Here is a 576,716-nt window from a genome sequence, read left to right as displayed (position 1 = left end):
CATGTATGGAAAATATTTGGTTGAACAGTTTGTTATTTAGGACAAAGAGCCTGATTTTCAGAAATTTTCAGCATTCACAGGCATTCATTAGAAATGTAATTATCGACTGAGACTTGGAAAAAATGTTCTTGTCTGTCTGTTCTTATTCAGTAACTTTGTAGAAATTAGCCCAGAAAGTGTAGGAGGAATGCCTTGTCCTTGTTTTTAAAATGTTTTGAAAAAAGAAAATTATTAGTGTGAGACAGCCTGAAGTTCAGCTGCAAGATTCCCAGTGCCTTGTGACTCAGGAAAGTCTGATGGGGAACCATCATCTACGCCATGCAGCTCTGAGCTGAAAAATAATACTTTTTCCCAATATAAAAAAAAAAAAAAAAAAAAAAAAAAAAAAAAAAAAAAAAAAAAAAAAAAAAAAAAGTGGAATTCTGAGCACTTTACACCTTAAGTGCATTGCAATCAGGTCCCACACGACCTACTGAACCCAATGAAACCTTCAGTATTATACACTGTAATTCTTTTTATTTGAATGCTAGATATCTTATCTCTTTCCCATCTCCCAGTCCATCAGGAAAAATAAAATAAAAAATAACAAGGACTACATATTGTCATCTTTCATTGCCCATAAGCTTAGTTGCACACATTCAGGAAACATTTAATGAGAGCTTCTGTTTAAGTGAATTGGACAGGAGGTTCTCCAGCTTTTCTATATTCAGACTGCTTTCATGGTCTTTTGCTCTGCATATGTACCGTATTTCTAAATGCATTTTTGTTTTGATATATACAGCTTTAGAAAGTGCCTTGGAGAGAAACACTGAATTATTAAGCCTTGAATATTGCTGGCTTTCATCCACTACAGTACCTTTGTCACAGCTCTATACTTCAAAGCTAATATTTGATAATGAGCTTTTTCTTTCTTTCTTTCTGTCTACACTTAATGCAATTTCTGCCGTTAAAATTATAGCTCACATGTCTTTAAGAAATTATTTTCCAAATCCCCACATTTATTCTTTTTTGATGTCCACATTTACTGAGAACTTTTTCGTCTCTTGCTTTCTTTTTTTTTTAACATTTACTGACGTGCTTCACATCCCACCCTTTTTTTTTTTTTCCTAGGCACCAGCTGTACTATTTCCTATTTTTAATTTGTCTCTTTTAATTAAGCAATCCTGTTCCAATCTGATTTTGAAAATGACATCCTGTCTTTGAATATAATTTTTACATTTTGGGAACTGGTTTAAAAAGCTTCTTCTAAGTCACAACCATGAAAGAATTAAGCTGATTTTCTTTCTTTTGCTAACATGAAGGTAAAGCTTCAAGCTTCTTCAGGAACTTTATGTGACCTTCTATGCTTTTGATGTTTTTTATATTCTTAAGGTTAGCAGGCTTTATATCTCTGTTTCCATAGGGAGCATAGATCTTTGAAAATTAGTGGGGGATTAAAGAGGTTTATTGCTCTCTTGTGATTGCTCTTTGGAAACACTGCTTATATTTTCACCACAACTCTTTTCTGTGTTATATCCTAGATTTCTTAGTACACTTCTTGTTTTTTAGGAATATCTTTTGTTTCAGTTTTTTTTTTTTTTTAATATGAGGCTGATCCATTCTTCAAATTGTTCATACCTACTCCACATTTGTTATCTGTTTAGGATAAAGCTGTTCACAATTTGGGTTTTTCTGTTGAGTGTAATTTATTGCAGAAGTTGCGTAAAGTGTGATCCTCTCTTCTCATTTAACTATTCAGACCTAAATCCACCACAATTTCCTGAATGCTCAAAAGCCTCTGTTGGATTAATACTCAGAGGCTTTGCTCTCATAGAGAACAGCTAGTCTCAGCCAAACTCTACATTTTTTAACAACATCTTTTACATGGGAAATGTCTGAAATATCTGCAAATTTTGTGAGAAGTTTTAAATCTAGGTCACACTCTGGCTTTCACTGGGTGATTAAAACCTGCTGAGTTCAGCAGGAATGGAAGGTTGTGCAAAAGATTTTGCTTTTTCTGCCTATATTTCCAGTGAATGTTGATTTTTTTTTTCTTTATTTAACAATTTATGTTTAAAATGTTCTTGGAGGATGGCTTTCTTTCTTGTTTTTTTAACTTACGGAATTTTTTCATGTAAGTTGCTAGGAAACTAGCTGCTGGGTACTTATGGGTACTTAGGAAAAGACAGAGGAGGTTGCTAAGGTGGGGAGAGTAGTGTAGCATCTGTCTACACTTATTTTGTCTCTGGGACTTTCTCTGGGAGGCGGAAGATACTGCAGGTTTTGGGGGCAGGTAAAGGACGGGGCTGGGACGGCTGCACTCTCTCGCTCTCGGCATCGAAAGGAGGAAGGTCAAGCTGTTGCTTGCTGTGGGGCAAACTCGCTGTCACTACTGGAGTCCAGTCCTAGGGACCTACCACCATATTTTTGTGTGTCCAGCAATCCTGAGCTTGCCTTCTCCTGCCCTGCTGGAGCTGGGCTGCCGCTGCCCTGGCCCCGCTCCTTCTTTGGCATTGCCCTGGGTCTTTTTGCCACACTGTGGCCCCGCACCACCTGCCCTGCCAGGACACCCCCACAGCTCCAGCTACCACCTCAGAGCTTCTGATACATCTCATCCACCAGCCTGGGATTCCTGCTCATTCCTGCCATTCCAGCTTGATGCTCCTCAGAGTCCTGCAGGGGCACCAAGATCAGGGGTTTTGTGAAGCAAAGCCACTCCTCCATCCCTTCCCGTCTCTGCCAACAAGGCTGTAATGAGGTTCCTGGTTCTGTTTTGTTGTTGATGCCATAGATATTCTTCGTTTGTTCATAGTTGTTCGTTTGCCTTGTTATACATGCTAGTGGAGAACTGTTATTTCTATCCTCATGTCTTTGCCTGAGAGTGCCTAATTTGAAAATTACAATAATTCAGAGGGAGGGGGTTTGCATTCTCCATTCTAAGGGAGGCTCCTGCCCTCCCTAGCAGACACCTGTCTTTCTAAACCAAGACAAATGTATATTTTGAATTAGTTTCGGTAAGTTTTCTAGGACTCATATGGGAAGAGGTCTATCAGAAAAACCTAAACTGGCATCACAACTTCCAATTTTTGGAGGCAGATGCATTATACATCTCTCATGCTGTGTCAGGGCTAGTTTTTGTTGTTGCTGTTGGTTTTTTGATGTGAAAAAACAGGGAGAAAAAACCAGACTATTCTTTTGTCTGGACTGAAATTTCTGTGCTGTGTGTGTGCCTATATGACTTCCACTAACATTCAAAATTGATTCTGGGTTATATGGATATCATTGAACCAGTTGACTTACCTTAGGGGGTCTATCTTAGAGTAAAAAGTGTGTTTAAGTTTGGAGAATCTACCCTTTCTGTTGCAAAACAAAAAACAGCTGGGTTGAGCTAGTCTGATTTGATCCACAGAACAAAGTGAGCTTGCTGATTCTGATCATAGATACTGGCAATAGGGGACAGAGCTCAGTTGTCAACAAGCACCAATTGCTGAAGCAAGATGATGGTACAGTGCAAGAGTCCCTGGTGAGCTGAGGTGTGCATGAAGTTGTGGTGGCTTTCATGGGAAAAATGCTTGTGTAACCCTCAGTAGATGTCCACAGTAGACACAGAAGTCCCATTTGTTTAATTGAAACAATGGACAAGAACAATATTGATGTAGGTCCGTGGTCTAAGGTCCCAGTTTTTCTTTGCAAGAAAGGTAGTAACATTTTTTTGTTGTTGTTGTTAAATACCCCAGTGAGCATCTTCCAGGTGAACTGCTAAATAAAATATTGAAACATGAAAAATTACTATGACTCTCAGATAAAGAACTATAGTTATTACTATTTTAAAGCTGAGAACAGTAATGTACAGATGTGTTACACCCAAAACTCCAAACACAACATATGGCAAAATGGAACAGAAATGATAATCACTTGAGACTCAGAATTTTAAGCAGAGTTAAAAAATAGGCATACTCTGCTGATTATGATATTAGTAGCATGGTTGTACACTTTTTTTGTATTTCCTAATTTTTGAATGGTAAGTCTTTGAAAAATTCTTCTGGAATGTCTGTTTTATATTTATTATTTTATAGTTAATTGATAATAAAATAATGATTTTAGTAATGCTCTTTCCTTTCTGTTACTGCTCTATATTTTTATCTCTATAGTATTAGGGGCAGCCAAAGACAAAAAAAATCCCAGCTGGCTAAATTTGAAATACAGTTTTGCTGCCAGGATAAACCTCCAGAAAACAACTGTTAGCTTGGGAAATACAAAATCATTTCATTGAGCTAATTGTCATCAGTGTTGTCTTGTTTCAGTTATGAAAAATATAATCAATTAAGTCTCCCTGTTTTACACTACTTGAAAAAGTTTAGTTGCAAATTAATCTTCTCCTGTCTGAATCAGTAGTCCAAATCTAGCTGAAATCAACAAACACTAAACTCATTATTGTAGTTGTTACATCCTCTATAAAATTAATATTGTAAGTCTACTTGAAAGATTGAATATTTCTAAATGGAGAGATCTATTACCTAGATAAGTGTTTGTTTGGATCACAAAAAAAAAAAAAAAAAAAAAAAAAAAAAAAAAAAAAAAAAAAAAGAACAGAAAAAGAAAAAAATTAATAGTCTGAATCTCTTCTTCCACCCACATTATTCCCAACACCTCAGGGATGTAATAATAGGGAATTTTATACTGCTGGTCCTCACACGATATCTGTTTCTTGAATATAGAGGTTGTGCCAGTTTCAAGTACCATCAATTTGACAAACGTTTTCTATATGCACCACAGTCTTGATTACTTTCTTTCAGTAGTTGCACAGGTCCCTAAAAATTTTCAGCTGCTCTATATTCCTTTCAGAGGTCCTCAACCTCTTGAAAAACAAATCATGCCTGACCTTGTGTGCTTATCCAGATGTACTTACATCATGTTGAAATTCTGTACATAGTTATGACTGTGTGTTTCTATTTACCTACATAACAGCTCTGTGTTAGTTACACAGCTCTTAACTTTCCCTAGGTTGGTTTTGTTTATATTCTTCCTTTCCTGCATGGTGGACTAAAATCCAAAAGATATCAGAATAGAGAAAAATAGAGAAAGCAATTTTCTATTCAAATACAGTTGCTCCAACCAAAGGCCAAGCTGATCATGTACAAAATCCCAGACAGAAGTCTATTGGTGTTTTGCTGATTTAGGTCTCCTATAGTAAAATATGTGTCATAAGACTGTAGATATAACTTACATATCACATATAATCTAGTGTCACATCACCTAAATGTTCTCTCTCCCCTCAAAAATTCCACGTTTGACCTCATGCTTTCTCTCATAAGTTTTTGTCTCTATTGATCTCTATTACTAAGTCCTTCAGAAACGTGGTTTACACAGACTGACACAGAATTTTCTGAGTTGGAAGGGGCCCACAATAATCCTCAAGTCCAGTTCCTGGCCCTGCACAGCACCATCCTCCAGAGTCACACCGTGTGCCCAAACAATTTTTGAAATCTGTCAGGCTGATGCTGTGACCACTTCCCTGGGGAGCCTGCTCCAGTGCTCAATATCATAAACTCAATCTCTTAATCCTTTCCAATATAGAAAGTCTTGTCTATAGCTCAGGTTTTCCTTCCCTGTTAGCCTGTTACTATGTGTTCCAGCAGGATTTCTAAATCTTGTCTTTGCCCTATCATTTCTCACTTGAATGGCTCTATTTTTCGCATACTACATGGTGTATGTATTTTTTAAGTTTTAGCTTTCTCTGAATTGTATTTTATCCCTTTCTGAGTCTATTCCTGCATTTTTCATGATTCCTCTCATTAGGTAAGTGCTTCCTTTCTTCTTCTTCTTTAGCTGCCCAACAGAAGGGCTTCATACTTTGCTTCTAATTTATATCTTCTGGGTGCTGAGATCGCACCTGCTATCTCTTCTGTGCTGACAGTACACAAAGTTCTTTCCACTCTTGACCTTTCTTTGTTTCTTTCATATTTGCATTTTAACATATGTTTTCCATATCCCCTGGGACAACCTATTTCATTCAGAAATGACTACATTTCTAGGGGCAGGATAAGGCCTTTTTAAGAGATTGCTGCTAAAGAACTGCATTCACAGCACACTTGATAGAAATCTGGGAAGCATCCGATGCCAGAAGGAAACTGCAAGTGTCTAACTCTGATGTAACTTTTCTTTTCACTTTACTCAGAATGCTCTCCAAGCCAAAATAAAAGTCTTCTTTTCCAAGGAATCTTTTCCCAGGCTTCTTTTCCAAGGAAAAGCAGCAAAATATCCCTTGGAAATGATTGCCTAAAGAGGCATTTAGTCCTTCTAATGAATCTCGTCCTTAGTGTATATAATTTTTGCCACTTTAATCAAATGTAGAGGACTTAAGCATAAAAGCCCTTTATCAGCAACATTTTCCATTTTTGCTCTTCATTATGCTGCATACTATGGCTGAAGAAGTTTGAGTCTATTATTAAAACTTCATTTCATAATTTGGGGCACATTTTTTAATTGATTCCTAAGGGATTGTTACCACAGGGCTTATTTACCCAAGTGCCAAGGATGTAGTGACAAATTATACCATTAACTTGCTTATTTTCATTGCTGACAGAACATGTACCTCATAATTTCTTTTATCTACCATCTCTGGTTGCTGTCTTACCATGAACAATTATTTTTAAACTTTCAGATTACAAATGTAAAACTACTGCAATGAGCTGTTTCAGTGGAAGACATGTTAGGATTCTTGACAAAACTTTGTACTATATTTGGGGAAAGTTATATAAATGTAAAGCTCTGTGCTAGTTTACAGCTCCCATTCAGTGAGAGCATATCACAGAGAACTAATAAGAAGAGAACAGAGTAATACATTGGAATATAAATGTTTATGAGTCAGAAGGCTGGAGTGTTAATCCATTCTCTCCTATCTAACCTGGATGTTGAGATGTCATCCAACCTTTAAAGGATATTTTGCTCATCCGTGCTTCAGATACTTCCATCCTTGTAAAGAAGATATGCTGCTCTTCCTTTTTTCAGATTATCAAATGGCAAGTCTCTATGGAACCTTTGAATATGGTAGAAGAGTCATAACAGGAGAGCTAATAGAAGTCATAATAGGAGAGTGTTTTTATCATGAAGATAAATGCAACTACATTTTGATACATATAAATGCAAATGCTTTATTCCAATCTGTTCAGTGTCCATGTTTTATTGTATTACTTACCTTTACTTCCCTCCAGACAAACACTCTGGGGTGCAAGTATAAGCACCCTGTTGTCTAAGACTTTGGATGGCACTTGCACAATGCTGTCTGCAGCTACCCCAGCAAACTTGCTCAGGGAACAAGGTGAGACTTAAAGCTGCAGAGTCTTTTTAATTTGGCATGACCTAATGCCAATTAGCACTGGGCTGTGATGGAGGTTTGTTAGGTCAGACATATAGTTATGGCTTCATGTTGATCCCCAAAAGGTTTATGTCCCTGAACACTCCCCTGCATCCATTTGTTCTTGGAGTTTTGATGATAAACATAGAAAAATTCAGAGCATTGAACATTTACCCTGGAATGAAAAAATGGGACCATGGTAATAGTAAAATTTAAAATGGGACAAACAAACAACTACCTTGAGTATTCTAAAAGTTCCATCAAGTTATTCAGCTTAGTGCAAGAACCTAAATTTTCTGGACCATTTCTGAAATTGAGATCAGGACATAGCAAAGCTGATTTTCTGCCTAACTCAGCCAAAACTGCTGCCACATCAAGAACCCTGAATGTTATTTACGATGTCAGGAGGCTGAAAACAGCCTCTCAATAGTGTGTTCAGTTTTACTGTTTTCAGCTAATTTCAGAGTAGCATAATGATAGCTAAATGAGCAATTCTGGGTTTAACTCTTAACCAATATTATCTTTGCAATTCCCATTGGTGCCTTCAGATTTTACTGCTACATACACTATTTCCTAAGACAACATTTTGACAAAATGTTTTTGAAAGGTGTAATGGCACAATTTGCACATTCTCTTTTGTTCCAGTGTTTTGAGAGAGCACTCACTGTGCTAGATTAGAACTATCAAGAAAAGGAAAAAAAACAAAAAAACAAAAAAACAACCCAAACCAAAATAAACACCACAAGGAATCTGAATCTTCATTCCATTGCATCCACATTACACTACAAAAAATAGCCAAAGTGTCTCCTTATTTCATTCCCTTATTTATTCTCAGTAGTGTCCTGAGTCACATTCCCACACACTGATGGAACTACTTCATATTAATTTAGTATAAAATTGAACATATTTCCACTCTAGAAATAACAAAATACAGACATGAACTGCAAGCAGAAACCTAACAACAGGAGCAAAATACCCACATTTCACATTTTTTGTATAAAACTGACTTTAGATCAGAGAAATTACCTTTAAAATGTAACCACCTACAAATCAATTTATTATATCATAGAAGTCTGACTACAGCACATTTTCTGAGTAACATAATCATTCAGCCTCACAATCTGTTGTGCCTGTTGCTTTTTGATATGGCCTACTGAGTGCATAAGATTCCTCTATGTCCTCTAATTTTTTTTTAAGGATTACTAGAGCAGTTTTATTATGACAAAAATCAAATTCAAAACCTGTCTTATCACTCCCTTGAGTGAGTAAGTTGGTTTTCAGCTGTTTGGAGATATTTCATTTATTTTTGTCTCCAAGGACTGTATGGTTTCCAGTCAACTTCTAGCTGATCAAAGATTTGGATTACTAAAAGCATCCTTTCTGGTGTATGAAATACAAAATTTAATCAGACACCTTTCCTTTCAGTAAAAAAATTGAGATGAGAGAGTTCCTTTCTGCTTTGAAATAAATCATTTAACTGCTTTGCTTAAATTTATTTTCTGTAAAATATTTTCATCATGTACAAATTTTTGTAGAAAATATTTGAAAGCCAAACATATTCAAGAAAGGCTTGCCAAGGTCATAAACAGAATATTTTTTACTACTTGAATTTTATTCAAGACAAAATTCTTTGGATTTAAATGCTGCTCTGCCTCATTCGTGATCAAAATTCTGCACTAGTCCACAAATACATTTAAAAGATAATTGAAAATTAGTATATAGAATTATATATATTGTAAATATCTATATTTTCATCATAGAGAGTATATTTTTGTTTTCATTTCTCAAAATAAGTGAACTGCAAAAATGCTGCTCATTTTAAGTGGTTTCAAGTACTTAAGTTTTAATAAGAAACAAAAGAGAAAAGAGAAGGTACTAATTTGGAAACTGCAACTTTGTTACTTTTTTAGGGGATATTTTCCTTGCAGTGTCCTTTCAAACTCTTTTTCTTCTTCTTTTTTTTTTTTTTTTTTTTTTTTTTTTAATGTCTGTCTGTCTGTCTCCTCTCTCTCTGTGTATGTGTGTTTTGCAAACAAAGTGGGGAGGTTCATTTGGGGGAATGGTTTTTTATTTTTTGGTGTACTTCTCTTGAACCCTCTGAAGTTAAAGTGGAATGTATCCACCAATGGGCCTCACCAATGCATTGTAATGTTAGTCTAAAAGCGATTTATAGGATTAAGAGATTCTTTAGATTCTTTGGCATTCAGATTATCACAAATCCATTAAAGTGATCTTGACTTTATGAAACATGCATCAGGAGACCTCAGATATTAGTTAACATGTGTAGAAGGAATACCACACAATACAAGTGCACCAATATTCCTTTTCCACTGGACAATGTGAATAGGCTGCAAAAGTATCATGGCAGAATATGAATTAGTAATTCTTTAGAGTTAATTTCAAAGAATTTTTGTTACAATGTGTTGAATCTACATCTTACATGTAATCACAGTTGAGGACCATGCTGGTGTAACCACCAGAAGAAAAAATTGTGAGAGGTATACAGTGGTCTCATAAATTATTATTTCTCCGTAATTTTCTCTCTCTTTTTTTTTTTTTTTTTTTTTTTTTACTAGCAAAACTTAAATTCGATATAGTTTCATGTTGGGAAACATAATTTGTAGAAAATATGTTTCTAATCGCTCTTATGACATAAATTGTTTTTGCTTTAACACTAACAATCAGACTGAAATCACCAAGATAGATTTGTTGGGCTGCAGCAGTATTTAACTCCTATAACCAGAGCTGCACCATGAATATCAAAAATACATGAGGGAGTGGGAGTGGAACACTTTGCAATAATTGGAAATTGCTGTAAAGTGTCATTTGCTTTCTAGTGCCTTGAGGAAATTCACTTTTGATGAAATAAAGTCAATGTTGCTGATAGTGTTACTTTATTATTTTTCACTAAGATGATGGAAGAATGTATATTTTTTTTCTTGTACATCCAGGAAAATAATTGATATACACAGTAAGGAAGAGTATGCTAAAATCCATAACCATAGATGCCAGTGCAGGCCAAGGCAATGCAGATACAGGCTTTAGAAAAAAAAAAAAGGAGATTTCTGAACAATTTGGTGTAGGAGGAACAGAAATTTGCAGTTTGTTCCCGAGTGCCTCATTCCATGCAATTGTTTCAGAAAGAAAATTGTTTCAGGTTGCACGTGAGCTGCCTTCCTCTAGCAGCCAGTGCTCCTGGGAACCAGAGCCTAGCACAGCACAGAGTCACAGGGGAGACAAAATCAAGCAAGAGAACAGGTGGATTTCCATCAGTGTTTCACTGGAAACTCTGCTATATCTGGTCTCTCTAAAACGTCTGCCAAAACCATCATGAAGTAATGAGATTTTGCAGATAACATTACCTACAAAAATCTGACCTTTTTTTACCTCTATTCCCTAAAGCTGCAATTAAAATTCAGTTTTAATGAAAAGTGGAATGGAGGATACTCTTATTTCATTTAGTTCCTGTTCTTGTCTTTGTTCACCTAAACGATTCAAGAAGTATGTTAAATCCATTCTTAACTGGGAATTTGAAAAATGGAACACGGCATATTTGCAAAAAAGGAAGTCTCTTCATGATTCTCAGTGATTCTATGTTATTTATGAATGTCTGTATGACTAGATTGATTTTTCACTCATCTACTTAGGATATTTTCTACTGAACCATAATACATGTTAAATTATCTGACAAGCTATAGCAATTAACCATTTTGCACACTGTCAGCCAGTGATTCGTCATCTTAGTCATCACAAAACCACATGTAAAGAAACTGACACTTGAAAAGTAGAATCACATATGGAAGATGCTGGCTTGTGCCATTCCAATGTTGAGTGTAAGTGTGCATTTTAGGGTGGTGACTTCAGAAATTTCCTGGCTTCATGTGGGTTTTTTTTCCATCAATCAGAACTTCATCCATCCCCACAAAGAGTACACACACACACAAACATGTTGAAATGCATACTTTTTGCTTTTTGACTGATACCTGTATTATGAATTCTTGGTAGTTAAAATGCCCAATCTGGTGGCGAGGTATTGATCTGTATGTGCAAAAACTAATTATGCATAAAATAATTCTGACTGAGGCCATGTTGAGAAACAGAAAAGCAATATGTAGGCATAAATATAAGTTCTGATAAAAGACCATTTAGTATAAATAACTAGTTTGTTATTGTTTCTATTTTAACTGGAAATGAAGCTACTTAGTTCCAAAAGAAAAATACATCAATTATTGATGTATGAATATTTTTTAAGCAGAATTATTTCCTATTCATTAGCATTTATCCAAAAGTCATTAATTTTAATACGCATTTGGGTGATGGTATTTGAATTGTAAATAATTTTGCATTCTCCACAATTTAACCACATTTTGCATATTCATGAGACAATTAAGTCATAAGATGTAGCAGGGCATGCATTGCTTTAGGATATAGTCACATTAGGAAATTCTGTTGTACTGTGTAGCCTAAGGCTTCACCTAGTTCATTTAGCACCCACTAATATGAAAGATCCCGTGCATCAGTGTCTCATGTAATTGAGATGAAGAGGCCCCAGTGAAAGCACTTCACGAACATATTCCAGTTAGGATTTTCACATGTTAATACAATCTTTATGCAAAATCATCAATCATAGAGAAGTGCAACAAACATACACGACTGAGTAAAAAAAAAAAAAAAAGCAAAAAAAAAAGCAGAATATATTTGTTTCCTGATTTTTGATTTTTAAACTGAAGTAATAATTTCTTTATGCTAGATGACATAGTTCATAATGCTAGAGATAATTAGTCTTTGAAAAGGGGAAGTAATAATCTCTGCAGGCATCGTGGTAGACTGTTATTAGTCCTGTAGGATATCAGAGGCAATCAAAGGCTGTAACCTATAGTTGTACGTATACATCTGCTTCAGATCTGAGTCTCTTAGAGCATGTTTTAAAAGGCTTAGATGGGTATGGAAGGGGCAGAGGAGGTTCTTTTACATAAATTGATTGATCAATGGTACTGTGCTGGCATGATACATTTTCTCTTTGATACATGCAAGTTCTGAATCTAAAAATCTAAAAATATATCTGACAATTGAAATGACATTTATATTTCAAATAATCCCCATGAAAAAATAGTTCCACAGAAAAGTGGGACAAATTGCTTTGTGAAGTCTATCACTTACTATAGCAGAACAGTTCCACCATATCCAGAGACATCAAAAGATAAGGAACATGACAACAACCATACTTGAAAAATGCTTCTCAAAAAAACAGAAAAGCAAGCTGTCTGAGCAATGGTTACTATGTAAGAAGGAAATAAGTATTGAAAAATAGTGTAAATATTGAAAAAAAAATTCCTAGTGAATTGTTGCTGTTTCTTTTCAGCAACTGTGGAGGCTTGGTCTTTAGGACCGACAACACGGCGTGTATATTCTGCTGGTACCGCCGGGCCTAGTAACAACGCATACGCCAGTATGGTGGACAGTTACAAAAGGCTTTTATTATCTCAAAAATGCCGTTTATATACTCTGGGGTCTTTACTACGTCAGAGGGGTATTGCTACATTTCCTGGGTTAGAAGGGAGAATGGAAAAGTACTGGCACATGTTAGTAGGGGCTTACATTCTTCTGGTGATAGCTTATCTTTGGAGGTTGGAGTATTCTCTCTTCCCGTTACAACCGAGATCTTCCGAGCGCCTATCCCTATCCAACCACAGTGAATGTGGCAGTCAAGTAAACCATGGAGAATTTGTAACGGTGCATCTTGAAGGTTGTTTGATGTAAGTGGAAAAGGTTGTGGATATCATCTAGACTTTAGTGATGCTAGTTCCCACAGCATTCTTGTGGAGAAAATATATCTTGGATATCTTGGATATCATATCTTGGATGGGTGTGCTCTTTTCTGGATAATAGTTTGAATGTCCACATCCAAAAATTATGGTAAATGGAATTCAGTCTGTGCACAAGTGCTGTGCCCTGGGGCTCAGTATGGGGCCAGTTCTGCTTAATAACTTTATTAATAATATGCACAGTGAGTGCAGCCTCAGTCAGTTCATAGACAAACACCATACAGGGTGGGGATGTTTATCTGCTGGAGGGCAGGAAAGATCTGAAGAGAGATCTGGAGAGGATGAATGGATGGGCCAAGGCAAATTTTATGAGGTTTAACCAGGTGAAGTTCTGTGTCCTGCCCCTGGGCCACAATAAACCCACACAGGGTTCCAGGCTTGGGGCAGAGTGTCTGGAAAGCTGCCAGCTGGAAAACGATCTAGAGATGCTGGTCAGCATCTGGCTAAACATAAGCCAACAGTGTGCCAGGTGGCCAAGATGGCAAATGGCACCCTGGCCTATATCATTAATGCTGTGGCCAGCAAAATCAGAAAGATGATTGTGCCTCTGCACTTAGCACAGATGAGGCTGCACCTTGAATCCTGTGTTCAGTTTTGGGCCCCTCACTACAAGAAGGACATTGAGGTGCTGGAGCACATCTAGAGAAAAGCAACAAAGCTGGTGAAGGATGAGCGCTTGAGGAAGCTGAGCGTGTTTAGTCTGGAGGAACAGAGGTTTGGGGAAACCTTACTGATCTTTAAAACTATCTAAAAGAAACTTGTAGAGATGGGATGGTTCTCTTTTCCCAGACAAAAAATGATAGGATAAGAGGAAACAACCTGAAGTTGTGGCAAAGGAGGTTCAGAATTGGTATCAGGAAAAAAAATTCTTCTCTGAAAGGGTTGTCAAATGTCAGGCTGCCCTGCCCAGGGAAGTGGTCAAGTCACTGCCTCTGGTGGTATTTCAGACATAAAGATGTGGTGCTTTGGGACATTGTTTAGTGGTGGACTTGGTAGCACTGAGTTAATGGCTGGACTTGGTGATCTTAAGGATCTTTTCCAGCCTAAATGATTCTATGTTTCAATGAAAGGTAAGCCCCAGAATGAGAAATATTCCAAGTACAGTCCGTCACAGATTAGGACTGTAAAGGTGGTTGTTATTAATACTTCAGCAGCAAGCTCTAGTGACCAATTCAACTTTGTGATTCAAAGCTTCAGTGAAGAGGAAGAAGATTAACAGTTTCTTCAGGTTCTTTCTTGCTCTCTCAATATTATCTACAGAATTTATGAGTCCATATTTATTACTATTGCATAATCTTGGCTAAATTTCCTAAAATAACCTGAGGACACTTAAAAGTATATATATACAAATACTGTCACTAACTGTGGTTCTTCATAGTGCACAAAGGCAAAAATAATTCAGCAATATTTTACCTACAGCATTTTTTTTGTACATTTACTCTCTGTAGGCTAGGTTACAGTGCTTGCTATACTTAATTCTTATAATAAATTGGGAAGGAATAGCAAAGTGGTTGTGATGAAAAAAAAAAATTGGTAAGGACATAACAGACACAAATTTACAATTTTACAAAGTATATTTTTTTAATGGTTTGTGCTGTATTCAGAAACAAACAAAAAAATAGGGTCAGGAACATTTTCTTAAGTATTAATGGCTAAGTCATTACTAACAATATGCAAATGCAGTCTCTTTTTGATTATCAGTTTATTCATGACCCAGTCTTGTTTGCACGCAAAATGTATCATCATCCAAAAGCATTTTTTTGGTTAATCCCTGTCAGATATTTGATTACTTACAAAATATTCACTTTGAGATAGTTCAAGATTTTTCATTGGAATGATGTCCTGGTGGAAATGTAATTTTTTTTGATCAATTATTTATTTAATTTAATGATCTTGTCCATTAAAATGGCAGTTGGCTCATGAAAACAACTTTGCGTAAAGAAAACTTCAAACTGAGCCTCTTTATTGCATAACTGGCCCCAACAAAGCTGTTCTGAATCTGTTGAAATAAACTAAATAAGAACTTGAACAACCCCAATAGACCTTCACTTCTACCTCCAAGAGCCAAGCCTCCCTTCACTGTCTTGCAGGAGATATAATTTAGATATCCCTTGCTCCTTAAGAGTCATCTATCCTTGGATAGATGGAAAGAACTTGGAAACTCAGGTGCAGCTAATATTCAGGCTTTTCTCACCTCAGTTGTCTGATGATAAGTACAGATTCATCCTGCTCTTAATGCTTCTCTAAAGAACATTTTCTAAGCTTTGATACCACCCACTCTTTTTGTTGCTTCTCTCTTTCCAACACATCAAGCATAAGATTCCTTTCCTCACTTTCAAAGCATTTCACAGCTATGCCCCTCCCTACTTACTGTCACCTTACACTCATTACTGGCTCCCACTTCTGCTTATGCCTGCCTCTATTGCTCATGTGTTAAATTTCAAATATTTCCAGACACTATTTCTCACCTTTGGGAGACCATGTCTTGAGAAGTAGAAGAACTGAGTGCTTTACTTCTTTCAAAATTCTTTCCCTGAATGCAAATTCTAATAAAAAGCTAGAAAATAACACTTCTGATGTAATATCAAAGAAATCTCCTAGTTAGCTTTATGTTCTCTTTGTTCCCCCAGGTCTGCATGTGCCCCCTCATCTCACATTTGGACTGTGCTGGCCAGCTTATGTCTGTGTGCATTTCTAAGTCTGTTTATAAGACAAAAGTACTACTCCGTGACAGTGGCTCCTGTGCCCTGTGATGATAAGAAGACTAAGTGAGAAAAATGAACGATCCATTTCAAATGAGAAGTTTAGCACAATTAATTACCCAGTCAAAGATCCTCTGAACTCTTGGAGACACACAGATATTTGCATACATGACTCAACTTGTTCCTGAATAACTACAACCACAAACAATATGAATACTCACATATTGTGAGTTGGAGGAATTAATTGTTTTAAATCCAAAATCAATGGTTTCCATCAGACTCAGTTTTCCTCTTAATTGCTGGTGTGTGCTGCGGCACATCAGTTAGGAAGAACAAAGGTTCTAAACAAGATAAAACAAAGCAGATGCAGAATTACCTTTTTAGAGATTGGACTACAAAACCTGTGTTACTTTAAAGAGTGAGAATGTTTTCCTTTTTGTAATGCCATTAATGATGCTGTTTTTACATGTAAACCAGAAGTAAACTTCTACTATTTTAGTAATAGAGATCTGGAAACAACCAGTAAAATTGAAGCTGAATTAAAAGGAAAAAGCTTAATTAATGAAGCAACAGATTAAGGTTACAGATTTCAAGGTGTAATTAAGACTAGAGTTGAGTAAGTGTAACTTACAGGAGTATTTATTCACATTATTATTGAATTTTCTTTAAAGGTATATGCATCCCCTTGTGTTTTCTTTCTTTCTTTCTTTCTTTCTTTCTTTCTTTCTTTCTTTCTTTCTTTCTTTCTTTCTTTCTTTCTTTCTTTCTTTCTTTCTTTCTTTCTTTCTTTCTTTCTTTCTTCTTTCTTTCTTCTTTCTTCTTCTTCTTTCTTTCTTTCTTTCTTCTTTCTTTCTTTCTTTCTTTCTTTCTTTCTTTCTTTCTTTCTTTCTTTCTTTCTTTCTGTATACATTGGAGTTCCAGCATCATAAACACTCACAAAAAATTAGTCTAAGGGTAGCCTTTACTCAGCTAAGAAGCAGAAACACCAGCTGGAACCAAAGAAAATAATAATGAGACTACAGAATTCAGAAAAAACAATACTGATGGATAAGACAACTGAAAAAGTTTTGCAATATTAACTGGGAAAAATATTATCACTATCATTTGCTAAACTGGAGAAATACTATGCAAGGTACACCTAGAAGAATGCCATTAGCTATATGGAACATTTGAAACCATATACTGCTTCTATTGCTTTTAAAAGGTGTGTTTTTCCCACTCCCTAGAAACCTTTAGCAGTTTCTTTTCTCAGACACTGAAACCACATTTTCTTTATAATAAAAAACAGATTCTTTTTGTAAGAGAAGAGGAGCTGGATTATCTTAGTTGTTACATTAGAATTAATTATTTCAAGAACAAATGGAAATTAAATTATATAAAAAAACATTTCCAGCATTTTCCCAAATCAATGTAAGCAATCAATTAATTAATCTTTTTTTCATGTGGTTGATGGAATTGCATCTTCAAGATATGCTATACAAGTATATCTTGTAATCAACAAAAAACAGTCAATTTTTTAAACAGTCAGATAATTACTGCATTGCATAAATGTCATCATTACATTTTATTAGCTGTGAGATAATTAGAAAACCTTTTAACACGATCAGGATTTTCTTTAACAGGAATATGGTTTATCTCTAGCTCTTGAGTTATTTTCATTCACCCTCTCAGCAGTGGAGAATGTACAGAAACAAAGACCACTTCAGATGCAAAAATACATGGAAACTCTTCAATTGCAAATGCACATCTGTAATTCTTTAGGGTAAGCATTTTACTTCCCACTGCACCGTCATTCACCTCCCAAGTTATTGGAAGTAAGCACTTCCATGTCCTGGAGAAATTATTCACCTCTAACCTTGACATCCTATGCATTCAATGTGTTACAGGTTTTCTATTTAATAAAAGCAAAATTGGATTTTTTTTATAAATATGTAAAACCCCATATGTTAATCCAAGAATACCGTTACATTCTGCATGAGCTTCCATCCAAAATATTTAAAGTTATTAATTATAAGCATTAGTATAAACAGTATTTTATATAAGACTTTGACATGTTAGGGAATAATAAAATTCCTTTTCAATACAAAAATCCACTTACACAGAAAGATTCCTATTACATGTACTGTTAACAGATACAATTTACATCAAAGTATTTTACATCCTCCTGGAAGTCAGAGATGGTGGAAAGTCTGACTTAAGTACTTGTAGAAAACTTATCTTAAAATGAATCATTTCAAAGTAATAACTTGCTGAAGAATAAGAGCTTTGTGTGGCTGCATTTGGTATTCAGTGAGCAGTCACCTTGTCACGGCTGCCAATGCTGACTGATAAATGTTCAAAAGAGCCTAGAAGAATATTGACAAACCCTCAACTTGTGTGTAATATGGAGATAAGGATACCAAAATTATATTTACTTATGCTGCTAGTGTAGGAGGAAGCTTCACAAAATAGTGAATTTACTTTTTGCTATCTTCGTGTGCAATTTTTTATTATTTATTCACTACTGTAAGGTTCAACTCCTCTATGGTGATTTCGTCCTGGATAGAATTACTAATCTCCATGGGAGCAGGAGGAAATGAAGAAAATTAACTACCCAGCTACAAGCCTCTTTATCCCTACTGGATCCAAGCTCCATAGTCTCATATTACAAAAAAACCAAACCAAAACAAAACAAAACAAACAAAAAAAAAAACACAACCAAAAAAACAAAAACAAAAACAAAAGTGTTAAATATTTTCAGCAAAGGATGCTTCTGCAGAAATTCCCTGGTGAACAAAGCTACGGAGTCTGTGTGCTGTAGTTGTTGTACCTAAAATATCAGTATAGATTCAAAATTTTATTTTATTCTCTTGACATGTGGAAAAATCAAGTAAATTTTTCACTTAATAAATTAAAGAAGATTTCAGTTGAAGATAGTTTTGTAATGAACCACTCTGTGATTTGTTGGACTTTCAGTCTTAAAACCATAAATATGAGGGCATTTTTTTCTCAGCAGATGCATATTCCAAGACCAATCATATTTCTGTGTAATTTGAATGGAAATTACACAAGAACATATTTCTATAATTTATTTCTGTGTTAATATTTTGCCTGCTGGATATGGTTAAAGACAAAGACCCACAGTAGAGACTTAAAAATACTAAAAGCAACATGCTACAGACATTTATAGTCATTATTTTGAAGTCTTTCTGTTTACTTCAACATACTTTGTAGCTGTCTTTTGTCTTTTAAAGGAGCAAGCACCATTTTTATTTTTGCCATTTATTAATTCAACAAATCAGATGTGTTTTGTTTCACAGAACTTTACAACAATTTCTACATGGTTTCAAAATCTTTTGTCAATTAATGGTGCTCTATCCAAGGGTCTACTCCAGAGCATGGGCTTCAAGAATGTGCCTTTCTTGATGAGACCGGGTAGGATTTCGGGTACTGGAGGTACAACTCTTTTCCTACAGAGACATGAAATATTTGCATTTTATTCCAAGTTGGGGTGTGAAGTGGGATAGAAAATACTGTCACTGAGGAATTGAATTTTCCTACGTTATGCAGCTGAATTGAGATTTTTATATCATAACAACAATGTGTGTGGTTTTTTTTTTTTTTTTTTTTTTAATGACACAGATTTCTGAAATGCTAACCAGTTCATAGACTTAATTGGATCTTGTGAATATTTTTATGGGTAAGGACAGTCTGGAAACACAGGCAGTAAAAAGCCTTTCTTTTTTCTCTTCATCATGCTCATAATTTGGGATATAAGTCTTCTCAGAGATGTATGATGTATCTTTTAAGGATGCACATGAAGAGCCAGATTTTGCCTGGAAGCCATGCAGTACTCCCAGGTGTAAAACTCATAAATCCTGCCTATAGGTGAAGTTCAATAATTCAGGTCTACTGATACAGCACAATTTTCAGAGTAAATATCTCTTTGGTGATCAACTTTCCTGCAGGAGGAGCAGGCTCTTGTCTTTGTATGCAGCCTGTGTAGAGAAGAACATAGTCCATTTTTGTTACAGTAACAGGTGGGAACATTTTCCATTAGTCTGTGACTGACAGTAAGTTAGCTCAAATGTCTTTGTCCCTCTAAAGCATTTTGTCCACTAGAAGCTTTTGCTTATTCAAGGACACTCCTCCTTTCAGGAAGAGAAATAGGCTAAAAAGAGCTATAAAACAGGACCTACTTGGTCTGTCTAGTTACCTGTCTAACAGAAGGCACAGGAATTATTTCAAATATCTCATAGTTAAACTCAGCAGCATAAACAAAGCATTCAATGACTATTTAAAATTGTCAGGAAAAAAAAACTTACCAAAATATTGGTCAATTTCTTTCATTTATAGGTGTGAAACTAAGTTATATTTGAATATATTACTCAGCTTCCCCTTTCATTTTTTTATCTTGTTTTATCTTCAACTGCTAGGCTCGAATGATAGTTTTATTGGTGTTTTTCTTGCTTCTAGACTAGGATTAAATTATTCCTAATTAGCATTATAGTAGGCTGAAGTGACCCAGTTGCTTGAACAGATCCCACAGAAGAGAAGCAGCCACGGACCACCTGGGGTCCCTTAAGAGGAGCAGTGTCTGTGCCCTGCTACATATGGGCACAGAATCACAGAATAGGGAGGGTTAGAAGGGACCAAAGTGGGCCTTGTCATCCAGCCAACCTGCTCAAGCAGGGTCATCCTAGAGGACAATGCTCAGGATTGTGTCCAGGTGTTTATTGAGAATCTCCAGTGAGAGAGACTCTACAGCCTCTCAGGGCAATCTGTTCCATTGCTCAGTCACTGCACAGTAAAGAAGTTCCTTCATGCTCAGATGGAACTTTCTGTGCCTCTTTTTCTGCCTGTTGCCTCTTGTCCTATTGCCTGGCACCAGAGAGAAGAGCCTGGCTCCATCCTCTTCTCTCACCCCTCCTTCAGAAAATTATGTCCAAGGATGAGATCCCCTCTCAGTCATCTCTTCCCAAGGCTGAACAGGACTAGTTCTCCCAGCCTTTTGTCATGAGCTCCTTGTCTCTCTTGTACTGAGGAGCCCGGAACTGGACACAGCACTTCAGATGTGGCCTCATTAGGGCTCAGTAGACACCAAAGGGAAAAATCTTAGGCCAGGCTTAAATCAAATTAAAAAACCAAACCAAAACAAAACCAAAAACAAAAAAAGCCCAAAACAACACAATTGAGGCAGTCAAACTGAAATTAGCATACTTCACCATCACTTTGATTTTATTATCTCTTTCCACACTCACTGATCTAAATACAGATCTAAATTTCAGAGATGCTTAATAATCACTTGGTGATTGATGCTTCCTTCTGCTGCGGCAATATACTTTGCCAACAATAATGCTACCCAATCCCAAATTGACATGTTTTGGGATTTGAAGCATGCATCATTTCATGGCAGGAAGCAAACCCGTGAGGTTTGCAAATAGAAGGGGATGAAGAGCAAAGAGGTGAACCAAAGTGGATAGAATCACTCTTCCAAAACATATAATATAAAAAGATAACTAAAATATCCAAAATCCACAATCACTGGCCGTAAGCCACTAATAGGCACCAGGTATCCCATATTCAGATTTTGATCCTAACAAATATTAGGACTATGTGCATACATTAGGACCCTTCTTATTTCAGCTAAATAATCTGCACTCTGGTTCTTCTTGCTTTGCTTTCAGACCAATAAAAGAACAAGTAAGGACCCATTAAAATACATTCAGAATCAGTGTAGGTTTCACAGCAGTGTAATGTGGCACTTGTATATTTTGCAGTTCGATGGAGTAATGTTTCAGCCCTGATTTCCAATACCCATATATATTCAGTCTCAATTGCACCAGTGTAGCTTCCACTGATTGTCACAAGCTGGATTAATGAACCATTGAATCAACGGAGATATTTTCTAATACAACAACTTAAATGAAACTAAGTTGCAGCATATACGGTGCTCATGTTTTTGGAGTACCCTGAACATATTAAATATTATCAAACTCATAACTTCCTTTCACTGTCCTTAGCGGATGGAGATTTTTTAAACTTTAAAGATTTTATAATTAAACTTCTTAAATTTATATTTTCAAAGATGTTTTAATGAATCTGGATGAACATTTATGGTTCTCTGTCACCCTCCTCTTTGTAAGAATTTCTTAAGCTATTAGTCATTTCCTTACCACTGAGTCTAAATAAATCTTGTAACAGGTCTGTGTATTAGAATTGCAGTAGTCTCCAAGATTGCTGCAATACTGATGAATTCCCATCTAAAATTGTCAGCTAGTGTATATTTTTAGACAATCTTAAGGTACTATAATTTTTATAACAAATGCAGTTGACATTGACCTGTCAAAGCTTAGTCTCAATGCATAGACACTGGAATAGCTTTATACTTATACAAAGTTACATTTTTCTCATAGGTTAATAATATCTGTGTACCTGAATGTACTTTGTCCTTTCAAAATTATGGTGGATGAAGTTTATTTGCAAATGGAAAACTTTGCTCACAGAATAGTTTCTGTGGAAGTTTCTGATCGATGGTATTTTGTGGATATGTGCTTGTCAGATGATTTCTTGCCACAGATATGCTCTGATTAAGGTTTAGGGCCCTGGCAACCTGCATTAAGATTTAGCTAATTATGATTTAGCATCTATTCCAACCCCTAGTGTGATCTGGGAGATTAAATTGGATTAAAGTCTATTGTCCTCCAACTAGAAAATGGCATTCTTGCTCCTTTTTACAATAGGTCTACCCCTATCCCAGGGAGCTGCCCAATGGCCAGGACTGGGACTGCTCCTGGTGCAAGGCAGTGGGGTGGGTTCCCTCTGTGGCCCTGGGGGTTCTCTCACTGCTCCTAGCCCTCAGGAAGCCCCTGCTACTCTATTTTTGGAGTGGAAATTACTTTAGAAAAAAAATACTAAAGTGTGCCATCATCATATGGTCCTACTGTTTATTTTATAAAAATGAAAATACATACAAAATGTGTTTTCTATGGACTTTCTTTTATATACGATTTCTTTTTTTCTGAATCCTTTCCAAAATATGTCAGAGGAGTAGTCTATATAACTTCAGAATACCATAGCCTGGGAATGTATGAATTAATACATTTCCCCTCAAGTAGGAAAGTAATTTTGCTAGTCCTTTAATGTCAGTGGAAATAGTTAAACTGATTGTGCTGATGTTTCAGCTGACAGATGTTCTTCAGTGCATGTTGCAGTGATTTCAAATATTGTCCCAGATTTCCCAACAGAATGAAGCAGTATGACCAGGAGACTACTTCATTCCACTGCTACTAGAGAGCACGCTTATTACAAGAGCACAATATTACTAAGGAGAGGTTATTGTTCTCCAGTTCTTATAGTTAAGTACATTATTTTTGCAAACAGTTTTCAAGTTTAAAAAATTATGTTAGCCAAAGTTAGTTGGAATGATAAAAACTTAAAAAAATTACAGTTTTCATCTGTTACCCCAAGAGGTGTAATGCCACAGACACAGTAAGTACAGTGATTTGACAAAAAGCACATAATCCAAAATGGTAATACCTACAGCTTTTTGACTAGTGGGAAGCCTCATCATGCTGTTGTTTATAAGTGGGCTATGTGCCCAGCTTAATCTAAGGGACAATTAGATTGAATCATCTGCTTATTTTTTTTTCTTTAAAATTCATTGTTCTTCTTGAAAGTTTACATTTGTAGTGATATTTCCTTGAGTTCCTCACTCACATCACTGGGATATTGCTGAAACTTTATAAATGTTGCAATAAACTATAGCCACATAGAAGAGTTTAGCTTAGCTAATGAAAGATAAGCACATGCTTAATAGATTTAGGATGCTCTTGAAAGTAAATATGCATTTAAAGGCATGATATAATCAATATGTTAGTTGAGAAAACAGTTGACTATCACTTTATCCAGAAATTAAACCTTCTGCTGTACAAAATGTAGATGCACCTACTGCATAATTACTTATTTCTGGAGCTAACCAGGGCCATGATGATGATGATTGAATATATTATTCTAGAAAACAAAATGATGCAGAATTTTTTCACAGACATTTTGGTATTTATACCCACAGATTTAAAATGTCCTGGGAAAAAACAAACAAACCAGCCAAAGCCCCTCCTCAAATAAATGAAACAGGAGAAAAGACAGAAACAGAATATAGAAACAGAAGAATAAATTCAGAGCTGCCTTGTTCTCGTACTCTGATACTAGAGTACAAGAATACTAGACACTACTCAGAAGTCTATTGCAGTCTCCCCATAAATCAGAACATCACCATCAGTTCTTCCAATTTATCTCAGCAGTTCTTCCTATTCATAACCTCTAGACTGCAGAATGCCCTAATCAATCTCCTGCCAATATGGATCTCTCCTCTATACCAGAATACTGTTGAGGAGCCCCTGAAGAATTTTAGAACTCTTATAGGGTAACAAAGAAAGACAATAAGCCACTGTATTTTGTGAAAAAAACCCTATCTGCTTGCTCATCATTATCAGGCAGTTTTTCTGTATTTGTTACATTTGCACTGTAAACAAGTGAATTGATACTTTATTACATTACATTAGGATAAAGAATTGTGCATTTAAACCATCATAACCAGCAAATGTTGTTCAGTAACTCTGCCAAGTGCTTTAGACACATGTACATATAAATATGCTCCCCTCGCCTAATTGCTCTCATAACAAACTATAACAATGCATTTACATTGATTCCAATACAAGAAGAATAATGCATCAAACCCACAAGTATTAACAATAGCTTTTTACTATACAGGTTTATATTAAGCTTCTATTCTATTATTTTTTTTTTTTTAATAAAGTACTATCTTAACATGCTTTTATCAGCCATGAGTTTTTCCTAAATAGAAAAATGGGTGGTGGTAGGAGAAAAAAAATCCATTTCAGAAACCAGCAAATCATTACAGTCATGTAAGAAAGTAAATCTTGCCAATAAAAACACATTCACTAGAACAATCCCACAGGGGTATAAGTACTACATTGAAGGCACATATTTTTCTTTTAAATCCATCAAGCTCTTCCAGGTTTATAACAATTAATTAAATTACTTAAGCATTAGAGAAGAATTGTGACTAGAATTTTTGCTCTGTGCACCTCCGAAGGTTCAGAAGTTGCTTGTGATAAAATTAAGCATCTAAATGCACTAATGCTTATTATAAGATTATGTGAATTATGGAAATCTTTTGAGAGACGCTGCACTTATTCTGCTTATCCAAAAATCCTGTGTTGCTCATTTCTCAACATGAATATATTCCCTAAATTATGCACTTGACGTCTTTATGTATACATAACTGCAACATTTCATATATATATATATATATATATATATATATATATATATATATACATTTATTTATTTATTTTACAAAGGGAAGCTCAGCCAATGCCTTTCTATTTTAATTCAGATGTAAGGCAAATTCTAAGAAAATCTGACAGGCAAGGTCAAATCAAGTCAGTTTATCCAAACCTAGTATTGTAGGGTGGCTCTAAGTCTGCATTTTGCCTTTACTGTCAAAGAAAAAGTGACGACTAGGAACCCAACAAAATTCATCACCTCTTCAGCAAGAGAATTTGTTGTATTGAGAGTCTGGTTTCCTTGACTAAACCCTTATCAGGCCCATCTATGGAGAGCTTGATGAGTATATTTATCAAATAGTTGTTCTTATGTAATTCTAAAAGGAAGCAGTTAACTGGTGTCAGGGAGCTGAATGAAATTTTCCTTGTGAATTTGATTTCCAATAGAATTTCACAAGAAGAGAGGAAAGTATGGGTCTATTTGTCTTCTTTGTTATCTTAGGTTCTTTCTGAAGGAAGAGCTGAGATTTGCACTACTATAGACTCACCTCTGCTTCATTAGCTGGTCTTCAAACTTAATGTGTTTTAAACAGAGACTGCAGAAATGGGATCCAAACTGGTATCTTCTTTGAAACAACATTTTTTTGGGCCACCTTTATTATAATTTTCAAAGGGAAAAGAGGTGTCCTCTTGGCAAGGATTCTCTCTGTGTTTTGGTTGATTTGTAATGTGTCGTTTGTCTTTTTACTCTGGATAAACCAGCTGGATAATCTAAACAATCTGAAAACAAAATATATTAAAAATCTAAACAAAAATACTTTGAGAACATTGGAAATTTACCAAAAATATGTATGAAACATGATGGGTAAAAATGGAAATGGAGAAAAAATTCAAAAGCATTTTTGTATAAATCCAACCATTGGCTTTTCTCAGAATCATATTTTGCAGTTCATATTTTGTCCCACTTCAATGCATTTGTACAAAATTAATTTTAGATGTCATTTAAATATTTGCAGAATTTAAGACATGTTCAGTCTTAGTGAAACAGCAACAAATTATTACCTGTTCTTCTCTTTGATTCATCTCTGTGATTGCAAAGCCTCAAGGATATTTATCTACAGCACCTGAGCAAATCAAAATCAACATCCTTGTTTCCATCTCCTGTGGAAGGGATCTCATGCTGTAGCAGGGGAAGAGTGTGAGTCCTTCTTCTGAGGAGGAAGGAAATGCAGACCTGTGATGGACTGACCATAGCCCCTCTGCCCCATCCTATTGCACATCTAGGGAGAAAGAAATAGAGAAAATTGTAAGAAAATCCTGGGAAGAAGAGAGGGATGGGGGTAAGATGCTTTAAAGATTTGTGTTTATTTCTTATTTCTTTGGTTTTCATAATTTCTCTAACTCTGAAGAAAAGGTATGGGGAAGAATGCTGACAAAGGGCACACAGCTACTTTCTTTGTTTGCCCATAAGAATTATAGCTACTAAACTCAGATAAACTCTGCTGTAACTCATTTCCTGGCAAGTTATATCAAACCTGAAACTTAAATAATAGTTGTTGCAAAAGATAATATTGTATGTGAAAGATTTAAACTAAGTTTAAAAAAAATCCCAACCAAATCAAATATTCCCCCCGCCACACACATATCAGCACAGTATTCTTATGTAATGCATACTTTATAAATATTAAAAGATAAAAAAATTTTGATCCAAAGAAAATGGAGAAGGTCTCTTAGGACAGCATAACTTTTGAGAGAGCTATCATAAGAAGAACAATAATATTTTCAGCTTCTTATGTATAGGCTTTGTGCTGAACTGATAAATGAATCTCACTTTAACCATATACATTTAGATAGGAAGAGCTGTATTCACCAGATGATCTGACATATTGAATGTAAACACAGTGAATAATTGTGCTCTTCTAACTTAAGAGAGAACAGACAGTCATACAAGGATTAATTATTTAATGTCTCTACCCAGCTTGAAAACATAAAGTGTTGCTCCTTTATCACTGTTAGCTATTACAGACGTTTGGATTTCCTTCAGAAAAGGTGGGTGTGGGGAGAAAAGCAACAAAATGAAATAAATAATTCAGCAAATACTATTGTGATATAATTATATTTCCTTTTTTTTAATATTACTGTATGCTTTTTGTTTTCTTAATTAAAAAATAATTATGGTCACAATGTTAAGAAGTATTGAACTGTTACCCCATTTAGTTAGAAGTGTTACACCAATGATTCTTCATACACAGATTCAATCCCAGCACCTACAGGTAACCTTCAGCCCCTAAACAGAGACAAGGAATATGGGAAAAGAGAGTAAAAGGACTAGAACATAGTCTGTGTGTGAAACACTTTGCAAAAATTATATTTTTAGATCTTCAGAAAAGGCAGTTTCCTAATTTTTCCTCTGCAAGGTGAACAGAGGTTTCTTTGTTTGTTACTGAACCAAACCTTGAAATAACCATGTCTTTTTAGTCACAAGTGCAATGAAACATTTCTTTAGGGTCAATTTATACACTTTTCCATCTTTACACTGGTGTGCACTCATCTATGTCTTGGCTATATGCTGTCTAGTCTTGAAAATAATACAAGTTTCTAATTTGTATCAGCATGAAAATTTCTACCTAAATATGTTGTCGCAGTAGGGATGGTTTAATTGGGGCATGCTATGTCACTATAACTGCTCTATTGAGCTGCCTCTTGGGGAACTGATTTAGCTTTCTGATAGTGAATGGTAATATGGTAATAACCACTGCTCAATCAGGACAGTAATTAGCATCAATTCTGTTTAATTGAACTAAATTTGGCTGGATTGAAGGAGTAAAGTACTGATTAACCTCCAAACTATTGATCAGTGCTCGCTAATTCTCCAAAGACATGAAATGATTATATCAATAAAGGACATAAATGTTTAACTTTACAAATCAAACAGTATATGGAAATACAGTACAGCATAAATAGTATTCCTACATGGGCAAAAGCAGTGTGAATACATTATCTCTGTAGTCACGATTCCTTTTCAAATTTAAATTGCTCAACCAAAATTTACATAGTTGATGTAAATGACTAACTGCAGTGTTTCTTTTATTACCTGTACATAAAGCAATCACTCAATTCCACAACAACTTTGAGAGACTGATGAATTGTAAAGGTAAGGCATAGATTTTTTAATGTCTGAGAGTAATGGTACACCAGGGCAGGAAAATGCTTGACACTTGCTCTTTTACTATTTATGTTTCTATACCCATACAAATATGCCAGAGACAAAGGGTTTCTTTTTTTTCTGCACAAGAAGACAAGAATATGGTCGCATATGCATGTCACAAATGTTGCAGATTTTCCCAAGAGCAACAGTTGAGAGTTACATTACGCACAATAATTTGCATCTCTGGTGATTTTGTCACAAAATACTGGATTCAAAGGATTCAGCATGATTCATCAAATCTTTGTAACCAGTTGCAATGATGTTAAGAGGGTTTTTCTCTTTCTTTGTACTTTCACATACATTTAAAATTAATTATTATATTTCTTGCTGTTCTTTTGCTGCAATTTCTATGCAATGCCAGTGAAATATCACCTATTAAGGCATGACGACTACTCTTTGAAAGTTTATTTATTTATTTGAAAGTTTACTTGTTTATTTATTTGGTTAGTTTCTAGGCTTTTTGTAACAGCTTTTAAAAGAGGGTCAGTGGAATTTACAACCTTGCTTTTTACCTTACCCTCAAGTTATATCAATTGCTTTTCTCATGTTTTATTCATGAGAATTTCCACGGAGATTTCGTATAATTTTTCAAATATTTTCACGAGCTCCATCCAGATGCAACTTTTCTGAAAAAAAAAAAAAATGTGATATTAAATGTGTAAGTAAAATCCATGACAAAATAACTTTTCTTACTTTCTACTTCAGGGATTTCATACAAAGGTGTATCTCTAACAATATTATTCCTTTTCTGTCCATACTGAATATCTGCAACAATTTTCAGAGGTGACTATTTCTTCAATAATTTCCCAGAGTAGGCAGGTTCCTTTGCTACAAATAAGGGCAACAAGGGACTCAGGATTTTTCTGCACAGCTAGGATACTTTTATGTGGTGTTCAGGTGTCCTGCTTTAATCCCTATCATCAACTAAACCCCACACACCCACCTGCTCATTCCCCCCATGTGATGGGAAAGATAATCAGAAGGGCAAAAGAAAGAAAATAACTCGTGGACAGAGATTTTTTTTAAGCATTTCCTGTTGGCAGGCAGGTGTTCAACCATCTTCAGGAAAGTCTGGCTCCATCACATACAACAACTAGGGAAGAAAAATGCTATCACTCCAAGAGTCCCTCCTTCTTCCCCTCGGCTTTCTGTGTTGAGCTGTCTGGTATGGAATATCCCCTTGGTGAGCTGCAGATGAGCTGCCCCAGCCGTGTCCCCACTCATTTCTTTGTGTGCCCACAGCCTGATCATTGGTGGGAAGATGTGAGAGGCAGAAAAGGCCTTGACATTACGCAAGCCTTGCTCAGCAATAATAAAAACGTCCCTGGGTTATCAACACTGTTTCCAGTACAAATCCAAAACACGGACCCTTATTAGCTACTATGGAGAAAATTAACTTCATCTCTATCATAATCAGCACAGCATGGGAAGCTAATGCTGTCACATTTTTTCATTAATTCTGCTTATGTTTTATAGTAGTCACATCAGGAACTTGGTCTCCATTGCATAACTTTTTTTCTTCAGCTACTGGAAGTTCTTTTTATCTCTTTTTAAGTTTACTTTTTTAACAAATGTAGCTTCTCATATCCTTCATTTCCAGCAGTGAATTAATTTATCTGGTGTTTTGTAGCTCTCAGAAGCACTTTCTGCAAAGCACTGATGATCCCTTTTTTATATTTCTCTTAGAACAACCTTCCAAAAATTCTGACAAAAGCTTGAAGAAGCAGCTGGGTACCTGATAATGCTTTCTAAGAATATCCAGACCATGCAAATCAACTTTATATTGATACTCTCCTGCCTAGAATGTATTTACTACTGTGTCTTTTGTCACATTGTGTGAAGATACCTCATTCTTATATGCTACTCCCTACTCCTTTGGCCTCTTAGATTTCTCTGTCAGTCACAAAATTGAATCAGCATCTCTATAGTCCACTCTTTCTTGCTTGGAATATATTGACTGGAAGATTATCTGTCATCTTCGTAAAGCAGAGAGAAATATTTTCTCTCTAATTTATGCTGCAAATATGAAAGACAGAATTCCACTGCTTTCTCCTGTTCTCTGCCTGAATGCCTGCTATTTGTGGCTTTCTTTGCAGATTAATCTTTAATTTTGGTTGATACTGCCATGGGATGCTTCAACAGTCACATGAACCATCTTTTCATCACACTGGTAGAGGATTTTTTGGTTTGGGATTGCTTTTTGTTTTGTTTCCCCTGTAAAATCCTGTGTAACTGATTAGGATTTAAATCTATCCAAGTGTTCCATTTTGATGTCTGGAAAATTACAGAGTTACATCACATTTTATTTTTGCAGTTTTTCCCAAAACTAGGTGGGTTTGTTCAAGTCATGTTGTACAAGATATTTTTAATATAATTCTGAATGACATAATTTTTCTGTAATAGCCTGATTTTGCATGGTTCTAGACAACATGATAAGGATATTCATAACAAAAGGATAGAACAATTGAATTGCATCTGACCTGGATAACCAGCTCTCTCTACAGGGAGTGATTTTCTAATCTCTTTTAAAAAATCTTGCTCGAGGAAAAATTGACCAAGTTCTCACTCATTCATGGTCACTCTACTTGTTAACACTGCCTATTTTTGTGACAACCACCACTGCCTTACCAACACTGAGCCAAGGCTAGTTAGGTTGGCCAGGTCTGCCCATAAACTTTCACACATCTCTCCTCATCATCCTCCTGTTTGCAGGATGAGGCCAAAATATAGCCCTTGTCTCTCTTTAGGGAGTAGCAACAGTGCTGGCAAACTTATTTAGGGTTTTATTCTCTATTTGACTTCTATAGAATTAAGAAGACAATCACCCTCCTTGAATACAGAGCTATGATTGCCTTTAAATCAGTAGCCTAAAAATATATATTTATTGCTGTTATTTTAACCCTAGCTTTTTGTTTACTTTTTGTTTGAGTAACCATCATCCTGCTTTCACACATACAAGGGCGGAGTTTTTCTGCATTTCCACACTTCCTGCATTATTTCTGAACATCCTTTGTGTCAGTAGAGGACAGTACAGGCTTAGTAGAATTGAATTAAATTATCATAAATCACGCCAAAAAAAAAAAAAAAAGTGCAAGCTACCTCTTAAAAAAAAAAGTGTTCCCTGAAGTAATACTCTGTTAAACTGAACATGTGTTGAAAAACCGGAGTTTTGCTATGAATGAATATGGCCAAAAACACTTGTAAAAACATTTTCAATTTCTAATTCATTACTCTGTTAAATTTTTTTTGGTATAACTCTCATAGATTTTCCATTTGGAGATTTTTGAATAAATTTCTATTGCCAAATATTACAAAGTAAAAACTACAGAGAAAAGTAATGCTGGACCTGAGAAAATCTGCAAAAAAGATTCTAGCTCAGAGGTATACCACCAATGGCATCAAATACACAGCTTTTGGTCAGTTAAAAAATTATCAGAATTCTAAGTGCAGTTTGCCCTGTCATATTTTTATCTTTTATTCTTCAGTTTATTTCCATATTTGTTCCACACACATTGTTCTTTCTCTTATCCTTCTGTCCATTCTTAATTTCTTTCATTTTGTTTTCCATTTTGTTTATGGTTTACTCTACCAAGGAGGCATGTACTATTAATCCAAATGATATTTGCCATTCATTCTTTATATGTCCAACTCTTCTTTTTCTCATTATATATCTTATTTGTTTGTATTTCTCACTCCTAAAAGATTTCACAGTCAGGAATCTTCCAAGCATAATCTCAGATACTTCCTCAATAAGCATGAATACCAATCTATCACAGCAGAAGTGAAAAAATGTTTAAACATATTTCTTCTAAAACCTTATTCTGGTATTAATTGAAACATTTAGCTTGAAATTAACTTCTAAATTTTTGCTTAAGTGTGGAATTTGTTATATGTACTGCAGAATATGGCATTTCTGTTAAAAAAATCACTGTTACTAATTATGAGTGATACTTCTTAATACATTTCACTACATATGAGTCTTTCAGATATGGATATTGTCTGTATAGCAGTCTTAAATTTAGCAACTTGTGCACAGAAAAAAATGAAGATTTCTCTTCTGCTCCTCAGCAGTCAGAATACCATCTGACATATCTTTAAAATATGAAGTCTACAAACGGCAAATGTCTGTATTTACTGAAGGTTTTTTAATAAACTTTTTTTGAATATTTAAAACTCATTTCAGGGTGAAATATTCACATTGTGTCAGGCAACAACGTATTTTTCTTCATCATTGTCTGGAGGCAGATAAATAGGTAATCTCAAGAGCAAGTAAACAAACAAATTAATTACATATACAATCCCCTTTGGTTTTGGTAAATTGGGTATAAACTCCCCAAAATCACTGCAAAAAAACTGTCATGGGTTTTGTTTGTGTGCTTGCCCAATGGAACCTATATGCCAAATGTAAAGTTCCCAGAAAGAACTATTTAAACATCTCTTCTACTTTGGCCATACAGCATAAAAATCTATTGCTATCAACAGAGATTTCTCCAAAAGGAAAATTTCCTTTTTAACAAAAATGAATTAATATCTTTTATGTGATTTACATTCCTCAGATAAGAAGTAAAGAACAAAATGTGTTTGCATACAGATGACTTTGAAGAACACGTATTTCAAGGAAGCAGAAAGAGTTTCTAATTTGGTCCTGACTACATCATTATTCAGTCTCTCTCTTGGGAGCTATGTGGTCTGTAGAGACAACAGTCTTTGGGGAGTCAGGGATTAACTGATGACAACTACAGTGTTTCTTCAGAATTATTAGAGTATTTTAAATCAAGAATTTATGACAGATCATTGGTCCTGTGAAAAATGTTTATCCACTTCCAGATAGTAAATATATAGGGTATGTGTTATCAGACAGTCAAATTAAATACTTATAATTAAAAAGTAATTGTACATATTAAGAAAAGATGGTGTTAATAATTCCAGGGTAAGATAGTACTGTCCCATCAGTATGTTTGAAGGCATTCTCAAGTGCTACAGTTCAATGCTTCTTAACTGTTGAATGGATGCCACAATTCTTCTCCCAGTTAAATTCAGAATTGCCTTTTATGTGCAAGTAAAATGTGAACAAACAGTTAGGCTTTTTCTATTCTCTCTCTATGTGAACACTTTAGAGAGTGACCTTCGAAAACAGTAGCTCAGAATATAAATGGATGCTGACTTTCAAAGCTTTTGACAAAGTTAGCACACTGAGAATATGCTGCTATGAAATTAGCAGTTCTGCCAGATGGTTTGTACCTGCAAGCTCTGCCATAATTACAATAACCTCATCATATTCTTGGTCTTTCATCACCTTGAATATTTTTATTGCAGTTGTGCAGACATCTTTAAACATGTCACCTCAAAGAGTGGAGCTTTCATTTGGGTGAGAAATTGCATTATAAAACTGTAAATTAAGAAAATTAATAATCTCATATTATTTCTAATTTTTTTGAGTTCCTCACTGCCAGTTATTCTTCACAAGGGAGATTGCTAACATATTTAATGGCTCAAGAGAAATCTTGAAATGCCCTGAACACATAATTTCCATTGAGCATGCCATATGTTGAGACTTCTAGAAGATATTCAGTCCTTGCAGCTAGCACCAAAATCCCTCATCATTCTAATGGAAACATGACAATGCTTTTCCTCTTTCTAACTGTCACAGACAGAATAAAAACTGCAGGGAAAGTTTATAAGGGCAGCAGTCCCACTGAGTCAGAAGTTCAACCTCCTTGCTCTCTTTCTAAACTTCTTCTCAAAGAGGAGTCTAGCTATGGTTGGATCCAATTCAAGTCCCAAACTTGGCCAACACTTTATGTTTAAAGGACTATATAGGGATAATTGATCCTTTATGTTAATTTATATTTTATGAATATTTAAACAAATGTATAAATATTATGTTTATTTTATATAAATATGTTGATGGAAAGATAATTTATTTTAACTGATTATAATAATTAGACTAAAAAGACATTAATCAGAATTAACAGAGTTTAGATAATTATAATTAATAGTATAATGCCATAATTGTTACATCAATAATTTCAAAGCTAGATTAATAATTAATAAGTAGAGATTTATTTTACCTACCCATGCCAGTGACTGTGGGCAAATGTCTCATTTGGCCTCAGAGAGTAACCTTGATGCAACCCCACTCAAGGCAGGAATGTCCACACACACCTCCAGAAGACACATACTAGGTTAATGCTGTAAAACTGTGGGACTGAACTTTTACAGTATAAAGTGATTGACTGTCAATCAAATATTTCTAGGCTATGCATGCCAGCTCAGCAGCCTTTATCTCAGAAGTTTTAGATAAGATATAGGTGATATCACTTCTTGGTTCCTTCATCAAGAACTTTGCCATATCCTTACCAGTGTCAGTTTCTGACAGGAAACACTATTTTTCACATCCTTAGAACTTTTAACTTTAGGATTGCAGAGTCAGGCTGGTCTCAACTTCTTCATTCTCTCTCTCTCATTCTTCATAAGCAGTGTAAGCCCAGTGCTGTTTTACCTCCACTTAGACAGACCCTCCTGCTACAATAATGTATTTCATTATCCTAAAGGAGTGGAAAGGCAAAGGAGATCACTCATTGTCATTCTCCATCAATACTGCTTAGATTAGAAGAACCATTATAATTCTCACACTTCCATACCATACACATTTATAATCAAGGTTGTTTAAAAGATTTCTCATTGGGAATCCATTTTAATTCAGGCTATGCCGTGAATATCCACGTAAGAGTCACATGACCTGGACCTATAAATAAATGTTCATTTAATTTGTGAATCTTGCAAAAAAAGTTCATGCCTAAAAGAGTGGTTTACCTAATCAAGTGGTTCAGTGGCATAGAGGTTAATCTGCAGTCAGAAACATTAGGTGCTGATGACCAGGATCCATGTGAGGTATATTTCAGCGGGGCCTCCATTAGACTAGCCTGTCTGTCCTGTGAGGTGCTGTGGGAAGTGCTTAAGACAACTCTTGGAGCATGTCTTCTAAACAGCTCCAGACCAATTTCCACAATGTGACTTAAAGCACATTGGGCAGGGCAGGATAAGTCTCCTTTGAAGCAGGTTCCTGATTTGAGCTCAAAGGGGGTTAGAGAGACATTCAAAGGTGGTGGTTCTGTTCATCCACAGAACTGGACAGCAGAAGTAAACACTAGTGCACTTACCACATCATTAACAAGTCTTTGCAACTCTGTGTTCCTCTGAACAGGGTGATTCTGTTCCTGAGACTATCAATAAACTTGGGTCAGCATCTCAGATGACATGTAGTAATTTTCCATGTACAGTGCTAGCTTGTCTCAGTAAAAAAAGAGAGTCATTTGGTGAGGAGAGGGATTCATTTGGCATCAAAGGATAGATGTGCTCTGGAACATATGAGTGATCTGAAGCAAGGGAAGAGTGAAATTGACCTCTACAGCCCATATAATGCCAGTGAAACGCACTCCAGGTTTGTACACATCTTTACAACAAGAAGTTTGATTCAAGTTTCTCTGTTCTCTTACACTCTCAGTGACTGAGAAAGTCACTTATTTTCTTTGTTCTACATTTCATTACTTATAAAATGAGTAAAATGCCCTCTATGCACAGCAGTTTTTAAGGATAAATAAAGACTGTGAAGTACTTTTATACCACTCCAATGGTCTTGTACAACACATATGGACATGAAGCAGTGACTGAAAAGACAATAGTGAACTTAATGTGCAGTAAGTACTATATGGAAAGGAAACCAGAATAAACCCTGTCATGATTCTTAATCTTGGTCTGCTTGATCTTTAAGTTTTCTGAGTATCGCTTTCTTATTTCTAACTCGTTGCTGCATAAGAGAACTAGAAAAAAAAACTCATGATAGTGAAAAAGGATAATTGGTCTTTTTTCTAGGAAAACAAAACTTAGTCCTTCAGCTAGAACTTTACAGGGCAAATAGTGAAATTCACTGTTTTCAGAATGCTGTCAGGCTAAGCAAAGAAAAAGAATGCAGAAAGCATTTTATTTTTATCTCTTCCACTGCCATAACTCTGTGCTCTTGACTGTGACAAGATTAGGTAGAAAAAAGTGTGAGGAAGAAGTGTGATTATAAGGATTGTAAGTGGGTTATATCCTTTTAAATATCAATATATCATATGTGTTCACCCACTGAACAAGGCCTCCCAGCCAGCTGCCAAGTTGTTTTAAGTCTTGCTAACAACCCATCAATTAACAGGTGGAATTTCTGCCTTCTGGTATTGAATATTTTGTCTCACTCCCACCTGAATTCACTGCATATCATATCATATATCATATCATATCATATCAGCCTAGATGTAATAGTAGATGGTGAAGTAATATTCAGCATATTGATTTAATTTAATGCCTCAGTTTCAAGAAGTTGTATGGGTAAAGTTCAAGTCAACCCATACTTAATTGTCATATTTGAGGATCCAGAGCTCTCTCTTTCTTACATGAACCTATAGAAGTTTGTTTTTGTTTTTTATTTTTGTTTTAAATAGTCTGAAAAGCAGTTCTCTTTTGTGCTTAAGCAGCTTTCAGGGGTGGCCAAAGGAGACACACATACAAAGGGACAGTATTAGAGATAATGAGTTATAATAGAGAAAGGAACTTTTCAGAGTTTTCTGGTTGCATTTACATTATCTGTTGCACTTATGCTCCAGGATGCACTTGAATCTTTCACTGTCAGTAAAGGTGAACAAGAAAGGCTTAATGTTTGCCATGACAGTGGATAAAAATCACTTGAGAGGAATCACAGGGCCAGCTGAATCTCGGCAGTCTATTAATACTGGGAATATCACTGTGAATGGACCAGGTGCTCTGTTGGGTGCAGAGCTCATGAAAAGCTGGTTTTGACCTTCCTTTCCATCACCATTATAGGACTCTGTGCATATGGCAGGTTTAATCTCTCATCACATCTTTCAAAGAAAGCAAGTATGAGCATATGCTTGACTTTCAGTTTGAAGGAATGAATAGAACAGAGACTGCCTCTCTTTCTCCACATTTTGTAAAGGCCTTTATGAAAACTGTGATAAAGTGTTCTACAGGAAGGGAGGCAGAATAAAGAGCAAATGTTTTACAGAACTAGCAATAGTTCCACTCATGCAGATAGCTAGGAGAAAATTACATACTGTATGGGAATAGAAAAAGTAAAAGAACAAGCACACTGAAAACCTGAAGCTCTGAGATGCTAGTGCTCTCCTTCAGTCTGAAGTGAGCACAGTGAGGAGATGTGCTGAGCCGAGCAGAGGGAGGATTTGGTTGCAGAGTGAAGTGAAAAGCGAGGGTTGTGGGGTGAGACATAAAGAGAGGAAGTAACTCAGTAGGAGGAGGACTTGTGGAGCAAGTGGCAATGTAAGCAAGAGATGTACTGCATCTGCAGAGTTTTGTAGAGAGAATGTTAACATTGGACGTGCCTACAGAGGGTTCATTCTGTGCAAGAGCTATATTCTGATTTCATTTTTTTAAGTGTAAATCCACAGAGTCTGAGTCTCATCTTTCAATATTATCATAGACACAGATATGTAATTTCTTGGGTTTCTTGTCAAAACATTCAGGTCCTTTTGGATGTAATTTAGGATATTCATTGGCTGTGCCTAGCTTGAAATTCAAAATGTATTTACTGAAAGCATGTATCACTGACTATTCTTACACTATAAGTGTAAAGATTCAGGTTTACAGGGCCATCATTTGGAGTTATAGTTTAGAAACTCACATTCTGAAAATAAACTCTCTCTGTAAACCCTATAAGAAGCAATACCATGCTAAAATATTCATAGGGAAAAAGACAAACCCTAAGGAAGCATTTCCATTCTACAGAAAATACATATTAATAAAATCAAATAACTTGAATAAGAGCTATATTTTGAGATTACAAAATATAAATACATATATTGCCTTTCCACGTCTATCTATGGAAGAAATCTAACATCAGAGAATTGATCTCAAGATAAGATCAATAATGATAAGACTCAATCATTTTGCCTTTCTGATTGCAAATACAAGTTACAAAGCATCTTAATTATCAGTTTTTCAGGCTAGTCGGGTGGCTTTTTCTACAAGAGATATTTAGCTGGCTCCTAAGTCAAAACTAATGAGCTGTTCCTGTGAAATTTTTGCCCAGAACAGCTAACACTTCTGGGGACTGTGTGTAAGATTATACCATCTTTAAGCTATGTCAACACTTTCAAAAGCATTCAGGAGTGCAGATTTTGTGGCTATATCCAAACTTGCAATCAGCTGGCTAGCTTTGAAAGAGAGTAGACTGCAGATCAATTTAGCCGCCTGAATATTGTCCCAGGAGCTGGTGAACTCAGGTGCCTGGACCGACCTTTATGCTATAGCAGAAACAACATTTAAATTCATTGTCTTAAACCTAGGTGGTGTTTGTCCTGTAAGATGATTGTTCCATTGAAGTGTAACCTTAGGATCAAAGTGCAGGTGTACCAAAAGCAGCAAAAAGGGGAACATGTACCATGCAGGAAACAAGAGCAGGTCTTGATCTGGAGAGTCTTCAAAAGATCCTTTGAAATTTCAAAAGATGTTTATACGTCCAAAAATAGTTCAGTTCTCAAAATGCTTTATTTACACTACACTTATTTGTACACTTACTGATTTTAGGAGACACTTGGGTCAGTATTTTAATAGCTTATTTTAATAGAGTGGTAGTTTCTTGAAAGTTAATGTTATCTATTCCTACTTGGCTTTTTAGTGTGGAAAAACTAGTTCCCCTTCTCCCTCTATTATTATTGTGCACCACTATTATTACTGTGCAATAATCAGTTTCAAAAGATTATTTAATAGAAAAAATATTCTCATAGTTTTGGATATAATCTTACTCCTTCTAGATGTGTAACGTGATTGCTGATGTCTATCCACCTAGATTCTTATATGGTCCCACTGAGTAATATAATTTATATCTATGTAAAAATAGAAACCATTAACAATTTTCACTTTCTTTCTGCTTTCTCACCCTGCAGCAATAATTATCTATGTTCTTTAGGGGTAGGTGGGCGACAGAGAGGTAAAGAAAAAACAGTGGAACTTTTTATTTCATAAAGAGGTTTAATTTTTTTTTTTTTTTTTAACTTGGCTTCATTGTAATTCTCAATGAAGAACATGCATATTTACAGTCTCCATGAAAAGGCCCAAGACCTCAGTTGTCATGGTTCCTTGTAGAGATGGCTGAATTCTCTGGGCATTTGCTGTTCTCTTGGGGAGAAGCTCTGCTTCTGAAGAGTTCAGCAGTCCAGACTAACAAACAACCATGATTATAAGATTTTTATTTTCAGCTTTGTAGGAGAAGCTAAACTGAAGATACCAGGTCTGAATATAAATCTGAGACCTGTGGTCATTTTTCTTTTGTCAGATATTTTAAGTCAGTCTTTATGGAAGTTCTTCCACTCTGTGATTTTTTCCTACATTTTCAGTAAAGGATACAGTAGTTTCAGCAAAATAAAAATGTACTAAACCATCACTGTAGAGAGGGAGAAACAATCCTGAATTTTAGAAGGAGCCCAAATCATTGAAAGTTCCCAGTAATAAGGAAAATAAGTGAACAAGATTTTATACAGTGTTGTGAGCAAAATGTAAGAAGAAACAACAGTGAGCCACTGACCCAGCAGACCTGCATAACTTGTCCTGAGTCTGAGGTAAGATCAAATTCTGTCAGAACATAAACATCAGATATTGGTCAATCATCATGACTTCAAACTTGCTCTCAGAAAACAAAACATATATATATATATAATTATTTGCAATTAAATCAAGTACAAAAAGTGTGGGAAAAATCCTAGAAAATTTGATTTGAAAGGTGAACATATTAAAATATTGTATTACTTTCATTTATATCACTTCCTGAAGACTTTTTTTTTGTAAATTTTTAGAGTTTTTATTGACAGAGTGAAGCTGAATATATTCATGCTCTTTGAGAGGCAGATATTTCAATGGAAAAGGATAATCTGTATTTACTGCTATGGGAAGACAATGAAATGAGAGAGTTTGGCCTGTTTCTCTTGGGAAAAGATGACTGAGAGGGGATCTTATAATTTCATACAAACATCCTAAAGGCAGATTTCAAGAAGATGGAGCCATGCTCTTTTCAGTGGTGCCCTGTGACAGGATAAGGGGCAATATGGCCTCAAACTGACACACAGAAAGTTCCATCAGAATATGATGAAAACCTTCTTTAATGTGAGCATTCCAGAGCACTGGAACAGACTCTCCAGAGAAGCTGTAGAATCTCCTTCTTTGGAGATATTCAAAACCTGCCTGGATGTGATCCTGGACACCCCATTTTAGGTGAACCTGCTGGAGGGAGAGGAGGGGATTACATGATCTACAGAGGCCTCTTCCAATTCCAACCATTCTGTGATTCTGTAAGAGTATAGAGATGGAGAAAGAGTGAAGATCATTTCAAGGGTTTCTTGCACACTCTGATAAAAATATGATTAGCCTATGACAAGAGCAGTTTTCCCCAGTATCAATGAGCTTGCTTAGACGGACACAATTCAGTGATAGACGAATTGGTTCACTGATATGTGGATTTACATCCTCCTTCAAATGTATCCTTTTGTCCTTTGTTATTATTTATTTATCCCTGTTTCACTTTTATTAAAATACCACTTCCCCAAAAGTGAGACTGATAAAATTATTTACTGTAAATTTTGTACCTTTGTAATCCTTGTTGTCTCTTTGTCAAATCATTTATAAAATGATTTCTAGCAGATGATTAACCTTTTGCAGATGCTGAGAGCTATCCAGAATTATCTCACTCACTGTAATGGTGCTTCCCCTGTCTGTGAGTGTTCACAAATGTGAACAGGGAATATACGAACTGACCTTGTGACTGTATTTATTTGTCAGTTTGCATAAATGTAGTTCAGGAATATACTTTTGCAAAACTGTCCCTTTTACTATCTGCCATCTGTGATATGTTCTCATTATAATGACTGCATTTTAAATAGCAAATGCATTACAGGTTTTAAAATGTGCATGAACCTTTGTTTTTGTGAGATAGCAAGAGAAAACAAAATGAAATCTTTCTTGTAAGACATAAATTTTGCATGGAAAAGAGTTATTAACATTTTTCTACCTTCTTTGCTATGAAGTCTCTGAAGAACATGATAATATGGGTCATATCTTCCTTTTACTTGTGCCTTATACAACTGAAAAATCTTGGCCAAACCCGATGAAAAATGGAAACTGGAAATTTGTAATCAAATTTGGATACCCATACTCAATAGTGTAATTTTTTTCCTTTTTCTTCAGATTGTCTTTAGAAGAATTGGGATTGTTCAGCTGAAAAAGAGAAGGCTTTGGACTTCCAGTACCTGAGTAGCCTACAAGAATATGGAGAGATACTCTTTGCAAAGACATGCAGGGACAGGACAAAGGGATTGGATTCAAACTGAAACAGAACATATGTAGATTAGATATTAGGGGAAAAATCTTTGCTTTCAGGGTGGTTAGGCACTGGAAATGTTGCCTGGAGAAGTTGTGGACGCCTCATCCCTGGAAGCGTTCAAGATTAGGTTGGATGAGGCTCCGGGCAAGATGGTCAAGTGAAAGATGACCCTCTCCATTGAAAGGGAGTTGAAACTACATCTTTAAGGTAATTTTCAACCCAAGCCATTCTATGATTTTATGATATGATTTTATGGTATAGATTAAAATTCATCTTAGTTTAAAACATGCAAATGTTGCAAATATGACAATGTTGCATTTAGTTAAATCTTCCACTTTTATGCACCCTCCAGATCTTATCTCATCAAAATAATGATTAAAACAGAACTGTCAATCAGAATGACTGCAACTGAATATTTTGGAATTTAGGTTAGTCTTCAAAGAAAAAATTACTTTTGACCACTATTAAAGACGATAATTGTCACTTTTAAACATGCACTACTATAAATTCCTTATGTATTCGAGAGTTTTCTATTCTGAGACAGCATGAGAGTAAAATAATATCTTACACAGGTATAAAGTAAAAAATGGACCTTCAGAATTTCCTTCGATGAAAACTTTGGCATTTTCCCCCAATCTTGGCATGCACTAAAATCTTTTCTTGAAGTTAGACAAGTGGAGACAAAATCCAAGCTAAAATGAAAGATAAAAATGTATGGCACAGGTTCTTGCATTTTTTTAACTCCTCCCTCCACACCAGGGACTGGTTTCTGCTAAGTAGCTTGCCAGAGCACCCTAAATAATGAATTTTTTATTTTTTTTTTTAAATCCTAAGGCAAACTATATTAAATGCAAGAACGAGGTGGAATTAGTAGACTGATCTCAAAGGCTAAGCATAAAGCCCATACAGAGTATGAATTACAGTCTTCCACAAAAACTAGAATTAATAAAAGAATAACAGAATCACATAGACTATTTCAGAAATCACCAGTACTACTTGTATTTGATACTAACCATAACTTCTTTGCAGCCTCTTCAAATCTAACAGTTAAGTACAGTGAAAAATGTGTCTAGGATCTGAATGAGAATCTTTCTTTGGAATAATTGCAAAATGAGTAGCAGATAACATCATTACTGCAAATGATGAACATTTTAATTCTGTTATTTCCTTACACCAAAATTCTTATGCAGAATAGATGTGTCTTTATCTGTTATTTTCTCTTTCCCTAAACAAGCCAAAAAGGAAAAGAAAGCTTAATATATCTTTTTAAAAATTAATGTATTTGCTTAAGGAAAAACATTTGTTTTGGGAAAGTTTTTCATTAAAGCATTATGTGGTACTGCATCAGTCAATCACATCCAATCAATGAGACGTGACAATCTCTGTGCTCCAGCAGGTTCTTCAGCTGTATCCCCTCAGGTGTAGGGAGTGCAGCCAATTGCACATGGCCCTGAGTGTCTTCATGATTATGATGAAAACCTGATCTAAATTGATGAGGTTGCTTCCTAATGGTAGAAAGAAAAGATATAAATGCCATGAAACTGTATGACACCTCTGCTTCAAAGAGTCCAAGACTGGAAAAAACTAGTTCCATCAAACAGTCTCTCCAAATTAGCATTTTCCTGTGATCAACACACATAATTACAAAGAAGATTCACTTGGATGAGGGACTGCCGCATGGCCAACTTCTCTATATGTTAATGGCCTCTATAAGTTCTCAACAGGAGAGGAAATGGTCTGTGACTGCTGGATGCATTTACTGTTATTTGTAGGTCAGGAAAGTGTAAATAAAAGACACAAAAAGGATGGAAGTAACAGAAAAGAAGATACAGTGAAATCAGAATTTTTTTAAAGTCTTGTACAAGAGAGGAAAGATGTTAAGCAATTTACATAGATAAGCACAGCAACATAGTCTTAGATCTTCCTATTATGTTTCATTTTTTATGTAAAACATTCTTGCATTAATTCAAAGTACTCAGTGTGGGCTTTATCTGTTAGGAAAAGTTGGAAGTATTTATCCATTTTGTTTAACTAGTTTTCTATCTTTAAAAAGTACTGTTAGATATCTCTTTGTAGCTTGATTTTTAATGTATCTTTGATGGAGCCTGAAGCAGGGAGAAATCTAATTATCCCTCTTTCTTCCTTTCTTTCCTAATTTCTAATAATAAAATAAAGTTAGTGATTAAGGTCATAGAAAATTTGCTGAAATTCACACCCAACTCCATCCCATCTAAATTGGAGAAAACGTGTTCTGTGCAATCCTCATCAAAGAAATGCATGAACTGTCCTACTTTTCTGGCTACGCTGAAAATCTGGTATAACTGGAAAATGTCAGGGAAAGGTGACAGAATGCAGAGAATCCATGGCACATATCACATCATCAGAAGGGGAAGCTGGGCATGCTGGTGGTGCTCCTGAAGAGCCTCTTCTCAGAGCAGGATCTGCACCCAAGGACTGCATGCCTGAGCTCATCATACAACACCAGCAGAGCTTAATCCTTAGGAGAGTGAGAAGGCTATTGATTGCCTCAGGTAGACATGCAAAAAACTTTCCTTGGTCTCTCAGCTTTTCCAGAGCTCTGAATATTAATTCTGGATTAATAAAAGACATCTTTTTCCACAGCTCTGTAGACCTCCAGAGAATGCTCGATTGATTTTTCCTTTAAATGAAAATATACGTAATTTATTTATACTAATATATGGTGGGCAAAATAGGTCAGGAGGATGGCACTGCTGCTTTTCCTGTTGAAACTTTGCCACTTAGTGGACAGATGTTTACAGAATTTTAGGCCAAGAAGAGGATATAGAGAAAGAAAAATTAATTTGAAAATATAACACAGTCATTCATAGCCCAAATGCCAATTTCTACTCTAAAATATGCAGAGAACTGAAATGTATGTAGCAGCACATAAATTTATTTGAGTGAACTAGAAGGTGAATGCGTTTGTGAGTTTGCAATTGTTTCTAATCAGATCCCAAGCATATGAGTGGCATAAATTCCATGTTTGATAGATGAATGTGAGCTACTACAGCAATGAAATTTATACAGAAAGAGTAAAACAGTATCATTAATAAAGAGATTCTTATATTGTAATGCAAACCTACATTACTTCAGCTGAGCCACTAGCCTTTGAAGAGAAATTGGAATGCACTGTTTCTCTCCTGGAGAGGCAACCATAATTCACACCATCAGTTTTGAGTCTATAATTGGTCTTTGCATTTCTGAACATGTATCAGGGATTGCTATAGCTATTGTATGCAGTCACAAGAAGATTCTCAGTTTCCTAAGCATCCTCTATTTTCTTCCTACAGAATATCAGGAAAATGGAGTCCCGAAGAAATGATATTAAAGCTGTCAAAAAAAAAAAATATAAATCAACCTTTACATTAGTTTTATATTTCCAACTGCTATTGTTTCTTAAGCACTCCCCAGCGACTGCTACATTAACATGGATTTACTATTAATATGAAATATATCATATAATACTGGCTCCAAACATTTTACCTAAACCTCTTTATTTGTGGTATACTTTATCTCAGATCTCCTTGCCTCCAGTAGTACATTCAGAAGGCTTTCTTAACCCAGTCCAGGGGGTACCTTAACTATTGAACCAACAGAATTTAGGAAAACGTTGACTCTCAAAACTTTCTTCCTATATAAAACTGAGCTGGTTAAATTAATGAAAAGCAGCTATTTCCCACTATAAAGTAAATTTTTATTCAATAAACAAAAAAAGACCCAATTTCATCATCTATTGAGTAGTTTTAAATTTCACATCACATCATTATCTAGTCAAGGTATACAAAATAATGCAAGACTTTGGCATGATTTCCTCAGTAATCATCTGAGAATCAGATTTATCAGGCAGTTTCTTTGATGTATCATCATGAAAGGTCTTCAGCATGAAGCATACTTCCTTGCTGTATCCTAATGATAGTTTTGCTTTACAAACAACAGACTTAAAAGATTCAGTATATTACAGTGCAGGTTTTATTAGTGTCACATTTACTCTGGATTTCACATAAACACCTTTTTAACAGCAAAGTTATTGTTAGCTGGTAATGTCAGTATTAGGTAAGAAGATTTTTAATAAACTCAGGTTTATATACACTGACATGTTAACAAAGGATGTTTAAACCTCTTGAACCTACAATGCAATCCAGAATCAAAACAGATTGTGTATAAAATCTGTAGTAAAAGTAGTGAAAACTTTTGAGGTTTGGTTTTGGTTTTCTGGGTATTTTTTCTGGCATAACTAACACTATGTATTAATCTGTGATGTCAAAGAGTAATAATTTTATATAAAGTTTACAAAAAACAACCATTCTTAGGTGTCAAGCAGCCTTTGTCTAATCAAACTTATTTCAGACAGACAGGAGCCAAAAAGAAAAGTTATCTTTTAATAAGTGCTGCAAATCAGCTAATTAAAAAGTATAACAAGAATGCTTTTAGTGATTTATAACCAATTCATGTCTCCAAAAGCCTTTTTCTGAGATAGATAATTACTGCAAAAGTTTATGAAGGCCAGAAGACTTAGTACAGTTCATGGCATCATTTTAAATTTTCTTAAAAGTAATTATGTCACGTCATATACAAGGGAATTTGATTGTCCTATGAATTACTTAGGCTTTAAGGAGCCTCTGAGCTTAAGAAAATAAAACTTTAGTATTTTAAATTAAATTCTAAGCCTTCAAGGCTTGGTGGGAACAAAGACACAAATTTTGAATGTCTTTTAACAAGCTTGGAAAGAAGCTTCTAGCTATTCAAATGAAGTTTTTAATGACTTTAAAAGATGTTCTTAACTTTTTTGCTACATAAGCTTTTAGACACATTTTAAGACCTCTGCTCTAAATCCTCTAGTCTAATAGTTTTGCTCTTTTCAAAAAGACAAATAGGACAATAGTCAGAAGAGTTTTTGTGGTGAAAATCACAAAGATCGCGCCTTGTTCTCACTATACAAATAATGATAGATATACAGCTTTTTCTCATTATTTGTTTTTAATCAGCAGATTTTTGTGCCACAGAGCAATCAAAATTGTCCTTAAGAAAGACATTAATTTTACATGAAGGAGTGCCTGCCACCTTGACATAAAAACTTTAAGACTACTTCTTCCAAGGGTTCTCTTAATTCTTCTTCTTCAATTAAAATGCTTTTTAGGTGGCTTTCATGTTTATGTGAAATTTTAGTTGTTTTACTTTTTTCCCATGTTTCAGAACATCCACATAAACTGAAGTGTTTCATACAGCAGTCAAGTGCCTCATGGAGCAACATTGTACATAGAAGTGCCATAATATGAATCTCAATCTCTGGGGTTAGGCTTTGACTTTTTGGGAATGCAGATGTATTCCCTGAGGTTCAGCATCACTGGATGTGAGAACGGTAAATGCATCCTGACATTTGCCCTCAGATCACACATCATCACATCCTGTCATTGCGATGTAGCTCACCAAGCAATGGGGTCCAGTGAAAGGTGTCCCTGCCCATGGCAGAGGGGTTGGATCTAGATGGTCTTTAAGGTTCCTTCCAACCCAAGCCATTCTATGACTCTACAACTCTTGTCTCATATCATGTTAATGCCGGTGCAATGAGATATTTTCAAAGTCACTCTTTGTAAAGAGTAGTCGGTTTTCGTTGTCACACTTCAAAACTGTACTGCAAAACCTGACTTTCAGGAACACAGACGACATTGTGAAGCCCTGTCTGAGGCTTTACTACTGGGATATATACCCTGTAGCATTTAAAGTCTCCCATAGCAGTGAATCATATCCAATTCAAGGACCCATTATTTGTATTCTCTTTTGCCAATTGCAGATGACTGCTTCAATTGCTCTTTAAAAGCAGCAGCACAGGGAGTGAATTTTGATCCTTAGAACAAAGGGCTGCTCCCCCTTTATAACTCTGGGGTGGTGTCATACAAATTAGAACAGGAAATCAGCGTCAATCCATCATCAGTAATCAAATAAATCACTCGTTTATTAAAGTCCTGAGGTACAGGTTTTATGTCCTCTTTCAGTGTTTAAGCCGAGCCACAATTTCAGAGACATTTCTCAGAGAACTCTAGAAGGAAATAACATGCCTTTTCATTGTCTCATTCCTGGGTAGAATACTCAACTGCTGTACTTTCAGAAAATATCTAGAAATGTGGAGTGCAGAATTTTGAAGTGGTTTTTCTATGCTGTCTCTGTCCCAGAAACATTCTCCAAAATTATGCATAAGTTTTTACAGGAAAGTAACTTGGGATAAAATTTAATAATTAAAACTTTTAGGTCCTATGCTTCATTTGAACTGTTTTTTCTTTTGAGAACAAAAGAAATCATTCTTTGAGGTAAGCTCATAATAAATCACTTTTTTTTTTTTATTTAATCTTGGTAATCTGAAAATATTTTTCATCATTATTCATTTTAGAGAGCTGTGGAATCAAAAGAATTATTACTTTGTTTATGACCTTATACTATTTATATTCACCAGATTTTCTTAAAGGAAAACCTGTCAAAAATCACCTTTATCTGCTACAATCTGCAGACTCAGCTGAATTTTACTAGAAGCTGAGTGTGCTCAACAAAAGAAGATAACGATCAATGTTCTTCAAAATCAGAATCTAAGTATGTATGCTTAAATCCTTAATATACTTCTGTGAAAATCAGTTTTTCTCTTTCTCTTTCATTTTCAAAAGATACTCTCTTTACTAGCAATTTCAGCCTAATCAAAAAGGTTCTGAGGAGCAAAAAGATCCCCCTTACAAACTGTTATTGTTATCCACAATGGGGCACTCAGACTGCAAGAGTTAGATTGCAGCACTTAAATATGATCACCTGTTCTTTTCCAAGAGTACACCAGAGAAGAAATGATGGGAATAACAAATCTGAATGCACATTATGAATAACTTGAAGGGTGGTAGGGTTCATATGTAAAGTTAAGACTCAGCTTACAGAAGATGCAACTGGTTGCAAAGTTCCCATCTGACTTCAGAGCTCTAAGCCTGAAGAAATGTTTGGAGACCACTCTCAGGTAAACACTGTGATTCTTGGGGTGTCTTGAGCAGGGCCAGAGGTTGGACTTAATGATCCTGATGGATCTTTTCCAACTCCATTTTATGACTTTAGGTGGCAATTTTCAGGGACATTTAGATTCTTCCAAAGTTCAATCTTGGCATCTGGCAAATAATATTTCAAGAATTATAAACTGCTGTATAAAAAAGAAACACATTTAAAGAATGTATCAAAAATCACTCAAAACTGCCCAACCCAAAACTAATATAAATTAAATATCTGTTAGAAAAATGTTAAAGAAAATCTCAGCATAATGGGAAACAACTGAAATACTTTAAAATTATTGCTAGTGTCTGTCTAGATTCACATAATATTTGCAGTCATGTGACTGCAGTTCAAAGATTTGTTTGACACTAAAAATTTTCATGTGCCCCACAATTCCATTTAATGGAAGGCAAGATGTAAGATGTCTGATGCCTGTATACATACAACCATAATTAAGGAATAATGATACCTTTTGCTTCTTTTTATCCTGGCATTCAGGCAGTTGGACTTCTGTGAGTTCTATCTTCATTCCTTGTTGAGCACTTCGAGGTAAGGAATTCTGTACTCAAAAACAAGGAAGGGGAAAAAGAGAAAGATTACTAAAACTCTTTTTTTCGAAGAATATAATTTTTCAAGATGTTTAAAGTTCATTGTCAGAAATGAGTATATAATATATTTAACTAGAGAGAAAAGCAAAATAAGCATGATGTGACCAACCTATTTTGAGTGTAAAATGAGTTATTGTACACTAACTAACATTTCCTCTACATTCCAGGTCTTATTTTTGCCTTATTAATTCCAAATTTCATATACCAGAAAAAGTAAGGGACTTTCCTTGTGTTATCACACATGATTTCCAAAAGGCATGATTTCAATAGGCAAAAAAAGGTTAAGATACTTAAGAAAATAAAATAGAAAAAAATCCTCTTTTCTGACTGTCTAATTCAAGAAGGGTTAGATTTTTAGGCTACAGCTTCATATGGTTTCAAACTAATTGTGTCAGTGTCACGAATCTTTCCTATTTTGGGTTAAAGGGTTTTCTTCCCAAGCATTTCAGAGACCACATCATCTCTGAGAAGCTTTAGAGCATTCTATTACAATCTGTTCATCCATTAAAATTGAAAGATGTCATAGATTTCTCAGGGTCTTTTTATTTTGGGGGAAATTCTGGACAAACTGTAGTTCCGGCTTCATATTTCATTTCTTTATCTATTTGAAAGTGGTGAGTGAATACATGTGGTGCTGAACTTGTACAGGGAAATTGAGACTGTGGTAAGTGAAAATGTGAATTTCTGCATCTGTGATCTTGAGGTGGTCAATATAATGTAAAATAGGTTTTTCTTATCTCTTTTGCAAGACAAAATGTGATGGAAACAAATGCCTCAAGTTGCAAGGGGAGATTAAGGTTGGATATTAAAAAAATATTTCTTCCCTGTTGTCAAGCACTGGAGCAGGTGTTCAGGGCAATGGCTGTATCACCATCCCTGGAGGTATTTAAAAGATGTGTAGATGTGTAGGCACTTGGAGACACAAGTGCCACATCTTTAGTGGTGGTCTTGGCAGTGCTGTGTTAATGGATGGACTCAATAATCTTAGGGGTCTTTTCCAACCTTAACAATTCTGTGATTCTGACTCCATGCCTTACTCCACATTAAAACAGGAAAAGGTTTGTTTCTTGAGGATGATGAATCTGATACGTGTTTTTAAAGGCTAAACTCTTAACTTCAGTGCTATTAAATGGGGGCTTTGCCTTCTTGTTTTTTTTTTATTTTCTTTGTTGGTTGTTTTTTTAAAAATGGAACACTACTGTGAACTCAGTGCAGTTAATACTGGAGATAAAACTGGCTCTGTTTGGAATTGATGTTATCTAATATGTTTCCCTGGGACTAAGAAAGGTATTAAGGAAAATAAAAATGACACCAGAGTCTATTACAACCCAACTGCAAATGATTTGTTCATAGAATTATGAAAGATGAATCAACCAGTCTGAAATAAAAACATTTCAGTTCTTATCTGTGGACTGATGTTACCACTGCGAGTAGCTTCTCAGAGATTTTTAACTGCAACATAGCAATTTTATGAAGACAACTGCAGAACAATTTATACATGATATATAGCTCAATTTTTTGTGAAACATTTGTCAGATGACATGTCAATCACAGCATGCTAGTCAATGTTTAGAAGGAGGAACTCAATCTTCATATCTCAAAATATCACAAAGAAAGAACAAAGAAAAATGGATGGGGGAAAATAAAAGGATAGGAATGAAATTTTGCAATGAATTATTTTTCTTTGCTTCATTCTCTGTCTCCTTTGTTTCTTCTTTTTTCATGTACCTTTCTTTGTCCCTTGATTTTTCCTTCATCTTGCTGTTGTATTTTTTATTAATAGCATACTATTATTGTGCCTGAATCCTTCCAAGTTCTTTCTGGGGGCTGTTTCTCATAGCAAATAAAAGATAAAAGCTAGCTGTGTTGCACATTTCTTCTCTGATTTCTTTCATGTTTGGACTTCCTTTCAAAAATACTAATAATTATGATGCTCTACTAACATATCTATCTTGTCTACTCTTTGTCTAATTGTCATCTTTTTTCTCTGACTTCAGAGATCCAGAAGTCCAAACTGATGTCTTGGTTTTTTTAAGACTATATTTAATTCCCTGGCCTTGAATCAGTTTTAAATTAAAACAATGAGTTTTATAATACTGCTTTCAACTTCAAAATTTTTAAAGGCTTGAAGACTTTGGGTCACAAAACATGACCGCATGGAGCACAGGTCTTCACCTATTGCGTGTTAAACAGAATTATTTGGAAATGTCACATAGTACCAAATCATTATCACAAAAGCTGTTGGTAATACTGAGACTAGTTAGGAGAAAATGAGAGTCTTTGAAATGTCTGGGTGAGTGAGCAAGTTTGATATAAAATCACAGACATAGAAAGGGTTTGCAATGTAGTAGTAAATTTTATGAACGCTCTATATCCAGTAGCTGTGACCAAAGCTTGATAAAATGACTAGTGTAGTTTTACAAGTGAACAAAACTCAGTGACAGTGGATGAAATGCACTTTGACGTAATAGATCAATTTCTTATTAATATATATCTTCATGATGTATATGAACTTGCAGAATGTCTCAAGCGCTAAATTCAGAATTCTTGGACTCCCTGTTTTATCCTGTGTCGAATTTCTCTCGTGATTCTCAGTGTAGACTGTCAAGTTTTTAGGCACAGTTCAGCTTTAGTAACACCTCTCAATAGTTAACCATCTTATAATTTGAGAAGGCAGAAATTCTTTTGAATATATATTCAAAAAAACCCTGATGTGGGTTGCATATGCATTTGTATCAGTTCATTTGACATGAAAGATTTAGTTTCCTTGCAATCTTTTACCTGCATTGGTGCCATTGCAAAATGCTATGCACCAGGATGACCTGTCCACACAGACCAAGCTACTGTGACAGAAAGTTTTGTCACCTGGTATCAAGTTCAAATTAGTTTTTAATTATCTAAATATATCAGTAATCTATATTTCTTAATTTCTTCGGTCTAGATCTCTTTGTTTTTCAGGAGGTACATTTGTTTTTCTCCTTTGTGCTATTATTTCCCAGTTTCTGTTCTGCATCTTCTACCTATATTATCAGAAAGCATTTCTGATATTTTTTAGATATGTCAACACTAAATATGTCAGATTCAGCACTTCCTTTATCATTCCGGATGTCTCTTTTTTTTTTTTTTTTTTTTTTTTTTCATTTGAAGTTCAATATTTCCTGAAATATTTTCTCATATGTATTAATTTAGTGATGATGGTTCCCTTTTCTATCTTCCTATTGTACATGCTTCTGAGTGAATACATGTAGCTACCTCAGATAATCACAGAACCTTACAAGGTACGTAATTATGAGTTTCTAATCTAGAATGATTTACCAGGACACAGTTACTGAGTTTTACTGTATTACAAGCAGATGACCATTTTGCCATTTCTTTTAAGTCAGAATTTTGTAACTTTGTAACACCCACTACTGCATCATATGAGTTGTTTTAATGACGGGTGGAGGTTGCTATTGCAGAGCTCTGTTGTGGATGCTCTTTCCCAGCACTTTTCTTTTTTCGTCTGTTGTGTGGCAGCTTCTGAGATCCAAAGCCCACTCATTTACTGTAGCAGATGCTCCTAGTATTTCTCCTTCACAAGCTCTGAAAGCTCTATGGCAGTAACCAAAACACTTAGTCCTTGCTGCTGCTTTGCTTCCTTCACCCTAGACTTTGCTGTAGACACTCTTATTGTAGCCACCTTTCCCCTGCTAGCATTCCCTGTTCTCTACTGACTGTGCCTCCATGCATTTTGCACTATTGTCCTCAGCTAAAAACAGCAAACCTCCATTTTGCTGCCATTCAAATCTGGATGATTTTATTGTTCCTTCATCAAGATGCATTAAATGAGCTACTTGGTGTTGACTGAGGTCTCTTTTAATGACAGCTGTAGAGAAACCTGCTTATTTCTTTGCAGCAGGTGAAAAATAACCAGTTTCCTAGAAATCTGCCTCCTTAGGAACACTGGTTACTCAACATAAGATTCATAGTCCCTGCACAGCTTAAGAACACTGATCCATAAAACGAAAGTCTTGGTTCTCTGTATAATAAATGGAGGTATATTCCTTCTAATTGAGATGCTCCGAGGTGCCCTTTGGAGATGCTTACTTTTATTCTTTGGATATATAATGAGCCTAGGCAATTAACTGTCTCCCAAATTAGGTGTCTAATGTAGACACCATGAAAAAAATCCTCTTCCCCTTGTTACAGCAGAACATTATGCATTGCAGTCTGTAGGTCTAATGAAAGTCTTTGGAAGAGGCCCTAGCTGGAAAGAGAAATAACATTTCTAAACAGATTCAATTTTATATTCACATAATTTTTTGCTTTTTAAAAAATACATCAGTCAGTGAATTTCCAGCCAATTTGGAATTCTGTGTAGTTGACTACCTATGAATCACTATTATATACATATTGTATAAGATACCTTTTATGTCTCTACAGAAATTCCTCTTTTTGAAGGTTATCTTTTCTTCTCTAATGTTCTAAATGATTCCTATTTCCATTTAAAAGGGTCCTTATATTTGCATCTGGGGGCTAAATTATATCTAACATGCTTATTCTATCTGGACCTAGATTTAAACAAAAAACCCCCAACAACCCAATCTTTTTCATTAACAATGCCAATTATGGAACAATCCTATTATAATGCAGCATGAGGCACTATAGCTTGTCCTGTGTAATCACTGTAATTCATGCATCTTCCAAGTTAACATATATAGAAAAGGCATAGACTGCTGCAATTCAGGAGTTTTGCCAGGCTGCCATGTGGAGGATGCTGTAGGTCAATGATCCACTGGTGCAAAGGGCAGTCATTTAATACACTCAATGCTTCTGCCACTGTCTAACCACACATCTTGGATGTGTAATAAACACAGCGTCTGTCTGGGCTTGATCACCATATCTAAAAGGTAATATCTGTAAACAATTTTCTTCTAGCTTTTTTTAAAAATCATGAAGGAGAGGAAATGGTAGATATTTTAGAGATGAGAAATAAATAGTAAAAAGACTCCAGGATAATAAGATGTCAGAATTAAGCTAATTTTCATTCCATAAAAGTATTTCTATATTGATGAGTAGGAAATACTAATGAACTTCAAAAAATCAAAATTGACCTGTAGATAGATTTTGTTCTTGAGACATGTATATGCCTGTTAAGACCTTGCAATATTATATTACCGCAGTCAGCTTTCCATACTGTCAATATTTAAGTCCTATAAGACATACACTTTGGTAATTATTTATGTTTTTAAAAACTTGTTTTGGCCTTTTAAGCTACTCCTTAAACTGAGAAAAAGAATATGGGATTCTATTGTTTTGGTTTTACACAATGTTTTGCCTGTCATAGTAAGTAAATTTAATCTGCATTATTAGTAACTGTCAAAAGCATACTCTGAACAGAAGGCAAATACAGCAGGTGGTGTAAAAAGAAGAGGTGGCTGAAAGCAAAAAGGCAAAACAAATGATTGTTAGAAACTGCTAATCTAGTTATGAATAAATTTAAGACAAATTAAAATGCAATGCAAAGCTTTCACTGAGGTGAATACTTGACAGAAAAGGAGAGAAACTGACCAGTTCTTGTTATAATACCATTTGTCAGGAAGCTCAAGTGCTAAAAATTTTTGTATATTTTAATTCCTTTAATGCAACTTGTACAAACATAGCCTGTCAGGGTTTTGAACCTCCTAAGTGATGGCTCCTCAGACAACAAACTTACCGCGCAGAGAATTGTTGCTTTGTTTACTAACATGTAAAATAGGTGATCCTCTCAGTTGACTCTACTTTTCAATGGTCAATTTTATTTTTTCTTTGGAGGCAGTTAGCATTTACATGATTTTCATGTGACAATTAAAGGTAATAGAGAAAATGCTCTCAAAAGACATACAAAGAGTGATAAAGAATCATGCTCGCTGACTGTTTTGTATTTTGTAATAATTTGTTTTTCAGTGACATATCAAAAAAGAGGGTATGTAGGCAGTTTGGACTTTGCCAAAGGAGCAAAGTCTGTCAGTTTCTTTTGTTTTCCTTGCATTTCTGATGATGTGTGCAGATTGAGAGAAAAGTGCCAAGCCCTTCAAAAATTCTCTAGAGCCTGGAGGGCAGTCTGCCTGGAGTCTGGCGCAGAAATTCACTTCCCCCAAATCTCACTTATGCCTCATGCTGGATATTCAATTTTTGGCACTCAGCAGAAACACCTTCAAAATAAGTGGTTATACAGGTGGTTGAAGACAGCTTGACCATAAGCCATTAGGTGGCTGTTGCTAAGCAGTTCTTGGAATTCCTGTAATCCCAGTGGAACAATTATCTCACTCTCTGGAAAAACTCTGAAATAGCTCAACTTTGTTAAAAAAATCAAACAACAACAAAAATATCTTCTTGGTTTGAATTTCCAAAGCATGTTAACAGAAGCTGAAGAAACAAGATTTTCTTTGTTCTTGAGTTCTCTCAGATGTTTATCTTATCTACCTAGCAGGCAAATAAACGAACCTTCAAAGCTCAGTGATGCTTCGATTGTCTGCATCATGATTTCTCTGTCTTACATTCATGATATGCATCCTCCCTGCCCACTTATTTCTTTATTGGATTCTTGAATAATTGCAACACATGAAAATGAGGGAGAAAAGGGATTCAGACAAGCACATAGGCTCCACACAGATAAAATGCCTCCTGAGAGGAAATTCCACCTTCAGAGAGTTACAACACCTTACAGACAAGCCCTCACGTTTAATCTTTCACCTCACTGGTGTACCAAGGGTGTCGAGTGACCCCTGGTAGTGCAGGGCAGTCAGGCTCAGCCCATCAAGGCTGCAGTTGCAGATGCCATCTGCACTGAGACTGTAACATGTGGGAATGCACAAGACTGAGGGTAAGATAGACTTAATTAGCATAACTGGTCTGGTGACTAGGATGCCGTGGTGAGGACAAACAGAACTTTGAGCTTATGAGAAGATGCGATTAAACCCACTTAAGGGAAAATATTCAATCAACCCCCTACGATGAAGATGTTGTAAAATGCATAAGTTGCTTGTATGATCTTTTAACCTAATTATTGTAGTAAAAATTATAAGCCTTACTGAAATGGTATATAAGACTTGGAAAACGTGAGTAAAATCGAATTCTGATCATGAATCAGTCTTCCCGTCTCTCCATCAATTGCTGATAGTAACACCAGTAACCCAACCTGTCACTGGAGCCACTGGGAGCCAGGGCAGCCATTAGCGGCATAGTGGAGATAATGCCAGGATCTTTTAGAGCTGCTAAACTTCTAAGGAAAGGAGCTACAGAAGAACTCCACAGGAGCCCTGCAACACGCAGGGAAGTTAGTGTTCAGGTGCAGCAGCGTAATTAAGGCAACTGGGGCACAGTGTTTCACGTTGCTTAGAACAAACTCCTTGATAAAATCAGTCTTTGCTTATGCTTTGCATATAAGTGGTTCTTCACTTTTGACAGTTCTATGGGACAGATGGTCTCAGAGCTCTTTTGCCACTATGTAGAACTCTGTAGAGAGATCTCTAATTTTTTTCCCAGTTTTGATGTCAAAATTAGTTACATTTTTTAAATTTCCACAGTTATAATTTATAATTATACTTAATTTAAGTCGCTTTATTTGAGGACTGAAAATGAAAAGCTTTCCTTTTTGCCAGACTTCTGAAATAAACTTAGAACTTACCTTTAAGAGTTTTAATTAAATTGAAGAGACTGTTATCTTCCTGCTCTTTTAACACATTTTTTTTTTTAAATGAGAACTCTATGGGCCATTCACTTAAGACTTGCACTCGATGATCCTTGAGGGTCCCTTCCAATTCAGAATATTCTGTGAAATCTGTCTCCATTCCCAGCTGCATCTGAAGCATGAGTAGGAATATCCTGCTCTTTTTAATATGTTCCTCTGTCTTTTAAAGTCAAATTATTTCGATTCTTTCTAACTGGAAAAAAAATAAAGACTCACTCAATGACCTTCCTAGCACTCTCAGTTCTGTTAGGGCTGTTATGTTTGCAGCACAAATTTTATGAGATAGTGTAAATCTCTTGTATTACAGAAAAGCAAAAAGGAACACTCCTTTTCTGCAATTTAAAGCTAGAGAACTTGAAAGAAGAATAAATCAAAATAAACTGCTCTTTTTTCTTTTGTTTTCATCAATAAAAAATTACTTCTGTTTGTTGACCTAGATATGCATGTATTCTCCTATGCAGTCTGCTGTTAAATTCTAAGATTCACAACTGTAAGTGGACACTGAAGGAAAAAAAAAAGCCTCCATTTTTTTTGACAGAATTAGCAGTTTCATGACTATTAGCTTCTGCTTTAGCAAAATATATCCCAAATAAAACAGAACCTAACCTTACATTTTAAAGTGTAAATTCTCCTTGTTGCCATAGAGAATAGCTCCTATACAAACAGGTCTGATAATAATTACACATGATCATGTGGAATAGAATAGGAAGAATTTATTTTTCTTTAAAGCAGCAGGTATGTCTCCTTCCTCTGAGAGTGTCAAACCTATATGGAGATAGTGATCAAACATGGTGTGACAATTTCCTCAATGTCTCCCTGTGGGAGCTATTAAAATTCATCTTATGCACAAAAAAAACCCTCTTGAGTGTCTAGCCTGGTAAAAAATGTATGTTATCATCCAGGAGACGAGGTACTGTATCTTGCCAAAAAATAGAAAACATATTTCATAGACAGCTTTGTGAGTTCTTCCTCACTGATTTTTTTTTTTTCTATCAACAGCTTTCTCTTAGCTAGTTGAAAGCGATGGGTAAATCAGCTCTCCAGGGTGTCAGCCTGGAGCTTCTTCTTTGTTCCAATATCATACAGGCATGTTCAGTTCTAAAACCATCAAGGCCCATTTGTTTCCAGAGAGCACAAGATGAAATTAACTGCTGAGAGAGTATTAAAAAAAGAAGTATGACTTTGCACAGGACTAATTCCCATGACCAACTTGCTAGATCAATATAAATTATTGCAACTCATATTCTAGACTTGCAGTAGTAGCTGGAGTCTTTATTGCAGGTTTCATGAACCTCCTTTGAATCTATGTAATAAGTAAGTATTCTTTATGAAAGTTTTTTCAATAAAAATAGTTATTAGGAGTTTACTTATGAAAGGCTTTTTCCTAATTCTTAGTAATGAGGGAAGAGCTATGTTGTATTCTACAAGGAACATTTCATGAAAACAGAATGAATACACTAAAGCCATCAAGGATCACATACATCAAACACAAGAGGAGTTCAATAGGAAACACAATATTTGAGAATTTCAGTGGCACATTTTTTCATGACATTATGCATTGTGGCAGGCTGAGTGATAACTCAGCTCCTTAGGGCTGGAGCACAGGTGTCCTCTAGCTTCGCAATCAGAGGAAGAGGGTTCAAGAGGATGGAGAATAATTAAACTAGTGAATGCTTGGCTGCATTGTTGGTGCTATATTCAATGGTGATGATCATGGATTGACTTTTGAGAAGTCAGATTTGTTGGGAGCTGATGGAATTAACATGACGAATTGGACAAGAATTCTTTTACACCAAACTGGACAGACTTATAAGGAGAACTTTAACTTAGTTTTAGAGCAACAATTCATAATTCCTTTGGGACATTCCATGGTTGTTTCTCAATTAGTTCCCAATATGTCAGCAACTCTTGGATTTTCTGGTACTCAAAGTTCCATCTCTTTCTCCATTAAATCTATGACACGGTTGATAGACCAACTGGAGTTGTCTAGTGTGGATTACAAAGAGGAGGAGTTGATATCACTGTGCTTGCAAGCTCTAATACTGCTGGGGGACTTCATCCACCCTAACCCCTTCTAGAAAAGCAGAGAAATCTGTAAATAGTCTGGGAGTCTCCTGGACTCTGTCTGGGATAATGACTTAATCTGAGAGACAGAAAGCCCGACAAGGGGAGAAACACATTACTGGACCTGTTGCTTTATCAACACAGATGAAATAATTAAGGGGACCAGGAGTGGTGGTTTCCTGGGTTGCAACTCTCACGACCTGGTGGAATTTGTGCTCCCACGGGATATAGGCCAGGCAATGAGTAAAGTCAAACCCCTGAATTTTAGCCGTGAACTTTCAGTTACTTTAGGAATTAGTGGACCAGACTCCCTGGGAAACTCAGGGATAAAGGATCAGGACAGAGCTGGCAGTTCTTTAAGGACTTGTTTCCAAGAGCAATTTTTTTCTAAGACCAGCATGTGTAAGTAAAGACCTCCTGGCCAAAATGAAGTGCAAGAAGGAAATTTACAGGCAGTGGAACCAAGGGCAGGTATCCCAAGGGGAACATAGGGGTGCTGCCTGGAAACAAGCTGTGTCCTGGGCTGCATCAAAAGGAACATGGCCAGCAGGTCAGGTAAGGTGATTCTGCCCCTCCACCTTCTCTTGTGAGACTTCAGTTTGAGTACTGCATCCAATTCTGGGGTTCTTAGCACAGGAAAGACATAGTTCTGTTGTAGTGAGTCCAGAGTTTGGCTTCAAGGACGACCAAAGGGCTGAAGCAACTCTTATGAAGAAAGGCTGAGACAGCTGGGGCTGTTCAGCCTGGAGAAGAGAAAGCAGAGCTTTCTGAAGCCTGCCAATACATAAGTGGGTAAGAAAGAAAGATGGAGGGAAGCTTTCTCATAAGAAAGATGGAGAGAAGCTTTTTAAAAGACGTGAAGTAACATGTCAAGGAACTGCAGTTTTAAACTGAGAGAGGGTAAATTTAGATCAGATATATGGATGAAATTCTTTACTGTGAGGGTGGTGGAGCACTGCAACATGTTGCCTAGAGGAGTTGTGGATACCCTGTCTCAGGAAGTATTCAGAACCAGGTTGGATAAAGCTTTGAGCAACCTGGTCTAGTAGCAGGTAAACTTGTCTATGGGAAGGGTTTGGGCTAGATGGCCTTTAAGGTTAAACCACTCTATGACCCCCGGTAATCCATTATGTTGGTGGTGTTTAAAGTATACTAGTGGTATTTAAATTTTTTATCATTGTTTTGAAACATGAAACATTTTCAAAGCTGCATCATTTAAATATATGCATCTTATTTTTTAATTTAAGATGATTAAGGAAAATGAATAGTATCATGACATCAGCATGGTTTACTGAAATGAGAGCTGAGTATGAACAGCATGGCACTTTTTAGCAAGAAATAGTTCTAAGACCGTCACAGATTTGCTAGAAGATAAATAAAGCTATTCATTTTGAATGTTTACTTGTTAGCTTAGAAGAATACATACATAAACATTAAAATGCAAAACTGTACTTGAAACTTTGATCCAGAACATGGCACACTACTGCAGTAAAATAAATCTTCCTCAGCATCACATTCAAAAGTAAGTTTTCGTCTTCCAGATTACTCCTTAATTAACCAGCTTTTCTGTGTGAAGAATACTAGTGATACGACCAGATATTGAAAAAGTATTGGAATCACTGTTTTACACTCCTGAAAAGATTATAAAAACTGAAGGCTTCTGGCATTTCGCTGGTACTCTCAAAACCAAGGACAACAAAGATTTATGTCTGCAAAATATATTGACCAATATAAAGGAATTATTTGTCATGTTCATTCTCTATTAATTGCGGCTAGTTTAGAGATACTGTTTAAAGTATGTATATTAAAAATACTCTCTGAAGTTATTTACCATATTTACATTTTTCCCTAACTCTTTTCAAAAGTGGAAAATGATACAAGGTTTTTAAGTTTTAGAATATTTTAATTTTGTTTTTAATAATTTAAATTGCAAATTTGATGTAACAATTACTTCTGTCTTAGAATTTTACTATTACTAAGCCATATTAGCAAAAAACTTTCAAACCCATCATTCACACTTTTTCTATCTGAAGATGTATAAATAAATCATCTTACATCCCACTGCACAAGACAGTTTTTTGGTTTTCCCTTTGCTAGACCACACATTACTTTTTCAGCAGATTAGCTTCTCTCATCTTTCTTGTTAGCAAAACCAGGAATTCACCCACATCTCACCTGCAAGAGTAATAAGAACTTTCTGTATTTTAGCAAGATACTCAAACCATTCAAGGACTGAGAAGTCAGTTTTGCATAAATGCACACAGTCAATTTATGATTAACATATGCTAAGAGACTCTGACTTTTAGAAGCAATCATAATGCCATTGTATCTCTATGCCTAAAACCTTTACAAACAAGTGAGTCTACTTATATTAAAAGTTCATTTGCCAAGCATGGTTTTCCAGAAATCCTAGGTCAATTAACCCATAAAAAAGTAACATATCAAAAGGCTACTAATAGCAAGAAGATTTTTATTAGACGAAGATTATTTTTATTCTGATTTTAAAAAAGTGATTGTTAGAATTTATTAAAAGTTCACTGCATGCCTGACTGTAAGTGTGCTATCTCTAGACCCTAATGATACTCATGGAAGCTCAGTGGCATACTGGAGGTCTAACAAAATTTCTGAAACTGAGAATTCAAGTATCATATTTAGACTACTTTTACAAACTTTTGTAATTCACTCATTATGTTTTTTAATTAAGGCTTAGCAATCAAAAAATCTCATTGATCTAAAGGAACAATTTGCCATAAACATTTTCCAACATAAACCATACTGTGCATCTTGGTGCTTTGGAACATATGTTGCATATTTAAAATATGTATCCTTATGAGGATTCTCTAAAGTGCTCTAAATATTGCTGTAGCCATTTCTCCAGTAATGCCACAATTGAAACCAAGAGGCATCTAGCTTAATTTAATTTCTGTTAATTTGTCATTTAAATTTTGTTAATTTTGTAGCTTGAGATGATTCTGGACCATGACAAATTTGCAGGTTTTTGATATCTTCTGACTCAAATATCACAAGCACACTAAATGTCTAGGGACATTTAATTGAAATTGAATTTATTTGGGGAACAATTTCAGGTTAGTTTCTTAATGTCAGTTCTCTATATTCAGGTAATTTTTACATCTATTTGGCATTTCTAATATCAATTATCTTTTTCTACCCTTTAACTAGCCACAAATATTTAACTCATCACAAAAAAAATCCTCGTTCTTTCTCATTACTGTAAGTCATACTTGCATGATATTTTAGTGTTGTTTTTTTTTTTTTTTTTTTGTCTCTTGCACCAAATAACATTTTGGAAATTTTGAAGGAATTAAATAACTAAACTAATACCACTGGATGTTAAGTCCTTTAAAGAGTAGAAAACTTAATGTACACATGAGGTGACTTTCCCAAAATCTATTCAGGAGATCACAGGAAATCGAGAATAGAACCAACTGCTTTTTATTTTATATTGTATAATTTAATCATAGATTATCTTGACAAACACCTTTAGCTAGCTACCTTTTAATAAAACTAATCACTTTATTCAGAATATTAGTAAAAACTTGGCTCTGAAAATGTGTTAGAAATTTGAAGCTGTTGGTTCATTTCCTTGGCTTTGCCTTTACCCACCTTTGCTTTAAATTGCAAAGGCCATTAATTTTCATCAGACAATTTCATTATTTCCTACCTCACGATTAAATTAATAACATTTTCCAAAATTTTTGGAGAGGAAAACGTTAGTGACAAGTACAGTATATCATTCACTAGGAGTTTTAACTGCTTGAAAGATTAAATGAATTATTATTCTACACCAATTTCTGTGAAGGAATCAACATAAAGGCAAGCCATTTTTTGCATTTAAAAAACTACAAAAAAGCCCATCCTTTCTTCATACAAGTCAGAAAAATCCAAAATGGAAATCAAATCTTTATAACATATTTATTGTTTGAATGAACAGCAACAATGTTGTCAGAAAAATAAGTTTTATATGTATAGCTTTAAAGAAGATATGAATGGCCATTGTTGTTATTCTTATTTGGAGATAGCAGGTAAAAATGTAATGGATTAGAAAACTTACATAATTAGGGCTACAATCAAGAATCAAAGCATCAAAAAAAAATCAGTGGGTGTGGTTTACTAATCAATGGAAAAGGACCAAGGCAGGAAACACAGACTTAAAACGTTTTCCCCCTTTTTTTTCAGGAGAATAATGAAAAGCGTTTTCAGTTTAGTTCATTTTCCCTCATTGTCCACTAAAACTGGCCACTAAACTGCCTCTTTTGGTAGGTATCATCTAGAGAATCCCCAAAGTATAAAAGAAGTTTGGGGAGAAAGTCAGGGCATCTACCTATATCCATGAAGGAGGATAGGCCATGTTCCTTGGCATAATCCTAACTAGAGCATATATGACTTTTTACGATAGGACAGGTATGAATGAGGGACATATGATGGAATTTCCTCTGTGTTTACTTCTAGTTGGTGCTGACAGATTTTGAAAATAATGGAAAAAATAAGAATATTGATTAGTGATCATTTACTACTGTGAAGGCTTTCCAACACTGATCATTATTAAGACACAGGAAAATAGGCTATGAGTGGTATCACTTTCACAGATTATTCTTAAAGTCTAAGGGAAGAAACCCCAAACAATCAACCAAACCCCAAAACCAACCAAATGAACAAATCCCACAAACACCACAACCTCCACTCCCTGCCCCCCTAAAAAACCCCAAACAAAATTTAAAAAAAGAAACACAAGAAAATGCCACCCCAAAATAAAAAAAATGTCTCTGAACTTAATTGTTTACTGATGATTTGGAAAATGAGTTTCTCATTATAATTTTTCAATATTTATTTCTAGTCCCACTACTTAAGGCAAAATTCCTTTATTCAGATGACATACAGTGGTCACTGGTTCCACAAGTTGGATGTTTATAAATTTAAAGATGTTTTCTAGTCTCTGTTTTAAATTTGTAGGAAATCAATTGCACTTTCTATTCTTTTTGTAAACTGGAACATCTAAAATGAGAAAAAGTAAATATAGACATTAGTTTTTATATTTTGCCTTCCCAGATCATGTCACTTTTTACATTGATATCTTCAGCTTTCAGTCCATCTTTATGAAAACATATATTTCCAAATTTCTAATGTCTGTCATCTGTAACAAAGCTGCAATATGTGTCTCAGTTTTCAGTTTTTTTCTCCATTTTCAACCGTGTTGGAATTTGTTTTTATTTCAAGGAAAATGAAGAACTGACATTTTTCCTCACATAAAAGAAAATTTCTGTATTTTCATGATTTAAATAAGACAAACACTTTGTATTGTAGAAATATTTAATATAATACAGATAACCAAATATATTAACATAACTGATACTAATAAAATTCAAAACCAAGCAAATAAGGTGAAACTGATTCTCATCTGATGTGAGAATACTGGATTTATTTTTAGAGGAATATCTCTAAATTTTTTTTTCTAGAAATCTCCTCTTGAAACAAAGATGTCTGTACAGTACAGCTGTATTTAAATTATATGTAACACATTTTCAGCCATGTCTAGAAAGCACTTCTCCTTGCTGTTCTAGGAGATATAATCTTCCCATGATACTTGCTTTTCAGACTTCAGGCAAGAACCTGGGAATCCTGTTCTAGCTCCCTGCAAAACTAGGCTCTATGACTAGAAATTATGATTTTAATTCTTTTTAAAGACATATTATTCAGTCTAGAAATCTGAGACTTTTTTATCCGTATTTCTTTTTCCACTGCCTACTAGAAGCCTGTTGGTAGAAGAAAATCATGACAGAGATGATTTCAACACAGTTACATGATGCAGACACATACATATTCATAGTATACATATTCATAGTACAAAAAGACCACATACACACACACACACACAGACAAAAACCAAAAAAAAACAGAAAAAAAAAAAAAAAAAAAAAAAAAAGAAGGTTGAGGCATTGCTTAGAATAAAGAATATCCCTATAGCTAAAATTTAGTTGCATGGAGTATGAAATGTACCAGGACTTAATTGTATTCATTCAACATTCAAAATAGCAATACAATTTTTTTTATAAAGGAATAATGATTATATTTATATCCCAACCAGTATCACTTTTTAAAACCATCTCTATCAATATCTGAAAATTAAGAGTTCAGGTAAAAGTGGCATAAGGAGCCCCACTTTTTCTGCTAAATCTGGGTGCACCTTTGAGAATTTGTTCCCCTCTAGGACAAAACAATTATTTCTTGCTGACATAAATTCCTAACAAGGCCTTTCTGTCCTCCACTATATGCAACAGGGTTGCGCTTATGCTAATTTGATGTTGTGGGATCATAACCCCCTACTGATGAAATGAATTTTAAAATGTTAACAAAATTACTTGTAGGCATTGCAGCAAATGTAAAATAAAAGGTTGTTTTCCAAATATGCCATTCTTGAAAGTATTCTGTGAATTCTTGGTATGTGCATTCATCTGTTAGCAACTTACTTTCAAGATAATTATGCAATTTAAAAAAAAGAACTCTGCAGGAATATAAAAATTACCCTTCCTCCTATTATATGGCAAGAGTTAGAGGTGCTTTTGTTTTCTTAACCAAGATTTACTGAGCTTTTCCTATTTAAACTTTGCAAAGCTTGTGTTCAACCCTAAGGGAACTTACAGCCAGCTTAATTCTCACATTGTAGGAAAATGAAGATACTTCAGGGGCAAGATAATAAAATAAGGCAAATCTTTCCACCACTCTCAATACTTTCTTCCCCATAAGTCACTGATACACGTCCAAATCAGTTTATAATTTTGGACTTTTTAAAATTAAAACCATCACAATTTTCTTGATTTAAATGGAATAAATGTACTAAATAATTGTAAGTGTCTGCTCTAAACTGAAGGATGGTCAACTCAAACTCCATCTCATCCAGAAATGAGTTATCTTTATATAAAAACAGGCAATGAAAAGCAGATGAACTTTGACGAAGATATTTTTTCCTCTATTCTTAAAAATTGCATCGTGTCTAAGTAAGCACAGAGAAGTAGTTTTAAGTGACAAGTATGGTGTTTCATTTCCTCTAGCAAACTGTGCTTGTGTTTTATTTTCCTACCTACTCTGTTCTCTGCTCTTAGGTAAGAAATAAACACATAAATGGAAGTGCAATCCAAAGGGAATTGCAGAAGAAGCAATTTTATTTTGTCTGCAGAATTCTGTTAACTTCATGTTGTTTATTATTTCCCTGATGTTGTTTATTATTTGCATTCTCATAGTTCTTATCTTCTAAGAGTAATCAAGACCTCTTCACACTGTCTCTAAAAGCTTATTAGAATAATAGATCAACAAAATGGGTTTGTAGGTTTTTTATACATTTCACAAAGGTAACTTTTCATGATTCTCTAACAAAAATTAAAGTAATTTTGTTATTTAATTATGAAATATATTACCTCGTTTTAGCTTTCTGTAGTGTGAAACTACTGAAACTGACACTTCAATTGCATTTACCCATGGGTTGATGCACTTTGAGGGTCAGGCATGGGCTACTAACAAAGTATGGGCATCTTCCCTGGTTCTTCATAGCTGATTACTACGAGTAAGAAGTTTCCCCCCGAGAGGGACCACTTTTATTCTGTATTTGACAGGTAAAAATTAGCTGCCTAATGGAATGGAATAGTTCTGCAAATTGAAGGAATTAAGTGAGCTTTTTTAATTTGGGCTTCTTTTAAATTAGATTTTAATTTGAATTGAAATGTGAGGTTGGTGTCACAAGGCAGTTTATTTTGGATGCTTTCCAATAACTTTATAATGCCTACTGCTGATATATCACGTCTTGTCTTAGAGCCAGTATGAAAAAATACTCTGACTTTGGTATACAAACCAAAGGAATTGAATGAGCAAGAAATTTCCATTTGCACAAAAACTCAGAATTGTCATTTAACCACTGTAATGGTATCACTCAACTTGCTGCATATGATATAATGGATTAAGTACTACTAAAATGACAAAGTCATCATAGATTAAAAAAAATAAAATAATAAGTTTGATTCTACCTATTTTTATGAGCCTTCTTTTGGAAGATACTAGTCACAGATAGCCTGAACAGATATAATATGATAAAGTAAAAAAAATAAGCTGCACAAGCAACATTATTCTTAATTCCCTTTGCTTTTGAGACAGATTCCCAACTTACACATGATGCTGGAAAAGCTCTATGTCTTTAAAATAAGATGTTGAAGCAAAACTGGTATTATTTCAATTTCAAAGAGTTGGAAAAGAAGCCATTCATTTTTTTTTTTTAATTATGGTTTTCTCTCTTATGTACTCTGTTTTTTTTTTCTTTGTGATGATTTTCTCACTTATCTCTCCCGATGAAAAAGTTGCTGGATTTATTTCAGTACTTTTTAAAAAATATATAAGCTTTGAAAAAAAAAAAAAAAAAGAGAAGGAAAAGAACTTGAATGTTACCTAAAAAGTTTCCTTATTTCACTTCTTTTGGAGTTTCATTCTCATATCTGCAAGAAGAGCTGACAGGAACAATATTTTAAAGTAGTCAGGTCTGTCATAATCCTCTATTCAGTGCTGACTACAATGGCATGTCATTTGTGCTTTCCTGTCCTATTATGGTCTTTTCCAGAGAGTTTTTCTCCCTCATGAATCTCTTCTGACCTCATCAATATATTTGAAGAAACCCTTCTTACCTGTGAGATATGTAGTTGAAAGAAGGTAGTATTACACTCAGCATGGCAGAGAGCTTCTTCCAGTGACATTTTGTTACACAGAGTTTGTGAAGGTGTTCAGCAGCATTTCTAACCAACTCACTGGCAATATTTAGGGAATTTAAAGGTCTGGATGGTTCCTTAAACAACTGTTTAACTTGGTTAGGAAAAAATTCACTTGCTGTGTGTAAACCAGGAGAAACTGGTATAAAAATTGTAAAGCACTTGGATTTCTGCTAATGTATTTTATGATGGTCAGAATGCAGAGAAAAAGAATCACTTTGGCATTATTAAAAGCATCTGAAAAATACTGCCTTTTTCTTGGGACTTTCTAAGTCATGCCATATACCTGGCTATTTCAAAAAATTCAGGCTCAAAAACATCCTTATGCCTGTCATTTTGTTTTTATAAGCACTATAGACCAAAGAAATTAAATGGGCAGGATATTTCCATTTACACAAAACTTCAGAATTATCATTTAATTTCTGTAATTATATCAGATACCAAAGGAAACTGTTGGAATATCAAGATATCACTGTCTGTGCATTGCTGTTTATAATTATATATTTTTTGACCTAGAGTTCAGAACATGAAAAGCCAGAAGAGGATTTTGCAGACTCCTCCAAGGCTTTAACCATTAAATGAGGCCCTTCCTGAACCATGAGAATTTCAAGAAATTTCTTTTGTGAAGTAGTCTGCTAAATAAGCACCAAACGTAGAAATATATTGCCTTATGTTTCTCTCTGGCAATGCAGAAGTCTTCTGAGAGAAGAAAGTGAAAAATAAGAAAGGAAAACAGAATAAAAAATTAGATCATGTGCAATATTTTGAGACACACAATCTAATATGAATTTGTGCCAAGATTGATCGACTGAATGTCCTTGAGACAGGGAAGAAAATTCTTTGGTTTTCCAAACATCACAAAGCAAACAGAAAGGTTTCTTCAGAATCCCTAATGATAAAAAAATTAACCATCTAAGGTGCTGGAAGAAAATCAACTATTCAAGAGTCATTTTGCAAAAAGCAAATACATGTTTGACTGGGGCCGTTTCTGATGGCAGAGAAAGAATAAGCACATCCTCTATGAAAAAAACCAAACGAACAACGTACAGCTTCATGATTTAAGCAAGCAGAACTAGAGGAGGAATGTGTGAAAAATCTTTGTCTGAAGTAATAAGGCTAAAACACTTGGGGAAAGCAAAGAAAGGAAATAACATGCCCTAAGGATATTTGCACTTAGTGAAAAAAAAAAATCATGAAATGAGAAAATGAGGAGAAGCAATTGGATATAAGATCTTACAGTTAGTGATTTAAGACTCACTGATGTGAGGGAATAGATATGGGAGGGACATGGCCAGGAGAGAATGGCTCATTTAAAACTCAACACAAGAGATAGAAAACACCTCAACTTCTCCAAACAGCTCAGAAAACCCTTAATAACTTACTGGCAGGTCTGTAATTCACTGTACAACATCCACTGCAATATATAATCTGTGCTAACTGGGGATGGCCTCGGAGTAAAACAAATGATTCATCTATCATCCATCCAAGTCATCACCTAGCCCTTCAACTTTCCTCCACACTGAGCAAAATCCAACAGCTTTTAGAAAGGCCAGCTAAGGGTAGTGATTTTGCCAGTGGGTAAACTGGGCTTTGACTTTGGAGGGATAATGTGTAAAGAGATTTAATCCATTAATCTACTTCATATTTTTGTTTAAATTTATTTTCAAGGGATTCAATTTATGCAACCTTCCTTATAAAGGGGTTTATAATTTATTTAATGTTAATCTAGGTAAAAAGATGATGTTTAAAAGATTTCTTTGTTTCCCAAAAAGCTAGCTCAAATGACAACTTTTCAATGTGTACTTAGCATTAAAGGTATTTCAATATAGTACTTGAAGTAATCAAAAGGAAAGACAGCCTTTTTGCTCCAGACCTTCTGCTCCTTCTGCTGGGAAAGCCCGGAACAACTTGTCACAGAAATTAAGACATCAAAGTATTCCAGAGTTACTGAAATTCTTGTGAAAAAAATGAAGTGTTTTACTTCATTTGAAGATATCACATCTCCTGAATATTTTTTTTTCTCAGAAGGACATTGCCAGTAAACCACTATAGCAAGACAGAATTGTACTGTCTGAAATAAAGAAATCATCTCCTTTCAATTTCCATATCTATGCTACAGAGTTTGAGGTTTACATACCAAAGGGGTAAACATGGGAAGTACCTAACTACATACTGCATATCCTGTAGATGTGTTGCTGAGTCCTTTGGGTATATTCAAGCTCTGCCAAAAGCAGTGACACTCTCTATGACACAAATCGTGGTGTCCCACTCTTTTAGGGCAGGGAACACCTAAGATTGGTGCATGCATGTGATATAAGGGAATGGCAAAACCAAGAGTTTTTTTTTTCCACCCCCCAAAAAATGTTACAAAGCATTATTAAAAAATTGCACTCTTGACAAAGGGAAGTGGTATGTTAGCCCCTGACCTTCTGATATAAGCATGTGGCAGCAGACTTTGGATAAAGGGGTAGGGAAAATAGGAACAGATAAAGAAAGAGATTAATTCAAGAGAGGGAGGGAAAAAGGAAAGAATACAAAAAGAAAAAGAGGTGACCAGTCCTAGATCTAACATCAGTCTGGCTGGGGCTGAGGTACCCAGGGTACTGGGGCCTAAACTCGGAGCAAGTGTGAACTTGCGCAGAATTGAACTGTCCTTATCCCCAGAAACTGGAAAAAAATTATGCCCTACCTCTGTAGGGCCTGCTTCTGCAGCCCCATCCTCTTCTTTCTCAGTGTGTGATTACCAACAGTCCTTGACTGTAATCAGCAACAATCCTTGGCTGACTCCACAGTTATCCAGCTATCAGTGGGTAACCAGTAACATGGGGGGGTTTATTTCAGTCACTTGGGCAGCGCCTAGGAAAGTGTGAGGTGCCTTCTTTTAGTACTTTTCCCTCAATTCTCTTGCACAAATTTCTGTTTTAAAAGAAAACACAGGAAACAAATGTGAATTCTACCTTAATGTATTGATGTATTCAGTATCTTTGGACCCCAAAGGGTTCTGGAAAAGAAACCCAGCAAGGTTCCATTTCCATTCTCGTTCAGCTCTGTGTAGCTGTTGAGACAGGTCAGGATCTGCCTGTACCTGGGTTTTTCCAGGACAATGATAAAGGTGAACTGGTGAGAAATAATATTTCTATATTTTATTTCTTTTTCCATTTCTTTAGAGCTATCAAGTATCTTACAAGATCTGAGTATTACTACATTTTTTTTCTCTTCAAGTCTCTTCAATTTCCCTTGAATATTTTTTAAATTTTCAAAAGGAGGCTTCCAAAAGGAGAAACATTACAACATTTAACTAACATGATATCAAAACATAGCTCAAATAATATTGTATCATGAAAGCATACAATATTTTTCTGGTGGTGTTTTTTCCCCTACTTAAACAGGAAACTAGAGCTGATCTAATGATAATGGCACATAAACTAAATATTTAATATTTCATAATATATAATTTCTGCTTCTTTTTAGGAAAAAAATCTTTCTTCAGAAGCTTACTTAGTTCATGACAAAATAAATATATAAATATATGTATATTTACAGATACCTTTAAATTCATAAAGGCAAACTTTAAAAATTGAAATACTGTGGTTTTAATATAGTTTTATTTTGGCATATTTGAATATATCCATTTAATTTATCTTTTTTATTTGGAGAAAGTAAAGAGAAATTTGCCTTCTTAGGCATTCTTGACTAGAAACAATATTTCTACTATAACGGAAATGAAAAAGGAAAGAATAATTTTTTTTGGAGACAGACAACAGTAGTTTTTGGGAGGCTGTTTTATCTTTGGGTTTTTTGCTAATTAGGGAAATTTTTCATTTTCTCAAATCAGATTGGGTAACAAGACCTTTTTCACATTAGTTGATGGTTCCTTTATAGCACTGGAATAATTAATAGCAAAGCCTTTGATATAGTATTTCTGAAGTTATTTTGATGCTGCAATATTTTGTTAAAATATAAAAAGGTCACTGTAAACCTAAGGAAAATAAATTGACATTTATCTGCAAATGAAAAGTACTAAAAGGCATGGTGAAGATAAGGTTCTTTGGAGCCTGCCCAGGTGATATCTGCTGTTAATTTTTTTCTGTCCAGCAAGAACTTTGTGGGCTGTACAGTTAAATAAGTACAAGAAATAAATGAACACTTAAACTTTTTTTTTTTTTTTTTTTTTTTTTTTTTTTTAATGACATAAGAACATTGGCTTTGTCCTATAACCAAATATAAGCAAATTAAGCAAAGTCTCCTAATAAATATCATAGAATGGCTGATCCTGCGGTTCCACATGCAAAACAGATGTGGACCTGTTGGAGCAGGTACAGGGAAGAGTCACAAGAAAGAGCAGAGTGTTTGAACAATTTTCTTATGAAGAAAGTTTGAGCGAGTTGGGGTTGCTCTGTCTGGAGAAGAGAAGGTTCCAGAGAGGGCTTAGTGCAGCATTTCAATCTTCTAAAGGGACCTGCAACACCGATGGACAAAGGCGTTTTATCATCACCTGTAGCAACAGGTCAATGAGTGGTTTTAAACTCCTGTTAGGTAGTAAATGTGAGCAATGGAACAGGTTGCCCAGAGAATCTGTAGTTGACTCATCCCTGAAATTGTTCAAGGTTTGTCTGGATGTGGCTTTGATCAACCTGGTTTAGTGGAAGGTCTTTAAAGGTACCTCCTAACTGAAACTATTTCACGAATCTCTGTTCAGTTGTTCTCCACTAAGAAAATTTGTTTTACCAGGTGTGTTTAATATCAATCTCATCCAGAAGCCAGCTGTAGCACAATTTAGATGCATAAAGCATTATAGAAAAGGGTTGTGCCTAAAGTTACATATTTAAGTTCTCAAATAATGCATGATAATTTTTAAATGTTATTTTTGTAACATCTATTGAATATTACTACTATGCATGTTATTATTATTGGTGCTAATAATACTATATTCCCAAAACCTCAAAGCTTTTGGATCAATTGTAGCTTAGTGATATTTTGTATTTTGTTCTACAATTTTGGATTTTTCCCAGAGGTCTTCAAAGAATGATAATATGCTGTTTCATCCCACTCTCTTGATAGTTACATTTAGGAATAGTTACTTTGCCTTCTCTCCTTTTCATCTGTGCATTCATAAACAATATGCTATTCTTCCCTTGGAGTCCTGAAAAATGCAAAACAGTCTTGAGTTCTAGTGTGCTTGAAGCAGTCAGACTTCAGCCTCTTCATCATCTGAAATCATGGAAATGCTCATCCCATTGAATACTCATCCCCTGCATGTTGTGGACTGTAAGTGATGGTCACTGGAGAGGTACTCCATTCCTAGAATTTACGAGGTGTCATCACAAATTGGCATTAAGGAGAAATTACATCTTTTTTCCAGGCTATACCAGAGCACTATCAAATGAGATGCTCATGTTGAACAAAACAGAATCCCTCACTGGATGGCAAAAATGCTTATAAGTTCTTCTGAAGCAGGCAAGTTTCTTGTCTGTGTCACTGCTAGTATGAGGAATACTAAACTGTATAATGTGAGAATGACAAAGGCCAACACAGATTACATCTAAAATCCAACCTTTTATAGACAGTTTGTCTAGGTATTCGAAGTTTGGTTCTCTTGAAGAATCTCATTATAGCTGGTTGAAGAGCTTTAGACTCATGACATGAAATATTTCTGCCTTTTCTTTTTAGTTAGTCTTCAGTTCTTTCTTCATCCTGTGGAGTCAGAAACACTGAATGTCCTCCTGGTAAGAATTTTGCATGGCAAATGAAGGATGCAAAGCTTCAAACATTCAAACAAAGCTGCAGAAATCTTAGTCTTAGCAGAGTACCAATAGATTAATAAGTGTTAAAAGAAAGCACTAGTGTGGAATGTTTTATTGAAAGATTCTTCATCATCAATGGATGTCTATCAATCATCTTTTTAGGTAAGAGGCTGTCCTGACCTGGGTATTTCTAGAGTTTTTACTGGAAACTAAGAAAAAGTGAATAAATAGAAAAGATTCCCCCGTCACATTTCTTTATGTTTGCTGATTTTATTAAATTTCTTCTCACAATCCAAACAAAGCTTTAGGATTAATTTGACCTTATAAAAAAATTAGACATGTAATTTTCAGTCTGCTAATTACAATTGCTGTAAGACTTAAAAATTCATATTACAGGCTCTTAAAATAATTTCTTTTTAGAATTATATATATACTTTTAGGTATATATGCAGTTCTTATTCACTCTAAATTTCCAAGGAGCTGGTTTAGAGTACTTCTCTTGTAATCATGGTCTCTTCTGCAACTTGATAAGGGAGCATCTGTTTTTCTTACAAAAATTCATAAGTTGTCCTTAAAAAGAATGGTAAAGATATTTTTGAGGTATTGAGCTTCAGCTGACCTTATCTTTGAAATTTTAAATACTAGAATTGAATAGTACATTTTTTTAAATGAACATATAGTCTGCCTAGAAAAACAGTCTTTGAAAATAAAGTATTTAGCAATTATTTTTGCTAAAAATCCTAAATTCTTAGATAAGATATTTAACTTGCAAGAATAAGATAGAATCTTAAATCACAAATAATATTTGTTGCTGTAACTTAAAATCTAACAATTTAATTATTAAGCTTATATATCAGAAAAGACAGATGTAAGTTTAGATTTTCATCTAAACTTCAGGCTTGGTTATACTAAGAAGACTTGATCAAGCCTGGGCATTTCGCAATTTGTCATCTACATTCTTCCTTACTTCAAATTAAAAGTAACTTTATTGCAAGAGAAAAAAGATTATCAAATTTCAAAACATCTGAAATCAGAATGAAAACAAAATAGAATGCTCACATGCAAAAGTTAACTGAGCTATTTGAGCATCTAGCATGGGCATAGTTTATAACCTAAAATTCAAAGAAACTAGGCAAAAAGTCACTTTGTGAATCAATATTTGTTTCTAAATTCTTTTTTAATGCTTTAGACAAATAGATTATTTACAAATACTTTCAAAAATGATTTTCAATATTTTACTTTGTGGGAATTAAACTATTATTTCTAACTCTTGTTTGTTTGAGAATGTTTGAGACAAAACATACTTTTTTTTTATTTTAAATCACATTATTTTACTTAACCAATACACGCATTTGGTGGTGAAACTAAAGCACCTTCACCAACAGGTGTTAAAACAACCAGTTTTAAGAGAATTTTTTTTAAATAAGATGAAAGAAAGCAACAGATTTGATTACAGATTGAGCTTCAAAATACTCAGCAAAGCATTCTAGGACTTTGTATTATTTCTGAAAGGAAAACCAAGATTTTTTCAGGAAGTGTAAAAAAGTAATTTTATAAAATGTATTTTTGATGTTTTGGCATTAGTCAAGCTTCTGCCAGAAGCAAAATTTCACTGCTGTGCTAAACATTTGAAAATAGAAGGGTTATCAGTGACTGTGTTATCTGAGCTTCACTTCAGTCCTGCAAGGGATCTCATTTAATGGATTTTAAGTGAAACATGTACTGTTCTACATGGAACTATGTCACCAGACTCCTAGTAATGGAACTATATTAAAAAGAACTAGATCATGAAAAATCAGAATTCTAGGTCTTACAGGAAATCTTACTTTCCCAGTCCCTTACCACTCTGAGAAAAACACAAGCATGCTTTTCTTCTCACATACAGTACACGTGATTTATATCAAAATTCAATCATGCTCAATTAGCACTCAAAATTTTCCAATAATTATGCTGAAGGCAACACCGGCACACACAGAGCGCTAAGGGAGTGAGAGACTAAGCTGTGCATAAATTCACTAATAAGAGAAAAGGTCACAGGCTGATATTACTGAAATTTGATTAGATTTTAAATCCACATGTTAGAAATCAATGTTTTTTGGCTTGGGCACTTCTGCTGTGCCATTCTCCAGAGCCCTGTGTCTAATCAGAGGCTGTACCAGCGTTGGATCCTCTCCTGGGCACAAAGACAGCAAGAAATGAGAGAGGCTTTGCAGGTCAGAACAGACAGGCTCTGCCATTCCTGTGCTGAGTGGTTTGGGGAGCTGAAAGTGAAAAGCTGTAGCTACAGCTGTGAAGTGAAACAACTGTCATGTTGGTCAATGCCCTCAGGAAAGGTAAAGCCAGTGCTGGGGATTTTATGGCTCTTTGATAGCTTCCAGTAGCAATGTAGTCAAACCATGATGAGTCTACAAAGGGCTCTTCACATAAACACTTCTGCTGAGTGGCTACAAATATGGGAGCTACAACCTGAATTTAATCCCACAACTAAAAAAGCCCACAAAACAAGCTTTAGATATATGCTGTTCCTATAATGTGAAAACTGACAGATAACAGGAAATAATGAAAGCTTCTCAACTCTCTTGACAATCCATATGTTCCATATGTTGTTCTGGGCATGAGTGGAAGTCTGTCGACTCCCACTGCCCCACTTGTGTTGCCTCTGCATGTTCAGCTAAACAATTAAACAGATTGTCAGATGTATGGCACTGAAGTAACAGCTTTTCATGGAAGAAGAAAGCAAATGATCAAATAAGAAAAATGTAAATATGAAAAAAATTAATTTCCAATTGGAATTCTTTCTGACTTGCACCATCAAAAGAATGTGTTACATCAATGCAAAATTGATGAGGCAGAAGAGAGGATTATGATGCTCAGGAAAAAAATCATCAGCTAGGGAACAAAAATGAAAAGGAAAATTTTCCCTGCAGTGAAAGCATTACCTGCTTTGCCAAGACTGCCTTACATTGTTGAAAGTTCAGGACTGGCTAATCTGAGTGCATGCCCTATGGCAAGGGGGTCTATGGTAAGAAATGAATTGCAGTTCTCATTCTGGGAGATGAAGAGAGAGGCTATGACAGACAGGATACAATAAATAAAAGATATATTATTTATTGCAAAAAGAAAATAAATAAAGAAAACTGCAAAAGGCAGTCTAAAAAAGCCGTCTTTTTCTCTGGTTACAATTTAAATGTGGAGCAAGATTTGGTCAGGTAATTTCTTCTCCCTGAGGCTGAGTTTCTTACAGGAAAATCCGGTTTCTGTTCAGACATAGCAGAAATGGTCAAACCTTGAATTAACTGACATAGCTTTTAAAACTTAATATGCAATTAAACCAAGAGACAGCATAGCAGCAATAAGTAATTGTGGTGTTCGTTCAATGAGAACACACTGGATAAAGCTAAGTCTGTATTGACAAACACTGCCTTTGCTTTTATTTGATTTATGAAGGAGATGACAGGACAAAGCATATTTTTGTAAATGTTTTCTTGGATTCATACTGAACCACTAGCAGGTTGGCCTCCAGCCAAGCTACTTGAAGATATGCTTGAGATAAAGATACTTATGTGTAATATAATGGCTGAATGAGTAATATCTTAGTTATTCTACAAGACTGTGCAGACCAAAGATCTACTTTATCTACTCCTAACATCAAGCTAGGGGTGCCACCTGGGCCTCATGTTTTAACAAAAAACTTCCAAAATTTTACCCACCTTAAATTGGTAACATGATATTAAAAAGAAAAATAAATAAATAGAGGAAAAATAAGGTTTCTATTTAGAGCAAAGAATAATACAATATCATATGGAAAATTAGAACAAAGAAAAGTGTCAGATACATTAATGTTAAAAACTTTAGTGTATTCCTTCAGCTCCTGCTGCAAAACCTTTAAAGGCTCACTGCAGCTCTTTATTCCTCCATAATGTACAGAATCAACTGCTGGAACCCAGATCTCTACTAAATGATTTCTGACCTGATTTTTTATTCCTGACTACAGTCAGCTCCTTACAAAGACAGATTTATAGTTCCTGAGACAATATCTGTAAACAAATATTTTAATATTTTAAAAGCCATTATCCTTAGAGTTACCTTTTTGTGTGTATATGGGGCTACTTCATTACATTCTTTGTATTAAGGATTTTTTATCAGACCTGAGGAGAGATTAACTAATGCAGTAGAGCTACAAGATTTCAGAAGAGAGATATTTTTTTGCTTTGCTTTGGTGATAGGCAGCAGGGAAAACCCATCACTTTTTTTGCTGGGTCATTGGCTGCCAGCTTGCTTAAATTTCTGACACTACAATTGAGAGAGATATATTATGTCCATTAGGAAAACATCATGAAGCCATGCCTTCTGTTTCATTTTTAAACCTCTGACATCAAAGAACATAGAGAATAAATGATCCATCAGCAAAACTCTGAGAGTTGTTTCCTGTGTCTACCTGATATATTGGCCAAACAAGTACATATTTACTATTTCCTTTTTTACACCCTCACAATACATATCTCTCCAATGGAGATATGAAGTATTGCAGTGACTCAGTTTTTGGAAAAGCTTTTTCTGGAAGTTGAGAGTCAGGACTTGAAGTTACATCCCCATACTTTTACTCAAGTGCACCTGGAGCACAACAGAAAAACCTCTGAATTTTTTGATTGTGATTTGGCATGTGTTCTGTTGGCAAATCTAAGTCTAAACATTTTAATTCAAGGACACCTCAGAGGAATTAGAGCAGCAGGCTGCTGAGTTTTCCTGGCAGATGGGAAAAGCTATGGAAAGATTTATTTCCTACAAGATAGTCCATTGTAACCTGAGTATTTGTCCTAGAAAATAATAAGGTATTTTCATTTAAGACACATATATTTCACCATATGTATTTTAAATAACATAATCAAAGGTAGAAGAGCAACCACATTTCTTCCTCACAATTTGCATATTATTTTGAATTTTTTATTTTAAGGTTGCTTTCAAACTCTGGGCTGCTGGTGGGGACTTTTAAAAAAATCTTCAAACAGAAAAGATAAATTGTTAAATATATATATTAAAAAAAAAAAAAAGGAAAGAAAAAAAAAAGCTAACATTCCTCCAGTTTCTGACTGATTAGTAGGAGAGTTCGTGGATGGCTACAGATATTCATTGGAAGCCTAATAGTAAGAAGATGTGGTCAAAGTAGATATAATGCACCTTGCTGGGGCTTGTATCAGGGCAGCCTTCACTGAGTCTTCTGAAGCTTTTTATCAGATTAATGTGCTGTAGTAGAAGTCCAAAGGAAAACGCTCTTCATTTCAGGGTGATGCTCATTACAAAACTTCTGCTGATTCAGACATGTAAGCTGCTAGATTCCACCTAAAATCAGCAGAAGGATACCCACTGTAAAGTATGCTTTAAACGACATTTTTTCTATTTTTAATATCTGAGGACAGGGACTCCCTGTCAGGTCCTCAGCTTTAGCAAAGTGTGACCTGTGCAAACAGCTTTCCTGGTAGGAAATTTCATTTTAACTTCTGCTTGTGTTTTCTCCTCCTGTGCCTGCCTGCCCAGGTGCCAACTGAGACTCCTAAAGCTGAAAATGCTTCCAGGTTTGTTATCCAAATCTCTTCAGAAGTTATTTCTGTTCCAGGTTCCTAAGCTGATGGTAATTTAGATGTAGTTTATTTCAAGGTAAACTTCACAGAGCTTGTTAAAGCTTGTTATGTAGCTCCTTTTGGCCGCTAGAAAAGTATAATCAGGGCAAACACAAGAATTTGAACACAGGCAACTTTTTTCTTTTCAAATACTACTAACATCAAAGCTATTAGCAAACACTTGCTCTAATCATTTCCTTCATGTTTGCTTCCTGATACCTTTCATGTGCTTCTAAGTTTCACTACCATCTCCTTTATCAATCACTGGATGCTTTTTAAAATTTCACTTACTACTTAAAGCACAGAGATGAAAAAATAGCAAAATCATGTTCCCATACTTTTTAAGCACTAACTAAATTTGAGATTTGTTTTCCAAAATGATACTGATTCTTCTCACTCACATATCTTCCTGTCATGTCTGTCATTCATTTCATTGTGGTATACTGTCCCTGGATAAAATGCATTAAAGGGTGGCATGAGGGACATTATAAATTCAGGATTAAGTGTAACCATTTGCAGCTCTGTACAAGCTTTCTATTGTTTTTATGGACCACTTGAGGATTCTACACAGAAAATATTATCTGAAGTCAAACAACACTCCAGTCTGTATTAAGTACTATAGAATCACAGAATCTTTAAGTTTGAAAAAAATGTCCAAGATGACCAAGCCAAACCTTCATCCAAATGCCACCATGCCAACTAAACCACAGCATTAGGTCCATTAGCCTGGACCTAAATGTCCAGGCATTTCTTGAACACCTCCAGGGATGGTGATTTCACCACTTCTCTGGACAGTCCATTCCAATGTTGAACCACCCTTTCAGAGCAGAATTTCTTCCAACCTGAGTCTCCATTAGTGTAGTCTGAGGCCATATTTTCTTGTCCTGTCGCTGGTTGTCTGGAAGAAGATGCTGACCTCCACCTACACCCTCTTTTCTGATGGTAGTAGAGAGTGATAAGAACTCCCCTGAGCCTCATTTTCTCAAAGTCAAACAACTCCAGCTCTCTCAGATGCTTCTCACAAGAATTGTGCTCCAGGCCCTCCCACAGCTCCACTGACCTTCTCTGGACTCACTCCAGCATCTCAATGTCTTGGAGTGAGAAGCCCAGAACTAACCACGGGATTTGAGGTGCAGCCTCACCAGCGCCCAGGGACAATCACTGCCCTGGTCCTGCTGGCCACACTGTTGATCATCCAGCCCAGGATGCCATTGGCCTTCTTGGCCACCTGGGTGCAGACTGGCTCCTGTTCAGCCGCTGCTGACAAGCACCCCAAGGTACTTTATCACTGAGCAGATTTTCAGCCACTCTTCTCTATCCTAAGGATTGCTAGAAGCCTTATACCTCCATCAGTGGAAATGGAAAGAGATGCAATGCATGTACATAGAATTACTTTTTTAAAAAAAAATTAAATATATTTAGAAGTAAAAGACAAAAAATAATATGCTATTCATCCCTTATGGTCACAATATACATAATGGTATTAAACAAGGTAGTTTTGTTCAAGATTTTTTTATCCACAGTATCTATTTAGCATTAGAATTTGATGATATTTGCATGACTTCTTTCTAATTATGCAAACTAATGCAAAATCTTAGAATACCAAAAAGTATTCTACATAATTCAGCATCATCCTAAAGTAACATGTATTGCAGTTTTAGGTGAGTCAATTAAAATAAGTAGAATGAAAATTTTATAGGCATGGTTTTCTTAGATACCTGTCATGTACTTGGCCTTATACAAAAACCAGTTTTAAGAACATGGAACAAGGCAGAGACATGTTTATGTTAATGCAGACAAGCAGCTATTACAAAGATTGGGACTAAAGGTTTGGAGCAGAGTAAGCATGACGCTCTAAGTTCAGTTTTAAAGACTGTCTTTAAATTAGAACACACTTTGGATTTATTGAACTTGTACTTTTGCTATATTGACTGCATCAGTCCTCTTTCTCCTCCTGTTTTCCTATCTGACACTCCCTAGGTGCTGTGGAAATCACAACATGGCACAGTAACAGATGGTGATGCTACTTTAGTTTAATCTCAACATATAAATATGGAGCTCTCAAGGAAGAACTCCTTCTCATTTAAAATCTGCACTTTTCATATACTAGGGGTGACAGCAGTTAACTCTTTTATCTTCTGTATGAACTATTAAGGGCAGGGTTGGCCTCTGCAGAAAGCAGATGGCTATGCAAATAGAACATTCAATACTGCTAAGTAAGTTTGAGAGAGCTTGTTGAATGCTCATTTTACTTTACTTTTCTTTTTTTTTTTTTTTTTTTTTTTTTTTTTTTTTTTTTTTTTTAAGTTTCAGCATCTTCTCTCCTTGATATTTGCAAAGCTTATCCTGTTCTTTACAGGCAGCAGATACTTCCATGACTTCCAAACACAATTTGGATCTGTGGCATCCAGTGGCTATACAAGCCCCCTTAATATAGTTAATCTAGCTCTAGGAGGTGTTATGGGTTTCCATAAACTCAGACAGACATATTGTTTATCATTTTGTTATTTAAGCCACTACTAAACATTACTTCTCACAGGAAAAACATTACCCACAAACCACAAGACTGTCAATTACAGCAATTACAACAACTGGAATTAGAACAACATGCCTCCAGTGCATTCCTAAATAAGGATCTAAATGTCAGCTGTTATTTCTATAATTTCTATCCACTTAGTTTGGGAACACTGGTAGGATATTGCATTTAAATTGTAACTTCATCCACTCTGCAGAAGATTCTTGCTTGAGGTAATTTGGCTCACCTCAGTTGAAGATAGTATTTCTCTGATGATTTACTGGGGGTTCTATTCCAAAGTCACATTAATTTAAGCGGTGGAGAAAATTACTGTATTATCCCAGAGGAAACCAAGAGACAGGTCTCAGCTCTGGAATTTATTCCAAAATAAAATTTAAAGCAGTTTAATAGCAGCATAAACTCCTTATCATTTCCTTCCAGCAATATTAAAAAAAAACCCAAAAAACAAAAAACAAACAAATAAAAAAAACCCACCCTAAAATATTTTTTGTTAGTTGATTTCCCCATAGAGGCTTCCAGTGAGCAGACATAGGATGCTAAAGACTGAGATGTTGATGGATAAGGGTGTAGGCACCTAAATCCACCTTACACATGCGTGGCAAATCTTAATTTGAACCAGGCACCCACCACAGATGAAGCCTTCTGCTCTTGAGATTAATTTAAATCACAAAATCACACCTGTTTAATTTATCCAGAGATATTTTAAATGAGCTTTAATCACACACTGCAGTTGTTATATGTATTTAAAATCGTGATAGAAACATTCAGGTCAATGCTGCATGCTGTTATGCCCATTGTTTTGCATCTCTGTACAAAAGGACTATTTCATTCACTCAGTCCCTCAATATCTTTTTACTTTTATGTAGTCTCCATATAGGAAAAAACACACACATATGTATATGCAATAACATATATATACCTATATATACCTATATATACACCTATATACACCTATATACACCTATATACACCTATATACACCTATATACACCTATATACACCTATATACACCTATATACACCTATATACACCTATATACACCTATATACACCTATATACACCTATATACACCTATATACACCTATATACACCTATATACACCTATATACACCTATATACACCTATATACACCTATATACACCTATATACACCTATATACACCTATATACACCTATATACACCTATATACACCTATATACACCTATATACACCTATATACACCTATATACACCTATATACACCTATATACACCTATATACACCTATATACACCTATATACACCTATATACACCTATATACACCTATATACACCTATATACACCTATATACACCTATATACACCTATATACACCTATATACACCTATATACACCTATATACACCTATATACACCTATATACACCTATATACACCTATATACACCTATATACACCTATATACACCTATATACACCTATATATTCCTATATATTCCAGTGGGTTTTTTGGTTTTTGATAATTGTTACATGAAAGAATAATATTTTTTATAACTTCTAGCTTTTTATTATCTTCATTCACGTCTCTACAGACATTGTTAATTTGCTAAGAATGAAGCAAATCAGGGTATTTTTGCAGGTTCTTTAAGCAAACAACAGGCAGAAAAAAATTTAGAAGGCTTCTTAACACTGCAAACAACTCAAAATCTACAATTATTTCTATTCCTATTTTCCTCTAGTCCTTAATATTTTTTTCCAAATATCAAAATGTTTTCATGACACATATGTATTTGGAAAGAATATTTTTTTTGTTATTTTTATTTTTCATTAGCTTTATATGTGGGGATGAATGGCCAATTATTTTGATGTTTTTGGGGTTTTTAAAATTCTTTTTAACAGAGATATTCCAATGATGCCTCTCAATTAGGACCTCAAGTGTACTTGATAGACTGTTTGACATTGCAGTGACTTTGCAGTGATGTTAAAAACCCACAATAAATGTCCTGTGATATTAGAAAATAGCAACAATAGATATGTTAAAAATCAAGTAGACTGGAAACTACAAAAGTTTTTCAGTTTCAATGAGAGCACAAGACTGGGCAATTTGGCTGAGAGAGTTTCACTCGTTCATAGCCAATACTCACTGCTCTTCTAAGTCAAAGGAAGAGCTCCAGTCTGGGCACACACTCTGGTATCCTCCTGTGGTATTAGACAAGGAGTAGTTCTCTTTCTTTCCCTCTTACTATTATTTATTCATAAATAAATATTTGCTCATTCAAGAAACAACTTGGGAAAGAGATGGAACAAGAAAATTGAACTTCAAATTTCTTCATCCTGTGCCACTTATACGATTTACTGTTCTGTTCATCTTTTCCCCTTCCCTGTTCTCCCAAAAGGTCTATAGCTTCTCCTTGAAATTAGCCTGTTTCTAGAAAAAGTGATTATTGCAGTAAAGTAGTCACATGGGAGAAGAAAGTTGTAGTCTCTAGTGTTAACTGAAACATAGTGAATTATTGCAGAGTGACTCACTAAATTAAAAGTGATGTATTATGCTGGAAAACTGACCAGCTTTGCTCACAAACCTAAGATTTAAGGTAGGAATTACTTTTTTTTCAATTGTCTGTACATCTATCATGATAAATGCGCATTCCATATTAAACACCTGGATCAAAAAATGTATCTATTTGTGACTTCAAAGCTAGTTAACTTGTTCTAAAATATATTCTTTGAGCAGAACTCAAATCTATAATTAAAACAATTGTTTACACTTACAGAGAACAGTTCCTCTGAGGATATCATTCCTATACAAGCAAACATCCCTTAACAGTTCAAAGTCAGTTTTCAGCCACTTTTGAGCTAGGACAGAGAACTGCTTCCACTACAAAATGGTCATTGCAATCCACAAAGTGATTGCTTGCACAAACTCGGTCTAAGGCACACCATGGACTTGCAGCAACTGTCAGCCCTTGAGAAGGAACCTGTGGAAAGGCAAAGCACCGAGCCTTGGCACCATTTCCACAAACACTGGATCACCAGCCCCCTCCACCACCACTCTGCAGATGCTCCTTTATCTAGACATATTCCACTTTTAATTTTTTTTTAATTTTAATTTTTTTAACATAAAAATAATCTCCCAGGGGAAACAAATGCCTTCGTCAAAGACAGTTCCTTGCAGGGAAAGTGATTTCATTATTTTTTGATTTTCTGGTAGGGGCATAAACTTATATTGATTTTTTCCAGTATTTTCTGTGGTAAAACCTATTTTTTATCTAGCTCTTTTTCATGCCAAAGTTGATCATAAAATTCTTATGCCCTTTGAAATATTCACAGTACTGCTGTGTGTTAAGACCTTCCTTCTTTGTAATAAAATAGGTCCTTAAAGCATATTTTGCCTCTGCTAAGTTTTCTTGTACCTCAGTCCTTCCTTTCTAGTTACAATTGAACTACGCCACAGACTTTTGTGTGAAGAGATTAAGAATATGGATAAACATCAAGAACTAGGAAAGCTAATGAACATTCCCAAATTAAAAAACCCCAAACAAACCAAGCAAAAAAAACCACCACAAGAAAACAAAACCCCTAAATCTGGCAGGTTTGACTTATTTTCAACTGTTTTCTGATCAATTTTCATAGAGCTTTTTTTCTCTAAGAAGAAGAGGAATTTTGTATTTTCTGAATTGAAAGATGATTAAATTCTGATGCCTTTAAAGAGAAACACGATCTTTCAGTTTGAGTCTTGTTTTTTTCCCAGTTTAACAGCTGGTGACTGAAGTATCTAAAACAGACATCCCTATTCATCATTGTTGAACGAAAAGAACCAATGAAACAAAAAGAAACAAACAAATTAGCATCATCACCTAGAAAACTTCACCAGCCTACCCAGAAAGTAGGAACCTAAAAGCTTTCGAATCACAGATTTTTCCATACTGCTAAAATTTTACGAGGCAATGAACAGGGAAAAGGAAAATAATAAATCTTTTGGGTCTTTTGCCTTCCTGTTTTGTAAGCTCTAATTATTTTTGTAGTAGAGTTAAATCTCTAATAATACATATATGCCCTAATGAATCATCTAAGCTCTTAGGAACTGCCTTTTAGGGAAGCACAACACCGTAAATCTCTGACATGTACCATATGTACAATAAAAATAAACTATAAAAAGCTTCTGTTTAGTGCTACTAACAGCAGCAACTCTAAAAGGGGTGCAGATGAAATGGGGTCACAGTCTCCACTCAGTAATCATCAGAAGCTGCTGGCTGTGGAGGAAGCAGCAATTAGGGAAGGGAGCAGCAGACAGTGCTCCATAGTTGCGCAGAGTATTGTGCTTACCGGAGGCAGAATGCATCCCATAGTGCCTGCTGGAGGAACATGAATCCACACCATTCCCAGCATGGCCTAGTACCTTAAAGGCTCAGTTAAGCCCTTACTGATTTCTGGAGGCACAAAACTGAAATTAGATTAAAAAAAAAAAAAAAAAAAAAAAAAAAAAAAAGTGTTCCAAACTTTTCTTTTGATACTGTCTTGCTTAAAATGAAGTTTTGAAAAAAAAAAAAAAAAAAAAAAAAAAAAAAAAAACACCAAAAAAAAAAAAAAAAAAAAAAAACAAAACAAAAAAAAAAACACAAAAACAAAAAAAAAACAAAAAAACACCCAGGGAGAGGCAGGCTTCAAAGACAGACAAGATACTTTCCAAAAAAATGTGATGAACATGACCACAGCTTCTTTGACAAGCTCTCTCAATGTGCACTAGAAAAGCTACGGAGCTGTTAAATGACAAAGTTTGGTCAACTCGAGTCTTGGATGATAAGAAATTAACTGTGGGAGTGCCAATCTCCAGGGGAAAGAAATTTAAAAAATAATTTAAAAAAAAAAGGACAAGAAAAAGAAAAAAGAAGGAGAAAAAAAGACTCTTCTGTGAATCAAAGACAACACAAAGAATTTTCACAAGTGAAGATTCAAAGGGACTTGAAGAAAACAAGTAGAGCTTTCTCTTTATAGGAAGAGTTGGCAGAAATTGATAAACAAAATATGAGTTTACAGCTGTGATAGAAGTTCTTCCCTGAAAACAGTTGTCTTTTTAGAAGAAATCACTGGTATTTAGTCCTTGCCTTTTTGGTCCATCAGGAAACACAAAGTTTGTATCTTCATTGACTATTATGTGTAATCAAGCATAATCTGTTTCCACCTATTAAACTACAGAAGATCACTGGTCCCATGATTTTTTTTTTCTAATATATGTGGCACACATCAGCTATGCAACAGATTGTGCAGCTGTCTTTTACTGCATCTTATGAATAAATTTACTGTGTTTAGAAGTTCAGGTTAGGATCTTTATAAGCAGAAATCAAACACTCAATATGTTCATTTAAAAACTGAAAAAATAACACAAAATTCCATTTTGAAAATCTCCTCTCTCTTTTTAAAAATTACTTAACTACAATGTTAAATATGCTTTGGCAGACACACACACACACAAAAATCACATTAGGAAATATGGTTTGGAAAAGCATAAAAGGTGATATACTGGACACCACAGATACCACTACTGAAGAAAACACAATTATTGAATAAATGTTTCTACAGGTAGCAAACCATTTAATGAAATGCAGTCTTCCATTAAAGAAAATAAACTTCCAGCATGTATCATTCACAGCAAAACACTTACCTACTACTGACTCATAATAGAACTACTACACTGGAATGGTCACATTGCTCACACAGGATAAATCCAATTATTTTTTTCTGTGTTTTTCTGTTCACATATAGCCAAAATCTAAACTCAAATTAAAAAAAAAAAAAAAAAAAAAATCTAAGGGAAGTTATGTGCAAACAGTAAAGGAAACCAAAATCTTAGATTTAGAAGTAAACCATAGATTTAGAAGGGAAACCATAGATTTAGAAGTAAATACTGCTGAGTTAATTTGCATATGATACAAACATTGATGGTATGATAAATGAGGAATGCAAAATGATGGAGTGCACTTGGTAAAAAAGCGTGTCAATAGGAAAACATTTTGATTTCATGAAATGCAAACTGATATAGACAGAGAAGAAAAATTCCAGCCCTGAGTCCAGAATGGTTTAAGGGAGGGAACTCCCTACAAGAAAACAAAACCTCTAGAGATTACTAGCAATCTCAGAAGAAATTATTGTGCCAACTTAATGATGATTAGGTGGGGGAGCCTAACATAATCCTTGACAGGATAAATGGAAATCTCAAGTAACAGTGTTAGAGAGGCCATGAGGATGATTTAACACTGCACTACCAATATGCTGAAAAAATTGCAAGAACAGAAATCATCTAACATAAAAACAGGGCAGAACTTTTCCATTGTTGTGGGTATCATTGTTGTAAGGCTACTTTTATGCATCATCTTTAAGTAAAAGTTATGCTTTCCTAATCAGTTAACAACCAAAGTGATGTTTATTTCCAATGGCACTAACCAGCTATTCCTGGGTACTAACCAAATGAATTTCCATGATGTAAGCTATAGTTTTCTGCTAATGACCATCCTACTGTATCATGAGCTCCAGTATCCTCCTCCAAAGCTGTCTGAGATTTGTGACTAGACTACACTTCTAATCATAGAACAAGGGTGTCTAAATTATGCCCTCAGTCTTGCAGGACCAGGAGTGAGAATCATGAAAAAAAGTAAAGTTTCTCCAAAACTGGATAGGCATGGCATTCTGCACCCTGCTGTTGAGTCAAACAATCTAGTCACAAACTTTCTTATCTCCCATTAAAAACAAACAAACAAAACACCAAAACAAAACAACTAAACAACCAAATCAAAACCAACAGAAACCAAAACCAAACAAAAAAACCTTGTCAAATTTACAGTCCCTTCTTTGTTGAGGCCAACCTGAAAAACGATAACATCAGACTTACTGGCTAACTTCTGTCTTCAGTATCTTGTTTCCTTTGCAGAGGGAATGAGGGATGTGTGTGCCAGCCCGTCTAGCTCTCTGTTAAATCTTTTCAAATCTAAAAGGGTTATTTTTTTTAAATCTAAAGGTTTTGCTCCTACCTCACCACTGGGCCAGTGAAACTCCCAGGGGCCAACTCTGTACACCTGAGCAAGTGGAAGATGGATATCTGAGCTCAGCCTGAAACTTCGTCCTTTCATGCTAATAAAAGGATTTCTTGTAGAGGGATAAAGAAGTATGGAGAATGTACTGTTTTCATCTTCTTGTGCAATATCTTTGCATATGGATTTGGGAGTCAAATCTTTGGCAAGTATTGTAAAAATGCTTTCCATGCATTTCATAATTACTTCTGTTGCCTGCAAATCTCTCTATAAAAGCCAAATTATACCAATTTTTTAAATCTGTCTTCATAAACAGAGTATCTGTTCATTTGATATTAAAATTCCCATAAGATTTGCCATGTGGAGCAGAATCTCCTAATAGAGTAGCAAAAACTATGATAAACTGGTAATTAGGGGTGAAAATGTTCTACATGGTAATTTAAGAATTATATGATCTAGTGGCCATCTCTATGTGATTGCAATGAACTTCCACTGAAGAACAATATTCTGGAAGATAAAACCATCTTCCAGGTGCCAGGACAGGAGAAGTTTAAGATAATTCAGTCATCTCAAATCTAGAATGTATATTTTAAACTATTTGGGAATTGTGCCAAATCAACAATGTATTTATCACTTCTTCCAACATTACAGTAGTTTTAGAAAGTTTTGAAAATATATTTTAGAAACTAATCACTATCTATTCTTATTACTCATCCCACAAATATTAAATTGTCATATGTATGCCTCCAGTTTATACTTTTTTAGAAGACAGAGCCATACGATTTGTTATATTTATAAAATTTTAATCTGTGGAAGAGCTAAATAGAAACAGCACATGTTGGCATTGTATTGAAAATTAAATTTTCCTTTGGTTTCAACCATCATCCCTGTCTCCTACCATATGGGTATCTTTCCAATACTGAAGTTAGGCTGACCATTTTTTCCCAGCTGTTTCACTGAGTGTCAGTAACCAACTCAAATATATCGATCCTCTTTCTAATCTTAGTTGGGATTCTGTGAAAAGATTTCAATATATTGCTCTAAAACAGTCAAGTTGGATCTGAGGGAATAACAAATCTAATCATCATAATGCAGTTTTTCTAGTGAAAATAGCATTGTTTAACCTGTTTCATGAATTTTCATGTATTTCCTTTTATAAATTTTGTTTAACTTTACTCAAAGGTAGCAGATCAACTGAAATAAATTAACTGCTTCCCTAATTGTTATTGCAGGAAAGTCTGATAAATTCAGTTCTGGGACTCCCAACAAAAGGCCACCTGCTGGAGTGGGTCTGGAGAAGGTGCAGGAAAAGGATCAGGAGGCTGAAGCAGATGTCGTATGAGGAGAGGCTGAGAGAGTTGCTGCTGTCCAGACTGGAGAAGACTTTGAGGAGACCTTAAAACATTTTCCAGTACCTAAAGGGGGTCTCAAGAGAGAAGAAGAGGGATTTTTTATAAGGGCAGGTAGTGATCAGACAAGAGAGAATGGCTTCAAACTGAAAGAGGGTAGTTCAGACGAGATACAAGGAGAATATTTTTGGAAGCACTGACACAGGTTGCACAAAGAAGTTGTCGATGGCCTGCCCTTGGAAGTGTTCAAGGCAAGACTATTTTGTGCCTTTGAGCAAGCTGGTCTAGTGGAAACTGTCTCTGCCTATGGCAGGATGGTTGGGATAGATGATCTTTAAGGTCCTTGTGGAAGGAATAATTACATTATGACACAACTTCACTGGATGCTCATCAGCAAATGAAAATTTCTTACTATTTTTTTATTTCAGTAAGTCCAACCTGAATGTAAAAAAATTCTGCAGAATGACTATTTGAAGCAAATATTTCCACTAAACAGCTGCTCCCTAGCGAAATTTACAGGTTTTGAGAAAAGCAAAGAAATTACTTTTACAGGAGTTTCACTTCTGTATTGCAGCATAATATGACAATAAAGGAGCAACTCAATATTGCTTGGAAGTTTCCCTGTGGATTAATAGTTTAATTTCAGCAAAGGATTTTGAAACATAGACAGTGAGCCCTTCATCACAGACCTGTCAGCAGCAGTGCCTATAGAATACAGAAATAGCAGGCTTCACACTGAAATGGGAATAATCCTGCTCAGCTCAAAACAGGAGGCAGCTCTCTATCAGTTCCTACATGGCCACTTGTAGGATGCATGCTGCTAGAAGAGTAAAACAAGACACTGAAAATATGGTGGCATTTCTGACATAGATTGGGTAGAATTTTAAATCTTTATTTAATAGTTTTTATATGTCATCATTTCATATTTTTTTAAAGCAGTGTTTTTAAATCTGCAAGACAGCTAGTCAAGAGATTCAGGCCATTATCTGTGGCTCACAGAATTGACGGCTTTATCTATCTGAATTCAGTAACAGAAGAAGACGTTTTTTTGGTGTTGATAGCCAGCTTTTGAGATCAGAAGCAAGTAATGAGCAAGAACAACTCCTGCAGAATCCTTATGGAAAAAAATGTGTAGTCATGGTATAAAAATAACCATATCATTTAGGGATTCAATTTATTTTTTTGTTAGTATCAGTATATAAGCACATCTATTCATTGGGTTATAGAGGTGCCCACTGTCCTCTCTGCAGATGAAAACAAAGTGAGGTTATTAAGAGAGAAAAAAACCAACTTGTTTCTCTATGTTTTATACTACAAATCATTGTCAAATCTAGTTCTCCACCGTTTTTTTTCTTCCCTACTTTTTCCTTTACTTGCTGCTTCACCATTGAGGTACAAGCAATTCTCTGGAGTTAAGCTAGAGCAGATGAACAGGCTTTTCCCATGCAGAAAGTTCAGAGATCAGCCTTAGGCATGTTGTAAATTATTAGTGAATAGATGATTTGATACTATAACAAACACTTTGATTAATGTGTCTTGTTTCCAGAGTGCCATTCATAAAGCTTAATGAGAATAACAATTTCAATGCATGGCACTGTAGCAGAAATACTTCATTAAAAAATGTTTACAGTGGATGCTGTGGAATTTTATAAACAGAGCTTCTAAAAATATTGATCAGATCTTTATCATACCATCCCTACAATGCACAACAAATTGATTCAGAATCATCAAACACTGTTTTCTCCTTTTGATCAAAATATAATAACCCAATCTGGTGGTATTGCAATGATCTGAAAACTGTACCCCTTTCAATCTCCATTCTCAAAAAAAATCAGTCCTAAGCACCCTACAGCAAAACACCTGAAACAACTATTGGGATATTCTCAATACTTCATGAAAAAGAGGGATGAATTCAAAGGATATTTTGGGGAGAAAGGAGGGGAGTCTGAGGTTAAATCAGACATTCCAGGGATTGCCACCTGCAATCTTGAGGGGTAAGCAAAGGTCATATCAAAAGTAAGCATTCTAAATCTCCAAAAACTTCTGTAAATTCTGTTCTCAACATTATTGCTGTTTTCAAAGTATTAGTAGTCTTTCAAGTGAAAAATAAACAAGTCAAACAGAAAATGATTCTTGCCTCTGTGCCAGAGAGCACTACCTCACAGCAGAAGAAAGGCCTCGATCTTCTCTTATTGAATTTCTGCAGGCCACCTGGAACAGCCCATTAGGGAAGGTAATATGATCTGAGCAAACTTCTAGTGCCCCTTTCACAAAATGTTTGTTCGACCTACCTCCACTTGTGTTTTAGGGACTGTGGAGGTGAATGTGGCAGAATATGCTGTGTGAATCTGAGAGCTGGCTGAAGGCAGCATGGGTTTGCCCAAGGCACTGAAGGTGGCCATGTAGGGAGGGTTAATGGGGCTGGTAAGGCCACGCTGCTCCAGGAGCAGCCTGAACAAAAACTGCTGCAGCGCACTGAAGGCTGAAAAGTACACATCAGATCTGTTGCTCACTCTTGGAATATACAACCTGTTTAAGCAAAGGGTGTGGACAGCCAAAGTTAAAAAGGCAGGATTTTAATCTAGGTGCAGTCACATGTCCCGGATAATCCGAAATAGTTGTTTGCCTTGTTCTCTGTTGCCTGTAGAACAAAAGCCATTGTGTACCCTGGTGCAATGTGCAATCTTGTTTCTCTGTTGTGGTGTTATGACTGAACAGCCCTCATTCCAAACAGCCACAGCAGTTGCCTTTAGTATACTCTTCAAATTTGAAAGAACAGTCAGGGATGTTCTCCTCATCCACACTACAAATCATGCATATTTACTGAATGTCATTTAACAGCACAAGGCTCCTCTCTTCTTCCACATATTATATTGTGAGCTGATTCATAACAGTCTGCATCTGACATATTTTTTATTGTATATAGATTGTTTGATTAGCACGACTCTGAAAAAAGTATTAAATGTCTTAAGAAGATGCCTCCAGTGGATGCTCATGTAAGAAGAGACACAGTGTGTAAAATATCTAGAGAATGATAGATCAAATAGCAAGTTATAACCATATTTTATGGAGCAAGGTTAAAAAAAGTTTCCATTGTGTGTTCTATTGATTACTACCACATATCTTGTTATTTCAAAGTAGAACTTTCCTCTTGCTTGGTACAGATAGAAAAGAGCATAATGTCTGTACTTATTGTAAATCCAGGAAAAATGCTTTCTAATTAGTATTTGTTTTAGTGGGACATATTCTTTTAGTAAGATCTACTCTTGGAAGTGGATAAATTTTGATGTTATATTTATTTTTGACTGAGTTGTTACACAAGCTTTAAAAACTGTCTTGAAATAAATTCTTCACAATAAACCTATGCCTTAAATACTTTTTTCTTTTAACAGTACATTAATTATGAAAGATCTCTGGAATTTCTATGGCAACAGCATACTTAATAGGTTCACATTATTTATCATTGCAAGTAGTAATATCAGCTGCTGTTGCTGTCTCACACAATAACCAGTAAAAACTGGCCACTTGAGTCAGAATTTCCAGTGTTTTAAGACAGATGGTGGTAAAAAGTGGAACAAAACAAATAGCTTCCTGACCTTCCTTTTACTGACAGACTCTCTAAAGACTGAGAACCTAAGCAACCACATATTCCAGCTGTATCTCTTTGACTGGATACTCCATTTCAACTGCTATTAGCATAGAGGTCTCAAGGGAATAACCAATCAGAAGAAAGAGATGAGCTTTTTATAACCACTCCCTCTGCGTTGCAAAGAAAGTTTTATTCTATAATGATCAATTTAAAACATTAAAAATACAATTATCATCACAAACTTGAGAGAGGAAAGATGGTTATATTTTTCAGAAGATCTACTATCAAAAGAAAAAAAACCACAAAAAACCTCCCAAAAAACCAAACCAAAACAAACAAAAAAAACAACTAGTAAATCACTGAAAATTAGGAATTGGGAAGTAAGGTATCTGGAAGTAAAATTATCCATTCCCTTGATGTACATTCATTGAAGAAACTGTCCTCTAAAGGAAGATTAGCAAGTAAGACAAAAAGAGATACTCTTGGATTTTCATCAAACCATTTCTTTGTGTTATATACCTTTTGCTACTCTATCATCTTTAATTGAGGCAATATTCCTAGCTTGAGACACAAAATGCTGTATTATTCACAATTTCCTAGGCTTTGGAACACTTCAAACTTTTTATTTGAGTGACCTCAGCCCAAAATCAGGCTTGTTTGGCATGGCTTGACCTTCTCTTGGTGGCACTATATGCTGCCCTGTAAAACTATTGTTGAACTCAAAGTAACATTTACTTTGTACTATATTGCATAGAGAATATTAAGGCAGGAAAAAGAAACATTTTCAGTATGACAATCTGTTACTCTGTCTCTGAATACTTTGGAACAAGCTCAAAGCACAAAATATCTAGCATTAAAATTCTTAAAAATATTTAAAAATAGGTGGTAGTAAGAAGGCCCATATTCATGTTGAATCTTTTGCTTGCAAGGAAAAGAAGAAAATAAGTTACTCCAGGTGCACTGAGGAATCACAGAAGCACTTAGGTTTTTAAAAAATAAAGAGGGGGGATGCCAAAATTATTACTGTAAAGCCACTTCTAAATACATCCAAAGAGTATCACAGCCAATAAAAAGACCTATCCTTTCATTTGCTGCACTTGATCTGGAGGATATAAATGAGGATAGGAAGTTAGGTATATTGTTGGAGATAAAAACAAGGGCAAATGTTCTCATTTTATTCAAATAATCTGAGTGCCAATATCATCACTTTAAATGAGATTTCTGAGATTAAAGTTTAAATGGCAGTGACCCTTCTGTTGTGGTTTGAAAACAAACCAAGTGAGAGGCTCTAAGTCAGAAATAAAATTTAATGAGAAGAAAAGGAAAATAAAATAGAATAAAATAAAATAAAATAAATACAAAAAGAAAAAACCACTGACAGAGTCAGAATACAACCTTATCAGGGTGATGGAAACAGTCCAGACGAGGTGGTCTTCCTGAAACAGAAATCTTGTAGAAAGGTCTGGTAGCTCTGGGAATCCAGTGGGTGAGGGCTCCTTCTACTGTCCCAAATCCCAGCTTATATCCAGGTGAGAATGCTTGGCTCTTCCCCATGGGCGGAGCATCTCACAATGGGATGATGAGTCATGGAAGAGAGCCTTAATGGCCCATTAAAGAGAGAGATAACGCCCGGAGGGAGTTATCTCTGAGTCATGCAAAAGGCATTGATGGGCCATTAACTGAAGATGGTGATAGAATACATCCTAAACTACAACCCAGGACACCTTCAAAAAGGTATTACTAGCTTAAGGGGTAGTAAACCCCCCTTGATATTCTAGGAAGAAAAGAGTTTACTGATGTGATAAGGAAATTCCACCAAACAAAAGCATTTTTCCTGCAAGTCTTATACAGAATTCTCAATTTAAAAAAAGTGAGGTATTAGTTCAAAAAAAGGATAGCCACTAAAAATAATAAAATAAACCACATTTCATAAAAATGGAATGCTTGGAAGAAAACCCATCTTGGTAGTGCTGGAGCCAAGACTATCCTCACAAGAATCTAGGATTCTTCATTTTACCCAAATCAACTGAGTTTAAAATCCAGCAAATCCCTACTACCAGAATTACACAAGCACAAAAGACAAATAGAGTAAGGTACAGAGTAAAGTTCTAATGAGCCAGTAGTTCCTGTTTTAACCAACCCGTTTTCTAGTTAAATCATACAAGAAAACAAAAAAACTGCACCTCAAACAGACGATAAAGATTAAAAATTTGATCAACACCAGTTGCCAAAAACATATCACCCACCCCGACACCCCAGGAATCTGTGGCACTCTTCAAGTCCCTTACTAGTTACAGCAATTTTTTTTGGAGTTTCATGATAGAATGCGGCTAAAATTTTCCCTCACCTTTATCTGAAATAATGATCTACAGCATATGTTCATTTGCACTTTAAAAGTGAAAGGAAAGCAGGAGCCTATCTTTCTGCAGCAGCTAAAGTAGAAATAAATTGTTTCTACAATTAGTGGTGTTTCTCTCAGAAAGTTCACAATTTTTGACTTGTTCTGGCCTTCCACATTAGCATATTTTGTTCAATTGCCAGCTGTGTTCTAAGTGTTGGGAAGAAACAGGTTCATATAAATGTAGAACCAGTCTGAAGTCCTGACTGTAGATAGTGCTCATAATTAGCCATTCCCAGGGGGCTGATGTGTGGAGAAGCACCAGTTTAATGCTGTTAAAATTATTTCCAAAGAGTTCTCAGCATCTTTACTGAAGGAATAAATCAAAAATGTCTTCAGAAAAAAAAGTAATTGCTTTCAAGGATTAAAATTTTAATCAGGAATATTCAATTAGCAGTTAATGTTGAGATCCACATTTTAGATTTTTATGCAAATGTGCCATTCTTATATTTAGTCTTGAAGATAAAGGCAATTCGTGGCAAATACAGTTCTGTCTCTCAGCTCATCAAGTCAGTGATAATTTACTTTGAAGAATATTTTACACTTTCTACATTTGCAAGTATGTAAATCAGTTCACTTTTGCCCCTTCTACTTTAATTAATCTTTGCATTAGTTATAGGAGATGGCTCATAGAATTTTCATTCATGTGAATCCCATGGTTTCAAAAAGATTTGACCAATGTAAGATAAATGATACGTATCAACCGCTAAGCCAGAACTGAGCTTTGTAAGAGCTTGATTACATTTACTCTTTAAGAGTAGCAATTCTGGAATGGAAGATCTTGAATTGAAAACTGCACAGTTACTACAAATCAGGTCTTAAGAGTTACTGATAAAATTCTTCTTCCCAAATCATTGCATGTTCTGAGAGCAGAGGTCAGTGCAACTTGCATATAAGTAGATATTGTACTAACAGTTCCAGTATTATTACACTTTCCTTGATCAAAATCCATCTTCAGTGTATGAAGTAGAATTTTGAATTTATGATTAGAGATAAATTTCATTATAATTAATTTTAAAATTAGAAAATATTACATTTACATCTGCTTGTTTGAGATTTGACAATATATCAAAAATTGGTTAATTAAAAACTCCCCATAAGGCATGGAAATCTATGAGACTATTTTCTGGCTTATATAAAGCTCTTTGATTTTCTGATATATATCTTATAATATGCTATTTTATCTTTGCAATTTAGTGAGTATGTACTAGAAACTCAGAGAAATAGCTAAATATTTTAATTTCTCAGAAACTGCAGGCAGTGTCTGTTATAAATGACATAATCTATTCTTATGGAGCATCTAAGATGAATAGGTTTATTGAATCACCTGAACAAGTGAGAAGAATTCGGTTGGAATTGAAAAGGTTTAGAATTGACCATTCTTACCTGCCTAAATTATATTTTAGTGTTATTTATGTCCTAATATTCCCATTTTTACTTGGAAATCTAACATGAATATATGAACAAAGACATCAAAATACACAAGTTATCTTGAGCTGGCAAGACTTTGACCTTATAAACCTCATTGTCTGTAAAGCCAGAACAGATATCCTGAGTTGAAATGAACACAGAAGGATCATTGAGATCCAATTCCTGTCCCTGCACAGGAAAGCTCCATGGATGCCCCTGTGCCTCATCTACTTGACTTATGTCATTTTGGAACTGCCTGCTCCTATTCTCTTAATATGTGGTGCTCAAAATGTGATCAGCACTGATGGACCCCAGCATGTTCAAGAACGTTTCCCCAGGAGACCCTACATACCTAGATCTATGAGCAGCCTGAAGTCTGCTCTTTTCATGTCCAGGGCTGAAGTTTTGCTTGCACTTTTCATCCAGTCAGGCTTGATTTAAACTCAGTTCTGTAGTCACTGTGGCCAAGGAGTCCACTAACCACCACTTCACTCCTGAGACATCCTCTTTCAACAAGCAACAAATCAAGAAGATCATCTTTCCTAGTACCCCTAGTACTCATACCATGAAGTTATCACCCAGGTGTTTTAGGATTCTCCTGGACCTGTTTATGCCAGCTGTATGGTGCTCCCAATTATCATCCAGCAAGTGGAAGTTCCCCACGAGGCAGTTGAAACAATTTGAAATAAACAAGCAAATAAGACATTTCCATAACAATTACTCAGATCAAATATCTAATTAAATATACATCAAAAAGTTTATAGAGTGATCCGTATTTTGATCACTGCCTTTTTGCTAAGGAGGTAAGTGCTTAAAAGCACTGAGTGAGGCTGATCAGGGGTGAGGTTGATTGGTGCCTGGGTTGCTTTTACTTTATGTAAATTGGACCTGGTATAACAACCATTAAAGCTTGTCACTACCTTAATTATATATTAAAATATCTATGGACAAAATCCATAAAAGACTAAACTAAGGAAACATACTTAACTGCTATGTAGCCATGTGCCTTTTTATGATCATTGATTTCCATACGACCAATATTTGAATAATGCTAGGCAAAACTATATGAATTCCAGTCCTGATGGAGCCATGAAAATATTTGCAGAAACAATTACAAGAATCAAGGAACACATTTAACTTGAAAAAATAATTTCCACTGTGTAAGTTTTTGCTTAGTAACAAGTAACCCAATAAAAAAATTGCAATATCTTATAATTAAGATGTATGTGTGTACATATATATAGTACACATCCATGCATACATCTTGAAAGAATATTCTGCTAATGTATAAAAAACAAAAAGTGAATTTACATTTTTCTATAAATATTTTCTACCCGTGGAACCATTTTCTTGTTTTAGAATTCAATAATACTGAAATATATGAATATATGTCAGATACAATTTCAGAGGAGACAGAGCTGTTTAATGTAGATGTACAATAAAATTCTATATTCAAAGTTGGGAGTAGTATCTTTGAATTCTCATTAAAAGCTCATTAAACAGTTAAAGTATAGTGCCCCCATTCTTGCTTTGCAGATGATTTTTAGGAGAAAAATGGTTTCTTTTATATTTCATTTTAGAGGTACTCTGCATTTATATTCTACATATAAGACAACACTGTCCTAAGTGATCACTTAGTGGAAATTTTTTTATAAATTTGACACTACAGGAACATTTTGCTGTACATTCTAATTTTGTTCTTTATACAGAAAAGAGGAACAAAGAAAGTAAAATCTATAGCCATTTGGGAATTAAGATAAATAAGGGAATTCAGGAAAACAGGGTTTTAAATCTTTAATGACCTTAATGACTATGTCCCCTAGCAGTGCAGAAGAATAACATATTGAAGATGAACTATAGTAAGACATGATACAGGGACAGGTTTGACCACAGTATTAGCATTGCCACAGCACTTGACAGCCTCTCATCATAATATAACCATGATAATAGAGATGATCTTCACTACCGATTTCCAACAATATAAGTATGTATTTACGACCTGATGGTAGTCATATGAGTAAGAGAATAGAGGCTTTGTTTGACCAGGGGCAGGTTTCTCTGATCCTCTTATACTGACCAGACAAGAGGCTCTGCTAAATATGCACCCTAGGATTTCTATTCCCCAATTTCCATCACTCATTGCCTGGTACTTAACAGTTCCTTACAGTGTTCAATCTTTCTGGGGCTGGTGGGAGTTGGGTTGATACACTCAATGCTGTATTTCCTGGCCCAAGTATCTCAGGGGTCATTTCAGAGGTGAGTCCCATAATAACCCAGTTCTTTCTGGGGTGTCATGTTGCCACAGGACCTACACAGAATGATGTTTTGAGCACTGGCATGGATTGACAGGTTTCTTTTCAGCCATGAGACATCTGACTCCATCACAGTAAGCATTCAGGAATTGAATTGGTAGATTGTGGCAGTGGTCCACTGCAATTGATCTGCCAGTCCTACTCATACTGATTCCACTCACCATCCAGATATACCTTTTTTGCTGAATTATGGTGCATGTTTCATAGACAATCTGCACAAGTGGTCAAGTTCCCTCATCAGTCATGAGGCCATTTTTATGTTTCACATCCAGGTGTCCACATATAGATGCCCTGCCACACTGATCCAAGAGACACAATGGTGAGATTGGGGTTCATGGTCAGTACATAACAGCTTCTCATTGTTGCTTCTTTATTCTGACACTTTTCTTCTCCTTGAGTAAGAGTTCTCCATGGGCTATAATCCTTCAGTTAAAGTCTGCTCCACTGTGGGTCTCCCTTATACTACTGTGAACATCTACTTTACCATCTTCCTCCTCCATCTTGGAGTTCTCTCTGTTGTTTTTCATTTTTTTTCTCTCATCCTCTTCTTTCTGAGATTCTTTGCTGAGCATGATGTATTATGGTATGGAATAGCCCTGTGGTCAGTTTGGGTCAACTATCCTCATTATGCTATCTTCAAGCCTCTTGTGTTAGCCTACTCAACTGGGAGAAGGGGAAAGAGAGAAAACCTTGACACTGTGCAAGCATTGTTTGACAATAGCCATGACACTGCTGTCTTATCAGCGCTATTTTAGTCACAGACACGAAACACAGCACCATCTGGAGTGCTGTGAAGAAAGTTAACTCCAGTACAGCCAGACTAAGACAGTCTCCACTCCATATTTCACGGAATTTTTATATCCTCAGTTACCACATTAAATTATATATTTATGTATGTTCTGATGTCTTAATAACATTGTTTCATTTCTATACTGCACTCAAATATTAAAAAATATTTACCAAATCCATGTTGGTTTCATCATCCAATCCTTCTATTTAATATCTTTCATTTTCCATTCCATTCTGTCTAGCTCTCAAAATTCCCTCTTACCAATATTTAAAATCGCATCTCGGTCTAGACATTGTCATGAACCACCTTCCACTGATCCTGGACATACGCACAAATAATATTGCTCATTCTGTGCCACCTTTCCAAATGTCCACAAGGACAGCCAAAGGGTTTGGCTTCATTAAAAAACTAACATAGCATCCTGAACAGACTGGAGTGGAGTCAGACTGACACAGGTGTGTTCCAAGGAGTATCTTATCCAACAGCATGCTGTTATTAATAGCCAAGTAGATGGAAAACACAGTACTCTGACAACATGAGAGAATGTATTTGTGCACAGCACTGGCACTTTAAAGTCAAAGCAAGAAATGTGCACTGAAGTGTTTCAGAAACTCTAAACGCTCAACAGATTCAAGGAAAATATGAAGAAGTTTACCAGTTAAAAATTATTATCACATTAATACAGAATGTTTGGGGGATTTTTTTGGTTTGTGGTTTTGGGGATTTGTTGTTGGTGGTGTTGTTGTTGTTAATGTTTTAACACAGGCCATTATCTGAAGTCTTTAATGACTTAAGAGGAGAAGTTAATTGCTGGCTATTGTTATTTACTGATATTGGTCATGGTTCAATAATGTAATAAATAGCTCATATTCTGCATAACAAGTTCATATAGCCTGACTTGCTGAAATAAACCAGTTCAGCTACAGAGAGAAGGAGCTAGATTTCCTAAATGAGAGGGGTTTGAATGTTGAGAAGAACAAGAAATTATGTACAGTGATCACCCACCTGCCTTGTCTTTCTCAGTCTGTCTGCTGAGCAGATTTTTCTAGTCTTCAACACATGGCACCTCTAGAGAGGCAGATGCTTTGCTCTTGGTTACTTACTTAATGGTATAGAGAAAAATGTTATTGATTTATTTAGCTTTACAAATATGAATCATATCTATGGTGAAGAATTCTAATTCTCAAATCCTTGCTGGAAAACATTTACAAATATTTGAATTTATTCTTGTGAGTTATTTCTGGTTGTTTTTTTTTGAACAAGGCATCTTATATAGGCAATTTTCATAGCTTCAGAGCAGCAGAATGTCTTCTAATCTATTGAAGGAATTCAGACAAATATTTCAGTCGCTTAAGAAGATGCTGATCAGTGTCTTCTATAAAACACTTGGTAGACCTAAGCAAACATGTATTTTAATTTGTTAAAGTGCATTAAAAGGGTCAAAACCTGCATTAGCATGCAGATATTGGCCCAAGAAAACATCCATGGCCAAAGTTTTACTCCAGCTTAAACTGAACCCATAATTTGATGTTTGTGCATGATACATATATATGAAATCTATTTCAGAAGGCATAAATATATTCAGATACTCAGAACAAGTTTTTATGTAACCTTTGAAAAAATGAATGAGCCACTTATTAAATCAATATGGGTATTTTGTTAGAAAACACAAACAAAACAAATAAATGAGACACTTTAGATATAGTTTATTTCACTGTGAGAGTACTCTTAGTTCTTCATGACAGACCATTGTCCCTCTCCCTGCCCTCCTTAGGGCACAAGCACAGAATCCATGCAGTATGGGGTTAGACTAGATATGAACTCCAGTGAGTGTTAGCTCAGCCCCTCTGTCCCCCTCAAGGCTTCAATACTACTATTCAGTTTCATTGTCAATCAAATGAGAAGCAGATCCTAACCAACAATATCCAGAGAACAATTCTGCTCAAAGAAGCATTGACACTTTAGATTAAAATTTTAGAGTATTCTTGGCTGCAACAATGTTTTTAGAAATTTCTAAAAAATGCAAATAACCTGTACTTCTCACAAAGGCCATAAGTGGCAGACTACCTATTGTTTCTACCTCTTTGTTTAATAAAAATAACTCTAATACTAATCTCATGATTTTAAATATTTTATGTAAAGAATTCTTTTTTCTACAGTTAAATTAACTAATATGGCTAAAATTACCAGAAAATCACAGAATATTCTTATCCCACAAGGATGATCAACTCTTAAATGAATGGCTCATACCCTATGTTATTTGATACAGAAGATTTGAGGTTTGAAAAACTTTTTGAAGAAAAAATTATTTGAAGAAACAAAATGAAGGAAATGAAAACTGGAGGGTGGCAAATGAAAGAAAATGTAAATAAAAAGGATAGGGAAAAAGAAAGAAAAAGAAAGAGAAAGAAAGAGAAAGAGAAAAGAATGAGAAAAAGTATTTTTTTCTCATTTTTTTATGAGAAAAAGTGGGGGATCTTGGTCTTGGCTCTTATTGCTCTTTAGTGGACTGTTTCATGTTTCTTGTCATTATCAGAAGCAAAATGGGGTTTTTTTCTTGTCATTACCTATAGAAAACATTCTTTTAACTGAGCTCTTGACAGCTAATTCCTTAAACTCTGCAAGTGATCTATAAGCCACTTAGACACATATGGCACATCTCCGCATGTTGCAATGGATTCTGCAGTTCTGCAGACCAAAAAGTTTCTTAGCAAGGAAATTTCACAACCTGATATGAGAAAAAAATTGTCGTATTATCTCATCTACATTGAGCTTTCACTAGACCAGGCTGTTCAATAACACATATAACCTGGCCTTGAACACTGCCAGAGATGGGATATCCACAGCTTCTCTGGGCAACCTCTTCAAACTTCACAAGAAATATTTTCTTCTGTATATCTAACTTAAATTTTTCCTCTTTAAATTTGAAATCCTTATATTTAAGCTTAAGAGTTCAATAGTTAGGGTAGACTGCTCTAGCAGCATTTTTTCCCATCTAAGGCTTAATTATTACAACCAAATGTTAAACAGTTTTGGCAAGACCAATATTTTAGAGATGTCAACTCCCATCTATTTTTGATTATTTTTAACATCTACAAAGTATATTGTTAGATACAACCACTTCATAAAATACAGAACTACTAAAAGAGCTTCAAATATAAACCTTGCCCAGTGCTTAATTATGAGTTAGCTAATAAGACTAATACATTCCAAGATGAATAAGTACGGAACATGCTCACTGCATTTGACCAAGTTATCCGCAAGGTGTCAATATGGATTCATAATAATTTCTGTGGTTATAAACAAATAATTGTCTTGTTAAAAATAGAAATTTCAAAATGACATTTTTCAGGTGCTGGGGACATCTCTTCTGCTCCAAGTTTTGAAAGAGACATATTTTCTCAATCTATTTTTCATGAGCAATTTAATAACTGTAGAAATTTCATATTTTTTCTTTTGAAGGCACTAAAGGGTATTTTAGTAATGTGTTTATCTACAGCTAACAACCATAATTAGCTTAAGTTATGGAATGCCGCAAATAAATGAAGAGTCGTTTATAGTTGTTCAGAAACACAGCTTGTTCTGCTAGTGTTTTGTTAAATATTTGCGGAAAACATGATTTGCATCGTTTGCAAGTTACATAAACCTTTATAATTATGGCCTAAGGTATTATACAAAAGTTATTTAAGTAATTCCCAAAGATTGCCGCTTAGTGCACCAAGCATTAATCATCTGTTGTGTCTATTATAAATGCAGAAGCAATTAAGTAGATCTGTGGTAAGAGCAGGTTATTGCCAGGTTTATACAACATTTTTCAATGGCATCATTACTGATGAAGACTGTAGTGAATTGTTTCTTTCTTAGTGAAAAAATAAAAAAAAATATTTTGTGTTTCAAATTCCTTAGTTTTCTTTTTAATTAAATGTGTAACAGTAGAAAAGTGATAAACCTTGGATTTAAAAAGAATACCATGGAAAAAATCCTCCTCCTGCCAGAAGAAGCAAAAATTAATTTTTATATTAGAAAATTAATATATCTCAATGTCCTAAAATCTGAAAAGGATTTATTCAGAAAGGATACATAAGAATCAGCCTCACCTGTAATTACTTTCCAATTTTGAGGTCTAACATTTGAATGTAAAATCTGCTGTCTTTGCCCTGCAAAGTCACTTAAGGCAATGAAAATTTTACTTGAATAAAAAGTGATAAAAGTCAGACTACCAGGCAAGTAAAAAGATATTACATGAGGAAACAAGGAGAATGAAGCAGAAACTCTATGGGAAGGTAACATGCTTGCATGCATATTTCAACAGCCTACTGCTACTCTACCATTAGAATTGTCTCTTACTAATCTTGGGTAGCCGATAATAATCTCCTCCTGCCCTGTGAAATATTGTTTAACTGCCATACGGAGGTTCTGCCACCTTGGAAGATGCTCAAATTGGTTTTGCTTCTTTAAGCATATAGATTTTATTGAAATATTAAAACAGTTGACGTTGAAAGAGCTGAGAACCACCCTTGAATGTATTGTACAACATACTCAAAACTGGGCCAATCCTAAAGGATGAAGTCGATTTGGAGCTTTCATTAAATAGTCTGTAGCTTGAGCATGCTCTGATTTACAGTTCAAATTACCTGAGGAAAAAAAGCCCCCTAATAAATACAGCTGTGGGACTGCCTTCTTTAGGCACTCAGAAACCTCAAAAAACCTACATTATTAAATTTGTCAAATAATCCAAGACTATTTTGTGCTTTGTAAGTTTGGGATGCAATGTGTAATCACGTTTGAATTGTATCATGAGCTAGCCAGTTCCCCATGAAAAGGAATTCCTTCATTGCAGCCTTTGTGAAAACTGAAAAGCACACCAGTTCCTGGTGGCTAGCTACATCTGGTGCTCAACAGAAAGAAATTTAGTTGGGTCTTCTTCACTTTGCTCTTCTTTCTTGGAAATACTCAGTTCTGTAATTTGTAATGAGTACAGATATTTAATATACCTAATGTTGTCCAAAATGTTAATGTATTTGGCACATATTCACAAGTTAGTATCTTACAGTCTAATCTTCTACAATGCCCTCTGAAAGTCTATCCAAATGTTTACCAGGAAAAAAATCCAAACACTAAGTATAGCAAGAAAATAGAGGTTCTCTCCACATAAACTTGATTAAAGTAATATTATCCACATTCGTTTTACTAGCTATTATATGTAATCAGGGTCTCATTAATTACTGTAAGGAATTAAGAGACTCTAGGACATGCAATATTTAAAGACATAACATGACAGAGACATTTATGTCACTACTGGCTCCAGGAAGTCATCTGTTTAGTTGAATATAATAAATTTTCCATTAGCTGTTGATTTCTTGGTCAAGGTACAATGTGTTAGTCATAAACAACTTTCTAACTTTCTTAATGCTATATTAAGCAAGCATATTAGCACAAGAAAAGTCAACTCAGTTTTCGGTTAAACATATTGGAGAAATCTCTCTCAAACTGCTTATGTGACTGCTTTGGAACAGGGAACACTTAAATTTGTATCACAATTACAATTAAAAAAATAATTACTTGCACATTTCCCTTTTGGGTTGCTTTGCAGGACTTCATATCATACAAAAGAAATTGTGAAAGATGTTTCCCTTTTAAAGTAAACTTTCGTCAGCAACTTTACTTTTTGGGAATCTGCTGTACATTTTGCCCCGGTCACTCAAAGTTAATACAATTTTAAATACTTTCATAAATGGAAAAATTTGTAAGGACAATCTATTGCCTGTAATCCAGGTGAATAGGAGAATTATCAAGGACCTTAATTTCCGCTTGGGATCTTCAGGTTAGAAATTAGTGAAAAACTGTAAAGGTTAGGAGCAGTGTTAGAGGTCTGTGTGCACTCTGTCACCAGGAGGTTTTCCGGAACAAGATAAATGAGGCATCTCCTTAGAGTAACTCCTTGTAGTAGGAGATGCAACTGTGAAGCAGAGGAGTGCAGTAGATGACCTCAAGGCCCCTTCTAGCTCTCTGAGTTTATGTATTGGCAGAAGCAAGTTTATTTAAAGAGGCAGATTGACTATTCCTCTGTACTGCAGTGCTTCGCTTCCATGCATTGCTTTTCTCTTTCAGGACTGCAAGCAACAAAGAACTGAGGGTAAACAGAGGCTGTTTATATCAATTACTGCTTTCTTTTGCCCAGCAAACACAAGGAGAAGATTATATATCTTACCTCGAGTCTGCACAGTGTGCAAAGCAACCTCAGAGGAGTGGACTGATATCTTGAAGTGCTAATATTATGTTAAACAGCAGGAAAAAGGAAGAATCCTTCTTATAGTAACACAAACTCAGTGAATAGACACCCACAACCCCTAAATGGAAAACTATAATGAGATAAAGAACATAAAGTCTGTTCCAAAGATCCATGGCTCAGACCTTCAGCTAATGATCAGGGATCTCAGGATACATTCAACTTGAATCCTGTTGTAGGAAAATTCAGATTTTGAAAAACTTAGTATTCACTTATAAGTTTTTCATTTAAAGACTTTACTAGAGAAAATTAATGATGCTTCCTATTCCCACAGCAAGCAATTTCATATAAAGTTAAGTCCAAGATTGGTATTCTGTCAGCAATGGCAACTTGACAGTACTGTCCTTATTTTTCTACTGTACAGCAATGAATTGCAGTGAAATTTATTTGGAAAAAAGAAATAATGCAAACCCAGCCTCCTCCTGCCCCAAAAAAAACCCAAATGAGAAGACAGCAAAACATACCTAAGATGAAGAAAATGAATGTACCAGAAATGAAGATGGTATGAATATGAGAAAATGAGAAAAGAAAAAAATTAAAAATGGAGAATAAAAGGAAGTTTTCAGCAACAAAAAAGTGAAAAATGCAGTTTATAGTTTAATTTTGTTTTTAGTTAGTAGTAAAAAAACTCTGCATATATTTTTGGATGTGGAAAGTAGGCAGACACAGGATGCATAGGCAAGGAAGCATTAATGCCTCTTTACTGAGGCTAGGAGGTCCCAATTGACATGTAACATACCTGTAGGACTTCCCAGTATATTGGGAAGGCAAAGCTGAAATGCCAAATTAAGGCACTATTTTAAACTAGATTACAGTTCCTTTCACAGTGGTGTCTGATTTTAGTCCTGGCCACCAACTATATTGTAATATTTCTTATTTCTTATATGAGCTATGGTAACTATATAGCTTACTATTCTAATAGTCCCTTCAGATATGCTAATATTTATTCAGATTTTTTTGAATAAGCAGCACCTAACAGAACCCACATCACAATTTAATATTTCATATAAATTACTCAGATTTCCCAGAAGATAATTTGTGTCCTTGCAAATAGCCACTGACGTTCACAGGCTGAAAGAATTCACTTTTACAGCATAAGGGCTGCAACTTGTGCTTTGTCAGTAAAAATAATTTACAGCAATGTTTCATGGTTCTTGCCATGATAGAACAGACCAATGCATCTCAGCATCACAAAATTTAGCAGGCATCCTGACCCTGCAGTTATAAAAACTATTCTAAATTTATAAGCAGATATAAATATCCAGACAACAGCATTTAACATCATACCTGCCTCTTGTTATGATCAAAGTAGCAGCAAAACCCAGTACTTCACTGAAAAGAGGTAGAGGAAACTTTCAAGGGCAGCTGTTATCTAAACAACTAGAAGCATCTCCCTTGACTCCTATTTCTTTTGGTAGTGTTTGATGTCTCAAAAATTTTTTTGATTAAAGGTATTGCATTTAAATAAATTTATAATTTTTTTTTTACACTTGGCCTTAATTCTCCCCACATTTAAAGCAGCAAAATATCATAAAAATTTCAATTTTTTGGGGGGAGAAAACATAAAATTTAAGACATTCAAGTCATGATTGCTAGAAGAACAATTTGCCTCCTCCATAAAATGACAACTATGAAACTAATAACAAATACATTAAATGTTGGCACTCTAAAATACTGCAATTAACACTACCCAAAGTACTTTTATTGCTTTAGTGCTGTTTATTGTTAACATAACCTTTGATCACTCAAAACATAGAAAGAACCAGGATCAAGACCCAGTCATTATGCCTCTCTTTGCATTGCTGTTAAAGCACTGTACTTATTGCATGAACATAGAGCATAAAACTTTCATACAATATTTATCCTAGCACAGCAGGTTGACAGAGGATGCTAGCAAAGCACCTTTCTTTTTAATATTTCTTTTATCCATGATTTCCAGTTGCCAATGTTAGAAGAATCTGACGCCAGGGTCTCCAATTCTGTACCTGCAAAGTTTCACAAGTCAGAGAAATAAGGGAAAAATAAAAGCAAAACTCCATTTAAACTATTAAAGGAATTATGTAGATTTTCAGTCACAATTATATGCTTATTTCTAAAATTCATTTGTAAGTGAAAGTGTTGCAGGATATTCTACGCTGATGAACATAATAAAAATCAAGGAAGTAGATGGAGCTCAAGAAGATACAGAGTATTTGTATATACAGGTAGTGGAGAACCCCAGGCTCTACAAAAGTCTTGAGAATAAAATTTTGGGTGTAAGAACAAAAAGTAATACAAACAAACCAATCAAACCAAACCAAATCAAAACACCCCAAAAACCCCACAAAACAAACAAACAAACAAGGCAATAAAATATGTTGATCAGTGTTTTCAAAATGAAAGAACTTCCTTTTCCTCTGAAATTTTCTGAATACAATACCACATAAAGTGCAACACGTTTATTAGTGTCTAAGAATGGAATCACCTCAAAAAGACCATGCATCAGCAATTTGGTATGAAATGTACATGAATGGAAGCAAACAAGATTTTCTTAGAGGCTGACAACTGTCCATTTTAAATTTATAAAATTTTATACCCATTCATTCTGAAGAGTTCATAAGTTGAAGTGTTAAGATGAAGTTTGTATAGAGGCAAAGGAGCAGAGGAAATCTTACATGGAGAAGACAATCCAACCTGGAGGCATGGCCAGAGCAAGTCAATGTTATGTATGGCAAAACTGATATACTCTGCAAAAATAGGTCTCTGTACCTTCATTGGGTAAGTCTGGTGATTTTCTAGAGCTTTTAAATTAAACGAGCAATAGAGAGAGGAGAGGTGACCATCTCTATCTTACACTGCAAGTAAATGCCAAAGACAGGCCTGGAATTGGTGTTACTCGCACTGCAGCTGAATTCTCTAGTCTATACGAATGAAAAAACCAAGTGTGTGAAAAGAAGTTGAGATCCTGGATCTGAGCAGCAGCAAATTACACATATTATAACAGAGGTTTAAAGTTTATTTGAACATTAGATAAATATATTCCATTATGTAAAATTCTTGAACATAATTTATTTCCAGCAGAGGAGACAGAATTGTAAATTTCTAATATTTTCTGATAAGCAGATTTTATTGAATCAACTACAGATCAAATCATGCCATATAAATAAAACAGGAGCATCACTGAGCATGTTTCTTAAGGTTAGAATCCCCTTTTTCCGTACCTTTATTTCTGTTCTCCAGCATTCCTACCACTTTTTAATACAATTTGCTTGTTCATTTTATTCTTATTAGTTATTTCTTGCAGATTATGTTTTTATAATTAGTAATGGCAATATTTCTGCCTAAGATAAGTGTTATATGGAATTAAGTGTGTTGATGTGTATGTCATAGTTAATTGCATTCTCTAAATTTAGGTAATGTTGTGGGGAATAATTTCAATTAATTTGCTTTTCTTCATGGTTATTAAATTCATTTGAAAAAAAAAAAAAAAAAAGGAAAAAAAAAACCCTAACAGCAGAGTGATGTGAGTTCTGAAATAACAGGTTATAGTTAAGCAAATCTTCTTGAAGCCATCTGCAGTTATACCCATAATTTATCTTATTCACTTAGGGGAAACAAACAAGGATTAAAAAAACCCAACCAACCAACCAAAAAAAAAACCAACACTCACTTCAAAAAAGAAAACCCAAACCCTAAACCAAGATAAAAGCAACAGTCACATAATAACTACAGAAATTTAATATGCTTTCTCCTGTCTCAAATAAAACAAAATAAGAAAAACTTCAAATTCAATGTTACTTTTCACATTGGGCCTCTTTATAATATTGTTCTAATACTTGATAATAGTATTATAGTTTGATAAAGATTAAACAATTAAAATAGTTTCTATCCATCATGCTGCAATGGCTCTAAATCCCCTCCCTGAATAGACCAAACTAAGAGTAATTAATGGGATAAACAAAACCATACTCTTATGACATTGACAGTCCTTGTAAGCCTGTTTTCTACCAGTGATCTTCAGTGCAAAATAAAAAGATAAATCTAGGATGGCCAAATAAGGAGGAAAGGCATTTTAGACTGGGTTTAATTTAATGTAACGGGATTTGATGCCCAGTGAGAATCTGTTCCTCTCGGGAAAGTAATTCTGTTAAATTTTGTGCAGAAGCCTGCAATTGCACACCATGCACAGATAAAGGAAGCTGTGTAAAGTATTTGTAAAGACTTTCAGTCAGAGATTGGCCCATGGTGTCACAGGGTTCTCCAGGCAGCCTCCTGGCATATTGACTCACCTGCTGCTGCTCTGTGTGACACTGATTGAAGGGACATTTCTTGAACAAAGCCACTGGGACCCTTGCTCTCATTCTTGCTTGTAGACTCACCTCCAGGGTTTGCAAACCACTCTCTTACAGCACTGCATGGCAACTGAGCACACTGTGCCACAATATCTTAATAAATTGATTGAGCTGGGATGGCTCTGTGTGCCTGAAATGTCATTAACATAGCCAATATCTATTACTGGCAGCTGTGATGGGCAAATGGACATTCTAGTGACCTTAACATTGCTCAAAACTTCAGAGGAAATTCTGTGTGAGATTAGGCAGGTGGAATGAAAAGAAGGACAAAAAGCCAAAAGTCTGAAAAATTAAGCTATCTTTTTCTGATCGGCTGTATTTTGTTAACAACTGTCATAAAGAGTATGAACATGCCAATGCCATCACAGAGAGCTGTCATCTTGCCGTGATGGCAAGGAAACTGAAAGTGATGGAGTGACAGAAACAAAGACACATCTAATAAGAAGGAGGAACTGAAAAGACTAACCTGCTATTCCATTTTTAACTTTACGATTAACTTTACTTGCTTTATGATTCTTGCAGAGTGGAAATAGGACCAGGCAGTGACACAAATCCTTCCTTCTGTTGCTTGAATAAGTTACACATGGTGAGAAAATGCCCAAATCACAATTTTTAAATCCTGGAGTGGGGAAATTCTTGACTTCTTCTACACACTGAATCAATATATCAAGTTCTAATTTTAGGACAGTATTAAATGCACCTCTCACTGCCTGCTATCTTTGATAAATGCTCCTAATACTATTATATCTTTGATATTTACTTAAACTTCAGTCGAATTAAATCTGCATTCTCTCTCTCTGACCACAGCTTTACTCAAACTGCAGCTATACTCATATTTCTGGTTCCAGAGAACAGGAACAAAATTTGCATAAGTAGCCTGCCATCCTGTCCTCCACTTTCCCTTTCAAGTGCCTAAAAACACACACAAGTTGCAACGTGGTGAGATGCAACTGAACTTTGCTGTCTGTAAGGAGGGTGTCAGTTTCTACAGGTATTTTCAGGGCTTTGAGCACAGATCTGTTAGGCCTCCAGGTTAATAGCAACAGTCAGGCTAAAGAGTACTTCATCAGATCTAGGGCAAAAGAATTGGTTCTGTTGCAAAATAAGAAGGCGCTTTATTTTTACTCTCCTTAAATGTTTAAGGTGATACTTAGATGCTTCTTCTTGAACATGATCTCTTGCTAATTACAACTTACTGAGAAGATCACATTTTCTTGCTAGATAGAAAATAAAAATACGGGCAGCCTAAAATAGCATAGTGCATTTTTGTTATGATGCTATAAAGAGAATAAAGATATTTATGGAAGTGAAAGCCCACATTTCCAGTGGAACTACTGAATGTACAGTAGTCTAACTTTTGATGAAAGCTATTCCATCTTTACATGTGAAGATAGAAAGGGAGACGCTAGACGCTTTATTTTCCTAAAGGTTTGAGAGCTATCACATGCTGAGAAAATGAGGGATATTTCTAACTCATATCAGAAGGAGCAATAGTTATCACCCTAAAATAAGACAGGAAACTAAGACCTAAGTAAGAGCTTAAAACAAATTCCCATACCCTTTTACAGTTTTCACTCTCTGTCACATTAATTTTATTATTTTAAGTATCCATTGACTATTAAAACTTGCCAACAGAAAGCTATTATCAGTTTTAGCAAGCCTTCCATAAAACAACTTTTTCTTATGGAAAATTCATCATATAAAAAGTTTTCATTCGGTTAATAATGTCAAGTGAAAGAGCATGCTTCTAGATAAATTAATTTTAACAATATTTTAAAAACCAGTTGTTTGCATCTTTTAGTATCTCTTTTAATGGAAGACTAACTACAGAATTATGAGCTTTCCACAATTTGACCTAATGCATAAATTTAATGACAAACATAACAGCTTGCAAAAAAAATGAAATAAAAAGTTTTTGGAATGAATACCACTACCTTAATAAAGAGCAGAGTATTTTAGATTCCTGTCTGCATTTTCAGATGATAGTTTTAGAGCTGAAACAGGAAAAAAAAATGTCCCTATTCTGGATCCTAATGATCCATTTCTATACCTTTTCAGCACCTAATTGAGACCTTTTCCTCTTCAACATGGATGCAAAGAAAGCAAGCCTTTGAAGCCTTGAAAATAATTTGTAGCTGTCCAGCTAAGAATCCATAGTTAAGTTTTTAAATTTTTTCAATAAAAGATCACAATTTCCTTTCGTCTTTTTGGAAACAGGTTTATTTTTAAATTAATTTTTTTGTGGATAGTCACACATCACTAAAGTTTCTGCTCTGCAGAAGGGCTGAATATTACGTCTGCTTGCTAATAATATTCCACCCCAAGGAAAGAAGGATTTTGTGACCAGTGAGGCTGAATGCTCCGTGCTGCTGGTACACAGAATTATCTCCTGATCTTTGATATACAGACTCCCACAGAGGAAAAGACAATCCTTGTACTGCTGAGTCACTGTATGGATGACTTGTTATCACACTAATCTCAGTCTACAGGATTTCAAAGACCGAAGGAAGAATATTCCAAACATTCACAGAAAAGGAAATTCGGGCTAAATGTCATTCTTTATGTGCCAATCAAAATAATGGATTTTTGAAAGGCAACTGAGAGTGATCAGTGCTCTACTTGAAAGTTATAAATAGAAAAGTTCTAAGTCTTATTTCCCCTGAACAGCATTAAAAATTTGCATTGAGATAATAAACTGAACATAGATCAAAAGTCAACCTCAATTTGTAATTTCAATCTTTTTTTCATTAGCTTTCATTTTCCTTTCCTATCTTTATTACATGATTTATGTTTCCTGTGCTTTATCTCCTTTAATCTCCCTGATGGCACACGTTTTCCATGAAACCTTTGTTAAGAATCATCAAATTTCCAGTTAATTTAGCTTCATTTATTCAACTTAAAATCTTCACAGGTCAACTTTCCATAATAAAGTAAATGTATTGTAGCTTTTCTTACATTTTCATCCAGAAAACAGAAATACTCTGCCGTAACAACTGGCAAGTTTATGTCAAAGCAGTATAAAAAAGAAAAAAGACCTAGTTGCTTTGCAGCAAAAGAAAAGAAAGAGGGATGTAGTCTTTCCCAAGCCATGGCAAACTGATAGTTAAGGATCACAATCAGAAGTGTCACCCTTGTATATAGTAATGCCAGTGGAATTTTTCACCATGATTTCTTAAAAAATTTTTTGAATCTGTGTAAACCTTCTTCATCTGTAGCCTCCTATAATAAGTAAATATATCAGAAAAAAATTGTGATTTGTGCCTCTAAATCTCAATTTGATACCACGTTAGGAGTAGATTTAGACCAATATAGAGCTATTTCTTCATAGAACTGAGCTTCTCAACTTCACTATTTTTTACAGAAGTATATGAAAGCTATAATCTCTGCAATTCTGATATTCAAAAACCTTGAAATTTCCTAATGTACATTGCTTGCTCATGCTCTAGAAAACACTACAGTACACAACATCTGCCTGCATCTAACTCACGATCACAGATATCTTTTTGGCTTTAAGAGGCAAAAGACAGCTAGCACTGAATAAGATAGAAGACAGGAGTTCTTTTGATATATCCCATTACACAAAAATTTTATTTGAGGGCAGAAGATTGAAAATGACATTTTAAAAGGGATTTAAAAGCTTAAACATATTCTTTTCTCTGGAGTCCAATGTGTTTCTCAACAGATCTTACTGGTCTTGTGCAAAATGCTTCCAATGAAGATGTAAAAATATTAGGAGGTGATAGGGACATATGGGACAATTCTTTCCTCACATGATCGTTTTACCCTCAAGCTTCTAGCTAAGTGTTAGCTTATTTCCTGAAAGAAGAGCATTTGCATTTCTAATAATAATAGTATAGTGGTTAATGCTGAATATAAATTTTAAATAAAAAATTGCTATATCTCTGGTCTGCTTAGTGTTCTATAGAAGTAACTGTAGAGTAACTTCTTTGGAATAAAAAAATTTTTTTTCTAAAGTTTTATGATATGTGACTCTTCAACATTGTAAGAGAACTAGGTAGCTTAAGATATTTTCAAAGCATAATATGAACAAAATTGTTATGGTTAATTATTATGGTTTATAATTTTTCATAATGAGAATGAATTATCCATAAAAGTTATGACACAATAATGAATTGCAAAACTCCCCAGTTTTAAATTTTCTCTTGTAATTCATAATCAGTATATTTATTTAAAATCTTTATTTAGTGGCTTTTAAGTTTATTTTAGGGTGCTAGCACTTCATTTCTATCTGAACAGATAAGTAAATATATTCTCAAAAATTATCAAACTTCTGGCTTACACACTTATAATATATTCAAGTATTTTAAGTTGCTATTAAAATTTTCCCTTGATATTTATCATACAAGAAAATCAATGCAAAGCAACATTAACACATTTTTTGTCTAATGATATTAATTTTATAAATTCTTGACTTTTATATGTATTATGTAAACATAGTTTTTAATCAGGTTTATACTTTTTTTTATTCTATGCCTACAAAATTTAACTGGGATAGAAATCTTTAAGTTAAGAACTTGCAAAATCTTTGTTTAAGAAAGTACATAGTTATAAACGAACAGCCACAAAAAACCTCAAACAATATCATAAAGCAGCAATTCTCTTCTGCCTTAGAAATCACCAACTCAGTCCTCTCAGCTAGGTGTAAAAGAGAGCAGGTATTGATGAAGACAACCAGATTCCAATGTCAGCATTAGTAAGATGCACTAAGACTTAGGAAGCCTTCTTCCTGCATTTAAAAGAGCCTTCAAACACTTTGCAAAGACTTAAATAAAAAGCACCATCTTGGTTAAAGTTTATTATCTTAAAATTTCCTGATTTTCAAAATCAATCTGATACTTTATTCAGTAGTCTGTATTCCATAATAATTCAGAATGTTTTTACTAAGATGAAATAGGCTAAGATTTCAAAGAAAGGAGAAATAGATGATATGTATTTGAATAATGACCATTCCCTACTTTCATTTTTCCCAGTGCCTGCTTTGATTTAATAAGAAGAATAAAGGGAAGGATTGCACCATACAAATAAATGCCTATGTATTCTGAAGATTTAGAAAACGGATGAATTGTGTATTAACTTTTAGAATAAGTAAATCACTATATTTTAGAATAAATATTATATAGATATATTGCATTTGATTTCAAAATCAAACATTAGGGTTCTCATATATTTTAAATGACTGTATTCATGTAAACAGTGCAGAGTAATTAAAAAGTCAAATTTAAACATTATATTAAAATAAAAATACACAGCAGTTTTTTCAAATAGTTTTCTTTTCATCACTTGCCATTATAAAGAATTATTTATACAGGAAAGTTTCATAGAAACTTTCTATCAAAAATGTATAATGAAGAAAAAATACTGAGAAGAAGAAATGTATGATAATACTTATCAAATAGGATTTTTATCTGAACTTTTAATCTATATTGTATCCCCCTCTTATTGTCCAGTTGCTAAATTAATTGAATCAATGAACCTAAAACTCACTTTTTCTATTACAGTGTTTTGTCTAATGGTCTTATTACTTCAGAGAATATGTACTATATTGTATATTTCAATTTCAGACTGATTATTTTCCTTGACTTACCTATGACTTAAAAACTCCCATGGTTCAGGAATATCCAGTGACCAAGTAGGTTGATGCAGGATTCTTTGAACCAGTGTCTGTTGGTACAATGGAGCTAAATGCTGATGTCACCCATCAAGTCACTCATTTAACCCTATCACTTCACTATCATAGTTCTGCTGTTTTTGTCACTTTCATCTTTTCAGCTCTTCCAATAAGATGATCTAAAATGTTGGAATGGAATAATGAAGATTCAGCAATATTAGAAAACGTGCATATTTGTCTCCAATTATCATGAGGCATTGGTGACCCAATAATGAAAGCTTAAAAAAAATACGGTCAGGAAGAAAGCTGAGTTATCACTGCAAGTGCAAACCCAGTTTAGAGAAAGCCTGCTGGAGGAAGCTTGTTTTCATCTCTTTATTTCCAAGATTTAATAAGTTAAATTTCAAAGTAATTATTTTGCAGGAAATTTTTCTTGAGGAAAAAAAAGGAGGAAAAAAGAAAGCTCAAGAATACAAATCAATTCTTCAACTTTCTTTTGAATAGCTGTTCAAACAGGCAATGAATGGGAAGAATCAGAAGGTTTTCCTGTGTGTTCCAACAGAGAGGCCTGGTGCCTTTGGTCTCCACTAAAGCTGCTCTTAAAGCTGAGTGACCCAGAAACAGAGAATAGACGTCATCCTGCCATGGCTCCTGTGGTCTGTCCCAGTCAGATGAGCTGATGTAATTTGCAGAGTGAGTTGTACTTCCCAGAACTGTTTAAATGCACAAAGCAGAAAAAGCCTTTGACCATCTAGGCCTAAGAGCATTGTAGAAAAGAGAATCCTAAAAGAAATTACATCAGAAAGACCCATTTTTCTGTACTTTGCCAGTTTGTATAACACTTCTGTAACACTACCAGTAATGTCTGTACATAATTAATTCAGTAAAATCCTGATGATTTAATAGACACCAAAAATGCATTATGACCCTTGCCCTTCAAAATAACAGCAAGGCACTGAAGTCAAGGATTAGAATACAAATTTATTGCAGTCATGATCCTTTCCATCTGAATGACTCTAAATCCAAGGCATTAGAAATGAATTTTTTATTTACACAACATTTTGCAGAGCTCTAAACATTAATGTATGTAAAAAAGCCTGTCAAACATACAGCCAGACTATTACATGTTAGAAGTTTTAATTATGGAGTGTTTAAAACATTTCTTATATTATGACATCTTATGTACAGGGATTTTAATGAATTTATACCTTACTGGAATATTTTCTGCATTCAAAATTGCCTGAAATTGGTCACTAACCACAAATAAATGACAGATTTATCAAAATATGTAGATAAAAAAACCCACAGTCTTCTCAATTTGGTCATTTAATAGCAAGTTAATTGCTAAATGCTAGTAATCATTATTTATATATTTCTTTACTGTAATTTTGATTCCTTTTCAGTCTTCAAACAAGTCTAGGGATTTTCCTACATTTTCAAGTGCAGAGATTATTTCTCATATAATTTATAAATGTTACTAATGTATTTTTGAATGAAAAAAATCCCACAAGTGAGGGCTGAAACAGTTCCTAATCTATTTATTATTTATCTAAAAATGTTTATGTAACTGACTTCAGCAGTAATGTACTCCTGCTCATGAAGTAGAATTTTCTAATACAAATAATATTTCTTAATGTTAGAGAGAATTCAATAAAGCACAGTAATCCATTCTTGGCCAAGAGTGTAACAATAAATATTAGAATATACATTAGGGCATGCATTCATAATAATGTATTTAGATATTGTATGAACTAGAAAGCAGGTGAGAAATCACAATATCACACTGACATGAAGTGTTGGAATAGAATTAGACTCATGGTAGAGCAGGGGCCTTGTCAGGTAAGCAGATGCAATATAATCTCATTTAAAATCACTTCCTTTTCTTGAAGAGTACAATTTTCCTTATTTTTTTCCCATTCTCAAGTGAATGCAACATTTAAAATGTTTTAGAAAAACCAGGAATAAGAAGTCTTCATGTCTAATTTATCAGCTTTGAATTAAATGGAACTCAGAGGCTATTTTTGAGCAATATGTTACACAGATGATATATTCCTATCCTGTGGCTGTATTTACTCTCTTTTAATACAAGTTTTAATCCTAAAAAATATGTCTGCAACATAAAAAATATAACCCTGAAAATATTATAAAAGGAGCAATAAGTTCCAAAAGGAGCAAAATTATTTACTAAACAAGTTGCTGATGTAATATTAATCAAACCACTGCAACTCCACATATATTCATATTTGTCTTCTTCTAGAGCATCACATGCTTTACATATGGCATGAAAAACCTCTGTATTCCAGAAAAGGTGCGAAAATACCAGTGCATTTTGCCTAAAGAAAAACCAAACATAGTTAAAAAGATAGACACAAGAATACAAGGCAAAGACATAAGTTAGTATTTAATCTTTTCAATACTGAAGAATATTTTGTCTGCCTTTTCACCCTGACTGAGTCATTCAGAACAGGTCCCACCATGATACCTTCCTTGTTGGCCTTCCCCTTCATTCTCATTCATGAACATGCAACAATATCATCACCATCACTCAGATCCAGACAATCAAGAGCCTCATTCCTTGCCTACCCTTTCTGGAGAGTTTATAACCATCCATTGCAGCAGTTGTGTGTAAGTCAGCTAAAGATCTCGTGATGGCAACTATATCATCATTTTCCTGCTGCACAGTGGCTTCAGCTATTCATATTTAGCACATACACTGTTCAACTGAGATGTCATATGCATTAAATGATATCCAAAAGAGAGTAAAGAACTCTGATGGGTGAACTAAGTGAAAACAGTGGCCATGTATAAGACACAATGTGTAAGGTTTTAAGAAACTCAGTACTGGGACAGCAGGTATTGCACCATGATAAAGATGAAGACTGGAATTCATGTTTCAGTTCTTGAGAAGGCAAATATATTAGTGTACAAAACATTACACATTAACAGAAATATAAACATACAAGGTGTGTATATATATATATATATATATACATATATAAGTAAGCAAGAAGCTAAAGCACTTAGAAAGGATTTTCAGCTGGTTTTGCTTTCAAATGCATTTTGGTGGCTTGCCTTAATGATGAGATACATGCACATTTCTAAGGAAGGATTTTTGATCAGTACCAGGTCATCTGAAAATTGACATTTGCTGAGAGGAAATAAAGATACATTTTAGTACGGAGAATGATGCATAAGTACACAGTGAAAATGAGTATCAGACATGCAGGAGTAATAAATCCAGACTGCTACTGAATTTTAAAAGAGAAAACAAGTTTATCTGAACAGAACCCAGGTCAGAGAAAAGAAAAGACAGGACAAGACAAAATGGAAATCTCATTACACTGTAAAAGACAGGAGAAATACAAGAACACCATATCTTTTTATGAAAGCTATTTTTACAAAGCCCTAGTTCTTAGCTGAAGTAAATTAATTGACTTCAGAGAAGGTATAAGAGAATAAAAACCTTGTATGCATCTATTGCAACAAAATGAACTTCATATTACATAGAATACTATATAGAAGGCAACACTTACCAATCTAATTAATAATAGTTCATACCATATTACTTGTTTTCAATAACAACTATGATGAGAAAACATGATGAGAAAACAGATTCTCAACTTATTTAAATCTACAAAAATCTCTTTTCTCTGATGGTTTCAGAGGTCTCAGAATGTAACCCTGTTTATATTTGTAATTTTCCATGAGGTATGACACTGCTTCTGACAAAAGTATTGCATTTTTCTTTCTTTAATTTCTTTTTTTTAGTTTGTCTTTGAATAGAATGCAGAATAAATCAATTCAATTTCTTTACATATTCCATCCTTCTCTCATTGAAAGAAAAATAAAAAAAATAAAGAAAAATCCACTATGTACATCAGTTGGGTCATTTAATAGAGAATGCCAATTTTTTCAAAACTTTCCTTCTAGGATGCCACTTTTCAGCCACTAAAGGAGTATCTTAGGATACTAGGTCAGGAATTCTTATGGTTGCAGGAATAAATACATGGGTTTGGAGGGAAATTTTAAAACCAAGACACCTCAAATGAATAATTTCATTCTCGAGTGAAATAGCAATCCTTAATGAGAAATACCAGAGAAGAAAAGTCAATGGCAATTGACATGAATTTGCCCAAATTAATACTCTGGACTCCAACTCCCTTGGAAAGAAAATTGGAAAGCAGATCTAGATAATTATGAGAATCTGGGGGGAAAAATGTCACTTTTAAGACAAACATGAAGTTAATGTTTTACTCTGCCTCTTCTTTAGCAGCCTCATTTAAAATATTCATGTGTAATTAAGAATCATGATTCCAGAAAAGAGAATAAGGATTCTGGACATCTGTGTTTGCTAAAATGCAGACATAATCAGTGTCTCATGAGAAAAACAAAAAACAAAAAATACCAAAAAAACCTCCAACCGACTAACCAAACAACAACAACAACAACAACAACAACAACAACAACAACAACAAAAAAAAAACCTACCAAAAAAACCCCAAACAAACAACCAAAACCACCAAAAAAACCAATCAAAAATCCCCACACCATATATTCCTATCAAGATAAACCATCACTTTAGCTTGTGAAAAACCATCCACCTGGAAATTTCTCTATGCTTGCCTCTTAATCATAAGAGTTAAAAAAAAACAAGCATCATTTAATGTAAAGAAACAATATAGACCAAATTTCAGAGGACAATGTTTGACAGTCTTATTTATCTATCCTGTTGTTCTCTGCAATCTGGACTCAAAAAGTCAGAGTACTTTTCTTATTACAACACCTAGTTTGTGTCAAACAACTTTCTGAAGCCATAGAGTTTGAGATATCCCACAGATTTTCATTCTGAGTGCTGGGCATTTCTACCTTCACTGGAGCTATTTTCTTCTGGAAAATAAGTACTTGTTTGTGATGGTGCAATTGTGCATTACACCAGCCAGGGTGTAGGAACTTCAGCATCTCAACATGGCTTTTTATTTTAGGTGTAAAAATAGGTGGTTCAGATCAAGAAAGTTTAAGAAGCATTCACCAAAGGGACAAAAAGTCCCTCAAAAACTTTGATGATTCCTTCCAGTCACTGTTATTGATATAATTCTGATTATTTTACTGCTTCTTTTTACTACTTTATGTTTATTGAGACAAAAATAAATTGGTGTACGTGTGAGCTTAATGAGAGAAAAGCAGTCCCTGAGATTGAAAGCCATTCACCACTTTTTCCCTAAATTAAAACTCCCAGGAATCCCTGACATCTAACTAACCCCATAAGCAACACCACACATAAACCATAACCTCTCTTGCAGGGCTCTTTTTGCAAACATTATCTTTCAGATTTACTGTTGATGTGAGGTAATTACAGATAATTCCTACTGTTCTTGCAAGCAGCCCTTGTTTATGTTTCTGGAGATGGTACAGATCAATTTAATCTATATCAGTTGTTTCAAAGATTATTAAACTTAAAACAACCAAAACCCATAGCTATTTACCCTTATATATGTATGAAAGTGCTATTTGACAACTGTGTACTGAAATACAGATCCTAGAGACTATTTAGAAGAATGGCAATTTGACTCTGCCCCTGCCCAGAGGATACATCACTGGAAACACATAATCACCTGTAAATTTGAAGGTCATAACCTGCAGTAACAAAAACTATCAAAAACATCTAAATTATACTAATTTTCCTTTACATTTTCACTGCTCAGTTAGCATCTCATCCCTGTTTTTTTTTTTTTATTATTATTATTTTTACCTTCATCACTGACTCTGCAGCAAATTGGCTTGGCTATCAATTTCCCACAGATTTTGCCTAAGTATCCTTTTCTCTGGGCTAAACAACCCCAGTTCACCTAGTCACTCCTCACAGGACTTGTGCTCTAGACCCTTCACCAGCTGCATTGCCCTTCTCTGGACACATTCCAGTACACCAATGTCTTTCTTGTAGTGAGGGGCCCAGAACTGAACACAGGATTCAAGGTGTGGCCTCACCAGTGCTGAATAGAGGAAGGCAATCCTTTCCCAAAACCTGCTGCCACGCCATTTCTGATGCAGGCCAGGATGCCACTGGCTTTCTTGGCCACTTAGGCACACACAGGCTCATGTTCAGATATTGTTGACTAACATCCCCAGATCCTTTTCTATCTGGAAGCTTTCCAGACATTCTGCCCCAGCCTGTGGAGCTCCCTGGGGTTGCTGTGCAGGATCCAGCACTTTACCTTTTTCAGTGTCATACAATTGGCCTTGGATTATCAATCCAGAACTGCCCAAGAACTCTCAGCAGAGCTTTCATCAGATCAACTGTCCTACCAAACACGGAGTTGTCTGCAAACTGACTGAGTGTGCACTCAATCCCCCATCCAGATCATTGATGAAGATATTAAACAGAACTTGCCCAATAATAAGCCCAGGGAAGCACCACTTGTGACCAGCCAACAACTGGCTGTCACATTTGCTAATCTCCAGTCACCTGGCCCCTCCCCAGTCATCCAGGACTGCTGAAAAAGGATGGAGGGTGGCTCAGTAAATACTTCCAATTCCCTCAGTTCCGTTGAGTGAATCCCATTCAGCCTCATATACTTGTGTGTCTCTCGGTGGTGCAGCAGGTAATTGACCATTTCCACTTGGATTATCAAGACTCCACTGCTCCCTGTCACTGTCTTTCAGCTCAGGGACTGGGTATCTTGAGCATAGCTGGTCTGTCCAACAAAAACTGATCAAAGATGGCATTAAATATGTAGTCTTTTTCTCATCCTTTTCCCTCACATCCAATAAAGGATGAAGTTATTCCTTAGACCTCGTTATTTATTTTTTTTTTAATTAATTAATTAATTAATATAAACTTTTTTTATTTTCTTTTAAGGCAGCAGTCAGATTAAGTAACAGTTGGGCTTTGCCCCTTCTAATTTTCTCCTTGCATAACCTCACAATATCCTTGTAGTTCTCCTGAATTGCCTACCTCTTCCAAAGGCCATAAATTCTCTCTATTTTCTTGAATTCCAGCCAAATTCTCTGCTCAGCCTGGCCAGTGGTCTTCCCCACTCATTTGACTTTCGGTACATGGGGATGGCCTGATGCACTTTTAAGAGTTTCTTTTGAAGAATGTCCGGTTTTCTCGGATACCTTTGCCCTTCAAAAATGTCTCTCAAGGGCCCTGTCAGCCCTAAAAAGGTCAAAGGCTGCCCTCTGGAGGTTCTGCTGATCTCCACTCCTTAGTCCTCTGACATCAAAATCTATCATGCTGTGACCAAGTTGGCCTCCAACCCGTAAGTCCTTTTCTGTTTGAAAAGTACAGATTTAGTGGGGAGAAAACAACAGCTGTGCCAGAAAAGTCTCTTTCCGACACTGCAGAAACCTCCTAGACTCTTTCCTCTCTACTGTATTGCACTTGCAGCAGGCATCTGGTAAATGGAAGTACCACACAAGAAAAATAGCTAGTGAATGTGAGACTTCTCCCAGATGCTTTAAGAATATTTTGTCTGCCTTTTCACCCTGACTGAGTCATTCAGAACAGGTCCCACCATGATACCTTCCTTGTTGGCCTTCCCCTTCATTCTCATTCATGAACATGCAACAATATCATCACCATCACTCAGATCCAGACAATCAAGAGCCTCATTCCTTGCCTACCCATTCTGGAGAGTTTATAACCATCCACTACAGCAGTTGTGTGTAAGTCAGCTAAAGATCTCGTGATGGCAACTATATCATCATTTTCCTGCTGCACAGTGGCTTCCCACTCCTCCTAGCTTTTGCTCATGTGGCATGCACTTAGTAAAAGTCATTCTTCTCTAGATTCACTAAAGCTGTTATTTTCGATATAATTTGCAAATCCAGTACTATGTCTGAAAATAACTCATAATGAGACAGATTTCAGAGATGCCTTCAAATTTTTCGAGGTCTGTCTTGAGAGTGCAAGTAATTGTGCTACAGTTCTCATTGGGTGAGCAACAGGTTCCTACAGAAACATTCTGGAATTGCTGATTCACATTTTCATTAATTCCCCACTGTTTGCCAGCTTCAAATGACTTCACTTTTTTGATGCAGACTTTTTCAATCCTTTTTTTCAGTTTTCCTTCTGAAAAGTGTCTCATCTTTTGATGGGCTTTTTAGTCAGAACATACGATTAGCCTCCCTCTAGGATTAAAAAAGGAAACAAAGGCTCCAATGTAGTTCATATAAAAATACTTTACTGCTCTTTCAGATCACTGAAACCTGCCTCTGTCCACCTGAAGCATCATGTTTATCTTCCCAAGGTAAGGAGTTGTTCCCTCAGTTCATAGCAGTCCTTATTATTGCTGTTAGACCTGTAAACACATGTCATCATTCTCTGCTTAACCCAATCTTTAGTTTTTATAATTTGGCAGCTCTAAGACATATTACTTCAAAAGTTATTTTGAAATAATTCAAAAGTACTTGGCTTTCCTGAAGGTAATTTTGCTTTTTGCTTGGGGTAAAAGTACCAACAGAGGTGCTCTACTATCTTTTCTGGAAAGAGAACAAAAGATTATTTCCTAGAAGCAAAATATCACCTTTACACTTTATTCACCAAGGTCATTCTGGATGCATATTCTGATCAAATTGCTCAAAGCTTCTCACATTTCCTGACAAAATTCTTTACAACTCATCCCAGTCTAATCTCCTTCTCCTCTCAATTCAAATTTTATGACCCCATACAGATGCAAGTCTTTTACAGCCCTACAGTCACAAGACTTCTAATGTCCATTCTTCCTCTACCACATTTCACAAAATACTTTTGACTTGTATTACGGAAATAAAAAGTCAATATTTATGCAGAAAGAAGAAAAACCCATGGATTACCACTTCTATCTTCAATTTTGCAGGACCTTTTTCATAGCACTACCACTTTGGAGATATATTATGGAAAGCATCTCTGAATCATCAATTTCTATGTCAAAAATGAAAGTGATTTGGAATATTTGATACTTTACACCACTTACTCTTCAATATTGTTTATAGTAAAGCAATAAATTATGCGTTTAAGATGGGAATGAAGCAAGGTGAGATTTTTCTTTCATATAAAGTTTTCTTTTATAATCTGAAATACTGCTCATTCATACCTGTCAGTTATCCATCCATTCATTCTGCTCTCTCACCTCTTCTTTTTCCAACACTCATGACTAGTCTTTATCTCCCCCAAAATAATCTGCATGTTCCTCTGTTCCTAAAACTCTATTATTGCAATATTCCATAATAATTTTCTCTTTTCAGATCTGCCTAAGGAATCCCACAAGCGAGTTCCCAAAGGCAAGTTGATTTTGTTTTAAGTCACTCAAGATTATCAGAATCCAGCTCATCCTGTTGCTAAATATATTTTAAAACTGTAAAGTTTGAAACAAACATGATTTGACTTTTTTTTTAGGTTGCAGTTTTTTATCTTGTTTCAAAAACACCACTTATTTGATAAGAAAATAAGCTTGATCTTCCTAGAAATTGAAGCAGTATATTCCTGAAGCTACAGAAATATAGCTTGAATAACAAAGAATAAGTTTTTGAAGTTTTTGCTGGAGGTGGTGGAGACAGATAATCAGTAATGCACATCACTACTTCCATCACATATTTACAGGAATACACTGCTGCAGCTGTGAGATTGCATAGCTGATCCTAAAATATCTCTTGACCAGATCTGCAAATCAGATGCCACTAAAAAGAGTCCCCAGACTAGCTCTGACTTCTGGTTGGAAAAGGACGATTTACTGAAATCAGAATATTTAATGAAGACCCTTATCTGAGTTCAGAAAGAAAGATTTGGTTTGTTTCCTTAAGATGACAGAGACAACGCTTTGTAAGATATGAAATGTTCATTGTTGTGAACTATACCAACCTTGGAAATAGTGTACCAAGTTTAATAGTCCAATGTCCCTTTGAAACCAGGTATTTTACATTCCTAGAGTGTAATCTCATCATGTGTCTGCAGAATCATGATCTTACTCTTTACAGTTTTCTGTCATTTGTGTTAAGTATCTCTTGAGCCAGAAAAAAAAGACAGTGAATCTTGGTGGACAGGCAGCCGACAGATAATGTGAGCCACTTAATTAGGGTGTGAGAGTTCAAGATTCTCTATATCAGTGAGTATTCCTTTATTAAAATAGAAAAAAAAAATTTGGACAGGAGAAACTCGAAAAAAATTTGCATCAGCTGTCAAATATGAAAGATTTCTCTATGATGCAGGGTTGATAAAATGAAGGCTTTTGCTTTACCAGCATCAGGTAAAGTGGAAGCTTCTTCTAACAGGGAAAGGATGTGTTTAATCTAGTAGTTGGATCCCTCAAATAAATGCTTGTTTGGTTTCGAGATTATTTTTTTATATAAAGGGAAAATTACTATTTCAATATTTTAATTGCTACATAAAATTTAAAACCAAATCCTAAATACAATGTTAATATAAGAAAGTGATTCTTTCTGACACTCTTTGTATCTAGTTCCTTCCCCTTCTCATCTAGTTCCTTCTCTCCTATCTTGCTGGATTTTTTAACTTGTGTTCATAAAGCTTACCCAGGCAAGATTTAAACTGCTATAACATTGCTGTGAATCTGTGATCATAATGGTAGATAAAAGGAATTTTAAAACAGAACACAAAACAAGAAAAAGCCAAACTCCAAATGAAACAACATTATGCTAGTTCAAATTTGCAGATTTTTGAAAAGCTAAAAATGCTGTTGTTTTGGATTTTGTTTTTCTTTTGTTTCTTTTTAACAGATAAACTGCAAGTGACATAAGCACCATGAAAAGCATATTTCTGCTTCCTTATGGCTATTTTTTATCCTTTTCTGTTTTCATGAAACTGGGATTGAAAAAGAAATTACTCCTTCAGAAAGTTCCAACTAAATTCTGCTCTTTTCTTTTAGAAGGACAGCAATTATCCTATTTAGCAATCAAAAAGAGATCATTAAATTGATGCTTCTTTCCTATTAGTCTTTATAGAGATAATTTGAAAAGAAACAAGTTAAATACATGTCTTAATATTTTACATTGTAAAGTATTTTTCTCCTTCATTGGAAAAGTAGAGGGGATTCTCCATAAAGTAAATTGTTAGCCATTTTAATTAATGCTTGCAAACTGATATCTTCATTAAATATCCTAAATGGAAAAAACCCCATTGTGACTCCTTTTTCCCTACAAAATTTAGCAAAAGAAAAAACACAATTCATAAAAAGCAAAGGAAGAAGAAAAAAGAATAAAGGTTTAAACTGCTACTAGTTGCTAGCTAGTACTTGATTAGAGTTTTCCAGTTTGCCAACCATAGTTTTGGGGACGTAAAATAAGAGAAAGGATTAAAAAGATACGTTTTAGTGTGCTCAAACCATTCTAATAGTTCATTAGTCATATATAGTGATCTTAGCATGAGGCTTGGCATATTTAGGGCTTGGCCCAAAGATTTCCATATTTACACCCTGCAGGGGTTTTTAATTTTCTGCACAGAAATCAGTGTCTGTCTTTTTAAGTGGACAGTTGACACCTGTTAGGATGTTTAGAAATAGCAGTTTAAAGCTGTGGATGAAATGGGTTTGCTAAGCAATTTCAACGGTGTAGCAGAGGCAGATGATATCCTTTACAAAACTTATTTTTTTTCCTTTAAGAAGGCAAGAGAAAATCAGGATTTTCCCAGGGCTCTTTCATTCCTACTAAAGTAACTTTTTACTTGTTTGGCTGGAAAATGGCAGACAACAGCCTCAATTTTCCCTGCAGGTGTGGAGAGCCATGGAGAGCACTGTGTAGTTTTGTTATTATAGCCGAAATAAGGAGACTGGATGGCATAGCCATTAATCAGTTATACTCTGAGGCTCAAGACAGCTAAAAAGAGTAGTCTTGAAAGAATCTCGTTTTCTCTTATTAAACTGCTGAGAAAACAACCCAAATATATTCGACCCGCCATGTACCCACACTCTGCCTTGATGAAATCAGGGAATAATACTCCTAGGAGTACATATGGGACCATTGATTCTGAATCGCATGGCAATGGCTCTGCAAAATTGAATTCCTACAGAGTGGGTATCCAGGCATGGCTCCAGGGCAGTCACCGAGGCTCTGTCTCATAGCAGGAGACATATGTTAGATTTACACTTACTAGGTTGGGTATTGCTATCAGTGTAGCCATAGCAACATGTTGCTTAGCCTGAGCTCATCTCTGATCTGCAGCAGAGACATGTTAGCAGCCAGAGCACTTCCTACTTACTCTAAAACTAGCCTGGGTGTGCTTGCTTGATCTGAAGTGCCTGCACTGAACACCTACTTTGAGAATACCAGGAGGTAGAAAATTCCATTTTGAAAATCTGTGTGCACACTGGTTATCTGCTGGAAGATTGAACTCAGATCCGTCTTCTTTAGAAAGAGAAATGTATTAAAAATAAGTTCTTTTCATTTATATGAGGGGTATGATGAGGGCTTTTCTAGAACTGAACTCCTTGAAATCTTTATTATTATTACTGTTATTAGCTGATTTTGCTTTTGATGCTGTTGGATATGGAAGAGCTCTAACTTATGTTTATTCTATTCCAGATACACTTGCATACATATGTTCGTAAACATCAACAAATAAAATATTGCCCAGAGGAAGACATAATTTGAAAATGAAACAGAAAACTTTACCATTTCACTGGAGTTTCCTGGAGTGTTTAAGTGTTTGCAGCCTTGTAGGTATTAAAGTACCAAACTCCTCATAATTAGCAAAAACTAATATAAGTAATAGATGTGGGAAAGTTCTATATGTAAGGAAAATGATTAAGGAACATGTTTCTATGTGGTTGTTTCATATACAAATTTGACATCTATTCTGTTTCCTCGATAATTAATAAAATATGAATAAAACATGATTTTGATGGAGCAAATCACTTGTTTTCCTTTTGTTTGTGGTTTTTCAGTCGGTACAGTCCATTGGGAAGAGAGTTCATAATTTAATACAGCTTAAATAAAATTTAAAGTGATATTTGTGAAGTTGTTGCAAAGTATTGTTTGCTTTCATTACAAATCTATCTCTCTGGATATGGTCAGATATTTTCCAGTCCATCACTTTTTGACAAAGAATTTGGAGCTTGCAGAGAGATATTTGTGAAAGTGTGCTAGTTGATGGAAACTACATTTAAAAATATAGAAAGTATTTTGTGACTGATTGAATATTCTATTTGACATTTTTGGAACAGAGCTTTCAATTTTTAAATTATTTTTGTAAAATAATAATCCTAAGACAGGTGAAATAATTTATTTTTTCAGCAACATAAAACAACTGATGCAACTAGACTATTTCTTAAGTTAATTGCTTCAGAAAGAGGTTTTTTATCCAATTTTTTCTTTGGATATAAAATGCAATATTTGGTATAAATAATGGAAAATTAAATAATCTACAAAGTTTTCTTCCACAGTTTCATATCTTCATTTTCATAGAAAGAAAAAATTAAGTTTGTCCATTAACATACCATTTCCACAGTGTTTTGCTAATGTCTTTAGTAGCAACTTTATTCTCCAGTCTATTAACATGATTAATTGTGAGAAGTAGGAATATTAGATAGAAATATTCCTCTGATTTTTTTAGTGTTTTTTTTTTCTTTATTTTTATACAAGCAAAACCTCCTCCAAAATAAATGGACTTGCTAAATTAAGGATTACTCTACTGTGGAGACAAAATGCTGACAAGTACTTTTCAGTTAGAGATTTTTTTTTGATATATGGATTTTGAGGGTAAGCTCGTGTCAAGTTTTTCCGTACAAACCTTTACAGCAGATGTTTCCAAATTAGATGTAATTCCCCCAGGTGGTAATCCTGGAAGGTGTAGGTAAGAGTAGTGAACCTGACACATATTCAATAACTCCTGCATATCCTGAGACTTATGAGCTCACTGGAAGCAAAGCTCAAAAGTCAAAACTGGGTCTTGAACCACACTTTACTATTCAAGGAGGCTCTGCTTTTTTCTTTGTATCTTCCTGGTTAACTCGTTTTCATCACTACCTTTTTCAGCAAATCATCACATTTTTCAGCTAGAAAACATCTGTAATTGCTCAGTGAAATGGAAGAAAAGCTCAAAAGCATTGATCCCTGCTGTGAAAGCACTGAGAAAGACAGATAACATCTACAGAAAAGTGGCTGCCTATGGTCCTCCACATAGCTTTAAAATTAACATTATTTCTCTTCCAATAGCTTTCATCTCACAGCAGTATAGATTTCACTACAATTTTTCAAATAAAAACAGGGACATCCCTGCTTCTACATGCCAACAATTACGCTGCAAAGAAAACAGTAGCTCTGAGGTGACAATCTCAAATAAACCATGATATCTGAATTCTCATCTGTTATACATATTTCTAATTGCATGGAAAGCCAGCTGTGTGACATTGTCCTCTCCTAGCACTGAGGTTTTGGATGGTCCAAGATAACAGCTGAGAAGTTCTTTCTCAGACATACGAAAATTCATTTCATTCACTGATAACTGAATGATGTCAAGCAGAAAGCATATATGCCACAGACATTTATGATGTTCAAAATATTTTCAAATTAATTGGAAGGCAGAAGTATGGGCAGCATTCTCTAGCACAGTTGGTCAATGTTGACTGTAGTATGTGATTCCAGGTGCTTGATAATGAAGATATTGTGCTGTAGGACAAAATAATCTACTTGCTGATAGCAGAATTTGGTGGAGTCCCTTCTCATTACTTGTATGAAGAAATGTCCCTGCCTAATTATAAGACTTGAAGAAAAAGGTGACAGGAAACAAGTTAACCAGCACTTTCGGAGTTGTTCTGTTGAAGCTGCTAATTCAGGAAGGGTTTCCAGTGATTCAGGGAAATTAAATTTTTTATAGATTCCAGAATTTTATTTTCTCCTGAATGTCAAACCTTTCCTCCACATACAATAAATGCCAGACTGAGAAGCAGGTAGGCACTTGGAAAAGACTAAGTTATAACAGGACTAAGAAAAATGGTACCGAGCATGGTTAACAGGAGGATGTGATTGGGAGAATTCTCTTCTAGCTTTTCCATCGTAATGGAGAAATAGATCCGATCTGGATTTTTGACACATGCTCATGATAAGACTACACATCACATCACCAGGTTGATTCTGCCCAACCTGGTCTCGTGATAAGTACCCTGGCCCATTGGGGAAAGGAGGCAGCAGGCAGCAGATGATCTTTATGATCTCTTCCAATCCAAAGCACTCTATGATTCCATGAAGAAAGGCTGTTGAAAGGAAAGGAGCTGACCTGTCCATCACCTTGTACGGTTTATGGCTGAGGGGTTAGGATTCAAAAATCATATGTAGATGTTGAATAGAAGATATCTATGGATTTGTTAAGTCTGAGGAATACTTCCTATCCAAACCAGAGATTATTGGTGTTTGGCTTCACTGAACTTGTGTCTGTGCCTTTTTATATACTGTGAGATGAGATTTTACTGACTCAAAATCACAAATGGTCAGTCTTGAGAGGAGGGAGAAAGGTTGAAGGAAGCAGCAGATGTAGTTGTACACAGAAGTCGCTGGTTGTATTCAGAGTCTGGTTCCTACAACAATAATCAGTATTCAATATATGTCACATTAGTGCAGGGACTGCTAAGGATTAATAAATAAATAAATAAATAAATAAATGATTAAATAAAAGAGCTTCAAAGTTCAGGAATGACTGATCTGATTCTTTCCAAAAAAAGCAGGGAAAATATTTTCTAAGCATTTTTATTACACTGAACCTTTGTATCATCAATAATTTAATAAAGTACGTGCTAGAAAAAACTTGAAGAACCTGGCTGAAAGATTTGAATACTGTTTGGGCCGCCTTAGCTAATAACATGGTCCATCAGCCTCCTAGAAATAATCAAGAAAATATAATTCTAAAAGTGTTTGACAGAGGAATATCCAGAGAGGAATATGGGGATATGAGTATTTAAAAAAATTACTTATTGGTCTTTGCCCAAAGGCACGTGTACAAAGCAAAGATGACACCATGGTTTGCTGCTGTCATATGACTTGCTGAACTTGAGTGCTGAATTATGTGTCTTTCTAAGAACAGCAGTACCTTTTATATAATTTATACTTTCCATGTAAGAAAATAAAATTATAGTAACAAGTTATCTCCTCAAACTTTAGCAGAATCTAACTTCTATAAAAAAAGGATTTCAATTTCTACCTAACATTTTTAGAGAAGCATTTTTTTTTGCTTATTTTCATGGTACTTTTACATTATTTTCTTACTCAAACAATTTGTGTCAGTTTATGTTGTGTTCCTTTACAGAAGCTATAGATTATTTTTCCCTCTGAATATTTTTTTGGTCATCATAAAATTTGCTTACTATCACTCATGAAAATTTAGGTCAACATCAAATATATTAACTGTGGAAAAAAAATCAAAACATTAAACATGTAATATTTAGAATATTGCTAATATAGCAATCTTAGATGACTCATGTATTCCCTTTAATGCTACTAGATAAAAGAATTTATAACTGAAATAAAAAAGAAAAGGCAAATTGTACCTTTATCAATAAAATATAGATTTGTTTTATTCTCTGGAGTTATGAGGTACATTCTTACCAGATCATATAAATTACTTGATTGTGTTCAAAATCAGCAGGTCTATATTTAGTATATATTTAATAATTTTCTTTAGTAGTTTTCTCTAAGTGAATGGAACTGCACTACTGGAAACCTGTAGACAAAACAGTAAGCTTAGTAAAATTAAAAGAACCCACATAATCCTGAGAAGCTGTACCCAGCTATGCCTCAAATTTCATTAAATTTATATGATGCTTGTAAAATAAATCAGACTATTTAGTGACTTTTGCACCTTTCTGGTGTATCTTTTTTGTTCTTTCCTTTTATAATTAATTTGATCTAAATTATTTTTCTGAAAGCTTCTTCTTTTACAAAACTTTAGAAAATACTATGAAAGTAATTAAAATTTTGTATTAAGTAAGACCAGACTTTGTGGCTTTTTTGGTTGTGAAGCCATGTACATTTAAAATTAGATAAAATAATTATTGTATTATTTGCTACAGTTATACTTCCATTCTTTTATAGCATTTGCATTTCAGTAGTAGCTAATTGCACTTAAAGAGAGTGAATCACCCATAAGAGTAAGATAAACAATATACAGTTAAAAGGAAGTATTTTAATCCAAAACTAATATCTTTATCACCAGGCAGAGAAAATATATTTGAATATTGTGCTAAGTCTTGCTATTCATAAAAATATTTAAAATTACTGAGGAAGAGAATGCAAAATAAAAGAAGGAAAGAGGGAATTTTCACTTTCAGTAGAAAACCCCTCAGCATTAAATTATAGTCTTATAATCAAAGTCTTGGAAACTGTTCTCATCCAGCAACCTGCAAAAGCTACTGACAAGCTGGACAAAAGAAGTCAAGAGCAAATGTATATAAATGGTATATAAATGTTGTCCCAAAGTCTATAACATATAAAGATTTCTTGCTTTCCTCTGACACAGAAATTGGCAATGAGACCTTTCTGCACTCTGAGTTTAGAAACCACGAGTTTTTGTTGAGGTATGGAGGCAAACCCATACTGTGATTTGTTAACTAAGAAGAGAAAGAAACAAAAACTTTGAACACCATCCCAGAATACAAATTTTTTTTGGAGGGTATTAGCAGTTATTTTTACTAAAGTAAAATCCTATGTCCTGTACTAAATGTGAATGTCAATTCATTGTACTCTCTTTCCTTCAATATAACGTTTAAATTTCCTGACCGAATTCCCATTCAAGCACAACGTAAAGGTTCAGGAATGTTAAAACTCTTCTCCCCTTGGAGCTGTCATACATGTCCTCTGTGTACTGGGAAACAGAGAGCTTCAATCTTCTGAGATTCCTTTTGTTCGTTATGTGCCTTGTCTCTAAAAGGAAGAATTCCAGTAATTCTGTTCCCAGTAAACAGGCAATGCTGGGAAATCAGTTCTAATCCTTTGAAAATGGGGCTGAATCCCACAGCAATAACCATATTGAGTAAGTCATCACACTATCTTTTTTTGTTTCTAAGAGACTGTATTTCTTCTTCAAATAAATAAGAATTATGTACAGAAGCTCTTCTTGTCCAAACCAATTTCCTCTTGCAGTTTTCTTTTTGTTCAAATCCCTAGCCAGCAGTCATGCAGAGATAAAAACTCCTGAAGCTGCTCTGCTTTTTAAAACCAGTGGCACAGGCAGCACTTCACAGACAGCTTGTACAGTACACATACACCAAAGTGACTTGCTGATTGGATTGACATGTTCTGTCCTGTAAATCAACACAGAGAATTAGTGATCACACAGAAAATCATTCCTCTAGAAAAAAAATTGCTTTTATTGGATTTTATGTAAACATTCAGAAGTAAAACATACTAGAAAAAAATCTGCTTTTTCATCCTTCTCATGTTTTTCTCTTTACTATGATGAAGTAAGAACAAAAATGTATTGCAGTTTCTATATATATATTCTTTTAATTTGGGCAGTTTTCACCAAATTCACTTTAGTCCCTGCATATAACTCTGAATGAACTTTAATAAGTCAATTCTAAAGACATATTAATTGTTTTTCTGTAGTGGAAATGCCATGGGCCTGGTAGGCCTATTGGATGCAGTGCTAGATGCATCCCTCCCTGAGCATCTGGTGTCAAGTGGCATGGCAATTTCAGTAAGATGTTCATGGACATCAGTATTATTACAGGGCAGGAAAGATTTCACATATTGATTCACATATCATATGTCTTATTAAGATAATTGTTCATTGTTCAATTTGTGAACAGAAATTTAAATAACAATCAATTTATGAAGAAGTATAAGCATATACAATGTTATACAGTAATATATTGTTTAATTTAGGTGTTTTCTTTTGTGTTTTCAGACTATTTACTTCTTTATGTAACAGCCTATGGTCTTCTCTTTTATAATCTCAGTCTAAAGTTAACATCACTCACCCTTAACATGCCTTCTAAAATTTGATTAATGCTATGGTGGATTATGGTGGTTTAATTCCAATAAAATTTGTTTATTTTTCTACATATTTATGGGCTCTAAATTCTGCTGGCAGTAATCAGAGAGCTATATCCTGTGTTTATAGTAGGACTGCTAGAGCTGTTTGTCAATACTGTTCCTTTTATGAAGGACCAAAGGTACTCCTTACCAAAATTAATTCATCTCACACAACATTTACCAGCATCTCCTTGTCATGTTGACAAAATATAGTTTTGGACACAGTAGCATCCTCAGTCAAGTTGAGAAGGAATGAAAAATCAGAAGACCATCTGTGCCACAACAAGTAATGTCCAAATCAAGCTCTCTACAGAATGAGGAAAGTCAGGAAACATAATTTTTTAAATAAGTAAAAAAAAATTATGCAATACAATAGTGTCAGTAAAATAGGAACTGAGCCAAATGAGAAGAATCAATAAACTCCCAAAGAGTTTCTCCTTACTCTTAATCCTAGTGAAATCCATTTCGAGAGATGAATATGAAGGGTGGTCGTGACCACAGGTACTACCAGAGCACCATATAGTTGGTTGCCTGAGGTAATTCAGACAAGGGAATTGATATCATTCCTGTTATCTCTTTCTTTTGTTATCTCATTTTTTTGTTATAAAGTTATGATAATATAACTTTATGTTATCAAACATCTTAGTTTTTTTCCTGAATATAAATAGCTATTTCCAATAGCTAATGGTTTGGTAATCAGGTACTGAAGATAGATAAATCAATTTGCACACAGGAAATATATGGACAGTGTTCTCCTTTCTGTGTCCATAGAGTAGTTTGGTGACCTGAGAAGACTCCACATTATTTTCTGTGAAGTAAAATGAAAGCTCCAGTCCATGCGATAAAATGGGAGCATTTTAGATTATTAAAGCTGTTCATGCTTCAGTACAATTTAGAGGGGACATTATTTCACAGATTCCGTAGTGATATCTTCTGTCTCCTGGTTTGGACTTTAAAAGAAAATATGCTTTGCTTGTTTGCTTCCCAGTACTCATATTAGTGTGCTTACATTTCGCTTCTATCAAGTGCTATCAGAAAACTGTTAGCGATATCTGAAAAGTGAATATTTCATTGTCAATATAAATTATCAATTAACTTGTTAATGCTGATTTTAGTCTCCCATTTCAGATTACTTGGATGAAGTGAGGTTCCCTGGAAGCAAATATCATAACTGAATTGCCTCATATGGTTTTAAGCTCTGTGGATCAACAAAGCTGCATAGCTCATAGGGGCAGCGATTAGAGAGTGCCTCCTGAGGGGCAAAAGTGCATGGAGGAAAGTGGTAAGGAACCATTCTTTCCAGATAATGTGAATGAGAAGGAAAATGTTTTTGCAAATTATTTTAGGAGATGCTGATAAGGGTTGTCTGAGGCAACTGATAGATGGAGTGCTTTAAGCTGGCACCTTTCCTACAGTGGCAAACAAAGGCTGAGATTAGTGGAGGGAACATGGAAGCTTTCAGATATGACTCCTCTTGAGACAGCTGACATAAACTGACTGACATTCCATCTTGATTAAAAAAAGAAAGCAATTTAATCCCTTTAGCCACTTCCCCTCCATATCTTAAACATGGCTGAGAAGTTCAGACTTCTGTCACAGGATCAGATCAACATTGTTGAGCAGCAGGAAAGGACACCTGCTGAAACCCGGAGATGACAATCTTTGGAGTCATTGTGTTAGACTTAACATGTGCATTGATTTGAACAGATACTCCAGTAAGGAGGAAAAAAGCAGTTTGTGAGGTGTTCTCTGCTGGGAAGAAGTTCAGAAATACTACTTGAGATGAGAACAGGGAAAAAATCATCCCAGAAACTGGAGAAATTGCAAACAAAATAAAAAATTATGTAAAGAGCAAAGGAGGCTGAATCTTTAGCAAGTATGATTGTGGACACCTGTAGCTGGGAATGGAGCTGTGGACCCAAGGCCATTGGAGCAGCAAAGGGAAAACTTCTACCATCCACTCCATTAAGCTTATGCCCAAGAAACATGGAGTGGAAGGATGATGATGGATTGACTTGAACCCCATTAAGAAGTGTAGAAGGAAAAGTTGATGAGTTTGCAATTCAGTAGCAGTTATGCCTCATAATAATAATTCATACATTTAAATTTTTCTTGCCGTATGAAAAATTACTAACTGTAGTTTTGAAATAATAATGCATTTATTATTCATTTAAGATATTGATTTTAGAGTTGATTTCCTTTTTGTTACTATTACTTAACAACCAAATGCATTCATCTCTTGGCTAGTTACATTTCAAGCTTATTGTCTTAAAGATAGAACCAGACTGAAGTAAGAGCAGCTCCTTCATTGGGAGACTCAGACCTCCTGGTTCTGAATCTCCTCTCAGCACTTCAAGAAGTCATGAAGATGAATTATTCGAATGGACTGAGATAAAAGATGAACCTCATAGAAGACAAAAAAAATGAATTATCCAGCACCAATTCAGGCACGAGGCAGATGAGTACAATTCTTGACAGTGTTGTGAGACGAATAACAGGATAAAAGATCTGTTCCAGAAATAATCAGGACATCAAGGTTATGAAATCACCTGAGGCAACAGATGTTAGCTTTTAGAGCACTGCCAGAAAAGGTTGTGCAAAGGAAGAATGCAGTAAACTCCATTCCTTCCTCCTTTATCACTGCAGGGCTTTTTTCAAGTTTGTGAAGGGCTGCTCACTTGTCGTGGATAAAAACATAGAGAGGACTCATCAGATGGCAAGTACTTAGGATGGAGCAGACAGTTGTCTTCAGAGAGTGAGATGACAGACAAAGGTAACTGTGATCTGGCCTGGTACACCTAATGCTAGCCATGTGAAGTTCTAGAAGCCAGTTGAATTTCTGAAAGATTGAAATAAGTAGGATCTTTGGAACAAGAGAAGCATGCTAGTCTCTTTGCAGTAGTTCTGAAAAAGGAATGAGGATTGCAGGCTACTGAAGCGCCAAACATGCTTCAGGATAGGCTGTGAGAAAGAGAAGAAACAAAGCATCTACTGATTCTTAAAAGAATGTCTAGAGAAATGATGATAAGAGACTTAAGTATTGGACAGAGTATTGGTTGTGTGTAGATGCTGTAATTTGCTGATTTTTCCATATGATTTATGAAGTCCTGAAGAGAAGTAAGTAAGCATGCTCAAAGAGAAAGATGGCAAAGAAAACTTTTCAAAATAGAGCATCTCAACACAGAAGAACTCTGCCAATCATGATTATATTTTGGGATCCTGTGGAAATCATTCCACTTGCAATAGACTGAATATCTAATCAAAAAATAATAACTTTCCAGAGTGCAGACTGAAAAGTAGGAAGTAGAAGTCAACATCAGAACTTCTCTCTTTAGAAGAAACTGTTGTGTTTTTGCTTATCAGTGGAAATAACTGTGCATGAAGGGAAGGAATGTTTGAAAGATTTAAGCTGACCAGCTGCAGCACATGATGCAGCATGTGATGTGGGAGCATACACCTATATTTTCTGTGTGGGGAAAATTAACTGGTTTAAGAGGTCTTTCATCCTTTCCAGAAAACTAGATGATTTTACACAGGAGCTCTTCCTACTGTTACCTTCAGAAATCCTGGAAAATTGTCAGAATTTAAGGGTATTAGAGGAGAGTCAACATAATCCTAACATTAGATTGGGAAAAGGGGATTTGTATATTGACATCAGTAATGGAATATTAATGAAAATTTTGCAAAATAATGGAAATCTGAATTTAGAACTCTGACCCAAAATAATTGGAAAATATTTTAATGCTAGTCAACATGGTTTCAACAAATGCAAGGTTTTCATACAACTCCTTTTCCTGTTGACAGACTATAAGTCTGATTGCTATAGACAGTCATGTTGATAAATGCATTTGACGTTCCATTTGGATTTCCATCTTCAGCCGTATGAAATAATACAGTCTACACCCAGTCTATATTCAGGTGTTCCCAAATGAGAATAGTTAAAAAAATGGGGAGATATCAGTGTGCCATGGAAACTTTGGCAGGGCATAGCTATTGTGGGATCAGGCAGTTGCTAGGCATCTCTGCAGGGTGAGCTGGGATAAGCTTTGCTGGTCCCCATCACTCCCCCATTGCTTGGGAGCTACATTTATATGCAGGTGCTTCCCTTGGTCCTAAAGGACCCATGTTGTTTTTATGCTTGCCAAGTGCCTTGCTCATCCTTGCCTTCTGATTTGACTTTCCAGCTTGACCTCAGGCCTGCCTCATTCCTGTGGACTTACCAAGAAATCACTGGATTGTTGGTGACCCTGGTACCACCATTGGATCTGCTCTGCTCTTCTTGCTGAAGTTTATCATAAAGCTGCTTCTTTGAGGATGAAGGTACTTCTATGCCAGATGTTTTGTCACCCTGGATTCCCAGCTTCTTGAAATCTGGAACACAGCCCGTCCTTCTGCTCCCTGTTGTGATGTACAAATTGTTGTCAACACATTTCCCAGGGATTTTCTCCTGACATGGTGCTGCTCTGGAAACTAAACTCTCCTTTCTCTAAAACTGTATAGGTTCTAAAGGTGTCTTCTTTGCCTATCAAAATGTTGCATATCTTGTAACCATTTCTTTCAGTTCCATATCTTATCTAGGAGTAAAAAGAATGGGACTTCTTTGGGATTATTTTTCTGGCTAATTCTGAGTGAACAAAATCTATAGATTGCCAAGAGGTTGAAGTTATGGTTGATTCTGCTGTCTTTTATTGCAGCTGTAATTAAAGTGTTTCTAATGGGCTGAGAGAAGGACAAAAAGAGAGTGACAAAGGGCAAATATAAATAGAAAATAGATTAAAATAGATGAAAAAATATAAATTAATAAACATGGGAGAAAACTCCTAAAACAAACCAAAAAAATCCCCTAGCCATAGTCAGTAAACTATGTTCATGTATTGAATATATTCCATGAGCTGCCATGACTATATTTATATAGACACAGGAAAAAAAGTAGCTTCTTTTCCCTGAACCAGAAGTCTGCTCTGATGTCCTTTTCCCTCCAAAATGCAGCTACTGAGGTGGTCTCTGGCAGTGTAATTGCAGCTAAAACTCCTCCTGGAGGCAAACTGTACTGCTTAATGCTGTTATTCTCTGTTTCATGTCTTCAGAGACACCAATCAATGAGGATTATTTTGATATTGTAAGCTCAGTATTATTGTACATTAATACACTAATGGTACTGTATCATCTTTTCATGTCCTCAGGCAGCACTGGGGAGTTAGAGCTATATAGAAATAAATTAGAAGTGAAACCTAGATGCAAAACTAAGCAGAAAGCTCCAAACAGAAGACAGAAGTTGGCTGCAAACAACGGATTTCAGCAGAGGAAATGTAAACCAGCAAACTAACATTTAAAAGAATCCCAAAGGATAGATGTAAAGTTAAATCTGTCAGTGCTATTACTTGATGTATTTCAAAGAGATGTTGGGAGACCAAGGTGACAAGCTCAGTGGAAGATTCTATTTTATATTATTATGCCTTTTTCTTCCCCTCCAAACACCATATTCGTTTTAGTTTAACAGAAAAAGAAACTGAAAAAAAAATGATAATAATTTGAGATACTGAGACATTCATCCAGAATCTGAGAAAAAACTTTTCCCAGGTAATTTTATTTTTACTGCAGAGTCGTTGGAAGACTTTATTAATTGACATGATAATTACTCCACTGCTGGAGAAAGGGAGCTGCAAATTTCCCAGTGTGTCCTGACTCAACAGCAGTGTGGAGGCTTCTAAAGGTAGAAATGACCATTGTATTTAGCTCTGTGTAAGTACTACATTTGATTGTACTTAGAGGGCTCCAAACCTTGGGATCTGAGCAAAACAAAACATAATTTTTTATGTACATAAACTATATAAACTTAGGAAGGCCTGTCAGTCCAGTCTCAAAATGATGTTACCACTGTATATAATGGAGTACACACTAAGATGTGTTTTCAAAAATTTCCACAAGATAAAGTTGTACAGTTGTATAGGAGAGGATCAACAAGGCTCTGACATACATGGAAGGCATGCTGAAAACAGTATCTTTCAAAAATCTAACTGTAATTTACTGGGTGACATTTATTCTTCACTGTATCTTCATTATTTATATCTAAAAGAGCTACTGAATTATGCTGTTCTGATACCTACAGTTTGTTGTCTCATTCTCAGAAACTGACTACTTTCTAGCAGTGAAATTTTGCATCTAACTGAAGTAAACCATGAAGTAACCAGGTTCTTCTCCTTCCATGTGGCTTATATCAGTAAGGACACATGAAATGCTGAGACTGGTTTGGAGCTGCACCTGAGCTGATTAGGTGGCCCACACACACATATTGATTGGCCAAACTGCTGCTGCTGCTACGTCTTAGTGATGTTGTGTTCTAACTTTTAGGAAATACAGAGAGGTTCTAAGCCATTTGTCCATCAAGCCAAACAAGATGGAGCTGTGAACTATCTCCAAAGGTAAATTTTCTGTGTTAGCTTTATCAAGGAATGCACAGAAGACATCGTCTCTGTGAAGGATTTCAACTGCCAGGAATAGGACAATGAAGAAAAATATTTGAGGAGGTGGAGTGGGGAGGAACCCAAAAAACTTGCTAATGAAATATGACTTTTTTTCATTAAGTGTCACTGTTCTGATCAGCTGAGTTTATGCAGTGGTGATGTAGCAAGCAACAGGAAGGATTATTATAAATCATGCTAACATTATACTAATATGTTCAGAAGCCACTGTATTAAATCCAGAGTAGTCAATATAAACACTGTTTGTTGACTTACTAGTATTCCAATTGTAAAGTTGATGGTTCAACACCATTAATAGTGTCTTTGCTTTAAAACAGATTATATGTAAATGTTTTTTTAGGTGAAACCACTTGAGTGTATCTTCCCGCTCTTAAAAAATAATATAATTAAGTGCTAGTGAATGATCAAATTTGCAGCATCATTGTAAAATAAAGTTAAACATAAAAGAGAAGCTTTTAATCATTCTCAAGAAATATGCCATGGATTACACAATAATAAAATCTAGGAACACTGATATGGAAGTACAGTAAATTGATGTAATAGAGAGTGACAGGTAGAGGTCAGGTATCAAGCCAAATGCAAGTAAACTTCCCTAATGCTTGTCATCACAGGTGTGAGAAAATTGATGTGTTCATTTATACCACATTAACATCTGTTGCCACAGTCCTTAGAAAAATATATAACCAGCCTATGAAGATGGGTGATTGCATGTGACAACTTAGAAAATATTTGTCACCTTTAGTCACTGTCCTGTAGCAGGATATTTACAGAGCAGTAGCTGAAGTATCCTATGCTGCTGATTCTGGTCCTAGTATTAACTGCAAGAACCAAAAAAAAAAAAAAAAAAAAAAAAAAAAAAAAAAAAAAAAAAAAAAAAAAAAAAAAAAAAAAGCAAAGGGTTGGAGCAACAGCCAAAAAGAAATAAAAAGGAAGATGTACAAGGTTTTAAACCACACAGAAGCTGAGAGTGAAATTTTAATGGCACCATTCACTTTTTGATGTGAATGCTGATGATCTCAGGGTCACAGTGTTATCAGTCTTGTCTTCCTACTTGCATTCCTAAGGTGTGGGGTTTACAACTTACATTTTAGGACCTACTCTGCCCTGAACATTACTCACTTTTTGCTATTCTTAGAACAACTTCAGATATCATACCCATTAGATTACAAAGTTATAGATAACATGGACTTTAAGTACTGCTGCAATAGAGCTGGGATAGATTTTGATTTTACTCCAGAGCAGACATGGTGGGGCCCTCAGTTGTGGTGTCTGAAGCATTGCCACGGTGCTCAGACCTTATCAGTGAGATATGATAGGGGGGGAAAAAGAGGGGCAGGTGGAGGCAAATAAATACAGCTGACCTTGGCTAAGCTGAACATGTTGGCTTGACAGATTTCTGAACACTGTTCTAAACACTTGGTTTTATCTCAGCACAGCTGCCCTCTCAGAGCCCTTTGTACGAAATTGGTGATCATTCACTTAGAAACATTTCCGGACATTGGCTCAGAAATGTTGGCATTGAATATGTCCAAACAAATGGGGTGGCTGCGTGAAAGGCGAGAGGACGATGGTTTTCTTCTGCTAGCACACTTTGTGATGTGATAATGAGGTGCTCTTTTTGTAATAGGCCATAGTATTGTGTAGGTATGAGGATTTCACACCCCAGCAAATTTCAAAGAACTGTTTTCAGTATTCCAGGAAATTAAGTGATAGAACAAGGCTTTATACTCAGTGTGCATTCTTTGCTCGCACACTATACACCTCTAATGCAATTTACCAGTGAATTAAGCATAAGATGTGATTTATCCCACCAACCTAATATTTCATGTTAGTCAGTGGGGTGACTGCTTTTATGGCTTAGCTTTATAATGCCATTATAGTTGAGCACACTCCTGCCTTAACAGTATGCTTAAAGGGGTCTGTCTTTGATATGTGCATGTAGCTCTTATTAACTTCAAATTCTTCCTCGATGTAAGCTCCCTGTAGTCAATACAGCTAAAGCAGGGTTCTTTTCCCCTTCTGACTAAGCTTTTTCTGTCAGCTTTTATGGAAACAAAATGGTGCCAACGTGACATAAATTTACACAACCCCTGCCTACAGCATATATTGGTGGAAAAGGAGGGAAAGGTTTGTATCTCTCTATTTCAGGATACCATGTTTTAAAGCACAAGTTTTACTTTTTAAGTTATTGTATGGTAACCAAATTAAATTATATTGTATGATATAACCAGTGCTTGAACTGGTTTGCGATCTCCATATAATTAGAAATTCATTGAGGAAAAATCCAATTTAATTAACACAAATGAGAAGGAACATTCCTTACTCATGACCTACTCTCATTTTGATTCTAGGCAAAGGGGGTTTATCGTGCTTTTTTTGTGCTTGGATTTGGTTTTTGGGGGATTTTGGGAGGTTTTGTTAGTTTCTTTTTCTGGTTTTGTGTGTTTTTTTTGGTTGGTTGGTTTTTTGTTGTTGGTTTTTTGTTTGTTTGGTTGGGTTTTTTTCAGTTTATTGTTTGTGGTTTCTTGTTTTAATTATTTTACTTTCTACCCTATAGAATCACAATTACCTATATCGTCCTCAATCTTTTCCTGCAAATGACACCACATTATTTTTAATAGGAAGGCATGCGACTGGGTCTTTTTATTTCCTGTTTAAAAATCTGCCCAAAGTTACCTTCACAACCATTACAGACTGCATCTAGATTGTAACTTTTCCTGATCTCTCATGCACTAAGACATTTTACATTGTTAAGTAAAGGTAATATATTTTGTAGAGTACTGTAATATTATTGTGGTACTAAGCATGATGGCAACACAGTATTGACATTCAAGAAGGATGGAAAGTTTCAGTGCAGCCCATGCTCCAGTCACTTTTTTAATCATTACTGCATTCTTATCTCCTTTTATGTGTGTTATGGTTTACTTTGTTAAAGCTATCTAAAGTATAGTGGAGCTGGCTGAAAAATAACTGTTATGAATTTCCCCCAGATCAGAATGTATCTGCAAACGTTTTACAATGCAAATTTCAAGGTAATATTTTGCTGCCAAAGCTAAAGGACTAAAGCATTCACTTACAGAGTCTAATATGAAGTGTAGAAGAGAAGGTCACTACTGTTTATAAAATTATTATTTATGTTTATGCAACTACAAACGAATAACTGGATCCTGGGGTTTGTGGGAAAAAAAAGCTCTACATCTTGCAAAATGTTTTCTCCAATTTAGATACAGCTGCAAAGAGACCAAGGTCTTGGTTAGATTAACATTCTAATGCCTTATTAAGAATTAAAGTGTTGAGAGTTTGATCCTTGTGGAAAAAAATAGCAAAATAAGTATCTGAAGAGGTTTTTTTTACATTTCATCCTCCTTTTCCTTTAAGACAGAATTACTTATAACAGTATTCCCTAATGAAGAAAAAAATGGTATTTTGTCAGTTTTTAATTATTTTTAATAATTTTTTAAGTTCTAGGAGGAATAATTTTAAATTTGAACCCCACAGAATATTAGCGTGAAAATTCACGACACTCTTTCCTATTTATCACATAACATCATGAAAATAAATTCTTATCAAAATGTAAAATAATGCTTTAAATGAACATTTTAAGTGAAAGATATAAAGAAGAAGAGCTGATAGTAGAAAGAATCAAATATGTAAGAAAAGTGGCAGAAAATAGGTGGGGAAAGAAGTAATATCTCAAGCACAAAATGGAGAGAAAATGGAGAATAAAAGTTTTGAAAAGAGTGCAAAAACAAGACCAAAAATGAGAGGGAGAACAATCAAAGTTGGGATTCGAGCAAAGAGAAGGTACAAGAAGCTAGGGAGGTTTTCTTTCATGCTTCTTTGTACAGTGTGCAAGAAAACCGCCATAGAGAAGAAACTGGTTTTTCTTGTATTTCCAAATATTTACCTGTGAGTAATCAGAATGAGGGAATGGCTTTTTATATCTCACTCTTTCCACAGAACTGGCCAGCATGGCTAAAATTTGTGTAGGAAAGCTGTACAGTGAAAAGAGGATTAGGTTAAAAAAATATATATACATATAGAAGTGGGCTACAAAGACTCTGACAGGTGAATGTTTTTCATGTGCTGGGGACTCCATGGTCGGATGTAGCACTCTAGATGGGGTCTCACCAGAGCAGAGGGGCAGAATCTCCTCCTTCACCCTGCTGGCCATGTTGCTTTTGATGCAGCCCAGGAGGCATTTGGCCTTTTTAACTGCAAGCCCACATTGCCTGGTCATGTCCAGCTTCTCATCCACTAGCACTTCCAAGTCCTTTTCAACCAGGTTGCTCTCAATCTGCTCATCCCCCAGCCTTTACTGATACTGAGAGTTTCTTGTCCCAGGTGCAAGACAGTACACTTGGTCTCATTTAAACCTCAAGAGATTCCTAATGGACCACTTCTCAATCTTGTCTAGATCCCTCTGGATGACATTCTGCTCTTCAGGTGTGTCAACTGGACAATTTAACTAGGTGTTATCTCCAAATTTGTTGAGGGTGCACTCAGTCTTGTATGTCATTAATGAAGATATTAGGTAACACTGATCCTAATCCTGTCCCTGACGGGAAACCTCCTGTCATTGATGCTCACTGGGACTCTGAGCCATTGATACTCCCTTCTGGATGCAATCATCCAACCATTTTATTATCCATCTAACAGTCCACCTATCAAATCCATCTCTCTCTAATTTAGAGAGAAGGATGATTTGGAGAACCATGTTAAAAGCTTTACAGAAGTCCAGAAAGTCCAGATAAAAGACTTCCTTTGCCCACTGATGTAGTCACTCCACCATAGAAGACCATGGTGGAGTGACTGTATCAGTGAACAAATATGTGTGCAGTGTACCTGGACAATGGTCACCAGCAAGACTGAAGAGAACATTAAAGAGAATTAAATACCAAAAGTCACAAGTAAAGCAGAAACCGCTAAGAAAAAATAGTAAGAGCAGTACTACTTTCCATTTACACAAATTCACATGAACCTTAAAATAATAAAATGTCAGTCAGGAGAATTACTTTTTGTGTTTTCCTCAAAGGATAAACTCATCTGAATTCATAAAATAGAAGCCTTGAAGAGCTATATCTTCTCTTCCTTTTCTCCCCGTTTTTACCGCGTATTTTATTTTAAGAAATGACTGTGGGGCTTTTAAATATACATACAAGCTCCAAAACATAACTTCAAATGGGCCTCTGAAATCAGTAAGGAATTTTACACTATGTTGTAATTTCCTTTTATTTCTCTCATTTTCCAGCTTCTCTGGATTTTAACAAGAGACTTAAATATCAGCATAGCATAACAAGGCATAGTGGATGTCAGTCTCTAAATCTCAGGCATTCCTCCCATATGAACAATGTAATCTTAAAGAAAATCCCACTTCAATTAAATCCTTCAACTAGATAAAATACTGCTTTGTATTCTTTTCTCAAAATAATAACTTGGCTATTCATATATATTCTTCAATAAGAGTCAGTCTTATGTTGCTCCAGAGAATACCGGAGGGATAGAAAATTACTCCTATATGGGGCAAAAAATATTTGATACTGGATGAGTGGAGAAAAAAAATGCTCCATTTTCTGAGCAATAACACTTTCCACTGCTTTACATCACTGCAGGTGTTTCACTGGCAGCCTCTGATCCCCAGCCTGTAATCCCCTATCTCTGCTGCTCCAGAGTTAGAAGACTGACATTTGTTTGTCAACACCACATGCAACTCAAGACATGTCACCACTGGGAGGAACATAGGACCATGGTGGCATCTGCTTTCAAACATCTCCTTTACTGGAAGCAATTTGGGAAGCTGAGCATGTAAAATCATGGTTGTATATCTAGGGATGGTAGTTCTGTCAGGGTGAATACTAGCTGTCCTACCTGCTGATTGAAACTGGGATGTAGAAATACAGATCAGTAGTGCAGGCAACTTTGTGCAGAGAGGAGAAACCAGAGAAATCTACAATATTCTAATTCCAGCTCAATTCAGTGGAGGTTTCAAATATACCTGTGTTGACCATATCATCAGGTGTTGATTTGTGATCTCAAATTTCTTGCACAGTCAAATTGTCACATTAGTGAAATTAGTGATCGTGTTTTATTTCCCTGTGCCTCCATGGCAGCATAGGTCTTTATTTGCTGTGACCTTGTCCTGGTTTAGGGAAAATTTGGGAGGATACCTCCGAATGGGGTTCCTCTGGAGAGCAAATCCAAATGGCCCCACCCCCAGCCGGTCCAGGAAAAAGAACTTCCTCAGAGAAAAGTAAAAAAATATTTATTTAACAAACAAAATGCTCACAGGCATGAGGAATGAAAAAATACGAAACAATAAAACTTTTTGTGCTCTGAAGAGAGATGGCAAAACTGAGGAGGTCCTTGCCAGGAGTTAGCTCGGCTCTCTCAGTCTCTTATCAGTCCCAGTCCCTTCGGTGCTGGAAAATGCCAAGGTTCTAGTCCCGGTGGCCCACAGGTGCCAGATCCTTGTCCTCTGCTGGGTTTTCAGTCCAGAGCAGATTTAAATAATCCCAAGAAAAAGGAAAAAAATCCAGGAAGCTTTTTTAGTTCAGCTAGTTAAAATAATTAAAAAGGAAAAAACCCTCTCTCTGGCCACTGTCCGTGCATCCAAAGAACACACAGTTCCAAGGAAGAGAGAAAGAAGAATGCGGAGGAGTGAACACTGTTTTCAAAACAAACTGTGTGCCTCTTCTTTCCCTGCTTCACCCTCAGAACCACTCTTAAAGGTACAGAACACAACATACAGCGCACACAGGGCAAACAATTGGGGATACAGGCATCATAGTCACCCCAAGACAAATCTCAGCATCAGTTTAGTTTTATTAAACCTATTTAGTCTAAAATCAGAGACTTTCCACGAAATTACAAATCATGTTATAATGATATTACTTTCAGTGACATTTTACCTGAGAGGGGATTTGACTTTAAGCGGATTGGAGGATAATCAGGAGAAAATATCAGCTCCCCAGATTAGCTTTTTTTTATGAATGCTAAAACTGCTGGACTGTGGCATTTGAAAAGCCAGGCACAGTCAACATTTAGATATCTTGTTTTGTGTATTCACCCTGAACTTCTACATGGTTTCAAACATTGCTGAGGGATCAGGATGCAAAGCAAAACTGGTATAATTAACTGGTTTGTTTCTAGTTATATTTGTAGAGCTAATGAACTTCAGATTTTCAGGTGATTATGTTTCCATAGTAGTGATATATCTCCTGGATAGTGGGAAATTGGAATTGTTGTGCTATAAATTGTTCTTCAGGATCTGTATTGCTGTGCACAGATGTCAAATACACCCACTTACATCCACAGCATAAATAGCCTGGAAGACTTTTATTTCTTTAAAGAGTTGTTTTTTTTTTTTCTAGTCATTGTTAAACCAACTAAAGCTGGTTAAATTGATCTATAGCATTTTCCAAATCTAAAAACTTTGTGATATTTAATCAGTATCTCTCAAGGTACGTGACTAGGTTTCTAAACTGAGGTGCAAGTGAACTATCTATTTATGTGTTTTCATGGGCTACTACATGAACTGCTCTTGCAACTACCCAGTAATTCAATTTGGTTATGTGTACATATGTCAGGAATTCTCCAATGTGTTGCTTATTTATTTGAAAATTCTGAATAACATCCAAAGATTTGGTACTTCTAGCCATGTTTCATTTGACTGTGATAAATCTTGATGTCAGTTGCTAAGGGATAGGTTTATGAATCACATAACATGGAAACTCTTGTAGAGAAAAATTGCTTTTTGTTTCCCCTCTGGAAGAAACTTTCCCTATATACAGCTGTAGAGTAATACAGATTGAAGAGTATAAGTTCATAACAATTACAAAAAAAAATGAGAAATACAGCTTGGAAACAAATTAATGGTATTTCTTTATTAGGAGTAATATGAGCTAAAAAAAATAAGAAAAGAAAAAAAATAAAGAAGTGGTTGTTTTGCATGAAGCAAACAAAAATACTTAATATTCCTCATGAAAAAATGAAGTCTCTTTATTACATATGAGATGTTCTAACCATAACTGGAGACTTCATAAGAAGAATGAAACAAGGGAAAACAAAAAACAGCAGAGATAGAGAGAAAAAACATTGACAGGCATTACTGGGAAAGAGTGACCAATGTGTTCATATAGGTTTAGCTTTTAGAGGACTGAAACTTCTTCCAGGATCATCTCACCCTGTGGGTATGCCCAGAGTAATATTGTGACAGTGTAGAACTTTAGATAAACTGTAGATAAACTGATGCTTAAGGAAATCATTATCTTCTCAGTTTGTAATGAAAAAGAAATAAAGAACATGTTCCTGATATTCTTTGTTTTACAGGAAAACCATGAACAAAACCAGAATTTCTGTGAAGCCTTGATAATTTATGGTAGAGAATATTTGACCTTGAATAATGGGGCTATGTGGGGATTGTTGTGTGAGTTTTTCTTTGTCGTGGATTGTAATAACATTCTCGACCTCTTGGGATCCTACTTGATTGCCTTTTTTTTTTTTTTTCCCTAAACCCTCTGGATGCCAAGACTTACTGGCTGAAAAGCGGTGGTAGATATAAATGTCAAACAACAACAACAAGAAAAACAAGAGGATTTTTTTGAAATTTTGATTTATGTATATTCATTATGCCAAGCAGTCAACTGCTTAATGTAGAAAACTACTTTTTAAGCTAACTTTGTTGATGGATGATGTTGATTCGATGTTGAATTAAGCTGACTAGATAGATATAAGTGACTGAGTAAATTCTTGAGAATGTTTAAGAAAACTTTTCCATCCTGGTTAGAGAATTTTCTTTTCTAATTATCATTATTTGGATACTAACCACTATTGCAATTTAAACTGTGATCTTTTAAGTAAGACTGTCTGGACATTAAGTCTGTTAAGACTTCATAGCTGATGCTCCCTGCATGCTGAAGGCAGGTCTGGCATTTTTTTGGTTGTTTTTGTCTAACTTATAAGCTGCTTTCAAGAGACTAGGTGGTAAACAGGAAATACAATAATGGTGTGTGGTTGCAGCCCAAATGGCTAACCACATCCTGGGCTGCATCCTCTACAAAAGAGAAAAGAGGAGTGACCAGCAGGTTGAGGGAGGTGATTCTCCTGCTCTACTCTGCCCTTGTGAGACCCCATCTGGAACGTTGTGTCCAAATCTGGGGTCCCCCGCACAAAAGAGATGTGGACATCTTGGAGCAGGTCCAGAGTGGGGCCATGAAGATGATGAGAGGGATTGTTCACTTCTCCTACAATGACAAGCTGAGGGGCTTGAGATTGTTCAGCCTGGAAAAGAGATTATTTGCCTTCCAATACTTACATGGGACTTTCTTAAAAGAAGAAGAACAACTTTTAACATGGGTGAGTGTGACGGAGGGTCACATGTGTGGCTACTGTTAGGAGCATGAAAGGATGAAGCAGGCCAGCAGGAGGTCAAGCAGGAAAGCTTCTACTTTATTTTTTTTGACTCCATATATATACAAATTTACAGACAGGCCAAGATTGGCTACACAGGTAGCCACCTCTTTGACCTCGTTGGTGAACATCACCATCAATCATCTTTCTCCTCTCAAAGGAGAAGAATGTAAACATAAGATTATTTTCTAAAAACATACATAGTTTACTTGAAGCTGCGTGAGAACAAAATGCAAAAAGTGAAAAACAGACAAACTTGGGGCAACAGGTGAGTAATGACAGGACAAGGAAGAATGGTTTTTAAAAAAAAATGATTTTCCAACTGTGTACAAGTCCTAATTACATGTACTGATCAACATAAATCAACAGTACACTAGAAAAATTTTGCAGTGATTTTTTTTAATTTCTAAGAGGACTATTTTCTAGCTGAGGATTTCAAATAAAATCCTTTTATAAGGAAATATACAACGTTTTATAAAACATAGTGTATCCAGCTGCAGTGTCTATAAAATACAGTAGGAAAAATCATACATGGATATAGAAACACCAATTTATTTGGTTTAGTTGAATGTAATCTTAAAATTCTTTTCAGAAGACTTTTAGATGTATTTATTTCTGGGATGAAAGATGCAATTGCAAAACAGAATTTCCAAAAAACTCAATTTTTAAATACAATAGGATCGTGCTTCCAAATGTGAAGATTGGCTATTATAGCTATTTCTTTACAGTGTAGCTTCTTGGCACAGGAGAGAATTTGTCACTGGTGCTATTTCCTGAATCATTATAATTTTTGTTGTGAGACAGAGGTACAACTTTTTCTGCCTCATCTGTTCTGTGAAGGGTAATATAAATGGTACTACTCTGACCTTTTTAGTATTCTGTAATTTGATTCGCTTGCCATTCCTATCTTCTTCTGGTTGTGACCTCAGCAACCTGTGACTAAAATGGACACTCAGTCAAAACACAGAATACTGAAAAGGTCACAGAAGTAGAATTTACTGCATCTGCTTCTCAGGACACACTGAGCAATAAAGTAGTAGTACCTGGTTCTGAAAATTTATTTCCAAGAGGGCTGAAAGAGAAGTAATCTAGTGTCCTTGTGACAACACCTCTGAGAGGAAAAGTTCTGCCTGTACCAATATGCTTGCACTCATGGTGATTAGCAATCTAGCCAGGACACGTACGGCCTTATTTTCTTTATGTTTAAAGTGGCAGTAAATTCAATAAAGCATATTTTCAGAGTTTACTGGCCTTTAAATTATTTTTCTTCTTCAGTTCAGTTGAGAAGATAAGTAAATGAGGTGGGAATTTTGCAGTTTATTAAAGAGAGTTTATCAGGATGGAAAAGTCATTGTGCAGATAATGTAAAATGTTCAAAGTGCACAAAACATTCCTGAAAAAGTTTTTCAGTCTCATGTATTCATGTTTGCAATGCCTTGTCTTGTGTTTTGTAATTATGTTCAAAATTTATTTCTTTGAAGAAATAAGTAACTAATGGCCTCTTAAAGTGTTTTCCCATGTAAGTATGAAAGATTTCTTCCTTTAAGTGTAATCTCCTTTCCCAAAATCCATAATGTTGACTAAATTAAGGTGTTCAGCTCTCCAGAACTGCAAGCAGGAAAAAATTAAGCCTGAGAAAGCTGCCTAATGAATGAACTGTGACTAAGTCAATATTTGAGCCAAAGGGTCTCCATTTTTGTATGGTAAACTCATAGACACTATAGCACTGTTTCATTAGCTGGGAAAAATATGATAGTTTATTAGTTTTGATATGCAGATTTTGTATTATGTATTCTGGATATTTTGGTTTTAGAAATAAAGCAGTAAGTGCATCTGTCAACTGGATATACATTTAAGTTAGGCAGCTGTGTTGTGGTCAATAAGAACTTAATCCTCTAATATATTAGCTGCATATGGATGCAAAATTGGTTGGAAAAACAATAAAGGGGTAATATGAATGGTATCCTTAATGAGTAGATCATTTGAAGTGTTTCTCAGTGCAAAGGTCCAGCCTGTGCCTCTAAGAGTAAGCAAGGTGTGAGTGCATCCCCAGGCCGCATCTGTAGCAGCTGGCAGCAATTCTCTGCTTTCTGCAATGTGCCAGTCCTTATTCTCTGGTCATCCAAACATACTAGAGCACACCCCAGTAACCTCCCAGCCCCTGCAATCCTTTCCAAGGAATGTGGAAAGAGAATTTTCACTGGGGTCTCATTGCCACACTGGGAAGGCAGTGACCAGGAAGCCCACTTAATCAAAGAGCAAACAGGACTTGGAGGGGTAACTCCTGAGCAGAAGAAAGAGCTAGCTTGATCCTAGAAATTTATTATTTGATGAGAAACAACAGTTTTAGAAATTTGACAAAATTCAGGTAATTTTGACAGTAGTAAGAGTCTTCCCATTCACTTCAGCAATATTGAAGTTGGTATCAGGCGGCTGATAGTTGCTTTCTTTTCACAAGACTGCTAGGCATATCAATTGCAACTGCAGGAAAACTTTCTTGACAGGATATATGTGACCCTATTGCTGTCTCCCAAAATAACAAACATGGCAGCCTATTAACTCTGTTTTCAACCTGTCATACAGAGAGAAAATAATGGCTGTTTTTCTATTTTAGTTTTTTGTTAAATGGATTATTTATTAGCTTGAAAGTCGCATATGTTATTTTTAAAGTTATGAAGAATCCTCATTTAACATATCGACCTAATGGATTGTATGCAAATAGAAGCACCTACAAAAATTATTTCTGGATATGTGTATATAAAGGAAAGGGATTATGACTATATCTAGATGATTATGTTCAATTAACTTTTTTTGAAGATGATGTTTTTTGCCTGAATTGCAGTCCATCTGTTCTTCTGCCAGTCATCTTTTCCAAAGACCTTTTAAATTCAGGGTTAAATCCCAATGTAATTTAACAGAGATGTCAAGCAAATTGCAAGATCAGTAAAAATTGGTATTGAAAAGAAGAAATTAGTATGCTCATTGACAGAGAACACAACACCTGTCCCTGCAAGGTTGGCTCACCACGCATCAATCAACTGGTAAGAACACAGCTTAGAAAGAGACAAAGCACATCACAGGAGAATGCTTTGGAGAATCTGGGAAACATGTATAATTTCTATATGAGAGTGTCTTAGCCCTTCCATTGCTTGGGACATTTCAAATGGGGGCATAATGTACAACATTTATTAAGAAAAAAAAAATCCTTTGTTTAACTATTCAAGTAACAACATTTTTACTTCCCATGCTGTATCTGACTTTTTTATTTTTCTTTTTTATTTTTCTTTTTTTAGCAAAATATGAAAACATATGTCAAAAATAACCATCATTATTTTCTTCTCATCCCATTTCACAGATGTCAGCTGTTAGTCACTCTCACAAGAAGGATACTGAGCTATATCAACTTTTGGTCTGGCCTAAGTTTTGTGTGCCTTTATTTTCTTTTGTGCCTGAAGGAAAGAGGCTAAATGCCTATGTTTCTATTGCCATTTTTTTGCTACCTTTGCAAAAAAAGCTGGTAAAACAAACCCAATTGGCTTCCTGACCTAAACAAAACCCCCTCTAATTGTTAGCTCTTGTTCTCAGCTCCTATGCAGAGCAGGAATAAAAGAGGAATTTGACCCTTAACAGTAAATATATACAATAAAATAAAAAGAATATGTTAAAGTGCTAAGAAAGTGAATAGTTCTTGGACATGGGAACTTGATTGTTTATACTGTTTAACTGTTGGAAAAATCCCTTTTATGACTCTGTCTTGGACCAGCTAACACTTTCTGTGCAAGTCCTGAGCATGGCTGGAAATTGGTAAAGAGAATTTAATAGTATAGATAGAGGCCACTCTATGCACAACTGTTGTCAGTGCCAGGAAATAATCCCAAATATGTTTAATTTACCACTCTAGTCACAGCCTAAGTCCTGGACTAGAAAAAAATGCCTTCACTGAATATTTTAGTCATGCAGCAATCTTTACTTACTACCTCTAATTACCTTCATGCTACAAAAACTTCCATCTCAAACTCGGGCTCACCATTTTATAGAAGAGGCAGAAAGCAATATCAAACAGCTTTCTGTCCTCACAGGTGTTGCTGATGCTGAGAATCTACCCTGTTAGGCCTCTTATTCAGGAAGGTACATAAAGCAGCTAGGAATGGTCCTGCTTGTGAGTAGAAAGAATTTTAGTGTGCTGAGGAGAGCAGCCCTGAGGCAAAAGACTTGAGGCTGTTGGTTGATAAGAAGCTTGACATGAGCCAGAAATGTGTGCTGGTGTCTCAGAAAGCCAACTGTGTCCTGGGCTGCATCCAAAGTGTGGCCAGCAGGTCGAGAGAGGTGATTTTCATCTTCTACTTTGCTCTCAATAACACACTAAAGTCCTTTCTAATGCAGCTGTGTTGCTTTCCTGCCTAGGTCTGCATTTGTATGGAAGGGAATGGCAGATAACAAGCTGGTCTGGGAAAAAGTTCCTTTCTTTTACATTGTTCACTGGAGTACATTCACATTCCAGTCCTGCTATAGAATCCACTTGTGAGATACAACTATCTGTCATTTGATGACAAAAATCTGTGATTTCTAGAAAAGATTTGTTTTGTTTTGTTTTCCTTTAAAAATCCATTTTGTTGGCTGTTTATTATGGGAAACCAATGCTTGAAAAAGGATGTAATCTTTAGACTAAGCTTAATGAAAATGCTATTATGTAACTGCAGGCGTAATGGTAGAGCATATGTGATCTTTCTGTACAAAACAGACTAAAAATATTGACCTCTATGTTCTTCAAGAACATAATTTTTCAATCAAAATAACTTATTATACTACTTCTGTATCAACAAATATTTTTGTGCTAAAATTTTGTTTTTCTAGGGTTGAAGTTCCTCATTACAATATGTTGAAGCAAAGCAGTCCATATGTTCCAAAGGTGAAACAGACAAATGGAAATCTGTGATGTAACTTGTTAATCTTTCCAACACAACAAGCTTTCTGCCTTGTGCAAAGATGTGCTGACTTCCTCAGCAGTTTTGTGCATAACTTGAGGGTACACCAAGAAAGAAAGCTAATCTTATAGTAGAAAAAGGAGCAAAATGAATCTTGAGCAGTAATACAAGAGATTAATATGAGATAAGGAAAAGAGACTATTCTGTTATAAAAAAAAAAAAAAAAGTAAAACAGATTTCTGCATGCTGGAAGAAACCAGCTGGAGCTGTGTTCCATCAGATACACATCCAAACAATGTGGATAAAAATTGTCATTTGTCTTAAGATACAGGTTGATGAAGTTCATTAAGACCAATACGGGAGTTCAAAACACCAAAGCTTTATTATTAATAGATCTGTAATGTTTCTTTTGGGTTTCTCTGTCTGTTCATATCTTGTAATGAAGGGCAGGAAAATGTTACTCTTCCTATTATAATATTATTTTTAATTGGTAAAAATTCAGAAAAAATGGAAAGCTGTTATGAAATCTATCATGGGGTACATGGGCTGCTCTTAATGTCCTTCTATCAACAGAAACATTTTTATTTACTTCTGTGAAGCCAAACTCAGATGGAAGGTGAATTTACAATAGCTGGAGGTTAAAGACAACCTTTTCAAACCAAAATGTCTAAATGCAGGCACCAAAGTACCTTACAGAAAGTTACAGCAGTGGCCAGCATTACTTCGTTGACATTTAAGCTTGAATATTTTCCTCTGTGTGGCTTGTTCATACTGACACTACTGATCTGAAACATAGCTGAAAAATCTTGATTTGTTGTCATTTTATAGGCTGTGTTGTGTCATTACACAGTCAAATTCTGAAAGTTTTTATATACTTTCAGAACATGTAAAAGTCTACACTTTTGTCACACCATTGAGAGCAGAAGTAAACCAAAAAACTCCACTGAATGAATAACAGGAGAAAATAACTAGGATTGCTGCCTCATTTTAATTATAGTAAGCTGCTTGCCTCTAGAAGGAAGTTAGAACAAAAATACAACCTTTGAGTTTGATTCACAGAAAGAATTGATCAGCAACTGACAATAGAAAGTGCTCATCTTCTGCTCAGTGGAAACTCCTAACCAAATGCCAATTATAATTGATTGTCTATGCAGTGTACGCCATCATTCCTTAAACAGAATGAGCTACTTCTACAAGAATCCAACATTCTGACAATCCTCTATATACATTTCCAAAAGAAAATTTGTAAGGTTTTACATTTGACAAGTATTTTGTATTCTCACTTTTTCAGTAATATATGTTTTCCTCAGTTTTATAATGAATAACTTATCCAATATGAACTGTTCATTATGAAAAGTGTTATTTTTTTATTGTTATACAGAAAGAAGGTGACTGTTACTAAATTTTGTTACCTGGAAGAGAACTCAGTCTCAAAAACTAGAATTAAATGAAAGATCCTTTTTCTTTGGAAACATTTACAAACAGTTTTAGTGATAGCATTTCAATAAAATAAGTTATTATAGTTTCTGTTAATGGGGAATAAAATGTCATCATAATTATCATGTAGATTTTGGGGGTTAAATCCTCAAGCCTTCCTGTATCATTGTTTTCATATTCTTTCCTGCTTTGTCATATCAGCAAACTTTGGCTTTGTATTTTAGAGAGAAATTTAAGTAACTGGACTCAATGATTTTGGAGATCTTTTCCAGTCTTAGCAGTTCTATGATTCTATTAATGCCAGAAAATTGCATTTTCACTATACAATAGAAATTAGTTCAAAAATGTTCCATATATGTACTTTTGAATCATTACATTCTGAGGTTCCCTTGTAGCCGGTAACTTTGCATAAGAACTTTCAGGAAAGCAGCTATTTTACCCCAAAACATTACAATGTCGAAGAAAATAACTAATAAAATTAATCTGCAAGCCATATTTTTACATTAATTAAAATCTGAGCATAGTGTAATTATTGTTTATCCATTTTTTCAAAAATTACTTTTGATTTCGGTGTAAAAATTTAAAAATACAGTAATGATTTATAGCTGGTATAAATTGGCATAGCTTTATTGATTTAAGTACATTTACATTTCCACAAAATCCAGCGCACTTCTATGGCACCTGCTGTCACTGATCAACATGCATTCACTCTCCACAGATGAGGAAAGCAAGAGACCACAAAGACTCCATTTTCATTATATTCACTGTGTCATAGTGAGACAGAATAAGAGAAGGAGAGGATGTAATTTTTTTATATTTAATTTGAAGAAAGAAACAAATTAAAATCTGCCAATCCTCTAAAGAGTTAACGAACATATGCTGCACATAGTCAGTTACCATAAAAATCAGTTCATTTCTTTCTACTAAGTTTAACTGGACTATAAAGGAAAGTAATGGGAAAGTTTTGAAATCCCTCACCAGTAGTCATATTTTTTCACATCTGAAGAACTGTAAATCTGTTTAGTTTTTCTCCTAATACATGCTATGCTTTACAAAATAATAATGCACTCAGTAATTGGTTTCTGTTTGTTAAAAATGAATGTGTATAAAATCCCACATGAATTACGTGTTAAAGGAGAATTGCTTTTCAATTCAATCATCTCAGACATTATCTGCTATAAAATACCAGCCTGAGGTAGAAACTGAATACAAGTAATGAAGTCTTAGGCCTACTGATTTCAGAGCCTCAACTTTACCCCAAAATTGAACATCCATTTTCCATCTGAATTGAGATACTATGGAAGTTCCAGGCTCAGAATCTCATCATGTTGGAAATTGAAGAAATTAGCAACTTTTGTGTAAGTACAATAGATAAACAAACTCTCTTGTATCTGAATTGATCACTCTTTGCAAATATGGGCTGTATATTAAGAAGAAAACCTAAATCACTCATGTGTAAAGTGTGCCCACACACAAACACACAGACACAGGCACAGAGCTTATGAGCATAGACAGACATGCACGAATATACTGCATGGAGTGCCCTCAACACCCCAATTTCCTAAATTTAAAACCACATTACCTGACTTGAATTGTTCATTCTATTTCTGCAGACTAATTTTGGCAAAAATACACAATTTCTGCAAATTCTTTTACTTACTTAATAACCCTTAGGCCCTTAAAATTATGTTTTATATTCGTTAAATATTCATTGAGTTTATATTAGGTAATAATATATTTACCTTATGTTCTGTTTTCTTACAATACAATAATAACAAAATAATTCAGTGTGACCTATTAACTGGTTCTATTCTGCCATGGCCACATATCTAATAGTTTGAAATATAAAATGATTATTCTGCATTTTCCTGTGATTATTAATTTAAGTCATCATTAAAATAATATTTTACCCCATTTCAATAGTCTTCTATGTGCTGTTCCTTAGAAATGTCAAAGTACAGACTTCTGTTGCAATTTTTGCACACTTTTTGCTCACCTTTCATAGAATGATAAAATTATTTAGTTTGGAAGCAACCTTAAAGGTCATCTAATTCCAACTCCCTGCCATGGGCAGGAACACCTTCCAGCTTCTCAGAGGCTCCAGCCAACCAGGCCTTGAATGCTTTCAGGGATAAGGCATCCACAGCTTCTCTGGACAACCTATTTCAGCATCTTACCACACTCACAACAAAGAATTCCTTCCTAATACCTAATCTAGATCTGCTCTTTTTTCAGTTTTAAGCCATTACCCCTCGTCCAATCACTCATTTGTCCCCCAAACACGTGGATCCAGGGAGAACCACGTAGGTGCACCCTGAGTGTACTCAGTGGCAGTTGTCACAGCTGTACAGAAACAAAACTGACATAACTTGTGTCTGCAGCCAACAGGGAGAGCTGGATGTACTCTCCTGATTGGAAAGCTGCTGTCTCTGCACTAGGCTGCCTTTTGTCAGGCCTTATTATGTTTCAGCAGTGCACAATCTTTTCATGTCATATAAATATGAATAATTGAAACAAATGTGATTATTCTTCTCTCCCTTTATTTCTTGCTCAGTGTATATAATGACTTATTAATGATTTTTTTTGTTACAAAAATACAATTTAGGCTGAACTATTTCTTGTTGAGACAATTTTTGCAGGCTGGTTCAGGGTGACTGATTCATGAAGTGGATGTATGATATTCAAGATTTTGAACATATTGTTGAAAGATAGTGTGAAATAGGCTGAGTGATAACATTGAGGACAAGAAGAAAACCAGTATAGCTAATTTGTCAGCTACTGCTGCAATAATGATTGATACAACCACAATTCCGATGATGGCATAAAAAGTGCCACACCACACTTCTCTGTCATCATTGGAACAGAGCTCACCAAGCAGTGTTAATAGAAGAGGCTGGGCCTTTCCTGAGTGTCCAGCCTGCCATTCCAGACTGCCCATAATTTGCAGATTTTTGATATTTTCATTATTCCTTGTAAAAAACCAGAACCACAACAGCAATTTTTGGGAGACATAAAAATGAATAGCAATAAACATACAGTACATGGAAAAAAGCCCTGAAGAGTCAATAAATTGAAGAAAATATGTGTAGCATTTGAGAGAAGATGACTCTGCTTCATGGCAGTGTAATTCTGTACCTAGGACACAGGAGCGGGTCTCCAGTTCTGCCTCTGACCTTCAGCTAAATCACATGCCTCTATTTAGTCTGTCACTGGATACCAATCTTCTCTTTGAAAAAGAAATTGGTTTTATGCAGCATGTTTGCACTGTGCTGACCACAGTCAAGATATGAGTTCAGTCCAGGCCTCTGAGCACTGCTAGAATAATAATAATAGGATCACATTTATAATTTGGGATATAGTTTCATCATTTGAGAATTTTAGAGGCCTTTTTTAAATACATAGAATGAAAACAAATTTATACAAAATAATACCTATAATGTTCTATTATTAATTGCAAACTTGATGCAGAAATTACTGTGCACAGTTCTGTGTCCTGTGATGTTAGTACAAGCGATTGGAAATTTTTCTTCAGGCATTAAAATCAATGAATCAATGAATAGTAATGTGACAGGCTTTATTTCTTATGTTTCAAATTAAATTCAAATTACTTTAGATTTTTTTAATATCATAAATGCAATCTTAATACGATATTGCTTGCAATATGGCCAAGCTAATGCCTGAGGAAAAATCTTTTTCTTTAAAAGCTCATTTCCCTTAGAGAACTCAATTTTTCATGTTTAACATTAAATTAACTTGAGCTTTTGTGCCATTTTTTCTGTTCTTGAACCAATCAACATTAATCTGCATAACCAGTCCCCTGAATAAATGTAATATCTAAGTTTTAATAGGGCATTCTTTGGTATATTGAGAATGCTTAAACAATTCCAGCTGGGAAGTGAAATGGTTAATTCACCCAGACTTCTTTATCTCTACTATGAGTCTTTGTAGAGCAATACACATCTTCAGCTTCAATCTGTTATCCCTTGGAATTTATTAACAACATTCTGGTGAATAATTATTTTCCCCTTTCTTATTTTTAAACTTCTTATCTAAAAGAATCAGAGTTTTCCCATAACTTCTATCCAGCATATAACTCCAACACTTTGTGTTTTTCTAGGTACATCTGCGTTTATATTGTCATTCATCATGGCAGAGATATGTGGAAATGGCTCCATATTTCATTTTGTTGTATCAGTGCAGTAGTAATGGGAACATCTTTGACTCAATTCTGGAGTTTAATGGAATTGTGGAAACCCTCTATCTCAAGGTTTCAAAACTCACTTCATGCTTACAATAACTCTTAGGCTTGATGATGCCAGCCATTTTTTTTTTCCTTTATTTAGAATAAAATATAACTACAAATTCAAGGCTTTTAATGCTCTGCATATCACCTGTAGTCTGGTAATTTGGGCTCTGGAGTTCTTTGTCATCTTTATGTATTTGAGATGCTCGTGTGTTGAGGCATCAAGGGAAATCTGTACTTTTAAGGCAAGTAATTTACTTAGAAGTATGTGAATTGCATATTGGGATTTAATAGTAATTTTGAAAGTATCAGAGTAATAGATTAAAACAGGAGTACAAATGAAAAAACAGACTAGAAGAGAAATTATCCAGAGTTAAAAATAGAAAGTTTTTTATAGTATGAAGCAAGAAGACAAAAAAAAAATCACTAAATTTGCTACAATTAGAAAAGTGGTAAATGCTCTTGCAAATGCCATGTGGAAACCCTGGGTGCAAGCAGTAATTTCTAAATGCTGTTAAGCTGATTTGTTCCTGTGCTTTAAAAGGACAGCACCAACTTGAAATGGATGACTTATTTGATTTTTTTCATGCTGCGTCAATTTTTCTTGGATTAAAGATGGTGTTGCTTATCTATCTATCTGCAATCTGTACTGAGTCCATTTATTGAAAAGATTTTATCCTTCTCTGGGGAGGACAGCAGACACATCTAGGGTAACATTTTAGGAATTTATCTCTGATTAACAGTGCAACCAGCAGGGAAGCTGGTAAAACAAAAAAGTAGTGTAAAATTTCTTATGCAGAAAAAAGGCACTTGCTGTAAAGGTCTTGCTTCTAGGTCATCTGAAATACTTGACAAATTACAAGTGCTGTTGATATCACCTGGCACTTGATCATCCCATGTATATTTCATCAGGCTTTAAATGGACAGCTCTTAGTGTAGAGAGGTTCCTAAATTAGCTGAAACCTAATCAGAAATCCATCTGGTACACACTCACAATAAGCTGCTAGGTGTGATTCATAAAAATCACATTATATGTTTCTGCAGGGCATTATTAGTACTTTTCTTGCATGTTTTCCAAAATGAAACATGACTCATTTTTACGCCAAAGCACTGGGTTGGCCCCATTATGCTAATAGGGATGCTGCTTAGACGACCCAGGAAAATGCACCCTTTTAGCAGCTCAGTATATTCTATCAATCACGTGGCTGCACACTGAGGAAGAAAAATAGGGAAAAAACCCCTCCTCACAAACCCCAGACCCTTATACTGAAGACTAACAGTGTCTTGCTGCATCAGTTGGAACCACACATATCACCATTATCTGATCATCAAAAGCCTTGTCAAGGAACTAATTAATTAATGCTTTACTAGGAAAAAGAATCTTAAAGTATTAATACCTGGAATAACTATAGGCATGCTCAGCATTCAGATCAGAATGCTTTTGTGAATGTTTTTTCATGTGAATTCTTAGCTTCTTGCAAGCCAGTGAGAACATTCCCTTGAGGCAAGGGGTTTTAATGAACCTGATGCCTTAGAAAGGCTGACTTGAAACAGACTGGACAGAGCTAGTGAATAAAGTAGGTATTTATTGTAAAGCTTTGAGGATACGCCTTGGGCAGGAAAGGGCCTGATCAGGGCTACACCCAAGGTGGACACAAAATAATTGGCTAGTCACAGAGTTTTACATTTTTGTAAGTTTTGGTCTATTTGCATATTGGGATTCAATTGTCTAATTACATCTGCAGGTTGTGAGGTCCTATCTTTCATATTTAACGATATATTTGGAGAAGCATAATTTGCCTTTTGATTTGTAAGTCATGGTATGAAGCTTTTTGTGGCAACATCTTTCAAAAGGAAAAGCTGAGATTTTGAAAAATTTTCATTTTGAAGAAGATGGATAAGTGACTAAGCTGTAAGTTTGTAAACAGAAGGCAGAAGCTACTGAGAATTTTCACATTCTCTACCCCATTATTTCGTGTGGTTATTTCCAGCACACCAGTACACCCAACAAGGTTCATCTTCTTGATTACTTTTCTATTATCTTAACCAGAGTACGTTAGAGGGGAATTTACATTTGCTTCCTTTATACTGGATCTGCAGAGTATCTTGAACATTTAGATAATTCCTTTTGATGTGTAAATATTTTCTTCAGCCTATTCGGCAGCATTCCTGATTCTTTAAAGCTTCTCTGTTATTATTTGTTCATAATTATATAAATATGCTAGTGGTTTCTTTTCTTTCTGTTGTCATTAATTGTCACACAGTTTCTCAAAATTAAAATTGTAACCCAGTGGAGGACTGTTCAGTTGTGCAGCCACTGTTATCTTAGCAAGAAGAGAAAAAGAGGTTTATTCTTGGTTAAATTTTTATAGACTTTTGATGTAAAAGACTAATTAGAGTACAGATTGTTAAAAAAACCCACCTTAATAGTTCTTCTCAAAGTAACTACCCTGAGTGGTCCTGTAAGACTTTCTGAGGTAGAGAAGGGGCAGAGTGCTAAAAGTCTCACTTGTGTGCTCACTCTCCCTCTAAGGATGGCAATGCCTGCATTTGCACCAAGTGGAGCAAATGAAGCATTGGATCAGCATGCTGTGATGAACAACTTACTGTAGGTGTTCTTCAGAGACAGACTAGGGATGGAGGTGATTTTTGAGGGCTGGTTCTATACCACTGGGCCAGGTGTCTGCCAGGAGAGCAGACATTACTAATTCTCTGAGGATGTAGATAAGGTGGTATAAAACTACGAGCTGTACATCCTTTAAGGATTCAATCACCTTATGTTAGATTTCAACAGCTTCAGTGGGCAAGTGCCACCCCCCTCAGTTTTTTTTTTTTTTTTTTTTTTTTTTTTTTTTTTTTAATGTGATCAGCAGTGCAAAGGTGCAAAGGCTTTTGGTGGTACATGTACTTCCTGGGTTCCCAGGGATGTGCATTTATTTATACCATGTAGGGTAACATACCTTTTTTTTAAAAGGTCTCCTGACTTCACACAGTGCTCATCTACCTACTGCATAGGTTACTGGATCCTCTCAGCTCCTCCCACACTCATGAAAAATCAGGTTCCACTCAAGCTGTGCAGATGCATAAGCATTGTGAAAACCCAGACTACTTCTGGGCAGAGAGTGAGGAGAGGACATTGTCACAGCTTACAAACAAACCAACCACCTCCAGCAGAATTCAGAACTACATACAAAAAAGCCTGGGGACCTTTTTGCATTTGCATATGTGTGCAAAGCCATCACACAACATTTCTTGTGCAGAAAGTGTAACAGCTAAATTGTAGTGAGTTGAATTAGTATTCTCTCTCTGCAACTAATAATAATTAATACTTTTTAAATGTTTGATTGGAGGCTATTTTAACTCAGTTGTTTCTCTTCCTTGTGAAACTTGGATTGTCAATGTCCCTCACGTTCCTCCTCCTGCTTTGAGAATGTCTTATTTCACATGAGCCAGTCATCAGGGAAGCAGGTCTACCATGCATGCATATTTTCAATAGCAACACTTCTGGCAAAACCTAAATGTTAAGATGTGCTGCAGTCGTATAGTCAGTTGTGTGACATTCTCACAGCTTGCAAATGCAATAATAACTAATTCAGCTTTAAAGGATTGAATCAGACCTTCAGCTCATGAAAATCAATGCATTTCTACCACAACTGAAGGAACTATGACTATTTACCCTCTTTGTAGCCCCTAGATCTCTGTAATAGATTTGACATTTAAGTTTTAAGCATCATAAATCCACAAAAGTGTCCTTAACTCTGCTAGAATGTTTCAGTATCATGTAGGGGTCACAATACTCATGCCCTAAATCAGGAAAACAATTAACCACTAGACTTTTTGAGGTCATCCATGAGCAGGAAAGTAATTAGGTCTAGATCCTCGTAGATAAAAAATTAGCTGCCAAAATGCACAGATGGAATTTTCAAATAATGCTTAATAAGGTGAGATGCCTAACTCGTATTGATTCCTTTGAAAATCTGACCTTTAGAGCTTAATTTTAAGCTTCCCCATTATGGTTTAAGAGGGTGTGAAAACTTAAGTATGTGCTTGAATGAGTTTCTTTTAGGAAGACTCTTCCGCAGACAAAACCGAAATGAAGAGCAAGACACGGCAAAGGCAGCCTGAATCAAGAGGGATTCTGCTGCTGTGTTTTGTGTGGCAGCAGTCTGAATAATGCCCTTTTCCAATTAAGATTAGTTCTGGGGTAGCAGGTTTCGAATGAGTTATTTCAGACACATGCACATGTAATTCCAAGAGAAAAATATCTACCCCTGGCCGTGGTTTGTGAAGCAAGATGGATTGCTAGTCCCTCAATAAACTTCTGGTGTTCTCTTTAACTCAGTTCCCTTCTTCTTTGCTAGGCTTATCTTCTGCTCTTATATCCTGTGACACCCTGCAGTGGAGGTGCTAAGTGTTCATGGTGATATAAATGGAAAAGGAAGGTAGAAAGACAGAGTATAAATTCTCAGAAATTCAGGATAAATTAACTTAGGTATGTGGACAGAAGGAAATTCACAGTTTAATGGACTGTTATAGTGGACTTTGTGGCCTAGAATCAACTGACATTGATGCATTGTTCTTTAAATTGACAGCATGGGGCAAAAGATGTTTTTTTACTGGTATAAAAGTTTTTGACTTTAAGTGTCCACCATGCCTCTCTGAAATCACTCTGGAGATCAGGAGATCTATCGTGTGTGTATTTTGGTTCTCATTTTAGAGAGACCACCCAGAAATGATGGCGCAGGACTGTTCAAGGACAAAAGAAAATTATGGTAGGAATATGAATGTAACACTCTGTTTAGCATGTACCAGCTGTTATGCAAACAAATACATCTGAAAATTTCTGGCCACCATTTCTGAGAAATAATTTAAAAGGGAGGAATGCAACCATAATTTTCAGAAAAAGAAAAGAAAAGAAAAATATTGGCTAGTGAAATTCTGTTTGGGTGAGGGTTTTTTTGTTTGTTTTGATTTGAGACTTTTTTGTTTCTTTTTTTAACATCTGATGTTCCAGTCTATCTTCAGTTTAAGGATTCCTTATATTCAGCTAAAGACGTCATAATAATAAATTATAAGTTTTTATATTAAACTGAAGGCAGATGAAGAATAAAAAGTATAAAAAATACTTTGCAATGTATTGGAAAAACATCAGTTTTATAGAATAAGTAAATTTTCTGTAATTTGTATCTCTGGAGGGATGTAAACTCTATATTTATACACAGTGTTATTATATTTAACAAAGAAAAATCTCTTTATCCCCAGATGCTGGCAGTTTATCTGGCATACCTGAAATCTACACACTATTAAGTTTCCAAAAATTGCATGAGAGGGCTTCTAAATCCTGCCAAAATGGGGCTGGTATTTGTTCAAGTTGATCCTTTAAACTACAAACAAGATGGGAACCATACAGTGTGCACAGTGTGGTTTTGTATTTGATTAGTTTTCCACATTTGTGGAAAGCATGGAACTTTGTGGTTTTTTGCAAGCCTGTAAAGAAAGTGATTAAGACAATACAGATTTTGCAAATGCCATTCTGAAGTTGCTAAAATATTTTGGAAGTACATTTGCATCTTATTATTCACATTTCTGCTTTGTCTGAAAAGAATACAGCAGAATTTACTTTCAAAAGAAATATGAAAACAACAGAAATGCCATTATACCTATTTCTGCTTTGTAAAACTTGGATAGAGTTATTTTGACCTTAAAACATGACTAAGAAATTTGGAATGCTATGGATTTTCTATCCAGTAAAGTATACCTCATGGGTTTTTATGGATTGAAAGATTTATATTTTACTAGCCTAACTTGTTCCTTTGAAAAGAAACCTGTTCACTGGTTTGACTACCTCTTGCATGTATTTGAAATGTTCCCCCAGTATTGTAGATTACCTAGTGAAAGAACTTTTCACACATTACACACATTCTTATTACTTGTATTATTACTTCAAATTGTGAAGAGAAACTGTATTAAAATCCTTTCAAAAGAATGTGGTCTGAAAGAGAAAGGATTTAGAAAATAAGGTAGGCTCTGCTACCTTTACTGCTTATAGTGAAACACATATACATTTTAGTTTTGATTGAATTCTAATGCAGATTTATTACTGGAATCTGCACCTTGCTGTAAAATGCAGTCTAAAGAACAAATAAAGAGCAATGCATAGAAAGTAAAGATGTCAGATAGTAAAATGTCTCTTTTTAAAAGCCTGTCTTTTTCACAAGCCTTTTTATGAACTTTTTATGAAGTTTCTGGAGCAGACCAAAATAATTAGGGAAAAATGACCTTGAGGTTTATGCTGTGTTCAGAACAGTGACTTGTCCAATCGCTGTAGGAAAGGATGGCAGATTGTGATTGATGTTTTCAGAAGAGCTACAAAGTGAAGTGTATGAATGGTACCTTAGGTTTCTAACCATGTATGACAAATGCTGGCACTGTGAGAAGCTCTTTATCCCCAGATGCTGTGAAAGCACATAACAAATTTCATATGGATGAGCCTATGAGTAGACTATCTAAAGAGCTAATCTAAAATCTAATTTTCAGAATTGATTCTGGTGTTTCAGAAGAGAACATATCCCTGAATATAGATCTTATATCAGGAGGATTAGGACGTCAGTGATTAATATGAATTTCATTTTTAGACACGTAGTGGGATTTTGATGGCATATATAAAACACTGAACTTGTTGAACAGCACGTCCCATTTCAATTACTGTTTTAATGAAGAAATGACTTTTACAAGGAAAAACTCTCCTGGGCTTAATATTACAAAAAGCTACTTCTTCCACTATTCCCCTCCATCCCCTTTAAATCAGGTACATTTGGTTGTTTTCAATGAAACAATAACATATTCATTATTCTGCCAGGCTGTCCCATATTTTATAATTAAGCAAATCAGCTCTTGTCTCTTTTACATTTATTTGCCCCTCTGCAGCTCCATTAGTGCCCTGGGAAAGAGAACAGTTTGAGTGAAGCCTAGTGACAGGCTTTAAAAAAAACATTGATAGACTGCCACCTAATTCCCATGCCAGTTCAAAGTGCTTTGAGTATGCTGTCAGCCTTTTAGCTGACATTTAATTTTAAAGGGATTTGTGTATATGACAGTCATGGAATACGCAGAACCACAGAACAGGTAAGGTTGAAAGAGACCACTGGAGGTCATCTGGTCCAACCTGCCTGTGCAAGCAAAGTCCCCTAGAGATAGTCAGGACTTTGTCCAGGCAGCTTTTGAATATTTTCAGCGAGGGAGACTTCACAACCTCTCTGGAATATCTGTTCCAGGGCACTGTCACCTGCATGGTAAAGAAGTTCTTCCTCACATTCTGGTGGAACTTCCTCAGCATTGTTTTCTGCCTGTTGCCTCTGTCCTTTTGCTTGGAACCACTGAGAAGAGTCTACCTCCATCCTCTTCTCTCAGTATTTTCCAGGCTAAACAGGACAAGTTCCCTCAGATTTTCCTCATAAATGAAGATTTCAGTCTCCAATCATCTTTGTATACACACGTTAGAGAATCAAGGATATCCATGTCTCTTGTACTGAGAAACACAGACATGGATACAACACTTCAGGTGCAGAAGGAAATGTTCACCCTCTCAAACTTCTGGCAATGCTGTTCCTAACACATGTAAGGATACCACTGGCCTTCTTGGCTAGTTTGGGGTGAATGAATGGTTTCTACATCTCTTGAATGGCAAGAAGGAAAACACATAGCACCAGTCAAACTGCCAGAATTGCAACCAACTCTCCGATTTTCTTCCAGGGCTCTGCTATGATGCTTCAACCCTAACAATTTTTTAAAACCCCTCTATTGTTGGCTGAGACTTTCCAGAGCAGTACTAATTTCTTAGTGGTTTTTATGCTGCAGGTGGTCCCCAAAGGAAAGGGGTAGAACTCCTAGTCAAGTTTATGTACACTGCCAGATAACTTTAGAAGAAAAAAAGATTTTGTCACAATTACAGTAACCCAAATTTCAGTCACTTGTGCTTTTTAAGTTGCATTTTATAAGATAACTAGACCTACCTTTGATTTATACCTATGAAACCTGAAGCCTGATTTTTAAATCAATCTGGAAATTGTTTGGCTGAGAAAGGCTTTACTGGATATGAAGCATTTTCCCCCACCTCTTACCTTTATGTGTGTTGTGTGAAAACTGACATGAATTACAAAACATAAATCCTCATTCTGGTGTTTTCCATTCATAGTAATTCTACACATAAATACTCTTCATTATATACTTGACCCATCTCTTTTCTTATCCAATTTGCATTTGAACTCTGCATTTTTTCAATTAAGATGTAAGAGAAGATAGAGGATGTTTTCAGCTATGGGAAATGTTATCACAAAGTCATCAGTTTTCTCCCTGATGAACTGTCCACTAAATTCTTAAAATATAGCAAAATAAAGGTTTCAGATCAATTAATTGAATATTTTAAGCTTTGTGTAACTGTCTGAAATTTTGAACCTTCATCTTCCTTTAAAATCAGAATGAGTATGTTTGAGAGAAAAATCCCTCTTTGTGAAATATTAATGGTAAGGACATAGTACACATTTATGTAAGTGATAAAGGCCAGGTTCCCATGGTTAAAAAAGTATTGAAACTTACAGTCATAATTTCATAAATGGTGCCAGTGTTTGAATGTCATTCACCAGGGAGTTATGATTCACAACTCTTTTCAATACATTTTTCCTCTGTTGGCAACATAAGAAACCTATGGAACTGCAGGAGTTCTTTTTCATGTAATGCACAGAAATTACCTTTGAAAACATGTGCAAAAAGTGTCTTTTATTTTGCAGGTAGAAATGTAGAATGGTTACCATATAAATTCTTAGAAAATAATATGAACAAATCCCTGCTCTTGTTTTTAAATATTAATAACAATTTTATTTTTATATGATAATTAAATAATTAACATAAAATAAATTAATATTTTCTACTAATTAAAAAATATACAAGAGATTAGAATTGGTTCAAAGTAACCACCTCTATTCTTCAGCTGTGAAAGGGTTTCTCTTGACAGAGATTTTCTGTCTTCCCTAGAACAGGGAAGCTATTTGAAAACATAATTTTTATTCGGATAGAGGACATTTTTCTTCCAAATTAGTTATGAAACTGTGTTTCCACTTAATCCCGTGGGCTTGATTTTTTTTTTCTGGATTACATTACCCAGCATCTGCTCAAATTTCTCCCTGTGGGTACCCCCAGTATATTGTGGGGGCCACAAAAACCCATTGCAAGACTGCAGTGAGTTCTGTGGGCTGAAGGCACCTGACTCATAAATCCCTACTGGTGTGTTGTGGTTTCAGTTTGCGTTTCCCAGCCAATGTACCATTTATGTTGTGGTTTCACATTCGCCAAATTTCATTTACCAACTGGGAGATAGGACTTTAAGCCTGTGTTTTCCAGAGTCAAGGAGTGGAAAGATGTGGTGGTTTAGCATGAATGTGAAAAGCTTTTTTTTCCTAAGGAAGCTCTAGCATGGATTGACAGCTTAGTTGATGAATAAGAGTGATTCTATGCCTCTGGAAACCAGTCTTAAATCAAAAGTGCCGGGTGGCTCGGCCCTTTTCCTTTTCCAGCTGGCAAGGAGCTAACATCATCTCGTAAGTCAGAAGTTCGGGCTGGGCCCCCCAGGGCCAGGCCTCAGGGGGGTGCATTGCCTGTGGGACAGATGCCAAAGCTGGCAGTGTCCCCTCTGTCCCCTCCTGGCTCCTTTGATGGAGAGAGGAGGAGGACTGCAGACCAGCAGTCTGGACCTGCGCCAGGACCACAGCGGCCGATCTTTTGGCTTGGCTGCCGGAGCTTCTGATCCGAAGGAGGAGAGACTTTTAAGAACTTTTCTCTGGAGCTCCAGGGAGCTGATCAAAGTTTGAGTCACTTTAGGTCTGACCAGGGGTGGAGGAGGTTTCGTCTACCAGCGTTCCTGAGCATGCTGTCTCTCTCTCCCTTCCTCCTCCATCACCTGCGGCCTCGAAGTTCTGAGAGTCAGCTGGAGAGGAGGGAAAAAAGACTCTGGGCAAAGACATTAACCACCCTTCTTCCCTCCTCCATGGAAGACAGAGTGATTTAGAATGTAGAGAGACAGCCCTGAAACAAAGTCAGTGAAAGAACCTAGAAAGACTACTGGAAGATGGGATGGAGGAAGTGAACATTTTTGACCGGACTTCTCTAGATGTGAATTATGGGGAAATGGACTGTTTTTTGTAATATCCTAATTCTACTTGGGGGAATGCAAGTTCTAGCCAAAGGGTTGTGTGTATTGATATACATGGGTTTTAATTGAGAATGTTGAATAGAATATGTCCCTGGCTCCTCAGAAAGAACAAGGAGGTCTCTATTGCTTTTGAGATAGAGGCAATTTTAGAGACAGAAGAGAATCCTTGTTTTGTACTAGAAAAGCATTCTTAAAACAATACCCCTAACATGTGGAAACCCATAAACAGCGTGGAAAACTGTTATATGGGTGGGACTGCACAGAATCCGGAGAAATTCCGGGCGGTTGCAGATCTGTGACATTGAGAGCCACCAGACCTTTTCTTGCGGCGTGTTCTCCATAACTCTAGAGAGGCTCCTCTCCCAAGGTGATGTAGGATCGTGTTTAATTGGTGGCAACTGACTGAAAATCATAGTTTTCTCTCTGTGCTGTGTGGGAAAGTAAACAGAAGGAGGTGGGGGGGGGGGGGGGGGGCGGGGGGGGGAAGGTGTTTGAATGTCTAATTTTTTGTCTCTCTCTTTTTCTTTAGTGTATGTTAATAAAATCTATCTGTTCTTACTTTTAAGTTGTGCCTGTTTCGCCTTTTTCTCCCAAAGTCCTGTCTCCCAGTTGGTAAGCGAAATTTGGTGAATGTGAAACCACAACATGGTGTTTTCCTGTTCAGGTTCTGTTATTCTTTTATATTGGTCTCAGAACGGATTAAGAATGGACTATAGGCTCACAATAAATTATGGAGTTAAAACAGCAAATGGCTCTTTACCGTAACTTCAGTTTGACCAGCTCATTCATGAGATAAATCTACTTTTATAAATAGCATTTTATGTGGTCACTGTGTCTCTCGGATGTGTATTCAGAGTCCCAAAAGTTTTTTGTTTGCTTCTTTCTCATTTTTAAATATTATCCAAAGCCTTTGAGCTTCTGGGCTTGACATAGCTGTGTGCATTTCAGGTGTTTTTTAAGCAGTCTCTGTGGTTCTAAAAATATTTTCCATGCTGCTTCAATGGGTGACCTTTCTCTGTAACGTTTCCTCAAAAATAACCCGCAGAAATAATTGCTCCATCTTTGGTCTCATACAACTTCTGACAATGTGTAAATGTTCAGAAAGCAATTAGTAGTCAAGTTTGGCAGGAAGGAAAAGAATAGAGCTTACTCTTTACTATATAAACAGATAAAGTCAACTGTTTGAGTTTGCTGAAGCTTATGGAAGCATCTCACCTCACAAATAGCCATCCTTAGAGTTGTATTAGATGTTAACATGACATTCATTGTTATTCCTTCTTGTAGGAACATTAAATCAGCCTTGAAAGTTGTCAGAAAAATTTATTTACCCTAGCCTGAAGATTCAGGTTGGATGCTTTTGACTCTTGAAATATATTTCATATCAACATTTAATATGATGTTATCATTTTGATACCTTTATATTCATTAAGTTTCTGGAAAAAAACATTTATAAGCCCTACATCCAAGTGCTGAAAAAATAAAAAAGTAAAATAGATAGAATCTTAAGAATATGCTTCCTAAAATAAGATAGTTTTAATATGATGGTTTAAAATCAGGTTTTAAGACATTTGTGAAGTGCTTCTTCAAATTTTTCCCCTTATGTTGTCAATACCACACAAGCTACTTATTTTGTCTTCTGACCTGACTGCAGATAAAGTAGTTTTTCCTTACAACTTTAGCAATTATACACATATGCAAATATACCTACACACTTTTTAAAGTGATCATATGCTGCTTTGACTTTGAAAAAATCCTTACTGAAAAAATACTTACTGAAAAAATTCAATTGCCATCTTGAGTCAATATTGATAAAAACATAAATTACAGTACAAAAATATCAATTTTAATCTGGATTATCTGTATTTGATGACTGATATGTTGAACGGAAGCTGCTGTCATATAAAAAAGTAATGTAATAACTGAGAATACAAACAGAAGGAAAGAGTTTCTGTAAAGAACAGAGAGAGGAATGTTGTTAAAGATATCAGAAAGGACAAATGTTTGATGGCAAGATATCCTGGAGCCTTGCTGTATTTCTGGGGATTAAAGAAAGAAGTTCTTTCAATTCTGTAATAACATTTGAATCATGAGTTTCCTGCATTTGTTTGTGAAGCAGATCATTTTATATCCTCTACATTTGGTCAGACATCAGGGTATGTCTGCCTACTTTCTATGGATATCATAATTTTTTTTTTGCTTATTCCCTGTGCAGGCAGTTTGTGGGCTGCTTGAGCATCTTTCTCAGATAACCTAGAACACAATTCCAATTAATTTTATAGCCTTGAATTTGAGTTCTAGGAATTCTCAGAATGGCTTGGATTTTCTGGTCATCTTTTATAGTATTTGTTGTTGTTGTTGTTGTTGTTTTGTTTTGTTTTGTTTTTTCCTGACATAAATAAATTAAGCCTGCTTCCTTTTTTCCTAGAAAAAAAGAGATATTGAGGGTTTGTTGGTCAAACATGTCTTCCTACTGTCAGACGTTACTTGTGTTCATTTTCCTGTGTTTTCTCTTTCTTACTCTATAATCCTAAGTATAGGAATAATTTGGGATAACTAGGATTTTTTTTTCCAGCCCAATGCTCTGCTCCTTTAGGAATTTTTCTTTTCCTTGGAAGAGATTTCCTATCATTTTCTCAATTATTTAGGAGAAGTGTTATTCCTGATGAGTCTGAAGATCTGACACATTTTGATTAATTTTTGCTTTCTTCATCCTTCTAATACACTTGGAAGACATTCTTCTCCTCCTCTCCCCTTCCCAATTTATTAACTACCACTCACTTTTGCCTGATGTGTTTGGTTTTGGGGCATAAGCCATTCTTCTGCCCAGAGTATCTTAAATAGTGTATCTGGCTGCTCTGCCAGTGCTAATTGTACTTTTGACTACCATACTTTCCACTGCACCTGTTTCTGGCATAATTAATAAATGCTTCATTTGTTTCTAGAGTAGCAGTTCATTCATCTTCAGCTGCAGTGCTTTCCACTTGTTCCATGAAAAATTTCTGTGTGCTAATCAAGCTGTTATCAATCCTCTCTTTATACTGTGCACTGTTTTCTGGCACGTGACAACTCCTGCTCTGGCTTTATTTTTTATGGATCTTCTTGCAGCTTTTCCTTTTTCTTTTTATTTTCCCAGATGTCAGACACCCACTTGTCTTTTGAGAATGGCCAGAGCAGACAAACTTCTGTGGTGTCACATTGGTTCACACTCAGAGCCCCACTCTCCTGCCTGTTTTAGTCCCTTTCTGTTACCGGTTGCATCAACGCTGTAAGATCATTGCTTCCCTCCCTTAATCCTTCAGGCAGAAGACTGGTGGTCTTTTTTTCTTCTCAAGAAACTCAAGATCATCTATTAATTTTTAATTCTGTGTCTTTCCAACAAGCTTTGAGATGTAGCCCAGGATCTCAACTATTATAAGGTGTCTTTGTGTGCTATCCTTGATCTTTCAAGATTTTAAGACTGATTTTATAATTTTAAAGACTAAAAAAAATTTCTGTCCAACAATAAACTTTCCACTCACTGTAACAGCAATTTTTCTCCTTATGGTTACCATTGCATTCACTTTCTAACTACATATTTATATCTCATTAATATACGGTATTAATTTCTTTCATACTTCTTTGCAATCTTTTTATATTTACCTTTTCTGCCAGAGTTGAATGAAAATTATTAAACCCATCATGTTCTTCAGAATAAAATATCCTGGGTAAATAAAACATGAATAGGTGCTTTTTTTTTTTTTTTTCTTTTTTTTTTCTTTTTTATCTTCTTTTTTTTCTTTTTCTTGCTGGTAGAAAATAAATTGGATTTTTGTTGAATATTGAAGTAGATCAAATCAGATTTCAATCCATCCAACCTTTTCCTCTACAGCGAATCATCTGACAGAAGTCTTTTTTCTGTGTCAGTTGTCAATCTGTTCATCATTAGTTCTCATCTGAGCTACTTCACAGTGTGCCATAAGTACAAAATTTGCTCTACAGTTCAACTAGCAGAAGTACTTTCATATGGCCTGGCCTATCTTGTCACACAGCAAAAAATCTGTCATCAGTGTCCCCTCCCTTGCAAAGAATCATAGAATTATTTGGGTTGAACAGAATCTTTACAGACCATCCATTTCCAATCCAATGCTATGGGCAGTCACACCCTCCCCTAGAACAGATTTCTCAAAGCCCCATCCAGCCTTGCCTTGAACAATTCCAGGGACAGAGAATAATGCTGGCAGTACCAAGCAATCCTACCTGAGAATGTTACTTTTTTTAAAAGGACTCGTTACCTTCAGTCTTTTACCTTCCTTGGCCTTTACAGGTGATCCAATGTTGGTTTAATCTATTTAATGAGAGACCTTTGCTGGTACCTTTTTTCTTTTTGGATCACTCCCATGCTCCAAATCTGGAAGATGAACCTCTCTCTCATGGTTCTTGCCCCCTCCGTCTCTTTTTCTTTCCAGTTAGGGAAAGTTAATTAACTCAAGCCTTGTCAGCCACATATCTCTTAGTCCTTCCAGTCTGCTTAAGCACTTCCTTTCTTGTCAATAAAAAGGAATGTATCTCATCCAATATTTTTTACTTATAAACTGACTTTAATCCTGCAAGGTGCAGCATGTCAGTAAATCCTGTCATCCTTAACAAGCCCAGCTGATTCCAGAGGGGTTTACATTTCAGAAATGTAAGCATCAGATTTCATGGGGCTTGGTGAAGACTTGTGCTTACCTAAGATGACATTGTCCCTCACATCATGCTGAGCTAAGAAGTGAGATTTGGTTTATAGCACAAAACTGAGAAATCTGAAAGTCCAATTTTTTTTTTTTCCTTTTCATTTTGACTAAAAATACGTGCTACCAGAAGAGATTCATCTATGCACTACCTGCATATCTGGGTAGAGTCATTTGATCAGACAGAGCCTATGGAGAAGGAACAGGAAGATAGCTTTGATTTCACTCCTTGCACTCTCAGTGTCTGACCTGACAGCTGTCAAACTCTTTCGCAAGACAGGAACACTTTTTAAATTTGATATTTAAGCAGAAGCTCCCAGGGATGAAACAATATCTTTGCTAGCACACACTTGTTCTGTCATTCCACCCTATTTTAAAGTATCTAAAGTTCAGACAAATCCATCAACCTTAAACAAGTGTGATGAGACAAAAGATCTAGACTTGTAATGAAGCTTTAAATCCTACTAACGAAAGTGTAAGGACAGAGAAGGTACAAAGAATTAGCACAGATTCACTGAGCCTGTGCTAAATTTTGCTTATAAGTGTTGTATTAAACATTTAAAAGTACACTTTCAAAAATAGATGGGGCTTTCACAGCAAAATTTTCAGTGACACTAATGGGCATCACATGATTCATTTCTCACACAGCTTTGAACATCCTTTCTCTTCTGTCCTACACATTTTCTTCTGCCAGAGTCATCATTACAACATCTCAGCACCTTTCAGTAGTGCTGTAATCTCTGTGAGCCGTATTTTTCATGAGTGGCTTCTTCTTTTACATATGCTCTTAATTTTTAATGTTTTGTTTATAAATCAAGGGTTTTAATGCAGCTATACTTTCCTGTAAGTAGCTTTCCCTTCCTTCCTTCCTTCCTTCCTTCCTTCCTTCCTTCCTTCCTTCCTTCCTTCCTTCCTTCCTTCCTTCCTTCCTTCCTTCCTTCCTTCCTTCCTTCCTTCCTTCCTTCCTTCCTTCCTTCCTTCCTTCCTTCCTTCCTTCCTCTTAAAATCAATTTAACTTAAAAAACCCAAGCTTTGTACTCACAGTTTTTCATAGAAACTTGGAGTAAAGGAATGAAATTTGCAAGCGTGCAAATTTTCTAAACCTTTTGTCTGGTACTTCTGGTCAACAAATCTTTTTTCTGCTATTGAGGTCAATAAACCTAAGGAACTCTGTTGCATGACAAGGTTAAATACTGCCATATATGACTTTTTAAATATTTCTTTAAGCCCCTCCAATTATCAGGCATTATGATTTTACATGGCAGCTGTGTTATAGGTCATCTTAATTTTTTATTTCAGCACTTGCTTAGTATTTCATTGGTCAGACATATACCTTTTCACTGAAGTGGATAAAAAACTTGCATTATGTAACTATATGTGTGTGAAATGTATTAGATGATGTGTTAATGTGTTAATTTTATCTTAAAATGAATAAGATTTTGAAAATCAACTTTTTCCCTATTTAGCAAACTCAAATACTAAGAAGAAAATAAAACTGTTTTTTAAAAGATATCATAAAAGTTTTTACAAAAAGAAATTAGTGGGGAGTGGTTAGCAGCAGCACACCGGCATACAACAACACCCCAGTGTTAAAATATTGAATTTACATGCTTAAACATTAGGGACTGTTTTTTAGCAGAACCTGTATATTTTAAAAATTTCAGCCACCATTTGTCTGATATGCATGAACAATTCCTATAACACAGACTGTCAATGTAGCATTGGGAGTGAAGTCTAGAGCTATTATTAAAATTTTAATCTTTCATTACCTGAGGTATTCGATGACATTTTGCTTTGCTGTGAGGAAGCTGGGAAATTTATAGAATTGCATCCTCCTAAAAGTAAAAATAAAAGGCTACTTGGTACAACAAGATCACATCCATAATTAGTCTAAAATAGTCTAAATACTTACCTCATTACAGGGGAAGAACAGGAAGAATTTAGTAGTCATTGTGGATAATAGAGTAAGAAAGAAGAAAATATATGCATACCTTAGATGACATATTTTGTGAATTTAGAGAGAGATTTTTTTTTCCTGGCATCAGGCTGATAACCTCTTTCCCATCCCCAACACCACAGAATCAACAACAATGAAATCCTGACCTCTCAGCACTTCTAAATATAGGGTGGTGAGAAAGTGTACCACCAGAAAGGAAATCCAATGGGGCATTTTAAGATTTGGAAATGAAACATTTCTGGAACAGCAGAGGAAAAGAGATCTTTTCAACACTGACTACCTTTCAGTCACTCATAAGTCTCCTGTCAAGGATTTGGTACCAAAGTTGAAAAATAGGGTAAATTACTCCCAACAGAAGTGCCAGGTCAAACATACGGAAAAGGCATTTTCTTTCTCTTTGTTCAGGAGACGTAAATTGTGCTTTAGAAGCAAAGATTTCTCTATATGGTACAATGGAAAAGAATCCAGAACTTTTAAACCCAGGGAGCCCTTGAAAGCTATTTTTAAAATTGTTTTTTCCTGCAGGGTTCAACTGAGCTTAATGAGCCTAGTGGGCTTGGCAGGCAGTCCTGCTGGCTCGTGCAGCCTGTGGGAAGTGGGTTTACTCTGGAGCTCATCCATCTCCACATCACATCTCAAAGCAGCAGCTCTACCAGATGTGCTAATGGAACAGTTCTGCCAGCCCAGTTGATAAGCACTAACATTTTTAAGTTCTTTGCCTGCTAAATTTAAATTACCCCTGTACACTTAAAGCTACACACGCATAAATACACACACACATGCTAAAAGGCAAGTCACCTACAAACCTAGGAAGCATAACAGCGTGTAGGTGAAGGCTGCTCAAGCCATTTGCACATTCCTTGCAAATCCCAGTTCAAACTAATCATTTTATTAAATCTGTATTGAAAATATCTCCTTCACAGAAAGAGTTTGTGTGACTATTTCTAACAGCATTGTTACTCCTGCTGTTTGAATTCAAAGGCTGATATGTAGCAAGTTGATGGCTAAGAAGCAGGCTTACCTTGCTGCATTAAAGTGGGTTATAGAAATGCAAAAAATCTCCTTTCAAATAAAAAATATAAAAACCAAGGAATTTATTAAGTCCTTTAAAAGCCATCAAAAGTTTCTAACTACTTTACAGTAAGATTTTAAAGTCTCACCAAATGAACCAAATCAGTAGAAATTAACATTAAATTGAAGCATTATGATGAAATATTTTTACTCTTAAAATAAAAGAGAGCATTGATTATAAAGTTCACATCCAGGAAGGCAAAAAAGGGTGCCATCATCTGCTCCGGGTCTGAAAGTACGAAGCATATAATATTTTACTTGTAAAAATTATTTTGCTATTGGCACAAATCCGTTTTATCTCCCTCTGTAAGCTCATCAAATCTGTTTGTCCTCTCGAGTTCCCTTGGTGCTAACTTGCCCTTTAATTAAAATTCTCTAGGACTTGAAGGAGAAACTGTGTATGAGCTTGACATCTCTCCAGTGGAATCAATATCAATATTTTTACTGATTCCATTGGAGAACAATCAGGCCTTATGATTGTTCTATAGAACCTAATCAGGAAATTTATAGAAACAGTTGCACACTCTGAAGAATTGTGTAAGTGCAAGGATGCTGTGGTAATATCCCAGAAGGGACTTTCACTCCAGCTTGAAATTGTGAAGGTCTTCTTTTCCTTTACTCCTTTTTCTTTTGATTGTGGGAATATTTTAAAGAAAGCTTGTTTTTTATATCATAGGCTGCAAAGTTGGAAAAACACAGCTATGCAGGGGACAATACTGATGTCCAAACTTGTGGCACCTATTGATTAACATAACCACCCTTGAATTTTTCTTAATATCACTTTATTGCCTGTTGCTACATTAATGTTTGACAAACACAAAGAAGAAACCTAATTTATGTGTTTCCAATGGATAGGCTTCAGAAGCATACAAAAGCATACGAAGTATTTCAGTAGGGAATTTTCACAGTGTTAATTCTGTAGGAACACCTAATAAGCCACTGCAGATTACAGACTAAAACTACTAGAGAGGAGTGCAGCCCAAGCCAATGCCTGAGAACAGGAGTGATTTCATAAACCTCTTCTCAAACTTCTGTTTTGGGTTCTGGTCTTTGCATTTTTTTAGTTTAACATAGTTTCACTGGAGTATGAACCAAAGAACTAGGAGACCTTTGAATAATGGGAAGAGGTGAACTGAAAAATTGGATTCCTTCAAGCTTCATGGTCCAAGTGCTCAACCTGCTCAACTCAGTGATAAACCTGAGTTGCCATACTTGTCTCCCCACCAAGCCTCCCTTCTTTATATCCATTACTACAGATGGTCAAACCACTTTGCTAGACAGTCATATTTTTCTGTCAAACCCCAGAAAGTTTCAGGCTCTATAACCTTTGAGGAGTAAAAATTAGTCATTTTGATATCACAGGCAAAGAGCTTTGAAGATTATGAAATCTGAGTAACAACAACTAGTTCATGAAAATGGAAATGTCTGACCTTCTATTTAAAACATAATAATAATTAGTTCACTGACCATCCAATCTTGGTGGGGGAGAAAGGGGAAGGAAGATTTTGGGGGCTATTTTAGGCTTGTTTTTAGTGATTTTCCAATATTTTAATTGTGTTTAATTTTTATTGATTTTTCCAATATTTTAATTGAAAATCCAGATCTCTGGGCAAAATTCCTTGATATTTAGTGTTCTGACTGGCTGAAGGGAGTTCAGAGACTAATGAGTCCCACCATTTGCCACCTTCATGGTTTTTTTTTGATACTTCCAGGGGTGGCGATTATACCACTTCCCTGGGAAGTCTGTTCCAGTGCCTGACTACTCTTCCAATAAAGATTTTTTTCCTAATATCTAATGTACACCTTCCCTAGTTGAGGGGGTTGAAAAAGTAACTTCAGATGCCTGATCTGAACAAGTCTGAGGAATTGCATATATGAAAAGACTTTTAGCTTGTTCTCATTCAGTGGGCCTTAAAAAACACTTAAGCCTCTGTTTTCACATAAACTTCTTCCCATCGTGATCAGTTTATAAATATGTATTCATTTAACTCAAGTCCCCTTAGTTTCCTTTTTCTGACATCTTCTAGATAATTTTAATTTAAGTTATTTCAGGAGGAAGTGGTATCTTCAGACATAGGGAAGTATGCAGAGTATTACAGGAAAGGGAAAGATACTGCCTTCTGACTCAGAAACGTGACAAATTTGTAGCTGCTTCCTAGAAAAAACATAGGAATATGGGAGATGGCAATCATCTTGGACTGTATGTGAAGTTGGAATAAAAGGTATTCACAGGCTGGTCACAGTTTGGTCTCTACCATTTCAATATCAGTTAACAAGACATAATTAAATTAATTATAGAAAAATCTGTTTCAAAATATTACCTGATAGAAGCTGAAGACAATTTCAAAAGCACAGATAAAATAAAAAATTTGCCCTGCAAACAATAAGAGCCTTAATAACAATAGGAAATGCTATTTGGAGATGTTGAGGCTCTGGATTCATTTCACTGACTGTTGAATCTAAATGCAAATTTGGGCAGAAAGGTCTAAGAGGCAGCATGCAAAAATTATTTCTGCAGTACAACTTTAAAACTGGATTATTAAATCTTCTATTTGTACTTTTTAATTAAAGGCAAATAACTTACAGTATGAAAGGAGGATAAAGTTTCAATGAAGAAATGCATAAGAATTGACAAGTGAATTTTGCAATTTTTGCAAAAGATTTATATGTGCATCAGATCTAGACTATGGCTACGTGATTTTGACAAGGCTTTATTTTGGGGTAGTGGATTAAAATTTAAAATATGTAATTCAAAACTGGAAAAGTTCATTCTTCTAACTCATGAATATCTTGTATTTTGTGCCATATGATGTCTTGTATTTTGCATCACATGGCTTGATATATGTTAGCATAATTCAGCAAAAATGAAGTAAAAAGCTTGTGGCATGTTGAACATCTGGGAAAAAAACCCAAATAATTACTTCAGAAGAACTGCTTTGCCTGGGAGATAGTGGACCACCTCCTTTTTCTTCCTTCTAAATCACTCATTATGGTGCTAACTTCTCAAATCTGCAGAACTACAGCATACCGATAAATGTAATCATAATCACAAAAACTCAGATGGACATCAGCCTCAACTCAAAAAGAGCAAAGAATGCAAAAGAGAAGCACATGGTTCTGCATCCATATCACAACTCGGCTCTGCACAAATGCAATCACACACTTGAATGTTCCTAGCATTACTGTTATGGCTCAAAAGAAACATGTAACTGTCACAAAGAGACAAATGCCCTGTTCCAAGGAAAATGGCAGCATGTTGCAACTTATTTGCTACAGGTCTTGAATAAGAACTTATAAGATAGTGGAGAAATAAGATCTCAATCAATTTCAAGGGGAAAAAAATTGGTAAGAATAAAATACATATCACAGATAAAACACTTATGACATTTAGAAAAGTAATTTTTACACTTCATGTTTTAAATCACCTTAGTGTTTCAGAAGACGCAATCTAAAGACCGGAAAGGTAAAGCAGATTCTAACCCTCTTTAAAAGAGTTTAAATAAGGCCTTAGCTAAAACCCTAAATCTTTAGTCTTAAGCAAGAACAAACGATACTGGGAATCTTTCTATTGATTTCAGAGGAAGTTTGATTGGATGCATATTAGATTGTCTTTATATAGAATCCTTCACTGTAACAGATTGAACAGGACACAGGTTACGTAGATCAAAAATTGCTTTTGAAGGTTTTGTTGGTTTTGTTTGTTTGCATTTTTAAACCAGATTTCAATTTGTTTCTGTGACTTAAATACAATTTTTTTATTTACTCTGTTTCATTTATATGTAAAATAAAACAGCTTTTCTCCTGTCTTTTGGCAATCAGGGTTTTTTCCACTCAAACAGCTTTGTATTTATTCTGTAAGAAACTATTCACTCATGTGAAAAAAATTCTAGCTCTTCCAATTTTCATTTAATTTGCTTTAGTACCTTGGAGTGACTCAGAGATTCAATTTTTCCAAATACATAATTTTTAGCTTTACTGCTTGACTTGTAAGTAGCACAGGAGACAAAGAGCTGCACCAGAATAACAAGGTGCACAAATAGTATTTTTTTTTGTTTCCAAAATTAAGATCTGATAAAGTTTCTTAGTGAATCAAGATACAGATGTGCTATAATGGTAAGTTGTTTGATATTTTTTGTTATCGCACTATGAAGCTTTAAAGATCATTCTGATTTCCAAACCCAAACTTGTTAATGTACCCTATTTTCCCATTTTCCATTCTTCTTATTCATTTAGAAAGGGGAAATGATTGTAATACATATTGAGTGTATTTGCACTGCAATTCTGTGCAGTTAACAACTGCAAATCAGTTGCTTATGGCTCTCTGGAAATATTTCAACACTGTACAGATAATTATAATTAATCTTGAAGTAATATTTAGATTTCTACCCACATGTGAACAGCAAACCTATCAATACCATCCTTTTGCATTGCACTGTGACTGCAAAATCTTTGCTCATCCATGCATGGACTCTGACTCACAGGGCACTCACTTCCTAGGCTATTTATTAAAAATACGAGAGTTCATAATGAATTAGGCCTTCAAAACATTTTATTGTGGGAACTTTTTTTTCTTTGGCTGGCTGAAAGACCAAAGAATAGTAGAAAATGCAAATAATCCATATATAATTTGTAAGACATAGAACACTTAACATAGAAAAAAACCATTAGAGAATGACTTATGATACCCATTTTATGCAAATTTTTTAGGATGAGAATAGTTGTTTGCCTCTTTCTTTCCCCACTCTCCCCTTTCCCTTCTTGGCTTGCATAAGTGCTTAAACAATTAGCTTAAGATAGCCAAATGTAAGTGAGAAGAATGCCTTTTTAAAGTGTATTGAAAAAGAAGGAATATTGGCAAAGAGACAAAGAAATATGGATTGATAAGACAAGGCCAACAGTAATGAGGTTCAACGAGGCCCAGTGCTGGCTCCTGCATTTAAGTCTCAGCAACCCCATGCAGTGCTACAGGCTGGGGGAAGCGTGGCTGGAAAACGCCCAGAGGAAAAGGAGCTGAGTAGATGGCTGGCTGAAGGAGAGTCAGGTGTGTTCCCAGCTGGCCAAGTGGGTCAATGGCATCCTGGCCCGTGTCAGGAGCAGTGTGGCCAGCAGGAGCAGGGAAGTTATCCTCCTCCCCCTGTACTCGGCACTCCTCTCTCGGCACTCGGCGCCTTAAAGGCTGTGTTAAGTTCTGGACCCCTCCCCTCAAAGGGACATTGAGGGGCAGGAGTGTGTCCAGACAAGGGGAAAGGAGCTGGTGAAGGGCCTAGAGAGTAAGTTGAGATGCAGTTGAGGGAACTAGAGTTGTTTAGCCTGAAGAAAAGGAAGCTCAAGAGGAAACCTATCACTCCCTTTAACTCCCTGAAAGGAGGGTGTAGCCAGGAAGGGTCTATTCTCTCAGGCAACTAGTGACAGGGCATGAGAACATGGCCTCAGCCTGCACTGGGGAAGGTCTAGTCGTCATCAGAAAAAAATTTCTCCACTGAAAAGGTTGTCAAGCATTAAAATGGACTGCCCAAGGAGATGGTAGAATCATCATCTGCGGAATTGTTCAAGAAATGACTGGATGTGGCACTTAGTGCTGTAAGATTCTTGACAAGGTGAAAGGTTGAACTCAATGATCTTGGAGGTCTATTCCAGCCTTAAAGGTCCTGATTCTGTGGAAGGAAGACTTCATTCTATGTCTGCAGATGTAGCCATAATGTCCTAGCAATATAGCAACAGGAACTGAGTATATGACTTCGCTGTGGTATAAGTGCTCTGAACAAAAAAATCCCAAGTGTACAAACTGTAGTTACAACATAAAGATAGTGAAGGGATAGAACAACAACAAATATTCCAGGATTTATCTCACCTTGGCTGTAAGATGGATATATAACCTTCTCAAATCAAATTATCTGTATGTACATGAGTAATTACCTTCCTGCAAACTGCACCATGTACCTTTGTTAGCCTTTTACGACACCATCACGTCCTCATTTTCCTTCCTCCCTAAACTGTTGTTCTTCTGCCATTCCTGAAGTTCTTTGGGGCTTCCTCTCTTTTCTCTATTAGTGATGGCCTAGGGGGAAAAGGGTCTCACCTGTCTTCCTGGTGTAAAGGTGCAGCTTAGTGAGCCTATTATGTGTTCATTACAAACATCCCCTCACTTCTTGTATGTGATTCTTACTTTTGAGAGCCTGTTTCTTACTACAAACTATTTCTTAAAGCATATCTCTTAAAAGAAAAAAAAAAAAATCCCCCAGCTCTCTTTCAGTTTGTTTCTTTGAGGTTATGCGGTCAAGGCAGAGAAAGGAAACATTTAAACTGTGATTTACAGCACTGTGCTCTCCAATGGCAATCAGCAAAGCTTCAGTTTTTCTCTTTTCAGCACAGGCTCTCAGATGCCTGGGGAGATCTGCAGCTGAAGAAAGAACTGTAACAGGTAACATTTTGTACCATACTACAATTCTCCCCAAAAACCAAACAAAAAGTGCTTCGCAAACTATTCCTTAGTGTCCTCAATAAAATATTCATGATATTATCTCTTTCTGTCTTTATTAGTATTTTATTCCCAAAGAGCATGCAAAAAAAATTTCATTGTGTTTCTGTTAGCTGGAGAACTTTATGTCAGTAGAACAAGACAGCTGGTATGAACAGGAAATCAGATTTGAGGCTACAAACTTTTATTTCTGACATTTTTCAGGGAAAGAAGTCCCTTTGGCTAAGTTTTTATGGCTTCATGTATGACATTTTGTCATTAAATTTGACTTGAGATTGGGTGCTATTTCTACCAGGAAAAAAAAAGAGAGAAATATGTCAGGAAGAATATGTGAAAGCAGCTCTCTCTTCTAAGGGTTGTTTAAATGTTGGTTTTGTCAATGTTGAAGACTGAAACCCACAGTATCAAAATACACTATAGAGGTTACCATACTTTTGAAAATAAGCATTGCACCACACTCTGTTGGAAGTTTTTTTCTGTCTGACTCTAAATGCTTTAGATAAAACATTCTATGAATCAAGATAACAAAAGACTAAAAAGAGTATAAAATAAAACTGTAACATAAAAAGACATCTGCTCTTGCAAAGAAATGTATTTTCTCATGGTAAGAAGCAAAAATTTGATAAAAATGCCTGATAAATGAATTTTGATTAACAGGGGACTAAATAATCAAGGTGAAAAGTAAAAGTGAAGTCACTCAAAAGATTGTTAATGAGGAACTAGACCAGATTTTGCAACTCCCCTTGGATCACAAGGACCAAAGAAATAAAAAGGTTTGTGCTGTGCCTATTTTATTCATCTAAACCCTGGCTGGCTAAAGATCAGGCCCTCTCACTTATCCTAAGAATAACTTAAGTACCACAGAAAGCTGGCAGAGTGCTTTTAAAGTGTTCACCCATGCAGGAAAGTAATACTGTGTTTTCCTTTTCCCAGTGAGCAGCCAAATGTATACATTTTTGATAGGGTAAGTAGACACATGAATGAGATCCTGGTGTGCTGAACAGAAATTTAGTTTTACCTCAAGGGTTGACACTGTTCAATATGCACATATCAAAAAAACATTTTGGCATTTTGCCAATGTCTGGATGTTGGGAAATTCTACTTGTCAACTTGTACTTGCAAGAGACCAGGAGGCAGTCTCACTTTTCAAAATTTATTCTTTTCACAGTAGGCCTGTGGTCGATATACTCCCTGAGCTGTGTGAGATTCACATTCAGTTCACTCATTCTCCTGGAGACATTTGGGCCCCTGTGGAAAAAAAAAAAAACCAAACAAACCCCAAAACATTTACTTGACTGTTTTAGCCTTCAGGCTGATAGAAGGTGCACTGGGATGGGTGGATGAATGATGCTTGTGGTATGTTTCATTTTTGCCTGGAGTAACTACACATCATCTTGCATGCATGGCTAATATACTCCCTCTGGGAGCAAAATGATGAGTGGGATTTGGTCGTTAGAGGTTTATGCTTGCTCCTGAGGAGCTTGTTCATTGTAACCTGCATTTGATTCACCTGCATTTGATACCATGCTTGTGATATATTCTGGTAATAAGGTTGGATAATTATGGGGTAAAGAAAAGAAAAAAAAATTTTCTGTCTCATCCATCTAAACTTTTTATTATGTTCAATTATCAAAGCCCCCAAATTACACTTATATAAGTGCATAAACTATATAATGAAAACAAAACAAATTAGAGTTTCTGTTATATATGTATTGAGTGTTATAGTTTGCATTTAAGGCCTGAATGCCTTGAGGCTATGCACGGTTCAAGAAAACTGCAAGTTTGTGTGTAGACATCAAGTCTGTTCAACCTTTGAGAGTTGTGGCGATACTTTTAATACATCAGTTTCCATTTTATTTTAATTATACATATATATTATTCATGGACATTTGGTAACCAAGGTAAGTCCTTAGACTAAAGGTATGGGGGAAAGTACCAGAGAAACAGAGAAACAGTACCAATGCACAGATGGCTGTGTTGCTTGGCCTTCAGCTCTAAACTTAATAGGCCACTTGAGGCAAGATGACACACGTCCCATCATATCACATGGTTTGATAATGCAAGGAGCATTATCACAAAGAACCATGGATTTTTAGCATGAGGCAGTGATTATACAGAGAACAGCAATTTCCATGAGCTTGGCCAGTGCTTTTGAAAGGAGGAGTTAGGTGTAGCTGTTTACTATGTCAAAGAGAAAGGATTGCTTTTTGTTTGGTGAGGTCTTTTTAAAAGAGAGATTACAGTAATGAAATGCGTAGTGAGTATATATAAATTGAATCCCTCACCAAGGTTCAGGTGTCAGCCACTGTAAATTTAGATTTATGTTCCTTTTAATTGACTGTTAGCATAAGCTCTTCATTTCACCAGACTCAGAAACTTTCTGGCAGCAGTACATATACACTTAACATTTTAATTTTCTTTTCATCATACATCTAAGAATAAATTATGTTATGAGTAAAAGAAAATAATCCAGAATTCTTTTGATCCTTAGGAGAATAATTTTGATTACTGAAGTATGAGCAATGTAATTTTTTTGCAAATCTCTAAACAATCACCATGGACATTGATTTCTGTTAAATGCTATTGAAAATATACATGAAGATATTCTTTATTTTGTAGGCATGGACCTTTTGCCATCAGTATTTGATTTTGACTGTGACATTTGGAAATAGGAGCTAGAAATCATTGAAAAATGAGTTTAATTTAAATAATTCTTAATATGAAATTGATTTTTTAATAGAAAGTTCAACTAAGCTACAAGCAGTATAATACAAACAAAGTTTTTCAAAAACATAACAAGCTAAATCTTTTCTGTTGGCATTTTTTAGCAGAAGTTTAGGTGGTTTGTTTGGTTGGTTGGTTGGTTGATTGGTTTGGTTTGGTTTTTTAAATTAAAGTGGTACCTATGCGGTCCATTCCTCTGGTTTTTATACTGATAAATTAGGAGGGCCATATTCTTATACTGGATCTATGTAACTGATCACTTCATCTATCCACGCTCCAGAACTGCCAATAACATTTTATGAATGAACTGTGACTGGAACAGCTTTCTGCTTTAAAAGCTGTAGTGAGGCCCTTCATTGCTGCAGATGCTGCTACTCTTTTGAAGAATATTTAGATTCCTGTGAAGATCTAGAGCTGAAATTCTCATACGTATTTCCATAAAAGCTCTGAACATAATTATGTAGCCTAAACTGAAATGGAAATATGTCCTTTCATGGTGGGTTGACCCTGGCTGAACACCAGGTATGCACCAAAGTCTCTCACTCTTTTCTTCAGCTGGGAGAGGAAACTCAGAAAAAGGTTAATTCATTAAGATAAAGGCAGGGAGAGATCTCTCACCAATTTACTGTCACAGGCCAAAGAAACAAAGTATTATGGTTTAGGTCTGCTTGTCCGAGTCACGGCACCATTTATGTGGTGGTTTTAAATTTGCCAAATTTGTTTGCCGACTGGGAGAGATAGGATTTTGGGAGAAAAAGGCAATAGCAGGTCTTAGAAGTAAAAACAGATAGATTTTATTAACACACAATAAGAGAAGAAAATAAGAAAAGAAAAAGGAAAACAAACCACAGATTAATTTTTAAAATCAACCCTTTCTCCCATTACAAAATGTTCATTTTCTACAATGTAGAGAGGCAAGGTCAGAACTCCAGGTCAGTACCACTTATAAAACAGTCTTTCATTCAGTCTTTGAGAGAGAGAAGTCTCTCCTGTTGTTTGGTAACTTTCCACAAGAGAAACAGTCTGCTTATGGCTTCCAACTCACACAAAAGCAGCCCACCTGGGGAACTTCTGCAGTTGTGGAACTTCCCATATTACGTAGCCTTTCCCATGACTACATATGGGCTGTAGATTCACAGATTGGGGTGGTACCTTTTAAAAATGAACTGTTTCAAAAAGCAAAGGATCTTTTTCAACTCAGGAAACAGAGATGATCTTCTCACTTCACTTGCAGAGGGCTTCTCGTCTTTCTCTCTTCAACCTCTCATAGAGGCACAAAAAATATTCACTCAGTTTATCACAGATACCTTTGCTCAAATCCACAAATCATCTCCCCAATTTATATTGTCCACGATTTAAAAGATTCTCCTGTTACCAAAATCCATAGGAGATTTTCAGCTTAGAATCAAGGCAACTCGTCGTCTCTATCACTTAAAAAGTCACTCTTCTTTTACTGACTTTGAGATCTCCATATTGTCCCTTTACATTTCTCCAATTTGGCTATTTCCCTCATCTCCAAGAAGAGTTAGAGTTTAAAGTTTCAATTTGCGTCAGAAAAGAGTCAAAGCTTGCCCAGGCCTGAGGTGGTCAGGCGATCTCTGCCTGGCCAGCCACAAATGTTCCAAAGCCATGGTGGTGGGGGTGAAGGCTGATGGATGCCTTCTCTTCCACCTTCGATATGATGGTGTGAGCAGCTCGCAGCTGCTCTGTAAGGCCCAGGGTAGGTGGGGACAGATCCCCTTCTCCCCCGGGCCAGGGACACCGGCAGCCGGGGGGCCCGGGGCATGGTCCTGTCACAGCCCAGCCCCAATCCCACTGCAGCCCCAGACACACGGCTGGCTCTGCAGGACTGCAGCCTTTCCTCCTCTGCAGAAATGCAGCCATTCCTCCTCTGCAGGACTGCAGCCATTCCTCCTCTGCAGGACTGCAGCCATTCCTCCTCTGAGGGCAGCGGCTCACAGAGTCCCGGCTGGCCCCAGCCATCCTGGGGGCAACAAGGGTCTAAGCTGGGAGCCAGACGAATGGGGAAGAGGAGGTCTCCAACCTAGCTTCAGCTTTTATATGGGTCTTACCAAAAGTCGCCTTCCATTTTCTGAGTGGTCAAAACTGCATGTCAATCCAAAACCTGCCCCCACCATAGGTCCCTGTCCTTTCCAGAGAATTCCAAGCTCCTAACAGAAAGATACTGTTTCAACCTATGACACTAAGGAATACCAATCAGACAGAGTAAGATAATAAGAAATAAAACTAAGTCTTCAGAAATTTTCCCCATGCCCCTCCCATCTTCCTGGGCTCAATTTCATTATAGATTTTATTGACCTCCTCCCCTCCAGCAGCATGGGAATACTGGGGTAGAACTCCTTACACCCCTCTCCTGTTCCAACATGGAGCTCCTCCCATTTGAGAAAGTTCTCTGTGAACTTCTCCAACATGAGTCCTTCCCAAAGGCTGCTGCTCTTCATGAACTGCTCTAGCATGAGTCCCTTCCACAGAGTACAGTCCTTTAGGAGCAGGATGCTTCAGCATGGGTTCCCTGTGCTCCAGCACCTGGAGTGCCTCATTCCCCTCCTTCATTGACTTTGGTATCTGCAGGGTTGTTTCTTTTACATATTCTCACTCCTTCCTCCCTCTTCAAATTGCTTTTGTGCAAGGGTGTTATTTTTTTGGATTTTTTTTTCTAGCCTTAACTTTGTTAAGCCCTGGGATGCTTCCACTGTTGTGGATGGTCCCAGACCCATTTTGGAGCCAGTTGGCATTAGTTCTGTCAGACACAGGGGGAGCTTCTACCAGCTTCTCACAGAAGCCACCCCTGTAGCCTCCCACTATGAAAACCTGTCTGTGCAAACCCAATACACCTTTCTAACTTCAAAAATTCTGATATGATCCCTACATTTTTGAAAAAAACAGTTATGATACTTTACAGCCTAGTCACAACTTGGGAGATCTGCCAATTATTTCAGTGACAGTCTCTGAAACTTCAGAAGGTGTTATAAAAAGGGAGTACTGATTTAATAAGACATTAATAGATCAATAAGAATCCTCATATATTCAAACTATCTTTTACTTTGAATAAGGAACAGCTTGAACCAATATGTGAACATGCCGAGGCTCTGTCTAAAACCTATCAAGATACTGATTTTTGTTTGATATAAACTGCTGGATAATATTCCAAAAACCTTTGCTAAAAATTCATTTGGAAGAGAAAATAACCAAAGATGAAATATAAATATCTCTTTGATTTTATACCCTGAAACCTAAATTTACATACTTGTTTTATACAATTTTACAAAGATTCCCTAAATACAAATATCAAACCATTTAGATTTTCACAGTTATGATTTCTGTCATATTCACTGGGGGAGTGACACCAGTCAAATTTTATATTTGACATTTGGACATTAGAAGCATGATAGTCGTATATATCAGAGAAGCATTTCTGGAATAACAGTTGAGAAGCTCTGTAGAAAAAAAACCTGCAGTGCAAATTTTTGTTCTTGTTTCATCTACTGCATATTCCTGTGTTTGTTTCTATATAAAAGGTACATTATCGCTGTCACCACTCTGGTAGGATTCCCAGAGACACAGAGGGAAATTTAATGTATAAATAAAACTATGCTAAAGGTAGGCAGGAGAAGTTTTTCTGCTCATAAGATAGGGAGGTCTTGGCATTACAGAGCACCCTTTCAAAAAAAAGTAATAAAAATGCTGACCCCTCTGAAGCCACTGAAACAGAATCTCTTGACTGGTATTTCAGGACTTGTCTGGTAAATCTTAGATCTGCTAGTACAAAAGGCAGCTTCATTTTAAGGGAATAAATCATGCTGGGCCAAGATCATATGCATTTCATTGATGAAACTATGCAATTTTAGAATTTCTCATACAGAATTGAATAATGTCATAGAAAGCTGATTTCAATGATCTTATAAAATTTATCAAAATCTGATGAGAAAAATGTTTGCTTTCACTAAGTAGAAGAAAGTAATGTGATCTTTTTTCTCCAAATCAAAGTAAGGGTAGGGATGGCTATGTCTTGTCAAACAAGTTATGACCATACAACAGCATTAGGTATTCAGCCAAAGAAAGTTGAGTGTTATGCCAAAAATGACAAAAGCTAATTTTGTCTGACTGCCTTAGAAACACTTAGTGATTGTGTCTAGATTTGCCATCTGCTTTGCTAGGAAAAAAAAATATATATTCCTGTCAATAAACTCTGATTCCTTTACCCATAAAAATATCTTCAGCGTAGAGGTAGTTTGAATGTTGACATGACAAAGGACTCTGTTTGTAGCCAGAGTATTGCAGATTAATATTATAGATGTTTAAGCATACAATATATAGTAAATCCAACTGGAAAAGTGAAATCTACTCAAGATTGTTGAAAATTTGACTTCAATATAACTGGCAGGTCACATTTATTCTTGTAAGCAATCTGCTACTTTTAGTACTGTTTCAGGCACATCTTGGCGCATTGTCTTCTGCAAAAGCTATTTTTAAGGATACAATATTTCTCACAAAAAACAGTAGCCATTTTTGCAGTAGTGATCAAACATATATGAAAATAAATTAAAAATTCTTCAATTTCATAATTTTACTTCCTAAAAGAACTTGGTTCACTTGGAGCTTTTCCAGTATTATAGCATATGAACAGTCCATGACAAAACTATTCAGAAGTCTTTTTATGTTAAATGTGATGGAGTCTCTGTCTTTTGCATTATAGGTTTGAGGAGAAAAAGCGGGAAGTATAGAGACATTCTGAGTGTGACACATCAGCTCTCTGGCCCTGAGAAGGCTAACCTAGAGTCAGGGAGCTTCAGGGTAGTTAGTGCAGGATCCGGGGAACTGCCTGACAGACCAGTGCCCTCACCCACACGGCATCCAGTCCCAAGGTATCCCAGCAAGGAGAGAGCAGGAAGATTGGCTGTGTCAGTATGAGGCACAGCCCAGATCTACATACAAACCCAGGACAGGTAGGCAAGGAGAAAGCAGGCAGAGAGCAAGGGCAAGGATCTGACCAGCTCCCAAAACAGTTGGGGAGGTGACAGAAGAGCTTCTGACGGCTACTTCTCACAATGTAGCTGTTTCCACAGCAGCCTGATCCAGGGTCACAGCTGCACACTAACAGAGCTACCTTTGCGCACCAGCTGCCAGCCCCCAGGGAAGTGATGAGGCTGCAGAACCTTCTGGTGCCATCATCACCTGGACACAATATGGGACATCTAGATAACCTCCACAGTTTGGGTACAGGTCATGAGAAAATAACGAGCTTTACAGTAACCAGAGGACAGCTGGCAAAGTGAGAAGTTGAACTTGAGCCAAGAATGTGCTTTTGTCACAAACCAGGCCAATGTACCTGTACACTGGCCCACATTAGACAAAGTATTGCCCAACATATGGCCAAGGGAAGGGGTCCTTCCCCTCTGCTCAGCACTGGTGAGGCCACACATAGAGTAGTACTACGTCCAGGTCTGGCCTCCTCTGCAGGAGAGACACGGACATACTGGAGAGTCCAGTGAAAAGCCACAAAGATGATGAGATACTGATGTAGTTATTGAGGATAGGTTTAGACTTGTGGGACTGTTTAGCCAGGAGAAGAGAAGGTTCAGGGAGAAACTTACTATTAAATGATGAGTACATAAATTACAGATAGATAGATATAAAATATGTTGTATATCACATATAGCAGACAAATAACAACAAGTATCTAAATACCAGAAGGGAGAATGCAAAGAGAACAGCCAAGCTCTTTCCAGTGGTATCCAGTGACACGATGAGAAGAAAGGGCCTGAACTGAAACATAGGCTCTTCTCTGTAAACATCAGGAAAACGTTTATTCCTGTAAGGATGATAGGGCAATGTCACAGGCTGCCCAGAAAGGTTGTGAAGATATTCAAAAACCTTCTGGACATGGTCCTGCACTGTAGGTGGCACTGCTTAAGCAGGGTTGGTGTATCAGATGTCCTCCAAAAGATTTTCCCAATGTCAAGCACTCTGATTCTGATTCCTCCAGAATCTGGATCAGCTGCAGCAGCACTACCTTATTTGCCTAAGCCCTCTGCACCCTCAGGTCACCTCTGGGTGTGCTGGAGCACCTTGTTTGTGCCTGCCTAGGAACTGTTCTCTTCCTTTCTCTGAAGCACAGGACAGTTTGACTGATGCCTTAATGGGACAGTAAGGAATGAGAAAAGTGAGGAGTGCTCTCATATTCCCACTAAGTTAAGCATCCTCCTGAGAAGTGTTTCAGTATTTTGGGATTGAGTCACAGAGTAAATCTAGTCTATTCATGAGACTTTGCTTACTAGGCTACAGTGGTGAGTTCCTTTAATACCTGAAAAAGGGGAGAAGACAGGAAGGAAGGGGGGTTCCTCTTTTTCACCTCCAGCAATGATATTAATTAAAATGAGAGGTCTCTCTATAGGCTTTTGGGTATGCTCTGGAATACCAGTATTTCAAGTACCTACTTGTATTCAAAATGGGGCATTTGTGCAGAAGGCATGAGAGAATTAAAACATTGCCTGCAGCTCATATGGAATGGGGGTTTCTTTATAAATTAGCTGATTTTATTGATGACTTTAGATTCATAGACCCTGCCTATTTATAATTTATTTAGATTCTTAAGCCTTCTTTTTTGAATGTGAATAAATCATCACATTTCTATATTTTCAAATAATTACTTTGTTTTTATATTTTTTTCAATAATTTTCAACATTTATCTCCAGTCTGCTACCTTGCAGTTAACAGCATCATTTTGTGACTAAGTGTCTGACTGAGAGAAAATTTGGAATGTAGCTCAGATCATTAAGAAGGTACCATATTGGAGAGGTACTATATTTAGGTTTAATTTGGGTGGTTGGTGAAAGTAGATGATTTAGACATCATCTGTTGTTGATGGTCATTTGAATTATTATTATGTCGTTCCCTGTGACACCATAATGAAAGTCATCAAGAATGTACTGAAGAGATTAGGATTCTACACATCAGAGTTTTAGTACAGACATTTCCTGAAATAGGTGTAGATCACATTTCTCATTATCTTACCTTGTGTCTTTGTGACATGGGTTTATATAGGTCTGTTTATAATGTCATTTAAACTGTTGGCTCTGGAGGGCAGATGAGATGTATTTTTTTAAAAATCCCGCCTGCCAGAATAAGCATTTTTCCAAATTAATTTTCTTCCCTCAGTGTGATTCGTTTATTCATTGGCTCTTCACCTACAGGAAAAAATGGTGAGTACATGTATTTCAAGGGCTGCTAGGCACTGACTCTGTCTCCATAGTGAAGACGTTTTAGAGAGTGGACCTTTGTAAGGGTAGGATTTGCAAGTGATTTGTAGCACAGGAGGGTGCAACAAAGGAAATACAACTGCTAAAGCCAAAAAACTTCACTGATAGTTATTTACTGTACTTTTTTCCCTCACTGAAAGAATTTCTGCTGCAATCACTCATATGTCTTATTTTCCTCAAAGAGTCAGAGAGATGATCAGTTACACTGAAATTTTTCAGAAAGAAACCCTAGAAATGAAAATGAAGAGCAAGAAACTTAATACAACACTCAGCTCTGAAGATTTCATACAAGTATAGCACTAAATGGCCAGTACTGAACACCTCAGTGAGGCCTTCATGTAACGTAGAAGTCTGTCAGTTTTATTAGTTTAATTGCTAATTATGCTATCAAATGTGAATATAGAAATATATAATAGAAATAACCAAACTAGCCACACCAAGTCTGATGTATAACTTGCATATTTTGGGAGGCCAAGAGGCTTATTAACTTCAGCAAGGGCAGTTACCAAAAAAATCCCCAAACATCTTGTGTTGGTTTGGCACTGCATATTTTTTTGGTAGTGGGTGGTGGGCACAGTGAGAAGCAGCTAGAAGCTTCCACCATATCTGACAGAGCCAATCTCTGATGGCTCTGAAGATGGACATGCTGCTTACCCAAATAGAGAGGTTGGTAACATGTCTGATGACATATTTAAGAAAAATCAAAACAGTGTGTGTGCAGTTTATTTCCAGGAGTGGCAAAATGCTGCTGTGGGGGCCATCTTGGTGTGGCCCATGGTTATCCTTGTCTGCCTGGCCACCCCAAGCCAGCTGCCCTGCAGGAGAAGAGGACAGGGGCAGTGGTGGCATCTCCCCCTTCCCAGGGTCTCACATGAAGGCAGATGTTCAATAGTGCCAGTGCTGGCACTGACGACACTGCCACTGTGTGATGGTGGCAGGGCAGCCTGGCTGGCAGAGGAAACACAATGAGCAAGTTCCCTGACATGGAACCTGGACGAGATCAACTTTTTGGCACTGTGGGAACTTGAAAGAATCTTTGAACTAATGGAACTTGTTGACCATGGTAACTACAAGCAGCAATTTTTCTTCTAGTCAGAGAAGAGGAGGAAGTGAGGATTTGTGAGGGAAAGCAACGTGGCAATACCAAGGTCAGTGGAACAAAGCAGAGGGGTAGGAGGTGCTTCAGGTGTGGGAGCTGAGATTACTCTACAAGCTGTGGTGAAAACTATGGTAAAACAAACTGTTTCCTTGTAATGCATGAAGTCTGCAGTGGATGCAGAGGTCCACTCACAGCTTGTGGGAAAAGTACTCATTCTGGAGTGGGTGGATGGTAGAGAAAGCTGTGGTCTAGTGGGAAACCTGAATAGAGAGAGAGAGAGAGGGCCCCAGCTTCCAGAGACAGAGAGAGGCCTTGCTTCCAAGCTAGAGCAGCCTATCTTTTGAGGACTGCACCCTGTGGATGAGTGACCCACACCACAAAAGTTTTGGGAAGACTGTTTGCTCATGGGAGGGATCCCATGACATAGCAGAAAAAAGACTTCTCCCTGAGTGAACAGAAAAAGATCTTGAATGATGAACTGACCAAAACTCCCCTGTCCTGTCTCCCTGTGCTGTCAGTTGGAAGCGAGGAGATGCTGAGGGGGGTAAAGGTGTTTTAAGGGCTTATTTAAATTCTCATTATCCCCCTCTGACTCTATTAATAAAAAATTTGTTTCATACCTTTAAATTTAAACCTGTTTTGCTCTTAGAGTGTTTTCTTTAGATTTTATCTCAATTCATGAGCCCTTCATTAATTTTTTTCCTCCACCTCTGCCCAACTATAGCAGAATAGTATAGTACGTGAATGTGTCAAACCACAACACATCCATAGGAGAGTATATTATGTCTATTATGTTAAAAATCAATGAACAAATAAAATTTATTAATCTCTCAATACTCTCCTATTTGAAAGCCTATAAGGCTGGTAATATGGAAGGACATATAGAATACCTCATATTAGATTATTCAACACCTGTAATGTGAAGGAAAATTAAAAATATAAATTTTTGCACAGACAAAACACACTTTGTCAAAACAGGGCCTTGGTTCTGTTCTTCCTTTCATTCCCTTCCCATATAAAGGGGACATAAGCTCAGATGTAAAATGCACAGTAGGAAAAATTGCTTGCCTAAAATGGGAGAAAAGAGGTGATGATCTCAAGTGGGATTAGGGGAAAAAACCCACTGAACTACTCCTTTCTACACAAAGTAATGAGACCAAACAAAGGAAATTTTCTCTAGCATCTGCCCATATGGAGAATGACTTTCAAAGATTTTCCATTCGCATTTCAATCACTCCCTGTTGTCTCTTCTAACGTTGTTTTTTCACGATGAAGGAGCAAAAGCACAAGTACCTTGAGATTTACAAGTGCTTTCGGTCTAACCTCTTACTCCCGCATGAAGACTAAGCTAACCAGCTCTGATGTTTTCTCTGTTTACTGTGAACTGTGCAGTGAGTTTATGAATCAAAGCCTCACTGCAGAGGATTATGCCTAGAGCATAACCTTTCTTATGTTCAGATAAAGCAGAAACTCACACTGGGGTTGAAATTTAATGACATTGTGTTTCCCTGCTGTGCTTGGTACAAAGAGTTGCAGAAAAAAGGCTTTGGTACACATAAACTGTAATACATTTAACATGCGAATAATTTAATCAAACTATTTGATAGCATAGCAAAGAAAAATGAAGAAGCACACTTTCACTGATCTGTTTTGCTTTTGAGAGATCTGAAATTAGTTAAAAAATTATTACATTAAAATGATTCAGTTTATGTTACAATATTACCTAAATGCCCTAAACCAAGTCAGAATGAAATGTGAAAACACATTGTACTTTATAGTTCCAGCCTCAATCCCAAAGAGTTTACAGCGTAAACTGATAACATAAACATGGAGTAAATAAAGACACATTCAAAAACTAGTATCAGAACAGCAATATTAGAAATTAGTGAGTTAGTAATGCATTTTCCTTCTACTTTAGCAGTAGCTGCCTTAAACATATTAAAAAAAGGAAACAAATCTTTCAACAATTCCCTTTTTCCATGCTTTTCAGAGGTTACACACTTTAATCAATAACAAAATGTTTGTTGTGGAACTATGGGTAATTGAAAATGTCTTTTATATAAATGATTTTGGCTGAGCTTTCCTGTGCCCTTTAAAGTGAAGAGGAAACACCCTAAAATTTCCAGGCAAATGACAAGTATCTTTTTAAGTCTGAAATTTGTAAGTTTAGTCAAATTATTTAAAACGTAGAGTTCCTTTTTTATAATTAACCCTCCTTTTTTAAGAAATAATGAGTCATTGCTACAATGTTTCTTGAAGACAGGGAGATATACTGTTCTGTAGCTAATTTATCATTCACAGGGATTTTTTTCCTCACAGAACAATTTCCTAAGTGTCTCTTGAACTCCTTATAATGAAGTTGAAAAGACACAAGCCTTATAAACAGAGATTTGTCAAATTAAGTCATATGAATTAATAGAGGTTGCTGTCTTTGAGTGAGTAATAGAAACTTGCATGATTTTTATGTTAATGTGTGGGAGTGTGCACTGAAAATTAATCTTTGCTGGCCATAGTGCATTAACTATGCAGTGGGAAGAAAATTTGTGTTGCAATCATTATCAATGCCTTTAAAAACAGTTTGAAAAAAGACATTTTAGCCACATATTTAGCATAATCTGAAGATTTAAGGTGATAATGATAAATTGAGAAGCAAATTATAGCAATTGTTCAAACATACAAACATTTGAGACCAAGCCCACTGCCTTAAAATATGAAGTTTGTCATAGATGGGAGAGCAAAGCAGTATTGTCTCTATTACGCTCCTACATTGTAGATAATTTAATAAGATAGAAAGAAGAAAGCTTCATGTTCTGAAAAAAGAATCTTCATGAAGAAAAATGCTGTTGTAATTCCATATTGAGGCTGGTAAAGAAAATCACAAGTCCTTTTGGCACAAGAAAGGACATTCATAGTAATCAAAGATTAAACTTATCTCCTTAGGTTCATTTTCTATTAGGAGAGAACAGAGACAGCTTCCTCCCACGGTCTGATGCTGAACATCCGCTGTAGGTGTGCGTGCTGAAATGCTTTACCTTTCATACAGTGACATGTCTTTATAGAGATTAACTCTTCAGGGAGTTTTGAAAAAGCCACCTGCGTTACACAGCACACACACTGCCAACATGCCTCCCTCACCATGTCTGTTTTGTGGATTTGGTAAATTATTGCACTAAATCTATTCTGTATAGGTAGCTGTGGGAAATCAACGTTATGACAGAGGATTCTTGATGCTACTTCACTATTCCTTTGTATTAATTGCAGGGGAGGAATGAGAGGAGGGAAGAGAGGAATGAGAGGTGAGAAGGTAGGGAGGGAGGAAGGCAGGCAGGAAAGAAGGCAGGAAAGAAGGCAGGAAAGCAGGAGTGCACTTCAACATGGATCTGGGTGGGAAAGCAGAGATAAAATATAGGATTTCTGTGAGCAAGCCCATAGTTCCTAAGCTATAGATAGTGACTGAGGCATGCAGCTATGCATGTACATAACAGTTTATATTCATGAATGGCAGCAGAGCACATTACAAAATGTCAGATAAAATTGTTTCAGCCTTCTCTTTATCCTCTGAACATGCAACTTCACCTCATATTGTAGCATTTCAGTAAATAACATCCTCTAGTTCTTACACTAATATACTTTTTTCCTTTTAAATAGTAATTTTAATTGATTCATCCTTTCTGACATTTGCATTTGTCTTTAAATGCCACTAGATAACAGGGTTTTAATCATTCCAAATAGCTTTTTAATTATAGACCTAATTACTTTTGCAGAAGGTTAAGCTGCACAAACAGGAATAAAACTGTTTGCTTGTGCTCTGTGTTAAGAATGATGTAGTGTTTTCTCATTAGGTATTCTGTAAACTCACTCGGTCAGTTTTATGTGACATTTGAAAAAAAGAAAAGGCCCCAAAATGTGTATTAGAAGGCTGAAATTAGATTCTAGGGCAGCTTAATACCCAGCTGTGTGGAACAGTCATTGATTTTCTAATTAATTATGAAATTAAAGTTAAGCATTCTTTTCCATTGCCATGGTCATTTTGGGCTGACATATTTGAAAATGTAAAGATGCAGGGGAACATGAAATATTACAGAATCACAGACTCTGAGAACTGCTAGGGTAGGAAGGAGCCTCTGGGCATCATCCAGTCCAACCCCCCTGCCAATGCCGGGTCACCTATAGGAGGTGACACAGGAATGCTTCCAGATGGGTTTTGAATGCCTCAAGGGAGGGAGCTCCCACAGCTTCCCTGGGCAGCCTGTTCCAGTGCTCTTCCAGCCTCAATGGGAAGAGGTTCTGAATTGGAATTTCTTATGCTAGACAGTTTCTTCTCTGCAAACAATTCTTAATATATTGTGGTTTTTTTCTCAGAATATTTTCCACCACTGATGATACCTTGGTGGATCAAGGGAAAATACTTTCTACTTTGTATGGTTCTACGCCGCTACTGGAGGGTAACCAGTTTGTGACAGTGGAACCAAAAGTTAATTTACATATAATTTTTTTGTATTTTTCTTCAATTGTAGTTCATCCTTTCTGGGAAATGAAGGTCTGAATAAGACCTATGTGGGCAGGAGTTCTTCCATTCCTGTTTAAAAACATGCCAGGTATATTTATATTTTATGGTGTTTCTATTATACCAGAATAGATGTCTAATTGCATAACTTAATTTGCACATCAGTGGCTATATATACACTATTCTTGAAAGATCATCAAGCCATATTTAGCTGAGAAAATAAAAATATTACTTTTGCTGTTACTCTAGCCCAATTAGAATTGAAAAGCCAGAATGTACTCTACACCTATGGACTTGACTCCCATTTTATAGTCTATATTTCACTGTGGTTAAACAATCTCAAGATAATAACATATAGTCTGTCAGAATTTATTCCACCCCTTTGCCTACTAATGGTTTAATCATGGTAATATTTATACTGAATTTATACTTTTCCAATTTTCTTGGTTATAGTCTATTCCAAGGAAGGTTCCTGTTAGGTTATGCTATAACTAAATTGCTTTAGAAAAAGTAAACTTCTTTCAAAGGAGCTAAAAATAAAATTAAGCCTAGGCACCAAGCTTAGGAAAAAAAAAAAGGACTTAAAGCCTTTTACTAAACAATCATAAAATCATAGAATCTTTTTGACTGGAAAAGAACTGGAACATCATCAAGTCAAACCACCAACCCAACACTTCCAACTCCACCATTAGACCATGTCCCTAGACACCACACCTACACATCTTTTAGGTACTTTTTGATATAGTGACTCCACCACTTCCCTCGGCAGATAATTCCAATTTCTGATGACCCAGTAGCGAAGAAATCCAAATCTCTTTTTGCAACTAGAGGCAAATTCCTCTTATCTCATCATTTGTTATTTAAGAGAAAAGATTGACTCCCACCTGGCTAAACCCCCCTTTCAGGTAAGTTTAGAGAGTTTTAAGGTCTCCCCTAAGCCTTCTTTTACAGGGGCTAAGGATCCCCAGCTCCCTCAGCCACTCCTCATAAAACTCCCTCAGGTTCATTGTCTTCTCCGGACACATTTTGGTGCCTTAATGTCTTTCTTGTAGGGGAACCAGATCTCATTCATGAGACCTTATTGTGGGATCTGATAAGATGCCTATCAGAGACTTGAGGGACCTATCAGATGCAGTTGCTAAGCAACTCTCCATCATATTTGAAAAGTCATGCCAGTCAGGTAACATCCCCAGTTACCAGAGAAAATGTTAATAAAAACACCCTGGAAATTATCCACCAGTCAGCCTCTCCTCCATGCCTGCCAAGATTATGGAACAAATCCTCATGAAAGATATATCAAAACATGTGGGAGACAGGGCAGTTTTTAGAAATAATCAATATGGCTTCACTTGGGCAGATCCACCTAACTCGTCTATTTGTCTTCTATGGTGGAGTGACTCTATCAGGCTAAAATGAAAGACCTATGGATGTCATCTGCCTGCACCTGTAAGGTCTTTGATATAGTCCTTGTTACTAAATTGATGAGATATAGGTTTGGTGGATGCACTGTTAGATGGATAAGGAATTGGCTGGATGTCCACGTCCAAAATGTTGCAGACAATCACACAAGGTCTAAATGGAAACCTGTAACTCATGGTGACTCTTAAGGATCTGTAGTGGCACAAATATTCTTCAGTATCTTAATTAGTGACATTTTGGGATTGTGTGGATCCTCTGCAAGTCCACAGAAAACCTGGTGATTTGCTTGAGGGAGGAGATATCATCCAGAGGGCTTATGACAGGCCTGAGGAGTGGATCCGTGTGAACTTCATTCAATAAGGCCAAATAGAACAAGGGCCTGCACCTGGTTTGAGGAAGTCATCAGTATCAGGTAAACCATAGAAGTTGTAGATTCTTTATCATTGGAAGGGTCCCTGCCAATGGCAGGAGAGTTGGCACTAGATGGTTTTAGAGGCTGCTTCATTATATGATTCTCTGCAGGTGTGTTTTCTGTGGTATTCTTCCAGGCAGATCCTTGAGCAGTCTGTTCTCCTGTAATCCAGAGTTACTATCCTGCTTTTTGCTCCTTGTCATTTTTTTTTAACTTCGACATCTCATTAACAATGGCAGCCAAGGATAACGTCACCTTTCACATTCCTGATCAGTTCTTCCCTGCTTATAAGTGTGAAGCCATATCTGAATTTTCAGCATGTCAAATAATTCTCCAGTTGAGAATTCTTGGATTCACTAAATGGCAATTTACCTCTATTCAGTTTTCATTATTCCAGTTGATCAGTGGCATCTTGCAATACATAAACATGGGTTTGGTAGTAGCTTGTTAACATGTTCCTACAACAGAAAGAGGGGATTTTTAGAATTTTTTCAGTATTTTTAGATTTTATTTTTATCTTTCTTACTTTTTTTTTTTTTTTTTTTTTTTTATGATCCCTGGATTCAGCTTCTGTGAAAGCCAAGATCTGTAAGATGCATGAAGTCAAAGAAGCAAATTCACCTAAAGTGGCTGATGGACTGGACTTATTTATGTCTATCAAGTATATTGCTTTCTGCATTTCAAATGTTAGACTTTATGACAAGGTTCTGAACTCATAAAGGGAGTCACTTTCTTGAGTGTAGAAATATGAATATAATTGCTTATGATTGGATACTGAATTTATAACCTAGTTTTGGTGCACTAAAGCAAATTTAAAGTAGCTTTAAAGTATAGGAAGAAAACACCTCAAGTCATAACAGCATTGCAGCTACAAAGTACCACCCAAAAATGTCTAAAACTTAGACACAGATTTTGGATTTTCCATATTTTCTCCTCCTAAGTGAACCTATAACAGCACTTTAGAAAAACATCATTCTCACATGACAGTTCTTAATGCATTATAAATTGTTGCATTTCTCTCTGGGCTGTTAAGTTATAAAAAAATGGGTAAGCCAGATGTAATAAAAACATCTTGGGTTTTTTGGTAAATCTCCACACAAAAAACATGAAATTAGCTGTTTGCTATCTGTCTGGCCCTGCCCTTACTGCTCCTACTGAAGGTTAATTTGGTAACCAGTAACTGAAGTCTCATTAATGCAAGATCAGAATCTCCTTTGCTGTCCAGTGCTTGTAATTTTCTTTTGTGTACCTACAACATTATGCTCAGGCTGTTCAGCAAAAGATGAAGCAAAATGTCTCAGAGTTATTCTAATGACTCAGAAACAAAAAAAAATAAGAGATGAATGTAAGATTAGTGCACATCATTCCATACTTAGAAGTTCCTGTCTTCCATTTTTTTGCCAAAGGAAGACTGACTAAGGTTAATTATTCAAAGGAACTTAAGCAAGAAATTGTTTTATAGCAGCATGAGATAGATACCAAGCCAAATATTCATATGGTGTTGGATAGAAAGAGTGACTTAAAAGGAAATAATGAGTCCAGAATTGTGAGCGATATGGTTTTATTGTCTTACTAGCTTTCTTGGACAGTTACAGATCAATATTTTTTCTTCTTGATTAAGTTATTTTCACACAGACATCCACTCCATTTGAGATAAATTTAGACGTACTTATGATCCATCTCCAGCTGGGTTTCCAGAGAGTAATGGATTGAATGTGCCATTATATCTACCAGACAGAGGCACCCCAAATCAGGGTACCCCAAATCATATCAAGTAGCACTGGACGCTAACTGCAGTCAAATGACAAGTCTTTGGTCAGAAAAGCTAGGGGACTCTAGAGTTATTTAACTGGCCCCAGACTGGTGTTTTCTTTGAGTTGAGCAGTTCCTTAACAGCCACAGACTCTACTGGCCATAACAGCTTGTTCATGACTGAAATCCAACACCATTTCGGGAGGCTAGGTTGGGTGCTCCTGAGCATCTGAAATCATAGTGAAGATCTAAGTGAAGACAACTTACTTACCTCTTTCTCTCATTTTCACTCATGGAATGGGATGCAGATGTCTAAAACCTGGGCATCTTGTGTCATGTTTTTGATGCTGGGGTAGTATTGCATCTGTTTTTCAGCTCCCACCACAGAAGTGTGTAATTATGCATCATACCTAACTATGATGCATAACTACACATTAATCTAAAGTTCAGTGCTGTAAAAATCTGTTGATGGACAGATTTGGTTTAGCTATTTTATTTATACAGATGAACAAAATGACTACCACTGATTTCACTCTAAAATTCTGTTCATTGCACTAAACTACATATTGCATTAAAAGGAATGAAAGCTCAGCTCCAGTTTAATATTCCTAAATAAATTAAAAATTTTCAGTATTCTTGACCTCATTTTTTGAACATTAAAAAAAAAATCAACAATTTTAGTCATAGGTGAAAAATTCCTGGTCACATTGAAAGATATTATGTAGGTGCTAAGTAATGCAGGAACTTTGTGATGTCATTATTTTGTAGTCAGGTCTGAATGTATACACAATAGTACTGTACAAAGATTTTTTTTTTTTCTTCACTGGTAGCAACCATAAATCAACAGCAGCAACAGCTACTATTTCTGCCTGTGAAAAATTCTGTGCTTATGAACTCCTTGCTTATCATATTTTAATAAGATGTGATCTTCCCCATGAATTCCTACTATAAAGAATATTGATTATGCACCATGCTCATCTTAATTTGTGCTCGTTTGGACTTCAATTAGGAAAAGTAAAAGGGATAAAGGAAAGTGAAATGTCTTTCACTTGATGGGCCTATCTCACTGTGGCATTTGTAAATGTGGGAACATTGGTATTTTACAGAAATTGCAAGTAACTTTCATTCATTGTAACATGACTATTTCCATCTCTTTTGATGCTCCCTTATCTCTCTGCATCTCTCCTAAATGTAAACGTCACTAATACTAAAGGGGTTGATATCATCATTCTTCAAACACTGGGAATATAGCCTTAAAATTATAATTGATTCACATGTTGCTGACATAGTAAAATGTGGTGTAGACTGGCATGAATTATGCTGAAGTACTGAACTTCAGTCCCATGGCAGACAAAGTCTACATTAAAAAAACAAAAAACAAACAAAAAAAAAAAAAAAAAAAAAAAAATGAACAGTTTTATTCAGAAATAGTCAAATGTTTTTCCCATATCTTTTGTGAGAATGAATAACCTTTTTGCCATTATTCTTTCTTAGGGTGATATTCCCTTCAAATTAATGTCACTTAGGGTACAGAGACCCCAGAATCCCTCTAGAATTATCTAGTGACTCAGAATCTCTGCAAACCTGTGCAAAGGGGATGAGGGCCAAATAGGTAAAACTTTCTAAGAGTACCCTACTGAAATGTTTCTAAGTACATCTTTGAAGATGTTTCAGACTTTCAGTTAGAGAAAAGAGTAAAACCATCAAATCTGTGTTAAGTAGGGCCACCTACAATTTAGTTATTGTGTGTCTGAACTTCTGGATCACTGATCATGAGTTTTGAAAGGAAAATGATGGCTAAAACGTCAGAAGTGAGAGCAAGTTCTAGTAGAAAAAGTTTATCTGAAAAAAAAGACAAAGGTTGCCATGAAATCTAATAAGGTGGAAAAAGCATTTCTTTAACTTGATTTATTAATAGATAAGTGCATTTTCTGTATATCACTCACAACACATTTAAAATGGACTGAATATACAGGAAAAATTACATGTCTGAGTTCAGGAAATAAGTGAAATGTGTTTAATTGATAGAGCCAATATAAAGAAGAGCTCTAGTGTAATGGACAGACAGACCATGTCTAATTGTGTTAAAATTTAATTTGGGACAGAATTTAAAATATATAATAATATCCTATCATATCAGTAAAAGGATGTCTTCAAAATGAATTTTATTTTTACTAATGCCATTTATTCTTGGATCTTGTAGGATCCAAGCAGTGAGGCCATGTCTCCTGTCCCAGAGAGGAGGTTGTGTAGGAGAACAAGAATGTGTTTCCAAAGAATCTTCTCTTTGGAAATGAGGGACAACGATAAACATTTCTAGCAATAACTGACTTCTCCAGTCCCTTTTTAATGATCCACAGCATCAAGGACAGGAAGCCTTAATGCTGGTTTGTAGCTCATCAACAACTGTTGACCATCCTTTCCCAATTTCTTTCTCATCCCACATAGATTTTGACAGGAACAACTTGAGAGGCATTGGATAGATTAATTACATGGGAATGGTTGTACAAGAAAAGGCAGAGGAAAGGGTTCTGATGGACTTTTTGAGTTGAAGGGAGTGTAGGCTACTCACAGATATATGGGAAAAGAGCTCTGTGGGGCAGACTTGAGAGGGACTTTGACCACGGTTCTGTTCTCCAAGTAAGTTTGGAAAGCAGAGAAACAGACAAAGAAATAACTGGGCTCAAATATCTGACATGTTTGGCACATTATGACCCAGTTTAACATGTACTATGTGCTATATTTTAAACCACTGTATTGCTTTAATTTTCAAAAAATACATCCTCTAGATTTCTTGGAATTGATATGCTCCTTGACTGTATGGAGCATCATTGTGGAGGATCTCGGCTTACACAATTGATGCTGGCATCGAAGAGAGAAAACATGTAATTAGTCAAGATAAGTACTGAGCTGGAGTCAGTAATCCCAAACAGGCAAAGCTAATTAGTTATCTGGTGTCGGGAGGTCATAAGAGCACCTTGTTTCCAGAACAGACTAATGCACATGACATATTGCTACAGTTAATACCATGCCACTGTTTTGCTTACCAGTGAATTGAAGTGACATGGTGCATGTTAAAAAGTAAAAGTTTGCTTAAATAGTTCTAAAAAATGAACAAATTATATTCTGTTGTTTTAAAGTGAAAACGTTGTTGCCACTTAGCAAAACATGTAATTTCAATTTCACCATGTTCCGCCAGGAAATCAAGATGTTGGCAGATTTCCCATTTCCCTCCAAGAACATCCCAGGATAAAACAGCTAATAGATGAAGCTGGTGGAGAAAGGACAAAAAATGTGGTAAGTGCAGGGCATTGTAATGTTGAACAGATCTAACAGCTACAAAGTAAGAATTTATAATGATAATTAATGCATTACTGAGCAAGAAATGTCACCAGAGAAATGAAGTTTTCCTACTTACGCATTTTTGTACACAAGATTAAATGAAATTATAGGTCTATTTCCCAAAGTCTCTCCTGTGGAAGTCTTTTTTTTCACTGAAGTTCTGAGCATGGAAATTTTCCAGAATGCTGTGTCTTTTCAGAGAGGTTCATCCATCTTTGTAGATGCAGAATATTTGACTTCCTCTACATTCTCAGGTTTGAACATAAAATTTCTTAAAATGAGGTGCTTTTTACCAGAAGCTATTATTCCCTTTGCAGAAAACTTTCAATGAAGGATCTTCTTAGATCTGTTGTAAGTAATCCCTATGGATTGTTTGGTTTTCAAAGGCATAGAATTCCTTGTTGTAGTTGTCTGAGTCACTTTGTAACTAGAGAAAAATGTGACCATTTTGTAATTTTCATACAATCTTGATAGGCTCTTACAGCACTGTCGAAAAGATCCAACAAACTTTTGAAGTGGACAACTGTATAACTGTCTCCTTCTCTATTTTGCCTTGACTTGTATTATTTAATGACATTATTATATTAAAAAAAAAAGAGAGAAACAGCAAAACTTTAAAAAAATATAATGATCATATAAGGTGTGTTTGCAACAAAGTAAAGAAAAGTGTTTAATTATCTAAAATAATTAAACATATTAGAGAAAATGTAAGACTTTACTTTCATTTAGGAAGTATAAATTCAGGGAGACTCTAGTAACTGAGATAAATTTAAACCTTCTTTGAAGGGAAAAAGCTCTGAATTTGGCCCATAGACCTTTCCATAGCTCTCAACTGAGAAATGACAGCAGCTGATATGCTGACTGATTATTTAATGTCTTTTGAAAACAAAATGTTGTAGTGTTTACTAAAAAATAGAGGGAATTGCATATTTGCTAGATGTACATGAATAATTCATAACAAATCATTTATTCAGTGATTTCACCTCTTCCTCAAATTGAGTAGATTGCAATTTTCTTTAATATATGTTCATTAATTGAACAGCTTCAGTGAATAATTCTGTCATTCTCTCAACAGGAGTATGACACGGAGTATTCAGAAAAAATCCAACTTGGTTTTAACCCAGAGCAGTGGATTTTTTTTTTCTAATATGGGATATTCTTATTAAAAATATTTATATGAACATTTACTACTGAAATGGCAACTGAAGAAAATAGTTTCTGACACTAGCCACCAATTTTCCTGCAAGTTCTTTGCCTTCTGTGAGCATGATTGTACTGGTTACTACTTCTACATTTGTAGCTGCTCTGAATAGGAATTGCATTTCTCTTTTCCGTGTCAGTTTTTCATAGAGAATTCAAGTTTCTGGGTACTGAAATAGGGACTTAATCTTCTGGAAGACAGAATATTAAAATCATTACACAACAATGCTTTTGTAACAACTTTGATTATTTAGTTGGTGGTTTTCTTTCAATAGAGGCACTTATTTTTCCTTATCTAGCTCCAAGTTTCTGCTGTCTTTTGGGACACAGTATTTATTTGTTCAGCCTAATTTCATTTTCACCTCCATGTTTTACCCTTTACAGGTCATCACATAAACCTTAATATATGGTTTATTTGACTTGGTCAAAATTGGGGCTTTTTTTGTAGCATTTTCCTTATGCCTATCTAATTGCTGTTGTTTAAAGCAAGTGTCTTATGATATATATACCAAAATTTCATCCTTCACTGTCTGTGAGCTTTTCCAAAAGTTCTAAAACTGAAAGAAAATATATGGTCTGGGTGTTTCTTATTTGTTAGTTTCCAGGGGACAAAAACTAGAGGATGATTTCATTTTTCTTCTGAACATGTCTTGAATGAGGGAGTGCTTTTAATCCAAAACCATTAGGCAGTCCAGATAGAGTAGACATCCACTAAAAAATCTGAGCTTTCTACTTAAAAATAGCTCCTACTGAAGCTAAATGAATAATTGATTTTTTTGCTCCCCAGTTTGGTTGCTGAGATGAACCCTAATATCTGTTGAAATTGAATTTAATTTACTTTTTAGTTTTTCTGTACTGGGAAAACAAATAAAAAAAACAAAATCAAGAAACACACTACACTGTGTCATGTCAAATTGCAATCTCATTCTGGAGGAAATGTTTCACTTTCAGATTAAAAAAAAAAAAAAATCAATGAAGAACAAAACGAGATAAACACAGCAAGTGAGGGCCATCCCTTAAGAAGTGCTTGGACACCTCCAACAGGCTGAAAAAGACCTTGTGTCCCTTTTTTTTTTTTTTTTTTTTTTTAAGTAGGCTAAGAAAGCATGACTTAAGAAAAGTGGGAAACAATGTAGCCACTAGGAATTCTAACATGTAAACTAGCATGGAATCAATCTTCTCCACTACACAGACTCTGTTGGATTAGATACTAGTTGTAGCAAATCTTCTACTAAATGTGAAATGTTTATGCTTCCTGGTGGCCTCTGAAGTTTGATCTCCCTGTCTAGAGATATTGGAGCAGACCACAGGTGCTTTGCTACCCACACATGGTTTTATTTCAATTTAAATTTGGTCTTGAGAAGATGTTTATGACCTAGATTTGGTTGTCCAGCTGGAAATGGTTGTCCAGATCCCCAACAGAAACTCATTATCTGATTTGGGAGGGAGACTGTATGTTCATAGAAAGTTTTCAAGTTTATAGAAAAAAACCTTCCAATAAAGTGAGTATCTGCGCTCTTGACTACTGCAGTGACATTTAAAGAGTTATTGAAAATATGTGTGAGGAATGTACATGGCTGGATATGATGGACATGTTAATGTCTGGCCATATTCCCTGCCACCTTTGACATAATGTTGCAGCTGGACTTCTTGTGAGGAAAAATAGTTATGGGAAATTCCTTCCCCCATATCTTTGGTGAAAATTGTAACTCCACGATTCACAGTCACAGCAGAAAGGCCAAAAGAAGTTGATGACTTGGAGACTGATAATGCCTCAGGTACACAACTCTTTCACACAGGAATGTTAGCAGTGCAGTACAGCTCCAAATCTTCCATGACTATTTGGGAAATAGTCACTCTTGCTTTGAGGCAGAAGCAAATTCTTATCCTTCAGCACATCTCTCCCTCTGTAAATCTTTAGGGTCCTTAATTTTGAAATACATAATAGCAGTTTGACTTGATCACCTTAAAGGTCTTTTCTAATCTAAATGATTTTATGATTCTATAATGGCATGAAAAATCTACAACCTTTGATGATGCTGAAGCCATTAACTTGGCCTTGTTTTACATTGTTTTGTAGCATTCATCGAGTGCACTGCTAATATTCATTAGCTAAACTGCAGCAGATAGCCTAGAGCACTTATGTGCTACAAGTTTCTCCTGGATTTCACTGGTTTTCATCTACACAGCAGACACATTTGAATTTAAAGCAAGTTATCAATTTTTAAGCAAGAAAAACTTGTTCTACTCCCCACCCTTCTAGAGTGAGGGAGAGGAAGACACCATCATATAAATCCTCCTGGACTAAAATTAAAAATGTGATATCTGATCTGTATCCACCACTGTATAACACTTAGCATCAATCCTGGGGGGTAACAAAAAGCTATTAACAAAGGAAATATTTTTATACTTACTTGACTATTTTCAGAACAGCAAAACTGAGCACAAAATAAGGGGGGGCTTACACCACAGAAGCACAAAGGCTTGCAAGTTTGGCCTTCCCTGGGCCAGTGGACAGCCAAAAGGACCAGGATGCTCCAGTTCAAACCTGCCTTTGGATCCTAGAAACTACAATCTGGAGCAACTGAACAGGAAGAGATTTTTTTTTTTCCTTTTCTTTTTTGTAACATAAAGCCTGCTCCTTGAAAAGGAACACACACCACAGCCTGCCCAGACATTTTTTCCATATTTAAGGAAAGTCATATAATAGAGCACCATATTTCTATTGCATACCCACAAATTATTGTAATCATAAGTAATCATAATAAAAAACCTTATGGGGTCAGCCTGTGAAGTTTTAATCCCAAAAATATGTGTTTTGTTGTCACTTAGACATAGCAGGCTAGATAATAAACAGTATTTTTCAGTTTTTCTTAGGTGTTTTCAGAGCACAGAAGTGCCCTCTAAGTCTGTCTATGTGACTGAAGAGGTAGTTTTGTAGTCAGCTTTGGAGAAACATTTCTGTTGGTAGCTTCATGTTTTAAGATAAGGCTTTATTTCATTTGTGAAAATCTTCTACAAGAGTATGCTGCTCCCTTAAATTATTTTGAAGTAGTTTATTGTCCTTGCAACATGAAATAAAATAAAAATAATAACTTTTAAAAAAAGCTGGAAAATTTTTTTATGACCAGGATGTATTTATTGCATGTCGTAAGCATGGAAGTGGGCTTGTAATATTTTCAAATGTTAAGCTTCTGTAAAATGAAAAATTGGTTAAAAAAAGAAATTGTGTTTTGAATTCTGAGCTCATGCAGATGCCTGTGAATTTTTTTCTTAATCTCTTGTTTAGTTTATCCAAACCATAATTTGATGTGTTTAACATAAACCAAATGTATTTCTGAAATAAAAGAGGAAGAAAGTTTATGACTGACAGAAGGACGAGGCAGCAGTGGGAGAACAGCTGCTTCCTCTGAGTACTTTTCTTTTATGATTTTTACCTTAAGATGTCACTTTCTATTTCATCGTTGGGTAAGGGTTGTCACAAAAGCTTTATGTAACCAAAATTTGCACTGTATGTATGCCCTCTCTTCATGCACAGCCGTGGCACCGAGGGTGACACTTCACTGCTTCTTGGCTCTGAAGAGAGACCTCTGTCTTCCAAAAGTCTCTGGACATCAGTAGGTTATGCCCACATGCCTTCAACCTCTACTGGGCAAATTATTTTAGGAAGGGATAATTTCTTCTTTTTCCTTGTGGCTGAGCAGAAAGGACAAAGGATGCCCTTGTTTGTGCTATAAGTGCCAGTTATAAAAAAAGGGGTGATTTGTTATCCTTTAAAAAAAAAAGAGATTGATTGCATTTTGGGTAGCAGATGGTGTCTTGGTATGGAACTACCTGTTGAACTGTATTGAACACAGAGCTGTATTGACATGTAAATAGTTTAATATTTTAAAGAACAAGACTTGCTTTCCAATTTTTTTTAAATTTGTGATTTAATTACCTTAATGCAGAAATATATTTCATGCATATAGCTATGTTGTTCAATACCAAATTGCACACTAATTGCATACCTTTTTCACTACGAATATATTCAACTAGCTATCAAGAACCCAACCATCAGGTTTAAGTCTACCCTTCCAGAAGTATGAGTTGCATTCCTGGCGTGCTTCCTTGAACAGTCTCTGAGGGGAGACAGCAGGCTGTGCCCATATGCTGCTCCCGCCATAGATGGTTAGATGGCCTCAGTGACTCTGCCTCCCTGGCTAATCTGGAAGATACCTGAATTAATTTGGTCAGATTCCTCCCATAACTTCTGCAACAGTGACAGGATCGTTTTGAGGCATTGCCATTAAAAAATACCCACATCTACATCAGTTTGCATTTCCAATTAACCAATTGTCCATGATAGCTGCCTATTAAAGGCAGATACAATCTGGTTTTCTTCCTTGAAGAAACATAAAAAGGGGGCATATTTGCATTCAGGAAAGGAATGTAGAGCTGGAGGAGGGGACTGAAAGATTTTTTATTTCATCAGCTTTACCCTGTCTTCCAACATGTCTGCCAATCAGTGCTGGTATGAATTTCCTCTATTCTAAGCTAGCAACAAGGAGGCAAGTACGTCTCAGAAACTTGTACCTGGAGGCATGTATCTCTCAGGATGGTTCATGATACACACTGTTTCTCGCTCAGGGCTGTGCTCACAGGCACAGTTCAGCTCACAGGTATTTGAGTTGCCTGCTGAGCTGTCTCATCCTCTCCTACGCCAACAGGAGAGGGCTCCCTTTCATGTATTCTGAAATGCTTTGTCCATTTCCTTTTTGAACTTGACAGCATAAATTACTTTCTCATTTTTGCACACAGTTCTAGTCATAGTAATGAACATTTCACTTTTCAGTCAGTCCTCATTTGGATGCAAACTCTGCTCTCAAGATGTGCATGGCTGATCTTGATTAAGATATTCTTTTCTTTTTACAAACATAATCCTTTGAAGTTCCATGCATATGGGGAAAGAATAATATTGGAGTGGAGATCTGCCTTGCAGATCTGAGAGGAAAATTCCAACCTTTTGATTAGGATCATCCTTTTTGAATCTGGCATAAGCAATTCAGTATCCTATATTGTATCTTCTACAATAAGGGAGAAATTTTGCAGACATTCTTATGGGAATGACCAGATTCTTTAATGCATAGACTGCCCAAACCCTACTTACTTGATTCGAAATAGTTTATAAAGTAAATTATTTTAAAAAAATAAAATAACATGAACTGACTCAGGTTATGCAGTCATAAACACAAAAACTAATCTGATATGATTAAGATTTGATTTCAGTGTATTCATACATATGTGACAGAGGGACAGAAACACAGAGGGGCCTGTGGAAGTGGTATGGACATTTAATCCATTCAGAAAATCAGGCCTCTGCTCAATAAGTCTGTTTGGCCTGGGAATTTCATAAACTCCTCTAGCCAAGGTGGATTGCCTAAAAAAGTCTATTGAAAATGCCAGATACCGTACTGGTCATCAAAGTTACCTCCCAAAATGAGCATTTCAGCATAGCTGTAACCAAAAATGCCTCATATTGCCTAAGAATAAAAAATAATCATGCCACAATTTCTAGAAAGTGTTGAAAACAGATTATTAACAATTCTAATTACTGTTAACCACACTTAATAATAGACTATTTAATTTAATAATAGACTATTCATTATTGTAACTACCTAATATAAAAAAGACAGCCTTTATTTACTGATTCTAATATTTAAACCAGAAAGTAACCACTGCTAGAGTCCATACAATTAAACAATTTAACTTTATAGCAAAATGCAGTGTCACAGAAGAAATGCCATTGCCTTGGACTTATGTCAAATTATTAAGAATTTGAAAATTATCATAAATTACTGTACCACCTTCTAAATATATAAAAAACACACTGACTTTCTAAAATGGAAGGATTTCGAAATCTAAAGGACAAAACTATGGCACAGCGTACTCCTCATGAAAACGTCACAGGCTTTCTGTCAGCTGTGAAATAAATCCTACCATTAACCCAATTTTGGGAGCTGTAGAAGTTGTTATTATTCTGCAGGAATAAGACACATCATATTTTTTGCCTGAGTCTGAACACAGGACTGGTTGCTGCTTAGTCTAGGCTGTCAATAAGGGCATGGGGAGCTCAAGAAATCTAGTCCTTCACCTCTGATTCTCCAAGGCACAAATTTCCATCTGAGCAGGATCTTTCTTGTCACAATGGTTTCTGCCAAATATGTAGTATACAAAAACCAACTCTTTCTCACCCCCAGGCAAGTTCAGAGAAATGCAAGTGTTAGTCTGTTCACCATAGTCAACAACAACAGTAACAACAATGTCAACAAAAATTGAATAAATAAAACAGTAAAACCAAACCAGCAAAACTTTTGGTTCAACAACTGTAAAACCAAAACCACACACCAAATTTTTTCAGTTCCTTCAAATGTTACTAATTTTATAACAACTTTTTTTCAGTTCCTTCAAATGTTACTAATTTTATAACCCATATGTGGTAGAATGCCATTTAATATCTTATACTGAAAGTCAGCTGCACCTGTATACAAAGGTAAAGCTCTTTTAAATATCCATGTTTGAATCACTTCGTGTATCTCCATGTATCTATAATCTAGCCAGAGTTTCTCAGGATTCAGGAGAAAAAACACTATTACACAGTCTCATAAAATGTGATTTCTCTGAAAACCTGAGTCTCAAATTCAGGGGATCCAGAGGATCCTGGGGGATGTTTTCCCATCACTTCCATGGGCATAATTAGGAAATGATATTCTGCAAGAAGTCTGATAACGGAAGTTCATCAGTGTGACATCTTATAATGGTCCTTTCTCAAAATAAAGTTAGTAATAATGCAAAAGTTTAAACAGAAATCCAGAATGAATAAAGTATTTTATTGCAGGTTTCATGTGTGGCTTAGTTCTTATGTATCTCTGATAAAGATCTTTCAATACCATACTTTATATATTTGCCTGTAAAACGTCACTTTTCCTTCAGCTAGGAAAAAACCATCTAAAATCTTCAAGAACAACTCATAAATCATGTGGGGGTTTTATGTGTGGTTATATTCAATCTTTTTTTGCTTCACGTTTTAACTCTACCAGAATGAATAAAATAACAGTGACTCTATATAGGGCATTAGGATGAAATCTGAATATGTTTCCAATTTTCTTGCTCATCGTTGTTTTACAGCTGAAATCACTGGAATAAACTGGCTGTTTTCCAGCTATTAGTAAAATCCCTTCAGCAACACCACTTCATACAGCCCTTGAAAATAACTTCAGTACATGTTCTGAGATATAAATCTATTGCTATATAAGGATAGATGCTGGGGTTATTTTACAATCTTGAATGTTAATGTCCACTACAATTAAAATGCTGCACACAGCACATAATGCATAAGCTGTCCCCCCCACCCAAGCAGACACAAGACTTATTTGTGAATCACAGTCACTAGCTTCATAGAAGCCAATATGCAAATAAAACAAATATGCATTATTTATCTTATGTTTGTCAAGCCAGGTAGGGAAATGTAATCTACAGGATGAAAACCCAGATATGGATGCTTTTAACTGTCATTCACAATTAAATCATATCATTCCGCTCATTTAAGTAGCCAGAAATGTTTCGTTTGTCATATTTCAAAATGGCTGAAATATGTATATTCTTTTCTTTTTTCTTTTCTTTGTGCAACAATAAACCAGTGCAAAAATAATGTTTCTTAAGAATCTTTTTAGAGGCAATAATTTGATTAAATACATGTGCTACATTAGTGTAGGAAGAACACTCCTTTGTCATTGTTCTGCCTGAAATGCTTTCCTGTACTTGCTCTCAGAGAGAAAGAAAAGCAGAAGACAGCTGCTGGATTTCTTTATGCTATCCTTTTACTTGGTGCACTAAAATCTGAAAGAAAAAAAACAACACTTTAATTGCCCATTTCCACTGGTAGTCAATAGGGTTTTTTAACTTAGGTGAGATTATCTGGAAGTGGTAAATCTAGATGATTATTAAATGTGGATTTGGTTTTGCTTGGGTTTTTTTTCCAGCAAAGTCACCATGAAATGGTATTTTTGAACCCTACATGTATCTTTGATATCTGGTACCTCTGGTTCACTATGGTGAACAGAAGTTTCTCCTCTGAGGACTGAGTCCTCCAAACAGACTTTGAAAACCAAAATGAAATAACAACCTCTTCATTTTGGCCTTCACAGAAGAGTGAAATATTTTAAAGACTGGACTAACTGTGTCATTTTCAATCAGGTCATACAGTTTGCCAGAAGAGCTGAGCTGAAAGAATATTCTCTGTTGTGGTTTCCAGTTTTGTTTCTGTCGTCTTATTCTGTTGTGTTTTCCTCCTACAGTGAGCTGTGCCATGTACAGGGCATTCAGCTATGGCAGCATGACAGTATCTGCTGTGTTAAAGAGACTTGTCAGCTTCTTCATTTTATTAAATTACTTTTTTTTATGGGTTTCTGGGGAAGGGTACAAACTGGGACTGCTTGTATAGTTCAGTAACTGGGGAGTGGGGTGGGAGTTTATAGCTCAAATGGCAATTTCATAAAGTCTGAACACAAAATGTCCATAAAAAAAGAGGAAAACCTACCTTATTATGAAAAAGCACATATTTTTAAACATATATTGTGCACTGGAGCCAAAGTGGCCACAAGGAAAAAGAAGCTTCTTCTTAACGTGACCAGCTAATTGTTTTGACTTTTTCTGCCTGACCACAGTACAGGGCTTGATGTAGATAAGAAGTTAAGCACAGATTGATTTTCAGTCCGGTAACCACTGAATAACCTTTTCATACAGACTGTTCACCTGTTTGCCTCAAATGACTACTCAAATAGTTAAGATTTGAAAAAGCATGTAGGATTACTTTTATGATTCTAATGAATTCTGTTTCATTTAATGTTGGTTTTATTTTTCTTTGATGACAGTTGCTGCTTTTAGCTGTGGTCTTTGGAGTGGCTCTGCTTTGTGACTTGAAGCACTGCTGATTGCAAGAGCAGGAAGGGAAATGTGCAAAATGAGATGGCTTGATAAACCAGGGTGAATTAAATCAAGGTAAATTTAAGTACTGACCTTTGATTTCAACTCATTCAACAGAAATGTTCATATTATAATTTCTTAGTGGAAGAGCCATCCAGAGAAGAATGGCGCCATCTGTTAAAGTAAGAAATCATAATTTTATTCTTTTCACTCTCCCCAAAATGTCAAATGATTTTGGTTATTCCTTTGCAGCTCTGAAAAAGGTTTAGGACTGCTCAGTGTCATCTCCTCTCATACAGAAATTCAACTCAAACCTACTCAGTAATTGCTTTTGAAAACCCAGATCAGGTGTTATTCCTCCTTTTAAAAAATATTATTATTATTATTATGACAAAAATCCTTTTTAAGACAGGAAGATTTTCACAGACTAAAAGCATAAATGTTGGGAGTTCATCTATTTTTTTAAAAAAATTTTGATGCTCTTAAAAGGAATGCCTCTATGCAAGCAGAAAGAAGCATTTCCCTCCTGTTCCTTTCTGATTGACTCTTTTTTTTTTTGCAAGGCTCTGTTGCAAAAAACTTGGGCACCTTAAAACAGCTCCATAAGTTAAAGAACTATTTGGAAACCCTGTAATTGGAAGTGTTTGTAGGTTTCAGAATATGCTGCTCAGTTATCATTGAGGTTTGCTGCTTTCATTATACTTTAGTCTGCCACTTGTATCTGATCCAAAAGTACAGAAACAGACTTGTTTAAACTCAGCCATTGTGTAGTGTTTGTGATGTGTGCATAATGAATTCTGAATGCAAATATATGCTGTAAAGTGAAATACTGAGAACCTGTATGACAAGCAGTAAGGCTGCACAACACAAAATATGGCTTTATAGCATAAATATTCACTTGTGTCAAAAATATAGGAGCTGTTCAAAACAGAGCATTCTAATTATGCACAGTTTGTTCCTCACTCAGTTTCAGCTACTTGAACTCTTTCATTTGAAGTGTTTGACCTTCACTACAAGAACAAAACAAAAAGAGTAAATATCTGACTCATAAGATTCCCCACACACACAGAGTTCTGCAGCAGCAGAGTATTTTCCACTTAATTTTAATATAGTTAGCTCCCTGAAAGGATTTGGAGACAGTAGTTAAGTTGTACCGATTTGGGGCTTTTGGGGGGGATGGGATTTTTGTTTGTTTGTTTTTAAAATCTGAAACAAATAAAATTGCCACTCCCTGAATATGAAAAAAACATTTAATGTCTGTAGGAACAAGAACAGGCTGATCAATAATGTAAGCAAAGCAATGGTACAGGGAATGGTACAGGTGAGAGACATAAGGCTCTAGTTTTTAAAAACAACTTTAGAATTTAATATATGAGAGACTCCAAACTTCAGTAGAGCCTAAATTGACTCTTTCCTCTCTCTTGAGTTGGTGATCCACTGTGTGTACAACTGATGCTCTTTTGGCATTCCTCTTGAGTTGCTGTGTTGCACCAGTTGTGTCTACAGTTGTTTGCAGCTTCAGATCTGGAGCTTCAAATTAGTGCCCTAAGGGCATTGTACAACATCTATTAAAAAAACCCAAACTAACAAAAACAAAAAAAAATACAAAACAAAACAAAAAAGAAACAAACAAATAAGGAAGAAGGTAAGAAGAAGTTAAACCTAAGGAGAAAAAACCAGACTGCTTAGTAGAGCTGAACTTATTGTTTGTAGCAACTCATGTAATCTTATTTGCATTTGGATTATTAATAGCCTTGTCTTTAAGCGGCTGAAGACACATAGTTCTTAAAGACAAGGAAATGGACAACAATATTTAAGATCCTCACTGAAACAAAATATGCAGAATATCCCACAGATAACAGAAAAATCAAAAGAAGAAAGTAAGACAGCAGCATTAGTCTGCCGAATTTCTTGTCAACAGCTTGAAAATTTACCGATTGCATTCAGTTTAAGCACCACAAAAAACCTCAGTTTCTTATCCTTCTTTGCAATAGACAGATTCAACCAGAAAGGAAAGAAAACAAAGCCTGCTTTTGTTAAAAGATGCACAGATAGACACACGTACTCACTTTAGCAAATATTTGAAATCAGTGGCTGAAGGCACAAGGACCAGATCATACAATCAGTCACAGAATCAGAATATCCAAGGTTGGAAGGACTCCACAAGGATCACAGAAGTCCAGCTCCTGGTCTCTCTACAGAAAAACCCTGAGCATCACACCATGTGCCTGAGAGCATTGTCCAAATGCTTCTTGGAATCAAGAATTCTGTCAGATTTTCATGTATTCAGACAGCTTTGGTGTTGGGCTGTGTTGTCGCAGGGTGTGACAGTAGCTGCTCCTGCATTTTATTCAATGCCTCCTGTAGGAGAAGTGCTTGCCCACAGGAATGCACAAATTCTCTCAGCTTGCTGCAACATTATGGCTGCAGAGATAAATATGGGTGAACTGAACACTGTTAAATGGTTCTTACATTTTATTTTATAGGAAGAAACCAGCTCAAGCCACCCAACGCCCCTCCCCCCCCCCCCATCCAGCCCTTTGCTTCCCTCACATGTCTAAATATTGGCAAAGTTTACTGTTTTTCAATGTTGTGCCTAATTTTCTGGGTAGTTAACTGAAAAGCAGATTTTAGGTACAGTTGGCACATCCAAGAACAGAAGTTAATCTTAAATGAGTTGGAAAGTATTAACACTAAAACATGCAAGCTCCTTGTCTGGATATTGGTCCAGATACAGGTTCTTAGATAAATGGCATTTGGGATTCAATCTGTGGCTATAACCTGTGGCTGGAAAAAAATTGGTTTCATGTGCAGTAGAATTCAAAAGCATCCTATCATTCACCACACTGAAATCACAAACACTGAAAAATATATTGCAAATTAAGACTATTCTATATGCATTGAATGTCGGGGATACATCTTTAACCAATCTTTGAAGAAGACACTATGATACACAAAACTTTCTGAGAAAACAATTTATTCCCCGTGAATTTTCCAAATTACAGTAATTCCAACTCCTTATTCTACATAATAAAAAGTGGTGGGGTAAGACTTGGAAAAGGTACAGGAAAATCTTAGAGTTATTTTGATAGCGAAAACTTCTTAGCATTATTACATGCCTGTAAAATTTTGAATAGAATTAATATATAGGTATGGAAGATCCCCAATCAATGGAAATGTTCAGTGTTTTCTCTGAGGTCTCTACCCCCTGCAGCAAACTTAGATGATGACAGCAAACAAATTTTCCTAATCCTACGATTTCCAAACTGTTTGTGAATGAGTTCCTCAGTTCTAATTACAGACAGTATGTTTCTCTGCTAAAACACACACTTAAGTCTTCAAAACTGTCAAACTGACTATTTTCCTGAGAATGAAAGTCAATGGAAAAATAAAATAACTTAAAAAAACAAAGAAACACCAAGCAAACCTGAATTTATTGCTGCACTTTATGCTTCTCTCTCTTTCTTAAGGGGTTGAAGCTGCAGAAATCATTCAGGAATCGTTTATGTGGCTAATCCATGCACAGGCAGGATTTTACTTTAAGTTAAGTCTATTCATGGTAGATAACTGCAAGACTAGAGTCTGGGTGTGAGGCTGTTTTCCCAATTCATGCTGTAGTGTAGCAATTATGCACCATCAAATGCTGTGCTTTGGAAATGCTCACTTTTCAGAGGTCAATTTTTACATGCAGAGGTACTATTACATTAAAAACTAAAATAATTCCTTTTCCTAGCAATTTATCCCCAATTTTACCTTTATTCTTTTGATTTCCAGGCATCTATTTATTTTAGGATTGATTTAACATTCGAGGATGTATGAAACTTATCTTGATACCAAGAGGACTCTAGACAGAGAATGGGACTTGAAATTATATTTATGATGCAGGTTTTCTCTACTCTTTTACAACAGCTCCTGTTTACATATTACCTCATTTTCCTTACAGAGTACTTTTGTGTTCATAGGAAATGTTCAGCCATAGTGTGGTTTCTGCCCTTTTTCAGCATAGTTGACAAATTCATTTTCCAGAAGACCATTTGTTCCAAAATTTTTCTTTATGTCTTAGTTCCTTTCATTTTTTAAAACTTATTTATATACCTGAAATACTTGGCATCATCTTAAATACAATATTTTTTCACTTTCTTCTCCAGACAATTCATCAGTTTCTGACTTTTTTCTTCTTTGCAGTGCATCTGCATTCCCAAGAAAAGACACCAATTATTTCCCAGCAATATTAACTTGTTTTTCTTAATTTTCTTTCATTTTATCTGCAGATGCATACCATATATATTGCCATGCCAGTGTATGCCCCTGCAAATCTTTACAAGCCTTTACATTGTGCATACTTTTGATTTACTTGTATTTATCTCTTTTTATAATTTTTTGAAGTAATTTTAACGTAAATTTATATATAAAGCATTTTTTCCTGAACAACTGACATTCATTATCAGTACTCTTCATCTTATTGCCCCTCTATTATGATAGTCATAGAAATTATATTTGTATTTTTCTCCAAGCATATCCACTGGGTTTCCATCTACTAGGCTATCTAGGCCATGTACTTTCTAGGGCTCCTTTTTACTCTGATGAGAAATAGTTATTTCAGTTGGAGTCCTGCTATAGAAATGAACTGGTTATTGGAACAAAATTGCTTCTAATTTGTTTTGAGTCGAATAACTGCTCCTGCTGCTAACTTATCCTTTATGTTCATCAATCATTTCAAGATTTTTTATGAAATTGGGAATGATGTTAGTCACTATTTTCATCACTGTAATGGAGATTGGATTGGACTTCACCCTTAAATCTTAAAAGTACACTAAATTTTCCTCTCCTACATTCAGTGCAATTTCCCCAAGGCATCACCTGCGCTCTTTTCTCTTTTACTTATTCCATGTTATTTATTTTACTTCTGTGTTATACTTCATTGAACATATGCCTTTGGATTTTCATCTTTTGTAAGACTTTCTCTTTTAAAATTGTTTTTCCCAGCCTTGTGTCCCATGAAAAAAGAGATTAGGCTTTACATAAATATGTACAGGCCAGTTTTCAATTGTTTCTTTACAAACTCGATGGCACTGACCATGACTATTTTTCAAAATCTTCATCTTTGAAATATTTTAATCAGACCTGTGGGTTACATTATGTAGTGCACATGAATCCTACTGCAGTCAATCATATCTTAACCATTGCCAAGAAAATTCCCTATGATTCCAACATTTTATTCAGAAAAAATAGTTGTGTCAGAAAATAAAATGCAATATCTTATTTATTTTCAAAGTGAATGCCAAGCAGATATTCTTGCACTATAGAGTTCAAATGGAAAATAAATTTCCCTAACTCATATCTAGGAACACAGACACAGGAGAGTGCTAGAGGGCAACACAAAGGACATCACAAAATAATCCCTGCATCAGTTGGTCCAGACTTTCCTGTAGGATAAAGAAGAGTGAACAATAAAAGTTTGAATTATCCACAGCAATGCAATTGGAGTATGAGTCTCGATCTGTGGAATACAGAACAGTTAATGACGAATTATGGGACAATATTTCCATTGGGGGGTTCTAGTGAACTGCACAGCTAAAACCATTATTTTCAATATGCTTATTTATTTTTTATCTTACATAATTCATGGTTCCAGTAACAGCCAAGCTACAGAACATTTGCATTTGCATTTTCTTCTGTTTGACTAGAGGAGAGGGCAAATACATGCAAATAAATGTTCTTTTTTTGGTTTATCTCTGTTATCTTGCTCTTCATTTGTCATGAAATCAAATACCTTGACATTTTGACAGCCAATAATATATTCTTATGGGTAAAAGTCAACTGATTAAAAAACACCTTACCTGACTTTCACTATCTTTCAACTAAGACTGCTTTTGGAATAAAGAAATTCATAACAGTAGATTATTACAATTTCTTCAAATTACTTTACTCCCATATTATTCAGGTATTCTGTGATGTCATTCCTGTAAATAACAGTATTTTCTCATGCTTTTTGAGGTATGATTCTTGAATTTTGATATATATTTGGCTGTTTCCCTAGTGTTTCACCAAGTTTGCCTGAAGATGTTTGCAAATTCAAGTTGATTTTCCTAAATATCTCAGAGCAAAAAATTGGAAGGTGAAAGAACTTACAAAATTGATACGTACTATAACATTACATAGATTGAAAAAATCTGGATGCACTGAGGTGAGGATGCTTTCTGCCTCATGTAAGGACTCGCTGAGTCAGAGAGAACAACTGTGATTAGGATGCTGCAGGCTATATCTGAGATAATATAAATCCTCAGGTGCTTCACTCCAAGGTATATCTTATGTAGGCACAGAAAGCAGTTGCTCAACAAAATAAAAAGCATTTGGGAAAAAAACCAGAAGATCTTGTTTGCATACAGATTCAGGATTTTTCTTCTCTTGAGAAATTTATTTTTTAGTTTAAACTAATTCTTTCCACTGAGATTTTTAAGTTCATAGCTCAAACATAAAACTGGTATCACAGTAAATCACAGAGAATTAGGTGGGAATCTTTGACATGAAGCAAGATAGTTCAAACTCAACTGATTCTGCCTCTGTGCCTTAGTTCATCTTCTTGGCCTTTATAACCCAGTGTAATTTCTTTTGTCCTAATTGCATCTTCTCCTTTCCCTTCTGATGTTTCATTCTTTTCCCTTGAGATTGTCTCACTTTCCTTCATTTGATTTCTTATATAATACATACAATCACTTCTACAGCTTTTATATCACTGTAGTATCTCAGTATCTTCTTCATTCCATCTTTGTGCAATCGATTTTTTTCTAATCTCTTTTCTCTCTTCTTTTTCTCATTTTGGTTTCCTTTTCCTCCCCTTCTGTTTTTTTCACCCTACTTTATTCCTTATTTATTTTCCTTCTCCTGCTGCTCTTTATCCTCTGTGGTTACCCATTTTCTCATCACTCCTACCATGCCACTCATTCCTTCTACCTCATTCTCCATCCCACTCTTTCCATGTTTTTTCCCAGCTGATTTCTGAAGCCTCCTGGCACACATTATAGCTCCTCTGCTTGAATTTTTTTTCCTCCGTTGTCTACTTTCCAGTCTTTTTAAAAGTGATCCTAAACCCTTGAAGCCATTCTAAGAGAGGGCATTTTTGAACACACTATTTCATTTTGTATTTTCTGTTACATAGAACTGGCTTCTCAAAATCAGTGTTTTGAGGGAGAAGGAAGAACTGAATATAGTGCAGACTTTTACAGCCTGGACAAATTATCGCAAATCTCTTTACCTCTTCAACTGAGAGAAAATAACTGTCTATGGTCATTATGATAAAAAAAAATCACTTTTTAATCTTTTTTTTTTTTTTTTTTTTTAAATTCTCAACCAAATTTTGGTGCAATGGACAAAAAAAGGTTTTTTTGAAATCAATCACTTTTTATAATATTAGTGCAGCCAAAAGCAAAAGAAAATTTCTTGGGTTTGGAACTGATATGAACAATTACATGTTGAGATGAATGTTTTCACTCCAGGTCATTCCAGTACAAATATTTATTGTCAAAGTCATTGCAGCATAAAACTATCCATTGCTATTACTAATCTTTATCTCTGTTTTTATGGCAATAGCTGAATTTAAATATAAAGTAATAGCAGTGTAAACAGAGTGCAAGCAGTGTCAATACCACATTCAAGTACTGCTCAGCAACACATGGGAAATCAGAAAAATGGGAAGCTGAACCTGTTAAACTGAGAAATTAATCAGAAATAGAACATGAAAGGGTGAAAAATGATAACTTTCTCTCCTTCTCCTGCCTCACCCTGCAATACTTTCTGTCCCTTGATTTACCCATTAAAAGATAATTTTTAGGCTTTAAAATGAGCAAAGAATTCACCTTTACTCACTGTGGTCCTGATATAATTTAGTCTGTATGGCATTATATTTTGTACAGAGCATAGCATGCATTTGCTGTCATAGCAAATGCTTTTGTCAAAATCCTGAATCTGATTGTTTGTAAGAATTTCTACTGGAAAAACTATGGCACTTTCATACAGTATTCCTTCATTCTTGATAGGTGTCCATCAGTAAAATTAAAAAAAATAGTATTGGTGGAAAACAAAAAGAAATATTCATGATACAAGCATCAGATCCTTCAATCAAGGTAAAATTGCTCCTAACTAACATAAACCACATTCAATCAGCCCTGAACTTTCCCATGGCAACTTCTAAGTCTTAAAGCAGTAGAATTCTGGACTTATTCATTTGTTTTTACCAGTCATGACCATTCTCCTCAAAGCAAAAGCTTATTATTCCTACCTAAAATTCAAGCTTCAGATAGATAATAAGAAACTTTGAAAACCATTTCAACCTTACTGTAAAAGCTGTAAAAAATGTTAAAGCATGAAAATTTCTTCACTAGCCTTGGTCACTGACAATAAAGTTAAGATTTATTTTTGAAATAGGTTATAAAGTTGTAGTATAGTGGTATTGCATATGAGAAATTGTCAAGGGGGAGTATGTGGGAGCTTTTTTTTAAGGCAATCAGCCACACATGCTGGTATCAACGGACTTGTGCATAATTTGATGGTGAGGAGGCTTATCCATGGAATTGGAGATTTGAGATGAGGAACCATTTGAGGACTCTTTAACTGATATGTCTACTGTGTTATGCTAGAAAGAGGTTTCTCTTCCTGTTATTGTCATCAGTCTTTTTGCTCCGGTAAGAAACTGAAATTAATTAATTGGATTAGTAGAGGGAAGCTGCCCTTTTCCCCCCTCCTCTGTTCAATTTCTTTTTCCTTTTCTGACTGCCACAGAATGGGGTGAAAAATTTCCTTTTGCTCAGTATCTTCTCCTTCCTAGCTATTCCACATAAAAGTCACAGCTGGGTCCAGCATTATTTGTTCTAAAAAGTGACAGCTTTCTTCCTCTTTTGTTTCAGGAGAGACCCAGGTAGAGTAAATCTTAAGGGGAGAAAAGAATCTAATAATCTAATATCATGTCATCTAATATCATATTTCATTACCCTTAAAATAATCTCTGTACCTTCAAAAGAGAAGAGTAATCTTCAAAGGAAGAGGATCATTTTCTAGATGTCTCCATCTCTGATAACATCTCAGATAACTAAGGTCACTATCTTGTCTCTCTCCTACTTTTAGAATAGTTTTAGTCCAAGCAATGGTTCCTATGTTTTTGCTATACCACATATAAAACATCTTCTTTTTTTTTTTTTTTTTTTTTTATTAATGCTTTTTAAATAGTAATGTCAGAGAATTCAATGGTCTTGTGCTTAAAACATCAGGACATTTGGATTTTTTCCCAGGTTTCGAGAATCAATATAAATTTTTCAGTATTGATTCTCAGTGGATTAATAAAGTAACAAATAAATGAAATGCTTTTAGTCTTTTTAATAACTGAGAGCAAGACAACTTAGTACAAAGATACATATTTTTGTATTTCTTTTAGAGAATTGTGGCAACCTCTGAATTAAGCTGTTCAGACTTTCCATCTTAAGTAGAAAGAAAAACTATGTCCAAATTTAAAAAATAGATCAGTGTTTACCTTTACTTTTATTTAAAGTTAGAGGTCATAAGACTTGAATTTCAGTGATATTAGAGCCACTGAAAAAATATTCAAATTCTAGCTACTCAACATAGCTCTACCTCAGAAATTAGAATACCAAAGACTTTATAGGCAATTTAAATTCATGATCACAATGAATTTATGTAGCTTATAGAAAAAATACAAGCTCCTGTTATTGAAAACTGCCAGATTTGCTGGTAGAATTATTAAGGAGTTGTTTCCTGATTATTAAACTAAATTAAGACCATATCACATTATTAATAGGAACAATAAAATATTGAAATACAACATATTTTGCATTACAAATATTATTGCTTTTTAAATAACATATTAACAATAATAAAATACAAAAAGGAGACTTGGAATCAATGTGGATTTTTTCCCAGCTTTTGAGTTTCTGCACATATTATAATTGTATCAAGGTCATCAGCTCTCAGATAATGTAGCTAAAATTGATTTCTGAATAGTCTCCTGCTGTGCTTGATGTCATTTTCTGTCCTTATAAAAGACAAAAAACTCCAAGAAGAAGGTAAAAAATTCTTGTTTTTCACAAGATACTTTCTTTTTATGTCCTGTTGTTGCCATTCTTTTACATGCAGGTTTGTTTATCTGATGATCAACCCAGAAGAAATATTAACTATTACTGAGTTTAATGTTCCTTTCTAGAAATCTTACATAAATATCTCTGACAATGTCTTTTTGAATTAATGTTTTTGTGTACTGAGCAAGAAAATTTTCACAACCCTTTTGAGTCTCCATTTTTTCATTATATTGTGCTGTTTTTGTGAGACCATCTACTTACGGCTTGTTTTTTTCATAAACACCAAAAAATCTCTGTGCAAAAAGAGCTTGGTCCCCAAATGAATTAACATTCAGAACTTTATTTAGTCAGGAAGCCAAAAAACAGTGCAAGAAGTAAGCAATATTAAAAGAATGTTAATTATATATTTAAAAATAGTAAGCCAAAGCTCATACAGACATCCCTCTTCTTCTTTTTTCCTCTTCCTTCTGCAGGAAATGTAAATTGACTTCAGCTCTTTCATTACATTAATTGTTGTAGCACCTTGCTACCAATAAACTTCCACGTTCTCTCCTGCAGAGAGATGGAAACACTTGCAAAGTCAGAACACACAACAATCCCAGTTTAAGGAAACATCTGGAAAATGTTTATTTCACAAGTTATTTCTGCTGCTAATTAAATAAGTTAACCTAAAACCAGAAGCTTCTAGAATATTAGGAGTGTGGTAATGAGTCCTGGGGAAGGGCAACAACATCACGCTTGTGACATGAAGTAAATGTAAGGTAATAAGGGACTGGCAAGAGAATTTGAGCTGCAAAAAGAAGCCATGAAAGAGTCTTTAAAGCTATACCAGGAAGCCATAGAAAAGAAGAAAAAAAAAAAAATCTGAATTTTGGAAAAAAATGAAAGAGAAGACCTTGAATGCTTGAAGAAAAAGGATAGAGAGAAATTGTTTGGAGTGAGTTTCAGGCAAACAAATTTAGCAGGTAAATTTCATTTGTGCAATCAAAATTTGCATGCCACTGATTCTAAAGTTAAGAACCATGTATGTAATAATAAAAATAATAGAAAGTATTCCTCAAAGCAGCTCTAACGAAGTTACTATTAGTGTCAGTTTTCAGAGGGGTATTTTGTTTGAAAAATGTCAACCCTATACATGTGATGCTGAAAGCTTCTGGGTACCAGCGCTGTGATTCTCATAAGTGATGTAAAAAAAATGGAGTAACAAAGGAAAATTTCAGTACATACCTAAGATGACACATCTGAAGCTGCACTGGTTTTGCATTAATTCCTTTCCAGCAGTGAAAGGGATATTTTTTTTTTTTTTTTCATATCTCTATCTGTTTATTTGTCTGGAATAAATACCATTACAATAACAGAATCTAATTCTCCTAGGAAAAGTAAAATTTTTATTGGTGTAGTAATTTGACAAAAGTAAGAAAAAACAATAATCTAATTTAAATCTCCGATAGAACAAGCTACTTTGTCTTTTCAAACAATAAAAGAAATACTTTTAAACTCAGAGGTGAGCAAGTGCCCAGACTATACATCTGGATTAAATTTGAATTATCACATACAAAATCTGTTGTCTAAATTTTAGGCAGACAATAGAAGCACATGTCAGAGCATCTTATTGTTTTTCTTTTTCACTAACAAAAGTGATAGGTCTTTTTTCTTCTTATTATTTTGCTTATTCAGTCAAGGAACTTTTGTTCTTCTTCTTCTTTCTACAAAGTAATTGTTTGAAAACTGCACTTATTTCCCTTAAATTTTGATTCCATAGTTCTGAAAATAATGTATTAAGAACATTAGCACCATTCAGACCTTGTATGAGTTACATTTTATAAGTAGTTGAATTTAGAAGATAAGAAAAAAGCCTCTCCTGTGCTTTTTCACAGCAGAGCGAAATAGACTGGCATCTCAGGAGAAGAGTAGTCTGTCTCCATGACACCTTGAATATCTAGTTACCATAGTACCCACGATTTTAAAAGGTTGGTCATTCCAAACAGTTTAGTAGCTGCATAAAGGAACTACTAATTCAGAGTGTTTTTAAATGCTCAGTGTCCTATTGTTCCAGGTAATAGCAAATTTTTACAAGATAGCAAGAGCTTTGTTTAAATGCTTGGTCTGTTACCATTTCCATTGTAGCCTCTTGCATGGAAAAAAAATTGACTACAAGATGAAAAAGACAAGCAATAAATTCTTTTTGAGGCTATTTATAAATACACTATTTAAAGCACATGAGCCCAGAATACCAAAATAATTCTTCTTTGTTTTTCTGTTAAATTCTTCCAAAATATTTCAAAGGTTCTGTCTGAATAATCTTTTACAGATAGCTCTAAGCAAATTGAGTGCATCTCTCAGACAATTAGGGTCTATATATATATTTTCAAAGCTTCCTATCCTATTTGGAGCTATTAATTTTCAAATCCAATAAGAAGTATTTACTTAATTCATTTTTATCTGCTTTATACTTTTTTATTTCAATCCCTAGACTAATATCTTCCAAAAGGACAAACCATTTGATGCAGAAGATTATGGGATATCCCTTCTGAGAGGTGATTATAAGTAGAGAACTGGATGACTTCACAAAGTAGGATCCTGCAGACTTGCAGAAAAAGGGAAGGAATAGGAAAAAAGATTCAATAAAATATTTTGAATAGTTGAAAGTGGTATTGGAAGTAGTTGCTTAGCATCCATACTTTAGAAGCATGATGAAAGATTAAAGTCAGTGGAGAAAATGCACTGATAAATAGTATACTGGCATAAAGAAAATCTTTACAGCAAAAGACATAAAAATCTTGATATGTTTACGTTATCAAAGAAAAAGTAAAAAAAAGTCTCAAATGCTTTAAATTAATAACTTCATAGATATCTCATCAGATAAAGAAATTTAAGACATGCTATTTTGGAAAATTAAACTGAGTTGGTAGAAATTAAACCAAGACAGACATTCAAATTTTATGACAAGATACCTATTTTTTGATCATGCAGACTGGCAATTGTTGCAACATCTGCCAAAGGAAATTTTAATTCTTTACCTTTTGATAGCTTCAAGTTAATGGGGATGCAATTTATCAGCATAGTATTTTGCCTCACAGAAGTAGCTGGGCTCAGTTTCTATACTATCTGATGAATAACATTGTAAAAGTGCTACTAGACGTTCAACTTCTGTTAAGCATTAAAGGCCTTGAATTAGATTGTGGAGTCCTGCCTTATACATGGATGTTATTACTGCCCTTGGTCTTATAAAAGCTTATTTACAGTTTCTTTACCATTTACAATTCCTTTATTTTATACATTTTGTAATTAATGTATTCACAATACAGCTGAAATTAAGAGTTACCGATGGAATGTCCCAAGTAGTGGTTATATGAACTGAAGACCAATTTACTGTTCTTAGCTTAAGGCTGGAGTTTTCAGCCTAGTGATCTCTGGAAAGAGGAAAGGGCTGGGACTGAACTGCAAAGTAAGTTGCAAATATTTGTTGAACTAAGCTGTTAAGAGTGAAGTTGAATCAAGCTTTTCTGATAGGTTAGATGAGTGTTCATCTCCTGGTACCACAGAATATCAAAGGTATGTGACCCCATCTCAGTTAACATGCACAGGAAAAGTGAATTCCAACATTTTTTCTGACTCTGTCTTGCAAAAAAAAACCTGCACGCCCTATTTTTTTTTTAATTCTTCCAAAACACCTATCAAGTTAGGAGAAAAATTGGCTTTTGCTACACAAGTAGCAAAAATATCACTTAAGTGTTTAACTCCACTGTTTCAGTCTAACTTAACCGACTAATACATTAATAATTTGGATTTAAAATATAAGAAAATATTCAACTCCTGGAACAGAGAGCAAGAAAGGATCATTATTTGTCATAGACTGTTGGCTTAAACATGATAGAGAATGTAAAGGGCTTTCTCACTAGAGGCTGAGGTGCTGAGCTCTGCAACTAAGTCTTCAACTTCTGCTTGGATAGATTGAAGGACACATTAACAAAGGCAATTTGTACTGGGAAGTATAAGTATAATTTGATTCTAGTTTAAAGCAAAATTGTATATAAGCTCATAGTATTATACCATCCATGCATAAAAATTAGAGAAGTAGTTATGCAGAAAGTTCAGTTCCTATTTTAGTGCTCTTGGACTGTATGACTTAAACTATGTTTATTACATGCAGCACAGTCCTGATCAAGCATGTACAAATGTATTAGTATGCCTTTTACACAGGAGAAATATAGAATGTGTGCTTTTTGCTATAAAATATTAAAAAAAAAATTCAAGTACTACACAGGAAATAAAATAGACTTTCTCTTTTGCAATTGTTGAGTATGAAAAGCAGAGACAAGTTCACAAAATTATTTCAGTCCACAAGACCACAAAATTATTTCAGTTGACCTCAAGTTGTCAAAATCATAAACACAATTGAAATAGAAAATCCTGCTTGAAATAGAAATCAAGGCATAGAAAATCAAGGCACACATTCTGGCAGATGAGCCAAGTCTGTGTCTGGCTTTTGGGATAAATGAAAGAAACCTATGGGCTTCCTCATGTTTTACCAAGTAAAAAAAGCTACTTAAGGGATGTTCTCCCAAACTGGAATTCCAGTAACACAGGAACTCTTAAACATACAAATTCTTACAAAATTCTTACTCCTTACAAAAACTCATACTAAGCCTGTTCTTACTGGCTAAGACAAGTGTGTACTGCCAGATGTGTACTGCTGGCCTGTGAGGGTTTCCTCATATATTGGGAGTACCTTTTGTTCTGGGAAGAAAATATAACACACATGCACAGCAAGAGTCAGGACCTCAAGTCTGTTCTTTAAACTATAAGCATCTAATATATTAAAGTGCCTTGAAATTATGTCAATCTTAGAACTCCTTTTTCATCATACAATGAAACACAAAAAAACCCCCATGGCCATTATTCCAGAAGGCTAACAGATTCCAGTTTCTCTTTATGAGGGGTTTTCAAACCTGATAATTTCACAAGCACCAGCAAATTCAACTGACAGCTACCTCAAAGAGTGAGTGACTAGTGGTATAAGCTGGATAGCAATTAGAGAGGACTGGCAGATGGCAGCTGAGGACAGGACTGGCAGTGGAAAACCACAGAGCAGACAGCAGTGCTTACAGTGATGACAGATTGCCTGGCTGGAAAAAAAGGTTGAATTCTCTTGTGTTGTTTTCCCTGGTGTTTTAATGGTGGACACAGAAGTGCAAATTTAGCTTAACATCCATCTTTTGGAAAGATAATCTAAATTGAACATTAAACATACAGGATCTTTATATATCTTTTTCTGTTGTCACAAAGTAGCCCCTTTCTCCTGTAACTGGTTATTGAGAGAATTCAAGAATGTCTCAAGGAGTTTAAGTCCACTGTGGCACTTCTAAAAATAATAAGCCAATTAAAATACATTTAAAAAAGTAGTACACAAACTTGTTCTCTGAAAGTGTGGGTTTTTTTCTTTTTGTTTTGTTTTGTTTGTTTGTTTTTTTTTTGTTTGTTATTCACTAGCAGACCTCATTTGACTGCTTAATCCAGATAACCTTAAATCAGATGTGGACTCCACCCTCCCTAGTTCTTCGAAATGTAAATTTATCCCTACTGCCACTTGTATAGGCTGAAAAATAGAGACTCTAAACCTTCTCGCAGTTTGGTTAGCTTTGTCCAGCAGACTTTATTAGCATTAGAGTACATTTCAGTGTTTCCTATTTGAATAGGAAAATGTTAGTTGAACTGTTAACCATCCTTCTACTGCTTTTAAAATAAATACATGCTCTCTTTAATCTTATGCCTTCTTGTGTAATGAAAGTCACAAAATTATCTTTGCTGTTTCCAAAATCAAGTGAAAAAAAGCAGCAGCTAGGATAGTTAAATGAATATTGGACTAAGAATCTGACACTGTCATCATATTTGATTTGCCTTTGTCCGAATTCAGGGAAGTCACTAGCACTCCTCTCATAAAATAGTTTTGCATTCCATATACAGGTCTATTTTCAGTCTCCAAAATCTTAAATATTAAATCTCTTATTTTTGGTTTTTAGTTCTCAATTCTATTGAATAGTTAGTTTACAAAACTTTTCTAACAATATTCTTGTCAAATCTAAAGATAGTACAAGTCATTATTGCTGCTTTAACTTATTATGCTTTCTTTTTCCTGTAATGTATCATTTCCCCAGTGATGCTGTTAGGTTTTGTATCACTTTGATGCTGAAGATCCTTGAATTAGAATACAAATGTGTCATTTGTTTCTCTTTGACTTTCTTTAATACCTTGCCAGTTGGAAACCGATTTTTACTAATTATATTGCCCTGGTAGATGCTAGTGCCATCAATAATGGAAACCTTTGCTGTCCATTCTGCTCATTTACGCCACTTTACCTAATGCTATGTCTTTCCTAAATGGACATATCCTTCCTAATAAAACAAAACAAAGCAAAACAAAACAAAATAAAATACAACAAAACAAAATAAAATAAAATGCAAAACCAAGGGAAAAAATTAATGCCATTGCATTAATTAATTTATAAATTACATTTATGGCTCATTAGATGCATTTATAATGCTTATAATTTAGGACATGGCTTGTGACATGCTTGTATTTTTAATTAAATTAAGTTAATTCAAATAAAATTTATGTAAAGATATAGCTTAGGAATTTGAAATCTCATTTCTGTTAAGATTTTATGATTCTTGTTCATGCTTCAAAATTTCCATTATATTGACCTGTGCAAAATTTTTTTAGATGAAAATAAAGAAAAAATTGTTATAAGTTTAGAGAAAAAAAATGTCGGAATGATTTTTCCAGTACTCTTCAGACTGGAAAATAAAAGCAACCCTGAAATATCTTAACAATGTATTTTGCTGGGCAAAAAGCCTCTATTCATAAAATTACTTCTTATGAGCAAATGCCAATTCTGTGTTGTAGAATAACCATGGAAGTACAAGCTCTCAATTACTTTCACCTGAATTTTTATTTGTAACTTACATTTGAACAGCAAACTACATAAGCAAGACACATTCCTGGGCTACTTGTATGCTTGCATCTAAGTGAGTTCCAGGAGGTTTTGTAGGCACACAAATTGATCTGCTATGTCAATAAAATCTGTAGGCATCTAGTATTTTGTGTAGATGTAGCCTTTCATCTTAATTTTCTGTCTGTTAAAAGTCTTATCTTTTCAGGAAAGACTGTGAAACATTCAAACAATTTATAACTGAAAGAAAAAATACATTTTAGTCAATGTTTACTTGGAGACCACATCATGTCTTTGACAGTGCTTATATCGGAAAAATAAATAATTAGGTTGACAAATATTTTGTTTAGTGTAAAACCACAAAACTTTGTACAGGTGGGGGATTTCTCTACCTCAGATTTCACTTGGATTTTGTCCCAGAAGAAAGACATCAGACATCTTGTAGCCATATGCCTAAAATGAAATGCTTCACCTTCATTAAAACAGAAAACAACAGAATGATGAAGCACAACCCTGACATCATAATAAGTTGGTATTACAGTGTATCTTGTACACTGTACAAAATTTTTACTCTGAATTTTACTAAAATGCTGCTCATCACCTTTACAAGAACATATGGATAAACTAGGTAGGAAAATAATGGAGTATGATCAATCCTAAAAACTATAGTCACTGGAAAGGGGTTCATGCTGTGAAGGGCAGAGACATCAAATTTACCTTCAGGGTGATGAGTAGAGGTACCAAGGCCATCGAGTATAGAAAGATCTATTTGTTGACTCCTGCAAGAAAGACATACCCTTTTTCAGCCCCAGTTTGGGTTGTTTTAAGTTTTTTCTCTACACCAGCTTTTCTGTAGCACCCAGGTTATTAAAACTTAAAATTAAAACATTCATTGCAACCTATGGTGAAATTTCAAATAAATGGCCTGTCTGATTCCTCAGCTCTGTGAAGGAGAAAAGAAGGGGTACATTTCATTTTGATTAGATGACATATTGAACTTTTGGAGGATTGTTTTCTTCCCTATCCATTTTTATACTTTAATATTATTTTTTCCCACACTACTTCAAGTTTTGTTTTGGTGGACAATGTGACTATGTTCTTTTTGGAGACTTTTTTCTACTTTTTAATCTACTGCTGGACAAGGGTTTGGCTTTTGGGAAATAAAGAGGCACAGCAGCACAAAATCTTAATAAAAGTTACAAATTAACAATACAAAAATAACAGTAGATTATTAACAAACAAATTGATAGAGCACACAGAAATTGAACTCCTGATGCATGTTTCCCTTCCTACTGCAATTCTTTTACTCTTGTTTTCTTTTCCCAAGATACTGACACATGATGTTTCCCTCCATCCATTCTGCTGCATTCATTTCCAGTTCCTAAATTAAAGATGCAGTTTTGTCCCGTAACTCACACCCACAGGGTTTTACATGGCCATCTTCATTCAACTGAAGATTGGCAGAGGATGATGGGGAAATCTTGAGAAATGCTGTGGGTTATTTTTTTTTTCCCTGATATGCTTTAGAAGGCCATGTCTGGCCAGGGGCTGCTTCAGCAGATAAACTTTGTGTTCATCTAGGCTCTTTGTGAGTTCCTGTGCTTTCTCCTGAAATTTCCCTCCTACCCAGAAGTATATACGAACATCACTCTATATTTTCTTATTGTGGAGGGATAAAACTTATGCTGACAGGTTATGTCTCATTTGGAAAATGTACAAATAGGTTTTCAAAATATTTAAATAAAGTGAGCTATCTTAGATATCTCCTCCTTTCTTATCTGTAAACTTGGAACCACAGTTGCTTTGAGCTTCTGTACCTGTTTTAATTACAAAAAAAAAAAGGTATCAAATTTTTCCCATTTATATAAGCTGTGAAATCTTCTGGAAGGTTGTTTGACTTATAGGTACTTGCGCAGAATAACTGATGAGAGAGATGGAGTGGAGGTGATGAGAGAAGTCACTTGAGTCATGCCTGAGAATCATAGAAGATAAGGTGGATGTCACTGCAGTCCTCTGGAAACATGGTACCAAAGTGACATTTTTTCTTGAAACTTCTCATATAAATTTGTGAAAGGGTATTTAAATTATTTCAGTAATAAGTAACTAACTTTTTTCAGTTATTCTTCTTCTGGCCTATGTAAGAATATCTTATCACTCACCTCATCCCTACATACTTAAGAAGAAATAACAGCCTTGCAATGTATGTGTTCAGTATAAATTTTATTGCACAGTGGAGAGCAGCACGTTTTTATAAACAGAAAACATATTTCTTGTGGAATGCCTAATGCTGTTTCCATCATCATTCTGCATTGAACATGATCTCTCATTTAATTTTTATTCCTTTTTCATACTGGCCACCTTCGTGTAAGAACAACACAACCTTCACTACAGGGAAATCAATGAATATCCAGAGGAAACATGCTGAGTTTTTAACTCTATAAAGATGCATAAATTTTCCACACAAATTTTCCTCAGCTCATAAAAGAAAATGAGAACCAGTTGGTCTTGGCTTCCAGAGCCAGTGCATGGCTATATACAAATTTAATTTTTTTGTTTAATTTAATGTGATCTCATATTTAATACAGTAAAATGAATCTGGATTTTAACAGAATTTATTTTTCAAGCCTGTCAAGTTGACCATTAATCTAATATCCTTGTTTAGTATCTAGTATCCTTGTTCAGAGGTAAAAATATAACTAGAGTATAATCAAACTTCATAGTTTTTAAAGGTGCCATTAATTAGAAACATCATATTAGCTTTGTCCATTAGATATTATAAATATGTTAAGAATAGGAACAAAGACAACTCATAATTTTCTCCTGTATATTCCAGCAAAAATTTCAAGCTCATGTCCATGACATCCTTCTTTATTCTTTTCAGCAGTGATCATGAATTTGTATCATTGAGACCTATCTACAAAAAAGGAGTAAAGAAAAAATCAGATACCACTTTTTTTTTTTTTTTTTTTTTTTTTAATTCTCTCTCACTATCTGAGTTATGGTAGCTGACCACACACACATTTTCTTTCAGTATTCCATAATTTTGAAGCAAGACACGTCAAGCTTTAGCTGCAAAAATGTTTCACTCTTCAGAGTAATAGTGTAGCAGAACCAACACAAAGAGCATTGTCTGGTTTATAAAGATTACAAAAGAAATTATAAAGATTACCTAAGCAACACCTAATATAGACTGAAGTCTACAACTTTATTGAAAGTATAAATGAGGAAAAAACTCCAAACGTATATATATGCATACATGCATATATGCACACCAGTGATGAAGAAAAAAGAAGCAGAAGATTGGAGGGAACTCAGAAAAGGGAGCTATTGGGGAGAGGCTTACTTGTCTATAAAATTATTCATTTCCAGCCCAGTGGATTCCTAATGTCTGAGTAATTATATACTAGCCTCCAAAATCCAATATAAAATTCACAAAAATACAGCGTCAGGAATATAGGCTGCCCATACAACTTGGTAAGTCTATCTCTATATTTTTATTTCTACGGACATCACTGCCAATTGGAATTTCGCTGGAAAATCTAATGACTACTGATTATCAAATTGATGCCTCATAATCATGTTTTCAGGTTCAATATGTAATGTCAGAATAGAAAATATATATCTCTTATTCAGATTTCTTCCGTTTAAGAGACAAATATTGTGCTTGCATAAGATATACAGGGGAAAACAAAAAGTTATTTTATCATTCTAAATTTTCCACTAGAATTAAAGGTATTCCAAATAAAGAGTCTAAAATTCTCATATGCTGATATTCCCCTGAAGAATTTTGCTGTTCCCTCAACACTCAAGTCAGAGATGAAGATAAATATTGAAATAATATTAGGAAGGACCAGATATTCTGTTATCCAACCTATTGTGTGTTTGTCAGTTTTGGGGCAGCATCACAGGGTCCTCTCTGGATTCAGTGGTGGGTCTGCTTACGCCAGTGCCATTTATAGCACACTAGTGGCAGCTTTTGAGACAGCCATGGATTTACCTGCAGACTGCACTTGGCACCCTCAATCGACCACTGGGGTGAAAGGAGAAAATTGATGATGTTGTGCAGTGACCAGGAATGGTAAATCATGGGATGTTCTTGAGAAAATGAGAGGCTTAGAGAAGATAACAGGCTCACAGAAGCTCCCCAGCATGTGAAGCAATGCAATAACTAACAGAGAGTAAATGGCTGAACACTCCAGCAGCTCTTAAAATGTAACTATCACTTGTGATTTATGAATGATGATAGAATTTAGAGGCTGAAAGAAGAAGCTGTATGGATAAAAATTATAAAGATATTACTCAGCTGCTTGCAAGTTTTAATGAAGTAGTTATTACTGTTGTTGGAAAGGTGGAGGCCCAGTGAAATATCTGTAGAAGCAAAGGATAAACTCTCATTTTCTTGTAGTGGCACCAGAGACACTTTAGAACACGGATTGTCTGTAGATTTCATTTTATCTCAATGTTTAATAGGTATATGCTAAGAGATCAAAGTTAATTTTGATGGGACATGAGCAGGCATGAAATTTTATTTTCAGGCTCTACACATGGATTTATATTGGGAAAACAGAGATACAGTGATGAGTTTGTATAACACCTTTACCATGGAACATGAAAACAAAATATTCTTGCTGTTGTATTTTCTTGGCTTGTGCTTATGTTACATATATATTGTTATGACTTCCAATATATATTCAAAGAATAAAATGTAACTTTTTTGGCTACCTTCATAAGTGCTCAATTTCTGTCCCAAATACTGAACATTTGTTTCAAAAATGCATTTGGATGTAATTTTCATTTTATTAAGATTATGTTTAAGAGTTTCTAACATATATTATTTTGCTCTTCTTTCAATATTTTTCTCCATAGAGGGAATGTTTTGTTACAAGAAAATTACAAGCAAAAGTCTTGATGTAAATTCAGAACAAGATCAGCCTTTTTATATCACTGTAAAATAAACACTTCACAGAAGTCTAAAACTTAGAAAATTCATTGGGTTTTATTCTCTTTATCAACAGGTAGTGAGTACGTAAAAATCTTTTAGTGCGAAAAACAGACTGTATTGTTTAAAATTTTACTGTTGTTTTACACCATGTGTATCTACACTACAAGACAAGACATGGTTCTGAACTACTCCCAGCAGGTGAGGACACTTTCCACATGAGTGAACATCCAAAAATTCACCATATCAAACTTTAGCTTGTCGGTCGTACTATTAATACCTGTAAAGAGCGTATATTACAGCCCTTAAAGATGATCCAAACTCCTTAATCTTTACAGGATAAACAAAAGCTGGGCCAAACCCTTAATGTGCTTCAGGGATTTGGAATATTGTATTTCAAAACAGATAGAAACTGACTGTTTCTGGATAGTTGGGTAAATAGCAGCATATGAAGAGGTCTTTTCCAGCCCTGTTTTCTAGCCTTTCCACTGTTTCTGCACAGACGAAAAAGTGGTCCTTCATATTTTTATTCCATGTTCCAATCATATTTAGTAACTACATTGTGGAGGCACAGCTGGGGAAGGAACTTGATCTGAGAACACTTCTTTGAGGTATGTGAAGAGAGAAATAAAAAGTGACAGTATTTTCTGACCGAAGCAAACAATTTAATTTTGAAAAAAGAGTTGAAGATTCCCTATCACTTCATGTTTTCAATTCAAAACATATTTCCTCCTTGAAAGTTATGATTTTCTTGTGGTAAAGTTCTATGGCCTCATGTTGGGGATTAAGTTTGTCGCTTTTTCACTCTAAAGATAAACAGGAAACTTTACAATCATTTAGTATTCCAGGTAGTGGCAGAAAAAAGTGGTGTAAGGCCATCTTATATGAATGGATACTTGCAGTCAGAGCTGAATAAAATAGATGGAAATGACCAAGGTGGGTTTCCATTAAACAGCTTTCTGAGCTTCTTTCTGTGTCTCTGTAGAGGCAATAATGGCAACAGCATCCAGGTCTGGAAACAAGAGCAGTGAGGTCACCATTTGGATGCAGGCAGCCTTGACCAGTGTCGATTGCATATCATAAGCATGTAAAATCATGTAAAAACCTCTTAGGGAGAAATTCTGTGCTGGAAAGTCTTCCTGGGCCAGGTATTATAGGTAGAAAAAACCCCAGATTCTTCCATCTACTTTTTTTTTTTTTTTTTTTCCAGCCAGTGGCAGGATTGTCATGCGGTAACAAGAGTGGGAACTCTGTTATACCATGAGACCCAGTATCAATATCCAAGTCACTGAAGTCTGTTGCCACCCTGGAAGAATCAGAAGATTTCCTTAGTGTTGTACTAGCCTGATGAGGGGACAAAAAAAAAAAAAAAAAAAAAAAAAAAAAAAAAAAAAAAAGTGATGAAATCAAAAGCAATTGAACTACAAGGTAGTGCTTCATAACTGCAAAGTCTCTGCTGACCATCTGCAATCTGTCAGCTTGTCCCACTATCAACAAACAAGATTTGAGTTTAATTACCTTCATGCTTCTAGCTTATGCACTGTCATGTTCCTTGCCCACTAACTACAGCTGTAAGTTGAAATTCTAGCCCTGGATCTTACAGTTTTGTAACTGCCTTGTAAAAAAAATTACAAATTTATTCTAATATTGCTATTACTCTCCCAATTTTTTTTATCTTTTTTTTTGCTTTTAGTACAGAAATACTGGTTTGATAGAATTGTTACAACCATATAGCCCCATAATACAGTATTCCCATTGCTAATTACATGCCATAGTTTTGTTCTGAATTTTTAAGTCTTTGGGACTGAAGTTAGTAATACTTGCTCTACTTGAACTTCTCCTATGCTGCCTGTAATTTTATTTTACTCAGCTTACTTGTGACAGCAATTTCTCTAATTGACCTATGGTTAATTTGTTTTCCTTTTGCTTGGTTGTTTGTTTTACTTTTGTGTGCTTGCAGCAATGTTTTGTATAGATTGTAGTAAAAGTAGGTATTCTATATAGAATTAAACATTTATGACTATATTACAATGCAGTGTGGAGAAATACAGGGCTGGCACTAGAGAAGAAGAGACACAGGATACGAGGTAGAGAAGTGTATGCATTGAATGGGGCACAAGCTTGAGACTGGACACTCCACAGCTATGAATAGCTCAATAATTAATCAAAGAAATGCAGCCTGGAGCTGGGCACAGCTAGTTTTAGGGATAACAAAGGAATAACATCTGCCACACTTAGGAGGCATTGTACATATGAAATTTAGATGTGGTGTGGAGCTGCAGATCAATGAAGAATGAGTAAAGGTGTGGAAGCATATTAGCAGATGTTTAAAAACAATTACAAGTGGATCCTACATAGGACACGATGAGAATGGACATAGAACCAGGAAAAGTGGAGGAAACTAAGCATGCAAACTGCATTGTTACTTTTCTTTTTCTTTAGCAATAAAATCTGCACTAATAATGATTGAACTCTTCAGGTTCCAGTTATACTAACAGCAAATTCTTGGCTTTACTTGTCTATAAGGTAGGCTCCTACTTTGCCTGTAAACAAGATTTTGAGCATAATGCTGTCTTTCCTCAGGGTAATTCAAATGAGTCACCGATCGTAGGTCTTAATCATGTTATGCAGAAGTAAAGAAAACAGTCGTTCTAAATTACTTTCTTGTATGACTCCACAATCTGCTGCCTATTATAATCCAGTCTAGTTTGGGGAAGCTGCTTGTCAATGCAGGTACTTTTTCTCACAGAGATTTTGTATATCCACAGGGTGACAAAACACTCTGAAAGATTGGAGGAGGAATGAAAGAAACATCAAGGGAAAGGAACAAGGAGGTTAGGCTACTTTTCTCAGGATTTCTGGAGAATTAGGACTTGGGGAATAATGGTAACAAACATGATGTTGGGAGAATAGAATGGGGTTTTGGCAAATATACTCTGTTGAGGGGGAAAAAATGGAGAAAAGCAAGAAAGGATGACTGAAAACAAAAGCTTTTATTGTAAAGTAGGGCAGAGCTTTCAGCCAGACAGGAAGAATTCTGAGAAGATAAACTCTTTATGGAGTGGTGAACAATGTGTCTAAGATATGATGATGTTCCACTGGTTTATCCTATTTAATTACTCGAACATCCCCACCACACTCTGGCCTGGGCAGGTTAGCTCTGTCATAAACAAGGCACCGCTCAGGGAGCAACAAGGAACAAGCACAGTTCCTAGGGGGTAGAATGGATGATTCCAACCTTCCTGGAAAAAAAGAGGGGTTGAGGCATATGATGGCACTGTGACTCAGTCCATGGACAAAGAAGCAACTTAGGCACTTTTTGTGTACTAGTCTAGATGCAGGATGAGGTGCCAGCTGGGACTCCTGAGAGGGGAAAAAAGATTTTGTATTGTTTTCTATTCCTCAGAAGGGCAGGTGCTACGATGGGATACATGGAATAAAGAACATTTAAAAGAGTATTGGGGATTCTGATGTACAGCTGTGACTTACAGAACGTTAAATTTGATAAAGGTACTTTTACAGTACTTGCAGTACATACTGTTTGTTCCATGATACAAAACTTGTTTGCATGTCCAGAGCAAGTCAGTTACCACAGATGGCCTTTTTAAGAAAAAGAGATCACATAACACAGGCACAATTGGATTTGCAGCTGTGCAACTTGGAACTGTCTGTACTAAACCCCTGATTTTTATTCTTTCTGTGAATGATTTTCACAGAGCATAATATTCATGTACTCTGAAAATCACAATGTGGTTTCAGAAGAATTATATGCCAGTTTAGTGCCCTGCTACAGGGTGCAACAGCACTGTGAAAATATGCCAGGACTTTTCTGTGTGTGCCATCACTTGTTACAACAGATGAAGAAGTGTAGAGGAATATACCTAAACAAATATTATTGGTTGCTTTTTCTTTTTTTGCTTCAAATTGAGTCTATAAATAAAACCCCATCATTTGACTGGCCTTTATTTTTCTCTAGAACTGTATTGTTTCAGCGGTACCCATTTTATTTTTTCAAACACTACCCTTTTCAAGTGGTCTCAAATATATCAAATTAATATTTATTTGTAAAATATTTTTAGCATATTATCTTAAAAGAAAATAAACAAAACAAAAAAGTCCTGAAGGACAGCTTTGTACATCATGTTATGGGTGGCTATGGTGCTTTTTATCTCTGTTCTATCAATAATTATGACATCCCATGAACTCTTTTTTAAGTAGCAGAATGAAAGGTAGAGCCTCATTCTGCAACAGGTGAAGAGACACGGATTTTTGTTTTGAAGAGAAACTGTATGTCTTCAAGTTCTAGGCAGGAATAAAATCTGTAGGTTTTCATCCACAGAAAATGCTGCTCACTTATCTTCTTTATTCACCCAAGATAAAAAATTTCAGTCTACAAGAAAACTCGAAAAATATTTACTTAGTACTATTTTGTTTTCATTTAATTTGGAGTTCAAATGATTCAAGTATCAAAACAAAGAACAGTATGGATTTTTAAATTTTTCTTGCAGCAAGATACAATCCTTATTGCACAACTAGAGATTTGAAAACATCCAAAATACAGTCATCAGCTAAAGCTGATATAAAATAATTCATGTATCAGAAATGCACCTTTTGTACAAAAAGAAAAAAATCCTGTGGAAAAATACTGATTTTAATCTACGGCTGAAATTCAATTTATTTCTAAGTAAAAATAAATCTTCCAAAACCTTCTGTCTCTATAATATCAACTTTTATGTTGCAAACTACAATATTATTTAAAATTTTCTTATATTTAAAATAATAATACATTATAAATGTTTATTCATTGATGGCCACAACCTGGTAAAAACAAGTTTGTGTCATGTTTGCCAATGTCACCATGCACAGCTTTAAACAGAGATTAAAAAACTGTTGAGTATGACGAAGAGCTTTACTGCTTGTTTAATTTTCCCACACAACCAAGACAGCAGCAGAATAAAAAGGCTGGATGAAACTCTCCTCCACAAATCCAACCCTGTAAATGTCAAGCAGAGCGGGCATACATGAGGTGAGGAGCCATGGAAAGCAGTGGGAGACACTGGCTGCCAGGTGGGATTTGACATGGGTCCTGAGGTAATGCAGTGCCAGAGCTGGCTGGCTCTCCCATGGCACCACTCTGGGAGCGGGACACACCGTAGGAGTGCGATGACCCAAGGTGCAGCTTAGAGCAGATGCTCTACAGCACTTGTTTGGAGCAAGGCGCACAGGAGAGGCAAGCATGAGGAGGACATCTCCAGTGTGGGTACCAAAGGCTTGTATGCCATTGGAGAGCCCGTGGACTAAAGACCCGGACCAGTAATGTGCAGAGGTTTTTAAACTGGGGAGGTTCAGTGGGAGGGTACAAAGCTTAACCCAGCCAAGAGGGGTTAGGGGAGGAGTGAAGGTGCGGTTAAAATTTCACAGTCCAATGGGGAGAGTAAGGGGAGGAGGACAGGTCACATGTGCCAATGGGGAGTTGAAGATTAGGGCATTTCCAAAGGGGTCGTCCCAGCAGGGGGCTGGCCTAATGGAGGATTGACAACTGGGTTAAATGACAGAGACCATTCGAGAACAAAGGGCAGGGTTAAGTTAAGATTGACAACAGGATAGGAGGGTATAAACCAGGGTTTAACCAACTACACAGGGAAGTTACAGACTGAACCATTGAAAAAAAAAAAAAAAAACACTACAACACTCAGGTACAAGGTCTGAAAGCCTAGTGATACGTGTTCAGTGGTCTGCAGGTCTTTGCAGATTAGGGAGCTTTCGCTCTCAGACTGAGCTGCTTCTAGTTCCAGAGTTATTACTGCTACCCTTAGAGTGACAATGGTTTCCTAGAGTTCGATGACACTGGGGAAAGGAACAGTTTTCTTGGGACCATTGTCATCTTGAGTAATTAAAAATGCAAGTTCAAGATCTTGGATCAGGTTTAAAATCAAGAAATTACTAATGGTACTTTCATGCTCATATAATTGTGATATTATTTGCCCCAAAGTAAATACATGCACTGTAAAAGAGCTTCATACTCGATCCCATGTTTTTGTTCTTCCCTCTTATTTTATATTACTCTTTAAAATATTGTGAAAGAATGATTTCATTTATGTGAACAACAATGCTCTGAGAGAACAATATCTTAGTACAAAAATGTATTCAAAGATTTTTAGCTATAGAATTAGATTTGCAACTTGGTTTAGCTTTCCATGAGTAATCTATAATAATTTAGTCTAATACACTACAAAATCCATTATTCTATTAGTGATACTTATTAAAAAAAGATTTTCCACATCAGAGTGTTCAAAAAGATTTTTTTTTTGACATCAGAGACAAAATTAAGATAAAGATAATGCATTAAGGTTAAGGTAATGCATAAAATTGGGGGGGAGTTTGCTAATTTAAGTTCCTCCAGTTTAATGAAACATGCAATTTTTCCCAATTTAAAACAATTGTTCAATTTCTGCTTGTGAAATTGAAAATATAATTGTTGGTGAAAACGTAGTTCACAGTATTAATGCATGGATTCCAGGGATTGAAATCAGATATCTCTTTGTATTGGCAATGAAAACAGCTGTGTTTATAGTTTTGCTGGTCTGAATCTTAGTATATTTGATGGCCAGATTGTCATATTAGAAATTATATTCTATTAAAAGATTAAGTAATTTATATTATAGTAGTTTGAAGGAGCTCACTGTAGATCAATAGCATGGGAATAAAAAATAAAGTAAAAATGAAATACCATAAAATGAGTCCAAATATGGTCCTAGATTATAGATCTGAAACCTCAACTAAGACAAATGAAAAAATCCTCATTCACACTGAAAACAACTTCCAGATTTTTTTTGTGTGCTAAACAAATACCAATAAAATCAAAAATGCTTTCATCACTTAGGAAGGAAGAACACCCTGACACAGAGATTTGTTATACCATATTTCCATTCTGAAAGCCTGATTTCAGAATTTAAACTGTTCAGTTTTTCATAACTGTACATTTTACACATCATTCCTACAGGCTAAAGTGGATGCCATGTTTCAAAAAGCTGGCTCTCCCTCATATACACTTGATTCAACCACAATGCCCAAACATTGTTATTATTTTGTTTCCTTAGAAGAGCTTTTTCAAGTATTCTGGGCATTCATAGAAAGGTCAGTCTAAGACTTGATACTCATTAATAAACAAATGTGATAATCTATAAACTGCCAATGATAAATTGCCTTTACTAAATGGCAGTTATTAGGTCGAAACATTGCCCCATTTACTATTTCATCATCATTGGCAGTAACTTTTTATGTGACATGGGAAGCTAAAAGGAATTTAATGTACAGTTCAATACAATTAAGGTCTCTATTTTGCTAAGCAGGCTTAAGGGAAATTAATATAATTAGAAAATATATGATGACAACAATTCAAATAATTTGGATCAACGATATCCAGGAAAAAATCCAGATTATTCAGTCTTTGCATTCAAGCCCAATGGCAGTCTGGAGGATAAACAATAAGAAATGCTATTGAAATAATAGGAACAACATCTCAAATGAGAAGTCAGACATCCCAGGCATCCGTGTAGTTAATTATTCTTTTGTTCTTTAGGAACAAAAGAATACTGTGCTGTCAGATCATGCATTACAGGTTTGATGCACCTTTCTTATGGAAGCTGAAAATATAGATTCAGGTCTGACATTTGTAATCATGATCAATGCAAAAAATAATTAAAAAAAAAAGAATTAAGTATTGATTTATGACAAATGACATGACCATTTTTTCTCTTTCATTTGGACTAAAATCTGTAAAATTGGATTCATTTTTTTTAAATATTTTATTGCTATTATTTTTCTTTCTGGTCATCATTATTTCAGTGCTTTCTTAAACAAAAATTTTTCTTATATGTGTTCTCAGTTTTTTATTATTACTGATATGTTAATAAAATTTTTACTGCAGATTGTTATGTATATTTTGCTAAAATTAAGAAAATAGAACTATTTCATTAATTATTTGAGGCATGTTTTACTTCTTTTTTTTTTTTTATCAGTTGCCCTGATAAAGTTTCTTGTAGAACTAATGGAGAAAAATGTTGGTTTTAAGTTTTCCTTGTTAGAGAATCCTGTGATTCGTTTATAAATTTTGTACTATCATTAAATTGTAAACCCCACAGATACATGTTTTAATTCTCAAACTAACTAAAAGGAGGTTGACTTCAATGGCAGTTGAGCAGCTTAATCCCCTAATCAGCTTTGGAAATCTAAATGCAAAAGTCATGCTGACAAAATAAATTAAGCAACAACTTACGCATCCTTTTCATTCCCTAAATGCAGAGAAAAGCTTGATAAAAGGAAAAATGAAAGTAAAGGTTGATTTTATACATGAAGTTTAGCAGAGCAGAGTCCATTCTAAGTAACATGCTGCTGGGGACTGATGCATTTCTCTGGACCACAAAAGCGGCAAACTTGAGCTGTCTGACCAAAATGACAAAAAACTAGCTGGGGTCTAACTGGGACCTTCTCCTGGTTTTCCTACATATTTACACCAAAATTAGAAATCAGATGAAATCTGATATTTTGGCTTTAGATAAAATGTGTGTATATATATATATATACACATATATACATATATGTATTAAAAAAAGCTCCTTCAAAGTCTGTCATCTGTCACAAATGATCTCTGCTCCCACTATCAATCTGTCCTTAGCTCTCTTAGGCTGTTTGGATGTCTAGTAAGCTTTCAAAGCTTCAGAGTTAAGAAGAATAGGAAGAGACATCAATGTGTCCTTAATTATACCACAGGCCTGAGTCACTGAAATTTTAAAGCATGTTGCCTAGAACTGTTAAGTCTACTAGTTCAGTTTTGTCAGAAATTTCTTACATGTCATTTGTACCACTGCCTATCATGCCTGTCATTCAAGTTAGAATAAGAGATTATTTCCACTGTTATTGAGTCATAAATTTTAATCATGTTAATTATCTATGACTGGCAATCTTGTCATCAGAGATGTATGTCTGTAGATTAATTTTCTGATGTTATTGTGTGTGATACAATCAAGTATTAGCTGCAGCCGAGATGTAGAGGAACAGTTTAAAACTATTTGCCTTCATAATATTTGCTTTCCTACATTTCATTTCTGTTGTTCCTATTTCATATAATCAGTGAGATAAGAATGTTTCTGTGAAGAGCCATTCCACCATGAAACTTTGTTTATTCCAGCATTGGAAGAACAATGACACTATAAAAAACTTTTGCTTGCAGAATCTAGAAAGCTGCTCAGCCAACACCTTTTCCTTGTCATCAGGGCATCTAATGCGAGTCCTCTAATTCTGGAAAACTCTTTTTAACATTTTCTATTGAATGTATTTGTTTGTCTGAAACACAGTATAATCAAAATATAGTCTATAGTGCTGAACTTCATTTTAAATTCATATGTAATGAAATTAGAAATTATTCTGTGCTGGTCCATTTATTCTGTGGATTTACATGTGATCTCAGCAAAGCAGGAGTTTGTTAGCATCCTGATATGTCATTTGTTCATTTATTCATTCAGTTATAAATGTTCCATCATAAGGAACAAAAAACCAGATACAAAAACGAAAACAAAAACTCTTAAGCAAGTGGCACTGATTCTTCTCTAGAACTACTTAACTTTTCTTCAAAATGCTCTTCTGTAGGATAAAACATAGAACACATATGGCATATATGTAAGTATAAGAAAGAGAAACGTAGAAGTTCAAAATACAGGCGTTTTGTATAACATTCTGCTGATTTGAATCGTTGTAGTTGGTGATGATCTCTAAATAGTTGCCTCATCCATATCCACTGAACTTCATGATACTGCAAAAGTAGCACTGAAACTCCTCTGTATATATTATATAAACATGCAGTAGAAAAATAAGTCCTGATGTACAACAAAATTACTTGTCACCTAATTATAGACCTCTTGCATGTATTAATGAAATGCACACAAGAAACATAAAGGTCTCTCAATTTGTATAACTTGCCCTGAAATTTAAAGAAATAAAGAATAAAATATATATAAATGAGATACAGAAGAAATACTTTTGTTAGCGTAGGAACGATTATATGCGGTGCTTTATTGGAGAGCTCTGGGAGTCGGGGTAGAGACTCAAATCCAACTCCAACAGGGGTTCAAAAAGTGTACAGTCTTATATCCTTTCGTTATACAAGTCTGTGTTAATCATTAAGCCCCTCATTGTTCTATTGTATATACCCAAGCATTAATTTTGGTAAATATCTTTCCTTGTGATTCTCATTATTCTAGTTTAAGGTAATTATCATATTCAGCTACCAACAATCGTTACAATTATATCATCTGTCATATGATAATTAGGTACAGTTTCACCTGACCTAGTTGAGAATAGCTTTATTTCTAAGGCCGATGTGTCTAAGTACAAATTGTTCTCATCCCCCCTCCTCCCTGATTGCCTAGGCAAAGTTATACTTGATTTGGTTAAAACAATAGCATGAAACAGCATCCTGGTTGCAGTGAAGCTGAAGTTCTATTTCCCAGCTTTGCGGCCACAGAAATTACCCTTAATTTTTAACCCTATCCTGTCACTTTGACAATGTTGAGATAAATAATAGAGCTCACAGTACTGTTTGCTGGGTGACTATCCTCTGCATTGAGCCTTTTCTAAAGCAGACATTTTTATTCTTTCGAAATATATTAATCAAAATCCATCACGTAGTGATTCTTCGCCTTTTCCAGTAAAAAAAAAGCAAGCTTATTGTCTCCACCTTAAAAATACTATGTCGCTTTTCCACTAGAAAAAATTCATCATTTTCCTAATGCATTTTTTGTTCTGTATTTTTTTCATTAACACCTGCCTTTGGAGCATTCTTTTACTCCTTTTCATATCTGTTTCTTAATAAGTCAGGCTGAACTCCTACATATCACAGAAAGCTACCTATCCAGCAGCTGCCACTATGTCATGCCCATCAGTTGCCCTTGACACATGATTATCCCTCCGCACTCATTTTCACTCAAAACCATCTTCAAGACCACCTATTTCATTCAGTTGCATAGCTCTCATGCCTGGCCTAACTCCAATGAAACTATTTATGTTAGTGGCAGGAAGGTTAAAAACTGGACTGCACATTTTTATCAGTGCTGTTGAGCACCAGCAAGTGTGAGATGCTGAGTGAAGGGACAGCTTCTTCCTATGTCAGGTACTGTACAGTATGAACACATACCTTCACTAAGGCCTCTCAGTTTCGGTATCACAACTTGAAAGCATATGAAGTAAACAAATTTTCAATTATTTCTCATAGCTAGCAAATGTTTAGGCTATGATTGGAAGATCGTACGGCATGAGACTCATGATAATTGCTCTTTCAGATAGTGCCTAATTTTTAAAAATTAGCAATACTTTAAAAAAAAGTTTTGCTAACCTTAATCTGAAAGAGTAAATTTCTTTGCAAATCTGACATTTAGTAGTAAATTCAAAACATATGGAATTCTGCTCTTTATGTTCATTCAAGTTAAGGAGTTTGGTTTATTTAGTGTTTCTTATGTACAACCATTCCACACATTCTCTTTTTCTTTTTCTTTTTCTTTTTCTTTTTCTTTTTCTTTTTCTTTTTCTTTTTCTTTTTCTTTTTCTTTTTCTTTTTCTTTTTCTTTTTCTTTTTCTTTTTCTTTTTCTTTTTCTTTTTCTTTTTCTTTTTCTTTTTTTTTCTTGGAACTTACTTTTTTTGTGGAAAAAGTATTCTTGAAGAATTCAGTCAATAGAACAGCAAATCCATTTAGAGCCCTCCAATCTCACAGACTCTTTCAAACACAGCTGTAACTGTAGTTTGATAAAGATAAATTACCCCTCTTCCCTCAGACTTCAGATTACTTATTTTGTGTGTATTAGGCAATTCATAGGAGTACCTATTAACTCTGTGGCGCCAGAAGCTCTAACTGTTGAATTAGTCACAATAGTAACTGATTTTAATCGTATTTTTTTACTTGAATTCTATTTCTTTACTGGACAGTACTTAACACACTATTACCTCAGACAATGAAAAGTAAAATACACAAATGTCTTGGTAAAAGATCAAAAATACCATTCCATCAGATATCAAAACACAGCTACTCAAAAATATTTTATCAGGGAATTATCTCTAAAATCAGGAAGTGTTAACAGAGGATACAACATATATTTGAAGATGAATAGGTCAGTAGATCTCATCAACAAAATAATTTATTTTCTTATCACAAGAAGGACATGGACATGCTCACATGTAAGATATTTGAGGGTCAGAATGTAAACATTTTATTTTTATGATCTCTTTGCAGAGAAGAGTAGAAAGCCTAATGAAGAATTTGTCAGCATTCATGTGTATCTTGTGTATATTTATTGTACATGTTAAAGTGAGTTAAGTATGCCTTGCTAATTACACTTCTGAAGATTTCATGAAGTTTTTCAACCCCTAATAATCTCAAAAATACGAAAAGAGTTATGGAAACATTCTGAATTGTTCATACTTCATCTGCAAAAAAAATTTTATTAGATAAGAGAAAAAGCATATACTCTATAATTCTCACCACAAAAATATAATCGATAATGACAGAAATATTCAAATACATCATAGCATATGTTGAAAATCAAGAAAAAAAATTCTTTGAAAGGAAAAAATTACTGTGACCAAAGCCTGCAAAAGAACATTTTACAGAAAGATCAATATCAAACAGTCTACACCACTGATCTTATTTATCCTTGTTATTTTTAGTGAAAAACTTCCCTTTTTGACAGGACTAACCAGAAAAACCTGGTTTTCCTGAAGAAAAAACCTGGTGCTTGACAGACTCCTAGTGAAACATTTACCCTCTTTGCAACATCTTAATCCCACCTACATATGCCCAGGTATTGTCCTTTTCTACTGGCTACTAACTCATCACTGAACAGGAGATTTTTCAGAGAATCTGACTATATTATGTGAGTACATAAATTGTGAAAATGTTGCCAGAATCAAGGAGTTAATTTATAATAAGTGACAAAACCCCTGTTGCCTTCTGAATAGAATTTGATTTAAAAATGGTCCTCCAATCCCAGATACTGAACATCTCTGAAGGATACTGAGTTCCTTTTTGTGAAATGACATTGAAAAAAGGGAAGCAGCCATTACAGATGTGCTCGGCAATAGCTCACAGGCAATCTTAGGTATCAGAGTGAGTTTTATAGAGAGAAAAGATGCTGCCCACAAGAGTGCTATTATCTCCAGCTCTTATCTGAAAATGTCTCATGATTTTTAGCATACATTTGGATAAGTGCCAGAGAGCTTGTTTTAAAATGTCACCTAAAGTACAGATAGCTCTTCTATCAGTAAAGCACTAGAGAGTGCCACTTTGAGACTTGAACCCATGACATTGTGTCAGGTGCAAAAATCATAACAAATGAACCAGAGAGAACTTGGCAGCCTACCTCATGACTTCTTATCTTAACAGAAATTGCTATGACAAAATGCATTACTTCTTAAAGAGAAATGTCATTTGCACCCAAACCTGGAATTATAACATCTGGTCTTTTTTCTTTTTAATAACCAGAGTTTAAGGCTGTGTCTTCTTTTATAAACACTTAGGTTAAAACTTCAAAGCAGAAAAGGGATCTGTGAAAGTTAAATACAATTCTTAACAGTGACCTTAACTTTTTTACCTCCCCATTTATTTCTCATTGCTGCTATATGTAGTTTTTGAATAACGGTAATGTCACTTTAAATAATGAATTGCTAATGCAAGAACTAATTCTTTTATGCTGAATGGCAAAAATTTTAAAAAAACCCAACCCTGGATAAAGTGTTATTGTATATGAATTAATATCAAAACTCATTAATTCAAATATAAGAATTTGATAAATATATATTCCAAGATAGATGTTAAAAATATTGGAGAATTATTAATTCAAAGCACATTTAATGTATCGCAGAGATAATATATTTTGCACCTCTTTTTTCAGCTTGTCCTAATGACTGCTGATCTTAAATCTTTGTTTTATTTATTTGCATTACGACTATTAGCCAGTAACAGCTTCCATTTTTAGTGAGATTTTTCCATACGTATTTTAAACCAGCTTAAAACATGACCTTATCTTTTTTTGATTGTTTGTGTGCCTTTAATTCCTCCATCTATTAATCTAAAAATAAGATGATTAAACATGTGGTTATGTTTAGGCATAGTCCTAAAAGGGAAAGCTTTCCCAGCATAGCTATGCTTTGTCTTTTTTAAGAACATACCTCTTGGCTGTCACCATTGTATTGCCAAACTGCTGTGTGAGAGCACAGTAGAGTTTGCAATCAGTGGTTTTGTCGAGATGTTTTGAGAGAACTTTTGAACCAGTGGGAGAAGATACTGGCAAGTTATTTGTCTGCCACAATGTTTTTAACCTTCTTCATTGCTTAGCTGCTGAAATATCTATTTCATTGTGCTGATTTTATTCATGATATAACTATGCATTTAGGAGCATAAAGAAGTTTCAGTTACAGAAATGAAGAATACTATATCACTCTGCAGAAACAGTCTTTTCTGCCACTGATTTCCAAAGGATAGATGGTACCCAGGGATTGAAGTTAAATCATATATAATTGATTTCTTCTTTTATGTACAAGATTTCTTTAAATACAAACAGAAGTATTCTGTCATGCTATCAGCCTTCTAGGACAACTGAGATTCCAAGCAGTTCTTTATCTTAAGCCCCAAATTTAGCTTGTATTCTGTACAACTACTAATCCAGTGAGGTGCTTCTGTAGTATCTACTATAGTGCATCTTTAATACAATGTTCAGTAATATATTCTGATCATCCAAATATTTTTTAATTCTAATAAGAAACAGTGAAGTCTGTAGAAAGATTTGACAGTGGCGTCCTACATCCTGACACATAAACAATAATTTAGGATGCTTGTGATGTTTTCAACAGCATCTTCTTTTTAAATAGTAAAAAGTACATCAAGAAATTTTTCATTAAAATTCTGAAACTCCTTAAGCTAAAAAATATTTTGGGTAAACAAATTGTATGCCAGAATGAAGTATGTGTGCCACCATACATCTTGTGGGACAGTAGTTCTAGCATGCATTCCCTTTGTTCATACAGTGATTTTTCTTTTGAAAACACTTTTTGTTCTAGAGTACAAAATTCTATTTTTAAGAACTTTTTCTTTTTTGTTAATTCTTTCACCAGCACACATTCCTAATGGATAGCTTGGGAAACCGTAGACCTCTCCAATCTTATATGTACTAACTGTGTAAAATAGGGATGGTTTAAAAGATGTTTTAAATTTCTTCATCATTCACCTCTCAAGGAATACATTCTTGCTCAGCAAAGAACCTGAACCTCTAAGTTGTGGCTCCAGTGTCTTCACTGCATAAGGAAGATTTCATGACACAGGTACAATTAAAATAAATCTGAATATGGGAGATTCATGAGTCAGTACAGCACACTTCAGGTAAATAGATTTTCAGAGGCAAGGCTCAGTAGATAGTGCCCAGCATAGTGATTTATCTTTTCTGGGATTTACCTTAGTGTTTATCCACAACTTTGAAATGTATTCCCTGAACCAAGTATTTCTTAGAACCTTATTCAGGGCTGCTCATCTTGTGCTGTGTTATGACCTATGAACACGTCCTCAGGATTCAGCTCATAATAGAAAGAACTAGGACAAATGTCATTACTTTTACATTATAGCATGTATAACAACAAGACTGATTTATTTCAGAAGAGTCGCCATCAAATAGCTTTCAAGTAGATGTAATATTTTGACACTACTGATTCAAGGAATTTCTTAATTTAATTAGGTCATTATCAGACAAATATGAATGGCTGAATTTGGAGATTCTATTGCTTCAAGCTTAATCTGTGAGAACACATTCTGCACTAATATTCATCATGGTTAGAGTGAAATCAAAATGAACTATTATTATCACTGCAAACTTCTTTAGAAATGTACAGATTGTATCAGTGATTAATATTCTTTAGTTTTTTTCTGTGACCTAGTAAAGTGAAAGGATATGTTTCAAGTATTTGATTTCTTTCTGTTAAATTTCCTGTCACCCTAGGATTTACTTCACCACTTTGTCTGAACCTCTGTTCTCTTGAAATGTACTGCTCATATTCCTAGATGTGCTCAAGCCAGCTTTATTTTTGCTGTAAATTGACCATGTCAGCATCACAATTGGAAGTATTTGGTATTAGTTACCGTTACCAAAACAAGTCTATTTACAAGGTAGTCTTTACAGAATGAAAGCTGCACGTATTGATCTGGAAGAATGTTCTCTCAAAAGCTCCCTGATTGAATCCACAAAAAGAATTTACAGAAGGGCAGAATTGACAGAAATAAAATACCTGAGGAAAATACCTTAATCATACATGTTTTTAATGAGTTCTGATCCTCATTACAATCAAAAATATAAAAGAAATCAAATTCCCAAAATAGATATAAATCTTTGCAATCTAGTAGCTAATTAACAAAGCAAAAAGGATGCTCAACACTGACATAAGTACATCTAGTGTATTTTGATTAAAATTTGGTAATATCCCCAAGCGATAGGAAAGAAATGTGAGATTAGATGAAAAATATAAAAAACCACTAGTATTAAATCACTCTGATTAATACCAAGATGAGGAAAAAGGAAAAAAATATTGAAAAAATCAACGGTCTCTGCCTTTGCTTTTCTTGTACTTTATCAATTGTTCATTTCCAGTAAAATGGCTTTTTAGGTTACCATAATTCAAATTTAAATTTCATCTCTTGCAGTATAAAAGAAAAGAAAGTAAAATGCATTAAATGTGATTCTAAGTGAGAAATTTTAGCATTCAACCCTACTTGACAGGCACTGGTGTGTATTGTGTATTACTTAATTTTTTTCAGCTTAATTTATATTCCCATTCAAACTTCCTTTTTTTTTAGACAAATATGAGTTACTCTCCAGCTTATTGTGACTGTTTTTCTATTGTCAGGATTTGAGCCTACTTAATAAATTAAGATTTTCCTTAACCATTGAGAAGGGAGAAAATAAATTTGAAAAAAGGCTTCAGAAAAGAGTAAATGATGAAGAAGTAAGTGATGTTTTCCTATTTTGCTATGAATTTAGAAGAGACCTTGTGCACCACATTGCAAACAGATATGGAAGATAACATAATACCCATCTCAGATCTGTTTCTGTGGAAAAAAAAAAAAAAAAAGAAAAAAAAAAAAAAAAAAAAAGGATGTTTACATATAGTTTTTCATCATTAAAACACTATAAGAACAAGCTCATAATATCATGATACGTCTCTGTTATAACCCATGACAACTGTTGGTTCAGAGAACTTTGCATGTGCACATGAACAAATTGTTGTGAACAGGATTATCTTGAAGGTCAGTTCATGATATTATTTTTGGAAACATTGTGACAGGAAAATAGAATGAGTAGATAAGTAGAATTTTATATTTTATTTCATTTTAACTTGAAAAAGTACGCAGATCACAGAGTAGGAATTAATAGTGAAGCTGATCAACAAATTATCTCTTTTCAAAAGCTGGGAAGCTTACTGTACATGTTAAAGGCTTGCTTTTAAAAATGTTCTGAAGAAAGTTGAAGAAAGATTTATTTTATTTCTCTCTTTATTTTCTTTGTCAGTTATTTTAATTTGAAAAAGTGAAAGACATGTCAGGAGAGGGAGGCTGAAGAGCAAGAAGAATGAGAAAATTTTAAAAAAGGAGAACATTTGATTAAAATAATGTTTAACCTCTTTTAAATATAGATAACTTTGTGCAATTTTAGGAAACTATAGAATGCATATTTTTAATAATTGAACAAAAGTCTTGGGAGACCAGGGTACATATTTGACATGGATTCATATGAAGGGTAAAATAATTATATTAACTGCATGGAAAAATAGAGATGAATGTCACTAGGGCAAATACAGAGAAGCAGAAAAGTCTTGAAGGTTTATTTCTTTCCCCTGGGCTCATTCATGGACCTTCAGATCCTTCCTGACTCCTGGAGCTCAGAACTGCACACAGTGTTCCAGGTGAGGCCATAGCAACCCTGAACACAGAGGGATAATTGCTTCTTTTGACTTGTTGGTCGTGTAGTGTTTGATGTACCCCAGGTTGAGATTTGCCTTCTGGGCTGCCAAGGCAGTGCTGACTCTCTCTGAGACTCCTGCTGTTACCCCCAGATAACTTTTCACAAGGCTAGTCTCCTTGTGCCCTGCATTAATCCAACAAAGAATAAGATTACTTCTTACATTTCTAAGAACAAAATGTTCTATTTCACTTAATGTTAAATTTCTGTTTTTAAAGTGTCTTAATGTAATTTTTGTTCTTTTCTGTCCATTTATATTAGTGTTAATTGGTCCAAATATTTTCTTCAAAGGGGAAAATAAAGAGGAACACTTTATCTCATAGAAATGTTTTTTCTAGTGATAAATCAATTAAGTATGAAAGTCAAAAAGGCATTTTAGATGATTTCCACCCACTCCTCTCCCAGCTTATACTCATGTCTGGCATTATTCCATGCCAGGTTCCATTTGCTGTTGAAGTTCATGCCATTGATGATGCACAAGAACTGTTCAGCAATAACTAAAGCATGGGCATTATTAACACTGTGTCCATAACAAATCCAAACCATTGCAACCTTGAAGCTATAGTTGTCCCTTGAGAGAACACCTCCTAATTTGATATCGTCAACAAATTTGCATCCAGGTTGTTGATAGATATAAAGAACAGAACAGAACCATCTTTAGAACTGAGCCCTGAGGAGCACTGCTGGTGACCAGTTGCAAGCCAGATGTAGGCCCATTCATCAACACACTTTGAGCTCAGCCCTTCAGCCAGTTCTTCACCAGGCATGCTGTGTATCTGCTCCTCTGACAGCTGGACAACTTATCCAGAAGGTGCTGTGAGGGAGACCACCTAAAATCCAGAAAAGTTCCTTCACTGCCTTCAGCTCATCCACTAGCCAAGTGACCTTATCACAGAAGCATATCAAATCAGTTAGACAGGAATTTCCCTTCATGAATTTGTGTAGACTGTGCCTGATGAGTGCATTGCCCTTTAAATGCCTTTCAATAGGTGTGACCTTCTCTGTAATTTTTTCCAGTTACTGAGGTTAGACCAACAGGTCTGTGGTTTCAGTATTGCACCTCTTTATCACATAGCAGAAAAATCACAGCTCAGGAGAAAGGGGTATTTGATTTACCTTGCTTTTGTCAGACATTGCCTTTAGCAGAATTTAGACAGCAACAAGGACTGTCTTTCATTATTGAAACCAGGATCAACCCTTCCTCAGGAGATATGTACCTGCTGAAAGTCTTTGCAGTTCTCTATATTTTAGACCTAGTTCCAGATTTTTCTTCTGGATTTTCCCTGGACTGTGTAGGAAGACACCAGCAAGGACCATTCTTAAGGGATTGTATCTAGTGATTGGTCTACACTGTCTTGATTCAGGAAGTAGTCTAATATTTCACACTTAGATCTGTACTTGTGCTTCCTTGACACGTAGGTAAGGGCAGAGAATCTGGCTTCCACATTTCACTGAATACGAGTCAAAACGTAGATTATTTAGAGATCAATATTTTTTTTTTGTAAGAGGTAAGCAATTGTCTGTTACCAAATGTATAGACTATCATTGCCAGTGGATTAGATGAGATACAGACTAATTTCAGGCCAGGTGAGTTTACACTGCACGTAAAGATAAAGCTGAAGTCTTCACTATGATGTTAAGGACTTGTTCACAATGACAATGAAAAATCCTCTGGGCATGTACTGCTTATATGCATTTGAGATCAAGCTTATCTCGCTTCTTATGTGATGTTTTGTGATGTTTTATGATCTTATGACTGTTTTCAAATATTGAGGTGAAGATTTTATTTAATTTTCTAACACATCTACTTGCAGTTATTTTAAAAATACCTAAAGTGAGATATAGAAAACCTATTGATAAAGAGGACATGTTCCATGCAGGTTTTGTTTGTGACAAAGCACACAATTTTTCTCTACTTTTAGATTATCTATCTATCTATCTATCTATCTATCTATCTATCTATCTATCTATCTGTCTATCTATCTATCTATCTAATATCTACTTTACTTGAAGTGCCTGTTTCTCTTAGCTAACTGCATACTGATAGCAGGGTAACTAGTCCAGATGTGGACAGACATCTATACTGTAGACTGTATAGATGTATTTTTTTTCTGTAAATAATTCAAATGAATTTACACAAGAGACAGTGATATTGTGATATTAATCATTATTTCAACATTATGCTGGTTTTTTTTACTCTGTTCTGAGAATTTTTACCAACTTTGCCAGGCATTTTTCAAGAGGCAACAAGAAAATAGCTAAGTTAAGTTTACAGAAGAGATATACCAAAATACGAAAAAGATGGAACTATACTGTTGATTACCTCAAAACAATGTTTTGGGATTTTTTTTAGGTAGTAGCTTTTTGTGTTAGTGAGGTTTTAAGTTGGTTTTCCAAATGCAGAAAACAACTGAACTAACTACAAATTTAAGAAACTGTAGTTTTTATTTATGGAATGTTGAAGCTTAAATATATTCAATCAGTAGTATAAATTTAAGAGAGTCTAGTATAAGAGAAATGACACTCAATGCACTGATCTCTTCTGTGTTCTCACTAACCTATGGCAACTTTCACCTTCCCTCATTAGCTGCTTAAGCAAAACCAAATTCTTTAAAAAGCAGTTCTGAAGAGAGGAATATTATTAATAACTTGCAGATCATATGAAAGGTTTATGGTTTGTGACTGTTAGATTTAACATTGCTAGAAAAGTGTGGATGGATCTACCAACAGTAATCACACTGATCACTGGAGTATTGATTGTATTTTGAACATGCGCTGAAGACATGAAGGATTAAAATTTTCCCACTGCAAAAGTTTGTAGCCTGTCTTGACAGCATAAACAAAAATAAGAATGCTGAGCAACTAAAGCCAGCAAAAAATGATGAATACATCCATGTGTACCACTACCTCCAAAAAACCCTTGCTTACATTTGATGCCTCAGTTTTAGAATTCAGAGTTTATTTACTCATAAGTTGGTAAGATTTCTCTCTATTTACTTGTGTACCTCATTATTTACAGTTATTTACAGTAACCACTTGTAATGGTTTACAGAATTTTTATTATGGAGCCACTTTTGCAAAATGGGTTCTATTTTCATCAGTACTGTTACATTAAATGCTGGCATGAGTAAGTAAGTTTCTGTTAGATGAGAAATCCAATTTATAACCAACACGACTCCACTTGGGTCATGACCTCTAGTAAAGAAGTACCAGCTCAGGATATGACTTCACAGAACAGCTCTAGGCACTGAAGACATATATGGATTAAAGACCTGTACATCAAACAGACATGTCCAGAAATACTCTGTCTTTAGTAATCTGATCACTTAAACCAAGTCATGTTTTGTGCTCAGAAGGGAAAGAGATACATTTCTTTAAATAAATGAAACTCGTTGTATCATCTTTGTGCAAAATAGACAGCCAAGTCAATTAATAACAACTACAGCACTTTCTCACAATTAACAGCAAGTCTCTTGAATCATTAATGACATGAGTTCAAAGTCCCAGAAACTAATAATTTATGTACTTTCAGCACTAAATGAAATCATCTTTCTTGTCTAGCTTCTACAGTGTCAGAGAGATCCTGCATGTAATGCACCATATCAGTGATAACTTCTGAATTAACAGTGTAATTGCACTTGGCATACAAGTTCCACTCTGTGCCAGGCAGTGAAAAAAGCGAGAAAGGAGACAGCTTGTCTCCAGCACCATAAGATGGGATTGAACTCTCTTCTTTAAATTTCTATAGTGTAGGTGGCAGTGTATGAGATGGATGTCTAGGCTTCCAAGAAATACAGAAGAGAGTGGAATCAAAAAAGTTAATGTAATCTGGAGAGTAATTTATTTCTCCAGAACTAGGTAGGTAGGTATAGAGTTAGTTGTGTGAACACATAATGAGATATTCTGCCATATTTAAGATTTCTCCGGGATGTTGAACTAAATGAGGTTGGACTAGATCTCCAAATGTTCCTTCCAACCCTGAAAATTCTGTGAATACGTGATTCTGTGTTAGTGAAGCACAATGTTGAAAAACCTGGTATTGGATCTACAGAAAACTTGTCCTCTTCTGACCTAGAAGCTGCAGGAAAAGTGGGACATGGAAGAATAAATTTGTCTTTTCAATGAAAAAATAAAAATACAGTCTAAACTGGTACTTTAATAGATAAGAAAATACTCAGAAGTGTTATTTATTGATTTTTTTTTCATGTATTTGTTGGCATACTAAAGAAAAAATGGGGGATAAGGTGTTGAAGAATTTGAATAAAGCAATTTAATTTTCTTTAAAAAGTGAAGATGAGTTTGTTGCACAGTATGACTTTGAGCAAAAGCTGGGGAATGAGGGTGGTCATTAGCTGCAGTAAACTAACAAATCTTGAGGAATTTGTGCAAATATATAAAGCCTTAGGTTTTTTTTTTATAGCTAAAGACAAAGCAATGGTCTTCAAGTTTAATTTGAAATTTAGATTTTTCTGAGAAGGCTTCAATATCCCATCCATCCATTTAAAATAATCAACAATTGATTCACTTGGGTAGTCTGATTAGAGCTACAGATACTATGAACCAGTAATCCAGGTCTTGGCTACAGATACTTAAAAAACATGAAACATTTTTCTTCCTTTTGCTTTGGCATAATCCCCTGATTTAAAATATTTTTGTTCATTCCTTTCTTGAAGCATTGTCTGTAGGAACAAGTAATTTTGAGGGGTATCAAGTCATGCCAAGAACAATTAAGAAAGGATTTGATGCAAGTAAAACCAAAGAAACCCTAGATCTATGGCAAAGGATGTTTTGACAAAAAGATTAAAAAAGAGAGGAAGGGTTTGAGGAATGTTACCTATTAGTCAGGAACACCAACTTAGCCCTGTATATACTTCATGTTTTAGCCATATATATTCACAGGGGAGGGTAAAGTTAAGCCCATTTAGACTGATAATCTTTCTCATTATACATACCTATTTATTTCAAAATACTAATAAAAGAAAAAATGGTGCATTAAAGAGCTTTGTGGACAAGCAGCAAAAAAACCCCACCTCTTTGTAAAGTATTGTTCTGATTTATTGTACTGCTTATTGTACAAAAGATCTCTGGTGGCCCAACATGCTTATTTCTTCTGCATCTTGTTTTGATTGAGATATAAGACACATTTTACCACATCATATGAAATTATTCAAGTATGCAATTATTCTTGTTCATATAGAGCAATTTATTTTATGTCAGTGCACCTATTTTCTCTTGCTGTTATTTTGGTGAGGTTTTTTTCAACTGCCATCAAAAGATCAATCTGTTAGCAACACGATGGGCAAATGTAATTAATTTTAAAAATAATTTTCAGCCTATAATACCAAAGAAAAATCATACAACAATTGTATTTTGGGCTTAAAAGTTAATTTATGAATCTACAGTTTTTCTATTACTTCCGGCAAGAAATAGCTACTGTTAAGACTTTAACACATAAAGTGTTTCAAATTGCATCTTGAATTTCATACCTTTGGACACAAATTTGTCTAGGCCATATTTTAACAGCAATGCAAAAGTAGTGGCTCTTTAAGAGAAAAGACTCAAGTTTATCAGGGACACATTGCTGAGATGAAGGGATTCTGGAGAAGGTGGAATATGACAGCTCTCAACTGTCCTTACATCTTCTCAGCTTGTGGAGCCAAATTGTGCCTGTTCACAACTTGAAGCCGTATTTTGTTTCCTGCAGCAGACTACTCAAAGGGACTAATCTGGCAACCAGAACAAGAGAAGTATGATACTCAGGGACTGTGGAGCAGATGTGATGCATAACAATATTTCCCTGATCCATAACCTAGGGAGGAACCTGCATGTAAAGGGAATGGTTGTTTCAACCCATTGAGCCCACTTTGCAGTTCAATAAATTTTAAAGGAAAAGATGAGGGTGATGTATACCTCAATAGGAGATATAAATCTTACAGGTCTGGTTTGTTAACTTTGGACTCCATTGGGACTAAAGCATAGAAATGTGGAAGAATGTACTCTAATGACTGATTGTAAGCTATTTTTTAGCTTTTAAATCAAATTATTATAGCCAAATTTTTAAAGGAAATTTAGATTATGAATAAAATTTTCATAGTTTAAGAAAAAAAAATATCCACAAAAGCATCAAGGCCAAACTGAAACAAAATACAGTAGTCTAATTTTAATTTGTACTAGGCAGTTTTATGCTACTCTACTACCTCAGAGAGGTTTGGAAGCACTTGCGAAAGTAATTTATGCTGACTTTAAAGCCCATTTATGCTGCCAGAACAATGATAACTGAGTCACTGAGCTTCTGAGAGTCATAGCAGTCAATGTTCATGAAAAAATTCTAAGTGTGCACTCAGTACAAATGTCTAAAAATACTATTCATCATGAACACTAAAAAAATTACAGTCAGCAAATCAAGAAGGAAAAGCTGTCATGTGGGCCAGGCCTCCAATTACAGAGGATTTTGCTCTGGAAATTTCAAGTTGTAAAGCTTTAATTAACTTTGCTATGACCAGAAATAGGCTTCTGCAGAGTAGTCTTAAACTTCCCTTTAATAGAGAATACAGACCAATTGGAATTAGCTTTGCACAATCTGTAGATTGCAAATTATTTGGACAAAATTTCAATGACCATTTAAAAATGGCAGATGAAGCAAATAAGATTCAGAATAGGTGAGCAATCAAATCTGTGTTGATACAAACTGTTGTTATTCATTATTAATGGCTAGTTTCAGCCCTTCAAAAGAGTTATTTCAGAAGGAAATATAATTAAAATTATCATGACTAGCAGCAAAAGTTGACATATTTCTCTGATGCAAACCTTTGATGTACATCCATCTTGAAAAAGCAAAAAATAGCTAAGTAATTCTTTTGATGATAAAATTTATTAAAAAATACAAAATCCTAAAGTTACAAGACTCCAATATTCTACAAACAGTGATATCTTTTTTTGAGAGATATCCTTCTTGAATTTATCCCTTTCTCACCTAATTTACTCTCTATTCAAGAAGATCAAAAATGTTCATTGCTAAAGATATTTCTAGTGGCAAAAATATACTGTCGCATATAATGCAGCTGGAGAATTGAAAAGTATTCAATTTATAAATGTCATTCTGCAGTAGACTACTTATTGAAATTGGGAACACTTTGTGAAAAGCCATCCACATTTAAGAGGCAAAGATTCATGATGTAGTGATTAAATCCCTGATAGTCATTAAAATTAAGGAGCCTGCTGAAGAGCAGCTTCAGATAAAGACTTGCAGAGAATAAAGTAAAGATTATCACAGACAGACAAACACATTGTACATGGGACATCAGTTCCAAAGAACTTACTCCCTTATTCTGCAAACTAATTCCAGACATAGTCAGCTAATGAGCAATAGCTCATGACATAACTGAGATAGAGGTTTTTCTTTGCTTGACTTCACCTCCTTTAATATTAATGTCAATTCACAATGCCAAAAATCTTTCAAATCACACACTGCAAGCTGAAACTTAGAATATAATCCCAGAATTAAGACAGTGTGACAGATCAGTTGGGATTTTCAGTTTACATTTCTATATAATTTCAAGTTTCTTTAAATGCCCACACTAGGTTTAGTGTTAGCCTTTTGTCTTGGTGACGCTGGGACATACAGGCTGTTTCTAAAACTGTGGTAAACAATCTGGACTGCATATGTCAAATACAGTAAGTTCTCTTCTGCTTGATGGGTTTCTTTGCACTATCCTATGTACTAGCTATAGCAAGAGCCTCCTCCTTCTGCTGGTCCCTCTGGAAGAAATACCACACATGGGCTGTGTATTAAAGAACACCAGAGTACCCTTTCTAGAAGCACATATCTCAGTGTCACAGAAACTAATTTTTATATGCCTCCACAATTTCTGCATTCTTTCCAGACCATCTGCTTAACAGATAATAGAAACAGCTGACACATATTGAACGAAGTGTCATTCAGGTTTAAAGGAAAAGAGATTTCCTGGATTAATGATTAACAAATGACAGCATTAACTGTCTGATAAATCTTTCAGAACCTCCTTATATATATAACATGATGAGGAGAAGGCTTCTCCCTGCCTGACTTTAGAGTGCCTTGCTGAAGAATTTCTTTAAAGAAGTGAAATTGAGAAGATAAGGGTCAAAGATTACAGAGTTCAAACATCAGTAGGTGTGCAGGAACAGACTAAGAAGACATTTGTGATATATTAATCTCAGAATCAAAGTTTTGCATACCATTCATTTCTCAGTCATCTGCACATAAAACACACATGAAAGTCAGGGAACTGGAATTTCAGTTCTTTAATCTCTAAACTCAAACACACTGCACAGCTAATATTTCTCATAGACAAAACATTGGAAGTAAAAATCAGTTCACAAAAAGTGATCTGTACCCAAAGACATTGAAAATATGATATATTAAATACATGGTAGGTTTTAGGAATGTGAACCTCAAAATTTTTTTCAAGCATGTGAGTAGATAAAACATTTTACTATAATCAGTTTTCCACAAATAAAATTGTAGCTGACCTGAAAAGCAGCATCACCTTTACATATAATCCACATAACTGAAAAGGCCATCTCTCTCTTAAACGATATCAGTGGTTATTGTCATCCGTGCCATCATTTTATTGACTTTTTCAGAAATAAAATATTTCATTATTAAATTTATTTTCTCAGTTTCTTTCCTGCTCATTTTCACCACAACTATTTACGAGCTATTCTAAAAGCATATCAAGAAACTGCACTCATAAATGTACATATACCTCTAAAACATCACTTCTATATTAATTTGCATCTGCTTAAAGCTGATTCTAGTCAACTAAGTAGAAAAAGGGCAGTAGTACAGTGCAGGGTGAAAGTGGAGGAGTTGAAATAGTCCTGAAAATAACTGCTTAGCCATAGAATAAAGCAGTACCTAAAATGTTAAGCCTCTTCTCTGCTCAAGTGACTTCTTTTGAGAGGATAGAGCAAGGCCTGAATTAACATCAGTTTGTATCAGCTGCGGCAGCAGGTAGAATCATAAACAGTCTTTGGTATTCCTTGGATAACATTAACAATTTCTGCAGGTGGGGAGAATTTCTGTTCAGAATCCTGCCTAAATCTGTGAGTTCATTATTTCAGTGCTGTCCCCTATCATAGTCCCTGCCCTCCGTGCTGAATTTGAGCAACAGCTCAATAGAAAATTTGAACTATCATCAACCATTACCTGAAAGTTTAGTCACATGAATAAGTATATGCCACTGTGTTTTGTCTACATTTATTCTTCAGCTATTTCAGTGGTTGTATTTTTAAGTACTGAGAATGCAAATATTTTCCCTTAATTCTCTTTAGAATAGTCATACATCATGTTCTCTACTCTCTGTGCAATGAGGGTCAAAATAAATCTATTAGGCAACATTTTGGATGCAGTCTTACACTAATAGAAAAAAGTTGAAGTTACCACTTAGGAGACATAGAGAAATTCTTTTATCCAATTTTTCTGGCTATCTTTAGTTAAACACAATTTCTTTAAAAAGCAAGAAGATGACAGATGAAAGGAAAGGTTGAATGGAGAGAGTGAAAAAAAGAGAAATGTGGTGAGCGGGATGTAGCGCTACAGTGGAAATAAACTTCTTAATTATGCACTGACAATTCTTCCCATTTCCACCATTCCACAGAAATACTTCACATCAATTGAAAAGGACCGAGCTGTGGTTAAATACTGGATTTCTAAAAGTAAAATTATCTTTGGAAATTGACAAATTATGGTAACGCTAAATTGATGCATTTGCATTTTGTTGGAAGATTCAGTCATTCCTACATTAAAATTTGTTCTTGAGTGTATCTATTGCTTTTTTTATCTTTTTCTGACAAGCATGAATTCCCCTGGGGTTTTAATCTACCTTTCTTCTAAAAATTCTACACATGCAAAGCTACTTCAGTTCACCTAAGCAATTCTGGTTTGCAGTCAATGCCTGGTAAGGAATTACCTCAAGTGCAAGACAAAATGTAACTAAAAATCTGCTAAACTATGTTTTAAAAGTGTTTTTTGAAAATTGTAATCTCAACCACTTATTGAAGAGATAAGAACAAACCAGAAAAAAACAGTTCTTGAAAAGGTTTCATGTGAAAGTGGAAGACAGTGATAGTAAGACTGGAAAAGTAAACTGAAGAAAGTAGGTCTATTTAAGAAGCCCAAATATTTGATGTCTTTACCATGAAAGAAAACTTAAATCAGAATGCACTATTTTAAAATTAAGATAAACCACTGTTTTCCAAGGAGGTGGTGTTCATTGCATAAATCATTGGTTGCTCCAATCCCATGGAAATAACAGACCAACACTTAACCTAGAACATGAGAACGGAAATCACCGGACAGTTGATTGCCTGCATTGCCAGACAAAGATGCAAAAAAATTGCAGAATTTATCATCATTGAAGCTCCTGAAAATATTCTTAACTGAGTTTGACTGACACCAGCCATAGTCCATACACTAGATAGGATAGAGATATGAGAGACTTTGATGTCAAGTTAAAGAGCATAGAAAATAAATTCACAGTAGAAGGACTAGCAACAAGCAAGCTCTTCTTACAGAAATTCATGCATTGATTAAAAATATTTGATTAAAAATCAAAGAAGAGTTTTGATGCTTCAGTGGGTCACCACTAGCAGGATGGTGTTTCTACTCCTTGCTACAAAAACCATAATGAAAAACCTCATAAATAACTAAATAAATACAGAGTGCATTGTCATTTATAGATAAAGTGATACATCCAAATGAGAATATGAAAAAGGATAATTTTATTCAAGCAGTTGTCACTTGCCAAAGTACAAACAAAATACTGATTTAAAGAAAACCAAATATACATCCACTGACTAGGAGAATATATTCTTTGACAGACTTCCAGAAAATGAAAAAAATTAAAAAGAAAAAACAGCTTCTAAACTTCATTAAGTTTCTCAGCCTACACAGGTGCTGAAGTTGAGCAGCACAATGTGGTTACAAGATTTCCCAAAGCTACTTTAAACTGAGTGGAATGTAAGAATCATGCTAGGATGGACATATTGAAGTGAAAACTCCTCATGCACATCCAGATATGCTTCCAAAAGCTCAGCCTGGCACTTAAGTTATATTTAAAAGTTTACAAAGGAAGTGGACATTTCCGCTTGTCAAAACTGAACTGAAAAGTAATTCTGTAAAGGAAAGTGTGGATTGAAGTGAAGATAATTGACTGTGCTGTATTGATGCCATTTTAAGTCAGCAGGCTACTGAAGAGAAAGTGTTGTAAAAGAGTCTGAGAAGCAGTAACTGATTTTTAGAAGAGGAAACTGAAAAGGTGTGAGAATCCACAGGTTCAGACTACAAAAGACTATGTAAATAAAGAGGAAATTAAAAGGACTGCTTTAAAAGCTTTATAAAAATGGGACAAATCACTATTCAGTTATTTTATTCCTGTCTAAAATAAATTAATATCCTCAAGAAATACCAAACATTTGGTTTAGCAACTCAACCTTATTTTCCCAGTTTATTGCTCAAGTTCTCATGGAAACTGATGGATATAGTAGTTAATCTTCTGCTCATGAAACGATTGCACTTCACAGAGCACAGAAATGTAAAAGTATAGGTAGAAAAACAGCACACCAGTGCACATATGTATACCTCTGCTACCTCATCATCCTCACTGGCTTTTTCTGCTCAAATTAGATTTCTTCATAAAGCCCAAAGACATTCTTTTCAATTTCCATCTCATCTATCACTGTCTGCTCTTTCATCAAATCTTGTTGGGTTTTTTTGTTTGTTTTTTTTGTTTGTTTGTTGGTTGGTTTTTTGTTTGGTTGGGGTTTTTTTTGTTGTTTTGTTTTCTTTTGTTTTGTTTCATTTTGTTTTGTTTTGTTTTGTTTGTTTGTTTGTTTTTCCTGGTTTATGCTTGGGGCTTTCTTAGGGTTTTTGTTTGTTTGTTCTATTATTGGTGCAATTTGGTGGTTCTTAGATTGGGGGTTTATTTTAGGCTTTTAGTTTCTTTGTTTCTCTGGACCTATTGCTTTAGAGGAAATTTAAAAGAACTTTTTCTTCAGAACTGTATGATGTGCTTTGTTTTCTTAATCCTCTTTCCTGTGCTGAAATATCATTTAGTTACTTCAGTATGCAAAGAAGTTTTGAATAACATGGATTGCACTGGTGTAGTGGGTTAACACAGCCACCCAATCCTTAACAAAACAGGGGGAGAAAATAAAGTGAAAAAGTCATGGGTTAAGATGAAGGCAGTTTAATAAAGGCTGCATGTAGCCTTTAATAAAGGCAACAGCCATGTGCTAAAGTAAAGGGAACAAAATCCCTTATTTGTCCTGAGCATCAGGAGGCAATGTCCAGTCACTTCCAGGGAAGCAGGGCTTCGGCATGCTTGGTAGTTGCTTTGGAAGACAAACATGTTAATATCACATGCCCTCCTGCTCCTTTTTCTTAGCTTTTTATTGCTGAGCACAAGGTCATAGGGTGTGGAATACCCTTTTGGTCGTTTTGGGTCAGCTCTGCTTGCTGTGTCCCCTCACAAACCCTTGCCCAGCCCCACTAGCCTTTGATGGTGGGATTGGAGAGACAGCCCTGATGCTGCTTGAGCACTGCTCAGCTTTACCCAAAACACTGGTGTCTTACCAACACCCTTCTAACTACAAAGCACAGAGGTATGAAAGCCACTATGGAAAAGGTTAAGTTCATCTCAGTCAGACCCAACATAAAAATCCATTTCTTTGTTCACGTGAGGTTTTGTAATAATCACCACCCCTTGAGACAACAATCCAGACAGAGCAGAAGGAAAATTGTATCCATTGCTTAGCCATAGATAAAGTCACCCCTGCTACTTTTAGAAAGAAGTTTCAGGAGTGAAAATGAGCATAGTGATTTCTAAGACCAGCTCATTTACTTTTAAAATATGGATCTTTTTTAGAAAAACTCTCTTAAGCTTCATGGTGTAGTTTGAGAAACCCCACCTGCTGTGCATGTAGAGGCTTGACATGGACTTAAGGTGCATACCCAACTTAGAGTGGTGAGGTTTTTTTTTTGTTTGTTTGGGGTTTTTTGTTTGTTTTTTTGTTTGTTTGGGGTTTTTTGGTTTGGTTTTTTTTTTTGGTTTTTTGTTGCTGTTGTTTGTTTGTTGGTGGTTTTTTTTGTTGTTTTGTTGTTTTTTGTTTTTTGGTGTTTTTTTGTAATGGTGCCTAGCTTGCTCAAACTGAGCTAGGCACCATTGCACATGATGGAACCTGGTTTCTGTACCAAAAAGTTGATTCCCAAGCTTGCATAAAAAAAAAAATTAATTTCTATTTTGCTTGTTCCCCTGAGATTTCTCTGCACTTCTAATTCTACTTCTGGTTCATAGGCATACATCTATAACATCCCTGAGTGATATTTTCACATTTCCAAAAGAGTAGATGCTGAACCTGTTCAGGCTTGTCGTTCCAGGCATTTAGTAAGAGGATTCATGAAGAAGTTAATAGATTTTCAATATACTTTCAGACATAACAAAGGTTATAAAATGTATTTATTTTCTCAACACTAATCTTTTGATGTAGAGTGTAAAAAGATCACTGTTCTAATAGACTGTTAAAAGAAACCTCAACCAACCAAACAAAACAAAAAGAAAGATTTAAGGTAAGCACACCTATATTAATAGAAAAGGCCTCTTCCTAATATATTTGATAGCATTTTAAGAACTAGCTGAAGCTAATGCTCAACTAATTTATATACATAATCAAACTCTAGTAGGGGCAAAACTGGGCATTTGTATCAATTTCTTTGTTAATGGAACTTTTTAGAAGAAGTCCAGTATCAATTGCTTTAAAATAATTGCCAACTATAGCTGCCTGCTAATTTAAGAATTTACTTGTTTCTCATTATGTATTTAAGCATATTTCTATCTCAAGATTTTACTTTCTGCTGCCTTTCCACCAAGAGGTCTATCACATACATTTATATCCACTGAGGGAATACAAATTATCACAGTTCTATTCTTTGCTAGTAAAACTAATGTCAGCACTAATTATATAAACTTAAGCTTGTGAAAAGCAATTTATGTTGACCTTAGTTTTAAAATAATCATAAAAAATATATAAAATTGATTTGTTGCCAGATGTTAAAATAAAAAAAAGTGAGGGAAATTATTAGGCTTTTAAGAAAAAATAGTAACATAAACTAGTCTTTCTATGGATTATGGCAAAACAGGTATCAATCTGCTGCCAGTTTTTTAATCCTAATTTTAAATGTGGGGTCTTTCACAAATTCCTAACCTGAGGAGGAAGCTGTTGTTGCAAGGATGCAGATGACAAGACTCTTGTTCTCTCTCTGCTAAAAATGTGTGCAGACAGCTAAAGCTAACCAGTTGCTAAGGTGTGAATCATTGCTGGGCACAGGCACAGGGAGCACATCTTAAATAATGTAACAATTGCTTTTCGTAATATTATGAATAGTACTAAATCCAGTGAATAACAGTTTACTTGAAGTCTCCTGTGCTACATCCTGCCTTTACCTGTTTGCTCTGATGAAACCTCTTTTTTGGATTAGTGCAAACATTATCTTGGAGACAGGTATAATATTTTTGCCTGTACTCAGAATCAGAAAGAAGCAGAATACTACTGGCAAAGAATTTGCCATCCCCAAGAGACTGGTCTGAATTTGAGGTGCTGTTTTAAAGAAGCAAAACTACTTGAAAGAATGTGTTTAGCTGAATTTTTATATTTTGGTAGAAAAGGATGTGGATGAGAAATAATGTATTATACCACTTGTGTGTTCTGCACTGATTCATAATGTCTCATGTGAGTGATGAATGTGGACATTTCTTTTTCTTAAAATATATAATTCTTCCATTATCTCCCTTTCCCCATTTTTAAAGCTGTTAAATATTATGCTTTCATAATGGCTCTTTGCACCAATGTTTCTGGTAGTTGTCAATGCTGTGCTCTGAAAACTTACAATATTTTTTAAAAGAATATCAAATAAATCTTTCTACATAAAAATCTGGGGGCCCATTTTTTATAGAATATTAATGTCTTGCTACTTAAAATATCCTCTAAAAAAAGGGGGTCCTGGAAATTGTAGCTTGAAATATGTGTCTAGAGAAAATAAGATATGATTTTCAGTTTCTGCAGGGATATTCACTGGAGAGAAAACAAATAATAGTTTTGCCAAAACTCTTCCCAGCACCATTTTTAATCATAGGAACTCCCATTAAATTACAGTTAAATGTAGGAAAAACAAGAGCAGTTGTTCAAAATACAGAAGATTTTTTTTGGCATTTAAAAAGTCTTTGCAATTAGAATTTTGAGAATATTGGTTCATATTAGCTGTTATAAATCAGATATCTGAAAAGTTATTTCCAAGGTGAATTATTAACTACACTGTATTCACAAATCTGTCCAATTGTATGAACCAGTGAAACTGCTATTAAATATTTTTATTAGATCTTTTTCTTGTAGAATAATATTGAACAGATTAATATGATGTGATGTAGCCTGACTGTAGATGTAGCACAGTGTTCTAAAATCTAGCTTTCTTTTGTATTTACAAAAATGCTTGGATAATTAATGTGGATATTTTTAGCAATTTTCATTTGCTCCAGAAAATATTGTGCATCTGCACAGCTGCAGATTAGTGAGTGAGATGGAGAAGGTTGTTTGATTTTTCTTGTGTCCTTGAGAGTTCTTTTATTCGATTCTAACATGCATCCTCACAGTTTTCCAGCAAATTAAGGCATGATAAGTTTTATATTGTCATCTTGACAGCTGAATATACTTAGCTGAAAATACAATATATTTCATACCAATCATATTTCACAAAATACAAACAAACAATATTAGAAAGAGTGATAGTTTAGTTTATTTATGTATCCAACATTTTGGGAGTACAGACACACACAATAATAAGTTTAATGGTCTTTCTGCTAGTTTTCTTTGACCAGTGCTACACCACTAGTGTTATAATTTCATTTGTACTCCCGAATCAGTAAAATAGTAGGTATCTAAAGGGACTTGGATCCTGATTTTCAGATCATGTAGACAGTGTAACTGGGCTGGAATGTGTCTCAATTCTGGTCTGTTCCTGACTTCTTTTGTTAAAAAAAAAAAAAAAAAAAAAAAGGGCTCAAGGAGCTTTTTTAATAATTTATACTTTTTACTGCAGAGCAGTTCCTCCTGTGGATAAAATACAGTTGGAACTAACTCACCAGACTAAAGGTTAAGACCTTGGACTGAAACTGGAGACTGTAAAATCATTTCAGCTCTAGGCTTTAAATAATAATTCAGACTAACTTTCTGATCACCTTCTTAGATTTAGATATAACTCCATACCAAAGGTCTTTGTATCTATCTGGAACAAATGGGAAGGAGGAACAAAACTTCTGCTCCAATTTGCTCACAAACTATTTCTTCAGCGCCTGTCTGTTATTTCTGTCCTTTAGTCCTGCAGGCTTTTTAGGTGTGCTTGCTGAAGGAATGGAAAAAATAATGTCTCCTATGCCCTGTTGAATGATTTTGCTGCATACTGTCACATGTGATGGAGTGGGAGTTTCTATTCAAGGTACAAAACACCAAAAGTGTGAAATGACGGCCAAGCATCAGCTGTGTAAATGGGGGTGAAGGTACATGAGTACTTCAAAAACTCCTTTGAAATGTATCTAAAGAATATTCTGGAAGCTTTGTGACAGCAATAAGTCTGTTTTCAAATCTGCTCCCAGTACCTTCTGGTCCTGCATATTCACACTTGTCTATGCTTGGAAAAGCCTGTGATTGTTGGTGTTTTCATCTTCTGGTCCAAAAGATTCAGGTTTTATATTTTTTAAAAATAATTATTTATATAATGGCATCATTTTTTCCCCATTCTTTTTCTCCCAGATAAAGTCATCATCCTACCTAAAGAAAAAAAAAAAATTGAAACCAAACCAAACCAAAAACAACCCCCCCAAAAACCAATAAAAAAAAAAAAGAACCCCAACAACAAAAAAAACCCAAACCCCAAACAATTCCCCCCCACAACTGAACCAATCTACTCTAAATAAAGTGTTATTTTATAAACTTTACTGAATTACTGTTATTGATACTAACAAATGAAAAAATCTGAAACATTTAAGAAGAAAATTTGCTTTGGCCTATTTTTTTTTCATTATGCTTTGCATCTGCTATGTAATCAACAAAGGTGGCACTGCTATTGTAATTGATGAGGACATTGATAAAAAGTAGCTATTAAAATTATCTCCTGCAGCTCAAAAGATAATTTTAATAGCTATGAAAAAATGAGTCACATAAAAAAAACCCCAAACCTACCTACAGGGCAAAGACAACATGATCTAAACTCAAAATAAAAAATAATAAACATGTAATTGTAATGGTAAAAGTTATTACATACAACTGTTCTCAAAAAAGCAAGAAAAGTAAAGCTGGTTTACATATGTTCTTAAAATAGCTTTTTTTAGCATTCGTGGTACAAGATTTACAGATTTTATTACTTTATGTTCAGCATCTTATTTGGAATTTTTATCTTTTTATGTTATCTATATTTCACACACCATAACAACATTTTCCATAGATTCGTAATGTAGGTCAGAAAAGGAGCAGAATACTACCATCTTAGTTTCATAACTTATACAACAGGAATGATAAAGGTATATTTATATACATGTTTTCCAATGCACTGAAACAATGTACGACTGTGACCACTAAGTATATTCTTGATCAAATAATATCTGCAAGTGTCCAGCTTATGATTTCAGTGGAAATTCAAAATTATGAGAAATGCATCTTCTTTGGTAATGGCAGTAAACTGAAACTATATTTAAATATATATATATTAGTTTAAAATGAAATTATGTGAAGAAACATACAGAGATTTGACTTTTTAATTCTGTATTTTTCTATTTCAAGGAAGCGTGTAACAGGAAAATAATGTTTTTACACATTTGTCTGAAGAAAATCTGCCCATCTGATTCTATGGTATTTTCCAGTTTTCCTAAAATTGTTGTCGAAAGAGAACAAGCAGTAAGATGAGCAAAAATATGACCTGACAAACAACATTGTTAATAGGGAAACAAATTTAGTTTTTAGAATTCTGTAAAAATATTAAGATGGCCTTTCTTCATTTTTTATTGGTTCAGAAATTTTTCTGTCTTGGAGAAGAAAAACTGTTCTCTGAATTGTGTGAGATTGATACAAAACAAGAAACAAATTAAAAAATATAAATTTCATAAAGAATAATTGCTGCAAGAAGTTCTAATGTAATGCACAGAGATTATGATGTTATTGCATGAGTTTGATCACTCTTCAGCAATCAAAGTAAATAAAATGGCAACTTACAAAGACAAGGAGAGATTAAATGGGCAATTGTAATTATTATGAGTAGATTTTTATAGATTTTTTTTCATTCAGTTATATATATATTTTTAAATAAAAATATAAGTGCTCACCCAAAAGCAATGCCCAATATTAGAACTGAAGCTACTAGAGTAAGTAGATCAAATATATGTACTAATAGCTTCACCTTGTTATTAGATTTACACTTGTCTGTGTCTCTGAAAGGATCATCTGAAGTGTGCACTATCAGGTGCATGTGTTTTATCAGCCAACACACGTCAAATTAATAAACTCAGACTGTAATAGCTGTGATGATTGCAACACAGCCATCTGCACTGTTGTTTTTTTGGGGTTTTTTTCTGGAGACCTCCTTAATAAGAGTAGCAACTTGCTAATCTTATCTATTGGTCTTCTAATTAAGGAATGCATTAGCAAATACTAAAATTATTAAGGACTTAAATCCCAGGGATTTCAACTGTACCTTAACATATTCGTAAGTGCTTTAAAGAAACTATATATAAAGTGTTGTTTACTAAAAAAATAAAATTAAAATAAAATAGCACAGAATTTGTTAAACAAATGAAATTTCCATCTCTTTCAGATTTTATAGTGAAGATTCCTCGAGGATTCTAGATGAATGCCCTTACTAGACAGATTAGGATTACTACTCTGCAGCAGAAGACTTCAAAGGAAGTTTATGTTCTTTACATTTTAAAGCAGATAGTTTTATTTTGTCCACATTATATTTTATATAGCTTATCTTTAAAGATCAAATCTAGAAATTAATTTCAAAGTTAATTTTGTATTTGATAAAGCAAAAGAATTTTGGTTAGTTGCTTGGTTGGTTGTGGTTCTTTGTTTGTTTTTTTGTGCACATCACTTACCTAAAATATCCATCCAAATATATTTTCCTTCTATCTTTAACTAAGAGTGCTTATCTATATACATATTCAAGTTATTTTCCCTGTTCTTCATAAGCAATCTTTATCTCTTCAGTTTTTTGGGGATGCAGATTATGTATCTTCCCCTTCAGGTTTCCCCTTCATTTTCATCAGCATCTGATCATGGTTTTTTAGTGCAGTTTAGATTTGTGATGTCGTGGAGGAAGATAATCAGTCAAGTACAGACATTCATGATGGCACCTTAAGCTTTCTAATTGTGAAAACTGCCGTGAGGCTAAAGTTGGATAATTTCCCCACTGTAGATGAAACAAGAGGAATGTTGGGAAGAGGAAAGGGAAAAGAAGGTCAGAGATAAGTCACATAATTTCTTGAAGTAAAATTCCAAACCACCTAAACCACAATGTGGAGCAACCTGACAACATTACCCACCTATTCTCTCTGAGTGGTGTCTCTCAAATGATTCCATATTATTCACCTTTTTGATCACTTAATAATGCTTTCAGAACATTAAAACTTTTACTGTTTTGCACCATCAACATGAGTAGAAGAAAGGTCCTATCTGAAATGCCATCCAAGTCTTGCTGACAATGAAGAGGTGATTTAGAACGAGAAGTGTGGGTTCACATTTTAATTAATTTTTTCCAAGACTCATCCCTCTACATCCATTGTCAGCTATTATTATATTATTCGAGCCAAGTACTGTCCTGTTAATATCTGTTTGCAATACTTAGACAACTGTAGATTTGGCTTGTGTGTCTCTCTCATGTTTGCCAAAAACAGATAAATAAGTCAGTCTGCTGATCCCTAGAGTGGAAATTTGAGGGTTTGCTTCAATGTTAAAAGAACATTATTTCTTTGGATTTGCTGGTATATACATAGTCAATTTGTAATTCCCAATTATGTTTTTCAGTAATAGTTAGCTATATAGCTTGTATTTACATTATAAAAATACAAAACACATATCTGAGTTAACACTATTACAAAGAAAAAAGTTGTTTCAAAAGGGTGTCCTACTACAGTAATTTCACTGTTCCTCCATAACTACACATTTACTCCTATGTAACTTTAGGGTGAAGGTGTAAAAAAATAAACCTGTCCCTATATCTAATGTTTTTCTGCAAAATTAGGACAGCCCTTATGTAAAAGCACAGGTAAATTTGTCTGATTTGGAAACAAGTAGTGGTTATTATACTGGTTTTGGGTCAGTAAAAGTTCAATTTAAAGGCATAAGATTGTGTTTGAACCATAAAATCAGTAGGACATATCAACCCTGTATTCTCTTGATGATCTCCAGTATTTTGGCTGGTGTTTTTCCAGGCACCTCCTGAATTATCAAAAAATTTTCAATGTTTGATCACGCACAGTCCATGAAGCACTCAAAAGAAGAACACAAAGAATTGATAATGAAATTTTTAATATAAGAATGTGCACTAATATGGTGACAACAAGTTGATTGAGATTATACAGGATAATATAATATTACCCTATTAAGAGTTTCTGCTATAATAAAAATCTCTTCTATTCCATAAGCACTTAGGCTTTATCAAAAACAGATAAGTAAAGGAGTTAAAATGAATCATCTGAACAAGTATTTGTCAGTGCTTACTGCAAATGCATTGCAACCTCCATCAGCTGTGTCTGCCAAACTCAATCAGCAAAACAATGTGGTATGGTCAATTTGTGCAGGAGACAGATGTTTTGTGGAGTATTTGTTATGCCTGCAGGGAGCTGAGTGACCACAGCTTCCAATCAGCAGTAAATGTAATATAACATCCTAACATTGCTTTCCTTTGCAACAAGATTTAGCATGTAGCACACAATACTAGCAAGATTGCTAGGTTTTGTCTGAATTGTTCCAAAAATGTCTGTTGGAATTGAATGTAAGTAGAAAAAATGTCACTGGAAAAACAAGAATGAAGTGCTGCATTACTCTTTCATTTTAAGTTGATCTGTCAAACAGTCAGCTGTTTTCATCTTGTGGCAATTTAATTCAATGGGAAAAAAAAAGGATTACAGGATACAAATTCCTAAATATATATTTACTTGTTCTTAGTAACCATGCAGTTCTTGTTTCTCCTTTGAAAATCACTCCATGCCACATCTCATGTATACAGACCTCATCCTACAGAATTCTTCAAACTTGATGATATCAAGATAAAAAAAGTCACACAAATCTCAAAGACAAATTCAGAAGAAAATATAATTGCTAACAGAGGAACTCAGACCTAACATTTAGCTCAGGAAGCATAAATTTACTTCAGAAGTGCAGGAATGTTGTTCTATCTCACTGCTGCCAAATTTTGTTTCTTCACAGTTTTCATTTTATTTTCATTTCAGATATACTATTTTGATAGACTGCTGCTTACCTAGTCTGTTTAGATAGTATGTTCACATTTTCAAAACAGAAACACTAACTCTAAAAGTAATGAAAAATACTTCATTTTTTCCTCAGAAATTTCCTATTTCTTGTGGATGGCATGCCTGAAACTTGTTTGACTGTAAACTCAGTTTTTTTAAATAACCTAGGAGAAAAAAAAAATAGAATGTAAGAAACCCCTATGCTTCCTGGCATGCAAGAAATATAGGTTTGTCACTGCTTGGGACATAATTGGTTATTATGGTTGCAAGACACTAGGGCCTTCAAATGGCTTAGTTCCTTATAAATTTTAACTCCTTTGAATGTGGTTTTTGTTTTCATGGGGTTTTTTTCCCAATACATTAACTTTCAAGGAGAAAACACTTCAGTGAAAAATATGGCAATTTCAATATGTTTGGCTGAAGATATGATGCTTGGGTAACATTATTTCTACCCCTTTTGCAGTTCATGCATCATTCTTGTTTTTACTTAGTGTGCCACTGACACCAAGTCTGGTTTGTCCTTTCTCTCCGAACACTTCTATTATAGGTATGAAGTGAAACAGGCAGAAAGAGCTTTCCAGACCAGATAAGGTTGTAAAAAGCTTGTGAAAAATTGATGTATTTAACTGGCTTATTATCTGCTATTTTAGGTTTGTAGAAGGCATATGATATGTGTCTGTTCATCTATGGAACTGGACTGTTCGATTTTATAAACTGAGAGTATCTCCATTGGTTTAGGAGAATGTCTTCATAGATTCAGGATGAAATAAATCAGAGAGGGTGTATTTGAAAGATTCATACCTCTCATGTTTGACAAGTTTGGTGATATATGACATACATCTGAAGATATTTATCCAGTTGGCTTCAAAATATCTAAAACCTGAAGCTTCAGAAACCCATTCTTCACAAAAGAGCTGCTTCTTCAAATGAGGGCTGACAGTACAGAGCAGGAGTCATGACTAGCAGCAATCAGAAAGGACAATTCTTACAGTAGGAGAAAAGATTATTTCCCTATGATGTCATCCAGGGTTGTTACTGGAACTGCTGTGTGCTGTTTATATAAACCGTATATATATAATAGATCTCTTAAATAAATTCACATTGCTATGTTTTGAGTAGTGTCCTGAGTGTAAAATAAATATAATTTTCAGTGAAGTCTGAAAAGCCTGTGCAGTGCGTGTTCAAATAGCAAACTACTCATCTACTTCAGCTGTGGCAAACGTCCAGCAAATGGCTGGACACCAAAATTCCTTTTAGAGAAATTCCTTCTAACCTTCTAACTTTCTGAGCCAAATTTCAGTAGTCTGCAAATTTTTAGAACCTAGAATAATAGGGCTTATAATGGAAATACTTATGCTCTTGTGGCTATAGATGTGCCAGCTACTGCTGTAATAATCAGTAGATAATTACTTTTAGCTTTCCACTCAGTGAATTAGCACAGATGAAATTTTTCATTAAAAGATGAGATTTGCTGTAAGAAGGTAAGAAGGTTCATTTCAGGACATGTCCACAACAATAAACTAACTGCAGCTTGTTCTGTGATTTCTCAATTTTTTTTTTTTTTTTTTTTTTTTTATTCAGGAGGATTAGCATGACTAGAAGATATCCAGAATGAAAGGGCAGGTAGCTGAGTGCAGCTCACTTGTCTATGAAACATGACCCATCAGCACAGAACTCATAGGTCAGTGTGATGTGCTGAAGTGAGCTGTGGTTTGATGGATCAGCTCCTGTGGAGAGTAGCCTGCAGATGTTCTCAAGAAGTTCTAAGAGCTGCTTGATACCTAGCTGAAAAAAAAAATACATCCAAAAATGCTGTTTCCCTGACAGCATGAAAATCACCCTACCTACCTTATTTTATAGGAAATTTTATAGGAAATTTCTAGTTGTTTTTCTTGTGTTAGGAACAAAAACAGCTAACCCATCGACACCAGCAAAACAGTAATTATGAAGATCACATTATTAATTCTAACTTTAAAAATATTTCACTATAATTAAGTAGTTATTATTATGGTAAATCATACCAGGAGTGGATGTAGCATAATAACATCTATTGTTAAAATTTATCATTACTTAAGTTAATCAATCAGTGATCAAGGCTTTTTTTTCTGTATGTTAATTTGACCCACAGAATAAATTTAAATTGTGTCAGGTGATGATTTCTTTCATGAGAGGAGTTAACACTGTATCTAGAAAAATATTCTTTTTAATAAAAATTCTACAGTCATTAGGTATATAATTTATTACTTTTTGCTTTCTACTGTTGCTTTATCATTTAATTTGCCCTCTTCAAATCCTTCAGGAGTGCTGGGGTAAGGGAAAAAAGAACCAATCAACAAATGAAATATATTTGTATCTATCATTTTATGTTTTCTTATATACTAAAACTAGGTGGCATACAGCAGCCCAGAACTACCTTAAAAATATTTACAGTGCATACAGATAAAATCATCTTGAATTTTCATTAGTTTAGGAATGTAAATCTATATTTAGTTCTATTAGTAAAATTAGAATAATTTCAACTGAGCTCCTTTCTGTGAATTGAAAATATTGTATAATTTAAAACACATATATTTTAACTTAAAATGCTTAAAAAGAACAGCTGCTCCTATTATCCTCAAGTTTTATTTTGCTTCCTTTCTCCAAACAAAATACAAAAAGATTCTCCATTTTCTTGTCAAATCACACAATTCCTATTTCATATAATGCTTCTTAAAATAAGATATGGTCATAGTGGCTGCAAAAAGACTAATGATTTCAGGTATCAAATTAAATCATGTTGGGATTGCTAGAAGAAGGATTCTAGAATTGGTGGTAGCAACTGGAAAACTGATTAATTTATCAATATCAATAGCTGAGAATGAATGGTACTTTGTCATTTATGTTCACTAATTAATCATATCTTCAGTCACATGGCTCTCAGCCTTGGTTTTTATTTCCTTCTTTTAATTTTGTTTCTACAATGTGTTCTCCTGCAAGGTGTCAGGTGGGTTTTTCAAAAGGCTATAATTCTTTCATTAATTTTAAGTTACACAGTCCCCTAATGACAAATTGTTCTTATTGTATTCCCCAATTTACTCCTCTCTTGCTCAGCTAAATCTCCAGCCTATAAAGTTATGGTTATACAAGAAAAGTTCTCTTCTCTAGACATTCAAATTGAAAAAGAATTATTGTTCAGATTTCATCAAATCACAGATATTTAAACCATTATTAAACTCCTTTCTTTTCCCTTTTGATTTTATTGGCAATTAAATTAACTTTTTTTTTTTCAACTGTCATGTGAAGTGTGGAAAAAATATTCTACTTTCTCAAAATGGATAAATTTATTATTATTTACTCTCTTTAGTATGAGGAAAAAATATATCTGCTACAGAAAAATTTCAAGAAGGACAAAAATTTTTTTTTCCTAAGAGAAAAATATATTCTTCCTTTTTGGACAGTACTCTTCCTGTAATATGGGAGTAACTTTGATAATAGAGGAATAGGACCTATATATATATTTCAAATGAGATTTCAAATGAGTGGTCACCTGCCACAGAAGTGTTATTTGGTCTTGCTAAGTGTGTATTTCATTCTGTTTTATTTAACTGGAAGGTTAACTTGTAAACTAGTTTTGTCCAGACATAGAAAGGCACTGGGAAAGAGGATGAGATATTTCCACTTCCTGTTTCTTTTGAGATGTCTTGAAAATAATTAGTAATTTGAGATTATGTTCTTTCAAGTTATCTTGGTGAACTACTAAGAGGTTGTTCATCTTTGATCTACTCATGCCCTGCTGCCCAAGAGAACCTTTTGTGCTATTCTAGACCAGGACCAGCTATTAATGTTGCCTTGTCCAGTTTTTCAGAGAAAGTAAAGAATGGTAATTACCCACATACTTCCCTTGCTCTGAATTTTTCCTGATGTTTCACTAAAATTGATCCTTGGTATTTTAATTCAGACAATCAAATTTACAGATGTTCTCCTCACACATATGGAAGTGGTTCCTGAGGCTTATGGACTAAAACTAGACTGTAATTTGATTTTCATGAAATGGTAAGTGTATTGACGTGCTGATTAAGATGCTCAGATTTTGTTATAGAAGTCAAGATGTATTGCAACTTAAATGTTCTAAAGCACCTGAAAATGGAAAAGGGAATGACAAGATTTTCTGAGTCTTTTGCCAGACTACAGAGAGATTCCTGATGCCTAATATTTAAGAAAAGAAGCACAGTACATAAAGTAAATTATAATAATTAATAATAGGATGTAAAATATCTCTCTGCACCTTTGCTTAACTCTTAAAGATGCTTATAGTGATAAAGCATCATTAAGCTAATTGAATTTCTAATTAAACCATTTATGAAAATTGAGAGTCTTTTGGCAAGCACAATACTTTAATTGTTGTAAGATTATATTTATATTTGGTCAAAGCATTTTACATGTCTCATCTCTTTAACTGCAAAAATGTAACACCTGTGGGGATTTATGTTAGTTTTGTCACTTCTGTGGGAGTTGACAGCTGACTAACTTAGTTTATTCATTTTTTTAAATTGTGGGCACAGTGCAATGAACACATATTAGAAGTATAAGTAGATTCTCAAATATAAACAGTGTCTATATCAGATATGTAAAATCAATTTTGAGGACATTTGATTTTCAGTTTAACTCAAAGATATGTATGCATAACTGCCTTTCTACTTTTGCACTAATGTGAACTATGGTCCAACTGATGCTTGTGTGAAAAGGATCAGGCACCTGCTGAAACTTAAATTGTCAGACTGTCACACAAGATTTCATCTTTCTCTGTGCTAAACCAACATATTAAAACTGAAAGAGGAAGTAGAAATAAAACAGCAAATGAGTCTAAGTCTACTACATTTGACCATTGTCACAACTCAGTCTTTTCACAAACAAACTAAATTAAAACCAGAGCAAGTGTTGCTATCAAACATTTGAAATCTCAGTGGAAAAAACTATTTCTCAAAGGTTAATAAAGACTGCTGGCAATGAGATGTTGTATTCTGGAATTATTATGCAGTGGTGGCTAAAAATGAAACCAATATGAACAAATAACACACCGAGTATGTTATTGCATTTTCATAATGCAGTTTAATTTTGCAGTCCTTCAACAATAAGAGTAAGTGATTCAAGTTTAATAAAAAAATGGAGTCAAAGTGAATGAAATAACTTACTTTTACAGCCATGGGAACAATTTGTAATGCAGCACATCCAAGTGCAATAATAAGTTATGAGACCAAGATTGGCAGGAAAGAAATCATTTTACAGTCTTAAGATTGGCAAAAAAAAAAAAAAATAGAACTGAATTAAACTTATTTGTGGAATAGTATCAACCTGTACTGAAAATGCTATATTAATATTATTTTTTTCCCTTCTTTTTCTCATAAGTGCATGTTTGGGTTGCATGGCATGGATTTGGTAGCAGGTGTGCTGGAGAAGTGGCTCTGTGGGAAGAGACCAAGAGTGTCCCTGTGTCTGACAGTGACTTTTCCAACTGGCTCCAAACAGGACCTTCTGCTGCCCAAAACTGAGTCCCTGAGCAACACTGGGGATGCCACTGGAATAACATATTTAAGAAAGGGTAAAAAAAGCTGTGCAGCATCTGTGAGAGTGAGCGGAGTGAGGAGAATGTGAAAGAGGGTAAAGTGTTGAATGTATGAAGGGTAAGTTAGGATATACAAAATACTAAAAAGTAGATTCTCAAATGAGAAAATGGACTAAAGTTTCCCACTCGTCTAGTTTAAGCCTTCAAGATTTTTAGGAAACTACTATGACAAAATGCTATGTACCTCATTCGAAATTATCCACTCAACTCTTCAGTTCACTGTAGCTCTAGGTTGTTATCTAATGAGTTTAAAGATAAATTAAAAAATTAAGTTTAAAACAAAAATGCAACACTAACTCCTTGAATCTTTGTGTGCCCCCTGGTGAGGTATCAGCTTGTCAGATTGTGCAATCAGTGCAATTATGTAGATCTGCTCTGCCACAATTAATTTAATTCCAAATTCTTTGTGGAATATGAAACATGTTGGGAGTCCAGGGCATTCCTCTGGGTGTCCTGGGAGGCCACAAACCTTGGCAGAGAGATTTGGGACTTGAGCAAAACATTGGGTTTTGCATCTGTACAGGGTTGTCTTGGAGCTGTACAGGGGGGTAATAGACCCTGGCACAGAGCCCTGGAAGACACTGCCTTTGACTTCAGCCCATGGGAACAGCTTCAAACATGGAAAGAAGAATTACAAACCACAAAGGTGTGAAAACAATAGTTTAGCTTAGCACAGGTTGAAAAATTATGTAGTTTTGAGTTTTTAGAATGTATGTACACAGGGGGCAAGATGGAGGATTTAGGGTGGTGCCCTTGGTTCTTCCTTCTTCTCCCCTGGCCTCCATCTTTTGGTGACAGTGGCACAAAGTAGTTTAAGGAGGTTGGGTCAGAGTAGAGTTGACCCTTTCAGTATAGGTGATAAGTATAGGAACATAACTGTAAACAGGTGATACATAAGTTCACTGTCACCATAACAGGTGACAATAAAGGGGCTGTGACATACCACTGTGGGAGAAGTCGCCTTGTGTCCCAGTTGCTGTTCAGATCTCGGCTGGGCACAGAGAACATTGTGAGATATGAAATAAACAACACAGGAAATCAAGAAGAAAAGACCTTGAAGACTCTGCTTCTTTCTTGCGACCTGGCTCAGGGCTTTCAGAGGCAAAAAAAACTCTTAGCCACCTAAATCTTGGCTGAAGAACCTAACCCGAGAGAAATATGTTAAAACTGAAGTATTCAGAGATTCCTACACTACCACAGAGTTCCTGGAAGCCATAACTGTTGGAGTCTAGGGAGTTCCTCTGGACCCCCTGGAAGGTCACAGACCTCGGTAGAGAGGACTGGGACCTGAACAAGAGGATTTGAATCCTGGCCAGGGGGTGTGGAGCCAGTCCAGGGGGGTTGCCTGGCACAGAGCCTAAGCAGACACAGTCTCTGATCTCAGTCCATGGAAAAAAGCTTCTAACACTGAGAGAAGAATTACAAGTCACAAAGGCATGACAGACAGTAGTGTAGTTTATCACAGAGTGGAAAATTTTGTAATTTTAGGGTTCTTAGAATGTAGGTGAATGGGGAACAAGATGGAGGGTTTAGGGTGGTGCCTTGGCTTCTTCTTGTCCCCTGGCATCATCTATCTTCTGATGTGATGATGGCACAAAGTAGTTTAAGGGGATTGGGTCAGAGTAGAGATGACCCTGTTAGTACAGGTGATAGGTATTGGTACATAACTGTAAATAATATACACGGGATTATCTGCATAAAGAGGCTGTGACCTCCCATTGAGAGGGGAGTTGTCCTGTGTCCGAGCAGCAGAACATCTCGGCCGGGCATGGAGAGCATTGTAGGATAGGAATTAGTGGACAACACCAGAAACCAAGAAAAAGACGGGACCTTGAAGACTCCGTTTCTTTCTTGCATCTGGCTCAGGGCCTTCAGAGGGCAAAAGACTCTCTTGAACCACCACCTCAAATCTCGCGTGAGCAAACCCAAGAATTGGTGTCCCTGGGTGGGCAAGGAAAAAGAAAAAAAAACCCTGAGAATAGCCTCCATCAAGCATGGGTAAAACAGCTAAGAGCTCTGGGCAGAAAATCAGTGGCAGAAGAATAATTGCATTCCTAAGAATAGAAAATGAATCCTATGTATGCATTAATCTGTCTAAATAAAAAAAGAAAAAAAAGTGTTTAAAAGGACAGTGGAGCAAGCTTGGATACTGGATGCTAGCTCATCCAAACCACTTGGGTTTTTTTTGCTACAAGGCTCTTGTTTATATCACCTCAATGGTGTGTGTTTTTAAAAAAGACTCAAGCATTACTCTTGTAAAAAAGACTCAAGCATGACTGTGGATCCTTGTAGAACTTCTTCCAAGAGGCAATGTAGTGCTGTAGCACTGTAATGGGCTGCTCCAAGGGTTTTCTAGCGCTATTCCAGCAGGCTTTGTCACTGCTTGCATCTTGAATGATGCCACATCATCAAACTAGTTCTATAAAGCACTAGTCTTGCACATTCTAAGTGAGAAAGAACACAAAGAATTACTTTCTATGTCGTAGGTCCACAGGACTCAGAGATAAAAACACTGTTGTGTGACATAACAGCTCACACCAGCCATAAGCAGGGTGAGTCAGTATCGGCGAGATAGGTTTTTGTATTTACTTGTTTGGCCACTTAGAAACAGCCTTATGCCCAATCCACATGCACTCAAGATATCTGAAAGCATGTGAGTGCATTAGAGGTTGACAGATATACTCCATCATATGCATTTTTTAACATATTCTGGACATGTATTTAAGTACCCAGAACTTCCACCTGCCTCCTCCCCCAAGTTCTGCTCTCCCAGACACTGTAGGAATGGACAGCAATGCAAGAAACAGCGAGAGAGCCTGATTGGGTTTTTTTCCTGGTTGGCAGCATTAGTAGCAGAGGCAGAGTGAGCCAGATTGGTGTTGTGTGGATAGCTAATGGGATGAAAGGCATCTAGTATTTCAGCCAAAGAATTCACTTGCTTTTTATCTGGCCTGAAGCTACTGCAGAATTAAACTTTGCTGATTCATGAACTGAGGACAATAAAAAGGCATTTTATCTACTTTACAAAGGCACTTAATCAACCTTGCTAAGTCTAAAAGACAGCGAAAACTACTTGCAAGTGTAGGAGATAGTTTTTAACCAAGTATCTAATGCTAGCTAAAATATCAGATCCTCGTGTTGACACTATTAATACAAACATGGTAAATTACTTGTTTCATCATATGAATGATGAAACATATGAATTACTTGTTTCAGACATATGAATAACAAGAAGCTTGGCTTGTGAAGGGCAAACCAACACGGCATCACTAACATGCAAAGGTGTTTTGATGGAGTACTCTGATGAAATGCTCTGTTTCCCTGCAGATATCATCACAGAGACCCAGTGTTGTCCCATCCTCTAGAGTTTAGTGCCCTCTAAACTAAATACTACCCATAACTAAGTACTAAGTAAGTACTTAAGTAAGAAACTAAATACTCAAGTCCTAAGTAACAAACTAAGTACTACCCATACCGTAGCTTCTACTCAGAACATGAGCAGATCTATATGACAAAGGCCATAAATTTCTAGTCCCAGTTTTTCTGCTACAGTGAAAGCACAATTGAGTAAGATGGAATAAGCATCTCTATAGAATAAAGAACTGGGTAAACTCTTCTCTAATTGTATTTTCTCTTCCAGAATCAACTTCAAGCTTAGTATTTAGAAGTGAAATAATTATTATTTGGGCCTTAACTTCTTTAAATCTAAAAAGCAGTAGAAATTACACATACACACACATATATTTAGATATTAAAAATTGAACAAGCCATGACAATTTAATGCTCCCTAGTTTAAATTCTCCATATCCTGAGTTTGCAGGATCAGAGATGATCTTTCTTTTTATCAAAATATTCTCCTGGGAGGTATTTGAACTCGTCATGACATGTCTGCATTAAAATATCATTTTACAGTCACATGAAAAGTCATTGCTTCATACTTTGTCTTTTCAATCTGCTGAAATTTCTGCATTTCAAAAATTACAAAATCATGGATTTGCATTTTTACACCATGATATTTGAAAAATATTTTTATTTTCTGTGAAGTATTTTATCACCATTTTTTCTCTACATTCTAAAAGTATTAATTCCTAACATGCTACCGTATTTATATTTGGTGGATGTATGTAAATAACTATAAAATAGGAAATTTACTACATCATATCGGATTTTTTTCAAGATCCTTCAATAACTTGACGCACCAGAATAAATCAGTGATAAAAAATAATAATTTTCCTCCCTTTCTTATTATTTTAAACACATCTTCTTGCTGCTCTGTTGCCTTCTTATTTAAACCTTTCTGAATTGTGCAAACTCAGCAGCCAAGGTATAAAAAGCTTACCTGCTGCAGCATTTACCCAAATGAAAATATATTGTTGGCATTCTTTATGAAATCATATACCTGACACTCTGTAAGAGGGGAAAAATCTAAATTGTAACCTGGACAAAATAATGCAGATTCTGTTCTGTGGAATCAATCTTCATGGGTATCTGGATGTACAAAACCTGATGGCTTTTAATGACATTTCAAAATGATTTAAAAAAATCCAGATCTAATCATGCAAGTTAAAATTATCAGTATTATTAGTAGTATTACTGTCAGTATTAGTATTTTAGGCAATGACTGAAATACTTTATCAGTTTCAAGATTCATCACCTCGTTCAACTAAGAACAGCACCAAATAGCTTCAAGGGGAAAATGTATGCACTGTTGAAATTCTTTCCGTTTCATAATTATGGAATTATAGAATATGTGAAGTTGGAAGGAGCACATCAGGATCACTGAGTCCAACTCCTGGCCCTAACAAGATAGCCCCAATAATCACATCATAATTTCTTGTGCTCTTTTTCGTCACTTTTCACTTATCAAAACATTTCATGTTTATATTTTAGCAGCATATAAAATCTGCAAAAATTTATGAATACCCCAGATCCTTCAGAAGGATCTTTTACATTGTGAATATATAGCCTGCATAGTCTATGTTATAATCTATGATAATATTGCTTTTCACCGGGAGTGGGCTGAAAGTCCTGTGTTTCAAACTCACACACATATATGCATACCTGTGTTTATCAGTTTCTATATTTACTTTACACTAACAAGATATGAAGATCTTGCATGCATCTAATTTTCTTTCAACAGGAAGGACATATTTTGTGGCACAAAAAAAGTGCCTTGTATTTTTTGTAGCTGCCTTTGTAGCCCTAGGGCTCTGATAATTTTAAATACCATGGACATTTTGTAATTCCATCCCTTCTCCAAAAAGACATATGTCAATGGGAAAAAAAATCTGTCAGATGCACTACGGTGTCAAAAAACAATTTATCCTTCTCAAATGGCGACTAGCTAAATATAAAAATCAGAATATTCTGAAAAATATTTCAGCAAAGCAAAAAAAAAATAATAAGGCAAGTTGCACATCACTTTTTCTGCCATATGAGATATGTACCTTCCCTGACTGGCCTAGTTTCTACTTTAAGGCCTTTACATATTCACATATTGCCAGAAAGCCCTAGCTTCAGGTAGCTAATTTTCAAATTGCTCTACCCAAATTAAACCAACAGGAATTTGGAACCAACTCAGCTTTTGTGTACACCTCTTCACCTTGGTTTTGTGCTGTTCATTTCTAATATTACCTTATTGATTTTTTTCTGCTCCTAAAAAAAAGTCTGCTTGATCTCTCACAGAGTTTTCATTTTTATGTTTTAAAAAGCTTGAAGAGACTGGTCTAGAATTGGTTGAAGGGTGTTTTTGTTGGTGATGGTTTTTGGGTTCTTTTGCTTTAGTTTTTAACATGCGTGAACATTAAAGGTAAAGTTCCATTTCTAGTATAGTTATTAATTAGTTAATTAGTGAAATCCGTGATACCTGATCTTGATATAGGATGGCAACTTCTGAACTTTTCCTCACCCCTGACAGGTTCAATCTTTGCAAAGTCAAGTCTATTCCTCCCAATAACTTTCAGTATTTTACTCAATTGACAATGCATCCAACCAGTTTTATTGTTTTCTAAAATAATAAATTATATGTGTAATATAACTCAAATAAATATTTTAATCTCTAAGTATTTTTCTGCCTAGGTTATTTCATTCCCTTTTGAGCTCTAGCTGCAGATACAATATTTAGAAATTCTTCAGAAACTTACTTTTTGTCTTGTTTCCCTGTGCACTATAAGAAGGTTAGGGCTCACTTTAGTCTGTTACTGCCTTTGCTATCTCTGATATTGTACATTAGAGTATGTTGGTAAAATATTTTCTTTACTTGTCTCTGATAGAATGCTGCCATATCTTGGTCATGTAATTTAAATCAATGTTCACTGATTTCAGAAGATACATTTGCCAGTCGACAGATGGGTCAAACATTCTGTCTGCTTAGACATGAATACAACTAGCCAGGGTGTTTGTTTCTCTTCACAATAAAGATAAAAACCTTCCTACAGTTCACTTAGTCTATCTCCTCAGTGCCACCAACATGCCTATTCATGTTACTTCTCTTATAATGTTCAAATTTTTATTTATTGAGATGCTTAATTGTATGTCTTAAGAGAATGAAAACAAACAAACAAAAAAACAACTGTATAGCCAGACACAAGCTATCACTTCCCTATATTAATTAAATCTATTTTTGTGTGTATTTACATTATTGAAAATGATGGACTGTTCCTAACAATGAAAAAAAATATGAAAGGAGGAAAAGCTGAAGGTAAATGTAAGAGTGTGTTGCACAACGGAATCTTTGAAGACAGATTTCAAAATACTACACATCTTTGAATCCAGGTATAGCCGAGGTGTTCCCCTCAACATTAATCAAAGTTGTTTCTAAGCAGCAAATGGATATTTGGGAACTCACTTAGACTTTATTTAGTGCGTATCTGTAACAGTGTTATGTCTTATCTGAATCACTCTCCAGGTGAAAATGAGTTATTGAAAATGAGAAAATTCTGAAAAATCATTCTCAGGAAACCCAAATGTGGGGAAGTGCAAATATCTGTTGGTCTATTGATCTATGCAGTTATACTTTGCATTTCCTTATGTTGCAATATTTAAGCAATAGAACTCATGAATTCAAGGGAGCTACAGTGGAGTTGTGGCAATAATATTCCTGTGACTATTGAAAATATCCCAAACATAAACTTAGAAATTTTTTTAGGATGTGGTCAGGATTGATTCATTTGGAGAAACCTTTCTTTGGCGTTGCTCCTGCTGCTCTGCTGACGTTTCTCTCCTGTAGACAGCACATGTGGAAACCGTATATTTGACAGGGATTCAGTCTGCTGCACTGGGCCTGTGCCCAGGGCTTCAGACTGAGTTGAGCAGCTCAGTCCTGCAATCATACCAGTATGGTGTGTACATGAGCATATGTAGAGCAAGGCCAAACCCGCTGCAAACAGAGGATGCTGTGGGTGCAAGAACAATGCAAGGGAGCAACAAGTGATAGAAATAGAAGTAAGAGCCTTGAGGGAAAAAGATACAGGCAGCAGAGGAGATATTACAGGGAGAAACTGGACTATCAGCTACACGGCTGGATAACAGTAACATAAAAAGAGAGAAAGAGCAATTCATAACTGAAAGGAGCACTGGGAGGATAAAAGGCATCAATAAACCTCTTTTTTTAAAATAATTTTCTCTGCAAAACAGTACAGAGTACAGAGGAGAGTACTTCTGAGATATATGGCCTCAAGAGACAAGAATTAAATGATGACTTGGGAGCTGTGAATGGGAGCAATATATGGGACTCCCTGACATATGATAGGTTGACTGGGAATAAATTTATTTGAGTGTACTTTTAAACTCTTCTCTAGGCTTACCAGGTTCATAAACAGACTTGTTTACTGAAATTCAATGGAGCATGGTAAAGTCAGACTGAAAAACACAGTCTGTTTCAGCACAGGGGAAGCCAGATTGGGCTGGTGTCACTAATCACTGCCTCTCAAGGTTATCAGGAAAGATGTAAGGACAGTGTATAGGGAGCCTCAAGACTGCTCTGACCCATCTGAGGGTGTCACCATCTCCCTAACCTCTCATAGCAAAGTCTGTGATAGCTCCTCCATGACTGCCTGTGCCCCATGGAGTGGGGTCTGTCAATAAAAAGTTGTCAATAAAAAAAAAAATGTGCCTGTGAATTCCATAAAGGTATAAACTATTAAGATTTTTGTGGAACCTGGAGGTCTCAGCTACTAAAGGGATGGCAAAGAAGCAAAATTTCAGTGCAGGCATTCCCAAATAAAAGTGGTTTTAAGATTTTCACTAACAAAAAGTGAAAATGCTGGCAGTTTTACGTTTGTAAATTCAAACATTAAATAATATATGTATTGCTCTCAAATGAGTGTTGATTTTCTGTACAGAGCTTTCACATTTATAGCTGTTTTGCTTCACCCATGTTTGCATGCACACATACACCCACTCATGTAGAACAACTATCTGCCACCAACTAAAAATTCTCATGCTTACATTTCCACCTGTCTCCCTTCAGTAAGCTTTGGAAAAGCGACCCTGACTCTGATCAAATTAAACTTAGTGCCAAAATTCTCACCCTGATTTCCTGTGCCTAGATAGGTCTATGAAGCCTTGGTAAGAAATCCCATCTGTGCCTGTACGTGGTGTGCCAATGACTTCCTTCAGTCCTGGAGACAACTCCAAGTGCACAGACAATTACTTTGCAAAATCATGTTTTTTTCAACCTTAACATTTCTCAGTCTGCCCTCAGGCTTGAGATCATGTTTTGGGCTTGTCTTTCTTGTCCCTTCCTGGGTCTAAAGAACATGATGTCTTCTTCAAACAGAGAAAATACTCAGAAATAAGTAAGAAAATGAAAGGGAGAAAAGATGGATGGGGATTTTTTAGTAGCTTTTGTAATTTCTCCCCATTTCTTACTCCCTTGAGAACTGCACAACTACATAAAACCACTGTAAAGTGTCTTATTCTAAGAGAAGGATTATTGATTCATTTCATCCACATTAAAATATTCTTTGTGTTTTGATCTCTCCTATTCTTAATTTCAACTAGATTTTAAAAGCATGATATGCTGTAATTTATCACTATAAGATCTTTCATATGGAGGAATATTTTGCATTTTGAAAGCTGTTCTGAGTACATGAAGGAGAAAAAGGTTTTTGGGAATAGCAAATATAGGCTGATCAAAGGCAAATCTTGCCAGACAAACCTGGTCAAATACTTTATGATGAACTGACTCTGGATAAGAGAAGAGAAGTGAATGTTGTTTATCTCTCCTGTAATAGTTATTTCCTCATGATCTTCCACAGCATCCCTGTGTCCCAGTTAGGATATTAAGATTTTAGATATGGGGATTACTAGGTGGGTGAAAATCTGGGTGAGTTTTCAGACATATAGTATGGTGCTAAATGGTTTTTAAATTCCAATTAAAGAGTTCCTCAAGGGTCAACACAGGCACCATTCAATATTTTTATTCTGCTCAATATTTTTAACCTAGAAGAGGAGACGGGGTGCAGCCTAATCAAACCTGGGGATGATTCCAAACTGGGAGGTACACAAGGGCCATTCGGAATGACTTAAGCTGTAGGAAAGGGATGGTGTCAGCATAAAACTGCAGCCTGTATATTGCGACGCATGATTATTCTCCTATCAGAAGCATTGACTCTTTCAGCTGAAATATACTTTTGGGATTACAGGGCAGTGAGTGTTTTGATAAACGGAACCAAATACATTTGGCCACTGTTGACCTGCTTGGAGTGGGAGGCTGAACCAGGGATCCACCGAGGCCCCTCTTGACCAGAATAGTTCTCCATTTCTAAAGTCCATCCTTTATTTGAGACACCTTGGCACTACTGTAAAGTATTAGGAATTATGTATGGAAATTCTAATTTTGTGTGTTTTGTGAGCTTGAGATGTGCCAGATTGCTGAAACTGTTCCCTGAAATTATCTATATGCATCTTCTTCTCTAATTATCTGTTGGGAAAGGGCATTCTCTATCCCCATAAACAGTGCTTATATTTTGGTGAAATTCTTATTTGACTGCAGGACTGTTCTGTGTAATTTTTCTTATGTTTGTAGCCATAATGGCATTATTTGCATGGACTGGTAGAAGAGCCTTCAATACCAAAATAGATTAATGTTTTGTTTTATATTATGTTACTACCTACAAGACCCCAGTCATGCTAACATCAGATTTCTAGCACTGAAATAACTCATATTTTTTGCTCTGCTGAAAATGTGTTGATGAGTAACTGTTAGTTCAGTGATTCTGTTTCTTAATCTGTTGAAAACTAATCAGAGCTTCAGTCCACAGATCTGTTAGAAAATTCTCTCTCTGACTGAGGTTTCCAAATACCTTCCAGACCAGGATATGATATGTGATGCTTTTAAACTGCTGTTTTTCCTGAAATTGTATGAATTAATGTTTTTTGAAGTATGAGTTGTGTACAATTTTTTAGTACACAACTAAGTTGGAATGTTGTTTTTTCCTACAATTTTGGCATGATAGTTTGGCAGATGCTCACTTCATTTTCAGTAAAACATCTTCAAGTAAGACTACCTCGAGGAAGTGAGTATAATAGTCTACAAGTAACAAAAAAACCTCTTTTAACCGCCTCTTTCCCCCCAAGCTCACCATCACTTTTATTTGACCTTTTTTGTAGTTTCCATAGGCTTTTGATGCATGTACTCATTTCTGAGCAGTATAAGTAATCTTTGGCCCTTCCCTTTTAGATTTTTTTTCTCTGTCAGTGAGCTACTTTTATTGCTTGTTTAATTATAATTTTTTCCCCATAACTTCTTAATATTCACATTCTTGTATTCTAGAACAAGACCTAGCATTGAGAGAATCTGTAAATTCATGTGAAATACTTGAAAGTAGAGACTTGACCATCCAGTGATAACAATTGTTTTCTGCCAGTACAGGTTCTTATGTCTCCTTACAACAGAATGAACGTCTGTCCACAGGTTTGGAATGGATTTCTATCTAAACTTAGGGCCTAGTCACATTGTTTGAAACATTTTAACACTGCTGAGCTATAACATGTACTGGAAAGACTTTGCAGTATTAAGAGGAAGGCAGGGTAAAGAACAGAGTTTGGAGGTTTTTTTGTAGTTCAGTTCTATTTAAGGGAAATATAACAAGAAATCAATGTTAATCTACCATTTATGAGATTTCTTAGAAGTTGTCCTTATAACTCCAGTTCCCTGGTGCCTTTCATGCATTTCTTCCTTTTTTCTCCCCTTAATTTCTTTCTTTTTGGAATCAAAATGCTCTGAAAGCACGTATTTATTAACAGGGCAGTTTTTGACTCATGATTTCAGAGGGACACTCTGGCTCCAAGCACATTTGAAGAGACATCTAAATGACAGCCCTAATGGCTCTAGCCCTTGACCATAACTTCAGCTGAAGCTTCAATTATCCATTCTTGTCCCATAAAAATCATTCCACTACTTCCTTCACATTCATCTTGTCCAGGCTTTATCTCTTATTTTTCTTTTACATCATATGGGTGATTCAGAAATAGAAAAATAAAATCTAAAAAGGCAAGGTCCTGATGCTGCCAGATTGTTTTACATAGGTTTCAGTACAGCCTGTGAGCATTTTGTCATTGATGACACTGGGAGAAGAACGGGCTCTATGTGCTCATTGTAATTCAGTGGCTCAGTTGAAGAGTGCACGGTGTCACTAATAAGCTCCCTTCAGAGAACGGTAATGGGAAACTGGTTTCCTGGCACCAGCTGTGTACCTTACTGTGCCCTGCTTCTGTTGAAAATGAAAATGACATATGAATTCTACTGATCAGAACACATTATGGCAACATGCAGAAAGGAGCAAGTTTCATTTTCCACAACAGAAAGGAAGGTACACTGTAAAGGCTAAATGTTCCAAAGGACAAGCATCTTGGGTATACTCTGGGAAAAGGATAGGTGTCCTGGGAACACTTTGTGTTAAACAGAGTTGAATGTCTGACAGAAAAGCAGGAGCAGTCAGACGTGCAAAACTGACGGAAACATTAAAGAAAAAAAAGCTAATTACATGTTTAACTGAATCAATGATAAACCTGGGATTGCTGAGACTTCTTTATTGTTGTTTAGGTTTTGGTTTTATTTACAGTTGTTGTTGTTGTTGTTGGGGTTGTTTGTTTTTGTTGTTTTTGGGTGTGGTTTTTTTTTTGTAATTGGCTGATAGGTAGAGTCTTGGTCTTGAAAGACCAATCTTATTTTTCATCTCAATCTTCACGTTTCACACAAGATGAAATCTCAGAGGTAGTCATAGATATAAGCTCTCTCTTCAGTGCCTCTGTAGGCTGCCTTTTGAAGGCTAAGTGAGCACCAAAATGTTCCATCTTCTCTTTTGAAGCTTATGGTGTCTATTTCTTGTGCATTACCTCTAGTTCTCTTTTCTTTTTCTATTTCTCTTTTAGTTTTCCTATTCTCTTTCGCATGTGCAATTCTTTGGAGTTTCATGCTGCCGGTGCATGACTTGTCTGCAAGCTTTCAAGAGCTACAAATGAAAAAAGCTTAGGAAATACTTGTCTCTTGATATCAAATCCAAAAAAATTAGCCTAAATGCTGTAGTTTTGCCTGTCAGTTACTAAAGCCTTTGAAAAATACATGGAGTAATAAAATTATGGGACTACTGCAAGGAAAACCAGAAAGTAGAAAGAGTCTTGATTTAATGGAGAGGATCATTATTGATTCCTGTCCTCTAGAACAGAGCTTAAAAGCAAATAAAATCCATTACTTTCAACAGCAGATACTTTAAAAGTCTCTGTGGAATGTTTCAAGACGTACTATACTAGAGTTACAACGTCTCTTTATTTTTGTACACTTCTGTTTGTTACAAGGGAAGTTTTTGCTCTTACACCATCAGAAGAACCAATTTTCTTATAACTGCAATCAGTATCTTCATAGATTCAATTGTACCTGGGTTAGTACCTTGTCCAGTGTTCTGAGTCAAACAGGATCTACCATGTCAAAATGTTATCTGCAAGGAAATATTGAGCTAGCAGGACAAATTCTGTAGGCTTGGAAAACCCTGACTTTAATTCAGCATTGATTTCAACCCCCAATGTATAGCGAGGGAGAGCTATTGTCTTTGAACTAAAAAAAGACGAAATCACCTAAACTCTTTCAAAAGCTATGAGGTCATGTTGAATACAGCTCAGATTTTCCTTCTTTCTTTCACTTATCCTGTCTATTTTCAGCAAACATCAGAGGTACCTTCCCATTAAAGGCCTTCTGTGAATTGGATCTTAGAAAACTGGTATATATTATCATTACCTGTTTTTCATCTTCATTTTGAAAATGCCCTCTGTTTCTTCCTGCAGTAAAGATGCAGGAGAAATCACAGTACCTTGGTAGTGTAAGAATGTCAGCCAATTTTTGCCTCCACATTCCTCACTTCAAGAGAAAGTACCGCCTTGGCACAATTTTATATTATTCTTTTGGGTAGAAGAACTTAGTATCACAAAACATTAGCTGTCAGTTTTCCTTATTCTTCTCCCCTCTTTTTTTCTGACTTTTTGTTTGTTTGGTGTTTTTGTTTTGTTTCTTTTGTTTGTTTTGGATTGGGGTTTTTTTCTATTTTTGGGAGGTTTGGTTGGTTTTCTTTAAACTTTCTTGCAACATTCTCTATACTAATTTTTTATGGGGTGTAAAAAATCCTGATAACAAAAAATGCAACATTTCAGTGTCAAAATCTTTTTATAGTCCAAACTGAACTGCCTTGCTGCTTTGGACTATAGAAGCCAAAAACCGCTTGGATTTAACAGAGAGCCCAGGCAGCCTTTACTCCTGTATTAGTTCGTCAGTGTAGTTGGAATGTTTCTACTCATTTGACAGAGAGATTGTACCAGAACATACCATGTAATTATAATTAGATATGACTTTGCATACATATGTGTTGCAGATAAACTTACCTGTATTTAAAAAAAAAAAAGAAAAATAAAATAAAGAAAGCAGCATTTTCAGATTTTTCTTTTTATTTTGCAGGAGTCCATGTAAGGAAGAATGACATTTAAACTGATGGAAAAAACCCTCTAATACCTTTCTGCCCTCCCACAGAAAGTTTGATCAGTGAGAAGTACTTGGCACCTTCCTCAAGAATCAGTAATAAAACAAGCTGTCAAGGATGCAAATAAGTCTATTTAGCATTTGTCTGATTTAGCCTTTTCCCAACTTCTTTATTCTTATACACCTTTGAGGACCAATAAGGAAAGGCCCCTATCAGAACAAATTAGTGAACCACTTTGTATATCATTATGTATTAGTACAGGCTTTCTGCAGGGAATTATCAGACAGGCATTCTGTTGCGTATAATAAATAAAATGGAATATGTTGCACTATGTATCTCCTTCCCCATACTGTATCACATCTTCATGCTAAAGCCACTGATGTTCAAAATCCTCTTTGCAGACATTTTCTCTGTTTTCCACCCACTGATGTATTTGATTTTTTTGTTTGTTTGTTTGGGTTTTGTTTTGTTGTTTTGTTTTTTGTTTTTGTTTTAACTGAAGAACCTGTGGCTATGAGAAATATATGCTTTTAGAATTGGGCATAATAATTTGTGATATATGCTCTTTTCCTTGGTAGTTATAAGAGACCAGAGCTGGTACTTGTAGCTGATAATTCTTTACAGCAAAAATATTTTTCACACCTATGGAAAGGGCTTATAGATTGCTAACAGTAACTTCCACTAAGCACAATTAGTCTTTTTTTTTTTTAAATCCTGGGGGATTTCTAGACTTTGCAAGCCTTCTGGAATTCTTCAGTTACCTCTATGATCATTTATGTATGGCAGTGCAAATCTTCTCCTCAGGTTGCATCACTGAGCATCAGCTCATTTTTCAGATTTTGCCAGGAGTAAATTCTTGGATTTTTTGATCAGTGTCTGTTCCAAGTTCTGTCTTCAAATGGCTAACTTACAAAAATCTGAAGTTGTTCCTTTCTTAAACTCCATTTTCTTTTGTATCTTTTTTTCTAATTCTATTTCAGATGAAATTATCATGGCTTGGGAGTGATATAAAATTGTGACCTGCAATTATTCTCCATGTGAGATTTATGAAGAATATAACTCAGTGGACCATCAATGTCTGGCTGCCTTCTTAGCATTTCAGAACAGAAAAGAGCTGACTCTAAATGTTTTTTACCTTCTAACATTAATCAAATGTTCACAAAACTTTCTAATTAATTATATACAGTTGTTTTCAGTTTTCCGAGTGACCTTTCAAATACTGAGTTCTGCAAAAATTAAGACAGTCTATTTTTCTGTGTTCTATGAAAAATGGAGAGGATTTATGTAAATGAAGAAAAAGAACTTTTAACCATTGAGAACATGTAAATGTATATGTATAGGTAAATGTAAACAAAGACACACATAGATTCATATATACATATATATATATATAAATAAATCCAATTGTATATTCTTCTGCCTAGTTCTCTGCTTGACATTCTAATTTAGAAATCAATAAATCCACTGTAGGGAACAAAAATCCATTATTTTGGTTAGAGCATCCCTATCCATACCACTGGTATTTAAATGTGTATTTATGAAATTTATCCTCTTTTTTTTTAAATTGAAGGGACATCAACAGGCTTGACAGATGTATTTCAAAGTAGATCTGTGGTAGATATGGATTAAAAAAAAAAGGAAATCCTAAAACACCTTGTGGGTTCCTTCCCAAGCAGTATATTCTGTGATTCTCTGAAAATAGTTTGGAGGTTCCATACTACTACTACTACTACTACTGCTGCTACTACTACTGCTAATAATAATAATAATAATAATAATAATAATAATAATAATAATAATAATAATTTGGTCCCTTCTGTAATGGAAAACTTCAAGAGTTTTTATCCAGATCTAAATAGTGCATTAATGGTGATCACAGAATGACAGAATCACAGAATGGTTAAGATTAGTAGTGACTTCTGCCGATCTTTTGGTCCAAACCTCCTGCAAAGGCTGTGTCAAATAAAGCAGGTTACACAGGAACACATGCAGGTGGGCTTTTAGTGTCTCCACAGGGGAAGAATCCGTGACGTCCCTGAGCTGAATCTTCCAGAGCTCTATTGCCCTCAATAGAAAGAGGTTCTTCCTCATGTTTAGGTGAGATTTGTTGTGATTTTGTTTATGGCCTTTGCTCCACTGCAGCACTCCTCATCCTGTTGCTGGGCACCATGTCTTCACACCTGCCTTTGAGATATTCCTAAGCACTGAGATCCCCTCTCAGTCTTCTCTAGACTGGACAAGGCCAGGACCCATAGTCTCTCCTCATAAGAGAGATGCTCCAGACCCCCTCATCATCCTTGTGGCCCTCACTGGAACCTCTCCAGTAGCTCCTTGTCTCTCTTGTACTGAGGAGCCCAGAACTGAATACAGGACACCAGATGCAACCTCAGCAGGGCTGAGTAGAGGGGGAGGATGACCTTCCATGACCTGCTGGTAACACTTCCATATTTATGCCAGGATTCCATTTGCCTTCCTAGCCACAAGGACATGTGTCATGGTTATGGGGTTGGGTCATGGTTAACCTGTCCATGGTTAACCAAGACCCCCGGGTGCTCCTCCTCAGAGCTGCTCTATAAGAGCTCGGCCCCCAGCCTGTGCTGGTACTTGGGGTTATTCCTACCCACATGCAAGACCCTGCACTTACCCTTATTGAAGCTCATTAAGTTTCTCTCTGTCCAGCTCCCCAGCCTATCAAGGTTCTGCTGAATGGCAGCACAGCCCTCAGATACATCAGCCACTCCTCCAAGCTTTGCATCATCAGCAAACTTGCTGAGGGTGCGTTATATCCTTTCCTACAGGTCATTGATAAACAGACTGAGTCAGACTGGACCCAGTATTGATCCCTGGGGAATGCCATTGACTACAGGCCTCCATCTGAATTCTGTTCTGTTGATCAAAAACTTCTGGACTCTGCCATTCAGACAGTTCTTGATTCACCTCACTATCCTTTCAACCAACCCATATTTCTTGAGCTTATCTGAGAGAATTTTATGAGTGACAGTGTCAAAAGCCTTGTGACGTCAATGTTGACAACATTCACTGCTCATCCCTCTTCAACCCATCCATCATAGAGGGCTACCACTTTGGTCAAGCATGATTGGTGCTGATCTTCCATTTAAAATCTCCCCAATTTAGACTTTTATCCACGTAGAGAACAGATTTCTTAACTTTATCATATATGCAGAAGATAATTCATGTTTTAGGAGATGCTTTCCAGACTGTACACGCTGGTGTATCTGCTGCAACCTGAAAGTCTAGTTTATGAGCATTAGCAACATTCTCTATTCAATCTCTCTTGAGATATTTGAGGAAGAACTTAACAGCTCTGATTAAAGTGTTCATCAGCACGTGTCCTTGGCACATGAGCTTGAAAAATGTGCTACAGATAAGATATCAAGAGGAATGCTTTAAATTTACCTGTTCTTCTTATAAATTTTTCTGTTACATATCAATATAGAGACTTTAGATTGTTAAATGTTTTTTATACAATTACATTATTAAAATCATACAGCATGGGTGTGAGCATTGTGATTAAATGCATGCACTATGTCTTTTATGAACTTTATCACTGTGATTGCAAGTATCCATTACTTCATTTCCCATGGTAGGAGAAGTTCATGTTTTCTCTCTTTTAATTCATAAAGCTGTTTCCTAGCAATACTTTTATAATCTGTGCAGAAGAATTGAGAACTGGAACCTTTTAATTGTGACAAGATTTTTCACAGCAGGCCAGAATAGAGAATTTAAGCTTCAAAATCCACAAGCTATTTAGAATCGCTCTCAATGTGTCAGGCTTTGTTCCATGGGGTGAGATAACACAAAAGCTTATATATAAAATCTCATCTTATGTAGCAATTTCAGGTCTTTTATCCTTGTTGCTAGTTCATTTCTGTAGCTCATTTCAAGAAATTAATCATCTCCACAATTTCAGACTGGGAGTAAAATATCCAAAGAGCTTTCTACAGTCCACTGTACCCCACAATGTTTAAAGTTAATGAGGCTAATACTGGTGATACCAATGTTTATCTTAACAGTATTTGTATGCTTTTAATGAGAGATTTGATATGATTTTTTCACTGGTTTTAATGCTCTATTAGTTTTCTATTTTCTTACTGCTCAAATAAATTTGATCTCTTCTTTTGCCTCAGTAATGTTACCCAAGTTATCATTTTTATTTGTAATTAATCCATTTTAAGCCATTAATTTTGCTTACAGGCAAGTTGCTCTAACTGTAAAAATAATTCTTATATTTATTTCACACATCTGAAAAAATATCATTGCTCTTGGCGGAATTTAATTATTTTTATTTGCAAGGCCTATTCTTTTTTTCAAATAACTGGACAATAACTTCCTGTCTTTCTGCATTTCCAATAAAATGGATTGTTTTCACTCTGAAATGACAATGCATATGTATCTTGTAGAACTGTTGACTTATACTGATCTTTTTCAGTCTAACGGAACAAGAAATCTGATTTTATTTGCAAATTTCTTTCAAACTAAATTAATCCATTTCCATATTCTAGATCCTATAGAATTCAATATGCTCTTAATGACAAATTAATGTATGATAATCAAGTGATATAGGATAGTAAAGCAATATTACTGAGACCAAGCCTTTTTCTCCTGGCATCAACCCCATACACTTGAAGGTAATCAGTGCTCAGAGGACTACTGCTGACTGCAGTTGCTATAATGAATTCTGTATTCTTATGCTCTCTTTAGGTAAACAATTTTTAAAGAAACCTCAGTGTCTCCTGGTATTGCAAATTAAGTTGTATCAAATGTTGGAGTTAGGAACATGGTGTGTTTTGTTTGATAAATATGATTTAGGTCTCTACAGTAAAGTATTGTTCTCTGGGGGATGATTTCTCATTGATTCTTATAAGCCAAGATGTGTAACTAACAAAGGGAAAAACTATTTTAGGCTCAATGAAGGAATTCTACTTGGTGGTGCTGGTATTAATGGACTAAAAACCCCCGCTTGTCAAAAAACTTATATTTTTTAAAATTCTTACTATAAAGCAAATCATAAGCTTAAGGATTTTGGAATTCCAAATATAAGTGCTCTAACATTAACATAACACAGAAATGTATTCATAAGAAACGATTCTATGATAACTTGGTATATATTTTATCAGGAATTTCAATCTGGAAGTAAATGTGGTAAACTTACATATAAAGTGCTGTCATTATTCACTCACTTAAAAACAACAACAACAACAACAACAACAACAACAACAACAACAACAACAACAAAAACCACTTTCCAAGATTAAATTCTTATCAAAATAAACAAAAATCCCAAACAAACCAACAAGGAATTATTTAGAAGTTTGCTCTGAGGGAACTCAATAGACAAAAAAAATGGAAGCATGTAGAAATGACTGTACAAAGTTTAACTTGTTACAAATACTGTCATTAGCTCCCTACAGCAATGTCTATGAGGCTCTCTATCAAATTCTTTACATGCCTTCATTGCCTTAATAGATCATAAGACTGTAGGGAAGTGAGAAAATACTTCAACATTAACCAATATAGGAATTTTCCACTACTATACAACAGTTCAAGATCACGGAATTTAATTTGACTAGATAAAGGAAATTTTTTTCCTGTATATTTAACAATTCACAGCCCTAAAAGTGAGAAAAAAATCGTCACGGTAATTCCCAATTTAGCCATTAGGGAACAGATCACTGCATAAAAATAATTCTGATTTATAAGATGCTTCAAATGCTATTTTTAAAAATTACTTGCCATGTTACACTGATCAAATTTAGCAAACAACTTGACCAGAAAAAAAAAAGAAATCAAAGACTATTTAAAAATCAGGCAAGTGTTGCGATGTGGTGTTTTACACCTTAAGTCTCCAGTTTTTGAAAATACTTCTTGAGATGGGGTAGACTGGCAAAGAGATTGCCTTTATTAAAATTGCCACTTATGTCTTTTTAAAATGTTCTCTAGTGAACTTCACTTATGCAACACAGTCAAAAAATGAAACTCGGAAAAGATCACAAAGAAAATTGAGGAAGTTAAATCCTTATGGATCAAAAATTGAAAGTAAAGTCTGCTGAAGAACTAACAAAGACAATAGACTGTGGTTTGTTCTATTTTTATCATAATAGCTAATCAGAATTCCAAACATTAGAGCAAAATAGCTACATTTCAACAATACGTGAAGGTTTGCATCCTTTTGCTCCAAAATAAATATATTTCCCTATTGAGATCCCTGTTTAGTATACACAATGGAAAATCTCCAGACTGTAAATAAATTGTGAGTCTTTCTCATGTTTTTATTTCTGTTAGCCTTATACTCTCTTGTATGGATAGGATATTTACATACATGCCGTTCAGAACCAAATCAGGTGGAGTATGTTAGCATCAGTAAAAGAAGAAGAAGAAATGAAACATGCAAATTATGTCAAAGCTAAAAACTGTCAAATTGGTTTTTGGACGTTGCTTATAATTTTTTCCAAATATCTCTTAAAGTCACAGGGTATAAGAATACCCATATCAGCATGATCATTCTTTTGGCATTCATTTTCAAAATGCATGCCAAGAAATTTGCACTGTGTATTGTACAAATGTCAGTCAGAGGTAGAAAGATGGCCACAAGGGAGGACTGTTAAAATATAGCAGAGTATCAAAATCCCAACTTCAGTGGAAAAAAGTTCAGCAACAGAAGCTAGAATTCTAATAAAGATCAAGGGAATCATAATTAAAAGGGGTAAACTGGACTCTTTCTCCTCCTTGCCTCAGCTCATACTACCTCCTTAAATTCTTTGAAATTCAGATTTAGTGACAATATTGAACTAACAACGACAAACAATCTCCTATATTCTATCTCCTCCCTTATACTTTTCTACCTATGGAAAGGATATATTAATGTAAAACCAGCAAATGAATTTTCCTGTTTTTTCAATCAAAGAGGAAAAAACAGTTCTGAAGGATTTGACCTTACAAAATATAAATATTTGATTGCAGTAGGAAAACAACATGAAGGTCTTTAGAGATGTGGATTCAAATGCGTTTCAATGTCAGATGCAGTAAATTTTCCTTGTGGTTTGTAGATGGATATGAAGGTTCATTTTGTAAAAAAATATAACCTTTGATCAAGAACAAATTAAAAGTAGAGAATTATAAATTTATAGTGAAAGCAAACTAGAAAAATATTTTTATTTTAATTTTCAATCCATGCCATGTTAGCCTCTAGATAGAACTTTCAATTTTCTAGATCTGCACTTTAATGAATTTCTGTTTCAAAGGCGACTAGGAATAACAAAACCCATAGTTCTCTTTGATTAATGTAGTTCCAAATACCCCTGCAGTGCCAAGATTCAACAAACAAAGCAGTAGTTCCCAGTCATGTAGTCATTGCATTTCCAAAGTGTATAAATGAATTATTTCAAACATACACAGACATACTATATATAGTGCATAAAAAAAGAATATGCAAATGTTTTGGAACTTTCTTTAAGTCTTTTCAAGGTGCAGTATCAGCTATTCATAAATATTCATATATTTTAGTGTTCACACAAAATTATATAAATAAAGAAACACATGCAAATATAAATATGTATATTTGTATGCATAAATATAATTTGCATGTACTAACAGGGCAATTCTGATATATGTACTTTTTTAATTTTTACAAATTAGGAATGATAATCACAAATGAAAAGTTATCTATCACTGTACAATAGCATTTTAGTTTAGTGAAGAGTAATAGCACTGGTCTGCACTTCTTCTGCATTTCTTTTGATATGAAGTTTTCTAAAGTTTCAGTGATGGAAGGAAGTAAATATAGTTTTGACATATAAGCAATTTATGGTCATTCCTTGCCAAGATCATTGTTTAACTCCATTTTTTTGTCCTACTATATTGTGCCAGGCTTATAAGGGGAAAGAAATAATAATCCATTGATTCCATCCTGAAGTAGCATTCTAATACATACTACATTCATTGAATGACATCAAGATTTGTGCTTGTGGATTTGTGTTTAAGTGTAGCAAACATCTGCAGTTTGGAACAGACTGCATAGGAAACTGTTGGACTATACGATGCCTGAAGCTTTGGACAGAACATTTATCAGCACAGTCTGACCACCCAAACTATTTCCATCTGTCCATAATATGACCTCATAATGGAAACTCTGAACAGAAAAGGCAGCCCAGGGTCATTGCTAGAAGAGCTCTGAAGCCATCTGCCCCAAGGGCAGGTGGAAATTGGAGTCGGCTGCAGCTGAGGTTGCACAGAAGGATAATATTCAGACCTGCTGTTGTGGAATCACCTGGAGGTTTTTAGCCTCTGAAATGGCTCATGTAAGGCTGAATACAGAAGCTGTGGTTGTGCAGACACCTTGCTGTTTGTAGTGAGAGCTTAGGCTGGGGAATTATGGCTATCTAAAGGCTTCATAAGAGCAGCTTTCTTTGAAGAACAGCAAATCCCATTCTTTTTCTGAAAAAATATATAGAAATACATTTCCTCTCCTTTTTATAGCTATTTAAAAGTTACAAATGCAGATATATAAATATTTTTTCAATAATAAAATCAAGGCAATATATTGGTGGAAATCTTTCAGGTTGGTTTACAAAGCAAGTCAAAGTTTATATAGAGTTTAAATACATATAAGTACTTTTTGAATGCATATATAATCAAAAAGTTGCCTGTGTTCTGTATTACATGAATTATGCTCTGGTAATATTTTCCAAAGTAAGCCACATTAAAAAAGTCACCCCTTGCATATTTATCAGAGCCAGTTCTAAATTCTTATCTCAGTCTAATACTAGTTGAAATTCATTAATTTAAGTTGATTTACGTTAGTGTAAGGCTGGTAGAATATGAGTTAGAAAGAAAGAATCAGGTCAACACATTTTAATCAGAATTTTAATATTCACACAGTCAGGGTGGTATATAGGTTAACTTCATAACAGCTCCATAAAGCGAATTGATGTACAGTACTGTATCATGCCAACACAGCTTTACAATCTATAATTTAAAACTTTTCCTTTGAAACTAGTTAAATACAGATTAAGAAAATAGATGGAAAGAGTCTCATCATCTATCAAGTAAATAAAACTATAGATCAATGAACATGCATAGGCATTCTTCTTTGTCATCTCCTGTGCTGTGTATGAGTAATAAAATCTTGATTAGCTGAGAAATAGCTGTAGACTTTTACATGTTTCTGTATTTCATATATCTCATGGTTTAATATAAATTGCTACTTAATTATACTGACTCTATGCCATAAGAACTGTCACTGTTGATTTCTTCACAGAACAATGAACTGGTGCTATAATTCTTAAATGCTTGAAAATCATGTTTCTCCACTTCTCAGAAAGAAAACAAAGTATCAAATGCACTAGTTTTGGTAATGATGTTGTGTAGGTGTTTGCAATATATTTTCAAAGAACATGGTGACTGCTAATATTTTTTAATGGTTTTATTTATGTTCTAGAAAATAGAAGTTGTTCCAGACATTGGAAAGTATCAAAATCTGCTACTTTTTTTTTTTTTTTTTTTTTTTTTTTTTTTCCCTTTAAATCAGAAAAACAGGAACACTCTGATCAGGTTTTGTACAATGATAGACCAATTCCCATGCAGAAATCATGTGTGTGAGATTAATTATCGACAGATTATCTGTTAATTTATGGTGAGATGATTTCCTGGAACTGTGACAACAAATGGCCTCTTAGGACCACTGTCTTGGATGATATACTTTTCTTGTTCTTGTCCCCTGCTCATGCCTACATGCTCAGCCAACCCAAAGAAGTCACTACATATCCAAAATGACTGTTCAAATTCAGTATCCATATTTTCAAAGTGCTCTTTGCTACTCCCTTCACCCTAATTGCCCTCTCACCCTGAAGAAAAAAGTCTTGGTTTGAATTTTGCTTTTTTTCTGACTCATTCAATATTTCAGTGCTACATAACTATCATCTCCATCTCTGTTCCCAGTGGGTTTAGTACTGTATATATCTCCATTTCATCAGTCAGTAGCAATGAGCATGTATGTGATAAATTAAATTGATGAGGCAGGAGGGGGAAAGAAGTCTGTTATCTGACTACCATTTTCTTTTAAGTGGTGGATTAAAGCATTTCAAATTAAGAAAAATAACTTTCTGTGGATTATCAGAAAATGCTGTCTCTGTCCTTGTGATAAATATGTGAGGTACAAAGTTTATGAGGTCTGCAACTAATTATTTTATCAATCTGATTTTTCCATGTGAGAAGTCTTCTAATAGACTAGCTATTAGTCTTTTTGCAGGTTTATTGGTGGACTTGGCAGTACTGGCTGAAGAGTTGGACCTGATAGTCTCAGAAGTCTTTTGCATCCTAAATTATTCTATGATTCTATGATCTGTAACTCTCATGCCATTTTCTTGGACAGTTGCTGCAGGGATACAAAGAAGAACCACTGTCACTCAAACCTACTATAACTCCTATGGGCCAGTTTATAATTTTTCCTTTCAAATTGGAAAAATATGGATGCATTAGGTATAAATTGCAAGACTTTGGTACTTTACAGTGTATGTCATGGGTGGCCTCTCTAGGAGTGTCTTTCTAGGAGTGCCTGGCATAGCTAGTTCCAGATGGCTCCAAAATGGATCCACTACAGGACACAGCTAATCCCACCAGGAAAGCTGGTGGCACCTCCAATTTAAGAAATTCTCAGTGAGGAAAGAAGGAGAAAGATGGTGAGAAACATCAGAAGGAACAGAGATGCCAGAGGAGGAGGAGGGCTCCATGGCAGAATAAGCACAGACCTGAAGTGACTGATGTCCATAGAGGAATTATACTGGAGCACAGGAATAGGGTGATAAAGGAAAGGGAGCAGAGTGAAACCACTAAGTACAGACTGAAGAGACCAAGTGCAGCCAAGTGGCAATAATAATGGGGAAAGAGAGGTGCTTGAAGTTGAGCCTGGCAAGGGGGAAGAAAGTGCCTAAATGTTTGGTTTGGCTTGTTTTTGTTGTTGTTGTTTGGTTTGGTTTATTATTTTGTTTTGGTGGGTTGTTTTTTTTGTTTGTTTGTTTGTTTGTTTGTTTTTGGGTTTTTTGGGTTTTTTTTCCCAGTACATGAATCAATAATTTAATATTTATGTTAACTGGCAAATTAAATTTCTAAAGTTCAGATTACTTTGCCCATAACAACAGCTACCAAGTGATCTTCCTGTCTTTGTTTTTTCTCCACAAATTTTCTCTCTCCTGTTCCTCTGGTTTTCTCCCTCATTCCACTGCTGGTGGAGAAGTGAGAGCTGTGTGGGTGCCTGGCTGTTGGCAGTAAGATCACCAAGTGGTTACCAAGACCCTTTTAAGTGAGTATCCTATCAGTGTTATCAAATTAAGGATTTCTGCCTGCTAGGCACCATTTTGATAATTTCTGGATCTTCCAGGATAAATCTAATACCCTGCATATACTTACATTTTTTTTTTTATCTCAGTGCATCTTTAGCTGTAGAATGACCAATAATAGTTCCATTATATTAGCTTGAGGAGAAGGGGTTAAAACACAGACTGAATTGAAATATGAGAATAAAATAGAAGAGAATTCAAGTTGGTGGAAGAAATGAAATGCAAGCTGCAGTCAATATTGTCATCAAATCATCAAAGGCATCTGAAGACAAACAGCACCAGGTGAGAAATACTTTTCTAATGAAACCCAAATGTCAAAAACATATGACATTTTATCACGTTCTTTCAAAAAATCTGCTATAAAGACCTGCAGCACCAATCACCATCGGTTGAAACATCTATGACACCAAAATTTGATAATGATTTTTCAATATATTCTTTTGAAAAGCAATATGACTATTTTTGTACTTTAAACACAGTTAAATACTGTGCTGTTGTTTAATGTTCTTGATAGCTTTGTAGAGTAAAACTTGTTCTTCTAGTCTCCCCTCTTTTAAAAACTGGTTAGCAAATATAAACTTCCATGCTGCTGTGCTGAATCAAAGAACTTCTTTTTTTTTTTTTTGTGCAGAGAATAAACATTGTCCTTTAAGTGTTTGTTTAAAAGAACAAAAACCCTAATATAAATAGAAAAAAAATCAGTTGTCACATCTCTGTAATAGGTGAATTTGGTCAAAGAAATAGAGCTGCAATCCTACCAGCATTACAGCTTTTAAAATTAAATAGAAAACATAGCCTAATCCCATTTATAAAGGGAAAGGTCTCTTATTCCCAGGATAGATGAATTGCTTTTCCAATACCAGTTGCTACTTAATTGAATAAAGATATTTAATGAAGTTACTGTGTTAATTACATTAGAAACTTTTAAAAGTCATTGGTTAATTTTCACATTTGTCAGTCTTTATAGAATTGATGTATTTTATATTCTTCAGGTTTTATTTTGATTTGTTTTGTTTTCATTTGTGGAGGGCTTCAATCAGATTCTTTTCTGCAAAATTTTAGGAAAAAACTCAGAAAGTATTATTTATGATTCATGTCTTTTGAACACCACAAGGAAATTTTAATAGTATCAAATTCTTTCCTATGATTCTATTTTTCCAAAGGTTCCACTTTTCTATACAGAAAATAGTCTTAATCATGCCACATTTATCTCGTAAATAGTTGACATTCATCCTGCTGTCATTTGAAGAGAGTCAATTGTTGATTTATATTTTTCCTTTCCCTTCTGCACCACAATATCTTCTACTCTTGTGATTCTGGCTGTAAGAAAATCAGTCTTCAACTTAACAGTTTTGTAAGTGAGTAGTAGGTTTTAGGGATTTTTATTTTAAGGCTGACAAGCGAAGTAATTTTGTTGTAAAAGTTTTTTCTGCTCTGCTACATGGATAGCAAGAAATTCAGGTTTCCTGATTTAGCAATTCCTTCCTATGAAGAAATTCTACACTTAGACCTTTGTGTAAAACACTTTGAGCCAAGTGCTCAGGTGCACTTTGCCTAGCTAACACTCCCTTTGTGTCTGTGCCTATGCACAAATGCCTGGTTCTCATCATAGGTGAAATATGTCCTTGCTTATTGGAGCCAAATGCAGCTAATGTTTCACTACTCTCTCTGGCTGACAAAATAAATGTTAGGTTGGCTGCCACTTCTGCTGCTCCTGAAGACCAACACGGGCCACAGACGCTGCTTAAGATGGCCCCAGTTGCTGCAGGAATGGAAATAAGGAACAGCAAGTTCACATCTTCTGAAATTTCTCCCCAGCATCATTTCCTTCACTCATATTGACCATTCCCAAGAGCATTTTGTCTAGTAGGGGGCTAGGCAAGTGAACTCTGATAGCTTACTCTTGGAACAATGAAATCCCTGAGACAGTTCTGTCCAAATAAAAATGCACAATAAGTTAGTGATTAATTTGAGAGGAAAAAATTCTGCTATTCTAGAAGCACTTGATTACAGAATTTCCACAATCATTCCTTTAGTTTAAATTCACTGTGGTACACGGTATTCTGGTTGTTCTGCTTGTGTTATTCTGAGCCATGCATCACACAAAGAAGAAAAGCTATGTGAGTCTTACAGCATTTTTTATATATTTGATACTTCTATTTAAGCATAACCTTTTCTGCAAGAGAAAAAAGTACTGACGTGTTCTGATCTACAACATTGAATGCATTACACTTATTTAGTACAAATACTAGACAGGGGTACAGGTCATGGAATGCAGTTAAATATATTTCACATACATTAGTTGTTTAAAGAGGAAGATACACTATGTATTGTCATGAACTCAGGGATAACTACAGTTATTATTTGCACTGCATAATACACTACAATTAAAGATTAAAATAATGAAAATAACTGACAGGAAGAATTAAAGTAATCTGGAATATTCTCTGGCATTAATTCTTAATATTGTAATGTGATATTTAATGAACACTGACCAAACCAGATAATTTTAAATAGAATAAGCAGTATAATAATTTTCTTGGTGCAATAGTACTCTTTTGAAGAATTTCATGAAAACTGTGGAATTCTTCTCAAATTCACTGTTTCTGTCCTAAAATATATTCATTTAAAGGCAGGAAGACATCATAGCTGTTCTAAGCTCAGACTGGACATCTATATTCAACATATGCTATGGAACACCAGCATGAGTGATGCACTGGCATATGCCTCGAGATCCTCTGTTCAGAGAGCCCTGAGAAGCCAGGATGAACACTTTGCATGCAGTAGCTTCTTGTGCAGCTTCACTCTTCTCCTGTAAAACCTTAGCACTGCTTGTGGGTAAGGGAGAGGAAAATATCAGACATGGTATCCTAATATAGTTCTGTGATTTAACTGAGATGTACTGATTTTGAATGCTGAATTTTCATGTCACATATCCTCAAAGCTTTGTGATGTGATTAATGCATCTTGACTTAATGTATGAGGGGAAGAAAAAAATCTAGGATGAACTGAAAAACTTTCTTTTGAAATTTGTTTCTGATTAGATATCTTGAGTCTTAAATATTTAGGAGGCATTTTAATATGTTCTCAGATGGCATGAAATAGCCCAATTCTACAGCAGAGGTCTCAGGTTAGAAGATTATTAGGACATTAAGACATTATCTTTTTTTCTTCTATAGGAGAGTATGATTATGCTCAAGGGGGTAATTGGCTGAGGTGGATAAAGCAGACCAATTTGATTTCTTCAGACAGCCTCCATTCTTCACATTGGCAGCCAAGTGCCCTCCCAGGGCACAAGGAAACCTTTGCTAACTCTCTTGTGGATTCCTGACAAGTGTCTCCTCTGTTTGCTAAAGAAACCCCACAACGAGTTTCTCTGCTGTCCTGTCCGTGTATTTATGTTATAGATTATACTGTGCTGATTGCAAATGTATGTGCCTTTTCAGCAACCAGCCAGACTAATCTTGTCTTCTCAGCCATAAATTTCACATTTTAAATATAAATCAACCAAACATCAACAAAAACCAGGGGTTATATTTGGCCTGCAGTTTACAATGCTTTTATCTGATAAACTGTTGGGAAACCTGCCATTGAGAAAATTAATCTACAATTATATGTATAGTATGAAAATATATTTTGTATATATATACATAACCTATTTGCTGGTTTTGTTTCTAAAATATTTCTAATTGCTGGTAGATCACAATGCAACTTGTTTCTCTTAACACTATATTTTATATTTTCAGTCTCAATTTTAGCCATAAAGTCACAAGATATATATAACCTCCAATACATATGTAGCTCGTCATTACATTCATGTTTTTAACAGAATAAACATTTAAAATATAATATTTACTGCAAACATTGAATTCTGCGCTATGCACCATGCCCACGATTACATTTTTTTTTACTTATTCATATACTTTTTTATACAATTCCCCTTAGGAAAAGCCACTGAGGGTAGATAGTTTTTGTTGCATAACATGTATATCAATCTATAGAAGCTCCAGAAACATGAGGAAGGAAATGAATTTCAATGTTAAATGTGTCATGATGATAGTTATTTTCATACGTGGATTCAGAGGGGAGAAAAGGAAAAAAAAAAAAAAAAAAAAAAAAAAAAAAAAAACAAAAAACAAACCTCCTCTCCTCTTGTAGACATGAAAAGGAAAATGAACAAGTGATCTGATAATATCCAGAAAATTTCAGATCTTTTATTGCTCCAGAGGGCAATGCCAGTACTCTCAATTGAACTATGGAATGAATGCAAGCCAGTGAAAAGAAAAAAACAAACCATAAATCTTTTTCTTTTCTTTAAGTTGAAATATTTTATACCCATTTCTCATCATTTTGCAGAGACATGAGCAGGATTGCCCAATCTAAAATATCTTCTTGTTACACTATGTTTGGTTTACTTTTCTGAATGATGTTAGTGATGAGTCATGTCTATGAATAAATAATATATTCACACTTGAGTTCAATGCACAAGATTATTAATATCCTTGGTTTTCAGCATGTGTAAGAGTACCCCACTCATTTGTGTGGTGCCTCAGGAGAAGAAAGTTTTCTCACTGGTCTTCGGATTTGCCAATTATTTCACCAGGCACATGAAATATCTGAATATGTTTAACATGTTTCCAAAGAGCTGAGGATTGTCAAAATATCAGCACTATTTCCTCATACTTTCATGGCAAAGAAGTAGCACTGGAGGGGATTACTTGAATTTGAATAGACTTTAGCAAACCGCAAGCAAATGTTTGAGCATAGATGTTAGCGCCCTCTCAGTGGAGATAATGACCTTTCAGACTAAAGCTCAGAATTCTTGCATTGCCCAGCATTACAAAATGTATTTCCAAGATGTTGAAAGGGTCACATTGGGGATGAGGTTGGGAACTAGTGATAAGTTCTGCATGACCAAAGTTTCCTCCAGAGACTAAAACATACCATGAATATTCCTTGGCAGAAGTGTGGTAGCACGAAGAAACCTTGAGGAGCTTTGTCTCTCTCTTCATCCGATCCCAAATAAGACTAGTAATAACTCATCTTATATACTTTCACACTAAAAAACGTTGTTCTACATCATATCCATCTATCTACTGTACAAAAATAAAATTTCTCATTAAATGTCCCTGCTACTTACATGGTCTTCTGCGTTATCTTACTACATAGGTAGCTGTTAAAAAGCAGAGAAGATACCTTCAGAATGGACATAAGCTTCTATTTAATGCTCTGTCCTATTTTGAGCAGCTGAGTTTTGTAAGGAGTTTCCTGCATTTTACTCCGTCTCAGTGATAAAACATAGGGATTTTGGAAATAATGACGGAAAATATGGTTTAGCTATGTATTTGTATGAATATATGTGCACATATTTGTATTTCATAAGAGCCAAATTTTACCTTCATTGTGACTGCTAATTGAAATTTTCAAGTTCTATTCTTAGCTTAAGGAAGACATTCCTATGGCATATGGAACTGGCAAATTCAGTTAGAAATGAGAAGTAGAGAAAGCATCCTAAATAACAAAGTAATGATTATTTTACCTCTGTGTCACTTACATTGACACAGATAACCAACAACTATATTTAATTGACAACCTCTCAACTTTGAGAAATGTTTCCTGTCAAATGGAAAGAATAAGTTTAAAATCAACATCAACACCAGATAAAATAGAAGAAGAATCTTTAGCAGCCATTACAACCACATTCTCACAGTGAAACAGAGTTTGATTTAAAAAAACATAGCAAGGATTAACCATCACTAGAATGGCAAATAGAGGTTTCACAAACCAGTATTCTATATTCTGGATCCTTCTTCTCCCACCAAGGAGCACCAGGACTTGTAAACTCTTTGACAGAATTTTTTGGTTTCATGGACTCAGAGTGACTGAGGCCAGAAATGATCTCTTGAGATCACAGTGCCCAATCCTCCTGCTTAAGCAGTCACCTCCAGACAATTGCTCAGGACCATATCTAGATGTCTTTTGAATATCTTCAAGGAGGAAGTCTCAATAAGCTCTCTACAACTTGGGCAGTGCTTTTTAACCCTCAGCCTGCGACAAAGGGCAAACTATGACAGGCTCAACAACAGGCCTTGGCATTTTTTCAAGATGTTCAAGCTCAATTATGCATCAAAGAGGTGGTCAAAATACAGAAGAAAATTTCTGAAAAATTAATTTTCTGTAGAAGTAAAATATACATTTTTAAAGTTTTTAAATAGATGTCTTATGTATGAATACATTTTATTTCCCTTTCTTTCCCCATTTTCACTGTTATAAACTTTCCAGGCTGACAATCTAAAATTAATATCTACCTATTGCATTCAGCTACGCATTGTGGTAGGAGTAGCAACATCTCTCCAGCTTTTCATCCTAAAAATCTTGATCATGACCTACCCTAATTAGAATATAGGGAAAGCTGTTTCCTGTGGAGTTCTTTTGCAATTTTCCAGGTAAATGATGTATTAAGCTACTTTCTTCTAATGTTACATGAGGCTAAACAATCTGAGCAAAACTGCAGTTCAGAAGATCTGGGACATATTTTTTTTCTAATCAAGATTTTCTCCTGGCTCAGAGCTTACTGTTAAGCTACAATTTAACTTTAAATTTAGAGAAGTACCTCTAAAAATGCGAGCTAATAATCCTTGAGGACAAACAAACAGACAGAGGAATGTTGTTTGGTGGAAAAATGCTATGTAAAAAAATTAAGGAAAATCGATGTACAAAACACGTTTGTTCTTTATTTTTTCCTTAAAGCCGGGCTTTGAATTTTTAATTTATTTCTTTTGCTTAGCTCTGTATTTGAAGAGGAACTATAAAGAAAAGAGTAGGAAAAGACATAACCTGGAGATGATTCTTGCTTGAAGAGAAGCCATAATATTTTATTTTGCCCTTTGCATCCTCAGTTCTGCAGAGCAAGGAACCTCTAGTGTATCATGAGAAGCACATTCAGACCATGAAAATATACAACTGATGCTTTAGCGAGCTAATTCACATGATAACAGATCAATAGTTTGCATAAGGGCTGAACAAATGGCTGCTATGTCTGCTTATAAAAGCAGAAAGAAACCCTGTTTATTGCTAGGGGACATAGGTATAGGAATGACAGCTGCTGATGAGCAGGAAGGAATACTGAACTAATAATCTTTACAAATGGTGCCCCAGATCATGCTGGTGATATAGACTGCCACTGGAAAAAAATATGCAAGACATTGATACATCAAGAGAAAGAAATCCGTATTGCTTCCATTTATGCTGTACCTGTTGTGTGGATAAATGCAGCAAAGGACTTCTGCTTTGCAAGACTGCCAGTCTAGCAACTTTATTTATAACTAAATTTCAAAGGAAAACATAGCATTTTATTACTTCACTTATCTTCTCTCTGTGGTAGAAATTGTTGAAGAGTTACCCAGGGTTTCAGCTGCTCAGTTTCTATTGAGTTCAATGACAAAAGCATAACAAAAACCCTGTGCATCACTATAAAAATCCCAATTCTATCTTCTTGGTTTACTGACAAAAAACAAGTTATTACTGTCAGTTCACCACAGCCAATGTAACTGTTAAAGAGCAAACTGAATTGCACTTTGCCTTGCATATTGTCAACAAAATTGTCAGCCAGATTTTGATTCCAGAGATTTTACTGCTAGAGATATTTAGTGTTGTGCACAGCTAAATGGCCAGGCAGCTTAGTTTATTCTGGATGAGACCCCAAAAGTTCAAAAGGTTCTCTGAACCTTTTCCAAATCCCATGTTTCAGCAAAACTGAGCTGGTATTCTTGTGAGCACTGTGCTCCCAGATACATTACAAGTTCACTAGTACTTCATGCTACAGGTCATTTGGAAAACACTGTGAAAATTATTTTACCAGAGTCATTCTGACTCTGCTGTCAGTGTTATTTTCAACAAAGATTTGACTAGGTTCACAAGCACGGGCTACATATTAAAACATGTATAGTAATAATTATTCTTGAAAATAAACTTCATGTGAACTTTAATACAAGCATTTTCTTTAGAAAAGCCGTAGAAAAATTCCTCAGAAGAAGAAGGAATACACTCAGTTCGTGTGAAGGGTGAGGGTACCAATGTAAAAGGACCCAATAACATTTCTCTGTAAGCAAAGAAGTAGCAATTCTGTGGGATACCTAGAGGGTTATAAAGGACATCCTCACAGTCCTCACTGGATTTTCTTTTTGACTTAGCAAAAAGTCTTTTGCCTCTATCTCAGCTCTCTAATCCTTGAAGGTGGTTTTCTGGGAGTTCAGTACTAAAGCAGTAGTAATTCTACCAACAGTTCTTTTACCAACAGTGCTCTGTTGAAACAACACTAGGATGACAGCTTTCTTGCTGGTACCTTACATGTTGCTGGAAAAAAAACTAAAAAACAAAACAAAAAGCACTTTGAGCGAGTTTGTCTGAATGTGTTAAATATCAAAGCATGTACACTTATACCTTTCATAATAGTGTGACAAGAAAAAATAGTATTGACCCAATTTTATCAACAAAGATCTCAACCCAGATCAAAAAATTAAGAACAATAAATTATATAGGCAGATAGTTTCTCTGTCTCATTTTGAAATTTGTACTTCTTGCTTTTTCATATTGCTACTAGATAGTACAACAGAATGTATGGAACAGGAAGACTATCTTAAAAATTCAACCTTAAAGATCAGAATGCATTTTAAGCCTGTATCTGCCATAAGACTTGTAATGCCTAACAAGGAAATAAAGAGCCAACAACACAGCTGCAGCATCTAAAAGAAATTACAATTGTCACCTTAACATTTGTTCTGATTTTATATGTGTGTTGTTTCTGTGCAGTAAGCACAGAGAGATTGTTTGAAAGAAGTTACATACAAAAAAAACCAAACAAAAAACCACACACAAAACAACAACAACAAAAACAACAAAAAACCCAACACAAAACCCCGAACCAAAAAAAAAAAAAAAAACCAAAACAAAACAAAAAACAACCAACCCAGTTCTTTTTTTCTTTCTAAGATCTTATAGTTATGAAAGAGAAAATATGACAAAGAAAAGATTGATAGGGAAAGAGAAAGGAAAGAGCTATGTGCTCAAAACCATTGATATGCAGTGTTACATGCACATCCTGACAGTTATTTGCTTTTATTTTAATTAGATTTTTTTTGTAGAGTATTCTGTCATCAGAAGAGATGCAAATCATGTGTGCTGCCAGAAGACAAAAAGGAAGCCAAGAAAGGAAGGCCAGGGCAAACACAGTGCAGTAAGAGATATTTCTGATGTGGAAGGCAGGACGAGGGGCCTTTAGGAAGAGAGAAGCAAGATAAGGGGAGAACAGCTCATCCCTGGGCCTGACAGTGGTGTCAGCATTGTGACCCACATGAAATAACACAGAGAAACCCATTCATTGTTTCTTTACACAGGCTTTCCTTATTTTCTGGAATTCATTCAAACTCCCTAATTTTTAAAGGCTTTTCTGTGCCTAAAATAAATACACTCTGAGACAAAATTTCCCTAGGTTTTTGGATGTTTTTTTAGGGTGCACAGCAGTGGAGATATGAAATTGGGAATCAGGCAAGATTGTACCCTATAAGTATAGCTAAAAAAAAGTGTATGTCCTTGTTCTTTCTACAGCTCTTTCAAACAGGTGTCAAGAGTGCCCCTGGAATAATAACCAGGATGGTTAATAGCATAATTAATAACAGTGGACTGCAATGAGTCTTATAAATGATTCTGGGAAAATTTCTTGCTGTTTCTCCATGGGCTTTAGAGTGAATTGCAGCCTCTTATTGCCTTTGCTCAAATGACATCACCCATCCCTCAGAAACAATGTTTTTCCATATTTATTCCTTAGTTACTAGAAATTCACACCACAGCTGTCTTTTTATACTAATTATGCCAGTTTCCAACAATGAAATCTGGCCTTTTGTTTCTTTCTCCTGTAGAAGTAAATAAATTCATAAATAGAACTTGGAAAATGTTGTGCAAAGATAGACTTGAAGTTAACTGAAAATGGAGTACTTGAAAATCAGGTCTATAACACAACATAATATAGCATAGCTTATCAAAATCTATTACTTGAGTTGGAGTCACTTTAATTAGCACGCATTTCAGCAGTCATTATACATTGGAAAAAGTTTTTAATAGTCAAGGATAATTGGTAATGTAAATAAAATTAAATGAACAGCTGATAATGGTTCTACAGAAGACTTCAGCAGCTTGCTCTTTCAGCATGCATTGTGTATGACAGCAGAGGCAAAGGTTTCTAAGACACAATCCAAACTGGTCAACTGCTTCTTGATTGTTATTCACCTAAATTTTTATACTCTGTCTCTGCCTTAATTTTCCAGGTTGGTGTTTGCTTTTTTTATGGTAGAGCAAGAGAAGAGCAGGAATACTCTTCATAACATCCAAGTAAATGCATTTTTTATCATGGCTGTGCATACTAGCTCCACTGTCATGAAAGTATTTTCATGATATAATCTTCCATTTTAATTAATTTAAGTCTTGGCTCTTAAGTTTTTTCTAGAATGAAAAAGGAATTCCAAAAGGGCACATTCAAGGTCTGCAATCATAGTGTTTACAGTATTTGTTTTAAAGCTATGATATTTACTCACGCTTAAATTTTTCTCTTGATGCAGCCTATGAAAAAATGATGCTTTTCAAACTCAGAAAGTGCATCTGGACATGGTTGTCTAGTCCATCCTGCTGTCAATAAAAATGACTCCAAAGAAATCACAGTGTTATACTTCCATACAGCAAAACTACTGAATGACCTGATGTTTTTAAAGCATCATACTGTGCCAATCTAAGTATCAAAGAAGTCTCTGCCTAATCTCAGTGAAAATTTCTAAAATGGTAATCCAGGAATATTGCTTTGTTCTTGAGTAGGAAATCTTCAAATTATTTATGCAGGTCATTAAAAAAGTGACAAGAGAATTTTTCAATAGCAAACCACCATTATGAGTCTGAATATACTACCTATTAAAAAAAATAGAAATTCTAGATAGAGTTTTTAATTTTTTAACTAAAAGTTTTCTTTGATTTACATAAATTTTTAAAGCTAGGAATTTTAGTAAACTTGAGACCCCTGAACAAAATTTAGAAAAAGAAAACATATTTTCTGTCCATCCTCATGAGATGGAAAAGAGATAACAAATGAGCAATGAAACTCAATTTCTGAAATGGATAAATCTTTCCAAGCGCAGCAGGGATTCTGTATCTAGTTTAAAGTACTTGTTAGATCTCAAGTTAGATATAGAACTAAATCAGTTCCATTTGGTCAGTTGTAGGCACTTTAATGAGATGGGAATTTTCATATTTTAGAGAAAAGGAAAACAAATATTTGGGAGATTTCCTGTTTTAAATATAACTGTCATAGTTTGCTTGAAGGCATTGCCTTTGAAATAAAAAACGATTGAGTTGTGTAAAGGAGAAGTTATGAAAAGCAAAATATAGGTACTTTAATTTTAGCCTCATTAATTAATTATACCTTTTCATATTCTCACTACCTATATGGTAAACTGTAATGATTCCAAAGAAGGATTTAGTTTTGATGAAGTTGAATGTTGGAATTGTCCATGACAGATTTTCTCATCAGCTTAACTGAATATTGATAAGTAGTATAAGTCTAGAAGTTTTCTGTTTCAAGGAAATTAGGATGCACAGTTGAAAATCATGTGTCAAACTGTTGAACATGGCAATATAGGAATTTTCTGTTTAATAGATATTTATGTATACAAGCACTAAATATTAAGTATATGATTGCACATGAAGTCTTACGTGTACATAAATATTTGAGTTTAGTTGGTAATTTCAAGTTAAATATTTCAGTTTTCTCTGGAGCTATTTTATGTATGAGTTCTAAATGAATTCATTATCTGTGAATATTTTTCTTAAAGACACAGTTTGTGGCTTGAACAGGGAAAAAAAAAAAAAAAAGTAAAAGGACCAATGGGACCAGGGCACTGTAGCTATTCATCTTTCAGTAGTTTGAAGAATTGTCTGAGCCAGGATGTAGTTTTTTTCACTGTCAGTAAACATAGGCAAGCATTGATACTGCAACTGGGCATTGCAAAGCTCTTCACAAGGTACAGGTGGTAGAGTTTGTGTCAATTTGTAATGGTAGATCAGAACACAAACCTCAAAATTTCTTTTGCTGGCACAGTAGGCACATGAACAGTAGAAATAAACCTCTAAGTTTATACAGTAGAAAGATTGTGGGATAATATTTTGTTAAGTAGGTAATGCTATGTTCCATGAAATATGAACGTTATGCTATATGGGATGAATGATTTTACTGTTCAGTGTTCCAAGTTAGGTTTTATCATGGATTTTAATGTTGATTTATAGTAAATGTAGCTTGCCACAGTTTGGTATGATCACTCACCTTTGGAAGGTGACATTGGAAGGGACACCAGGATCTCTGTGTTTCAAAGCAAGATCAGCTATAGCATCAAGTAAGGCTATTCTGGGGTTGAAACCAGGCCTTTGCACAATGTGGAAATCTCCAAGGATGGAAACTCCACAGTATCCTTGGGCTTCCTGTGACACATTACTGTTCAGTGGTGGCAAGGTTTCTCCTGATACCAAATCTGAAACTCTCTTCTTACAATTTATGAGCTTTTCCTTTTGACTTCCAACAACGTGGCTCTGTGAAGAGACTGGATCCTTCTCCTTAAAGGTACTGAGAAGGCTGGTGTAAGGATGCATTTAAAGCCACCTTGCTGAACAAGCCCAAGTTCTTCAGTTTTTCCTCCCATGACTAATGCTTCACATCCTATTCATCTTGGAGGCATTCCACTGAGCTCTGCATGGTAATTAAGTATTCTGTGAATTTCTTATATACAGTAATACAAAGAATTGATTGATGTACATGCAGAAGTCCCATGCATTGCCTTTGGGGGAAAAATCCACCCAACTGAAGTTTTACAAAGGCTTATACTGAGGATATAAAACATGGTACTTACAGATATATTAGTTCTTCTCTGTATTCCAAGGAAAATAGAATCAACCAGTACTGGGTTCAGAAGTGGTATGACATTAATTTTCATTTATTCTGCCTTTTTCTTGCTAGAGCTATGCCTTTTTGATTACTTGAATAGACATACCACGGTGAGTTTCTTTTGAGCAATAGATCTATTTGATTTAGCAAATCACATTCTACTGTAATCAGATTATATCAGACAGAAGGTTATTAAAAAAAAAAAAAACAAAACAAACTTTTCATCCTTGTTTTCTCCTAAAAGTGTGGTGACAATGCATTGGCTGAGAAGACTGGGTAAAGCTGTGTGGGTTTGTTCGGGATTTTTTGGCATTGTTTTATTTGGTTTTTTTTTTTTTTTTTTTGTTTTTTGTTTTTTTGTTTTTTGTTTTTTTTTTTTTTTTTGTTTTTTTGGGGGGTTTTTTTGTTTTTTTTTGTTTTTTGGGGTTTTTTTTGGGGTTTTTTTTTTGTTTCGTTTTGTTGGGTTTTTTGGTTTTTTTTGGTTTTTTGGTTTTTTTTTTTGGTTTTGTTTTTGTTTTTTTCCACAGTACCTGACAATCCATTTGGCAGAGATAAAATATACCTGACCTATCTACCCAATCTCTTTAACTTCACCAACTTCATGACTTTGGCTGTTGCTTTTTCTACCAGGCCTTCATACTAATATAATTGTTTGCATGATAGTAAGAGTCTTACAGTAGCTTATGCCATAAAAAGTTTGCTTCTGAGTGTTATTTGTGAAAATTCTGTCTTCTCACAGGACTCATTTTTTCTCTTTGTAGGACTGTCCCTGTCGTACTAAACTTTTGAATGAGCGTGCCTCATTAGGATATTTCCAGTCTTGTTCACTGGACACACAGTATACTCATAACAATAAAATATTTTCTGCTTCATGGTTATCTCTAAATAAGAAAAATATATTTTATGGTATGGCATAAACAATATTTCAATCTCTAATCCCGGTTTTCTATTCAGTTCACTCTTTAGCCATATCAATATGAACTATATTTTATCTATCAGCCACCTAATTTATGTATCTCATTACTTCTTAATTAACACATTAAGAATGTACTTTTATTTCATGACAGTTGACTTTGTACCTTGAATATACTTGGATGAATAATTACAGAAGTTTGACCCTGACATTCAGAAGGCGGCTCAGATATCAGAGGAAGTGATGATTTTCTTGTATTTAAAGAATTCAAGTAATCAATGAACACAGAAATGCACTTCCAAAATAAAGTCCTTTAAAATAAGAGTCACCTTACCTGTCTTTCTGCATTGACTGTAAAGCAACCTGAGGAAAAGAAGACTGGCACAAGACTTAAAATCTTTTCTCCCCGTAAAATCAGTGAAAATTATTTAATCAAATTCAGTGGAAGTGGTGAAAAGAAAACTGTTTCTTCATACCCAAGTGGTATTCTAGGGAAGCCTTGAGGAGGAATTACTGGAGGAGTTCCAAACTGCTTGAAAGGCTTTAGGCAAACATTGTAGTTCTGACTGCAGAGGAGCTCTTTTATTTCTTTCAGATTTCAAAGACAAGTGCTTGCTAAAAACAGAGACCCCACTCTGCTCACAGATTATTAATAGAATTAAATGGCAAAATGGAAATTGCTCCTTGTCACTTTAGAAAATAATTACACAAAAATCCAAATTTGAAGGGGATACTCACATGGAAATACTTATTTAAATAAGGAAAATTAACAGGAGCTGATCCATTTTTTGGAATGAAAGGGTTGACATGAATAAGGCAAAGGTGTGTTTCTGTTAATTATTCTCGTTAATAAGTGAACAGTTCAATTGATCCCAAAAGATTGTGGCTGAGTTCTCATTTACATTAAGTCCTCTTTAAACCTCTTCACAAGTGCATAAGGACTTTTAAGTTTTCTGGCACCAATTACAGTTATGTGCATTTCAAAGTGGCCTTACTGCAGTTAAGAATAAGGCCCTTAATTTGGAATATATCAGATGTGTTAAACTTAACTTAAAAAATACTAGAATGTTTTCATATTTGAAGTGGCTTTTTATAAGAGTATAGTTCAAAGGCAGATTTAATTTTTTTAAAACCTAAATGTGAAGTGATTAGTTTGCAATATCCACTAATCTCCTCTGGTAATTTCTCTCAACGTTTATAAGGATTTTTACTATGCTGCATAAAGCCTAATGTTCCTTATGTACATTTACAACATTCAATGCAATTTCTCCAAAAGAGTTGCTATGGCTTATTATAAACAAAACAACTCCCTTGGCTCTTAGAGTGACTCTAAGTTTAGAAAGTAATATTTCGAATTTCAAATATTAGAACAAGTTTGTAATGTGCTTAAGGATGCTTATGAAATTCTTATAGCCTTAGTGCAGTATCTCTCCATCAGATAGTAATTCCCTGATGTATTCTCTTAGCACCAGTTTAAGAATGGGACTGAGCTGCTGTGAGACAATTTATTCCAAATTCAGCACCAAACTTGATGGGGCAGTCAGAAAACAGATGTTGGTTCCCATGACTGGGACTCTCAGGACCCTTTTCTTGGACTCTGGATCTCCTCAGTGCAGCCTTTAGTGTGGCAACTTTACAGACAATGTGCAGTAACACTCTGACACTTTGCCTTGAGGAACATGGTAAGTGGCTGGGTACGTGACACTCCTTTCATGGAAAGGATGCTGCTACCTGTCTTACTTTCTCTGTAATAACACAATGGCTAGAACATTTGCCCAAGAAAGTAGAAACAGGTTCATTTTGTCACCCCAAGAGACCTTCCCATTCCAATGAAAGAAGTCTAACCAACAAGTTTTAGACTAGATCATGCAAAAGTCCTATTTGAGCTTGGATGCTGTCCAGATATGAATGCAGGAACCACAGAACAAGAACAAGAAGGAAAAATCCTACCCTAGTGGAGGCAGAAGATAGACTATGCAGGCTCAACCACTGTGTCTGAATCAGTAGTCTGGCCTATGATAAGCTTATTGGAAGAAATTTCATGGTCAGAACTTCCAAGAAGATAAAAGAATTTTCTTTGAGTAATTTTGTATCCCTCATCCAGTCTAAATTTCACTTTGTAGTGTCCATATCCTTTTGGAACTTGTCCTGTCTTTGCACTTTTCAGAAAGTGTACAACTAGTCTGAATGATTTAAAATACTCTTTGAAAAGACTAAGGGCATACAAGAAAGTTTATTCTTGTTTACAAGAGTGTAAATATTTGAGATTACTGAACATAAGAAAATGGAGAGTAACTCTATTCATGCATTGAGAGATGATTAATCAAAAGGCAAGATTAAAGAGCTTCAGCTGATATAAGAATTCTAGACCAGTGACAAACTCAGATGCTAAGTACTCATCTAATTTCCAATAGAAGCAGAAGCTGATCAAACATATTCCATATTCCACTTGATGGCCATATAAAGAAGTATGGTCTGATCACTACATTTTTATACCACATCTCTTCATATGGGAAAGCATAAGATGACATCATATATTTGTTTCAAAATGGTCACATGCTGGGATCACTTCTGATGGATAAACATCCCTGGTATTACATCCTTCAATGAGAAGTGAGCTCTCTTGAAGTAGTAGTAATTGAATTTCACATGAAAATGAATAATCTATTTTTATTTACTAGTGCCTGCTTTAAGATTTTAACAATTAATTCCCTTTTCCAGAAAGTAAGAATTTTTATTATTGCCAGTTAACTCAGACTTCATAGCTACCCAGTTTTGTTTTCCAATTCCTCATAGTAATAAAAATATTTCAATTAAATTTTAAAGTGTTGTAAATAAGTAGAGCTCCCTTGATTTAAAAAAAGCATAAATTTTGTTCTGTTCATCAGACTTCAGACTCTTTCTTTTTCATTTACTGTCACTTAAACATAGAACTGGGAACTCAATTTTTCTACCGCATAGTCTATGGTTCACTTTGATAGCTAGCACCAAATGATGACAGAAGAATCTGTAACCCAGATTCTGAGACAGTGAGTTCAAGCAACAGTTAGGACCCTAGACTTTAGGACCTCAGAGTTTAGTAAACTGATGGCCAGATTTCCCTGGGGGACCATAAAGAGGAGCAGAGTAGAACAGTAATTTTTAGCACTCAGGAACAAAGTAAACTGTTTTAAAAAATGATAAGACTTTTTGGTAAGAAGTTAAGCAAAAAAATCCTAAAGAACTAAATTTCAAAGACAGCATGCATTAGGTGTAATCAAGGACAGGCAATGAAATAGAAGTTCAATATGATTGGTGTGAACACAAAAAAGCCAAAGCTGAGTTGAACTGAACCAACGTATTTTCACTAGTGTCTGGTAGTAAAACAAAAGGCAAGAACTACAAATTAGGGTTTGGAATCTGCAGGCTGACCTTAGGAAAACTTCCTCATTATAAAATTAAGGCAGTAGAAAAATAGATTGTCCATAGAGGTATTTTCAAGATTCTACTAGATAAAGAAACAACTGACCCAATCTAATATTGAATATAGTCCTAATTCAAACAGGAATGTGCCTAGATGACAGTTAAGTGTCCTTTCAGCAAATATTTGTATGATCCTGAAAATGTGTGTGCAAACCTATTTGAAGACATTCAGAATCAAAATTAGTCACAGTAGCATGAGCAGAACGAGATGGCGTGCAGTATCTTTCTGCCCTTTGCTATGTGCAAGGTCATCTTCCTTTTTGCTGATTACTCTCTCTTGCATTCTTTCACTGATTCTTCTTTTTTTTCATCACATCTTGTTCATCTACTTGCTCTTAGCTTTCACACATTTCAAAGCTCTGAGTATCCCTACCTATTTGTTCTCTGACTCTAATGAGTTGCTCTTTGACATTTCCACTCCATCAGTGATAGTAGCCTAAACTATTCACTTGACAGTTTTTGCCACAGGAGTCTTACAAGGAGACTTTTACAAATAGAGCACATTCCTTGAATTAGTGCATAAAGCCATTAACCTCTCATCTTTCAATTGCCATCTTGAGACCCACAGGATTTGGAAATGGCCAACTGTTAATGGCAAGATAAAAGGCCAGTGGGGACCGCTGATTCCTATTTTTAATGTTCACAATGATGTAGAATGACTCGGTTAAAAAATACCATCACAGATAACCTTTATTAAAATTATTATAATCTTCTTATGGATCCTGTCCTCAGGACAGATCCCGTCCTTCTGTCTCGCTACAGATTTGCTATCTACTTACATATTTTTTCGTCTTTTAAGCTCTGCATTCTAGGTGGCACGCTTTTAATGGTCTTCATAGAATATCATAGAATATCCTGAGTTGGAAAGGACCCAGAAGGATCATTCAAGATCATAAACTACTTCAGAAAAACTATGCTTTTAAATCTCAGCTAAACTGATGAGTAGAATAAGCCTCAGTGTCATTTAGTGTTTAAAAAGTGTTGTGTTTAAAGAGTGTTGTTTCAGAAATTAAGAATTGTTCCAGTAACTGTGGATTTAAAAACAATTCTTATGGTTCAACAAAGAAGTTGAAATACCTAGATGCATTTTATGGAGAGTAAACCACTGTTATTCAGGAAAAAAAAGCCCTCTTTGGTGACAATGTATTCCGAAGGACCCACAGGTTACCATATACATCAAAAGGAAGGAAGATAAAACAGAGTATAAACCGGATTGAATAGTAATATAAACCCCAAATCTGCATAACTTCAGTAAACCTGGATAAAATATTCACAAGGCATTGGACTTGTTTTTTGAAGGTGAACTCATTACCAGTCTTATATGACAGTAAGAGAAGAAAGGACCTGCACACTTGTCAGGAAGGATGTAAGTGGGATTGTGACTTGGCTATCTGCTCTGAACAGCAGGAGTTCAAGAGAACAATACCTCAGCAGATCAGAGAAATAGTTGTGGCTTGAAGGTCACAGACCTTCCTTGATTTCTCTTTGCTCTGGTGGAGGTGTTAGTTGCTTCATTCTTCTACATAAATCAGACTGTTCCTCTTGAAGCATATGTTCAGCTACACACAGCGTTTTTGCTTCCTGAACTCCTGCTACCTGCTGATGTGCCTGCATATAGAAAAGCTGGGTGCAAAGTCCTTTTTGCCTCCTCTGAGGAAAGCCATATTTCTTTTGAATAAAAGAGTTTATTTCCCATAAAATACATATAGTCCATACTATGAAAATCTGAAACTCTCCTGGCTTAAGAGTACAGTGATTGTTCATAAAAAATGCATACTGGTAATGTTGAGAAACCCTTTGTTTGTGTTCCCTGCTAAAGTTCTAAAGTTCAGGGAAAATATGTTTTTTTCTACATACAGCCAAGTCTGGTCATTTGCTAATGAGTGCCATTAATGTGTGGCTTTGTGAGATTTATAGTCGCAGAAGAGAAATTTCTCAAAGTTCAGTATTATAAATACATATCATTTCATGTAGTGAGTCATCCTCCTCAAACTCTCACTACACATTTTGAAAGTATCATATACAACCATAGTTCTAAGTTCATAGTTCTAAGAGAAGTAAACAACAAAACCAACAAACCAACCAAAAAAACCACAACCAACCAAACAAACACAAAAACCCAAAACAAAACAAGAAATAAAGGAAACAATTTTTTAAAAAAATAAAAAAAGAAACCACACAAAATAACCCCCAAACCCCAGAAGAGTATAAGACAGAGAATAAAAACTGATTAAAACAATAAAACTTCCAAAGCCATGAAAGATTCACTTTTGATTGCTCCAAAATTATGGGAATTATCTACCAGCTATAGTTTCAATCAACTAATGTCCTCAAGACCCATATTAACATGCTGAATGTTATTAAGACAGATGTCTGTAGCTGTGTAAATTCTCTGTGATGAAAAAGTATCTGAATAAGCAGGAAATTAGTCCTGAAATATTGTGAAATCCTGCACTGTTAATATACCCCGAGGAGGATGTTACAGCTGAGGTTTAGATCTCCTTATATAAAACTCCTTATCTTGAAGCTAATGAAGAGATACTGACAGTTTTGCTGCAGTATGAAGTGTTCTAATGACTAGAGATTAGTCATTTTCTAAAGCAGCATTCCCCAGTGGTTCCCCACCCCAAAAATCATAACCCAAAACAAGCAATAGAATGTCTTTAATAATTAAAAAACACCCAAACAACAACAACAACAACAAAATAAAACAGAGAAAAAAAAAAAAAAAAAAAAAAAAAAAAAAAAAAAAACAAAACAAAACCAAAAAAAACCCCAAAACACAAAAAAAACAAGGAAAAACCAAAACAATCCCCCAGCCCCTCACATCTTCATGTCAGGAAAGCTGGAAGCAGTTATAGTTACATTCTCCACAAGAAAAAAAGCCAGAGGTGGCAATGAATCTGGTGAAGCAGTCAGTTAATTGTTACGGTGAGAGTTTTAATTTTCTTTTCTATGTAAATCACAATTGAGGAAAGCATCTGCCACCTCTGATATTTCCTGTACTATAAATTTAAATGGATTAATCACCCTCTTTGTTCTGAAGTTCTGAGTAATGACAGGCACTTGCCAATGGTCTGTGGAGTCCCTGGCTCATTGGTTTTTAGCTGTCTTCGGGGAATTAGTGAGGCTATGGAAAGATTTAAAGAGAAATGAAAAAATAAATCACACTCAAACATTTTCCCCCCACCCATTTCTACCCCCTATCATCAGAAACTGATTAAAATATTATCTAGCAGACCAAGTGGATTTGCTAGAAGACTATCAGGATAGTACTTGATCTCAGCCAAATCAGGATTCTTATGTTTACTTTGAACAGAAACATTTTTACCAGTCCCACAGAATTCCTTAATGTAGTAGTGGGTATAAAGTGTCACAGTCAATAGCCATTTTTCCAAACAATTTGTTTAATTTTTGTATTCTATCAACTCCCATTCTTGAATTCTTGGACATTTAGCAGCTCCCAGAGTCTGTGTGAACTGCTCACGGACAACTGTCTTGAGTTGTCATGAAGTACCTATTATTTTATTTGAAATTCCTTTAAATCCCATAAAAATAGATAGTCTGGGGTGTTGAAAAGATGGAATGGGGTTGGTAAGCTGGCTTTCAGAGTCTTCCCAGTGCTCATTTTACAGGTAAACACTGTCTGTAGTTGCTATGGGGTCTTGTACAACTTTAACCATGAGAGAAGACAAGGCAAGAAAAAAAATCCTTTTTAAGGAACTTGCTGCACTGCTTAAGGGAAAATCCTGACCTGCAGAGAGAAAATAAGAAACTTGGAACTAAAAAAATTGGTCTGATTTACTTCTAAGAAAATCTTTGCTTTTCTTTGTGATCCTCATATTCCTACATTCCATTTCTTTTTTAAATTGATTTTTGCATTTCACTGCCTTAAAAATTATTTCAGATGTAATTTGCAATTGTCCGTTCCTTATTTTATTTTAAAACAGCAAAACAAAACAAATAAACAAAAAATCCAGAAAAACACCTATTCTGTAAAGAGTAATTTTCTGATGTTTCTGCGTGGTTCTTAAAGTGAAGAGATTTTTTTTTTTTTCTGAGCCCAAGATAAAATTAAACACAGTGAAGGTCTATAAACCATTAAAAAAAATACTGCCAAAACTCATTTAAGTCTTGCAGAACTCAAATGATGAGAGGATAAATAGCTTTTTGGTGAGATTAGTTGTATGTTGAATTAGTTGTTTGTATGAAAGATAGAAAAAATCTGTAAGGTGAGGTCACAAATCTATGGCTGAAATATCTTCTGCTTTCATTTTTTTAACTGAATCATTGATTTAAGCTGCCTGTGAAATTGCATGATATGTAAGTAGACAGCTGCTTTGGCTACACAAATTAATCTCTTTTACAGGTATAATTTCTATGTAGATATGATAAAGAAACTTTTAGCTTGGGATCTCAAGGTGCCTCATCTATATTCACTAACTAGCAGTCACAATAAATGTTTAAGTTAAATAAAGAGCATGAAGCAATTTTTTCATGCACAAAGCCATACCAGATTGGAAGACAATAGCTATTTCTTAATATGAATTTTTTTTTTTTTTTTAATTAAGAGGCAAAACATTTGTTAATGAATTTAAAATAGACATGAACACCTTTGTAAAGTTCGTAGACAAGTTGCCACAAGGAGTGTAATGATTACAGATTCAGATCCTCTCAATGTCCCAAGCAAAAATATCCTTGATTTGCAGGAGCACCATGTTTTCCACATCATGGTCTCTTAGCCATATTCAGATGAATCAGGGGTGCTTCACATGAATGACAGCTAACTGCTACATCTCCCTATCCCAGTGCCAACAAAGATATGCAGCTTCCTATTCAGGTTGGAAGTGCAGCAAAAAAAAAATATATATATGGTTGTTTGAACACAGGGTTTATAATGTACAATATGGTTGAAGGGTATAAATTACGCTGATTTTTCTGTTGGGTTTGTCAGTATATGAATAAAACAAAGACAAACTCTCTCCCTGCTAGTAGTGTATTGTTTAAACCAGACAACATAAGAACTGGACAATAAGACTATGGTGATGTTTCTAAACCATAACAAAATCTTTTTTTTTTTTTTTATTTCTCCTCAGAAATCCTTTCCAAAAATATGTTGTAAAAATATAATCTTTACTGTCAGTGTTACATTTGGTCTAACCAACCCTTTCCTTTCAGTGACGGACAAGCAATGGCATTTTCTTTCCAGAAAGTATTTTTTAGGATGGTTTATAAGTGAGAAGACCTACTGGAGTCAAAGGAATGTTTTCATATGTATTTACTTAATGCATTGACTACTCTTTGCAATCAGTTTTGTGTATGATTGTTTGCCTATTTTCCAGCTCATGTATCTGTCTGGACAGGTGTATTACATAGACCTATGTAAAGCATTGATAAGACAAAAAATACTTGCTAGTAATATAAGTCTAAATTATCTGGATTCAGGCAGATGCAGAATTTCATCCTGGTTTTCTCAGCCGCTCCACAGTAGTTCATGACTTTCCCACCACATACCAATGAATTTATCACGTGAATAGGGATGTATCTGAGACCTCAGTAGCCCGTTCCACCTCCTTCCTCACCCCAGGTGTGTGCAGGAAAAAGGATCTCTCCAGACCCGAGGTACAGTGACATCAACATGCAAACAGCTGCTAATCTTTCTGGGGAATGGCTGGGGGTGCTAAAGGAGAACTTGAGCCAGGTGTCCTGGGTTGTGTTTTCATTTGTACATAATATAAATATGTTAATTGTACATACATTACTCCTGGTAATATACATAGAATTAATATTAGAATTACCCATAATTCTAGGTTAGAAATAACTAAATACATGGAAGTTATTTGTAAATTTTTCACCAAGAAATCTTGAGAGAGAAGCTGGGAGTGTACAGCCATATTGCCCAGTCTGATTTTACCGAGAAGGAGAGAACAATGGAGAACAATATAAGATTCCACTGAAGAAGGACAAGGATTTGAGAAAGCTACAAGTAACTTTATAAAGACAATTTAACCTAAATTTTCTTTTGTGAAGTGGATTACAAAAGATTAAAAGACAGCTACAATATTTTTGTAAGGAAAAGGTCAAAGGTGTAAGGATGAAAACTTATGGAATTGAAAAGAAAGGAAACCAAGGCTAAAAAATCTGTGACTAATCTCCTGATTGTGTATTTCGTTCCATAGCACAGCTGCAGAAATGTAAAATCTTGAAGGCTCCATATCAAGCTAGGTTTCATTTTACTCCTGTTTTTCAGGCTTTGAGGAGAAGGGGCTGCTGCCAAGGCTCAGCTCAGACCCTCAGCAAGGTCTGGCTGACAGGGTAATAGAATCTGTGGGGTAATAGGACACATCACAGCTCCTCTATATCCACTGCTCTAAAAGGCTGACAGATGGTGCTCACTGTTTCTGCCTGTCTTTGGTGGTCACCAGATGAGGTACCCAGCATCTTTGATGTTTGTCTCTGTTCCTCCTGTTTGTCTCAGAAAGAAGTGTCCAGAAAGGGAGTTCCTAAAGAGAAGGTATGTATTGCTTTTGCAAAGTGCATGTCATTTCTTCTTGCTCTATTTCTAAGCTTCTCATGTGTCTAATATGTTTAGGAACCATCTAATCCTTATTCTCTGGGCTTTTTGGTGTTTGAGTGCCTTTTATTTTCTTGCTCTTCATTTAACACAATGTATCTCTGATTTTGATGCTCACAGTCCTTCTGTTGTAGAAATAAATAATAATAATTGAAACAATTTGTCTCCAAGCAACTACTCTTTTGAAAGTAAAATACGTGTTAATTTCAAAGAGTTTCTTATAATGTAAGTACTGTACTTCTTTTCAACTAAGGGCAGGATCACAAATCCTATGATTCAGGGAGCAGAGCAGAGACTCAGGAAGTTAATAAAATGTGTTGATTGGTTTATGAAGAAGTTGCAAGCTTATGAATCCTTAACACTGTGCAATTAGTGACTACCAGCAAAAACACACCCTCCTCAGGACATCAGCAAATCCATGAATTTCAATAAAGTTACAACTAAACCAATTAACAAATGAACACAAAATCAATTATTGTGAAACAAGCTAGAACAAAACAATGACAAATGCTAGTTTTAAAGCAAGAACAGAAAAAAACCCCAACATATTAGCATTTCAAACATCGGTATTAACAGACTACAAGTATTAAGACATATAAGAATAACAAATCTTATACAAAGATTTACATGTGCATAAAAAACAAATCTTAAAATGCACCATTTAAAACAAAACCCACAACAAATTTTACCCCTATACATTTGAAGATGACTTCTTTTTGATCTTTTAGGTACTAAAAAAGACCTCAAATTTGTGGCTTAAATCAAAGAAATAGCAATTAGACAAAGAAAAAAAATGGGTTTTTTATGTTGTAAGATTTTTATTTTAGTTTTACATAACTGCAGCCCAACTTACAAATAGAGGAAGTCATGAGAACAAATGATGCTGCAGAGGTCATTATTCTTCCATAAAGGATAGCACAGAGAAGCCTGCTGGCTTTTTAATTTTTATAATGAGGGGTGTCAGAGCAATGTCCCATGTACACAGCCGCTGTACATCTGACTATACAATGTCATTAGATCAAAATAAATACAGTCTTGCTCTTGAGGACGATGTCAGAGGAATCATTGTTTATGATCATGGTTCATAGTGAAGCTGCTAAGGCTTCACAGGAAGGAGTCTCAGATTCCTGCCATTTAGCAAGCTAATGGGGAGAGTCAGAGACTCATGGCTTTGTAACAGATTGTTCCTGTTGATTGCGTTTCTAAGGCTAGATGGCAGCATTGTCAACTCTCATGATTTTTATCATGTTTCCTGATATTTGGTATTTTCCTTAAAATATCAGCTGTCAGAATACCACGCTTCCCTGAAAAACTCAGTGTTTCTTTAAAACTATGTTTTCAATTGTTTGATGGTCAGAAACATGTCTAGAGCTCAAAAAACAAGGATGATAAAACTTCAGGTTGGAAGTGGATTTCAAGGATCATTTTATGCAGTTGCCAGCTGATAGGATGATTTAAATCACTAAATAAATCACCTGCAACATAGAAAAAAAAATATAGTGATAAGAAAAGAATCCTTCAGTTCTCCTGTCAGAAATAAGAGGCAAAGCCCAGTGCAGGTGGAGAAAAACATTTCCCTCTTTTGTTCTCAGGATTAATGGTTATTTTTGGGCTGTCAGGTAAAGACAGTCATCTTATACTTCCAAAGAGCTTTATCAACTTATCTGTTCTTATCCTTTTTCCACTTTACCCTATTGTCATTTTATATAAGATACTCAAGTCAGAGATCATCTATTTTTATATTGCTGTCAAATGCCAAATACAACTCCAGTGTGAAATAAATAAATAATTACAGTATTAATAATGTCAAGTATTCATTAAAATCACTGTCACAACAACCTTCCAGGAGTAAATTCTTTTATACTTGTAATCAGTTATGAAATATTCATTTGTTGTTGATCCTGTATACTGCAGTTAATTTGGCAGTAATTATGTGAAGAAAGTTACTAAAAATACACAGTGCTTAAATACTTATGCTGCTGCTAAGCTCACAATTGAATTATGAGATATCCTCTACTTAATATATTTAAACTTTCAGTTGAATATATCATTTAGATCACATTACTTGTATTTTTCAATTTCTTTAAATGACATTAACCTTTCTAATACCCACATTAAAATTACTTACTTCAAATATATGAAACTCATTACATGGTAAAATAATTCATGGTAAAATTTATTTATATAAACTCTAAGCAAGATTGTTCAGTCTTGCTTAAATTTATTGTAGAAAAAATTGTACCCAATCTTATAGTGGAACTCTAATTATTCTATATTTTCTTTGAATATGTTTGGGAGTATTTTCAAGAAGTAGCTTTTTGCTACCTTTTCATATTCAACCTTCAATTGTACATTGTGTATTTCCTCTTTGGCACTGCAATTCTAAGATTTTGTTTTTCAGACTTCAGCTTGTAGAAACCTAAGAACACTTGGAAGTAAAGTCTGGATTCTAGTATAATTTAAATCTGTTGTGTAGGAATTTCCCTAAAATCCTGTCTCAGAGGGCCATGGGTTCAGCATTCAGGCACTGATTTTTAGAAGAATTAATGTCAATTACTTCTCTTTATAAAAAAATTGAATTGGCTATTCTATGTAATTTAGAGCAAACACTTGCTACAACTGGTATTCTTAAAAAAATATATTGTGTAAGTTTTCTATATTGAATATGGAAAGCCAAGGGATTTGAAAGTTTCAAAGAATTTATGTTCATTTGCAGCCTATGCAGGACACTACACCAAAAGAGATGGATGCCTGAAATAGGACCATGGAGAGAGGAACCCAGAGCATCAGGTTTGTGGGCAGGACTTATGACCCCATCAAGGGGATGCACTGGAACACCCTAGTCCTGAAGGACTGAAGCCTGTGGAAGAGACACATTGGAGCAGGTTCTGAAAAGCTGTAGCCTAGTGGGAAGGACTCTCACTGGAGAATTTCATAGAGGACTGTCTCCTATGGGAAGAATCCCGTACTGGAGAAAGAAAGAGAAAGTAAGAGCAGAAAAAACTATATGATGAACCGACTCTATTCCCAGCTACCTGCACTACTGGGGGTGGAGAGCCCATCAGGGATGAAGTTAATTAAGGAAGGAAGAAGACATGCAGGAAAGGTGGTGTCAGGATTTGGGTTTATTTCTCATGATCCCTGCTTTTATTGCTAATTAATTCAATTAATTTCCCTAAGTTGGGTCTGTTTCGGCCATTATCGTAATTGTCAAGTTATCTCTCCCTGTCCTTAACTCAACCAATGAGCATTCTGTTTTCTTTTTTTCTCCCTGTCCAGCTGAGGAAGGAAGTGATAGAGTGGTGGGCACCTGGCCTCCAGCCAGGGTCAGCCCACCCTGCAATTTTAACAATCCCAGTACAACCACCATGCCTTTATAAAAATCTTCACCCAACCTCCATAGAGGTATCAGCCTTACCTATATGACATAAGTTTCTGTGGTTCTCTAAAAGGCTGTTTGCTTAGTGGGCATCATTCAGCATCAAAACTGAATGGGCTGCTCTTCAAGGATGAATGAAATGAATCAGAGATTTTATGCTTCCCAACACAACAGAACAACCTACAGGAGAGACAAATACTTCTCTTTCTTGGATGTGGAATCTAATGAGGGCAGTGTTGTTAAATTTAGGTAGCCCACTGCACTGTCTCTGATTTTGATCACTTTTGAGACAACGTGTAATAATTTATAAGAGATGAAAGGAAGTAAAAGGTTTGGAGCTGGAATATCAGCAGTAACTGCCTAATAGCCTGAACATTAAAAGGTTTTGCCTTTTATGTTAAACATTAAACCAATGGACTAATTAAGCAGCATATAGAGATTGCTCAAGGGTTTCAGTTTCACTGCATGTGTCACTTAGGCACTGTAGGACAAACAATTCACAGTAACTGGAGGGAGCAGCTCAGCATTGGAAGAATGATTTTGAAACCTAACTTCTATGGCTCCCTCATATGCTAGTTTCTTTGTGCCAATGGAAACTGAGTAAAAAATGGTGTAAGGACCATGGGATTTAGTCTCATTTCCTCTGTAGTTGTCATTTTCCAGTCTAGCGTGAGTCATCACAATCTCTCTCAATAACTACTGCACTTCATGCACCCACAGGAAAGCCATATTAAGACTCTTATTTTTAAATATATTCTTAGGTCACGGTACAGCAGTGATTTAATTTCATGCTCCTTTCTCCCTCTCCCCTAATTTCTGTTGAGCTCAGTTTCTATTTTCTATCTATATTTTAAAATGCCAAGTTGATTGTTTGAAGCTGAAGTGACGTGTTTGGACAATGGAGTCTGCCTGCCTTTCTTCCTCTAAATTTCATTAAAATGAGGGAAAAAATAGCCCCTGCACTTGATAAAAATCGTATTTTGCTTGCCTGGAACACATGGGAGATTGCTACATTTTATGAGGTTGAATCATAACCTATAAATGGTAACAAATAAGGAAAAACAAACAAACAAGTGATTGATCTTAGAAGACTTAAAAATTTTGAAGGTGCTCTATTTCCTGAAGATAAATTCAAGACCTGTCTGTAGTCACACAGAAACCAAAAGCCATTTACATGTTTAAAAAACATACGATATTTCTAATTTGGGCTATTGATTTCTAGGATCACAACACTGAGCTGATTAAAAAAAAAAATAGATAAGCTTAAACCATAGCTTTAGGCACAAAACACGTCCAGAAAAAATTGCATCACCTTCTAAGGGTATCTAGGCTATCAAATGAGAACAATTTAACACACATCTTAACAAAAATTTCTCCTAAAAAACCAAATTATTCAGTTATGGCTGAAACTCATTTGTATTTTTTTTTTTTTTTTTTTTTTTTTTTTTTTTTTTTTTTTTTTTTTTTTTTTTCCTGACAAAGCTTTCCTAACTACTTGGGTGACATCTCTGAAAGGCAAGTATTTGACTGCAATTTCACTTATATTGAAGATGTCATACTGAACCCCATTTTGGAGTTTCTTATTCTTACATTGGCACATCTGTTGGAGTGTTTCCTTTAAGTGGAAATTTTCCTCTGTGGAAGGAAATGTTGTTTCCTTGTGAGAAAATTAATAATTTTTCCCAAACAAACAATATCCCTCTAATAATTTGATCTTGGGACTGGAAGTGAATTTGAAACCTCTTGAAATTTTACTCAGATTGCAAGTCTTTTCAAGATCAGACAAAGGTTCACTTTAAATATCAATATAATTTATATTTTCAAAACACTTATTATAAAAATTCCATTTTTGTATTCATGTATCTACTTGTTTGCCTTCTGGTTGGATTCAAATCTCTCAATGCATACATTTCAGCAGAAGAAATTAGGCATATATGAAGAAAGAAGGAAACAGCCCCACTACTTTTACAAAATTGTGTCAGTATGACTTTCAACTTTCATCATATTTTCCAAAGGGCTAAGAAGATGCCCACATTTCAGTGATACATATAATATCACTTCTCACTTTTGTAGCTCCTAATAGCTCCTCTGCACACAGCAGCCCAAATTTCCTGATGGCTTGACGACATGTGTTTTGGCCGTTATTGCAAGGGCTTGATTCACTCAAGAGCCTAATAAGCACTGAGGCTTTACAATGAAGAATGACATTACCAAGCAAGTTGAAGAAGAGCTGCAGGCAATTTTTTTCAGTCCTACATTAGTCAAAAAAACCCAGGAGCTTGGAGCAGATCTAATTTGCAATTTCCAAACTAAATGTAAATTTACCAAGCTAAGGAGAACAAACCACACAGGACATAGAAGGAATGGTTGAACCAGGTAAAAAAGTCACCTACTATACTTTCAAGCTGTGGAGAGGTAACAATAGGGAAGAAAGCTGGTTCTATTTCTGCTATAAACATGTGTCATGTCAGAAAGAACGAGAACATTCAGTGGAGTCCATGGGGTGTTTTGCATCTCCATTAGACAAGTGATAACCATATGGTGTTATCTAGAAATGAAAAGCCCTAAAAGCGTGCTTGCTTAATTTTTAAACCATGGCTTTACACAGAAATAAATGTTGTTAGCTGAAATAATGCCAAACAAGGAGGTTTTTTGTGGTTTTCTTTTTTTTTTTTTTTTTTTTTTTTTTTTTTTTTTTTTTTTTTTTTCCTATGGATTTAACTGCAATAAATACTTTCTATACAGATGGGTTGTAGGGAATAGTTGTTTGCTTGTTTGCTTGTTTTTCTTCACTGGCAGTGTAAGTATAGAAAGGGGGATTTTTTTCTTACTTGCAATAATTTTCTTTTATCATTAGTAAAAATTCTGCCTTGGGTCTTTCAAAGCAGTGGCAGCCAGAATAGGGAGCAGCTTGCTCTTATTTTCTGTGCTTTACTAGTTCCACATTACAACGGGGAATATCAGAGATTGCTTTGTTGTTCAAATTTAAATCTAACTCTCTCAAATTGAATAGGGCCTAGAAAGAAAAGGCCTTGTGTTACACTGTTTAACCCACATCTGACCTGGTTTCAAAACAAAAAATTGAGTTCCTGATCAATTAGTACCTGATATGCAACCTATTTATATGGTTAACCAGAAGGGAAGAAGCATTACTATACAGTGTGCTGTTATTAAAACTGCTAATTGTTTTTAGATCATACAGATAGACAAAGAGCACTGAGGATCCTGAAACTGCATAAGAAATTGTGGAACTAAATATACATATCCTTACGTCTCAAGTAAGTCACATCTCACCCTACACTTTATTTTTCTTATTGGTGGGTCTTTCCCTTATGCAGGTGCAGTCTAAAGAAAGAATACAGGTCTGTGCAGCACTGAGAATTTTTTGCCAAGTCCCTCAAGATACCAGAATTTCTTCCATCAGGATAGGGCTAGGGATTACTGGAAACTTTTGAAGAGTGTTAAGTGGGAGTCAAATATTTACAATAACTGGGCAGTGATATTTAGGGAGAACTTTTACCACCTCAAGGTGGTCCTTGGTTTCTGAAGATCTTTGTGGGGAGCAAGAAGGAACCTCTTCCCACCCACAAAGAGGAAAAAGTAAATTCCAACAATGGAAACATGGAGTGCTGCGCAGTGGTCTGATGCAATACGCATCTTTGTGCTCCAGCTCTCTCTCAGGGACGTGCAATGCATTTTGCCTTTCCTTCTGAGGTTTCATTAAAAATCCCAAAAGTGCCAGTGTTTTTGGAAGGTGAAATCAAAATGGTCTATATGTTAGTGTGGAGGAAGAGTCAGAAAATATTTTCTAAGCTCATCAAATAACACTGAACTTGATTTTTATTTTTGGTAATAACCTTTTCTTAGTAACGCCAAGGTCATCTTGGCATAAAGGTTGTTAGAAGTTTTCCATCCCTTTGATCAGCTTTAGTGCATTGTACTCTTATTGTACTGATACTTTGAAAACATTTTAGGTCTAAACCCTTGGTACGGAGAATTCAGAATTTCCCATTTTGGCAAATATCTGATTCACTCCCTTTAAAGCTAAAAAGGAAAATTATGTTTCTCAGTTTCAATTGCTCTTCTTTTCTTGAAAAATATCAATTTATGCAGAATATTTTTATACAAAGAATTTTTCAACAAAAAGATTTTGTGCCATTTAAAAGTTTTTGAGTAATACAGGTGAGAATAGAAGCAATGTTGAGGGTGAAAAAAATCACCTAACGCTCAAATTCTAAAAGTGAAAAATTGAAATGTATATTAATAATAAAAAGACAGTCTTTTCTTAAAGTATATAGGGTTTTTTAATCTTTTGGCTTTTTATTTCACTGAAGCTTATTTAAGATTCGTTTGACTTAAATAGGACCACAGATGTTTCATGCATTGAAACTGCTTGTTTTTCAAATGATCTGATGGAAATATATTAGTAACATTTTAAGATGAACCTGTTCAAACCAGGAAGGGAAACAGTTGGTTCCCCATCTCCATCTTATTTCTCCAAATATCACTAGATTCCATCTGGTGGACAGATTAACATAAAGTATATGTTATGCTGAATTTTCTTCAATTACCTCTGCTTAATTTATCTGGCATGGTCACTGACATCTGAGTTTCTGTTTGTACCCAAGGGAATGCCAGCAAAGCTGTAATAGTTCACATGGCTGAGAGCAACCCAGTGCACTGAAGCAAGAGTTGGGGTCCATGTCTGGAGTATTAAGGGACATCCACCATGTGCACCACTCTTCAGCTGGTGCTTTGAAACTCTTTTGGGGTTACAAGCACTCAGTCTGTGCCAGCTTAATACAGCTCTGTGGACTAAAAGCAAGGAACTACATTATGCAGGAAATAGAAGAACAAAAGACATCTGGAAATATGAAAGGCTTTAAGAATTATGGCTGAGTGGCCACAAACCTATCTGTCTTCGCAGAAGGCTATTTTGAGGACTTTCTAGGAATGATGTTGTACGGTGGTATTTTATCAATATTTCTCATATGGAGGTATAATTTATGGGAACACCTTGGCCAGGCACGGTACACTTAGCCAATCCATTTTCCAGATGAATCTGCGTGGGGACCCAAACAGAGAGGAAACAAAAGCCTGATATTCCTCCCTGTTTTTTTCTAACATTCTTGTTCACAAAGCAGTGAAGCTTATCTCCAAACCAGTACCCATTGAAATGGGTGCACAAAACAGATACAGACATAGAGCATTTTGGAAATCTAGATTCTAAAAAAATCCTAGTTGTATGTTCAGAAGTGGCAATGACTGCAACAGTTGCTAACGGTTTTAGAAAAACCAGGTCCTGAAATTTAAACATACTATATTGCTGAATCTAATGTTAAATGTGAATTTAATTTCTCAAATTCCTAGACATCAGCAAATATGCACCTGTTATGCCCAGAAGCAAAGAGTTCAGCATAGAGGAATACTGCTGTGATTCACAGTTACCCCTATTTACTTTTGCTTTATTTGTTGAGAACACATTGAGAACATTTAAATCAAGCTGTATGAAACTGGAAATAGAAATTTTAATCCCTCAATTTAGGTTTCTGAAATTGATTTAAAATAGCAAGGTTTAAAATTACAAAAAAAAAAAAAAAAAAAAAAAAAGCTTATTCTTTGTGTCATTCTGCCATATGTAGTAAACCTGGGATTACCCTCTACAGAACTGAAGTCTTGAGTTCTTTGCCAGGAGAAAGCATCTTGCTCTTCACCTGCTTCAAGATTAATAATATCATTCCAACGAGATTAGAGCCATTAGTCTTCCTGACCTGACCCAAATTGTACAAATGGGATTTTAAAGACAGTGTCTGCTGAAAGATACAGCAGAATGATGAGGTACACAGAATAGCTACCATGAGGAATCAGCAGTGATAGACTGTCAGTGTTATAAAGAAGATACCCTATTAAGTTTAGCTATTATCTCAGAAGAAGATTATAGGCATAGATCCTGACCTTTAATTAAATGGACAGCACAAAGACAGAAAGATAAACAAACGTGTGCAAAAAGTAGCAACTTTTACTGACTTGGTACATAGTATGTGAAGTGGAAAAGGGGCAGTGACCAATGGAGGAATGTTACAGATTGCTTTTTCTCTCATTTGTTGATGGGGCAAAAAGTGATGATGACTACTGTTTGATAGAATAAAAGTTCTGCTTTCTGGAAGAGAGGAGAGGAGAGGAGAGGAGAGGAGAGGAGAGGAGAGGAGAGGAGAGGAGAGGAGAGGAGAGGAGAGGAGAGGAGAGGAGAGGAGAGGAGAGGAGAGGAGAGGAGAGGAGAGGAGAGGAGAGGAGAGGAGAGGAGAGGAGAGGAGAGGAGAGGAGAGGAGAGGAGAGGAGAGGAGAGGAGAGGAGAGGAGAGGAGAGGAGAGGAGAGGAGAGGAGAGGAGAGGAGAGGAGAGGAGAGGAGAGGAGAGGAGAGGAGAGGATTATTTACAGTGCATCAGCATGTATTTTGAAGGTGTGTTTGTTTTTACTCTCTAGAGAACTGGTTTACTTGATGTTCAATACTAATGAGCAGTAGATAAGCTTTGGCTTCACTTGTCCTGAATGTCACTTCCCTTGGATCACGATATAGCAGGATAATAATACTCATCTTCTTCATACCTCACATTTTCTGAATACTGAAAAATATAAACAATGAGAAAATATTGGTGACTTCTGAAGGTGATATGAAGAAAAAAAATATACACCAGTGTGCTTGGAATAAGTTTATTTCTCAAACTTTCATTATTCAAGGACACACAAAAAGTATGATGTGCTTGTTCAAAGTGCACTGTACCTTTAAGATTAATCCTAGGATAATGTTCTGTTAGAAGAATAAGCCCATGTATACATGAGCATACAGCACAAGCAAATCTGTCAATTATTTGTAAACAATACAACATGAATTGTTGAGTTTTTATAATCGGTTATTGAGAATAGACAAAACTGTTTTATTTAATAATACTTGAAATTAAGAGCAAAAAAGCTGAATCCATCATGATTTTATCTTCTCCATTAAGAGAAACTAGAATTTAAACAATCTGGCATTCTTCATTCCAATCTATTTTAAGAATTTCTCCACTCCTCCATTGTAAAAGTTGTAATGTATAAAAAAGCCTCATGGCTAAGAACTTAGAAGATGACATGACTACAAACAGTACTAATTCAATGAACTCTTAAGATGAAGACTTATATACACAGCGGGAGAATACATAGTCATTACTATAGTTGACAAGTTATTAATGTTCTCAGCTGATTTAAAAGAGATTCCACAAAAGCTAGAAAACAGATAACCAGCCAACAACAAATTATGTATGTTAATGGAAGGTCCTATTTCTCTTAACAAATTTATTCTGTTTAAAATTATGAGGAAAGTCTGAAGCAATTCACTGAAACTTATTTTAAGTATTTGAATTTAAAAACTGTCCCCAGGCATTGAGAAGAAAGCATACATTTTCCAACTTATGCTATAAGCATACATGACATAGATGATTTTTCTTTTCCAACAACACAAGGAACTGCTACTTAAAGTAACCTGGAATTTTCTGCCTTATCAACTAAAACTTAGTAAAATGGTGGGTTTTTTTCATTTTTGGGTTCAGCTGTAACAACACAGGGTACAATGAATGGTGTATCTTGCCCTGTGTGTTGAATTATTTTGCTATAAAAAAAAAAAAAAAAAAAAAGTAGTGGTGGGTTCTGTAGCTCCAGCTGCAGAACCCAAAACTTTTATCAGCTAAAGACTCAATTTTTGATTCCAGAACATGACTGAGATGGCAGCTTGCTCACATAATACAACTGTCTATTATTGCAATCTAGTGGTTTTCATCTGAATTGGAAAATATTTATGGGGTATGAAAAGAAATAAGTTAAGATATATGATATCACAGAATTGCTAAGGTTGGAGGAGACCTCTAAGACCACTGAATTCACCTGTAAAAATAGCACTGCCATGTTCACCACTAAATCACCCTGTAGATATTTTTTTAACATAACCCCACATATTTTTTTAACACTTCCAGGGATGGTGGTTCTACCACTTCCCTGGATAGCCTATTCCAGGGCCTGACCACACTCTCAGTGAAGAAATTTTTCCTATATCTAATTTAATCTTCCCATGGTAAAGCTATTTAATGTTTTTTTCATGTATAATAATTTAATGGAATGCGCTTCACCTCTGGGAGCTTAACTTCAACTTCTGAACTGGTCATCTAAGTCACCCATTGTAATAAGCCCCTGGTCTTTTATTTAATTTACTTTACAGTGAATAGCAGTTTTCTTCAAAAAATTGCAACATACTGAAAGCCTTTCCATAACAGAATTAGAAGCTGGAATAGCAGAAACACCCTTAAGTATTAAAGTATTTGAATATCTAGGTAGATTAGCAAAATCTGTCTGAACTGCGCGTTGTTCCAAACCTTTCACTTTCGTATATATCAAATATACATATGCAAACTTGTTTATGCCTGTTCTTATTCACATGACAGCAAAAAAATTGACAGACAACTTCAATTTTCCATGGTCAAAGAGATTGTTAATAATTTTTTTTTAAGAAAGAACAAAATTTTAAGTCATTTTGCACAGAAATACAGGTTTTGAAAACAATTACATTTACTGAGTAAGTGAGTACCTCTGGGTACTCTATGGGCCCCTCTAAATATTAAATTAATTTTAAACAAACTACCTCCAAAAAAGAATTAAAGAAGGCTACTAAAATAAAGAAAAGAGGTAGAAAAGAGGTATTTGAAATATAAGCATTTACCCATGTAAACCTTTACTCAAGTAATTAATCACATTGGGCTTCATCAAGGCACTTGCACAAGTAAATCTTTGCAAGATCAAACTGCTATCTTGCTGACTATCTTTAAAATCAAGGGCATTCATGAAATGAAACCAGAACAATGATTTCACAGTATTAAACATTAAATCAATGATCAAATATTAAGGGGAGGGTTACAGAAAATGACTAAGATGCATTGCTCTTAATTGTGTAAGTTATGGACCCAATTGCTAGTTTCATTTGCAAAGGGGAAATCATTTACAAGGTTAATTGCAGTGTCACTTCACAGCCTCCAATTCTTTTTCATGTTGTGCAAAGCAAGTGTGAGCAGATGGACAGCAATAACATCTGGCAGAGAGAAGTGGGATCAATGCTGCTGACAGTCTTGACTGATTTCCTTTGGTGTGCACATAAAATAATTTGTGACAGAAAGTACAGTCAGAAGTAAAGTTCCAAGCCTAAAGTGAATCTTTGCTGATGCTACGAGGGGAGAAAACTACCTTCTGTAGCCCTCCTTGAAAAAGTCTGGAAGACCTAAAGTGTCTTGCAAAAATTGTGGTGATAGTTGTCTTTTGTACAATATATGGGCTTAAAATGAGTGACACTCTAATGCAATTTTGTTCACACACTTTTACTTTGATCTCTAAAACTACAAAGGCTCTATTTAAGCTACACTTGTGGAAAGGCGTGCATGTGAACCAACTGTAAGGTTCTTCTTTTCATCTACATCTACATGTAACTTCTTTCATCTACATGTAACTGTGTTAAAATATGGTAGATCCTATGAACCACAGATCTGCAAAATTTTAGGATGCACAGTACTGCACTCCAAGTTTTTACAATTATTTAACATTCCTTTTAAGCTCTTTAAATGTGTCTGTAAAATAGGAATTTAGATGATGTAATTTTGAAACCACTCTCTAATATCTTGAAGGGGTTGTAGCAATGACAAAGGGTCCTTGGTTTTGCACAAAAGAACTAATCTAGCGCCTGTCTTCAACAAATTCCAGAAGAAAGATCTGGGGAATTACAGGCTAGACAATCTTACTTCAGCTCCTGGAAATCACATCCTCATGAAAGTCATTTCCAGGTGAAAGAAAAATTTTGTGGGGAAGTTAATAGCACACACTTCCTGTGGGGAAATCATTCTTCATCACGAAGTTGCCCTTTGCCTCAGCTTCCAGTCTGTCTGCTCCAGGCCTGCTCTTGGGTTTATCACCCAAATCTCCAGTCTGACTTAATTTAGGAACCTGAGAAGATGTACTCTGTCTCTTCTGTTTGTTTTTGGTGGGTTTTGTTTTGTTTTGTTTTTTTCATCAGAGAGAGGTATTGCACAGGATAGGTCCCAAGATAGATACTTGAAGATTTATTTTGGAATGGATCTCCAGGTAGGATGTGAAATATCAGCCATTTTTCCTTAGATCCTGATGATCCAGCCAGTTTTCACCTATTGGACTACTTACATAGACCATAGCACCCCAAGTTAATTACAAGGATATTCTTGCTTCTTTTTCAGAACTTGACATAAGATGTTTTTTTTTTATTATTAATTTGTTTTTAATCTTGACTTACTCATTTGGACTAGAGTGGTTATAGGTTATATTTTGGAAAGTGATATAAAACCACAATTACTTTGCATAACTCCATCTTTGCATCTCGCTTAAAGAAAATTGCTTTTTAGATTTGTTTTCAAAATGACCAATCACTTGTCTGTATATATGTTAATATGCATAATACTTCATATGAATGCACTAATTTTTCCAACAAAAAACAGGAAACTCAACAAATCATTAAAAATCTTCTTTAGTCAAATTTCTATTGCACAAATTGCTATTTGATTCCCTAATTTTCAAATAAAACTAAAATCATTAAATGTCTTACACTTCTGTATTTAGATTCTGAAGTTTGTGGGTGGCTAAAGTTCACTTCTTTTTGTCCACCTGTTCTGATTTCTATCTAGATTTGCTTTAATAGCCCTTAAAACTTGACATTAATACCAGATTAAAATATCTGATTATGAACACTGTTCTGCCTTTCTGGTAATAAGGGAGTAACTCTATCTATGCTTTTAGTTATTTCAGTATTTTGTGTTTTTTCTTCTCTTTTTCTATCTTTTCTCAAAGTAGGGAATGATTTCCCAGTTATCAATCACAATGCAAAGTGCACTGTATACACATGACATGTGGAAGACGAAGTGCAGGGTTGAGCTCACACCTGGTCTTGGTATTCCTTCCACAAAGTACAAATAAAGTTGTCTCTGTCTTGTCAAAATAAGAAACACTGTACACAATGCTTTTTACATATTTACACATACAATTATTTATCATCAACATTGTAATCACTGGGATCAAGCCAGTTACAAAAGAGCTTGTTACGTTGCTTCAACCTATATACTTCTTCCTCTAAAGGATACCCAGGAATGGGATCTGATGTATTCAGCCATGTAGAGAAGATGTTACTAAACACTTTATTTCTTTCCTCTGACATTGTCATATTCTTTTCTTTTCTTTATTTTATTATTATTTTTATTTTATTTATTATTTTTTAATGAATTCATCAATTCCCATTAGTTGCAGAAAAATCTGTATGTACAATATAAATTCTTTTCCTACATTTTCACACTTTCCGTTACAAGCTCTGTATGAATACTAATAATAGAAAAAGAAGAAAAAAAGGCCAACACAAGTTTGCAGCAGAAATGTGAACAGACCTATTTTTATAACTTGGAGCAGAGGAGAATGGATGCATGCAGGAAGGTAAGCTTGACAAGTTCAAGGAATGGATTAGATGCTGCCATATTTGCTGAAGAGTGACTGAGGATTGCAATAGTTGTTTCTTCTTTTGTGTTTCCACAACTAACAATATCTGTTTGGATCTTTCACCATAGTATCAGTTAGTAAAATAATACTAATTTTTGGTGTCACAGTAATTAGTAGAAAATTCTAGCTTGTCTTCTCTCCCTCACGTTTTCCCTATACTGCTATAATATTCCTAGGGCAGTAACATTTTTTTTCTCCTATGGTGGAAACTGCAGCACAGTGTTGGAGTAGATTTTTCTCAGGACTGTGATAACTTTCCTCCTGAGGCATGCAAGAGCTTTGATTCTTCACAGGGTGTGCTGGTTTAATATGAATGTGAAAAGATTTCTTTCTTAAGGAAATTCTAGCATGGATTGACAGCTTGGCTGACGAATAAAAGTGTTGTCTATGCCTCTGGAAACCAGTCTTAAATCAAAAATCTCAAGTGACTTGGGTTTTGGGGTTTTTTTCAGCTGGCAAGGAGCTAACATCACCTCATAAGTCAGATGTTCGGGCTTGGCCCCCCAACCCTGCCCAGGGCCAGGCCTCGGGGCGGGGGGGCGGGGGCTGCCTGTGGGAGAGCTGCTCGGGATGACAGTGTCCCCTTTGTCTCCTGGCAGTGTCTTCTCTGTCCTCTGGCTCCTTCAATGGGAAGAGGATTGCAGATCAGCAGTGCCGGCTCTGCACCAGAGGCTGCAGCGGCCAATCTTTTGGCTTGGCTGCTGGAGCCTCTGGTCTGAAGGAGGAAAGACTTTTGAGAACTTTTCTCCGGAGCTCCAGGGAGCTGATCCAAGTTTGAGTTGCTTTAGATTTGACCAGAGGTAGAGGAGGGTTTGTCCATGAGCGTTTCTGAGCAGCTCCCTCTCCCCCTTCTTCCTCCCCACCATCACTTGCGGCTTTGAAGTTCCGGGAGTCAGCTGGAGAGGAGAAAAAAAGAACATTAACTTCGTTCCCTCTTCTGTGGAAGACAGAATGATTTAAAATGTAGAGAGACAGCATTGAAACAAAGTCAGTGAAAGAACTGAAAAAGACTATGGAAAGATGAGATAGAAGAAGTGGAGATTTTTGTCTGAACTTCACTGGATGTGAATTATGGGGAAATGGACTGTTTTTATAATATCATAATGCTGCTTGGGGGAATGCAAGTTCTAGCCAAAGGGTTGTGTGTATTGATATACATGGGTTTTAACTGAGAATGCTGAATAGAATATGTCCCTGGCTCCTCAGAAAGAATAAAGAGGTCTCTATTTCTTTTGAGATAGAGGTTATTTTAGAAATAGAAGAAGAAAATCCCTGTTTTGTACTAGAAAAGCATTCTTAAAATGATACCCCAAACATGTGGAGGCCCATAAACAGGTCAGGAAACTGTTATATGAGTAGGACTTCACAGAATCTGCAAAAATTCCATGCAATTGCAGATTTCTGACATTGAGAGCCACCAGACCTTTTCTTGTGGCGTGTTCTCCATAACTCTAGAGCGGTTCCTCTCCCAAGATGATGTAAGATTGTGTTAAAATGGTGGCAACTGACTGAAAAATCATAGTTTTCTCTCTGTGTTGAGTGGGAAAGTGAATGGCTTAAGGTAGCGGGGAAGGAGGGAAGGTGTTTAAATGTTTCATTTTTTTCTCTCCTTTTCTTTAGTGTATGTTAATAAAATCTATCTATTTTTACTTTTAAGTTGTACCTGTTTCACCTTTTTCTCCCAAAATCCTATCTCCCAGCTGGTAGATCAAAATTTGTCAAACGTAAAACCACAACGTAAATAGTGCATTAGCCAAAAAACGCAAACTAAAACCACAACATAGAGGAAGACAGAATGTGCAGGAGTCAGAAAACACGACCCCCAACCTTCTTGTCTCCCTGTAATTTCTATGGAGGGGTTATGAGTGGAAGGGGCTGCAAAACTCTGAAATGAAATTCTCTGGATTAAAAAGAAAACAATGCAGATAAAGGTGCAATGGTAACATTCTTAATAGCATCAATGGACATTTCTTGAACCAGGCAATTAGAGACCTCAAGGTCTGAAACAGACTTGGAGTACATCTTGAGAAGTGCTGAAAGCATCATTCCAGATAAAATTGACAAATAGAAGTGCAATAAAGTGGTGATATTATTAACCCTTACAACAGGGAAAAGACCCACACAACACCATGTAGTAAATATCTATGATTAAAATGGGAACAAAAAAAATGAGAAAGAAGGAAATCAAAAGTCATGTTCAAATGGGAAAAGATTGTATGGTCCAAGAGAATGATTATTGTTTCTGTAGAGAATCTTCGGTATAAGCCACAAATTAAGCATGAGTTTAAAAGAATTCCATAAAAACTAATGTAATCAAACAGAAGTATTAAAAAATTATTTCAACCACAGACATCTCTCAGAATGAAAAAAGCTGTGTCTTAATGGAGAAAATAGAAAAGAACTAATTTTGAAAAGTTAAAAGTAGAAGTATAATAGTATGCATGAGAAAAGATTTTTATAGGCAGCTTCCTCATCCCAACATACTCTAAGATACCACAGAAGCATAAGTTGAAAATATAAAGCACTAGGTTGTGAAGCTTGTAAATTATGATACTATAAAAGGAATTAGACTTTGCAAGACTAATTAACATTTTTCATTGGTTTACACAGAAGGATTTTGGGAGGTTGTCACACTGATGATTTCTCCTTGTACTTACAATGATGAACTGTGTAAAATTGAAATGTTGGTAGAAATCGCTTTGCAACAAATTGCTAAACTTTAAAGCAAGCAGTTGCCAAGCTTTTTCAGGAAACTCCAATTTAAAATTTAAAAAAGCTCCCTATAGATCATAATCTGCTGTTTGCCTTGGATTTAATGTCGAGAAAATAGGCATTAGTTTTTAAAAATAAGTTACTTTCACAAAGATTGCCATACTCAACACAATAAATCAGTGAGGACCCACAGAGGGAAAGCTAGAAAGATTGAAATCATGACCACAAAATTACTAAGAGTCATAACAGTATCAAAAGTGACCACAAAACTCTGTAAGCAGTTGTCAAGGGCATGAGGATCTATCTCATCTCCTCAGTCCTGCCACTGAGGGGAAGAGGAGAAGGGCACTAAGAGAACAGGTTAAAAATTGGTTTCAGAACTGGTGCTGTCTGTGTGCTAATGGACTAGGTATGGGTAACAAACATGCTGAGTTAGAGATCTGAATTGAGTTTACAGAGCTATAATCTTCCTGGGGTCATGGAGGCATGGTGGATCCAGGAGTGGAATGTTGCCAGGAAGGGATACAGGCTCTATAGGAAGTACAGGAAGGGAAGACAAGGAGCTGTCTTTAGTGTGATCATTCACCCTCAGTGTATGGAGCTCTGCTTGAGGACAGACAAGAGAGAATATGGGTTAGGATTAAAGAGAGGACAGGCAAACGTGGCATGGTAATGGGTGTCTGCTAGAGGCCATAAGACCGGGAAGAACAAAAGGATGAGGCAAAAATGTAGGAGCAACATCACACTCAAAGCCCATGGTCCTGATCAATCATCTGATATCTGTTGAAGGGTCAACACAGCGGAACATTAGGAATTCTGAAGGTTCTTGGACTGTATTGATGACAAATTCCACCTCCAACTGAGGACTGAGGAGCCAATGAGAAGTGTTCTGTTTGACTCCATACACATCAAAATGTGAGACTTGTTGGGGATGTAAACATCAAAGGTGATTTGGCTCCAAGACCATGAGTTTGAGGAGTTTAGCATACTGGGGACAGGGATGAGAGTGAAAAGCAAGCTTACAACCCTGAACTTCAGGAGAGAACACTTGATCTCTTCAAAGTGATCAAGACTGGAAGATACTCATGCGATAAGGCTTTGGAGGGAAGGGGAGCCCAAGAAAGCTGGTTATATTCAAATATCACCTCCTCCAAGCTCCATCCCAAAGAATATGATGTCAATTAAAAATGCTACTGCATTTTTAAAAGGAGCTCCCCAGACAAACTCAAACACACACACACAAAAATCCCAAAAAACCCCCCAAAAAACAAAAAAAAACCTGCAGAGGATGGAAGCAAGGATGGGTAACCTGGGAGGAATATAGAAGCAACCAGGGATGAAGTTATGAAAACTAAATTTCAGATGGAATTGAATCTTGACAGGCATGCCAAAGACTAGAAGAAAGGCTTCTCTAAGTGCATAAGCAATAAAAGTAGAAATAGAGAAAATGTGGGCCCATTGCTCTAGACAGGAAACATGGTTGCAGAGTAAGTAGAAATGTACTGTAAAGGCTCTTTGTTTCAGTCTTTGCTAACAGGACTGGTCTTCAGGAATATTAAGTTTCAGAGACCAGGGCGAAAATCTAGAGGAAGGACAATGTACCCTTGGTGGAAGATGGATAACCGAGGGAACACTCAAGCAAACCAGGCCCACAAAAGTCTATGAACTCTGATGGGATGCACTACCAGTGGTGAAGAACCAGGCAGATTACACTGGGAGGGACACTCAATAATCATTAATTAATTAGGGTGACAGGGAGAAGTTCTTGAAAACTGGAGGAATGCTAAGGTCACCTCCTTATGGAAGAATGAAGACTCAGGGAAATACATCTTGGTCAGCCTCAATATAGCTCCTGGAAAAGTGATAGAGCAGCTAATCCTGGAAGTCATTCTTGGTACACGAGAAGCAAGGAAATCCTCAGAAGTAGTCAGCATTGCTCCACCAAGGAGAAGTAATACTCAACTAACTGAATAACTTTCTGTAAGAAAATGATTGGCCTGGAGAGCAGTGGGCACTGTCCACCAGCACTTCAGTGAGGCCTTTCAAGCCCCTATGAGGTCCACAGAGTGAAGCTGTTGATGTACAATCTGGATGAGCAAACAGCAATATGAATTGAAAGCTGGCTGAAAGGTCAGGCTCAGAGGGTGGTGATCAGCAGCACAAAGTCTGGTTGGATGTCAGTGACTAACACTGAACCCCTGGGGTAAATATAGGATCCAGTCCCTCTTAACCTCTTCATTAGTGACCTGGACAGAGTGTGACCTCAAAAATTTGTCACAAAAATAGGATTAGTAGCTGATATGACAAAGGGTAATGCTGCCATCCAGATGGTCCTCAACAGGTTGGAGAAATAAATTAACAGGACCCTCATTAAGTTCAACAAGGAGCAGAGCAAATTTATAACCCTGGGAAGGAACAACCACAGGTAGCAATATTTGCTGGGAGTTACTCAGCTGGAAAGCAGCTTGGTAGAGATCTCAGGATCCTGGTAGACACTAGGTTGAACATGGTCAGCAATGTGCACTTGTGGCCAAAAAGTATTCTGTGCTGCATTAGAAGTGTTGTGAACAAGTCAAGGGAGGTGGGCCCCTTCCCTCTACTCAAAGGTGTTGAGGCCACACCTGTAGTGCTATGTCCAGTTATGGGCTTAGTACAAGAAAGTCACAGATGTACTGGATAAAGTGCAATGAAGGACCACAGAAAACTGAAGTATCTTATCCATGAGGAAAAGCTAAGAGCTGGGACTGTTCAGTCTAGAGAAGAGAAGGCCCAGAGAAGCCTTGTCAAAGTATATGAATACCTGAAGGCAGGGCACAAAAAGAACAGTCAGACTCTGTTCAGGGGTGCAGTGACAGGACCAGAAGCAGTGGACACAGACTGAAACACAGGAGGTTCCATCTAAACATCAGAAAACACTTTTTTACTGGGTGACTGAGCACTGGTACAGGTTGCCCTTGTGTTTCAATCCTTAGAGTTTCCAGAGTTTCAATCCTTAGAGACTCTGGAACCTGAAGAGGGTTCCAGAGTCTTCTCCCTACCTCTAAACAGCCCTGCTTGACCAGGGAGGTTGGACAAGATGAGCTTGAGAGATCTTTTCCAGACTCAACCATTCTATGATTCTGTGAAAAGATTCTGTAGTAAGACAGATAAAGAAATTCACAAGTGGTCAGGATGAACTGTCAAGGTCAAAGGATGAAGTGTCTTACAAAGCTTATAACAATAGTGAAATATTTGTAGTTCATCTAAAAGAGTTAGGAGATTCTTGCAGAAAGATCTCAGAGATACCGTGCGGCTGAACGACATTATGATGAAGCAAAAAAATCTTATTCCTGTTCACCATGAAGGACAAGAAAATAAGTTATGATGCGGAATTTTGATCTAGCCCTACACATACATTAACTTCTGACAGTTTGCTAGGATTAGAATATACAAATGGAATGTATATGGCTCTTCAGATAGTGTTCACAGGTTCTTTTTAGCCACATTAGTGGGGTAAATTATGTAGGAAAAGGCCTGCAGCCATTCACACAAGCCCCAGTCTCTTCAAGCAGGCCAAAAGTCCTGAAAAAATTGAACAATAATCTTTTGAATAGCAGTGCCTTTGGGTGAAAGATCCAATGACTGCATAATTGCCTAGTTTATGAACTTGATTTCAATTGAAGTCAAAGCAAACACAAGAAGAAATATCTGTTCAAAATTCACCACTTACATAGCACTAGGCAATGGATCCAGTGTATTTTAAGATGTTTTATGAGCAATTGTCCTAAATCTAATCAATTACACATACAATAACCCTCATTTTTTCATGACCTAAAAGATTGAGTCCTCCTCTCTCCCAATACAGTTTGATAAACAAAATGTTATTTTCTGTGGATGTTTTCACTTCACTTTGTCTATTAAATGACACCAGCTTTTGGAGTGAAATCTGCTCTAGAAAAACATAATTTTGGAAGAGATTTTGTAGAAGTTGATGTGTGCTTCATTAATTTTGGTGCTACTACCAAGAATCTGTTCAATGTAGAAAAATATTAGGAGATAGGCCAGAGGATTTTAAGCACTGTATAGATGGGTGATTGACAGACACTTTTGCTATTGTATGTACACTAGTCTTTTCATATGCACCATCCTAACTGAGATTGACCAAGTTTTGGTTGTGTTTGTTTTATTTTTGGTTTGTTTGTTTTTAGGTTTATTTGTTTGTTTGTTTGGTTTGGTTGGGGCTTTTTGTTTGTTTGTTTGTTTGTTTTGTTTTATTTTTTAATTTTTCCATTATTTATTTATTTATTTATTTATTTACATTATTATTTTTGCTCTTATAGTATCAGCTTTAAAAAAACCACACAAATCAATCAAACAAACAAAAACATATCTTGCTTTCACAAAGTCAAATTACAAATGATGGTGTTACCTGCTGATTTTGAATCCCACTTCACAGGAATTGTGTCATTCTTCCCTGTTTTGTTGAAGTCAGTAAGTATTCTTACTAAACTGTCTAGGAATTTGCAGCCACAATTAAATCAGGATGCCAAATGTTACCCACATGTCATGACTGGATTCTTTCATCAAATACAAGAGTAGCTAAAGATTTATTGCTGCAGGTAGCATTGTGCTGAACAAGAGAACAGAGAATGATTGCATTGTTTGTCAATAGTATGTGTTCTAGAAGATTAAAAATTTCAACTTTTCATTGGAGGCCATTTTTGGTAGCATCAGTCCATTATTGAATGAAGCAGCCAGTAATACAGACACAAGACTGTCATTATGAAATGAAAGCTTAAAAGAAGGTGTGGACTTATCTACTGTTCATAAATTGTGCTTACTTATCCAGTTCAGAAGAGGTACTTTATACTTTGACATATCAAGCTAAAAGTAATTTGCCTGTGGCAATCTTCAAACATTTCTTGTAAAGTTTTTGCAGCACAACAATTATGATGACAAGTAATACAATATTTGGAGCCTTTTCAGAAAAAGAATTTTCACTCAGTGTCAAATGGACACTTGTCAAGCCAAGATGAATGTGCATACTTAAAAGAAAGTCATCCATCTACCTTGATAACTTCTGTAGGCTGAACAAATTCAATATGTTTCAGATATGATAGTTCAAGTAAATTTGTGAAGCACCATATGGAAGAAGTGAACACCTGCTGCAAGATGTCACCTAGCAATATTGCATGTGTCTGATGGAGGATTGCTGACATAATTCACAGAAGGGACAGAGTTTGTCTCCTACAGATAAAGAAATGATGATAGTGTGACTCACAGGGGACTTGCAAAAAAGAGCAGATCCAAAATCTGTCACTTTTAGTAAAGAACCTCAACAGCTGCAGTTGCCATTTTTTGCAAGGTACTTTTTTAAACTGTTGTCATATGCGTGGTCTTCTTTTGCCCTTTGGCTTTATTGGCATGAAGGACATACTTTTCCTATGGCATATGGGCAGGTACTTCAGAAATCACATTGAAGCCTTCCCAGTACAGTCTTTCTTTTCTTTGCTTATACAGTCTCACTACATTCACATTGATATGATAAAGAAGTGTTATGATAATGTAGGATGATGCCCTATTTTATGAATCATTTAGCAAAGTTCTGTGTTCCTGAAAAGCAACAGAAACACAAAAGGCTATCCACACAATATGATAACATTAACTAAAATGAAAGTGTTATCACACAGGAATTAATCACAAAGAGGGCATAGAGGTCTTTGAAGAGAGGAAGTAGAGGGAAAAGCAACACTGTTCACTCAGGATACCTTATTCTGAGACAATAGCCATCACAATATTACTATTCCTGTATTGTTATAGTGAGGAAGAAGAGATGTATTTGTTAAAATAAGTAGGGGGAAAAAAAAAAGGTCTTTTATTTTTAGGAAAAGCATGAAAAGCATTTACACATAGGCACAGCCCAGCATTTAGAATAACACCTGAGCATTGTTTCCATGTCATAGTTAATGGGGAGGATTTTTCTTTCTTTTACCTCAGCATATCAAGCTTGGTAGCAAGTAAAAAGCATAGACTGCAAGAAGATGACAAAGGCAAATGGTGCTCCCACTGTTTATTCCAAGTTTTGTTCTTTATTTAGTTAGATTTACGTAATGAATAAAAAAATTGCACATAAAGCTCTAGGCTCTCCTATTTAATCGTTCAATGGTATTCTACATCCAGCAGGCTTAAAAAATTCAAACATCCAGCATGAACAAATCAGCTCAGGTTAGTCAGCCAGTGAATGACATAAATCCCAGTACTTTCACCAACAGTTGTCTCCTAAAAAATAGCACACCTCTCTCTGAAAAATCCTTATACACAAATGGCTTTGGCCCTGTTCCTGGAACATTCCTGAATAAAATCTAGTCATACAGAACCAGGGGTACTTACAAAGCACATCCTGCTGGCAGTGTGTATCCTGGTAAGTGACAGAGAAGCTCTTAGATAATCAGGTCTCTGATTTAGAACTAGGGAGACAATGACTAGAAAGTATGAATATTCAGCATAGATCCCACTAGACAAGCACCCTGCTTGGTCTTTTGTCTTCTATGCATGACCAACTTTAATCTGTAGTGATAAATTATGCATTGTAGTAACCTAATGTTTAAAAGGCTCTGGACAGCAGGGGCCACATCTAAAAGCAAAGCTGACGTAACTCTGCAGCAATTAAATATCAGTGATACAAAACTGACTCATAATTTTCAGAGTCATCACCATCAGCTGGTAACAGAGCTCCAACAACCTTACCTATTTAAAACTGAAAAAAACTATCAACCACTAAAGATCTGTTTATGAGGAAAGAGCTGAATCTTGCCTTGCCCTTTCCTGACTATTTCTATGCTCTATGTACTATATTGCACAACAATTTTCTTTAATTTCTTTTCTTCTTATTGAATAACTCTAGTTTTATTAATTTTCATACCTTTTCATGCATGATTGTAAGTGTATTTGTATATATGTGGATGTCTCTGTCAGAAGATATTACTGTGAGGTAAATACGCATGACTGCTTAATTTTAGGGAAATAACCTATGCATCATCTGGCAAGGCTAAGTGCACACAGGTTATTATGAACCCTGCAGCTACATTAATTTAGTAAAATTTTCATAGATGTGTGTCTACATTAACAAGGAAACTATTTCTTTCCCTTTTGTCTTGCTTTTGTTTTGCAATTGCATCCCTTCTGTGTCTACATAATGAAGAAGGCCCATTTATACAAAGAATGAAAAGCTGCAATGAGTCACCAAAATAAAGTAATTTTATAAAGAAAAGGTTGTTCTGTAATAATTTGTTTCGGAGTTGAAAATAATTGGAAGCAATGCTCTGAAGACTTTCCATAAATGTGGCATTCTGGGTAAAGGAATTATTGTTATTTTGGAAATTAATCTAATTTTTGTCTGTACGTTGTCATTTATGTGAATAGGACTTGTCAGCTTGATTTGTTACAATGCCTGAATTGCTTGCTTAATCCCCAAAATATAAATAAAACATTTAATTGCTTTAACTGGGGAATGTTAACCTTTTCAGTACTGCTGTGTGTGTGTGCTTTTCAGAAAAAAAGTTTTATTATTGGCTTTACACCTTTCAATATATATGATCGCAATAAAATTATTAAAAGACTATGAAAAATATACATTTAAAGAATGGCAGGTACATCAAAGGATCCTAGGGTGTGAAGAACAATAGTGCATGGAAATAGAGTCCTTTTCACACCAGACTCATCCATGAGACATACAAAAAACGCGATTTTTGCAAGTCAGCTCCATTAGTTGCAGCGGCCAACTGCAGAGGTCAAACTTACAGGTGGGGTGGATAATCAAATAATTCTAGTCAAGGGATCTGGGAGTTTTACATTAAGTTCTGTGTTTTGTGTCGTCCCTGAAGCTGAAGAACAAAGAAGAATTCAGATTAATACTGCTTCCAATCTGAATGTTGTCAAGATAGAAGCACTACAGGCTGAGAAAGAATAAGTATTTCACACAGCTTTTTGCCAGTACATGAGAAGCATCCAGCGTGGCTGCCCTGTCTTTTGAAAAAGAAAACCAGGAGCAATCTTCAGAGACTATTCTGCCTTCACGCTCAAACAATTCTGAGAGCAGATAAATAAAAGATGGGGTGGAGCAACCATACTTTACACTGATATTCATAGTTGTTCAGCATCAGTAGAGATACTTATATAGTATACTGGCAGCGGTTGCAGGAGAATCAGTAAATGAGAAGCAAAAAACTCAGGAGGGTTATCAGTTGAACTGCAGCTTAAGGAAAAAACAGAGGTTCCCTAAATATGTCAGAGCAGAACACTACAGTGTGAGCACTCAAGTTTAACTTCTCTGAGAAGTAAGGATAGTGTGTACAGCCAGTGTGCCAGGGGTACCTGAAATTTTGCCTTACAATATAATATTGAGCAAAACCTATGATAGTATTTAATTTATCTAGAAAGAATTGTCAAATATAAACCAGATGTACAGTGGCATACAAAGAAGTTTAGTGCAATTACCCGACTGCTTTCATAGAACTACTAAAGAGTGACCAAATACTAAGTAAGTTTCTTTTTCTTTTTTTTCCCTTCTGGATATACTGCTATATCTATATATATTAGTTCAGAACACAGAAAATTAGTTTTAGTTATTTCTCAAGTAGTCTCATGTACACTACACATGATAGAACAGGGATTATTTTGTTGCAGCAATCGGTAGTAAAACTAAAGTCTCTGATTTACTTTATTTCTCATTACTTTTCTGTTGCTGAATGGCATAAACTGGAATTTTAGAATAATTTTTATGCAAGAATTCTCTGCTGAAGCCACGTGAAAAAAAAAATTTAAAATACTGTATACTAACATTTTATTGCTGCCTGGTAACAACATTTCAGGAAAGACTGAATTTAAGAATATGTAGCTGCAATGCTAGTATATGGCAGTGCAACTTAATTTTATCAAGATTTTATTTTGTTAGAGGAGATGTTTAATCTATCTATATACAGACTTGGCTCTCAGAGAAGACTCATATCCCCATACTTTATTCATTTTCCTGAATTACTTCCAAAAACAGAAACCTGATTCTATTGGAGTTAGACTGTTGGAAAGATTCTGTGATCAGCAACATGGTAGTATTTTGAGGCTGGCAAAATACCACATGGTAGTATTTTGAGGCTGGCAAGTTTTCATATATCGAGTGCAAATTACTTTCTTAAGTAGTTAAAAATGTTCGAGGGTTGTAACTCTGTAAAAAGAACATAAAATATCAAGGAAAATACGATATAATTGTTCTGTGAAACTTATGCCAGCCTAATTAATTTTATAATTTTATAACATGCATATGACATGCAGCAGAATGATGTTGAATTATTGGCTAGTCAGACGTATGAACTATTAGTGATATGTAGAAATAGCCCAGATCTCTTCAAAAGCTGCCTATTAAAACTCTTATTTGTATCTTTAGGAGCTAGAAATGCATTGAAAATCCTATGGAATGCAGTCAATTTTATTTGCTTTTAGGAGTAGCATTTGTTATGATTGTGAGTCTAAGGGAACGGTAATTAAAGTCAGCAGAGATCTAAAAGCAGGAAATACTAAGGTAACTCCTAATATTGGCTCTTTCTACTCCAAAAACCAGTGAAAAATAGTAAAGTTGTTAATATAACTGTTCTCAATATACAATGACTGTACCTGCATGTACCTTATTGTGAGGCAAGCCTCAAAGGACAGCAAAAAATCCAGCTCTTGGTTTACTTCTTCCTAATCTTCAGATTCTTGCACTTGGAGTGTTAGTAGTATCCTCTACATTCTGCTTCTTTCCTTCCACTTCCTGCAGAACAAGTCTGCAGGCAGATAAGGTTGGCTGGCACCAGTCAGGGTTGAGTTTTTCGAGGAAAGACAGGCTAGAGCCAAGGGAGAGCACAGGACAAATAGGGCTGATGGTGCCTCTAAAGTCAGCAGCACCCTCTGGTGCATGAACAGGAGAAGAAGAGCAGGGATTCTGGCAATAACAGAACCCGCTGCCAGCCCCGTGAGCAGCAGGCAAGAAAGCAGCAGCCTGGGACACCACTGGCTCTCACTGGCCCGTGTCTGAGCTCTGCTGAGTCTATGGGCTCAGGCCTGAGATACTGTGGGGCTTCTGTACAGGAGTGGAGTTATCAGGAGAGGTGGTCGGAAAAAATAAGGACCTGTGGTGCTCTGAGGGCTCTAAGTTCCTGTGAATGAGCTGATTGTTATTTCAGAAAAATTATCTTTTTAGTAGGAAAAGAAATTAAGTGTTTCATTGCTCTGGGGCTTCCTCCTGCAGGCACACTGGCAGATGTGGAAGAAAAGCCTGGAAGAAATTCAAAGTAAGGAGATGGCTACATGCAAATTGCTCCGTCACCAGTTTACTGACCTGTTGAGCCTTGTGAACAAAGATTTCATCCTTCCTTTAAGCAAAGGTTGTTTTTTCCTTTAGTGTATGTGTATGCCTACCCTTCACTATGGGACTACCTAAAGTAAAATTTGTTAGTACAAGTTGAAATATAGTAGAACTTCCCGAAGCTTGAAAAATCCCAGTCAGGTACTAAAGTAAATTAGGAGAATTTCTTTAATCCTTTTCTACACTGATTGCATACAACAGTTTAGATTTTACTTCATTGTTTTTGTAATTCCTTTATTAAATAAAATCTAATAGCAACTACATCTGTCACATAGAGACATATTGAGAGGTCTCATTCTACTAGAAGCTTTCTAAAGAGAAAGAATCAGGTATGAATTTCAGGCAGATCTTCATAATAAAAATATTATTTTTCCCTCTGATTGTGATTCAGTGATGCTACTGCTCTGATCCTCTTCACGAGGAGGTCTCTTCACTTGAATTATTCTCTAGCAATGCTGGATATAGTTGCAAAGGAAGTATCACAGCATCATGCTTCACTAAGTCAGCTTAAGTCATTAGTATAGAAGGAAAATGCAGAGTTAAAGGCTGAAGATCATTAATTCACTGTATGTTGTTAAGTGAACAGCATAAGAGGGGGATGATGCATACATGGCACTAAGGATCTCACATATTTTCCCTGGTTATTAAAGATTCATGGCTGTCATTATTAACCTGCTGCATTAATATGTGAAAGTCATTCCACCTCCTCATGAGTAGCCCATTTTCATGGCTTTACCTCGTGTTTGTCTGACTTGGCGAAATTGTAAGCAGCCTGGGAAACACCTCTCAGTCCTTGTCCACTGGTAGACTTTGCCCAGGTATAACTGCTTCAGAGGGGAGTAAAATTTGCATACATAATTGTTTTTGTACAGAATTAAGATAGCTTTTGTACGGAATTAAGATAAAATTAAGCATTTTTATGCCCATTTAATGTCACAATGCCATGCAGCTCATTTGGTTTATAGTGTTTAGTTTAAACAACAAAACTTTTGCATGTGTGTTAAGTTTTTCTACATTTTCTATGGTATTTAATGCACTGGGGACCTCTTCAATGCAGCTGCAAGGCAACTAAGAATAATTATTATTAGGAATTAAGGGAATTGCTAAGCACTTTGTATTTGTAATACTGCATAAAAAGCATAAAAACCCATAGCGCCTACCACAAATAGCAACTTATCCCTAGCCACAGAGAGTATTAGTATAAACCAAGCACATCTATAGTATCACTTTTACAGAGCTATTTTAATGCATGGTTCCTCTGCTATAGAATTGTAATGGAGACTTACATGGTATAAAAAAAAATCCTAGTAGTTTATGAGAGTTGACTGTTCCATTGGAGCCATTATGGTTTATCATATATTTAAGGACTTCTAAAATATAAATAATTGATAGGCTCCAAGGAGCAATGTTTCTTTATAATTTATAAATATTTATTTGCTGAGTTTCAGAATGAGTATTATTGAACTCATATAGACCTTAATGGCTCCAAGTGGTCTATAAAGCAATAGAATATGACATTTTAAAAATCCCATGTCTTCTTTGATCTACTGGAAGCATAATTAAGTGCTATTAAAATCCAGAAAAGGGGGAAACTTTGGTTATGATGAAACAGGTATACTTGCAAACTGCCTTGTTTTCAACAGTCTCAGATTTACTTGCTTAACAATGTTTTCAGATATTTCCACCATCATCACATTCCCTGACAATTCCCTAGCTTGCACACATCTCCAAATCCTTTTTCACTGTGGCCTTTCTGAACACACTCCTTCTTTTTATTGTTGTTATTATGTTTGATGTTGTGTTGATGTGAGAGTAGGTATCTGTCACATCAAAGGTAAACTGTAAGTAAAAAGGTGGTAGTTAAAGTAGCATGAGAGTGACTTAAAATTTGAGGATGAATATTTTGGCATGATGTGTGCATATTGCACTAGGTGAGGAGCTTCTCTGTTCTGTTGCATTTTTTTTGTATTGGGAACTGATTGCTCATGCTCTCTCTCTACACTACTGAATACTGAGTTAAACTGCTTTTTAAAAATGTAGCTAACTGGATTTTTGCTAGAAACTCATCTCCTTTCTAGTTTGTCCCAACTCATTCTAAGAAGACTGTTTTCCCATCAACATATTGTATCAAGTTCTATTTCAGACACAAAAATCAACACTGGCCAAGAATTGACCAGGCAAAAAACACTTACAGAAGAGACATATCACCAATTAATAAAGCTTACAATAACCATGATTGGTGCAACTATACCAGTCACATACTTTCTATGTCCACTCTCCACCCCAAGGTGCTACCTAAAGGGATGTTTTTTATCTGTAGTGACAGAGTTTGGGCTGGGATTCCCTCACGCCTCCAAGGGGGCCCCTGTAGCCTTAGAAAGCTTTCTACTCTCACTCCAAATATTACACTACTACATAACTGGAGGAAATCAAAGGTATCCACACGCCAAAAGAGATCCTTTTCAGAGTATGATGCAAACTGTGACAGTCATATTTACAACATACACTGGGTAGAGTGAGTTGCAGTTTCTGTGTTCACCCCTTGGTTAGCTGCGCTTAAAACCCTTGGTGATATAGATCACCTGGGGTGCTGGCTCAGTAAGCAAGCCAATGCCACTTCTGCTGCCTTAAGTGATCTTTTAAAGGATGAGGAGACCACCAGACAAGCAACCCTCCAAAACCGCGCAGCGATTGATTATCTGCTGCTTGTCAATGGACACGGATGCCAGGACTTTGAAGGAATGTGCTGTTTCAACCTTTCTTCACACTCAACATCCATCCATGCGAACATACAGAAACTAGAAGGATTAGTAAAAGACATAAAAACAGAAAAGTCTCTGGACTGAATCGACAACCTTTTTGGACAATGGGGATTGACAGGGTGGGTGGCCTCCTTGGTTAAAAGTGTTTTATGTATTTTCATTGGGATTGTTATCGTATTGCTTATGTTTTCATGCCTCCTACGCTGCTTTAAAAGAACGGCTGGTGAGGCTTTTTTACTAAATATAAAAGGAGGAGTTGTGGAGGTGGGCGGAGCCCCGGCTGCTCTGCTCTGGAGGGAGCCAAGCTGAGGAGTCAAGGAAGAATTTTGCAACTTCAGCCAGAGCACCTAAGACAAAGGCAAACCTCCTAGCTACGGTGACCTGACTGGAGACCCACAAGCCCCCTCGGGATTTTATGTAGATCTATTACATTTGATTGGTTCTGTACCCTTTTCCTCCCACCCTGGTGTCCCATAAAAACCCCTGAGTTTCCTCTGGTCAGCAGAGGTTCCTCGTCCCTGGATTCCTTTCACTGGTACCCTCTCAATAAAGTACCACCTGCGGAAATTCCATACGAGACCTCTCTCTCTCTCACCACGGCCGGCTAAAAGAGGGGCTAACTCACAAGGGCATGAGCTGAGAGCACTGAGCTGAAATCACTGAAAGCTGAAATCACTGAGCTGAAAAATCACTGCTCTGCCCGATGCTGAGAAGCCCCTCTGTCCAGCTGAGGAGAGCCCTGACCCCCCAAGGAGCTGTTTCTAGCAAGACATCCTTTGGGGTGGCTGTGGCTCTCTGAGTCCCAAGCGGCGGACCCCATCCACCTGCTGGAATAATGTGTGCATATTGCACTAGGTGAGGAGCTTCTCTGTTCTGTTGAATTTTTTTTGTATTGGGAACTGATTGCTCATGCTCTCTCTCTACACTACTGAATACTGAGTTAAATTGCTTTTTAAAAATGTAGCTAACTGGTTTTTTGCTAGAAACTCATCTCCTTTCCAGTTTGTCCCAACGCATTCTAAGAAGACTGTTTTCTCAGTATGAAGTAATGTTAATAGACTGAAACTTCTGAATAATCTTCTGAAATGAAGATTTTATTATGCTTATTATTTTAACTCCACGGGCTTTACATCACATTTCTTCCTACAGGAAGCAAGACTCAGTGTGAAGGCTTCATATATTTGATACGTTGTTTGGTTATAAAATAAAATAAATATTTGGTACACTATCTGCTAGGGCCCTGTAAGTGAAAAGAGGGTCTGGGGTGTGTGACGTTATTGTGGTGATGAATAGAAAAGTCTCACTGATTTATTTAGGAGATCAAACATTTTGAGGTGCTTTGAAGCTGGGCACCATTTCCTTAATACAAAGACAGCAGGGTATTTATAACAACAATAAAAGATGTCTCTCGTAGTCTGAAAATATGTTTTTATTCTTTTTCATATTCAGGCTAAAATCATAGATCATTGTCATAGAATCCAAGAAAGTTTATTAAATATTACACCATGCCATGCAGCGTGTTTAAATTGCTAAATAGTTGTACCCATATGGATTTTCAGTAATATTTTTAATAATTTGTAAACCAGCAGAATTTCTATCGAGGAAAAAATGAAATGGAATAATTGGCATGTACAAGATATAAATTTCAGGTGAAAAAAGCTGGAGCAATAAGCAAGACAATTTGATAATGTTTACTCTTTAGTGAGACAATTATTTAAAAAACATAGGATTCTGCCATCTTATTCAGTGGTAGTATGCAGCAGTAGTATGCAATTCCTGCAGTTTTTGATTTTCTTTGGACTTCTTGCTCCCCCTTACACCATACAGCATGAGCAGATGTGCCATAATTTGCACTTAACATCATCTTCTTCAAGAAAAGCATTCAGATAAGAGATTATGCTTGCTATCCTGTGCTATTATTTTGTATTTTGAGTAATTGTGGGTGCATGGTCTAAAGAAGAACAGATGCTTCATATTCCTTATTATTCCAAAATACAAAGTAGGTATCACTGGCAATATAAAGCAAGAGACACTTGTAGCATTCACATTATTGGCATTCTGAAGTGTGAGAAACTCAGGAATAAAAATTTCTGAGTGTGTATTTATGCAGTGTGAGAGAGCAACGAACCTATTCCCAATCGCTCTTCTATGGAAAATATCTTTACTTCTGAAGGAGAAGAAAAAATGTCCTGGAAGGCTCTTTTCAAGCAGTTAAAAGTGTGAGACATCTGAAATGAAATTCTTTCAGGACCGAATATGGAAAAGATTCTTGAAGAACATTGTTTGAAGTAAAGGCTTCATTTCTGAGTCATCAGGGTGTTGGGTATGAACACAGCAGCTTTCATCTGATTTGATTGGAAATATAGCTACTGGCATAGTTTGCCCATTTCTGTGACTTTGCACTTTAGCACATTAGTTATACAGGGAAGAAGCAGTTATAAGATTATAGAAGAGGTCCAGGAGAACAAACAGGAGAAAAAATGCTTGAGATTTGTTTGTTTACTTGTTTAAATAGGACCAGAGAAGACATAACATGTATCAGAGAAGCGAATAGTAAAAATAACAAATAAAATTAATAACAAATTACTCAAAGCCACTGGCAGCAAAAAAAGTCAAAGATATTGTTTTGAGGGTGAAGTAGAGCCTCCTGGGTTCATGTCCTTGATTTTAATTTCACGGAAAATAATGAAATGCACAAATATCATAAAAGTAAATACCTTGCCTGTAGAAAAAAAAAAAAAAAAAATAGAGGAGACTTTACTAACAGAAATTTAATTATAAAAGAAAGGTGAAGTTAAATAAACTGAAACTATTACTTCTTGCATTTATTGTCAATAGGCTTTGAGATCAAACAAAAAATAAAAAAACAGAGGAACACAATACAATGGGAAAGAAGATGGAATATTTTTGGTATTCCAAAACACATAATAGTAAGGATATTTACTTGTCAAGGTTTTACATTCTCTAAGGTAGGATCTTCATTGTCTTGCATCCTAGCAGTATGTTCCTGTAGATATGGGCAGAGCTGCCAAATGTTCAGAAAGTGTAAATAAATGGATCTCTTTTACAGTTCAGTAGTGGTGCAGAAAAACTGGGATATTTTGCTGGTTTGTTTCACACTATAAATACCTGTATAGTTTGGATGTTTAAAGGATCCCTTAAACTAACAGCTGCTTTGAAAAAGTGATGCATATCAATGAAAAATTAGCTGGGGGATAAGGCTTAATAAAATTTAGGCTGAGAGTTTATATCTCTGCCCAAAAGGAATTAACCAGGTAAAACAAGAAGGGAAAATTATTTATTCTAGTTTTCGTGAGAATTTCTAGGAATTTTTCAGAATTCCAGAATTTCTGTTTTGGAAAGAAAGCAAGTAAGTAGCTAAATGAGTGTACAAAAGCCCCTAATTTTATTGTAGCTGTGGGTAGTTGGGAACTGTTTTAAACTGTTTTGTCTGTTCTGTGGGCTCAGGAAGTAATGACAGATGTTCAGTAAGTAAATTATCTGTAAAACATAATCTAACCAATAAAAAAATCACAGTATTCTGGTTCTGATCAAGTCTTTCATAGGTGATCAAAGAAGTATCTTAGCTTTCATGCTGAACTTGATTTATCAGTTTCAGTGTTTTCAGGAATAAAAATGGATATGAAGCTCAATAATTTTTTGAAATGTAGTAACTTTTTATTTTATTTAAAATTTTCAGAGTTTAATGACGGGAGTGATTTAGTCAAAAATTATTCACCAGTTTTAATTGTCTTCTTTCCTAGTCTTTTTTAATGACTGGTAGCTGATATATACATATTCTACAGGGAAGGAAATTAATTGCAAACTGGAAATTGGTAGAATTTTTCACCATTTTTGGGCTAACTTTTTCATTTCTTTGAAAGATTTTTTCTACAGATAGAATAAACTAGGTTTCTCACACTGACGGTTTACGTATTTATTTATTTCAGCTGGAATACTATAATATCTCTGAAGAACCTTCATCACTTTAATCTAATTTTCTGAATTTTGACTATATCTACTTCCTTCAAGTTATATTATAAAGTCTATTTATTTGTTTAAGTTTTTATCTGTTGGGTGGCCTGATGGTTTAGTTTTGCTGATTCAAATCAGTGTGTGCAGACTGACTGTGCCAAAAAAAGTGAAATCAAAGAAGTCTTAAAGATCTCTAGATCTTAAATAGATTGAGAACAGAGGAGATAAAGATAATATTAATAACACTACTAGCAAACAACCCTCTCTTTTAAAAATTTTTACTCCATGTTTCTCTTTTTTTGTCAGGCAGAAGGCCTACATGGTCTATGTATTCTCAAATATTCCAAGTTTCTTTGGGAAGGCTAATTTTAGCTCAGAAAGAAGTAATACTTTTACAAACTTGATGTTAACAGCCTGCTGAGAGTGAGAACATGAAGTGAAGCCAGGACTAGTTTATGTGTGGTACCACATCCCACCAGACAGATAGAAAGGCTACTTGTCTCCTGAGGCTTTTTAAAATACTAGCAAGACCAATATCTAACCCAGAGAAAATAGTAAGACAAGCTTAACATCACTGTGGCTTTCTTTTGTTCCCCAAGGCTGTGACATGGGCTGTTTTTTTTAGCAACACACCGTATAGAATCTCAGCTATTGTGTTTAGGAAATAAGAATCCATAATCCATAAGAGGATTTTCGGATGTAGCCTTCTAGAATCCTATTTTATTTATTTCCATACTGTCCATCTTAATAGAATTTCTTTAGAAGTCAAAAGACAATAACAAACAAATAGCTGAACAAGTCCAAACAGCATTCAGGGCACTGATTGCAGAGACTGAAACAAAGCATCTGGAAGAATAAGGAACAGTTAAAGAAAAAGGAAAAGTAACTAGTCGAAGAAAAATCTTTACACTGACATTAATTTTCTGGTAAGGTTTTCAGTGCTCTATTTAACAGCCATTGCTAGGCAGACGTGACTTCTGGACGGTATATGGAAGTCAGTGCATTCAAACTGGGCCTAAAAAGGACTGAGATCAGATCAGAATATTTTGACCCGACAGAAACATCACTGATTCCAGACACAAAGAATTTGTTTTGTTTAGGCAGTAGGCAGAAATTTTCTGTACTTTTCTCGACAGTTGAAGAAATCTTCATACCAGAATATGATTTGAACAAGCAAGAGAGTTGAATGTCCAAGTAGTCAAGAAATTTCCCTCTAACCACACTAACTCTTCCAATAAGAAATGTCCATCATTTTTGGAAGCTGCACCCTGGTCAAAAGACAGAGATAGTTCAGAAGCTGTTTTATTTGATTCTGTCTTTAAAAAATCTGGAATAGTTCAAAGTTATACAATTACGAGTTATTTTCACTAGGAAAATAACTCGTTATTGTATAGACTTCAGTTTGTCTTTGTATCTCCCTGGCTGTCGTGCCAAGAAATCACTGTCATTAACCATAACAATAAAACATAGTATTGTGTGTCTCTTATTTATCAAGAAATCTAAGAGCTTTGCAAAAAGTCCTGATAAAGGCTCTCAGTAATTGGAACATGCAGCATCAGCTTGTCTTTGTTAGATAGCTTCTTAATGCCAGTACACCATACAGAGATATTTTCCCAGAAATCTCTAACCTTCATGGGCACTGTCTGATTTGAAACCTTAAAGCAGTCTGGGGATTTTCATACACAGTTACAGAAAATTCAAGGAATAGTTCTGATAAGTTTTTGCTGTTGCTGGGGTTATCTCCAATTCTATCTCTGTATCAGTTCACAGAAGAAAATTGAGTCTATTTTGTTACTCTTTCATTTTCCTTGTCTGCCCCTTATGTTGGAGGTATTTTCATTTCCTTTAATAAGCTTGAATCAACCCAAAATAAAGCATCACAATATTTTGTTAGTATTAGGGAAAAAAAATCCTTGTTGGCAATTTCAAAGATCTGAATGAGCAAAGCAATTTATATTTTGCACTAACTAAAGGTAATCTCTGCAAAAAAGCTCTAGAGAAATTCTGTCTATGTGAATTACAATAACATTTTTCTTGATACCAAAAACTTTTACAGTATAGAATTTTAAAAATAATCTTTCTGTATACTTTAAATGTTTGTATGTGTCTAGAAGAAAATACAAAACTCTTTATGGAACTTGCTTTACTTAGTTTAACAGAAAAAGTTCCACTGTTTTAAATACAGTTATATTATTTTAAAATAGTAATTCATCTTCTCCTGCTAGATTTTTGAGTATTCTTAATAAATCTGGACTATAAACTTGAGTTCTGATTCTTCAGTTCATTGAGTCACTTCAAAGGAAGGAGATAGCTTCAGAGTCAAGTTAGTTACACTGATCTAAAATTCCCATATATTAATGAAATACTCCTGGTTTGGCCACTCAAATTTGCATTTGGTAAAAACAATAATATAAACTGATCTCTGTTTTACATGTCTTTTAAATAAATTATGTCTATTGTTACTTACTCAAGCATAAACCAGGAGCCACTGTATTAATGCTGGCATAGTTATACCAGTTTAAAACTGTCATGACAGCAGAATCCTTTATGGAAATCATAAAGACAGCAGAATGCCACCTAGCATCAGACAGCTGTTGTGATTTTTAAAGGAATGTGGGTTGTTACTTAAATAGATTCATCATTGTTTCAAAAGGTGACCTTGTGAGTCAGAAGAGGTGAAAAACCACCAGTACTCTGACAAGAGAGAAGAGGATTAATCCGTACTTTATACAAGGAAGGGTGAACATGTAGAGGCTGAGAGAGGTGTTTATGGCTGCTACATATGTCTAGGAAATTTTTAGCTCAAATATGTATCTGTGTATCTTAGTGCTCAAAATAAGCTGCATTCAAAAAGCACAAGTGGCCTTTCAAAGAATAGCACTAAGGCTGATATTATCATAAACAAATCAGTTGCCTTTTTTTTTTTTTTTTGAGGTTGAACACGCACAGACAAACCCAGACACCCAGACACACACACAGAATGACTGACCTCTTGGGACACATACAAAAACCTGAGAAGGAAGCAACTTTTCTTTTGAGCAGTGGCTTGTACTGGATATGTTCATGAAGCATCAAACAGCATTTATTTGTCCAGCTGAGAAATGATTAATTCAAATACTTAAATGTGGCAGATTTAAAAACAGAGTTCTTTAGATGAAACGAGCATCATTCCTCAAACAAAACTATCTTTTAAGAAAGCAAATAATCCCTACACTGTGGCTAATACATGCTAATCATCTCTAGGTTTGTTCTTCACTGAGCAGTGACACAGAGAAAGGATGAACAAGGGGTAAAAGCTCTTGAGCAGAGATACACAGAGGGCCCCATTCTCTAAGTTGTAACACCCTTTTGTAGCTCATGTCTGTGCAGCAAATGACCAATTCTCTGAATAACTAACATCTAGGTAGAGATTTTCCAGTTCCTTAAATCTGCCGGTTTTCCAGGTACTCACGACATATTTTTTATATCCTTCTTCTTCCTTGAAATCTCTCATGAAGGAAGTATCCTTTGAAAATGCCTCAAGCTGAACCTGTCAGTCTTCCTTGGATATGCTTTCCTTGCTGAAACTATGTAATGTTTATTGCTAAAAACCAAAATGTAATGGTGGCGTAAAGAAAAGAATATAAATACATAAAGCAATTCTTATTTCTCTTATTTTCTGTAGAATGCCTACTGTGACCCTAAAGATGTATAACTATTGCATAAATATAACTAGATTTGAAATTAGAGTTACAGTAAAATCAAATTTATCTAAATTGAAAATTAAATTATATACTTCAAAAACAATTTTGATACACACAGACCTCAGTACTATTTAAACAAATGGAATTCTTAGGAAAGAAAGTACTATGCAGTTTTTGACAATGATATGCAAAAGAATGTTGTGGTTCTGTTTGTCTTAGCCGTGAAAATTGCAGCTTATCATCAGCTGTGTAGATAAATACTCTCAACAGCGAACAACAGGCATCCAATCTCATCTATCTCTAAAGACAAAGGACACAAAAAGATAGGTGAGGTTTGAGGATGCCTGCCAACATTTCCTGAATTCAATTCTGCACTCTATTCCTATTCACTGAGTTTGATTACATAAACATTGCTGTCCTGAGCCTGTTCCAATTTCAATGTATATTAGAGGATGTGAAATATGATGGGAGTAATTTCGAACCATGCATGTGTTCATTGTAATCACTGACACTAGAGGTCATCTATTTTCATGCCACTCCAAGCTGAGGCTATTATCACTGTGTAGCTGCTAGAGGTTCAATACTGCAGAGCATTCCTAATGAAGAGGGGGATCATTGCAAAAGCAGGCCATGAAGTAATAATGACATGTAAATGCTGCTGATGCTCTAAAAGAGCCTGAAAGTGTCTCAGCCAGCAATGATGGCAGAAGCATTGTAAAAGGGCCTGAAGGCCAAGTCACATGTTTTAGTAAAGGTCTCCCCAGCTCATCCTCTTATGTTGACTGAAGTAAGTTCTTTCTGATTAGGTATTAATATTAATATGTATCTTTCATCTGTTTCTGCTTTTAATTAATTAACTCGAATACCACCAAAGTCCAAAATCAATCTTAATTAAACTTTTATGTCTTAACCTTTCTCCAAGAGTGATCAAGGTTTTTCACCTCTATAGCTGATTTTTATGCTGTTATCTGAAATCTTCAATGCAGAGATAATGCAGATAATCAAACCCTACCCCACTTCCAGTTCAGAAAAATTATTTTCTGAAGCTGAGTTTAATTAAAATTCATTACCCTGTAGTTAGAGAAAGAGGTTCTTGTTCCCACAGGAACTTCCTTCACCTGGGAGTAGAATGAGTGACAGACAGTGTACCATTGTGAGGTAACCTGCATCCTATTGTATAAGGTACTAAATACAAAGAAGATAAATGTATGTTCCCGCTTCTTACTTTTGCACGTTATAACCACAATCACAAATGTACTATGTTTGCAGTTTCTAATATCTTTCTGCGTAAGAACTAATGTGGTTATTTTTTAGAAAAAATACTTCATTTTTTAAACCAAGAAAATTTATTTCCCTCTGCTCCCAGTCTTAATCCAACACTACATTTATGTGTGAAACGTTCTGTCATTTGTCAGGCAAAGAAATAACAAGAAAAAAGATGGAAGTAAGTGCTGAACAAATATAGGGTTAGAAAAAATGTTAGTTTGACGGAAAACATTTTATTATCTGAAATAATTTGCAAAGGTCTGTGTGGATTCTCTGCAATGTGAGATTTTTAAACTGAAGGTGGAATGCTTTCTGAATTTCTTTTAATTTCCTTTCAGATGCTTTCCACTTTATTTTCTCTAAGAATAACTTGGAGCAGTTCTAAAGCCTCCAATGCTCGAGAGGCAGTGCATAGTGGTGTGTTTGGGCCAAAAGTCTTTAAATACAAGAAGACTTTCAGAAGTATCTAGTTATTTGTGAACAGTTACTCAACAGCTAACTTGACTGTTCATGCCAAACCCTTTCTGCCAGATATTACTTAACTTAACCATATACACACACACGCATAAAAATTCTAAAATAGCATGTTGATATGCCACAGGATGTACAGCAAAAATTTGTTAAGTTCTTTCACTATCATTACTAGAACAAGAGTCAGACTCGATGATGCTTGTGTATCAGTTTTTTATCAGTTTTCTATATGAAGCTATATGGAGAATTCAAGGTGATTTCAAATCTCTTCTTACTTCTTTGTGCTTAGTCAAGTTAGTCCAATTTTTCCATGGAACTTAGTCAATTTCTCCATGCCAATCAACTGGTTGATTTTAATAACATGGACATTTCTGCAATGAGTGTATATTTATATACAAATAGCAAATACAAAGTAAGGGATTTGATTCAAGTAAATTTTCAATACACTATGCCTGATATAAATATCTTGAGGCATTCCAAAGGAGTAATCTGGTACCAGTATAGGACTAATGAAGATACTACTTTTTGCTAAAGATTATAAATTTAGTTGTAGTTGCAGAAGCATTTACTAAATTTGCTGACTGGAAGACAGAGAAAATAAAATTGTTGTTTAGATGTTCTGAGAGGCAGTTAACATTTTATCTCTGTATTCCATTATGAACACTGAAATATGCACTTAATATATACCAGATCTATTGAACCCTACACCAAAAGATACAGATGTTACCAAAAAACCAACCAACCAAACAAACAAAAAACCACCACCACCAACAAAAAAAAAACCAAACCAACAAGCAGGCGGCTTAGAGAGGAAACTGGACAAATACATGGCAGAAAATCTATTGAGAATTACCAAATATTGCCATATGTGACACAGGAAGATACTTAAGGTGAAATTTCTGGAGACTGTGAGAACATTATGGAAAATATCATATAGGCTTAGCCCAGCTTTTCTCTGTGTTAGATATTTCCTCTCCGTAGCAGAATCCTAACAGAGTAGAACAAGGCAGAATCCCGGAAATCCATCTGGACCTTTCTCATGGTCTTATGTACAGAAGCATAACTATATTTCAAAAATACTAAGTAAGACCCTGAAGAAATATTATACCCTTTTCTTTCTTAACATACCCTAATTCTGTTATATAACTACAGTAAATTACTAGAAGCAGCTATTCCACTATAATATTTTCTTAACACTCTTGCCTTTGAAATATACAAAAGGAAGGCACATCACACTTTTCTTTCAGATTCTTTATATCCAGAAATTTTAAGAGACAAAAGCATCTCATTCAAATTACTAAGTCTTCTTGGAAGAGCAGGTGGCCTCTTGGAGAGTACATTATTCACTCTCAAGGGGACTAGGTAAGGCCATTTTTCATTTTGCAGTCAAAGCAGTCCCTGCTGACAATCTTCTCTATACAGAAGTATATTTTTTGTGGCAAAAAATCAGGCACAGAAGCCAGCATTCTGACAAAATATGATAAAAATATAATATCTGGGACCTAACCTAATTAAAAAGAGACATATTTGGTCTTGGAATTATTCCATGTGGCTCTCCAGAGAGAAAATTTGTTTATGAGATCTGACAGCTTCAAAACCCACATGTTTTTCTCCTCATCAATTTGAATGATAGTGAGGTAAAGATTCAGTTTTGATAAGAACCCTTTGATATATAGTGATAAAAATAATGCAGAATAACCTAGACAGATGTAAGTTCCTATTTTTCTTTTCTTTTTTCTTTTTTTTTTGCAAGAAAAAACACTCTGACTACACAGAACATTTTCGTTTATTGTGTGATTCTTAACTGAATATGCCAACTGAAAGGATTGCAGAGAGAAAATTTTTCATGAATTTGCACATGTTGCTGCATGTATCAGAAAGCTTAAAAAAAGAAAAGGCTAAGAGGCATCATGGTTAGACTATCACTACACTGCAATATATTTAGGCATGAAGAAGCAATTTCTGGAAGCATCAACATTTTACTGCCAACTAGAATCTTGTCTTGATTAGACTACTATAGGTAGTTCAAAGAGGGAAAAGAAAAAAAAAGGAGAAAAAAGGTGGCAACAAAGTTCTGATTTGGTGCAATAATCAATGGCCTCTATTATGTTAAAGGAACTATCACAATGTTGTCTTTTTGTAGATCCTTCAGCACTGAAAAGGCTAAAGAAGGTTTACTGATATTGGCAGTGGAGACATCCTAAGTCTCTTTGCTATTTACAGAAGATTCCTAAAACAGACATTTCTTATCAGGCTTGTTTACATGAAGAATACTTACCTACAGCAATTCCCTGTCTCTTTGAACTAATATTTACACTTGCAAGTAGCTTTACATATGTGAGTAGTCTCATGTGTGATTTCAGTAGGGCTATTGATGTGCTTACAAAATTAGAGCAAGCTTTTGCGAGCTGTGAAAAATCTGTTTCTTTTCTACCTACTTCTAAACTTGCTAAAATTCTTTCTATGCACTCTAATGTCCAAGAAAATCTTGGAACCATTCTATATTCATATATATCCATTACAGAAACCTAGAAAATATAGATTGAGTATGTATTGTTTAGAAAATCTGTGTTTGCATCTTTTTGTATTGTGTAGCTGATTGCTTATTATAAAAAATGTCAGCAGTAAACCAATATTCAAATATGCTATTTCATGGTATTCATCATATGAAAGAAATCTCTTATTTTTTTCATGTTGTCACATACTTAGAACAAGAATACAATTTGTGGCAACTGCACTGCCATTCCATGAAATAATGCTCTCAGTCTCTCCGCGCATTCCTAAATATGCCAGCAATCAGATGGATTTTTGAACAAAAGATTAAACAGCCACTGCCATTCCACAGAAAATTCAAGCAACATTTTAGCATTGCTGAAATATTTGAAACAAAACTGTGAAGTATTCTCTTAAAAATGTATAGAGTCAAATACGGTCAACAAATTATTTCAACTTTCATAGAGAAACTTGAGGTCTGCTTGCCATAGGTACATGATGCACTTTCCCATGCAGAAAAAATAACTCTTTAAAAACAAAGCAACAGAAGAAAAAGCTATTGTGTTGCATCCACATGCATATAAAATTTAAGAGTGCCAAATCTTTGAATTTCATGTAATTTTAATTTCTTTTTCATTAATGTTAGGAAATACCATATCTAATTTTCTCACATATATAGAAAATACTGATATGAGTCAACGTTTTGATGTCAGGCTATGCACTTTATGGCCTTGGAAGTTTCAATAGCTCTTTGAAAAATAAAAAGAAGGAATTCAAACTTCCGTCTCCTGGACCTGCAGAAAAAAGCTACTTGGTTACTTTAGCTGAATCTTCAGATTTGGCTAGATATTGAACTAGACACAGTATGGTCCTACTTATTAAAGGAAATTATTCATAACACTTTAGTGACTTAAATAGGCTTAGGTAACTCTAATGTTCATTTATTAATACAAAATATACCATTGCTGTGACACTAGCTAAGTCTGACAAAGTTTTGCTTTGGTCGTTGATGGCCGATATTTACTAAATAATTTCTCTGTGTGCAACTGAAACAAAAGAACTCAAATGAAGTATTCATAAGGTCTGTATTAACTAAATTAATTACACAAGGAATCATAGAATAATAGATCTGAATAGATCCTTAGTATGTCGTTCAGCTTGTTCCTTTGTCTTAAAGCAGAATCAACTATGTGCGTGCCATTTTTGTCAACAGTTACTTCTGAATCTCAGATATTCTTAAAGCTGTGTAGTTTTCACACTCCTCCCAATTACTAAAAATATTCACAATTTTTTTTCTTCATTTGAATAGCTTTTAATAGCAACTTATTTTGTCCTCACACACTTTGTTGTGTTTTTCCCCCAAATCACACCTTAAAAAGATGCCAGTTATTATTTAAGACAAATTCCTAGTAGTTTCCGTGACTACCTTTTATGATAGCAGCATTGAGGCAGGCAGACCTCAAGCATTCTGTGAACATCAATTTTGTGTTCTTCTCATATACTGCCTTCATGATTTTGTGCACTTTGATCTCATTCACACTCTCCAAACTGATGCTTACCAATAATTTTGCCCTTCGTGGGTGTGTGCTCCATCCCTTTAGTCAGTTTTATCCCATTTTCTATGTGCAGTCACTAACTCTGTTATAACCTTCATGAAACACAGGCAAGAGAACTGCACCCAGTACTTGAGATGTAGAAGATGCTCCTTCTATTGCTGTCCAGTAGTCTTCCTGAGGCTGTCCACCATTTGGTTGGTTATTTTGGCTACCACTGAACATTGAGATGGTGGGTTTGGAGAACTGTCAATGACAACTCTAAGTTTTCCTTTCTAAGGTGCCTGTTGATAAGAAAACATTGATCATGTAAACCATATCTTCTCAGGGATGTCTCATGTTTCTAGCTACTCAGACAAGGTCAGGGTGGTACTAAAATAAAGTAGCTAGTGTCCACTAATTCAATTTTCTATATATTCCAAAATGTTTTTGTAAACAGAAGAGTTCTAGACCTCCAAAGTGACTGAAAACTGTGCTAATTTTTAAACAGCTGGATGAATGAACATTCTATTAAAAAAAACCCCAAAACTTCTGAAGCTAAAGTTTTGTGCTCCTACTAAAAAAATGGCTATCATAAAGGTGAATACTGAAGCTCAAAAAGGAAATTAAAATGTCATATTTTGTTCAGTCAGCTTCTTTGAGATCCTATTTCTCATATAAATGAGATTCAACACTCCTGCTAATGCTCACGAGTCTTTATTGTACTTCTTAGCAACTTTATGGTTTATTTTCAAAGAAAATTAAGGGTCTCAAGTGTGTTTTGTCTTTGAGTGGGAAGAAGGCCAAGAAGTATTTGGCATATTTGCAGGAATAACTTGTATGATGTAGGTGTGGTTAGTGCGTCTGTTAGCCAGTGAACCATGCAATCGCAAATTTTGGTTTTGATTTTGAAGATGATTATTGTGCCAAGACATATGAAAAAATAACTGGACATATCTATAAGAAAAACGGTTCTCACTGTAATGAAATTTACTTGGTGTCTGAGTAGCAGTTGAAAGGAAAGAGCATGATATGGGATGCCATATGTCATGGGACTAGCTCCATGGCAATAGAGGTGATAGGCAGCTTTTCAGAATGCATAAAAGTAGGAGCTGAAGTAAACAATGCTCATAACTATGAGTATTCTCAGAGGAGAACTCTGTTAATTTAAAATTTAGTGCCTCTGCAGGTCTGACAAAAGGTTTCTAATAGTTATTGAAAATTGCCCATCTCTCTCAGGGCCATTGATCAAGTTATTTTCATTCTTATTTGAAGGGAAATTTAAGGTAGTGGAGACTAGGTTTCCTGGAAGATCCACAGCATATTCGCCACATTTAGGGAAGTTATCAAAGTTATTTCATATAAAACTATTGGTCTGTCTTTGATATTTTTCTATAATTCTCCAAAGGTTATGCAAAGGTTATGTGACCCAATTATTGCATCTGAATAAGTACAGAATACACCATGCTCCATTTTTGATGACATAAGTCAGTGCCATTTTGCCCAAGACAATGGTTACCTTTGACTCATAGTAAATTGTAATTAGAAGAGTTTAATATATCGTGACTTTTGCAGTATGTCTGATCCATGGATGCAAGAAATAAGCAGTGAACCAGGTACTCTACAGCCCTCCATTTTTCTTTGGAGTCAGACAAGCCACTTAGTTTGCCTAGAGGAATTTTGTATGTGAAAGAAAATTTTGTTGTATTTTATGCATTTTTACATCTATGTTAAGCTAAAACTGGAAGAGCGTTTTGTTAGAAGCAAGTGTAACACCTAACAAAAACATATTTGGTCTAAATAAGAACACATCAAATATAAAAAAGTTCAAGAATTATTCCCAAAAAAAGATTTGCATGCTTTCAAGTTCAAAAATACAGCATTGTTAGTGAGGTTCAGACTAGATATAAAATTAACATTTTAAAATAAATAATTTGTTCAACTTACTAAAATTTTTGACACATTCTGTTTCAGCAGCAGACTTAAATGACATCTGGATAGCTTTTTTTTTTTTTTTTTAATAATCCCACAGCTCAACAAAAAGTCAGGAAGTGATAAAGAACTAGTATTCTATTAGTGAATGTGTAATAGACATCCCACTTGCATATGTATTATCTCCATTCTTGAGGGTGCAAGGGAAAATGAAAAAAAAAAAGGTTGATCTACATTTGAATAGATATTTTTGTGGGTTCATTCTCAGAAACTAAAAGCCATAAAAATTACAGATTATCTAAAATTAACGTTTGAAAAGATCTTAATAGAGGAAGCAAGTGGAGAAACATTAAATATCTGTTAAATAAGTTTTTCAAGAAAAAGATTGTCTGCATTTACCAACTGTTTTTCAATAGAAGACCTCAAGATTGTTCTGGCAAATAGTTATTGTCAGAAGAGTCTCATTTGGCAATCCAGTTCTGTGCCAGAATAATTCCATCACTTCCAACAGCTGCTCTCAAAATACAGTAGTAGAAATGAGCACACTAGTGACTATCTAGAATGATGTTAGTAACATTTCTTTACTATCTTATCAATTTATTATTTTATTTAAAAATTATTTCCAAAAGGGAAGACTAGCTAGTCATTACTCAGGAAAGAAAAAAAAAAAAAAAAAAAAAAAAAAAAAAAAAAAAACACACAACAGTTTATACCAATACCTGTCAAAAGAGTCCATTAATAAAATAAAGACGTCTTCTTTATAATCTAAATTCTAAACAGTCATTTCTCACTTAGGACGCACAAGCTCTTCTTTGAGCTTAAAGAATTGTTTGTGTTCTAACCAGAGTAGATGCAAAGGAATAAATCTACTTTTAATGTGAAGCTCCTATTTGAAGATTGATGATACTTTTATCGAGGAAAAGACTTGATGCAGAAAATCCGTTTTTTATATTTTTGTGTTCTATATTTTTATGCTTTACAAAGTATTTATATATATACAATTTCTGGTTTTTAGAGCTAATTTTTTTTCTTGGGTGTCTACTACTGCTTCTTTTAGTAACTCCTGGAGCTGTAAGCAGGTGGAACCAAGCAAGCATGACTGCTCAACAGATATCGACTTCTCAGGTACAGGAGGGAAAAAAAAATAAAAACAATAGCTGATTTCATCTTGAGACCTTTAGCAGCAACTTTCTAGCCGAATCCAGAGTCAAAATCATGAATGTCGCTTATTGTCTTCCATAATTAACAGTGGAAAGGTGGTAAAGAGCAGAACTTGAACTGTCCTACAGTTGTGATTATTTTTTCTGCTCAGAGAAATCAATGTGATTGCCCTGGCCAGTGCATTTTTCTGTGACTGAAGGTGAACCTTGTTGCCTTGTTAAACCTGAACTAGTTATGTGGAAGTAACCCAGTATAGAATGGAAATTTGACAGCTGAAAGTCAGACAGCAAAGCTTCTATCTCTGATAACGAAGTAGATCTTATTTTGCACAGTTCCTCTTTTAATCCTCTGAAGATTGTGAATACCATTTCATTACAGGCAACTTTGAGTCACCCCCAGGCAGAAACCACCTGTCTCCCTTGACTTTCTGTAGCATTCAGTCTTATCTTTTTAGATGCTCTGGATTGCATCTAAGCTACCTCACAAAGGTAAAAGGAAGATACAGTCACTCAGCATGCCTGAGGGGCACATAGCCTAGTGCTAGGGCCGGGACTGCTGGTTAGCTATGTAGCCTCTCAGCTTGACATTGCAGTAATTGCAACCAGTGTGATTTTAAGATTCCACCTCCTGCCACTCTACCCACCCACTTGCCCAAAAAAGGGTGGGAGTTGAAATTTTGCATCAATCACACCTTGTTAGAAAACCATTAGAGATTACTGAAGAAGAATTTACAGATTTATAGGGATTTGGGATGAGAGAAATTATTTAGGGTTTTGTTTTATGTAATGTTTCTCAAACTTGAGAAAGCTGTGCATGTTTCTAATCAGAGGCTCTGGAGAGAGTGTAAGGGGTGAAGACATAAAGCTGGCATTTTATAAAGAACACTACAGTTTGCCCTGATGATTTGCATAAGACTTTAATTTAATGCTGTTAAAAGAAACTACTGACAACGAGCACACTGTGTTTCTTATAGACACACAGCAATAAGATCAGCAGGGAGTGAGGCTTTTTAAAATGTTGTTCAAGAAGGTGTGAGTGCAATGGAACTTCAGATAACACCTTTACACAAGTAAATATACCATCATATGCACTTGCTCTTAAAACCTACTCTTCATTTTTAATGAAGTGTACACTTTAAATTTCTCAAAACAGGAGGCCTCCATTGCCAAACTTCGGGCTTTATCTGGCCTGCTGTTGACTTGCAACCCCTAATATTTCAACAGATTTGTTATTTAGACTGAAATGTTTCTTTATCTGTTTAGGATTAAAGGTTTGACTTAGGGAAAAGTGGGATTCAACACAAAGAGGAAGAAGCTTCAGTTACTCTCATATTAATGATTTTGGTTAGTTGGTTTTGGGGTGTGGTGGGGTTTTGGTTTGGAGGTGTGGTGGGGTTTTGTTTCTTGGTGCTTTTTGTTGCTCTTGTTTGAATGGGTTTGACTTTGGTTGGGTTTTTTTTGTTGTTGTTGCGGTTGATTTGTTTTTGTTCTTTTTTTGTTTTTTTTTGTTTTGTTTTTTTTTTTGTTTGTTGGGTTGGTTGGTTAGTTGGTTGGTTTTTTTATTAGAGCTTAATTCTTGGTATTCTGGATTCCTGAACAACCAGTGACGGTAGACTTCAAAAAATGAAGTTATCTAGTTTTATATCACAGGTTATATTTAGACATAACCTTTTTTATCTCCTTGCTTGTAGGTCTTGAAGCAGTACAAAATTAATTCTACAGAAATTCAGTTACTATTTCTTTTTTCTCATACCAGTATGATATTCTGCCTCCAGTTTGCTATCTATAGTGCATTCAGTGTCAGGAAGCTCAGATAAGCACTGTCTTATTTGTTTTGTCATCACAATTTACCAGTTCTGGAACAGATCATCACAACTGGAATCTCTTCCTCCAGAAATCTTAGCCCATGCAGAAACATCCAGAGAGAATGAGAGAATCTCTGCCTCAAGTGTTGAATCTAGAGACCAAGCCAGGGAACAAATTCTCCTGCTGCTCACACAGCTATTTCTAAATGTAAAAGTTTACATGATAAAAACAGCTATGAAACAGCAACAGTTTTTCAAAATCTGATTGCATGCTAAGAAAAATAACTTGGAGGAATATGCAGAAAATCCTCATCATTGTACTGTAAGCACTGAACCTTGTGAAAGGATTATGCACTGTAAGAAGAGTCAAACTGTGAAAAAGCCCAGGAACCAAATGGGAGAACACACAGTATAAGGGACATTAAAATAGCAAAAAGATTGTCTCCATTTTCCAGGTTGATGAAACTGTATTTACATTTTATTTACATTTCATAGGTTGGGGTTTTTTTGGTGTTTGGTTGTTTTTGGTGTTGTGGTTTTTTTTTGGGGGGGGGGGGGGAGACTGGGTTTTGGGTTTTTTTTTTTTTTTTTGTGTGTATGTATGTGTGTGTGTGTGTGTGTTTTCTTGGTCTCTCATAGAGTTTCTGAAGCAAAAATCTGCCCATGGTATGGCTTTTTTCAGGACTTCAAGCTTTGGTCAACCTATGTCACATCTTTGTTACCTTTTAGCACTGGTACGAATCAGCAGCCACTGGAGTACAAAATATACCTCTAATGAATCTCCCTTTTTCTCTATAATCCCTCCATGTGACTTTAAGTCATACTCTTCTTTCTGGTGAAAATAAAGAGATTGCTCTAGAAATGGCATCTTCTATTGAGTGAAGACCTGCTGTGTTAGCATTTAAAATTCAAAATCTGAATTAATCTCTACTATGCTGTTACCAGTGTCCAAGCTTACAATTTGTTTTTCTGGAAATCTTCTAGTATTTGATATCCCAAATATCTGGTCATTATATTTTAAAGAGCAGAAAAAGATTAAGACACCTCAATTACATGTATATATATATATATATATATATCTCCATATATATATATCTCCATATATATATATATATAGTTACCCATCCCTTTTTATGTATACACATATATGTATGTGAGAATAGGTATGTGATTATGATTATGCTTATACATTATGTCAATTTCTTAATATAAACTCTCATCTGTTTGCTCAACTTTTCATGGATAATTTAAAATTAATTTTAGCCTTCTGGGCTATATAGATAATGATTCAACTTTTTATATCAAAAGCCTTGGAACAGAAGGTATTTTCAGACTTCTTAAATTATTTTACCTTAGCCAAAATAATTCTATTAAAATTTATTTAACTAAAAACTCAGAACATGAGCTTTATAGTTAGAGACTTATTTAAAATTTAGATAACAATTCAAAGGAAAAGACAAACCACCACCTATGAGTACTAAAATTCTTTTTATTCAAAAGAGGATTTTTTGTCCTGGAGGATAAATTCTAAAGGATACTTTGAAAACCTGTAAGAAAAGAGCATTTTGGCATTTTCCACATCTTGTAGTATTCTTAGAAATGAAAAAGGAAGAAAAGCATCTCAAGGGATTTGAAATCCTCCAAAGAATTTTTTTACTTTCTAATTCCTTTTTTTTCTTTCATTTAATATGTTCTGATTGTTATTTTTTAAACTTTGTGGCAATCTCCAACTTAAGGTATCTGAAGAATTAAAAGATTCTGAAGCGAACAAAAGCCAAAAGACACAGATTCAAATTTTATATCCAATTTAATTAGTTTCCTCTGTATTCTATTAGCATATCAGAAGAGATAAGAAGAGGATTGACACCATTTATGAAATTAATTTTTTTATGTAAGACATAGTTTGCACAGTTATCATTCAATGAGAAACACATGTTAACCAAATAAAAAAATTCATTGTCTTGATGAAGTATGCTATTTCAGAGCACAATAACCATCCTGATGCAGTAAAAATACTGGATACAAGAATGTGATAAAAAAATACAGAGTAATACTGGTAGGAGCAGTAAGAGTAACAGTACTGATAGGAGCACCAGCAGGAGGAGTAGGAGTAGTTTAAAATGATAATTTGATTAGCCAACAGTTATACCTTTAACAAAAAAAGAAAAAAATTATCTCTCTTGGTTGCCATGGGGCAAACAGCTCTAAGACACTAAAGTATCAGTACACCAGCTCCACTCTCACTTTGTCCATCTGCCAAGTTTCCTCTCACTTCTTTGCTGTGCTGCTCTGAGTTATTGCTTACTTGGTGACTCTGCTTGCCAGGCATCCTTTGACTGGGTCCAACTGAAACCTAGGTCATTGAATGGAAGAGAAATGTGGGGTTGCAGTCGGGCTCTGTTCCTTGATGGGAAGGTGTAGTCCAAAGATCCTTGGAGAGGGTCAAGACAGCAGGATTCCATGTAACCTGCCTGAGTTTCACCACTTGTCACATGGTCCAGTGCTGTGGTCTCAGAGGTTGAGAGGAGAGAAATCAGGATGTCTTTATTGTATGTGCTGCAGGTGATTTCTCTGAGAATATTGAAGTGAGAGAGAAGTCAGCATACTGCTGTAACTTTAGAAGCAGTTTGTTTAACTATTTCCACGAAGGTACTTGCAGATTACCAGTTTAGCAATTTCCAATGCAACTTTTTAAATTGATAATACTTCTTATTTTGTGATGTTAGTCCCACTGTTTTTCTGTACAGTTACCATGTGATTTTGTTTGCTTTTGCTTTTTATATTGTTCCTGAGCCTCTATAAAGTACAATATGGAATCCAAACATGTGTTTTCACAATGATTACAAGATATAAAACTGTGCATTTGCAAACACTTTTGAAGGTAAGTCTTGGGTTCTAATCCAGTCTCATCAGTGAATGTCTGTGAAATTTATTCATGAGTATTCACATATATGAGGTATTGTTAGTCTTGTCAGTGTTGTCTGTTTACATTGGGAACTCTCTAGAAGAATGATTATATCTCTGATTCAAATCTCCTTGAATCTAATGGATTCCATCTGGAGTGCCTACATGCTTGTAAAACCTCTGGTACAATTGGGAGGACCCTTTGTGTGGTATTCTAATGTAGTCTTCCGAAATCTTTAAGTGTTTCCAAGACAGATCTCTATTCCATTCACTTACAAATGAGTTATTCATTTTAGTGAGATTACTTCAAGCCTTGCAGTATCTTTTGCATGACAAAAACTAAGCTAGAAATCCAGATAGGATCCACATCACAAAACAGTATAATGTTTGGTCTAATGATTAAGCTGAGAGCCAGAAGGAGCTGGTTATGCAAGCTCAGAGACAATGAGCTGTCACTATTCAGCATCCCACTTCTTCCACTGATTTATAGCAATTATTCTGTGATTTTGTAGCCCTTGCTTTTGAGCATTGCCATTAAATTTCTCTTTAAAGTTGGACAACAGTTCCTTTTGAGTTTACTGCAGGTGAGGTTATTGCACGTGTAGATCCTGACTAAAGTATTGACTCCATTCTCTTATACACTGTGTCTCTGTAATAGTGAGCTTCTTAGGGACACCAAATAACTTTACAGGTGCTTAACCCTCTTCAGTTCCTTGAGGATTTGATTATGCTGTGCATCACAGAAATGATAAAAAGCAGGGAAATCATATAAAGACAGCACTGTAACAATATAAAGATACTAAAAAGTTATTTTTAATGTCTGAAGTAAACCCTGAGCACTTTCCTGGGGTATATGAATAAAATAAATAAATGTCTGTAATCTAAAACACCAGAAGACCCTTACTCAGACATTTTTTTTTTAATTTACATATTTGACAATTACTTTAAAAGGTCCTTTACTTAGTTGTTGTTGTGGCTATCAAAAGGATTTTTTATTAAGTACTTCCCACCTGAATGTATTTTTCTCTGATAGCTAGGAGCTTGTATTCTATCTATAGCTCAAGTGAATTCTTCCGATTTAGAAGTGTCAGAATTTAAATGAAACCATTCATTTCAGTTCCCTTCTCTCCAACATCACAAATTATTATCCCATATATGTGGATAAAAAGATCTTCACAGGTAGCAGTGAACCCTGGCTGTGCTGGAAGAGTCTGGAATCACAGACGAAATCATATCAGTTCAGAAAACCTAGTGTCTGCAAAGAACAGTCACTGGTGTCTGTAAAGCCAGTCACTACATACCTCTGGAATTCTGAACCTCCAAGCCAGGAAACTTCTTGCAGCCTACTGTGACTTTAGTGCAGCGTACTGTGGTTTTAGTCCAACTCTTTTCTGCAAAGAGGAACAGGGGTGTGTGTGTGTGTGTGAATGACACATACAGATAAGCTGGGCCACCACAGCAAAGCCACCACTGAAATGCAAAGTGTAGATTTATTTATTTCATTACCTTGCTAACAAGACAAGTGGCAACATAGGCTCAGTTAGGATCAGATGATCCCAGTGGACACAGACACATGAGCACATGGGCTCCAGCAGGCTCAGTCCATCCTAGTGAAAAGAAATGCATGAGAACACAGGTACCATTAGGATCATCCCTGTGGAAAGATGCCCATGGGGACAACAGGCTCTGTCAGCTCACCCTAGAGCACAGCAGGGTAGGAGGAGCTGCTGCCTGCCCCGATACAACAACACACAGTTTACCACAAGGCTGTGCTTTTACACCCTCACTCTCTTCCCAGCAGCAGGCTCAAGCATATCTGTGAGAGTGTGGAACCTCTACAAAGGAGTTCTACTTCCCACAACAGGCAGAGGATGAACAGCATCGGGTATAATAAATGGAGTTTTCCCACACCAATAGTTTTAGCACTCCCAGCTGCAAGGTCACTTTGACTGAGACTATTCCCTCCTCTTTGTTCTTCTGGGTTTAACCCTTTCCTCCCAACAGTGTGTGAGGAGAAGGCCTGTCAAGCATGCCACTATCAAACAGATATGGATCTGTGTCTTGTTTAGAGTGTATACCCAGATCATGTTCTCAGCCTCTTGAAGGCTGCTAAAGCCTAGTGATGGAATCACGGGTCCCTAAATACCTGTGTTGCTTGTTCATGACACACTTAGATGGTGCCAAGCATCTAATAAGGATTGCTTCTGTCATGGCATCCCCCTTCAAGGGAAGGGGTTTGTCAGAATACAGGTCTGAATGCAAGATTGCTAACACTGGAGATTACAGCCCAGTATAGTGGAAATTGTCATGAAATGCTCAATCCTTCTTTAGCTGTGTTTTACCTGTCAATTTTGCTCTGTGAGATTATGATTATTAGATTTAAAAACGTGTATTTATGTATAGTATTCACTATGTGCCTTTATCTTCAATTGATAATGCTGAAAAACAATGATTGCTCTTGATACTGTCACCTCACTGACTCTATGTTAGTGTTACCTTATGTCTGTAAGGTAACAATAATTCTGGCCACTGTTAAACTCTAGTTCCACTGTTGTCCTCTAGTAACTGCATTTCAGAAACCATGTTTATATTGCATTAAAACAATTTTTGAAGCAATTGCTTTGATTTTTCTGTCCCGACAATGAGAACTATATATTTCTAACTTATGAAAAAGTCATCAAAAGGGGTATCTGTAAATAATTTCCAAACTACTGAGATTTGAGTATCATTATCAATATTAATTGTCCTTGATAGAAGTCTTTTCTATGATTACAGGAATAAATGTGGTCATTTATATCACGGGGTCATTGCACTATCACTGCACTAAGGAGCAGTGACAGTGCAACAGTGCGGGGAAAGTATTCAAGTAGCATTTACTCATACAATTAGACATGCACATAAATACACATATATAAATCCGTATTTCTACCATGTACATATATATATGTATAATGTGTATACACAGATACACACATACACAATCTGGCTTTGCAGAAAACATCTGCTAGTGATTGTGGTTTGACTTGCTTCCATGAGGCATTAAGTTCCTTTATCATAACCATCTGTCATTTTTGCCGTGTTTACTGAATTAATTACAGAATTTTAAACAGCTCATTTAAAACAAACCACAAACAAAATTACTATCTGGTGAGAGCAGTTTATGAATAATATGTGTATTCTTACTGTGAGGACAGTAGCCGCTATTAAGATTAAGTCATTCATCTAGTCTCTGAAGTTTTAGGGATGTAATATTAAGTTCTGTAATGTAAAAAAGCTCATGCTGTTATGAACAACCCCCAAATCCTTCAGAATTACTGAGATACACAAAAATCAATGTAAAGGGAAAATAAATTTAATTCTTAAACTCCACTTCTTCGTTCAACAGTGGGAGATCAAACCTTTGGATTGTACTTTGAAGACTAACTTTTGGCATAAGTAGGAGCAGTTTTTCAAGTTAATAGAAGTATAGTATTTACATTTTCTGATGTAGAGCCCAGGATTTACTTTAAACCTCCTTTTTCAGCATAGGTGTGGAAGGCTTGCTTTTAGAAATCTTTTCTGTCTTAAACCTCTGTACATTTTAGATTGGGTATACATCTTTTTATTATCACCATCATTGCTATAAAGCTGTTGGCCAAAGAGGCCCTTGTATCACATTTGCTTGTTCCAGTTTCATGTGGGACAAACTGGGAACAAATGCAAAAAACTGTGACCCTCTCTTGTATGTATGGACATTCTTGACTGAACTGTGTATTAAATATCAGAAATTGTCAAACTGTGTCATTAAAAAAGAAGTCATTCTATTATGCATTAATTATTTCTGAGAGTGTACGCAGTGGAAATATTTGGGTAAGCTCTTGCCAAGTGTCAGGGTTGAACAGTCTAACTCATTATACAAACTGTGCTCTTTATTCCTTTGTTTTTACAGTCTGTACTAATTATGGAGACATTAGTAAGATTAGATGTCCCCAGTTGTACTAGTGATGCAACAGTACATCCTTATTTTTGATACGAGTATGGTTTCAGTTGAAGGATATGACTAGTGGTTGTTACCCTTCCACATTTCAATACATAACCTCTGACAGACCCTAAACATGTGGTTGGGCTTCATGTTGTGTCTTTATTTGCTCTCTCACAAAATCTCTCCACCTTCCCACAAATTTCTAAACAACTACTTTGCTTATCATCCACATTGTGCATTGTAATTTCATCATTTTCAATCTGAATTCTTGCTGAAGATCCTGGGTTTCTTTGATCTTCAAGATGAAAATAAAATTCCCAGTATGTTTTTATTGGCACGTTTCCAACTTTTCTTTCTTGTTCTCTATAACCAAACAACTGCATACTAACATTTTAAAGTACAGAGCTGTCACTATTTTAAATACTCAGTCCCATTTTCTCTTAATTATTGCACATTTAAACAGAAAATTCTCCATTTCTAAAGATGATATAGGCTTGTATGTATTCTAATTAGGCAAACTAAATTCGTTTTGACTACATAATAGAGCAAGCCAAACAAAAAGAAAGCTAAAGTGGGAAATAAGTGTGCAGAAAAAAACTACTTTATGAGTACATTAGGAACTTTTAATTTAATAGTAGAAAGTTAAGAAATGTCATAATTGAAGTTGCCTTTTCAACAAATGTTTTATGAGAATCTTTAATTGCATGTGTGAGCGACTGGAGAAAAGGGTTCCTGGCTCAAGACAACCAAAGAGAAAGTGTGTTAGTGTGTGTGTGTGTGTGTGTGTGTGGTTTTTGAGGGGACAAGGCAAGTTCCGTAAAAGTAGAGTGATGTCCTGGCCTACACCCATTCCCATTTGGAGCCTCTCAAGCAGCTCTCAGTCACTGGCAAACCTGAAGCAATCCCCCACAGCCAACTTCTGGTTTCTCAGTGTAGCCCCAACGTGGCCAGATGATCAGAAGCCCCATCTGCAAGGAAGTGGTGGCCACAGGAGATGAGAGCAGATAAAACCATTGCACAAAGATATCCATGGCTTGTTCCTATTTTCCTTGGATTTTATGAGACAATGCTGGATCCGGGGGTGGATACATCTCTCTTTTTCTTTCTTCCTCTCCTTTTCTTCTCCTAATTTCCTCTTGAAATCTGAGAAACTTAAGGTCAGATGGCTTGAGTTTGCTAAGTTAGTGCTTTGTGAAATACTTTATTTTGATTGAATATTTGCTTTGAATTTTGCTAAGTTCCTGATCTTTTAAAGTTCGGTTCTCTAACCACCTGAGAACTTGGAAAAAGTTCTTCTTTGAACCACCTCAAGTAAAAGAGGTACCTCAAATTCCTTTTAAATAAACTCACTGACTGGGGCTCTACAGCATGACCTTACAGCATTTATTTTGCAGTTGTGGGAAAAAAATGCCTTGAATATATTACTCTGATTCATCTGTAAAAAAGGTCTTTTTATACAATCATATTTTGGGAAAAAAAATACTGTGACAAAGTAAGTAAAGATTATATCATACTAGTTTCAACAAAAGTACAACCTTGATTTAAGTATTTAATTTTTTTCACTGATTTCATAACCTTTAGAGCTGAAATTAACAATTTTTTTTCTGGTATGTACTGGGGTTTTTTTGACTCATCTTTCAAGTTTGATTTCAAATACTATCATATAAAGTTTTATATGGGTTACAGGAATAGCATGAATTTGCAGGACTGATAGCATGTAAGGGAGTCTGTATAGGATGTGATCAGTCTTAAACAGAGGTGCCAGAAATAAAGAAGAATTTCACTAGATTTTGCACTTTTTTCTTTTAGTAGTTATATGAGCCAAGTTTTCTTATCAGCTTAGTGGGTCAAGGTTTGAAGGTTTACCTAGTAGTGTAACAAAAGTGACTTAGATGCTCCCCCTGAACCTCCTGACTATGCAGGCGCACACACTTCATGGCTATATTCAAGCTGGGACTAAGAGTTGTAGGAGTTTTTGTGGGCAGTCCACACTTCTTCCAAGAAGCAGGTTTGTGAGGTTTACAACAGCTCATCTTCACATTTCAGCTATTTGTTCATGGTTTATCTATAAACAGGCCACTTTTCAATGCCATCGAAAGCTCCACAGTACAAAGTGTGTATGCCCAGAAATTTCCATTTTCTACGCTGCCTCTGCTGTCACAAAAATTAGAGATTTCTGTTCTCCAAAACTCCTCTAGGAGACCCACTAAAGATGATATACATGCCCTCAGAAGAGGCCATAATATTTGCAATCCCTCTCCCAGTGGTTTGGCTTCTGAGCAGTGTTTTCATCTGGAGCCTGTGATCTGACATCACACTTCAGCACTTGTAACCACAAGTACTAAGTGATTCAAATTTGGCAGACAGCTCTAGTCAAACACACTGTACTGGCTAGCCAGCCTCATGGACAAATGATATGGTTTGTGTGCCAGATACTACTGAGACCCATGGCAGCCACCTTACAGTCCCTATTGATACCTGTCCATACCCAGGCTCTCCCCACTGGGAGATACTGAACAACCCATAGGTGTTAAATTTTAACAAGAAACAACCCCCACGTGCAGTGGGGATCTCCTCTCCTCTCCTCTCCTCTCCTCTCCTCTCCTCTCCTCTCCTCTCCTCTCCTCTCCTCTCCTCTCCTCTCCTCTCCTCTCCTCTCCTCTCCTCTCCTCTCCTCCTCCTCTCCTCTCCTCTCCTCTCCTCTCCTCTCCTCTCCTCTCCTCTCCTCTCCTCTCCTCTCCTCTCCTCTCCTCTCCTCTCCTCTCCTCTCCTCTCCTCTCCTCTCCTCTCCTCTCCTCTCCTCTCCTCTTCCTCTCCCTCTCCTCTCCTCTCCTCTCCTCTCCTCTCCTCTCTCCTCTCCTCTCCTCTCCTCTCCTCTCCTCTCCTCTCCTCTCTTTTTCTCTCTTTTTCTCTCTTTTTCTCTCTTTTTCTCTCTTTTTTCCTCTCTTTTTCTCTCCTTTCACCAGAAATACAAATAGAAAAAGATCTGGTAAAAAGGAAGATGAAACCTCCTTCCAGACTGTACAGTCACTGCTGCCAAAGCCCCAGTGCTGGGCTAACAAAGCTGATGCTGGCAAGCCTGTGCTTACAGTGCTGCTAATACAACCAGTCAGGCAGTGTCCTGAGGTGGCTTCCAGGACAGCCTCATACCAATAGGTCAGGGGACAGCTCATGAGAGGAGATAGCACAGTGATTTCTGTAGCAGTACTGTAGCTGAGGACACTCTGTATGTGCTGCAGCCAGAGCACATACATACTGCCTCTACCACATGGGCATCTTGGGGTGTTGCTGCTGCAGCCAGGCCATAAAGGACACTGCAAGGTAAGCAGGATGTGGGGAGCCCAGATTTTCATACCTGTATCATCACCCCATCCCCTTCCTCCTTTCTTCTGCAGCCTTGTCCTTCTCATCATGTAGTACTGGCACAGTTGTAGCTGGGTGAAAAATTAAGCACCATAAGCTGCTCAGGCAGGTTGAGGAAGCCTGAAAATTCCACAGATTTTAGCACATAAAAGACAACCAAAAATATAGACCAAACATTTTCTGAAATGCAAAACTGTCCTGTCTGACTATTACAGATGAAAGTGACTCTAGCTTGAAAGAGAGAACCTCCAACAAAGGTGAAAAAGCTGACTGACTACATCCCACAGTGTTGTGCAAGAATGTTCTTTCAGACAAAGACAACCACAATACATACAGTCTTGTGAATGTGGTCACATATATGCTGAAGCCAGGGCGAATGGATCCTTTCAACCCACAGTTTAAATATCTGTGCACATAATTAATGTAATCTGCATTAACTGTATATTAATATAACCACTGTGTGAGTAGCTTATTGTTACAGAAGAAATATTTGAATTTTTAACTGAGAGATAAGTAGTGAAAGTTTTCACCTCGAACTTATTTTATTTCCTGTGTTCTATTTATTTATAATTCTGCTGAGAAATACTGCATAATTTTGCTCTCAGAGAAATGTATTGTGAGGCTCCACACTGACATTTGTACAATTTTATACCACATGGAACATACAGAATAGACTAGGGAAATTAGTCTCAGATTTATAAACAAAACTTCTTACACAAGTGACTCATTTTAGTTGAATATGGATGGTCCTTAATGGGAACACATATGTTTATACTAAATAACCTACAATACCAACTAAGGTGGCACAATTCTCTCTGCCATTAGGAAGATTGATTTTGCCTTGGAGTGCCTCAAGTCAGCAGAAGTACTCTTCAGGTAAGTTGAAAAGTTATCAGGCATGTAGTGTAAATGAGCAGTGGAGATTCTGGAGATGAAGGAAAATTTTACTATGCCATTAAAAAACATACATGCTCCCCTAAGATGTTAAATATTCACCCATTATAAAAATATAAAAAAACCCAGTATATAACCTTAATAACTTAATGTTTTTTTTATAAATAGTCTAACAATTAAGACATGGTAAATTCTAATTCTAAAGTTGAATTAATAAAACCCAAACTGTAGTCAAAATACAGACAAAACACCTAATAATTATGCAACTCAAAAAGTGCTAATGAAAACCACAGGAATGGAGGCTAGAAAGAAAAGAAAAAAAATATTTTACTACTTGGTTTTACAATTATATATATATCTAAATAAAATTATTGGATTTTAATTCTTGTAATCAGTTCCTCAGAGTTATCTCTCCTATGTCTAATCTTGTCTTTTTGTGACCTTTCACGATTTAAGAGAAGGATGAAGTCTAGATACCCAGATGGACTATATATATATATATTTATATATACATGTAAATCTCATCTTTACTATATAAACATATTGCACAGAGCTGACTTATGCACTTCAGTATGGTGTTATCAGCACTTTGATTCAGTAAACTCTAAGGAAATATATGTTAAGGAAATATCTGAAGTTTTATTTAGCTATCTATTTATTTATTTGTTTTTACTTTCTCTAATGCATGCATAAATAGAAAATCAAATGTTATCTTCAGACAGTGTTTAATTTGAGTTGATGAGGTGCTGGGAAAGGAGAATGGAGGATCACTTAAAAGGGTAACAACCATGCTCCAGTATTAGGTTTTTCAGTCCAAAGCTGTCAGAAAAGAGTCAATACTTTTAAGAGGTAAAACTAGATTATTTTTTTTACTCTGGCATAATTCTTTGAAGTTGGTTTACTGATGCTTAAACTAAGTAGGAGGATAATAGAATATTCTAAAATTCTATCATATTTCAAGGGAGAAATAATTTCACTTCTATGGAGTAATTTTTTAGTTTTCTTGAGACACACAAACCATATATTTTTCTTATTACCAAAACCAGAAAAAAATCCCTTTCCTTTGCTTCTTGTTTTTCCAATTATCCCCATGGAATAGAAAGAAATTGGAATGGGGATGGGGGTAAAGAACAAGAAATTTGATGTAATCATACAGCTATTCACCATAAAGTAAACATACTGTCCCAGAGCAGTTAAATCCCAACCTCACTGATTTTTGAAGATGAAGATATGAAGCAACATATACTGGGTATTAGACAGATCTTAAAACTAAATCTAAGCCATGACAATCTCCATAAACCATTTATCACAAGTTGAAGAGGATTATTATTAATTCAAACACTGATACCGAATTATTGTTTTGAAATGCGGAGAGTAGTAGAAAAATGAAGCAATCAGAAAGAAAACATATCGGATGTTGAAGCTCAGTTGTCAAACCTTGGAGCAATAATTATCACAATGATAATAACAATCATAATAATGATGATAATAAAAATAATGAACTTCATTTTGTGTCAGTGTAGTCTTTGAATAGTGATATAATTAATTCCTTATGCTAATGCCTGTAAAATAGTCACTGTTTATAATCAGAGTGTCATTGACACCCATTTAGGACACAGACATGCAGGACAAGGGCAACAGCTCCCAAGTTACAAATGGGGACCCTCTATATAGAGTGAAATATAAACATAAGATAATGACTTATTTTTTTTTTTAATCTGTGTATTTGTATTAAAGAGGAACAATATTTTTCAGAAATGAAGGACTTCAAACAATACTGATGATAATTAAATTATTTATTTGTTTATTTATTTAAATCAAAGTCTGCCCTTTAGGAACTACTCAAGGAACTTTTATCAGTATTGAATCTACAGGTAACCATAGCTATTCCTATAAGTATCTGCCTGAATCTTCAGTAAGTGTATAACATAAAATACATCTCTTATTTCTCAGGCAGACATTGTCTCTCATTTTCTGAGGAAGTTATTCCCATTTTTACACAGTACATGATAGGATCTGTTGGTAAGAATATGATCCTTTCAACAAACAAACTTCATAGTGCGCATTTCTTTATGATACTCCAATAATAAATAAGTCTTCAGAGCCTGGTGGAGCATTGCGTTAGAGACCTTTGAGTCTGTACCAACTTGGTACAACTGCAAAGTGAGCTGGGGTTTTGAACACACTTATTTTCCAAAACAGCAGGTTTTGGAAACTGCACAGTGCTGTGTCTCATCTAAATAGTAAGCCCTTTTAGCAGGGCTTACTAGCTGGGAGAAATCACAGTCATCTATGCATTTATACATCTTCCAGCCCTGGAGTTTAAATCCCTTTTGTTAGGTTGGGGACCTCTGCACTGGAACTTGCTGTGCTAAGGAAATGCACCAGTCCCTGTGGTATGGCTACACAGCCAGCAGAGCTCAAAATCCAGAAACATCTCAACTCTCCAAAGCTTATTTCTCCTGCCAACAAAGAGTAATTTAAAGAGCTCTATGATTAGAAAACTCCAAAGACTCAGGTTAACAAGTTACTGGTTCTGAAGTTATCTTCAAAAAAAAAAGTATTTTGAGGGTTTGTTAGAAGTTAGATAATAGATCAGCTAAGATAGTAGTCAGCTCGACTATTAACATTCTCTCTCTGTTAGACATATTTTCTCTGTACACAGAGAAAGTATTAGATAAATTTGTGTTGCTATCTAGAGTAAAGAGTTCTACAACGTTTGTGTCAAGATGAAATTCTACCCTTAATAATTATCCTATATATAAATGTTAGTTCTATCACTCTGCTTAACACCAGAGACAACTTTGGGTTGTCCCACAAATTTTCTTTTACATCCACAAAATATGGATCTAATATAAAATGCATTAGAAAAGTCATATCTCCTGACTCTATATGGCTGGATTTTAATTTTTTTTTACCCTAAGCTCTTCTGATTCTTCTGGAAGATAGCATGATGTAGTTACTGTTATGGTTACTTAGTGTGAAAAACTTACTTTGCAGTTTTAGAGGTAGCTATTGAAATATCAATTAATGAGCAGTTTTTACATCTGTATATTTCTGGGTCCTTCTAGCTGATTTATTCAGATTGCACTCTGCATATCTGCATGGAAAGTATTTTTCAGCAAAGTCATGTACCCTGATTCATTAAAAAACTGCAATGCAAAGGATTTCGGTTAGCAAATAAGGATTTTTGATACACCATTGCCAGATCTGCAAGTATATTCAAACACAACTTCTGCACCTTCACTTCTTGTTAGAAGGTTATCTGAAAAAATCTGCACTAGTACATATGAAAGAAATGTAGCACCTTTCATTCAGTAGGTTGCTTTTTTTTTTTCCCTGTATCCATGGAGTAGAACTAGACAGATACTGAAATATTCAACTTCTCTTTCTGCCTGAGTAGTTTTACAAATACATAACCCAGACACAAGAAGAGTATACTATTTTTCTTCCAGAGAGCACTGCCTGTAAAAGACATCGTTTGCAGGAATAATGTAGAGAGAATGGGAAATGTGTTCTGCTTCAACTACCAACTGTAATTCAGCTTTCTAGAGCTATTGCTTTGATATTGCATTAGGAAGACACTGAAGTGCTGAGCCCAGTTCCCTTACTGCTTACAGTAGGCATTACTGTGACCAGCTGATGTTCAGTTTTGCTCAAAAGCAGCATAATGAAATTGAACTGTTGATAAGCAATATGGACAATGAGTAGCAATAAAGGCTACAAGCTAGATATTTCTCAGCAAAAGATAAATCTACAGGACTACATTTGCACTTCTTCCAAAACTAGAAAGGAACAAATAAAAAAATTTCCTAAAATTTTATTCCAGAAACATAAATCTAGCTTTCAAACATGCTATCTAGCTGTTTTGACAGAAGATGTAACAGAAAGATCAACCATTAAAATTATCATCTTTAACTTCAACAGAATATCTTCTAAAGAGAAGTATGGGAAGGTATTTTCAGTGGTTGAAAATAAAAAAGATGGTGAAGTTATGACAGTATTTTTACTTCTCAAACTCTGTCTTGCTTAAAGCTCTTCTCATCTTCATTTACTCTCATGGCCCTTTGGGTCTTTGTGAAACTACAGATTTAAGTGACAGGAACAGAAGCCCAAGCCGGCAGATCCAGAGGCAAGATCAGGGCACAAGGTGGTTCATAAATAAATGTAAGAAAAGCAAGTGAGCCTGTGAGATTTGCAGCTTTCAGTTTCTCATTTGGGAGAAAAAGGTAAGTCTTAAGCTTTCAGTAAATAAAGCTAACAAAATGGGTCCTTGCAAAATGTCTGTATAGAGCACAATTATGAAAACTGGCCTTCATCAGGAGAAGCTAGCTATTTATCCCAGATATGCTGCAGTTGAATGTGAGTACTGGACACTGTGGCTGTGATCCTTCAGCAGCCACTGTGCTCTAAGCTCACAAGCCCACCCTCATTCCCCAGGTTTTCCAGCTGCAGGAGCCCCAGCTCAGTGCTGACACAAGTGTTTATATAGCCACAGAATGGATTGGATTGATGAACTAATTTATCCCAAATTATCTCTGAAAAAAAATGTTTGAGCTCTTTTACAGCTGGATCAATTCCCCAGTTCACCATATAAACAGCTGGATGCAACTGTGGGTAGCAGCAAACACAGAAGGCAGATTGATGTTGGGAAAAATTGCCTGGCAATGGGGTGGATATATGCTGATGCAGCCGTGTCACCAAATGTGAATGTCAACCTAGAAAAGAGAAATTCAACCTAGGAAATGCAAGACAGATAAAGGCAATGCTGTGATAGAAAATCTGATACATCATGCATTTTATAAATTTGGTTATCTTGATTGACTTCTAAGGTTGCAACCTTTTCTGCAAAGATTAAAGCAAGTAAGGTTATGTTAGATTTGGTCACCAACCATGACTACTACTCTGTTGTTTGTCAGGAAATAATGGCTACTCAACATCATTCAGTAAATGCAAATTTAAACATATAAAAGAAAATGTCATTTAAATTAAGGAACATTAGGACATAAATATTTATCTTGCTATTTTTATTTGATGAATAATGCTACATACAGACACAGTGCTTTTGGAAAGGGGAAGAAAAGGACAAAAAATCTTCAATGAGGGAGTTTATGGTACTTAAGTAGTAATGTGATAATTACCCATGCATAACCACTCAATTATAAATATGGAAATGCTTAATTAATTAATAGATTAAATTAATCATGACACAGAAAGATATCAAAGGCTACATTGCAGCATTTAGCTAGAACTTTGTGGTTTGTGTACAGCTGCTGTGATCCTAGAAAAGTTTAAGGTCAAATTATAACTAATAACACTAGGACTTCTTATCAGAATCCTCTGATTTAGAAGTACAGTACTGAGGGATTTCTCCTCTCACATACTCTTTAGATGCTCTACTCTGGTTTTGAAGGGAGAGGAGACCTTGGCTTTTTCATATAAGTAAAACTCATATGAAACATTTTTTGTCCTTTTCCATATTCCTAACTATGGGAATACTGTATTCCTCAAGGTCCTCAAGAAGAGGGAAGTATGAGTAAAACCACTGTGTATACCTTGTGATTTTTCTGCTGGCGAATGAGGAGTAGTTAAGCATAGGATATATAAATATTATTTGGCTTTTTCTTACAATTAAAGTGAAATGAATTTTGCCCACAAAAAATCTGCAAACACACATTTACATCTTGAAATCAATGACTGTGGATCTGCATTACCTGCATTTGTATCTCTGCCACTGTTCCAACTCATGATTTTGTTGGAATATTTGTGGAAACTGGGCATTTTAAACAAACATTAGGAAAACTGATATAATTTAACCTTGTATCTGTACTTCATGGCTTATCCTGACCATCTGATTCCGGGCACAGGATTGATCCATGCTATATGACGTGTCCACACTGACTAAGAGTTTCACTATCAAGAACTAACAGAGAAAACCAAAACAGAAGCTGCAGTAACAGATGTCACTGCAGCCTTTTCCAGTGAAAAGCACTAGGTGAGGGTTGTATGCTGTGTTTGGTTTGGGCAGTGGTGCTCAAGCAGAAGTTATGTAAGATAGGTATTCTAAGGTGAATAGTTTTCCTGAGGCTCAGCAAAGGCAAGATTGAGGTCAGAAAATTGAAGCTGAAGAAACCAATTGGGAGGGAGCAATATTGCTTTCATTGATTTAATAGTTAACTACCATGCTGTAGTTACCATCAGGATCTACTGGCATTTACCACAGAGGCGTTATTTTAGATTTCCAGCTGGCATTTGAATTGCTATACAAGTGCTCCAGTCAGCTTTTTATCTTCTGCAGTTACTTCGTGGTACAGATACTTTGTTTCATATGAGGGTTCTTTTTCCATTCATTGCAGAACTGCATTGTAGAAATTATACCATGCATTTAACATGATCTGTCATATAGTTTGCATATTATATTATTACACATTACACAAGATCAATAGTAGAATACCAGAGTATTTGAAATATGTCAATATCTTTCACTAAAACTCACACAGAACTGTAACATGTTTTAGTATTATTTAAAAGGTGAATATGTCAAAACGAGAAGCACATATTCAGAGTCTGACAGTGCCCAGTTATATTTTCATGGAATTTGTAGATTTGCCTATAAGGTATAGAAAGTTGAAATTACCTATGAGAAAAAAAAATCACATCATTCTTCATATTCTGTGTTACCCATTGGGTCAGCAGAAATGCTTTAAATTATATTCTTTCTTAATAAAATAGAAAAAGATCAGTAGCTGGAGTTTTATGATGCACAGTCTGGAATTTTGAAGCTGCCATTCTTTTTTAAAGATATTCCAATGCTGTGATTCTTCAGGAAAAAATATGTTAAAAAAATAGAATGTGTTTGTTTATAAGAAGAGTGTTTATTAATAATGAATTAAGGAAAATTAGGTTCATAGAGATCAGGTCGTATTTGTAGTACTGCAATTTATATTAATTACACTTATTCCATACTGTCTAACTAGTCTTCACTATTACAGTAAGTAAACAACTCAAAGACATAAATATTTAAACTTAATTTTTAAGCTTGAGATGTGACATATTTTTTTTAAGCTACCAAAAAATTCAGAAGCTTAAATCTTGGATTTGAGACTTTTTTCCCATGATTTACAGCAAGATTTATGCCAGTAATTGAGTAATTAATATGTCAAAATAAGTCACATAATTTCATTTCTTATAACATTCTTATAACAATATGAGTTTCAGAAAAAGTGACATTGCTTATTAAAGTCAGAAATTGTTTGTAGTAGGAGTAGTTGCAGCAACTATTGTTATGACAGCAATATTTTCAACTAGCTAATTTAACTGCACCTAAAGGCTTGCTAACACTGCCTTTAAAGACTGCTAACATTGGAAGTTTTCAATTAGTTTCATTCCAATAGTCTGCTATTCTCACTTCAGATCTTTCTGGGCCAAGACAAGGGCCAGGATATGCATAGTTGTGAATCTGCCAAAAGAATGCTCTTTCCAAAGAAGGGAAAATATTTTTGAGTAAAAGTAAATCAATAAATCTGGAAAGAAAAGGAAAAGGATAACAATCGTGATAACGTTGTGGCTTTTTTTGCCTACATACAACTTCAGTGTCAGTTCCCATGCATTAATACTTCAGTATTTGCTTAATAGGTTTGAAACATTGAATGGCCTTAATATGGGATACCTGCAGGTCCAAGCTCCATTTTAATTACTTACAAAAAGAAAAAGTTACAAAAATATGCACATTCCCTTGCTTTGCTGTAAGTGGATGCCAGTCATGAAAAATAAACTTCCATTACCTTGAAATAATTCCTCTAAGTAAGTTTTACCAAGAGGAAATTTTTTCAGTAAAAATCACACTAGTTTTGCAGCTTTTCCTTGAATACATATCTTGCATTACTTGTAATTAACTGAATCCATGCTCAAAAGCTATGTTTGGAGCAGCATTCAGAATAACTAGAATATTACATGAGAAGATATAAACTATGCATCCAGTGGGAAAAAAACCCAAAACCCTAGACTGTGGATATTGACTTGAAATTTTGTATTGCTTAATGTACAAGCTAGAAATTGTAGCAAAAATGAGGATTAAATCTAATATTTAAAGAAGTCCACAATATGAAAAAAGTAATTAATGCAAAACAAAAGAAGGTGTAATTTTAAATATTTATTTTCAAGTATTTTCAAAATTTTAATTTTTGGAAATTGTATAAATTATTGGACTACAAACTTGTATGCAAAAGAGACCTTAATTTATTCATATTCATGAGAGATAACCAAATGAATTAAGTTAATACTTGTTCTTGTATTGAGTTTCCATGTCATCTCAAAGCTGGAAAGAAATCATCATTTTCTTTATGAGGAAGTATAAGAATATCAAACAAATACTTTTTCTTAGGTTCTTCTCTTATCTGGATTGTACTGGATACCCTTAATGACATAACTGGATATGACTTATATGAGATGCTTGCCATTCTACAGTTGTTTAAGGAGGCCATTATAACTCTGAAATTAGCTGAAGCAATCATATAAATCATACAGAATACAGCACTGTGATATGCATGTTATGCTATATAGTGATTAGCTTGGAAGCAGGGCCAATGACCATTTGCATGGTAATGAAGCCTTCTTTCATAAAGGTGTCAAAAACAATCTAAGAGGCTAATGAAATTTTATGCAAACCACCTGCTGGTCACCTTCACTTCAATTAAATGCCTTTTGGGGAAATTGAAGAATCTTTATTATTAAACACAAATTAGAATGCAGATAAACACAAGGTGACCAATAAGTTATGTACAGAATGCTGTGTGAAGGAATAAAACCATGTGTGTGAATAAAACCATCTTAAGAGAAGATTAACCATGATTGCTCTATAACAAGAACCATGTTTTGTTATTTTTAAATATTCAAGGAAAAGTAGAGGCAATCGTGCGTGACTTCTGCCAGTATTGCTATGAAAATGCCTAAGTTCAGAAAAGTAATTCCTTCATCCTTCTGGATTCTTCTCTTTAAACAGGAATTTTGGTTTCTGTAAATGGGTCAGTTCCTGATCACATAAAACGAAAGAACAACATAACAAACATAAGAAAAAACATCAACAAAAATATTCAGAATTCAACTTTTACCCTATAAAGAAGAGACTATGTCCTTCTGGCTAGAGTATTCTCAAAGAGACACACTCGGGACTGTGACATTTCATCAAATCCCATAGGCAAAGAAAAAATATTGTGTATTTATTGTGGTTTTTTAAGACAGATTTATATTTTAGGTAGGCAGAAACATTAATAATTCCCCACTGTCATATAGTATCATCATGAGTCAATTTTCACACAAAAAGATTTTATATAGGTATCTGAAATATTTCATATGTTGGCAGTGGAAAACTGAGAAAATCACACAGTAAGGGTTCTTAAGAATTTGTGGATTAAAAGATAAAGCATTTGAGAAGAAAGGAGTAAATAAATGATCACTTTTCAGACACATATCACAGGGATTTTTGCCTGGACTTTTGCTGTCCATTGTATTGAAAAATAATATGTAGAAGGGGGTAATTAGTAAGATGACAAATTTTCCTGGTGATTCAAAATTCCTGAAGACAATAAAACCAGCCTGTTCTAAAGAGCTGCAGAGACTATCATGGAGATTAAGTGACAAAGTGGTAGATGATATTCAGGAATGATAGCTTCAAAGTTACATGCATGATAAAAACTAGTCCTAAACATATGTACTAGGTGATATGCTTTAAGCTACCTAGTTAAAATAGGCAAGAGATTTGAGAATCATTATAAGCAGCATTAACCCCAAAAATAAACAAAATTAAAGAATTATTCAACAATAATAGAGAATTAAACACTGTGCATTATTACAAAACTGCATAAATCTATATTATGTCTTGACTGCTAAATGAGAGCTTGAAACCCACCACTCAAAAAATTCCAGAGGAAACAGTTGAATTTTTCATGAGTAAAGAAAAAAGGATGTCAACTTTTAAAAGAAATAGTGAAGGAAAACAACTACACGTGAGGTGTGCAGAAACTGAGTGATTATGTAATATTTGTGATAATGAAAGCACTAAAATTAAAGGAAAGAAATCACTATGTAGAACTTTAAAACAAAAACAAATGCTTGTTCCACACTGCATTCAGACTGTGGAAGAGACTTGTAGCTGAAGGAAGTAGTTAATGTCAAATTATAAATAGATTCAAAAAGCAATTAAACACAGTAATGAAATAGAAACTGTTTAAAGTTTTAAACGAAAAGATAATATCCATATCTTGAGAAGCTTCTAAGCCACAGTGCTGAAAGATGGGTAAGCATTACTGTATGTTTTATATTTCTTGCTCGAGGAATGCTATCAGCTACTGTCATAAAGTAGATAATAGTCTTTCCTGACCTAGAATTACTTGCTTAGGATTCTTTAACCTAGCGAGTCATATACCCTTGAGAAGGGAGTTTATATATTCTCACAGGGAAGCAATCGTGAAAGAAAGAAAGACAAACAAAAGGCCTCAATGTTATAGGATCACGTTAAAATGTTTTTCTTCTTTTTGTTGTTTACCTTAACACATTGGTCATTTCAAACTTCTATCCTTCAATAGCCTGTTTAAGTACTTTTGAAGGTAAGCATCTATTAGTACAGTGTTATTGTCTATTCATATTTAGGGGGAAAACCCAGATATTTTAAGTCTTAAATAGTAAAGTACTATGACATTTAGAGAAGTATTTGAATAAGAGCATCTTCCATGGTCTGGCTACACACTTATGAGTGCAGAATAGGTAGGTTATTCACTTGTGTGCTTCAATAGTTTTACTTTTAATGAACAGACGTGTATCTGAAACTTGTGTGTGTGATTTGGCAATCTAGAACATTTTCATATTTGTTCTTTATATATTTTTAAGTAGTATGAAAATTTCTTGCTATGAATTTGGAAGATTTTTACAGTAAACTTTTCAAGTAATTTTATTTTCTGTCCTGTTTGAATACATGAAAAGATACAAAACATCCATTAGAATTTGAGGGAAGAGTTTAATAAATGTGTACTTTTACCTTTTAATAAATGTGTACTTGTACCTAAGGATTCTAGTAATGATATCACGCATGAAAAAATATTTAAATAAATAAAATAATATATATAAATATAACATATATAAGGACAAAAATCATTATTCTCATGTTTTTAAGATATAATTTGAACTAACATGGAGTCAAAAAAGTTTCAGCTTGTAAAACAAAATTTTTTTTACCTGGAAGTTCATTCAGTGCTCCTTGAAGGGTAAGAGAAAAGAGAAGAGAATCCCTTCTTATTAGAGTGTTAAATGTTTGGATCTACACAAAAAGAAACAATTTGATTTTGCAAGCTGTAAGTAGAACTTTAGGTCTACCAGATTAACAAATTAGTATAACTTGAGAACCTTGAGAGTTCCAGCTAAGGTTATCCTAGGCTGAAAAAGTGTGTTATAGTTTATGGTAGAAGAAAATAAAGAAAAATTTTCTCTCTAGTCTTCTTACAGCTAACTTCAGAAGGATGTAAAGACAAGTGCTTGAATCCTCTTTTTCCTGTTTTTTAAAGAAGTAGTGTTACAATAATGTAGACATTACAAAAAGAACTAAATGGCATATTTACTGAGATAAAAAATTGTCTAATTAGTTCAAATATAATTTCCACTATTTATTTATTTATTTCAATTACTTCCAAGTAAGCATTTAATATGATGAAATGCGATGTCCAGACAGCAGGTTTCAGATCATTCCCTAAATTCAGGTCTTACCCTGGGACTGAAATATTGATAGAAAATAAAAAGAATTTTCTTCACAATTTTCCTTTCTCTATTTACCTCTACCCAGCAGCTGCTCATGCATGTGTCTGGTACCTCCTTCCATGGATAGCTGATATGCACACAGACCAGATAAGCCACCAGAATCTGGATTCCTTTTTAAGAAATATTCTCTCAGAGGCTTGTAAAAGGTTCAAGTCTTTGTAATCTTACATCCAAATAATTTCAAATCAAACTCCATTGACGCAAAGACCACCATTTTAATTCACTTTATTTGCCCATGATGAAAATATCACCACGATCATATTGTGATAGTGGAAATATTTTCAGAATATCTATCCAAGCTACAGCCTAAAACAGAATGGAAATTTCCGCTCAAGTGTGAATAACATTGACCAGAAATTAGACAAATCTGTGTTCTCATGATATTATAGGTAGCATGCTTGCTCTATAGAATAAATGATGCTGTTCTTGTCTACATTTATCCAGGCATTACAAAAGCTGTTCAAAGCAAACCAGAAAGCACATAATAACTTACTGGACTTTCTGTTAAAAAAAAACCCTACTTCATTTATATTTGCCTGATGCACAACATCACATCTCTCCATTTCATCTGTGAAAATATGTAAATTCTAGGCAATAGAAAATGATCAGGAGATGTTGGGATTGCCAACATTATGAACCTACTGAAAATTACATTAACATAGAAAGATAGGTGGTGAGGAATATTAATGGATTTACAAAAGAATAATGCCCTCAGTAGTTATTCCTTAGTTTAACACCTCTGAAAAGAGTGAGAGAAAACACAAACACAATCCATTAAAAACTGATCACAAATATAAAAGAACATTTATCTATAAGCTTCTGTATATCACAAAAGTTTATTGAAAACAAGCCTAATTACCACTGGAAAAGTTTTGTTCCCTGGAGGTTATTTTCATTAATAGAAAAAGAAACAGAGGTGTGTGTTTATTGAACACAGGCATGCTCCAGAAATATCAAAAGAGCAACAAAATCAAATTATTTTGTGGTTCAGTGAGTGCAAAAACTTGAGTAATCTTTAACATCTGTTTACCATTTGTCTTTTCCAAGACAAGTTTCAGAGCTTGTTGGGTTTGTTCTGAAAACTCTGAAAACAGCATTAAAGACTCAGTCTTAAGTTTATCAACTGAATTATCTTCTGTCTGTTTTTTTGGCTTGGTTTGGTTTGGTTTTTTGTTGTTTTGTTGGGTTTTTTTCCAACATCACTCTAACTCTTGTGATTATAAGGGGGTTGGGTAGGAATTAAAAAAAATTGCAGACCAAATCTACCCTGAACAATTTTCTAATTTTCCATTTTTGTTCCCTTTCTTCTTCATATTTGTTGCATTACCCTAGGTGAGATGGAAAAGTCCCTTCTCCTATATATAAAGATGAGGAAGAAACAGAGTATTCTAAAAATTTTACTGTCTGAGCACAAAAAAAACCCTGGAAAATACATTACCCATACTTAACAGTTTTCTATCCAAAGTAGAGATAAGAAGCTAAGTAATTTTCAGTGGCTATTTAGATGTTTACTTCCCACTGGCATTTCAATATTGGTATAATTTTAAATTTTAAATTAGAAGAGAACTCAGATTACCTGAAGTTCAGAGAAGTCTCTTCTCTCAATATTTTTGCCACCAGAAGTTTCATTAACTAGAATGATGAGTGCAGAAAATATCTTTGATGGTGGAAATAATTAAGGAAGGAAATAGAAATGTCAGCTTCCTCATAAACATAAGCTTTTGAAAAATTAGGGCTAGGCTGCTAAAATAGGTTTAGAATACAGAGATAATAGAAATATATTTCGGACTGGTCCTAAAACTTTTTTTTTTCCTTCTTCACTGGATTCACCTCATAAATAGATATTTTAACTCTCTAAGAAATGGCAATAAATCTCAGGCTTACTTGAGTCTGATTTGCATCCTGTGATTCTACCTGTGTAATGTTCCTCTCAGTGCCATGCACTAACCAATACTTTAAGCCTAAAACAGTGCTGCTGTTGATATCACCATTAATCGGGAATGACTCACTAATCCTGGCTCCTCCACCCACACAACACCGTCGATCAAACCCAGAAGGTTAGACGTGCAGCAGATAAAAAGAAGCATTGTTCCTGCTGCATTAGACAGACACATCATCTGCAGCAGCAACAGGCAGCGTCACTGACACCTTCACAAGGTAACATTCTGTGTTCTCACAAAAGCCCGGGAGTTCAATGTTGCAGGTAGTCATTGTTTCAAGGAAAATAATTGACATCCAGTTACTACAAGCTGGTGTGACCTCAGCTTGTGAAACCACATGCTGTTCATTGTCTGGGAGGATGATGCATGTCACTACTAAGCACTCAATTTCTGGCTCACAAAGGAAGGATCTTAGAGTGCATTCACATACTAGAAAATTACATGTTAAAAGCTTGGCTGGCAGAACTGCCCTTTTTGATCATTAATTAATTGCAGTGGCTTTCTTTAATGAAGGCTTCCCACCTGCTTTTTGTTTATGTATTTTTTCTATTTTTCTTTCTCTTTTTTTTTTTTTTTTAACTGCAGAGCAAGAAAATCAGCTTTTTTCTTTCACTTTCAAGAAACAAAACCTAATCTGCAAGTTAGTACTAAACAAGGCTTCTATATTTGTACTTGTACAAATTTGTATAATTGTATAAGGGAACAACTTTTATCTGCCATACAGTTAAAGCAGTTCATGCAGTTTAATGACTTATGCCATGCTGAAAATCTTAAATTGTGTGTAAGTATGATATATAGGTGGGCTGCTACCTTTGCATGGAATCTACACAGTGGGGCTGTGTAGAAGGCTCATTTCTTTATCATGCAGATAAAACCCAGATGTTCTGTATTACTGCTGCTCAAAGGGCAGCATTTTGTTAAATGCAACAAATCAAATATTACTTTGACCAAAAAACAACAACAAAAATATATTAGGAAATATGCCTGTAATGATAGAGGTCCTCAAGGACCAGGTGACTAGTCCACCTCAACATTTTTAGTTTCTTCCAGTTCATGTAGGTATAACCATGCTATGCTGTACTAAAACCATCCTAGACAGTGGAATATATATTAGGATACATTCAAAAATGCTATCAAACTTGGAGGTCAATGCAGCTGATCTGATTTGCACTGATGATCAAATCCTGAAAATTTGGAGGTTCAGTTATGTGGAAAAATGCTGGTTTGTGCTCATGTATTTAAAAATTTCATGCATGTAAAGGATAGTAATTTCAATTTGACAGGCAGATTTCATTCTGTAATTTTCTAACTTTATTTTTTAATCAATATGTTCATTTTCTATCTGTGTACTTCCGGTTAAATTCTTACCATAGCAAGAAATATTTTAGATTCATATACAGGGACATGAAAAGCTTTGGTGTTGAACAATATCCTGCTCTGAACTGCAGGATACACTACTGGGAGAAAACAATAAATGTTCATTAAGTTCTTAGCCATTTGTAATAATATTTTTAAGATGAGAAAAAAAATATGCGCAATGCAAAATAGTTACCTACCATGAGGTCAAAATCGGCCTGTTCATGAAAAATGATCAAGGCATTCTCCTACTCTTTGTTTCTGTGAGGACATCAGTAAAAAACATAAAAAAGAGATATAATGTATAAAAGATTACAAGGGATTCTATTATGTTGCCACACAGGCACCCTCCAGACTCTCTGGCATCTTCACAAAATGTGGCAAAACCATCTGAATGGTACCTTTAACATGAAAGGATCATACCCTGTGAACTGGAGCACAGCAGACAGAAACACACACATAGACCAGTGTTCAGAGAAAATGTTATCTGGGAAATTCCTTGAGCCACAGGAAAGGCAGTCCAGTCCAATGATTCAGTCACTCATTTTGCCAAATTACTGGAAATACTTTTCTGCTGTTCCTTTTGAAGTCTTTGTTTCGCTGTCCAAACATCTGGGGATTAAGAGAACCACAAAAAATGAGTAATTTCTCTGCAACTGATTGATGACTTTTTGACATTTAGGTCTGTGATACACACTAGTATTCTTTTCTCTTCCAACAATACTAGTAAATGAAAATACAATATTTCTTTAAAATGTCATTGTCATATTTCTGGCATGTATCCATTTTCCAATGATTACTTTAATTTTTTAAACATCAATCTTAGTTTCTAGAGCTATACTGGAAACAATTCTGTAATTAGATAGGCTTTTAAAATGGTATCAAAACATCCTACATCAAATTTTGATGCCACTAGACACACAGCAGTCTGACATTTCCTAAGAAAGAAGAAAAAAAAAATTCTTTATTATTAAGTCAGTTTTCATTTGGAGATTATTTTTTGGAGGAGAAGTTGCTTATGTTTCCAAGATGTGGAGAAAAGGAGAACAGAGAGTTGAGTGGAGAAATGTCTACATCTTTTAGAGTCCCATATGGGCTTCTATATTACTGTAGATGATAAATCTGGAAGATCTGTAAATATTGTGAAGTACATTTTTAAACTTTTTTTATCTCTATGGGGTAGCTTCATTTTTAACATGTAGAAATTATGCACATTTTCCCACACAGAAAGAAGCATTAGACTTTGAGTACTCACAGCAAAAGAATTCAAAAGCCATGACACAGAGGAAGAACAATGGTCATGTTAATGATATGGAATAGAAAGTTTATCATGTGTCTGTGAATGGTGGAATTTTAGGACCGACAAACACCAAGTTATCTCTGTGAGACAAGTCTTTAAGCCAAATAAATTCCTTTTATGTCTTTACTAATATTTCTGGAGTCATATCAACAGCGAATTTGATCCTCTTTATGTAGGTGTCAAGAGAGGTGTCCTTATCAGCAACAGACAGAAACATACTGTACTACCCTTACTTTTGAAATTTGCTGTTCACTTTTTATCTGTATTTTAATTCCCTTACAATCTTTGAATACAGTTTCTCAAGTCTGTGTTCTATCTTTCCCAGGAACTACAGTAAATTTTCTCAAGCTGAATCGTATGGACCAGTGGAAGTTCAGGCTGAAATTCAGTAGAACATGCCAGTTCAATAAATATACTTTTCCAATTGCTAGCAAAAGGTCATAGGCTTTAACTACTGCAGCAGGGTGTCAGGACTTGTTTGGCTTATCTGGAGCTGAGACTTTTTTATCTTTCTTTTGACAACAGCTATGCATTTTTTTATAGCCTGAACATTTTTTAACTTTAGACAGTCGTGTTATAATACCTTGTTAGTTACAAGGATAAGAACAACAAGTATTTAGTCAGTGGAGAGCAAGCTATTTCTGAACCTAGAACAAGACACAATGGGGGAATGTAAAGATACTGGGGGATACCAGGGACCCCAAACTATAAGCCCAAAGCATAGTAGCTAGTTACTGATCAATAAAGAAGTGCAGCCTTGTAAGCCAGTGACCATACATGGACCCTGCTGTGAGAGAGAAGAAATCCCTGTCATTTTCTCCCAATAAATGACTTGGGATGTTGATAGCTTGCCGTAGCTCAAATCCTATCCCTCCTTGAAGCTGTTGACCTTGAGATCTAGAGAGACATTTGAAGGTGAATTTACACTGGAGAAAAAGATTAGATGAGAGATGCTTGTGCATAGAAATCTTGAGTGTATTATTAGCTATAAGAGTTAGTATCATCATAAGTACACTGATAATAAATGGTAGGCACTTTGGTCAGACTGCTCAGACCTTATTAGCTCACAATAATGTCTTGGATGTGCTCCCTTTCCCCCCCACAAGATTAATAGCAACTTCTAAACTCTGATATGCAGTACCTATCATAAAAGAAGAACTCTGGATCATATCAGAGGATGTAGTTGAAGAAAGAGATAGTGCATTGCACCACTGGTTGTTATTTTTTTAAAGCAATGGTGACAGCAAAAGTGACAATTTATTGTTTCTCTCTGTTTCTATCTAATCCTCCTCCTTTCTAAATTACTCTAGTGCTTATCTTTTTAAGGTTAGTCACCCATTTGCCTAGTTTAACATAGTTTTAGTTAAAACACAATTTTGTCAGCTGTTCTCTGGTTTATTCTAGGTAATGTGAGAAGACACAGTGTTTGAAGATTGTTATGTTCTGTGCTTTCAGAGTTAAAACTGCACACTTTATTTTTTTCCTGTGAAACTATCTTTATCAATTTTGGCTTGAGAAAAAGCACAGAAACTTAAAAATCTATAGAGATGGCCAAACAGCTTTATATTTATACTCCCCTTGAGAAAAAGGAGGATTGAAAGAATCAGATATATGAACTCTGGTTGTACCTCCACAAGGGATCCATATCAAATTTGGAACTCCTTAGATTGCACTCCCAGTGGCCTTAACCAAGACAGCAAGGAAAGCAAAGATATCAAAGTGGCATGAGGGTAAAGACAGTTTTTAACAAAAAAGGATTTTATTTTAAGAAACAATGCTGACAGAAAAAACATCTGCTGAAGTTTGCTGGTAGTGATGGTTATTGCTGCTGCCTGTTATAGCTACAAGTTGGCTGCTTCTCTCCCAGATCTCACACAGTGAAAATAGCATCACTTGTTTTTATGCAGTATGCAGTGCAAATACAATAAGGACATAAACAAAGACACCTTAAAATTCTTTGTGTCTACAGTGCTGACAAAAGTGCCAGGTGAGTCAAGTTTTTTTGGAAAGTCAAGTTTATTCTGAATCTCAGGAATTCTTGGAAAGGAAGTGGCTGCTCCCTTAAATGCATCTTGTCAAGCTCTATACACGCAATCATGTTGTCAGTCGAAATTCTCCTGTTTTCAGTATTCATGCTTTAATTGTGGACAAGACACTGTTCCCAATGATAGTTTATTTTGCAATAGCCGTTAGCCCACCTCTATTATTGTGTTATAGTGTCATATAAGTACATCATGTCAAAAAAAACATTTTGAAATCACAGACAAATTGCTATCTTTTGGACAGCATCACGAGCTCTGTGGGCTGGAGACTGTGATTGTGGAAGCAGCAGAACACATGGCTGCATTGCAGACTGCTCTGCTCTTGTTTTGGATTCTGTGAGCACTGCTCTGCTGACATGGTGGCTGGAGTCAGGCAAGCTGGGAATGCCAACATTGAAGTTCAACCAGTGCTTTGATTCCATGCCTGTTCCACACGGCGTATAAAACAAACACACAGTATTAGCTCTTTCAAGCATTTCAAAGGACTGTAAACAGCCAAGAAATGATTGCTAAACAGATTCCAAATATGCACCACAAAAGCAAATGGATGAGAATTACTTCAATTTATTCTGTTAAGAAAAATTTTGTTGAAATAATATTAAGGCCTCCTAGAAGAAAAAAAGAAACATATCTAGCATAAAGTCTGGTATGCCTGTCTGAACCCTTACAAGGGTAGAAATCATAAATAGAATGCAGTGTAGCCCAGTGCTCTGTGATTCTTCATATTCTTGGTTAAGAATTAGGTGGTTTTGAAAGCTTCCAGACTGGAGAAACTTTCTTTCCAAAATGTTCACACCATCTTCTAGTTGACCTTCCTTTTCTAAGTCCATTCAGGTCTGTTAACAACTCCTGCTTTATACACCTACACTACTATCTTGGTTGCAGTATAGAAATATTCTAGCCAAGTTTCCTCTAAATACTTTGAATACAATATGCAAGCTGGAATTACAGCAAAGATGTGAGTTCATGATACTTTAACAAAAATATTTTGAATTTTGAGTCAAGATTCCTTCACTCCTGTAGGCAGTAGCAGTCCTGAGAGAAGTCACTGGATGCAGCAGCAGTACAGAATAGAGCATTTCATATGTTCATTAGTTCCTCCTCTTTTGTGGGCACTAATAACTTTATTTTGCTCTCTTCTAACCTATCTTCTATATTGCTGAAACTTACAGAAACTCTACAACTTTACAACTATTAACCTGCTGTGAAATTTAGTTAAAGTAATGGATTCAGTTTTAAAATTAGGAAATACAATAACAGAATGGGGAGAAAAAAAAAAAAAAAAAAAAAGAGAGAGAGAAGATAAAGAGCACATTCACATTTCAGACCTCAGGCTTTGCTAGAGCTTCACAGAATCTGAGGAAGCCATCTAGTTAAAACCAGGAAAGGGAGGAATATGCTGTGATAACAGATTCTTTCACTAAAAGCCCTTGATCTGTTGAGCTGAACACATTAATTAGTAAGATGTCACACAAAGACCATTAGCAGGAACAGGACATGTAGCTTAATCTACCCCCATGTGTTCTGTGATTTTCAAAAATGTGTCTTTCTGGTGTATGTGCAATGAAATATGCTTGTATTTGCTTGTATTTGTAGAAGAGAACAAGAGTATGCTAAAAAATCCAGACTTCTAAATGGCAAGAACTCAAGTAAAAAGGAGTCTCAAATGCACTGTATTTTAAATACTTAATTATTTAGATTTATAAACTTAAATGGTTTATAATTGATTTATAAACACAAAGGGTTTTGAAGATGAATGCAGCTTGGCAAGTGAAACTTTCTATATATGTTACATAGCTGAGACAAAAATAGTAATTCACTTTCATAGAAAACTTTAGCATTCTAGAAGTAAAGCTTCAGGCTAAATTAGAGCAAAGTTTTTCCAAGATTCTGGAAATGAATGTCCACTCAGATTCCTTGCCTTAGGAAAATTAAAACAAACCAAAAAGTAGATCATACACACACGTACTCCCTCCAACTCCTCACACCTGCCCCAATTTTGATTACAATTTCATAATTTACCAGAATGTAGAAGAAGGAGGGGGGAAGTTTCAGAAAAATTTCCAGAAGAAGCTTTTAAACTATGTCATTCTTAATATGCCATGAAAGGACACTTAGCTATGTTTTTTGACAAGTTTGACATACTTTTGTAGAACTTTTCACCCTTGATGAAAGGTTCTATCAACACCTTCACAAGCAATTCTAACATGGACCTTTCATAAGAAACTAGGAGAGAATTTAGTCTTACAAATGAAGAGAGATAACCAAACTTAACCATTTCAACTCAGAACTTTCTCTGTAGGTTTTAGGATATTTTCCAGTTAAGTTCCCATCCTACAGTTTTGCCAATTCCTGTAAGTGGGGTCAGTTGAAGGGACTATTGCATGATAGCACAGACCTCAGATTATTCTTATGTTCACCTCAGTAGGTGAGTGTTGAAGTAAATGATAAATTTCTGGTAAAAAGACATGACCTAAAAGAAATAAAACTAAGCTCACTTTTTCTCTTAAACATGACAGCGAGATTAGAGTTAAAAAGGAAAGACAGACTGAAGGTCCTTGCTTGTTAAGGCAAATGAAGTTTTCTTGGAATGCAAGGAGGAAAAAAGGCATGATTCTGAAGATGACGTTTTTGTTGCTGTCTCTGAACAAAATACTATTTTAAAATGGAAGTACAAGTCTATCTGCAAAGAAGCTTTTCATGCATATCATCATTTTACATGCTGGTGTGGTCCCCACAGGCTTGTAGCGAGATCCTTGGAGTGCCATCATATCACTTTGGAACCAGTAATGGAACCATCCCACTCTCTCTGTGGATTTCTCGTGAAAGTATTTTGCTTTTGCAGCTTCATATTGTAATGGCTTCTTAATGGAATCCCTTCAGAGTGATATTGAAATCATCTTGCCATCATTAGTGCACGTTGTAAATGGTACCATAATAGGGTCTCCATTAAAGACTTGCATTAAAATCTTATTGAAATTGTTGCTATGTTATTGTCCCACGAAACTGACTGTGGATGTAACTTGGAAAATGAGTGGTAATGTCCTCTAGTTAGTTTTTAAATTGACATTTAGTATTTTTAATAGAACACCTTTTGTTTATATTTTTTACTATTTATATGACCAGTGAAATTTTATTGTTCCCTGGTGTGCTATGAACACTTTGTCTTTTTTTGCTAAAATATCAGTAGTGCTGTTTTAAAAAATATGTGTATTTTTTAAGCCTTCTAACTGGAAAATGTTTCTTTTAAGAAGCATTGATAACAGTATTTAAGAAGTATAAAGGAGGTTTTAAGAGTACTGTCAGAAGAGCAAAGCTCTGTATAATTCTTTCTTCTTATTCATGTGACTGAAAAATGTGACAGTTCAAATACATTTCATCTGAAAGAGAAGAAAAAAGGAAAACACTTCAACAAAGACAATCTCCTGAATCCCAAAATACTGAGTTATTTGGGTTTATAATATGGTAGTTGCAATCCTAGTGTTAAGTTCAAGAGATAATAAAATCTCTCTGAACTTTGGAATATTTGAAACACCATCTGAAAAGAATGTAGCAGCCCTGTTAGGTTTGATGGTGTGATCAGCTGAGTGGTAAAATGAGGAAGAAACATCATCATAGATTTACCTGGCTGAGGCGCACGTCTGCAGAGGGAGAACTCCAGTTACACAGCCACCGCATAAACACAGATTTACTGGAGGTTAAAACGAGGCATTTATCCACTTGTCTGACGCACAAAGCACGGATAGATATGCCAGCAGTTTCAGGTCTGGGATCAAAGGGTGCCTGATGGGGGTCTCTATATGTAGCCCATGTTCAAAACCTTTCAGAACTGTTCTGCTGGCAGGCAGGGGTTGGGCTGTGTCACAGGGCTTCACGTGTTTCACAAGCCTGGTACAGCTCCGTTGGTACTGGGAAACAGGCATGCTGGGTTTCAGCACTGAAGAGGCCTAATAAGAGTGCCCCACTGCTGTATCTTTTCCAAGACGTGTGTTCACAGTTCATATTAATCAGAAATGAGGGATATCCCAGAGGATCCAGCATTAGACCTGCTTGTGAGGATTAGTTGTGGCAAATTACTCAAGGGATAAATAATACATTCAAATTACTTCGGGTCTGAGTGGTAGTAGGGAGATCTTAGTTCTGTGTATTTATGTCTAAAAATACATAGAATAACCTTTTGACTACTGGAGGTAAAAGGAGAAAGACACTGGAAAAAATCAGAGATGTTAGCAAGAAAGGCAGTAAGCACTACATTTTTCATATTTAAGGAATGCTTTGTTGTAGGTGGAAATTAATTAATGCAAAATTACAACAGAATTCCTAAGGGATTACATATTGCAACCCCATGAATACTAAGAGAATTCATCATAATTAATGGTATATTTCCAGTGGAATGTTACCCATTGCATAGCTATGCAATACCTCTTTTATTCCTTTAGGGGCTTTATTTATGAAACACACACACGCATTGCACAGAAAAACGAGTGTCTATCTATCTATGTGTATAAATATATACATTACGTACATGGTTTTATTTATATTAAGTTTTCACATTTTTCTAAATGACAACTGTATCTCAAAAAAAATGCATCTCATCATACACACATTTCCTGGTCCTATCACAGAGTCCAAAAGGGACTCTAGCAAAAGCAAATGTTTCTAACGCTTTTAGTTCTGTGTTAAAAAAGGGCCTGCTGTCAGTGTGAAATGAATGATCTTGAATATGACAAGGTGAGAGAGCTTCTGAAACTTTTTGTCACACAGCCAGTCCTGAAGATTTGGGGTATAGAGAAGAAGAATATTCCAGCTTGGAAAGAAATGACTGGAATCTGCACCTCAAGAACCTCGAGATGGGAAGGAAGAAAAACAGGATTCTTATTTGGACCTGTACAGCTTAAAGATATTTGCAAACCCTATCAGTCTAAAACATGAGTCTTAGTTCTGCTTTTACAAATCTATTGAGAGCTGTTCTTAAAAACAAAACAAAACAAAAATCTGAGAACCTATTTACCTTAATGACTGAAACTACATATGTGGTCTGATATTTTCTTAGAGCTACTTTCTGCAATTCTTTTTATGGACAGAATTTTTCATTAGCCTTTAAAAATATTTAGAAAATTCTCAATTTTATTTCCCAATAACAACCTCTCTTTAATTTTTATCTCCCTTGTCCCTAGTTTGTTGAAGTAATTCATAGCCTGAACTCCAAGGAATCCTCACTGAGTCAGTTTTTGTGGTTGTTTTTTGTGGGATTTTTGTTTTCTTGTGTGTTTGGTTAGTTAGTTTTTACTGCTTCATGATAGCAAGTCTGGTCTGAAGCAAACAGAGTGATTTAAATAATGCTTATTACAGTTATTTCAACAGTGAAAAATTAGTTGCAAGAATTTATCGGATTTTTAATATTAAATGAATGATTTCACCAGAGTAATAAACTGAATTAAAACACAAATCAAATCATTTGACATACTTATCAGGCAGAATATTGATTCTGGTTTTGGCTCCGCCAGTTTATTTTTTTTAATTTCTGTTCTTCACAGAGCACTGAGTTCAATAGATACTTTTCTAGAAAGAGACCCAGTCTGATACTTGGGCAAAATACAAGGAGTCAAAATGAGGAGGCAGAAGTTGAGGCTCTCTTGAGGTACTTAGCTCATAGGCTAATAAAGAGGTAAAGAAGATTAAAAAGCTCACTTGTTACTTTTGTAGGCTAATTAACATTTAGAAAAAATTTATTCCCAAAGGCAGATACAGCAGTGATTAATTATCATATTTTGATTAAGTCAATGATATGATGTATTTTCTCATTATATATGCTAATATCTAGTCAGGCTTCACAGCTAGCCCCAGGATAAGGTCAGAGACCAGTAATCTCAGCATGGAAAATACTTGTAACCTGTATTCAGTCTAACACATTCAGACCACCATCGTCAAGGTTTCGTTTAAGGTGGTAGGATCTTTTCAAAAAATAGTTAATTTTTGTGTTTCAATTTTGATTTTGACTCCTCTGAGTTTCCCTTGCAGTGTACATGGGTTCTTAATTGAGCACTGACAATATTATAAGAATATGAATTTTTGTTTGGCTCTTATGAAATAAGACATGGCTCTGTAATTTCTGCAATGTCTGTGATCATTTGAACATCCTCATTCTTAGCTATCAGAGGTGAAAAGTGCACTGTTACAGAAGATCCTTGCCCTTTTGAGTCTTCTTGCCTCAGTGCCCTGGGCTGGTCACAAATGCCACTATCTCATCAACCACGAGATTATTTTCAATAATTTAGCTAATAGGACCAGCAGTGGATTTTCTCAGAAAGATTTTACTCTAGCTGAACACAGTGGCAACTGCTACCTCTAGCCATGGTTTCTTTAGCCCTAAGGAAGTCTTTTTTGCATGTTAAATATGCAATATAAGTGCCAAGGTCTTGAATTTTCCCCTGTTTATTGAAGTGCAATACGTCACTCCTTACAAAGCAGAGCTATGAATGGTGTCTAGTCAAATTCATGAACTTTTATCATGCAAATGAGAACACCTAATTAAGAGCCAATGGTCAAAATTTCCATAATGATAGAACCAGATAAAATATGTTTCAGGTTCCCACAAGAATCTAGATAGTTTTTTTGCATTAATGTTGATTCTACAAAAGCACCTGGTATGAAGATATTTCTTTATAACACTAGGTCTAAGAAGACCTTTTTGCTGTTTTTTGTTTTGTTTTGTTTTTTTATTTTATTTTATTTTATTTTATAAGTAAAATTTTTAAAAGTTAGTTAACTTCTCTCCCTGAGTTCTACAGCAATCCTGAAGTTAATGAAATGTGAACATCATAATACAACAAGAATGAATAAATGGATTAATCAAAGCTGTTTATGCATTATGTAACATTTTAAAATTGTGTAATTTGGGAACTGGAACAGCACATTTTTATGCCTTTTTAAATTATATATTATTCCTCAGAGTGAACTATTTTGGCTATTGCATCCAACAAAGGTTATCAAAACAAACTCTAAAAGAGGCGGCTTAAAATTATATGTTAAAATTGAAAGATTTGTGCCAGTGAGATAACATAATTATTTAGTGAACAGAACAAATGACTATGACCATAACCAATATGAAATCTTTTCCAGATCTATCACCCCTCATTAATTCTAATGAACTGAATCATTTGAAGCTGTGATGTAGACCATTAAGTGATTTTATGGAGCTCCTCCAGGTCAGTGTCACAGTAAGCATTTTTTATTATCTCACACTTAAAAGGATGTGCCTGAAATCATACACATAAAAATAATTTTGACTACCTAATAGAAATCTGTATTGCCATGGTTCATTCATACAAACAAATTTTATAGAACACCACCCACCTACTCATTCAACTGCCCCCCAAAATTATAGAAACATAGAACACTTTTGATTGAAAAAAGACCTTTAAAGATCACCTAGTTCCAACTCCTTGTCATGAGCAGGGACACTTCCCCACTAGAGCAGGTTGCCCCATTCAGCCTGGCCTTGAACTCTTGCAAGGATGGGGCACCCACAGGTTCTCTAGGCAACCTGTTCCAGTGCCTCACCTACCCTCACAGTAAAGAATGTCTTCCTTATATCTACTCGAAACATACCCTCTTTTAGTTGAAATCTATTGTCCTTTGTCCTGTCACTACAGGCCTTGGCAAAAGGCCTCTGTGCATGTTTCTAAAAATTCTCTGTTGGATATTGAAAACCTCCAATATGTTCTCCCAAGAGATTTCTGTTCTTCAAGCCAAACAATGTCATCTTTCTCAGCCTTTCTTCAAAGCAGAAGTGCTCCAGATCTCTCAATACTTTTGTGGCTCTCCTCTGAACCTGTTCCAACACATCCAGGTCTTCCAGACATGGACATAATACTGAGGGTGATGTCTCACAATAGAGTAGAGTGATCATGATCACCCCCCTTGACTTGCTGGTCACACCTTTCTTTGCGTAGCCAAGGATATGGCTCCCTTTCCAGGCTGCCAATTCACTGTCAGATCATGAAAATTTTTTTGCCCACCAGTATCTCCAAGTCTTTTTCCAGAGGGTTACTCTCAATCCATCCATCCCATAACCTGTATTGGCACAGATGGGTGTCCTGACTTAAGTGCAGGGCCTTGAAAGTGACTTTGTTGAACTTCATGAAGTTTAGTTGACAAGCATTACAGGTTTTCTTTTTCAGAGTATCTTCTGTGGGTGTTTGCATGAAGGATCACCGATCACTCCGTTCATGTGGCATTCTCTGTCTTTTAAGTTAAATTTTGGAAATACTAGAAATAAATTGACGTATTTTGCAAAGAGGCCTCCATCACAGCATAGAACACAGATCTTGTTTCCAAAGCCTACAAAACTTCTGTTTATTGTCCAGGCCAGCCACATACATAATGCCTCATGATGCTATAAAATTTTATCTTAGAATAATTTATCCTCTATTCTAATTCTTAATTAAAAAAATGTTTGATCATAAATAGAAAACACATTATTTAGAATCATAGTATTTTTTAATTTGAGAAGAAAAATAGACCTTTCCTTGTCTAAAATATATATGAATTTATCACTATATATTATCAGTATTGATACTGATGTTTAGAGAGCCAGTCACAAGTGATGGCTTCTCTAAGGCAGACAGTATAAAACAAATCAGAAAAAAACAAAACAAATAGTAAGTATTTGGCGAGCTGATACACTTATGTGCATAAAGTAGCCAGTGCTGGTCCCCATGTAATCCCAGCCAGGTTTGTTCATGTACTTAAGATGGTTGTGCTTTGCAGGTATGCTTGAAACATGAGCAAGAGGCAATGTGGTGCAGAGAAGAACATGAGATGCTCAGAAGACCAGGATAAGCAGCAGTTGCTCCTGCCAATATCACAATGTATGCTGAGTTCTGTTTGGGTCATCTCTGCAAAAGTGCCCTATAAGGAAATTTGAAAGAGAGTAATGAAGTATGTTTCATGATGTTCATGAACAGTGAACATGACATTTTCTGGGGAAATATTATACATATATATTCGACAACCCTTCTGGACTGACACTGGAAGAATGGGTTTAAACATTGGTCTCCCAGAAGGTATATGTGTAAATAAGGAGGTACCATGCCATAAAAGACTTTGAAAATTAAAGCACAAAATTATTTTCACACCAAAAATATTTCCATCTCTTCCCTGACACTAACAGCTTCTAGAAAGGAAAAAATAATTTAGACATTCAGAACATCAGGCGTGGAAAATTCAGATATCAGAAAGTCACAAATGTGCTCACAGTGAAACCTTAGAGGAACTATTTAGTGTTCTAGATTTTTCTTTCCCTCCTAATCATGTGGTTATATACAAGAAAAAGAAATACTGATGATATATACAGAAGGGTTTTTCTATGTCACACGAAGGCAGAAGAACCTTAACTCTGGTAACAAATAAAACAAAACAAAACCCACAGGCATATCTAGTAGGGAAAATACACTTCTACTTACATGGATAACAAAAATGGTTAAGTTTCTTACTTTTTTCCCCAACATCTCTTTTGAGTTAGGATGCATTTTTCATAATGTATTTCAATGACTGACTTGTTAAGTTTATATCCAAATAAGCTACACTTGAACTGGATATTTTTAGCGTAGAAAGACAAGGGAAATAAATACATTTCTATGCATTTATGCTGAAATTGCAGATCTCTAACAATATACATCTTAATTTTACCACTGTGCTTGCCAAGTCTTTTCTGCCATTGGCTGCATCACTAATACAGTGTTTACTAATAGCTCTATAGAGGAACAGTATTGCCATAGTAACAAATGAACAATACTAGAGATATTAATCATTTCTACATCATCTGTGTACAGTTTGCTGTAAAGAAACATTTTGTAGTTTGATAATTGCTAGACTGAAGTGATTGTACATTATGAGATTATTAGCATAAACACTTAAGAAGATGAAGAATGCCTGTTGAAAAGGAGAAAAAAGTTGAAGAAAAATTGATGTTGTACTGCAAATATTATCTATCATAAGAGGAAGAAGGAAGAATTAACTTTAATAGTAGTCACTGTTCCTGATATTAGTAATCTCCTATGGACTAATCCATGAAGAATCTCTCCAAGCTTTACCAACATGGAGATATGCATGCTTCAGCTATCCAGTTTCTCTTTGCAAATGCCGTTTTCAGTAAGAAAAAAATCTGATTGCTGGCCACTTTGGAGACATCTCTATGGTATCAGGGCACTTGATGGCACAGGGTCATCAGTCAGACAATATATGAAAATATATGGAAAAAGCCAGAGGAGGGAGGGAGGGAAGGAAGGAAGAAAGGAAGGAAAGTTGGTTTACAAATTTGGCAAAGTGGTAGTTACCAATATTTAAAAAGTGTCTGTTAATAAACAGATGTTGAAGACTTTTAAGGCAGGTCTCATTTAATTTATTATGGCGGAAGACCGTAGCTGTTCTTCCTTGATCAAGACTCTGCCCTTATTCAAAACAGAATTTGGAAAAATGTATTTTATTTTTATTTTTCTCAACACTGTTTATCATAAATAGGGCATCAGGTTAAAATATAGAAGAATAGAATACTGTTCAAATGTAGCTGCTAAGTAATCAGAGCCTCATTGTCTGAACCGTGCTTGATGATTTCATATAAACAGAGAAAACAAGTATGACATGTTTAACATTTAGCAGTTTTGCAATAAATATTCTGCCTTTTTTTTATTTTTTTGAGTTCATTAAAACCAGACCAGGATTGATTCAGTGATGAGAATTTAATCACAAGAATGGTTTAAATCTATAGAAACTCCCATAATTGTATTGAACCCTGCCAGTGACCAGAATAAATCTCATATAGCAGAATTAGAGCAGCTTTCCAAGTGCAAGATAACCCCACTAAACTTTGCTGCTCAGCAAATTGCCTTTTTCTTTTATTATTATTATCTAATATTGACTAACATAGCTTTTTTAAAGTAAAATAAATAAAATGGACTGTGTTGTTTTAAAATTAATTTACATATTCTCTATTTACTGCCTTCAGGCTGTTTTTCTAGGTTGCTTCTGTCCTCCCTTCTGCTCTCACTGTGGTTTGGATAAAAGGGCTGCATTTTTAGTTGAGTTCTGTACTTCACAGAACTGCTAAGCCTGAAATTTTCTTGGGTCCCCTTCATATGTGTCTTTACTTTCCATTACAATAGCTGGAGACCATTTTAAGAGTTACTATGGCAGATATTGAAATCTTTTCAGTGTTCAAGCACTAAACAACCCCTTTCAGTTACTTAAAAGAAACATGAAATTTGCTGTGAAAATATGTTGTGGTACATACACTGAAGAAAAGCTGCTGTATCAGAGTACCATACATTGATTATCTTCTGTCAGAAGGTTCGTATCTCATCTTTGATATGTGTTTCAGATGATATATCTTTGATTCCTAATGGTGCAATGTTGCCAATACCAAATTGCACTATTATCCCCTTAATTGATATAAGTTTCTTCCTTCACTTCTAAGCATTTAAACAAATCCTTGAGGTTTAAGCAATTTTTAAAGTTACATTACATAATGTGTCCCACACCTTTGTACCTGATGTCATTAGAAGATATTATTAACTTTTAACCCTACATTAAATTCATTAAATTAGTTATTTGTATTTTGTTGGGTTTTTTTTTTCTTTTTTGTTTAACACACTTCTCTTTTAAGGGTTCAAGCTCTCTAGCAATACATAATGCAAAGACTTAATTAAGAAATTAATAGCATTTCACAGAAAAGATACACTAAGGCATAGATTTGCTTTTCTCACTGTTGTACACTAAATGCAAAGATAACTATCTGCAACAGTGTGTTTTCTTAATCATTACCAGCAGCTGCCCCTACAAATTTGGAACCTAGCCCCCTTTCCACGGAATTTCAGAGTCCCCAGAGGTACCTCATCAATGGCTTTTTCTTCCATCTTTGTAAATTATCTTTAAAGTATTTATCTGCACTAAAGCAATTTTAAACTAAGCTTTCTAGTATTTAATAACAAATCGTAATACCATTAAAAGAAAACCTGTTACACTTCTGTGATTTAATACACAATTTGTAAATGTTTAGCCTTTCAAGAAAATAAAAACACAGAGCAAAAAATATTTATTATAATTTAATAAAATATCTTACTCGCTCATATCAAGCCCTCATACTCCTTATTTATCCCTCTTTTGCCTTTTTACTATACATCCACATCAATTTCTCACCAAACAAAGCCATGTGCTGTCATCCTAGTTTGAGCCTCCTAAACTCACATTCAGACTTTTTATCCCTGTGCTAAATAAAAAATGTTATCCTGAGGATAATTCTTAAGACTTTATCCCAAAAGACACTGATAATAAACATGTAATCTGGAAGACAGTTGATCCATACACTTGCAGTGTACTTATATATGGAATGACATGATCCTGACTGCTGTAAACAAATTCTGCACTACTACAAGAGTAACCCAATTCACCAAAATCAGGAGTTTTCCATGTAAAGAGGTAGGGTAGATTTCATAAAACTCTTATCTTAAAGAATAGACTGGAAGACAGCTTTCAAATTCAGAGACATATTCTGATATGAAACATTCATATAAACTAGTTGCAGCTCAGAAAGGTGCATCACTTCGAAATATTTCTAATTGCTTTTTGATTTGGAACTGAAAAGCTTTCCAAACCATCTATAGTTGTGCTTATTATATTTGTCTGAGGAGTTCCAGTCCATCTCAGCAAAAACGTCTTTCTCTGCCATTTTAAAAAATCAATATTTCAATGACTATAAACAGACATCAAACAGCTGTAGACAGACCTAAACTCCCTATTTCCTATTAATTGCCATGGCTTTAAAAAAAATAAGGTTTATTTTACTTTACTGTTCGGTAGGCTGATAGATCTGCACTGTAGACCCTCAAAATCAGCGGAAACATTTTGAAGGACTTTGGAAAAGTAAACTCATTATAACTAAAGTTAATTAACAAGAAAGGCTTAAACAATGTTGATAAAACTGCTTATGGAGTTGAATCACCAAGCAATTATTTACTGTCTGTTAGCAGAAATGCATGTTATTACAAACCTACACGAGTTTCATTCAGTATACATACATTGGACTAAATGTTATTCCATATGGTTCTGGCTGATCTTTAGACAAATGAATAAAACCAGACTGGTTTTCTTCCAGTCAAATTCTGTTTCCCTAGTTCTGTCTTCTCTACCTGCAGCTCCTTATTTCCATTGTTGTCTCTGGAAAAATCGACTTGGAAGTCCATCAGAAGCTTTCACAGATATGTTTTCAACTTGCAGTTTATCAACCCCACATAGTTCCTATTTCCTACACTGTTATAAAGATTCATACTGTTTGTTATAAATGCTCATAGAAGAGTGTTATTGCTGACTCAGTCTAGCTAGCATTTTACTTGTGCGTCTCTGAACAAATAAGTTCCATATCATACTGCTTCATTAGTGCATAGAATAATTCTAAATTCTCATCTATTCATCTTTTATAAGTCCTGTTAAGTACTTCCTGATGTGCTTTATACCTTTCTGAATCCAAATATTTTTTATTTTTATTATTACTCTTTAGAGAAATTGCTGCTGGGTTTTTTGGTTTTGTTGTCATCTGTGTTTTATAGTGACACTGACTTCAAAATGAAAATAGATTTCATTATTTATTCATAGGACTTGATTCACCCTCATTGTGACATTATTTTTGATGTTGACAGTTGTTGGCGAATAGTGTGGAAAGTTAGAGCGCATTTATTTGACCATAAAATGCCATAAACAATAAAGTGATATTGTCTTGCTTTCATTTGGGGCTTTTTCATCTTCAAAGCAAGAAATTAAAGCTAAAAAAAATTAAATGAATATCTGAGTTTTATATCATCCACATGAACTTCATGTCTTGCTATGTCAACTGCAGTGTGCAAATATTAAATCTTACTATGAGAGTTTTGATAATCCCTGTCAAAATACAAAAAATAGCAAAAAGAACCTTGATATCAAGGCTTACCTTTATTAAAAAAATGTTAAAAATGAAAAAGGGCTCCTTTCCTTCTTTTACCTTTTTCAGTGTATTTTTAAAAATTTTGTTTTAAAGGTGCATGGACAGAAAACTTGGATAATGAATGCAGAGCATAAATTTACAGAATAAAAATTTAAAAAATCCTAAGTCAGAAAAAGTAACAGTGCATTAAAATTTATTGTTCATCAAAAGGAAGGTTTGGTTTCTCTCAGAATCCATTATAAAGAAAATGGTATTTGAAACTAAAATTTTAAGATTTTAGTTGTTATGGAAACAATACATATAAGCTTCAGAACATAACTCTTGAATTTCAGTCAAAGAATAAGCTGTTCAATAACACCACCACATAGTAATATAGTTAAATTGAAGAGTTATACCAATCATTGGTGGTTTTAAGGATAAATGAAAGAACAGGAAATTTTAAACTGTGTCTCAAAGCTGTTGCCTAGATTTGAACTATCCAATTTATATCTGTCACTGGCAAAATCTGCTCATGTAATTTAAACCAAAGCAGCTTTTTGAATTATTAATGGCACGTACTTAACAAGCAATCAGTACACTGCACATTCAGGATCAATGTAATTCAGCAGATAAACCACAATGCTAGACATGCACACCATTAATAAACACTTATGAATTTCTAAAGCTCATTTTCAGCTAGCCCCAGGTGGTACTGGTTGCACACACACGCACCCATGCACACCCACACCCTCTCAAGGGCAGCCTGTGTCCCCAGCAGCTCTCCAGCGTCCCTTTTCCTTAGGCAGTACATGTTCCCTGCTTTGCAGAACGCACCAGGGGCCACAATCAGGACCACAGCATCATGCCCTGAGCTGCCCCTTGGCCAGTTGGGTCCAAGTCCCACCCCAGCAGCCACCCTTGTGCCACAGGGTGATGGATTGTGGTGTCAAATCATGTCTGGGCTACAGCTCCTCCTGCTGCTAGGATTTGTCATCTTTAACATGGGCACAGCTTTCTTTATTTGATCCACATACATTAACCATGTTTACTTTTGTAGCATATAAGTGTAATTTTTGTCTGACTTCGGACACAAAGTCATTCCTGCAACATTTTTCGTATCTTAGTGGGTTTATATTCTGAAAATGGTATCCTTTTGTGTTGCAATGCAAACTAAGTGCCAAAATAAGAACCACCAACAATGATCATCCATATTGTGAAATTAAATTGGTGATAAATCATATACAGAAGTCTTTCATATTTGGTTTTACCAGATAAATGCTCTAGTAAATCAATTAGGAAATGCCATAACACTCAAATTCTCTTTTTGGATGATGTGCTCAGGCACATTTGATGCCCAAATACCTCCTGTAGGAAAAAATCCTAATACTGATATTATTCTAGGTGGAGGGATGTTTATATTAGTTCTGTGTGGGAGTCTCGTTAGTGGAGGACACATATCAAAATATTTCATGCTGTGGTCTGACCCTGTCTTGTCACAGCGTGACTCTGGCTTCAGATGAAGTTGCATAATTCATGAACAGTTTCCAAAGTGAATGGAGGATTTAACATGCCTGGTAGCCTTCATCTTGCTAAAAGGTAAGTTCACAAACAGACACACACACACAGCCGGGCTCTACCTACAGCTCACAAAAATGTTTCAGCAGAAAATTGTAAAATTCTAAAAATTCAGTTTTGTTGAAATTGAGTTGTTCTACATGAACTTTTCCATTTTGAAGAAGTTTTCCACAGGAAAGTGTCAAAATTAATAATTTCATTCTTCTTGTTTCAGTCTGATAATGCCAAAACATTTCATTTCAAATGAATCACCCTATTTAGTTTCATTTGACATTTAGATTAAGTGTTAATATTAATTTTAAGAAACTGTGTTTATACACTAATATATGTATACACACATTATACATTTTTTAATCTGAAATTGTTGATATTATAGGATTTTTGTGTTATCAAAACAAAGAGTTGGAATGCTGTCTACTGGAATTTATATGCTGGAGAAGAAAAGACTTAAAAAAAGAGAAGGAAAAAATATTGTTAGCTCCTTCTTGGAACAGTACAATTTCCTTGAAATTGTCAATTGTGAAACTAGCCAGGGGAGCCAGAGAAATCCATTTTTTAATTCAGTGGATGCTGGCAAAATCCTCATAGCAAAGTAAACAGCAAGGCAGTTATATCTGCAAAACAAAGCACAAAGATTCAATGATTCAAAGATTCAAAGAATTGAGTCAGTACGCCTGACTTTAACATAATCTGTCTAGTTACCAGTCACTTTTAAATCATGAGGAAATCAGTCGAATCAAATCACAGAGTTTTGTACATCCAGAGAAGGGAAGAATTCTTGGATATCTTGTTTGTTTACCTTTCTCATTAGCTTAGCTAATTGGGTTCAGATGTTAATATACATTAAATCATCCTTTCTCTTTTAAATGCCTGTGAAGAACACTCAAGAGACAGGATTAGAGTATGAAAGTCTTTATGCACAAAATGTCTGTGGTCATGACCACAGCCATTCAAGCTCACACATATCAGCCATCCAGGGAATCTCACAGCTGCCTGACAGGGATCAGGAAAAAGAAAATATTAGGTAATAAAATCTTAGAGGCATACTCAGTCCTTGGCTCATCTCCATCTGCCAACAAGAATGAAAAATGAGTACTGGTTCTACTGTGATACACATCTGCCCACCAATGTTATGAAAAAAAACCAAAAAAAAACAAAAAAAAACCAAAAAAAAAAAAAAAAACCACCAAAAAAAAAACCAGGCCAGTGAACAGCCATTACTATATTTGGAGGATTTTATCTGGTACCCATTCTGAGCCTATTTGTTCCCTGATACATGGCATGGCAATCTAGATCATAATTAGGATTTTTTTAAAGGTAAATATTTTACTGTTAATTAATCAACTGCCTGCTTGATAATTTAGGGTGTCTTAAGAGCTGGAGCGCTCTGGTGTCTCACACACAAGATGTGAGACATTTAAGCTTGAACTAGTGAAAGTGCTGAGAAAAGTTTACACCACCCTGGGTCTTACTTTTGCAAGTCTGACTGTTGGGACAAAGTAGGAGTGACTTGCACAGAGATGTAAGATGCCACCAATCCCCATCTCTTCCTGATAAGTTAGCCTCTAGCTAGTATTTTTAGAGGCCATAACAAAACATGTCCCCTTTATTTCCATCTCTCCCAAACTACTGACTAATTCTGAATGTGACAACACTCAGCTACTCAGTTTTCTTGGGAATACCAAAAAAACATAATTATTTTAAAGTTTGGGCAATCACCTTTCCTTATGTAATAGCTAAAATGCTCCTCCAAATAGCCACAAGGCCAGCTCATGAAGCAGGTTAGCCTCTGCAGCAAATCATGTTTAATTTCTTCCACTACTACTCCTAACATTGTTATGGAAGCTATTAAATTAACATATTCCCATGACAGTGTTTCATTTCTCATTATAACGAACAGGCAAGCAGCTAGCACTGCAGAATTTTCATGAGTTAATGCCTTGTAATAAATCCATTAGAAAGCCATTGGTATCTAATTGTCTAATCACAATGAAGGCCTAGGAGTGACATGGCTGTAATGGGATTAAAGTAGATTGTAGTGCAATGCCTACATTCTCTGATCCAGTCAGGAGATAGCAACAACCTTGCAGGTCATTTCAGTTAATTTAGCCAGACTCGGAAGAAAAGAAGGAAAAACTGCTTTGATTAAATAGGTAAAAGAACAGACACAGTTTTGTTTACACCTGAAAGAGATAAAGTGGATGTTGTGGCTGGAAAAAAATACGGCATTAACTTGAAAGTAATCTAAGGCATTTGTGAAGAGCTGTTCCCATGACTGAATTTAGATGTATATGAGGAGTGGTTGCACGTGGTGTGATGAAGCAGGGAAAGTTCTAAGTGTGCTGGAGGCATTGAGCTATCAAAGTTATACCTCTTCTCCCCATAGTAATTTGGCCTCAAAATTTGCAGCTCAAAGGCCAGAAGCAGCCTTCTGCCTTTCTCTAAAGCCTTTCTCTAAAGCTATACGAACAGAACTTAAGGGAATGTACTTGCAAGCCTTGATTCAGTGACTCTGTGAGCTATTACATTTCTGAACTATTAGGTTTCCTTGCTGTGGAAAAACAGAAGTCTTTGTTTTCCTGAAACCATTGGAAACTCTGTTTTTGAATTTGTACTGCCAAACATTGAAAGACACTCTATGTTAGATTTCATATTAACAAGTAAATGATTTCTACAGAATTGCTGAACATTTTCAGGAACTCCATTTATCCCTTTCCATCAGAAATCTCTTTTGGAATTTCTCTTTAGCTTTCGATGTAAGGTAATTACACCATAGTAACCAAAACAGAGAGAGTACGTGTGAACAAGGGATAAGATTTGGGCTGAAAAATCACAACAAATGTGTATATATTTAATGATAGCAGCTGTAGATTCTTGATTCAGCTTCCTAGTATGGACATATCCAAAGTAATCTGTCAATGAGGCATTGTTATTCTAGGAACTGAGAACAAGACCAGTCTTAAAATAAAGTACTCTAGTATCATATGGTGATTATTCAAAATATTTCAATTTATCTAAATGACATTACAGTGTTTAAAGCAATTACTGAAATAATTACGTTTCAGAAGAGAAACATACTACAAATCTTACATGAAATGTGAAGAATTTGATTTGGACTTTGCTACTTATTCCTTTGGCACAATAAAGGCTTCTGTGCCTTGAATACTGCTAGTTTGAAAGTCTGTTAAATATTTATAAAAATATTTTGCAGAGTAAGAGAAAAAAAACCCAAAACCCAAAACGTCGGCCTTCACCTACTGTCTTAGCCAAACTTCAGCCAGAAACTAACCAGCACACATCATGCTCCTTATTTTCCCCCCAGCCCCACTAGAGGGGAGAAGATTTGAGATAAAAAAATTAAACCTTGAGAGTTGACATAAGAACAAAATTTAAGAAATGAAACCAAGAAAAATAAATCTAAAAACACTAATGATGTTAATAATAATTATTATAATAGAGACAAAAATATTAGTAGTTGTAATGAAAAGGAGAGAGAGGGAAATAAACCCCAAGATATATAAGTAATGCACAATTGCTTGCCACCTGCTGAACAATGCCCAGTCCATCCCCCAGCAGTAACTGGCCCCACGATAGGTAACTGCCCCAGTCTGTGCACTGAGCATGGTGCTCTGTGATATGGAATATCCCTTTGGCCAGTTTGAGTCAGTCGTCCTGGATATGCTCCATCCTGGTTTCTTGCACATCTACCTGCAGGCAGAGCATGGCTAATATAAAACTCCTTGGCTTAGAGTCAGCCCTGTTGAGCATTGACTGAAAAATTGATGTATTATCAGCATTGTTCTCATACTAAATTCAAGCCACAGCACTGTACCAGCTACTACTAATAATATTTTTTTATCCCAGCTGAAACCAGGACATGAACATAGGCCATGTTCAGACCTTTGAGACAAATGTCACTGTTGTTTCCAGCATGTGTTGCACGAACACTCAAACTTAATGTTTCAATGAGTATATTTTTTTGTTTTCATACTGTACTAATGATGTGAATTCAGAAAATCAAAAAATAGTTCAATCAGATCATTTTGATTTGATGGAACCTGTCTCAAAATCTAAAAATATTTTTTAAAGAAATATGGTCAATGCTTTCTGAATTTTTGGCAGGCCATTTTTCTTTGGATAGTATCTTTAACTGTAAGCTAAAAGTTCAGTGAAAGACTTGCGATTCTCCACTAAGGGGCTTATTTTAAAAAATTAAACACTGTAAGTATTTTATCAACAATTTTAGTCTGTGATGAAAGCAGCAGGGATATATATCGTTTTAAAATCAAGAAAATTAAGGCATACAGTGGGACTGACAGTGCAGTGAGTCACACACAGAATATTGGCTTTGACAGGCTCTGCGCTGAGTATGTCACTCCTGAAGTTACTGGGACCTCATGAGACTATGTCTTCTGCATTAACTCCCTCTTCTAAAGGCTGGTGATCTATTGGATCTATCCTGATTCCACATTAGTGTAAGTGACTCTAAGGGTTTACTCCTCATGCAAGCAATGACCAAACCAAAACTGCACCTAAATTAATAAAGCTTGGTCAGGTTGCACCTGTTGGAAACCTGCTTCTGAATTTTTAAATTATTTCTTTGTTTACTTCAGCAACTGAAAGGCCAAAACAGGCACTCTGGTAAGGAACATGAAAGGTTTAGCTGTACATTTATGTGTTCATCTCCACTCTCCAAATGCTTGAAACTGAAAATCTGTGTGCAAGATCAGTGCACTTCTTCTGAGTAACTGGTTGTGCAAGATGTAAAGGGTCCAGGTGTCACATGGTGTAATTTGTGTCTGTGGGCGATATTATTGACTAAGGTCACACTCTACATAAATACTGAAGTGCTGTCTAATGCATTTAGTGTGACATTTATCTTCTTAGAGGACCTCATGATTTCTTTTCTGTGTTTAAATATGCAAAGGCAGCATTCTTTGTGTGTTTGCCCAGCAATAAAGGTGATTCTCCTCTCTATGGAAGGGACTGTTTTCCACAATTTATATAATTTTATTTAACAACTCCTAACAAAATAAATTACATTGTAGCATATAATAAGATGTTAAACAATAGTGACAAAACCACCTCTGTAATGTTACTACTTTTCAAAATAACACATTTCAAACACCTTTCAATTTAATTTGATAGTCAGGCAGTGCCTCTTTGTTGTTAGAGATACAGCTTTGTTCAGTCTCAAAGACATACCTCAATATTAATCTGAACGGACGCCAAATTATATAATAAGTTCCTTGTATCTGAGATGTACTCAGAAACTAAGAATAATCTTACAGCTCTACAGCTCACTAGCAAAAACCTCCTCACTAAGCAGAGACTAATGCTATCCAATGTAGGAAAGGATAAACAGGGCTTGGATTTTCTCCCTGTGAAAGAAGAACATAGAAAAAGCATTAATTTTTTTTTTTTTTTTTTTTTTGTCTCTAAGTCATTTGGGTCACAAAATAATAATAATAATTAAAAAATGTTATTGGCAAGCAAATAATTGGACAGATTTCAGACTTCAGAGAGAGTTTTGAAGATGCTCTTTCAGAAAGCTGGGGTTAGCAGAGGAAGACATAGTGTTATAGCACAACTGAAAATAAATATATGAATTTTATTCAAAAGTGGGACAGAAGAGAGAAGGGGAGGGGTGGGAAGGGAAGAAAGGGAAAGAAAGGGGGGAGGATCTAGCCATTACTTCTGTCCAGGCTTTTTCAAGTAACTTGATTCTCAAACTTTATGACTGAGAGATGAACTCACTGAAAAATTTATCTTTCTCTTTGCTAGCCTTTTAACACAATGGAGTAATTACTTAGCAAGTATTGCATGTTGATATCTTGTTGCAGTTATATTTATCTATAAAAGATGTACAATTACTTCTGCACATCTGTACATAGGAGGAACCTTACAAAAGTGCCCCCCCCCTACGAAATTTAAAGTAGTTTCTACCTGAAACATGAGGTTCTTCATCTCAAACTCAGCATGGCAACTACTGATTGTCTGTACAACACCTGTCAACAACTGCTTTTACAGTTTCTATGCCTTTTTTCTTACTGGAAGCTTTGAAAACTGCACTGCGTAAAGTCACTGCATCTAGGCTCAAATTACAGCATGGTAATTCACAAGTTCCCTTTTTTTTGGCTGGTGGCATATGCCTGTGGTTTGCACCTGCATTTAACATCAACAGTGACTGTGACAACATCCACCAATGTGATTTAACCTCCACAAAAGTACTTCTTTCCTCCTATTCACTTTTTCTAAAATTCTGTCTGAAACGATATGCTTTGCAGCATGCTGGGAAGGTCACTAGCTTCAGTCACAATTACCCTGGAGAGGAGGTAAAAACTAAGAGTCTCTGATGCCTTGCTGAGAGTGCTTATTGTTAGCATTGTCATTAGTGCAGGGAGTTGCAGGGGAGATCATATCCTTCTGAGTAAAGTCATATAACTGACAAAGGGCACTCAGCCTCCTCCAACTGTCTTTACTACATCACTGTGCTCTTCATTCAGTGCTTCACAGCTGGCCTCTGCCTAATATCAGTTAGGAACTAACCAAAGAAGGCAAGAAGAAATCCCCATACTGTATCCCAGAGTTTTAAAGGTTAAGCACCACTGTGTGACAAACAACACAGAGCTAGTGTAAAGGTGTACTGAAAGTGTGCTCTCCAGCTGATGAACTACTGTATTTTTCACTAGCTGGACTTTTAAAAGGTCATTGAGGTAGAATCTCAGATAGAAATACAACAAAGTGACAAAGTGTAAAAGTGAAGAAGTTACAGGGAGCAAACATGAGAAAAGATGTTGCAAAGATATAGATTAAATATATGTTATTTAGTCAGAATATCCCAGCTGGCCTTGACATGGGAGGTTCCTCCATGTCAAGTCTGTATTGGAATTTCTAGTGATGATGCCTCTTACATATGATGAGAGATAGATTAAAAAATATTGGGAGAATTATGTTTTAAAGAAGAGGACAAAAGTATTCTGTTTCTCTTGGGCACCATAGAAAAAAAGATGTTGCACAAGCATTTCACCCACTGGAATTGCTTCCTGCCTTTTTTTTTTTTTTTTTTTTTTTTTTTTTTGAGGGGTGGCAGGGCAAAAGGATGGGGGAGTTACTTTATATATTCTGATATATTAAGAGCAAGATGAGAAAAGCAAAGGGTACTATGACCACCTAAGGAACCATTCTAGCATCATTGACAATGGGACTTCTGAGTCTTGCTTAATGAGGTATTTATGTTGCACAAACAAAGAATCATGAGGAATTTCTTGGACACAGAGTTTGCAAAGAGCCAGTATTAGTCCAAAAGCCAAACAGCTGGAAGTTTGTTAGTCACTGTTCAGTGCCTGATGCTAACCTAAATACGTTATACCTCAATGTTAGCTTTAAGAATTGATTTCTCAGAAGCAAATTCCTCTGAAATGCAGAGACAAAATATTTACATACAAAGGAGGTCATCAGCATATTTGAGGCTTAAATGGCCTATAACCCTAGGAGAAAAACTAAAAACCAGGTGATTGTCCTAGAGTAACGTTATCATGCTTGTATTCCCAATTTTCTGTTCTGTTTATGCTGGATATTAAGTTCTATACTTTTAAGACTGGTTCTGAGAGCAATGAGGAGGGGAAGAAGAAGTGCAAAATTTGTTTTCAGAAACTGCACTCACTTCTCTGCATTTTGCACCTGGACTGTGTTGTCTATGGACAGACAGTAAGAGAGAGCTCTCCTTTGCTTTTTAGTTAGTTTTTATCTAGCTAAAGCAGAGAAGTTCCCCAGACTGGGTTTTTTTCCTTCTTCTTAGAACTGTTCAAACCTGCCCATTCAAAAGTTTCCTCCAAAAATTTACCCTAAAACAGAGGTGGATTCACAAAGATATTATACATTCTTTCTTGTTTTATGATAAGTAGCTAGACAGGATTTAAATGCTCTACAGAACAGAATTCATGTTTTCTGTTGTGGTCATACTTCATATTAAGTAGGTGTAAAAATAGAGATTATAACTGCCCAAGAGTAACGGAAAATTCAGAAAATCTTTTTTAAAATAATAGATTTTTTAGATTGTTTATCATTACCATGACTCTGAAACAAGCTATTCATGTCTGGGCGATAACATTGGCTTATTAGCTCTGGAACCTTAGCAGGACTGGTGATCTTCCTTGCCAAATATGAATAACATTATTTTAAAAGGAGTTTAGGATTACTATAGTCATTAGCAAGTAAACTACAATTAAACATCTCCAAGATAAGCTTGTCGCTGGTCTTTGCTTTGAAATGAGGAGAAAATTGTAAATATACTCTGAGAAGCTTCATCTTTCAGCAATTTTCTCCATTGGAAGACTCATAAACAAAAAAATTCCTCCCACTCACTTCACACCGCCCCTTGCTTTTCAAAAAAAAAAACAAAAAAATAAAAACCTATGGAAAACTACTCTTTACATATCTCATGAAAGAGGAAAAGAATACAAGAAAATTTAATAACTGTGAAAATAGCTGGAACTTTTTTTACATCTAGGGTGGAGAGATAATACTTTTTAGTCTTGAGAATTGCTCCTTTTAAGACATTTGTTTTACATGCTCCCATGAAGCCACCTCTCCATCCAAGCCTCACTTTAACAAAATGAGTTAATATATCACACTGAAACTGCAGTTTATCATGATGAGGAGAGGGTGGGAATGAATTTGTATATCTTGAACGTGTTTTCAAATAAAATCCAGTAAGAAGATTCAATGAGAAGGTATTTATTATAAAAGTTAAAAAAAAAAAAAATTAAAACCAAAAGCAAATCACTTTAATTTTTCAAGTAGTCTTTTGAAAAGAATACATTCATCTCAATAACAGATTAGGAATTAAGGGCTGTGGAAAACAGGAAAAGTCCTATGTGAAAATGTTTTAGAAATTTCCATGTCAGTGAAATTAAGATTACTGAAATGAGAATATTGATTCTGCAGCTGCAGTGGCTGGGACATCACTACCTCTGGTTTTCTCTCTTAGAAATTACGAACAAAATGTGCTAAAAAAGAAAAATTCTTCAGTTCTGAGGAACCCTTAGTCTGGCTCTGGAAGAAAATTAATATGGGGGTTACATCTTCTCAAAAGGGGTAAATACTGAGGCTGAGTGAAAATTTTTCCACCCTGTTGTATCTTCATTAATTTCTGGCTTGCTTCCATACTTTTATTTCCAATAACCTGAATGTACATTTTCTAAAATCAATCTCTAGATTCAGATTACAAACAAATTTATAAGTATGGACATGTTTTTCTGGAAAATTGTTCTGCAATTATGATTTTGTGGAAGATTCCTTGGTTATCTGCAACCTTGGAAATATTTTGGCATCAGTTATAAACAAATAAGGATCTGTCAACAGATATTCAGAATGTTGTACTCTGTCTTAATCCTACCTGGAGAAAATATTTGATTAATTTTTTGTCACACATTTTTGGTGAGTAGCAATCAACAACTGCTGGTGGAAAAGCAGGCTGAGCCTTTTTCCCTAATAAAGCCTTTCCAGTTCCCTATGGGAAACAAATAGCAAAGGAAGAGAATCAGAAAAGTGCCAAATGTTAGAGCAATGTTCTTTCATTTCTGAACTCTGCAAGGAAATGATAGCACCCCTTTTCTCCTCTTCTTTCTGTTTTCCAAGTCCTTCTCCTGTTTGTGTGCCAGGGAGAATGAAGATGAAACACCTGCAGTATTTGCTCCAAAGGTCTGGTGGAAGATCTGAGGAAGCTTTGAGGAAGGAGATTAGAAGATGATTGAAGCAGGTTGGTGCAGTTTGATGCATTTATTGGAATACAGGGCTAGAATACATAATGCCCAGGCAGGAACTGCCACAATTATTTTCAGCTGTTAACCCAACTGAGTCTTGTTCTTTATAAAGCAAAGACTGATCCTACATAAGACTATAATTTCCAAGATTGATGGAGTACTGGACCCTAGAATGTCTCCTGTTGAGGATCTTATACTACTAGATCTTGAGAATGAAAATCGAGCCATTTCTAAAAGTATTAATGTTTTCATGTTCTTTTAAATTTATTATTTTTTCTGCTTTCTTGATTATGCATGCCACACTGCTGGTTCCAAGAGCACTCCTTGTTTCTTTTTTCACCGCTTATCCTTAGCTTAATTCATATTTTGAAATTGCACAAACATTGTAGGAATTCCCAATCTTCTTCTGACCACTTTGAGTTCAGAATGCATTCACATTTTACTTCAGGACTAAAACATCCTTGCATTAGACCTCAGGAGAGTACCGTATAAGGAGGAGCTCAGTAATATAATGTTTGACTATACACTACATTTGAGAAATACCATAATGAGTTCTTTTACCTTTTGTACTCTTTCAATGAGAAAACTTACCAAATGAATAGTATCCCAGAGGTCATGATGCCTATAGCTGAATATGAGCTGTTTCCTGGAAATCTCTCTACAATAATACACTTTTAACTGAAAATCTTAGGTGAAGAGACATCAAGTATGAATGAATTTGGTCCAGAGAAATCTTATACACACTCTGCTAGTGATATTGTTTTTCTGTAGCACCGCAGTTTTATGGAATTTGAAATTTTTCTTCTTTGATAATGTCTCATCAGTGGCAATCATACATCTCATTTTCTCTATCCACAAAAGGCAATTTTCATAGATTTATATCGCTCAGGTGAAACATACGATTGCACTGGTCAGAGGTAGATGTTAAAGAATGAAGATTTTATTAGAAAACATTGAGATCTCCTAATTAAAGTGCTCTTTTAAAAAATTAGAAAAGTAAGGACTGGAGCAGGATCACAAAGAAAAAGACTGAAAAGCTTTTATTTTAACAGAACATTTATGCTCTAATATACAAAAGGAAACTGCCAAAGAATAAATATAACCCCTGGACCATGGGGTGAACGCATTCTTTAAGGTCACTTAAAGAATCACTATTAAAGGTATCAGCAAAAGCAGGTTTATTCTAAAAGTGAAAGCAAAACAAAATTTTTTGTCTAGGTTCACTCTACTACTTGTTAGGTGGTAAAGCACATAAAGAAACAGCAAACAAAAATCCAAAATACAAAAGAAATTAAATAACCCCAAAACTATCTACTTGGGGGCTTGGGGAGGGGTGAGAAATTCCCCTCAAGTTCCATAAGTACTCACTTTGGAGACCTTTGCATCTTCTTAATGGGTGAAGTATCGAGTCAGGAGGAGTGGGGGTATCAGCCCAGGGGCCATCATCAGCATTCCGTGGTTGTCCAAGTGTAGCGAACCTGAGACCTCACTAGACCTCAGAGGTGTCCCACTTAGAGGAGGTTGCTGGTTGCATCCTGCTATGGTCCAGGAGAACTCAAAGAATCTCACTCAGGACTGCTGTTTATAGGATCACGAGAGATTTGGTTTCAAAGTTATGTTGTTCCATTTGGGTTTTTATTCTGGCAAGAATAATGAGTTCCCAAGGCTGTTTGTTAAAATCCAGGAGTTCATTAGACATCACCAATCCCTGGGAACAGAGTGTGTTTCTGATAAGCTTTAGAGGACCTCAGCCCCGATGCAGTTCGTAAAGGCCAAGGAACAACCAGCATTTCTCAGATCTTAGAGAAGCTTGAGGCAGGGATGGGAAGCATTACCACACTCCAGTAATAGTAGTATTCTCCACATCCAGCATTTAGGGGTTCACAGGCTTTGTCCTACTCACATTATTTGCCTCATTAATTTCTTCTTTTTTCCTTTGGGTTAATTTTGCCTATTTTATTTTTTTTTTTCTTAAGCTTTTGGCTTCAAGTCTAGTGTCACTACAGGAAGTCGGAGAGCAGCAATCTTCAAAAGCAACAATCTTTCCTCTCTTGAGGATTCAAAATTTCTGCTAATGGAAGTAGAATAATTTCTGAGGGAATATTTTGAAGTGTTTAACAAGAGTAAAGGATGAGCTGATATTCATTAACTTCCAGATTTTTTATTTGAAGGTAAAGAATACAAATCACTTAAAGAAGACAGATGTGAGAAAAGTACTACACAGAAAAGTACTTAAGCTCCGAAAATTATTTCTAAATGACTATGCAAATTATTAAAGAAAAAGAACCACCTTTATTGCAGCATGCCCAAAGGGAATATAATATACATTAAACAAAATTTTTTGCCTTTATATAAGTTAGATGACTCAAGTACAGATGTTATAAAATGTATGTGATGTAATATTCAGCAAAATAAATAACCCAATACTCTCTGAGCATCAAGGAATGCAAATGCCCAGATAATTGTATAAAAGATTAAAGGTCTTTTGTCTCTTGTATTCCCACAAACTAAAGAATTTTATGAAGGTGTGAGATGCATACATAAGTGGATGATTATTTGTTTGGATTGAGGGAAAATTGGAGCAAGAAAAAACAGAAATTCATATGCAATGTTTTTTATAAATCACACATCTCTAAATAAAAGTTTGGAAGACAAAATTGCAATGGTTTGTTTTAGCAATTGCAGTCAACACATTTAAGACAGCTAGATGCATTTTTGATTATATTTATGATAATTCTTGTTTGTTTAAATGGTATTTGTTCATGATATTTGTTTATTTGTTCATGAAAAAGGCCATTTTTCTAGGATCTGCTGATACAAAAGACTCAGCAGCCTGCACTCACTATCTGAAGAATGATGGAAGACTTCTGCCCCTATATATACACTTTTGCTCCATCAGACAACAAAATTGTCTGTTTCCTCTGCTTGATTTTTGGATTCAAAATATTATAAGTTTTTTTAAAAGAACACCATGGACTCACACATGCCAAAGATATTGTTTTGAAAAGGCTGGGTATGAACTGCATTAAAAATGAATGAGATGCAGAGGCCTATGTGGATAAGAGAGACGATAATGATGTTTGGTTACTTTTCTATCCAGCAGATCTGAATTCAGCATAGATCAATGAGGAACCAAAAACAAATGCTTATTTTCCATACTATATAATTCTGGCCTATGTGTCTCATAGATGTTGTGTGATATTTTTATTGCCTTATCCACAAAGTTAATGGGCAGATTTGGCACTGGTTGCCTCAATGTGTCCATTTCATATTTGGAGAGTTGTTTGGAGTTGTTTAACAGTTCTCAGCTATTATCTTCTCACAGCAGAAATGTTCCTTCAATCCTCTTTGAGAGAGTTTCACCTAAAAGAACAAGCTACGTAACAGGAGTTCTGTTTCTTGTCCTTTCTGCCTACTTCCATCTCTCCTGGTGCTTTTTCAGTTGGTTTGTTACTTCATGGATATAACTCAAACTCAGTCCTTTTGATAACGACTTTAATTTCCAGTCAAAATGGTGATGCTTGAACATTCAGATCTCATCTCAAGACTATGAAAAATTCATCAACCATCAATTTGCAGTCTATATTGAGGCAATTTTTACCAGAAACACATAGAAGGCAATATGTATTTTTCTTTGTAAAAATATTTTTTCTTTCTTTTCTTGAATACTAATTACATTATATAGGAAAATGAAACAAAAATTCTTTAGATCATTTTTACACCTCATGAATTGCAGTGCAAGATAGGATGCTTATAAAATTATGCATTTGCTTAACAGGAAAAATATTGAATATGCATTCTAAATTATTTCAGTAGCAAAATTATCAGTGATGTCTTTCTTGAGACATTATTTTGTGAACATTCTACATAAAACTAAATTTTAAAGAATTGATATTTGGTTTTCTTGCACTTCTGCTGTGGGACCAGCACGTGTGTTCTCACACTTCATCTTAGGTATATGCTCAGATCTCAAAAGAACCAAAGACTGATTATTTCTTTAAGGTCATAAAAATATGGCTGCTCCTGACGTTTCCATATATTTGAGAATATTACTTTATCTTGTTGCTTCTCTTCCTGTGACAATTAAGCTGTCCAGTTCAACAAGACTGACAAATCTTCCAAGGTGATGCTGCTCCATTTATACTTCTGAAGTTCATATCCAATTGACTGAGTCAGCTTTGAAAAACTTAACAATTTGGTATTCTTGTTTTGTTTTTCCTAGTACTGAGTTGTTTTAGAGGCACTGAAAATTTAGAGATGCACAGACACAAGAAGCATGAGCCAATCTAAATACACAGCTAAAAAACAGACTCAAAAACAGACTCAAAGTCCCCTGTAAACACAATCCCAGCTTTTGGGATGCATTTAGAACAGTAAGTATAAAATACTAAACTAAATGTTAAAAGCTTCTCTGCCCACACTGAGCTTGTGTAAGACAGTGGTCAACTAATAAAATTCAAACTTTCTTGAAAATTCTAAAATAAAAGGTAATTGAGCACAAAATCATGCAATCCCATCCATTCAATAGTACAGGAGATTAAAAAAAAAAAAAAAAGTCAGATCTTACTTTTTTGTTTGTGTTTTATGTATCAACATTTTTTTTCCTCCTGTGAAATCTGTTCTCATACTAATAAAAGAATAACAGTGTTCTTCAGTAAACAGATTTATATCAGCTTAGGGAAGCTAAAGCCCTGATAGAATTAAATCAGGGCAAGGATGTTAAGGGCAAAAAGAGAAGCTTCCGTATGTGCATTGGTGGTCAAAGGAAACCTAGAGAAAATAGTCTTTCTCCAAAAAGAAGTGGGAAACCTGGTTACTTGGAACATGGAAAAAGCTGAAGTACTCAGAATTTTTACCTCAGTCTTCACTGGCAAGTGCTCCAGGCCACCACACAAGTCACAGAAAGAAAAGGACAGGGACTGGGAAAACGAAGAGCTGACATCTGTAGGTGGAGATCAGGTTCCAGGCCATCTAAGGTGCCTGAAGGTGCACAAGCCCATGTGACCTGATCAAATGAATCTGCAGGTCCTGAGGAAGCAGCTGAATGAGCTGGTGAAGCCACTCTCCATTGTATCTGAGAAATCATGACACTCCAGTGAAATTCCTATTCACTGGGAAAGGGGAAACAAACCTCTATTTTAACAATGGGAAAAAGAAAAACCTGGGGAACTACAGGCCAGTCAGTCTCACTCCAGTGCTTGAGAAGGTCATGGAGCAGATCCTCCTGGAATCTATGCTAAGGCACATGGAAAATAGTAAAGTGGTTGGTCACAATCAACAGGGTTTCACTGAGTGTAAATCATGTCTGACAAATCTGGTGACCTTCTATTGATGGCATTACATCCTTGTTGGATAAATGAAGAGCAGCTGATGTCATCTACCTGGATTTGTGCAGAGCATTTGACATTATCCCACACGATATTCTTATGTCTAAATTGGAGAGGCATGGATTTGATGGATGCACCACTCAGTGGATAGGAAATTGGTCAAAGAGCTGTGGTCAACAGCTCAATGTCCAGGCTTGTGGCACTCCTCAGAGGGCAGTATTGGCACTGGTGCTGTTCAGCACTGTCAGTGTCCTAGGCAGTGCAAGTTTGGTGTGATCATCATGCTGTAGAGAGGGGATATCATCCAGACAGACCTTCACATGCTTGAGGTGTGGGCCAGTGAAAACTTCAGCAAGTTCAGGTTCCAAACCAAGCCATTCTATGAGACTATGAAACCTGAACACTGTCTCTTAAATATTGCAAATCAATGACCTATAGACAGGTAATCCTGCTAATCTGTAGCCTTTTATGAACTTCTATAAATTGTTCTGAATGTACAAACTGAGTATTCTTCTGCACAATTTTTTACTTTTTGAGGAAAAGAATTTTAATGTATTTACTTGCTCTAATTCATTACTTAAACTGGGTTAATACAGTAAGACTTCTTCTGACTATATATTTAAGTGAGAACATATTGCCACACACAGCATGAGCCCTGAGAGAAATCTATTTATAGGATAAATGCCTCCTCTACCTCATTTGCTATACAAAATACATCCACACACGTATAAAAAACCTTGAGATGCAGAGATGTGTGAACACTGTATATTTTAAAAGGATTTTCCATTCCAGCAGCTCTAATTGCCTATGAATTTAACCTTTATGATTCAAATATTATTCCCATGCTATGATCCAGACAGTCTTAAAAACTTCCAGAGGTTTGATGCCAGATTTACTTATCCTTTGCATAACTTCTGATAAACAATGTAAAATCTGCATTATAAATAAATCACATCTTACACCTTTAATTGGGAAATTCAGGAATTCAGAATAATGTGCACCTCCCAGTCTACCATGTGAAAGCATCAGCAGCCATGATCTATTTACTGAAGAAAAAAATGCTTTAGCTGTTGCTAAGTTACACTGAATACCCATTGAATTACACATGAAACCTATGTTAATTCCAAATACAGTCATTATGAGTGGCAGTATTACAAAGAATACTGAATAGATTTGAAATAATGGAAAACCAAATTAAAGAACTACTATCACCTTTTGCTACATTTCCTTCAACATTTCTGAACTTTTCTTTTTTTTAAGAGAGCTTAGCTGTCAGGTGAAAAAAAAAATAAAATAACCTCATTGGTTCTTTTACAGTAGAAACCTCTGTGATATAAGGGCCAACTAAAATTTCAAAGTACAAATCAGAAAATGAAAACAAGGAAGAACAGCTGGACTATGCTGATATATATACTAAATTCAAAACAAATTCAAGACAGTTATATTTTGCTGTGTTTTTCAAATGTGTTCTAACTTGTCATTGCTCCTTCTGCCACTGCTGGAATTACATCTTGGACTGAGCTCAAGGAAGTTTTAAAGTAGGGCAACTCTTACCAAGCAGGCGGTAGTAGTTTCTCTTCATTGTCACAGTCCTGTGTCTCTGGTCCATGGTGCTGTCATTTGGAGCAGCACTGAAACTTCTGCAGCAGGACAGACCTGTGCCCACAGGCAGTGCTTTCCAGTGTAGGACAAACATTGTCTTTCAAGAATGCCAGGAAAAGAAATCTAAACGACATTCACAATGAAGCTGTATAATTTTGTTGGTAGGATTACATCAGGTATTTGGCCCAGTAGTAGGTATTGATGATTAACATGAGATGACTCAATGGCCAAAGATATCCCACCCAGACCTTTGCCTTATGCTTTGGTAACCTGCTTAGATACACCTGCTTGCACTGCCCCCAAGGCTATGAAAAACAACATAGAACATTTCTGAATTTGCATACATATATTCTTAGAAACTTACTTAGGACACTCCCACTGGGAGCCAAAAATGGAAGGACTTCCTGTGCTTCTCATTAAGCAATGATGAAAGTTGCTATCCAGCTGTGAGGAAAGTATGTTCTCTGTGAGTACAAGAGCTTTGCAGATGACATTACTAATGCCCTAGTTGTTAACCGAATCAGTACATATTGTATTCTGTCTTTTATTTCAGCTGAAAGTCCACCATAGCTGAAACAAATATTGCTGTATGCCCTTTCAGATGAGATACCAGTGTCTGCAATAGTTCTACATTTGCTACTGGTAACAATGGTACAGTATTCATGGGGTCTGATGTCTCTATAGATGATATTTCAGACCATAGATTCTACATACATGGATTACACATAGCTGCAGTAAGGTTACTGTCCAAAGGGTTACAAGTGCTAGAAGAGCCCACTCTCTAATAGTTTCCATAAGATCTGTAGTGTGCTACCAGTATAATTACAGCACAAGTTTGCCACTGATCACTTACTCTTTAGAATAGAATAGAATAGAATAGAATAGAATAGAATAGAATAGAATAGAACAGAATAGAACAGAACAGAATATTTCAGTTGGGAGGGACCTACAATGATGATCTAGTCCATCTGCCTGACCACTTCAGGGCTGACCATCTCAAAGTATATTGCTAAGGGATTTGTCCAAATGCTTCTTAAACACTGATAGGTTTGGGGCATAAACCACCTCTCTAGGAAGACTGTTCCAGTGTTTCATCACCCTCCTGGCAAAGAAATACTTCCAAATGTCCAATTTAAACCTACTCTGGTACAGCTTTGAACCATTCCCCGTATTCTGTCACTGGATACCTGGAAGAAGAGATCAGCAGTTTCCTCTCTACTGACCCTCCTCAGGAAGCTGTGGAAAGCAATGAGGTAGCCTGTCATCCTCCTTTTCTCAAAACTAGACAAACCTAAAGTCCTTAGCCCTTTCTCATAAGACATTCCTTCCAGCCCTAAATTCCTCTGAAAAGTGTGAGTGATCTTTCTTTCTCATTCTATCACCCAGATCCATTGCACTGTGTCATGATTTATATTTCTTGGTTATTAAAAGACTTGCAAAAGAAAATCACTCGTCTGAACTATCACTCATGGCTGTGAAGATAAGTCTCTGGTTGTGCTTAAGTTTAGCAAACAGAAGTTACAACTATTTGAATGTTTCAACCTTTCATTAAGCCAGGCCATTAATAGCAGAGCTGATAGCACAGACAGCAGAGGTGCAAATCCTGTCACTAACATTTTTTCAAGATGTTTGCAAAAGCATGACGTAGTCCATGATCCAAAATGCAAATACCATGTTTGTAGAATTGTCATGATTTGACTCACTGCCACGCTGACAAACACACTTCTTTGTTCAGGTTTTAAAAGTGTGACTGTAACAAGCTATCAGCAAATAGCAGTTTCCTCTGTGCTCAAGCAAACCAGCTGCCAGTTCTTATCAGAAGTCTCTGGAGTGCAGCCCTGACTACCATGGATTCTTCTCAACCCCACTTCAGACACTTTGTACAAATGCAACTTTTCCACTTGCATGTCCATATTACGTAAATAAAATACGCCTCTTTGTTGCTTTTAGCATTGTACCATACATTCGCAAGTAGTTTTCAGACTGATTCCACTGAAATGTTTTTCCAAGTCAGACACAGTCACATTTTTTAGGCAAATCTGATTATTTTTTTAATTTCAAAATTCTCATGACCTTATTTGTCACCTTCTTCTGTAAAAGTGTGCAAATGAAGATCTGCAATCCAGATTAAATTTTCACTCTTGTCATTCACTTTGGATGTATTAAAACGAAAATATGAAGGCTTTGTATTCCAAATACAGATTTTTTGATATAAAATCTGCAACATTTTCTGTCATTTGAGTGCAGCTGGACCTGTACAAAGTGCCTACTACTAGTAGCTTACAATACTTACTAGTAGATGCAAAATATGTTTCTGTGCTTCTACATTGATATTTCTTGAACTGTTACTGCTGTTATCATTGTTTTATAGAATTTGTTTTATAGGGAAATATATATCATTGTTTTATAGGGATATATATATCAGTACTTTGATAATTGTTATTATTATACTCCATTTTCCATTTTCACTGTAACTATTTTTTTTTCTGTCAGAAGTGATGGCATCATTCAGACTTAGTGAAGATCGTTATACTGAAACAACTGATTTCTTGCTTTCTCTTCACCCTTTCAGCACTCAGCTTATCATTTCTCAGAGATGCACTTTGAGCCTGAGTTTGGATTTTAGCTGGTCATAATCTCAAATGAAACTTGTAGCTCTTTTGGATGGTGTGAGGGCTATTAAATGCTTTATCATTTTTACTCTTTTAGAACAGATCTAATGCTTCTTTTTTTAAGGCATGATCAAAGTATTTCATATGTGCTACTCTGATTTGCATTTTGTTGTGATTCACTTTTAGGTGACATTTCCTGCATTTGTAAACACTTTAAGTTTTTGTTGTGCATTTTTCTTGAGCTGAAATGTACTATAATGTCATAAAAGTTACTTTGACTTCCATCAGACCTTCTAACATGTCACTCTTCTGGAATATCTCTTGTTCAGGGGAGATATTCAGTGTATGCTGAATAGTCTTTTGAAGTGCCATCTTTGGAGTGCTGAAGGTGGTTAGGTAGCTACTTTCTTCTTCCTGATTCATCTTTACACTTCGGGTCTGATTACCTTGTTCATTTGAGACTAAGGAGACTGTCAAGTTTTGTTATTTTTTCAAAGGCCTGTTCAATCTAATATTTGCTTATCTTCTGACTACATCAAACTTACCTATAATTCCTCCATTTTCCTAATAAAAAGATCCAAATACATTTAATGTCAAAATTCTTTGGCCTTAACTATTTGTGGCAATTCATTTATTATAGACGTTAAATTGGCACCAGAGGTATAAACAGTTGAGTTGCCATTGTTCTGGTAGATATTCAATATAACTTAATGCCTTGTCAAAGCAATACTTGTTTATTTTCAATTGCTTATGTTTATGGATACCGTGTGTAAGGCTCCATGAACAGATCCATTTTCATATACTGATTTCATTTCAGGGTTATTTTTGCTAGATACTTATTACACAGGTATCTAGTTATTGACATTTTTCTTGAACACGCATTAATGGTCTATGATAACTGAATATTCAATGAATGTGCCAAATCACGTGAGTACAGATACAAGCAGTGGTGGATTGTGATCTACTTTTTTTTCTTAATATAGTTTCAGGGATGCAATGTGTTGGAAAATCTGAGCATTTTCTTTAGACAGATTTTAACGTATTAACTTCAACATTTGATGTTTCTTAACCTGCCTTGCTGGCCAGAGCACAGCATGACCCCTGCTGGTTGCTGTTTCTTACAGTTGCATCCCACTGTCTACCTTGTACTATTCTGATGACATGTGCAAGACATCCATGCCAGAAGGTTTGTGCCATCACATATCATGACCATATTCCCTAGTTTTGCACTTAAGCAATAAGATGAAAGAGAAACCCACTGCAACCCTGATATGTTATGGTGTTTGCTCTAATTTTTCATGGAATAATACACATGCCGTACTATACTGAACCATATTATCCTGAACCTCTCACTCTCTTCTAGCTTCTGTGCTTGCTCAGCCACTGCATGCATGGCACTACATTTTATTACTGATATTAGCAAGAAATCTCATTTTCTCTTCAGATGCCTTATGTACACTTCTTCTTTGAAAACGAATTTTGAACAGTATTTTCTTTAGCACATAACGCTTGATCTCATTAGTTTATCTCTTTTATTATTTAATGATAGTCTATGAACTCTTCATGGCCAAAAGTCCCCTTATTAAGTGCTACTACAAGACTTGATTCCCTGCACAGAAACCTTTTCTCACTAAGGCAAATATTTCTGCTCTGATGAACTTAAGTTTAGACATTAATTTGCTGTCTATTTGTCTACAAGGAACTGCACCACAAATGCTAACTCATATGCTACTTTCTTCCATTTTCATGATTTATATTTATAAAAATATTATGCTATTTTATAATAATTATAAAATTCTTATTTCCAATTTTGTAATAGCCTTCTGATGATTTTTCACATTAAATTTAGTCTAGGAAAAATTTTGTCTTAGGACCAATTCAAGAAGCAACATCACATTTTGTTATGTAGTTTAGATTGTTTTGGGATTGCCTATATGATCATATCAAATAGTTTATCAAATTAAGACAAGGTTTATGCAAGGAAAAGAAAAAAATCTAAGAAATTAAAACCCTGATTGATGAGAAATTATCCATGTGATTCTCAAAATGATAAAAAGTAAATAAGAAGTTGTGGGGAGAAGTATAAGTGGAGGAAAAAAATGGTCAAAAAGAAAAAGAATGTAGGAAAATAAGAGAATGATAACGATAATAACGAAGAAAGATATTAATATATTCTGGCTATTCCTGATGTAAAAAAAATAAAATAAAATAAAAAAGGAAGCTATATAATTTGGTGTAATTTACAAGCTGAAACAAGCTACTTTAACAGCTCAGATTCCACTATAGCAATTTCCTGCCATTACATTTCTAATCTCCTTTTAGAATGTGTCCTTATTCCTCTTTTAAGGAAACAATTTTGTGTTACCATTAGCATTTGATGTTTTATTACCGTATGATTTTACATACATAATAAAGTGGGTTGAGAATATTAAGCCTTGCATTTTGCTTATCTCCAAATTGTCCAGACAAATATTTCCATTGCAAAGAAAAATACATTAGACATACCAGATTTTTCTTTAAGTTAAACCCCCAAAAAATATTCCTTCTCTCTACAGCTGTGGGAGCCTTTATCTGGCACAGGTTATAACTTCCACTAAGAAAAATGATTACTTTTGTGGTCCCACAGAAAATAGCTCATACATCATAGTATGGGAAGAATTTTATGGCTACCTTTGTAATCATTATTTGCCAATGGAGTCTGAGAGCAGGAAGGGGACCCTTCCATTTTCACCATTACTTTCAGAAAAAGAGAAACAGGGCTTCAAGTAGATATAATAACACATGAGAGTTCAACGTACTTCATGTTTAATCTAGGATTATTAAATTAAAACCTTAGTTTTATACTGTCAGGCCTGCTGTGCATTATCATTTCTTTCAGCAGATTAAAGCCTTGAAGGTTAGGTTCCTTCCTTATGTGGGCCAATTATTGATCTGTTTTCTGTCTCAAATGCCTTGTCAGACCACGATCTTTGTTTATTCATGATTTTTCATATTTTAATATGATTATTAATTTTTAATCTACCTTTGTCTGAACAAGACTAATGACCATGAGGTTTTCTACTTCGTAAGTGACAGAAATGTCTGAGTGCTTCAGACTATAGCATTTATTGAGCCTGTTTACTTTCTACCATTCTGTAAGGAATATCCTTTTTGTTCACACAGCTGGTATTTCAGGAACTACTGCATCAATAAATAAATTGTTCTGCTTCCCACACCCCCACCACATCAGTCCCTCTGGGCTTGAGGAGTTGCATATAACCCCTCTGTAATAGCTGAAGTTCAAAACACTGTTATTATAAAATCTGTTTGTTTTTTTCTCTTTAGGACACTGACACATGCAAATTCCCTTTCTGGATTGTAGGCATTGTGTTGGGGTGAGAGCTAGAGCACAAGCAAGAGGCTGCCCAATAAAATAACATCCTTCCTATATCATTCTCACTGTCAAGAATATCTGGGTCGAGTGCCTCGGCTTTGTCTTGGAGAATAAATAAAAACCTCATTCTTTTTTCTAAGGCCATATTTTCAATTACTTTTCCCTAGTGTTATTAAAGAGAGATTTCTCACTAAGGCAGAGCCAGAAGAAAGAGAAAACTCACAGAATTATGAATGTCAAACTGTAAGTTATTGAGCAAACAAACACAAGATATTGTAGATTTATTGCGTGAGAGTCAGCCAGAGAATGAAGCTTTGATAGGGAGGATTTGTGAAAATGCCAAGTAGTAACACTCTCTACATTCATGACCTTATCCAAATTTTAGCCCTGGCAGCCACTTCTGGGAATGATTCAAACCCCAGCTCAGACTAATCAAGTTTTAAATCAGTGTATCAATAGGAACAAATCAACATCCTTTCTTATATCACCCGTTTTTCAGAATCCTTGCTTGATTATCCTGATTGTTGCGCAGGACTAGAATGATTGTTTTTGTCCAGATCAAGGTTTAATAACTGTAATTTGACCATTCTTAGAATGCCATCAAATAGAAGACTTTTTATTTTTCCAGGGCCAGTTGACTGTTTTATTATCCTACAGTGTCATGTCCAATTACACAGGAGACAACTGTACATAACTCCAGCTAGGATTAAAACATATTAAACAATGTCTATCCATTTCTGCTATTGATTTCCTTTTTGCAGGTGCAACATAAAAACACAGACATATCAATACTCCATAAGAAGTGGTGGCCCAACTAAGATTGCACAATCTTGTTTGATGTTTTCCTAGACCCTTGTGTCAAACATGACCCTGCTGGTTGTCCAAAAGAACTTAGGGATTATAGATGTCTTTTTTTTTTTTTTTTTCTTTTTTTTTTCTCCTGAGGTGCATTTTCATTCTGTTTTAGATTTTTCTGCCTCTGGCACCAGTTCAGTGCATGATGAACAGTCAGCTGAGAAGCAAACGGGAGCAAGAACAATAGCACAAAAAAAAAAAAAAAAAAAAAAAAAGAGAAAATGAAATTTTTTATGAACCTACATGGAAAAAATAGGAAGATAAGAATATACTTGAAAGAAAACAATTCAATGAAATACCATAAATTAAAAGAAGAGAAAAGGAAAAATTTGAGGACTGTGATGATTTATTGATAAAACAGCAAACACATCTCATTTGCAGCGACAATTTAATTTTTCCTAATAATATTTTTCCTAGTAGAATTGATTTTTTTCTGTTGGCACTGGGTTGCAGAGGTTCCTTCCATGCGTATCCACATGCCACTCTCTTTACTGAGGACACTCTTTCACTTTTAATAAAATTAATGAAAAGCCCATGTCTTGAAAGAAAATTTGAAAGTAGTATAAAATATACCGTTATGTGTTTTCATGCCTGTATGTACAGATATCTCTGCATGAGAATGGCAAAATAACTGTTTTCATTATTCCTTTCTTTTTTTTCTTGTCAGTATGTTACTTTCTTCTTACAATTGTTTTTTTCTCTTCCTAAGCTTCTTCCAGCTTCTGGCTTTTCAGTCTTTTTAAAAGAGCTTTTCCAGGAACATTTGCCTCTTCGGATAATACTGCATACAATTTTGAGTGAGTTTTTTTGGTTATCAAACAAATACAGTCTCAAAGTCATGGTGCAGTATCAGCATGAGCACACTCTTTACAGACTGCAATTTGGTATTCCAGAACTTCAGAGCTCTGCAGTGCCATATTTAACTTGCTAATTCTTACTTCATAATTAGGTTCCACTCATCAGGAATGATCCTCTTTGGAAATGCAAGTTCTGAAGACTTTATGACTCAGTAGAATGAGAAAGAAGATTTTTAATAAGAGAGAGAAAGTATGTTGTGAAAAGTTCTCCATGTCTGTGAAAACTACCCTAGAGGGCAAAAGAAAAAAAGAAAAAAGGGAAAAAGGAGTGTGTTACAAGCAAGGAGACTCAGTGGAATTGTGACCAGCTAATGAAGTGTCTGGTCTGCATAAGAATGGCCTGAAACTACATTTGCATTTCCCCGAGTTGTGAGGATACACATATATTAGGGAGGGTGAGCTGCCTATTCTGTTTGAGAGCAGCTTATACATCAATGAGCAATTTACATGTCTGCCACCAATAGAGAAGTATGAAAAACTCCATACATTTGTATTAGTAAGGTAAAATTTTGTCATCTCAATGGATTAACTTTATTCTTTCAACGTGGTAAACAACGGAGTTTCTTGGCCTATTTAGAAGCAGACATATCTTACATCAGAGATTTTCTTAATTAAAATCTTAGAGCAAAACATCTCAGCAGAAGAAACTGCAAGAAAAAAATGAAAAGTCCTAATGCTTATGGCGTTTCTTTCTTTTTCAATACATTAAAATCTCAGTGAACAACTAAATTTTGATTGGCTTAGGCACAACACTGCAGCTGTAAGATTATGTATTGAATATAGATTTTGTTTGGGTTGCATTCAAGTTGCATTATGAACTGATAACATGCTGTTATTTTGTAACTTATCAAAAGTTAAGCACAAAATAATTTACTCCACTAATTTAATATTTATCACAATAAGGTAATTATGAACTTGTCACACATCATTTATTCATGGAAGGAGATTTGCACAGAATTTTTTTTTTTTTTTTTTTTTTTATGGACACACAACCCAGATATTTGTTTTTATTAGTATTCATTTTCTTCTCTGGATGTAAATTGTGCTTTGCATTGTAATTCAATCCTCCATCTGTGATAATCACATTGAGAGGATCTACACCTTGGATTGAGGTGGATTACAGAATTATTACAGGAAAAGCAATGTACCACTTTTTGTAGCAATTACTTTTTTGTATAAAAATTATAATTTTTTAAAGAAAAGCATTGACCTTGAAATTAATTTATCATCATCCTTTGCCCAGTGTTTTGTTGTTTTTTTTTTTATTCTTAAGCTGTTTGAAAAAGCTAACAAGTAATAATAATGATAACAATAAATGATGACAAGCTCTCTGTGGCAGAATATCTGTAAATTGCTCTGTGGGATCTTCAATGGACCATCAAAATAAAATCCACCACTCATAGTGTTACTACCAGTATTACTTACCAGTATTACTTCATAAAAAGGACTAAATTCTAAATCAGATCCTGTGAATTGCCAAAAATTATTAGTATAATTACTCTCATCATCATGAAAGAAAATATTCTTGGCTAAGGTAATCTTACTGGGAAAATCAGTTTAACTTCTAAATGGAATACCATAAAAGCTTTGAATTAATTTTATCTGTTCTAAGACATAAGGAGAAAAAAAAACCACCATAATTTCTAGTAAAGGAAACAAAGAAAAAGACCATAAACACTTGTGTTTCCTTGTTCATCACTATAATTTGAAGATTTCTGAGACTAAAACCAAGAACACTTTCTAGCATAATACATCTCAATGTATTATTGACTATGTGAATCTACTTCCTGACCACTTGGGAAGTAGGAGCTGTGTGAAATAGTGAACAACATAGAGTTGCCTAATATTGTCCAGGAAGTCTGAGGCAGATGTGGAATGTGTTTATTCAGCTAATCACACTATTTATGAAGCATTTATTCTGCAGGATTTCTTCTAGAAACAAGAAGAACTTTTCACCTGTGTTTTGTCTCCTGTGCATGTTCAGTATTTCAGCTTCAAACCCTGAGATAAGGACCAATGCAAACAGACAATAATAGATTATTTGTGGGACCGGAAGAAATCGTTTGCTCACACTTTGCAGAGGTTGGTGATGTTTCTCTCCTGAAATCAATCTGTGTTCTGTAAATAAATTGTTAATAAACACGCCTGCTTATTGGCATCAAACAGAGAACCAGATAAATTCCCCAGCCAATTACTCCCCTGTTCAAGGAATCAGGTAGTTGGCTGATTCGCAATCAGATACACAGGCTGTCTCTCCTTTGGGGGTTTTCTGTGGGAAAGCTTTCTGAACTGCATACATATCACCCTATCAGCAGTAAAAGTGGAAAAATAAAAACATCTCAGCAAGCTGCAAGGATCTAACTCACAGAGTGTCAAAGGGAAAGACTCAAGGTGACAAACTTTCATGATCGCTTTCCTGAGAGACACAGAATTTGCTGCTACTAAACCAGGTCTGTCGAAAAGGACAGCTCATGAAAGTGGAATGAGGGAAAAACAAGTCTCTGATGGCTCTTCCCAGTAAATTGAAGAAAAGGCTTGATTTCACTAGGTGTATTGAGAACAGTTTACACAACACTTTGTAGATGGGATTTCTTGCTGAACTATTTCTATGCAATACTAGCAGTATGAATAATCTTTTATTATTCTAGCAATATGCTCACTCATGAAGAGACAAATGCATTGTGAAATTATATTGCAAAGCTGAAGTCCAGCTTACTGGATGTCTTTATAGGTAAGTTTATAAGAAAGCTTAACTTTCTACCTGAAGAATTTTTCCCAGGTCTACAAGTTCCCATAGAAGTAATGTAAAAAATACATCTTACTTTGTTATCATACTGAGAGAACGCTTCACTAAGAATCATTTATTAAATGAGTTTAGCCTCTTTTTCTGTCTGCAGAATATCTACAAACTTATCTCAGCTTGCTTGCATATATTTGTTATTCTAAATTACTTGACAGTCTTTTTTGTGTATGAATTTGTTCACTCTGTAGGTTGCAATGTGTATTCTGAAATTATTACTTACCTATTAATTTGTGACTGGTTATCTAAGTCAAGCAGCTTTCTTTTGTTTCCCTGGTTGTCAAAGTATTCATTCTATCTAGGACAAGTCTCTTGGTATGGACAGTGCTCAATCTGAAGCTAAGGACACAGCTTCATGAATACAGGATCAGTCCTTCGGGACAGAAGCAGAAATTTGTTGTGAAAGCATATGGTCACAAATTTAAGGTGGTTAGGTCTTTTCTTTAATGAAATTTTTCTAAAAGCCAATTACACTTTAATATACTATGGGTAAGAGGATCAGAAACCCTCTTACAAAAAATGTGAATGCTATTATTTTTCATTATGAGCTTAGAGTCTTTGTTGTTGCAAATCTCTGTAAAATTACCTATGCAAATAACCTGGTAGCCAGTGAATTCTAAGTGTCAGATGTACAGGCTTGGGGGAAAAAATAAAGGTAAGGGATTTCCACCTAGAAGCACAGTTTCTTCTGATCATAGTTCAGGCAAATGCCAAGGGAAGTTGATACCAATAATCGCTTAGGTCAACACAAAGAGATGGAATTCCCAATGTCTCTTGAACCCCCTTTCTTTCTATCATCATCTTATTTACAGTGATAAACTTTTCATTAATCTAAGGAAAATAAAACTAGTCACAGCAAATTGGAATTCTAGATACATCATTTAAAACATGGCTTGAAAAAAAAAATTTATATATATTCCTGTATGATCTTTCTGAGTTTGTCTAGAGCACTTGGCATAAATGTGATCCCGAATTCCTCTTGCAGTGTCTGTGGAACTGTTCACAGACACTGGTAAGACACTTATCCAAAAGGCCAGGAAACAAAAAAATTAAGAAATTAATCACAATCTGCTCTTACCACTTTTACACTGGTCTATCACTATTGATTTTAGTGGATGGAAAGAAAATTACAACTTTGCCTGTTTTATCAGTGCAAGCTTTGATACCATGCAAAAAAATGTTCTCATTTGCCCCAGGGGCCAAGAACTTGTAAAAAGTGGAAGGAAAAAAATTCCTTTATTAATGTGAGGTATTTTCCATTGTCCTCAGAGACACTAAGCTAAAATGGCCATCACAAGCTGAGCTTTCATATGTAAAAGCTAGCAAAAAAAGTTCATTTTAGAAGCTAACCTGAAACAAATGGTAAATGTCTATTGAAATACAGAATGGATTAGCTGTGGACATGAGAGGAATTGGAGCAATGGGGTTTTTTTTAGCCAGGGATTTAAAATTTAAACGCACAACTAGACTGTAGTGGTTTCCAGATCTCATTTGCACCTTCAGTTCAGGAGAAGGAGGGGAGGCAGAGAAACCAGCCTAGCAGTATTATCCACAGTGATAATAAGCATAGGTTGCCCCAAGGATAAAAAAGGGAAATTAGAAATATAAAGTACTTTAGAGAGGATGTATACTGCTGACTGAGAATTAGGCAGTGACAGGCAGCAACTGCAGGGGAGCTGTCAGTGGCTCCACTAGGCTTTTCTAGCAGGTGTCATTTTAAGATAAAGGCAGCAAATAAAATGGAGACAGATTGGAAGAAAAACTGAAAAAGCTTCATAATGGAAGGGGTGTATTCACATGTCCGTGTGTGTCCATGTCCATGTAATGTCTTTCTTTGTCTGTACTATTCATTGTAATAACTGACCTTTCTATTGAAAATCTTACAATCAGGAGATAATGTGGGCCTGTTTCTGAGGTCTGTGGTTTTTTTTAAATTCATGCTGGCTGATACAGAATTCAGCCTGTTCACAGATATACCTACTAGACAGAGATGTCCTACTGACACAGAGTGGACTGGGGGAACACAATGAGTGGTTTGGTGTGGAAATGCATAGTTGTGTATGTGCACAAGCATGACTTTCAGTCCCACCCACGTATCCTTTCAGCCCAGACTCAATATATCGAAATTGCTGAGCCTAAATTAAAGGCAAACCAGCATGGTACCATTTCATTAGCAATCATCCCTACTGTATATATGCCTTCAAGGAGCAGATTTGCTCTATTTTTAGGCTCTACTCCTAATTTTCTAATTTTCTCTCACTGTAATATAATTTTATTGTGTAGGTTTTATACTTCTCATTCCTCCATTATCTTGCCCTTTAGACACTATTTCCATTTGTGTTCTGCCTGACTGGATCCACAGCACCAGACACCTTCTTGTCTGACAGTCAGTAGAGACTCTAACTTTATTGCCCATAACGAATAAAAGTTATCTTACCACTTTAAAGCCTATCTGTGACTTGGAGAGTCTACAAATTCAGCAACACACTGTTGATGGAAGGCTATAATATGAATGAGCAGAGGAGACAATTAGACTGTAACCATTAGTTTAAAGGATTTAGGGTCTCTTTATAGCCTCTGTGAGCCATTATTAGTATTTTATTACTTTGTCTGGTGATGGAAGGACACATAAGACAAAAGAAATTTTTTTCAAAGGGTTGGGTTTTTTTTTTGTGTGTGAAAGATCTGATAGGAAATCAACACAAACGTAAGAATTACATAAGGAATATTTGTGAAGCAACTATTTGCTTGGACATTTTTCTCTAAAGAAAGCAATCACTTGTTTTTTCTGTTTTCTTGGCAGGAAATAGCTTTATAATCTAGGCATTTGTGTTGTAACTGTTCCTTTAGAAATTATACTCGTAGGCCTTCTTTCAGCTTTGCTGAGAAGTATATATGAATAATTAGAATTAATTTAACTATGTTCATTTTGTGTCAAGTACAGGGACAAAAAAAAAAAAAGAAGTTTTCAGTTCCAGGGAAATAGTGGCATTCAAGAGGCAAGGAATGGTGGGATGAGAACATTTAAGACCAAGACCAAAAAGAAATAGACTTTTCAAAGTGCACAAAATCAAGCACACAATTTTTTATTACAATCCGAAAAATCTTGGCCATAATGACTGAGTCAAAGGTGGCAGATATTCAGGTCAGGAGAAAAACTGTTTTGAGTCAGCACTGCACTTTATTTCCACTGGCATGTTTCAGCATCTATGGACAGAAAATTGTTTGGATAGCCAGCTGTTTATTGACACATTACAGAGAATTCACTTTTTTTTAAATGACCCTTATAAGGATATTTCCAAATAAAGCAAAAGCATTCCGTGGGATACATTGGGTTCCTTGGCTCACAGGCTGCTCCAAGAAAACTGTACATTTGAGGACTTTGAGATATTCAGAGACTTAAAAAAGGCATCTTCACAAGCTGCAGGACCATTTAATGTTATTTTTCCCTTTAATTTATAGGCATCTTAAACTCCAGAGTTCAAAGCTTGTTCAAGCCTTTCAGCTTGAAATGTTAAGAGCTTTACAAAAAAACCCATGTTTTTATCCTCAAAGAATGACATTTGAAAAAAAGTATCTTAAAAGCTAATAGTACATTTTGATTTTTGCTTTTAATTCTAGTCCAAATAGCATAGCATCTTTCTTATAGCACAGTGACAGAATGTCAGTACTTTAATTTATTTATTTTTGGCTAAGAAGAAATTAAGATAAGAATTTTACACTAAAATATGCAATTCTAGAATAACTGTAAATGTGATATTGAGAAAAGAAATCTGTAATTGCCTATTATCTTAAAATGAAAATTCTTATTTGCATCTACTTCTAATTACTACAAGCAAATGAATTCAGCTATTTCAAATAGCTGTGTTAGAGCATTGTAGCGTAATATCTCAGTAATTAACATGATGCAAATTAGGAGAAAGACAATAAGGATGCCGCAAATAATGTGATGGACCAAAAAGTTATCTTAGGGTAGGGCAGAAAAACTTGCCTGGTTTGTAAAAGTCATGTTTTCTCAGAGTTGCCATCCATAGCACCAACAAAAGAAAGGAAATCTTTTAAAATTACTTTGTAATATTTATTATTAAGAGATAAAAAATTCATAAAAAAATCAAAGTAAAACTAGATTGAAATTAAAGGTGAAACTTATGCTATTAACATCATTAGTAGATCAAAAAGATCCTTAACATTTAGGGTGCCTTGATCAAAATTGCTTTTCCAATACAAAATGGAAGCATCACCTGGTGCAAATCATGACCCATTTGAGATAGATTCTTGTCAGCTAAAATGGGAAACTGTATGGAAAAAGAAGTCAGTTCTCTAAACTCATGAAATATCTGATCTAAAAGGAAAGGGTGATCTTAAGGTACCCCCACTGCTGCTCATTCTGCACCAGGTAGATGTGAGTTGAGTCAAACTTCACTGCATTTGCAGACACCTTCATCACTTTAAAAAATTACATTGCTCAGCAAAATGCGGAACCAAGTTTTGGCCTCAATTGGCACACAGGGTAACCTTTAGTAAGTCTACTGATTTCAGCATAAGATGTAGAATGTCACATGAGCACAAGAGATGATAACCTTTTAGTTGTGTCAAGAGACAGCAGGAAGATACTACTTTGCGAATTCTCTAGTAATATGTATCGTCAATCACGAAGTAAGCATCTAAATAGATTGTCCAAAGTTCACATCAGCTGATGACCTGTTTCTGATGCATTTAGAGTAAGAGTGAATTAGTGGAAAAGCAAATCATTGTGGATTGAAAAGATGCTTTCTCAGGTGGTTTAATAACTTATGGAGTACTTGGAAAAGAGGAACAACATTAAACAACATTATGTGCTTATTTTGAGTATATTCACAAAATAAAAAAAAATAAATAAAAGAAAGAAAAAAAAAAAAAAAAGGAAAAAAAAAAAAAAGTAATCCAAACCCAATATTGCTAGCAGCAGTACCTTAGGTGAATATTCTAAACTGTGCATCACAGACTGAAATGGTAGACTTAGGATGTGTTTTGTTGTGACATTTGCTCACAAGAAAAACACAACCAATGTTTGATGATAGGTGAACAGTATTTAGATGATTTAATGAAAGAAAGAGAATAAAAAAAAAGAGGCTGGAGAAACCTTTCCCTGAGTAGATTAGGATTGTCTGATAAGGAAGACAAAAGGTAGAATCTTTTCTTTAAAGTATCCATCCACAGTAAGATTTATAGTATGCAACAAAAAAAAGAGTGATGCTATATTGACTATTTCTCTAGCTTGTGGCAGAGTCAGCTAAAGTTATTCCAGAGTGATGTTTGTCTAAACTGTGTAATGGATACATTGCATAATTCTTAAACTTTCTATCTGGGAAACTGGCTATTTTTATCCTAGTTTTTTTATCCTATCTTTTGTTTTGCTTGAGGTTTTTTCCCTGAATTGCCGCTGGAATCTATTTTGTTGTGATTTAAGAATGTACTTCATTATTCTACACAAAGTAGACTGGAAGAATAATTTATTCCTTTCATCTTTACATGTCTGAATACCTTTCTCCTACAACCTTCCCAAGTAAATAATCCAATTTTTTCTTTGCTCTTTTCTTACAAGTAATATTGTAGACATCCAATCTTCTGATTTCAGGATTTCTTCCTGAAATTATTTTGGTAAAAAGCTTTTATTGTTCTAGTACAACATACTAAAAACAAATTGAGAAACAATTTTGTAATTTTTACAAATGACAGTCATGTTGGTGCACTCAGGGCTGGCACATTCACTACTGCCAATTCCCATTCAGTCTGTGGTTTTCTCTAAAGCACAAGTCCTCCTCTGGACACTGGCTGCCTACACTACACTATTCACTATTCTTTACTCCTGAAACTCATTATTTTGCTACTCAATATTACATGGAAAACAATCTTTTCAGTTAATTTCTGTGAGTTCTTGGGGTCATGTATAAATCTATTATTTTCCTCTGGATTGTTCGATAGCCCACTCACCTTAGTATCAATAGTAAATCTTGCAAGCACTATCCTATCCTATCCTATCCTATCCTATCCTATCCTATCCTATCCTATCCTATCCTATCCTATCCTATCCTATCCTATCCTATCCATGGCATTCTGAGCATGAATGGGACAGGACATCCAGTTGATCAACCAACACAAATAATTAAATGAACTTGAGTTTTACTACTACCGAGTGTTCATATTATTTGAATAGAATTTTACAGCTGCTGTGAAATTCTATTAAAAAATATATCTACATTATAGAACTTCTATCTAAATCAAATTTCTTTGTTTTATAATGCTGTCGGAAAAACAGTTTTCAACTTTTGTAAAGTCAAAAAAAAAAGTCAGATCAATTGTTTCTTCTCTCCCAATAGGTCTCTTAAGCTGTGATTTAAAAAAAAATAGAGTGGCTTGATTTTTTTTTTCTTACTTTCTTTGTAAATGTATATTTCTTTTGCTCCTCTTCTCCTTATAATCTAGATGTTTACAAATCTTTGCCTAGTCAAGATTTTTAGGGTACAGGATTGATTTTTTTTGTGGGGTTTTTTTTATTGGTTGGTTGTTATATTTTTTTAAGAGAGTAGGGTTTTTTTGGTTTCTTTTTTCATTTTCTTATTTTGAAACGAAATTAAGGGCAGTGTGACTGTTCTGCAAATTCATGGTTCCTTTAGCTCATTTGAAAAGCAACATGTGCCAAATTCTGACAACCTACATGATATTCCAATTCCTACTATCAGTTCTCCATATTAACTGAGTTTCTCTCAAGGACTAGGGCCTTAAAAAGAAAAATGACTTGCAAATATTTTCATGATTACTTATATGATTATGTTTCCATGTTTTCTTTTTTTCCCCTTCTTCTGGAAATTTTTTTTATGTGACAGGAAAAAAGTCCAATGGTTTTGAAGTTTCACTCCTTAGGCATGTGGGTTAATTCTAAAGATGTTTTAGTATTTAGTATTCTTCTTGCTGTTGACTGAAAACCAGGACAGATTTCAGCTTTTAAAAAAGAAAGCTAAATTTTCAATATTGACTTCTAGATTTGAATAATGTTAATATAAGAAAGTACATATCTTTTTCTAAATGTCTCATATCTGGACAATGAGGGAAATAATGGTAATCTCCTACTATGCAGAATTCAGAAAGCCAATGTTTTTTTCTATTCTGATTTGAAATGGAAATAAAAAATTCTGAAATGAATTGCCACCATTCCTTTCTTCCCATAAGAAATTTTTTAATCAAATTGGATTAAATTTTATTTTAAAAGTGTGAATAAAAGCAGATGAAATGCTGCTCTAAAAGAAAAAATATTGGATAATTTTATTTTGGAATTCTGAAAAAGGAAAATTTTATGTTCCTGGGACAAAACAAAACAAAACAAAACAAAACATAAAACACACACACACACACACACAAAAACACAAACAAACAAACAAACAAAAACCAAACAACAAACAAACAAACAAACAAAAAAACCCACCAAACCTTATTTTGTTCAATTTACTTTTTACTATGAAAGAATTTGAGGTATTTAAACTTCATTTTTCCTGAGAAAAAAACAGCTTTTCTCAAAAAATCACATCTTCCGAATAACCAATATAAAATTCTGTAGCACTGAAAAGACAAGATTATTGTAGAAAATAAAAATAGACTGAATATCAAATTAAAGGGCCTTCATTAGAATTTTTATTTAGTGTCTAAATTACCCAAACTAGGATAAACCTTCTTTTACATAAGAAGTCAAAGCTCAACTCCCAAACTATTGTCTTGAAATCATAGCACTGTTATCTACCACATATTGAGTAAATTTGAGAAACAGGTCATTTAATGATAATTGTGAAATGATGAAACATTCCTCTCTAGCCAGAGAGGATACTAACAATTAAAAGACAATTATTCCTTATGAAAATCAACTTCTGCTTACTATAGGCAAGTAATTAAAAATAAAAACAACTAAATCAGGATATAATCTTATTTAGCATTTATTGTTTGGAGCTTTTAAGTTACAAGAGAGGGTAAGTGAAGAACTCCTTTGAGGAAAACACTAAGTCATGTACAGAAAGATGGATTGTGTCAACTCCACCCACCAGATAATCACAATATATTCTCTCTTGAAAGGAGGGGGGGGAAAAGGAAAACATTTCTTAGTTATAGTCTAGAGTGAGTAGACTTTAGATGCATAAATTGAGAGAGAATTTATCTTAATTGACATTGTATTTATATGTTTGGCATTTGAAAAGCAAGTGGTGCTGTATTAATTAAGTGGGATTAACTACCTGTCACAATTTTCAACAGCTTGATATTGTTCTGAGAGTCAGGGGGATTAGAAGTGACTGTGACTGCAAACTACAAAATGGATCCTCTTATGTTTCATTTCCATATCCTCATCAGATTAGATCTCTGAGTAGGCAAAGGTTTCTAATAAAAGGCCCACTGTTTCCTTCTACCATTAAATAGCTATTGCAAAAAGGCCTTTAAGTTTTCCAGTAATGAAAAACAGTCACCTCACTTCACACCCATGTGTTGTAGTTACTCTATCTACACTATTAAACTGGCAAGCTTTGACAATGATCTAAGAAAAACGGTTTATTAAAAGCCATTGTTTACTTTTATCATCACTTTTATTTTATCAGTATATTGGAATTTCAGAAGATAATATACTGCAGCCATAGAGATAGATCTTTCTGATCTATACCTAAATTGGATTCAAAATTCACGACGGGAGCAGGTCAAGTGATTTCTCCAAAGAATGCCAATGCCATGCAGGCTACTTCTTTCTAGTTCCTATGGGATTGGTCTCGGGTGATTTCATCTGAAGCTTTGAATTTAGAGCTGTGTGGGAGTTACCCTGGTTAGATACAAGGTGCCCAGCAGAGCCACTCTATCACTCCCCTCAGCAGCTGGAGAGAAGAAAGAAGATATAATGGAAAGCTCATGAGCTGAGATAAGGACAGGCAGAGATCATTGATTACCGTCATGTGCATAACAGACTCAGCTTAGGAAAATTAATTGAACTTTATACCATCCAAAATCGGAGCAGGATAATGAAGGTGTTTTTAAGATTTAAGAACACCTTCCCTCCACTCCTCCCTCCTTCCCAGGCTCTGCCTCCTCCTCCCACAGAAGTGCAGGGAGATGAGAATCGAGGTTATGGTCAGTTCATCTCATGTTTTTTCTGCTGCTGCTTCCTCCTCTAGCACGAGGAGTCCTTCCCCTGTTTCAGCACTGGGCATGTCTGACAGGAGACAGTCCCCCATGGACTTCTCCAACATGAGGCTTTCCCACAGGCTATAGTTCATCACAAACTGCTCCAGTGTGGCTCTTTTTCCCGGGATGCAGTCTGTCAGGAACAGGCTGCTCCAGCTCCCTCATGGTGCCGCAGTCCGTGCCAGCAAACCTGCTCCAGGCTGGCCTCCTCTTCCCATGACCCTGCAGGGGCCTGCCAGGAGCCTGCTCCAGCATGGGCTTCCCACAGGGAAGCCTTCTTCAGCCATCTACCCGCTCTGCCCTGGGCTCTTCCACAGACTGAGGGTGGACATCTGCACCCCTAAGGACTGACATGGACTTGGGAGAACAGGCAACCCTACCATGAGCTGTGGGGGATCTCTGCTCTGTTGCCTGGAGCACCTCCTTCTCTTCCTCATTCTTCAATGACCTTGCCGTCTGCGGTGCTGTTTGTCTCACACACTTTTTTTTTTTTTTTTTTTTTTTTTTTTTTTTTTTTTTTCCTATTTTGGCTGGAAATACAGTTCTGTGCTTGAGTTAAAAAAAAAAAAATCTTGACTGTAAGAGAATGTAATTTGTGTTAAAAGGTAAGGGATAAATTCCAGCAGCTGTGGCAGTCTGAATTTGCCAAACCTCAACCTGGAGAGGGAGTGCAAAGAAAGCAGTTCAGTGAAACCACTTCATTCTGGAGATGAAAGTCTTTAGACTGCATAAGAAATTGCATCTGTGATCCAAAAAAATTCCTTCTTTTAATATTTTGGTCTAATTAATAGGGTTGAAAACAAATGAACAAAACCAGTACAATCATTCGTCCTCAAAGTCTGTGATTCAGCAGCTCATATGAAGATAGTGGTGGTGATCTGTCTCCATAATGCAACATTTAGCTGAAGTAATTCAGTTCTTTTGTTAGCCAGTAGTGCTTTTGGGAATACATTTCTTTGGGAGATTTTCTCTTTGGATAGACCACAGAAATGAAAAAAAAAGACCTCTTCATAGCATTCTTGAATGATATTCTCATGCTGCAGGAACCTGAAAGCCAAACTATGTAAATCCTAGTGCATCATGTCAGGGGGGTTATGCAAATATTTGTTTAATAGTTATGACCCATGCAATTTTTGCAAATATTTGTTCAAATTTCAATGCGACTTGGCCACGTACCTTCTCAGCTGTAACAACTTGTTTTGAGAAAATATTTGTGTGAACTTTGCAGACCAAAAGCCTGTTGTGCAGCTCAACTTCACACTTTTGTCTTGGCCAGCTCTGTGGTTAAGAAGTGTGGTGTTGCCTGGAGCAAGATTTGTCTTGCATTTCTTCAAATATTTCTGAAAAACCCAGCTGTTTTGGAAATGCTACTAACACAAAGGCAGGTAGTCCTTTAAGAATAAACATGAAAAAAAAATATTGTATCTCAGACAACTAGGTTTACATTACATTAACCCTAAATGTCAGTATGCAAATTATAATTACACATAATTTTACTTAAATTACTTAGATTATAAATTGTATAATCTAAGGCTGGGACTTTCTTTTGTCTGGTGTTCATAAATCACCTAGCACAATACAGACCCTGCTTCATCCAACAACCCTTAAATGCTCACAAATGAGTATTACACGGCAGTGCAAATATTTGAAGCTCTGTGATTCATTTTGGTTGCAAAATAATTTCAACACGTGGAGTCTGGGATCTTGGGACACTTTGCAAGCAGTTCCATGTATTTGGATATTAACAAAGGCAGCTGTGAGACAACTGAAGAGATTCAGCACATCAACAAGACAGAACTGATTTTATGTATCCAAGATGAATCAATTATCTGAGCTAGCTCAGAAATGCCTTACTATTCTTTCATGATTTCTGAGAAACTACTGAATGGAGGGGTTAGTCAATCAGCTGAATGGCCATGCATGTACATTACTCATCCCTTCAGAATAGTAGGAAGGGTAAAATTTAAATTTCTTCACTTTGCAAGTTATCTGGTACAGGTTATGAATTTTACAAATATATTTTTCCATTTGCAGTTCTTCAGTAAATAGCTTGGGTCAAGAAAATTTTACTCATGATTCATTCATGAGCTTGAATATTCATTGAGAATATTCATTATGCTATATAATTTGTCCTGTAAATTACATGGCACTATTTACATTTCCTGAGTAGGTGATTTATAAATAGCCTTATAAATAAAATTAATTGTATTTTCCTTTATCAGATAAACTAAACTTTCATTGTTGTTCAAATATATCATCCAAATAATAACAACCTGCAAATTGTATTGCTGATCCCCACAGTTCCAGTAAAATTGATGGTGCCTTTGTTGTTAATTTTTTTTAAATTTAGAAATGTCAAAAATAAGCCCTTGTAAATATAAGTAAATTAGTGAATGAGAGAAATTACGAACAAAATAGTCTGAGGTATTGTGAGCCCTTTTTTTATAGAAGCAATAAAGTGGCTCTTGTACTGAGGTATGTGAAAACATTATAGGGGAGAAATAAAGAGTAATTTGAGTCAGTCTTAAGATTTTCAGGGCCATTATGTTGTTCACAGACATGTTTCTCTCCCTCTCTCTTGCTTTGAGAAAGAAGACACTAGCTTTTAAAGTGTGAAACATTTTTACCAAAAAGAAGAAGTGAAGGGTTCCAAAGTTATTGGGTGTGGGGAAATTAAAAAATCAGATAGCAACAGAACCAAATTACTGTTTTCTTTTCAATGGTGCCTAGTCCGTGAGCAATAACAGGCAATGTGCAGAACAACATGGTGCAATCCAAATGTCACTGGTCCTGGGGATAGCAATGCCCCTGAAACAATGAGAGGAGGTGGCACAGCTGCAGCATTTCTCTCAGACTTGCATTTTACAGAGATATTTAGAGCAGCAGTGGCATCTGGGCCTTCCAGTTCAACTGCACAACACAGTAGGGGTTGAACAAAAAAAAAGAGATGGGAAGCAATGTGCTTGGTTGGAGCTCCACATCTGCCTGGCACTTAAATACCATTGAAAATGCCAGGAACTCATTTCTTTGAGATTCCTTTAAATAATAAAAACAACCAAAAACCTCACCATGAACAAAAACACAAAGTTTTCATTTAATTCCTTTTCTAATAAAACAGACAATGAAATAACACAACAGCTTTGCTCCAGGGATGTTCTTTATTGAAATCACCTTGGATTCAAAGGAAAGCAGTAGCGTGAGCTGACAGCTCTACATCAGGAGCAATCTGGGAGCCACCAAGGTCAGCAGGACAATGTCCTCCCTGACAAGGGGTGCAGCTTCACAGTGCCTAAAAAAGAGAAGCAGGACAGGTGTGGTGACAATCACCAGGAACCTGCAAAGGGTGTCAGGCTTAGCACCAGGGTTTAAATGAAGAAGCAGAGGTCCCAGATAAGCTCCTCACAGCTTTGCACCACAATTTAGCTCTTTTGCCAGAAGTTTGGTCCAAGGTTGCAGAGACAGATACTAGCTATTGACAGTGGAGGCTACAGGCAAGTCAGGGCATTCAGAGTTTGTTGCTGAACTGAGGACCCTGACAAGCACAACAATTTAGGCTTTTCCTTATATCACATTGGGATTTTGGTATTTATTTTTTGAATCAGGCTTTATACTGACTGCTAAGGGAGATGGGTAAAATAATTCAATATTTCATTGTCTTGATGCAGTCCCTGAAAGTTCTTTAAATGATAATTCTTTTGCTACAGTTTGGGTAGCAAATCTCTCCCAATCAATTATGATCATGATGAATACTCTTCATGAAAAAAGTCGGAAACTGGGGTGAGACATGAGGAGAATGTTGCCTGCCTCAGACTGTCTATATTACCCAAGCTACTGGAGTAAAGGGCTGCTTCCCAAACCTAGGAATCAGCTCTGCTTATTCCTTCCTTTGATCCCAGCCACACAGAGATTATGGAATAATGAAGCTTGGTTTTCAGAGAATTAATCTTTCCCCTCACCAGTTTAATGCCTGGTTTTGGGAAGTACTGGTGGGCAATTATGTGGTTTCTTATAACAGTAAAATACTTTGCCATGGTTCTCTGACTCTATCTTTGAGTTCTGCACTTTGATTCCCTTATAGAGAAGAACTACAATGTACTTTTTTTATTAGACAATATGTTGGATTGGGGAAATAAATAAGTCAAACAAGCATGAATGATGCGATAAAACTACCCATGTTTTCTGTACTTCTGAATATATTATTTATTTTGTGCCAGAATCTATGAAGATAAAACACCTCTGCTAGCCACTAAACATTCTGAATTAATAATAAAAACTCTCATCATTAATTAGCAATAAATGCCCCATAAAAATGTTGATTAAAATCATGTTTGGTGATCAGAAAACTGATCATAAGTACAAACCAAGAGGAAAAAAAACAATACAAAAGGACAAAACAAACCTCAACACTGAGTAAAGAGATTCAATTATATTTGCATATTTTTTCAGTTATTATGAATCTAAAATGGAGACAATTTTATTAGAGGTCAGTGTGGTAGAATAACAATGCCAAGGTTACTATTTAAGCAATATACATGACACTTAAAATTAATCTGAAGCAACAAAATAGAGGCAAATTAAAATCATGATTGCAGGAGAAGGCAAACACAAAAAGTCAAACTGAAGCAAATATTTCAGCCTAATGTGTTTAGTGAAGGTCATTCTAATTGGTTTCAAAAATGTTCCACAAATTTTGCTTTTAGGGTAGGTTTTTTTCATTTGATATTGAAAAATGGTGGCATGCCAGAGCCCACTGTTTAACCTCTGAGGAGCAGATCCAACTTACCTCCTGGCTGTCAGGAATTAGGGGCTATAGATGTAAATGTGGACAAGGCATATAGATGCAGGGATTTGTAAGTTCTGAAATTTATTTGAAGTTACAGGAACCTGCAGAGTAAATGGTTTTAAGTCCTATGGTTGAAAATACGAATCTTCCAAAGGAGTTATTTCTTTCCATCAAATATGTAGAATACTGGAGATGACTATTCTGCTTCCTTGCTTAAGATTAGGTATAAGTAGGTAATGCGAAAGATGACCTACAGGGAAACAACAGAGATATTATCGGTCTAATAATCCAACCCTATGAGAGTTCCCTGCAGTTTTTAGGAAATATACTTGGGAATGCACTTGGGATCCTCAGTCCAGAAATCCTGCAGTGAGAGCAAGTAGCAGCATGGGCTTTCTTTAGTGGAGCAGAGTAAGAATAATTTCTGTCTCATAAAATATGACTGCTCCTTTTTTTTACCTAATAGCTTAGTTACTGCGGTGTTCTTCTAGAGTATGAGATAAATCAGTTCAATTCTTTCCCTAGCTGTCTTGTAACATGTCCATTTTACTTGAAAAATACTATGGATAAACCATTAGTACTGTCCTGAAAAGCAGGACCACCACAAAGACCTCTGCCAAAAGTCAGTGAATATCATGAGAGTTAGACTGCTGTTTGCTCTCTAGTTAATTTATAAAAGACAGTTTTGGTAAGACGAGCAGAATTTTTTTTTTCCCCCTCTAAAAAACCTAAGTCTGTCTTTCCTTTGTGTCTGGGGGCTCTTAATGAGAACCAATCTGTGTCTGTATAACTTCCTAGATAAAAAAGCAATGCTTTTTGGGTTTCTGTGCACACCCACAGCAGTGAATCCACAGTGCTCCTCGCAGCTGCAGCGTGGTGCTGCATTGGGATGATGAGACCTTCACTTTGCTCTCCCTTGGAAGAAAGCCCAGGCATGCAGGCAGGGGATGTACTTGTAAGGGAGCTCTGGTACAGGCAACTACAGCTTGGAGACTCTGAGACATGCTGCAGAATGCACTGATATTGTATTCAATCCACACAGCTTTTTAGGTTTAAGCACATTCTATACCTGCATTGCATAACAGGTATGAGGCAAAACTTCCACGTATTAAAATAATCTAAAGACTAGAGGACCTGAGAACTTAGAACTCAGATTTGATTTGAACTCTAATTTTTTAGCCCAGAAGAATTATTTTTAAAGTGTCCTTGAATTTTTGGTGGGTTTTATTCGGGTTTTGTTTGGTTCCATTCTTTTGTTGCTTCTTTTTTTCATGTGACCTTCTCCTTTGCCCTATCACAGATGATGTAACTCAGCACTAAGGTTCAGTTTAACAACTGCTTACCTGTATAGGCAGATGGAGCCAAAAGTACTAGGAAGTTTTAAAATAGCAGGCTGATAAGTATTTCAGACTAAACAGACATAAAATATTTGCATAGATTACAAGATGCTATGTGCTTAGAAGTCAAAGTAAAGAATCTGATTCCCATACCAAGCTGAAAGATAATTATGTAAGCAGAGTCAGTTAAACCTTTCTAACACATTTTTCTGAGATTTAGGGTTTTTTCCTCAGCTGAAAACACTTGTTATAAGCAATTGGAATTAAATAAAATTTTTAGACTACTTTAATATACATTTTTTTAAGTGAATAAAAATAGGAAACTTTTGAGATGACCTAAATAACATCCAAGATTATTAAAAAAAAAGAATGATAGCAAAGACAAGACAAAATATTCGCAGTATGAATGATTCAGACATTAGGGACCACAATTTAAATGCAGAGAGAGAGAGCACACAGAGTTCAAGCAGAGAATTTCACTTATTGCAGTTGCCAAGTAAAGCCGTCAAAGCAAATAGCTCAAATGAGTTTAAGAGAGAACCCTGCATGTCTGATTGGGAAGGGAATCAAAGGATATAGTTACTAAGCAAGAAAATGGGTGTGAGAGAAACTTAAAGGGAACAGTTTATTGAGTCAGGTGTCCTTTTCTCTCTCTGGCAGTGCCTTGTGTCCTTGTTTCTTAATTTGTCATAAAAGAAGGATTGAAAATAGACATAAGGAAAAGCCCTACAAAGACTATAATTAAAATGTACTGCAAATGCTTTAATCTGACTGATTTGTGTTTTGATTTGGGGTTTTTACACTAATTAGAGAGACTATAAAGGCTGTGACAACCATTTCATCAAAGACAAAGGCTTAAAGAACAGCCCAAGACAGAAAGATTCCTTCTTAATGAAAACTTGTTAAATATGTTAACTATGTGAACTAAGAAAATTTTGAAACTGTGGATCTGAGGAAGGAAAACTACATAGATGTGAAAGGTGGAGCATAAAAGCTGTACTTGGGAGAATTTGGCTTAAACCATAAAAATCAGAGAGTAAAATCTCTGTGAGAAATCAGTTTACCTGAAGAATTACCAAGTATAGGCTGGAATACTAGATACTGTACATCAGTATGTTATTTTTAATTAGAATCACAATTTGCATGTCATAATTACCTTTCTGACTGTCTGCTGGGAGATAAAAGCAGGTCTATTAAGAAAACTTCAATGTATCACGGTTTCTAGATATAAATAATAAATAAATTTGCTTTATGATATTGTCTGGCAACCTTTCCCAAAAATGGCAAAAGCATCAATATGCTTCTTTAATCAAAAAGAATTGGAAACATTTGAGTTTTAAGATGCTTAAAGAATTACTTTCTTTCAAAAGTGAAACTGCAGTTTTATTTAATAGCTTGGTTACATGTCTTTTTAAAATGTTTGGGTTGCTATAAGCTACAGTTTAGTGCTTACTCACAACCTTGGAGGACTTCACAAAGGATAAGCTACGGACATCAGTATTAAATCAGTGTTTCTCATATAGGTGAAAGCGGAATACTCTGAATGCTGAGGATTATGAGTGGTAGTTTATGAGTGGTTTTTTCTTATGTTAAAGATAACTGGGTGAAACGAATCCCCCGCAGCCCCCCCGGGGCTAGCTCAGTTTCTTGGGAGGCTTTGGGGGAATATTTCAGGGATAGGGCAAAAGATCCAAAAGAGGCTCTTACCCCCAGGGTTGATCCAAGACGTTTATTCCAGGAGGGGAAACGAGGGCAGGAGGCCCGGAGGGCAAGGGAGGTCCAGAAGAAGGGAAAGAGGGCTGGAGCCTTGGAGAGCTGGAGGGCAAGAGGAAGAAAGAGGAAGAACAGACCCTTATCAAGCCTTCTGTCCAGGGGGGATGGCTGGATCTCAGCCAATTGGGTCAAGAAAGGAAGGAAGGGTAAAACTACATGGTTACAGGCTTCAGGGGTCCTGGGGAAAAAGCATTCCCCAGAGAAATACAACTGGGGGAAAGATCTATCTTTAGTTCATCAGATAATTCATAATCTTTCACACCACCTACATTTGTCTTGCAGACCAGAGGTACAAGATAGGACATGAATGTATAGTAAGGGCCTGAGGGATTTGAGAAGATTTTCTGAACTATAAATAGCTCTTTGAGTCTTCTCTGAGTTTTAGCAGGGGCTAAAACTGGACTCCGTGTCTTTCTTCCTGAAGAGCTTGTGTGTCTACGTGTGCAGAGTAGAGTTCTTTCCTGCTCTCAAAGTAGTAAATTTCAGAATATTGTTATTTACTGTCTCCAATTTAGAATAGATAGATAACCTGAACCCCAGGTTAACTTTGCACTTGGGATCAGATGGCAAAGTCAGGCAAACAGACCTAGTATTTTTTTTTCCCTTTCTCCTTCCTCCTTCCCTTCCCCTCTCCTCATGATAATATATAATATATAATTTTAAGATGGCATACCCTGCAGAATTTTTGTCTTAGTGGAACAAAACTCTAGCTGGTTCTTTACCAGCATATTTGGTGTAAATATGCTGCTTATATTCTTGAGATCAGAATACAGAAGTTAAAAAAAAAATTTTTTTAAAAGTCAGACTGAAAACTGAGGTGCTGACTTTAACTGCTTTATAGTGGGACAACATTTAATGTACATAACTTTATCTTGCCCAACTAATTTTATTCTTCAGTCTTACTGGAGATGTTCTGAGAAATATACATATATATATATATATATATATATTTTTTTTTTCCCTCAGGACTCAAAAATTCTTCAAGGAAAACAGGTGATCAGGTTTTCCCAACTTCAGCCCCAATTCACTTTATTAAACCCCTCAGTATTGATACTGGGAGACTACACTTAAAAAGCAGCAGTGGTGAACTTTAAGAAAATAAACTAAGTCTGACTGGTAAGCTAGTGGTTTTCCATTTTATCTTTGTCAGAATTAGTGTCTGCAGACTGGTTTGATTTTTATGGCAAGTTTTTTCTCTAACAGAAAAATAGAACCAGCTCTAGCACGCAGACATACTGGGTGAATCATCCTGTGGTAATTTAAGACAGTAACTTACGGCGCATGCAAAAGAGGAGAAGAAAAGTGTACTTGAAGCACTCCAGTCACTGTCTAGTGTAATCACTTCAGCTGCCAGCAATGGTAGTTTGTGCTGCTATTTCAGAATGAAGCAGATGAAAGATGCTCACAGACTCCCTTTTGCCAGCTCTGCTATCAGGGTTTAACCTCCAGGAAGCACATGAGGCAGGCAGCAGAGCAGTGGTGATAGCTTAAGTAGCAGCAGGGATCTGCTTTGCTGAGCATGAGCAAACCTTCAGCTCAGAGCCAGGCTGTGCATTTTTGCTGTTGGAAGCATGCAACTCTGTGTGCAATGCCTGATGAGTGGAGATCAGAAACATATAATTTTTAATTACCTACTTGGTGAGAGTAGAATGAGACCAGAGAATTTTGCTTATTTTCTTTTTTGGATTTGAGATAGGTTTGAAACTATGCTTCTATACCTACTACAAATGAGTGATATACTGATTCCCTGTACTGCCTAAAAGTCCTCTAACCAATCTTTACAGAAGAGATTTTTTGTAAATCTGTTTTAAATGTAATTTGTATCATGATAGCCCTTGAACTTCATATGCTTTTATTAAAAAGTGCAGCAGTTAACCTGCACTTAATACCACCCAGAGAGAAATAATGGGTTAAATCTAACCACTTTATAACAAATAAAATAAATATCTATTTATTTCAGTGAATTGACTAATCTTCATCCTTTTTTCCCCCACATAAACTTTGTTCTAAATGCAAAATGTAAAATGTACACAAATATATTAGAGTTTACATTGCACTCAGCTTGGAAGACTCAAATTTCTTTTACATCTTTATGGGTTTCTTCTTACATTTAAAAAAAGAGCTTTTTTTTTTTTTTCATCTGTTTTGTTTCATAACTCCCTTCTCTTTGAGTGTCTGTCTCAAAGACGTGATGTGAATAATCAGTTTCACTCAGGTTGTTTTGGGCAGTGAGCAGAGATATGCAAGCAGACCCATTGTGTGAACTGTCATTATGAGGCACTGTGATGTTACACCTTCAGCCCAAAGAGGCTAGTTGAAGTCATATTGAGTTCCTAACACTGATGACAGAAAATGACAATAACATTAGGGAAAAATACTTTGTCACTTTATACTGCAAATGTAGATGATATCCCCAGAGAAAAGGTCAGTTTTCAATTCATTGTTCTTCCAAGCTCATATTATTTTGTTACTGTTGATAACACTCTAAAGGTATTTTGAATCCTTCTGGCTGTGATTTTCTTTGACAACACTTTCAAAGCTCAGACAAGCTGATTCAATTAAAATAAGATCTGAAGCTGTCAGTATAGGAAGAAGTTGAATAGTCTTTTTATACAATTAATTGTACATCTGAAGCACACAATACAGCCTGAAAAAAAAGAATAGTCTTTTTTCTTTAATACAATTGTTTTACTGAGAAGAAAGTTCTGCACAGCTCTATGAAATTCAGTACATCCTAGAAAAAGTAACAGCAAGGTGAATATTTTGTTTAGTTTTGGTCTTTTAGTGCAGTTTTATACCCAACAGTAAAGAATTCTGCTTCTTGTTCTCTAAAGGTTGTTGTAGAAATTTGAAATCATCCATAACCATGGGGTCTATAAGGTTATATCGCTAACTACCTCACCTGTTCTTTTATTACCAAATCACAGTGGATGGTTGAACAAAAGAAAGAAGATGAAAGACAAAACTGAATATATAGCTTTCCAAATGTGTTGAAAACATACTCTCTTTTTGCCTCCCACTATTTTTCAAGACATGGGATACTACACATCCCACTTGAGCATTCATGGGACAATTGACATAGTCAAAATTACCAGAAATACTTCTGAAAAACACAGGAACATACTAGAGCACTTGCAGACTCCAGGTTTCCAATATCAATCTTTTGTTTCCATCAGCAGGTAGTGTGGAACATTTGTAAAATGCTACAGTGGCACTAAGGACTCAAGACCTACAGGTTTGGTTTGGGATCATTACTCGAGACAGGCTCTCGGCCAGTCTCTTCCACCAGACACTCCTCAGCAGCTGCAGGATGCTACATGACCTCCTGGAGCATGGCTTTCAGTTAGTTTAAACAGAAAGGACACCACTCATGCTTAAATAAGTTCATGGGATGTGAATCAGACCAGCTAGGGAACTTTCTCATATCCACAGTGCTGCTCCACACCAAAACACTGATGCCATTTATAAGTGCTGAGTGCTTTGAGGCAAGCTGATGAACCTTGTGGGATAATGCTCCTGTCACTAGGATGGATGGGATAAAGTTGCTCAGATTGGGTCACTTCAATTGACCCAGTGTTATTCCTGTGGAAGGGACCACAGCAGTCATACTCCTATATGGCAGAAAGAGAACTTTGCCTTTCACTGCCCACAGTGAATGTTTTAACAAACATGTCTCTTAATTGCTTCCTAGATGGCTGAAAACTCTTGGTATTCACTGAATTTCATAGTTGGAGTGTTGGGTCAATTCATGACACCATTTTTATTTTAAACTTCTGAATTTAGTGATGATTTCTTTTGAAACTTCCTGGATAATGAACTTATGTTAAGTCAGCTTTACATTTTCCATGCATTCTGATGGTTGTTGTTCTGGTTTCAGGAGAGGCAGGGTTAATTTTCTTCACAGAGGCTGATATGAGGCTATGTTTTGGATTTGCGCTGAACACCAGGTTGATAAAACAGAGATGTTTTTTGTTTTTGCTAGTCAAGGCTTACACAGAGCCAAGGCCTTTTCTGCTTTTTGCACTGCCACACTGGCAAGAAAGTTAAAGGTGCATGGGAGGCTGGAAGGAGACAGAGTCAGGACAGGTGATTCCAGCTGACCAAAGGGATATTCCAGACCATATAGCATTGTGCTCAGAATATAAAGTGAAGAAGGAAGGGAGAAAGATTCTCATGATGGTGCATGTCTTCCCAGGTAAATGTTATGGATGATGGCACCCTGCTCTGGAGATGGCTGAACACTTGCCTGCCCATGGGATGCAGTTAATTCCTCATTTTCTTTGCTTCCATACACAGCTTTTGTTTTCCCTATTAAACTGGCTTCATCTTGACCCCCAAGTTCTGCATTTTTGACATTTCCAATTCTCTCCCTGATGTGCTGGTGAGGGAGTGAGCGAGCAGCTGTGTGTGTCTTGGTGGCTGCCTGGAGTATTACCATGACAATTGTGTAGATCCCTGCCATGTTCCCTGTTATCTATCTGCCTTCCAAATTAAAAGATCCTAGTCTTTCAGTAGTCTCTTCTTGTACAAAAGCCAATCTGTGATGCTGATTTACCTTTACCTTTGACGTGCTTCTCAAAACACTTTTTGATACTCTCTCCTTGAATTAGGGAGATGGGACCTGCTCTTAACACTGAATATGAGACATGAAGGTTTATGCTTTCTAGTTTGTCCTTTGCTATTCTGTAGGAATTCATAACATTCTATGGGATTCTTTAAATACAATTACTCATTCAGGCAATGCTATCACAGAGCTGTTTTTCCCAAATCCCAAACTTTGTTGTTGAATATTAACAGCTTTGTCAGATCCTTTTACAGTATATGTCAGGTTAGAATTGTTTTTCTACATGGCCAGGCTTTTATAGCTAATAAAATTGAAGTTCATCAGCCATTTTTCTACCTAAGTATTGTGTTCAGTGTAACAAAATGCTTGACAATCATTTCCAGTTTTCAGTGCCCTGAGGGGTTAGTACCAATAAGTACAGCACTTGTTTATGCCACCTTAACCTCACAAGTCAGAACTTGACTTCAGCCTTAATTGAAGAAGATATTGCATAAATGTATGTTTCTAATGAGATGTCAGTGAACCCAGTGTTAATTATCCCCACTGTTATTTCATAAATTTTCAAAAAAATCCTTTAATGTTAGTTGTACAATTTCTCTAGACATCTTCTAGTTAGGATGGGATGGAACAGTGAGAATATAAAATTCTTTCCCTAGAACAGCTTTTTCTTTATAACTTATAATCACTAGATAACTATCTTTTCAAGACAAAAACTTCCAATAGTCTCGGCCTTTTGCTCAGAGATTTTTTTTTCCCACATACAATTTCTGACATAGAAAGAAAATTACAAGCTCAGCCACTTTTACTGCATTTTGTCATTGTTACTGCTTCCAGAGCAGCTTCTTCTAAGTGAGAAATTAGAAGTGCAGATTCACAGCAATAGCTGCACAAATCAGAGACCTTCAGCTCTGACAGTTCTAGGGGATGAACTTAATGCACCTTGAACTCCATCATTAAGTGCTGCATATGGCTATGTCTCTGTTAAAAGCAAAGGAGACATGTCTCTGACACCATGATTCATATTGATGACATGTCAAATGTCACAGGACCCAGTCAGAAAATAGCTTCTCTTGAATATGCGTGATAGAATATGGTAACTAAAAATGTAAATTCATTTAAAAAATGTTTGGGGAATTGTCAATTTTCAGTTGCTTGTGAGGTAGTTGTCAACTCTGAGTCATAAATTAGGAAAAAATAGAAACAAACGTTCATAGATACATTTTTCTTTTATGCTGACATTAGCTATGTGGAATGCCAAAATGTGTGGATTGTGGTTGGCTCCTCAGAAAGGATGTAGAGTTAATAATCCAGGGCATCGTGACAGCTTGGTTCTCAGGGCTCAGAATACTCTAGGTGATGAATACCTACAAATATCCATCACTCTACACTACTGAGAGCAAAGTGTTTAGCAACAGAAGAGATTGCTGTTCAGCCTCCATGAACCGATTAGATATTCTCATTAAAAGTGGTCTAACTATGAGTGATACATCAAGTGGAAAGAGGTTACATTAACTTAGCAGACAATTAATCTGACAAAAAAAAATTGGGAAAATCTCATTCCTAATTTGAAGAGCTTTTTTATTTAGTTATATCTCATGTAATAAGCATGACTCTGCAGCACTGCCCTTTGGTGCCATTGGTTTGATATCTTGCTAAACCTGTAGGAGGGCAACATAAAAACAGAGATGCTGCTGCCAGTATGACTTTCTAGGAATGGAAGAAAGTAGCTGCAATCACATGCATTTATCCTTCTTTTTAAGTGGGGTCTCTTCTGATTGTAGGTGGGTTGGTAGGTTCATATTGCTAAAAGGGTAAGGAGGAGCTGTGATATTATGCCTGCTGACAAGTACCTCCTAAGCAAGATTGCATTTGTTTGTCTATTTAAAGGAATTCATGTGATTGAATTTTATGTATTTATTTATTTCTGTTGTTTCTTGCTGCTTGTGTGCATTACTCTGCTGCTGATGTACCTGTGTTCTCTTTATGCTCATAATGTTCTAATTTACATTGTAGTTGACATATGTTTATTTTCACTGGGTGTCTGATACTCTCTCCTGGTTTGCTGTTAATTTGCATTGCTATTTTCTGAGATTTCTTTCTACCTGTAATACATTGTTGTCATAGATTTATCCTGACAAAACAATCTTCTTGGGCCTTTAAATAAATAAAGTTGAATATTTCTTTTGACACTATTGTAATTTAATGCACTCCTCTGTTTTATGTAATACACCATGGTGACTGGTGGGAAAATCTCTTTTGGCCTACTGTCTATAAATTTTAAATTCTTACAGAAGGTGAATCTGTCCCTCTGATATAATTGGATTGAGTTATTTATCTCTTTTAAAATTTTCTCATAAGGTGAGAAACACACCTTATTTCTTCCCATTGTCTTAATTATTTTTATTGCTCATATTCCAAAGTCTTTTCAGAGCTGAGTACAGTTTTACTTGCAAAAATATGTTTACTGTCCCACTTTTGATGTTACACAGCTTGATTGCTTTGGTATTTTTCTTTTTTTCCCCCACTGTATTACATTACATCTTCATCTCCCCTCTTTTTTAAAGTCAGGGATTAAGTTCTCCCTAATAACTCCTTCTCAATTAGAAGTCTATATTGTGATTCTTTTTCCCCCTGTCATATGTGAAGTCATCTTTTTCGGAGTGAACTTCCTGCCTTTGACCCTCTTTGATTTATCTCTTTGGCCTCCTTGTCATTTGTAATACCTCACATTAAATAGGGCCTGAAGATTTTAATTAATGTGCTGTTTACTGCTTCATGCAATTCAGGAATAAAAGAATGATGGTGAAGTTATTAAGACTATTCTTGACAAAGGGCAAATGTATTTCAATACTGATGTGAAAGACTGAAACTCAGGGAAATGACTACACAGCATGAATACATTTTAGCTGAGAAAAGTAAAATAAGTGTCTTGCCAAGAGAGGCTGTAAACCTTTGTTTCTTTTTATACAGAGATGAAATTCAAATAAACAAAAAACACAGGACCTGTTGGCAATATAAATCAGAGGTAGAGCAATGTCATACACTATCACCTCTTTTATCTCACAGAAATATAAACTGAAGTAATGAAAGTAATGAACAGTGCAAATGTGAAATATTTACAGTGGTTTCTTGGAAGCCTTGCAGCAGTGTCAGACTAGAGACTAGGGGTACAAAGCACCAAACATTACTTGGCAGCTCAGAGAAACCTGGATACAGTGTTATTCCTTCTAGATTTCTCAGTAGCTAAATGTCGGTACCTACCATAGCAGTATCAGAGCTTCTTTCCCTTTCTTCTTGCCATCATGAATGTCTCTTTCTCTATCACCATCAACCTGAAAAATCAGTGTCACCATAAACCATTCTATTTTCCAGACTCATCTGAGCATCACTTAGGTCATCACTTCTGCTCTCCTTCCTGACATTCTATAACATTTTTTTTACATCTGCAAATATATGCAACATGCACCACCATTTTTATTTTTGACTTTTTTTCCTTTTTTCTTTCTTTTGAGAATAGTGAGGTAGGAAAAAGTATATGCTTTTAGTTTTGGTTGATTTTGGTTGTGCTGAAATAAAGGCTTACAATAGGTTGGAAAAAAGAGGAAAATAAAGTATTGCCCTAGTGGTTTTTTTGTTTTGTTTTTTTGTTTTTTGTTTGTTTGTTTTGTCAGGTCATGGTCAGGAAAACAAAATAGTGTTCCAGCATTTCTTCAGGTCTCAAGCTTTCACCATTTACAATTATATGTTTTGTATTACTTTGTATATAGAAAGATACATAGAGTTATATATACTGGATAATATATCATATTAAAGATATTTACATATATACATATGCACACACATATTTGCATTAACACACAAATTTAGTTAATTTGTATTAACTAAAATCTTCCCCTTCTTAATGGACAGACATTTTCTCATCATGTGTCTTTGGGCAAGATGGTCATGTGACGTAAATTGCTTTGACTTCATCTCAGAGCTGATGCTTCCAAAACAAAGTGGCTGAACAGCATTGGCCAGCAGATAATGCATTACAGTGGTGTATTTCCTGACTGTTCTACATGAACATTATTAAACTCCATGAACAGCATCAGAGCTGCTGGCATCTGCTTGTTTAAAAACAGGTTAGACAGGCAAAACACATTAAATTACATACACATAACCATAGCTTCTGTGTGATTATTTGATTTCTTTAAAGTTCAGCACAGTCTCAAAGTTCATGAAACCAGTTATACCAATTTTATATTAGTTTCTTTTCTTTCTTGGGGCTGAAACAACAAAGTCAAAGCCCCCTCCCCAGAAACACAAGTACAGTTCCCTACTAGTATACAGCTGCACTGAAACAAACACATTTTATAAAATGAAAGCCATTCTAAAGAATTCCCTGGAGGAGATAACAGCCACACAAGGCAGCTATTACTTGTACTCACAATTGCATCAATCTTTGATCTTTATTGTTACGTTATTATTTCTATTCTGGTACTATAAAAATGTTCCTTGTGGATTTTCCATAAATAATATATGTGCCTACCCTAAAACTGCTTGGGAAAAAGAGATGGTTGCAGATCAGTGCTGCAAATAAAAGCCAAGCAGCCCCTTTATTTAATTTCATCCAGAAATGGCTGTGAGATTGCCGTCTTGAGAGAGGAACAAAAATTAAGTTTTCACCATTTTATATTTCCATGACAATCTGTAACATGCTGAATAGATTTTATGCCATTTCCTGTTCTTACTACAACTTTCATACTGAGAATTGGGACTACAATAGAATTTTAATTTCCAAATGTATCACATAAAATATGAGTGGCATGTACTTTTTTTGATTTCTGCTAAAATGTATTTTTTACTTTGATGTATTAATACATACAACTTACATAACATATAACATATAATAGATTATAGATTATTGATTAGAGATTATGGATTATATTTATGGTTTTTTGATATATTGATCATTAATAAAACTTCTTGGACACTATTAATGAGGACAAAATAAGAATTCTGAAGAATAGAAAAGCGTTCCTATGTAGCTAATTTAAAAATTAGGGTTAAAACATTCAGATTAACAAAAATATGGTGAACAATAGTACAGAAGAAGAGGAAATTGGTATTGAGCAACCTGCTTATAGCTTTCTGCCAAGTAGACACAGGACTCATAGAATAATTAAGGTTTAAAAAGACCTCCAAAATCATCAAGAAAATGTAATACCAATCTTCTTTATAAGTAATTACATTCAGCTTATTTCATGTGAATTTTAGGAAATATAAAAACAAAGACACTATGCATGCAAGAATAATATTTTTAGTAACTTTGTCCATTTAAATACCTTTCATATTGTTCTTATAGGTTGCTTTGTATTTTAAATTTACAAATATTTTAAAATATTTGTAAATTTAAAATATTTTTGGGGTTTTTTTCCCTGTATTAGAACTCAATGATTCTTGGATAATTACATGTTGACATTCCACATGGTTGTTCTTTATTGCTTGAATTATATAATGCACATATACAAAAATAGAAGGTTAGAAAGAGGAAAAAGTGACAGTCTTCTGAATTTGAGCTGGGAACTTTCCTTGTAAAATATGCCATGAAAAAGTATGAATGGAAAAACACCCATTTAGACCTCATTGTAACTTTCCCCTGGCCTCCAGTAAGTTTGTAACATAAACTAAAAGTATTACTTTAATATTCAGGCTACTACTGAATGCACAGGCTGCATGGAATATTATAGGGACTTTAATGCAAGCCATGTTTGTGGCCACTTCTGCAGTTGTTTATCACATGTTTCTTGACAGTATGCTATCTTAAATATAAAATATGTTCAACTATGTAAGCTGAAAAGTCAGGTGTCAAATAAGAGCAAGGTTTATTATTAATTTTCCTCCTTTCCAGTTCCACTGGGAATACCAAGGCAAAATGATGAGAGCAAATTAAAAAAAAATTCACACTCCATTTACTTATCCAGACTTGATGCAGTAATATTTGACTTCATTGCAAGGAACATCAAATAGCTGAAAGCTGAGATGTGGTCCCAAGCAGCAAGGGGTAAGGTAATATGGTTAACAATATCTAAGTGAAAAAATGAGAGGAAAAATAACCTTTTAGTATGAAATATTCTGTTTTCAGGCTCTTTTTCATGCTACCAAAAAGGATGCATTCATCTTCAAAGATCTCTGATAGCTCATTTAATATTGCATTCTTTTCTTACTCATTAATAGAAGGTAGTCAGTCTCTGGAACCCTCAATATGCCTGTTTTATCACTATGTAGCTGTTCCAGTAGGAGGCTCTTCATTTAGGAGTGAAGAGTGTGCCAACACAGAGAGAGAGAATTTGGGCCTATAAAAGTCTCCAAACAAAGATCCAACTCCATAAAACTGGTGAGAACAGCATGAAGTTCTAACTATTTTAATAAAGAAAGGCAGTAATTCCTAGCAAAGTCCAAAGTGCTAACAGTAGACAGTCAAAGCATCAATGTTTGGTCTGTTTCATTTAAATAATTGGTGGGAAACGTGCATTTTTCTCTTCACGACAGTTATCCCCTCTCTCACTGCACTAAAGTGAATATAGCCCTCTTCTCAAATTGGAGCCTTTTATTACTTTTGGTTCATAACATCCTCTCTCTTACCAGTTCACTTTGATCTGTGTGGCTCAGACTCTTTACCCTGTCATTAAAGTAAATAAACCTGAATTCCTCTCATATTCAGGGTGCAAATCTGCAGTGTTGCTGTAACATTAGGCATAATGGTGTAGAATTACTGCTGTAATATTTCAGTACTATGCTACAGAGCTGTCACATTCAGGATAAACCACCAAACTGAAGTTCATAACAAAAAAATCAAGCAGCGGATCCAAAAAGTTTGAGTATAAATGTTAGAAGAAGTGAGGGTTTTTTTCCCTTTTAAAGGAATAAAATTAGAAAAACTGAAGTGGAAGCCTGAAAGAAAATATAAAGTATCATCTTTTACTTTGTGAATTAAGCATATGGAATGATCATTAACTAAAAATATATAGGAAAAAGTATTTAAACTTAAATTACCATATTTGGTATATATTAACAGATATTACACCTTGAATATGTTGTCTATTATTTACAAAACATTCACATTTTATTTCCAGCTCAGAGTAGAGGACCCAATTTTGCTCTTGTGTTTACTGGTGCAATCTGTAACTGAGCTTCAAAACTAGCATAAGAATTACAAATAGTGTCTATAGCAGTTGCTTTTCCAAAAATGGAAGTGTCACTTAAACCAGGGGGAAAATCTGGTTAAACCCATAAAAGAAAAAACAAAACACCACAACTTGTGTATTGTATCTCACATAAAACTGTCAGAATTTACCATATCCCTCTGTGACTGTCTAGATACCCAATATTTAAATATATCTGAAAGGTCATAAAAATACTTGTGTAAATTGATATAACTGTGACCATAAAAATGGGTAACAATTATATGTCATTTCAAACCTTCCATCCAGAGTTTTTTCAGTCTCATTTTACCAAAAGATTTTCCATTGTAACTACTCCTTATCCATCTATATTGTGTTTTGCCTCAGAAATTCTGCACATGGTATGCCATATGACATATCAAAAAATCAATCAAGTTCTTAAAATCTTGCCACAGGAACAGCAGTGGTTACTTGTGGTAGGCAGACTTGGAAGATAAAGCCTCAGACACTATCTGGGAAGATGCTACTCCCCTGTAAGAGATTCCTGAGCAGTCCATCCCTTTTACGCTCCAGCAGCACTTCTGTATATCTTGTCATGCTAATAAAAGTCTCGCCGAGTGCAATTGACACAATTGCGTATATAAAGCTGTAAAAGGACAGTCGAATAAAAACTTCACTTAATGAACTTCATAGCCAGAAGCTTGAAAATGCAATTTTTTGAAGCAGTAGGAAACAGTACACTCTCCAGAAAAGGGACAGGTGACATTCAGATTCAGAGCAATTTACTGGTAGTTAGAATGCAATTTTTCTTTGCATGAGGACAAGCTCATAGTCATACCCTCTGGCTCTTTGTAATGTAATACAAAGCAAAATACTGCAAAGAAACTAGGAGAAATGAACATCCTATCATTCCATACATCGTGTTTGCCTGTATACATATGTATATACACATAAAATAACAAGAGTGGTGTGAAACAATGCAAAATTCTAGACAAAAGTTATTTTCAGAAAGGTTCTGAGAGAACAGTTTTAAGGAAAAGAAGGTAAAGTAAGGGGGAAAAAAGAGAAGTAAAAATTACTTGAAAAGGAACAATGCCATAGTGGATTGAAAAGCTCACCTGTAATTGCAAAAATGATTTGGTTCATAAGAAAGGCTAATATGTGGTGAGACACTAGTATTTTCTATTCTAACTTATTCTATGATTAGAAACTATTTTATAAAGGCTTCTCTTTATTCTCACTTTAATTCTAAATATGTTTTTCTGAGCCTAGAGAAACTTGAAAAAGTGTGAACTACTTTGGTAAAAATAGCAAGCTATTTCAAGGGTTTTTTACTTCTTTTTTAATACATTTTGCAAGATATGAATACAATAGCTTAATAAAAAATCAAAAGCCAATAATCTTTCTCTATTCAAGTAGTGTCACTCATACCTTTAAAGATTAAGAAAATCCTAATGATTGAGTTGGAAGTCATAGATTGATGTAACTATAAAAGCCCCATAATAATATTCACATTTTAACCACTAAAATGATACTTAGATACAGTATCAGAACTTGATTATTCTGTATTACTTTGGGAAAAAAAATAGCATGACTGAGACAATTATATTGCATTGGTTTGAAGTTTTGAGAAGCTGGAGAGGTTTTCACTAAAATGTTTTGGGGAAAATAGCTGTTTCCAGGTCTATTAGCTTGCTGCAGAGATCAGCTGCAAAACACACTGTGTGCTCTATCGTCAGTAAGGGACCTGACCTTAATCTTGCATTTTCATGCAGACAGAAGAAAGCTGCCCAGAAAAAATGTAAAGTACATGTCTGCATTAACCTTTGGGAACTGCATTGAGTGCTGCATCTTCACCCTCTCTGTCCTCTGAGAGGGACAAGTAGTTGTGGCAGCATGCTTTTGTTTCTAAGCTATTGTTTTTCTTATAGTGAGTGGAGTGGTATGTAGGAGGTTGGAGAGGAGTGCAAGAGGCCTCTGCTGAAGGGAGCAGCTTCAACTGACTGGCTTGAACACATCCATTGGGTGTCTGAACTTGATGCTCCACCTTAGCTTTGCTGCATTTGTCAAGGAAGCACAGTGAGAGACAAGTGTTTAGACTTGGTTTTAGTCTTAATTTAATTTGATCCAAGTTTCAGCCTGCAGGCTGCAATAATTTAATGTCTAATGTATCATCCATGCTTTGATACCTGCATGATGTCTTAACTCCCCTCTAAAAGCTTTTATCCCACTCATGTGTTTCATAATGGACTAGAAGGGGAATCCAGTAAAGTTTGTAAAACACTAATAAAGTAAAGTTTGTAAAACAATAAAACACTAATGTTTTATTAGTGTCATCTGAACAGCATCTAGCACAGCAACAAACAGTGAACTTAGTCTAGAGTTTTCAAGCCCTTCATTATAAAATGATTTAATTTGGAAACAACCCTGTTAAACCAGCTTGAAATTCATCATCAGTTAGCTTGACTTCTGAGGTAACTGCCCAATAATCGATTGACTGTTTACATGTGCTAATTTTTGAAGGCATATTTAGTACTTTGTCATCATAGTGCATCAACAAAGTATTTTATAAATTGAATAAAATAAATAAAATATAATGTTTTATTTTATTATAAAATGAAACATTATAAAAAGAAATATTATAAAAGGAAACATTTAAGAATGTTATATTTTTATATAGAGTATAAAACACTAACACAGCTTCAGTGTGACTAAATAAGAAATATTTACACCACTAGACAGCAATCAAAGAATAGACACCAATCAAAGAAATTAAATATAAACTTAAAATCCTAAAATAATTAAAATATCAGCAATTGAGGAAATGCTCTAAAGTCAGGAAACTCAATATGGACAGAAAAGAATGATAAGTATAGCAAAGTAAATGAAAATGAGAAATTCTAACAACTGTCTAAGACTGGGTTATCCCAGAGATTATATAACAAGGGTTAGATATGTTGAACAACCCAGATTTAGCTGCACTTGATAGGTAAAAATAATGGAAAACGTTTCACTAAGTTTGGCAAACAATTTGGAAGTAATTTCAAATATTGAAAGTTAAACCATACAAAAAATTAATACTGCCTATAGAGTTCTGTGATATTACACAGCATCAGGAGCATGAACCAATCATGAAATTCACTGCTTTCAGAATTACATTTTTTCCTACCCCTCAAACACACAAACTCAACAAAACAACTTCATGAGTCTTTTGTTCCTTCACTTGCCAAATGCCAAATGCTAAATAAATTTAAAAAAAAAAAAGTCAGAGAAAAAAGCAAATGCCAATTTTTAATTTTTGCAAGCTTTAGTAGATGTCATTCAATGTAGTCCTCTCCCTCTCTGACATTGGAGATGCACACTGCTTACTGTAACTCATCTATTCCTTTTTCATATTGAGTCAGCTGTTCTAATTTCTTTCTACTTAAACTGACATCTCTAAATCCTTAGTATACCCTTTGAGCCAAGATCTGTTTGGAAAGAATAACGTCCAATATCCTAGTGAGAGCAAAGCCTGTAGTATTTTCCACTTAAAAGCTTCCTTTTGTGTTGCAGGGATCCCGAGTGATCCATACAAAAGTACATTATCTCTTGTCAGTATTTCATCTCCTAGTGTTTCCTTTTAAAAGCCTTTGATTTAACTCTGTGCATTCAGGCTCAACAAGATCATACAGAAAATATAGGTCAAATAGTATTTATAATAGCATTGCAGATTTCAGGAGTTAGTTCACTTTCAGTCTATGTATGTCTAAACAACCTTCTGAAATTGTTGTATATCTAGAATGTTTTCACCCCATGAGTGAGGGTTTTCTGGGTTATATTGCTATGAATAAAGTCTCATTCTTCTAGAATCTCTGGACTTATTCTGACTTAAATCAATATAAACTTAGGGTACTGAAAATGCAAATTCGTTTTCTGATGTCTGGCTAACTGTGACCATAACAAGGATAAAAAGTATGTAGAAACACATTAATTTGATCTTCTGAGGTAGCTTGCAGAGTTAAAAGAAGTGTAACTGAAAAACAAGACACTTTTTTTGACTAGCTTATACATTCCTTCTCTGAAGCCATCAGCAAGCTGTCTCACAGCAGAAGCTGGGCTGTTTTGGATCATGGTAATACGAGATGTACAAAAAATATTTTGCCCTAATTTCACTGAGTAATTGTATATGTGAATAATATGGCATCTTATTAGAGTGGTTGCCTGCCACAGTTCTACTCAAGATTATTTTCTTTCTTTTAAGTCTCAGATATGAAAAATAAGACACACTGTTTGTTTTCTGTTTTTTGTTTTCTGTTTCCTCCAATTGGACTAGTGGCAGAGGCTGTAAGTCAGGTTTTGCAATCCTTGCTGTGGTGACGGAATTACCGCTGCACTTTGTCTCTTCCTATGTCACAGAAATATGTTATGTGGGTCCACCCTCTCATTCATTGTCTATCAATACTTTATATTTACTCATGTGACTTCTAAGAGTGTTTTTAGACATGGCAAAGCCATAAGCAAAAATTGACTTCATTTGCTTAGTCCATGCAAGTGGATTGGGTCAACTGAAAGTTCCAGTCAAAATGTGGAAACAAATGAGGGACCAGAAATAGCAGCAGAGGTAGGTGTTGCCATGAAAAAAAGCAGCAGGTCAGATTTACAGTCCCATTGTGGTAAAATTAATTGGAATTAGAAGCTTAAACATTAAGTAGAAAAGTCTCTTTTCACAGTAGACTTCTTAAGCTACTATTTCATTTTAGCTCCTTTGATTCTTTGTCACAGCTGAAATCCCTTTTGTCAGCCTGGATAGGAAGAGGAGGACTGTGGGGTTGAGGCCCATCTAAAGCAAGGTGGGATCATTCTTATGGGATCCACTATGTGACCATAACAAGCTAATGTCTGGCCACATTAAAATGCCATGCACCTGAATGACTTCAGAATTTTTGTGTAAACATCAGATGTAGATATACTTTTGACAAAAACTCCAATGGACATATCAAAGATAACAACAAAGCTAAATTATTTGAAATTTGGATGCCACTGCGGTAGTATTATGTAAAGCTGCATTTGAAGAGTGCTGATAGAACGGTAGCATAAGAGAACTAAAATAGAATAGATAATAATAGTGTTTTTTTAATGATTTGTTATGGTTATATTAACTTTATGGTGTTTGGTTACTGAAACACTGTAACAGAAAAAAACTAGGTGTTTTTGTTTTTGTTTTTGATTGGTTTGTCATTGGTTTGTTTCTTTTGGGTTTTAGTTTCTTTGTCATAGTAATGGAAGAAAAATGGAAAAGGGGATGAAATTACCATTAGCTTAAAGGGTTTTGACATTGGAGTGTGTCTGTCTGAGGTAAGCATATTAGCTGCTGAATGTGTAAATTGCAAAAATAACTTAGAAGCCAAAAGTGAGAACAAATGAGCAAGCAAGTGATCTAATCTCTGTTGGAACACATCACCCATGTGATTTGCAGGGTCCCTTGGAAACAAAGAAGCAGATGAAGCAGGACTAGCATTTGTGTTATCAGCAGTGGAGAAAAATCAATAACAGATAAGGTCTGAGTGTCAGCAAAAAAAGGGAACTTTCCATTCCTCCCTGAAACACTGACACAATTGAAGCAGGGAAAGCCAGGGGTCTCATTACAGTGAGAGATTCCCTGAGCTGCCCGCATTTAATGTTTAGTTACTGTCATACGTAGCTTTAAAGCTGACAAAACTCAACTATAATTCTAAACTTTTTGAGGTAATAGCCTAAAAATTAGTTTACATTTATATATCTCTCTTTCTTGGAGAGAGAGCTGTGAATGTAAAGCATTGCCATTTTTGGAGCAAATCAGAGATGGGAGACACACTTGTCTGGTAGACCCTGAGAAACTATGAAATCCAGAAATAGACTTATTTAGGACACAAACTGTTCTTCCTAACACCAGAGCAGCCGCTACTCTAAGTGCTGCTGCAATATGAATTGCGGAGTGTAATTAATTGGATTTCACAGTCTGCTAGAACTGTGGGCAGCTAGTGCTTTGAGCAGCAGGAAACCCTTCTCGTGGACATGGAACTTCCAAGCGGCACCAAGGAATAACATTCTGTGACCCAGGAAACTTCCAGTTTCAGTGAAAGAGGAAGTACAGGTCAATCACAAATCAACCAATTTTTAAAAGGTTTTGAACTGCCAAAATGCCTCGGTGTAAGCCAAGTAATGGTCCACGTGAGTGTAGTTTGAAGAAACAGAATATTATTTTGCCTGGATGTGCTAGAGACAGTGGCAAAAAACCCTGACACTTTTGTTCTATGCAGTGGACAACCATTGCATATTTAAACACTGTACACAGTTGCTTTCTTCTGTGGTGTTTGTTTGTTCATTTTGTTTTGTTTTGTTTGTTTGTTTATTTTTGACAAACCTAAAAGAAGATAACAGGCAGAGCAATAAGCTTTAAAGGAAAATGCTTACCACACATTTATCTTTCAGTGATGTCCAGAGTCACTACATTTTCCATGTAATTGGAACTGGAGATGTTTGTAGTAAGATAAGGAAAATATTGACTTTCTAATTGTTTGTTGTTGTGGTTTCTTGCCTTTATGTGGAAGACTCGGAGGTTTACACTGTATTTCCAATTAATATGGTCTTGTCAAGACTAACAGCCTCAGCCTTAAACCTGTGCATCCAGGAAGGATTATAACCACAAAATAGAGTTAGTTGTTTGTATAAGATACTGAAGAATATTGGAAAGGTTAACTCAAGCAGTTAATAGTGAAACAGAACCTGAAATTAGCTGAAGGTTATTCAGGAATAAAAAAAATCCCAAAGCAGAAATGCAACAATTCCTACATTTGTCTTAGCAAGAGACAACATGGTAACGAGGCTGAGAGATGGAACTACAGCTAATGGTAGGAGCCAGGACAGATTACTACCAGCCTGAAATAAATCCTCTGTGAAGAGCCAGAAAGTTTAGTACTGAAGAGCTCAGACAAACTGCTGTCATATGGAATGACATAGAAAAGGGGTTTACAATTTTAGAGAGCATATGGTGTTAGAATAGCAGCTTACTAAACTTCACCATACTGGAACCTGCCATTTTTTGACCCTGAAAAGGAAAGGTGTGCATGATCTCCTTCAGACAAAGTATATTTGTCTATAAAGTCCTTGCTAACTGTGTCTTGAAATCTGGCATTATCTTAACTGTTCTACTGTTTGTATTTTCAGAGAACTTGGAAACTTTTGCTATCTATGTAAATTGCTTCCAGCATTATGTATGAACAGCGGAAAATGTACCCACTATAGAGTTTGGGTTTTTTTTCAGAATTTACAGTTTCTCACTGCACAATGTTTTAGAACTCAGGAAAAAAAAAAATGTCCTTATGCAGTGGCACCTTCCAGAAGCAGTAGAAGATTGAATACCACAATTACACTTTAATCAGATGGCCAGAAGAGCCATGATATTTCAGCAACTATTTTCTTTTGTTTGGGACCAAGCTCAAGCCATTTCAGGTGCACTGTAGCCGGTGAAGACCATCTTGTGGTAACTGTCAGCTAAAGAAAAGAAGAGTAGTGGTGAAAATTTTCTCCTCTATTAACCAAGCTGAAAACACTGCAGCTGCATTCTCCACCCCCACCCTATGACTAGCTTTTTGTGTCAGAACTTGTCTCACTGTTTGTGTGTTCACAAAACCTGTGATATGGAAACATGAGCTTGGTGCTCATTTTCTAATTAAACCTCTTTTATCTGGCCCAAAAGTTGCTTTCAGCACCTTTTCTGGCAGGAAACTAATTACTATCAATCATAGGCACAAATCCAAAATATAAAGTAAACTAGATTAAGATTTGAGTAGCTAGAGTATCTAGAGTTAGAGCACACTTTGCTTTCTAGAAACAGGATACAAATGTTAAGCACCACATTGTGAAAAACAAAAGCAAATAGATCAAATAAAATATTCGTAAGTGTCCTCTTGAGTGTATCCTTTATCTCTGGTGTAAGGAAGCCAGGTTACACCACCCATTTGTAGAGTTTGTACTGTAGTTTTCTTTTTTCTAAATTAGTAGATAATTTCCAAAGCTGGTTGTCAGCTATCTGTCCTTTTAAGTGTGAAAGTGGTATGAAAAGAAAGCTTGACAGTAGTGCTGAAGAAAATATGCCCACATTTGTTGCTAATTATGCTTCAATCATGAGGCTTTAACCTCATCATTATTATTATTAATATATGTCATATGTCATATATAATGTTAATTAATATATATAATAATGTATATAATATACCTTATTATTATTGAGGCTCCAGAACACCTGCAAACAAACAATAGAGCTCAAACACTTCCTATCAGAGCTTACACCTCAAAATCATTGACTTCAGGATGACTTCATTGGATGTACTCATAAATGGTGCAAATCAGTTAAAAGTACCCAAGAAGTAAGACTGCAGTTGATAAATTTCTTTTTCCTTTTTAATTTCCCATCAGTTCATGCCAAGTGCTTAATGTTAGAGGTCACAGTCACATTAGGTCATCTCTTTTTTCCTGGATGCAATTTTTGTCCTTCATCACAAAGTGAGCATTCAATGAAGCTTATAATGGTACAAATACTGTTCTGATTTTTTTGATAAGAAAATTGAAAGAATGGTACAATGACTTTTAAAAATCAAGAAATAGAGGTACTGATACAGCTGTAGATCATATTACCTCTTGGTAAGCAAATTTAAAATGGTGAAACTTTATATGAACAGGTACTTAATGTATGCACTCAGAATATCTGAGAGGTAAGCTGATATGTGTTTTTATTACAGTTATACAAAATCTAAGATGCTTTTTGAGAAAAGGAAAGAAACAAACCATAATGATGTGTGTGAAATATTGCTGCCCATAAAAATAAGAAGAGTGGAAGAAAATAAGGCAGGATAGTCAGAGTTTGTGTTATGCACTGGATTCCATCACTGCTTTACTGAAATTTGTGCTTCTAAGCCTTTCTTTGGTTTTTGTTGTTATACTGAATGAATCATCTCTGAAGTCATATGCTTCAAAGGGAATACAGGCATGAAATGTTGTATAGATAACATAAAATTTAAATTACTAGTCACACTGCAAAGAAAGAAGTCCCAGTGGTTCAGCTGAGGTTGGGTTAAGTGGCTCCCAGTGTTGTAATGTCAGGCTGTGTATCTCTGCTCATATCCTCATCTGAGGGGTTACATTTTGCTGAGGGAAATCGTTATCCTTATTACAAAATTCCAGAAACTCATTTGTTTATATGTATGGTATAAATTTAAAGAAAAAATATACAAAAAAAAATCACAGCTGCTTTGACAGACACCTGTCATGAAATAGGTAATTTTTTTTTTTTTTTGAGAAAGAGGGAGCACACTATGCAAACTTGGTAGAAGAGCTTTTTTAATGGGTTATTGACCATACATTAGATCACATGGAAATGCATATGACTTATGGTATTTTTAATTCCAAGTATGAATCTCATATTCAACTACCTTTTAGATAGATACTTTTAAGATTTAATTATCACATTTCTGAAGCATTTGCCCATGAATAGAAAGAAGACAAAATAAGTACAAAAAGATTTGATATAATCTATAGCTGTATTAAACAAACATGAACGGAAGAAGAGTGCAAAATAGTAAGATTATTGATACTGTTGATGCACATTAATAGTCATATTTCAGAAATAAATCTCTGACCAAACTGAAATGGTTAATACAGTACAAACTCTCACTGGGGCAAGCCATGTATTCCAAAGAATGCAATTTGCATTCATGAACACTAGCAGGGGCTTGAGGAAGCAAGAGAAGGAACACAGTGATCTCCTCTTGGGTACATCCCACTGGTTAACCAGTTCCCTACTTTAGTACTTCCTGAACAAAATAACCACATGTGTTACTGTGTGGGATTTTCTGAGGTTGAGAAAGGAAGTTTCTAATTGTTGTCATAAGCTTAAATAGCTTTCCCTACTTCCCTTTCCGGCCACAGAGCAGCTGGATGTATTGTTTATGTAGAAATACATATGGGATCAGAATGCCAGAGGATAAACAGGGTTTGGGAAGACAGCTGAAGATCTAGCATTAGGTATTTTCTAAGAATTTGGTTAAATAAATCCCTCATACTAAAAAAAAAAAAAAAAGTCTAACCACACATTTTTGACAGTATTATGCAGAAAACCACATGAGGGCAAAAAGCTACTTGACAACATGTCTTTCATTGATACCAGTTTTGGAAATACACATCGTATATTTTTTGGTGGCTATATGATGGTTAATTATTTGCACTCCTTGACCTAGAAGGGGTAGTTTCAGTTAATTGTGAGTAATTTCTTTAAGACATTGAGGTAGCCTAAAAAGAAAAATGCAGATTCTGTTTTATAAGAACTTTTTTCTTCCCCAGAAAGAGGCATTCTGCATTCAGAGAGGAAAATGAATTCAGGGATCTTTGTGAAACAAATTACTAAAGATACAGTTTTGTATCTCAAATTACCTTTCAACTGTGAGAAGAGAAAAAAAAATATAGAAAGCCTAAACAATGTAAGTTCAATTACTTGTACTGCTCTTTTAGGGTATAACAAAACCTGGAGAAATATCTAGGAAGTTATTCTGCAGAGAGTGAAATACAATCATCCTTCTCTGTTGTATATCAAATTTACAAGCTACTGGAGAGCGAATACCAAGACTGTCCAAAACTATCATTCAATAGAGAAGTTCTGAAAATCAATAAAGAGAATTAGGAGAACACCACATATTAAGGAAAGAAATTGAAATAAAAGTGTTTAGACAGCTTCTTGAGAACATGCATGTTTAAATCAGGCAGCTCTCTTGATACAATCTGATTTCAGAGTCAACACACTTCTAAGTGGCTTAAAATATTTTGCCCTTTCCATAAGCCTAAGAAATCTCTGAAAGATTATGAAAATCTAAATTCTATTTCTTCTGACCAAATGTTTGAGGAACAGGAGGTGGGCAAAGTCAGAATCCTAGATGTGACATTTATCTCTTGACACTTGTTTTGTGAATAGCTTTGGGTGCTAAATCCAATTCTGAATCTCTCCATTTTAGGATGAATCAAACCGACACATTTAAATTTGGAATAGAAATAGTCTAAGATGAATAAAAATTCCCTATAGTCATTAATAGCTGACCAGCATAAGTTAGAATGTTATTTTCCAGTAAAAAAATTCAGACTGGCGACCAAGATTCTATAGAAAAGATTTCCCTGTCTGTATAAGGTCAGGATTTATGCCAGGGACATGAATAGAATTTTAATTATAGAAGCCAAAAGTAAATAAAAAGTTAGAAAAAATCAATCTAATTTCAGATGCTTCAGAAGCAAATTCTGTGAATCTAGCCTTCCTCTGAAATGTAAGCTACTGTATCTGAGAGTCTCAAAACCAATTAAAAATATTCAATTTGAAAGAGTAGTAGGAACTGTTTGGATTTTTCTTATAGCTTCATTAATATTTAGTCTGTTACAAACCAGCATGAGTTTATTGTTAACTTATGTATGTATATAACATCTTTCAATCACGTATCACAAATACTTGCCTTATCATGATATTGTCTGGCTGTTTCGTTCCTCCCTTTGCACCAGCATTCAGGGGTTAACTCAGGTAAACACTGTGCACAGCCAAAAAAAAAATTCTAATTGTGTATGATATTCTTCCACAGGTGCTAAATTATTATATTCACTTTTATTCAATTTAACATGGAAACTAAAACATTCCCTCTAACACATGCTGCTTATTGCCAGTTTAGAGTCATAGATGATAAAATGCTTCCAGGGAGATTTCCTATATCCTTTCTCTGATATTTTCTGATCTAAAGATCTTGTGATGGATTGATTCTATGTATATCTGCTGCATGTGTGAATTTGACATGATTTTATCATCTCTTATATATGAACTGATCTTTGATAGCCTTGTTTATCAAACTGACTTTACCCCCAGTGTGTCCCTGGGATGTCCACAACCTTGAGAAAAAACTACTTTGGCCTAGGGAATTCTCTCAGGCTGTGGTAGCCACAGTATGAGCTGTCCAAAACAAGAGAACCTCCACCTTTAGCAGGGATAACATTCTTCTTTGTACTGGCTGTGGTGCAAGTGGAAAATGCAGTTACTTGGGTCACCTTGGGGTAGCCATTAAAATGTAAAGTTTGGCTGTAAAGCTCTCTAAAGGTGAAGAAGAAATATAGCAATTTTTTTCTTGCTTGTGTCATTTGGAAGTGATCATTTTTGTCACTATTATCTGATGCAAGCCTCACAGAGAATATCCTCAGTGATCTGGGGAGAAAGTCATAAAAAGCTTTAGCTTTTTGCTGAATTTTATTCCCTGAGTTCTCTGCAAGCTTGTGTGAGATAAATTGCTAATTTGAGAATGAATATTCAAGGAACACTTTAGGGGAGACTGAAAGTAATTGGTGGGATCATGAACAGCAGTGGTAACTTCGAAATGACATATGAGCAGGAGACAGATGCTTTCTGTATGGCTACAATCTATCCATATATTCACTTGGAGAGCATGTTTTCTCTTTGAAACTTTCCTTAAAGTTTAAGAAAGATTTGGGAAAGATAGAAAAAATCAAATCTTCATCCACATATTTCTTTATTCCTAGAATTTCTTAAAGACTTGCCCTTTTGATCCTGCCTGATTCATCTGTCGATTCTTTCAGAAACATTTGGTTCCTAAAATGACTTCACAAAACTTAGCCAACATAAGCAAAGAAAGAATAAATGGTAAGAGAGAGCTAAGGATAAATTTTCCCCTCTATTCCTTCCCTCGTGCTGGAGTGAGCTGCTAGATTCTAAAGTTCTTTGATGATATTTAAATTTGTACCAAGGATTGGCCTCTCACCTTTACATCTAAGGAGCATTTCTGAAATCTAACCACAGCTTCTACATTTCAACAAATGCTTGTCCCCAGGAAATACCTGAAGTGTAAAAGATGCAAGACTGCTGTTTGCTTTGATTCTGACTTCGCTCTGTTATAGGTTCCAAGTGGTTCTCTTTGAGTGTTTTGTTTCCTTTGCTTTTGAAAGTGAAATGTGAGAAGTATTTGGGATTCTTTTTTCTGTTTTAGAATGTAAACTCTTAGTTCAAACTTTGAAAGAATTCTTGCCAAGCTGTACCTAAGTTACGTTCCTTGATGATGAAATAATCTATTCCGTGTCCACAGCTGACATTAGTAGAGACATGAAACTTACCCTGTTTTGTGCAACTGAGAACTTTCTTTGCCTACAATACTCTGGCTTTGGGAAAAGGATTCTTTTCCTGTATTTCCTATGTGCCTTATGTGGCCTTGATTATATGACATCCTTACCTTTATTGTTTATTTTATATATCAAGAGTAATAGAATCAGATATGTGTTTTAATATATATATATATATATATATTAATATATATTAATATATATTATATATATTATAATATTATTATTAGAGTATGTAGTTACAAGGAAGAAAAGCACTACTGTTATGCAAATCACAAATAGAGTAATAATATTCCTATTAGAGTTCATAAAAGACTAGACACTGACCATTCAAATGTATTAAAAACCCGACAATAAACATATAATCTAGTTTATTAAGCATCTTTCATTATTAGGCCACCAGAGACTGGAAGCAAACCTAAGATATCATGAAAAAATCTTCTTCTAGAAAAAACATCTTTTTCAGTGAGTTTCCTAACCTCTCCTCTTATTGTTGTCACCAAAAAATTCCACTGGCAGCACAATTGTCCCCAGAAAAAGATTGGAATCTTTATCTTAAAATTAGGAATAGTGTGAGGATTACATGGGCAATTTAAGCATATATATCTATAAAAAATAATCCTTTTATTGAAGAACATTATAAAAGAACATTGCCAGAAGTACATGAAATTATTCAGCTACTGTTAAAAAAAGAAGTTAAACTAGGCATGAAAACCCTATTAAAAAAATTTACAAAGTCCTACTTTAAGTCCTATTATTAGCTATTAAAGCCAGGCTAATAATTTATACAATTTCCATGTCATTTTATATACAAGATGTTTACTTTTTTTTTCCAATTCTAAGCTTCTGAGAAATTAACATTATTTATTTATATGGTTGCTTCAACATTTTATGTCAGGATTATGGCCAATCCTTTAAAAATATGTCAGGTTTATTTTTTTATTATTGGTCGAGAATGTTATATTTGCTTAATCCCAGTGTAAAAATTGTCATATAGGCTAGAAAATGTCATATACAATAAATGTTTGCCCATCTTCTTTGAAATAAGTTAAATGTTGTGGCAGATTGGCTGGCAGTATCACAGCACTATTAACACAAAAATGTCTGCAGGACAGAACAAATCCATTTATCCAGGTTAGTTTCTCTGCATAATCCCAGTGACATTTTTACGGACAAAGACAAAAGGGATAATGCGTATTAATGGTGCTAGCTGTTATCTGTGCCCACATCCTTATCTGAGAGTCTTCTATATTGAGTTTTCCTTCAGAAGAGGAGCCTTGATCAGCAGCTGCAGTCTTCAGGTTGTGAGATGTCTGCCTGTGTCCTCAGTGCTGCTTTTTTGATAACTAATCAAATTAAAATACTTGATTGAATACCTGATTAAAATAATTTATTACCTGCAGTTTGAAGATACATAAATATAAGGTTTCTTTTTTGTTTGGACATTTTACAAACTGCTTATTTTTGTTGTCAATATAGATAAACTCAGTGTGGTAGAATAGGCAGGGTCAGACCACAAGTACCAGCAGTGGGAAGTTACCATCATAGAGGGGAAGTGCCAGAAAAAAATCCCCTGAGAAAGGTTTGGTCCATGTCAATCAGCATGCTCAAACACAGTGCCCAGGTACGAACTGGAAGTAGCTTATCCAGTTTATTTATTATTAGCTATTTTGGCTAATAATTTACTGTAGTGACAACAATTTTTATCACCACCTCCTTGATCTTTACCAAAAAACTCACGAGTAAAGAATTACAGCTAGCACATCATTCTGTTCTAAATCCAACTGATGCCTATAAAAGATTGATATTTAATATAATTCAGGATGCTAAAACCTGTGCCAGAAAATCTGTTTAGAAAAAAAGCTCTCTACCAGTCATCTTCAGATTTTTCATCAGCCATTTCTGAATTTCAATAATAATCTTATTTCATATTTGAAAAACTCTTTTAGCTACTTTTCCATATCTAAAGGTAGATACTATTTAAAATTAATGTTTAGACTATGCTACTTTTTAATATCTAAAAACATATTTTAGGACACTTTTTTATGAAAATCATTATTTGATATATGCCTAGGAAGAAGGAATATGTACTGAAAATATTTTCTGAAATAAGATTATTTTCATTTTATTTCCTTATGGTGGCACCTCAGCTTACTAATGTGTCTTCGCAAAACATAACAGTCAGATCCACTGAGGTCTTGTTTTCACAGCAGACTGAATCTGGTCCTCACTTTGAATGCTTCCAGATATTAATGTGGATTCTGAGTGTTTTTCACTTTCAGTTTTATGTTGTGGTTTAATTTGGGGACATGCGTTGAATTCATATATAGCTAGCTTTAAATTAATATGTAAAAAGTATTTAATTTAGTATTTTTTTCAGGGATTTTCCACTCTCTTGGTAGGCATTAGTATAAAAAATCCCCAAAGCTAATTTTTTAAGGGATGCAAATGAGATCTCTGTTATTTCATTACTCAAATGGTCACTTCACCTGAATTTCAACCAGAAATCCAAAATTCAAAATAAAATCCCCAAAGCTAATTTTTAAGGGATACAAATGAGATCTCTGTTATTTCATTACTCAAATGGTCACTTCACCTGAATTTCAATCAGAAATCCAAAATTCAAAATAAAATCAGAAAATTCAAAATGGAAATGTAACATATGAAATCTCATGGACTAAGTAGTCTGATGAAGACAAGGTTCTCTGTATGATAATGTCATCTAATGCAATATCTGATATACAGAGACTTTAGTCTTTTTCACTCCATGAGACACAATGAACATTGGAATTTTTAAAGAACTTGTAAGAAATGCAACAAAAAATGGTTAAAGGGGTTTACACTGTGATGTAAAGTATTAAGCAGAGATTTCACTCTATTCCTTTTTTTCCATTCACTGATATACTTTTCTAAACAGATCCTTAGCCTGTTTGACAGTCTTATAGATGGTATGAGTGTCTGTAATTACTATTCCTTCTTGGAAAGAAAGAGAAATTTATTGTGAAGGACTTGAGCTGTTGCTCTTCTTGCAATTCCGTTCTGTTTCCTAAAAACAAGGAAACAAAAGAGAAGGGCGGATTAAGAAAAAAGGGGGAGGGGAGGAGTGGAAGAATAAACAGCTTAGGATTTGAATTCTTACCTGCATGATTGCTGCAGGGAAAAAAAAAAAAAAAAAAAAAAAAAAAAAGACATAGCATGTGGTTTTATCATCTGCTTCAAGATCTGGTAAAAATGTGTCAATGTCAAAGCATTTAAGGTACTGCTTTCAACTTCTTTTCTGGTCACAGGCTCACAGCAGTACTGCCAAAAATCTGTCTTGGCTGGCAAAGTCAGGCTGTTTTCAAACAGAAAGAAGGATTTAGATAAGAAAGAAACAACTGAATGCAAAAGAGAAAAAATAAATTAGACCTGGTGTAAATTCGAAAAATAATAATGAAAAAAAAAAAAAAGAGTGTAGTAATAATTCTAATCAGAATACCCAGGATAATAGTGAGGGCTTAACCAAGGCAAGTAGAGGTTTCGTAATCCTTTGGTTCTCTTTCAACTTATTTCTAGTATCAGCATGGTGGAGGCTCATAATGTTTGGGGAGAACTATTGCCATGCCATGGGGGGATAGCAAGAAGTTACTGGCATGTAGTTGCCATGCCCACCTCTTCCTATAGATAAAGGTTTTGCAAATTGGTCAAATTGTGGGTTATCAAAGACTTTACAGAATAGCCCAATTACATTGGGATTACATTTCTTTGTTTACTGAGGAAGTCTAAAACCTGGTTTTGAGGAAGTCTAACTGTCTGACTTGGTCAGATTCATTTGCTAATATTGGACAATGTAAATTATTCATGGAACTGTTAGATTAATTCAGTATTTTATGGGCAGCAAAAATTTTGTCTTTCAAACAAACAAACAAACCAACCACCGCCAACAACCACTAAATAAACAAACAAGAAAAAAACACAATAATTTTTTTTTTAATGTTGAGTAATTCAGAATATATAAGACAGAAATTAGAACAAGATCTTTACTTTTAAAGTATTTTACACAGAATAAGACATAGATTTTTTTTTGGTCCTAGAAACCAAAAATTGGACAATTACTCCTGTATTTTGTTAAGCAACAGGTTTTATATCTGTAGTCACCACTTTCAAAAAAGGAGATGGGAGTTCACTGCAATAAGGAAATAAATCAGGAATGTATCATTAGTTGTGATAATACAGTCACCAAAATAAATAGCCATTAAAATATATTTTGTCTCGCTGGTAGAGTCCTGCATATTTCTAGTGCAGAAAAAAAAAAAAAAATAGTCCCCCCAAAATTCAGAGGAGCATTTTCAAAGGAAAAGTCATTATATAGGGCAGATCACTTGGTGCTTTTCCCTTTTATTCAGATAACCATATACTATTAGGTAATGATCATTAAAAACCTCCACTGCCCTATGTCAGGCACTATGCTTTAAATTATTTTCCATTAATGAAATCACAGAAGCCTAATATGGAGGCATTGTTCTTCAGAGAACTTAAGGATGAATTTCAATAATGTAAGGAAGCCACTGAAAAAGCAAGAAATTGAATATGGCCCTTTCTTAACTCATCCCACCCATGGGAGGAGGAAGTTACTGGTAACACAGTGCCCACAGTTAAAAGAAAGAATATTGTATCATTATGCAATATCAAAGCTGCCAATAAAACCCAGGATAAAACTGTAAGATAATGTCTGCTTCTTGAAATGGACCATGATCTGAATAAAAACTTGCTTTATAAGCACAAGTGGAAAGTGCCAGAAAGGTACAAGTTGCCTGCTGGAGTACTGCTGATTTGGTGGAAAACTGCTCCAAAGAATGAGCTGAAATGTTTAAAGTAATCTAAGATGCAAATGTAATGCATTGCTCCAGGAGCTCTATAATTGTTTCTCAGTTTGGCAGTTCACTGAACTGTACTGAGTGTTAGTCAGAAAATGAACAGATCTATTTTAACTTCAAGCAGATCTCAATGGCTGCAACTGGCAGAGAGATGATTCTTAGCAGTTGGAGATGACATACTCCTTCTCTGCTTCAGTAAAGCAGAAAGGATTTGCAAAATAAAAGTAGACCTTAATCTATGTATCAGATATATAAACAGAAATGATGGGAAAAGTTTTAAGCTGGATAAAACATTAAAAACAATGCCTTATTACAAAACTTTTCTAGTTTATACTAAAATATTCTCTATTTTTTAAATACAGAAGTTTTGATTTTAAAGTTAAGAATTTTACTATTCTTCCTTTCAAACAACAGAAGAGATGAAATGCAGACATTTGCCAATTAACAGAACCACAATGAAATAATCACAATAACAGAAAATACTTGTTTTTTAACATAGGGTCTGATAGCTTTGCCTGTTTTCATTTCTATTTAAGAAACTGGTGCAAACAGTAACTGAATATAATACTAGTTAATGTATATAAGGCATTATCATGAATCTCACAAAGCATCCATCTTAGTGAAAATATTCCACTTTCAACAGCTACTGCATATGACTCCAATTATACTGGGAATACAATTAATTTCATTGAGATCTTTAGCACATTTTCTCACAGTGTTTCTTAAAAATCTCTATTTGGCATATTATCAAATCTAGATCTTTTCATTTTATAGTAGCATGTCACCAAGTAACAGACTGCCAGGTCAGTTTCTATCACAGTAGGAGTCACAGAGTGACAAAGAACTAGATTTACAATTATGAGGGGGAAAATCAGTGGAAAATCAGCATCAAAGATGGAATCTTTAGAAAAACTTAGAATACATAATATTACATACACAGAAATCCAACATTGAGTTTAATAAGGGGTACTTACAATGAAAAGACAGATTATTTCTCAGCTTTAAAAAATGGATCTAATATTCTGTAGGGAAATTAAAATGGAAAGATTATGTAGCAAATATTTCATGCAAAGATCACATATTTTTTACAATTAAAAAAAATATTTACTCTGATTTCTAAAGAGTATTGTAGCTGTCATATTCCCTAGATTCTTATGGAAGTAATTTTATAGCAAAGAACAATTTCTAAACTTCTTCAGTTTTTTGGTCAGAAAAAATATTATAAATTACCTAGCAGTATTTATACCTCTAATTTTTCAGATGATTTTCTATTTTGAAATAAATCCTGCTAAAAAAGATTGAAAAGACACGGTAGACTTTCATGTGTGTGGAAATGCACTAAATATCTGTCTTGACTGTGGTGTAGTTGGCTAATACCCTAAAAGATTTTTTTTTTTTTTTTATTTAAAGTAGATGCAACAGAAGAATGAAGTCTTGCAATGAGACTGGGTTAAAATACATATAGAAGAGAGGACCAGCTGCTTCACCGGCAACATTTTTTACCCTCCTTTTTTTTTTAACACTTCATTTTGATTTTTTTTTTTTTTTTTTTTTTTTTTTTTTTTTTTTTTTTTTTTATTTCACTGAACCTTCCATTTCTGACTGTACATTCTAGGTAGCAACAAGCACTTAATTGTATATGCTGGCAGCACCACGTGGCTTGAGCACTAAAATATATGTCTTTATAGGCATTACATATGGTGTTTCAAGTTACTAGTGTGTTTCTCAATTCCATTTTTAAAACTTGTGCTAACTTGAGAGAAAGGAATCGCAATCATCTCTTACACATCACTTTTTCTGAATAACTTTTTTATCTTGAAAATATTCAGGCAAGAGAGGTTTTATACTAGCTATAGGAAATACTCTTTTCTATACCAGGGTGGGGGAACTTATTCCACAGAGACAATTAAATGAGCCAGACAAGGATCTGGCTGTCATTTTTACAGATAGGACAACATATAAACTCTCACATTTAATTGGTGTGAATGTGACAAGAGAAAACTGAACATAAGGTCTCTAGACAGCCAATAAATCTGGCTTGTGTCTTTCTCCCTCAATCAAAGACAGAAACTGGCTATTTTTATATCTTGAGTTCATGTACAATTCCCTGTGTGTGTGTGTGCAAAAGAGGGCAGGAAAGAAAGCTTTCAACAGGACAAAAATGCCATAAGCTTGCTTGTTTTCCTCTAACATCTTAAATATTCTTCAATCTATTGTCCTTCTGAATGGATCAAAACCACCTTTTTTTTTTCCTTTTTTTTTTCCTTTTTTTTTTTTTTCTTTTCTTTTTAATATGATTTTTTAAGTCTCATCCTGTTCTAGGTTAGAAAAGCCAGAAACTTGTCATCCCACAGACACTTCATTATTCAGTTTTCTCTCATGTTAATCAGTGTACATGTCTTAGACAATATATGGTCTCTATAGGAGCATATCACGGACAGAACAGCAAATGAAGGCAGATACCCAAACAACAAGTTGCCCAAGGTCAAAGAGTGGTATTTGCTGACAGAAGAAGAAGTAAATCCCAGTTGTCCTACATTCCAGGACAATACCAGGACACTGAATGTATCACTTCTTTACCTGATAAGGCCATGATAAAAATGTAAGGAAGATTAGGAACAAAAGAAATGTTGAAATTTTTTGTTGTTGTTGTTTTCATGGCCTTTTCTCTGACACTTTTCAAAGCGGCTCATATAAATCATGTTCATGGATAAGAAATCCCCACCAGGTCAATTCCTGTTGATTCATGGTCTGTCTATCCGAAAATAACCCACGAGGATGTGTCATATTTCCCATGTATAGAGTAGCCTGTGTGGGTAATAATCTGCTAACACCACAAGATCTGCTCTATTCAGCAAGGATGACTCCTCCAGCAGTCAATGCAGGGTAGGGCAAGGGATAGAAAAACTCAGGATCACCAATGCAGTCATGGGGAATAAAATCTGCAGACATGATACTGTTAGTAATATGTCATATAGTACTCAAAACAGATCTAAAGGAAAAGTATCTTCCATAAGTTTGCATTTTATCTCAGTTTACTACACACCAGCTGAAACATGTGGGCTAAGACTTTTGGAAGTTTAGTATTAATGCAGAAATGAAGTTTCAATTTTTCACTTTGAACTTGTTCTCTTAGGTTCGAATTTCAGTGGCCTTCCATTCAAATTTCTAATTTATTCCTATGGAATGAAATGCCAAAGGAAAAGAATTGGAAATTGAGGCAATAGAAAAAGGAGCTTACTCCGGAGATCAGATAATTTCTGTTCAGGATCATGTACGGAATCCCACAAGATACCCTGTACATAAATTTTGCAAACAAAACGACCTTTGAATATGCCTAGATTTCTGGGTAGCTATATTTTACATATTTCAAAATAAATAAATGTCAATAATTCATAAGGAATAGAAGCAATTCATGTTCATCTTCTATTAATTATTTAGATATGCAATCTTCATTTAAAGTATTTCTGACTATCCTTTCTGTGAGCTAAACAGAACTTTTGAAAAATGAGCCTTGAACAAACACAGTAATTTTCTTAATATTCTTTTATTCTACATGAACTCCTAATTCATGCGATGAATGGGAAGTTTTGTAGTGTTAAAAATCATTATGTGAGGTAATAACTGTGAATACATACTAATATGTTCCTATTCAATATTAATATCTGCAGCAACCATTTCATAAACTACAAAAACTACAAGGCTGAACTTAGTTCAAATTAGCAATTGAGCAAAACAAGAAATACTGCTTTTCAGAAATCTTTGACTCAACTTTTTCACCACTGAAAAGCATCTCAATCTAAATGCGAGGGATATAATATAGTAAGCATGGTTAAATCTATCTTTTCTTCACTCTCCTGATAGCAAGGAGGTCACTTGACAGTTTGACTTGCTTAGCCTTGCAATCCCACTTTGCTCAGCTCATGGACAACCATGCAACGACAGATGGAGTAAATGCTTCTTGTTATGGATGGAACAAAAACCTTAGAAACTATGGATTCTCCTTAGAATGAGGGAAGCACTTAAAAACTTGGAAGATGCTCTTGTCTTTGATATAACATAGAAAATTTAACTCTCCTGCCAGAGGCAGAATATTAGGAACAGGGGTTGCAGTTATTTTTTATCATAAAATCATATAGTCATCATCATGTCTGGGTGCTACAGAACAGAATTCTTATGGAATACTGACATATATTTGGTTATCCTTGGAAAAGGTAAAAGAAATTTATTGGAACTTTTACTCACGCACTCTCATGCTTTTAAATCAACACCCTCTTATCACATCCGAAGTCTCCTGAAGAAGTGAAACTGCCTGTAAAAAATAAACACAGGATGTTCACAATAAATGAAAAAAAAATTAACAAAAATGTTCAGATATTTCTCAGCAGGAGTTTGTGTGAACCTAGGCATTTGGCTTATGTTTCCAAGTATAAAAGAAATTATAATTAAAGAAATAAGAGAGAGAGATAGAAACAAGAGCAAGTGAACAAAAATAGTGTTTCAGTCCAGGGTTGTCTACCCCAGAGACAGAAATGAATAGGCTGATATAATTTATATATTTATTATTTTTCCATTGATAATGTATTCTGTGGCAACATGTGCAGGGATCAAAAAGCAGAAAAGTATATTAACTCCACTTCACAGAGAATTTACTTACAAGCTCTTACATTAGAAATATTTTGCTTTACAAGGACTTGGTAGCATTTACTTTTGATCTTTAGCTTGCTGGTTTCTTGTTTTTACATGTGCTTGATAATGTGATGGGTATGCAAGTGGAAATTAATAAAGTTTTACTGTATTTTGTTACTTTTTCTTCCACACCAAGTTTACGTTATACCCGTGATCATATAATGAGAACATTAGAATGTATCCATTTCAGTTAGTTAATAATATCTTTATGTTGGCATCTCAGAGCATCTTATTAAGCACAAAAGACAAGATTAAGATAAACTATGGGCAGAAGAAAAATACTAACAGATGATTTAATCTTGATATTCTAGTAAATTCATCCTCTAAGATGCAAGTTTTGCATTAAAAGCAGTGAACAAAGCTTTGCAATCCAAGGACTGAGATTGTAAAGTAAGAAGATTTCTCACAGCTGAGCTACAGTTTCAGCAGGACAAAATGGGTACAGTGCAAAATTTTGACAAAATTATTCCAAGAGGGAAAACAACTTTTTGAAAATTGTTTTATCTTTTAATCAAAAATTAGAATTTACATGTATTTTAACAATTTTATTTTAAAAAAGCTGAATTTTTGTCAATAGAAGCAATGTCTGAGAAAATTCATTAGAAATAAGAAATAAGTTCTTTATAGTAAGATTTTTATCATGAAGTTGATACAGACTGTTGCAAAAAGAAGACTGATGAAAAGGCAATAATGTATCTTTGCAAGATTGTGGGTCCTCCTAAACAATAACCTCCCTACACACTATTTCCATTTCAGATCATTTTGTTCAGTTTTACAGAGTGGATCTTCGTGAAACATAAACTTCATGTTCAGTATGACTCAAATAATCATGGAGGATGGTTTCAAAGAGAGATGAGATCTCAGAACTAGGATTTTCAAATCCTTGAGGAACTAGATACTCCAGATGTTAGGTGAGAGGCAGATTACATATCCTGAATTTACATACTGATTTCAGTGTATTTCTGTCGTCCAAAACACACTCTAATGCTTTGAAATACCTCAAATAATGACAAAACTGTACTCAAAGTGGTGCAGAAACATCTGGTCTCACTCAATTTACAGGTCTGGCAGTAAAGCGAATTACAGAGTAAAAACAGACATTTCTTCTGCAATGCCAATGGTTTAAGTGAAAGTACAAATCAACCAGGAGAAAAAAAATCCTGTTTGTACTAGAAAGTGATGAATCTTAATAGTTGTCGAACTTTCAGGATATATGAGTCATTGCATGCTATTACTTATGCTGGCCCACAGAGCTGTTGTTGCTTTACGGAGTCAGAGGAAGGTAGTTAGAAGTTCCGATAATTTCTTGGCTCCAAAATTACCTACAGAGGTATCTCTCATCTCTGAAAGATCTAAGCCTAAGGATCTGAAATCTGTTTTGAAATAGATTTGACACGCTTCAAGAAGCATACCCACAAGTAGGGACTTCAAAATACCAAAAATTCAAACTAGCTTTCTATAATACCTACATTTTTTGAAAATCCTATCCCTAGGTCATGTGCTTGTCTAGAATATATGAAGGGATAAGTGTTTTTCAGTAATGCTGTTTTTTGAAGAAGACTAAATAATTATATTCCCCTAATAACGCAACTGATGTTTTGTTTACTCAACCTAAAGACTGCTCTAAAGCTTTCCACTTAAGTAACACAGAAGAATTCAGTGACTGAATTTCAAAACAAAATGGTGGGAAGAAAAGATCAGAAAAATGTCATGGTTTCTTTTTTTCTTAGAGAAATATCAATTTCTTTTAGTGTTTTGAAAGACTGTCAAGATGGTATTTTAGTAGCTGATTCATCCACTGAATCCTGGCTTTAACACTTCTTCTGCCACATAAGCTGAAAATCCTCATTAGCACTACTGCAACAGATCATCATACCAGGTGGTACCACTAAACAATTAAGTTCTCATTCAAAGACTCTTATTTATAAATTATTTCATTAAAAGAAAATTTTCTGTTCCAATTATGCAAATGATAGCCATTTCCACAAATTTTCTATTTTGGAGGCTAAAAAATACATGCAACTATTACAAAAGAGAGAACATTTACAAATACACAGAAATATAAATATAAAGAGCCATTAACAGCAGAAAACACAATGTATAATAAATAGAATATGTAAGTATTTAATGAGTCGTCTTGCTGTGATTTAGTGACTAAGTGTATTACTGAATAAAAGGGATATTTCTTCTGCAGCACAAATATTTTATGTGCAAAGAAAAGGCATTAGAGACCAGAAATCTAATCTTCACTCAAATCAAGCTGAAACCTGGTCCTACATTTAAGTTCAAATATTTAACCAAAGCTATCATTTTTATGCCATTTAGGATTATTATTCCTACAGCTGACAAATAATTGCTACTATACATAAGGTCTACATGCAGGATGAGAAGGGACTGTGTTTTTATTTCAGGATCCCATATCTCCTCAAACACAACTTTTAAAGGCATCTCTGAAATCAATGTTAATAAAGCAAGAGTGATAGCATATTCTTACTACTTTGATAGTGTTTATGGAGACTGGGAAGTACAAAAAATCAGGATATCAGGAAATATCCAACTTGTCTAGTTCAGAAAGGAATTCAGGGTTATATAATGGAATGATTTTTTTTTTTTTGTGGAAATTTAGACTTATCTGCAATGGAGACATCTTTGCTTAGAATGCAGTGTGCAAATGTGCTTATATTCAACAGAGAGAAAACTCTCGTAAGCATGATATATCTGGCCCATTCTAGACACCAGGCTTTGGGCAAAACATTTTTCTCTAGAAATGTCTCCTTTCTCCCACAGCTACTATGAGAGGCTGAGTAGAGAGTTCAGATCCAATAAAACAGACGGACAAATTTTCACAAAGCTTTGGGTATGAGGAAAAAAGGAATTTTTAGAATGAGAACAGGGAATATAAAATCATTTGTGTCTCTAGAAAAAGAATTAAGGCATTTCACCAACTTCGTTGCTCTAGAAAGAGCAATGAAGTTGGGGAAAGGTCTGGAGCATGAGGCATATGAGGAACAGCTGAGGGAGCTGAGGTTGTTTAGCCTGGAAAAAAGGTTTAGGAGAGAGGTTATCTGTCTTTACAAGCACCTGAAAGGAGGTTGTAAACAGGTGGAGGTTGGTCTTTCTTCCAAGTAGGAAGTGATAAGACAAAAGGAAACAGCTTCCAGTTGCACCAGGGGCTGTTTTGATTGGATGTCAATGGCATCCTGGCTTGTATCAGATACAGTATGGCCAGGACTAAGGAAGTTTTTTTTTCCTCTGGGCACTGTACCTGTATTGTACTGAGGCTGCACCTGGAATGCTGCATCCAGTTCAGCGTCTCTCACTTCACAAAAGACATTGAGGTGTCGGAGCATGACTAGAAAAAGGCAAAAAAAGTGATGAAAGGTCTGGAGATGAGGAAGAATTTCTTGGTTGATAAAGATTAGAACAGACTGCCCAAGGAGGTAGTGGATTCACCACTCCTGGAATTAGTCAAGAAATTAGTCGACTGAGTGCTAGTGTTATGGTTTAGCTGACAAGATTGTGATGTGTCAAATATTTGTCTTGATGACCTTGAATGTCTTTTACAATCTAAATGATTTTGTGATATTAAGGAGAATGTCTTTACCAAAAAGGTTGTCAAGTATTGGAACAGGCTTCCCAGGAAAGTGGTGGAGTCTGCACACCTGGAGGTATTCAAAATATGTGTAGATGCTATGCTTAGGGACACAGTACAGCAGTGGTCTTGGCAGTGCTGAGTTAACAGTTAATCATCTCAAAGATCACTCCCAACATAAACAAGTCTTTGATTCTGTGATTCCATGGCAAAAGCAAAAAGGCAAAAGAGAGGAGAGTTATTTTTGCTGCTCCGTGGCAGCTGTGTGGCACAAACCTGTCAGCAGCATGCTTGGATTTTATGTGTCTCTGCCAGCAGCCACACTGCTCTTGGGACCAAGTAACAGCCTCCACACGAGGCTGCCATCTCCTGCAGCAGGCACCACAGCTCCCTCAAGGATCTCTAGGGTGATAAATCACAGAGAGATACCATGAGGTTTCACGATGGGAACCAGTGAACCTTTGGCATCAGTGCCAAAGGATATTTGCTGTGTTAAGGTGTCTGCTATGAGCACGGGTCTGTGGCTGTGCTTGCTGTTGAGCCAACAGCAGGTGTTCAGCAGAAGGTAGCACAGTCTGCCTGGCTCATAAGTATTTTTCTTGGAGGAAAAAAATCCTGGAAGACACACTAGAAAGTTTGCATGGTGGGTATTCCTGCTTGTCATTAGAAAGAATTGGACTGTATGTAATAAAAGTCTGTATCAACTAAAAATGTTTCAATATGAGAATATGCTAGAAATTTAAGTTTAAAAAGTCCTGTCTTAAGACCGTATGGCAGAGCACTCACTAAGATCATGACATTCCCCCCAAGTGATGTAATTTCATTTTCTGGAAAGGTTCAATCTGTTAAAAAAATCCAGGATGCCACATAGGGTGAAGCTTCAATGAACCATTTGGTTTGAACCTAACATGTGCTGATGGTTTCTGGCAATAACCTTTGGACCAGCTAAAGGAAGATCTGGAAAAAGATCCTTGGCAAGTTTTGACCGAGTAATCTTTTTGCAAGTTAAACCCACTTGCAACCTGTGCACAATCCACATTTCTCCTAGTGTTAGTTAAGCAAGTGTTGGTTGCTCAGTAAGCCAGCATTAGAACCTATTTATCATCAGGGAGTTGTTGGAGAATTGGAGCAGCAGGGGGAAAAAATCCCGTTATGACATTCAGTTTACTACACAATCAGAGAAAAAATCCAACTCTTTTGATAAACATCTCTTCTGAGTAAGTCAGCTGGAGGAAAAACTTCTGACAACTACATCTCCAGATACCCTTGTAAAACTGTTTGGAGGAGAAAGAAATGCAAAGTTGTTTGTTTGGTTGTGTTTTTTTTACATAAATCTAAGAATGATAGACATATTGAATGAATAGTTCTAAGAAGGCGTATTCTTATTAAGCTGAAAACAGGGGCAAAGCTGATAAAACATTGAGTGATACTATGTATCAAACCTCAATCTGTTACAAGTGGCCAACCCATGTGAGCTACACGTCCGGCTACACGAACCTCAATTTTACGTTTTCATTTTCATCTCTTATGCTCACTTTCAAGTATTTCACACTTGAAATCTGCTATCTGGAAACACCAGTTTTGTTTTTCTGTCTTCACAATTACATACTAATAGCTATGCTTGATAAAATAGTTTTAGTAATTTAACACTAAGTGAAACAAACCCATAATTTTTCAGATTTTAAAAAGGCTTGCATATTTGTCTGATTATATGTAAGCAATGATCATATAGAAAACAGAGTATACCAGGCATTCTTTAAAAAATCAGAAAATTTTATTCAGAAAATAATTTAGTTTTTAAGTTATGGGTAAACTATTGAGACTATAATTTTGACTTTTGGAAAGAACAATCGATATTCAACAATAGCTTCTAGAGTCTCATTTATTTTGAATACCTGACCACATAATACTACATTAGGCAAAAAGAAAAGCCATAAACCTAAACCCCTACCATTTATGTAAAAAGTTATTAACAAAATGCTGGCAGAATGCCTGATCTACATGACAACCCCGCAGACACCACTGTCAATAATTGTATTTGAGTTTTAATGGCAGGTACTCACTCATCAAATAGCTACGTCTATGCATGATGTAAAACATTTATATACAGTTGCATTTACAATCCTTACAGTCTGTTGCATCTCATTCTACACTACTGCTTCAAGACAATGATCTTTAAATATCACTGACATAAAATCTCTGGATAATTCTGATATTATGAATAATGTTATTGCAAATTTAGTGCATTTATCAGACATATAGAATTTACTATATATTTAGAGTGGTATTGAACTTTTATTTAGGAAGAAACAAATGAAATAAAATTGCATGTATAAATTTTCTTGTATTTCAGTAGGACAGCAGGCAATGACGAGTATTATTTCCCATCCCTATTGTGTCTAGTAGCCTTAGAAAAATAGGCTGTTTTGTTTCATACTGTATAAAGATACAACGAAATACAACCTTCATCCCAAGGAACAGATAACATCAGTGATACATAGTGCTAAAAGTTAAAATGGGAAATAGAAAGAAGAAATGCATGTGATTCGTAAAAAACGTATTGCAACAGACCACCACATTATTATAAGTACGATTTCTGGATTTTTTCCATGCAGGCAAGTTTTCATAGATTGCATTGTCATTATGCTTTCAAGAAGTAACAGGGAGTTATGGAGACAAGAGCAATTGAATAGACAAAATCTTCTAATGGTCAAATTGCTCATTAAAAATATATTATGAAGGAATTGCACTACACTTGTCTCCAAAAGCCTGCAGAAGAGCAATAACATTGACTTTTTAATGACTCTTTTTCACTGTAAGTTAAATTGAATAATTTCTAGAGAGTTGGTGATGCTGGATATTAATTCCATACATAGCTTAAAACTTTCATCTCTAGATGTTTTCCCATAAATCAATTTGAGAAATAATGATAATTTTATGATGTTAATCACCCTTTTTTTTTTTTTTTATGAAAAGGTTGTAATTATTGGGTTTTTTAGTGTTAACAACCTTCTCCTCTGAAAAATGTCTTTATATCTTTACCATAACCATCTTGAAAACCAAACAGTAGTGTAACTATCCAAAAAGTGAAAGTTCAGTTATAAGAAATAATTAAAATAACTGGAATTCTTTCAATTTATATGCAATGGATGCATTTTTAGTCCATTAAATAATTTAATACCCTGCTTCAGTGTCACACTGTTTTATAGACAAAACAAAGTAATTTATTGAAAATGAGAAAATTTTCAGAAAAAAAAGTTCAATGATTGTTTGCTAACTTTTAATTAAGAGGTAGCTCTTAATAAAAAAATGAAGAAAAAATATCACCAAAGCTTCTATTTTATAAAGAATAAAGCATCAAAATATTTTCTTTGTTTCTCAGAAAACAAAGATTAATAAACCAGAACTTTGACAACAGTTTTGAAAATCTTCAGTATGTTTTCGCTGGCATAAATATTTTGAGTTAAAAAAATCAAAAGAAAAGGAGCTTTAACATATTCTTTCTTATGGAATGTACTTGCATGTCCTACTACATGCAAGTAGCACCACAAAAAGACTGACCAACATGTACCTAAAAACTTGTCCTGGTCAGCTCATTGGAATGTAAGGAGCCTTGAGCTGACTCCAGGGACTCAGGGTTTAGATAGAGAACACAGAAAGCAACGACTGATGCAAGCCACAACCCCATCAGAAGGGATGCCACCACACACAGCATCCAGACCATTCTGTCTGTCACACCTTTCAGAGGTGTGAGAAGGCAAATATCAGCTGCTAGATTGATGTAGGGTACTTCTACACGTGTGTGTGCTTAATCATGCCAAATTCGCATAACTCTTTTGATTTGGTGATTGTCCCAAAATTCAAGTGGCCTTCATCTAACAGTTTAGAAGTTGAGAGATGAAAGAAAGACAAAAGGAGTTATTTCTTTCCTTGTCACATCCTCCTTTGGATGGGACAAAGGACAGCGTCCTTACAGGTAGGATATTCCAGATAGAACAACCAGCCTCATGTCGTCATCTCCCAATTCTTACATTACAGATGGAAAAATAGAAAACTGACTTTTGTGAGGTTCTTTTAGGCTTATTATCAAAAAACTTGTGTAGTGTAAAGACCAGTAGATTGAAGATCTGCCTTGCTATGCCCAGCCTTGTTTTGTCCTTGCTCTCAGGATTTGTGAAGAGCTGGTGATCAAGCGGCACCACAAGAACTCTGCTGGTAGATTGCCACAGCCCAAACAGCTTCCAATCCTGCTCCTGTTATTTGCCTAAAAAATCCATGTCGATGTATACGAAACAAAATATCCTGATGATTTTTTTTACTCAAACAAAAAATAGACAAAAAAAAAAAAAAAAAAAAAAAAAGTTGCAGGCAGAAAAGCAATAAACACTTTGGATTATTTATGCATCAGTTGCTTCCTATCTTTAATTGTTTTTTCAACTTAATGTGTGTTTTCCAATATTTCAAAAAAAAGTTAATATAAAGCTGTAGACCTAGTCTCCTGAAATAATACTTTGTAGCCAGGCACTTCAGATATTTGAATACAGGCATACACACATAAATATGCACATACATAAATTTAGATAATTTTAGAGAATGTTACACATTTCATCCAGCACAAGTCCTGCATAAAATAGAAATTTAATCTGCAGTTCTAGTCAACATTTTACAAAAGAACATCTAACACACAAAAGATCTGCCACAACAACTGCAGAGTACTTCTCAGTTTGAGAAGATGGCTATGGATTTAGAAATGAAAAAAAAAAGAGTGGAAATTATTGCAATTTGCATTTGTGACATGACTGTCTTCAGTACAGATTAAAATCAGAACCCCTACTAACAGTCACTTTCACAAAGCAGCTTGTGGTATCAGGAAAAATCTCTTCTCTTCTGATCCTTACCTATTGAAAGAATACACAGAGCTCGGGATTTGATGTCAGTTAGAGAGCAACTCTTTACAGTTTGCCCTGTAGTACATGTCAGGCAATGAAAGGTTACCAGCTGGCAAGAAGAAAAGAGAAGAAATAGAAGAAAATAGAATAATATGCTAATAGGAAAATGTGTTTAGTTGTATTCCATATTTAATGAGATTATTGTAATGTTTTCATTTGCTTTCTCAAGCTCATAAAATAACACAGAATACTCAAGGAATATCTTCTTCCCAGAAGCTTTTCTCTTTGTGGAGGAGGAAATGCTGACTCTCCATAAAACACCAGGTAACCTATTTAGTAATAACACAACTGCCTTAGAGTTTCAGAGTCCTCCTAAAAGAATTTCTTAGAAACCAATACTCTGCAGTGGGCCATGGCACCTCTATATTGTGCTGGAAAAACAACACCCCAAAATAAGAGAGAAAAGGAAACCAAGTGAAAATGTTTGAAGCTTTATAACTTCAAAGGAATGGTTAAAAATGTGAAACATGCTGATTTTTTATTTCTATTTTTTTTTAATGTGTGGAAATTAGATATTACCTCTCTAAATCACATATTTTTTATTTAGCTCATTCTTGAATCTGTTCTCTGACTTACTTCAGTTATTTAATGATCCCTAATGTACTTATGATGAACACATGATCATGCTAAACCGTATATAAGGGCTAACAGCTGAAGCACATTAGATGATATCCCTGGAATTCCTACGTTGCTACATGAAAAACAAGAAATTAAATCCTATTCAAAACAACCTCAAGTGGATGATCTGGCCTTTTTAAAGCTGCAAAATCTAAAGTCTCATCTTGCTCTTAGTCCCTTTACTGAGATCATTATCTTGTTTAATGGCCTGAAATTGCTTTTAATATACTCAGTCCAGTTCCAACAGTTATAAAATCCCAACTCTGCTAACACAGCACGAAATTGAAAAAAGCTGGCCCATAAATAAGTAAATTTCAATTAAATCCCAAGTGTCAAGCCAAAGTGTATTTGGTAAGTTAGAAGCTACCATGGGAAGGTATATACTAACTTGCAAGAATGAAATTTAGTCAATAATCTGTTTTCTTATTATTAAGTCATGAACAAGAAAGGAAAATAGCTCTGGCTTTCATTAGATAATAAACAATAACTATCCCAATACCTACCCTAATAAAAAATAACTCCTAAAAGACATTGCCAAAAATTCTGACTATCGCACCTACCAAAATAAGTCATTCCTTTTTCCTGCAGTAAATGGCTCATCTGTACACTTGCATAAAGCTTGTTTTGCAATAATTGCTTTTTGGAGGGGAGTGTGAACCACAATTTACTACAACAGGTTTTGCTAATAGAAGTTACTGTATGAAGGTAAATCAGGGATTTTTCTTTTTATTTTGAAGCATAATATGATGCTTTGCTTGAGCTCAGAATCAGAATAAAGCATAAAGTAATGTGATTTTGTATTATATGTCATCTGTTTATATGTGGAAAATTATGAAAACAATAATGTAACCTTCAGTGTTCTTCTTTTCTGATTACAGAAATAGTAAGAAGTTTAAAGCAGAACCTTTGTTTCTCAAAGTTTATACACCCTCACACATCACATTTACAAAATCAAGAAGTCAGCAGATGTTCCTACTACCAGCAGTGTGTCAACACTGCACAATTGAACAGTTGCTGAGCAGATACTTTTCATAACTTGAAGGTAGATTGAAATGGTTGCTCTGTGAAATTATTCAGTCATAAATGATTGGAATTCCTCATGGCCTCAAAACTTAGTGAAAGAAGTTGTCTAGAATCGTAGAAGGATGTTTTGAGTGTTATATCTTTGTTGTAAGACGTTTGTTGCTTCTTCAAATTATATTCAAAGGAAAGCATCACAACAATTTATGTGCCTTATGACTGTTTTCCATGCAATATGCTGAGACATTAATTTTTCAGGTTTTCTTGTTCAAGTGGCTAAAAATGTAGGATTTTAAGTTTCATCTAAAATGAGAAATAGTGATTTTGATTCTATTTGGAAAACTCCTGAATTGGCTGTAGTTATGTTATGTAATTACTTGTGAACAAGTCTCTACAGCTGAATTTCAATTTCTGTGGTGCAAATCAATCAGTAGTTTTTACAAGTCATCACTTTTTTTGCAAAGAACATCATGGGAGACAAAGTGCACCTCCTCCACTAGCTTAGAGTGCATCAGCTTTGTCATTTGTAAAGAAAAAGTAACAGATTTTATTTTAGCAATTTTATCTGGATGTGTTTGCTTGTATTCATCATGCTGAAACATTTTGCAAGAAGAAGAAATTTACAGGTACCCAGAATATTTTCAGTCTTGAATTCAGTGGTGATCAGAATTTGTAGTCATATGGTTTCATCATATGATTGTAGTCATATGGATTCATCTTAGAATCATAGAGTCTCAAAATAGCTTGAGTTGAAAGGGACTTTAGAGGTAATCTTGTTCCAACCTCCCTGCCATGGACAAGGAACCTTCCACTGCACCAGATTACTCCTAGTTCCATCCAGCCTGGTCTTGAGCACCTACAGGGATGAGGAATTCACAACCTGTCCAGGCAACCTATTTCAGTGCCTCACTATGCTTGTAGTAAAGAAATTTTCCTAAGAAGAAATCTTCCTGGGTTTCAGTTCTTGAAGAAGTACCACACAGATTGATTTGCTAATCTTGCAGCATGTGGTTTGCCCAACATTTCGAAACTTTGTGGAGTTCATCTGTTCAACTGCTTGATTCATCTCCTGCATTTAGTTTGTTGCAGCATGAGTTTCTACAAAACAAAGTCCTAGTGTGAGTCACATTTTGTTGGTGGTTGCTAAATGCAACAGAAACACCCTGTTTTAATATAGGCATCTAAAATACACCTAAAATCTATTAGCACAACTTTCTTGAAGTATTTGCTGAATCAGTGGAGAGATATTAATTCATTCTGTCTCTAATTGCAATCTGACAGCTCACACCTACTAGTCCCTACCAGTTATAGCCTCTGACCTGTACAAGCAAATGTTCATCTTCCTCCTCAAACCCTCCTAATACTTTTTAATAACAGTATAACCTTTTATTTGAAATGCTGGGGATTTTTTTTTCCCCATATAAGAAATGCAGCTACTTACATTGATATGTAGTGAATGAATACAACAGCATTTCTCAAAACTAGAGCTCCTCCTGGGCTGTAGGATCATTGTATATTTTTGTATGTAAGATGTTCTGACTTGTTTCCCTTTTGAAATGGAACCTTTGAAAAGCTACAGCTGCAACTATGAAAATGCATGAGGAGTTTAGAGTCTTTGTGAGATTTTTATTCATCTCCGTTTGACAAGATAGCAAGCTGTTTGTAAAAGACCTACATCAGATGTTTATGCTGATGTTATGCACTCCCTTGGCAATAGGTTTCTCATTTTATTCCAAGGTTAAGAATTTTCTTTACTTTTACAGATATCCTGAAATTTCTGTAGAAGGAAAGATTCTTACTACTATTCTACTCACTGAAAATTGAAATAAAGTTATGGACATCTAGGAGCAACTTGCCTTTTTTTTTCTCAAGGGATGGAATGGCAGGACCATTGCTGACAGTGAATTATGGTTTCAATGGCAGAAGTCAGGCACACTGACATGCAAAGTACGATGTTCCCTAAAGTCTTCCCCCAGAGTCTCAGAGTAGGATCCAGGAAAGAATAGAAATTGCAATGCCTATAGACATAGAAAGTATTAAGTAAATATACACTGTTCTATCTTACAATCTAGACATCCCAGAGGCCTGGAATCCCTTAAAGGCTTATGGAAGTGGTACAAGCTAAAGCATTTTCATACTTGATTCTTCATACCCAAACTTGAAAATCTCATTGTTTGAGCCACATGCTAATCTACAAGACCTAGCACAAAAGAGCACAAGTGGCAACAAATGATCATAAAAAAACACAGAAGAGAAGAAAACCTAGGCAATCACAAATATCAGGTAGTTATGAAATCAATAAGCCATTCAGTAAGTTTGAGAAAATACTCTCCCTTTCAGAATAAAAGCCAGTGTCTGTGTGATAATAGATACTGTGTCAGATCAAATTGGTCAAACTGATAGAGTCATTGACTTCTTTGTTCATGAAAATATTGACTGGCAACACAGAGTTAAAAATGAAAAATCCAAGGAAACAAAAGACATAGACACAACAATGACGTTTTCTGTAGTTAAAAAGATAGGAATATAATCCTGAAGTTAAAGAGCAGTTAAATTCTTGGTTAACATCAAATAATTTTTCAGCCTTGATTGTTTTTACTCACTTAAATGTGGCTCTAATTTCTGTTCTTTCTCTGCAACCGACAGCTAGGAGATTCCTATACTAGAGATCTTATCATATTAAAGTATGACAGTCTACAAGCCACTCAGATGAGATGAAGCCTGTGGAAACTTGCCTTTTCTTTTTCTAATTTTTTTTTTTTTTTTTTTTTTTTTTTTTTTTTTTTTGTGCACTGTGAAAGTACCATGAAATTTTCTGTTTGAGCCAGCTGTGAAGCTTCCAGAGGTTTCCTCTTCAGCAAGTACTGGGTTAAGATTAAACTCGGCAAAACGCCTGAAGAGATACTGAATAGATTTGATACAAATTACACTGTCCTGCTGGTTTGCAAGTACATATTACTAGAATCATTAACCATAATCATCCTCAATTACAAGCACTGTAAGCACACATACAGCAGACCAATAAATGATGCCATTGTTTCCATGCAATGCCCATAATTTAGAAAGACATGGCCATCTCATCCACAGTTTGACACAAAGATGTAATCTCCAATGGAATATTATGAATTATTTTTGTGGGCGGAAATTGATGCATCTTTCATGCCTCTTTTTTTCCCATTCCTACGAAGAGACTCATTTTTTCTATGTCTCATTATCCTAGGTCATATGAAAAACATATTTACACTTTGGAGAGGACTCAGAGAGTTTTTTTCCCAATAGGCAGCCAGCAGGGCCCACCACTCCAAAAGTTTTCTCCAGGAGAATTTTTCATGAAGTAACATTGTTGACACTTTTCCACCATGAAAACAGCAACTGGAAAAGGTACAGACCATGATAACTGTGAAAGCACTTATTAATACACTTGCTATCCATTTTTGGGTCATCTCCTACTGTATTTGAGTCTTCTTGCCTGTCCTGCATAAGAGCAATGCTTGCGTCCAGATGGAGAATGGAGTTAAAGTACATTTTAATAATGTATATCTATTGTATGGTTCCAGTAAGTAATATTATGGGGGGTACTATTACAGTAATCTTTAAATTGTTTCCTACTACTTTCTCTAATGAAATGACACTTTTGAGAAAACAATTCGCTATGGTAATGGGAGGTATTGAAAATCCCTCCTGGTTTCACTGGTCTAAGTAAATATATCTTTTGTACTTGCATAGAGCATACATTACTGCAGGTAGATCTGATAACACTACCTGTTATTAGACCTGCCAGGTATTTTATAATAAGAGGGTTTGTTTTCATTTGCTCATAGCCTTAGATATTTTATATATTTGGGTTAATAATTCTTGCACTTCTTCAGTCTCAAAATCAGAACATTTTTACCTGTTTGGTGAAAATTTTGCTTAAATGCTTTATTACCTCTTAAAGAGGAATTCATGAAGTTAATTTGGTTAATTCTGCCTATCTTAAAATAAGTACTTTCACGTTTCCTCCTGGGTTTTAGAAAACAAGATTTGAAAGTTTTTTGTGGTCAAGTGTACACATTTTTTTGTTCCTGTGGAAAATGATCAGAGGTTAGACAATTTATAAAGTTTTTAAAATTGCAATTTGAGCTGAGTTGGAGACAATTTAAGACTTCAGCAGGTAGCATACTCTGAGGAACCTACACTGACTATGCCAGTTGATGACATTTTCCCAAAATGAGGTTACAAACTCCTACAGGGCTGGCTCTGACCTTTCCCAAGATCACAATGTGCTAGTGAGCAGAGCTTTAGATGCTATCCCAGCTGTACTGAGTTTGGAGCGCACTGACCCAAGCTCTGATGTGGAATGTTTCTTAGCTATTGATGTTTTCTCACTTAGAAAGAAACAGATGAAAGTGAAGCAGAGACATCGTGTTGCCTCTGAAAGCCAAAGCCATGTAATTCTGCTGTTTGGAGGGGAGGTCAGATCTGTTCTCTCTCTGGCTACATATATAATCTTCCCCCAGCAAAAACCTTCCAGGGATGCAAGCAGACACCCTACATAACAGTGCCAGCTCAGTCACTGAGGCCTCAGAGAGCTGAGGACATTCTGATGAGGCACATAAGATGTGAGAACACAGGAGCTCCAGAGCAGGGAGCAAAGTGTCATGGTGAATCATGAACTGCGCTGTGGGAAGCAGCTCTTGGATCACACCCACATTACCACCAGACTGCCTAAACAGGTACCCAGGAGAGACCCAGCAAAGTTTACCATTCCTGAACTTCCCTCTCAAAGAATAGTTTGCTAAGCTTTTTTGCAAACCACTCTCACAGAAAGAAAAGAAAAAGTTTCTCAAAATCCAGTCTGAACTTGGCATTTTTACAAGAGGATCCTCTAGCAGAAATTACACTTCAAGATTCCTGAGACTTATGACACACTTGGGAACTCTCTGAGGGTTTGTTGGTTTTTTTGGTGGTCTGTTGTTGTTGTTAGTTTGCTTGTTTGTTTGGGTTTTTTGTGTGTTTTTGTTTGTTTTGTTTTGTTGGATTTTTTTTTGTTTGTTTGTTTTGTTTTCTTTTGTCTTTAGGAGGAAGTTATGGCAACAAGCTGGAACCAGCTTAGCACAATTATATACAGTTGGGATCCTTTTAAATAAGTCTTTCCAACAAGCTTTGGGAACATATTAAAAGGCCTTTGGCCATTAGCAGAGCTGTTTCTGAATATAGCAACCAGTTATTGCAAATGGGAAATTTAAGCTCCACATTCTTTTTAGATTTACATCATCACTGAAAAGACTTGAACACAATAAGCATGTTATTTATTGCTTGGTCAGAGTAAGGATTAGTTTGGCACCACAAAAGGGATAATGACACTTGGTTACAAATTGCTTCCAGGGGCTTTTTGAAAGTTAGTAGTATTTGAATTGAATCAGGAGTACATCCTTTAATATTGCGTAATGAGTAGGGGGATAGTACATGAGAGGATGTATTTTCTGAAAACATTTGGCATTATTGTTGTTCCTAACTTTAGCAGCTAGTTACTGAATCATTTCAGATTTCACTCTAAACCTGCAGAATATTACATCCTGGAAGTTCAGCATATTCTCAAAGTCAGCAAAAATCTTGCCTCAGAGCTGAAGTCTTGATCCTTTTTCAAATATAGACTATTTTTAGCTAAACTAAAAATATAAGTATTTTTATTAAAGTGTATAAACTCTCTTGTTAACTTAACTTTGGTAGCTTAAGTTATCTTGAAAATATTGTATTAATTCCTTTGGAAATTAAAGAAGAAAAAGGAAAGACTGTCAGTAATACAATGTCTGTCTAAGTAATATCTTTCAGTTATTCCTGAAATAAATCAGATGCTGTCATAATCTGGTTAGATCAGGTCTGTAGTTCTTTTAATAAAGATCTTTTAAAATTTATGGTCTCCACTAAAAATAGTCAAAGATGGTGAAACAAAATTATTCTATTACTTTCAAAAGTATTAGGGTAATTCAGGGAGCCTGCAGAACCAAATGCTTTGAGATTTAAAAGAACAGAAAATATCAATCTACCAATGCAACAAATGTGCTAACATGTAAGTAAAAGATGTCTAGAATAAACTGTTTCTATTTGTTAGTAACTGCATGGAGTGAACACTCAACTCTTCACTGTCAGCTCCCTTAAAAGCCTCACTTAAATGAAGTAGTGTCATTCTCACCTTTGACAACCAGGTAGAACACGTAGAAGTGTGTGTTACAGAGGCCTTGACAAATTGCAAAGACACAAACACAGATGAAGTCATATTTTAAGCAGCATTGGCAGGATCAGTATGGATTCATAGCTAACAATTATGTTTGGTTTTTAATTAACTGTTGAATATGATATGGGGAAATCTGTGTTTGTCTTACTAGGCCCTGCATTACAAGGCTTGTAATAAGCTTGTTTAAGTTCAATTGACAGATAAAACTTCTCTCCTAACACAGTTGGGAGTAGTGTACAAATAAAGCAAAACCATTTTCTGCAAATATTTGCCAAAGACATACAAAAGGACTTATGTCAAGCTTTCATATTTTTTTTTGTTAATGGCTATCATGACCCTACCATACATTTCAGGAGCTAAAATCTTTCCATCACACTGATAAGGGAAAAAAAACCCAGAGGCCTGACTGTAGCTTTGCTGAGAGGGATGGCATCTTTAGGGTGGATCTCCAGTTACCAAGAGGTGCAGGTGAGGGCCAGGAGACAAAGTCACATTCAAAAGGGAGTGAGTGACTTAGCAGCTGGGCCTTAGTTGAACAAACTGAAAAGCAAAAAACTTACCTGCATTAAGGAGAAAAGAATCTATTAAGGGAACAGATGCTGGACTCTGTAGATCATGATATCCTTGTGAAATGAAATCTGTAATCATGAAGAGTTAGTTTCAAAAGGCTAAATATGTTAAAATATTTTCTTGAAATGCTGTTCTGCAAACTTATTAACTTTGCAAAACTGTACATGGAAAAGCCTTTCCACGATTTTCAAAAATTTCTTTTTTTAAAAAGCTATGCAAGTATCATGAGTACACGAGTACCTTTGCTATGAGGTCAGAATGTAGAACTATGGAGGTAGTTGAAGTTAATTTGTTTCAATTTGAGCCAATGTTTCAATCTCAAAAGTTGATCCAAGTTTCTTGTGAATTTCTGTCTTTTCTGTACTTGTTCTACTACTTGGAATGCATAACAGCAAATCACAAGTTATAGCTTCCATTTCACAAGATTTTTTTTTTAAAGTGACTTTTCAAAAATAGTAATTAAGAAGAATAGGGTTTTCTTTGTTGGATTTTTGTTTCTTTGTATTTGTTTTGGTTGGGGTTTTGTTGTTGTCATTGTTAGGGGTTGGTTTTTAGGTTTTTTTCTATTATGGGATGGGGTGTTTAGAGGGGTTGAGTTGGTTTGTTTATTAAAGAAAGCTTAAACCCAAACTTCCGACTAATTAAGTCTCCATTTGGAAAATTTTTAAATGAGATTTCAATCATAGTGAAAGGTCACAAAATTTTCCACTGCCTTGTTCTTCACTAGTAATGAGATCTGTCATACAGCTGTAGGAGTCTGTGGGCTGTGACTCCCAACTATGTCTTAAATTCCAGATGACTCGGTGAAAGGGAGATTCCCAGAGCGTCTGAGGGTTTTGCTTTGGAAGAATTGTTCTCATGATTTCTTACCTTCCTGGAAAGTCTTGGGTCATAAACACTGAGAGTCAGCATTATGAGAGTATTTGTGGCTTCCCATTCAGCAGCCACCAGATAGTTAAAATAATGGTTGTGTCTTGTTCCAAGTGCATTACACTCAAAAACAAACATTCCTTTCCTGAGAGTTTATCTTTTTCTGAGAAAACATTTGGCACAGGAAAAAAAAAATAGAATTACCAATAAAAAATGTGTTCTTAATTTCTTCTGGAAATATGATAGAGAGTAGCCTTTCTAATACAGAGATAGAAATTAGGCCTCTTCATTTCTTTTATCTTACAAACTGTACAAAAAGGGTCTCATCTCCTCATGAAAAGCATGTTCAGAATTCTTCCTAAAACCTTGTGCAATTTTAGTTTTATTAAATTTATGAAGGACTAATTTGTATCAGAACAGGAGGGAAAAAAGTATGCTTTAGAACATAATCATTTAAACCTTGTGATACTCTCTCCAAGGAAATACTGGATGTTCTATCACTCAAGCTCTTTTCAAATAAAATTAGGAAACAGGAGAATACCTTGTAGGGATAAAGTCTGCAAAAGGCTGCTGGGAATAATGAAGGCTGCTCCTCTAATTCTAATTCTATTACTGGAAAAATAAAGCAACAGGAAGAGCAAATCTTCATTTAAAGAGAAGCCTTTAATGAGGTTGAACATCTGAAAGACGTATCCAGATGTACAGACTAAACTGATCACATAGCTATCAAAAGACAAATATGTGTGGGTAGTACAAATTTCCTCCTCATCACAGGCATGTAATTTCATTCAGTTTCCATGCACAGTCCCTGCCAAATATTCCCCATTGTTTTTAATCTGTCTGCTTTTTAGCCTAAATTCCTTTGGATAAACAGTATATATGATTATAACTGGATATTTGTGTGTCACATGTCTGTTCTCTCAATTCTGACAAAATTGGAACGAGCAAAATTTGCTGTAAAGATAATTAATGGTATTAGAAAATATACAAAAATAGACAGTAAGAAAAAAAAAAAGAACTCCGTTAGTGTCCTATAGAGTGAAAGCACACTTACAGGTGCCAGGATCACAACAAAATATATCAAACAAGACGTGTCTCTTTGAGGTGCTTAAGAAGATACAAAATTCTATATGATGCATTCATTAGCTCTTTGGCTGCAGGAATTATTTGTGTCTGTCATCTTGCCTGCAATTTTCCCCAATGTTAACATCCTGCATTCCCAGAAATTAATTTAAAAGGAGCATTTTTTCCCAATATGGCTATGATCTGGGATTAGCAAAGAAGGGATCAAGTGTGAGAATCTTCCCTGATTTCTTTCTTTTTGAGTATAAAAGAACTGTGGCAAGGGAATTTTTTTCTCCTCTGAGATACTCTAAAAATGTACAACTTATCTAATACCTATTTATTGTGTAAACCTGCAGTGCCCAGTGTAATCTTCTGATGGCAGTGGTACCTCCAGTATCTGAAATCAAGATAATTATATCATGCTTATCATTGGATGCTATTAAAAAAAACATTTTTGGAAAATCAGGCCATATTCAACAAATTTTACTGGAGTAAACTGTAAAGTGTCCAAACATAATTAGATATTTCTACAAGCAGTTCCATAATTACGACCAGCAGCGAAGAAGAAATCGATCAACCCACAGTTACACAGATTTAAAAGACAGAAACACGGAGAAAAGAGGAAATGAGGTGACAAAGTTCTGTATATCCAACTATTGACAACTGTTTTATACTCTGGTGATATCTTTTGTGAAAATGTCCTAAATTAATTGATGACCAGCACAGAGAAATCAGGTGGAGCTTTTTATCAACTTGGAAAATGCAGGGAAGAGCATAAAAGAAGGCTTTAAATCTGTCATTTAATAACTGGGTATATTAAACATTCAGCATGTCAAAGAAAGGTAGAGCAAAGTTCAAACTGACAGCATTGAAGTAGGGAAGGATCCAATAAATAAGCTGTTTTTCAGTTCCATAAATTCCATAATGGGTCTGGAACAACCACGCTAGTTTCTATTTGGTATTCCTTATACAGGTTATATACTGGAATTGTGTTTATAGCCCTGTACCACACCACGGGATGAAATCTGGGTAATACCTGGGGCTATGCTATCACTCCACATTAGAGAGGTGGCTACAAACTACAGAGAGTGTTAAACACCTTTGACATAGTTGTTCCATCAGAATCTTTTGTGTCTTATTTGTTTCAGTCACAGTAAACATATAAGTAGTCTAAATACTTTTGCACAGACTTTCTCTCCCAGTTTCATCCTCTTATGTGTATGTTTGGCATGTGACATGGACTGCCGGAGAGTCAGAGAAACTTTTTTTTTTTTTTTTTCTGTATAGAATTATGCCTTCCATCTCTTATTTAAGGTCCCAAAAATCTTAACTTCATTTTGCCCCAAAGGGACATTGACTGTAATCTCATGTCCAAACCATCTTTGGGTGTAGTAACATTTCTGCAAATACCTCGATCCTCCATTTTTTTAAAGTCACATTTGCCATCTGGTAGCATGCATTCAATAAGGAGACTGTTGTCACCTTAGACTTTTCATATTCATTCAGCCATTTTTTCCTGGCAGTGAGACATTCTGTCATTTTGAAAGGATTACCTTGCATTATAATTCAGTGTCAGTATATCCAAAGCTATAAAACCTTCTAAGTGATAGATCTCTGGAAATCTTCTCTTCTTTTTACATTCTGTATTGTCACATTGTCAATCAAGACAGTCCAGACTCTTTTGGTACATGGGAACCTTCTTGCAAAAAAACATTTTTAGAAATATTTACACTGGTTTAGAAATGTATACACTATATATTCCATTCTTAAAATGAAATATTTTAAGAAATTCACCATGGGACTGACTGTATGGTTCATTTGAGTTCATAATTTGCTGTTTAAAAAAATTATAGTAGAGAGACTAAGTGAGAGTCTGTGCTTCTCAAAAGCTATAGTTTATAAGTCAGGGATAGCAGCTAATTTGCTGTCTTTGAAGAACAAAATAGCTACAAGATCAAAATAGATAACAATGTCAATGACACTGAAAGTACAAAAAAGGTGATGATCAAGGCTTGCATTTGTGTCTGAATGAGTTAGATCTTGAGACATATTCCAGTGAAAGAGGATTATTATGTCTAAGACTTTTCCCCTGTATACCTCGAGCTTTTCAAATCATGGGTAGTTTTACCTTTCTGTGTCAGTGAGGTGTATGATGACCCTGTAAATCACAGCAGATTGAGTTTCTGAATGCTGTGGCTCACAGGTGCCAGCCATTCACCTCAGTGATTTGGCAAATCCCAGGGGCATGCTCTGCTGCAAAATAGCAACTGGTAGCTGGGTAGTGTGTGTCCTGTGAGACCAACCACCCCACAATGTGTATTTGACCATTGCACATTGTTTTGATCCTATGACCTTTCCCTCAGTGGATTACACACACCTCTTTCAGAGCTTCCTACACATGACAAAGGAGAATTACTGTCAGAAAGTGACCCTCTTTTCTTTCCATTTCTATAAATGTAAAGCTCTCTTTGTCCTCAAATAAGAGAAAGACTTGACCTGTCCATCTTTTGAGTAGATCTTGTGGTATTTGGATTGAAGGAGGGGGGTTGGAAGAGGCAGAAATGGGGACTGAGAGAGGAAGAAAAAATAGGAAAAAAATTCGTTCAATGCATCTATGTAATACCAAGATCAGACTTGGTTCCTGAGTATTTGATCTAAATTACCTTTTGTCCCCTCAAACATTAGGAGTTTACATAAAACATAAGTAGCCAACAAGACAGAATATTTCTATATTTTACTAAATCATTCTAATACTTTTTTTTCAGAATTCATTTCTTAACTGGATTAACTTTTCATGTTCTTTTGTTTAACTATTTCCTTTTAGTTACTTGTGTATATAGTCAAGACATTAACTCATAATTTAGGAGAAACCCTTTGTTTTGTTTGTTTTATTTTACAAGGTTGTTGAAAAATTATTTCTGCTTCTATAATTTATTATTTTTAATCTTAAACCAAAAATTAATTAATTGATAGGCTTAAAATCAAAAAATCAAAACAATTATAAATTATTTTCTGTGCTGTAAAAAAAGTCTATCAAGAATAATATTACTTTTTATTCCGATACTTCTGAGATGGAAGGAAATTTTGTATGAGAAAGACTTACCTGAAGTTTTCGGTGCTGCTTTTGTTGTTGAGTTTTTCTGAACTGCTGCTAGGTTCTCAGAAAAATCTGACCTTTTTTATTAGACTTAGAAAAGTTTTGATTCTGTGCATGCCATATCACATTGAGATGATTCTCCTATTAAACAAATTAACTTGTTAATTCTAATGACAGTGTTGGCAAAAATATTTGAAGTTTCAGATAATTTTTTGAAAGAGTAGGAAAAAAATCAAAGCATCTGAACTTCTTATATTTAAAATAAGTTATATATATATATATATATATGTACATAAATAAATATGTTGTGGATACCTATTTTCTAAACTTATGGGGTTTTTTTCTACCTTCTCATTAGAAACAAATTTATGCTCCCTCCTCTGACTTGCAGAGACAAAAACAAACCCAAACTTCTTGATCCTTTCATTTAGCATGGCAGAGTGAGTGTGAAACAGATGATTGAGATGAGGAAAGCTTAGAAATGAAGAAATAACATGACATGGCATGGTGTACCCTGTTTGTCACATAATAAGTGGCTATACACATAACCTTCCTGGGGCAGCGCTATTATAGAATGGGTTCTGTAGTCAGAGTCCTGTACTCAGGTCACCATCCTAAGATTGATTTCAAATTCCTTGGCAAGGCTTAGCATTTACATCATTTAAGACTGCAATTTTTTATATACAAGTTGATTTTTCAGGCTTTTGCCCCTCAAGTTGTGAAAACAACACTTCCTCATCTCTAAATATCTACATAGAGGATAATGTTTTACAAACATGAATTGTATCCTCCTATAAGTTCCAGTTCAGCTTCTGAAAGCCACTTGCATAATATCTAAGACTGATGCTGCAGGGTCAGGCTAGATGTCCCCCCCAGGTACATGTGACGGGGGACATGTACTTCACAGGGAAAACTTACTGCATGAGAAACACTTATTCACTTGTTTTCTTTTGGCTCTTAAAAACTCTGTTGTCCTACATGTTAATCCACACGTAGGAAGCCTATATGGCTTGAGAGAGTGGGTATTTTTGGCTGTTAAATCCCATTATTATTAGATTTAGGAGCAGGGCTTATGCTAGGGCTCTTGCCGGCTTTTGTTCATGGTTTTGTTCATTCTTTATCAGAAGATTATGTTCTTTGTTTCCTGTATATTGCCACTTTGATTAATTCCCCCTGATATTCTATATGGTTTAAGAGTAAAGCATCTTGCTACCATCTGGGCCCGTAGTTATAGGAACACAGAGCCAAACATGCAAATTTTTTCATCTGCTTGTATAATGTCTATAAACACCATCTCACCAAAAAGGTTTTCTAGTATTTAGCCTCTTCATCCTCCATGTGAGTGCCAAACAGAGAGCTATACTTTACTGCTGCACTGTGGTTAGAGGACCATGCTGAAATGCAACACTATCAAAGGATGATTTAGTGTTTTAAATGGTCAAATGTACATTCGTATTGAATTCTTGCCTTTGCTAAAATATTCTTGAGGTGATAAATAGTGGCTTAACCTGAGTAATTCTATATCTCCTTCAGCTCATTTTGAAGTTGTATCACTGTTGAGCCGATTTCCATTTGATATTACTCTTTGTGAATCTCTCAATTATATTTCAGCAGGTTCATTTCTTGAATACACTACATTTCCTTTACATTAGTTAGGTAATTTTTTTTTATTGAAATGTCAGATACCATAAAACTGAAATTATTGATTCCATCAGGCAGACTTCACAGTCTTTGCAAAAATAATTGCTCCAGGATTTTACTTCTGTTTTTAAATGCAGGATCTGATGTGAATTTCACTTCTATGGACATCAAGCTTTTCTAATCTGATCTTGTTTGGTGGATATCAACATCTGTTGCAGTGTTGTTTTTTGAATACTAACTACCAAGATTAAAATTAGTCACTTTAAAAATTAAATTACTTGAAAATGTGCTAAATATATTTGTAGCTGACTATATTTTTCTGGAAAATACTTTGAAAATAGCAGATTGTGGTTGTTTACCAATTCTTCTAAAAATATTTTCCAAATATGACATCAATGTATAGATTGCATAGCCATTATGTAGCCAAACAAAACATTCACTGCATCCCATCCTGATTGCAACGTCTGGATATTTCAAATAAATATATTTTTACTTATGCAATATTTTATCTTTTGAGGAATGTAGGTGCTAAAAAAATTTTTAAAATTGAAAATTTGAAAATTGAATTCAATTTTTAAAATTGAAAATTGAAAATCTCAGCACGTTGAAAATGAAAAATACATTAAATTAGGCAGAAAAGAACAGTACTCTTGAGACAAAGGCCCACTATGTCCCAAGTCAAACTCGTCTTCATGCCTTCTAGAATTTAATTTTTTAGTAATTTTGAGGAATCAACTGGCTGAAATGGTGCACCTCTTTTTAAGAATAGTCATATCTAGGGCCTGGTGAGCAACTTCTGAAAATAAACTCCATAGCTTTTCTGTATATCAAGAATTTTTATACCATGGTAAGGAGAAGATGTGATTTCTGAGCTGTGTTCAATTTTTTTACTACTATGAATGTAATTGAATATATAAATTAGCCTCATATGATTTAATACTCGTGAAAAATTGTAGAGGTATTTTGCATCAATTACAAATGAACTGACTTTTTGATTTGTATTTTTAAATGAAATACAACAAATTATCACTATTCATAGTTTGAAAAAGAGGCCTTGGCTTGGTGTGTGCAAACTGAAACCAGTAAAAGTCCAGAGGGGTCTTATTAATTTTCCTTAGCATGATTAGGAATTCAGTATAGAGAAAGTCTGAGAAGAGATATTGCTACTTTATACAGACCAGGGAAGCATTTTAAATCGTTCAGACAGAGTGTATTCATCTTGCATTTCATGTATAAAAGAGAGTAGAGAGGAAACTAACCTTAGAAACCAACCTCTTCACACTTTTTATTTCTGTCTATTAGTTTACTGAGTTTAATATTGACCTTTACTGATCAGGGGAAACCCTTGCAGGCATTGAAATGGAAATACCTACCCAAGAAGCACTAATGACAAAAATGTTGCATTGCAGACTGAGATTTATTTCTCAAAAACTGTGCCATGTGAGATGGTTACTGACACTCAGTTTCTTCCTCCCACCAGTTCCTGCCCTGCTTTGTGCAAGGCCTGGAGAGAGTACTTCTTCAAACACATCTCTTGAGAAAGGTTATCTTGAATTACCTGTAATTTGCAACTCCTGTAAAAAATCCCCAAGGAATTAGAAATGTATAAATCTAAAGAAAAACTCATAGTTAAATCAGATATAAAAAGAAAATACCTGGAATAGCCATGAAATATCTTGAAGAAATTGGTTTCTAAAGTCGTTTAGGGAAAAACCTTATTCAATTGCATGTCTTGGTTGCATTTTTGAATTTCCTTTTTTTTATATTACTTCCTAAAGGGAAGGAAAAGGATAGATCTATTTAAAAATCCTCCATAAATCCCACTTTTTCTGGTGTGAAAATTCCACTGCTACAAAAATTATATCATCTTCTAAGTTTACGCTGAAAATGTATAAATAGTTAGTAACCTGTGGTGAGAAATACAGGTGAAGCCCTGCCCAGTAGTGTTTCCTGGTACCAAAAGCCTGTGTACTGTAGATTTTACGTTTCTGTTCCTCAAGTTGTGAATGAGGAAGCAAGGAATTTTTCTTTTCTGAAGTAGAATATTTTCCTGTGGGTTTCCCCAGGGTGCTTTATGACTCTGCATGAATCCCACTTACGGTTCAATTGATTCCAGAGGAGGTAATGTAACAACAAATGCTCTGAAATAAAAAGAAGTGTGCATTTCACATTTAATGCCACAGAGTAATATATCCAGGACTTAATACGAAATGGTACCCATTTCACTCTCACAGAGTTTCAATTAAATCTTTTTTTGGGTCTATGCTAATGCCAGGTTGGCAGTAGTTGAACAGTGTTGAATTTATTTACATCGTGCTTTGTCTGTGGAGGTGTGATAGGTGCTACTGAAAGTCTGACGAACTTTTCATTATAGGAAGAATATGCTCATCCATCAGTGCCAAGATCAGGAAGTTGGTGTCATACATCAAGCATCATTTAGCACATGCACATCATTCCCAGAGATCAATTATTATAATATTTATTTTAAACGTACATGTTGGAACCAAGAAAGCGAGACATCCATCTTTATCAGTTACATACCTTTAATTCCTAACAATGTTAACTGCAAATTTGGTGGTACAGGCAGTCACACTCTAAATTTTGTACAAGTAATATTTTTTAATTTCATTTAGACACATCCCAATTTATCTTCATTGTTTGTCTCTTAGAATTCAATAAATTCTTGCTCTATGAAATCAGTCACAAAACTCTTTTCTGAATAACCCATAATAACAGTGAGGCGTTGTTAAACAAGAGGTGACTGTATTATCTTGATGTAACAGCTAAAGCATAAGTTGAAAAAAAAGTTTTAAATAGGTATTAGTTTTTCTAACCCCTCTGCACCTCTCACAAGCTAGGCTTTGAGTCTCCCCCTGATCTGTGCTCCTTGATTAAATGACAACTTATATAATGGAAAGGTGACAGAAAATAAAAACAAAATAAAACATCTCTAATATAAGCTAAAATTTTCTTATCAATTAATTTTTATTTTATAGACATAGCTCTACCCAGTTAACCCTAATCCACACATTTCCCCCCACCCACTCTCCTCTCTCATGGCTTGTCCTTCTTTGCTAGTGGAAAACTTGAAATTTAATGTCAAGAAGCCTGCTGCTAGCTTTGATGTTAATAATTTGCCCAAACTGACAACAGATATAATCACTTTTTAAGTGTTATCAAGAACAGCTGCTGTGAAAGTAATTCAGTGTGCGAGACGGGGGTGGGGAGACTGGGTGGCTGGTAGAGAGAGTTGGATTATTTTACATGCACAGCATCCACAACCATATCCAAGGATAAAGTGGAAGATTCTCTGTCCTGCATTTTTGCAGTAAAGGATACCTGGAAAATAAGTAGTTATCACAATACTGGGAAAACAGATAACATACAAATTTAGGAAATTAAAGACAAAATTCCAAAACAGTCATAGAAAAATAGACCGGACATAAAAAAAAAAAAAAAAAAAAAAAAAATAAAAACCACAGTGCAGATTCCACTAAAGTCAAAATTTAAACTATATTTTATACAGTGTTCTTCTGTGAGCTTTTTTCTTACGTAGTAGGGAAGGATGAATGTGTGGGTATGTGCATGTATGCACATGTACGTCTGGTGAGTACAAATGATATCATACCCCCATGCTGTGAGTGTAAAAGGTGTTCCTTACTGTAGAGAAGCTGGGGGAAGCTTTTCCAATTCCCACCTTTGGAAGCAAGAGAAATGAAAATTGGTAGAAAAACAGCCACCTCCCAGAGGTGTCTTACCCTGCAGTGCACAATGAAGTCAAAGCCAAAATCAAAAAAAGGAAATACCCATCACCAGGTTTAGAAGACCTCATCTCCCTCAGTGCTGGCCCTTTTGAGCTGATATTTGACAGATGGATGGGACAAAATCCAGTCTCTGTTTACTCTCAGCATTTAATTCCTATTCACCTTTTTGTGATGATATCTCACAGGAAGAGGGGACTGCGAGATCTTTTCTGAACCCAAATCATCCCTTTTGGTTTTGTGAAAGGGTGTCAAGTCCACTGGAAAGAAGGAAGCACACAAATGAACGTGAGGGAGTTTCTCTCCCTGCTCCTTCCCTTGGAGGAAGATGAAGAGGCCAGGCAGAGCCTAATAGCATTTTATAGCCCCACATTACTCCTCACCCAAGCAGTACGTGAAGACTTAGGCAAGGCTTCAAATATTGCATAACAACATTTGGCAGACAGTATTTATTAGAGGTCCCAGAAAAACTGTTAGCAGGGGAATTTGTGGACAAATTTAACATGAAGCATTAAGATTCAGCAGGCTCTTCTAAAAAGCCTGAAAAATACTGAGAACTAGTTAGAAATACTAACTTTGCCAGCATGTTGAAGTCAGGGTTACAATCCCACAGTGCAGTACATCCTTTTATTTCTGTCAGTAATTTGGAAAGTTGAATTTGACATTTTAGCTTACATTCAAATGCAAAAGTTCAGTTTTCTGGGGTTTTACAAGCACTGAGGAACATAATTCTCTTGGGAGCCACCAAATTCTCTCCTGCAGTTTAATATCCATTAAGTGATCACTGCAGGGAATAGGACGCTTTGAGCAGCTGGGGCAGCATGCACCTGTGAACTGGGTGTTTTCTAACTCTACCAAGAAGCAGGCTAGACCAGATGTAGAGATCTTATAAGAATGACATAATAATAATGAAAGGAAAAAAACTATATGGAAAAGGAAACTATACATTGGCAGCAGTTCTGATCTCCTGGTGTTCTTGATATATTGACCTTTTGCCATTCTCATTTAAAGTGACCAAGAAAAGCATAATAAGTACTAAATACTTTAATGTGATAATTTAATTCTACCTGCAGCTACCTGAAAATACATGAGAAAAAGAAAACTTTTGCAAATCAGGAAGAATATTTTTATATTTATTGAGTTCTTGTAAAATAAGTTGCAAAGAGGTGCAAGGAGGGTCAAGTACCAGTGCAGGGCTGTTACTCGTGTTTGATTACCAGGCCACCTATTCTTGCTTTTTAAAATAATTTGTCTCACCTTTCTCAGGCTACCAACTGTTACTGTGTCATCTTGCTTCCATCTGAGAGGAAGGTCGTATCTGTGACACTATGTCTTCAATTGACATTAAAATTATATAAGGAAGACACAAATTATTTTTCAAAAGTGATGTGCATACATTTGTAAAGTCCATGCCAAAACACTTCTTCTCCAGTGGATGGAGGGAACAAATATGTAATAGATGCTACCCACCTTGACCAAATACATACTGAGAGTTTTCTGATATTACAGTGGTCAGCACGCTCTAGAAACCTAGTAAGGGTAGATAAATGCTCGAGTAGTTTATGAAAGAAAAGAGCACCTTTACATCTCAAGAAACAGCTTAAAATAGCAGAGTTTTCTTGCAACAAAATAGTAAACTAGTAACTTAGGTAACACTTAAGCATGTATTTTATTCCCTCCTTGATTAAACAAGAAAAGCTTTTGTTCTAATATTCATGTGAAGAGCTGGCTGTTCAGCTGGTCATGTATCTGCTAGAAATAAATAGTTAATCACTAGATGGCAAAAAACAATGAAATGTACATTTTAACATTAAACATTGTACATTTTACACTTCAACATTACCTAATGCAGTTGATTGCCTATAGAACAAACCAACAGAAGTGACATTGTGCCTGTGTAGGATGTACTCAACAGAGATAAGAAAATTGAGTTTTCAAATATCCCTCATCTAAATGGTACCACTTTTCAAAACCATTCAAAACTGTTCTTTGAGACTGATAGAGATTTTTTTTTTCTTTGATTAGATAGACATGCTATTAAAGTTGATTTCAGTTAATAACATTGTACTGTTTTTTGGACATATAGGTTGGACACCAACCAAAAGAACTTCCAAGTGACCATTACTAGGTCATAGAGTAATGAAACCATTCTGAATAGGCCCTGTACGACAAAGAAAGATTGAATTGTAATTACAGCTGGAACAGCTGCAATGAACTTTATGCATGAACAAACATGAACAAATGTGTGTACGTGATCTTTTCTGAACACAAACTAGTAATTGCTGCCACGTGCAAATAGACACAATATCTTGTTCATCATCTGAATATCACAATATGATTTTTTGCTTTGATTTGAATTATATCCACTTCAAAATTGATTTTGCAGGTAATGAGTTATTGTTCCATTTGGAGCTTTATTTGCAATTGAATAATTAAGTAGGCTGAAGTAAAAATGTCCTTATTACATCTGTATAGATAAATAAATTTTGGAGGAATTAATGGGTTTGAGGATGCAAATTCTTTCAAATTTGTTGTTGTAAAAGAATTTTTATATTTTCCATTTTTCTTTCTTTTCATTAAAGCTTCCTTACATTGCTTAACTTCACAATATTCTGACATTATATGGATTAAAATTAAAAAGTAAGAGACCATGAGGTAGAATTTTTTCCACTGCTATGACAATAGCTCCTGTGTAAACCTCTTTGCACACATTGAAAGAGATCCAGTGGAGACTGGCTGGGGAGTTACTCAGGAGATCTGCTGTATTGTGCCAGCCACTTCTATCCATCACTGGCTCATGCCTCTCTCCAAGTGTCGTTTCTGTACTTTCTCCAGGATTTTTTTGCTGAAAGACAAAATACAATGTACTTCTCTAAATATATTCAAAATAACCTTCAAGCTAGCAGTGCTGAAATCAGCTTCACGCTTAATGTCTTCTGTCTGTAGGAAAGTAAAGGAAAGATCAGGAGGAGACTTGGCTGCCCTCTACAAATCCTGTCCTTCTTGGACAAAACACTCTTGACAGTGCAAAATAGATGTAAAGGCTTTTTAAGGTGTTTTATAAGTCTTCTCCATGCACTTAGAATTAGAAGGGCAGGTAACTAGTGCAAGAAGAAACTGTATCACCTCTGTTAAATTTTCACCTGTGAAAATGCTTTAGCCTTTGAGAGATTCCACTGAGATAGAAAAAGAACATGTTTACCTCTTATGACAAAGGACACTAGGGCATACTGACCTGGGCTTTCCACAGAAAGTATTGAGTTAAATTTGTTAAAATCAAAATTATTTGTTCTTTCGTGCAAAATTAATTATTTATATATGTCTGAAAAAGTTGTTTTCCGAAATTAGAAAGTCATCCAACATGTAATTGTCCATTGAATTGTGAGACCTTTGTATACTCCACCTGAAGTAATGGATCAGATGTATCCTGGCATTTTAAGTTTACACTAGAATACCTAATGGATTGTTGTCAAATGTTTTTTGGACCAGGTTCTCCCAAATGGCACTCTAATAACCTGCAATCGTAATAAAGATACTATACTAGAATTTATTGATAATGATAGATAATGTTCCACTCAAGATTTTATGTTTGCAAAGTACCTTTTGCTCTCTAGAGGCATAAAGCACAAAGCACTAAATAGACATCTGACCTAACAACTTTAGATAGCATTTTATAGAACAGAAGATAACTCACTTGAAGTTGAAAAGAAGTAATTTTGATAGAGATAGGCTTTAGATTTTAATTCCTGCCTACTAAAAGGCAGATGTTTCTTTCTGTAAGTTAGTGAAAATTTTAAACAGATGTTGGGGACATGTAGAAACCTGACACTATCCAAAAAGCCATTTGAGGAGGGCTACTGAAGTTTTTCTGGCTCCTGCATCTGCTCTTGAGAAGCGAGCTTGTACCCAAGGTATGTTAGGAAGTGGTGTTCTTTTGCTTCTGCAACAGAGTGAATTCCCTCAGTGCCTTTCAGCCTGGCATCAACAAGCTGGCAGTTTGCCATCTGGAAAAGTGACATTTGTCTCCCCTGGGTCTGCTGAACAGCTCTGCTGCAAAACAGCATTCGTATCTAAAGAAAATATAAAAGGAAGTAGAGAGCTTGCTGAGCACAAATAATAGACACACTGATGTTTTTCTTTTAAATAGCAGGAACTGTTGGCCTTTCAGGGTGCTTTTATTCAGCATCCTTTACTTTAAAGGTGCTTTTGCATGAAAAGAACAGTGAAAGCATGTATTACATACTGGCTATCTCCTGTTCCATTGGTCAAGCAACAGTTATTTTAAGGGCTAGTCTGGGTTTTGAAAAACTTATTACCTGAATCATTCAACTCTTTTTTTTTTTTTCTTTCTTTTTTTTTCTTTGAGGCTTAGCATTAAGGAGAACATTAGAGCTTAAATCTGACAATGTACTCCTTTACATTTCTAAAGGAGTAATTTCAGAAGGATTTCTCTTTGTGATAAAACTGGATTATAATATGATACTTACAGAGCCAAACATCATGACTCAGGCCAAACTTTCTCCCAGTGAAAATCACTCCTTTGCAGAATATTGAGAGTTCTATTACCTCTTCAGGTCTCAAAATAGAATTAGAAGATATGGGTTGACATAATGAGTTAAGTGCTAGAAATAAAGCTGTCATGATAAAAAAGCTTATGATGCAAACACTGTTTTACTCCATCTCAACTGTGACAAATTTAGCTTTGGATTAATCAGGCTATTTTCTTGTGATTTCAAATGTACAACCTGTTCATCATTGCACAGATGCCAAAAGTTCTTACACTTTATATTTGCCAGTCATCTAAATGAGATGTAAGTAGTTCATAAGATATGTTCCAGTTACAGTAAAAGAGTAAATTTGGTTCTAAATATACTTTCATATTCCAAATTCTTTGTTAAATTGGACTGGTAAACCTGCAATGTATGGTTTACAGGTTTTAAGAAGATAACATCAAACAATAGCACTTTTGAGTAAAAGGGGCAAGATTTAAATAAGAAGTGTTATATGTTTACTAAATCAAAATGCAAACCATTTTTGAATCATGAAACTTCTGATTCTTTCACAGGCAAGCTACTCAATACTTTTCCTTTCAAGAATTTCTCTCCTAGTCACAGGAAAAAAAATTTAAAAAATTATATTTCATTAATGCGTTATATGTGCACAAATCAAGTCAAACCATTATAACACACTCAGCTGCCAAAGAAATTGCATAATAGTGTGGGGTTTATCCTTAAGGTGAAACTGTAATGCCTTTTAGAAAATAAATATTTTTTTAAAAAGTATTTTAACACAGATTCAGGTCATTGCAGGCCATCCCAATCTCAGTGTAAGTAATACTGCTTAGCTCTTTTCTCTTGTGTTGGTAGTCTGGTCATCCTAGTCCTCTTCATTCTATAGATTCAGAGTCTTGTCTGATACTCCAATTATTTTTTTAATACATGCAGAGCAATGGAGACAAAAAATATTTAACACACTTTTTTTTTTTTTTTTTTTTTTTTTTTTTTTTTTTTTTTTTTTAGGAGTTTTTATTCTGAATCACCATGCTCATCCCTTCATTTCATGTCAAGATTTCATTTACACATTGATGCTTTAAAGTGGATCTGTCCAATGTCCTATGCTTGGAGGTCTCCTGCTATCATGGTTTAACAACAACCAACAGCCAAGGCAAGACCTTCACTTGCTCCTCTGGGTGGGATGGGGACAAAACTGGAAAAGTAAAAAAGAGAGAGATAAGAAAGGCCTTTATTCTGTGTATGCACTGCTCAACAATAAGGAAAACATGCCCATGCTACCAATCCTGTTTACAGCACAAGTCCAAAGTACCTCACTGTGAAAAAATTCACTCTACCCCAGTGAAAACCAGCACACCTGACAAGCTTCCTCAGAAATGTCAGAAGTCAAGCTGGATTAGGGACTAAGAACAAAGGTATTTCTAACTGGATATCACCAAAACGATGGAGCTTACACCACATTTCAAGGCATTATTAGTCATGTTTCATATCATTGGTCTGATGGACTTTTAGTTCCTGAAAAACGAACTTGTCTATAGATTTAGAATATTTTGGAGTGGCTTTCTTGAAGACATTCTTGAAGGTTTGGTTGAGTTTGATTTGAATTAATTAATTTGAAAGATAAAATTCTATAAATTCTTCTACTTAGTATTAGATTAAAAAAAGGGAAAAAAACTTACTGGCCAGGAAGATAATTTAAAAATAAATGTAGAAGTTGGAGGGTTCAAAAAGGTTCTAAAGCCTTGGCTTTTTTACTGACAATAAAGTTACAAAAATCTAACTTCTGTTCTCAGAAACTATGATCTAAAAATCTGATAACACCCTTGAAAGGAAAGAAGCAATAATTTTTGCAGCAATAACTTTTGTAAAAATTGCTCAATTTCAAATGTAGATCTATGAGGTAGCACTATGGGTAGTGCTTCAATAATTCTGCCCTGATTGCATCCCAAAATGATTTAACTGATCAATAATAAATTGAGTATTTCTATGAAGAGAGCATTGATTGTTAGGTAATGACTAACTTTGAGTAAAAGAAGATAAAGTGATAGTTAACAAAGGTCAAAAATACAAATAACCCAAAATTTTACGAGGGAGAGACTCTCAGCAACCTTTTTTCTGGAAACTGTAGTGGTGTAATTTAGTGTGTATTTGTTTTGTAGATTAAGTTTGCAACGTGATGCTTGAATGTATGCCACTCTGGGTTTCCTAAGAGTTACCACCAGATATACTTAGGTCCTGATATTATAAAAGAATAGAATCAAACAGGTATATTTCCCCTCCCCACTGGTCCTCTCCTTTCCTTAAAAAAAAAAAAAAAAAACCAAATATAAAGCTGAAAACAATTATTTACTACCATATTTAGGAATGAATATCATGCCTCCAGGAACATCATAAAACGTTCAAACTTGCAAGAAGCATAACTGCATGACATGGGAACACCAGAAACCAGAAGACTTTGGTTGAGGGATCAAGGAATTATTAACATGTTCATTTTGGAGTTCACTTTGTCAGTACAAATATTTTCCTTGGAGCTCCCTCACTACTGCTCCTGTCGACTTTGTGATGCTTTACCAGCTGGAAGGCAGGAGAGCAGCCCCCCTGCAGAGGAGGCTGATGCTGCTCAGTGGCTGGCCAGGCAGGGTGTACTGATGAACAGTGCATCTGGCACTGTCTCTGCTGAGGCGTGACCACGTCAGCCTTGTGAGACACTCTGTGCCACATTGCACCCTCCGTGCATGCTCACAGACAAGCTCTCAGTCCTGCTCTCTCCATCTCAGCTTTTCAGGTCTTGGATGTACTAATCAGATTCCAAATATTGGCCTTTGCTTCAGCAATCACTGCCTCAAAAGAGGGAAAGTGGCGAGGCGGAATGATCCTTACCATAGGGATGGAGCATGCTATGGAATCTATAAATGGCACAGCCAGGATGAATAGTATCATTGTACTGGATTTTGCAGGCAGTGCCAGTTACTGCAGTCAAAAGGACATTGGAGTAAAGCAGTTAATAAAAGAGAAAGGAGGAGGGGAAAGAGGTAGTGTTGAAAATCATGGAACTGAGAATATTGGGGCTTAAATGCTTTTTTTTCACAGACAATGAACTGTCTGAATCAAAGTTAGTCCAAAAGCATTTAGCTTTGTGCCTGCTTCCACTGTACCTGGCCACAGGATAAATAATGAATAGTGTGTGCAGACAGAGCTTACAAGGACTCTATTATTCCCTCAGCTTAAACTCTTAATTTAATGGAGTACACAGGAGAGGAAGAAAAAAAACTTCCAAAAAAGATAAGAAATAAAGACACATAGACACATTGACAGGACAGAATGGTAGAGATATCCTACAGGAAAAAAAAATATATTACCAAAATAATTAGTATAAAATCATACTATAGCATTTTTTCACCCAAGAAGCTCAAAACAACTTATAAACTAATTGAAGGTGAAAGTCCCTCAAATATGATATGTGATTCCATTAGCACTTTTCAAAACTTGAGCTCTTAAAGACACTGCTGAGCCTGAACTGTTTAACCCAAATTGCAGACATTTACAGGGTGATATCACAGATAAGATATTGTTTCTAACATGACATCACAGCTGCACATAAGCATCCTGTGCACATTAAAGCAGAAGAAAGAGTCCTCTGATTTTAAAGGCTTAGGCTCAAGGGTACTTCCATGTATCATTTTTTGTCTTAAGATGTGTCTCAAACCCACACAAAAACTGCATTAGACATAAAGACTGAAGTAATGACTCCTAATTACGAGCATTCCTGAATTCAATTCAAATTCCCCACCCTTTCAGCATTTAGTATACTCTCTTTTCTTCTATGAATAAACAGTACCTGTATCTAACACGTGTCTTTTGTGTACAAGGAAGGAAAAGCACCCTTCTATGAGATATCAAGATATCTAACAATGTAGCTTTTACCAAATCAAAAAAACACCTCAGGACTTTGTGATGATGACCATATGCTCAAATAAAGTGAAATGTGTTGTTTTCTCTGGTTGTGTTACCTTCTCATACCATCATTTCTGCTTTGCCAGTGTAGTCTCTTTGCCACATGTCCAGCCAATGCACGGCTTTAGGATAGGACAGTGACTCCCTGTATTATATATTTGGTGTTCTTAAATTCTTCTAAAAGCTGCAAAAATTAATGTTGATTTAAATATGACTTTGGGGCTCAGCTTTCAGTGAAAATCAAGTGAGATCCTTCAGGTGTAGAGATTTAACTTCCTTTCATTACCATGAATGAGGTATGGGAGAATTATTTATGCCTCTTAGTGTCTTTTAGTGTCTTTGAAAACCTCCCCAAACAGACTTATTCTCATATTTGTCTTGGAAGGAAAGCTCATTCCCTCCTCCTTTCACTCTTTGCTAGGCTTTATTACTATTATTATTGTTTTTATTTTTAGGAAAGATCTACTGGATAAAACCAAGACTAATATCGAAGCAGAAAATATTTTATATCTTTAAAGGTCAAAGTCACATTGACAAGGAAATTTCCCAACTGAAAAAAAACCCCAACCCACCAACCAAAAAAAACCACCCCAAAAAACCAACCAAACAAAAAAACCAAATCCAAAACCCAAAAAACCATCCCAGAACAAGTGGAAAAAACACTGTTAAAGAGTTGTACAAAGCCTGCTAAGGAAGCAGGCAGCTTCTCTTGAAAACAAGCTGCACAATGGTTATCATGCATGAACTGTACTGGTGCACATCTAACAATGTGCAAGGTCTGCGGGCAGATCCCTCCCTTGCCCTTTCAACAAATGTTATCATTTCCCAGGGAGAGCTATCTTTGCTGCAATCTGCACCTACTCCTCACGAACAGCTCTCCTGTCTGCATGGAGCATGTGCAGTGCCATTTCAGATACTGTCCCGTGTCCTTCCCTCCGCATCTATTGACAGATCTGAACTTTTCTGTTATCTCAAGTAGCCAACAGCAGGACCTGTCATTGAAGCAAAGAGGCTTCTGTATATCTGAGCTGCTATCATGCAGCCCCTTTGTTTGTCCAATGACAGTGTCTTGTGATAAATGTTTCAGAAATGACATTTGAGATGACAGCAGAGGAAAACTCTTAAGTAAGAGATTACGGCTCCCAGTGTCTCCTGAGACACACTACTGTCAGTAAAGTAGAAATATTTACTGAGAGCTTAGAATGCAGGTGGGTCAAAATGAATGTATTACAGGCAACAAAACCCTTCCAATTAAATTTATTTTAAGAAGCCACAGCAACAAAAAAACTGCATAGTTTCACAAGACGAGATAGGATTTAGCTTGTCAAGAAGATTTAGGAAACTTCTACAACCAAGGGTAAGTTTTAGACTGGGAGGAAAGTCTGTGATATAACTCTATAGGGGAAAAAAAGAAACCCATAAAACAATCAAAGATGGCAGAGGTAGAAGAATAAAGTAATTTATCAAAGATGTACTGGAGTACAGAAGTTGGCTAATAGCATAGGCACACAGAATGTAGGATTTTTCCATGTTGTACAGGCATGGGCAGAGCATGAAGTATGTGTTGTTCTATCAAGTCAACCCACAAGCTAATTTTAGCTGTAGCTTTAACATCTAATTTCACTTTTCATAAAATAAATAAAATAAATACATTACAAATTCCTAAGTGAAATGACTGTAAGTGTGGCAAATAAGATACTCTGGACAGTTGACTCATACAGTGAGTTTATAAACTAATGTTTATTTCTGCTGCTTCTTTTTTTCCATCACATTTATACACAATGCTGCAATTAGCTGATTATTCTGGCATTAATAGCCTGTTTGTACATTACCTTATTTTTAGCACACAGGAATTGTACATTCCTACCACATTTTTGAAAAATTGTATAAACAGAAGAAGTTAACCTGAGGTAGAAATAACACATTAATTAAGAATTGCAACAGTAATGGAAATCAGGGAAAACTGGAGGAGAGGTAAGAGAAATTCAGTTTCCAAAAACGGCAAAATGTTGCAATTCTTTTTACATATGATACCTCGAATTCCTTGGCAGAGGTTAATAGGAGAGAGAAAACTATGATAATTTATGTCAGTCATGGACAAGATTTCTAAGCAAGAAAAATAAGAAAAAAAGTTCTCCTGAAGGGCAGATTGAAAAAAAAAAATAACATTTCAATCTGGACAAAGAAAAAATAATCTTCAAAGTCCCTGTGGAGAATGAGCACAGAAAACAAAAATACCTACACTAAGGGAAGGAACAAAAGAATCTCCCTAGAGCAGCACAGACCAAAGTTAAGAAAGGCCAGGTTAACTGAGATATTGTGGTGGCTAATGAGAAACTTGATTGTTTAATATGCTTAATAAACTTGCTCCTTTCTTCTTGTATTTCATTTTTGACCTGTTCCCAAATTTTCAGCTAAATATTCAGTTTGTACTTGTAACAATTCACAATTTTTCTATCATCTCTGATAATAGGACTGAGCAACCAATGAATCCTTTTAGGACTGCCTGCTGTATCAGCTAACCTGGCCTACTGAGGCAGCACCTATCACCTTCACTGTAGGGTGAGCAAGAATGGGGTGCACTTATGTCCAAAGGGGCTGAGGTTTAGGGTTTGAGGATTGCACACATCTGGCTTTAGCTAAAGATTTTACTGTCTGAGAATGTACACGTAAGCTGGAATGTCAGCCAGGTCCCCCCTAGTGACTCATTGTCTTAATTTTTCGTCAAAGCACACTTCTTTAAATTGAATTTTATTTTGGTTTGAAGACATAAAGAGATGAAGAATTATCCATACACAAGTGCTGTCCAAGCACTTGTGCTTTGTTTCACAATCTATTTAAGATTTTTTTTTCTTTTCTTTGTTTTTATTCCAGTAAAATTGCATTTCTATTACAAGTCATCTCAGTATTCCTTTCCCCAAGATGGGGTCCAAATCACTCTATCTCTGCAACGTGTTTCCCAGAGCTTTCACAAAACATTTATTTACAATTCTCCCCTGGGCTTATGTTTTTTCCAGTGGGCTTTCTATAAAGTGCTGTGGAAACATGATAGCCCCTGGGCTAGAGCAGACTCCCACAGGAGGCAGCTGGGCCATCACACCACCACCTAAGAGAGTAGAAATGGGGAAGATAAGAAGGTACTAAAGAAACGTCCTTCTTCCCTCTCTGATGCTTTTGCCGGGGTTTGATGTGCAAAAACAAAGTGATTTATGTCCCAGTCTGTTACACTGGTGTGTACCCTGAGCTTCAAAGTCACCTCCAGTGGAGCTATTCCTTGTTGTTGATGAAGCCTACTTGCTCTGTAGAAACAATAGATCTTTACCTAGTGTCATTATGGAAAATGTCAGGCACAGCAGTGGCCACAGAAGATAGCAGATTTAAGATCAAGGTCATCTAGAAATGACAGCCAGATCAACAGTCCGTTCAGGTTTGTATGCTAACTATATTTATTACAACAGGGTGGACATTTGCATGGGCATCTCGTATTGCTTTGCTCTTAATGAATATTCTGCATGCAGAGTCACTACAGGATCAGCCACTTATATCAGTCTGAAAAAATAATTCATTTTATGTCCTTTATTCCTCATTTTCTTTGTTGTTTGTAGGTAACATAGCCAAGCACAACTTGTGTTCTGGGAAAACAGTATGTTTTCTGTTCTGTCAAAAGCAAAATCATTTCTGAACTACTAATGATGAAAAAAGAGAGGCAGAGAGAGAAAAAGAGCATACATGAGGAGGGAAATACACGAAATACGTGAACACCATGAAGAAATATTTATTTTCTTAAAAACAATAAAAGAGAATATTGCCAAACATTCCTTACACTAAATAGTCTACATCTTTTGGATGCAGGGACAGGCTGATGAATTTCACTCTGTAAGGCAGCAGTCTGCAAAATGGATAAGAGCCTGAGAATTAGATGAAATGGTTTCCTCCACCATTTTAGAGCTCCTACCAAAAAGGCTTTAATGTCATGGCTCATCTCATTAATCTAGTATATATGTTGCACTAATATTTTTTTTTCTTATTCCGCAATACTGATGAGATTCTATCTTTTCTGGTGATTTAGCAGTTCAATTCTGAAATTATTTTGCAATCATGAAATGGTTCAATATCAGATTTCTGTTGTACTACGAAGGCAACATCTAGTTATTACACTGACTTTCAGGACAGGAAAAAAGTGGAATTAGGTGCAATACTAATTTATTGTCTTGTACAGCCTAGGTTTTTTCCCCCTATTCCACATCAGGATAAACCAAGAAATGTTTTCATGACAGATTATTGGTAGGAAAAGGAAGAGGAATGGAAACGTAAGCAGGCACACGGCATTTGTTGAAGATTGTTCTATATACAATTCATTAATGTCCTTTAAGAAATTGTGAGGTGCCATTAAAAATATAATAGGAAGAAATTGACTGAGATATATATATATATAAATAAAACTTTGTCTTTGTGACTCAGATTAATTAATATTTTAGTCTTAATAATTTAGCTTGAGTCCAACAGGATCAAAGTATCTGTATAGTAGGGAACTTTTTGAATTTTGCCTACAGATGGATTTTGGTATGCATGTATAGCTGATTAGGAAGTGCCAGTTTCTTCCATTTTATGAAACAGACTTATATTGTTGTCTGTCAGAAATTAAAAAATTCTGAACATTGTACCTTTTATTTCAAGAAAACAAAATTTGGTCTTCCAGCACCAGTAGGAAACAGCTAGTTTGAATTGAAACTCCCCTTGCCTGCGACATGGAAAGTAGAGCAGGACAATGACAACGCTTCTGCACAGCAAGACTTGAAAGGCAACAAAGAGCTTTTCAAACTCATTTATTCGGTTGACAATTCTTTTAGCAAATGATGCAGCTGCACAGATTTTTGAGGGGGGAAGATAGTGCAGCAAAAAAAAAAAAGGTCAGTGAGGACTGTAACCAACTGCTGAGCTTTATCCAGTGATAAACAAGGAGATATTGATTCTCAGGAGGGAAAATAGCATTCTCATTTGATTACAGTGTTGCAAAAAACTTTTCCCATAAGGTTTACTGAGATCCAGGATCAAAAACTCATTTTCCATAGTTTTTTGATTGTTTGTTTGAGGATTTTTCAAATGTCTTCTAAAGAGGACCCCCTCTAGGTAAAGCTTCCTTCATGTCTGAAGCTAGCTTAGTGATAAAAATAATGAAAAATAATGCTTTCTACAAGGGATCATGGTACATATTCCATAATGAAATATTTCCATAATGAATATAAACTATTCTAGGTTTTATTACATTCAGATTTCTTTTCTTGACCTTAGGGAAAAGTACATGACTGCTGACCCAAGGCTTGCTCTGGGAATTGGGACATTATTTTTATGACATTAAGTGCTTTGACATCAGATTTCTGAAGCCAGTGCCAGTTAGAAATCGCATAGAATCAACCAAGTTCCTTCCTCCTTCCATGTGCACTGTCTGAAATTCCATCAGGTGGACTTAATGTGCTGATTTACCTCGTCAAGGTTGTGACGAACCTTGACGAGGTAAATCAGAATCTGACAGAACTTTGTTGTCTCATAGTACATGTACAATGAATGTAAAGTAATAAATGCTCTACCCATACTAGCACGGTACCCACACAACCTATCTGGCTGTACTAAGGACTAGACCTTGCTAATGAGGGTCTCCTTGTCTTACTACTTTGAGATCTGTCTTGGGAATTCAAGCATGTTTTGCCATGTCCATTGCAATTACTCTCACATCAGTGGAGACCAACTGTCCTTCAGCAGGTGAACTACATGTTTGAATCTGGAGTATATTTTTCTGAGATGAAGAAGACAGATAGGATTTCACACAGAAGTAAGCCCATTTGGGGATTTCTGTTCCACCAATAATATACAAAATGTGGGATTAAAACAAAAAAGCGCACCAGAACACAGCTCATCCATTATCTTTCATAGTTGTTGGAAAATCTTTAGTCCTCTTATAATACTCTCAGTCTTCTGCCTTTAAAATAAACTATCATCATGTGGCTCTACAAGAAAAAAGCTTTCTTGTTGGAGGAACAGGGCATCTTTCCTCCAGCTGTAATTTTTCCTCTTTACCTGATCTGCTAGAGCTATTTCCAAGGTCACACTCTAAGCCAGTCCATCCTATAAGTAGTGATAGGATGAAAGCAATCTGGTTGTTTCTAGGACAGTTTTTAATCTACTTTGTCCCAATGATCCCCATCACAACACTGCCAAAGAAGCAGCTAGCATGTGGGAGGCAGAGACTGAATAAGATCACCTAGTCCCCATATTCTTTACTCCATGCAGAAGTGGAGGAAGCTGCTGCAGGACTTCCATGGAAGGGAACAGGAATGGTGACACTACCCAGAGCCTCCCTTATTCCTTTATTCAACAAGTCTTTTAAGGCCTTTTGCCTGCCTTCCGTGATGGAACACACCAAATCTTCTGAAACTTTTCACCTAATAATTCCTAAATTAGAGTCTTTTGAATTATTTTCTTGAGGAAAAGAAAGAACTGCTGAGACACATTTGGTTCAAGGCAAAGAAATTAATGCATTCCACTCATTGTTGTGCTTGGAATCGGAATATCGTCTTGCCTTGGCTTCTCTGGTCATTACTATAACTGGCAATATTTAAAAACTTAGCCTGAGTACTTCTGTGTTCCCATGTGTCTCAATCTTCAGAATCAGAATTTCAGAGATAATTAAATGCTTCATAAAAACAATTCAAATTTTATCTCTAGCCTCAACTTGGGGCCCTACCAGTTATTCTGGCAATGCCATAAGGGAAGAATTGCTTTCTGAAAGTGATTTTACCAGGATGAATTTTAAAGTGTCCAAAATATGGAAACATAGAACAGTTCATGTTGAGGTAGTACATATCGCCAAAAGAAAATAAGTCACTACCGTCACTACCCTCCCAAAATTACCATTAGATATCAGCTTATGTTTGACCCCATATGCTGGTGTGTAAAACATAATCATAAAAAATAACTAACTGTGGATATTCCAGCATATTTGTAGTAATTTTTATTCAATTTCCACAACACCAAATTTTTTGAGCAGTCAGACTTTATTTTAAAATAAAAGGTTCTGAGGTCATGAACCAAGAGAAGCAGTACATGAAGGAATGCTCAGACATTATGAATGGTCTTTAGGTACTTTCCTGAAACTCTGTTTTATCCATTGGAAGTTTCATTTGAAACATGCTGTGCTTTATGTGTTTGCCATTCTCAAATATCACATAAAAGTTAATATACCATCATATAAAGATTAGATCAACACGTGTCTTACCTGTCAGTCCTGTCAAGTCCTTCCTTGAGTTTTATTACTGCTGCTGGTGAGTCAATGTGTGAAAACAGGAAGAACATGAGTTCATTCAGGTATGGGCTAGATGGTTATGCTGTGGCAATGCTTTCTTGAGCTTAAAGCCAACTATTCCTCAAAAATTCTTTCCTTGGTTCCTACAGGTAGTAGGCTTCTTCTATGCTTGGTGACTGCTGTCTTTGTTGCAGAAAATGAACACATTTAAATAATAAAATATGAATATTAGTCAGGTCCACTAACCTCTCTGTAGAGTAACACTGTGACTTAATTACTTTTCTAAACCTATGCTATACACAGGATTCTGCCCAATTTCCTAGCTTGGTTAGCCCTTCTCATGAAAGGGAAAGACAGATGTTTTCAGAGACTCAAAAAACTCTATACTAAACAGTGAACATTTTTAAATAAGTGTCTTCAGTAAGATGCAAACCCTAGACGAAATGTCTGGCTATAAAAAGATGTATTTACATATATTTTAATGGCATTTAAAATAATTAAAACGAGAGCACTCATCTATTCAATCAGTCTCTAATTTGAGTACATGCATGTTTTGTGAAAATAATTTTAATTTCTTACATTTTTACCAATAGATGGTGCTAGCAATTTCTGCATTTAGTTAAATATCTGCACCCATTTCACTCAGCTCAGACCCATAACTATCCTCTGAAACTACTAGAAAGAAACCATCTATCCATGTGCCAATAAAAGCAGGAAATGCCAGTTCACCCATATTCAACATTTTAGACATTGAAAAGGCCAGTAGCGCAGCAGAAAGCCATCAGTAGCTACCCACTGCAGAACATACACAGTATGTAAATGAGAAATCTACTGTTCTCACTCCTCCAGTGTATTTTCAAGATTTCTGGAATAATCACATCATGTTTTTGCTGTCATTAGGGTGTATATTTTCATCAAAGAGGATGCTGGCATCAGTTAGATTCACTTCTCCACCAGTCTTCTATAGAGCACAATGGAAGCTGAATGCCTTAAGCACAAATCCTGCTGAGTTTTTGTGCACATGCCTCACTTTATGCACTGGGAATAGTTGTGAAAAGTCAATCAAGATGTTCACAGTATGCACAGTAAAGTAAAAATGAAGTTGTCTGTGACTTACATGGAAAGTTTGGAGTGCTTGGAATTGAATGTAATGGCTCTTCATGGAAATGGTGAGATGTCTTCTGCAGCAATTAGGAGGATGCATCCAGAATGGAGTATATTTTATGTTATCTTACCTGCCTTAGTCATCTAGAAATTTCACAATCAAAATTAGCTGTTTAAATATTTCAGTTCTGTGGATCTGATTGTGTGGTATGTATTCAGAGAAAGTATGTTCAAGGTCACTGCAAGTGCATTAAAAAAAAAATAAGAATAGGTATAAACAATCTCGTTCTCTGCATTTCCAATTTCCTCTAGAGCTTTGGTATCTGTAAAAAAAAAAAAAACAAACCCTAAAGAATGTTTCCAATATCTCATTGTCATTGGCTTTATTTTTCTTATTACTTAGAGACATTCTCAAAATATTTTGAGATAGTTGAAATGCTGTTGCTCTTCAGAGGGAAGTCGTAGCCCTGTGCTCTCCAGTTCATTTCCACATGCAGTACACTCTTCAGTGTGAACTGGCTTTACACAGCATGGAAGTAAGCTCCCTGGAATAACAGATTTTCACAAAGAGGTTGCAGCTTACAGACCTTGAGCTCATGGGGATTACAGTTACCTGCAATTTCCTTTTATGACCTCCACTGGCTTTGGGGATAATAAAATGCAATTGCAGACTTCCACTATCTATACATATATATATATATGTGTGTGTGTGAGTTGTGTGTGTGTGCATTATACGTGTGTAAAAGTATTTCATGTATACTGTTATATATTTATATTAAATATATTTTTCTATATATTAGGTTATAATATAAATTATATTATTTGCAATGTTTTTGTAATACATTGTTTTATTTTTATATATGTACATAAATACATATATGAGTATGTAATATATGTGTGTAAAGAACATGAAGAAGCATATATGCATACCTTGCTTATGTTTGTAAATTTGTATATGTCTATTGCACATAATATATGTATTGCATTATAAAACAAAGAATATTATATTCCCTCAATATTTAAGGGAATAACACCCTCTGGGAACATGCAGTCAGTAACTCATGTAACTTTCTGCTGTTGTAGCTACGTGCCTATGTGTTTAATTTATCAAGACATTAATATGTTTAAAGTATAAGGGAAATGTGAATTAGTTTTTTAACAGATCCATTAAAATAATCACAAATCTGAAAAGCTCACTCTAGAAATTTCTATCACTTCCATTTTACACAGACATATTTTCTTTTCCCTTCTGTTTCTTTCTTTTAGAAAACCAGGCTTTATTGTATAAACTTTGCTCAGAAATGTCTGTGCCTGTAAATTAATGTTCTGAATCTCCCTGGACATGCTGATTTATCTTTCTGGATTATGTCAAATACCCATGCATTCTTCAGATGATTTGGGAGGCCCATTTCTACAGGCATTATTGTTTCCTCATGTAGAAGACCAGTAATCATAACAATACCTTGATATTTTCATCTGTACTGCTGTAATGCAGAATTTTTTTTTAAAAAAAGCCAATCCATCAGTCCACTCCTTCTGTCTCATAAGCTCTCTTACAGAAGACCTGTGAGAAGGTGTCAATTGCTTCTACTCACCATGGAAAATGAAAAAGACTCCTGAGCTGCTTGAGGAAGAGCATGGAGTTGTGAAAAATGTTGGTTCCTCATTCTTTACTTGTTTAAGAAGATTCTAATCTTCATTCAGTGAAGTTATGACTCCTTAATAGTTTACAAATATTTATCCCTCAGCTGGAACCTAGCTACCTTCTCTCATTGAACTGCAAACATTAAATTTGCTCTCCCATGAAGTACTGTTGCTTTCACTTCAGAGAAAGAAAGAGCACATGAGGAGTGACTTCAATTATTGTAGGTTGCATGGTGATTCAACACTGCTCAAACACAAAAATTAAAATCATGTCTCTCAGCGGTATCTGTATTCAGATCCTTCATTATGGAACAAACTCTATGAATGGAATATAAACTCTGTACCTCCTCTATGACAGCGGAGGATCAAGTTTAGATATTGGAAGATTCTTCATCCCTGAGGGGCACTGGAGCAGGCTCCCCAGGGTAGTGGTCACAGCACCAAGTCTGTCAGAGTCCAAGAAATGTTTGGACAATGCTCTCAGGCACATGGTATGATTCTTGGGGTTGTCCTGTGCAGGGCCAAATGATCCTAACTCAGGATATTCTACAATTCTAAGAAAAACTAAATAGATGCTTACCAAATACTGGATTCTGTCTCTTTAACTGTAGATTACAATAAAACCATTATTATAAACATTCTTTACATACAAATGCCAATTTTTTTAAGCATTCAAATACTTAAGGTTTTAATGTCCAAAAATATTTTTTTTAAATATTCCAAGGTTAGTATCTCTCTGGTCATGAGTGTATGCTTACATTCTTCCAATGTTAGCTTGAGACACTTGGGAAGCTTTAGGTCAGATATCAGATCCCACATTTCAGAAGTGACAGAAGCTGTGTGGTTAAAAGCCATTGTAGTAAAATCTGCTTAAAAACTTAGCTCACCTCAAATACAGGATAATGTCAGCCAACGAAAAGACCCCAGAGCCTCAAAAAAAATGTGGTACAAATTACCACATTTGTTTCACTGCTAAATTTTAGTGGTCGAAGTATCTTCCAAATAATTTACTAATTACAGACTCATTAGGATTACAGGCCACCTAGACCAATCCCCTGATCAGAGTATTCTGAGTAAGATCAGGTTGCTCAGTCTTGCCTAGTCATATCTTGAACATCTCCAAGGACAGAGATGTTGAGTCTCTTGAACTCAGCCTGAATGAGAAAAATAAATGCTTGCAAACCAGACCAAGAGTGTGATCTACTCATTGAAGTTTTGAATGCAATTGCTGGCACAAAAGGCTATTTATTTTCTGTAAAAGGTCATCTCAGAGGTGAGTTGAAGAATTTCTATTCCAAGATTCTTATTGTAGGTGTGGTGTCCAAGGAAATGAGAATAATTAATATCTTAGCCATTCCACACAGAGTCATACTGAGAGGATTAGATAGGATTGAAGCACACATTTTCTAGCAATGGTGTAAGTGCAGTAGGTGTCTAAATTCTAGATCAAAGTTAAACCATAATATCTGATTTTCATGCACATAATTAAAAATCAAGAAGGGTAAGAAAAAGCCTCTGTCTAACGGACAGAACCATTCTCTTTAAGGATCTATGACTTTCATGTGAAATATTTCAAGGGTTGTCAAGGTAAAATTCAATTAACTTTAACCCACTAGTAGTATAAAAGTGTGAATAGGAGGGACACAAGCACCCAAACTGCTTTGCTATTGATCAAATTTAAAAGCTGTGAACACTAATAGAAAGCAAAAGATAGCTAGTCAAAGGGCACAGGGAGGCTGGCAGGTTTTTTCTAGCTTGTTCAAGTGTGGTGTTGTTCTTTTTTCAGCAGATAAACGCATTCAGACATTTCCACAAAGGAAATTATATTGTATGGCATCTTTTTTAATAAGATTAAAAGAGCTACTTTTACCACCAGTGACTGCCATTAATTGGTATGCTGCAAGGGAACTGACACATCCCTGGATGGCACATCTATTAACTGTAGACTGCAATCAGTAAAATAGGTTTTCCAACAAATGACTTGTCAAAGCCTTGACACAAGAATTACTTATGCTTGTAGTCAGACACGTACTTTTCCCCAGTTCAAATGCACATCTTCTGCCCCCACACTGGAATCTGAAACACAGTGAAATGTGTTTTTCCATATTTCCTTGATTAAAGTCCTAATCCATTGAATGAAACCAAATCAGTGAGTGTCCTAAGGATAGCCCAACAGACTTTGGGTAGAAAAGCAGTGGTGCAGGAATGCAATTTTCCAATTTTATTTTCAAGAAGCTGCAGTTGCAAGACAGTCTCAGCTTTTCTGTGGTAATAGATGTGAACAGAAAATGTCTTTCAACTGACAGCTCCACCACCAAGCTCACTAGACCAGCCTGGCTCCCTTTGATCTTCAGTCTTTCTGGAAATAAAATTCATTATCATGCTACTTAGCAGAAAGTGCACATGTTTTACCTGGATAAAATCTGGAAACATTCAGTGACATGGATGCTATTTATTGTAGATGTAAAATGTTCACATGGGAAACTATATTTTTTTTTCCTTGTCTTTACTATATATATATTTTTAATTTTATATTCAATTCTATATATGCTTTGGCTTACGTACTGAATCGTAACTCTGCTTTTGCACCTGGAAATCTGAGTGGATAGGAATGATCTTTTCACTGAATTGCACAAATCCAACTAAGATATATGTCCCTATTTATAGGGTCAGTATTTATTCCACCTTGTCACCTGTGTTGTGACTGGCAGGTATTTTTGAGAAGTACTGCAACATAATATGAAACAATAACACGCAACCACTTTTAGGAATTTTTCTGGGGCGCTTTAGAAACAATTGTAGCAATGAACACTAAGGGATAGGAGTTACTTTACAGACTTTAACCACTTATGTGTCTCTTGTAAGTTGGAGAGACAAATTCAGAAGTCGATTCATTTTAGGATTCCTCTATAGCTGGTACCTAAAAGTCTAGCCAGATACCTAATCACCAAACAGAGGCTAGAGAAAACGAGCAGCAATCCTAGATTACTATCTTTAATGCTGATAGACTCTTACCACTCAGGGGAAAAACAAGTCAAACTAGAAAACCCTGATGAAGTAGATTTACAAAGCTGCCTTCATCAGGAAGCTCAGATTTTTCTAGTAAAGTCTCTTACAGTTTGCAGGATCTGGTTTTGTCAAATTCATTCCAATGTCTTGATATTTTTTTTTCCATACTTTTATTTTAAATCATAACTAACAAATGTAGCAAAGGAAAACTGATAATGATTTTTAACTGGAAGACACTTTTTTCAGCCTGAGAAGATTTAGTAAACTGAAGAAAGAAAATTATAATAGAATCACAGTGATTCCTTGTGAAATTCTGTCACAAATATTACTGAAAATTGGGTTCAACAAATCTATGCTGTTCATGTATGCTTATTTACACAATTTGCACTAAGTAGAGATTATGACTTCTGTTGAAAAGTTATAACTCTGGGGAGTTCTGTTTTCCAAAGCTTTGGATTTCTACAAGTTTACTGGTGTTTTACTTTTTTCCTGCTTGATACATGAATAGAAAATACTTAAGACTTCTGTAAAGAATTTGTCTTTTTATCAGGGACTTTCCAATGAATAAATGAACTCTCCATATTATCAATAAAAGTATTATTAAATGGATTAAATATTGGCTAACTAACTGTTCTCAGAGTAGCTAGTGAGGTGGAACCATCCCTGAACAAGGATGTTGCTAACAATGTTTTGCAGTCATTAGCATTAGACCTGGCCTTGTTCAGTGTTCCTCTCAGTGGTCTGGAAATAAATATCAAACCACTGCCTTTTCAAATGACATATGGATTTTTACTGTATCAAATAATGGTGGCTAGTTCTTCATTCCAAGCAATTGAAACTGTTGACTGCATCAGACCCTGTCATTAAATGAGTCCTAATATAGTTGAAGAAACAATTTCACAGAGACACTGAAATAGAATCTATGTCTCAAAATTTACAACTCCATCCTAGAAAACAAGGACTGTACAAAAAAAAAAAAAAAAACAAAAAAACACCACCGCAGAGTAGAGTAAGGCCAGGTGGGGTGGGGTTCTGAGCAGCCTGGTCCAGTGGAAGGTGTCCCTGCCAGTGTTGGAACTAGATGACAGTTAGGGTCCATTCCAACTCAAGCCATTCTATGATACTACGATCCTATACCTAAATTAATTCAACATGAGCTGCCTGTGGGAGGCTGAGAAAAATCAAGCCACTGAAATCCTAAGTGTTGAATGTCAAGTAGAGGCATGGCCACCTTTTCTTTTTATAATCTTGTCCATACCAGTAGTTAGTTGATATTTGATGTTATTTCTGGGGTGTTGAACATTTGTACAACAGAAAACTAGACAAGATGTGAATTAACTGTCGCATACTGCAAAAGTCTGGAGAAGTTCTTTCATTAGAATAAAACCTAGCAGTAATTTCTTTCACATGTTAATGGGTTGGCAGAAACATAAGTGACAGATACAATAGATCTTGTCTTAGAGAAAAAGCTCCAGAGAAACACTGCTCAAAATGTTGTCTTTTAAAAAATCTATTCATTTATTCATACAAAAGACGTGGTCATGTACATTTCCTGATTTGGGAGGTAACCTAAGCACTCATAATACATCAGCACTGACAACTCTCCATGGTTGTCATGTTTTTATAAGTTAATTAGACAAGTATCAAAATACCTAGTGTCACTACAACATTAGTGTGTTATCTACACACATCACAGATTAGCAGGGCAATATTTATTAGTCCAGGAGACACAAACTAAATTCTCTTTTCTAGGCCAAATATTACCCCTTATAATTCATTTCACTTACAGCAACAAAAAAACTCCCTAGGTTGAATTTTGCCCATATTAAGTAGGGAAAAGGCTTCCGTAGAAAATCATTGGATTTTAGTAGAGTAACATTTCCCAATACAGAGGTATATCTCAATATGTGACACTGTCAAGACTGATACTAGAAGGGTTTCTTCCACTTTGCTGCCTGCTGATTGAAAAAAGAAGAAAGCTTAGAAGAGCTGCAAAAGCGATGCAGAAACCGAACAAAGAAATATGTCTGAGTGACAAGATGATCGAAAGAAAAAGAAAGAGCCTATTACTCACATTGTATATATACTGTATGTTCTCCATAGCAATAAAAAATATAAAATGAAAGCCTGTGATGTCATAGAGAAAGCCATTGGTGGAGGCATCTGGTAATTAAAGCTAGACTGCTTTAAATTTCAACAAAACACTTTTTGTTTTTAAACAATCAGTGATAGAGCAATGAAATTCCATTACCTAAATACACTGTCTAGGAATGGTGCCAAGTGCCATCATTTGATATCTTCTAAAATGTAGTAGATAGCCATATGCTAGTGAAATATGAGTAGTTTGCATAGAAAGGAATCAATAGATGAGGTTCTGTGGCAATGGTCATATGGAAGTTTCCAGTAGATATGGGTTGCGTTCTTCTGTATTTAAAAGTCTTTATGTTCCTGCAAATTCATGAATTTTAAATCACATGAGTAAGAGTCATGGGCAGAATATTATTGCCAAGATTTAGGAAACAGAAATCCAGCTGAATGCCAAAGGTATAAATGAGTTTAATTCCCTTCAGATACATTTGAAAATCCCATCAATACTATTAAGGGTTTCAACTACTTTAATTTATGTTCATAAAATATTGGTGGAATGTTTCTGAAGAATTAAATTTTTAAAATTCTTGAACTCAGTTGCACATGACATTCCAAACCCTTAACCTCAAAATACCAGGGTCCAGTCAGTTTAGATCATGATGCCAGGTGAATTTATTGATAAAAAAATTTCACAAAGTGTTTGTGCACAGTACACTGGCAGCATGCACCAAAGCATAGATTATGAGAGAAAAGCATGACTGTATCTTGCAGATTTGCTGTGGATCACTGTTACTAACTTCTGGGAATATTTATTTAGACAAACATACTCAATGTTTAGAAGGGATAAAACCATTCAAAACACCTTTTAACTGTTTAACATGCACAAGACCTGCAATTCACTAGAAACTGCCCTCAACCAAGCATTAACTTCTCCAGAAAAAAAAAAAAATATATATATATATATATCAAGATATTTAAGGAAAAATTTAGAATGTGAATTTAGAAAAAAATTCAGTCTTGACATAATGAAAAATCAGAAAGCTTGTTCCTTTCTAAATTAAAAAGAAAACATTTGTATTGCATCATGAATTATTTCAAGTGTTTTCTTGAATCATCAATGTAACATTGGAACTTTCTTTTGTTTTTAGTTGGAATGGGGATTTTGTTTTGTTGTGGGATTTTTTATTTGACTTCTGTTGTGAAAGATTATGCATTCCAAGAGCAGATTTCACAGCCAGTTTTTTGGGGTCTTTTTCTTTTTTTTTTTTTTTTAAGTCAGGCTTGTACATGCTGGATAATTGTGACCACAGGAGCTGACCCTGCAATATTCCCCAAACAGTTAGCTGAGAAGAATGGGATTGTTCTTCAAGCTCCTTTATGCTTCTTAGCTGGAAATTTTCTGTAGTTATTAAAAAAAAGATAAATTAGACCATTTTAAGCTCCAAATTGCTGCAGTTAGATTAGAAGTAGGAAACTGACCTTCAGCTTTGTTCGACTGCTGCACTGAGTTGTGCAATGGAAACACACTCATAGCAACCATTCTGGACAGACTGTGTCTCTTGGATAAACCCTGTGCATTTGGTCCCAATCCTGTCTCTCCCTTTGCAGTTCTGTCCTTGCAAAAAGTGCTGCTCTGTCCATTTCATATGCTTTTGGAGTGAGCAATGCTGAACCCCCAATACAATGGCTTGACTATGCGCAGACGTATGTACGTGCACCTCAAAAGGGACACAGGACCATGTCCTGGGTTATAGTATAGAATGTGCACAAAGTATTCTATCACCATCTTCATGATCTGATGAATCCAATGGTTGGAGCAGTGCTCTTCCCAGGCCCCCCTCCCCCTGGCGTGTCTTCAGTTAATGGCCCATCAATGCCTTGCCCATGACTCATAGATAACTCCCTCTGGGAGTTATCTCTCTTTAATGGGCCATCAAGGACATCCTGTATGACTCATCATCCCATTGTGAGATGCTCTGCCCAGGGGGAGGAGCCAAGCATTCTCACCTGGATATAAGCTGGGATTTGGGACAGTACAAGCAGCCTTTACCCACTGGATTCTCAGAGGATCAGAGCTACCAGACCATTCTACGGGATCACTGCTTCAGGAAGACCACCTCATCTGGACTGCTTCCATCACCCTGCTCAGGTTATATTCTGACTCTGTCAGTGGTCTTTTGTATTATTGCATTTATTTTATTTTACCTTTTTCCCCTTTTCTTCTCATTGAATTGTATTTCTGACTTGGAGCCTCTCACTCGTTTTGCTTTCAAACCGCTATAGACCACTAGTCACTTACTTGCAGAAAACTTTATCTTTCCTTCACCTATTTCTCCCAAACATTTATATTCTGCATATATTTTGCCTCTAGAATTTTAAACAATATTTGGAGTTTGTTGAAGCACAAGGCTTTTTTTTTCTTAATATATATATTTTTCATGGCAAAATTTAGGGATGCAGGTGGTAACACAGTGGGGTACTCAACAATACAAAGTGCATAACAAAATGATCAAAGAACACTGGGAACCTAAAATAGATATCAGAGTTCCTCTGGTGAAACCTTAAACTTAAAGGCGTGCACAACATTATGGGATTACAGGTCATGCCCTAAAAGGAAGATCAAGAAATAATTTAATTCAAACCCAGTGCTTGTATCTATTCCAATTCACATTGCACTTCCTCATAAAAAAGAAAACACTTTCAAGGAGAAAGTCAGAAATATATTGTTCTTTTCAATGCCAACAAATAGCTGCTCTGGAATAAATTGTTGCTTGTATGGATACTACTTTTCTACATGTAATATTAGTGGTAATCATTCTGGCAATTGTTTTTAACTGACAGATTCAGGGTGACTTGATTGTTTTACAGAGGCATTTTTCCACTTGACTGGTAATGCCACTATAGAAATTCTTGATTGCATTTCCTTGCTTTTTTGACATTGCACTCTGCATTTGTCATTTGTATACATACATATGTAAACAGCTTCATGGCAAATTCTATTTGCTTGCTCACCTTGAGTGACCCATAATGTACGCGATTGCAGGATATAGGAAAAGGCATATGAATTTAATATGGGCACTTGTCCCAGAAATTATTATGGTCTTTAGAGGAAAAAAAGATAAGAGAGGATATATAAGTTTGGAGTTGATATTAAAATATAATAAGGTATCAAAAAGATTAATAATATAACACATCACACAAACTCTGAAAAAATGCACAGTGCTATTCTAATAGAACAGGCAGATAATTTCATTTTTCCTCTAGATAAATGAACTCTTATATTATGTACTTAATTCCATGGGCAGCTTTGAATTCACAAGGGACAAGAAGCTGTGGAGCATTAGAATGTTCTTTCCATGAAATACCATGGTTGTGGTCCACCACAGGTTTATGTGGTCATTTGCACTTTCATGAAAACACAGCAAAATGCTGTGTGATCACAGGTCAGCAGACCCAGTGGTGAAAGGAAAAACAGGATGTTGAGAAAGTCCCTGTTTGAAATGTGGTCTGGAAGGGACACATCTTGATTTATAGTCTCAGACACAGATTATTACTCGGTTGTTCCCAAATTCTTCTTCCAGCTGCTGACTACAGGGGTGATGACTTCTTAGGAAAATTCGACCATGAAATACCCAGAGAATCCAAGGGGTTTTTTTTGTACTTTTGGCAGAGTTATCCAGCATTGACTGTGACTGTAACAACTACCTCTGCCTTGAATTGGGAAATTACTGTTTTAAAAATACCCAGTTTTACATGTGATCATGGAAAACACAACAACTTCATTAGAAGCAGTTTTCTTCTATGTTTTTGCCCTCTGTTATCAAAAAGCTAACAAGGAATAAGCAGAAACTTTCTGTGCCCAACACCACACGCTGTAAGTTCCCTCCTCACTAAGTTTTATATCTAAGTTTCCACATAATTAATTTTAAAACATATTAATTTGTTTGCAATTGAAGATGCCTCTACAAGAGTGTGTCCACTTAGCAAGAGGAGAGCCTTTCCTTTTGAAAACAGTAGTTTAAAAATCAGCAAAGTTAGGAAGACCAGAACTTGATCTTAGAAGGCATATTTTTGTTCATGAGCTATGTCAGAGATTTTTAGAGGTCTGTCTGTGACACTTGGAAATTAATTGTGAATGAGGTGCATTCTATTTTTCAGAGTGCATCCATCCTGTATTAGATTTTTCTACAAAATATATTAAAATAGGAACAGTGAAGCATGCTCTTTTTTTTTTTTTTTTTTTTTTTTTTCTTTGTGTAAAATTCAGAATTTTAAATTACACAATCAAGAAAAATATTGAGATTCAGTTTTGGGGGAAAACTCATTATATTATTTCTGGGTATCTTTTTACCAGAACAAGGATGAAAAAAAACCAAGGAAAAATAAACGAAGAAAAATCCCAGAAACAAATACACAAAGGACCCCCCCTCAAAAAACAATTCCACCATCAAGCAAGGCAATACCAACCATGGTATGATCTGGATGGCACATCCTGGGCAATGCATCTGGACAAAAAAATCCCACTCTGGCAAACTGCATAAAGAGGTAACTTCTTCTATGCCAATTGGTCAGACAGTGATCACCTCAAGTTATGGGGCAAATGGCATCTGTGACCACCAAAGCCCCTCCTTCAAGGATACTTGGAATTTAGACTGTAAATTAAGCAATCACAGATGGAACTTGATAACATAAAAGTGGTACTGTTGTCTGAGACTTTGGGAGAGGTTAAAATACTTGGGGAGAAGAATGTGTCACTGACAGTGGACACAAAGAATGACGGGCCATGCAAAAAGCCTACTCAGCAGCTGTGCTGAAATAAGCTTGAAGTGGGTGAAAGGTAATTCTGGCAGTGGAAGATCACAATGACATCACAATCCACCAACTCAAAAAACCCACTGACTCAAAAGAGAAAGAATGAGCATACAACTAACTAACGTTAGAAGCAAGGGAGTAATTTAACCAATAGTATAAAAGAACTGTGTAGCCAGTGAGCATTCCTTCATTTGCTAAAATGTATAAATACTGAAAAGAAGAATGACTTCTGGATTCTTGCCGCTGAGAAGAGCAGGGTCAAAAAGAACCAATGGACAGCCCTTCCCCTTTCCCTCTCCTCTCTGTCCCTCTCTTTCCCCTTCCTTCACTCTTCTCCCTCCTTGCTCCTTCCTCTCTCTCTTCTCTCCCCCTCATCTTTTTTATTTCTTTCTACCTCTCATTTACTGTTAAATAAAATGCATATTACTGACTTTGGCATATGGACTTAATTTCACCTTTATTTGGACAGAGGTATCTCTCAATAGTGAACCATAACACTGTCACTCTGTGCAATTATGCATCAGGAAGAAAAGGAAAGGCATCTAGTTCTGCTCTGGTTTTATGGCACCCCACAAGACTGGTGTTTTTATGAACTTTGAAGCCAAACCCTAGTGAATGAGAGAAGAAGCTGGAAGGGAAAGATAGAATAATTTTTTATTTTCTTGTTAATTGGCTTTACAATATCTCCTGTCAGAGACCTGCTGGACACACACAACTCATTTGCACCAGTTACTCAAAGCCACAAGATAGCTTGCAATACTTAGAAAGCCACAGATATTAATTCATCTGTTGCATCAGTACTTGATCAGTGTACATTTCCTAACAATAAAAATAAATTTGTGACACTGGAATCATCCTTTGGGGAGTTTAGCACTCATGAAAGGCTCGATTTTCTTTAGTTAATGGAGTTCTTTCCTTGGTTCTGAGTTCTTTGAGTTGAGTTACCTGATTTATACTACTTTTTATTGTTTATGTATTCTAAAGCTTTTATGGTAGGAAAAAAAAAAAAGCTGGAAGATAGCCATCTAGTAAGATGGGACTGGTCTCTTCCATGCATCCTCTCAGTGCTTATCTTTTATATGAAACCTCAGGAAACGGATCTGGAACATTTCTGTGTAGAGAATAAGTAGAAGCATTATAAAGCTAATGGCTGCATCTGTATCTTTAACAAAGATACAAGGGCATAGCTCCAATGGCACTGTCCTACCCTGTTCTTGTGAAGTCATTTATTATGCATGTGGTCACATATACTATAGATCAAATCAGTAAGATATCTTTGGTATACAGTAATGCATCTTCCTCCCTCATTTCTTCAGTTTTGGTTAGTTTTCTATAGATGCCAGTTGTTAAAAGGCGCCAATATCTCATTAGATTTTTAATTAATATGATTATTTTAGTGTCCTCATCCTTGTCCTAACTTTCCTAACCTGATTACTTTTCACTGCCAACCTCTGAAATGACATTTGCTATAAAGCAAAAAATATAAGGACAGGTTAAAAAAAAAAAAAAAAAAAAAAAAAAAAAAAAAAAAAAAAAAAAAAAAAAAAAAAAAAAAAAAAAACCACCAAAACAAAACCTGTCAAATAAGAATCATTTCTGGGCACCTTGCTGCTTCCTATTGATAAATACATAAAGCATCAGCAAACTACAGAAATGCCTTATCAACCATTTTGAGACAGTGACAGAATTACATTAACAGTTTTGATTTTTTTCAAACTATTTTATATTTTCCCTAGTCTACATCATATGTGCATGGTATCAGGACTAACAGATGCATTTATGAGCATAACTGGATGCACCTTTTAGTAATTAAAGAAAAGCATATAGTAAAATATAAGATAGAAATATTTCATGATATACTGCTCTGGCAATGAGTCTTCTTCTCCAATTAGCATAGGAATGGCATTCCTGTCTATTCTAGCTCATGGAGAAACAGTGACTGTCAGCAAAAGGTAAACTGTGCCTAATCTCAGTTTGAAAATAGCCTGCATATATTCTATATGGAAATCAGTAAACTAACTTCTTTGCTTTTGCTAAAAATATGATTCCATATTATTGAACCTTAAATATGCCTACATTTTTCATTTGGAATAGAAATACATCTGCCAGTAATACACTCTAAGTTTGCATTTTACATGCATTAAAAGCTTTGTATTGGAATTCATATCCCAGTGTGACATTCATTCTTCCCACCATACAAAGAACTATGTGGTGGGTTGAAAGTTTGGATTTTTCAGAGTTTTTTTTGCTTTATTCTCTCCTAAAAAAATCCAAAATATTATGACTGATAAGCAACTGTTAAGTCTGATGAGAAATCTCAACTTATCCGGTTTGACTTCCTTTAACTAAAACGAGAGGGCACTGCATAATGCACACTTGCAAATACTGGCAGGACACCTAGAAATTATTCCACCCTACCTATGGGTAGCGTGAGTGTTAGCAAAAGTCTACAACCACTCTATGCTCCTGAATATAGACTGCACAATAGGCAAGTATATGAGCTGCTCCTTTCCAGGAATCCACAGTTCAAAGGACACCCTCTCTAGAAAATGCTGCTTGAATAAACAGGAGACTACACCTGGGTTACCTCATTTTATAATCAGAATGAGTGCAGGCAGGCAGACTGGAGCTGGCAGACTCTGAGAAGAATGACTTGCATGTGTCCCCTTCCATCTCTTCAGACATCTGAATTTTATACAGTGTTATGAGACTTTTTCTCAGTGATTGGAAAGGCCACAGAAATATACAGGTTTACTTTTGTTAGATAAGGCTATACATGGAGGTAAGCATACGGGTAGCCTTATTTTGCTGGGCTTCATACACCTTTCTTCAAGTTGGAGGTTATTTCGGTAAAGGGAAGAAGTAGCCTTTTTAATCCACCTTAGAAATTATGCTTAATACATGTCCTAAAGAGGTGAGACACTGAAATAATGCATACATGGGTAGATAGGTCATTGGGTGATACTGGTGTTCTCCCAAAATCAATTCCTAAATAAAGAACAACAACATTCAAGAGTTCATAAATCACTCCCATCTGTGCAAACTTGTACAACAAGCCCTAGAAGCACTAGCCCTATACCTGCATTTCATAATGTCTCCCTAAGCAGCTGTTCCTGAAGGGAAAACATAAACAAAACTCAATGCCAACTGGAGGGTTGTGTGTCTGGATTATGGCTGGACTGAATGATCTGAAAAGTCTTTTCCAACCTAAATGTTTCTATGATTCTTTAAAATATTTAAGGACTCTTGCTAACCCTGGATACAGTACAGTAAAAATATATATCTCATGGAAGGTATAGTGAAGATATTAAGGGCTATAGCTGCTTCTTCTATAATGTATTACTTCAATAAGCAGAACTGCCTGAGGGCCACAGTAAGTTAGGCGGTTTATTTATAGGTTTAGCAAGTCATAGTTATGTTGGCAAGGCCATCATAGTTCCTGTTCTCTTTTTTGACTCGTCTGAGTGGGAGAGGAAGGATCCTTAAAAAGTTTTACACAAATCCAAGCTCTGGAATGCTGCACAGGTAGGAATTTTTTTTTGGTTTTTTGGAGCCTCCCCTTAAAAGAATAAAAGTGAGCTGTTAAAGCTATAGATCTTATTTCTGTGTCACTGGAAACAAACTGCATTTCAAAGGTGAGCATGTAAGAGGAGGCCCTTAAGAAATCTCTGTGGAGTTATAATCTATCAAAACACTTCAAATATGAAGAGGTGCTTTCCAGAAGAAAAGAACATATTCCATTTCTACATTTTGTAGATGAAGTGTTTATTATTTGGCTTAAATGACTTCTAGTTTCACTGGTTCTTTCATATGGTTTAGAATATTACAAAGTAAAAAAAAAAAAAAATCAAGTAATCTCATTCATAATAAGATAAAAAAAAGTAATCTCATTGATAATAAGATAAATCTAATTAAAAAACCCAGTTGACTTCTCTACTTTAATTTGCTGGTAAGTATTAAAGCCATGCTTTGAAATCTCAAGATCCCTCCCCAGGTGGTTCAGGTGATTGACTGTGGTATGCTTATACTGTGTTGTGCTCAGGCAGCAGAGTATGACTGAGCAGAAGAATGTTCACTCTCTTGGCCCTATTGACAAAGGGCTCCTGCAACATGCAAACATATCATGCAATGCAGAGTTGTAAGTTTACATACAAATTCTCTTGGTGGCATTGCCCAGGTGCTGGCAGTGGTGGCCTTCAAAGGCGTCCTCCATGAGCAGAGGACCAGGCTGCCCTGTGCCGGACACAGCCAGTTCCAGAAGGATCCACTGCAGCCCCTAAGCCAAGATGGTGCTGTCACCGTGGAAGTGTGTTTAGGAAGGGCAGAAAATGCTGGGGAGAGGGAGGGGAGCAGGGAAAAGCAGAGAGAGGAAATAGAGGGGACACCAAATTTTAGGTATTGACCCTCCACTCCTCCAAAGGGACAGGGGCACATGGAGGACCCATGGAGGACCCACCTGAAGCACAAGAAAAGGCTGAGAACAATCACAGAATCACTAGTTGGAAGAGACCTTTAAAATGAGAGGCTAGCACAGCTAAACCCTTATACCTTGACCACAACCTCCCATGTCTCCCTGAAGGGGTGTAACCTGTGGCAACAACTGTGTAGGGAGAAGAGGAATCTGCAGTGGAGGAGTAAAGTTGAGCTTGGGAGTGAAGCTGAGAAAATCCACAACAACTGAAAGGGGTGGAAAGTTGTTTCATTGTGTGTAAATGCTTGTTTCTCTTCTGGTTTACTCTTGTATCTCAATATCCTAACCAGTACTTTTGTTGTGGAGATGTGGGTGCACTGTTTAGGAATCATCAGTTCCCCAGTGTACATAACATTTTAGAAGGTGAGAGGGGTTTGAGTACAAAGGTGCACTTCTGCCTTTTTCATGTGCGTGTTTCAGAAACAGAATGAAACCTGTTCCCAAGAGGAATTTCTTAGAACATCTTTTCTTTCCATTTCAATAAGACAGAGCAAAGACATTACTTACAACATAGAGTAATCTATAATATTAACAGCTGTCAGTGCATTAAAAGTACTTTAAGCAGTTGTCTTTAGATGTCAAGATTCATAAGGATAAGAAGACGTTGAGGATGGGCAGAATTACACAATGGGAGCAAAAGCAAAATACTCGACTCCATAAAATCAGGAAGCCCTGAAAGAACACTTTGTCTGTAAAGCATTTAGGATCTTGATTAAAGCCATTGTTTACAGCCTAGCAAAGACACTATTATATCAGCAAGGCCAGTTTCACTATCAGGCTCATCAGCACAATACAGACAGCAGGGACATTTTAAAAGGTCTCTTCAGTAAAGCCCTAAAGTGGTTTCAGTATCTATTCTTAAAACATATGATCAAGAATGTATAAAAATAAACACCTATATTTCATGCTGATGTGTTCCAGTGCATTACTGTCAGACTTTAACCATGAAAGGAATAGCCCTTTTGTGTAAAGTGAATAGCTAGAAGAAGATTCAGGGAATAATATAACAAGATTCAGGAAACAGTTATAAAATCTTGGGTTTATCCAGCAAATTTGAATGCAGCTTAGGTCCAGGCATTAGCACTGCTCTTCTTTCTAGCCCATTACAGCTAGCTTAGCTGGCAAATAGACAGACTATGGTTGCTCCCTCCCTGAAACCCTCCACTGGTCCTTCAGCAAATCATCTCACAGACTCTTGCCCTTGCTTCAAGGTCCTGTGATGAAGCATAACCTTCAATTTACATTTCATGCCTATTTCTGCCATCAGGAACACCTCCCTTGCATGTGAATTAAGCCATCTCCAATAGAAAACTCTGATTGCTTGAACTGTACATCATTCTACTACGAGTCTGAATAACCAATATTCATACTTTCCTTCTAGACTGAAAACTACTTTAATCCCAAGTATGGATTATCTTGGAGAATGTTTGTATTAGCGACATTGACTAGGGTTTACATTGAGAGTTGTTTGGCATTTTTTCCCCATAATTTTAAAACAAAAAACCTAGAGGAGAAATCTTTGACTGTAGATTAATGTAGATTCATTTTTTTTTCTTTTTTTTTTCTCTAAAAAAAACCATGTGAGAAGAAAGTTCAAAAGAGAAAAAAATGCTAATTGTTGGTTGGTTTTACCTTTTTTACTTATAAAATAAAATTTCTCATCAAAATGTCAGGTTTGAACAGAGGATAAGTTTATACCAGGGATGCATCTGAAAGAGTTTTAAGAACAAGTCCAACCATGTAAGTGCAGTGCTCCTTCTTCAGGGTTTATATAAACTGTAAAGCTAATTATCTGTGTAGATGTAACTTCCACTGTAAGAGCTAACTCTGATACTGCTGTTGCAGTGAAATATACATTTCAGCTATAGTTGGAAATTTGAGATTTTATGTCAATTCAATTGTCTTGCAGTTGAAAAATTTCACAAAAACACTAAATAAAATTTTGCCAAGTCCAAACCTCCATTTTAAAATTAATAAGCTGTACATCAGAATGGATGTGTTCATTTTCTCTATGTGCATAAAAGATTCCAACCAGTTATCCTTCCTATTCTTGAAGAACATGCCTTACCTTACTTCTTCATTCTTTATTTTAGTTCATGATTTTCTGAAGCCTACACATAAATAATGGACGAATCTGCAATATCAGCATTACATATGTCTTGTTCTATTAAGAAGTAAAAAGAATAATTTTTCTTTATTAGCTCAGCATAAATAAAATGGTTTGGTTCTATCCAGCGATGTCCTGTGTGTACAAGATCCTGAGGGACTTAAATCAATAAAATTTCCCTTGGCAGGATTATTTAGCCACTTTTAAGTATCACTGTATTGTCAAGGACAGACAAGTAGACATGAGAAAAGAATTCAGAGACCCACTCTTTTAGATGCATGTACTCTGCTAATTGTTATAAAGTTTAAAGCAACGTAACAAACCAAGTATCAGACTCATTAATGAATCAACATGCAGCTGTTGCCAAATATAGCATATAATTAATTACCGTTGATATGCAAATGATATTGGGTAAAATGACTTGATTTGAAGTGAGATAAGTGATAGCTGACAGGATGCTCTAGAAGCTGAAAGCTTTGTATTTCTGTCAGAAGCAGATGCATTCATCTTCCAGACAAAAACCTTAGCTACTTGAAGTAAAGGACAGCACTGTTAATACCTGCTTCATATTCTAGACAGGATCACTATAAATGCAATTATCTGAAAATTGTAACAAATATATTACTGACAGCTGATTACCTGCTTATCAACTGTATCTGTAAAATCACAGGATGCAGAAAATGAAGCAGAAATCAAGGGATGACCAATAAAATAATGTACCAGCTTTATGAAAATATTGTTTGGAAGTCAGAAATAAGGAAGAATATTTACAACTGAAAAGGAACATTTAGGACCACCATGATTATGATTAACCAATTTTTTCTTAATGTCCTTTTAAACCCTCCGTTAAAGCCCCAATATTTTATTCTTTTCTTTTTGTGCTCATGATATTAAGCGTACATGTGAATGTAATACTGATTTCCCCCTTGTTTTGTATTATTCTTCTCCAGTTTAGACATAATTGCAACAAAAATGCATGCTATTAGTCATTGTCACATGTTTTCTTGCAATAACAGCTTGAAATGTTTTAAGAGTAATAAAACATTCAGCATATAAAGGATAAAGCTTTTTACATAGAGGTCTATTGTGATCCCAGTTTATGAGCGTGACATAATTTTTTCATGTTGCTGTGGTGAATTGAATTTGGCCATCACTATAATTTCTCTCTTTTTAGTGTTTACTCATTAGAAGAAAGCAGCAGATATTATTTACTGATTCAGAAATGAGACAGTAAGTGGGCAGGTATTCTTTATAAAAGGGTCCTAAATGTAAATAATGACAGTTGCATCTATCCACTCACTCCTCAGCTAATATTCTTATGGAATACTTAGTGAAATCAAAGGCAATTTCAGGGAAATCTAAAGAGCTAATATGTGGATTATTTCCCTTTGTAATCAAAACCCCATTCCAAGTTAACCAGATAAAAGATGTTACTATGAAACTGCACACTTAAGCAGCCAAAAGAATAAACAAAGACAGTTTGTTGTGTTCTGTCATTAATTCTGAAAAAATGGCTCATTATCAATGGGGAGATAGAGACATTATTCAGAAATGTGTAGTCTATACCAGAGACTGATATCTTCCTTAATATTAAAAAAGAGAGAAAACACATCCTTATACAAAACTGCTACTTATCTCTCAAAAAATGAATTTTTTTACCACTTTGGTGTACATTAAAGCAAAAACTTTATTTGTAGTTGTTTCCTAAAGGAGATATTATGGTCAATATTATGAGAGATGTTTTCAGAAGAAACAGTCCTATTTCCCTTCAGATTAGCTCTTGAAAACATTTTGTGGGTATATAGGCACTTCTGAAAGCATATGTCCATTTTATGACACATGCTGTATATATAAATTATTGAGGACATTTTCGCTGACAGGTGACTAGGAACAGTTGTCCCTTTACTCCCTTGCAGGTTTAATTTAACTTATCACACATACACAGACATGCAAGGTGTGACCAGGTTTCTCACACATAGACAATCATGCGCTCTTTGCTTAAAATAGTCCCAACATAATTAACTACTATAATACCTATACAGTATTATCAACTTTTGCTTGATATAATAGACTATACATTTGTTTATTTATCTATCTGTCTATCTATTTATTTATTTATAAGGGTTTACTTGCATATTTTTTTTCCTCTGAACCCCTGGCACTTCACAGAGTCCCTACCCATTTCTGGCAGAGTGTCTGTGCAAAGGCAAGGCTCTCTAGCTACTGCATGGCTCTGAAGTCACAGATTTTTTTACCAGAGAAAACAGTTTCCAAATGAGGTGTAATTCTTAATGGGAATTGTGGACATTGGTAAGGAATTACAGTTAAGTAATAGAATTTTCTGTAACATCAACATTTACAGGAGTAACATAAGTCATACCATATCAGACCAAAGAAGCAGATATCCCAATTTTGTGTACCTGACAAAATCAGTAACAGATGTCTAGAAATCACTGCAAAGACATTCCTTAAAATATACATCAAATCTATAGCAGTTAGGGACACTATGTAGAGAGGTACTACTCTTGCTGTGTAGCTGTCACTGTTTTTCTTTTTTCATGAATGTGACACTCAATTACTTACAGCCAGTATGTCTAATTTCCTGTGGCAGAGAATTCCATGGATAGCTACACCTGAAGAAGTATATCCTTTTTTTCTGTTTAGAACTTGAGACATACTTGTCTTATCTGATGCTCCCCACATCTTGTATTAGAGGAGACAGTAAACAATCTTTCCCTATTTGCCTTCTCCCTGACACTTCTGACATTCTGCCATATCCTCCTTAGATCATTTATCTTCCAGGTCAGACTGCTGTATTTAAACACCCTTTTTACAGAAGCCATGTCATACCTTTGATCATTTTTGTTACCCTTAGCGTAACTTTTCTTGTTGAACTATCTCTTTTCTTACAGGAAGGAACCAGAATTGTTCAAAAATATCTAAGATTTGTTCTCATTTTTACCCTGGGAGGTCAGGAGATTTGAGCACTACCATCCATTAGATGGAATTATATTTCTATCCCCTAGTATACCAAGCCTGTCACTCTAGTGTGAGATACAGTAAGGCATGTTCTTAAGAAAGAGCATTCTCAGCAGATTTTCAAGTCTGTCAGAGAGCAGAACTTCCCAGGTTGTCGTCTAAAATCATTCAAGTGTTTTACTGTATATACATATATATAGAGAGAGAGAGAGAAAGACATTATTGCCTTGATTTAACAGGTTTTAATCACCTGGGTTCTTGGAGATTGCTTCATCAGGAGTTCATGGTTAGAAGTTCATGACCTGAAGATTAACCATCACCTTAACCAAAGGCAGTTCCTTCAGTCCATGGTTTCAATTCTGAAGCGAAGATATTCAACAAAGCTAAGGAAAGAAAGCGTAGAAATTTCATCTCTTCACTTTCCCTTATCAAATATGTACAGAAGTACAAATAACACAATTTCATATGAGCATAAAATATGGCCTGTATAATCTGCACTAGCAACCTTGAGAGGTTCCTCAAAAAACTCATTCAAAATTCAGATTTTTGATAAAATCATGATCTTTCCACAAAACTAATCCATGAAGGACACAACATGTAACAGGTACATGATGCTCACACAGGCTTCCAGGTACAAAAATGCCATTCTTTAGAAGACAAACTATCTTCCAAAAAGGGTCAGAAAAGCTGATCCAGGATCATCTAGCAGGATGGTCTAGATTTCCATCAGTTCTCTCAAATAAACTAATGGCAGAATGAGGTAGAGACTCTGACAGGACACTCTCTCAACACTTTCCCCAGAGCAGGGACTATAACTAGCTCGTTTGCACAGTGCCAGTTCTTGTGTACCAATGACTCCTCGAGCTTGTCCTGGGATAGCTACAATCCTCCACAAACAAGCTGTGCAGTCACAGTGCACGAACGTACGCCCACACACAATCTGTGCCCTGCTGAGTGGGCAAATAAATAGCAAACAACAAACGAATAATATAGTGCAAAATTCAGTGCATGATAACTACATATAGATGTTCAAGAGAAAACTATAAAATCATAAGTAAAGAAAGGGAAGGCAGTGCCTTCTATGATAGATTACATCTCTTTTCTGCATAACTATTAACACCTTCTGGAAATCAAATTTGTGTCTGATGAAAGTAAACTTTAAAATTTGTTCATAAGCAAAACTACTATTGAAGAATCTTCCTTCGAGAAGTCGTTTTAAGGCAAGTGTTATTCTATAACTCATTTTCATTTTTTAGATGAAGACATCTTCTCCCAATTTCACAGCAATTTTGCTATTACTTCTTTTTCTCAAGGAAAGATCCAGCAACAGTAGCATTCAGAACAGCCTTAGAAAGTGTGTGCAGGGAACTCTTGGCATGACTGTGGTACTGAGGCAGCAGTATACAGCAGAACAAGACAATACTAAGCAGGGATTTCTTTTCAGTCATAAAGATCTGGTCATTCCACAGGGAAGCTTTTGTATGTTTTCTTACCTTGGAAATATTTTTGTGCAAAAACATTAGTAATAGTAACAAAAATACTGCTAATTATCATGCATTAAAAGAATATTATGCAACATGTCTTTACTTTAATGGAAAACAAATGCATTCATATTCAAATACATTTGCATTCTTGATATCATACATTTGGAGTAATCTTAAATACCCTAAATGGAGTTTGTGAGGAAACTTGAATTCAACATTAATTCCACTCTTCTCATGCAACTTATGCTGTTTGCTTTTCTCACTTTTCTCATTGACAATTAGTATAATGGCCCAGAGATTTTCCTGCTAAGTGCATATGAAAACCGGCAAGGACAAAAGGACTTTAAAAAGATTAGTGTAATATATGCTACTTTATATATAAAAAACCCCACTATCTGTGTAATATAAATTATTTTATGACACCTGCTTTCTCCTACAATAGACTTAAAATCATAGCAATACACAAGATATTTCAGAACAGATTAGAAGTGTGGGTCAGGAGAAGAGGAATAAATTAATGAAATACTTAGAATCTGCATCTAAATGAAAAATTTATTATTTTAAATATTTTCTCTCACTGTTACAAATATAAATTAAACTACTAATCTTTCCTACTGCTGGAATAATTTATTGTTAGAGCTTTAAGCATATTTAAACACTAAAATAATACGTGACCCTCAAAACACAAAGCTACGTGATCTCAGTAAAATGGACCCCTTATGGTAAAAGAATTTGAAGAGAAAAACTTTGGTTAGAAGTCCTCATTATGGTCTTGTTTATTGCTATTTTATGGGTGTATTTCTAGAATTTTCCCAGTAGTTGCAGCTTAAGGTGGGTGCAAATATTTATTTATGAAACAAGAAAACAGTATGAAAAATACTTATTTGCAGTAGCAACATTCTGTCATTTATACTTTAGTTCTCTGTGTGAACAGTTTTGTAAATGCAATGTTCTGAAATTCAAATTCCAAGTTTATTATATATTAAAATAAAAT

General features: G+C 35.4%; 2 long non-coding RNA genes across 2 annotated transcripts; both read left to right on the top strand.

The window, feature by feature from the left end:
* The first annotated feature begins 207,345 nt into the window (after positions 1 to 207,345).
* On the top strand, positions 207,346 to 566,275 carry LOC136369696 (uncharacterized). The gene is made up of 2 exons (XR_010745048.1): positions 207,346 to 207,396; positions 566,156 to 566,275. It is a non-coding gene; the product is annotated as an uncharacterized lncRNA (long non-coding RNA).
* LOC136369653 (uncharacterized) lies at positions 311,676 to 315,496 on the top strand. Its single transcript, XR_010745044.1, has 2 exons — positions 311,676 to 312,271; positions 315,169 to 315,496. It is a non-coding gene; the product is annotated as an uncharacterized lncRNA (long non-coding RNA).
* Positions 566,276 to 576,716: the final 10,441 nt, after the last annotated feature.

The sequence above is a fragment of the Sylvia atricapilla genome, chromosome 1 (assembly GCF_009819655.1).
Source record: "Sylvia atricapilla isolate bSylAtr1 chromosome 1, bSylAtr1.pri, whole genome shotgun sequence".
Classification (NCBI taxonomy): Eukaryota; Metazoa; Chordata; class Aves; order Passeriformes; family Sylviidae; genus Sylvia; species Sylvia atricapilla.
This window is presented reverse-complemented; position numbering and strand designations above follow the sequence as displayed.